At 44.0% G+C, this 576,716-nt stretch overlaps 8 protein-coding genes and 2 long non-coding RNA genes across 27 annotated transcripts; 1 reads left to right on the top strand and 9 right to left on the bottom strand.

Annotated features, from left to right (window-relative positions):
• Window positions 1–1,102: 1,102 nt before the first annotated feature.
• HTD2 (hydroxyacyl-thioester dehydratase type 2) lies at window positions 1,103–1,715 on the bottom strand. Its single transcript, XM_073563922.1, has one exon. It carries the CDS (start codon window positions 1,713–1,715, stop codon window positions 1,224–1,226), a length of 492 nt encoding a protein of 163 aa, XP_073420023.1. The 3' UTR covers window positions 1,103–1,223.
• On the bottom strand, window positions 1,648–7,674 carry RPP14 (ribonuclease P/MRP subunit p14). Of its 5 annotated transcripts, none has more exons than XM_073563916.1 (6): window positions 7,519–7,674; window positions 5,060–5,165; window positions 4,907–4,991; window positions 4,018–4,094; window positions 3,016–3,094; window positions 1,648–1,784 (listed from the first exon to the last, which is right to left on the bottom strand). In XM_073563916.1, exons 1-6 carry the CDS (start codon window positions 7,634–7,636, stop codon window positions 1,728–1,730), a joined length of 522 nt encoding a protein of 173 aa, XP_073420017.1. In that variant the 5' UTR covers window positions 7,637–7,674; the 3' UTR covers window positions 1,648–1,727. The 5 variants fall into 5 exon arrangements, with proteins under 5 accessions (XP_073420017.1, XP_073420020.1, XP_073420019.1 ...); XM_073563919.1 differs by having other exon boundaries at window positions 7,459–7,548; XM_073563918.1 differs by lacking the exon at window positions 7,519–7,674 and adding an exon at window positions 6,703–7,349.
• Window positions 7,675–11,234: 3,560 nt separating this feature from the next.
• On the bottom strand, window positions 11,235–21,596 carry LOC141076454 (uncharacterized). Of its 2 annotated transcripts, XR_012227488.1 has the most exons (7): window positions 21,500–21,596; window positions 20,941–21,047; window positions 20,836–20,857; window positions 20,038–20,055; window positions 17,973–18,044; window positions 15,721–15,734; window positions 11,235–11,352 (listed from the first exon to the last, which is right to left on the bottom strand). It is a non-coding gene; the product is annotated as an uncharacterized lncRNA (long non-coding RNA). The 2 variants fall into 2 exon arrangements; XR_012227489.1 differs by lacking the exon at window positions 15,721–15,734.
• A 4,453-nt stretch (window positions 21,597–26,049) lies between these two features.
• ABHD6 (abhydrolase domain containing 6, acylglycerol lipase) lies at window positions 26,050–56,118 on the bottom strand. 5 transcript variants are annotated; one of them, XM_073563905.1, is made up of 9 exons: window positions 55,976–56,118; window positions 42,367–42,507; window positions 39,767–39,923; window positions 39,265–39,378; window positions 35,152–35,284; window positions 33,902–34,059; window positions 28,948–29,002; window positions 28,398–28,498; window positions 26,050–27,302 (listed from the first exon to the last, which is right to left on the bottom strand). In XM_073563905.1, exons 2-9 carry the CDS (start codon window positions 42,483–42,485, stop codon window positions 27,126–27,128), a joined length of 1,014 nt encoding a protein of 337 aa, XP_073420006.1. In that variant the 5' UTR covers window positions 42,486–42,507; window positions 55,976–56,118; the 3' UTR covers window positions 26,050–27,125. The 5 variants fall into 5 exon arrangements, with proteins under 5 accessions (XP_073420006.1, XP_073420004.1, XP_073420005.1 ...); XM_073563903.1 differs by lacking the exon at window positions 55,976–56,118 and adding an exon at window positions 43,323–43,407; XM_073563904.1 differs by lacking the exon at window positions 55,976–56,118 and adding an exon at window positions 43,208–43,312.
• On the top strand, window positions 55,763–81,482 carry DNASE1L3 (deoxyribonuclease 1L3). 2 transcript variants are annotated; one of them, XM_073563909.1, is made up of 8 exons: window positions 55,763–55,865; window positions 64,382–64,470; window positions 74,930–75,019; window positions 75,152–75,264; window positions 75,958–76,061; window positions 78,146–78,303; window positions 81,107–81,203; window positions 81,306–81,482. In XM_073563909.1, the coding sequence occupies exons 1-8, from the start codon at window positions 55,830–55,832 to the stop codon at window positions 81,387–81,389; spliced, it is 771 nt and encodes a 256-aa protein (XP_073420010.1). In that variant the 5' UTR covers window positions 55,763–55,829; the 3' UTR covers window positions 81,390–81,482. The 2 variants fall into 2 exon arrangements, with proteins under 2 accessions (XP_073420010.1, XP_073420009.1); XM_073563908.1 differs by lacking the exon at window positions 55,763–55,865 and adding an exon at window positions 61,671–62,035.
• Window positions 81,483–83,824: 2,342 nt separating this feature from the next.
• LOC141076453 (protein SPMIP1) lies at window positions 83,825–86,666 on the bottom strand. Its single transcript, XM_073563910.1, has 2 exons — window positions 86,130–86,666; window positions 83,825–84,244 (listed from the first exon to the last, which is right to left on the bottom strand). Exons 1-2 carry the CDS (start codon window positions 86,551–86,553, stop codon window positions 84,126–84,128), a joined length of 543 nt encoding a protein of 180 aa, XP_073420011.1. The 5' UTR covers window positions 86,554–86,666; the 3' UTR covers window positions 83,825–84,125.
• Window positions 86,667–104,927: 18,261 nt separating this feature from the next.
• On the bottom strand, window positions 104,928–108,414 carry LOC141076449 (uncharacterized). Its single transcript, XM_073563902.1, has 2 exons — window positions 106,813–108,414; window positions 104,928–106,140 (listed from the first exon to the last, which is right to left on the bottom strand). The coding sequence occupies exons 1-2, from the start codon at window positions 108,296–108,298 to the stop codon at window positions 105,227–105,229; spliced, it is 2,400 nt and encodes a 799-aa protein (XP_073420003.1). The 5' UTR covers window positions 108,299–108,414; the 3' UTR covers window positions 104,928–105,226.
• Window positions 108,415–125,777: 17,363 nt separating this feature from the next.
• Window positions 125,778–377,212, bottom strand: FLNB (filamin B). 4 transcript variants are annotated; one of them, XM_073563895.1, is made up of 47 exons: window positions 376,811–377,212; window positions 269,705–269,953; window positions 269,464–269,561; window positions 267,683–267,830; window positions 265,297–265,415; window positions 263,195–263,272; window positions 260,320–260,482; window positions 252,395–252,595; window positions 247,198–247,335; window positions 244,363–244,489; window positions 238,346–238,482; window positions 231,005–231,198; window positions 227,651–227,764; window positions 227,044–227,187; window positions 223,516–223,639; window positions 221,867–222,027; window positions 214,725–214,815; window positions 214,320–214,489; window positions 207,620–207,737; window positions 207,248–207,510; window positions 206,551–207,148; window positions 206,274–206,447; window positions 203,973–204,135; window positions 201,485–201,645; window positions 198,319–198,486; window positions 172,357–172,480; window positions 169,988–170,144; window positions 168,313–168,502; window positions 165,555–165,802; window positions 165,262–165,333; window positions 164,030–164,132; window positions 162,391–162,531; window positions 160,634–160,762; window positions 160,322–160,495; window positions 159,112–159,270; window positions 157,121–157,324; window positions 156,875–157,027; window positions 154,342–154,464; window positions 148,071–148,337; window positions 147,787–147,924; window positions 146,422–146,537; window positions 140,390–140,522; window positions 140,080–140,256; window positions 134,938–135,156; window positions 132,006–132,065; window positions 131,527–131,730; window positions 125,778–127,976 (listed from the first exon to the last, which is right to left on the bottom strand). In XM_073563895.1, the coding sequence occupies exons 1-47, from the start codon at window positions 377,100–377,102 to the stop codon at window positions 127,789–127,791; spliced, it is 7,872 nt and encodes a 2,623-aa protein (XP_073419996.1). In that variant the 5' UTR covers window positions 377,103–377,212; the 3' UTR covers window positions 125,778–127,788. The 4 variants fall into 4 exon arrangements, with proteins under 4 accessions (XP_073419996.1, XP_073419997.1, XP_073419999.1 ...); XM_073563896.1 differs by lacking the exon at window positions 165,262–165,333; XM_073563898.1 differs by lacking the exon at window positions 132,006–132,065 and having other exon boundaries at window positions 376,811–377,200.
• Window positions 377,213–410,710: 33,498 nt separating this feature from the next.
• SLMAP (sarcolemma associated protein) lies at window positions 410,711–539,857 on the bottom strand. Of its 5 annotated transcripts, XM_073563924.1 has the most exons (23): window positions 538,956–539,855; window positions 497,301–497,448; window positions 495,345–495,417; window positions 470,081–470,117; window positions 467,535–467,597; window positions 467,231–467,326; window positions 466,488–466,559; window positions 465,803–465,943; window positions 464,868–465,005; window positions 459,079–459,247; window positions 458,947–458,997; window positions 457,344–457,394; window positions 447,587–447,646; window positions 444,385–444,465; window positions 444,053–444,109; window positions 441,426–441,551; window positions 441,220–441,294; window positions 433,909–434,229; window positions 433,108–433,225; window positions 432,685–432,856; window positions 424,498–424,632; window positions 418,229–418,318; window positions 410,711–414,681 (listed from the first exon to the last, which is right to left on the bottom strand). In XM_073563924.1, exons 1-22 carry the CDS (start codon window positions 539,151–539,153, stop codon window positions 418,235–418,237), a joined length of 2,466 nt encoding a protein of 821 aa, XP_073420025.1. In that variant the 5' UTR covers window positions 539,154–539,855; the 3' UTR covers window positions 410,711–414,681; window positions 418,229–418,234. The 5 variants fall into 5 exon arrangements, with proteins under 5 accessions (XP_073420025.1, XP_073420028.1, XP_073420024.1 ...); XM_073563927.1 differs by lacking the exon at window positions 458,947–458,997 and having other exon boundaries at window positions 538,956–539,857; XM_073563923.1 differs by lacking the exon at window positions 418,229–418,318.
• Window positions 426,387–431,527, bottom strand: LOC141076459 (uncharacterized). Its single transcript, XR_012227490.1, has 2 exons — window positions 427,377–431,527; window positions 426,387–427,108 (listed from the first exon to the last, which is right to left on the bottom strand). It is a non-coding gene; the product is annotated as an uncharacterized lncRNA (long non-coding RNA).
• Window positions 539,858–576,716: the final 36,859 nt, after the last annotated feature.

Below are 576,716 nucleotides of genomic sequence, written 5' to 3'. Positions count from 1 at the left end.
ATGTAAACGTGGCTCGGACGCACACGTGTGTCTGTATTGTGTGAGCCTGGCGTTTGTTCCAGCAGTTCACTGCTCTGGTATCATCTCCTCAAACTCATGTTTTCTGTTACAATCTCCAGCTGCTTCCTGGCTCGGACCTGCAGCCAACTCTTCGCCTGCTGTAAGCATAGCGAACTCCTCTCTAGAGACTGTTCACATTACCGTCACTCCTGCAGCAGAATGTATCGCACCCAGCGCGCCTCTTCCTCTCTGCTGCCGGTGGCTTCCATTAGTCGACTGAAGAGTCGTTTCCAGGGAGAGCAGCAGCGATTGTAATGTGAGCTAATCCAGGGGAAAGTTTGGAACGCTATCAGCGGACGAAGGGTTAACAATAGTGATGAGGGACCGTTCTAATAAGGTGTTATCCCCGAGTATCTTCTCCATGCTCGAAAATTACGTTCCGAGTCTCGGTGGTTGCATGCTTACAACTGTTAAGACAGCTGCAGCACATGTGGGGGATGGCCTGTTTGTTAGGGAATCCCCACGTGATGCGGCTGTCTAGCAGCCGCAAAACACACAGCTGCAGGTTCTCGAACACATTATGTGAGCAAGCCCACGACACTCCGGTAACACCCGAGCATGCTCAGTTAACACCTTATCCCAGCACGTTTGCTCATCACTATTGTTAACCCTTCATCTGCTGAAAGCATTCCAAACTTTCTTCTGTATTAGTTCACACTCCAAACGCTGCTGCTCTCCCCTTACTGACTCTTCGGCTCCTGTGCTTGTCTACCCTCCCTGGTTCTGTGTCTCCTGTTGTGTCTTGATCCTCACAGCTCAACCTGCCATTTGTGCGCGTAAGGCTGAGTTTTGATGCCGCCGCATATGGATGGGTGCCCTTGAGCAGGTGGCCATTGGCTGTCAGATGTTGGTGTGAACTCTGCCCCATGCGGCAGCTGCAAGGGAAAGGTTCCCACTACATTACTGCGGCTGTAATTTCTTTCCTCTGTATTACAGCCACAAGCCTCACGATCCAATATAATGGCAGTGTATAGCCATATAGGTCAGGTCTGAAAACCCTCGTTCCCACCAGGAATTGCGACAGTAATTGTTTACTACGCAATTAAAAATAACCAAAACGATTATTATATTAGACGCCGATATTCTGCGCCAACCAAGGACATCGATCAAAATCTTAAAATTAAAGAATATCATACGAAGTCTCATACGCTTGGAAAAGCTGCTCAGTCGCCAGGAATTAGAACTTTCACCGTCCCTTCCATGACGGTCCGGCCACCATTAGCGGCTACACAAGATACACTGATGAACGCCAGTGATCTCTTTAGCGCCTTCACTTGAGCTCTTGCTAAGACTTCCTCCCCAGCGTGGAGAGGTGCCGGGAAGCGAATGTCCTGGGAAAGGAGCACACAGCCGTCCCCTGGCAGCTTCGTGCCCAACACGGCGGACACCAGGCCGTTGAGGAGCACCCCATGTACCACGGGTTTTTCAAACCTTGTGTTCTTAGCAAAAGCCTCATCGAGGTGCAGGGGATTGGTGTCACCCGTCAGCTCCGAGAAGAGGTTAACGTCCTTCTGAGTGAAGGTCCTGGAGATCTCGGCGCTGTCTCCCACCTGCAGGTGCGACAGCCTCCGGATGAGATTACTGAAGCCGCTCAACACGGAAAGGTTGGAGGAGCTGGCCAAAGATCTTCCACCAGTGACCAAGTGATGGAGCATCGTGAGGAACGTCTAGTCCAGGACTAGTTCTCTGCTGTTACCGGCCAACGCCAACAGGAAAGGTGATGTCTGATGGAGAAGGGACAGAAGAGGTTAGTCTATTGCTCTGTGTCGTCACCAAGGACTTATTTCATGTATGGGTTCGCACGTTATGTAGAATCCTCTGTAGATTGGGCTTGTGCTCCAATTTAGTCACTATCTATGTGTTCACACTTGGGCCCCGTTCACACATCAGTGTTTTATCTTTGGCGGACAGTATGAGTCCCCATTTTAGTCAATAAGCCTTTTGGTGTGCAAAAAAAAAATGGAGATATGTCCGTGGTTGGTTTGATTAAGGCTAGTTTCACACTAGTGCTTTTGAGCGCAGCGACGGCCTGCGCACGGCCGCCGCTAAGCCCCGCCCCCTGCCGCGCCTCCGCCGGTAGCCCCGCCTACCGGCGCAAGACGCTGCATGCGTCCCCTATCTTTATCACTGGGGGCGCAGGCCGTGCGCAGTATGCGGTTGGCGGCGCTTGCGCCTTTTTGACGGTGTGCTGAGCGCAACCAAACTGCAGCAGGTTGCGTTTGGCGCAGGTCGGTGCACCGTCAAAAGGACGCATGCGCCGCAAACGCATACTGCGCACCCAGTGATAAAGATAGGGGACGCATGCAGCGTCATGCGCCGGTAGGCGGAGCTACCGGTGGAGGCGGGGCTTAGCGGCAGCCGTGCGCAGGCCGTCGCTGCGCTCAAAAGCGCTAGTGTGAAACTAGCCTTACAGACCAAGCTTGCTCCATCTAGTGAACGGGTCCACAAAGAAAATGGCACACAGAGGAGCGAATGTTCGGTCACTGTGATGTCTATGTGCTCCACAGACACAATATTGACCCCTGAGCTGATGCACAAGAACCATCTTTCATACGCATGGAGTGCAGGTTTTACCCCCCAGACTCATGAGCGTGTCCATAGCAGGCTGCTCCTGCCACCGGCCGCGAGGCAGACGAGCTGCACACAGCGCCGAAGGCGCGAAATGCTCAATTGTCAGGTGAAATGATCTTTTTGTGCTACACAAAAGTCAATGGTTCTCGGAGGTGTAAATAGAACCTGTGCTACCGAGAGCAATGACAGCCTATGGGCACTGAGCGATTTATTGCTGCTCTGTGTGCGCCGGCCTGTGTACACAAGCTATTTAATGCCTGCCGGATGCCGTTGCTCAGCTATGCAGCAAGACTACAAAAACAAGTCGTCCCTGTGTCAGTTTGTCGCGGTCATGCATCGCTGGTGCAGACACGGTCACCAGATCCACGTTCCATGGGAATTTACCTGTAACACACGAACGCTGCACTGCAGGCCCTGGTATTGTCCCAGCAGGGTCAGAGAGGTCCACAGCTTCACGAGGCCACTGGAAGAAAAGATCACATTCAACAAATACGGATTAAAAAAAATACAAAATGCAGATTATAATACAACTTTTATACACACGCCTGTGTGGACAGCTGCATTGTAGGACACTGAAGGCCAGAGAAACCTTTAACACGGAAAATGAATTTCACATGTAAGTCGTTACCTTTTAGATAATAAAATTGTGTTAAGTTTAAGTCTGCAAGATTCATTCCTGTATTCATTTTTATGACTGATCCAAGATTCAGATGTTTCTCTTGTGGGAGCGCCTCTCCCAGTAATACAGGCTGGATGTGAGCTCTGTGTGTACCTGGGGAGATGATGGTTTCACTGCTCTTATATCAGCACAGCTTCTATCCTGCCCTAATTTCCGCTTCTTGTGCTTTCCTCCTTGTTTATAGTCTGCTTTCTCCACTCACCCCGAGATACTTCCTCTCCTCTCCATGCTTAATTTTGCATTTTGGAAGGAAATAACCAGTGAACCAAAATTCTGTTCTATGACGTCTATGTAAATAATTAGCGTCTTCCATATACAGACAGGAAATCAACTAATTACGGTTTGACTTACACCGATTACATTTTACTAGTGATGAGTGTACGTGCTGGGATTAGGTGTTATCTGAGCATGCTCGGGTGCTAATCGAGTGTCTCCGGCGTGCTCGAATAATATGTTCTAGTCCCCGCGGCTGCATGTCTCACAGCTGTTAGACAGCTGCAACACATGCAGGGATTGTCTGACAAACAGGACATTCCCTCATGTGTTACGGCTGTCGAAAAACTGTGAGACATGCAGCTGCGGGGACTAGAACATATTATTCGAGCACGCTGGAGACACTCAGTTAGCACCCGAGCATGCTCAGATAACACCTTATCCCAGCACGTTCACTCATCACTAGATTTTACATATTGACCACAGCTATTTACCTGCTCTTGATCCTCAGTATGGCACACAGGGTCTTTTCATCAAATTTTAACAGGTCCAACGGGAAGGAAGCTCCCACCTGAGAACAAGGACACAATGTGCATTTTTAATCTTTTTATCTGTGTACAACAATCATAATCCGGGTTCTTAAAAGTATCAGTCAAAATGGGTTTCCATTTGCATCTTTGTGCCCCACCTGTAAAAACTGTAGTCACCGCCTTCTATTTTTTGCTTGCAACCCATTTTTATATTTTTGGGGGTAGTGTGGGTGGGAGGAGGACAATCCATCTCACTACCTCCTGGAATAACTGGATGTCCTATATAATGCATGGATACAAGTGACCGTACAGTGTGAAAAGAAGAGCGTGTTCACACAGTTTTGTTTTTTAAAGCGGATCCGTTCTAAAATCCCCCTTAAAAACCACCTAAAAATGGTTGAAAAATTCTTGATATTCATTTCTATCCGAAATCCACTCTGATGCTAATATGAGGAGTTTTTTTTATATTTTTTTGCCTGAAAAAGTTTTGAGAAAACTGGTGAATTTTTTTTTTTTTTTTTTTAAATGTATGGCATGTCTTTAGAGCGGATCTTAACACAATAAATGGGCTTCGTCAAATGCTCACGGAATGGAAAAAAAAAAAAAAAAATCAGGAAAAAAAGGCGTTTATTGAAAAGGTTTCTGTTAGAAAAACTCAAGTTTCGAACGCCTCAAAAACTCAGTGTGAACGTAGCCTGAAGCCCTGTATTGTCTGAATGGAGAGAGAAGAATAAGCCGCTGCCAGACACAGCTGAGAACTTAGGATGAGGCATGTAGAAATTCAGCATGCCCAATCCTTTTTTTCTATAGACTGATGCTAGTTCGTCAGAAATAATAGTTTTTTATATATTACCTCTCCGTGCAAATCCTTCAAGGCCGAGAGAATCAATGACTTGAACTGAGCTGCAGAAATCTTGGGAGTCTTGTCTTGAAAGACGCTGTAGATAATACACAGTCAGTTATACGCGGCGGCACCGTTCATGTAGTAGACTTTATAGATACTTACAGCTGAGTCTTCAAGTAGTGATACTCGGAGAAGTTCTTCTGCACGATCCTCTGGTACGTGGTGGCTTCTGCAGGTTTGGGTCTATCTTCCATGCTTATACATTCAGCTTAAAGAAGAGAAGAAAAGGATGAAAGGATATGGGTGACATCTTCTGTTCAAGCATGATTATTACATGCATCCATAAAAGGTAAAGGATCGAGCACGCAGAATATATAAGCAGCATTAAAGGGGTATTCTTCCAGATTCAAAAAACCTTTGTTTAAAAAAAAAAAAAAATCACACTACTTTTACTCACCCTCCCCAGGTCCAATGCCGAGTCTCCCCCGCTGCTCCTTGTGTCTGTTATTGCCTGCAGTGCTGATGTCTAATAGACAGCGGTGCAGCTAATCGGTGATCTTAGCGGCTCTGCCCGAGATGACATAATGAGCTGATCAGCTAAGTTATTGGGTTGCAGCGCTGTTGACATGACAGAGGCGATGGGACTCAGCACTGGACCTGGGGATGGTGAGGGCGAAGGTGGTTTTAATTTTTTTTTTTTTGGAGGGGTGCATTAATCTGTTTATGGGAACAGGAGGTTTCCAAAACTGGAAGTCCCCTAAGTGCCGCACATCTATAACACACACCCTGCTACTGACCAATGAGCTCCTGAATGACCACCTCCGACGTGCGTTTTTGCTTTGGTGACCTCGGTCTGGGCTCCAATGAACACTTTGATAATGAACTACGCCAATGATTTGTGACATATCGCTATGAGGGCTCTTTCAGGTGTCTGTGATAATCGGTCACGGGCTGGCGCACATCTCCTGACCCAATCGGGACAGTGGCAAAAAAGTATATGAAGCGGTCACGCTCGCTCCGAGCATTGCGATCCAACATCAGACTGGAAGAGCCCTAATTATTAGCCGTTCTCCCTACTAGGGGTTACCAAATACTCTCTACTAGGGGTTACCCTTTAAGGGCTCATACTCATGCGAGAAACTCGGACAAGTCTCGCACGAGTCTCCCACCAGCCCCGCCCCCCTGCGTCACCTCCGGCCCGGGCACGCATGAGGACACGCAGGCCACCAGTGCCATGGCGGCGCCGACGCACAACGCCACCGAGGCGCAGCCGCGCGCCCCCGACCGCGATCCAGGCGAGGGGAGACTGCACCAGCCGGAACAAGGACCGGGATCCGGGGGGGGGGAGGCCATACTTACCCGCCGGCGCCGGCTCAGGAGACGGGCATCCGCCGGGCCCTGCTCCCACCTGCCCCGCACACTGACGTGAAACCCGGTGTAAGTCACCGTGGCGCTTCCAGGGGACTCCGCACTGCCCGAGGTAGGAGACCCCCCGCTACCTGAGTCGGACAGCCGGCCTGGGGATTCCTCATCCATGATGGCATGATCTGTAGGGAAACCAACTGATGCGGAGAGGTGCCGCCCTTATGTATCTGTAGGATTTCCTGTTCCTGGAGGGCGGATCCCCTCTCTCAGGTGGTGCTGTCATGGACGACCGAATAAAAAAGTGATCATTTTTTCCTGTATCCAGTTGAATGTATAAAGCGCGGTGTACCATTAGACATGCAAGTAAATAGTGTTTTTTTGTTTTGTTTTATCTGCCACACTCCCTTTAAACTTTCCTAGAGCCCCCCGCACTCACTCACATGTCATCAATATCAGAAAGTATGAGCTGCAGTACCAAAAACGGCAAGTGCACAGTGGGCGTCCCAGCTCGTACTCTATAGGCTCGATCCATTTTTGCCTTTAGGTTTTGGCATTTTTCTATTAATTTACGCCTTCTTTAAAGTAACTTTGTGCTCGCCCGTCTTATTTCCGTCTTTGCGGCCGAGGCTTTCATCTCCCACGTTTTCTGACGATTCATCAAATGCGACTTTTTTTTCCCCACAATGTACTCCAAGTATTTCCCCCCCCCGGGAATGATTTTATGTCCGTTTGAAACTTTAAACTTAGGTTAAAGACAAAAATAAAAGCCCTTCTGATTCTGCGCGTGACTCGCGAACAGACGGTGGCTTTTTAAAACATTTGGACTAAAAAAAAAGTAATGAAAAACCACAAGATAAAGAAAAAGTGACTTCAAATTAACCGGAAACGATCAGTCCGGCCCTTATAGGATCTTTGTGTCATCACAGCTGATCGGTGCGGGGCCCATAACAGATATTAAAGGGATTGTGCTCTTAAAGGGAATGGAGTCCATTCACATGACGCAGCATGTCTAACAGTGCAGCTCTCTATTGGACACATAGTGGGGGGCACGGAGCAGAAGACCCCACCACCATGACACTGACACGCCGCAGTATGGCATTAGGACCAGGCAGAGGTCTTGGAACAACCCCTTTAACTAGGAGTAGCACCTCAGACAGCAGCAGTAATGGAGCACAAGCACCTGAGTGACCACTTACATTAATAAGTAATTGGAGTCTCCTCTATAGAGCTGAAGCTACGAGTAACACAACACTCACCGGCATATTCCCAGAGCAACGAACCCCCACAAGCCTCTGTAACCTCATGTGTTTCCCTACAAGACGGTACAAGCAATACTTTAGGTTGGCGGCCATATTTGAGAAGACCAAAACGCATTGACGAGTAATTATTCGCCTCAGCCAAAATGGCGCCTAAAGTGGAGACATCATAATAAGGGCTTATCCTCTTCTCTTCTGTGCGCTGTGTAACTTTTCCTCCCGGGAACTGAAACATTATTCTTAACGTTCCTAAACACAACAGCCAAAGACTGTACTAGTATTCCGCCATCTAGTGGACAAAGAGAGTAAGTAGCGGAAGTCATAGAGAGAGAGAACATAGCGCGTAATATTCAGCAGCGCGCCCACTATGTGGATACAGTATCAATAAATATATTTATTACGGCTTGAGAGAGAAATAGATGTATATTACTTTAGAACAGGTTTCTCAGATTTGGTAATTTTTGCACATTTTTGCATTATTATTTACAAATTTGTAAATATTGGCCTCTTGAATTTACTCCAGAACAAAAGGGGCCCCTCATAGTTGAGCTGCTTTGTAGTCAACACACAGGACAGCCCTCCAAAGTTTGCAAGAAGAAAGCGGGACTGATAACGTGGCGGACATACCATGCTGTGGCAATTTTTATTTTACAGTAAGCCACTTCCTTAGGCTTCTCTTACACTTCCCGTGTTTTTTGCTGCCTGTTTTTGCGGTCCGTACTGCCGTGATTTTCACGGTCTCCTGCAAAAATCCTTCATGGACGGATCGCCATTTTTCCCTGTTTTGACAAATTGGTGGGAAAAATATACGGCGTACCGCCAAAACAAGCTACCGTTTTTGCGGCACCATAGAAATCTATTGGGGCCGCAAAAACGGTCAGCAAAAACACAGCAAGTGTAAGGCTATGTGCCCACGTAGCGTTTTAAAACGCACAATGAAAACCGGACTCCTTCCCAGAAATCGAGCGGTTTTTTTCTGCGCGATTTCACCGCGATTCTGTTTGCGATTTTGCCGCGATTTTCTCAAGCACTTTCCAAGCGATTTGAAGCATCGTTTGGAAAGTGATTGACAGGTTGGTCACACTCGTCAAACATAGTGTTTGACAAGTGTGACCAGCTTTTTACTACTGAGGCTGCCTATGCGGCATCAGTAGTAAAAGATAGAATGTTAAAAATGATAAAAAAAATAAAAAAATCGGGGTATATTTACCTTCCGACGTCCCGCGCTGCATTCCCGGGCCTCAGCGTTCCCAGCGATGCCTTGCGAGACCTGTGATGACGTTGGTCTCGCGTTGCTATAGTGATCTCATGAGACCACTAGAGTCACGCGAGACCACGTCATCACAGGACCTTGCCGCAAGGCATTACTGGGAACGCTAGGCCGGGAATGCAGCGCGGGACGTCGGAAGGTAAATATATCACGATTTTTTATTTTTTATTCTTTTTTTTACAGGGGTCTGGTACCCAGGGCCTGGAGGACAGTCTCCTCTCCTCCACACCGTGGGTACCAACCGCACATGAGACGCTTAACTTCCCGCATGGTGGACATAGCCACATGCGGGAAGTAAGCGATTCTCATGCATTCCTATGGGTGCGGAATCGCGGCAATTCTTTGCGATTCCGCACAAAAGAATGAGCATGCTGCGATTTTTTCCGCGATGCGATTCCACCGTGGAAAAAAGCGCAGCATCAGCACAGCATGTGCGGAATGCCATAGGAATGCATGGGGGGCGTTGTGTACACAATTTTTAAACGTTTTCACTGCATTTTCACGCTGAAAATCGCGGCAAAAACGCTTAAAAATCGCATTGTGGGCACACAGCCTAAAAGAAGCCTTAACCTCACTGGGTCCTTTATATATGAACACATCAAAATATTGATCCCAGTAAAGCCTGTTAGTGTTCCCACACAGTATGGTGTCCCTACAGTGTATTCCCCCACACATAATATAAATCCTTCACAGGATATCCCCCACACACAGTATGATGCCCCCACAGTACAATCCCCCCCACACACAGTATGATGCCCCCACAGTACATTCTCACATACAGTGTGATGTCCCCAAAGAACATTTTCCCCATACACATTATAATGTCCTCACAGTACAATCTCCCACACATACAGTACATTTCCCCACACACAGTATGATGACCCACAGTACAATCTCCAACACTCAGAGTGATGTCCCCACAGCACAGTGGGTACGGAAAGTATTCAGACTCCTTTAAATTTTTCACTAGTTGTTTCATTGCAGCCATTAGGTAAACTCAAAAAAGTTCATTTTCTTCTCATTAATGTACACTCTGCACCGGATCTGGACTGAAGAGCCTCTCCTCAGTGCCAGACATATGAAAGCCCACATAGAGTTTGCTTAAAAAAAAAAAACACATGAAGGGCTCCCAAACTATGAGAAATAAGATTCTCTGGTCTGATGAGGCGAAGATAGAACCTTTTGGTGATAATTCTAAGCAGTATGTGTGGAGAAAACCAGGCACTGCCCATCACCTGCCCAATACAATCCCAACAGTGAAACATGGTGGTGGCAGCATCATGCTATGGGGGTGTTTTTCAGCTGCAGGGACAGGACGACTGGTTGTAATTGAAGGAAACACGAATGTGGCCAAGTACAGAGAGATCCTGGATGAAAACCTCTTCCAGAGAGCTCTGGACCTCAGACTTGGCTGAAGGTTCACCTTCCAACAAGACAATGACCCTAAGCACACAGCTAAAATAACAAAGGAGTGGCTTCAGAACAACTCTGTGACCATTCTTGACTGACCCAGCCAGAGCCCTGAACTAAACCCAATTGAGCATCTCTGGAGAGACCTGAAAATGGCTGTCCACCAACGTTCACCATCCAACCTGACGGAACTGGAGAGGATCTGCAAGGAAGAATGGCAGAGGATCCCCAAATCCAGGGGTGAAAAACTTGTTTCATCATTCTCAAGAAGACTCATGGCTGTGCGAGCTCAAAAGGGAGCTTCTACTGAATACTGAGCAAAGGGTCTGAATACTTATGACCATGTGATATTTCAGTTTTTCTTTTTTAATAAATTTACAAAATAAATCTACATTTCTGTTCTTTTTTCAGTCAAGATGGGGTGCAGAGTGTACATTAATGAGAAAAAAATGAACTTTTTTGAATTTACCAAATGGCTGCAATGAAATAGTGACAAATTTTAAAGGGGTCTGAATACTTTCCATACCCACTGCATATTACCCCAACAAACACCCCTTGCCTGTGCGTCCTGCACCACAGTCTCTGCCGCCTAGTGCCGTGACCTGTAAATATCACGTGGTGTAAAGATCCTTGTTGGCCTTCATTCTCTACGCAGACTGCATGATGGTACATGTATCTGATGGCTCCCTGCTCCACTGTAATATTGCCAAGGTAACCAGCCACTTTGGTGGTTGGCTTCTTAGGCAAAGAGCGTGTTCTTGCAAGCTGTTTGCTGTATAGCAAATTACTCTTTAAGCTTTCCAGGGAATAATTGCAAGAAGTGCGTAAAGTTGCAGAACGACTTCGACATTGGGATCCCCGTTACTGATTTTCATTGTTTAGGAACCCTGTTGCACCATTACACTTAGGATAATCGCAGCAGCAAATTGTGTCCCTCTTTAGACGTCCAAAATGAGTAAAACTGATTAACGCAGCAATGATTCTACTAAGAAATTGTGTTTTTTGTTGTTTTTTTTATTATTGATGTTAAGAATAAATAAAATGAATCTTTAGCTTTCGTTAGTCCATTGCTCGTCATAAAAAGCGCGTTAAACTCCGGTCCTTTCGGCTTCTTCAAATATTTTCATGTATTTACATCTAAGTTTCTGTTTTGTCTGCAAAATAATAATAATAAATATAATAATAAAAACAGGACTAATAACGCTAATAATAAAGATGCTAATAATAAAACATGCTAAAGGGTTATTCACACTAAATGAGTAAAATCGCAAAGTGTTTGTAAAAACAAGTAATTTACCACTTATTAAAAATCCTCTCGGTCCCAGAACAGAGGGAATTTAAATTCTATAGTTTACTCCTTGTTGTCTAGGCTATCAGCCACCTCTGTTGTCTTCCAGTGGTGGCCAGTGTTTTATGCGAGAAGTGCGGTATTTGCAAACTTTTTTTTGCTATAGAGCTGTCAATCACCAGTCCCAGGCAAGGAGGAAGCCAGGAGGCTGGGGAGCGGCGTGCTCCCGAAGATCGAATATGAGAATAACCCTTCTAACATTTTTTGGACTATGTCACTATAAGGGCTCGTTCAGATGTATGATTTTTTTTTCACGTACGAGAAAAATGGTTCAATTATTCTGATCACTGTGTGATACGAGTGTCATCCCATTTTCTTGTATGTGATGACATTTACAAACAAATTTTACTCCACCTTCTCCATTCTGACAGTCCGTGAAAATTGGACCGCACTGAGATGTCACTGGATTTTTTTCATGGACCCATAGACTTGAATTCTCAATTTTTTTTTTTTTTTTAATTTTATTTTTTTTTTTCATCCGACCCTTGGATCAAAATCTGACATGTCTCCCAATTTTCTGTGGACTTCTCGGTCAAAGGAACAAGTTGGCCCCATAGACTATCACAGGTACGATTGCTAATTGTGAAAATCACGGATAGCGCTCGTACGCTAAAATCGTATGTGTCTGAATGAGCCCTAACTGTGGCTGCTCCATCAATAACTACTGCTATAATGACAGTTTTCAGTACTAGGTCTGTATTGGGGTCTAGATAAATCCAGCAGCTTCCTCCTCCGGCATCATGGTAATCATGTCATTCAATAAAGGCTACGGGGCTGATCCCGGCTGTGAACTAGAGAAAGGCAGTGATCTCTGCTCTCCAGGGTCTATGGCTCCTCCTCATTCCCCAGGTTTTAATGAACCGATCCACTCTAATTGTGACCCAAGAGTGTCTAACGACCAGCATCTGTAAAAGCCTCCGCCATGACTTCTCTAATAAACATATATACTCAAATTGACCGCAGAGCAGACAGCGAGCACGGGGCTGAGGTGTGGACACACAGGCTCGGACTGGCCCACAGGGTAACAGGGCAATCCCCCGGTGGGCCCTTGTGCAGATCTGGGCCCCCAACCCCACTGTATGGGCAATACTTGGCTTAATTCACTTGATTCAGTCTGTACGGTCACGAAGAAGTGGATACAGCTGTATCCAGCCTGGAGAATGCTCTGTATGTATCCATACTGATATATTGCACCAAACTACCAGATACAATAGTGTAGTTTCTGATGAAGGGTTAAAGAGAATCTGTTAGCAGGTTTTTGGTATTTAATCTGATAGCAGCGTGATGTAGTGGCATAGAGCCTGATTACAGTGATCTATCACTTATTGGATTACTGTAGCTTCACTACAATCAGTGTTTTATCAGCAGGAGGTTTGTGGCGCCCCTGAGGGTTCAGTTGCCACAGAGGTACTGCACCTCCTCCTGAGGCGTGGTACCCCACCATCCAGGTAAGGTAGAGACACCTGACCTCGCTCCAACACCTGCATCCCACACATCATAGTAGTGTAGCAAAGCACCCTTTGGTGGCTCCCTGCTTGGAACACGAAGAGTGCTGGGAGGTGGGTGGAGCTTAGTCTGCACCAGAGAGTGGGAAGATATTAGGACTAGGTCAGTCTGTGAGTGGAGATCCCCGGAGTGGGATGGATGGAAGGAGGTGCTGCAGCAGTCTCCTGTGACCTGGAGCTGCTGGCACAGGAAAGAGATATAGAAAGCCTGATTCTCCAAAAGGGAGATAGTTTGGTGCGGAACGTAAGGAGAAGAAGAGAACTAAGGATTAGGGTTAGAGCAGAGCCCTTCCTCAAGTTCTAAGTGCATGGCCGGGGTCCGGTCCCCGAGGTTGTACGGATACTAATGGTCCTGCAGCAGACACAGGAGGAATAGAAGTTGTCACCACTTTATTCCCACACAAGACTTGGGGGCACAACAGCAACGATAGTGAGCCGGGTGTTATGAATGAGTCACCGTAGGAGGCAAAAGCAGAAATACAAGCTAAGTCCAGAAAACCAGAGAAGTTGGCAACTATCAGATTGCAGACCCCTGAACCTATCAACACAACTAGCAGTAGCCGTGGGGGGTTCCTACGATGCCCTAGACCCCTCGATCACAGCCGGAGAATTAATTAGGCCTAAAGAAAGAAAGGGGAAATCTAAACTGCCCCAGAGCAGACCCCAAAGCAATAGGCAGCCCCCAACATATAATGACGGTGAAGCAAGATGAAAACACTAACACAGACAGAAAGATAGACTGAGCAAAGACGGGGCCCAAAACTACCTAGATAGGAAAGGAAAGGAAGGCTGCTGTCTGCAATCTGCCAAAACCCTATCAAAGACATAAGCCAACAAGCTGATATGAAAAAGGCCCTGAAGCAGCTAGGCTTCAAAAACTAAATCAGCACTCAGGTATTTTCAGAAGACAGAGCTAAAGGAATTCAGCACACCCCAGCAGGGAATGGCAGAAATCCAGAAAAACAAAGCAAAACAAAGTCAAAGCACAAATGCAAAAGGCCGAGCAGCAAACTTAGCTTTAGAGGAGCAGGAATTCAGACTGGTCTCCAAGGATCCCACAGAGAAATCACCCGCAGGGCAGAAGGGCGTCGGCAGCCTTATATCCAGTCAGTAACTCCACTCAGCCAGTCATCATCATCAGCCTCAGGTGTTTGATAATCAGGCTCACTACCTTTCTTTACCAGAAGAGGGAGTTCCTCGGGCCTCAGTAATGAAGGGGAAAATGAACTCACAACAGCCGGGACTTGGTAGCAAGGAGTCCCCGAAGCAGGCTACAGCTGTCTGCCGTACAAGTAGAGTTCATAGGAACATCTGACAGGAGGAACTTGGGTTTAACACACAACCACAAGTACTTCATTTCAAGCGCTAGAAAGGAGACGTTCAGGAAAGGCATATGTTGGCGGAGTGTTGGAACGGAGTACTTCATCTTGCCTGGAGGTTGGCTGAGCCCCTGACCTGGAGGACACGGCACTGATGCGGGCACCTGTATGCACAACAGACTGTGAGTAAAGCTTTGGAACTACATGCCCTGGTGTCCTCCGCTTATTCCTGCGCCAACCCACTCAGCACTGCTACATCTCTGTGCTTAACACCGCACCATTACGCTCTCCTCACTGGCTCTTCATCTACACTGCCCTGGGACTACAGCCCTGCCTGTGGAGGGCTACAACATCATTGCTGCACCACACCATCTGTCCCAGAGGATCTGTCTGCAGCGCCGGCTTAACACCTTCATTGCCGAACACCACAGGTGGCGTCACAAATCATCCACTTATAAACTTTAATCAGCCATGCTTAACACCATTCCTTTTACATGGGCGCCCAGGGCCACGGACCGGATCACCGCCCCTGTGACAACTCCCATTGAAACCCACGGGCCCGGTACCGAGTACCCCACGGCCCTGGCGGGCGACCCAGATTCTCACTGCAGGGCTAGGTGTCTCTGCCAGGCAGTCCTGCTAATGTATGTAACCCCACCCCCATCACTGACTGGCAGCTTGCTGACAATGTACACACAAATCTGCCAATCAATGGTGTGGGAAGGGGTATACACAGCTCAGCATTCTGAGCTCTGCTAGATCTGCAGCAGAGAAAACAAGGATTGTTTAAAAACTGCACCAGGCAGTCCAGTAAGTGACACCTCACTGGGATCCGGAGCTCTGCCCTGTATAGCTTAACCTGCTTACATATTCCCTTTACATGTGATAGAGGGTAATATGATGATCCCTGAGGTCTGACCACTAGGACCCCCAGCAATCCTGACAAAAGGGGCTCTGCAGCCCCTTCCCCAATGGAGCGGTCTCGTGCATGCCAGGGCTCCACTCCATTCATTATAAATGAGAGTGTCGGGGAGAGCCATGTATAGCAGTTAACTTTCTCTTTTGTCCTGCTGGCCAAATGGGCATGGTCCTCAACTCTTCTCTATGGGAGTTTTCTTGAGGACCACACCCCCTTGGCTAACAAGTCTAGAAACTTATAAAGGAATGAGGATCCCTATATCTGGAACGGAAAGATGCAGGAACAAAAGAAAAACAACTCCAGATTCTGGGGTAAAAGTAGAATTTAAATCAGATAAATAATTGCATGTTAATGATAAGTGATGAAAAGGGAATGATATGTAAAGCCCAGGTTATACAGTAGTGCTGACTCTACGTGGACCCCTTTCTTACCGCTGGTCCTATTGCTGGCATGTATAATAAAGACAAGAACAATACATTGTTAATCCGAGTCTAGGTACAATAGTGGAATGTACAGGGGATTGTGCCCTAGTGTGCATGGAATGTTTGGAACGCTTATAAAAATGAATGAACAGACACATTCACCTTTCCTCTGACAGCGGAGCACGCTGGGGACCCAATCCTGATATAGAGGCAGGGCCCACCAGGGAGACCCTCATCCATCATGCATTCATCTTATCCTATAAATGTGCAGGATGGTTATGCCCCTTTAAGGCTTTGTGCACATAGCTGTTTTTCTCTACATGTCCCATATGCAGAGACGTGATGATCGCGGGAGAAGAAGGTGCGACCATAACAGCTACACGCTACAGAAGAGGACACCGTACGTTGTGGGAGCCGAGAAAAGTCAGAAGAATCAGGGTTCTTTTATAGTGTTGGAAAAGAACGTCAGAACGAGCATTTTACAAGAAAGGGTTAAAGGATGGGAAACATTTCACCAGGAAATGTCCCAGGATGGGAAACATTGTCATGGCATGGGGGACATTATACAAAAAAAGGGGCCCATGATGGGGGAAATTATACCAGGATGGTGTATATTGTTACTGAAAGAGACCAGGATGGGGGACATTATACCAGGAAGTGTCCCAGGATGGGGGACAATATTGCAGGAAGTGTCCCAGGATGGGGGACATTATTCCAGGAAAGGTCTCAGGATGGGGGACAGTATTCCAGGAAAGGTCTCAGGGTGGGGGACATTTCACAAGAAAGGGAACCATGATGGGGGAAATTATACCAGGATGGCATATATTGTTACTGAAAGAGACCAGGATGGGGGACATTATTCCAGGAAGGGTCTCAGGATAGGGGACATTTCACCAGCAAGTGGCCCAGGATGGGGGACATTTCATCAGGAAAGGGACCATGATGGGGGATATTGTTATAGCATGGGGGACATTATACAAAGAATGGGCCCATGATGGGGGAAATTATACCAGGATGGTGTATATTGTTACAGGAAGAGACCAGGATGGGGGACGTTATTACAGAAAGGGGCAGAAAAGACGAGGACAGGGGACTTTATTACAGGAAGTGGTCCAGGATAGGGGACATTATAATAGAATGGTAGTCATTATACCAAGAAGGGACCTAGGATGAGAGACGTAGTTACAGGATGGGGGACATTATTACCGAAAGGGGCCCAGGTTCGGGGACATTATTACGGGGAGGGGCTAGGATGGGGGACATTATTTCAGAAAGGGGCAGAAAAGACGAGGACAGGGGACTTTATTACTGGAAGTGGTCCAGGATAGGGGACATTATAATAGAATGGTAGTCATTATACCAAGAAGGGACCTAGGATGAGAGACGTAGTTACAGGATGGGGGACATTATTACCGAAAGGGGCCCAGGTTCAGGGACATTATTTCAGAAAGGGGCAGAAAAGACGAGGACAGGGGACTTTATTACAGGAAGCGGTCCAGGATAGGGGACATTATAATAGAATGGGAGTCATTATACCAAGAAGGGACCTAGGATGAGAGACGTAGTTACAGGATGGGGGACATTATTACCGAAAGGGGCCCAGGTTCGGGGACATTATTACAGGAAGGGGCCAGGATGGGGGACATTATTTCAGAAAGGGGATGAAAGGCCCAGGACGGGGGATATTAATACAGGAAGGTGCCATAATGGGGACATTATTACCTGGGTCTAGAACGCTATCAAGGCCCATGCCCAAATTTTACATCGGGGTCCATGGGATGATTCTAGATACCCCGTTGGGCATATGTGTTACATTTGCAGTGGGCTGGACAACGCCTTTAACTCCACAATGTACCTTTTTTTATTTTTAATCGGGGCATATGGGTGACACATGCCATAGCTTTACAGGGGAATAAATCGGAGCCTTATGTCACAGGAAGAGATGTGAACAGAGCCCAATATGTCTGGTTTGTATTCTTGTGACTTTTTAAGCTTGGGATATACACAGGTCGTGCGGCCAAACATTGCTATATGCCGCTGCTACATCGCAGCATAATTCAGTGATTTTCGGCCATATGACTTGGGTCTCTGCGGACCCCCAGCCTATGACGACATCGCACAATATAAGATACTAGGTAATTATTTTATTATATCCAATATAATCCATTAATCTGGAATCCACATCCAATAGTTCAGAAACAAGTAGCAGTACATTATTATTAGACAAAGACCATAGAAAATCTTCCCAAGACCTGTCTTACCTATTCCCCTCTTCCTGCACCTCGTCATCCACTTCTGCTTCCTGGGATACATGGGTGGTCTGAGTTGGGGGCCTGAATCATTTTCAGAAAGATAAAAAGCTAAACGATCCAATCACAAACAATAAGATATTTTCAGTGTAAATGCAAAAAATTGTTCTCAGGTTATTCACTTTTGGGGACATTGTGTTTCCTTTACTTAAATTCATGTATTTGGGGCTAAAATTAATTTTTGCAACAAGGTTTAATTAAAATTTTTGCACGGTCTGGCCTTTACAGGCTCTTGGTTTCCCTGCACATTAAACTTTAAAGGGGTTGTCTGGGACCTTTACATTGATGGCCGATCTTATAAATGGGGGCGAGACAGTCAGCAAATCGGCCAATCAGCTGCTGACTTGAATAGGTGGCGGATGTTCAGCTCCCGGCCGCGGACACTATACGGTTAATGGAGGTGTGCTGTACTGCTCCGCAACTGAGCACTTCTGGATGCCGCTGGCATCGGCGACAGCTGATCGGCGGCGGCACAAGGTGTCACTGCTCCACCAATCAGAAGGATCCTAAGGATAGGTCATCAATTTAAAACTCCTGGACAATCCGTTTCAGTGGTCTGTTGTCATAAATCAGGTGAGAAGACCCCAGAAAAGAAAAAAAATAGATAAAAGAGTAACCAACGCCTCCATTAGACCATTACTGTAGAAGGAGCTCACTGACAGATTCTCAGATAACACATTCCGCAGCCAGCAAAAGACAGTGCAGCACAGAGGCTGCAGAAGTCAAACGGTGCAAAAATGTTTATGAAACCCAATTGCAAAAGTGATTGCTGAGCCCAGAAAATATGTATTTCAATAAAAAAAGGACAAAATAAAAGAGAAAAAAAATCCCCACCTATATCAGCACAAGTATTAGATCTATCTATGCAGGTACATCACTTAACCACTAGATGGTGATGTGCCAATGTAAATCCTACATACCCTTGTTCCTGGGCTAATAGCAGTAACATGGAGCAGAGGATTATGTGGACAGAAGTAAGATCTTTTTGGAGACCTTATAGAATAATTAATATTTTCCTAAATCTAGCTTTGGACTACAGAGTTGCTACATCTTAATGCTTCAAACGTGGCAAATTTGCTGATTCCTGCGCACAGAGCAAAGCTTGCAAAAATGGAAATGGCGTATTTTTTATACATCAATTCCTATTTTAAAAGTGAAAAAGTAAAAGGGACAAAAAAAAAAAACAAAAGAGAAAATTTCAATCAGCAAATCACGGTGATGTCCGGGATCCTGTAATGGTGCGAAGTCCAGTCTGATAGTCCTGACCGCGGGGTCAGGTGCCTGTTATGTGATCTCACCCGACAGCCACGTGACAGCGATACCGCACATATCTCTGTGACATCAGCCTGGCTGTGTACTTCACCCTTGGAACTGATTGGTGGCGCTCTGACCTCAGGGTCCCCCAAAGATCCTCACAGTGTAGGTAGCGCAGCACTGTGACCCCTTTATTGTTTTACTACAGCACAGCCGTCACTTAAAGAAGCCCATCTCCTCCTCCTCCTTCCATCAAAGTTTTTAGCCTCTTAATATATTGCAATCATCACACTATATAGCACTGTGTACTTACAGTTGCTCATTTTCCCTTTCTACCTCAGATAATTCTTCTCTTTTCTCTGCTTTATGTAGAAACAGGAAGTCTCTTGTCCCTGCATTTATCATCCTCCTCCTTAACTCCTGACCCAGCTGCTCCCTTCTCCTCCCTGTCAGAGACTTTTGCAGTGACTCATGACTCATGCAGGGAAAACTGACCTCCTGTTTCTACACACAGCTTAGAAGGATTCAGCTAGACAGTTACTATGTCATAGATCTAATGGAAAAGAGAAGAAATAGCTGGGTAGAAAGGAAAAATGAGCAATTGTAAGTACACAGTGCAATATCATATGCTGACTGCAATATATTAAGAGATAAAATCTTTGATTGGAGGAGGAGGAGGGCTTCTTTAATGAAATGAGAATAACCCTATATACAGTATTATGGCCCATTACTCCATGAGTACATAAATAATATCGGAGCCTACCTGCCTTCACTGTCATCCCTAAATGTAAAGAGAATAAAAAGAAATATTGTCACTCCATGATCAATTAATACATCAATCTTACATTAGTGATCCCTATTTAGGCTTTGTGCACACAACGTCTTTTATTCTCAGCAGAACCCGATGAGTTTTTCCAGCAGAAGACAAATCAGGAACCTCTGGATTTTTTTTTTTCCCTGAAGCGTCTTTTTCCTGAACGTTTACATTTTTATTCCTTTGAAAGGTTGACAGTTTTTTTTTTCAGGCATTTCCAACCTTATAAAAATGTCGTGTGCACATAACCTTATAGCTTATCGTACTCCAGAGCTGCACTCATAATTCTCTATTGCAAAAAAAAGAAAAAATCACGATGAGAGTAAACTTGTGCAAAAATGTTTTAACTTTTTGAAAAGTCGAATTAGCCAAAAACTTCTGGAGACTGTGAAACCCACTGACAGTGGTGAGAGTGAAAAAACACAAACAAACATAGGAACACAAAGAAAATAAACTTAAAAAAAAAGCCAATTAAAAGGAGAATAATGTTCAAATAAAAAAAGAAGCAAAAAAACAATAAAAACTAGACAAAAGAAAGTGCAAATGCCATAATGAATTAGGTGTGTGTATACTTTTATGATGGATCCACGTAACACATATCACATGCGACATAAAAACTGTAATTATAGTGTCCACACTTATAATGAAAGAATTATACTTTGTATATACTGCAGTGATGCTAGTAACAGAAGAAAAGGAATATGAATAGTATGGTATAATGTAAAGTAATAAAATATCAGATCTTACCAGTCTCCAGCTTCTCTTGCAACTGAAAGAAACAAAAGTCCCAGACGCTCGTCATTGTAAAATAAGTACCGGTATATAAGAAAATATGTCTCCAGCCCGTCTCACCAGTGACAGCTGATGGCCCGCAGCCCATGTCCACAATGTGGCACCCGATCCCACAATGACTTCTCTATTCCTGAGCTGGGACTTAAGAGATTATTTTCAACCCTGATCTTAAAAAAAAAAAGAAGAAAAATGGAATTAATATCGGGGATTGCCATAAAGATCGGCATGATAGGGCCGCTTAGAGGAAACGTTGGCCGTAGACATCGGAAACAAATGGCCATATATTGGCTGGTAACTAATGTCAAAAGATCGGAGTCCCGTGAAAAACAGACGTCTGTGCAAAAAAATGGATTGGATGGGATTCATTTTATAAGGATCATGCGAGTGTAATAAAAAAAAAAAGTCCAATTTTCATCCAGAAGCAAAAAAGATTTTTCACCCATTTTATGATCTGTATGTCTGATTTTACATCCGTATAGAATCCATTTTTATACCAGCAGATAATAGAATTTATAAGACCAAAACCAGTTTCCTATGTCAAAGGGGTCGTCCACTATTCGGACAACCCTTTCTGAATACATACGTGCCCCCTCACCAGTAAAATAACATTTATATTCACCTCCGGTACCAGCGCCATTCCAGTGGTGTCAGCACTGGTTCTCCCAATGTCTAGGGATCTCCGCACTGGCCTCACTCTCCTCTCCTATGCACAGACATCCGGAAGAAATGAAAGCTGCAGCTGCTCCCTCACTTCTTCTGGATGTCAATTACATCTGTAGGAGAAGAGAGTGACGCCAGCTCAGAGATCGCTTGACATTGAGAGAACCAGTGCCGACACCACTGGAATGGCGCTGTTACCGGAGGTGAATATAAATGTTATTATTTTACTGGGAGGAAAACATAGGGATTCAGAAAGGGTTGTCTGAGTAGTGGACAAGCTCTTTAGTAATTGTAATGTAGCCGTGAAAAACTTAAATGCTGTAGGCATGATTTATCTGGCATTAGATTTTTTTTTTCGGCACCCATAAAATGAATAGGTGAATCTTATCCGAAAAACGGATGAGGCTTTTTTCACACTGATCAATCATCTGATCAGCCCAATTAAATAACACTGGTCCTAATGCCGTCTGTGTGAGGTCAGGATTTTACATGCACAGTATTTGGACAGAAAGTATGTTCACAGAAAGGAACCCTCAGAAACAAGGCAGAAGCGCTACCTCTGTGTGAAAAGAAGAGCCCATCAGTCACTTCCTCATCCATCACATCAGCTGTTTTCCTACAGCTCTGAAGCGGCTCATTCTGACATCCATTGCTTTTTGAGTCCCAGACCTATCTTCATCAGGGTGTTGGATCCAATTTTCATCCATTTTTGGTCCGTGTGTCCATTTTTACCATAAGTATGGTATTTTTTATAAAAAAAAAAATCCAAAAAGCTTTTCCTACCCATTAAACGGTAAAAAACAGAGGGGATTAAGATGACACATGGACGGCATTGACAGGTTTTCTGGCTAAGGATTTCACGGACCCACTCACTTGAATGGGCGAATTTGATCTACAAATTGGATTAAAATCAGACGTGTCTTTGTGGACAATTGAACAGAAAAAAAAGGACCATTTGGTGGTCAGTGAATGACTTGTATGTTGATAAAATATCAAGAAAAATGTCAGTTTTTTGGGTTTCATCTTTATAATGGATTAATTGAAAACACATGCCATACGGATGGGCAGTGGCATTGGGTCGCCCTCCCAGGGCCGTGGGGTACTCGGTACCGCGCCGGTGTCAGCGGGATGTGTCACAGCAGCGGTGACCCGGTCCGTGGCCCTGAGCGCCCAATTAACGGGGAAGATTGAATGGTAGAATGTAGTTAATGGAATAGTTCGTGACGCCACCTGTGGTATTCGGCAAGTGAGATGTTAGGCCGACGCTGCATGCAGATCTGCTGGGGCTGGTGGTGTGTTGCAGCCAAGATGGTGAAGCTCCCCACAGGTGGAGCTGTAACCCCAGGGCAGTGTAGATGTAGGGGTAAAGGAGAGGCACAAGCGGTGTAGTAGCGGGTACCCAGATGTAGCAGTGCTGGGTGTGTTGGCGCAAGAATCAATGGAGGACACCAGGGCTTGTAGTTCCAAAGCTTTACTCACAGTCTGTAGTACACACAGGTGCCTGCCTCTGTACTGTGTCCTCCGGGTCAGAGGCTCAATCAACCTCCAGGTCAGATGGAATGCTCCCTTCCAACGCTCCGCCAACATGTGCATTTCTGAACGTCTTCTCTATAGCGCCTTTAAGTGTGAAGTAGTCCCAGTACTGAGTTACACTGGAGTGCCTCCTGACAGATGTTCCCAGGAACTCTACTCGTATGGCAGACAGCTGTAGCCTGCTTCGGGGACTCCTTACTCCTGAGTCCCGGCTCTCTATCCAAGTTGCTGTTGTGCTCCCAAGTCTTAGATGGGAGTAGTGCATTTACAGCCCACTACTCCACCGGTGTCTGCTGTAGAACCATTAGTGTCCATACAACCTCGGGAACCGGGCCCCGGCCTTGCACTTATAACTTCTAGGCAGGGTTTTCCTCTAACCCACGTCCTCTGTTCCCCTTTACTCCTTCGTTCCGTACTAATCTCTCCTCATGGAAGATCAGGTTTCAGTTCAATGTCTTTCTCCTTCTTTCCTTTCCCGTGCCTTCAGACCAAGGTCACTAAGGCAGCTGCAGCACCTCCTTCCTCCATCCCTCTCTCAGGGATCTTCTGTCCTCACTCCTCTCTGAGTGACTCTCCGACTGACTGACTGCCTGTCCTAACCCTTCCCGCTCTTTTATGTATTCTAACTCCACCCGCCTCCCAGCACGTTTCGTGTTCCAAGCAGGGAGCAACCAAGGGTGCTCTGCTACACTCCAAGCAGGGAGCCGCAATGTGGCTTTGCTGAACTACTGTGTTGTGTGGGATGCAAGTGTTGGAGTGTGGTCAGGAGCCTCCAACTTACCTGGATGGTGGGGGACCACACCTCAGGAGGAGGTGCAGTACCTCTGTGGCAACTGAGCCTCAGGGGTGCCACAGCATAACTAGAGTCCAATGGACCCCAGTGAAAAATTTGGACCTGGGCCCCCACCTGCATGTTGGTCAGATGTTTGGACTCTCTTAGCATTCTAGATCTTATAATGACATGCTTGTTTTCACCTCCCATGTAATAATCTTGCCCGTCCTAGCTGTTTGCTGTAATCTCTGCCGTCATGGCTCCCATCCTGTAATAATCTCTCTCATCCTAGGCCCCTTCCCGAGATAATGTCCCACATCCTGTGCTCCTTCCTGGTATGACATCCCACATCCTGTGCTCCTTCCAGGTATAACGTCCCCCATCCTGGGCCCATTCCTTGTATAATGTCCACCATCTAGGGCCCCTTCTTGATATATCCCCCTCATTCTGAACCCCTACCTAGTATAATGTCCCGTTCTGGGGCCCTTACTATCAATCATATGTCCCTTACTGTAACAGTGTTCCCCATCCTGAGCCCCTTTCTAGCATAAAGTCCCCCATCCTGGTATATTGTCACCCATGCTGGGCCACGTCCTGCTATAGTGACCCCAATCCTGGGCTCCTTTTTGGTATAATGAATCCCATCCTGGCCTGGGACCCTTTCCTTTAAAATGCTCCTTATTCTGGAGCCCTTCCTTGTATCCTCAGAGACACGTTCTGCTGACATACGCGCTGGCTTCGGCAGGCCCGCCTCTCGCAGAGACCTTATCGTGGCCGGTCATCTGTAAAAATGGATTTATATGAACTACCACATTGCTTTACATTGATCTGTATGTTGCATATCTACAGTGCACAGACCGAAAATACACTCATGTAAACTTCACTTTAAAGAGTTTATACCAAGATCACAACATATTTGCAAATCGCTGGGGGTTTGAGCCAGGGATTCCACCAATAACTACAAGAATATGGATTCAGAGTCTTTAATTTTAATGGAGCAGCAAATCAGGTATGTGCACTTGGTACAACACAGCTAAAGGTGACCACAGATGGTTGGCGTCCATGCTAAAGCACCACTCCAGTGTTTTGTTTTTTTTTATTTTAGCCCTGGAGTGGTGCTGCTAATCTAAGGCCCCTGCACCCAATATTATTCTTAACACCTGAAGTCTTCAGCTCTTCCCAGCGCCTCTCTGGTCCTGTGACGAAATCTTGCAACTGGCGCGGGCCACAAGCTCTCAGTGTAAGTCAATGAGGACCTCATTCTGACTCTCATAGACTTAGTTGTGACTTCCAGATCACCCGGCAAACACTGGAGAGATCCAGCAGGTCAATAACTCCTGGAGATCAACCGGAACAGTGCCCAGAACAGCTAATAAGTCAACACTCTAGTCTTGAGAAAAACCGAACATGTGCTGCCAAGAACAATGGCAGCCTACGTGCGCTGACCCATCCATTAGTGATCTTTGTATGCACAGCGCAAGACGACATTCGCACATCCATGTGTCACAGTCTGAGCATTGGTTGTCCACGGGTCTCCTGCCCTTCTGATAAGTTTGGGGCAGGACACCCGTGGCTGGTCTGTGCATCACGTTTGTGTGAATGCGGCATAAAAGCCGACCGGTAGTCGTGCTGATTATTATACAGGTCGACCACAAACATTAAGCCAATCGGCGGTCATTGAACTACGCAGATCGTCTAATGTGAACGAGCCTTGAGTCGTGTATAAGATCAGCGCTGGAGTTTTATGGTTCCGATCTGTGAATGTCACCAGGACAAAGTGCAGGAATCTGGGCAACAGGTCAGTAATGCGGCAGAGTCAGCCGAGTTTATCACCGTCGCACTAGGGCAAGGGTCATGAAATCTACACGACTATTACATTTCTCAATCTTCCCTGTTCCGTGTTCTTTCCTATTTCTATTATAGATGTATATTGCTGCACACAGCAGCGCACGGCTCCGCAGCGTCCGCTCTTAGCATGGGAAGACACGGATTGCACACCTTGCCTTCACAAATGACATAATATTCCGCTCACAGAGCAAGACACTTTTAGGTGGAGGATAAAATATGAAAAAAAAATATATATATATATATATATAATAGATATATATATCTCCATCTTATTTCATATCTGAACTAAATATAATTTTCTTGACCTTTTTTATGGTCCCTTTAAAGTAATAAAGAGTAAAAAAAATAAACACAAGTAATAACAATATGTATATTTATTAACACAAATTTGAATTGCATACTGGTCCATGGGTAAAGAAATACAGAAATGAGCCAGAAATCCTTAAAATATTGCCCCTATGGCAAATTAGCAAAGAAAACCTTAGTATTTTATAGCCAGAATTAGAAAAATATTGCTGCAGCACCACCCCTATTTCCATTAAAGTGGATCGCTCAGCGCTGTAATACCAAGTACAGCCTAAAGACAACGGTGGTGCTGTGTTACAGAAAAAAAAAAAAAAAAAAAAGCCTTATTTTTCTACTTTTGGACCTTTAATATAATTATTTGTCACTGCCAATGTGCTATAACCTATAGCAACAGAGATCATGCAAAATAAGCATTAAATGGAAAGGCCGAATTTTTGGGGCAATGCAGTTTGCACCTATTAAGCCCTGAATGATGGTCTCAATTTCTTGCTTCTTTGGCATTTTTACTATTGGGGTAGTAGTGGTAATATTAGTAACACGGGGCAGAGGCTCAGGAAAAGGTTTTGGGTGAAATTTCTGAATATAGCCATGCAGTGCTTATTCTATAGCAGCAGAATCCTCAGTCAGGGGAACGGTGTCAAAGCCGACCCGCATAGAATGTAACCTGCTTGGAAGGCACAATGCCCAGATATTACGGTTTCTCCGGCAGTGCAATATTAATTTGCATGTTCCGACCATAGAAATGGCTCATACCGTCAGAGTGACATTGTCTTACCGCCTATCACGATAAATAAGCTTACCGAACTTACTTGCATTTTGCTATATTATTAATTCATCTATGATTTTGGAGTATGGTTTCGGGTCAGTGCATCAGTCCAAATGCGGGCTTTAACTATTACAGTGCCACTGGGGACCATTTACAACAATAGTGCCGCCGCTGCAGTACCCATTATGTGCAATGCGTTGTTCTAAAGACTCCGCTGCACTGGAAGTCATCTGTATTCAGACACAGTCTTCTGTTCACAAGGAACTAAGCTACTTTCCTAGAAGGTCTACAGATCCCCCGAGAAGCTCAGAGAAATACAGTAATAGAGAGGACCAGAGAGTCCGGAGCCGTCCTGAATCTTTAATCATGCTTCTTATTGTTCTCTGTGGTTTGCAAGGAAGATAAAAAGTCCACTATGAGCTTGGCTGATTTTCGTGGTCGCTCCATCACTACCGAATGGCCGCAGTTCTCCAGGATCTCCACTTGGCTTCCGGGGATTGCATTAGCTAAGACGTCAGCTCCAGAAACATCAAGTACCTAAAATAAGACCAAAAAAATATATATATTAATGCCTAATACTTCTGTGAGGCTTAGATTTACTGTCCATATAAAAATCCTCTAGTAGTGAAAGGTGGGGTCCTCTCCTGCTATGATGGACTCGGAAGGTTTTACTATTCTATGGCTGAGCCATTCACTTAAATGGGCCTCATTTAAAGGGGATCGGTCATCAGGTTTATGCCTCCCAATCTGGGGTCAACATAAAATATGGAGTCACTAACTGAGATCCCTGCATTATATTTTTTTAATAAATATTACCTTTTTATTTCTGCGGCCAACTTGGTTCTTAAAACAGAACCTCCATGTGCCCAATCCACGGACAACATGTATCAGACATTGGCTGTAAGATTTCAGCCATGCAGGTTAGATCGGAGGGCTTCTCTAAATGACATTTTAAAATAAAAATTTCTATCCTGTTAATTTACTCCAATTATATTAACCAGCACTGTGTCCTTACAATTGCTCTTTTTGCCTTTCTACCCAGCTAATTCTTCTCTTGTCTTTGTTGTATGTAGAAACAGGAAGTCTCTTTTCCCCCTGCATGAATCATCGCCTTCCTCACCTCCTGACCCAGCTGTTCCCTCCTCCCAGGATCTTTTGCAGTGATGACTCATGCAGGGAAATTTGACCTCCTCTTTCTACATAGAGCTTAGAAGGATTCAGCTAGTCAGTTATTCATCATGTGAGGTCATAGACCTAATGGAAAAAGAGAAGAATTAGCTGGGTAAAAAGGCAAAATGAGCAATTGTAAGTACAATGAGTGACAGGTCTCTCCCTGCATGTGTGTACTGGGAAAGAGACGCGTCAATCCTGGTCAAATACAAAATATTTTTTGTTTCTCTCAATTATCTTCCCATTTCTTTTTTGGGGGAAGATATCCAGTACTTAGAGGGGATCGCCACATGGTTCTCGGATCATTCCTGGCAAGGGCTAGCGGTAATAAACCTTAGTGAGTTTTTAAGCAGTTTAAGAAATGTCTGTTTTGATTGCCTTTTAATAATTTGATCCTAAAATATCACTACAGTGTTTTCTCTCAATACTTATCATACAAAAGAAAATAAAGAATCCACTTACCTGGTCCTGCCTGCCCCATATTATTTGGGTGGGAGCAGTGATTCTGTGCATGCTCTCATGTAGAGTGTGACGCGATTTCTCTTCTACCATATCTAAAAATACTAAACAAAGAAGTTCATTCATTATCATTTGCTGGATAAAACGGGAATTTTTTTTGGGGGGGAACTAATAACAAAAATAAATCATAAAAATCAAACATAATATATGCGAGAGGGGACTCAAATGAGGTCTCCTTATGGTGTCCATATTTAAAAGGGCTTCTCTATTGGAGACATTGCCTTTAATAGAGAAATGGACATGGTTGGCAAACTTCTCTAAATACGTTATGGTCGGCAATGCTTGATATATTTTATTTGCTGATTTATTTTTTTTTTTACAGTCAGACCATTTCCATTCATTGCCAAGCAGTCATCTATTATTAATGGTAAAGAAGATCGTTATACCAATCGGTAATAAAATGCCCATTCATTTCCAGCCGTGTTCATACATTAGTAGTAGGGAGGTTTCTACGCCGCAGAATGTTATATCATATGCGTTTGCTATAACTTACATTTTCTATAAAAATCATTGTGAGGGATGCGAACATCAACAAGTCCTTGTAAGACCTAAAAATAAAGAAAGACATTATTGGGATTAGATCTAAAATATATTTTGGTAATATACTGATACACGGATGTCATAAATGAGGAAAGGATCCAGCTTGTGTTAGGATTCTAAGCCATAGCACATATCTAAAACAACATTTTCAGGCTTGCAGTTATTTCAATGAAGAGATCGTGGAGGCAGAAAATCGGTGTAATAAGGTACTATTTTTACATATCAGCAGTTACCAGCACTTACTTTTCAGACTGCAATCTTTATCCCTTCATTCATTTTGTAACCCCCTAACATGGAGTTTGCAGACTGATACAAGTTACAAATGTCTCGCTTAGTGGGAGTGTCACTCCCAGGAATAAAGGCTGGATGTGAGCTGTGTGTATATCCAGGATGCGGCTTTGTTCATTAGTTACGATGAGCAAACACGCTCAGATAAGGTATTATCCGAGCATGCTCGTGTGCTGACAAAGTGTCTTCGGCGTGTTCAAAAAATATATTAGAGTCCCCATGGTTGTATATCTCGGCTGTTAGACAGCTGCACTACATGCAGGGACAGCCTACCAAACAAGCAATCCCTGCATGTGTTCAGTCTGTCTAACAGCGCCGAGACATGCAGCCGTGGGGGACTCGAACATATTTTTCAAGCTGTAAAGCTCAAGAACTGCATTTATTTACTCTTCTTGTGCTTTCCATCTTGTCTAGAATGAATTTGTTTTCTCCACCATCCATAAGACTTTAGATACTTTCGTCCTCTCTTAATGCTTTGGAGATCTGTATACAACGCTCCTCCTGATGCCATCTATAATGCCGGGATCACACATGCGAGAAACTCGGACGAGTCTCGCACGTTAATACCCGGCACTTCCGCTGGCACTCAGATTGGAGCGTGCGGCCGTATAGCAATACATAAAGCTGAACGCTCCGCTCCTGAGTGCCAGCGGGGCGGCCCATCATGGTCTTCAATTAAATAGAAAGAAGATATCCTGATATTAAAATGAGCATTTTAGGAGTCCAAATGTATTCAGTCTCCATGATCCCATCCTGATTGATAGCAGCAGCAGCTTATACTGAGCAATGTGAGACCTCAGCGAAGAGGGACAACGAGGAGCTGTCAATCAGGCTAGGTGGACTTTAAACTATCCAAAAGGATTATACAACCATTCTGATGGGAATTTTCAAAGTAATTACACCAGCCTCATCAGGTTTTAAAGATCTATTTAAAATAGATGCAGTTGTCATTGTGAAATCTGGTGAGGGATCTGATTTAAAAGGGAAAAAAAAAAAAAAAGTTGCTAGGTCCAAACTGGAGGTTTTTTTGTCTATAGCAGATTTGAAAAAAAAAAAAAAATTACCGTACATCATTCTTGTCAAGACATAACTACTTTTTACACAACCATCAGTAGAGATATCTTTATAACATACCCATGTCGGTCGCCTTCCCAGGGCTGTGGGGTACTCAGTACCGGGCCGGTATCAGCGGGATGTGTCACAGTAGCGGTGACCCGGACCGTGGCCCTGGGCGCCCAATTAATAGGGGATGTTGTGAATGGTGGAATGTAGTTAGATGAATAGTTCGTGACGCAACCTGTGGTGTTCGGAAAGGGAGGTGTTAAGCCAACGCTGCAGACAGATCCTCCGGGACAGATGGTGTGGTGCAGCAATGATGTTATAGCCCTCCACAGGCAGGGCTGTTGTCCCAGGGCAGTATAGATGTGAAGACACTTAGATGGTGTAGTGTTTGGCACAGGGGATGTAGCAGTGCCAGGCGGATGGATGCAGGAAGGAATGGAGGACACCAGGGCATGTAGTTCCAAAGCTTTACTCACAGTCTGTAGTGCCTGCTTCTGTGCCGTGTCCTCCAGGTCAGGGACTCAGTCAACCTACAGGCAAGATGGAATGCTCCCTTCCACGCTCCGCCAACTTACAGTATGTGCCTTTTCTGAACGTCTCCTCTATAGCGCCTTTAAGTGTGAAGATCTCCTAGTACTGAGTTACACTGGAGTGCCTCCTGACAGATGTTCCCAAGAATTCTACTTGTACGGCAGACAGCTGTAGCCTGCTTCGGGGACTCCTGAGTCCCGGCTCTCTAGCCGTGTTGCTGTTGTGCCCCAAGTCTTAGATGGGAGTAGTGCATTTACAGCCCACTACTCCACCGGTGTCTGCTGCAGAACCATTAGTGTCCATACAACCTTGGGGACCGGGCCCCCCATTGCGCTTAGAACTTCTAGGCAGGGTTCTTCCTCTAACCCACGTACTCTGTGTTCCCTTTTACTCCTACGTTCCGTACTTGTCTTTCTCTCCTATGGAAGCTCAGGCTTCAGCTCAATGTCTTTCTCCTTCTTTCCTTTCCCGTGCCAGCTGGCTCAGGTCACTGAGGCAGCTGCAGCACTCCTTCCTCCATCCTTCTTCCAGGGATCCCCGCTCCTCTCCGAGTGGCTTCCTCTCTCCTACTCCCCTTCTGACTGACCTGTAATCCTAAACCATCCCGCTCTTTTATGTGTTCTAAACTCCACCCACCTCCCAGCACATTTAGTGTTCCAAGCAGGGAGCCACCAAAGGTGCTCTGCTTCTCTCTAAGCAGGGAGCCGCAATGTGGTTTTGCTGAACTACTCTGTTGTGTGGGGTGCGAGTGTTGGAGTGTGGTCAGGAGCCTCCAACTTACCTGGATGGTGGGGCACCACACCTTAGGAGAAGGTGCAGTACCTCTGTGGCGACCGAGCCTCAGGGGCGCCACACATGCTTAACACAATGATTAGTGCCGGCATAGTCACAAGTATTTTCTAGGGAAACCATTTTACAGGACATATTTTACGCTTCCTTTTAACAATTAGTGACACTTCCACCGATTCTGGGAGGCAGTAATTGGGTTTTCATGCTAGCAACGTGCCCATTTGTAAATGACGATGGCGGATCTTTCATCCAAGGCCTGTCAGTGATTATAGGCTTGTGATTAGCTGGACAGCTTAATTATGGGCTCCTTAATCTTAGGTAACAATATTCCAGAATGTTTTAAAGCGAATCTGTCATCAGATTTCACAAACTAAAATGCTTTTATAACATTTCTAAATAGATCACTCAAATCTCATGAGATGGGGGGAGGGCACCTGTTTAGGCGCTACCCAAACCCCAAGTTTGAATCACCCCTCAGCTTAAGAAAATAAATATATTCAGTATCACCATGTCCATAAAAGTTCTATTTATGAAAGGAGGAAATTAATTCAACCCATAAACCCCCCCCAAAAAAACAAAAAAAAAAAAACAACAAAAAAAGAAAGGGGGAATTAAAATTACCACCAAAAGTCAAGAATTTACACAGCACAATACTGATAAGACAACCATAACCTACCAATTCATTTTGAGGGTGGTTGCTTATTGCATTAGTTCCGAGACCTGGCCAGGCAAATACTGTTTCCCTTTATTGTTGTGCAAATTCTTGAATTTTTTTTTGGGGGGGAAATTTAATTCCTATTTTTGTGGTTTTGCTTTTAATTTTAGTGTAAAAACTCGAAAGTATGAGGACCCTTGAGGCGGGTTGCGAGCTTTTGTATTTTGGCCAAAATATCGACTAATATCTCATATATTACATATATTTTTTTTGCACATTATTTTTATTCAGGGTGCAGCCAAGTCCATCAGTGTTGACCTTGTAACCTAGGGTGTCTGTCCTCATGGGGTGCACTGATATAGTGCTGAGCCGCCCACCTGATCTAATAGTATGGTTGCACTAATAGGCTGTAAGTCAGACACTGCACTACTTGTGTGCGACCAGCGCCCTATACAAGCCTTTTTTGTGTGCAATTTTAATACTAAGCAATCACCCCTTCCATGAACTGGCAGGTTGTGAGAGTGGTGGTCTCATCAGTATTTTGCCCCTGTGTTGCCGCCATCTATATTACATGGGTTTACTGCACCCAGTTAGTGCTTTAGTTCTGAGACCTGGCCAGGTACATACGGTTGCCCTTTTTGGCAGTGTAAAATCATTGCTGCACCTCCCTCAAGAAAAAAATGCAATGAAAAGTGAACAATGTATTGTATTGACCCAAAAAGCGGTATAAAATAAAAAAAAAAAAAAACAAAAAAAAAACCACACACTATAAAAAAAAAAAAAAAACACTGGCAGACAAAAAGGATGTTCTGCAATGAACGTGCCCTTTAAATATTATATTTACTAGTTTAATGTCACAGATGTATTTTTGTAATACAGTATGTGGATTTAACCAGTGATGTCAAGATACACAAGGGAGACGGTTAGTAGGGCAGAGAAGTCGCGGCCACAGAGGACTGTGTGCCAAACCTACTAATAAGCGCCATCTGTGCCCTGCTCTGTAGAGAGCCGCTCTTGTACCGCCACATATACAGAAGTAGCTAACACACATTATCAGACTTGGAGGCCGTGCTCAGATTTCTAACGTAGCAATAGAGCTGGAACATATGGTCGAGAGAAACTGACAGAACTTCACCCAAGAACAGAAATCTTAGTTACAACCAATATGGCCGACACTTCGGTTCCAGCTGTTTGGCCAATTAAAAAAAAAAAAAAAAAAAAAAAAAAAAAAAAGTTAACGCAGTATCCCCCTCGCAACTAGGCCGAGCCACCATTCAGAATTGTACAAACGCTGGCTGCTATGGCAGCTGTAATTGGTTGTCATTGTCCTTTATGATACAATAGGCCTAATTTAGGAGAAGCCAAGATAACAGTTTGTTACCCAATCAATGATCAGCTTTCATTTTCATAAGTTGCTCTAGAAAAATGAAAGAGGCACTACGATTGGTTGCAACGTGCACATCAAAGCCAATTTATTATACTATAGCGTCATGCAAGAAATATTGAACATACATATATACACACACACACACACACACACACACACACACACACACACACACACACACACTTTAGTTCTGACCTGCTGCGGGATCTTGAAGCGGACGTATGAACAAAGCTTCAGCATTTGCTCCATTTCTTCCGCAGTTGACGGAATGAGGGGAATTTTCTCATCATTGCCAGATTCCTTTATATCTTGCAGCTGTTTTAAAAATTTACTATCTGTAGGATACTGCAAACCTAGTTATGGGGAAAAAAAACCCAGGATAAACAATCAATTTGACCCTGACAATTTTAAGTCAGGATTATGCATAATAGTTTAATAAACACTTTAAAATGGGTTAAATAGGTCCTTCTAAAAATTAAAAAAGTGTTTTATATATTCCAGTCTTAGAGGACATGCCATAAATGCACTTATAGGTCTCACCATTGGGGATCTGCACCCATATGGAAAAAAGGGGCTCCCCAACCTACTGCGCCCATGTGGAAAGAGGAGGTCCCCAACACACTGCACCCATGTGGAAAGAGAAGGTCCCCAACACACTGCACCCATGTGGAAAGAGGAAGTCCCCAACACACTGCACCCATGTGGAAAAAAGGAGGTCCCCAACACACTGCACCCATGTGGAAAAAAGGAGGTCCCCAACCTACTGTGCCCATGTGGAAAAAGAGGATCCCTCAACCCATCTGGAAAGGCTGCTGTCGCATCCAGGCAAAAAGTAGACAGGTGGTCACACAAATGTGCGTCTCTTGACAGTCACTACTATAGTAGAGAAAAGGAGGAGTCATACTTCTGTTCGCCACATAGGTGAGGATCCCTTAGATTTATGCTAGATCGAGAAAAGTTTGATATCTACAATCATTGATTCCCAATCAACAAAAGCATGAAGTGTGCAGAGAATTCTAGAGTGGGAATTGGAAATTGGGGGGGGGGGGTCAATGGACCTTCAATAACCCAATAGTTGAGGGTTCCAGATGGTGGACCTGGCATTTCCATCCAGAATGTAAAACTGGCCATAAATTCATACAGTGAAAGCTGGATAACCAACTTTTAGGCGCCACAACAGTGTACCATGGTACCTACATGGTCAACCCTCTGTAATAACACATGCCATGATGGGCATGTATCACCCTCTGCAACAGTTTGTGCCACAGCATGTGTGCGGCCCAAACTAATAATATTCATAGCTGACTGTTCCCATCTTAGAGGCACATACGATACAGTGGTTCCACCTGCGCCATTCCCAAGGAGACATTTATGCCAAATGTTAGTGCCTGAACAGTAAACAGACCCATGACTGTGGATTTACAATATATAGCCCATGAATTTACCTGCAGGGCAAATAAGACTCAAGCTGGAGATATCAGAGGGATATTCGGAAGCATACACCCCAGCAACGCATCCCCCCATGGATGTACCGACAAGATGGAAAGGCTTTCTATTCAAATTTATGCTTTCAACAAACTGTCAAATTAAAGAAAGAGATGACATTTCAGATTTTCTTCGTTTAAAGAGTAATTGTCATTTTAATTTGTATTTCATTAATCAATAGTACACAAGAAAATAGGAAATTTTGTAATTTATCTTATGGGAAAAATTGGCTTCTTTCTCTGCCAGGACTGATTAAAGCACCACTCCAGTGTGGTTTTTTTTTTTTCTTTTTTATTTGCAGTGCTGGAGTGGTGCAATTACTTTAAATTCCCTTTTCTATTATTATATTCACCAGTCGCTGTCTTCATCTTTTATCGGCGTCGCTCCGTTTGCTCTTCTGCAGGTTGTGACCTGCCGGATTACTCCAGTGTTTGCTGGGTGATCCAGAAGTCACAACCGAGACCCTGAAGGAGGCCTTACATTGACTGATGTTCAGAGGTAATGATCACAAGCTCGCAGTCAGAAGTTATGGTCCCAAGATAGCAGCGCGGGACTTGAGCGGCTACAATAGCTCAACGCAACATGGCAGCTGGTAAGTATACAGCCAAGTTCCCACGTCACATGCGTTTTTCCCGCAAAATATAAGCATTTTGCAAGCGTTTTTAGCTTGCAGAATGCGTGCGCTTTCCAAGCGATTTCAAGCATCGCTTGCAAAAGTGATTGACAGGTTGATCACACTTGTCAAGCATAGTGCTTGACAAGTGTGACAAATTTTTTACCATTGATGCTGCCTATGCAGCATCAATTGTAAGAGATAGAATGTTAAAAATAGTGATATACTCACCCTTCTGATGGCCCCCGGAATCCTCCCGCCACTCAGCCACGCTGCCGGCAAGCTCCGTTTCCAGGGATGCTTTGCACGAAGGACCTTAGTGACGTCACGCTCGCGAGACCGCAACGTCATCTCAGATGATTCGCGCAATGCATCCATGGGAATGGAGCTTGCCGGCAGCGTGGCTGAGAGGCGGGAGGATTCCGGGGGCCATCAGAAGGTGATTATATCCCTTTTTTTTTTTTAATTTTAATTTTATAGGAATATGGTACCCAGGGTATGGAGGAGAGTCTCATCTCCTCCAGACCCTGGGTACCATCCGCACATGAAGCGCTCACTTTACGCATGGTGGGCATAGCCACATGCGTAAAGTGAGTGTTTCAATGCAATCCTATGGCGGTGGAATTGCAGCGATTCTGCAGAAATAACGACCATGCTGCGGATTTTACCGCTATGCGATTCTGCAGCGGTAAAATCCGCAGCATGGGCACAGCAACTGCGGAATCCCATAGGATTGCATGGGAATGCGTTTTATTAGCTTTTTTTTTTTTTTTTTAAGTTTCTGCTGCGGCAGAAACGCATAGAAAACACAACGTGGGCACACAGCCTAAGACTAAGGTCAGGGAACTTAGATTAGTTGCACCACTGCAGTGCAAGAATAAATGCTGGAGTGGTGCATTAGTTGTCAATTAACTGGTAAAACCTGTATTCAGGGAAGAGATTGCTATATTGCCAAGATAGATGACAGTTCAAGAGATTCTAAGAAGCAGCGGATATAGGCAGATCCTCTCCCCTTTCCCATTAAAAAGAAATTCTAAGGCCCCACCAGTAACATTGACTCTGGTGGCCCACTGTACAGCTGCATGCAAATATCAGATTACCCTCATTCACAAACTTCTCTATGTTTTTATATAATAAATGAGATAGTATGTTAAAGGAATGTTGAGATGATGCCATTGTCTGTACAGAGTGAAACAAATGTATCGTGCCAACTACATCTCATGTAGGTGGAATGGAGAGTGCATTCCTGCATGGGGGCCCACCAGAGGATTCTCCTGTTCTCCTATGGGCCAGTCCGAGCCTGGTGACTGCTAAGGTTTTGGGGATACTCCTTCAGGCGTTGCCACATCGTTGGTTGCCATTTGATGCTTTATCAAATGCACCAGTGTTAACGAAGCTTTACCCACCTGAAGCGAGCCAGGGGCTGCACAATTTTATTTTTCAACGGTTCGGTGTGGCCGCTGTTGCGAGTTCATTTTCCCCTTCGTCTCTAAGGTCTGGTGAACTCCCTATTCTGGTAAAGGAAGGTAATGAGCCTGATTATCAGGCACCAGAGCCTAATGATGATGACTGGCTGAGTGGAGTCACTGACTGGATATAAGGCTGCCGACGCCCTTCTGCCCTGCGGGTGATTTCTCTGTGGACTTCTAGGACACCAGTCTGATTCCTGCTCCTCTAAAGCTAAGTTTTCTGCTTTGCCTTTGTGTTTTGTTTTTGTTTGCCTTGCTTTTCTGGATTCTGCCATTCCCTGCTGGGGTGAGCTGAATCTCCTTTTGCCGGTTGCTCTGTCTTCAGAATATTCCTGAGTACTGACATAGTCTTTTTGAAGCCTAGCGTCTTCAGTCCCTTTTTCACTGTCAGTCTGTTGGCTCTTATTTTCATAGGGTTTTTCACGGATTGCAGACAGCAGCCTTCCTGTCCTTTCCTATCTAGTTAGCTTGGGCCCCGTCTTTGCTCAGTCTTTCTTCACCGTCATTATATGTGGGGGGCTGCCTTTTGCTTTGGGGTCTGCTCTGGGGCAGTTTAGATTTCCCTTTCTGTCTTTAGGCTATCTAGTCCTCCGGCTGTGATCGAGGGGTCTAGGGCATCGTAGGAACCCCCCACGGCTACTGCTAGTTGTGTTGATAGGTTCAGGGGTCTGCAATCCGATAGCTGCCAACCTCTCTGGTTTTCTGGACTTAGCTTGCATTTCTGTTTTTGCCTCCTACGGTGACTTAATCATAACAGGTCGCACCCTTTTACAGATTGACCAGAATGTGTGCCAAGCACCTCTTCTCCAATCTTTACAGTATAGGTGAGTGCACACAGTGCAGATAAGTCCACAAGTAAAATGACTTGTGGTTTACCTGCGGATTTGCCCCTGCGTTTTGACACCTGTACAATGGAACAGGTGTCAAACCGCTGCGGAATCCGAAGAATTGACATGTTGCGGACTGTGCATGTGCACTGCGGTTTTTAAAATCCATTGGTTAACATTGTACTGTATCTTGCTTGCAGTTCTGCAGCGGATCCGCAGAGGCAAATCTGCTGCTGATCCGCAGCAAAATCCGCACACACCCTAAAAGTTTTTTTTTCAACACTGATTTAATCTCCATTTATTAAAAGTACCTTTTTTTTTTTTTTTAAAACTTTCTTTCCATTTGCTTTTCCTATGTATACTGGTTCATCTCACAGTACTTATTGCGGAACACGTGTCACGTAATAACAAGGACGCTATATCGGACGGTCAATAGGGATTATTGTATTTTTAAGTCATTGTGATTTTGTCTTAGCTTTTTGATTCCTTCTATTAAGTGAAAAGATGAAGCAGATGGAATGTAATCATCTTACGCGCAGCATGACAGGGAAGATTTTAATCTCGAAAAGAATTAGAGAGCAGTGGCATATCTCCGAAACGAGAGTGTGACATGTGTTTATCCGCAAGTGCAATTTATCAAAGTGCTGTTAATGTGATTGTATCTAGGCTTTCACTTTTGCATTTACATTTGTAAAATACGTTCGGCAACACTTTTGCATGGATAGCCAGCATCTGTCAAGGTTGGACTAATCTTAGGGGGTCAACTGTCCTCCGAAAATTCAGATTATTGTACATTATAATAAGTATATAAGTTTGAAATAGCTTTATTTTTCATACAGCATATATTCAGACCAAAATTAAAGGGGCTCTGTAAGAATAGTCAACGAAGTATAGTATAACACTAATAAATCTATAATGAGTTTCTACCAACATAACATAAGAGCGGAAATAATTTGCTGATCACTGGAGGTCATACTACTGATTTAAATGTTTTACCCAGGTAAAGGAAGTACAGGGGAGACAAACTGTGTCGCCCCTACATTTTTTAAGGGGCCCAGTTCACTATAGCATTTAAATATGCACTTTGGGGGACTCCGTTTATACCATGGATGGCAATATACACGATGCACACAAAATGGATTCTTCATGACATACAACATATACCTGGTGTATCCTTTTCACCTGACCACTGAATGAGTAGTCATCTAACGCCGAGCGTGTGGTTCCCTCATGACCAGGCATATCCACACAAACTAGGTGCAGGTTTTTCGGAAGGAACTGTGGGATAAGAAGAAAGATTTATGGAGTTAAAGCAAAATTTTGAAACATGTTTAAGCATAACAGCTGCCTCAATTCTGGACTTACCCATGAAAACATAAATACCAATATGAATGAAAGCATCTGACAATCTCATGTGTACGGTGGCCTGTCAAATATCTCTCGATAAAGAGGGATCGGACATGTTGGATTTGAACATGCCCAATCCGTTGCTCCCATAGCATATAAGCTGTTGCTCTAAGAGCCATGTATCTTTCCGAGACAGTGGTTTCCTTGACTCCCATGGAGAAAGCTAGTGTCCAAAGTAGGGATTCAAAATGAGACCTTTCTTAAGAAACCCTATGGTTGACTAGTGAGACAAAGTATACACGAAAAAGAGGTTACTCACCTTGGCAATAGCCAGCCACATATCCTTGTGAGCAGAGAATCCGTGTAGCATGAGGATGGATGGCTTTGGCCCCGGTCGTCCTCGGGATGTGTAACAAAATTTGTAGTTCCCGTAGCTGACATACTTGAGCTGCATCCCCAACGCCCTGCGCCAGTACCTGCAATATATCCAAATGGATTTTTAGCCTCTTTTTATGGCAAGGCCCAGAAAAGGCTTTTTAAAAGCCATTGGTTTTTGGAGAAAGAAGGTATAGCGCACATAAAAATTGCCATATAGTGTCCACATAATACTGCTATATTGTGCCTACTTGAATTTTTCTTAAAAACTTAAATGTGAATGTCCACCACTGAACTAATTACCAGTATGCAAGAAGCGCCCATTATAACTTTTATGGTGGCTGTTGGTAGTCGGAATGTCATCACCTACAATCATCCATTTTTCCGAAAACCCTCGTACCCCCTCACTATTACCCAAACATGGTAAAGTGTTTTTTAGTCTCCGGCTCACACTTACTTGATGGAAGGCTCATTTACACATCAGTATTTCACAGACAGTCTATGGCGGTGTTCACTTGTCCATGATTTTCTGGGGACCAGATGGTCTGTGCAAAATCATGGAGACATGTCTAATATTAATCTATGTCAGGTCAAACTCGACAATGAAAGTCTATGGGTTCAGGAAAAAAAAAAAAAAAAAAAAAAAAAAATATTATATATATATATATATATATATAAAAGACAGACAGCACTCAGATGTCATCCAATATAAAATAGAAGGTGGGGAAACTTTTTTTCTCTCATCAGCGAAATTCTGATCGCTTTTCTCGTAGGAGAAAAATCCCTGATGTGTGAATGAGGCTTTACTGTGTAGACTGGGCAGTCCTGCAGGGCAACACATGACTACCATTTCAAAGTGAGAAACTACAATTTCCACAAGTTGTGATAATAGAAATCGCTGCACTAGAAAGCGCATGCTTGTCCTGTGGAGTCACAGGGAGGCAAAACCATGCAATCAGGCACAATTATGATTGTGCAAAGTACATCATAAGAAGACCAAAAAAAACAAGAAAAGTAGGATGCAAATCACAGGGATCACCAAATAGATAATATCAAAATCTTTATTAAAAGTGACAACACAACACTGCAAGATTAAAAGCATTAAAATTGCATGATGCAAAGAAAACAGAACAACCATACAATGACCCACAATAGGGCCATGCCCTTGCCCAGCCCCTACTAACTCATTCCCTCCTGGCTACACCAAGAACATATCATTTAAGCAGGACAAAGTCAAACAAATACAGCATATAGAAGAGATGAGAATATACCTACTAATACCATACAAATAAAGCTGTATAGTTGAAGAAGTACTGCGAAGAAAACAAAATAGGATAAATAGGATGAAGTGGTCACGTCTCATACAACCTGGGCATTCCTGTGCCCTTGCCTCCTCCATTCCTTTCACACACAGCACCATCGGTATCCCAGGCAGGATTTGCTCCACGTGGGCGACACTCTTCCCAGGTCCTGGTTGTATGAGACTTTTTAGCCACCTTATTTTGGGTCATTTGTATTGTTTGGCAAAAGCTCATCCTGGGAGGGGTTAATGCTACACCGTGTTTTGCGATAGTTGGCCGTCTTGACCACTTCATCCTGTTTTGTTTTCTTCGCAGTACTTCTTCAACTATACAGCTTTATTTGTATGGTATTAGTAGGTATATTCTTGTTTTTTGGTCTTGTATTAGTGATGCCCTCCAGCTCTTGTTTGGTACATCATAAGAAGGGTGGCACTCGGCGTGTGCATCTTCAAAAACCATTATTCCATACAACAACAAAAAAAAAAAAAAAAAAAATGCAGCTCATTCAAGGCATTGATGTTACAAAACAAAAGGCACAAGTAGGATTATGGGACACTGCTTTAAAGCTGTGTTCATACGTTACAGCAGTGGTGCTGTGTTTTTTTCCCGCAATTGAGATAGTAATTTTTCTTTGCTACAGCAAAAAAAACAAAAAAACAAACACACTATGGTTACAATGTGCAAACACAGCCTAAATTTGTCTATAAAAGGGACTTTAGACCACATTTTTTTTTTTTTTTAAATAAAGTGAACCTTCTATAGATGTATAGAAGCAGCTGAACGCTCCGATCCGAGTGCTGGTGGCAGTGCCGGGTATTGAGATGCAAGACTTGTCGGAGTTTTTCGCAAGTCTGACCCCGGCCTACGAGTTCGATCTGTCAAAACCATGGAGAGCACTCGTCCGGTTAAAGACAATTATCTGCGCGAGCCCTTACATTTACAAACATTTGGCTATAAAATCCCGCACCATGTGTCAATTATTTAAGTGTCCCCTGGGCGTATCCAGCAGACATAACGATCCACATCAATGGAACAGGCACGATCTGTCTCGGATAGTCAATCCAAATTGTAAAATCCCTACTTTTAGCAAAGGAAGGACGATACTTCTTCCCGTGTACATATATAATGCTTTATACGGATAAGACGTGGCGACAGCTTCCTTTTATCCAAAGCGGAATGCAGGACCTGAAAATAATTACCTGTCTACAGGTGGGCAATCACTCGGAGAAAAATGGAGTCTTACCAGTAATAAATCTTGATGAGTGCCGCTGGCCAAAGGAAGAAAGAGGTCACAAACGCCAATATTGGGATGATCAAGGTCCCTCCGGCAATCAGGAACATGTTCAGGACATCCAGGTCCATGTTCCTCCTGGTCAGTTCTTTCCTGTAAGAAACAAAAAGGAGGAAATTTTAGTAACAGGTTCTCCGATACTTTGCAAATTTTTGTAGCACCCTTCCCTTTATGTGCAGGGCAAAAATATATGGAACGAAGCGGATCCTATAAACTGTCATAAAACCGCCTGCGCTCGAGGACGGATCCTGCACCTGAAAAGCCGAAACTTTTTAACCCTCTCATAGCCTTGCTATTTAGAAAGGCACCGCTGATAGTATTAAAAAGGTTAAAAACGTCATTAAGTTGAAACATGTTCTTGTATTGAAGGATTTGGACTTTTTTCCTTTTCTGTAATATTATTCTGAAAAAAAATGTATAAAAATAAAAAAAAAAACAAAAAAAAAACTTACGCAATATATGGTAAAGCAAAAATACGTCTATGTGCCAAATTTATATAACGCCATTCATTACATTAAAAAAATCAATCTAAAATAAAATTGCGGAGAGAGAATTAGCAAACAGAGTTAGTAAATGCCCCAAAAATGCATCCTGTGCCGCGCCATTATATAAGGAATACGTTAATACAGCGTACGGCAGATACACGTCTATTATAGCGCTAAGTAGTGATCAGGATGATCGGCCCGGACTACGGCACGTAGCGATAGAGCCAGGCTGGGAGTGCAGCTCTTGCCGCAGTCAGTCTCTAGCCGTCAGCAGTTTTCTCCTTGTGATCAGCATTATCCGGGTTTACCAGAGCTGCAGATCTCACGGCCATTCAATGTAACTCAAGCCCACACCAATCATCTGCTTTTATCCCAAGATTCCCCCCCAGGCCATCAGCATCGCCCCTCTGTGGAAGAACTTACAGCAAGGACGCAGCTGTGGATGTGAACGCAGCAGTGACCCGGCACTCACTCAAGTACATCAACCCTTGCCCCTCTCTCACCTTTGCTCGGTATATTAACTGATACTATGAGATGGGCGAAAGATAAATTTCCTTTATTCCAGATTCACTGTTATGCAAGAACTGATTAAAAAAAAAAAATCCCCAGTGTCAGGTGAATTTAGATCCATTAACCCCTTAAGGATTCAATTTTTCACTTTTGCGCTTTCTTTTTTTTTTTTTTTTTTTTTTTAACCTCCTCTTCTTCGAAAAGCCATAATTTTTTTCATATATTCCTGTAAACATAGTCGTCCAAAGTCAAATTTTTTTTTTCCCCCCAGGTGAGGTGTTGTGTCGTTTTGAATGACGCCATTTGCCCGTATAATAGACTGAAAAATATTCCAAGTGCAGCGTAATGGTGGGAAAATACAGAACGCAGTTCTGATACTGTTTTTTATTATTATAGGGCACTAAAAATAATGTAGTAATGTGATTTTCTGGGTCAGATCTGGAGATCGAAAACTTAATATATATTTGAGTGGGTAATAATAAATCAGAAAAAAAAAATTGGTTTGTGTGGCCATTTTCTGAGACCTGGACCTGGGTGAAAACTTGGCTTGTTTTTGTTTTTTTTATGTGGCAAGTTGGCATTTTTATCGATACCATTTTGGGGGTACATATGACATTTTGATCACTTGTTATTACATTTTGGGGGAGAGAGCAGAGCGGTGACAGAAAAACAATTGTGGTATTCATATTTTTTTTTTTCTTCATTTCTCCATTTTGTCAGTCCATGAAAATTGGGTGTCGTCCGGGTAGAGTCCGATTTTTTTTTTTTTTAATTTAATTTTTTTTTTTCACAGACCAAGTGCAATCTGGTTATAGAAAGCAAATGAAGCATGCTGCAATTTATTTTTTATTTTTTTTCCCCTCGAGTGGTCCAAGAAAAAACAATCGGACATGTGCATGGCCTCTGTGAATAACATTGGTCCGAGTGCGAGCCGATGTTTTGACAATTTGCACTCACGCCAAGTATGCATGCAGCATTATGAAATGTGATTTTTTTTTTTCTATTATTATTATTTTGCTATTTATATTTGGTGAAAAAGGGGGGTGAATTGGTAGATTTGCTTTTGAAAGGCCGTCAGTCTGGAAACCATCTTCCCCACCCCACCTGATGGATCCGATCATTGGGCTGACATGGCTTGCGGGTCTGCCATGGCTTGCGGGTCTGCCATGGCTTGCGGGTCTGCCATCGCTTGCGGGTCTGCCATGGCTTGCGGGTCTGCCATGGCTTGCGGGTCTGCCATGGCTTGCGGGTCTGCCATGTTATTCTTCCTATGAGGCCCAAGCTGTAGTGCAGTAATAGTGATTGGAAGTTTGTTTCCTAAGGAAAATTTAAAAAAAATGTTAAAAAAAATTAAAATAGAAACAAAAAAATAAATAAAACATTTTTAAAGTTTAAATCACCCTCCTTTTTCCCCAAACCTAAATCAGTCTAGAGAGACTCAGTATGCCCCCATGTACGTCCCATGGTTAGCCAGTTCTGTCGATATCGGAGGATTTGGTCAATTTTCATCTAATGTGAATGGTGCCAGGTTCGGCTGACATTAATCTACTGAGTATGGGAAGCAAACAATGCAATTTATTGACAGAAAGTCCATAGAAAGTTTATAGGACCAGTGATGTATATGGGATTTCAATAAATTTCATGCATGTCCTGCTGAGAAGATCCAAAGAGTAAATTGTACTTCCATGCGATGTGAGATGACTTTTTCATGTGCAAGATACCAGCCGACCCTGAAAAACACCAATGGCTGTGCACACTCCATACACCGGAGGAACATTATCAGGGACACGATGGATCCGCTGAAGGGGCTAAAGTCATCCCTATATATCGAGACGAGACGTGTGTCTGCACACCCTTCGCCATGACCATGGACGCTAGGGTCATTAATTATCAGTAAGCAGGTGCCAATGCTGAGCCTTTATTGCCATTTTTCCAATTTTTGGGGGCGGTAAGACAAGCCATAGAGAGGATTAAAGCTCCAATATGGGGATTTAGATTTTCTCCCTTAGGCCACGTTCACACATTCACTATTTGGTGAGTTTTTTTACCTCCGTATTTGTAAGTCAAAACCAGGAGTGGAACAATCGGAGGAAAACTAGAATAGGAACACGTCACCACATCTGGATTTATCACCCACTCCTGGTTTTGGCTTACAAATACGGAGGTAAAAACCTCACCAAATACTGAACGTGTGAACGTGGCCTTAATGTGGATATCCACAACAGAATCCCCCTTTACATTAATTAGAAAAAAAAAATAATGGTGGGCTCCAACTAAATGAATGGGGGTCTGAATAAAAACTGTGGCAGATGGAAGTGTAATAAGAAAACAATAGATGTTTATGGGGCCCGACTGTACCTACATATGATCCCATATCACACAGAGGTTACCTCAGATGTAAAATATTGTGCCATCAGACGCCACATTAATATGTTATTACTAGTGATGAGCGTACGTGCTGGGATAAGGTGTTATCTGAGCATGCTTGTGCACTAGCCGAGTGTCCTCGGCGTGCTCGAATAATGTATTCGAGTCCCCGTGGCTGCATGTCTCGCGACTGTTCGACAGGCGCAACACATGCAGGGATCGCCTGTCGAACAGCCGCGAGATATGCAGCCGCGGGCACTCGAGCATATTTTTCGAGCACGCCGAAGACACTTGGATAGCACCCGGGCATGCTCAGATAACACCTTATCCCAGCCGCTCACTCATCACTAGTTACTATGGGAGAATATCTCTGTCATATAGCACAGTATGGAGGCACAATGCAGCGGGACATGAAGTCCGTATGTCTCCTTAGTGTAAAGCTGCATGGACATTGGGCGCCTCATGACATTGGAGTTGGCGATGTGCAGCTGAGTTGCCTCTTCCAACCACTGATCCCAAGTCCACTCCCCACCCCCCTGAGCCCCAAATAACACCAGGAAACCAGAATGGAATATAATGGCCACAGCAGCCTTTTATTTAAGTAACGTACAACATTTGTAAATATAAATGCAACCTTGGGAGGGTCCTTGAAGCTCCCAAATCTGGTGACCAAAACGTAAAGAATACTTTTTTGTGGACAAACGCATACCATAAATTACTCCCGGCCGTTACCCCACTGGCTCGGGAGCACCAAAACCCCATCGGGGTTGCACTGTCCACTTAATCCCTGGGGATCCGACCAACCACTGCCGGAAGTCCCCCCAAATCACCAGTCACCAGACCCAAACCACAGATAATAACATTGAGGAATCCATATTACCACAGATCCCCCAAAACCAATTTAGCACCAACTTCAAGGACCCCCTTCCCCCAAACGCCACAACGAAGGCAATTGAAAACCTCGATTGCCTGAGACCCCCCCACACCGAAAAACTATGGCCCTCTCAATACCGTCCTGTAGGCCCAATGCCCACAAATCCATGCCCACATCATTCAGATGAACACCATCAGCCAGCCAAAACTCCCCACTCCCTCTCTCCAGGTCAAAGTGCCGAACCACCCCCCCCATTCCTAACCACGAAATTGGACACCGCCCTATTAACCTTTATCCGTGCCCTATTTAACTTGACAAATGATCTCGCATGCCGCCAAGTCTTTCTCGGGACAATCTCCGACCATACCACAGTTGACCCCTTAAACGACAACCACAACCGTAGAAGATCATGCTTAATATCCTTGACCAATTCACGAAAAGGACGGACCCCAAAATCATTTCCCCCTGCATGAAGAACTAAAATATCAGGGTCCTTGTCAAGCCTAGCGCTAATACGTACCTCCTGCAAGACCCTGTTGCAACCCATACCCCTAAAACCCAACCACCTGATTACCGCCACACTTCGCGAAAAACCCAGCTGCCGCCCTTCTCGCTGAACATCCGCACGCCGAGCTCCCTAATACACAAAGGAATGGCCCAGGATCCACACCAGCAAAGGAGTGCAACCTGCAATGACAAAAAACCACCATTAACCAACGCGCAAACAAAATAACCCAACGTTCTCTTTTCAATGTAGCTCCGCACCCAAAGCCCCAGTGCGAACGTACGACCTATAAAGTCCCAATTCCCACCTTCCAATCCACTGTATCACCTTTGAACCCAAACCCCCAACTGCCGCTTCCGTAGCTGCCCCAATCTTGAAAGAGTGAGAAGCGAACCTAGACCCATCAATACCCAATCTGTCCAGACCTTTACGAAAAACCGCCACAAACTGAAACTTTGACAAGAAGGAACCGTCAGCATGACGCAGCAATGGCCCCTCTCCCCTCTGTTGCCATGACCTGTAATCCTGCAAGCAGCGCACCGGGCACATCATAGATCCTGGCACTGCACCCAAAACCACCCTTTTTCCCCTACCTTCCTGGTCCGTTTTTGACCTCCTTATCCAAAACTCCAAACCACTGTCACCCACCAATACGTCCCTATCCAACAAACCCCCACCGGAATACCGTCCCGGAGATACCAACTCCCCCACCCTCAATGCCCCAAAAAAGGCAAGGGAAAAAGCCCCCCCAAAAAAGAGAACACTCAAACCGAGACACACAAACATCGACCAACACCGCCCCCAACCGTTCAAGGATACCAAATGACAGTGGACGCCGGCGTCTGAACCCCTTGATGGCCTGGCTGACCAAAAAACACTTGGTCAAATCAATTTGACCCCGCAATTTAAATCCAAAAGCTAAACCGGCCCTAACCTTCCCCACCCTAGACACCGACCAACCTTCTTCCGCCCCAAAACCCAACCACGCCAGCAACGCGCCCAATTGATCCTCCCCAGAGGTGCCATAGGAACGTGTCCCCAACCAGTTTTCCCAAGAACTTCAAACTGACTTGTAGCTCGACCAAGTACCAGAAGACAGAGATGCCCGTATTAGGGGTTCTGCATCCCTGAGACCACCTTCCAAAGCCCGGCTGGACACTCCAGGCACGCTTCCTTCACATCCGGGGCCAAGGTCCGAAAACGCTCCCACTGCGAACGAGACAAAGAATCAGCAATGGAATTCCTAATACCTGGCACATGAGAAGCCGTCACATGAGCATTGAGCAATAAACAAGTTAAAACAAGCTGCCGCAGAACTCGAATCACCGGAGGAGAGGACGCAGTCAAGCTGTTAATGGAGCACACCACTCTCATGTTGTCACAATTAAAACGGACTCTTTTATTCCGAAACTCCTCCATCCACAGGTTCACCGCCACCAAGATGGGAAAAATCTCCAACAAAGCTATATTCTTAACAAGGCCTAGCTGAAACCACTCAGCAGGCCACGCAGCCGCGCACCATTGGCCCTTAAAATACGCCCCAAAACCCACTCCACCCGATGCATCCGTAAGCAGGTCCAACTCCTCCTTTAAATCTGCCTCTTCCATGAGCGACGATCGTCCGTTATATTGCTCCAAAAACTTGTCCCACACCTCCAAATCCGCCTTATGTTCACTGGTAAGTCAAACAAAATGATGTGGGGCCCGCACTCCCGCCGTGGAGCTCGCCAAACGCCGAGAAAAGACCCTACCCATTGGAATAAAGCAACAAGCGAAATTCAATTTACCAAGTAGTGACTGAACCTCTCTCAATGACAATTTCTTCACCAGTCTAGCTCGAGACACCTCAACCCGCAACGCCTCCACCTTATCCTCCGGTAAACGGAACTCCCAAGCCACCGAATCAATCATGATTCCCAAAAAAGACAGGCACGTAAAAGGCCCCTCTGTTTTTCCTGGAGCAAGCGGTACGCCAAAACGCTCAGCCACCCACTCCACAGCCCTAAGCAGCCTCTCACAGCAGCCTGAGTCACCCGGACCGACACACAAAAAATCATCTAGGTAATGAATCACGGAATCAAAACCCGACACGTTCCGGACAACCCATTCGAGAAAAGAACTGAACGCCTCAAAAAACCGAGCAACCCATTGGCAAACACCTATCAACAAAAAATTCCCCCTCCCAGAAACAGCCCAACAACCTATCACTCTCTGGATGAACCGGGAGCAACTGAAACGCCGACTCGATATCAGTTTTCGCCAAACGTGCCCCCTTTCCACACCTCCGGACCAACTTTGCCACCTCATCAAAAGACGTATACACCTCTGAGCACATTTCCGGATCAATTGCATCATTCACTAACCTACCACGAGGGAAAGACAAGTGATGAATAAGCCTAAACTTATTTGGCTCTTTCTTCGGCACCACCCCCAGGGGCAAAACGACCAAATCCCCAAACGGAGGATCCTTAAACGGCCCCGACATCCTTCCCAACTGAACTTCCTTTGCCAACTTTTCCGACACCACCCCACCAAACAGGTCAGCTGACCTGAGATTCTTCCGCCCCCATGGAATCTCAAAAGGAGGGTCAGGAATTCTAAAACCATCTCTGAAACCAGACAACAACAGTTCCGCATTTACACCATCCGGAAACCTATTTAGATAAGAGGCCATTGCGGCTAGTTTCACTGGCGTCGCCCCTTTGGAATTACCACTCTCTGCTTTTCCTTTCTGCTTCCTAAAGCATCTGGAAGCACCATGCGAGGTTCCATTGCAATGGGAGCAAAGGTGCTTGAATTTGCAGCTTGTTCCGAATTTACACTGCCCATCATTAAATTGCCAGCAGAGACCCTGCTTCTGGGTGCCCGACTGACCGCCTGCGCATTTGAAGAGCCCGCCCCTTCCCCCAGGAAAGGAATGGCCAAACCTAGTCTGTGTCATAACCTTTAACCACAGTCTTATGTCCTTCTGATCCCACCAAATCGCCGGACGAATCGCCTTCCTCTGTCTAAACTGCTCGTCGTAACGGAGCCAAGCCTGACCCCCGTATACGCCTCCCAAATTGAATCTAAATAACAAAAATGAGGAGAACAATACTCAGGCGCCTTTTCACCAATCACGCTAGCCAGAATTGCAAACGCCTGGAGCCAATTAGCGAACGTTTGTGGAATCAAACGCCATCTCCGTTTTTCCTCCTCCTCTTTTTTGCTATCGTCCTTCTTTCCCTTATCCAAATTGAACTTTTCTAGCGGTAACAAGGAAAAAATCTCGACATACTCATCCTTCCAGATCTTTTCCCGCACCTCCTTTTTTAGATGAGCTCCGAGTGGGCCCTCAAAGCATACATACACCTCCCCGTGGGCTCTATTATCTAAATGGATCCGACATTCCTTCTCTTTCTCCGTCTGAACTGAAACAGACACATGGTCCGCTCGGCCCCCCGAGACCCCGATAGCCGCCCTCGACGGGCCAGCCCCTCGCTGTTGCGACCCCACCCAGGCAGCTAAATGCGCCGAATGCTCTCTAACTCCCTCCATCCGCGCCAACAAATCCTGCATGGTTGCTAATATCTCCCCAAGACCCCCGATTGGTGACGGGCCCTGTTCCCCCACAACTTGTTCTACCGCCCCGGGCTGGCCGCCTAATCCGCTCCCGACCGCAGGGGACCTCACTAGGGATGATGACAGACAAGACAAGGAGCCATACTCACCGGGCTGCGTGGACGCTGTGTATCCTCCAGCCGCCATTCCCGAGTCCTGCTGAGCGTCAAAACTGGAGCTTCGTGTGAGACCCTCTGTCCCCAGAGGTCCGATACTCGCCGAAACAGGCTCTCTTGACACCGCTGCACTCCAGGGCCACTCTCTCCTGGAATCTTCCACGCTCCGACCCCCGCTGAGGCCAGCGGGCTGCACAGGCACAGGGGCTGCCGCCTGTGGCCACCCACCGCCCGCACCCATCACCGATTGTCTGCTGCTCCGTCCTTGTTCCTCCCCCGCCGCTGGTCCAGTCAAGGGGCCCGCATCACAGGGGACACTAGCCCGCCCCGACCGCCGGGGGCTGCCGCCCGATAGTCCCCCCACGCTGGCCCTCTCAAAGCCGCCATGCGCCGATGAGGCAGGCCACCCGACTCCACGGCGGCCTGCCGTGACGTCATCGGTCCGCGCCGGCCCGGCACGCGCAGGCCCCGCCTCCCGATCAGGCCTGGGAGACGGCCTACCAACCGCCGCTGCACTCAGGCCGGCCCGTGGATTCCTCCAGGCCCCGGGCCTGCCAGCGCGCCTACCGGCAGGCACCCGAGCCAGAGGGTCCCGAGAGGGGCTCCGACACCGGCGCTGGGTGTGTGGCGCAGCATCCGGGGACAGGCGCTCCGGAGGCCTGACCCGCCTCCTTGCACAGGGAGAAGCAACAACGGACAAACCGCCACCTCCCCCGATGATCTCGGCCTCCTATTGTCCCAGCCAACAGTCAGGCTGCGCCACTGCTGCCGCCCGCAGCCTCTCCAGGACCGAAGTTATGGACTCCATGCTTGGGGAGTGGGACAATCCCTCGTGGCTCCAGAGCGGGAACTAAAGGTAACCGCCCCTTAAGCCTCCTAATATACCCCCCTTTATCCACCTCCTCCACCCCCTGGAATCATTAACCCCTTCCCTCCAACCCACTGTCATGAAGGGCCTCCACTTAGCCGCTGTGGTGGGGAGGTTGTGTGGCTCGCTCCGGCCCCTGTCTTTACACTCTCTGTGATTACAGCTCTGCAGCGTGAATGAAGCCTGTAAACACTTAATTTGTCCTGCAGCCCGTTAACAAATACTCATCTTGTATAATAATACAGATATAGTAATACTATTATATATGTACTCCTGCGCAAGTGTCGGGGCTCACTGGACATGTGCAGAGTAGGGTCAGAAACTGAGCCTGCTTCATAGGCGATGTTCACACCGTTCAGTATTTGTAAGCCAAAACCATGAGTGGGTGATCAATACAGAAGTGGTGACGTGTTTCTGTCGTACCTTTCTGCTGGTTATTCCACTCCTGATTTTGGCTTACAAATACTGATATAAAATACTGAACGTGTGAACGTGGCCTTACAGTTATGTTGATCAGCCGGCACCTGACTCTTAACTGCTGCAATCAGAGCGAGCTCCAGTCGCAGTAGTCTAACCGCTTAGATGCCGCTGTTAATTGTCACAGAGGCATTTTAGCGGTTGGAAAATAGGCCGGGATCACACACAGCGAGATACGGCCGAGTCTCGCAGGTTAAAACCAAGCTCTGGTGTCGGCACTCCGGAGCGGAGCGTGCAGCCGCACAGCAATACATGGAGCTGCACACTCTGCTCCGGAGTGCCGGTGCCAGAGCTTGGTTTTAACCTGCGAGACTCGGCCGTATCTCGCTGTAGTGTGACTCCGGCCTTAGGAAATAGGGTATCTATGGTATTTGCATTGCAGTCTAGGGAGCACTGGAGGCCACTAGTTTTGCCATCTTGGTACACCCCTGAAGCTCCAATTCCGGTTGCTTCATTGATAATTTAAAGGGAACCTGACAGCGGGAGTCTTGCTGCAGCCCTTTAGAGAAACATGCTTTGTGTTTAGATGACTTGTCCGAGGCCGCGTTCCCGGTGTCTTCTCCCCACTGCGAGCCCAGGGGCAGACACATCATTCTTTCAACCTGTGCAGCTGCACAGGGGACAAGAAGGGGGCCACATCCAGCTCCAAAGCAGGTGGAATAGTGCATTATGATGAGTTATTGGACGGCACCTCCTCCTCTTCTGTCTGTGTCCCCCAGTGTGCGAGCCCCTATATTGACAAGTCTCACTATGTGAGGGAATAGGAGACCTGTCTATAAAGGGGAGCGGGACAGGGAGAGCATTTTCAAAGACTGGCCTTGATCTAGTGATCTAAGGCCTGTTTCACACATCCGTTTTTTGTGTCTGCCAAACGGATCCGTTTCCGTTTTTTGCCGCAAACGGATGCTACCGGATCCGTTTTTTTTACGGATCCGCGGTAGCCGCTAATGCAAGTCTATGGGGAAAAAAAAACGGATCCGCCAAAAACATGGCGGATCCGTTTTTTAACGGAAAACGACGGATTTGGACGGATTTAAAAAAACGGAAGTGTGATCCAGGCCTAAGCTGTATGCCCCAAAGCCTGCGTGTTTCTCTGAAATTTTGCAGTCTTTCAGACCAAAAAATACACAGCCGCACTAACAGAGCCAGACTCTGACACGTGCCGCCTGTGTTTCGGGCAGCATGAATCACCAGTGAGGTTCCCTTTAACAATACACTGCAATATAATATTAAAATAGTGTTTAACATAAGTGATTGCAGGTTCAAGACTTTATCTAAAATGTAAAAAGCAATATTTATTAAAAATGTATATTAAAAAATTAAATATAAATTAAATTTATATTAAAATTAGACAAAAGTTTGTTTCCCCCCCCTCTGCTCAAATGTTATTAAAATAATATATATCAGTAAAATAAATATTCAAAAGTTCATATCACCCCTTTTGTAGAGACGTTAAAAAAAATATATATATATACACGGTGTGTGTGTGTAATATATATATAATTTTTATTTTTTTCTTAGGAATGTTTCAACAGAGCGTGAACTTTTGTATATTTATCTTACTAATATTTATATTTATATTTATTTCACACACCACCTCCTCACCTCGCCCCCTATCTGTCGGAGTCCCACAAGGCTCAGTTCTAGGACCCCTGGCTTTTCTCCATTTACACCTTTGGCCTGGGACAGCTCATAGAATCTCATGGCTTTCAGTATCGTCTCTATGCTGATGACACACAGATCTACATCTCTGGACCAGATATCACCTCCCTACTAACCAGAATCCCTCAATGTCTGTCCACTATTTCATCCTTCTTCTCTGCTAGATTTCTGAAACTTAACATGGACAAAACAGAATTCATCATCTTTCCCCCATCTCATGTGACCCCCCCCAACGAACCTATCCATTACAGTAAATGACTGCCCACTCTCCCCAGTCCCACAAGCTCGCTGCCTCGGAGTAATCCTTGACGCTGATCTCTCCTTCAAACCACATATCCAAACCCTTTCCACTTCCTGCTGACTTCAACTCAAAAATATTTCACAAATCCGTTCATTCCTCAACCAAAAATCTGCAAAAACCCTAGTCCATGCCCTCATCATCTCCCGCCTTGACTACTGCAACCTCCTGCTCTGTGGCCTCCCCTCGAACACTCTCGCACCCCTTCAATCTATTCTAAACTCTGCTACCCGACTAATCCACCTGTCCCCCTACTATTCCCCGGCCTCTCCCCTCTGTCAATCCCTGCACTGGCTCCCCATTACCCAAAGACTCCAGTTCAAAACCCTAACCATGACATACAAAGCCATTCACAACCTGAGTCCTCCATACATCTGTGACCTCGTCTCCCGGTACTTTCCTGCACGCAACCTCCGATCCTCACAAGACCTCCTTCTCTACTCCCCTCTTATCTCCTCTTCCCACAATCGCATACAAGATTTCTCTCGCGCATCACCCCTACTCTGGAACTCTCTACCACAACATATCAGACTCTCACCTACCATGGAAACCTTCAAAAAGAGCCTGAAGACCCACCTCTTCCGACAAGCCTACAACCTGCAGTAACCACCGATCCACCAAACCGCTGCATGACCAGCTCTACCCTCGCCTACTGTATTATCACCCATCCCTTGTAGATTGTGAGCCCTCGCGGGCAGGGTCCTCTCTCCTCCTGTACCAGTTGTGACTTGTATTGTTTAAGATTATTGTACTTGTTTTTATTATGTATACCCCTCCTTACATGTAAAGCGCCATGGAATAAATGGCGCTATAACAATAAATAATAATAATAAATATATATTTAGAAAAATAGATATATAAAAGTTCACCCTGTGTGTTGAAAAAAAAAATATATATATATATATATATATATTTTTTTTTTTGTATCGTCCTCTCTTCTTGAAAAATTAAAATCTAAAGAATAAAATAAAAATCAACATATCTGGTCCAAACTAATAAAATATGACAATATTATTCCATACGATAAACAAAAAAAAAATAAAAATGGCAGAATTACGAATATTAACTCTCCCCCCATACAAGAAAAAAAAAGATTAAAGAGGGATCAAAAAGTCGTATGGACCCCAAAAACGATGATAAAAACTACAAAAAAAAACAAATACCTTAGAGACCAAAAATAACAAAGAGTTCTTTCAGGGTAGGAGGAAAAATAGAAAGTGAAAAGGGGCCCTGGAGAATATATATATACTGGGGGCCACATAGTAGTGGGAGATTCTGACCAGATGCCCGATACATGCTGTATAACAATACGGAAGAAATAAAGCTCCGCTATTAGACGGCTCGGCAGATCCATGAGCTGAATTTTCCCCATTTTAGACCACGGAGGCGAAAAGAGAAATCTATTATCAATATAAAGAAAAGAGGGAAAAAATGGAAAAAAAAATAGAAAATAGTGCTAATAAAATGCCCAATATTCAGCCAAATTTTAGCCTAAAATTCAGATATTTCTCCTTATTTTTCGGCTGTGGATAGATGAGCGCATGGGATGCAGAATAAAAAGGTTCCTTTCTGGTGACCATGAAGCCGTACACGATACGTCACGAATTGGGACAAGCGACAGCCGGATAGCAGAGGTTTTACACAACCAGGATAATGGAGCAGGAAAACCCCGGAGACCTGCTAAAACAGGTCAGCAGGCTGGGACAGGAGGCTGGGACAGCAGGAGGAGGATGGATACAATGTAGCACAATGTGACACTGACATGACACACAGCAATCAGGAGAGAGCCGATCACCTACCCGGCCCTGGCTCCGGAGGATCCTCCAGCTGGTGCCGGGATCTCACTGCTGGATCAGACCCGGAACTGCCGCACTCTCATTAAAGGCTCAGATCACAAGAGCAGCGACAGCAGTGAGTGAGCCGACCGAAATTTCCACTGACCGCCACTAGATGGCAGTGACACTGCGGGCACTGCATGGGGAGCCTGGGCTGTGCACGTGGTGTGTGATCAGTGCAGCAGGCTCCCAGCACTGGGCTGGCTGTGCAGACTCATACGATGTAGCAGAGCTCAATTTGCTATGTAGGGGAGCAAGCTTTATGCATGTAAATAACTTTATGAATGGAAGCCACCAGGGTTCATCTCTTTTGATTTTTTTCATATGCACCTTTTTTATTTTATTTTTCAGATTTGTAGAGTGTTTTTTTTTGTTGTTGTTTTTTTTTGCAGAACAAGCTGCAGTTTTTATCGCTACCATATTGGGGCCTGTATGATTTTATGATCAATTTTTTTTTTTTTTTTTTTTTTTTTTTTTAGCAGGCGACGGAAATGAAAAACAGCCATTCTGGATTTGCAATGTACTTTTCAGTTGCAGAGTTTTATTTTTTCTTATGTTTTGCATTTTATTTAAAGGGATTGTCTACTACTCAGATAACCCCTTCTGAATCCCTATGTTTCCCCCCTTGTAAAGTAATAATACCTGTTCTCATCTCCCGTGCCTGCGCCATTCCGGCGCTGCTTCTGCTGGGGATCGCGTTCCCTACAGCTGCTCTCTCACTCCCTCCGGATATAGGTGAACCACCCGAAGGAGAGGAGAGTGAAACCAGCATGGATTGGCCTCAGGCATCACATGACATAATGTCACGGGAGCCCCAGGAGAGCCAGTGCCGACACCACTGGAATGACACCAGCACCGGAGATGAGTATAAGGCCACGTTCAGGATTTGGTCAGTATTTTACATCAGTATTTGGAAGCAAAAACCAGGAGTGGAACAGTCAGAGGGCAGGACAGATCAGTATGCCTGCACAGGAGTGCGAGCACGAACCAAGCAGGATGATGACATCGCATGAAGATGGGAGGCCCAGGCCCGGACCAGCGACACCCATCGGACCAAACCGCATCGGACTGCCCCCGGGTGAGTATAATAATACTTGTTTTTCTTCTCTTTCAGGTTGGACCAGGGGCATATCTACAGCATTATAGAATTTTATATAGAAGGAGGGATGGTGTGAGGAGAGGGGGACGGTATACAGAAAGAGGGCTAGTGCGAGAGCACAGTTTAGGGGGTCAGTATGCAGAGGGAGGGATAGTGCGAGGGGAAGGGTACAGTATGCAGAAGGAGTGACAGGTGGGAAGGCATAGTATGGGTGCGCAGTTTGCAAAGGGAGGGGTAGTGTAAGGGGACAGCATGGAGAGGGTGCAATGTGGGAGGCACTGAAGATGAGGACAGTGTGAAGGCCATCGTAGTTCATAACACAGAAACAGCGTGCAGACCATTTCATAAGGGGGAACGGTTATTGTTCATAAGAAGGAAGGACAGTGTGGTGGCCATAGTTTTTGGGGGATGGGACAGTGTGGTGGCTATAATTCATAAGGTGGGATGGTGTAGGGGCCATAGTTTAGAAATGGATATGGTGTGGTGGGTATAAATCATAAGGAGGGACTGTGTGGCATTATGGTTCATATGTGACGATGGTGTGATGGTCATATTATATGAGGGGTACAGTGTAAGAGCAATAATTTTTAGGCAATAATTTTTGGGAGGGGGTAGTGTGGAGGCCATGTATCACAAGAGGGGCAGGGTGAGGATGGTTTTTTTTTGTGCAGAGGGAGGTCTGCCGAGAGAGCTCTGTCTGAATAGTCACCCTATGGTTGAATACAACACCTAGCATCAGGACCAGATGAAGAAGTAAGGGATAAGAACAATTCCAATCAGAAAAGGCGTCATCTATCAGTTCCTGGATCTCTGGAGGCATATATGGCCAATTGCATATTCCTATATGAGTCCTATCTGCGGTCATTTAATAGCTTGCTAAGACAGACTGGCCGCATTTTCATTTTCAGAGAACGAAAGTAAGCTGAAAAATTATTTAACCCATCAAATGATCCTTTTGCTCGTGCGTCATTTGATTGACAGCCTGCTTCGTTAGGCCAATAATTGGTTCCTGATTATTGGCCACTGTCAATGCACTTTAAAGAGTAACTAAACTTTTGGGAGATTTTTATGTTTTAGACCCTTTTAGTTCTGGACAGGGGCGTAGGGTCTGGCTCTTGAGACCTCAAAAGACGTCTTAGGAGTATGCAGGTCAGGGGAAAGGAGCACAGACAGCAGAGTATGGATGCAGTAGAAAATCATACGCTCCTGTCTCCTAGGCTGCACACTTCTAAGAGGTCTTTTGAGACTCCAACTACAGTATCTGCCTAAAACATATAAAATAATTCCCAAATGTTAAGCTACACTTTTATATGTTAAAAAGAGTGTTACTGACAGCGTCTAATCAGTATTGTGGTTCCTCTGTATGTTCCTCAGTCTGATGATGGCTGGTAAAAACAGCTACTCCCAGTATCTCCTTATCATTGTTAAGGTAATACTGAGAGTTACAAGTTTATGTAATTCAATTGTATATGCCTGGGGCTGATCTGACTTTGCAATTGGTCACTGTACTAAGTATTCTGCTGTATTCATGTACTGGTGATAGTTCTGGTGCTGTATTCATGTACTGGTGATAGTTCTGGTGCTGTATTCATTTACTAGTAGTGTTTCTGGTGCTGTATTCATGTAGTGATGGGGGTTACGGTGATTTATTCCTGTACCGAAGGTGGTGGTTTTCCTGCTGTATTCATGTACTAATGATGGTTTTAGAGATGTCACTATGATAGTAATTCTGGTGCTGTGTTCATCTGCTGATTATGGTTCTGGTGAAGAATTCTTGTAGTTATGATAGTTCTGGTGCTGTACTCAAGTATTGATGTTGGCTGTGGTGCTGTATGTCAGTACTGGTGATGGTTCTGGTGTTGTATTTTTGTACTGATGATGTATTATTCATATACTGATAGTAATTCTGGTGTTCTATTCAAATACTGATGGTGGTTCTGGTGTCATATCTTTGCACTGTTGTTGGTTCTGGTGATGCATTTCTGTACTAATGATGGTTATGGTGCTGTACTCATGTACTGATGTTGTCTCTGGTATAATATTCCTGTGCTGATTATTTTAGTGTTGTACTCCTGAAATGATGATAGTTCTCTGGTGCAGTTTTCATGTACTGATGGTGGTGTTAGTGCTATAGCCCATTTGTACACTATGGATGCAGATAATTACCATTATGATTCTGTGTTATATATGTGATTTATATATGTACATCACTACTATGACGGTTACAATTCCTCTGATAGGATAACATTTAGGGTACCTTTTGACCAATATATTTTAGATATGGTGTTATAATCATATCTGTGTCAGCTATACTGGGAGCTATTACACTTCCATATATTCTTTTTGAAACTACTTGTTAGATATACCATAAGAGTATTGTACATTCTGATATTTAGATATTATACCTAGATATTTTTCTAGCTACTTGCTACTGGCTTCAATTATTACTTAGGGCTAACAGTTTTTGTATTGTGTTTTTGAGTTTCAGTCTGTTTCAGACCTATCATCATCATTTGTCTGCACTTTTTCTACGTATATTATTGGTATATTTGATAAAATGTTACAATTTTTATATTCTTAATTACTTGTTCTCCCTCTATGCTTCTATTGATTTGTGTCATGTAGTGATGTTGTCTCTGGTGCAATATTCCTGTACTGATTGTTCTGGTGCTGTATTCCTGTAATGATGATAGTTCTTTCATGCAGTCTTCATGTTCTGATGGTGGTTTTGGTACTATATTCATGCACTGATAGTGATTCTGGAGATGTATTCCTTTACTGATGGTGATTCTAGAGCTGTATTTGTGTACCATTTATGGTTGTGGTGCTGTATTCCTATACTGATGATGGTTCTGGTGTTGTATTAATGTGCTTATGGTGGTTCTGGTGCTGTATTCATGTACTGATGTTGATTCTGGTGCTGCATTCTTGTACGGCTGATGGTTCTGGTGTTGTATTCACGTGCTGATGTTGGTTCTGTTGTGTTCCACCATGTTGACCACTTCCAAGAATAAGGAAACCTCATTCTGCAGCTTGTTTCTGGACATTTTCAGACAGGGGACTGGGAAATTTGATGCCTCTCAAGTGTGCAAGAGGTCTTTCCTTACTCTGGGATGCTCACAGATGTTCTGGGAGCTTGTCATGATCCAGCATGGATCTGACAGATTAAATGGATAAGTGAAGTTTTTTTCCTTTGGCTAGGTGCCAAAGTGATGTGATTCCCCCCGGTGGCCATTAAAATTATTACACGTGGTGTCGTTCATTCTAAGTTGCCCCGGTGGTGGTGAGTGGTAGTGCACTTTAGTTTCTTTGGTTTAGTGCACGTAATTATAAATCAGGTGTGAGGCTCTATAAAAGAGTTCAGGTGTGTTTGATGACTGTTGGTGATATTGTGTGTTAGTCATTCACAAGGAAGCCTGGGTGAAAGAAGGAGCTGAACATGAGTCCTGCGCAGCCCAGCCAGAGGGGACGAGTGGCAGCTATGTGGTCTGCAAGAAGGGCTGGCATGGCGTGGTGGAGTCACAGTTTATGGTGTCAGCAGGAGGTACTTGCATGGCTTGGTGGAGTGGCGACTATGGAGAGAGTTGCACTCAGCATTCGGGACTTGGTTGCTGAGAGCTGGACTCAAGCATGGCTGACTTTTTGGGCAGGAGCTGAACTCATCTTTGGGACTCTGTTACTGGACTTCTGCAATTGGTGGTGGACTCTGCTCCAAGGCTGCTCTATGGTGAAGGATCCAGTTATGGTGATGGATCCGGGTGGAGGAAAAGATGCACACAGGTGGTGGGCTCTGTTGCTAGGAGCGTACGCAACAGAGCAAAGCTAAGTGGTGTTTCCCCTGTATTGTCATTTTCCCTCATGTGTGTTTTAGTGCAGTGGTGGGATTAGTTTCTGCACCGACCAATTCCCTAGTGAGGGTTTAGGTCCAGGGCGAGCTAGGGTTTTTAGGTTCCTGTGCGTCGCCCGGTGCGGAACCGGCATAGGGAACGTTAGGAGTGCAGGGACACTGGCTCAGGGGAGTACAGGAGGTCGCCACTTCCCTATTCCCTATTGCAGGGCCCACCATTGTTAATGTTACCCAGGTTTCCCTTTATTATTTAAATTCGCCTTACTGGAGGCGGGGTTTCCAGACTACTTTATATATACGTGTAATATCTAAATTCGCCAGTTGGAGGTGGCGTATCCAGCTGCACGTGTTATTATTTAAATTCGCCCACTGGAGGTGGTGTATCCAGGGTCACGTGTGTCATATGGGTTCACCTTGCGGTACTCGCTGCGTCCAGACACACGTGACCGTGACAGAGCTTTAGCAAATATAACTTATCCTTGCTACTTTATTTTTACACTTTTTAGTCTCTAGTGAAATGCTTGTAAAATAAAGTTTTACAGCATGTAATAAACATGCGGCATTTTTTGGGGCAAGTTGAGTCTAAATTGTGGTCATTTTTCTTATTAAATCTCCCCCATTTTCCACACATTGCTATTTTATAAGCTTTTCTTCGTGGAGACACACGGCTCTTGCACAATCCTGCTGTCCATTTCCTGCATTCTATTGAGGCCAATGAATTTTAATAACTTTCTCCGTATTTAGGAGATATGTTCCAGACTCATCACTTAATAAATCTCTCGCTACAAATATGAGATCTTAGCGCACTGATGGGGACAAGAGCGAACTGCCAAACAAAACAAGTTACTTTTGAAATGAGTGAAAGTTGAGGAACTTGTAGTTCCTGTTCACACCACAGTTTAGTAGGGACGAGGAGCTGTACACACATCTTGTCTTATCCTGAACCATGAAGTTTGTTGCTCTGCTGTTCACCCTCTGCTTCACTGATGCTGTCGCCTTTCGAATTTGTTCTTTTAACGTCCAGTCTTTCGGAGAGGCAAAAAGTGCCAAGCCAGAAGTGATGAATGTCATCATGAAGGTGAGTCCTCCAGATCTGGACGCCGTTTCGATACCGTACTATGGGTATTGAAGAGTAGGGTTATTGCATAACGAACCATCATGAAATTTACATAGATGGAAAATATCCTTGCATTATTAAGGCATGTTCACACAGTAAAGTTTCGGTATTAGTGGCAATATCCCCATCAAATTATGCTGATATCAGTATGATGCATAGCATAACATTGTCTGAGGACGATCCGATGTTTTGCCGGTTCGCATTTGGACCAAAAATACAGTCCTGTGCACCTGCCCTAATGATGAGCAATGTTAGGCTGGTTTCACATTAGTGCTTTTGTGCGCAGCGCATCGTGCGCACCCGTGCGCATGCGCACTGTGCACCTATGTTTAACATGATGTGCGCATGGTCTTGCGCACACTTGCGTTTTCGTGCGCATGCGTTTTTTTGTCTTTCGCGCCAGGCGCACCAGACGCAACATGTTGCATTTTTTGGTCCGCCCTGTCTCATCAAAAAAACGCTTGCGCACAGAATGCGCAAAAACAACACATTGAAGTCTATGGGAACGCATGCGTGCGCACGGTCTTGTGCACGCTTGCGGTTTTTTGAGCATGCGTTTTTGAGGTAAACAAGTCTAGAATGTTCTCTAGACAATGGAAAAAATGTCACACCTTAAAACGCATGCGCATAAAAATGCAAACGCATGCAAAAACGCATGTAAAACGCAAGCAACGCTGCATTTTTTTGACGCATCAGCGTACGCATGACGCTAAAAAAACGCGCATTTGTTTTGCGTTTTTCATGCGCCCGATGCGCTGCGCGAAAAAACGCTAATGTGAAACTAGCCCTAGGACGGCTAATATATTTGCCGTTTCTGCTTATGGCGCAGATATTTTGGCACAACTGGTACCAACGCAAGTCTAGGCAAAAAATAATATAATGTAATTGAATAATTTTTAGGCAATTATAAATGCCGTCATTTATTTTTCCCACGTTCCCTATTTTGCACAGTCATGTACTTGTGCAGTGTAGTATCAGTGGTGGAGGATGCATCATGGCAGGGGATGGGCATTGATGGTATCTTGGGTTAATTCTGAACTTTTTAAGAAAGTAAAGACGCTCGCAAATGTAATGTTTATATATGAGAAGTGACTGATATATTGAGGTGATTGCGTTTAGGCAGCATATTGGAGAAAGAGCGTAAGTCTCTTGCCACGTTCTGTTAGTCGGAGTCCTACTCTGTGTATTTGTACTTTCATCTGCTTAGGTTTGGAATACTGTCAGCAATCTGGATAATCTGGATTTTCCACTAAATCTCTTTTCTCTACAGAGATGCAGTGCGGGTGTGACTATAGGGGGTGCAATGGTGCACCGGGGCTCTAATGTCTGACGGGACACGTTGGCTGCTCCATTGCACATGAATATAGCAGACCTATAGATGGCACATATACTGTATATTATACTTGCCAGCTCTCCTGGAATGTATGAGCCTCCCAGAATAAGGGGAGACCTCCAAGACTCCCAAAAAAGTCAGCAAATTTCCCTATGCATGGCAAATTTGCTTCTTCAAAAGCTATTTTGTTTTTATTTATTTTTTTATCTCCGAACTGGGGATTGAGCGTAGTAGACAAAGAAGAGGAGTGGGAATTCAGAAATGGGGCATTAGCTATAACTGCCTCGATTCTTGCCATAAAACGTTGGCATGTATGACAAAAATCGGTGTTACTGCTGGCAGTGGACCAGCAAATTAGGGGCCCCAAATTTCGGGCCACCTATCTGCTAGTTGTTCAACGGGAGCTAAAAAATTGTGTTCTTGTATTCCTGCCTCTGATGATAACGAGTCTGATGAAAACTCTTCTGGAAAGGACAGGAAGTACATATCTAAAATAGCCTTCAGTGGCCAGTGTGAAAATTCCAAGATTACTAACCTTGATATGAAATATAACATTGAAATCATTTTTAAAACAAATACATTTAACACAAACATCTGATTTAAACAGGTCATTTTCTGTTGACTCATTCCCTTTAATGGCTCGACCATTGATGAATATAATGATGATGATGAAGTGACAAATTAGAATTTCTTGGAGCTATAGCAATTTCAGGTGCTCGTAAGTTACGCACCAATGGTCTCGTTATGTGTATGAATGTTTGTGTCCATTTTATTTATCTCAAAAGCAATACAAAATGGATAAAACATAAAATAAGAATAAGTGGCCATTGTTTATCAAATGATCAATGAAGAAGATTTAAAGAGGTGATCAAAATTGTCATGTCTTACGTAAAGGGTTTGCCTGTTATAAAAATGATATTTTGCGAAGACTTGGTGCTGTAATTAATGCTTATCCTGACGATTCTTATCATCAGGTTGTTTCTCGCTGTGACATAATGCTATTGATGGAGATCAAAGATAGCACGGACAAAGTGATTAACTCACTAATGGCAAAACTGAACAGGTAAGCTCCCGCCAATTTTATATGTAGAGGTGGTGAGTCCCCATATTTTGGGTTCTTCACACTTCATCATAACCTAGAAGAAGCTCAATATGGAGTGGCGCAAGTTATGGTGCTGGAAAGCTGCTTAAAAGCGTCTTCAGCACTGACATGGAGGAAACAAAAGAGGGCAACAGTGAATTCCTTTTATTTTAACCACAATACTTTATTGAAAAGTGACTTTTTATACCAAGTAGAATAAAAGTGTGGCGCCCCTGAGGGTTCAGTCGCCACAGAGGTACTGCACCTCCTCCTGAGGTGTGGTGCCCCACCATTCAGGTAAGGTGGAGACATCTGACCACACTCCAACACCTGCATCCCACACAACATAGTAGTGTAGCAAAGCACCCTTTAGTGGCTCCCTGCTTGGAACACGAAGAGTGCTGGGAGGTGGGTGGAGCTTAGTTTGCACAAAAGATTGGGAAGAGTTTAGGATTGGGAGAGTCTGACTCAGGCAGTCAGAGAGAGAAGATCCCCAGAGAGGGATGGACGAGGGAAGTGCTGCAGCGGACCTCAGTGACCTGGGTCTGCTGGCACAGGAAAGAGACATTGATGGAAAGCCTGACTATTCATAAGAAAGATAGATTTCAACGAAAAGTAAGGAGAAAAGGAAGACTGAGGATTAGGGTTAGAGCAGAACCCTTCCCAAGTTCACAGCGCAAGGCCGGGGTCCGGTCCCCGAGGTTGTATGGATACTGATGGTCCTGCAGCAGACGCCGGAGGAATAGAAGTTGTCACCACTTTATTCCCACACAAGACTTGGGGGCACAACAGCAACGTGAGTGAGCCGGGACTAGGTAGAAGGAGTCCCCGAAGCAGGCTACAGCTGTCTGCCGTACAAGTAGAGTTCATAGGAACATCTGACAGGAGGAACTCCAGTGTAACTCAGTACTGAGAGTACTTCACTATAGGCGCAAAAGGGAGACGTTCAGAAAAGGCACATATGTTGGCGGAGTGTTGGAACGGAGTACTTCCTGGAGGTTGGCTGAGCTCCTGACCCGGAGGACACGGCACGGATGCGGGCACCTGTATGCTTAACAGACTGTGAGTAAAGCTTTGGAACTACATGCCCCGGTGTCCTCCGCTTATTCCTGCGCCAACACCCTCAGCACTGCTACATCTCTGTGCCTGACACTGCACCATCTACGTCTCTCCTCTATCTCTTCACCTACACTGCCTGGGGACTACTGCCCTACCTGTGGAAGGCCACAACATCATTGCTGCACCACACCATCTGTCCCAGAAGATCTGTCTGCAGCGTCGGCTTAACACCTTTCTTGCCAAACACAACAGGTGGCGTCACGAACCATTCAATGAACATTTCTGCTATTTACAATGGGCGCCCAGGGCCACGGACCGGGTCATAGCTGCCGTGACAACTACCCCAATCGTGGAGATCCGCGGGCCCGATACCGAGTACCCCGCCGCCCTGGGTGTGAGGGCGACCGACCCTAAAGTGATCTATATAATGCTACTTAATAGTGGTAGTTACCCTATAAGTCATTGTACGATCCTTGAACAGGCATTGAGATCTGACTTGGAATATTTTGCCAAACCAGAGTCTTCGCCATCCATAGACCACTGACTCCGGGTTCTTGCCCCTCAACAATGTAGAGTAAGGGTATTGCTTGTCTCATTTATTATCACCTTGGATGAAGGATTGTCAAATCTTATAGTTGTGGCCAAAAGTATTGACACCCCTGCAATTCTGTCAGATAATACTCAGTTTCTTCCTGAAAATGATTGCAAACACAAATTCTTTGTTATTATTATCTTAATTTAATTTATCTTAAATGAAAAAACACAAAAAGAATTGTCCTAAAGCCAAATTGGATATAATTCCACACCAAACATAAAAAAGAGGGTGGACAAAAGTATTGGCACTGTTGGAAAAATCATGTGATGCTTCTCTAATTTGTGTAATTAACAGCACCTGTAACTTACCTGTGGCACCTAACAGGTGTTGGCAATAACTAAATCACACTTGCAGCCAGTTGACATGGATTAAAGTTGACTCAACCTCTGTCCTGTGTCCTTGTGTGTACCACATTGAGCATGGAGAAAAGAAAGAAGACCAAAGAACTGTCTGAGGACTTGAGAAACCAAATTGTGAGGAAGCATGAGCAATCTCAAGGCTACAAGTCCATCTCCAAAGACCTGAATGTTCCTGTGTCTACCGTGCGCAGTGTCATCAAGAAGTTTAACCCCTTTCTGCCATCAGACGTACTAACCCGTCCATGTGCCCTGGGACTTAATTCCCAGGGACGGGATAGTACTTCACAGCAATCAGCGGTGCCCACGTGGTGAGCGCCGCTGATCGCGGCCGGGTGTCAGCTGATTATCACAGCTAACACCCGGCACAATGTGTCAGGGGTGGTCACGGACTGCCCCCGACACGTTAACCCCTTGTACACCGCGGTGTACCAGGGGTTAAAGGGAAGCATCGGCAGGGAGGGGGCTCCCTCCGGGCTTCCCTGAGCCCCCCACGGCAGCGCAATGTGCAGCGCTGCTGCGGGGGGCTCTTTCCCTACAGGCCCCCGGATCCAAGATGGCGACGGGGACCTTCAGGGGCCTGTAGGGAGCTGACTTCCTCACTGCCTGCAAAGCGCAGGCATGAGGAAGTCTGCAGCAGTGCCTGTGACAGATCGCTGATGTGACAGATCAGCGATCTGTCACAGGACAGTGATGTCCCACCTGGGACTATGTAATAAAGTAAAAAAAAAGTGTAAAAATAATTTTTAAAAAATCGCTAAATAAATTAGTAAAAAAAAAAAAAATATTCCCCAATAAATTCATTTTTTGAAAATAAAAAAAAACAATAAAAGTACACATATTTGGTATCACCGCGTCCGTAGCGACCCGCCCTATAAAACTGTCCCATTAGTTAACCACTTTAACGAACCCCTTAAAAAATAAAAATAAAAAACGAAGCAAAAAATAATGATTTATTATCATACTGCCAAACAAAAAGTGCAATAACGCACGATCAAAAAGACGCATATAAATATCCATGGTTCCGCTGAAAATGTCAGCTTGTCCTGCAAAAAAAAGCTGCCATACAGCATCATCCACAAAAAAATAAAAAAGTTATAGCTCGCAGAATAAAGCGATGCAAAAATAATTATTTTTTATATAAAATAGTTTTCATTGCATAAAATCGGCAAAACATAAAAAAACGACCTAAATGAGGTATCGCTGTAACCGTACTGACCCGAAGAATAAAACCGCTTTATCAATTTTATCGCTCGCGGAACGGTGTAAACGCACCACCCCAAAAGAAATTCATGAACCGCTGGTTTTTGTTCATCCTGCGTCCCAATAATCGGAATAAAAAGCGATCAAAAAATGTCATGTGCCCGAAAATGATACCAATAAAAACGTCAACTCATCCCGCAAAAAATAAGACCTCACATGACTCGGTGGGTCAATATACGGAAAAATTATAGCTCTCAATATGTGGTGATGCAAAAACTATTTTTACAATAAAAAGCGTCTTTTAGCGTGTGACAGCTGCCAAATATAAATACCGCCATAAATAGTAAATCAAACCCCCCGTTATCACCCCCTTAGTTAGGGAAAAATAATAAAATAAAAAAAATGTATTTATTTCCATTTTCCCATTACGGTTAGGGTTAGGGCTGAGATTAGGGTTGGGGTGTGTTGGGGTTAGGGTTGGAGTTATAATTGGGGGGTTTCCACTGTTTGGGCACATCAGGGGCTCTCCAAATGCAACATGGCGTCTGATCTCAATTCCAGCCAATTCTGCATTGAAAAAGTCAAATGGTGCTCCTTCCCTTCCAAGCTCTGCCATGCGCCCAAACAGTGTTTTACCCCCACATATAGGGTATCAGCATACTCAGGACAAATTGCAAAACAACTTTTGGGGTCCAATATCTCCTGTTACCCTTAGAAAAATAAAAAATTGGGGGCGAAAATATCATTTTTGTGGAAAAAAATGATTTTTTATTTTCACGCCCAGGCGTTATAAACTTCTGTGAAGCACTTGGGGGTTCAAAGTGCTCACCACACATCTAGATAAGTTCCGTGGGGGGGTCTAGTTTCCAAAATGGGGTCACTTGTGGGGAGTTTCAATAGTTTAGGTACATCAGGGGCTCTCCAAATGCACATGACACCCGCAGATCAGTCCATCAAAGTCTGCATTCCAAAACGTCACTACTTCCCTCCTGAGCCCCGACGTGTGCCCATACAGTAGTTTTCTCCCACATATGGGGCGTCAGCGTACTCAGGACAAATTGGACAACAACTTTTGGGGTCCAATTTCTCATGTTACGCTTGGGAAAATAAAAAAATGGGACTAAAAGATGATATTTGTTGAAAAAATACGATATTTTTATTTTCACGCCCGGTGGTTATAAACTTCTGTGAAGCACTGGGGGGTTTAAAGTGCTCACCACACATCTAGATAAGTTCCTTAGGGGGTTTAGTTTCCAAAATGGGGTCACTTGTGGGGGGTTTCCACTGTTTAGGTACATCAGGGGCTCTCCAAAAGCAACATGACACCCGCAGACCATTCCATCAAAGTCTGCATTCCAAAACGTCACTACTTCCCTTCCGAGCCCCGACGTGTGCCCATACAGTAGGTTTCTCCCACATATGGGGTATCAGCGTACTCAGGACAAATTGGACAACAACTTTTGGGGTCCAATTTCTCCTTGTACCCTTGGGAAAATAAAAAAATTGGTGACTAAAAGATCATGTTTGTGGAAAAAATACGATTTTTTTATTTTCACGCCCGGGCGTTATAAACTTCTGTGAAGCACTGGGGAGTTCAAAGTGCTCACCACACATCTAGATAAGTTCCTTGGGGGGTCTAGTTTACAAAATGGTGTCATTTGTGAGGGGTTTCTACTGTTTTGGTACATCAGGGGCTTTCCAAACGCAACACGGTGTCCAATCTCAATTCCAGCCAAAAACATCAAATGGCGCTGCTTCCCTTTCCGAGCTCTGCCATGCGCCCAAATAGTGGTTTACCCCCACATGTGGGGTATCAGCGCATTCAGGACAAATTGCACAATATCTTTTAGGGTCCTGTTACCCTTGGAAAAATAAGAATTGAGGGTGAAAAGATCATTTTTGTGGAAAAAATATGATTTTTTAATTGTACCGCTGTACGTTATAAACTTCTGTGAAGCCCTTGTGGGTTCAAAGTTCTCACCACATATCTAGATAAGTTCCTTGGGGGGTCTAGTTTCCAAAATGGGGTCACTTGTGGGGGGTTTCCACTGTTTAGGTACATCAGGGGTTCTCCAAACGCGACATGGCGTCCGATCTGAATTCCAGCCAATTTTGCATTGAAAAAGTCAAACAGCGCTCCTTCCCTTCTGAGGTCTGCCATGCGCCGAAATAGTGGTTCCCCCCCACATATCAGGTATCAGCGTACTCAGGACAAATTGCACAATAAAGTTTGCAGTCCAATTTCTCCTGTTACCCTTGGTAAAATAAAAAAAATTGAACCTGAAGTATTTTTTTTGTGAAAAAAAGTTAAACGTTCATTTTTTTTTTAAATATTCAAAAAATTCCTATGAAGCACTTAAAGGGTTAATAAACTTCTTGAATGTGGTTTTGAGCACCTTAAGGGGTGCAGTTTTTAGAATGCTGTCACTTTTGGGTATTTTCTATCATATAGACCCCTCAAAGTGGCTTCAAATGTGATGTGGTCCATAAAAATAAAATGGCGTTGCAAAAATGAGAAATCGCTGGTCAATTTTTAACCCTTATAACTTCCTAACAAAAAAAAATTTTGGTTCCAAAATTGTGCTGATGTAAAGTAAACATGTGGGAAATGTTATTTATTAAGTTTTTTGTGTGCCGTATCTCTGTGATTTAAGGGCATAAAAATTCAAATTTGGAAAATTGCGAAATTTTCAAAATTTTTGCAAAATTTCCGTTTTTTTCACAAATAAACGCAAGTTATATGATTCAGATTTTACCACTAACATGAAGTACAATATGTCACGAGAAAACAATGTCAGAATCACCGGGATCCATGGAAGCGTTTCAGAGTTATAACCTCATAAAGGGACAGTGGTCAGAGTTGTAAAAATTGGCCCGGTCATGAACGTGCAAACCACCCTTGGGGCTTAAGGGGTTAAAGCCCATGGCACTGTGGCTAACCTCCCTAGATGTGGACAGAAAAGAAAAATTGACAAGAGATTTCAACGCAAGATTGTGCGGATGTTGGATAAAGAACCTCGACTAACATCCAAACAAGTTCAAGCTGCCCTGCAGTCCGAGGGTACAACAGTGTCAACCCATACTATCCGTCGGCATCTGAATGAAAACGGACTGTATGATAGGAGACCCAGGAAGACCCCACTTCTTACCCCGAGACATAAAAAAGCCAGGCTGGAGTTTGCCAAAACTTACCTGAAAAAGCCTAAAACGCTTTGGAAGAATGTTCTCTGGTCAGATGAGACAAAAGTAGAGCTTTTTGGGCAAAGGCATCAACATAGAGTTTACAGGAGAAAAAAAGAGGCATTCAAAGAAAAGAACACGGTCCCTACAGTCAAACATGACGGAGGTTCCCTGATGTTTTGGGGTTGCTTTGCTGCCTCTGGCACTGGACTGCTTGACCGTGTGCATGGCATTATGAAGTCAGAAGACTACCAACAATTTTTGCAGCATAATGTAGGGCCCAGTGTGAGAAAGCTGGGTCTCCCTCAGAGGTCATGGGTCTTCCAACAGGACAATGACCCAAAACACACTTCAAAAAGCACTAGAAAATGGTTTGAGAGAAAGCACTGGAGACTTCTAAGATGGCCAGCAATGAGTCCAGACCTGAATCCCATAGAACACCTGTGGAGAGATCTAAAAATGGCAGTTTGGAGAAGGCACCCTTCAAATATCAGGGACCTGGAGCAGTTTGCCAAAGAAGAATGGTCTAAAATTCCAGCAGAGCATTGTAAGAAACTTATTGATGGTTACCGGAAGCGGTTGGTCGCAGTTATTTTGGCTAAAGGTTGTGCAACCAAGTATTAGGCTGAGGGTGCAAATACTTTTGTCTGGCCCATTTTTGGAGTTTTGTGTGAAATGATCAATGTTTTGCTTTTTGCTTCATTCTCTTTTGTGTTTTTTCATTTAAGACAAATTAAATGAAGATAATAATACCAAAGAATTTGTGTTTGCAATCATTTTCAGGAAGAAACTGAGTATTACCTGACAGAATTGCAGGGGTGTCAATACTTTTGGCCACAACTGTATATTCCTAATTTTGTCTGCAGTGCTCCTTCCATAGATATTCATAGGTTTGTTGGTAACGTATGGAGAAGAACATGTCTGGAAAAACTCACTTTTCCTGTTTGTTATCTACATAATTTGATCTCTGTCTTTGGTATCAGTATTAGGTTTTACTTCGGGGGTTTTTTGGAACCAGTGGCCATTTCGAATTCACTTGGAATGATTTGATGAATTGCAGATCATAAAAGAAGGATATCTTTGTCTGACAGTAAGCTTATCTCTTTAGTGAAGTTCTATGAATTGGATGTAATTAGAACTTAATGCTTATTAATTTTGTTCACCCAATTCTCTGTTCTTGAAAACTGTTCCTGAGTTGAAGAGCTTTTCCCAGACAAGACCTTCAATGGACCCCGCTAAACCTTAAAGAGGACCTTCCACCGGATTTTTCATTTAAATGGATTACCTTCTCCAAATGCCGTTGTTCTACTGATTCTGGAACAGTTTTTTTTTTTTCTCTGGCCCTCTTTTCCAATGTTATGCTGGCTGGCATAGGTGCAAGTTTTCCTTCAACCAACTGGGCATATATCACAGAACTTCTGTCATAGAGGATAAAAAGCTAAGGCCCACAAAGAAGCTCTATGGTATACGCCCAGTTAGCTAAAGCTCCTCTTTAAAATGAGCTGACCCCATTTAGGTTTTAAAGAGTATTTCCATCTAGAGCATTTGTAGGACATCCACAGGATATGCCTTAATTATATGATGATGCATAAGATTTCTGTTAGCTGATTCAAAGTGGGCTTGAATTGCAGATTTTGGAATAAAAGGAGAGGTGGCTGCAGAATTACTAGGCTACTTGTGTAAAGGCCGTTTGAGCCAGTAAACATGGGACTTCCCAACAATTAGATCATATCTTAATATTCCATAAATATCTAGGCTGATTGTATCCCTTCAAGATGATTGATGAGGTTTTGTTGGCCACTTCCCGTCTCGAAAACATTTAGGCTGGGTTCAATCCATGTGCAAAACAGACCGCACATAGCACAGTGACCAATGGTCTGCACATGACCAGTTTTCCACACGGACCTCAGGTCTGTGCGGGCTAAGTACGCAGCGTGTACTATTCTCATCTATTTTACGGACAATAACAGTAGCCAAAATGGAGAAATCCTTGAAGTTTTAAGAGAAGAGATGAGTGAATGGATTTGAAGGACCCTGGTCCATCTGCCACAGCAATATTGGGAACCCTGTGAACCGCCTCCTAACTCATGGTATTCCGGCGCCTCTTTTGATTAGCTGTCCTGAGGTCAACGATGACATGGTGAGGTACATACTAATCAAAAAGGGGGTGCTGGTGTTTAATGGCTGGTAGGAGTTGGTTCACAGAGCTCCCGTCCAGCGACCAGGGAATACCGGCATGGCTGCTGGACCAGGGTCCTTCAAAACAATTGGCTCATGTGAAATGGAGGGTCCAACACGGCTGGATCATGTAACTGATGCAAACGCAATGCCTGGAACTCTGCTAAGTCGTGTACCTGCTACCAAATGCATATAACGTTAATCATTTTTTCCAGTAAACTAAAATGTATTTTTGTACACCATAGTGACTCATTCTGTGGTTTTCCGAATTGTATGTGTGTCTTGTTATCTAACAGCTTGTGGCCACAGAGGAAGATGTGTAAGGAAGCAGTAACACACCGGATCCAGTTTCACTGCTGTTTGGGTTTGCTGCAGCAGACCTCAGCCCCTGCGACCCTTTTAATAGGATGGATGATTTTTTTTTTTGTTTTTGGGGAAGTTCTAGTTTTCTGTTCCGATAATGGAAAAGAAAAATGTAACACTTAATGCCAGTATGAAGGCACCCGAACACTCCACATCAAAAGAGAACAGTCTCTAAACTATCTCTGTTGCAAGCAGAAAATTGCTATGCGGTATAAATGATAAAGTACAGATCTTGGCCTAGCCCTATCCTAGCCCTAACCCTAATCTAATACTAACCCTAACCTAATCACAAATATAGTATACAAGAGGCATCTGATGTGTAAAAAAAAGTCTCCTTGTAGCTACAGAATTGGCAGCGGAAAAGCAATCCATACGGTGCATACATACACGGAATTAAAATATCATAAAAAAGTTTAATTTATTTCAGTTCTTCAATACAAAACGTGAAACTCCTATATTCTATACATGTAGAGTCATTACACACAGAGTGATTTATTTCACGTGTTTATTTCTGTTAATGTTGATGATTATGGCTTACAGCCAATGAGAACCCAAAAGTCATTATCTCAGTAAATTAGAATACTTTATAACACCAGCTTGAAAAATGATTTTAAAATCTGAAATGTTGGCCTACTGAAATGTATGATCAGTAAATGCACTCAGTACTTGGTCGGGTCTCTTTTGCATCAATTACTGCATCAATGTGGTGTGGCATGGAGGCGATCAGCCTGTGGCACTGCTGAGGGGTTATGGAAGCCCAGGTTGCTTTGATAGCAGCCTTCAGCTCGTCTGCATTGTTGGGTCTGGTGTCTCTCATCTTCCTCTTGACAATACTCTATAGAATCTCTATGGGGTTAAGGTCAGGCGAGTTTGCTGCCAATCAAGCACAGTGATACTGCTGTTTGTAAACCAGGTATTGGTACTTTTGGCAGTGTGGACAGGGGCCAAGTCCTTGAAGGGCTAGCAGGGATAGCCACCATCGAGCGGGGGGCATCAATGCGCAGGTTTAGGGTGCCAACCTCCGCAGGCAGGTAGGGAAGCTCAGGTCAGTACAGAGTCAGGCACCTCCCTGTGATGTTGTTTTTGATCTGGTGATGGTGTTTTGTTGTTAATAATTGACTTCACTACAATTTTAATGAGAGTTCAATAAAGATTTTGTAATGTAAGATGATACGGTGAGCCCCTTCATATATGCTCTTACATATTCATTCATTTAAACTGTGAACCTACCATGTAAATCAATGTCCGACCCGTTATTATTCCAGGAAATAGAGGTATTAGCCAATGCAGACACCGTTCTGCACACAGCTGTTTACCCCTCATCAGTGCAGAGCAGGCTGTGGCTGGCGGAGTCGAGTAATACTCTGGGTGGTTAACCATATAGGCGTTATACTGGTGACGTTCTCAGCCAAGAGCTCAAGCCAAGGCCTCAAGGAATCATAGGGATAATGGAGACTTTATCATCGGCTTGATCTCAGCAAAGTACAAATATTTCTATTTCTTGCAGCCAGCCGGAGATGGAAGATGAATTTAGATTAATCATTAGCCAGAGACTCGGACGCAAGACCTACAAAGAGCAGTATGCCTTTATTTATAGGTAAGCGGGTTAGGGACATTATGGCCGCCAACTTGTCCAAACTTTGTGACTAGTGGACATGACACCAGTAAGCTGCATCTGCTGAAACTAATATTACAGCTTTTCATTTTCAAAATATTATGTCCATTGCAGGAAGCATCTGGTCCTAGTGAAAGACTTTTATCAGTATCAAGACCATCAGATTGGAGATATCGACGCCTTTTCTAGAGAACCTTTTGTTGTCTGGTTCAAAACCTATAAAAATGGTAAGATCCATCATCGCTATAACAGGTATGAGGAGTGAACCCTTCGTAGAAGTATCAGTATTATTCTTGCATCTCTTCTGTAGTTTTGATATAGTGGAAAATGCCATGTTTAGAAATGTCATCAATGTCCAAAAGGCACATGCCAACATATTAAGGTGCGGTCCATCCTAATATAAGGCGACCGCATAAACTGGACTGAGATCGGATCACAGTGCACGGACTGGCTGCGGCTATTCCGACCTGAGCATGACAGCTGCATAGAAATGCACAAAGATGTCACTCTTGGGTAGGTATAGCCGCCGGCCAGTCCGAGAATTGCGGTCTGATGTCTGTCTGATTTATATGGCGGTCTAATTTAGTACCCAGTTAGTATTGCTATCCGGTGCATGCGCGCTATGCGTCAAGAGCTGGACTTGAAATGTACACACTGGATGCTAAATGATGGGAGCATGAAATCCAAGGGGGCAGACAAAAAATTGGGGTCCAAGAGGTAAAAGGGGCCCACTTCAAACTCCAAAGCAGCAAGCATCATCTGTCGCAGACACCTTCTTAGACTGTTCTTGCGCAGGGGCCCTCTTCTGTCTCTGTCCGGGTGCAATAAACCATAGACTTGCGAGTCACGTTGTAGGTCAGATGCATATATAACACTTTTATCTTTAATGTGATTCATTTATTCTGTATTTCTCCCAAAAGATTTTGTGATCATCCCTCAGCACACAACACCCGAGGCTGCGGTCCGTGAAATTGATGAACTTTATGATGTATATCTAGATGTCAGGCAGAAATGGAAAGCTGAGGTTTGTCTGGAACAACATCCTGTCATTACACAATGTCATAATAACCAGTGTATTTGTCTCTGCAAGTCACATTACAGTAGTCTTCCACCCCCCCAATCTTATTGACTATGATCAGTGTGTAATGTGCACACTGTTAGGATTTGGCTCTGCTAGCCGGTTCGGGGACGTCGTGACTTGACCACATGTATGCAATTTGCATAGTGCGTAGAGAGAAGGAGATGAGAAGTTAGTTGGAATATGCAAATTGCATAGATGTGGTCAAGTGGTGAGTGTTCAAACCGGCCAACATAGCCCAATCCTAACAGTGTGTACATTACACACCATAAGTATTTGCCAAACTGCCGAAAGTTTGCCCTTGAGTTGAAAACACCTGTAATTGTATGTTTGATTTAATTAGTCTGAAAAATGATAAAACCTGAACGTTAGTTGATTACAAATTTCTGTTTATAAATCTCTACTGACCATATAAAGCCGGAGGTTCCCATTGCAATCTGTGGACTTAACATTCTGGATCATGATATGGCCATGTGAATGAAGCCTAATGCACTGTACATCTCCGATAGATTTTCCCTTCTAAGCTCAGGTATTTCCACTTTAGGACGGTTTTATATGTCAGTTTTTTTCCTTTTACGTGAAAAACATTTTGTATTTCTTTTTTCAATGTGCTGGACTTATTTTTGGTCCATGTGCCAAATTTTACAATCCTTTTTGCATCTCTTTTTTTTTTTTTTGCATAACAGGAAAAAAAAAATGTAGTTTCTCTTTCCCATTAAATAGTAAAATACTGACAACACATGGACGGCATGAGTGTGTTCTCCGATTTTTCCTTCACTGGGGCATTACCTTGAACTGAAGAGTTCTTTGATCCGGACAGATCAAAGTCACAGACGGCGTCACTTCTTTTCTTTGCAGACCAGATTCTGACTCGGTTAGCGGAGGCCCTGGTGGGCCCACTGTTCATCTGACCCTAGTTCACAAATTCATTCTTGCTTCTATGTAATAATAACTTGGCTAGCTTGTTTATTGAATGATTAGACTATACCGTTTTCTGCAAATTGTGAATCAAGTGTAATAGCAAAGCTCGTCATCAGCACTCCTTCACAGGGGTGGCCTACCGGAGGATTGTCCTGTTCCGCTGTGGGCCAGTCCGAGCCTGTTGCAGACAATCGGTTCTCAAAAAAAAGTACTGTGATAATAAGTACTCTGCTTGTAATGTCTATGTCATCGACCCTTAAAAATAATGGATGTCACATGTACCAAAACCGGATGTGTGAAAGAACCCTTAATCATCTACTTCTTATTTCTTTAAGGGAAGAGTCAGACAGCCTTATAAATCGGATGGAGATCGAACCACAATGCATGGACTGTCCGGCAACTCTCCCAACCCAAGTGGGATGGCTACATGTATTTCTATGCAGCTCTCAGACTCAGTCGGGAGAGCTACTGGCCAGGTCGTGCACTGCGTTTCGTTCTCGGTACGATATATATTGCCGTCTTACTAGGCCCTAACAGAAAGACATTTCCATTGCTCGCCATGTTGCAGATACAGTGGAGCCACATCAACAAATACTGAGAACGAGAAGCAATGGCCCCGATTCATGAAGACCGGTGATGTTAATGTGATTGTTAATGGTGGGGCGTGTTGGAGTTAGACGTTCCTGATTCATTAATAGGTGCACTCTTCTTAATGAATCAAGAGCGTCTGATGAGTGGTATGCACCTCTGTGCGCAACGCCAGAAATCTTACTCCAGTCAGTGACTGGAGTAAGATTTCTGGCGTAATGAATGCCATAGCATCATAAATTAGACGAGTGTTTGTGTTTTGCCCCTTTCCACCCCAGTTCTGCCAAAATGGGCATGAAAACAACAAAAGTTTCAACATTTTTGCTCTGTACCACGTTGCACAAAAATCTTTCAACTTTTCAAAGCGTTTTAGGTCAATGGATCGGGACCAATGTGTTTTTTTTCTATTTTTCAGAGATGCTTTCTCCTTTTCGTAGACATTTAAACTGTGCCAATGTCTAAAAATGTGGGGTTTCCGGACTCTTAATATCCTGATATTGTCAATATCTTTCTTTACATAGAACTTTATATTTATGGGTGACTTTAATGCTGACTGTAGTTATGTCGCCAAGAAGTACTGGAAGAACATTCGCCTGAGGACCAACCAAGAGTTTACTTGGCTGATTGAGGACAATGTGGATACAACAGTAAAAAGCAGCACCAACTGTGCCTACGACAGGTAATGCGAAGTGATGGCAACAGATGGATGGACGCTCAGTTGGAATGGTGATTGGAATAGACATAATGACATGCTTATGATATATAATTATTTCACAGAGGCTTGTATAGTATATAGGGCATCTCCTAGCAGAAATATCAATGGGATGTACTGCTTCCTCCTCTCTAGTTTGATAATTTAGCTGAATGTTCAGATCCACCCCTCCACATGCTAACCATAGCTGCCCCATTTATTTTATCTACTTATGACATAAAAAGCAGCAAAACCCACAATTTGGTTGGGATCGACCAACCATCAAGTGTATATGGGGGCCTTCCAACTCTTCACCTGATAATGTCATGAAAGAGAAGGATCCAGTCAGTTGTATTTGAAAGGCTGATCCTTTTGTTGGTGCAGTCTGGCAGTGGCTCTCTCATAGAGAACAAGAGCACTCGGTCAAGTGGAGCATTCCTGTGTATGTGGGACTCAGGATAGGTGGATGTTGGCCAAACAGATTTTTCGGCTGACGCCAATCTGATGTGTATGGCAAGCATAAGGGTAAGGGCTAATGGAGCGTCCATCATGCATAATAGCTTGCTAAACAATGGAGACTTGATGTTGCACCCTTAAAACAATAGAGTGAATCAGTAAAATAAAGTGATTATTTAACAAGCAAAAAAAACCACAATGGCTTCTGCAGTTTTTTTTTGCCACTTTTTGACTACAGCATAGCAGCTACTGTATCTGGCCTTTAAGAGGTATTCATAAGTCATTAAATTGCTTTAATTACCAAGCTGCATGGAAGTAAGCAGGTTTGCTCATGGACTTTTTTAATTGCATTAAATTCTTTTCCTGTGAATGTTTTTATCTTGCATAGTGTACAGCTAGTTTACAAGGAGCTCGGCCACCAGTGCCTGGCTGAGTGTGCACAGGAGTTATATTCCAGGAGATGAATTAACGTCTTAGATTTCAACCACCTCACAGATCTACTAGCTGCTCTAGAGACAACTACTCTTATATTATAATGTACCATGACTGCAGGACTCTCTCCACTTTCTCTGTCAGAAATCAAAGGGTAACTCTCAAATTTCAGTTGTAGATGTGCAGCTTGCTCTGCCATAAATCTGGATCAGGATTAGCTCTATTTTCATTCAATGGCAGTAATCCTTTGGCTTTCCCAAGAAGAATTGGTATAAAATAAGTAACTTGAAACTTTTTTTCGGATGACTTTTTTTTTTCCCGCAGCTGTACTGGAATATTTCCTATGCATGTGATTGGAGTTGCAGAATAGCAATTTGAATGAATGAGATATCTGCATGAAATCCGACACGTGTGACCTAACGTTTAAATTGAGGCATTTTTCAGGAGTTTTTGTTTTTTTAAAAAGTTATCAAAAATTCTCCAAATTCTCCTCAAAAACGTAGATTTTCCACTCTGTCTTTGCTCAAAAAAACAAAACAAAAAACGAAAAACAAAAAAACCGACTGTGGGAACACACCCAAATAAGACCCATAGGTCTAGCTGAAGACAATCTTCTTTGGAGATACTCTGCCACCGATGTACGTAGGTGAGATGTGTCTTAGGGATGTGAGCACGGATCTCTGTACAAACAATGGCAGATAGGTTACTCGCTATCCCTGGCCTCTCTCTTGCCTGACCAGCTGCACGTGGATGTTCCAAGATGGAAGATGCAGTGGCCAAACTTTTAGGTAGTTTATTCACAGTATCTTGACAAATGATGACTAGGGAAGATGAAGGGATGAGGTAGAAGATGCAGGTTGGAGGATAGAGGGAACAGGAGAATCTCCTGCTCTGATGCACAATTCTGCCAAGATGGCACCGACCAGAAAGAAAGGATGTGAGGAAAAAGATAAGAGGACTTACACAGCAAGAGTGACATGATGGGAGAGTACATAAGAACAGGGCAACACACACACAATAATACAATTAAGACATTATACGTATGTCCTAGAAATATCTGCAAGCCGTAAAGAGATGGCTGTACAGGACAGGGAATGGCTTCATGGTCAATCACTCACCTCTTTTCCAGTTCACCTTAATATAATAATAAATTATAATAAATTTTATTTCTGTAGCGCCGACATATTCCGCAGCACTTTACATTTCAGAGGAGACTTGTACAGACAATAGACATTACAGCATAACAATAATCACATAGATCATAACAGATACCAAGAGGAATGAGGGCCCTGCTCGCAAGCTTACAATCTATGAGGAAAGAGGTAGACACGAAAGGTGAGTGGTAACAATTGCCCTGATTGTATGGACCAGCCATAATGTTAAGTGTGTAACAGTACAGACACAGAGGGCTAATGGATGCATAAAGCATGTGGGAACATGATGCGGGAACCTGGTTATAGGGATAGATTAGGTTAATGTGTTGAGGCGATAGGCCAGTCTGAATAAATGCGTTTTCAGGGCATGCTTAAAATTGTGGGGATTGGGGACTAATCGTATTGACCTGGGAAGTCCATTCCAAAGAATTGGCACAGCACGTGAAAAGTCTTGGAGACGGGAGTGGGAGGTTCTGACTATTGAGGATGCTAACCTCAGGTCATTAGCAGAATGGAGGGCGCGGGTAGGGTGGTATACTGAAACAAGGGAGGAGATGTATTGTGGTGCTGAGCCATGGAGGGCTTTGTGGGTGAGGGTAATAAGTTTATACTGAATTCTGGAGTGGATGGGTAGCCAGTGTAATGACTGGCACAAGGTAGAGGCATCGGTGTAACGATTGGTGAGGAATATATACAGTATATACTTATCTATTATGCTTTATAACCAAATTTTTGACTCTCCATTGCAGGATCGTCCTCTATGGCAAGAGGCTAGTCAACACTATAGTGCCAGGCTCTGCCACAGTGTTTGATTTCATGAAGGCCTATGGACTGTCCGAAGCAGAGGTTGGTGGTTCAGTATCATTCAGACATCATTGATCAAAGATTCTTTTTTTTTTTTATTCAATGCACACAAAATGCAAAATGGATCCTATTTTATATTTATAGGCTCTGGAAATAAGCGACCACTACCCTGTGGAATTCCAGTTGACCCACATGCGTAAAAAGAAGTTGTCCATGGCTATAAGATGAAGGGATCATTTTCTATATCTCGTTTTTATTTTTATACTTTTATTGATAAGTGTCATTAATAATTAATAAACTAAATAAAACTTACTAAGTAAAGTGAGTGAAAGAACAACTAATGAATGTGACCACACAGAGAGTCTGAGCTGGGATTCATGAAGTTAAAGAGTAGCTGTCTTTTTATTTTATTCTTTCATAATAACTTTTTAGATAAATCTGCTTCTTTCTCCTCCTGGACTGATCTTTCGTCCTCAAAATTCTTAATCCATGGGTAAAATGAGGAAGACAGATATTCCCATTTCTGAGACAGTAGATGACAGTTGGTGCGCATAAAGTTCTATGGAAAACTGGAACTGTGTCTGCTTCCAGCAGCTCCCCTCCATAAAATTTTTAAAGCACCAGCTGTCATCTCCTATCTCAGTAATGGGAAAATCTGTCTTCTCTGAATACATATCTTATCAATGAACTGAAGTAAGGCATCAAATGAAAAGAATCCATAGGATAGATAAAGGTATGATCGCTGGGCTTCCAATAATAATAATGTGCTTAGACTGATAAGCTAATCAAAACTATAATTTACACATGCCAACTCTCTCAGAAGATCTAGTGGGTTCCCGGAAAAAGGGTAGATGTCCCGGACTACAGGAGGAGAGCCAAATAATTATTTTGGCAGGTTTTCTGACCTTGATCTGATTAGACTGTGAGCACGAGTGGAATCTCACAAAAAGTTGAAACCCCTCAAAAACTTGGAGTTTCTCCTCAGTTTCTGTTCTGAAAGCTTTTGCAAAAAGACGCCGTGTGCACATAGAGGCTGCGACTCTATCCAATTCTAATTGGGTTTTCAAGAGGGACATAGAAGAGATTGGCCACTAGTGAAAATTTCTATGCACTGCACTAAAGATATTCCAGGAGAGCAAAACTTAAAAAGTTGGCAAGTCTGACCTATTTTTGAGTGCCATATTTCCCCTTATAATATACCGTAGACTTTAAATACAATGTGAAGAAGAACTCCCTCCCAAAACAGAAAAATCTTAGAAAACACGTATTTATTCTGAAAATGATCAGTAACATGGGGTGCACAAACCGACAGTGCTGACAAGTAGGTTCTTCATAGCTGTTGTGATTTACTACCCATGAAGGGTTTCATAATGCATTGAAGGGGTGGTTCACGTCTTGTATATTGATGGTCTGTCCTTAGGATAGGACATCGATATCTAATCAAGGGAGTAGAGCATCTGGCACTCCACTGATCAGCTGTTACTGGTGCCAGCGGTGGTCAGATTTGCTGAGTTGTGGAGCTGCACAGCTCTTTCAATGGAATAGTGGCCACGGCCACTTACTGCAAATCCACTCCTGTTCAAATCAATAGGGGGCAGATGTGCATTACTTGGCTGCGGCCGCTATGCAGTTAACTTAGCTGTGCAGCTCCGCAACTTAGCACATCTGGTCGCCACCGGCATTAGAAACTGCTGATTGGTGGATTGGTGTCACACCCCAACTGATCAGACATTGATGACATATCCTAAGGATAGACTATCAATATAAAAGCCCTGGACAACTCTAGTCTTTAATTGTGATCTAATTAAATAATTTTACAATATTTTGGATGCAACTCTACCACAATTCCTCTGATCTTCTAATACAGTGGGCTTCTAGCCAGCATAGTGCTTTCCTCTGTACACCACTTTCTGGAATACTCTTGCTTGTCAAAAACTCAATGAGCTTATCAATCACATCAACATGTAAGTTTTCTTGTATGTTAGAAGGGTGCTCTGCCTTAAAAGGAACCGGTGATGTCCCCCCGCCCTGCTGATATAGGGTTAATCTTTAGGTTTCTAGTGTTACAATGTTGTATAGCCACCTTTCTGAATGTGCACCAGGAGAAAATTAACTTTATTCCTCCTTGGAGCTGTCGGCTTTCAGTCGTGGGGGCGCCGGCTTTCAGTTATGGGGGCATGCACAGGGCAGCTTCAGTCACAGTGAGCGGTGGCTACAAGCACGCCCTGGCACTTTGATTAACAGCCACCTCTGCAGTGCATCTGTGCAGAGCGAGCTGTCAATCAAAGTGCCTGGCCGTGCTGTAAGCAGTGACTAACTGCTGTGGGCACGCCCCTTTGACTGAAAGCTGGCAGCCCCTATGACTGAAAGCTGACGGCTTCCAGGAGGAATAAAGTTTACTGTCTCCTGGTAGACACACTTTCAGTAAGACTTCCGTGCAGCATTGGAACACCATTAACAGATTAAGCCTATATCAGCAGGTTATTAGCGTTTAAGGTTCCTTTTAAAGGACAATGCCAAATCCTCTGCTCAGTAGGAACTACTCTGGTGGAACCGGTTTCCCTGCAAAGTAGTGGTAATCCAGGCTGTGTACCTGCTGCCTAGTAACTTCTCAGAAATATGGCAGCTCCTCCTAGGTTATTATGGTAAAGATACAATGTATGCCGATGTTAATTGCGGTGTAATGAATCACTTGGCCTTTTATTATGTGATTGCTCATTTCAAGCAGTGAAGACATCAGAAGGATGACAAAGAATACACAGCAGAAATAGGCCAGTGTCAGACGGCTTCATTGTCATGCCGGTATTACTGCCACAAGATCTGGACCTTCTAGCAAACAGATATAAGATCATAGCAAAACCTAAGAGGGAGTCCAGTCATTGCAGTAGTAACACAGGTGTTAAGGTGCACCCATTTCACAGCCGTCTGAAAGCAAACGTGCCAAAAAAAAGAGCTACAGAAGCGTCAGAGCATCCGGTCACTGCTGGACGGTACAGAAAGGATTCCGTTCCTGCTGTAGAAGGTGTCCTTCACGATTCGGGATCTTCCGTGGATCGGAGTTTGAAAATCTTTCACGACATCCCCTGAAATGCAAATATTGGATGGTGAACATTATACCGAATGTCACTATACTACTCTATCACTCATCAACATGCTGAGGTCCCCGCGATCAATATATTAAACAGTAACTAAACTTTATTTTTTATTGATTTGGTTTAGCTTGGAAAGGTATGACACTTGACAAATCCCTTTCTTTTGGAGATTTGTCTTTCTGTAAAAAAAAAAATTTATGGAAGTGGCTTCAAAACCCGTGCTTTTCTTCAGTCTAGTCGCCTGACTTTCAGCTGCATAGATATCACAATGTACTCCTTTGGGAGTACAGATGATGGCAGTGAAGGGTCTTCACCTGTCTCCTCTGAGTGAAGCAGCAGCAAAACAAAGACAAAAGGGGCCACCACGCAAAGAACAATAAACTTGGACCTTTGCAGTCCAATAGCTCATGATAACGCACAATTCCACCTGTTTTGGAGATTGTAGTGGCTCCTTTACATTTTGGACCCCTGTGTGGCCACCCAGGCTGCACCAATGGTGTGTTCACCCTTGGTGCTGACCCTTTAACTTAAGCCAGAAATGTCTTTGTCTTGAATTCCTACTGCATTTTTACCACTGGCAATGGAGTGTAAAGACACACACAGACCTGCCATATGAAATAATATACTGCCATATGCAAATGAGATACATATATATATATATATATGTATATTATTTTATATGGTAGGCCTGTTCCTTTATTTATATACTGAATATACACACACATATATATATATATATATATACGTATACTAGTAAATGTCCACTACTTTTTTGTATAGCGAACAAAATCAACAATTCAAGTCAATGGGTTTGTGAAAAAAATTGGTCATGACACAGACTGCTAGATAAAAAGAAAAAAGATAGAGGATTTTGTTTTTCCTCATCCAAGAAAAACATATGAAACTTGTACCAAACCCATGCTAAAGACAGCACACCGGCCCAACTCAAAATAAAAAAAAACACACTGATAAAACTTGGACCAATTTTCTCATATGAGAAAATCGCTGATGTTTGAACGAGCCCCTGACCAGAGCGGAGAGCTGATGCAAACACCTTTCACTTTGGGGAACCTGGCCCTTCCATTTACTACATCGGTGCCAAATTTATCTAAATTTATAGTCCTATACTTATGCTTTTCGGTAAAGACATTGGAAATATTTGACCATGCAAGCATTATGCTATTACTAGAGTTGGGTCATTCTCCTTTAAACTCCATTTATAAGACATCAAGGTTTTATTAAGGACTTGAAGAGTCCATTATATGTGGAGTCCCAAAAAGGTCACCGGAGTAAATTTTTATTATTCCGCTCATTTCTCTCTGTCACATGAAAAAACATTGTGAGAATATGGAAAACGGTCTTAGGAGCGCAGGAACGAGACTCAGACGAGAGATGGGGTTAAACCACAACGCGTTTCAACGGAGGATCCATCTTCATCATCCACCTGATGAAGACGGATCCTCCGACGAAACGCGTTGTGGTTTAACCCCATCTCTCGTCTGAGTCTCGTTCCTGCGCTCCTAAGACCGTTTTCCATATCCTCATTGCTCCTATCCCCCATCGGAGGTTTTCGACTGGAGCTGCGGTAGAGACTTGACATCCTAGTCTGCCCATGGGTTGATTCCTAAGCGTTCCTCTATGACCGCTCATTACTGACTCTTATCTAACATGAAAATACGTGTCAGACCTATTCATTGATGGAATTAGGACACTTCCAAGGGATGTCATTATCAAATCGATGTGGAGAAAAGAGGTCCTATGCCATGGGGTATTGGTGCCATAAGTAGCACCAAAAAGCCAGAGGGCTATCCTTACATAATACAGATGTAGACCAGAAATTAGGAACATATAACTAACTTTATACAAGTCCTCTTACCTAGCCTCCAGCCATAATCCCAGGAGGACAATATGGGGTGCGGATACTTCTCCTCTGGCCCCAACCTTTTTCTCACTTTCAGATACATGGACCTTCCTTTTCCCTCCTTGGAGAAACCATCATAAAGCACATGGGAGCTGTGAGGTGTGACCGGCCTCATTTCAGCTAAGTTCAGTATATCTAACTGGTCATGGTCACTTTCCACTGTCCTGCTCACCAGGGCTGGAAGGTTCTTAATCAGAGGAGGAAGACTGGTCATAGCCTTTGGAATGAAGACCTCTCTCCTCTTCCTGATGGTCTCCAGTTCGGGCTGTGTTGGGTGCTCTTTGTTATACTTCATCTTCCAGGTCATCCGGGTTAATGTTTCCTTCTCAATAAGTTCCTTCCAGCTGTTTTGGTTCCTGGTTGTCAGCAAGTCTCTCATGTTGAGGAGATATTAAGTAATCAGGTTTTTATGAAGGGCCGTGGAGGAGATCCAGCAAGAGGAGGACACTAGCAGCCAGGCCTGGGAAATGTGATCAGTAGCTCAGTCAGAGTTTGCTGACATCTCCAGGGAGACAGTCGTATAAAAGGACTGGGCAGGGAGGGGTTGTGTGGACAAGCAATGAACACGGCAACTCAAGAAACAAGACCTGAATAAATGAAGAAGTACAATAATTCCGATACTAATGAGCGGAACGCTGCAAGTGTCTCGATTTAAGAACATGTAGCAAATTCCAAGTTCCGGTTGACGTTTTGGGAATGTTTCTAATATTTTTATATCGTTCCTTTCATCCAATAAGAAGCAAAATTGAAAAATAGAAGTGAAGCTCGTACTGCATGATACTCCTAGTACAAATTTATAAATACAAAGGAAAGATTCATTATTATGATCAAATTTAGGCATCCTTCTCGTTAGACGCTTCTCTCTTCTTTATGCCACCTTGCGGTTGGCTTACGTTTTAGATCAATATTATTCACCAAAATGTTGTCAAAACTTTTTAAACGAAACACTCAAAAGATTGGGCACCACATGTATAATTATAGAGTGTTAATCAATGTGCATGAAAAGCATATACTATAAAGAGTAGACAAAATTACAATGAAAACTACCTCTAGTGTGATATCAGATGAATAGAAAGAAAAACGAGGTGTAATATACCATTGTGCAAAACTAACCTGAATGGGAACTGGTCACCTTGTATAATGCTATTTACCTGCAGATATATTGTTAATTTTTATATACTGAATTTAGAATAGTTTATAGCACAGTCACTCAGTGGTTAGCGCTGCAGCCTTGCAGTGCTAGGGTCCTGGGTTCAAATCCCACCAAGGACAACATCTGCAAGGAGTTTGTATGTTCTCCCCATGTTACTGTGGATTTCCTCCGGGTACTCCAGTTTCCTTACACACTTCAAAGACATATTCTGATAGGAAACCTAGATAGTGGGAACAGTGATGATAATGTCTGTAAAGCGCTGTGGAATTAAAGGCGCTATACAGTGGGGAAAAAAAGTATTTAGTCAGTCAGCAATAGTGCAAGTTCCACCACTTAAAAAGATGAGAGGCGTCTGTAATTTACATCATAGGTAGACCTCAACTATGGGAGACAAACTGAGAAAAAAAATCCAGAAAATCACATTGTCTGTTTTTTTTTCATTTTATTTGCATATTATGGTGGAAAATAAGTATTTGGTCAGAAACAAGCAATCAAGATTTCTGGCTCTCACAGACCTGTAACTTCTTCTTTAAGAGTCTCCTCTTTCCTCCACTCATTACCTGTAGTAATGGCACCTGTTTAAACTTGTTATCAGTATAAAAAGACACCTGTGCACACCCTCAAACAGTCTGACTCCAAACTCCACTATGGTGAAGACCAAAGAGCTGTCAAAGGACACCAGAAACAAAATTGTAGCCCTGCACCAGGCTGGGAAGACTGAATCTGCAATAGCCAACCAGCTTGGAGTGAAGAAATCAACAGTGGGAGCAATAATTAGAAAATGGAAGACATACAAGACCACTGATAATCTCCCTCGATCTGGTGCTCCACGCAAAATCCCACCCCGTGGGGTCAGAATGATCACAAGAACGGTGAGCAAAAATCCCAGAACCACGCGGGGGGACCTAGTGAATGAACTGCAGAGAGCTGGGACCAATGTAACAAGGCCTACCAAAAGTAACACACTACGCCACCATGGACTCAGATCCTGCAGTGCCAGACGTGTCCCACTGCTTAAGCCTGTACATGTCCGGGCCCGTCTGAAGTTTGCTAGAGAGCATTTGGATGATCCAGAGGAGTTTTGGGAGAATGTCCTATGGTCTGATGAAACCAAACTGGAACTGTTTGGTAGAAACACAACTTGTCGTGTTTGGAGGAAAAAGAATACTGAGTTGCATCCATCAAACACCATACCTACTGTAAAGCATGGTGGTGGAAACATCATGCTTTGGGGCTGTTTCTCTGCAAAGGGGCCAGGACGACTGATCCGGGTACATGAAAGAATGAATGGGGCCATGTATCGTGAGATTTTGAGTGCAAACCTCCTTCCATCAGCAAGGGCATTGAAGATGAAACATGGCTGGGTCTTTCAACATGACAATGATCCAAAGCACACCGCCAGGGCAACGAAGGAGTGGCTTCGTAAGAAGCATTTCAAGGTCCTGGAGTGGCCTAGCCAGTCTCCAGATCTCAACCCTATAGAAAACCTTTGGAGGGAGTTGAAAGTCCGTGTTGCCAAGCGAAAAGCCAAAAACATCACTGCTCTAGAGGAGATCTGCATGGAGGAATGGGCCAACATACCAACAACAGTGTGTGGCAACCTTGTGAAGACTTACAGAAAACGTTTGACCTCTGTCATTGCCAACAAAGGACATATCACAAAGTATTGAGATGAAATTTTGTTTCTGACCAAATACTTATTTTCCACCATAATATGCAAATAAAATGAAAAAAAAAACAGACAATGTGATTTTCTGGATTTTTTTTTCTCAGTTTGTCTCCCATAGTTGAGGTCTACCTATGATGTAAATTACAGACGCCTCTCATCTTTTTAAGTGGTGGAACTTGCACTATTGCTGACTGACTAAATACTTTTTTTCCCCACTGTATAAGTGAGTCAAATAAATACTTGTGCATTGCACTTCTAACAACTTTTTCCATTCGCTATCACACTAATGGTAGTTATTAGTCCTCCATTTTGATTTTGACTATTCTCTACACGTCCTTGGATTTACAGGTCATTATGTTAGTGATGTATTTTTTTTTTCTTTTTCTGAGAACTTTATTTAGTTCCAGGCTTTGGATTTCGGCTGGATGAATGTATTTTAAAAGTTAAAATAAAAATTGATACCAAACTCTGTCCTTAGATTGACATACTTACTATATTTCTAAAGTCATGTCGCTTTTCATGTCTAGTGTCTAAAACATAGAAATCTGCCACAAGGCACGGACACCAGTTTTATGGATTAAATTGAGCCAATACTATGGCGCATATAGTCTAGAAAATAAATCCTCCTCATAAGCTGGGGTCACACGAGCGACAAGCATATAAATAAAATTTAAAAAAAAAATTTGATCCAATTTTCATCCTGAAAAGGGGGACGATTTTTTTTAATGTACAATCCATTTTTTTTTTTTTAATCCAGCAGCTATGAATCTTTTATAGGACCTTTTATGGTACAGAACTGTAATCCCTGTAAAAATCAGATGCCACTCCGATGGTCCGTATGGCATCCGATTTTTTTTTCTCTCACCCATCCGAATTCGGAGTGAAATTGCAGCGTGCTGTAATTTTTTTTTTTCATGCCAAATACAGAGAAAAAAATGGGACGTCCTCACACCCAGGGCTGTGGGGTACTCGGTACCAGGCCCGATCGTCCTCAATGGGAGATGTCACGGTAGCTGGAACCCGGTCCGTGGCCCTGGGCGCCCATTGTAAATGTTCAGTGGCAATGTGTAAGTCGTGACGCCACCTGTGGTGTTCGGCAATGAAGATGTAAGCCGACGCTGCAGACAGATCCTCTGGGGCAGATGGTGCGATGCAGCAGTGATGTTATAGCCCTCCACAGGCAGGGCTGTAGTCCCAGGGCAGAGTAGGTGAAGTGACACGTAGATGGTGTAGCGTCAGGCGCAAGGGATGTAGCAGTGCTGGGCAGGTTGGCACAGGAATAAGTGGAGGACACCAGGGAATGTAGTTCCAAAGCTTTACTCAAAGTCTGTTGTACAAACAGGTGCCTGCCTCCGTGCCGTGTCCTCCGGGTCAGATGGAATACTCCTTTCCAACACTCCGTTAACATGTGCCTTTCTGAACGCCTCCTCTTATAGCGCCTTTAAATGAAGTACTAGTACTGAGTTACACTGGAGTTCCTCCTGTCCGATGTTCTTATGAACTCTACTTGTACGGCAGACAGCTGTAGCCTGCTTCGGGGACTTCTTGCTACTAAGTCCCGGCTCATTATCCAGTTGCTGTTGTGCCCCCAAGTCTTGTGTGGGAATAAAGTGGTCACTACTTCTATTCCTCCGGTGTCTGCTGCAAGACCATTAGTATCCATGCAACCTCGGGGACCGGGCCCCGGCCTTGCGCTTGGAACTTCTAGGAAGTGTTCTCTTCTAACCCACTTCCTCTGTTTCCTTTTACTCCTCACGTTCCATACTAGTCTTTCTTTCTATGGAGAATCAGGCTTTCAGTCTATGTTGCTCTCTCTCTTCCTTTCCCGTGCCAGCAGACCCAGGTCACTGGGATCTGCTGCAGCACTTCCATCCATCTATCCCTCTCTCCAGGGATCTTCTTCTCTCCAACTCTCTAACCAACTGACTGTTGTCCTACACTCTTCCCGATCCTTGCAATGTAAACTAACTCCACCCACCTCCCAGCACGTTTCGTGCTCCAAGCAGGGAGCCACCAATGGGTGCTTTGCTATACTCCAAGCAGGGAGCCGCCGAAGGTGCTTTGCTACACTACTTTGTGGTGTGTGGTGCAGGTGTTGGAGCGTGGTCAGGAGTCTCCACCTTACCTGGATGGTGGGATACCACATCTCAGGAGGAGGTGCAGTACCTCTGTGGTGACTGAGCCTCAGGGGCGCCACATATCCCCCTCGTTAAACACAGCACGTCCGCGGGCTGCAAGGCAAACAAAAGTTGACAAATACAGGAACGTACAAAAATTTTTTGCAATGCTTAATAAACAGTTCTTATCTAATCTTCTCAATATGAGAGGCAATCATTCTTGAACGTTGCAAACAATTCTTAATTAACTATCTAAAGTCCTAATTCAAAAAGTGCTTTTGGCTATAACTCACTACCACTTCAAGTATTCTGCATCATCACACTTCTTCATCATATCTTCTACTTTCCATCATTAACCTTAAGTGATAACCGCTGATGCCTGGTTCATCACCTACATCTTTCAAATCTTTATTCTCATTTCTCATCTCTTTATTAAAACATTCCTATAAAAGTTATTGTGACTAACTATATTCTTCATAAAAGCTGTTTTCTACCTATTAATACTTTCATAAGACACATTATCAAATACTTCACATCAAAAACTTCAATAATTCTTGTAAGTGCTGGACACCGCTCCCAGCCGGAATCTCTTGCAGTGTCCTTTCATTGGAGCTATGCTCCAGGTGAGGTAGTCTTTATCTTCAAAAGGTCTATGTAAAACCAAGAAAGGGCACCTAAAGAGGTGCAAACTATTTACAAACACAGTCCGGATCACTCAGTGTTCATGATCTCCACAGTTCAATTGTGAAAAATATGCTGCCAATGCAACTGGGTAATAAAACTGGAAAACAGAAAAAGAACCATGATAAACAAATAAGGCACAACAGTGCAAATACCCTCCGCTGCGGAGCGGGTTGCAGCTGGATCCCAGCAGGGGCAAGGTTGGTTTCTACTAAGGCCATCGGTAGGGGCCTGCGCGGCCGCACCAGGTCCGGACAGGAACGCAGCCCCTGTCCTCCATTCTGCTCCGGGACCCTTATATATCTCCTCCAGGCAGGCCTCATCCAGTGGCAATATCTGCTTTGAGGTGGTGACGGGCGCTGCAGAGGGTGTCTCAGCGGTCGTTTGCTCCACAGGGGCGGCTTGGGGGCGAGTTGCCTTTCTTCCACACATACTTCTGGCCTCTTCCCTCCTTCCATCATGGCGTTCTGGCGTTCTTCCTCCTTCTTGGGCTCTTTTCCCACCACTGGCTTCCGCTCCTCCTTCTGGGGGCGGCGTCTCTTTCCTACTCCTCCATACCAAGCCAGTATACAGACCCCTCGGGGGGTGGGCCATGTTGCTGTCGGATAGAAGTTCAGACAGGGGAGGCCCAGGACAGTCCGCGCTCTTTTCTTAGGACCACCCATATTGTCACGCCCTTCTTCACCGCACCAGCAGCCATTTTTAACATTCATTTCACAGTCTATTAAATTGGGTCTTCTGCACATTTCCAAAAGTTTTAAGTCTTAGGCACACAGAACCCGATGGCATCGGGTCTTGTCATCCTGTTCATGACGCCAAAAATGGGATGCCCTCACACCCAGGGCTGTGGGGTACTCGGTACCGGGCCCGATAGTCCTCAATGGGAGATGTCACAGTAGCTGGAACCCGGCCCGTGGCCCTGGGCGCCCATTGTAAATGTTCAGTGTCAATGTGTAAGTCGTGACCCAACCTGTTGTGTTCGGCAATGAAGATGTAAGCCGACACTGCAGACAGATCCTCTGGGACAGATGGTGTGGTGCAGCAGTGATGTTATAGCCCTCCACAGGAAGGAGGACACCAGGGCATGTAGTTCCAAAGCTTTACTCACAGTCTGTTGTACAAACAGGTGCCTGCCTCCGTGCCGTGTCCTCCGGGTCAGGGACTCAGTCAACCTCCAGGCCAGATGGAATACTCCTTTCCAACACTCCGCCAACATGTGCCTTTCTAAACGCCTCCTCTTATAGGCCTTTAAATGAAGTACTCCTAGTACTGAGTTACACTGGAGTTCCTCCTGTCCGATATTCTTATGAACTCTACTTGTACGGCAGACAGCTGTAGCCTGCTTCGGGGACTTCTTGCTACTAAGTCCCGGCTCACTATCCAGTTGCTGTTGTGCCCCCAAGACTTGTGTGGGAATAAAGTGGTCACTACTTCTATTCCTCCGGTGTCTACTGCAGGACCATTAGTATCCATACAACCTCGGGGACAGGGCCCCGGCCTTGCGCTTGGAACTTCTAGGAAGGGTTCTCTTCTATCCCACGTCCTCTGTTTCCTTTTACTCCTCACGTTCCGTACTAGTCTTTCTTTCAATGGAGAATCAGGCTTTCAGTCTATGTTGCTCTCTCTCTTCCTTTCCCGTGCCAGCAGACCCAGGTCACTGGGATCTGCTGCAGCACTTCCATCCATTAATCCCTCTCTCCAGGGATCTTCTTCTCTCCAACTCTCTAACCAACTGACTGACTGTTGTCCTAAACTCTTCCCGCTCCTTGTAATGTACTCTAACTCCACCCACCTCCCAGCACGTTTCGTGTTCCAAGCAGGGAGCCACCAATGGGTGCTTTGCTATACTCCAAGCAGGGAGCCGCCGAAGGTGCTTTGCTACACTACTTTGTGGTGTGGGGTGCAGATGTTGGAGCGTGGTCAGGAGTCTCCACCTTACCTGGATGGTGGGATACCACACCTCAGGACGAGGTGCAGTACCTCTGTGGCGACTGAGCCTCAGGGGCACCACAAAAATACATAATGCAATCCCTTTTTTTATCAGATTGCACTCGTCCAAGTAATACGCTCGTGTGAGCGATCCCTTACAGCACTGCGAATGTTAATGATTGGCATCAGTCCTGTAGGTCAGGGGTGCACAAACTTTTATTTTCTGAGGGCCATAATGTCATACTGAGCAAATTCCAAGGGCCACAGTAAAATTTAGAAAGGGTATTCATTTTGTTAAAAGGTTTGTCAGCTTATCAAAAGTATATGTCTAAGAGATGCAGGTCCCATCACTAGGACTCTCACATATCTGGAAGTGTGGTGCTCTCTTTCACCACTCATTACTTAGCAGTGTTCCCCAACTCCAGTCCTCAAGAGCCACCAACAGGTCATGTTTTCAGGATTTCATTCGTATTACCCAGGTGATGGAATTATTGCCTGTGCAGGTACTGCAATTATCACCTGGGCCATACTAAGGAAATCCTGAAAACATGAACCGTTTTGAGGACAGGAGTTGGGGAACACTGATTAGAGTATGTCTGTCTGGAGTGCTAAATAGGTTTAAAGGGGTTGTCCACTACTAGGACAACTCCTTAAACTAAATGTTCAGCCCTGATAAAGCAATAAAGCCTATACTCGCCTCCCGTGCCGTCGCCGTTCCCGCGGTGTTGGCACTTGCTCTCCCCTGGGCTGTGATGCGGTGTTGTGACATGTGATGCTGGCGCCCAATCAGCACTGGCGTCACTGTTACCGCCTTTGGATAAACTGAACATGAAGAGGAAGCCGGAGATCAGCTGCAGCCTGGACTTCCTCTTCATATTCAGTTTGTCCGAAGGCGGAGACAGTGACGCCAGCGCTGATTGGGTGCCAGGCATCACATGTCATTCCACCACATCACAGCCCAGAGGAGAGTGAGTGCAGACACCACTGGAACGGCGCCGCCACAGGAGGAGAGTATAGGCTTTATTATTTTATCGGGACAGAAGTTAGTTTAAGAAGGGGTTGTCCTACTGGTAGACAACTTCTTTAAGGAACCACAGTCTCTTGACCTATGGAGGGACCCAGATATGATTACACAGTGCTCTATTTGCGCTTGCCCATCAATGCTTCTAAGCAGTGTGCTACATCTTCTTCCCTTTGACATGCAAATTGTCTCTTTGGAGAGGAAGAATACATGGACTCTAGCGCCACCTATTGTCCTCTCTGAAGAGACAATTTGCATATTTAAATTTCCCAGAGGAGCATATATGGCTCTTAAGACTCTTCACTTTGCCATGCCAAACTTGCCAGAACATGCCACAAGGAGAAATATTACCCCTTATATCCCTTTGACATAGAAACTATTGCATACAGAAGTTTGGGGGCCGCATGTGGATCTCGGGCTGCAGGTTGTGTGCCCCTGCTGTAGGTAGCTGGATATATCATCGTTGCAGTAGAGTAGATAAAACAGCAGGGAGTTGTAGTGCCGGAATACACAGGATTTATTGGGGGAGTAGCGAGTCTTATTTCTTTATACTACCCATGCCGTGTTCCCTTTCCTTAGGTACAGTTTTTTCTGATCTTGGAAAACTCTTTTAAAATATCTTTGTTGCATTTTTGTTAATTAATGGTACTGTTACCTTTACCAGGAAGCTGCTCATGTGGATATTCAATGCACCTTAAAGAGTAACTAAATTTTCAGTTTGTTTTTTTTCTTATAATTTCGTCTAGCATGGAAAATTATGACGCCTTGAAAATCACTTTATTAGGTGATTTGTCTTGATTCCTGTAAAAAAAAATTGCATGTAAGTAGCTTTAAAACCTCTACTTTTCCCCAGTCTATTGTCATGACGTAGGGATGAGCGAACGTGCTCAGTGATACTCTGTTATCACTCGAGTATCACGGTGTTCGGATGTGCTCGTTACTTGGCAAGTAATGGGCGATGCTCAATGTAAAACTTTAATCCCCGCTCCGCATTTTTGGCGCCTGTTACGCAGCCAATAAGCATGCGGGGATTGCCTGTGAGTCACTTTAATGCCGTAGCCATCTTGGTGGTGGCATTACTGTGATTGGCTGGCCATCTGACATCATCAGGAATTATAAAAGGACAGGCACCGCCAGAATCAGCACACTGACACCATTGCACAGCTCTGTGACATTTCATATTGGCGGGAGACAGTGCTTGTCTAGGTCTGTATAACAGTATAACGAATCAGAGACCTGTAGTGTTGATACTGGTGCTGAAGCTGAGCCATCATACTAACAGTCCTTCTAAGGGCTAATCGTTTGCAACACATACAATCTGCATTTAGCCTAGGGAGGGAGAGAGTTACAGGAGTAGGAAAAGTGACAGAATCCAGTCTGTAGACAGGGATTAGACCTGTGCAGTCTGTTCATATATATAGCTACAGTTTTTTTTCCCGTGGGCTGAAAAAATTGAATATATTTTGATCTATCAAGTATTACTTGCTTTGAGGTCCTTTTTTCTGTTATATAACACACCCAAAAATCGTTGAAACATTTTCCTGGGCTACATTTCTCAGCCATACACTATTCTGTAGTGCGTAGTAAATTACTGTAATCTCTAAAACTGCTAAAAAGCTTTTAAAAAAATTTGTAGGCTTTAATTTCTCAGGCAATCAGTGTTACGTGGTCTGTGATCCTTTCTGTGGTCTCTAAAACTGAGAAAAAGCATTGAACCATTTTTCTGGTTTGAATTTGATTGCCATCCATACACTTTTGCGTTCTGTTGTAAGAGGGTCAGGGCCTAGCCCTGTAAATGTTGTTGCTACTAGTTACCTATATATGATTGCCATATTTGTATGTGTCATGTATATATATATATATGTCGTATTTACATATCTGTGTATTATATATAAGTTAGGGACAGTGCAGTTAGGGAAAAGGACACTAGATGGGGGCACTGAGTACACTGCATAATGAAGCATAGTTGTAGGACACTTTAGAGGTTAATTGTAGGAGTGGTAGCTGGGAATTAGCTGGACAGATTTCCAGGTTTTAGTCAGTCGGGGGTAGACCCCTGGTGCGGCTCAGATGGTCCTGTGCCTGAGCTGCATAGCTGCCACACGGTGTGTGAAGTGGAATCCCTAGCCATCCATAGTAGATGTGAGAGAATTGTGCAGAGCAAAGAAGACTGAAGTGTATGGTATCTGCAGCAACGTAGTCAAGAGGTCAGTGAAGAAGTCTCCAGTCCTTTGAACTCCAGGAAGAATGTGGGACCCATCAGGGAAGAAGCAGCAGACAGCACAGCGAGTACGGAATGTGCTGAAGTGTCTACCCCCAGCAATGGTTTTACAACTGGCGTAGTCGGCAGAATATCGCTGCCCCATATGGCGGTGAGACCGCAGCGGAGATGAAGAATATGGGAAGAGTGAAACTGAATGCAGTGACCCATACTGTAATGTACAGATTGAAGAATGTGACAAAAAATATTTAAAATTGAACGTGACTAAAGCACCGGCTATGACTAAAGAAGAACTGGAAAGTGAATCTGTGGTCCCCAATATGGCGACCGCCAAGATGGAGGGCTGTGGCACCAAAAAGGACTGTCCCTGTCAACAAGGTGTGCTTCATGGGCGTGACAGCGTCTGGATGGCGCCAAACAAGAGCTGTCAACAATGTCGGGTCCGCAGGAGTGGTATGTGCAGATGGACATTCGCCCTTTCCCACCTAATGCCCGAAAATGGGTGGAGAGGCCGGAGAGGGCCCCACCCTGGAATGGGAGGAGCCCAGAAACAGAGTACCTGGCAGAGGAAAATCTCTTACCTGTGTTGAAGGAACCTAGGAGGCCGCCGGGATCTGGACCTCAACATTAGGAACATCTCTCCCCTTCGCAGGCATCAGTGACTGCACTAGCAGTGCCTCAACCAAGAAGACGTGCCGTGCTGGAGTCACAAGAGGAAGAACAGCTCCAGCGACAGCAGGAGTCCGTGCGGGAACTACGGCGGGAGGCGGAACCTTTGTCTCCGGAGCCAGTTCCACAACAGTGGGGACCGGAAGCGGTGGCCAACTCCGAGGAGCCAAGGCTGGAAGAGCAGGCCGTGCCGGAACCAACGTGCCCGGAAGCTGTTCCCGTCGTACCGCCGGAGATGGAACACAAGTGCACCCCGGAAACAAGTACCGGCAGTGACCGCGAGCTGACGGAGACCACCTGACCGGAGGAGGACGTCGCTGCCATGTCTGAGGGTGCTGCTGACATCCGTGAAAAGGAGGAAGCGGAGCCGGAAGAAACCCCCGCCTCCCGCATGAGGCAGTACGTGCAGGAGAAGAGGGCCAGCCTGAGCGGGACAGCGAGATCGCTAGCCGTGAGTGAGCCTTCACCCCATCGCGCAACGGGTCACACAGCCCCTGCACCATCACTTTCCCGGGGCAATGCCGACACTAGGCCCAAGACCCACGCCACCTTGCCCCCGCACTCCTGTCAGGTTTTTTTTGGTGGAAAATGATCCCATTGGAGAAGATGCGGATCCATGTGCAGAGGCAATCGATGGCGCCTCTGCTCCTGACCATGCTTATCACCCCGGAGACTTTTCAGCTCGTGCCAGGGCATCAAGTGGAAAAACCGCACAGGATGCACGCCACTGAACTGAGTGTGCTTTTCCCTTTAAGTGCACGTTGCACATTTCAGGGACTCTTCCACGTCCCCTCAGGGTAAGGGAACCCTGCTGCGCTCTAGAAAAGAGCTGAAGACTGTGCTCCCCTCAAAGGAAGGCACCTTTTTGTAAGAAGTTTTTATATATGGACCTGTGCATTATCATACTAAAAAGTGGACATTATTGCTCTCCCTGTGTGGAGTATCCTTGTAAAATAAAAGAGTTTGATATATTAATATAGATGCTAATTTAAAACAAGGTATATTTATGTTTTGCAGGAAAATGTAGTATTGTTGTTCCATTGTCGGGGACAATGGTTTAAGGAAGGGGGTATGTAAGAGGGACAGGGCCTAGCCCTGTAAATGTTGTTGCTACTAGTTACCTGTATATGATTGCCATATTTGCATGTGTCATGTATATTTAAATGTGACATATTTACGTATCTGTGTATTATATATGTTAGGGACAGTGCAGTTAGGGAAAAGGACACTAGATGGAGGCACTGAGTACACTGCATAATGAAGCATAGTTGTAGGACACTTTAGAGGTTAATTGTAGGAGTGGTAGCTGGGAATTAGCTGGACAGATTTCCTGGTTTTAGTCAGTCGGGGGTAGACCCCTGGTGTGGCTCAGATGGTCCTGTGCCTGAGCTGCATAACTGCCACACAGTGTGAGAAGTGGAATCCCTAGCCATCCAAAGTAGATGTGGGAGAATTGAGCAGAGCAAAGAAAAGTGAAGTGTATGGTATCTGAAGCAACATAGTGAAGAAGTCACTTATGAAGTGTCAGCAGAAGTCTGGGTGCTGAAGAAGTAGTCGAGTGGACCACCAGCGAGTGCTTGGGCTGGATATCCAAATGGGGGTGGACGACCTAGTACATGGTTTTTTCCGTGTCTAGACTGAAGTCAGTTCCAGGGAGATAGGTTGAAGTGCTGTTTTCACCGGGCTCCTCATCCCGTTGTAACTTTGTGTTCCATTCTGGTGTAGCAGAAGAAGCTAGGGAAAGCTGAAGAAAATGTATTGCTATTACTGTATCAAGTGTCCTAAAGGTGTATTGGATGTGCTGTGTCCTGAAGAGAATAAATCTTTATTGTTTGAAGTTATGCTGGGCTCTGCCTCCAGTCCATTGAACTCCAGGAAGAATGTGGGACGCACCAGGGAAGAAGCAGCAAACAGCACAGTGAGTTTGGAATGTGCTGATGTGTCTACCCCCCGGCTGTATTATTACACTGTTACACTCCTCAAAACCACTTTGATTGCTGCAGATGACCAATTTTTTTCTTTTATTAAAAATAAACTTGGCTTCAAGAGACCTAGCAATTAAAAAATGTGTAAGGCATGTGTTAAGGGACGGGGAAGTGGAAATGCTGATGAATGTGCACGCAGAAATTGATGACGTGGGGCAGGTGTGACTATTCCTGTTGCTGGAGCACAAGAAGCACTCCCATCCATGACACATGGGATCCTGTCCCACTTTGCCAAAAGGCACAGTTCACCACTTCTGAAGTCAGAGCAGTGCGAACAGGTGTTTGTTGGATAGCAGATAATGCATCCAGCAGGCTTGGCAGCACCACCCAGTCTTCCATATGGCTCAGTCTCACCAGCCTAAAGTCTGGATCATTTAATCCTCACCCTGATCCTCCTTCCTCCCATCATGTTGAGTCCCATTAGAATAGTGATCCCACACTAGGACCCTCCAAGGAGCTCTTTACCCCAACATTTCTTGATTGTGGCTTCTCAACCTGCATGCTGCAAGAGGGACATGAGGACTTTCTGTTTAGTGATGCACAAACCTTAGAGCAGCCACGGCCACAAGATGATGATGGAGGGGAACAACAAATTTGGGATAAGGAGGAAGATGATGATGAGACACAGTTGTCACTAAGTCTTGCTGTTAAGTCACAGAAACCAGGGTGCGGTGGTGGAAAGCGAGGTGGTGAAGTACAAAGTCACCGATCCAACCTGGGAAGCTGGAATGCAGGGCTAGGCCAGTAGTACTGAGGGGTAGAGATCGGCAGCACCAAAACAGGCAGGAAGAGGCAGTGGGGTGACCAGAGGGAGAACGCAGGCAACTGTTCTGCAGAGCCCTGATACTCCTGAATTTCTCCATCAAAGAGTTAGGTGTTCCCCAGTCTGGGACTTTTTTTAAAGCGAGTTCTGAGACAAACAAAATGGCCATTTGAAACCTGTTCCCTGAAAAGATCAGCAAGGGCTTGACCACTAAGAATCTAACCACCACCAGCATGATCAGGCAAATATAATCTAGGCACCTGACTTGGTGGGCCAAACGCCTGGGTCCACGATTGGGGCCATTAGATGACACCACTGCCTCTTCCCCTGTGCTAGGTGCTTCCCAATCCCCTGTCGAAAACACTGGCGCAGATGGCTCCTGCCCTGCACATTCTGACTTACCATCACCAGGCATTTCCAAATCCTTACGCTAACACAGTCTTGAAATTAGTACATGATAGGGCAAAAAAAAAGTCTATTCAGGAAATATATGTACACAACCCCAGAACATGGCTAGAGGTACAAACGATACATCGCCAAAAAGATTTCAAAGATTAAAATAATCTTTATTGATGAAACATGATAAAAATGTAAGATTAAAAACGTGTATAACAAATCAAGCTAACGGAACATGAAGGAGTGCACACACTGGCTTAATAACAGGTAAGTACTATTGCAATGAAGCACAGCTGCTGTATGAATCAATAAATCCGTGGTAAAATGAAAAACAATAAATACAAATATAATATGCCTAAATAATAATACTTATGTGGGAACAAAGTGCAGACTGCAAGAAAATTTTTTCTCTATGTGAGATTAAGTGTGAGAACTAAAGGACTATAATAGTCCTACAAAATTATAAATTATTGTACTCCAAAAACCACAATAAAAGGGCATACAAATGATGCTCAGTATACATTGCCAGACAAAATCAAGCAAGAATAGAAAATGGAAAAAATGTTTTTCCCTTTTAGAAATAAAGTGCTTATGTTCACACAAAAAAAACAATGCTGGTTATGCGGCATACAGGAAAGAAGCAAACAGCGTGAGAGGTAAGTACCTAAAGTGCTTCAATATTTTTCCCTTTGAAATAGAGTGCTTTAGTGCACACAAAAATTACAATGCTGGCTCTGCGGCATAAAGTAAAAAAGCAGCAAGCATAATATGGTTTGTACCTCAAGGTGTTTCGGTGCAGGGAGACTGCAGGTGTGCGCTCCAACCCCGACAGCGCCGTTTCGCTTAAATGCTTCTTTCCTGTATGCCGAATAACCAGCATTGTATTTTTGTGTGAACATAAACACTTTATTTCTAAAAGGGAAAAACATTTTTTCCATTTTCTATTCTTGCTTGATTTTGTCTGGCAATGTATACTGAGCATCATTTGTATGCCCTTTTATTGTGGTTTTTGGAGTACAATAATTTATAATTTTGTAGGACTATTATAGTCCTTTAGTTCTCACACTTAATCTCACATAGAGAAAAAATGTTCTTGCACTCTGCACTTTGTTCTCACATAAGTATTATTATTTAGGTATATTATATTTGTATTTATTGCTTTTCATTTTACCACGGATTTATTGATTCATACAGCAGCTGTGCTTCATTGCAATAGTACTTACCTGTTATTAAGCCAGTGTGTGCACTCCTTCATGTTCCGTTAGCTTGATTTGATTTGTTATACATGTTTTTAATCTTACATTTTTATCATGTTTCATCAATAAAGATTAATTTAATCTTTGAAATCTTTTTGGCGATGTATCGTTTGTACCTCTAGCCATTTTCTGGAGGTTGTGTACATATATTTCCAAATCCTTGTCCAAGCACAGCGCTCAGCTGTCCCTATCTCAGGCCTTGTAATGAAAATGAAAGTTCCCAACCACCCACCCACAGGCCTAAATGCTAAACGGGCACATTTCCAGGCTGCTTGCCGCGGAAATGTCATTTAGGCTGGTAGACACGGAGGATTTACTTCGACTCATGGCGGCAGCCATCCCACGGTACTGTGTCCCCAACAGTCAATTTTTCTCCCAATGTGGGGTCTCTGTCTTGTACCTGCACATGTCCAGGAACATCACCCGTGCCCTTGCCAACACACCTATTGGAATTGATTACTTAACCACCGACACGAGGACAAGTGCTTGTGGCCAGGCTTGCTACATTTCCCTGACAGCACACTGGGTGAACAGTGTGGAGGCTGCGGCCGAGTCACACTCTGGCATGGCACATGTGCACCCGCCACCAAGGATTGCTGGCCTGACTTCTAGTAGGGTTTCCTACACATCCTTCAGCAGTTCCTGCACCCCCTCCTGCTCCTCCTCATCCTCCATCTCTGATGTGCTAGCTCAGAGCATGTCGTCCACATCAGCCGGAAGCTGGAAGCTCTGCAGCCTCAACGAAGCTGCAACAGGCTCTGCTGAAGCTCATTAGGAGACAAACCGCACACCGCAACAGAGTTACTTAAAGGAATAACAGACCAGATAGATCTGTGGTTTTTGCCGCTGACAACCAGACATGGTCTTGTGTGATAATGGCGTAACCTGGTGGCGGCTGTGAAGCTTGGCAAGCTCACACACGTACCATGCTTAGCACATGTGCTCAACTTGGTAGTTCAGCAGTTTCTGAAAACATACACAGATTTTCTAGAGCGTCTGGTCAAGGAGCACTGCGTTAGCGCCCATTTCCTCAAGTCTGCTACAGCTGCAGCAGCGCATGCAAGTGCCATCTCACCAACTGGTGTGTGATGTCACCAAGTGCAGGAACTCCACGTTGCACATGCTGGCAAGACATTGTGAGTAGAAGAGGCCAGTGGTTGAGTACCAGCTCCAACACGCCCATTGGTATTCTGGTCAGCCTCCCCACATAACAACAGAAGAGTGGCCATGGATGTCTGATATTTTTGGTTATCCAAGACTCCACAAAGATGGTGATCAGCGATGATGCCATAGTCAGCGCAACCATCCTGCGTCTGTGCCTACTTAAACAGTCTCTGCTCACAATTAAACAAAACTTTGCATGCAGATCAAGTGGGGATGGAGGAGACATAACACAGAGACTGTAGCCAGCCCAGCCTCATCTTATCTACTCATCATGGATTGTGCAACGAGACTGAGGAGAAGGAAAAGGGGGAACAGATGCTGGTGGCTAACACTACAGAGGCTAAGACACTAAAAATGTCCTTAAGATCAATTTTTGGCACTTCAAACACAATAATACACTTAGGGGTAAAAAAGAATTCACTAATTATCCCCAAAAGAAGCGAACCAACACACCATATATATAAAAAATATTATTTTATTGAATATCAAAAATATTCCAATTTTAATAAAAATTACAGACTACATAATACCTTACTCATAACATACCCCAACGGGGAAAAATGCACAGACCATGAACACGGATAAATAATCCTTCTGTTAATAATCATAATATTCCTGTACAATTCATGGAATAAGGCAACAAGACCAATATTATAATAATCCTAAATAGGAATCAATCTAACCTTGCCGTTATAAGACGCCACTAAGTTTTATAGTATGCAATCATAAGTCTCACTCTAAATATAAAAATTCAGGGTAATAAGAAATCCTATGAGGTTATAGAGATACGACATAATACCAGCACCATATAAAGCCGTCATATCGACAAAATCGGGGAGGATTAATCTAACCCCGCTGTGAAAAGCACCGATACAACATGGGCTAAAATAAACTTAGGACACATAAAATGACAAGGTAGAAGAGCTATCAAACTGATAATTACCTTAGACCGGATTATGCAGGTGTAAATAATCCTGTGCACAGATCCCCGCGCCCCGACGCGCGTTTCGCCCTCTAGCTTCTTCCGGGAGCGTACCAAATCTAGATTAGGGGCTTCTCTTTATATCCACAGACGGCCAATCAATAAGCTGAATCCCTCATCATGTGACCCCATACTTCCGGGAGTGCGCAGTGTAGTGTCCGACGTGATAAAATAATCTAAGTGCACAGAAGACATTACGGCGCATGCACCAGTCCGACACACTCCGGCACGATAAACCTACTTCCTGAACATGCGCTGAATGACCCACACGTGCATCCATGTGGATCATTGTGGCAGCGCTGCAAGAAGTACACGGAGTGCCGACCATGCATGCGCACTATCTTCTAAAAGTGACTACCCAAAAAAGGGGGGACATAAATTATTATAACAATAGACATTACCACATACCAATAATAAAAATTCCATTTTTATATATTCAAATAATAGTGCTTATAATAAATAATTACTTTAAAGTAATAAGTGCATGTGCCAAAAGTAACAAATAACTCTATTATTATTAGTGAAATACCTATTAATACATACTAATTAATTCCAATCAAAAGTATTATTAAAAAAATTTATAAAAATAAGTGATAAATTTAATAGTGCCTATAAATATATGGCCGATAACAAAACAACATATATTTTAAAAATACAAGTCCATAGATTACAATCCATACATAATATAATACATATAATTCAAATAATTCAAATATGCATCTATCATTCTATAATACATATAACCTCGATAGCTTTATTATCAATATTAAGACACTTATTCTTTATTATTAAATTCTTGATCTTTAATTCATTCTTGATAAGAACTTCTGAAGACACAGCTACTCCAAACAACCACATCAGAGAGCAGCAAAAGAATGGCTCGATATCCATACACTGGAACAATGAGAATGAACAATTTTAATAATAAAATAAAATAAAATAAAAAGAACCCCACCCCTAAAAAGGAAAACCTCTCAGTAGACACGCTAACCAAATGGAAGTACCCCAAGCTTATTGAAAAAGAACACTCAATGAACATGTTAAATTTAAAGAAATGCCCCGAAACCAAAGGATTCATTAAGTCCATCCGGGCTCAAACTGCCCAGACGGTAGATCCATCTACTTTCAATTTGCAATAGAGTTTTAGTAAGATCACCCCCTCTGACCCCCAAAACTACTTGATCTATGGCCTGTATCTTCAGGCCTTTTGCATTGCATTCATGTGACATTTTGAAATGTCTTTGAAGGGGTTTAAGAGAGGTAAAGTCCTCATTGTTTCTAGCTTTTTCAATGTCTCTAACATGTTCCCTAGTTCTTACCTTGAGCTCCCTTGTGGTCATTCCTATGTAGATTTTTCCACAAGGGCATTTGGCATGATAGATGACTCCAGAAGAATTACAACTCAGGTGTTTTCTTATATCGAAAGTGCGTGATCCATCATGATTAGAAAAAGAGACCGATTTCACATGATTCCGACATCCCTTACACAAGCCGCAGGGAAAGAAGCCAGGCGTCCCAGACTTGGATTTTTCTTTTCTCGGTTCGAAGTGGCTGTGGACTAAAGTGTCTCTCAAATTTGCCGATCTCTTGGCTACAAAGGAAGGTTGAGCCGGAAGAATCTTGCGTAACACAGGGTCCACCATTAAAACACCCCAATGATTTCGCACAATACCTCTTAGATCGTCCCATTTGTTGCTAAAAGTGCTGATAAACCGAATTTGATTGCTCTGTTCTCCTTTATTTCTAGAAGAGGTTCCATATAAAAGATTATTTCTTGTAGTTTTAGTTGCTCTCAAATAGCCTCTCTTTATCATCTTTTTACTATATCCCCTATCCAGGAATCTTCTTGTTAGGTCCACAGCTTGTCGTTCAAAACTCTCCTCCTTTGAACAAATTCTTCTCGCACGTAAAAATTGACCTATTGGAATGCCCCGAATAGTGGAACCTGGATGTGCTGAATCTGCAACCAAAAAAGAATTAGTTGAGGTGCTTTTACGAAAAATATCCGTATTCAAAAAGCCCTTAGAATCCACTGTCACTTTAATATCCAAAAAATCGATTTCTCTACCAAAACGAAAAGTCAGCTTAATGTTTTTATTGTTGTTATTTAGATGTTCCATGAGTTGATGCAGTTCTTGTACGGGGCCATCCCATATGAATAGAATATCATCGATGTATCTCATCCAGTTGTGAACATGGTTCAACTCCTGGATGAGATCACCTTGAAACATCTCTCGTTCCCATGCCCCTAAAAATAAGTTCGCATAAGAGGGGGCACAACAGGCCCCCATTGCTGTTCCTTGCAATTGCAAATACATCCTCTTGTTAAAAATAAACACATTGTGCGTGAGGATGTATTCTAACAAGGTCATAATCAACTCAACCAATGATGTTTCCAGCGGACTGGAATCCAGAAAAAACCTGACCGCAGCCAAGCCATCCTGATGCCGTATTGAAGTGTACAGGGTCTCCACGTCAGCAGTTACAATGACCATGTCCTCATCTAATGACAATTGGTCCAACCTTTGTAAAGCCGACGTGGTGTCCTTAATATACGATGGTAGATCACATACCAAGGGTTTCAAAAAATGATCCACAATTAATCCAATAAGCTCACATGGTCCATCATTACCTGCCACTATCGGGCGGCCAGGGGGATCCACAATACTTTTATGTATCTTCGGTATTAGGTAAAATGTTGGTAACTTAGGATGACTATTCCGAATCCGATCCAATAACTTCTTGGCAATTATACCCTGTGCCAAAGCCTTATCCAAGATATCTATTAAAAGGTTCTGGAAAGAGGATAGGGGGTTGAAAGTTAATCTCTGGTAACAACTGGTGTCATTCAAAAGTTTATTGGCCTGTCTCTCATATAGATTTATTGGCCAAATAACCAGATTTCCCCCTTTATCCGCCGGCTTAAAAACTACATCATCCCAAGATTTCAAATCTGTTAAAGCCGCTTGTTCTCGTTTAGATAAATTGGACACACCTCCCTGTTTCTGAGCCAATTTTGCAATATCAGAAGAGACAAGTTTTGTAAACACTTCTACCGCCGGACAAAGCCCCAAGGATGGAAATGTTTTGCATTGTGTAAACAAATGATTGGGAATCATATTCACCTCAATAGCTGCAGTATTCTCTTCTTGTAATGAGACTAATGTCTCAATCGCCTCCTTTTCTGCCTCCGTATATCCCGATTCCTGATTAGATTTATTTGCATGTAATCTTTTTAAAATCAATTTTCTAGAGAAGAGATGGACATCCTTCACCGATTCGAACGGGTCTAAACGATTAGAGGGAGAAAACGATAAACCACGTTCCAATACCGATTGCTGATCAGTAGTTAAGAGATGATCAGAGAGATTAATTACCTGATAACGATCCCTTGAATCACGTCCTCTCTGCGCCTTTTGAAACATGTCCGGAAATCTCTTCTTCTCTCCAATCCTTGTGTGTGAATCACGGTGAATTTCCACATCACTAGTGGCGACATTACTACCAGCTTCGGATACATTAGACACGCTAGAAACATTCGATTGTGTTCTCATTCTTTTTCTTCGATTATTTTTTAATCCATTGAACTGCCATCTATATATTTTATTTGCATCATAATCATCTACATCCCGTTGGTACTTCTTGAGTTTCTCTTGGCAAACCTTCTCCTCCCATTTGGAGATATCCATATCAAGGTCTTTCGACCACTTAGTAAACTGGTCATTAGACATATCCTTCATTAATAATCTAGATAAATTGTCCAATTCATTATCAATCTCCAGTAACGACATCGTGTTATTATCGATCAAAATTTGTATGAATTCCAAAGAGCATTTAGATGCTGCTGTTGTCCATCTTGTAATAAAATCATTATTTCCAAGATCATACGTCGGATATAGTTGGACCCGCAGGCCCCTAGGAATAATCTTTTTTTCAAAATAGTTTTCTAATGACGATCGATTCCACCATAATTTAGTCTTCCGTTGTAAAGCATGTCTATATTTATGCATGAGATCTTTAATCTCATGAGAGGTATCCTGCGAAACCACCGGGGCGTTACGAGAAAATATATCTGTAGCCTTAGAACGCCAGGCATTCTCCCTGGCTTTTAAATCCATAATGTCGGACAATCTGTTTAGAAACAACAGCAATACAAGATCAAGACACTAAAAATGTCCTTAAGATCAATTTTTGGCACTTCAAACACAATAATACACTTAGGGGTAAAAAAGAATTCACTAATTATCCCCAAAAGAAGCGAACCAACACACCATATATATAAAAAATATTATTTTATTGAATATCAAAAATATTCCAATTTTAATAAAAATTACAGACTACATAATACCTTACTCATAACATACCCCAACGGGGAAAAATGCACAGACCATGAACACGGATAAATAATCCTTCTGTTAATAATCATAATATTCCTGTACAATTCATGGAATAAGGCAACAAGACCAATATTATAATAATCCTAAATAGGAATCAATCTAACCTTGCCGTTATAAGACGCCACTAAGTTTTATAGTATGCAATCATAAGTCTCACTCTAAATATAAAAATTCAGGGTAATAAGAAATCCTATGAGGTTATAGAGATACGACATAATACCAGCACCATATAAAGCCTTCATATCGACAAAATCGGGGAGGATTAATCTAACCCCGCTATGAAAAGCACCGATACAACATGGGCTAAAATAAACTTAGGACACATAAAATGACAAGGTAGAAGAGCTATCAAACTGATAATTACCTTAGACCGGATTATGCAGGTGTAAATAATCCTGTGCACAGATCCCCGCGCCCCGACGCGCGTTTCGCCCTCTAGCTTCTTCCGGGAGCGTACCAAATCTAGATTAGGGGCTTCTCTTTATATCCACAGACGGCCAATCAATAAGCTGAATCCCTCATCATGTGACCCCATACTTCCGGGAGTGCGCAGTGTAGTGTCCGACGTGATAAAATAATCTAAGTGCACAGAAGACATTACGGCGCATGCACCAGTCCGACACACTCCGGCACGATAAACCTACTTCCTGAACATGCGCTGAATGACCCACACGTGCATCCATGTGGATCATTGTGGCAGCGCTGCAAGAAGTACACGGAGTGCCGACCATGCATGCGCACTATCTTCTAAAAGTGACTACCCAAAAAAGGGGGGACATAAATTATTATAACAATTTACATTACCACATACCAATAATAAAAATTCCATTTTTATATATTAAAATAGCTTTATTATCAATATTAAGACACTTATTCTTTATTATTAAATTCTTGATCTTTAATTCATTCTTGATAAGAACTTCTGAAGACACAGCTACTCCAAACAACCACATCAGAGAGCCATTCTTTTGCTGCTCTCTCATGTGGTTGTTTGGAGTAGCTGTGTCTTCAGAAGTTCTTATCAAGAATGAATTAAAGATCAAGAATTTAATAATAAAGAATAAGTGTCTTAATATTGATAATAAAGCTATCGAGGTTATATGTATTATAGAATGATAGATGCATATTTGAATTATTTGAATTATATGTATTATATTATGTATGGATTGTAATCTATGGACTTGTATTTTTAAAATATATGTTGTTTTGTTATCGGCCATATATTTATAGGCACTATTAAATTTATCACTTATTTTTATAAATTTTTTTAATAATATTTTTGATTGGAATTAATTAGTATGTATTAATAGGTATTTCACTAATAATAATAGAGTTATTTGTTACTTTTGGCACATGCACTTATTACTTTAAAGTAATTATTTATTATAAGCACTATTATTTGAATATATAAAAATGGAATTTTTATTATTGGTATGTGGTAATGTAAATTGTTATAATAATTTATGTCCCCCCTTTTTTTGGGTAGTCACTTTTAGAAGATAGTGCGCATGCATGGTCGGCACTCCGTGTACTTCTTGCAGCGCTGCCACAATGATCCACATGGATGCACGTGTGGGTCATTCAGCGCATGTTCAGGAAGTAGGTTTATCGTGCCGGAGTGTGTCGGACTGGTGCATGCGCCGTAATGTCTTCTGTGCACTTAGATTATTTTATCACGTCGGACACTACACTGCGCACTCCCGGAAGTATGGGGTCACATGATGAGGGATTCAGCTTATTGATTGGCCGTCTGTGGATATAAAGAGAAGCCCCTAATCTAGATTTGGTACGCTCCCGGAAGAAGCTAGAGGGCGAAACGCGCGTCGGGGCGCGGGGATCTGTGCACAGGATTATTTACACCTGCATAATCCGGTCTAAGGTAATTATCAGTTTGATAGCTCTTCTACCTTGTCATTTTATGTGTCCTAAGTTTATTTTAGCCCATGTTGTATCGGTGCTTTTCACAGCGGGGTTAGATTAATCCTCCCCGATTTTGTCGATATGACGGCTTTATATGGTGCTGGTATTATGTCGTATCTCTATAACCTCATAGGATTTCTTATTACCCTGAATTTTTATATTTAGAGTGAGACTTATGATTGCATACTATAAAACTTAGTGGCGTCTTATAACGGCAAGGTTAGATTGATTCCTATTTAGGATTATTATAATATTGGTCTTGTTGCCTTATTCCATGAATTGTACAGGAATATTATGATTATTAACAGAAGGATTATTTATCCGTGTTCATGGTCTGTGCATTTTTCCCCGTTGGGGTATGTTATGAGTAAGGTATTATGTAGTCTGTAATTTTTATTAAAATTGGAATATTTTTGATATTCAATAAAATAATATTTTTTATATATATGGTGTGTTGGTTCGCTTCTTTTGGGGATAATTAGTGAATTCTTTTTTACCCCTAAGTGTATTACTACAGAGGCTAGTAGCAACACAACCTTCATTCTGTCTCTCCTACGTGGATGGACTGAGGATGGGGATGAGGTGGAAGAGAATGAGGAGTAGGAGGAGGAGATGGAGAGTTGTCATCATGGTGGATACAGGTAAGTGTTGGCTGTATGGAGCTTGGCACATATGGCCGACTTTATGTACCGCTGCCTTTCCCGTGACCTTCGATTAACATTCATCTTGATAAAAAAAAGTACTGGTTGTTCACCCTGATAGACCCACACTACAATGAGAACTTTGCATCTCTTCTTCCAGTGGTGTAGAGGTTTTCTAAAATGGTGCTATAGCAGAAGGCTTTTCTGAAAAATAGGTTGAAAACATTCCCATCAGACGCTAATGGCAGGGGGGCAAGCTTCCTTGCCCAACCAAGGAGGAGATTCCAGGAAGAGACACAGCAGAGGCAGGGGTACACGGTCAAAGGCATGGGACAATGTCACGACACCAGCTCAGCACCTGATGACTGGGGGGGTAACAGCAGATGGGCACTTTCGCCTGTCGACAGAAAATGCAGACAGGCTCACTCATAAAAATGAATGAAGCCTGGCTGAGTCCACACTTTTTCACACCACCAGATAACAGCAGCACATTAAAGGGAATCTGTCACCCCTTTTTTGAGATATCATATAATGATATCATTCAATTGTGTGCCACATAAGGATTCTCTTAGTACTTTTGCTTCCCCCTGCCCCTGCACATTTCATGCATAAATACCTTTTTTATATCGGTTCAGATGTATGTAAACTGCCGCAGTCCGGTCCGATGGGCGGGACTTATTCACCTGCTAATGCTAATGCCACAGGAGAACAAGAGAGCCAATAGTGTCATAGAATAAAAATCATCTTTTATTTTTAAATAGTTAATATTAATAATACATATTTATGTGTCGGTACACAATTACCAGTGACAATGCAAAAAAAGGAGACTATCCCTGAGTGTCCCGTTGCCTCTTAAGCAGATTCAAAGTATAGCACATAGTGTGGTCGAAGTAAGCCAGGACAGTAAGTGTTTAATCAAAGAAAGTAACAGCAAAGGTGACGCTGAACACACCGAGCGTTTAGTACAATCGAGTGAATCAGAAGCTCAGCATGAAAGTAGGACAAGTTGTCGGGCTTACCAGGGAGAGGCAGCGGGCACCAGATGGAGGGTGTGAGGCTCCCCGACGCGCGTTTCGCGGCCACGCAGAACCGCTTTCTCAAGGGGAAGTAAAACAAAATCCAAGCAGGACCTTCAAATAACCCCGTGAACTGGGTCACATGGTTATATGTGACCAATGGCGGTGATCCAAACGGCGCATGCACTGTGCGCCGAGGACGCCCCGTGTACATCAAAGGCGTCACATACACGGCACCCACCACAGGGATTAACCCTGTGTGTGGCGCACGTGACGTATAGACGCCCTGATGCAGACAGGGCCCCGACAGGAGCACTGCCATGCGCACCGTCACCGCCGTTTAGAGGGGGGCCATACAATGGAGAAATGTACAAGGAATAGAGGGAGAAAGGGAAGAGGAAATATAAATGGGCACATGTTAACTACAAAATTGAGCTCATATTTAACAGTAATACATTATAGAAAAACCAATACATATATTGGAGGCTACAGTACAGATACAATTATATCATACAAAGACGTCATTAATAGTGAGGCTGATACAAAAGAATCAATCAAGCAGGAGAATCAATATTTCCACAGGAGATATGAAATAAACTGTCTGTATCCTCCATGTTGTAAAATCCACAATCCCTTCAATTTAGATGGTTAGTTTCAAGGTCCTGCCGGGGCTAGATGAATAGAAATGATGGAACATCAACAGATTCACTAGTAAAATAGAAACAGAAATAACATAAAAATCAAGACATGTTAAAAATAGTAAGTTAAAAACACACACATCCTCCAAAACAGGGATAGAATGGTGTATATGGGAATAACAGGATGGATCAAAGGACGCCGCAAGGATTAATGGAGAGTTTTAGAGAAGTGGGGCAAAGCTTAGGGATTCGTTCAGACCATTAGGTGTGACTGTGTCGAGAAGCACAATCCACCTGGCTTCAATTTGAGCCAGGAGTTTTTTATTATCTACACCTCTAATTCCGAGGTGGAGGGCCTCAATCCCCCTAACACTAAGTAACTTAACATCACAATTGTGATGGATCTTAAAGTGCCGAGGGATCGCCTTTAGTTCTCTGATGTCAGTCACCGTTCTAGCTTCGCCAATATCCCGCACATGCTCCCGAACCCTAACCCGGAGCTCCCTAGTAGTGAGACCAACGTAGATCTTGGGGCATGGACAGGTGGCATAATATATAACATTACTAGTCCCACAAGAAATACGTTGTCTGATGGAAACATTTCTAGAGCCATCCGCGGAGGAGAACGTGGAGCAGCGCAGGACGCTAGCGCAAGCCAGACAGTGACCGCATGGAAAAGAGCTAACCTGTGGGGTATGGGTGCCCAAATAGGTGTTGGGAGCCGGAATGAAGTGGCTTCTTACGACTCACATACACTTTTAACAATTCCACTGTTGATTTCCTGGACGTCCGTCTGGAGGTCGACACTGATCGACGCATCCAGATGGACGTCTTCAGGAAACAAACGCCAGTGAATTCATTGTTACATGCGTCCTCACCACATGATCCGGCCACCATTAGGGCTGTCCCGGTCGGACAGTTCCATAGGATGAGACGAATCTGCTCTACAGACATCAGATTTGAGGCACAGGCCTCGGACCTTAAGGACCGATTTCACGCACGCGGCTGCAGCCGCAGATGCGTGAAATCTGGGTACGATCGGGCAAGAAAAACATCTCGCAATCACCTGTTGAACCCCATAAAAAGAGGGACCAGGAAGGATTTTGAAGGCCCCATAAGGTTTATCTCCACCTTCAATCATGAGTGGGAAAATATGCATACTATTCTTAAAAAACATTGGCCTATTCTGGAATCCGATCCGGCCTTGAGGTCTGCCCTTGGAAGTTTTCCTAGTATGACATCTAAGAGATCTAAAAATCTTGGGGATCTTCTAGTAAGAAGCCACTACATTCCGGCTCCCAACACCTATTTGGGCATCCATACCCCACAGGTTGGCTCTTTTCCATGCGGTCACTGTCTGGCTTGCGCCAGCGTCCTGCGCTGCTCCACGTTCTCCTCTGCGGATGGCTCTAGAAATTTTTCCATCAGACAACGTATTTCTTGTGGGACTACTAATGTTATATAATATGCCACCTGTCGATGCCCCAAGATCTACGTTGGTCTCACTACTAGGGAGCTCCGGGTTAGGGTTCGGGAGCATGTGGGGGATATTGGCGCAGCCAGAACGGTGACTGACATCAGAGAACTAAAGGCGATCCCTCGGCACTTTAAGGCCCATCACAATTGTGATGTTAAGTTACTTAGTGTTAGGGGGATCGAGGCCCTCCACCTCGGAATTAGAGGTGGAGATAATAAAAAACTCCTGGCTCAAATTGAAGCCAGGTGGATTGTGCTTCTCGACACAGTCACACCTAATGGTCTGAACGAATCCCTAAGCTTTGCCTCATTTCTCTAAAACTCTCCATTAATCCTTGCGGCGTCCTTTGATCCATCCTGTTATTCCCATCTTTCTATTTTCCTAGTGATTCTGTTGATGTTCCATCATTTCTATTCATCTAGCCCCGGGGGGACCTTGAAACTAACCATCTAAATTGAAGGGATTGTGGATTTTACAACAAGGAGGATACAGACTGTTTATTTAAGATCTCCTGTGGAAATATTGATTCTCCTGCTTGATTGATTCTTTTGTATCAGCCTCACTATTAATGACGTCTTTGTATGATATAATTGTATCTGTACTGTAGCCTCCAATATATGTATTGGTTTTTCTATAATGTATTACTGTTATATATGAGCTCAATTTTGTATTTAACATATGCCCATTTATATTTCCTCTTCCCTTTCTCCCTCTATTCCTTGTACATTTCTCCTTTGTATGCCCCCCCCCTCTAAACGGCGGTGACGGTGCGCATGGCAGTGCTCCCGTCGGGGCCCTGTCTGCATCAGGGCGTCTATACGTCACGTGCGCCACACACAGGGTTAATCCCTGTGGTGGGTGCCATGTACGTGACGCCTTTGATGTACACGGGGCGTCCTCGGCGCACAGTGCATGCGCCGTTTGGATCACCGCCATTGGCCACATATAACTATGTGACCCAGTTCACGGGGTTATTTGAAGGTCCTGCTTGGACTTTGTTTTACTTCCCCTTGAGAAAGCGGTTCTGTGTGGCCGCGAAACACGCGTCGGGGAGCCACACACCCTCCATCTGGTGCCCGCTGCCTCTCCCTGGTAAGCCCGACAACTTGTCCTACTTTCATACTGAGCTTCTGATTCACTCGATTGTACTAAACGCTCGGTGTGTTCAGCGTCACCTTTGCTGTTACTTTCTTTGATTTAACACTTACTGTCATGGCTTACTTCAACCACACTAACTATGTGCTATACTTTGAATCTGTTTAAGAGGCAACGGGACACTCAGGGATAGTCTTTTTCTGCATTGTCACTGGTAATTGTGTACCGACACTTAAATATGTATTACTAATATTAACTATTTAAAAAAAAGATGATTTTTATTCTATGACACTATTGGCTCTCTTGTTCTCCTGTGGCATTGATGGTTTCTGAGCTGGTGCTTCTCTCTTCTTTTGGACTAGTGATGAGATCTAGCTGTCCAAATTATGCATTGGGAATTTTGTGCTTTAGCAAGAAGAAATGCAAAGAGCAAGACAGGGAGGGGGGAGTAGGTGAATAAGCCCCGCCCATCGGACTGGACCACGGCAGTTTACATACATCTGAACCAATATAAAAAAAAAAAGGTATTTATGCATGAAATGTGCGGGGTCAGGGGGAAGCAAAAGTGCTAAGAGAATCCTTATGTGACACACAATTGAATGCTATCATTATATGATATCTCAAAAAAGGGGTGACAGATTCCCTTTAAGTGTTTGTAATATTCAATATGTTAATGAGTCTCCCCCAGTTGTTGCCTCCCAGGAGTCTATGGATTACCCTCCTCATAATTTCTGTCTGGCTTTGCACTTTCTGCTAAGCCTTTATGACTGTATAGGTACATCAATTTCACTTTTCATTTTTGAGATATATAACTGAAAAAAAACCACGTTTAAATATTTTGCTGAGTTGCATTTTTCAGCCATACAGTATTCCGTGTTCTTGGGTACATTTCCTTGGTATTATAACCTTAAAATGTACATAGTCTTTATCAGTCTAAGAGTACCAATACATGACAATTTGAATAGAATGTGTATCTAAGTCCCTTATTTTTGGCAGTTCTTACTTCCTTCATAGATGAAACAAATTAACTATTTTTTAATTAAAACAAATATCAATTTTGGTATAAATTATATTTTTTTAACATCCTTTTTAAATTTTGCCTTATTGTATAACTTTTTTCCTGTAAAATGCAAATTATTGTTGGTTTGGAATGTCGTATGGTCACTCCTTAAAATGGAGTAAAAGTTTGACACCATTGTACTCTGCAGCGATCTGGGAGTCAGATGCTTCCAGGGGTCTTCCCGGTTCTGTTCGACTTCTATTTAGCACTTTTCCCATCAATTTGAATAGTTTCACTGCCCCCAGACCTCTTTGTGGAGGACTGCTGAAAAAAAGTTTGGCTTTCCACTTGCTTCCTATTATAGTGGTTACTTGAAACAAGTACTTTGGGTTATTTTCTTGAGGATTCTGATGAAGCTGGGTCGCCCTCCCAGGGCTGTGGTGTACTCGGTAGCGGGCCGGTGTCAGCGGGATGTGTCACAGCAGCGGTGACCCGGTCCGTGGCCCTGGGCGCCCAAGTAACGAGGGAATTTGAATGGGGGAGTGTAGTTAATGGAATAGTTCGTGACGCCACCTGTGGTGTTCGGCAAGTGAGATGTTACGCCGACGCTGCTTGCAGATCCTCTGGGGCTGGTTGTATGTTGCAGCCAAGATGGTGAAGCTGTAGCCCAAGGGCAGTGTAGATGTGAAGTTAGAGGAGAGGCACAAGCGGTGTAGAAGCTAGTACCCAAAGGTAGCAGTGCTGGGTGTGTTGGCGCAAGAATCAATGGAGGACACCAGGGCTTGTAGTTCCAAAGCTTTACTCACAGTCTGTAGTACATAGAGGTGCCAGCCTCCGTACCGTGTCCTCCGGGTCAGAGGCTCTATCAACCTCCAGGTCAGATGGAATGCTCCCTTCCAACACTCCGCCAACATGTACCTTTCTGAACGTCTCCTCTTATAGCGCCTTTAAGTTTGAAGTACTACCAGTACTGAGTTACACTGGAGTGCCTCCTGACTGATGTTCCCAAGAACTCTACTTGTACGGCAGACAGCTGTAGCCTGCTTCGGGGACTCCTTACTCCTGAATCCCGGCTCACTATCCAAGTTGCTGTTGTGCCCCCAAGGCTTAGATGGGAGTAGTGCATTTACAGCCCACTACTCCACCGGTGTCTGCTGCAGGACCATTAGCATCCATACAACCTCGGGGACCGGGCCCCGGCCTTGCGCTTAGAACTTCTAGGCAGGGTTCTCTCCTAACCCACGTCCTCTGTTCCCTATTACTCCTTCATTCTGTACTAATCTCTCCTTCTCCTGAAAGATCAGGTTTCAGTTCAATGTCTTTCTCCTTCTTTCCTTTCTCGTGCCAGCAGACCCAGGTCACTGAGGTCTGCTGCAGCACCTCCTTCCTCCATCCCTTTCCAGGGATCTTCTTTCCTCACTCCTCTCTGAGTGGCTTCCTCTCTCAGACTGACCCACTGTCTGACTGACCTGTAATTCTAAACCTCCCCGCTCTTTTATGTATTCTCAACTCCACCCGCCTCCCAGCATGTTTCGTGTTCCAAGCAGGGAGCAACCAACGGTGCACTGCTACACTCTAAGCAGGGAGCCGCAATGTGGCTTTGCTGAACTACTGTGTTGTGTGGGGTGCGAGTGTTGGAGTGTGGTCAGTAGCCTCCAACTTACCTGGATGGTGGGGCACCACACCTCAGGAGGAGGTGCAGAACCTCTGTGGCAACTGAGCCTCAGGGGCGCCACAAAGCCTTACCTTAAGACTTGTTCTTTTGAAAAATGCAATTATCATTAAGGGATCTAACAAATATAGCTAGTTCCAATTAGGTACATGTGGAACGAATAGTTGATAACCATTTTGGTTCCTTGTCGTACCATTTCATAGGCTTGCAGGCAGGATCTGGAAGTGCATATGGGCAGCAGTGTTTACGGGCGGAAGGTTATGGGACCAGGACCGACCTTTCCATGCGACAGCAGGGGGCAGTGACCTGTTAAAAAGGGGCTGTGTGCAAAAAGCCGAGCAGAGTCAGGGCGGGAAAGTACAGCGTGCAGGAGAGAGAGCTGTCAGCTGCGCCACATTACCTGAACGTGAGGGCTCTCCGACTGAGGAAGGAGACAGACAGGCAGTACGCTGTGAGCGCCCTTTGTGTGAACGTGGACCTGCCAGCCTCCTTGACCAGAGGAGACTTCCCTGACAGGTCAGAGACAGTCGCTAATGTGTGCAGGCCCAGCGTGCGCAGTGACAGGCCTGAGCCCGAGAGAAGTAGCTGGACTGACCGAGGAGTGCAGCATCGTTTCTGTGGTGACCCATACTGAGTGTAAACTTGTGAGTAAAGGGCCTGTCACACTAAGCGATATCTGGTTTTGTGACGTAGCAGCAATATTGCTAGCGATATCGCTATGTGTGATACTTACCTCCGACCGGCTCCCCCGCTGGCTATCGCTGATCGCGTGAGAACGGCCAGGGCCGTTTCTCGTCGTCAGCTTCCTGCTGTGGCGACAAGCGACACATGGACGTGTGACACTAGGCATGCAAAAAACAAGTTAGCTCCTCCTCCGCCGCATACACCCTCGCCCCGACAGTGGGCGGAAACCAGTTTAGTGCAAAAGCAGTAGGAGAACATCCATAAATTAGCCTTAACGCAGAAAATCATATGTCTGAAAAAGGACCACCCTACATTAAATAAGGAATTATACTAATTAAATAAACAAGAGCCAACTGGCTATCAGGGTGGGTGCTGTGTCCCCAATGAGCGTCTCGGAGAAAAGGATTTTACGGTGAGTACTCACAAAAATCCATGTTTCTCCTTCGTCTCATTGGGGGACACAGACTGTGGGACGTCCTAAAGCAGGCCCTGGGTGGGAGGACAACTCACCGATCAAGCAGCAGTGGAACACCTTTAGACAGGAGGGCATGCGGCTTGGGAGAATTTTCCTACCCAGGCTCGCATCCAACGAGGCCTGAGTATGCACATTGTAATGCTTACAAAGTGTGCAGGCTGGACCAGGTTGCTGCTTTGCATACCTGCTCTGCCGAAGCCTGGTGCCGAGGCGCCCAAGAGGCACCCACTGCCCGAGTAGAGTGCGTCCCTATCCCTGTTTGAATCGGTGTGACTCTAATACGGTAAGCCTCCTGAATAGTTAGGCGAATCCATCTGGCTATGGTTGACCGTGAGGCTGCGAGACCCTTCCTGTGCCTTTCGGGAATCACAAACAACGAGTCCGTCTGGCGAAAAGGTGCTGTCCTTGACACATACCTCCTGAGAGCTCTTACCAGATCTAAAGAGTGGAGATCCCTTTCCACTCTGTGTACTGGCGCTGGACAAAACAAAGGCAGAACAAAGTCCTCATTAATATGGAAAGAGGACACGACCTTCGGCAGAAAAGGCGGTGGTGGTCTAAGGACTACTTTATCCTTAAAAAAAAGTCAGAAAAGGAGCTCTGCAAGATAATGCTCCTAACTCTGAGACCCGCCTAATGGAAGTTATGGCTACCAAGAATACAACCTTCCTGGAGAGATATGAAAATGAAATTTCCTGTAATGGTTCAAACGGGGCTTCCTGTAGGACACCCAGGACCAGGTTAAGGTCCCAGGTGTCTATGGGTGCTCTATAGGGGGGCACCAAATGAGAGACCCCCTGAATGAACGTCCTGACCTGCATATTGGTAGCGATCTTTCGCTGAAAAAGGACCGACAAGGCCGATATCTGCCTCCTAAGGGAACTCGGCGCCAATCCTGCGTCTAGGCCGGACTGCAGAAAAGCCAGGATGTTGGGGACAGAAAAGGATAATGGCGCAACCCCGTGTTCTCGACACCAATGAAAGAAAACCTTCCAAGTGTTATGATAAATTCTCGCCGAGGCCGGCTTCCGGGAGCTAACCATTGTCGCAAGGACTTCACGCCCAAATCCCGCTTGGGTCAGAATCCAAGATTCAACGGCCATGCCGTCAAAGCCAGGGCCCCTAAGTTCGGGTGGCAGATCGGCCCCTAAGACAGTAAGTCTGGCCGTTCCGGTAGACGCCAAGGCACGTCTGCGAGGAGCTGCACTAGATCCGCGTACCATACTCGACGGGGCCAGCAGAATTGCCGGGACCCCCTCTGCCTTGATCTTTCTGATGACCCTTGGGAGAAGCGGCAGTGGGGGAAACAGGTATGGGAGCCGAAACTGGCTCCACGGTAGGACCAACGCATCCACCGCGATTGCTCGCGGGTCCTGGGACCGAGCGACAAACGTGCCCACCTTGGCATTCTCCCTGGACGCCATCAGATCCACGTCTGGAGTCCCCCACCATTGGCAAATCTGCTGGAAGACCTCGGGGTGAAGGGACCATTCCCCGGCCGCGACGCCCTGCTGGCTTAGGAAATCTGCTGCCCAATTTTCCACACCTGGTATGTGAACTGCTGAGATTACCGAGTGGTGCCTCTCGGCCCAACGGAGCACATGCTCTATCTCACGCATGGTTGCCCTGCTGCGCGTGCCTCCCTGGTGAGTCACGTACGCCACTACCGTGGCGTTGTCTGGCTGAACCCGGACTGGGCGTCCTGCTAGCAAGTGTTGAAAATGCTGCTGCGCCAACCGCACCGCTCGAATCTCCAACAGGTTGATCGGAAGACGAGCCTCCTGAGGCGCCCATTGCCCCTGGGCCGTGTGATGCTGGAAGATTGCCCCCCAGCTGAAAAGACTCTCATCGGTCGTGATCACCAACCAATGATCTAGGGGAAAGGGCTTCCCCTGACGAAGAGAGGAGTCGCGTGTCCACCATTGAAGCGCCCGTCGAAAACGAGAGGGCAACCTGCACTGATGATCGAGGGAGAAAGGACTCCCGTCCCAAGCCGCTAAGAGAGTATGCTGCAGGGGACGGAGATGAAATTGAGCAAACGGAATTGCTTCCATCGCCGCCACCATCCTTCCTAGAACCCTCATCCCGAACTGGATAGTGTGAGGGCCCGGTTGTTGAAGACTTCGGACTCCCTGCCGGAGCGCCCAAGCCTTGTCCTGAGGGAGAATTACCAACCCTCGGGAAGTGTCGAAAATCATCCCCAGGAATAGAATCCTCTGAGCTGGGGTAAGGGATGATTTCTTCCTGTTGATCAACCATCCTAGGCGAGATAGGGTCCCATGCGTCGCGCGCCACTGCGACCCAGATGCGGCAGAACCTGCGCAGACGTCCGCCTACTCTGCTGTCCTCGGGTACTAGATGCCTCGAGTCATTTCGCTGAGGGCTTCTGGGACCTGGCCCCTCTTGTTCTGGGCGGGCGGCCCCGCATCCTACCCAGCGGGTTGGTTCTATATGTGACCTGACGCTCCTTGTCTTGGCTATAGCGAGCTGGGGCGGAGGTACTGGCTGCTGCCATCCACCCGGGGGTGCGAAATGCTCGAAAGCGCGCCTGAGGTTGACGAAATGGCAGTCTAATCTTCTGTTGTGGAAGAAAGCTGCTTTTTCCCGCTGTAGCATCTGAAATGAGCTTGTCTAATTTCTCTCCAAATAGCCGATTACCCTGAAAAGGCAGGGAAGTCAAAGACTTCTTAGAAATAGAATCAGCCCGCCATAACCTTAACCACAAGGCTCTCCTAATGGCGATTGCATTTGCTGCCGCTAGAGCCGCGCCATTAGCCGCATCCAAGGATGCATTAATTAAATAGTCACCCGCCATCGCGATCTGACTTGCTATCTCAGCCACTTCCGTCGGCAAATCTCTATCCTGTAGGACCTTGTTTAAAGAATCTGACCATGACATCATGGCTTTGGCTACCCACGTTGCCGCAAAAGAAGGAAAGAGCGCTGATCCCGATGCCTCATACACCGAGCGAGCTAAACCTTCTATGAGTCGATCCGTGGGGTCCTTAATGGAAGAACCGCTAGGTACGGACAAGGACCTTGAAGCCAGGCATGATACTGGGGGATCCACTACCGGAGATTCCGCCCATTTTTTACAAAGTTCCGATGCGAACGGATATCTCATTTCCAGCATTTTTTGTCCTGAAAAATGTTTGTCTGGACGTTCCCTATGCCTCTGCACTATATCCTCGAACTCAGGATGAGTGCTAAACACTCTATGTGGTCTCCTGGTCTTCTTAAAGGATACCTTATGACCTGCGGTTAGGGAGACATCATCGTCAATCCCAAGAGTCTGATTGACTGCTTCAATAAGACTGTCTACCGTCTCCCGGAACCCCGGGGTATCCAGGTCCAAGGATTCTTCCCAGTCATCACCTGAACTCTGCTCGCTCCCAGAAAATGGTGACGGTCAGCAAGATGCCGCACTCACGGATGCTGAGGCACCGGAGGGGCCTGGAGACGCAGTACGGGCTCTTTTCCTGTGCGTCTGCCTAGAGAGTGTGCGGCCCCTGCAGGCCGGAGGCTCTTGTGAGGTGGATGACCCCTCCCAAACAGGCGAGCCGTCGTGTCTACCCCTATCCGGGGCCTGAAGGGTCTCAATCGCCTTCGTGAGCGAAACCATGGACCGAGAGTGATAACTCCCATTCTGGGGGATCCAGACCCCTGGGCTCTGTCGCAGGGGAGGGCTCCTGGGCGCGTTCGGAGTCGCAGGCTTCACATAACTTAATAGTCTGCGCTCGTGGGAACATAACCCCACAGGAAACGCATGCGGCATAAAGGAACGTGTGCATTTTTCCTTTTCCAGACATACTGCTGGCGTCGGCCCACACACAAAAAATCCCTTAAAGGTTTGGGGGGGGTAGGAGGAGGGGGAGGAGGGTAACCCTGTAGTGCCCTAGTGTGGCTCCGGGACGGGGGTCGCACTTACCCGCTCCTGCGCGTCTCTCCCCGTGCTTCAGTTCGCCTGCCTCACTCCTGGTAGGCTGCGATTCTTCTGTTATCGCGGCCTACCCTGCCTTGCCGCCGGGGCCTCAATTTAATCCCGCGCCCGCCCTGGAGATGCGGGGCGGTGCCGGAAATGCCGAAGCCGCGGGCTAAATTTAGAAACGGTCCACCCGACCGCTACCCCGGCCGGCCGCCTCCCCATGCCCGGCTGGTGACGGGGGCGGCGCCGGAAATGACATGCGCCCAGGGCGGCACTTCCGCCCGCGGCCCAGGCCGAAGCCGCGGGCTAAATTAGAGCCGGTCCACCTGCTTGGCACGCCGGCAGACCGCTACCTCGGCCATCCGGCTGCAGCTCCCCCCGCTTCTCCCGGACCGCGCCAATACCCGGAACCAGGTTAGAGGAGCGGAGGGAAGGGGGGGGTGAGGGAAGGGGGGAAGCATGTGCGGGCTATCTGAATAGCTGTTCCTCCGCCCCAGCCTTCTCCGAAACGCTGCCCAGGGCCCTCCACTCGCTCCAGCTCATACCTGAGGTACTCTGTTTAAGACGGTGCAGGCACCCTAGCTCCGACCGCCTTGCAGGGGCGAGGAGAGGGACCGTCTGCCACCATGCAGCACCGCCGTCATGTGTTGGTGGAGTCATGGGGCCGCACAGACTAGTCTTGTGCCTCTGTGCAAGCCCATGGTTTCAATACCTAGGGGTGGACAGGGCTAAGACTGGCATAATGTCCCACGTCGCGGGAGAGGAAACGTGGAGGGACACTCGCACGTGGTCGCCCGTTGCTGGTTTGGGGAAATCGGATCCTTTCAATAGGATGCGTTGCCCCTCTTATCTTCATAAAACAAAAAACAAAGAAAAAAAGAGATGTCTGGGGAAAAGTCCCAGATATGTCCCACGGTGAGGGAAAGGATACGCGGAGGCGATACTCATCACGTGCTCGCCCGTTGTTGGTTTGGGGAGATCGGACCCTTTCTGTAGGATCCGTCGCCCCTTTCTCATCTTCATGGTAAACTAGAAAAAAATAGTCTGGAGAGATCCAGACTGCGTGTGCCTCCATAAGACACTAAGCAAAAAACTGGTTTCCGCCCGCTATCGGGGCGAGGCTGTATGCGGCGGCGGAGGAGCAAACTTGTTTTTTGTATGCCTAGTGTCAGCCTCCAGATGGCAGTAGTATACACCCACAGTGTCTGTGTCCCCCAATGAGACGAAGGAGAAAAAAACATTTCTCATCCAACATAACCTTGGTCTATCCAGCGCCAGTGCTTTGGTGGTCCGTGCCTTTTTTTTTCTATTACACAGAATATCCTGAAGCAGTGTTGTGTTGTACATCCACATGAATGCTGCAGCCAATCACTGCCCTCAACAATGATGCTAGAATGCATGACGAAGAATGCTCAATCCAGTGATTGGCTGCAGGGGTTACATGTATATATGACATCTTTGCTGCTGCAAAAATGCACCACCATAGCAGGTGGCAGAGAGTTATTAGAGGAGTCATTTTTCAAATGTTTTGTTAGGGTATAGACAAAAATTAAACTGACAACGCAGTTAATCTGTTTTTATACTGGGTTATACTGGTAGGCTACACCTTCAGAGATGTATACATATACACAGAACTTTACAGCCATAATAGTTAGTTATAGAAACACAATCCTATAACTGTTCACTGTGATAGCACTTTGACAGGCATTGGTTCTTACGGACTCGGAGAAAACCTGACTAAGGCCTGTTCACACTTCAGTTTTCTGGTGTCAGTCAAAATCCGTCGTTCGCAAAAAAAACAAAAAAAACCCCAGATCCGACGGATTTGCCTGGTGGATCCGTTTTTTTCCTATAGACTTGTATTAGTGACAGATTGTGACGGATGGCCATCCGTTTCGTCCGTCGTGCGACGGATCAGTCAGAAAATAGGTGTCCGTCAGCTGGGAAAAACGTCCATAGGAACGTTTTTTGTCTTCGTTGAAAAGGCGGACAGTGTCCATCTGTCGTCTGCTAGAATGGACGCCTATGGGTGGCGGATCCGTCAAAAACGAATCCGTCATAAGGTTCCGTTTTTTGCAAATGAGTATGCCCGGAATCATTTCTGTTCCTTTAGTTTAACCCCAAAAGCCTTTCTGGCACCAAAATATCCCGCTCTCTACAATAGTGTTCCTTGAAATTAAAAAATCTGTAGCTTCGACGGATCCGTGGAAAAACGGAAGAAACGTATGAAAAATCTGGATGCGACTGATTAAACAGATCCTTTTTTTGGCGGATCCGCTAGATGGCTCCGTCGAAATAACTATTCAGATACATCTGTTTTTCAGTATTTTCGACGGATCCGTCGTTCCGTCAAAACGGCAGATTTTGACTGACGCCAGAAAACTGAAGTGCGAAACAAGCCCAAAACAGTCTCTTAGGGCTGAAATCACACGACATTTTTGATGCTTTTTTTTTTTTTTTTTTTTAGAGCCACTTATCCATGGCTCTGAAACCACATGAAAAACTTCCTCAAAAATGTCCTTCCTCAAAAAACAATGAAAAATCTGTATTTCACTGGAATTTCCCTTAAATAGCTTTCTTTTGTGCTACCATGGATCATTCTGTAAAACACACAGAGTTTAATGGTCAAACAAAAACATACAACTGAGCGTTTGACATCAGATACTAAACCATTTATTCCAGTTTATTGATGTCTGTTTGAGGTGTACAAAGTATTGAGTTTCACAGTGAGGCACAATGCACAGTAAAAAGCTTCTGATATCTAGTTCTGCTTTAATAGCTTTTCCAAAATTATTTTAAAACTTACACAATTTTCTAGAATGGTTTATTACATGGAAACATATAGCTGTAAAGACATTTTATATAGCAAACAAAATAAAACCTCATGTGAAAGGTTTACTTTGTGATATTGTGCTGTTTTGGCTACATGAATTAAATATTTAGGAACCGCCATGGGCACCCACACTATCCAAGCACCTGGATTAACCCTGTTTTGCTTTCTATTTGTACAAATAAATGATGCAGCCAATGTATACTTAGAATAATCATTTTACTATCTAGTGTTTTTGAGGTTTTAGTTTAGTGATTAGGTTAACATAGTTTTCTCCACTTTTAATCCATCAAAATAGTTTCTAGCATAGTCTAAAACATGATTTAAGCCCCTCAGATAGTGCCAATTTAAAAAATCTCATTATGAGGTGACCATATCTGATATACAATTAGTGAATTCAAGAGATCGCCATATGCAGTAAGACATGTAGAAGATATTGCTTTGCTTGATACAGTCATCTTACATGATTTTTTAATATTACAGGAAAAAACTAAATCGAGCACCACAGGCAATATGGTATTGAGGTAACTAATTTGGAAGTATTTGAGGTGTTTCATCAAATTATTTTATTTCAATTAATGGGTGTTTTCACACGGCCATATTTTTTTATTCTACATTAGGTCAATCTATTTCTTGACGCCCTTCACGCCCACATTTTTTTCAGGGTCTTTAAAAAAATTCCATGAAAAACGCATACCCTTTTTTACAAGTGTTTTCAACGTTGATACTTGTGTTTTTTGTTGCTTTTTTTTTTTTTTAAATATACTACAGAATAGCCTACAGGACAAATACGTAAAAGGAAAATAAAACACCATGCTCAGGGCATGCTGCATTTTGGAAAACAAAAAAAACACAAATCCCCAAAACACCAAAGAAATGCTGCACACGCTGGGTTGTAAATCCAGAGACTTTATGTAATTACATGGACAAATGTTGACCCTATAAAGTACAGTATTACACAGATGTTCTCTCCTAGAAAAAATATTACATTAAAATGGAGCATGCCACATGTGACATAGGAGACAAAGGGAGATGTGCTATGGCTCCGTAGACATTTGTGGGCACAGTATAATGGTTTAGTACATCTTGGAGCCTGTATGGAGCTGTATTACAGACCCATGTATGAGCATTTCTTATTTAAGTGCGGATTTATGCTATTTTAATTAAAGTGATGAAAGTAATTGTTGCTTTTAGTCCAAGAGCAAAAATATACATTCCCGTAAAGTGTAAACAGCAGAGATTAATCTGGAATATAGTTTCATATTAGCAAGAAACTTCAGTGGTAGTGTGAGTGTGTGTATATATATATATATATATATATATATATATATATATATATATATATATATATATATATATATATATATATATATTTTATTTTTTATTTTTTTTTTATCCTGATGACTAGTACCAGAATTCTCACTACTTTCCCAGACCTAACTTTAGGAACACGAGACTGAGGACTACAAATTGGGATTATCAGTAGTTCCGCTACAAATCTAATAGTGAGGAAATCTTTCCAGTTTTATTTCATATCGATCCTTTAGACAATGTCATTGGTCCCCTTCTTACACGATTAATCAGATTGATCAGGAACAAGTTGGCATCCGAGAAGTTAAGCAATATCAAGTATAAATAAGCCCTTCCAGCCGTAGAGATTTTGCTATTAAATTACCAAAATGGACACCTAAAACATACATAAAATTTTTTCAATTCTCTAGTATAAAAAAAGTCACATATAAAATTACGTTGGATGTTTGTTTTTTTTTCTCCTGTTGACACAACCTGCTCCAAATAATAAAGATCTTTTCTCTTTATTGCAGAAGGTTCTATACATTTTATGGGACGTTGACACGGAAGGGACTGCCGGGGATGTGTTCCTCTCCCCATTTTACCACCAGAGTGTAATCTCCTTTCTCCTTGACGTGATAATTGACACTATATTGCTTATTTCCGAGATGTTTTACAGAGACTTCCTCACAAGGTATTGTTGGCCCATGTACACCAACTAGTAAAATGTTAGAACCTGGGTGAGAAAAAAATAGAGATGAAGTTTAGGTTCAAAATGGTGAAAATTGACTATAATGGAACTCATTTCTAAGATGCCATGCGGAGATCAATAACATTTTGGAAATAGAATTGATCTCTCCAATGGCGTGCTCTTGCCAACCTAAAATTGGCCATGGCATTCAATGTAAGCTTATGTACACACTGAGGATTTTTTTAAAAAAATTTTTTAGGAGCTTTGTGGAGCAGCAACTAAGCGTGAATTCTCCAATTCCTCCATGAAAACTTAAAACTCCTAAAAAAAAACACAAAAAAACTGTTTTTGCTCCAAACCCTCAGCAAAAAGACTCAGTGTGCTCATACCCTTAGGTTGGAGGGTTGTGTGTACCTTATAGTATACCAGAGTGCCCCAATTAAAAAACTGTCCAAAAAATGAAACTAGGCCATGAAGATACTTCCTCTACAACCGCTCCATCGGTTCGAGCATCCAGAGTGGGAGCAGTGGGACATTTGAGCACCACTGGTGCTCCCATCAGTACTGATCATGGCTCTGCCCAAAACATAATGAGATCCTCAATGGAGATCAAGCAAGTAGAAGAATGGTTTCATACATTGTGACACATGAAAGCAGATAAAAGGGGCTGTCCATGAATTCTATATTGTTGAAGATGAGCAAGCGTTCAACACTCGGCACCCCCAACCGATCGGCTGATAGCAGCCGGATGTAAGCAGTAGAGATGAGCGACTGCCTTTTTTAGGGTCGAGTCAGGTTTCATGAAACCCAACTTTCTCAAAAGTCGAATCGAACGAAATCGGCCGACTATAGGGAAAAGTCAGGAAAAGTCGTGAAACATGAAACCCAATGCAAGTCAATAAGGAGAAAAGTCGACAGTGAGTGGAGGACTGTAAACACACCTGGCATGAATTTTAACCCTAGAGCCGGCGAAATCTCCCACTCCGCTCCGCTTCTCTCACTGGCTGAAAAAATGCAAGCATTCTGCGGAACCCGACTTTGGCGCTTGGGTCGCCGACCGCATGGCCGACTTCACACTGTGGTCGGATTTCGTTTCATGAAACCCGACTTTGGCGAAAGTCGGCGACTTTTGAATCTGACCGACCTGTTTCGCTCAACTCTAGTAAGCAGTGTATTAAGCGGAACAACGCAGAAAGATACCTACGTTGTTTAGTTGCCAATGCAGAGTACTGCAGTTTATCTTTCATCAGCTGATCAGTGGGGGGTGTCTGGTGTTGGACCCCCACAAATCTCATATTGATAACCTATCCTATGGCTGTGGTAGGTTTACCATGGCAAATGTAGTACCAACTCAAGCAGGAGTGATGCACTAGGTCTGACCTTGTAAGACAAAAAATATAAAAAGTATAGGTACTCTTTAATGATCGTAACCAATGGCGGATCTTAATAGGGGCGGATGGGGCGGTCGCCCCGGGCCCAAGGTTTTCAGGGGGCCCAGGGCAGGGGCCAATCGGTCGGTCGGCATCGCATATGATCTGTCAGTCTGTCACTGTGTGAGCCGCTCAGCCGCCCGCCGCAGCCCAGTGGCGTAGGAACTTGGAAGGGGGGCGGCGGGCAGTCCCAGGCAGCACGTGTGTGGGGGCGGCGCAGCACGGCAGGAGGCAGAGCAGAAGTTCCTCCTTTCTCTGTGTGCTGTGGTCGGCCCGGCCGGGACTGAGAAGCGTGGAGGCGGCGGCGCCGACTGGCAGTGCACAGTGAGGAGGACTCGCTCAGCCCAGGAGATTTTGGCAGCGGCTAGCGCAGGGCAGGTGGGTCACTGACACACTCACCGTCGGCGTCACCATTTGGGAGGACTGGAGGATGCTCTGCCTCTCCCCAGCCTCCCTCCCTGGCTGCTCCCTCCGCTCCAATCCAATGCATTATGCAATTTATGCGGCTGCCTCCAAATTGGAGGGAGCAGCCAGGGAGGCTGGGGAGAGGCAGAGCATGGAGGCAGCCACATAATGCATTGGAGGGAGGCTGGGGAGAGAGGCAGAGCATGGAGGCAGCCACATAATGCATTGGAGGGAGGCTGGGGAGAGAGGCAGAGCATGGAGGCAGCCACATAATACATTGGAGGGAGGCTGGGGAGAGAGGCAGAGCATGGAGGCAGCCACATAATGCATTGGAGGGAGGCTGGGGAGAGAGGCAGAGCATGGAGGCAGCCGCATAATGCATTGGAGGGAGCAGCCAGGGAGGCTGGGGAGAGGCAGACCTGGCAGAGCATGGAGGCAGGTGACTGTGTGATTAATCATTAACATCCCTAACCAGTAGCCGGCCAGGCCAGCGGTACCCCCTCCCAAGCGCGGCCATTTTATTCCTTTCCAGACCCCGCATCCGAGCAGGCCATTCACCGCCCCTAAATATCAGCATATGCAGTGTTTTTGTGAGAAGAGCCACAAAATGTGGACAGAAAATGTTTTCCTGGGAAGGGGGGTACAGGGGCCCAGGTTTTATGAACAGCCCCGGGCCCATAGGCCACTTAATCTGCCACTGATCGTAACTACATGATAAAGTTGTGACTATTAAGGCCGAGTTCACATGTCCAGTAATCATCTGTTTGAAATGGATTGAGTAATTAAAAAATACATGATCAGCTTCAAATTGTTGAAAAACTGATCTGTTCACATGGACTTCATTAATTTAACAAACAGATCCAAGCAGCAGTGTGTACGGATCATTTATAAAGGATCACTTTGCAAATCGTCTCTTCAGAGAGGAAAAGGACTAAAACTCTAGTGCCACCTATAGGAAGCAGCGATCCTAAATGTCAATACTGACACTTTAAGGAGCCTTGTCACATGACTTAGGATGAAAGCCAAATCAGAATCTCAGTTTGCAGACATGGTGTTTTGAGGTGTTGCCCCTTGACAGTGCAAAGTGTGAGATCTGATTTTTCTAGTTGATCGGATCTGGGGACTGGTTTGTAAGGGGTAATGCTTCTGCTTGAGGAGAAGGACAAGCCAAGCCTGGCATGTCAGACTGAGGAGACTTATAGGCCATGCAATGCTCCTCTGGGAAATTAAATATGCAAATTGTCTCTTCAGAGAGGAAAAGGACTAAAGCTCTGAAACTGATCCCTTTTATTTTGCTTACTGGATCTATTTCGAATGGATGATTTTTGAACGCGTGAACTCGGCCCAAGATACCATTGTCCTCATGAATATGACAGGACATGTTTCCCTCCGGTGGATTTGCTGCAGACGAGTCTTGATCAAGTCACAGGCAAATTTCACATCAAGATGATAAATGTTGTTATTTTACTCCGGATTTAACAATTTGCATTGCTGTGACTGCGAGAGAGTACCGACAAATCTGGACAGGGAGTGGAAGTGGGAGATTATTTTAGGGTCAAGTTCAGGGATGTAACAATAGTGGGTGAAGGGGTCACAGTCTAGTATGAGGGGGAAAAAATCCCAAGAATAATATTCATAGACCCGTGAAAGTTGGAGATTTTTAATTGGGCCCCACAAGCTGCAAGTTACATCACTAGTCAGAGGCTGTAAGTGATGAAGATTATGGGATTCCCAAGGTTAAAACCAGTCCAGACTCTTACCTGCTTTGCTGCAGTCTACAGTGAAGCTGCTCTTCTGTCCCAGGTACGCCTTTGACAGACCCGCGCCTTTGGATGTGACTTTGCTGGCGTCTGATGCAAACCTGGGCAGTGCACTATATACGGTCTCTGTGGACGCACGAGTCACAGACTGCACGATTATAGAGGACGTCTCGCTGACACCGCCGACGCTGACCAACCGCTGACCTAAGGGACCAGACTGTACCGTTAGGACACGTAATAAGGGGAAAAATGAAGATACTTGAAACAATTAAAATCAGGAGACTGTAAAGCATAAAATCCAAATGTGTGCAGCAAACATGGACACTCCTGTGTTAAACCACAAGGCACAATGTACAGGGCACAGGCTTATAGACAGAGCTGGTTAGACAGTCATACCAGGGAATGTAAATTCTGACATTACAGCGACACAAAAGACATAGTAACACTTTTTACAACACTGATCCTTGTAAAAGGATTACCTTCCTGAAGTGACACACTTTGCACCTCCTTCCCTTCATGCCATAAAGGGGGTAAAGGACCTAAATAACAAATTTATTCACAGCTCCATTACAGAATTTTTGGGCACATTTTTAAGCAGCCTATGGCTATGTTTACAAGCAGCATTTTTTTTCTGCAGCCAAAACGCTCCGTTTTTGCATTTTAGTCCACAGAAGTATTAACAATTCTACAGACTTCGGAGCTGAAATCTGTCAGATTCTCTTGCAGGTAAAGTTTTGTCTGTACAGTAAATTTGATAGAAGAGGAGGAAAAAAAAAACATTTCCCACTCTACTATAGTACGGTACGTGAACTATGTTCGCATGCAGCATTTTTCACCTGTACAAAGCAATGAGAAAGTGCAAAAAATGCTGCAAACAGGATTTCCAACACCAGAAAAAAATGAAATAAAACATCTGAATAAAGGATATTGCCAAGAGGGCAAATTTTGGATGCAGAAATAAACCTGCTGCTTGCAAACATAGCCTTAGGGTTGTGTCTGACGACCAGTTTTATAATATATACACATATATATACACACACACACATATACATACATATACATATATACAGTTGTGGCCAAAAGTATTGACACCCCTGCAATTCTGTCAGATAATACTCAGTTTCTTCCTGAAAATGATTGCAAACACAAATTCTTTGGTATTATTATCTTCATTTAATTTGTCTTAAATGAAAAAACACAAAAGAGAATGAAGCAAAAAGCAAAACATTGATCATTTCACACAAAACTCCAAAAATGGGCCAGACAAAAGTATTGGCACCCTCAGCCTAATACTTGGTTGCACAACCTTTAGCCAAAATAACTGCGACCAACCGGTTCCGGTAACCATCAATGAGTTTCTTACAATGCTCTGCTGGAATTTTAGACCATTCTTCTTTGGCAAACTGCTCCAGGTCCCTGATATTTGAAGGGTGCCTTCTCCAAACTGCCATTTTTAGATCTCTCCACAGGTGTTCTATGGCAGGGACTGGAGTTGGGGAACCCTGTTCTATGGGATTCAGGTCTGGACTCATTGCTGGCCACCTTAGAAGTCTCCAGTGCTTTCTCTCAAACCATTTTCTAGTGCTTTTTGAAGTGTGCTTTGGGTCATTGTCCTGCTGGAAGACCCATGACCTCTGAGGGAGACCCAGCTTTCTCACACTGGGCCCTACATTATGCTGCAAAATTTGTTGGTAGTCTTCTGACTTCATAATGCCATGCACATGGTCAAGCAGTCCAGTGCCAGAGGCAGCAAGGCAACCCCAAAACATCAGGGAACCTCCGCCATGTTTGACTGTAGGGACCGTGTTCTTTTCTTTGAATGCCTCTTTTTTTCTCCTGTAAACTCTATGTTGATGCCTTTGCCCAAAAAGCTCTACTTTTGTCTCATCTGACCAGGGAACATTCTTCCAAAATGTTTTAGGCTTTTTCAGGTAAGTTTTGGCAAACTCCAGCCTGGCTTTTTTATGTCTCGGGGTAAGAAGTGGGGTCTTCCTGGGTCTCCTACCATACAGTCCCTTTTCATTCAGACACCGACGGATAGTACGGGTTGACACTGTTGTACCCTCGGACTGCAGGGCAGCTTGAACTTGTTTGGATGTTAGTCGAGGTTCTTTATCCAACAACTGCACAATCTTGCGTTGAAATCTCTTGTCAATTTTTCTTTTCCGTCCACATCTAGGGAGGTTAGCCACAGTGCCATGGGCTTTAAACTTCTTGATGACACTGCGCCTGGTAGACACAGGAACATTCAGGTCTTTGGAGATGGACTTGTAGCCTTGAGATTGCTCATGCTTCCTCACAATTTGGTTTCTCAAGTCCTCAGACAGTTCTTTGGTCTTCTTTCTTTTCTCCATGCTCAATGTGGTACACACAAGGACACAGGACAGAGGTTGAGTCAACTTTAATCCATGTCAACTGGCTGCAAGTGTGATTTAGTTATTGCCAATACCTGTTAGGTGCCACAGGTAAGTTACAGGTGCTGTTAATTACACAAATTAGAGAAGCATCACATGATTTTTCGAACAGTGCCAATACTTTTGTCCACCCTCTTTTTTATGTTTGGTGTGGAATTATATCCAATTTGGCTTTAGGACAAATCTTTTTGTGTTTTTTCATTTAAGACAAATTAAATGAAGATAATAATACCAAAGAATTTGTGTTTGAAATCATTTTCAGGAAGAAACTGAGTATTATCTGACAGAATTGCAGGGGTGTCAATACTTTTGGCCATATATATATATATACACACACACATACATAATATATATATTTTCACACATATACATACACACATATAAAAAGTATATATATTTCACTGGTGAATATTACCGATCTAGTGGATATGTCACCTGCTATAGAGTGTCAATGCCACCGTCCTCCTTGAATTATGCATTATTTTTCTTTTGTTCCTCTCTGTTCATCGGTTTTTGGCTTCTTTAAAATAATTCTACTCTTGTTATCCAACTGGGCTTGGTCCTCATGAAGACTCCCATACAGAAGGGTTGATGACCCCTCCCAATTGGCTAGATTTATATATATGGAAGAAGAGGCCATATTTCAGGGATGGTGAGACGTGGGAGAGAAAGAGAAATTATGCCAGATTCAGGAGAACAGCGGCATTTGCTCCAGGTAAAAAAAAAAAATGCAAATTTACAGCAAGTGACAGATTCCCTTTACACGTGTATTGGGTACAATCTAATCCACGTGTGTAGTAGACTTATCATCCACATCCTCAGCTTGAATGCAGAGAGGCCATAATGTCACTTTGGTTTTTCCCAAGGACACTCCATTACTATTCATAGTTTCTTTCTGCTTTCATATTGGAATTACTCTCTTGATATGTCCACAGACATAATGAAAGGAGCTACATTCGGGAGCAGAATATAAGCCAGGACACAACAGTCTAATCACCTGTAACTTTCGCTTTGAAAGGACTGCCGAGGATGTGATTGGGGCCTCCATATTTCACGCCAATGGTGTAATTTCCTGGAGCCATTGGAGTATACAGCACTCTGTATCCTTCTGGACACTCTTTACATTCCATGGTCACCTTTGAGGGACCTTCGATGGTGACAGACAGTGCCCCAGGTCCTGCTTTAGTGGTGTTGATTGTGAATTCAGACTGTTTACCTGCCAAGAAAAGACGTGTTAATATTATTAGGAGACTTCACACTGCACAGATGACATTCTGGCGAAGGATGAAGTCCTGCACAAAAAACATCATCATTCAGGGCATGAACCGAAAATCCAAACAAACATATAAGATCATGTGATGCTAATTTTTATGGTAAAATGCTGGTGCCCATGATGGAAACCTGATGAATCCAAGAAGTAAGTGGGCTCAGTAGGGTGCGGCTGATACCCGGCATGTTCGAGGTCCGGCACTGCTGTTCGTTACCGGTTTAGAGAGGTCATCAGTACAATAGAGATGCTGTTTGGGTCAAGGCTGTCCATGTATTGGTGATAGTCAGTGGTGTAGAGTAGGGGAGGGGCCCATAGGGGAAATTGCCCTGAGTGCAATTTTCTTAGGGGTACAAATTCTATCTTTTGAAATTTTCTATCCCTAAGAAATGGAGTCACTAGTGCAAAAATCCAGGGCAGTGCATGTGTGGCCATCTATCCAGGTGTCCTTGATCTCCTGGTAAGTGCTACTTTAAACTAGTTCAGCATCAGCATAATTATAAAGCTGCATCCTTCGGAAGACAGCAGTGAACCAAGGACCACCACTCTCCCAGGCTGCGTAAGGAGGTCACTGTATTGTGCATTTTGTTCCAGCCCACTCTGTGTACAGGGATAGACTGTCACCCGAATTAAGGGAGCATAAACTATTTTTTTTTTTGTTAAAGGGGACACTCTGTGCATAGTCTTTTAGTGGGGCGCTCAGGGGACAGAGATTTAGTGGGGTGCTCAGGGGGCAGAGTTTTAGAGGGGCGCTCAGGGGGCAGAGTTTTAGAGGGGCGCTCAGGGGGCATTATGAGTGGGTTAGGGAGTGCAATACCTTCCTTACAAAGCACTGGAAATCTATGCTATACCATTGATATCATGGCAGAAATTAACTATTGAAGCCAGGGAACATGCTGCTGAGCCATTATATGGCAGTGGGCACCCATGTGATACATTGGCAGGATGGGTCTGCCAAAAAAAAAAGGCTGCTATTATTTATAGCTCTAGCCTATAGCTTGTACATGAGAGTCCTTTTGATGCCCATATGCCCCATTATCTTTGTAAGATGACCCCTTTAAGCAAACCTTAAGTAATTTCTATATAAAACATATACACAAGGTTAAAAAAAAAAAAAAAAAAAAAAAGATTACAGATCTGTAACACCACATTATCTGGAGTATTGTTCTGCGAGTTGGACTCATCACAGACACAATGGTTCATTTTTAATGGAATGTATGAATAGGGAACATCTGCTTTGTAATAATGAGCTGGCATAGCCGAAGGACAGGAGAACAAAACCCTGCACTGAATACCCTGCGTGGCTTATCAGAGCTGCACAGGCCGACAGCATCATGGGGACTGCATCATTTCCAGACCATCAAACTGTCAACACATCTCTCCTCAGCCAGAAAGCCGAGCCGTCTGCTCAGAACTGATATCTGACTAGGTTTACATGATGAGCATTGTAAAAAGGACAGAGAATAGAAATAGAATCTAATGAGACGTGCAGTAACACATCAACATACCCAACCCTACTCGTCAGAGTAGTGAAGAAAAATCTGGGAGTTTAAAAAAGAAACACAAAATGTGACAGTGACCACATCCCCCCCGTGTATTATATGACCCAAAAAATTTAGAGGACATGGCTGCTTCTCAATGGCTAATCTCCTAAAAGAGGAAATACCTAAGTATAAAGGGTGTTTCTGAGACTCTCACTACTGCTAACACACAGTGTAAATTCCCACATCAGATGCAAGAAGCCTCAGAAACCTGTGAAGATAGTGAGTCAGTGGAGAGTGCTAATCCAGCCTCCATTTCTGAAAGGGCTAAAGCATTTCTTGGTCTCCTTGTACCTAATGTAGTTTGCCAAGAGGTGATACACTGCAAACAAAGCTTATTTGAACAGGGAAGAGGAGATTAAATTGCTGCCAGATACTGGTGACAGATCTGAGGGGTTTAGTTTATTGTCCATGGCTACCATAGTAACCCATGTATACCCTTCAATCACCTTGCAGGGGCACCAACGAATCTCAGTCTTTTGAATGACTTAAGGCCCTGTTACACATAGAGAGATCGGTAGCGAGATTGCTGAAAAGTCACCGATTTTGTGACGCAACAGCGACCTCGCTACTTGTGACACATAGCGGCGACCAGCCCCCCCCCGCTGGATATCGCTGATCGTGCTCGAATGTGCCGGGCCATTTTTTGATCGTTGGCGTCCCGCTGGCCAGCATGCATCGCTGTGTTTGACGCCGACGAGCGACCTCGTTGGCGACGCAGAACTCATGGACGCAGGCGTGAGTCTTCAGAGTAGCTGCTGTGTGACAAGGTCCCACCGACCGCCGAGGTCGTTATACGGATCGCCGCATCATTGCAGCGTCATTGAGTAGATCTGCCTGTTTGACAGCTTACTAGTGATTATGTAGCGACGCACCAGCGATCCTTACGAGGTCGTATCATTGTCGGGATCGCTGGTGCGTCGCTTAGTTTAACGGTACCTAGGCATCATTGTCAATATTTGCTGCAGCATTTAAGAGATGAAACCACCAGGATCGGAGTTCTCTCCGATCCCCACAGTTGCGCCCGTGCATTAACAATAACTGCAAAATTTCACTGACAAAAATTTATGCTATGATAAGCAAAACTCATTAGTTCTTATACTGATCCTGCCTAAATTTAGGTTATGCAAAAGCATGTAAATCAACAGCCGCGGAGACACCATCACATGTTTCTCAACGCAAGCAATGACTAGCCAGGTCTTTCCCCGGGAAGGAACAACCACGGGAAGGGCAGTCTCCAATGAAGGAAACCACCTATGCCAAAACATGGTATCCATCCACAGACAGCTGTTTCGGGGTATTGCCCCTCATCAGTGTGGAGTAGGAAACTGGCTAGTAGGAGCAATGCCTAGTGAAAGGCTATGAACATAAGGATGAGTGACCTCATGGAGATCAACATCCAACACTGCGGAGACACCATCACATGTTTCTCAACGCAGTGATCTAGAGCAATGCCCCCATCCCTTATGGGAAATATGCAAAAGCATGTAAATCAACAGCCGCGGAGACACCATCACATGTTTCTCAACGCAAGCAATGACTAGCCAGGTCTTTCCCCGGGAAGGAACAACCACGGGAAGGGCAGTCTCCAATGAAGGAAACCACCTATGCCAAAACATGGTATCCATCCACAGACAGCTGTTTCGGGGTATTGCCCCTCATCAGTGTGGAGTAGGAAACTGGCTAGTAGGAGCAATGCCTAGTGAAAGGCTATGAACATAAGGATGAGTGACCTCATGGAGATCAACATCCAACACTGCGGAGACACCATCACATGTTTCTCAACGCAGTGATCTAGAGCAATGCCCCCATCCCTTATGGGAAATATGCAAAAGCATGTAAATCAACAGCCGCGGAGACACCATCACATGTTTCTCAACGCAAGCAATGACTAGCCAGGTCTTTCCCCGGGAAGGAACAACCACGGGAAGGGCAGTCTCCAATGAAGGAAACCACCTATGCCAAAACATGGTATCCATCCACAGACAGCTGTTTCGGGGTATTGCCCCTCATCAGTGTGGAGTAGGAAACTGGCTAGTAGGAGCAATGCCTAGTGAAAGGCTATGAACATAAGGATGAGTGACCTCATGGAGATCAACATCCAACACTGCGGAGACACCATCACATGTTTCTCAACGCAGTGATCTAGAGCAATGCCCCCATCCCTTATGGGAAATATGCAAAAGCATGTAAATCAACAGCCGCGGAGACACCATCACATGTTTCTCAACGCAAGCAATGACTAGCCAGGTCTTTCCCCGGGAAGGAACAACCACGGGAAGGGCAGTCTCCAATGAAGGAAACCACCTATGCCAAAACATGGTATCCATCCACAGACAGCTGTTTCGGGGTATTGCCCCTCATCAGTGTGGAGTAGGAAACTGGCTAGTAGGAGCAATGCCTAGTGAAAGGCTATGAACATAAGGATGAGTGACCTCATGGAGATCAACATCCAACACTGCGGAGACACCATCACATGTTTCTCAACGCAGTGATCTAGAGCAATGCCCCCATCCCTTATGGGAAATATGCAAAAGCATGTAAATCAACAGCCGCGGAGACACCATCACATGTTTCTCAACGCAAGCAATGACTAGCCAGGTCTTTCCCCGGGAAGGAACAACCACGGGAAGGGCAGTCTCCAATGAAGGAAACCACCTATGCCAAAACATGGTATCCATCCACAGACAGCTGTTTCGGGGTATTGCCCCTCATCAGTGTGGAGTAGGAAACTGGCTAGTAGGAGCAATGCCTAGTGAAAGGCTATGAACATAAGGATGAGTGACCTCATGGAGATCAACATCCAACACTGCGGAGACACCATCACATGTTTCTCAACGCAGTGATCTAGAGCAATGCCCCCATCCCTTATGGGAAATATGCAAAAGCATGTAAATCAACAGCCGCGGAGACACGCCAGTTTCCTACTCCACACTGATGAGGGGCAATACCCCGAAACAGCTGTCTGTGGATGGATACCATGTTTTGGCATAGGTGGTTTCCTTCATTGGAGACTGCCCTTCCCGTGGTTGTTCCTTCCCGGGGAAAGACCTGGCTAGTCATTGCTTGCGTTGAGAAACATGTGATGGTGTCTCCGCGGCTGTTGATTTACATGCTTTTGCATATTTCCCATAAGGGATGGGGGCATTGCTCTAGATCACTGCGTTGAGAAACATGTGATGGTGTCTCCGCAGTGTTGGATGTTGATCTCCATGAGGTCACTCATCCTTATGTTCATAAATTTAGGTTATGGCCAGCTTAAGAGTGTTAAACTGTACACCTACTTACAACACCAATTTAGAAATTTTAATATAAAATTGCTGACTCATACCTGTAACACCTTTCTCCAGTCCAGCACCATAAGCCGTCACGAGAGCTGGATCACCCTCCTGTCCTGGTTCTCCTACCCTCACCTTGAAGGGGCTGCCAGGTACATGGCTTCCATTAAATTTCACATCAATGGTGTGTATGCCATTTTCCCGGGGAATGAAACGCACTGCATACTTGTCTGCAAAAAACAAAATACACAATGTTGTGTTGGAAACGGGACTTTTAAGGGAAACTCTAACCTCCAATGACAGAGCTTTCAAATATTCATAAATTATGCAAATTCTTTACAAATTTTACCAATATGTCCTCACCTGGTTCCAGCTCCGAAACATGGCATTCCTCCACAGCTCCTGAAGGACTATGCACCTTGGCATCAATCTTGCCCTTTGCGCCATTAAGTCTGATGGCGAATGACACCGGCTGATTGACCTTCAGGCCAGACTCCTGAAAATTGCAGTGTATATTAGAGATCTAAGAAAACTTAAAAAATTAATGTGAAGGTTATACAACATTAGTGGACGAAACCGTAGCTCAATGCCACCTTTAACAGTCCAAATGATAGCCAGCATTCACATGATTGATCCATTAGAATGAAAAGGCACAAAAAATGGTTGAACACAACAGCACAAAAATTAAAAAGGTAGAAAAGAAATATCCACTGCGCTCACAGGCAACGAGTTTCAGACCTACATTGTCCTTGACAAAGTGAGTGCCGGCTATCGTTTGGACTGTTGCTATTATTGCTGTGCACCTGGACAGGTGAGCAGATTGCTCTTTTCTTACAATGCCACCTGTGCTTAAGTGGGTAAGGGAGTCACAGCAGCAGAATCATAAGATGAAGAACATGGGACACGATGCAAAACCAGTAATAGTTTACTCCAACCATAATGTGCTGGTTTCCCGCTATAGTTATGGTGGCAATGCAGTTGGCGAAATGCATGCCCCTTCGCAAAATTTGATTGACAGCTTGTGTTAATTTTTTTAAATTTAATTTCTGGACACCGGTGGTTGCATAAAAAAAATCTATATTTTGTCACATCAGAGCCTTGTCTAAAATGGATAGGAGGTCAATTCATTTTCAATAAATTGGCAGAGATAGCCAAGCGAGCTCTATACTCCGCCATCCCGAGTAATCGCATCAGTGCTCGATCGCAGCTCCGTTCAGAATGCAGAACCCTCTTTTCGGAATCAGTGGGGGTCTTAGTTGTTGGACCTCCAGCCATCAGAAAGTTATTCCCTATCCTAGGAAGGAAGGATAACTTCCATGCTTGGCGCAAACTGAAGAGCCTAGGCATCAATATATGCATTGGTGTAGCAATAGGAGAGCAAATTTACAGCATTTCCCAGAAGAGTTGCATTTTGTAATGACACTGCTTTGGAGTCCTTATATCCTTTTAATTGTTACGATTATTATTTGGCAGGAAATACAAAAAAAAAAAAAGAAAAAAATAGATTTTAAAGATTTTTTTGCTTGCATTTTTCAATATATCTCACAGAGTGTCTTAAAAGTTTCTTATTCTTTTTTATTATTATTATTATTTCTCTGCTGACGTTGCGGAGGGTCTGATGTTCTGCAGTACGAGTTGTAGTATTTATTGGTACCATCCCGAGATATGTTGTGGCCAAAAGTATTGACACCCCTGCAATTCTGTCAGATAATACTCAGTTTCTTCCTGAAAATGATTGCAAACACAAATTCTTTGGTATTATTATCTTCATTTAATTTGTCTTATATGAAAAAACACAAGAAGAATTGTCCTAAAGCCAAATTGGATATAATTCCACACCAAACATAAAAAAGAGGGTGGACAAAAGTATTGGCACTGTTGGAAAAATCATGTGATGCTTCTCTAATTTGTGTAATTAACAGCACCTGTAACTTACCTGTGGCACCTAACAGGTGTTGGCAATAACTAAATCACACTTGCAGCCAGTTGACATGGATTAAAGTTGACTCAACCTCTGTCCTGTGTCCTTGTGTGTACCACATTGAGCATAGAGAAAAGAAAGAAGACCAAAGAACGGTCTGAGGACTTGAGAAACCAATTTGTGAGGAAGCATGAGCAATCTCAAGGCTACAAGTCCATCTCCAAAGACCTGAATGTTCCTGTGTCTACCGTGCGCAGTGTCATCAAGAAGTTTAAAGCCCATGGCACTGTGGCTAACCTCCCTAGATGTGGACTGAAAAGAAAAATTGACAAGAGATTTCAACGCAAGATTGTGCGGATGTTGGATAAAGAACCTCGACTAACATCCAAACAAGTTCAAGCTGCCCTGCAGTCCGAGGGTACAACAGTGTCAACCCGTACTATCCGTCGGCGTCTGAATGAAAAGGGACTGTATGGTAGGAGACCCAGGAAGACCCCACTTCTTACCCCGAGACATAAAAAAGCCAGGCTGGAGTTTGCCAAAACTTACCTGAAAAAGCCTAAAACGTTTTGGAAGAATGTTCTCTGGTCAGATGAGACAAAAGTAGAGCTTTTTGGGCAAAGGCATCAACATAGAGTTTACAGGAGAAAAAAAAAAAAAAAAGAGGCATTCAAAGAAAAAAAACACGGTCCCTACAGTCAAACATGGCGGAGGTTCCCTGATGTTTTGGGGTTGCTTTGCTGCCTCTGGCACTGGACTGCTTGACCATGTGCATGGCATTATGAAGTCAGAAGACTACCAACAAATTTTGCAGCATAATGTAGGGCCCAGTGTGAGAAAGCTGGGTCTCCCTCAGAGGTCATGGGTCTTCCAGCAGGACAATGACCCAAAAAACACTTCAAAAAGCACTAGAAAATGGTTTGAGAGAAAGCACTGGAGACTTCTAAGATGGCCAGCAATGAGTCCAGACCTGAATCCCATAGAACACTGTGGAGAGATCTAAAAATGGCAGTTTGGAGAAGGCACCCTTCAAATATCAGGGGCCTGGAGCAGTTTGCCAAAGAAGAATGGTCTAAAATTCCAGCAGAGCATTGTAAGAAACTCATTGATGGTTACCGGAAGTGGTTGGTCGCAGTTATTTTGGCTAAAGGTTGTGCAACCAAGTATTAGGCTGAGGGTGCCAATACTTTTGTCTGGCCCATTTTTGGAGTTTTGTGTGAAATGATCAGTGTTTTGCTTTTTGCTTCATTCTCTTTTGTGTTTTTTCATTTAAGACAAATTAAATGAAGATAATACCAAAAAATTTGTGTTTGCAATCATTTTCAGGAAGAAACTGAGTATTACCTGACAGAATTGCAGGGGTGTCAATACCTTTGGCCACAACTGTATAATACTAATGTCTCTAATTAATTTACTTATTTCAGTTTTTGCACCATCCTGAAGAAATAATTAATAAACAGTATAATTATTTCTCATTTATTTATTTTTAAAATTATTCATTTTTTTTTTCTCACCATGCTGTAGAAATAAATGAATTGCAAAATATTTTTAAAAAAAGGTGTTTATTTATTTGGGGTGGAGACTTTTTCATGCTTAATCTACCTTTATTTGTACCCTACTAAGAGGATTTTATTGGGGTTGTCCCGGATTAGAAAAACATGGCTGCTTTTGTTAATCGTGGGTTACGCATGGCAGTGCTGCTCAGCTACATTCACTTCAATGGGATGGGGCTGAGTTTGCAATACCAGACATCGCCCACAGACAGGTGTGGTGCTGTTTTTTTAAAACTTAAAAAAAAAAAAAAAAGAAGTTATGTTTTTCTAACCCTGGATAACTCCTTTAAAGTAGCGAACTGCAACACATAGTCTTAAATTTTTTTTTTATTGTTGGTGATTGTTACACTGATGACCAACTTATCACTCCATACTGTTGGGGGTAACTAAAGGCTTGGGGGCCTTTGTTAGGCCCCTGTCTGCCATGGTGACCCATTCATAACCCGCTATCGCATCTCAGGGCACTGAATGTCTGACAAAAGTGCTCTTTCCCTCTATTAAACACCTTAGAAGCCACAGTCACTATTGACTGCAGCATCTAAAGGGGTTAGCTGCCAGGATTGGGGGAAAATTAAACTCTGATCCCTGCAATTGAGGCAACAGCACAGCTCCAGCGAGATCAACATGATGAAGATGCTCCTCACTTCCGTCATGGGTCTTTAAAGGATTAAAGGGGTATTTTAATCCAACATGTGCGCTGTAACAATCCCTCACGGTTTGTATGATCTCTGCGCGCTCCATACAGAACACATCTGAGTGTCTTCTAACCAGTAGACAGTGAAAAGAAACAATGCAGAGATCTTAAAAGCCAAGAGGAATTTATACAAAAAAATATTTAAAATATTTTGAAAAATTATTACGGTATTTTTTTTGTTTTCCAGAAAATCACATGGATTTATAAAATCTGAAATACTCCTTTAATCAAATCATGAAGAAAGATTCTTACATAACCAAGTATCTTTAAGCATTTCAAGCATGATGTTCCCAAGGAAACAGCTTCCAGTTCAGTAATTTTGCATAGAAGACGTGCAGCTATGTCTCAGTAAACTGCTCAGACCGGTGTAAAATAATATATGTTGTACTATACTCATCTCCCCAATCCTTGTTGACCCCAGTCCAGCACTTCTGAGGTTCCCCACTGGTAGTCTCTGGATAGATATGTGACCGCTGCAGTCAATCCCTGGTGGTAGCTGTGATGCGTCAGTCACTGCTGCATCCCGTGATTGGCTGCAGCAGTTGCACGACCGTCCATTCAGACCACAAAATACAGAGTCTGGATAAGGAGCTGGGAAGAATTGGAACGGGAGTGGTAGAGGATCGGTAAGGGGGGTTTTGCTTCCGTTATTATACATTTTTCAATTTTTTGAGCATTTTCTTAGACAATTCCTTTAAAAAATTTGTTTTACTTTTGGGAAGCCCTCGGCAGCGCTGTTGACGAGACAGTAGCGCTGGAGACAATAACGGACATCGGGATCAGGTGGGAATAAAGCGCATATTTTTGTTTTAAAGAAAACTGTTATAAGGGACAATGGATTCCTGAAACTGGAAAAGCCCCCTAAGGATGGTGTTTTATTGTACTTGAAGCTGCACATAGCTAGTCCATGCTTTTTTTTTCCCCCTTAGAAACAGCGCCACTGCTGCCCACTGTCCGTTTTCGGTATTGCAGCTTAGCCTTATTTATTGACTAATAAGGCCAGTGGTGGCACCATCTGTGGAAAATAAAGCAATGCCTTTTTAGGTGCAGCTTTTTGATCAATGCCCGTTAGAGGAAGAAAGGTGAAACAGGTAATAAAGACATCTGAAGTCCCCCTATAGCGGGGACTTCTCAACAAACCGTCAGTTTCCAGCTAAATGCTAAAGGGGGACTGAGCTTTCCAGCGCTGCACAGGGATTCCTCTGTACAGATGTGACAACATAATCACACTTGATCTCCCTCTTTAGCAGGTAACCGCATCGTAGAAAGAAATCCTGTCAAAGGTCTTTAAATGAAACACAAGAAATACACCATAATGCCACCGTGACCAATTAATGACCCTGTGAATAGCCCCCCCCGGGGGGGGGGGGGGGGGGAGATCTGTGTACACTTGCATCTGAGGCCATCTTGCATATTTTTGCCATATTAGTTGAGAAAAACACTGCAGCATGAAATGCAATGCTTCCCCTGAAAAATACAGACATGGCGAAACCCGATGGACCCCATTATAAGCCCGGTTTCATGCGTCTAACACTCACATGCATATATGAGGGTTGGTGATATTATCACAATTGCAAAAAGGTGAAAAATAATATGATGTTTATTTTTGCTCTGTAGCCAAGAAAAAAAAAAGCTAATTTAATTCATTTAAAAAGGCGATACAAAACAAAAACAATACGTATTATTAATTTGTTCATATTTGTGTTGCAAAACTAAAAATGCTAAAAAACCTGTAATAAAAACATGCAATTAAAAAAAAAAAAAAAAAAAATTATATATATATATAATATATATATTATATATATAATATATATATAATATATTATATTTTTCCGCGGTACAAAATCCGCAGCATGTTAAATCTTTTGTGCGGTTTTCCACCTCCCCTGTCTCCAAATCTGCAGGGGGGAATCCGCAGTGGAAAACCGCACAAAAACCGCAGGAAAACCGCATTAAAAAATGGAAGAAATCCGCAGGAAAAATGCAGGTCATTTGACCTGCGGATTTCTTCCATTCTGCGCGGAAACATCTGCAGGGCTAAAAAGTCCGTCTGCACTCAGCCTTAATATCGGATTGATAGCTATGGGCAATAGTCTCTTTGTGCCATCTGTACAATATGAGATATATCATATAAATTAGTCCTGCGCATCCTCTTTGCTAGACTTGAGAACAAGGACTTAATGGGTCACTAGGTGGCAGCCAGAAGAGATGCTTCCTTGTGCCTCACCTGAAGACTAGAGACAGTGAGCCGGCGGGCGTCATCAGAGGGTGCGATGATCGGAACCATGAATGGACTCTGTGGGATATGTTCATCGTTGAACTTGATGATCACTTCGTAGTCACCTGAAATAAGGGAAAACGGGAAGATTATTCTCCATTTTAGCCTATGCATTTTTTCCTTTCTCTCTTAAATCTTCCTCCATCAACTACGAGTGATATTTTTGAGAAGTAAAAGGAACCGTGGCAACTCAGCCACAAAATGGAGACCCCGTAGCGTTTACAGAGTGGGGTCACCCAATGTTGAGATGCAGAGGGCAGAAGAGAACACCACTGCTCTATTGACTCCATAATTGCAAAGTCCAGATTTCCTCTGGTATTAACATCAGCACTAACACTGCACCTCGCCTAGAGCTTCATGGCCGAGCAGCTGCATGCAGCCTTATATCACCAAGCACAGTGCCGAGCATCTGATGGAGTGGTGTAAAGTCTCCACCACTGGACTGTGGAGGAAACGTGTTCTGTGCAGTGACGTATCAGACTTCCCAGACTGACGTCTGATAGAGTAGTCTGGGTTTGGTGATTCCAGGAGAATGTTACCCACCTGACTGCATTGTGTCTGCTGTACAGGTTGATGGAGGAGGGATAACAATATGGGCTTGTTTTTCAGTGGTCAGCCGCTGCCATTTAGTTATGGTGAAGGGAAATCATAATGCTTCAGTACAAGACATTGTGGACAATTGTAGCGTCCAACTTTGTGAGGATGGGTCTTTTCTGTTCACCATAATGTACCCAGTGCACAAGGTCCATACAGACATGGTTGGGGGGAGTTTGGAGTGGAGGAACACAACTGACCACACAGAGCCTGGACATCAAGCTTATGGTAAATGAATGAATTAGAGCAGGGATTGTGAGCCCGGCCTCTCCTCCAACATCAGGGTCTGACCTCACTAATGCTCTTCTGGATGAAAGGGCAAAAATTCCTACAGACACCTCCAAAATCTTGTAGAAAGTCTTCCCAGAAGAGCGGGAGCTGTTATAACTGCCAATGGGAGACCGACTTCAGGAATTTTTATGACCTCCCATTCTAAATTCATTGATATAAATATGAAGATTTCCTGTGGAGGGGGCACAATACTTTTGTTCATAAAGTGAATATTCAAGGAACTCACATGGTCAATTATAACCCTAACCACAATGCAAAAACTGCTCTCTCCACTGAAGGTGCAATAATTCTGATTAGTCAAACCTTGACGACTACTTAAGTGTGAGCTACTCAGATGCCCTCATTCATCTACCTGATAATACAACAATGAAAACTATATAGATGTATTTAGTTCATGCATCGCAGTATTTAGTTCTGAAAAAAACATACCGGGCTCTTGAACAACATAGGAAACCCCACAGGATCCATCCTTTCGGTCCTCAAAGGAAATCTCAGCTTTGCTTGGCCCTTCGACAGCTATGGAAAGTCCACCAGCACCAGCTTCCCGCGTCCATATGCTGAATTCCGCTACCGAGATGCGACAGAGCAGTGGCCACGTAAGTTATTCATTCTCTACTTGGCACTATCATAAGATCCCATATGATGTCTTTACCCTTTAAAATATCCCATTAATGGTGGTTTATCTGGATACCATTGCTGGTTACGTTTCCTACCTGGAATTCCAGCTTCTGCCCTCTCTAGACCAGGACCTCCAGCCTTGACTTTCTCAGCTCCTCCTTCTCCCAGTGGTCCCACTGTAAACTGGAAAGGACTTCCCGGTACGTGCTCCCCTCTGTACTTTACGCTCACTGTATGCACTCCCATCTCTTGGGGTATGAAGCGCACGCAACAGGTGTTGTGGCCAAGGTCAACGATTTCGGCATCATCTGTTCTTCCCGAGGGACTGGTGACTTCAGCAGACAGTTCTCGCATATCGATTTCTGGGAAGAACAAGTGAAGATGACTTACTGTCATGTCACCAGGAAAATCGCCAGCACTGTCCGAGCACAGAAAATGGATGTAATCAGCAAACCAGCAGACCATAGCGTACAATACTGGGCAGATGGAGAATTATCCTGCGCGTAGCCCGCATGCTTCATGCTTCAGTGGCTTGTACTTGAAAGGTTGAATGTGAATGTAGATGGTTAAGATTTTTACACGTCTATATTACTGGAAATTCTATTGTAACCTTAAAGGGGTTGTCCGGGATTAGAAAAGAAGTGCTAGATCCATCTCGAAAATCGAACCCAGTGGCACCCAATGGAACCCATTTGGCTGGAATGGGGTCTGTCTACTTTCAAGTCGCGGGGTCTTTACTTTTTACAGAAAAATATTCTATGGTATTTTTGGCCAGACAGAGGCTTCAATGCAGATCTGAGCAGAGCCTAAATGGTTTCAAAGAACCGGTGTAGAAATTTTTTTTGTAAGAGCAGACAGGGATGAGGACGGGAGGCAAAATCTGAAGATAGGCAATAATTCACGTAGATTCAAGCTAACATTTACATGCTACGATATGGATGTATTATTATACGAGTCCATGTAAAATGCATACGTATCAATGAAAAAAAAACTTAGTATTTTTGTTTTAAACATTATTAAAGTTCTTTAGTTATACACTTTTTTTTTTTTTTTTACATTTTTTCATATTTTTTTTTAAATCTGTGCCTTGAGATTTTCATATCTTCTTTTTAATTTTTTTTATTATTTTGACTTGCTTTTAGTTATTTATTTAAAAACAGCTGTCATATAGATCATTGTCCATGACGACCATTTCTTAATGAACCCATTCAGTTTAATGGGAAAATCTGACCTAAAAAAAAACATAAGAGCAATAGAGATCCAGCAAATATTTTCTTTTTTTCAAACATTTATTGGTTGCATTGGTCACGGGACTGGTATGACATGTCATAGCCACCACTTCTGACCCTTTCTTTCTCAAGAAGTCGAACAACCCCTTTAAGACTCAATGTGTTCTGATGCAATTTAGTTACATCCATATTAGGAAAAAATTTTCTTGAAAAATGTTTAGCATGGGCTTTTCACTTCCTAGTGGTACCCAAAATTTATATATAAAAACGCTTTGGAATTGAAGCATTTAGAACATGAGCAAAACCAATTGCTATGGATAAAGCAATGAAATTAAGGTTTCAAAAAAATATAAATTTTCATGATATTAAAGGGTCATTCTCCAAAAGAAAGTCATCTCCTTTCCATAGAAGTGGGGATAATATGCTGATCATTAGGGTTTTACCACTGGTAACCCCAGCGATCCTGAAATCGGTGCTCTGGAACCTCAAGAACGAGACTCTGCTCCATTCAGGACAGGGCTGCGGACGTGCGCAAGCTCCAATTTATTCACTCTCTATAGGATTGCTGAAAAAGCTAAATCCTGCCTGTACTCTGCTTTATCTAGCAGTCCAATTGGTAATGAATGGAGCGGAGGCAAAAAAATGTGCACCTTTGCTGCACTAAAGGTGCTTTCACATTGCGTTCTGTGTCCCCTACGGGGCATATGTCCGAAACCCCCTGCAAAACGTCGCCCGGACATATGCGATGACGGGGCCACAGACTGTAATGGTGACGGCAGAGCAAAAGTGCGCCCTTTTTTCGGGAGTGTACTCCTACAGGAGTCGAACATTCGCATGCATTCCACTATGTCTGAGTGTCCGCATCGTGTAGGCGTACACTCCCGAAAAAAGTGCACGGCAGAGCACATGTCGCACTGCCGTCATCATTACAGTCTATTGGCCCCGTCACCGCATACGTCCGGACCCCATTTTGCGAGGGATTTCGAACGTATGCCCCGACGGGGACACAGACCACAATGTGAAAGCGCCATAAGGATAGGGCTAGGGAATCGTTGGGGGTTCCATCGGTTCGACACCTAGTTGTCAGCAAGTTATCAAAATGGTAGGGGATAAATCATTTTGGGGGGAATAACCCTTTAACAATATTTCCCCCATGTCATGTGAGTTGTCCAGCCTAGTGAACAAGCTAAATTCCTAGCCATGCTCAATATTATACACCACACACCCTCCTCTGGCCCGAGCGCCTTAGCTGCCCTGGTCAGCGGAGTACAGGGAGTAGATTGACGAGGCTGCTTCGGTCCAGAAGATGAAGTAAAAGGCAGAGTTTGTGAAAGAGCCTCTCGTGACAATGCCAATAGGAACAAAGTAACTATAAAAGTATAGAACACATTAGAACAAGGTGGTATACAAATAGTAAATGTATAGAGAGATATCAGGAGCACAGAAGAAATAAGACTTGTCTACCAGCGGCTTATCTGCCCGGAAACCAGAAGGATCAGAACCACCTGTCGGGGTGAGAGTGGGGAGCCATCTCACACACATCAGGCGGTCTGTTACTTCCACCGTGGTGGACACGTCTGATATTTATCTAATGCATACGGGGGCCTGAAAGTTACCTAAAAGTTTAAAAGTATGCGTTTTAGTCATTACATGGCACAGGCTGCATGAAGCCGAATGAAATCCCCACAGCCCTCTACTATGGAGGGCAATGTTTCTCGGAGCCTGCCACAAATTTTCTTGTTGTTGGACCCCTGTCTAATATTGGCCTAACCAAACCTGTATCATCTACCATATATAGTCTTTTTTTTCTAAATAAACAACATGACGTCAAAAATAATTGCCATGTTGAGAAATCCTGAGGACTCGGGTTACTGTATGTAAACTGTATAGTGAACTATAATAATCATGGAAACATCCCATTATTTCTTCGGTTGAGGACACCAATGTACCGTCTAGACTGCGGATCTGTAATATTGTGTTAGTTGTATTGTGCTGCCGCACCAAATAGGCCAAAAATTTACTAGATTGGTTCCCTAATTCAAAATAGGACTGGCGAGTGAAGAATAATTTACGTTTGGACTTAGAGTCTATATGTTGAGTATATAATCTTTGGGCAGTCAACCACTCCACTCTATTACCACTAGTTTGATCGGATATATAAGCTGCCTCAGAATCTTTCAATCGTTGCTCTATTTCGTCATCCTCCCTCAACGTCACCCGTTTGATGTAGGAGATCATGGAAGATAAGCAACCCCTCAAGTACACCTTAAGGGTGTCCCAAAATAAATTAACATTCCGGGGTTCGGGGTGGGAGGACACGAAATCATGTAATTGGTCAATTGTTCTATCAGGTGACTTAACCAATTTCAACCAGAAAGGGTTTAATTTCCATGTCATCCTACTACCTGGTGGGCCATATTTGAGTTTAAGAATGATTGGGCTATGATCTGAAATCCCTCTACTCCCATGCTCAATACTATCCACCCACATTGCTAGACCACTAGATCCAAAAATGTAATCTATGCGGGATAAGGAACGCTTAGTGGATGAATGACAAGTATATTCTGTTATCTCTGGGTGGCGCGTTCTCCATAGGACCAACCATCCACTATTTTCTATAAACTGTGATAATTGGGACACAGCCGCTGCCGGGGTCCCACCTTGTGTCCATCATCTAGTCTCAATCTGTCAAGGCGATTATTCATAACCAAATTAAAGTCCCCCATACAGATGACATCTGCGTCTGGGTAATTCAGAGCAAAACTCAATGCTTTTTGGAGAATTGACGTACCCGCTGGAGGGGGATTATAAACACACAAAATAACATATTTCCTAGAATTGATCAGTGCATACACAAATATGAAGCGCCCTTCAGAGTCCCTCCGGGCCTCCCGCACCTCCCATCTAATGTCCCTATGTATTAGTAATGAGACCCCCCTGGAGTAACTGGTGTGAAATGCGTGTATAGACCACTGAACCCATGGTTTTTGTACACTTCGAACTGTATCTCTAGTCAAGTGCGTCTCAACCAGAGCCACAATGTGAGGGTGATAGTGTATGATTTGTGAAAATACTTTAACCTTTTTCTGGGGGGTTTTGATACCCCTCACATTCCATGTCATGCATATTAATTCAGAACCCATCCTCACCTATCTGGACATGTTGCGTATCAGCGCCCAAGTAGAACTCAGAGACATCACACAAATAGCAGGACTTCCATTGGCTGCAGGTTCTACGTAAATAACATTTAAAGCTAAAACTAAAGCTTTTGAAAAAAGAAAACAAGATATAAGCCTAGTAACATAGGAGCAAAGTCCCGCGCTCCCATTAGAAAATAAACAAGGGGATACCATCACTGATCGCAGTGTCCAGTATTGTAGATATATGTGTGTCCGCCAGGAGAGCTCCGATTAGGCCTGCAATGAAAGGATCCAGATGAAAGTAGACACTCTAGGATTCCTTTGCAGGAGATCCTCTATGGCAGGGTTTCCCAACTCCAGTCCTCAAGGCACACCAACAGATCATGTTTTCAGGATTTCCTTTGTATTGCACAGGTGAAGCAATTATCACCTGAGCAATACTAAGGAAATCCTGAAAACATGATCTGTTGGTGCGCCTTGAGGACTGGAGTTGGGAAACCCTGCTCTATGGGACCGCAGCCACTCGGTAGCCTCCGCTGGATCCGTGAAAACACGGAGGAACCCCCGTGGACAACCCGAAGCCGAGCCGGATAGATCATGGAGTATACAATGTTCCTTTCCCTGAGCCGCTTCTTGATGTCGATGAATTGCGCACGTTGCTTCTGGAGTTCCATGGAGAAATCCGGGAAGATTGAGATCACAGCGTTGTTGAACTTCAGGGGACTCTTTTGTCGTGCAAGGAGTAGAATGGTGTCTCTATCTTCACAATTGAGGAGACGTGCCAGGAAGGGTCTAGGTTGAGCTCCCGGAGGCAAGGGCTTGGTGGGAATCCTATGGGCTCTCTCAACCACGAACATCGAGGAGAATTCATCTCCCAGAGAGGCCTTAAGCCAGCCCTCTAGGAATTGCTTAGGGTGCTGACCTTCAGAGCGTTCAGGCAGACCGATGACACGGATGTTATTCCGGCGCATTCTGTTTTCTAGGCCGTCTGCCTATTGCCTCCAGGCGTTCATAGACCCCGCTACCTTGGTTAACTTAGCCTCCATAGGCTTAATGGTGTCTTCCACCTGGGACACTCTCGTCTCAACCTCTGTGATGCGCCCCCTCATGGCCTGCATATCCTGACGGAGTCTCCCCACCTCAGTATAGACATCCTCTATTTTCTCCGTCAGGGATGTCCTAGTGAGGGAGATAGCCTGCATCAGCTGCTCAGATGCCTGTTTAAGGGTCATTTCTTCCCGCTCAGCCTCCTCTCCACTCTCTGAGGGGCGATTTTTACGCTGAGATTGTGAAGGGGCAGTCCGCAGAGAACGTGCACTCTCAGAAGGGTCGGGTCTGACAAATTCCTTTAATTTTTCTGCTGCCGTCGATCCTTTAGATCGATTCATGGTGAAAAGCAGTGAAATACGTCAGTAGAGCTGAGATTGTACAGTCCAGAAATCCTCCCATTTTAATTATATATACAGCAGGTGTTTATTTATTATTATAGCTCGGGAGCAGAGTCTGTGCAGACAGAAGATCACTAAGGCTCCTATGGCAGGGAGGGGAATCCACCCTCAGAGACAGCAGCGATGGGAGGGGGAGCAGGTTCCCCTACAATAATGGCGCCAGCAGGTCAGCGAGTCAGTACAGAAGAGGGAATAATGCAGGGCCCGTCTTTCAGGGCACTCACCGCATACCCCTCAGTTCCTCTAGGATACAGGTCTCTGTCCCTGCGACACTGCAGCGTTAGAAGCTGGACGCCACGCTCCCTCTGATAGAGCGCGTGTCCAAGATGGCCGCCGCTCCCCGGGCGGCCCCGCCGTCCACCCCGACCACTCAAGCCTCTTCTGCTCACCGGAGCCGTCCTGTGCCTCTTCTCGGAGCGCCGGGGGGTCCCAACACCAGCGGGCACCCAGCGCTACCGAATCCAAAGCAATATGAAGGAGGTATGCTCAGGATATATGAAAATATTTGACAAGTAAAAGTTGAAGCTGCAGATTAATTGGTAATCTCACCTGGTATTTTTAGATTAAGCTCACAGATGCCTCCCACTGTGGCAACAGACGGTGCCTTTCTCCGCCGTGTAATGCTCTCCTTCACTCTTCCTTCTCCAGTCACTTTGGCTGTGTAAGGGCTTCCTGAAATTAAAAAAAAAAAAAAAAAAAAAAAATTTAAAAAGGCAAGCAATATAATTATGCAGAATTTTATTTAACACACTAAACAGAGAAAAGTATTGGGACACACATCTTAATCGTTGGAATTACATTTTTCATTCAACTCTATTGCCCCCAATGTAGGACATCCGGCCCCTTGCCCCCCCCCCAGTAGAGGACATCTGTGGTGCCCCTGAGGGTTCAGTTGCCACAGAGGTACTGCACCTCCTCCTGAGGTGTGGTACCCCACCATCCAGGTGAGTTGCTGGCTCCTAACCACGCTCCAACACTCGCATCCCACACAACTCGGTAGTTCAGCAAAGCCACATTGCGGCTCCCTGCTTACAGTGTAGCAGAGCACCTTTGGTGGCTCCCTGCTTGGAACACGAAACGTGCTGGGAGGCGGGTGGAGTTAGAATACATAAAAGAGTGGGAAGGTTTAGAATTTCAGTCAGAGAGTTCGAGGTTAGTGAGTGAGGGGAGAAGATCCCTGGGAGAGGGATGGAGGAAGGAGGTGCAGCAGCAGATCTCAGTGACCTGGGTCTGCTTGCATGGGAAAGGAAAGAAAGAGAAAGACATTGAACAGAAACCTGATCTTCCATAAGAAGGAAAGAATAGTACGGAACGTAGGAGTAAAAGGGAACAGAGGACGTGGGTTAGAGGAAGAACCCTGCCTAGAAATTCTAAGAGCAAGGCCGGGGCCCGGTCCCCGAGGTTGTATGGACACTAATGGTTCTACAGCAGACACCGGTGGAGTAGTGGGCTGTAAATGCACTACTCCCATCTAAGACTTGGGGGCACAACAGCAACATTGATAGTGAGCCGGGATTCAGGAGCAAGGAGTCCCCGAAGCAGGCTACAGCTGTCTGCCGGACAAGTAGAGTTCTTGGGAACATCAGTCAGGAGGCACTCCAGTGTAACTCAGTACTGGGAGTACTTCACACTTAAAGGCACTATAGAGGAGACGTTCAGAAAGGCACACGTTGGCGGAGTGTTGGAAGGGATCGTCCTATCTTGCCTGGAGGTCGACTGAGTCCCTGACCCGGAGGACACAGCACGGAGGCAGGCACCTGTGTGTACTACAGACTTAGTAAAGCTTTGGAACTACAAGCCCGGGTGTCCTCCATTCATTCCTGCGCCAACACACCTGGTACCGCTACATCTGGGTACCAGCTTCTACACTGCCTGCGCCTCTCAGCTACCCCTACATCAACACTACCCTGGGGCTAAAGCTCCACTTGTGGGGAGCTTCACCATCTTGGCTGCAACACACCACCAGTCCCAGAGGATCTGCATGCAGCGTCGGCTTAACATCTCACTTGCTGAACACCACAGGTGGCGTCACAAACTATTCATCAATTCTATTTCATTGTCCTTTCACCCCCTTTTGCCATGGAGCCCCAGGTCCATGGACCGGGTCACAGCTTCCGTGACAACTCCCATTGAGATCAACAGGCTCGATGCCGAGTACCCAGATAGCCCTGGTTGGGCGCTCCACATCCGGCCCCTTGCCCCCCCCCAGGGGAGGACATCCGGCCCCTTGCTCCCCCAGCGGAGGACATCCGGGCCCTCGCTCCCCCCAGTGGAGGACATCCGGGCCCTCGCTCCCCCCAGTGGAGGACATCCGGGCCCCTCGCCCCCCCTAGTGTAGGACATCCGACCCCTCGCCCCTCCAGTGTAGGGCATCCGACCCCTCGCCCCTCCAGTGTAGGGCATCCGACCCCTCGCCCCTCCAGTGTAGGGCATCAGACCCCTCACCCCTCCAGTGTAGGACATCAGACCCCTCGCCCCTCCAGTGTAGGACATCCGACCCCTCGCCCCTCCAGTGTAGGACATCCGACCCCTCGCCCCTCCAGTGTAGGACATCCGACCCCTCGCCCCTCCAGTGTAGGACATCCGACCCCTCGCCCCTCCAGTGTAGGACATCCGACCCCTCGCCCCTCCAGTGTAGGACATCCGACCCCTCGCCTCTCCAGTGTAGGACATCCCTCCATTTAAGATGGCCTCTCTTTAAGATAGGATATAAATATTTGATTGGTGGAGATTCAACCTTTGAAACCTCCTATAATCAGCACAATCAGCCTGAAATTCCATCATGTCCCATTTAAGTGAAAGAGATGCAATACCAGAAGGCATTTTGTATGGATGCAGCAACTTGTCATTTTACCCCACTAATCAGACGAATGGTTCGTTGTTATTCCTACAGAATCCCTGCAAGTCTATTTTTCAACAAAAAGCAGCTAAAGAGGACTATGCACATTCAATTTTTCACACACAGATTTTTGGAGATTTATTCTCCATCTATGGAGCATCAACAGTGCAGCTTGATATTATTAAAGTCACGTCATGGTTTTAGGTCCACAAGTTTAGGTTCACAAGGCCTGGCCGGTCTTACCAGGGACGTGTTCATCTGCAAATTTGATTGATATGATGTAAATTCCTGGCTCTGTTGGGCAATAAGACACCTGGCAGGTGCCATCATCCAAATCTTCAGTTTGTATATCAACTTTGCTGGGTCCTTCGACTGCTAATGAGAGTCCACCATAACCTGAGAGCAATTATACAAAAGCAAAAAATTAACACCCTTTAAAAAAAAAAACCAAAACCTTATTTTAGGTAGCATCACAGATCGAGTACTAACCAGCTTCTCTTGTGTCCACCACAAAATCTGACATCTCATAGGTACGTCCATCTGTCAACCCAGGTCCAAAAACTTTCACCTTGTTGGCATCTCCTATCTCAGATTGATAAACCATGATGGATATAGGACTGTTGGGCACATGTCGGCCATTCTTCTTGATGCTGACCAAATGTTCTCCTACCTCCCGAGGGATAAAAGAGATACCTGAAAAAAAAAAATCAGTGTAATATAACATTATTTGTTGCGGAATACAAAGTTGGCCTTTTCTCTGTCCTTCATCAGAATTATCTAGGTTCTACACAGGAAAATGGTCAAGGACCCAATGACTTTCTTCTAAGCCTTGCATATGAGTCCCCCTCCCAGGGCTGTGGGGTACTCGGTACCGGGCCGGTGTCAGCGGGATGTGTCACAGCGGCGGTGACCCGGTCCGTGGCCCTGGGCGCCCAATGTAAAAAGGGGAGATTGAATGGTGGAATGTAGTTAATGGAATAGTTTGTGACGCCACTTGTGGTGTTTGGCAAGTGAGATGTAAGGCCGACGCTGCATGCAGATCCTCTGGGGCTGGTGGTGTGTTGCAGCCAAGATGGTGAAGCTCCCCACAGGTGGAGCTCTAACCCCAGGGCAGTGTAGATATCGGGGTAGAGGAGAGGTGCAGGCGGTGTAGGAGCTGGTACCCAAATGTAGCGGTGCTGGGTGCGTTGGCACAAAAATGAATGGAAGACATCAGGGCTTTTAGTTCCAAAGCTTTACTCACAGTCCGTAGTACACACAGGTGCCTGCCTCCGTGCTGTGTTGGGTCAGGGACTCAATCAACCTCCAGGCCAGATGGAATGCTCCCTTCCAAAACTCTGCCAACAAGTGCCTTTCTGAACGTCTCCTCTATAGCGCCTTTAAGTGTGAAGTACTCCTAGTACTGAGTTACACTGGATTGCCTCCTGACAGTCTTTCCCAAGAACTCTACTTGTACGGCAGACAGCTGTAGCCTGCTTCGGGGACTCCTTACTCCTGAGTCCCGGCTCACTACCAATGTTGCTGTTGTGCCCCCAAGTCTTAGATGGGAGTAGTGCATTTACAGCCCACTACTCCACCGGTGTCTGCTGTAGAACCATTAGTGTCCATTCAACCTCGGGGACCGGGCCCCGGCCTTGCGCTTAGAACTTCTAGGCAGGGTTCTTCCTCTAACCCACGTCCTCTGTTCCCTTTTACTCCTACGTTCCATACTATTCCTTCCTTTTTATGGAAGATCAGGTTTCGGTTTAATATCTTTCTCCTTCTTTCCTTTCCCGTGCCAGCAGACCCAGGTCACTGAGATCTGCTGCAGCACCTCCTTCCTTCATCCCTCTTCCAGGGATCTTCTCTCCTCACTCCTCTCTGAGTGACTGACCTCGAACGAACTAACTAACTGAAATTCTAAACCTTCCCACTCTTATGTAGTCTAACTCCACCCGCCTCCCAGCACGTTTCGTGTTCCAAGCAGGGAGCCACCAAAGGTGCTCTGCTACACTCCAAGCAGGGAGCCGCAATGTGCCTTTGTGCAGGTGTTGGAGCGTGGTCAGGAGCCTCCAACTTACCTGGATGGTGGGACATCACACCTCAGGAGGAGGTGCAGTACCTCTGTGGCGACTGAGCCTCAGGGGCGCCACACATACATTTGGCAGTTTTACTTCTCAAGCAAAGAGATCATTATGAAGAGGCCCATACTAGTCATTTATTGGGTCCATGGGGGATCCCAATGGTAATTTCTCCAATGATTAAACAGTGTGGAGACCAGGACCATGACGAAGAATGCTCCATATTACTGACTATCAAAGAGGAAGGTTTGGAGGAGAAACACATGGAGCTCATCGTCTCCAATAATAATTCTGCACCATATATAGAATAAATTTCATGCTATGTAACCGCATAAACTTAGCTAAAATAAAAAAAAGAAATATAGCACAAAGTATATAATAATCAAATAAACTAATCTTCAGCATTAGTTTTGTACCTACCAATGTGGTTATTGGGAAGTCTCTTCAGAAGACAAGGCTCATCGTGACCAGATGGGGCCTTAATGCTGGCCGTCAGCAGGCTGAGATCGGTCTCATTGATATCCAGTAAGAAATCGGCCGTGGACCCCAGTTTGACTTGGGAACGTCTCCTGCTGTCATCTAAAGGCAGAACAGATGACATCACGTCTAACGAGCCGCAAAAGGCAGAAACGACATTAAGCGAATTACAATGAACAGTCATGGAAATTAGTAGTTGCACAAGTTGAATAAATCAGCAATACATGTTCTCAGCTCTCAAGTCCCTGGAATTAATCGACAGCAGAAAATGATTCCTTCTGTGTTTCTGGAAATTATTTGCATATATGTAATGCAATTTATGGTTGGATAATTTACATATTTATATAATTAATGCAAAGCATTATTGGAAGCTTAATATAAAGTAGATCAAAAGTAGAGATGCTAAGGTTCCATGGAAGAAACAGGATAATAAGAGTTAATATAAGGGGGTCCTCATTATGGACCCTTATCCATCAGTCACAGAGTGACCCCTCACAGACTGGGCATTTTGATATCAAGGACAAGGAGCACTGATACAGACTCCATCACAATCACTGAGAGAACCATGCCGCAGGACAGCTCTTCCTCCTGCAGCCCAACAACGATCAGTCTGATCAGTGCAGGACAGGATGACAAGAAGCTACCAGGACCTGCACATCACTAAAGCTGGACGGATCCTGCAAGTTCTGTTTAAATTAAGGATATTTAAGGTCACATGTTCTCCCATCTGATAAAATGATAATAGATCAACCTCTGGAACAACCACTCCTATCAGGTGAACCTTTCTTCCAGCAGGCGGAAACAATCGCTTGGTTCCTTCTCTAACCCAATAATGGAGAGGGTCACCTCTCGGTCTGTTGCAGTCATCTCGCCTAGTGAAACATGTAAGGGACCCCAGTTCTTTAGGGTATCAGAAATGGAACACCCAAGTATCTGATAATTGTGGTATACTCTGCAGAGGCTCCTGGAAAAATAAAATCGGCAACACTGCGTGCACCGTGGGGATCATATGTACGGAGGGACATGTCTCTATATGGCCAAGATCCAATTTTTGTATACTGGATGAGCTCTTCTCGCTTATAGTAAAATCCTTAAAAAATTTTTTTTATAGGTTATCATTTACTTAGGGACATAATAATTCAATTTATTTTACCAGTGATTTTGGCAATAAATGGGCTTCCGGCTATGTGAGTATCGTTGTATTTGACCAGGATGCTGTAATCTCCAGGTAAGGTCGGCAGGTAGGTCACACTACAGGTACCATCTTTGTTATCAATGCAGCTAATTTCGGCTTTTGAGGGTCCCTCAATTGCCAGGTCAAGACCACCTAATGCAGGTAAGAAAAAAAAAATTGCACAAAAGTCCAAAATGAGCACAGAACACGAAAAAAAACCCAGGACTTTGTATCTTTTATAGGTTTACAGAAAGGCAATTATTACATGGAATAAATGGAGGAAAGTCGTACCTTCTCCTGCATCCTCTGTAACGATGGTGAACGTGGCAGGCTTGTGTGCAACTCCATAGCTAAGGCCTGGTCCGTACGCTGAAACACTTCCAGTGTTGGGATAGTTAACATAAAACTGTAATGGACTTTCTAAAAAAACCAAATGAGAAATAAAAAATAGTAAGTGCTGAAGAAAAGATAAATGGAATAAAAGATGAAATATGAAATGATGTGAAAAATTATACCATTTGTGTAGGTCCATGCACAACTCTTGTACTACAATAATAGGCAAAAGTTTATAAACTTTTTGAAACATTAACATCGTTACATTTAAAAAATAAATAAAATACATAAAGCAATAAAATAGTTTTACAATATAATATACCGTAAAACGTGTGGCTATTCACTCCCTTACCACTGGATGGCAGCACTAGTATGCAAAGTTATAGAAGCACCACCAGAATTTATTTTAGGATTATTTTTGTGCCGCAGAACCTATTTAAAGGTATTGCTGAGGTATGCAAAAAAAAAAAAAAAAAAAATCTAGAAATACTGAGCGTTATTGCATACGGTTGGAACAGTAATGAAAAAGCCACAGTTAGAAAAAAAAAAAAATTGGAGATTTTGTTGCATAAATGATATGCATTTGCTGCACACTTCACTCTTTGTACTGCAAAATCTACAGAATAAATTGACACTGTGCAGATTCCGAATCCGCAGTGCTGATTGATATACCCTTCAAATTTTCACTGCAGTGCATGCATGATGGAAAAAGAGAGCGAAAGAGGAGAGAGAGCGAAAGAGGAGAGAGAGCGAAAGAGGAGAGAGAGCGAAAGAGGAGAGAGAGCGAAAGAGGAGAGAGAGCGAAAGAGGAGAGAGAGCGAAAGAGGAGAGAGAGCAAAAGAGGAGAGAGAGCAAAAGAGGAGAGAGAGCAAAAGAGGAGAGAGAGCGAGCGCAAAAGAGCGAGCAAGAACAAGAGGAGAGAGAGCGAAAGGGCGAAAGAGAAAGATTGCGCTTGAGAGAGCGAAAGAGAAAGACTGCGCCAAAGAGCGCGCAAGAGAGCGCAAAAGAGAGCGTGAGAGAAAGAGAAACAAAGTGAGAGCGCATGAGAAAGTGCGAGAGAGCAAGAAAGAGAAACAAAGTGAGAGCGCGTGAGAAAGTGCGAGAGAGCAAGAAAGAGTGTAAAAGAGAAAGCGCGAAAGAGGGAGGGAAAGAAAGAGGGAGGGAAAGAAAGAGGGAGGGAAAGAAAGAGGGAGGGAAAGAAAGAGGGAGGGAAAGAAAGAGGGAGGGAAAGAGTGTGCAAAAGAGAATGCGAAAGAGCGAGCGCAAGGGAGCGAAAGAGAGAAAAAGAGAAAGACAAAGCCATTTTTCAAGCACCAACATTCGGGCCTCCTTTGACTTTTATGGGTTTTGGGTGTAAGTTAGGGTACAGTTCTGGTACCGAAACTTTGGACTAAAGTTTGCTAAAACCCGATCTTCCACGGGTCCACTCATCCCTTGTCAGTATTTATGTGAAGACACTTCGCGCATTTTGATGCCCTTCTCTGATACGATAAGAAAATCGGGCTCAGTTAAAAAGATATTTGGAAGAGGCTATCTGTGGATCCATTTTGAAGACTTGCAAATCAGCCACATTTTTGTACTTTGCACCCTGGCAAAGGGGCTGGGACTGGAGGATGAAGGGAAAGGCCATGACCAGAATAGGAATTGTAGTGGTGTCCAGAAAATGGAGAAGTACCCAGATTATCTAAGAAAACACCTTCTAAGCCTTACTCTACCTGGAATATGGGCTCCATTACACTTGATATGTAACTCGTGGAGTCCAGTCTCTGTTGGCACATAGCGCACGGACACTGTGCCGTCCTTATTGTCTACAATATCTGCAGGGGCGGCCTTGCCCGAGGGCATGATGACTTCACCTAAAGAGTGGAACCAAAGAAATATGTGAAAAGGAAGTCCTGTTCAGGCATAAAGGTCGCGTATACATTTGCACAAATTTCTTTTTATTGTTCATTTGCTTCCTAAATGCAAAAGTTAGGTAACTTAAAAAAATAATGTCACCATTGTGCAGCATGGTGTCTGTAAGTCGGTTACTTAGCTCAAAGCTTTTGCAAAAACATTACAGATTCTGCTCGGTTCTGACAACCCTTTCTGCTCCATCTTCTCTTATCTCAGGCTAAAGCCCCCGTCACACACAGCGATCTCGCTAGCGAGATCACTGCTGAGTCACAAGTTTTGTGACGCAACAGCGATCTCACCAGCGAGATCGGTGTGTGTGACACTGACCAGCCCCCCTGCCGGGTATCGCTGATCGTCCTGGAATGGCCAGGACATTTTTTTGATCGCTGGTCTCCTGCTGGCCAGCATGCGGCGCTACATGTGACAGGCGGGAGACCAGCGATCAGCGAGCTGGCGCTGGTAACTAAGGTAAACATGCGCAGCGCTTAGAAGCCCGATGTGTACCTTAGTTACCAGAGCGCTGGTGCAGGGAGCTGGTAATCAAGATACACATCGGGTTTCTAAGTGCGGCGCGCCGCTTAGAAACCCGATGTGTACCTTGGTTACCAGCTCCCTGCACCAGCGCGCTGGTAACTAAGGTACACAGTGGGTAACTAAGCGACGTGCGTCGCTTGTTACCCGCGTGTCGCTGGTGAAGCTGCATTTTTGACAGCTCACCAGCGATCATGTAGCGACACACCAGCGATCCTGACAAGTTCATATCGTTGTCGGGATCGCTGGTGCGTCGCTATGTGAGACAGGGCCCTAAGGCCTCATTCAGACATCAATTTTTCTCACGTACGAGAAAAAATTAATTAATTATGTAGATCAGACTGATCAAAATCAGATATGTCTCTGTGATTTTCCAAAGACCTCTTGATCCGCGAAAAATCACAGACATCTGAATGGCCCAATAGACCATCATAGGAACAAGTACTATCTGTGAAAACAGTGGAAAGCATTCATACTCAAATCGGAAGTCTGAATGATGCCTTACAGATAGCTGCAGTTAGAGAAATTGGGTTTTACCCAGATCTGCAATGGAGAGGAGAGAAAGAAGTTACAGCCTCAAGGAGGGCAGAGAAAACAGATTACAAATCAGTCAGTGCAGGACAGAAGCTGCGCTAACATTTGAGGTACTGAAAACCGCAGCACACTCAGAGATCATATCCAGCCTATATTACTGGAAGAGAAACTCCCCCAAGAGAAAAATCAGAAACTTGGACTAGGCTGCAAACTTCGTGCCACAAGACCAGAAAATTAATGAAAGAATGAAAATTGCAATCTAAAACTTAGTGCAATTATATTAACTAAAAGGTATTTGTAACATACGTAAAAAAATCATTTTCCATGTCAAGCGTGTCCATAGCTTTTCAGTTTCATTAAAAAAAAAACAAAAGAATTTCCCTTTTGACTCACCTGTTATTTCTCCTGTTCTTATGGCAAATGGGATAACTAAATCGAACGGCTTGAAACCCATACCATTCATAGAGCCAACTGGGGCATATGTAGACTCGGACACCTGGGAATTAAAACATCATATGAACTCTAGAAGGAAATGGCCGCGATTGGAACTGGGGATTTTGCAAATTGACTTGTGTGATAGAAGAATTGCTTGATTATATTTGCTTTAAAGGGTCAGATAAAGGGATGGTCCTTTATAGACAGTGGGTCTGCTACATATGTCCTCATATAATGAGGGATGGAGTGAGGCAGTGGATCTCCAAGTATATAAAAAAAGCCACTGCACACTAAGGGCTTGTGCACATTTCCAAGGACTGTCAGAATGGAGAAGATGGAAAAAAAAAATCTCCATCTTCTCCCCATCCAAGACACTCTGATCACACTCTGATCACACTCTGATCACACTCTGATCACACTCTGATCACACTCTGATCACACTCTGATCACACTCTGATCACACTCTGATCACACTCTGATCACACTCCCAAAAGGAAAAGCTCCATCACTTCCATTACGTGTGCATTTACCCTTATGGTTTCTAATTCTCTGCATGAACAAGGAGGATCAAGATGAGCATTTAAGCTGCTTCCCCCCCCCAATAGTATATGAATTTGCCAGAGATTACTTTTTTGTTTGCCTGCTCCCCCACAATCTTTGCGCACAGGGTCAATTTGCAAAATTGCCGCCGTGAATGTGAACCAAAACAAAATATGAAAACTCCTGAAACACCAAAACAGGGAAAAAAAATAATCTGGAAAAGAAAATGATTTAGACATATCTGTGCAAGCAGTGTAGAGAATGACATAACAGTAGTCACGCGGTGGCACCATCAACTCGGGAGTTTAGTAGTGATGATTTTCAAGAACATAAACCAACAAAAAAAAAAAAACACACCACAAAAGTGAAATGAAATAGTGAAATGTATCGTGCAAGGAGGAAAACAAGAGTCTTCAAATCAAAAGAGGCTTCTTTCGAAGGTCGATAATTAACATTAAAGGGATTGGATATGATTTTTCTTTAGCTTGAAAAGGCAAAAACACGTCATGATGCAATAATAAAGAAATAAGAAAAATGATCAACGTGGCCGAGAGCGGCTCAAGCAGTCCTAAGAAGCAGCAGTGTCAATTCTGTCATGGAACAAACATGGAAGGAGAATGGATCGGTTATATGGAGATGAATATATATACCAAGGGTTCATAGCCTGGAGGACAGGCACTAACAGTCTGCTGCTGAGCCACTACTGGGACTTCATCTGTAGCCTGGCGTGGTGGAACAAAAAGGTTAATATCATTTCATCAAGAACAAACAACAAGCAGAACACAGTAATCGCTTTTTTCAGGTTTGGGGCTAAAATGGGCATTTACAAAAATCCAATACATTTTGCGGTCACTCCATTTCTTGGCAAATCTGGTAAACCCACACCAGCACTAGAGGTTCCTCCATCCAACAACATTACATAGAGTTTACGACAGCCGCTTACCATAACAGTGAAGGGGCTATTGGGGATATCTACTCCACCAAAGCGGACGTGTATGACATAAGGTCCGGTTTTAGCAGTGGTGTAAAAGATGTCATAGGTGCCGTCTTCATTCTCGATGACATCAGCTTCCGATTCTAGACCGTCTGGATCTAGTATGCTACAAGTGACCTTTCCTTTTCCGGCAGTCGTGGCGTCAACCACAAAACCAACCTCTTCACCGGTCTTCACAGCTGGTTGGATTCCAGGTCCTGAAAATACAATAAAGCCAATGGTATTAACTTTTTTTTTTCTGAGTTGGTGAACCTTAATTAGAGGTACAAAACCCCTTAACGAGCACCACCGTGTATTTATACCGACGCTTCAGGGGACAACTTTTGATGTGCCACCATCTTTAGAGAATGATCACAGTGCTTGGAATGGAACAGTCCCAATGTGACAACTTTATTGGTCTTATTTGGCCCCTTAGCTGCTGAGACCGATATCGATCTGTGGTGTCTGACAGAAGGAGAGGTCTTCATCTGTCCCCTCCCTGCAATACACTCTTATTACAGCCAGGGCCCAAGATCTGCTTTAAACATTAGATATATATCTATATAACAGATGGTCTATCATGCAGCGATGCTTAAAAATCTCATGTATTTCAAAGCATCAAGTCCCCCAGGAGGACAAAAAGGTATGATTAAGTTTAAACATACTTTACTGAAAAGCATATTTTTTTTTTTTTCTTATTTTTATTTATTTTTTTTTAAATAGTCCACCTTGAAGAACAAAAAAAAAGCCCATGTATTTGATGACTCCGCTCTTGGAATAACCCATAGAATGATGATAACTGCCTGTCTACCCACATAATTGATGACCATAATGTTTTTTTTAATCATTGTATGCTCTTATTTTTTCCCTTTGGCCTAATTTTTTGCAGATTCTGCAAAGACTCTAATTTGATAACATATCCTTATTCCAAATACAGACACCTAGATTTAGGAAAAGATTTCTAATTCCTGCAGTCATCATTAGCGGAAGTGTCAGTTTACTACGTTCGATGGGGTGGGGAGGGTATGACACCTAAAAAAAAAAAAAAAAAAAAAAAACATTCGGAAATTATTCCGCACACAATTTTGGACCTAAAAAAGTTGTGGCATGAAGAGGTTGGACACTGATTAACCCTTTCACTGATATCTTCTGTTTTTCAAATCACCCAAAAAGTCTGTGATCACACCTCAAATCATCACGTACACCCCTTCATATTACATTATATCCCAAACTGCTGGATTCGGTGATGATTTCAGTGTAGTTGGCCGATTTTAGAGAAGCATCATCAGGAAAGAACTCTCAATGGAAACTCTACAACTGACAAGTTTGGAAAACGGATTATATATTTCTTTCATGATAATTTCTAGTCCCCCATAAATTATATACCCATATCACAGAATTACTTAAGTAACAGTAGAAGATGGAGAAAACAGGGCTACAGCCTCTTAAGATGCCATAGATTAGGATAACTCAGACTTGTTTTCTGCCTAGCTTGACTTTTGTTATTTTGCAAATTTTTCAGGAAATCTCAGGTAGTGATGGAAAATGAAGACTTGGGTGAGACAATGTGTCAGGTTCGGTTTTCTCAGCCTATTAAGTAGCTGTATGTGACCAAACCTTAGAGGAATGCAGAAGGGGGAGACGGCGAGGAGAGAAGAACAGGTACAGCTCAAATAACCACATATTAAGAGAGCGATACCAAATTAGAAAACAAATGAGCAAGCGGGCAGGAAAAAAACCCCAAGAGCTCCAAGGTAGAATTGCACTCAAGAAAAAAAAAAATCAACAAAAGAAAGTAATGTAGAATGGATGAAAAAACATTTACTGTAACATTAATATCCACTTTTCCAGGGCATCTGATTGCTTGAGTTACAGGAGGGGAAAAAATAAACTTTTTCACACCTCAAAAAAAAAAAGTATGTATGTATGTATGTACAGTATGTATGTATGTATGTATGTATGTATGTATGTATGTATATCTATATATCTTCCTTTTTCTTGCACTGTTTAATTTGTTTATTTTTCTTTTCACCTAGATAACACCTATGCAGGAAGTCACATTTTGTTCATGACACTATTAAACAAGTCGTTAATGGTTCAAAAGAACCGGCCATCAGGACAGGTCTTAAAGGTTTTTCCAGGATCAAGGGTGTTTTTCCTATCTAGCTGGGTAGAAAATAATTTTATTGATTGATGTAATTCACTTTGAAATAGATTTTTTATTAAAAAAAAAATTAAAAAAGCACATTACTACATTTTCTGCCCAGCCTGTACAAGGCATCTCTTTCTGCACAGTTCCATGTGGTTGCTGAATTCTAATGTTTCGACAGTGCGGATCTCTGTTTCTGGACAGAGCAGCTTTTCACTTATTGTAACATATGCCGATAACATTAAACTAGTAAATAACGGCATTTAATGATCGCCAAGTATCCAAAGTTTAGATGGAAAAGTTTCGACATTTGCCTATGCAATGACCTGTAATGGCTGCATTCACTGCAGTGTGTGGTCAGGGAACAATCCAGCGTAATGAAAAGCTATGAAGGGGAAGCAGCACATATATTATATATATAAATATATATATTTATTATTCTTTATTTTCTCCCTCAGGACTATACTTAATGAAGGTAGTGATATTGAAAATGTAAAAAAAAAAAAGCAACAAAAAATCCTAAAAATTAGATTTAACAACAGGCAATTTTCTGATGACACATTGCATGTAGGATTATACCTGCTGCTGTACACTTGCTGGCATCTCCTGAGGGCATTGCCCTAATTCTATATGGTGAATAGGGTATATCATCACCGCCATATTTTACAGCAACCTGATAGCGGCCAGTTTTATCAGGGACGTAGGAGACAGCGTATGTTCCATCCTTGTTGTCCAGGATTTCAGCCTTCTTTGGTTTACCTTCTTGGTCCTAACAGCAACAAGGGATATAAAAACAAAACACTTAAAATGCAAACCTCCCAAAACTTAATGGCATACACATGACAGTATCGTGAACAGCTAAAGAAACACTACCCAAATCACAATATTGTTACAATAGAACAAACATCAATGAAAATGACTGCTCCCTTGGAAGCCATAGAGCCATCATCTTCAGTTACAATGGCATGTTTTGAGAATTTGCACAGAGTGTATTCTTTGTCCATCTACACAGATTTCGGAGAATATCCCCCTAGGCTCCAAGTTTTCCTTTAATCCCTAAACAAACAGCAATGTTTCTCATTACACATGATTTACACTTTGTAACTAGCACAAGGGACTAGCATTAAATCCCCAGCATCCTGCAATAGCCAACACTAGCAACTGGCGGAAACATACAGCCATCTCCAGCACTTCTTTTGTACCCAAAATCTTTATAGGTGTTGGACGTTTGTTTGCTACAGTGCTCCAAATCTGAGGCTTAGAATAGATTTACAGAATTTTCCAGGACCACAATATTGATGGCCTATTCTTACCCCGATGATCAGGAAACAATCATGGGGAGTGCCGAGAGTCAGACTCTCCACCGATTTGATATTGATGATCCAGCCTAAGGACTGATCAAAATTGTGCTCCTGGCTGGTTGCAGCCATTACTAGAGGAGCATAAGAACAGAACAACAAAGTAGTCACCTCTATAAGATATGCCATAAATGTCTGATAGACACAGGTCCAAGAGGTAGGACCTACAGCTGTCTCCAAAATGAAAGGTTCTCCAAAAACAAACCTACCAGAAGAAGAGACATCCAAAAAAAGTCTGTATGGAGAGTTGGCTGTGCATGTGCGCTCCTCTCTCCTTTCACTTCTATGGGTGTTAAGGAAACAGCCAAGCAAGCTCGCCATCTCTCCAAACCCTTGTTGGCTCACCAGGCAAGATGGAAGTTGAAAGACCCCATTCCAGAGGTGGGTATCAATCTTAAAAGTTGGTCCACATCCATCAGTCATTTATGGCATATCCTGTGGATAAGCCATAATTCTCCAAGAAGGGAATATCCCTTTAATCAGCAACTGGTGTGGCTATTTTAGACATTTGAAATACTGGTTCCATATTATAGACCTAAAGATACCATGAGTGCTGTAAATATGGTGTCACCATATCCTTGCCCAGAAGCAAAACTTCTGTATACCATCAATTCCCAGTAGTCACATGCATGGACACTGAAGGATAAGACCTATGACATGGGATCCCACATGCGACTATGGAAAATAAAAAAAATAAAAAAAAAAAACTACAAAGGGTTTAATAAATGGTTTGATCTAAAAATAACAAAACATCGACTACAGTAATGTTTTATTATCCCAATGGGACAATATAATGAATTTTAGAGCATAAATATATCAGATTTTCATTGAATTGTAGAGTGTGGGAACAAAGCAAAAAACATTTCAAGAATTAAAAACCCATAAAAATGACTTACAGTTACATGAACAGAGAGATCTCCTAGTCCGGCATCCTTAGCATTCACGGCAAAGTCAACAGGAAGACTAGCAGGAACCCCCTGTGAGCTGAGACCCGGGCCGCTGGCTGTCACTTTGCTTGGATCATATGTAGGAAGAACTTTAACTTTGAAAGGACTGGAAATAAAATGGAAAAAATATACTAAAATATAATAAGAAATGAAGTCAACTATGATGGAGACTGTACATAAAAAAAGATTATCCTGCAAGGGCTCCTGCTTCAGAAACGTAGAGAAAAAGGAAAGAAGTAAATAATTTGGTGGTCACAAAAAGGTTCCTAACTGCTGCAATTATAAATTTGGAACTTGAAGGCTTGTCGCTATAATAGTGCCGATTCAGCTTAAATAGTCACTTTTGTTTCTACAAACAAAGACCAACGCAACATCTAGCAAAATGGCAAAGTTAAAGTGATGAGATCACTGTAAAAAATCATCCCACTGTGCCAATCACTAGGGTCTCCCTTCTGTCTAAACTTGTTGTCATCTGCCTATTTTCAAGTGTAATTCGTCTCTATAGTGGGTCCTTGTCTCCTTCCGGAAAGGAGGGGCGGCTCTTTGACTCCTTGCAGAAAGGGGGGGGGCTCTTTTGTCTCCTTGCGGAAAGGAGGGGCGGCTCTTTTGTCTCCTTGCGGAAAGGAGGGGCGGCTCTTTTGTCTCCTTGCGGAAAGGAGGGGCGGCTCTTTTGTCTCCTTGCGGAAAGGAGGGGCGGCTCTTTTGTCTCCTTGCGGAAAGGAGGGGCGGCTCTTTTGTCTCCTTGCGGAAAGGAGGGGCGGCTCTTTTGTCTCCTTGCAGAGAGGAGGGGCGGCTCTTTTGTCTCCTTACCGAAAGGAGGGGCGGGTCTTTTGTCTGCTTACGGAAAGGAGGGGCGGGTCTTTTGTCTCCTTACGGAAAGGAGGGGCGGGTCTTTTGTCTCCTTACGGAAAGGAGGGGCGGGTCTTTTGTCTCCTTACGGAAAGGAGGGGCGGGTCTTTTGTCTCCTTACGGAAAGGAGGGGCGGGTCTTTTGTCTCCTTACGGAAAGGAGGGGCGGGTCTTTTGTCTCCTTACGGAAAGGAGGGGCGGGTCTTTTGTCTCCTTACGGAAAGGAGGGGCGGGTCTTTTGTCTCCTTACGGAAAGGAGGGGCGGGTCTTTTGTCTCCTTACGGAAAGGAGGGGCGGGTCTTTTGTCTCCTTACGGAAAGGAGGGGCGGGTCTTTTGTCTCCTTACGGAAAGGAGGGGCGGGTCTTTTGTCTCCTTACGGAAAGGAGGGGCGGGTCTTTTGTCGCCTTACGGAAAGGAGGGGCGGGTCTTTTGTCGCCTTACGGAAAGGAGGGGCGGGTCTTTTGTCGCCTTACGGAAAGGAGGGGCGGGTCTTTTGTCGCCTTACGGAAAGGAGGGGCGGGTCTTTTGTCGCCTTACGGAAAGGAGGGGCGGGTCTTTTGTCGCCTTACGGAAAGGAGGGGCGGGTCTTTTGTCGCCTTACGGAAAGGAGGGGCGGGTCTTTTGTCGCCTTACGGAAAAGAGGGGCGGGTCTTTTGTCGCCTTACGGAAAGGAGGGGCGGGTCTTTTGTCGCCTTACGGAAAGGAGGGGCGGGTCTTTTGTCGCCTTACGGAAAGGAGGGGCGGGTCTTTTGTCGCCTTACGGAAAGGAGGGGCGGGTCTTTTGTCGCCTTACGGAAAGGAGGGGCGGGTCTTTTGTCTCCTTACGGAAAGGAGGGGCGGGTCTTTTGTCTCCTTACGGAAAGGAGGGGCGGGTCTTTTGTCGCTACAGAAATGAAGGGTGGATCTTTTATCTGCTTATGGAATGGAGGGGCTGGTGTACAATCGTAACATATTATTTATTCAACTTTCGATGACCTGCAAGCCCATATAGACAACTTAAAAGGGTTGATCCCACTGACGGATTCTCATTAATGGGTAAAAGTGCTTGTAAAAGCAAGCAACACTTTACCTATTTTTAAAAGTTCTCTTTGTTCTAGAGAACAAAGGGACTTTTAATTCTATATTATTTACTGTTTGTTGCCTAGAATACCAGTCTACCAACCCGTGGCTGTTCTCCTGGGCAAAAATTGCAGTGCTTACAAGCGCTTTCAATCAAGCTTGTAAGTGGTGCTCTGAAACTACAGAAGAATCGATCAGTGTCTGTTCCCCTGAGCTTGCAGCATCAGAGAGCACTTAGTTCGTGAAAGCGGCGCCAAAATTATGCTACTACAAACTGTCTATCAATTAGGAGCACACTGTCCCCAGCAAGCAGAAATCCAGGAGGCAGCAGATATTGGAGTTCCTAAAAAAACAAGATGAGACAACCCCTTTAAACAAATCACACAATATATGTTTTGACCAACACTCACCTCCGAGGAATCTCTTCCTCTGCGTATTGGACTGACACAGTGTAGGGACCCTCTACACTAGGGGTGTAAGCCACAGTATGTGTCCCATCTCCATTCTCTGCTATATCCACCGGCTCCACAACTCCTAGGGATCAAAATAAGATATAAACAGCCAATCGTAACTCTTCAATTGTCTGGAGGTTTGCAGTAGGTGACTCTTGAGGAGTCATACAAAGACAATGAGGCTACTACTAATTACACTGGTGAAACAAGTGAGGAAATAGTCTCATTTTCTTCACATGTTCTATGGCCTTTGACAGATCCGATAAATGAACTGAGATCAAGAACTGATCTTGGGACATCGGAAACAGAAAAAGGGGACGTTGCCGAAATGGCCAAGCACATGTCAACAGAAAAGCCCACCTCTTTCATCTACATCAACCATAGAATCCCTTTGAAGGTTCTTGTTAACCTTGGCTGCAGGGAATTACGGTTTTGCAGAGCTCCAAGAGATTTTACAAAGATCATACAATTTCCAACCTTTTGTAGAAAATATATTTTTATTTAATTTTTAAATTTTTTCCAAATTGTAAGTACAATCGGTTACCCTACGCGATGGTTACATGGATTTCTGCAATGGAGTAGTTCCAAAATGCAACCGATCTCCATATCAAAAATGACTGAAAAATCATTGACCCCTATGAGCAATACTTCATTCATCTAGTAGACAACCATTGTTCTTCTATACCGAGACATCAGATATTTGCATTTATGGTGGATTGTAAGTGGTTGTCTCCCAAGAAAATATACCATAATCATGTATGTGTATGATGACCATCAGATATCTTCATAAACTAAAACATAGGCAAAGAAAATGTTAGTTTTTCTAGAAAAGGTGTAGAAATTGGAATCCATTTAGAAATTACAGAAGTAGTAGAGATGAGCTTGCCATTTAAAGATCAGAGTATCAAAACTTGGATCCAAAATAGGTTAAAGGGGTTTTTATCGATCAGTAGGATCAACACTCCTAAGATGTCTTTATGGTCATTTAAGTCATAGGAAGCTGAATAAAATGATACCATGATATCTGCGATCTGATGTCTTACTCCTGAGAAATCCATGTTTTTCTTAATATGTAAATTAGTTGTTAAGATCTATGGGCGGAACATAGATCTCCCAGAGAATCTGCTTTCAGAGCTTGTTTTAAATGAAAGCGGGCATTACCAGAGTGATGCATATAATGACTGACAGTCTCTTCTCCTAACCTACACGTAACGCCCCACTTTCATTTAAAACAAGCGCTATCCTCTATCACAGAGTGCATCACAAAGATACAGGCCCCTAGTATACAAGGATGTCATTGATGGGCCTGGCTGCATCCTGTAAAAAAATATATAAAATGTGCCTAATCAAATCCTGGGATAAGACATCGGATCGCAGATGTCAAGGTATCATTTTATGCAGCTTCCTATGACCTACTTGCCCTTATAGATGGAGTGTTGATCCCATCGACAGGTTCCCTTTAAGGGCATGTATTTGGGGCTAAAAATCATCTTTTTTTTACAAATGGGCTCCATTAGAACTATTGCACCGTTTGGCTTTTACAGGCTCTGCATTTCCCTAACCATTCAACTTCGTTGTGGTCTGTAGTGATAAATCAGCAAAGAGCTCGGAAACAAGGAGATAAAAAGCGTTACAAACGCAACTCTCCTATCAGAATGAGCTCGCTGGTGGTTCCTCAGTTGACTCATAAGTTATAAGACAAATGGTGCAAATTTCTGAATGAAACACAAAGGCAAAAGTGATTTTTAGCTCTGCATGCTTTTGAACAAAGAATAGAAAATTGTCACCAAAAGGTGGAAAATCTCAATTTTACCACATCTGTAAGTACAAAAAAAAAAAAAATAGAGGTCAAGTTACAGTTCATATAGAACTGCCTAGTTTTTGTCTTTATGATATGACATAAAGAGAGAGCGCAGATTTTGTAATAATACCAGGACATTCACCTTATCATAATAAAGTTTCTTGTTTTTGTATCCTAGGCATGGTAATTCTCATGGAGTGCAGTCCTTGGTATTATTAGAATGATTTTTCATTGCATACATTTCCAATGTATTAAAATCACCGAGTTATTATTGGAAAAAGAGCCCAGAAAACCCAAAGTCAAGTAGTGATTGTGAAGGAAGCAGCAGCAAGCTATCCATAAAAGCACATCCCAGACAAAGGAAGCAGACACCAAGACACGAAAAGGTTGCAGCATGCACATTCGCATGGGACTGCCAATTTCTGATTTATACTCATTATTTCTACACACAGACATATACTCTCAATTGCAAGCCAGTAAGAACGATATTAGTTGGAACAATGGAGAGTCATCTGTCATAATTACACGATGGAACGCTATATAATCTCTTCATTTCTATAAAAAAAAAATTATGAAGCTCTTAAAGGGGACCTTTCACTTGCCATAAATACGCGAGCTTTTTTACCTAGTGTAAATGCCGCCGTTCTACTGAATTCGGTGATGTGTTTCTTTTGTTTCTGCGCTCCTCCGTTCTTGAGATATGGCCCCCTCTTCTCTGTATGTAAATTAACCAAGCGTGGTCCTCAAGAAAATGTCATCGAAGAGCTGAGGATCCTGCCTACTTGGCTAACAAGACTAGATTTCTATACAGGACAAGGGGGGCTATATCTCAGGAACGCAGAGGCGTAGAAATAAAAGAAAAACAACACCGGATTCAGGAGAACGGCGGCATATACATCAGGTAAAAAATTATTCATTTATGACAAAATGACAGGTCATTTTTAATGGTATATCTCCTAAACAGGTCTCATTGTAGTTGCAAATAAATGGAAGTCAATAACATCTTATGTAAGTAACTATAAGATTGTTAGGCAGTTTATATTCTGGGCCACCGGTATGAAGGACAAATTTTTCAGAAAGTCATTATCTCATAAGTATTAGTTTAAATAATCTTATCACAGAAAAAGTGGTGTATAAAATGTTTCATGGTAAGTAACAGAAGAACACACAACACATAGTATAAATCTGCTGCAGGCTGTGAACCCACCCTACGTTCCCCAGCACTTGGTCCATATTCCCCAGTGATATCCAAACTTTCTATTCACTTCCCAATCTTGTTCTCTTGTTAAATCCTGAGCACAAGGACCTGATTGTTCTACGTTCAGTCCAGCAATCATCAGGACAGGACTTGTCAGCTGACACCATTCAACAGGATAGCCTGCTGCATCTCAGGTGCGTTCCCACGGGGTCTGTAACACAAGCTCAATTGCCCTGCACAGAGTAGCGCCTACTACTCGATCAGGTAGCACAGCCAAGAAAAAATGTCCATACAGCCTAGTTCTGAAGAGTAGGAAGAACTATATGTGATTAATTGGAGCTGTGTCACATAATATGCTATTGCCTATAGGATTCCCCAAACAGTTACTTTGGATTACCTATATCCCAACTGTGCTGGTGACAAAGTGAGCATGGAATCATTGACAGTAAATTATAATACATATAATTTTTTTTACACAAATATATCAAATATTAGATACTGTATATATATATATTTTTTAAATATTTACACAAATGTTATATTAGTGTAAAAAAAAAAATAGAATATCTATATTATATATAATATATGATAGAGAAAAAAAACGACCAGCAGGGACTAGTGTTGAGCGATACCATCCGATATCGTGAAATATCGGATCGGACCGATACCCGAAAAGTATCGGGTATCGCCAATTCCGATACTGGAAATCCATGCAAGTCAATGGGGCACAAATATTGGAATGAAAATAAACCCTTTCTTTCCTTGCACATCCAGTTTGGGAGGGGGGGGAAAGAGTGTGGGCGGTGCATGGGCGGACACTGTGCGTGTCTGTGTGTGAGGGCGGGGTCTGTACGGGCCTCTCGGGGGTCTGTGCGGGACTGCCGGGGGTCGTGTGTGTGCAGGCATCGTCCGATGGGACTACAAGTCCCATCGGGCGATGCCTGCTACAATGACAGTGATTGACACATTAGCCAATGATGGGACAGTAGTAGTCCCATCATCCGGCTAATGTGTTGAATGTAAAAAAACAAAAACAAAAACAAAAACATACTACATACATGCTACATACATACTACATATATACAGCTTTCATACAACACACATACATACACACTACATACTAACTTCATATATACAACATTCATATAACATACATACATACTACATGTATACTACATTCATACAACATACAGTTGTGGCCAAAAGTATTGACACCCCTGCAATTCTGTCAGATAATACGCCGTTTCTTCCTGAAAATCTTTGCAAACACAAATTCCTTGGTATTATTATCTTCATTTAATTTGTCTTAAATGAAAAAACACAAAAAGAATTGTCCTAAAGCCAAATTGGATATAATTCCACACCAAACATAAAAAAGAGGGTGGACAAAAGTATTGGCACTGTTCGAAAAATCATGTGATGCTTCTCTAATTTGTGTAATTAACAGCACCTGTAACTTACCTGTGGCACCTAACAGGTGTTGGCAATAACTAAATCACACTTGCAGCCAGTTGACATGGATTAAAATTGACTCAACCTCTGTCCTGTGTCCTTGTGTGTACCACATTGAGCATAGAGAAAAGAAAGAAGACCAAAGAACTGTCTGAGGACTTGAGAAACCAAATTGTGAGGAAGCATGAGCAATCTCAAGGCTACAAGTCCATCTCCAAAGACCAGAATGTTCCTATGTCTACCGTGCGCAGTGTCATCAAGAAGTTTAAAGCCCATGGCACTGTGGCTAATCTCCCTAGATGTGTACGGAAAAGAAAAATTGACAAGAGATTTCAACGCAAGATTGTGCGGATGTTGGATAAAGAACCTCGACTAACATCCAAACAAGTTCAAGCTGCCCTGCAGTCCGAGGGTACAACAGTGTCAACCCGTACTATCCGTTGGCGTCTGAATGAAAAGGGACTGTATGGTAGGAGACCCAGGAAGACCCCACTTCTTACCCCGAGACATAAAAAAGCCAGGCTGGAGTTTGCCAAAACTTACCTGAAAAAGCCTAAAACGTTTTGGAAGAATGTTCTCTGGTCAGATGAGACAAAAGTAGAGCTTTTTGGGCAAAGGCATCAACATAGAGTTTACAGGAGAAAAAAAGAGGCATTCAAAGAAAAGAACACGGTCCCTACAGTCAAACATGGCAGAGGTTCCCTGATGTTTTGGGGTTGCTTTGCTGCCTCTGGCACTGGACTGCTTGACCGTGTGCATGGCATTATGAAGTCTTAAGACTACCAACAAATTTTGCAGCATAATGTAGGGCCCAGTGTGAGAAAGCTGGGTCTCCCTCAGAGGTCATGGGTCTTCCAGCAGGACAATGACCCAAAACACACTTCAAAAAGCACTAGAAAATGGTTTGAGAGAAAGCACTGGAGACTTCTAAGATGGCCAGCAATGAGTCCAGACCTGAATCCCATAGAACACCTGTGGAGAGATCTAAAAATGGCAGTTTGGAGAAGACACCCTTCAAATATCAGGGACCTGGAGCAGTTTGCCAAAGAAGAATGGTCTAAAATTCCAGCAGAGCATTGTAAGAAACTCATTGATGGCTACCGGAAGCGGTTGGTCGCAGTTATTTTGGCTAAAGGTTGTTCAACCAAGTATTAGGCTGAGGGTGCCAATACTTTTGTCTGGCCCATTTTTGGAGTTTTGTGTGAAATGATCAATGTTTTGCTTTTTTCCTCATTCTCTTGTGTTGTTTTTTTCATTTAAGACAAATTAAATGCAGATAATACCAAAGAATTTGTGTTTGCAATCATTTTCAGGAAGAAACTGAGTATTATCTGACAGAATTGCAGGGGTGTCAATACTTTTGGCCACAACTGTACATACTACATACATACTACATTCATAAAACATACATACATACTACATTCATACAACATATATACATACATACTACATACATACTACATATAACCTACATTCATACAACATACATACATAGTACATACTACATACAACATACATAAAACATGCTACAGACATACAACATACATACTACATACAATACATACATATAGACATACAGTACATATAACAGAGTACATACTCACTATCACTTGTCACTTTGATCCCCGAAGCCAGTGTCATCTGTAAAAAAATATTAAAATAACAAGCAACCGATATATTCCCTGATCCGCAGAAATCCACGAGTGTCCCGTGGAGAACAGCAGCATCAGCTCATGCGACCGCTCTCTAGGGGCCCCAGGAATACAATGACGGGAGGTAGGTATCCTTCCGCACTGTATTCCTCCGCCACTGTAAAAAAATAGTCCCTAGTCTCACTTTTGGCATTGCTGTGTGAGAAAGTTCCCACGCAGCTTTTGCCATAAAGTGAGACCAGTGAACTATAGTAACCTCTCAGTGATGCACTGCAGGAGATCGTCGTGGGACACTCATGGATTTCTGCGGATCAGGGAGTATATCGGTTGTTTGTTATTTTAATATTTTTTACAGTGAGATGACACTGGCTTCGGGGATCAAAGTGACAAGTGATGGTGAGTATGTACTATGTTATATGTACTGTATGTCTATATGTATGTATTGTATGAATGTATTGTATGTATGCTGTATGAATATAGTATTTATGTAGTATATATGTAGTATGTATGCAGTATGTGACATGAATGTAGTATGTTATGAATGAGTCACCGAGGAGGAAAAAACAAAAAGCAAGCTAAGGCCAGAAAACCGGAGAGGTTGGTAACTAGCGCATTGCAGACCCCTGATCCTATCCACACAACTAGCAGTAGCCGTGGAGCGTGCCTACGATGGTCCTAGACGCCTCGTCACGGCCGGAGAACTAAATAAGCCTAAAGAAAGAAAGGGAAAATCTAAACTGCCCCAGAGCAGACCCCAAAGCAATAGACAGCCCCCAACATGTATTGTCGGTGAAACAAGATGAAAACACAAACACAGATAGAAAGATAGGCTGAGCAAACGATGGGACCCTCACTAACTAGAAAGGACAGGAAAGAAAAGCTGCTGTCTGCAATCACGCACAAAACCCTGCCAAAAAATGTCCAACACGTCTGATAAAAAAAAAAGGCCCTGAAGTCGCTAGACTTCAATTCCCTATATCAGCACTCAGGTATATCTGAAGACAGAGCACAAGAGATCAACTGATCAGAGACAAAAATGGGGATTCAGCCCAGTCCCAGCCAAGGCTGGCTGAACACAAAAACTAAGTAAACCAGACAAAAACTCATATGAACAATAGCAAAGAAAACTTAGCTTTAAGAAGGCAGGTACCAAACTGGAAACCAGAAGCCACAGTCAGGAGAAATCACCAGCAAGAAACTAGGGAGTCGGCTGCCTTAAATCCAATCAAACTCCTGACATACAATCACAGTCCTCTTCCCCAGGTGGCCGGTCTCTGCCATTTAGACCTCCCTTCACCAACAGAGGTAGTCCAGATAGAGAACTCACTACTCCTCTGTCAGCACAGCGAGCTCCATAACCCTCACCAGAAGCCAGAGGCAAACCCGAAAATGAGCTCACAACAGTAGTATGTATGTAGTATGTATGTATGCTGTATGAATGTAGTATATATGTAGTATGTATGTAGTATATATGAAGTATGTATGTAGTATGTACGTATGTTGTATGAATGTAGTATATATGAAGTATGTATGTAGTATGTATGTATGTATGTATGTATGTATGTATGTATGTATGTTGTATGAATGTTGTATATATGTATGTAGTATGTATTTTTTTTTTTCTTTTTTACATTCAGCACATTAGCCGGATGATGGGACTACTACTGTCCCATCATTGGCTAATGTGTCAATCACTGTCATTGTAGCAGGCATAGCCCGATGGGACTTGTAGTCCCATTGGACGATGCCTGCACACACACACACACACACACACACACACAACCCCCGGCAGCCCGCACAGACCCCCGGCAGGCCCGCTCAGACTGCGCATCATGATGACATCAGTTCAGCAGCCAATCACAGCCATGCCATTAGTTAACATGGCTAACACAACTGGCTCATTGCATTATGGGAACTTCCGATTCCGGTGTTCGATATTGTAAAATTATCGGTACTCGGTATCGGAATTCTGATACAGCGAATATCGGCCGATACCCGATATTTGCAGTATCGGAATGCTCAACACTAGCAGGGACCCATCAGGGGAGGTCACCTTGCCGTGGTTGATGGGCTTACATGAATTGGCCAATTTGTGCACTAAGAACCTTCATTTTTCATCTTACTGTAAGTAAAAAAAAAAATTTTTTTTAAAAATTTGAGGATTATTATCTAAATTGAATGGTTTTAATGTTTTTCTGTGTTTTCACATGGCCTAGATTCATGTACATGTACTGCTGTATTCTTTTTCTATATATATATACATATATATATATATATATATATATATATATATATATATATATATATATATATATATATATATATACACACATATATATATATATATATATTTTATATTGTTTAATGCATTTTCACTCCACGAACGCCAATGGAATCTGGCCATCAGTGAATCATTCTAAAGAGCAATTATTGCAAAACTAAGTGTGAAACAGGGGCATACATATAAAATCATAGGGTCTCATAGTTAAAGTCCTAATTGGGTCACCCTTCCTCCATGCAAATAAAAACAATTAGGCAGAATAGTCAAGGTTATGATAGGCGCATTTATTCACAGAAGGGCATACCTCCACACTTCTAATGTATTGTGCCACGCACATGGAAGCAGTGCTCTTACTGAAGTACCTTCATCTTCCCACCCATTACAAAAGCCTTTTTTCTGGCTCCCACAGAGTATGATGCCAACAAAAATGCCCCTTCCCCCTGCAAACAGTATGAAATCCCCCACACGCACAGTGGCTCCAGCAAAATATAAAATCCCACAATGCCCCCAAAATAGTGTAATATCTTCACAGTTCCCCCCACACACGGGCAAAAATTTAAGGCTTAAGAGCTCTATCAGGCCCCACCAACCCACAATGTGATATTCCCCTAAACCCTCCAAACAGTATGATGCTCCCACAGTGATGTCTTCCACAATATGATGCCCTCAGTGTCCCCTTGTGGTAGTGGCCCGGATTGGGGGGTGGTCCACTGCTTACCGCAACCAGACGAAACGGAGGCAGATTTCAGTTGCAACAGGTCCGAGTTTATTGGCCGTCCTCCTGACGACCGTAGCCATATACCACAGTTCCTTTACAGCTCTCTGTATTCAGGCCCGGGTACCTTCACCTTCTTTCTATCATAGTGACGCTCCTCGCAGATCTTTCGCTGGGGCTGTTCTAGACCTACCGCCAGCGCTTCACCTGTCCGAGGGCGTTGTCTAATCAGTACCCCCGGGGCCTCGTCTGAACTGCGGTCCTTTGTGTCAGGGGCCACCCCCCTGACTGTCTCTTCCAGTCAGTCCCCTGGTTTAGCTCTTCACCGTTGTCAGTCTTCTCCTCCTGAGCTCCTCCCGGGGCTAGCCTAGCCTGGAACCCTGTCCTGTCCTATTTATCCCCCTCCTCGGGAATTTCCCTCCTGGGTTCCTGTCTCCCCGCCCCCCATGACTAAGTGGTTTCCTAAGCCCTAAGCTGATGTCAAGTCCTGAACTACGCTCCCCCCTGCCATCTTGTGGTCAATTCTAGGCATTGCACTCCCTTTTTCATCTACGCCCAGCTGTCTCCCTTCTGTCATTACTACCATCCTTCAAAAGTGCACAAACCATCCCTTCTCCCTCCAGTCAAGTCCGTCCATCAAGTCACCTTCCCCACACTCCCCCCTCCTTTGTCCATTGTCGTCCCTGACAATCGTATTTCCTACCTACGTCGTTCTGAAGCTTGTCCACCGTCTGTTGTCGGATCGGTTGTTGGGCCGAACCCTCCATGCGCGGTGGGGGGAGAGCCGAACCAAACCGGGAGCACCATGTTCTGAGCAGCCTACTGCTACTCGCCGGCGCGCACGCCACGTGACAACTTCTTTAAGGTTGGCGAGGTCCACCCGGACTACTCTACGGCGTGTACCTCCCACTGCTCTCCCCTACTACTTCCTTCAACTATCCAGAACGCCATGACCGAGGCCTTTCGCCTACCAGGTCATCGTTGGCGCCCGCCCTTCCTTTTGGGGTGTCCGTGGTGTCGGGGACCTGACTGACGGACCACTATCTGGTTCGATATCTCTCGGCTCTTTGTCCTTAGAATCATAGAATCATAGAATCGTAGAGTTGTAAGGGACCTCCTGGGCCATCTGGTCCAACCCCCTGCTCAAAGCAGGATTCGCTAAATCATCCCAGTCAGATGTCTGTCCAGCCTCTGTTTGAAGACTTCCATTGAAGGGGAACTCACCACTTCTCGTGGCAGCCAGTTCCACTCATTGATCACTCTGTCAAAAAGTTTTTTCTAATATCTAATCTGTGTCTCCTCCCATTCAATTTCATCCCATTGCTTCTAGTCTTTCCTTGTGCAAATGAGAATAAAGTTGATCCTTCTACAATGTGACAGCCCTTTAGATATTTGTAGACAGCTATTAAGTCTCCTCTCAGTCTTCTCTTTTGCAAACTAAACATTCCCAATTCCTGCAACCTTTCCTCATAAGACAGGGTTTGCAGACCGGTCACCATTCTGGTCGCTCTTTTCTGAACTTGCTCCAGTTTGTTGATGTCTTTTTTAAAATGTGGTGCCCAAAACTGGACACAATATTCCAGATGAGGTCTGACCAAAGAGGAGTAGAGGGAAATAATGACTTCACGTGATCTAGACTGTATGCTTCTGTTAATACATCCTAGAATTGCATTTGCCTTTTTTGCTGCTGCATCACACTGTTGACTCATATTCAGTCTGTGATCTATTAGTATACCCAAGTCTTTTTCACATGTGCTGTCACTTAGCCCTATTCCTCCCATTCTATATATGCTTTTTTCATTTTTATTGCCCAGATGTAGTACTTTGCATTTTTCCCTGTTAAAAACCATTCTGTTAGTTGCTGCCCACTTCTCCAGTTTATTTAAATCTTTTTGAATCCTTTCTCTCTCTTCTCTAGTATTAGCTATCCCTCCTAGCTTTGTGTCATCAGCAAATTTAATCAGTTTACCCTCAATTCCTTCATCTAAATCGTGGATAAAGATGTTGAACAATACAGGGCCCAGGACAGAGCCCTGTGGTACCCCACTTGAGACATTCTTCCAACTGGATGTGCAGCCATTTACGACCACTCTTTGGGTCCGATCACAAAGCCAGTTATGAATCCACCTAACAGTTGCCTTGTCCATTCCATAATTAGTCATTTTTTCTAAAAGGATTGTATGAGAGACTTTGTCAAATGCTTTGCTGAAGTCAAGATAAACTATATCTACAGCATTTCCTTGATCCACCCAATCAGTGATACCGTCATAGAAGGAAATTAAGTTAGTCTGACATGACTTATTAGTTACAAACCCATGCTGACTCTGTTTAATCACTTCATTCTTATCCAGGTATTGACATACATGTTGTTTAATCATTTGTTCAAAGATCTTTCCTGGTATAGAAGTCAGACTCACCGGCCTATAGTTGCCTGGGTCCACCTTCTTCCCCTTTTTGAAGATAGGAACAACATTTGCTCTTCTCCAGTCTTCGGGCACTTCTCCTGTTCTCCAAGAATTTTCAAAGATTATGGAGAGGGGTTCAAAAATTTCTTCTGCTATCTCCTTCAGTACTCTGGGGTGTAATTCATCTGGACCTGGAGACTTGAATTCATTTAGGTTAGCTAAGTGTTTCCTCACTATCTTTCTGTTTATAGATATCCTGGATTCTTCTATTCCCTTAATAGGACAGTGAAGAACAGTTGATGTTACATTTCCTTTCTGAGAGAAAACAGATGCAAAATAGGAATTTAAAAGTTCAGCCTTCTCAACATCCTGTCTTACCATTTCATCATTTTCATCCTGTAAAAATCCTATAGCATATTTGACTTTTCTTTTACTTTTGACATATCCCTAAAATCCTTTATTATTGCTTTTGACATCTCTTGCAAGCCTCAATTCATTTTCAGCTTTAGATAATCTGATTTGTGCCCTGCAGGTTCTGCAGACAGCATTATATTCTTCTTTAGATATGCCTCCCTCTTTCCATTTTATAAACATGTTTTTCTTCCTTTTTAGCATGTGCTTAAGTTCTGTGTTCATCCATCCTGGTTTCCTTAAATGCTTCCTATTCTTCCCTCTTTTCGGAATTGTTAACAACTGTGCTTTAAGAATTTCATTTTTCAAGATTTCCCATCCTTCCTGGACATTTTTGTCTTTTAGGATATCCAGCCATTGGATCCCTCCAATTCTCTTTCTGAATCCCTTAAAATCTGCCTTTCTGAAATCTAACCTTGACGTCTGAGTCTTCACAGGTCTTCCGCCTCTAGTTATCCAAAATTCTAAAATAGCATGGTCGCTACCTCCTAGGGTCCCAGCCACTTACCTCCTCAACCATTTCCTCCCTGTTTATAAGGATTAGATCCAAGGTAGCAGTTCCCCTTGTTTTCTCCCTTACCTTTTGGAAGATAAAGTTGTCAGCAAGAGAGGATAAGAATTTCCTTGACCTGTTAGTTTTGCCTGAAAGAGATTCCCAACAAATGTCTGGATAGTTGAAATCTCCCATGACAACTATGTCATATTTTTTGGAGAACTTGACGATTTGATGCATAAAGAGTTCATCCATATCTTCAGCTTGCACAGGCGGCCTGTAGTAAATGCCTACAATGGTGTCCTTTCCATTGTTCTGTCCTTGTATTCTTACCCAAACAGTTTCCACAGAACTCCCAGTCTCTGAAGCTTCAATCTCTGTGCAGATATACGCGTTTCTAACATACAATGCGACACCCCCTCCTCGTTTATCAAGTCTGTTTCTTGCAAATAAGTTGTATCCTTCTAGTCTTGTATTCCAATCATGTGTATCGTCCCACCAAGTTTCAGTGATTCCAATGACATCATATTTCTTTTCCTGTGTTAGTAGTTCCAATTCTCCTTGTTTGTTGCCCATGCTTTGTGCATTAGTATAGAAACATTTTAGTTTGTGATTGGTTTCTCTTTCTCCAATATTTTTAGTAATTAGATTCTTTCGTCTTTGTTCTTCCTTTCCACTTCTAATAGCAGAGTTCTCAATAGCATTTGTCAGGTGTATGGCTTTTTCTGGTCTTTTGCTTCCCTTCCCATGTTGTTCTAGTTTAAAGCTCTCCTTACAAGTGTAGCAAGGCGACTTCCAAATACATGCTTTCCAGTCTTCGTAAGGTGCACCCCATCTCTAGCAAGTAGTCCATCGTATAAGTAGTTCACTCCGTGATCCAGAAATCCAAATCGTTGCTGACGGCACCATCGACGTAGCCAGTTGTTCACCTGCAGAATCTTATTCCACCTCCTTGTTCCATGGCCATCCACTGGGAGGATGGAAGAGAAGATCACCTGCGCTCCCAGTTCTTTCACTTTCTTGCCTAAGTCTTCAAAGTCTCTGCAGATGGTTTCCAGGTCGTTTCTTGCGGTGTCATTTGTCCCCACATGTAGTAGCAGGAATGGGTAGTCATCTGTAAGTCTGAAGAGTCCTGATATCCTGTCAGACACATCTTTAATTTTTGCACCTGGAAGACAGCACATTTCTCTTGAAGTTATATCCGGTCTGCAGATAGCGGCCTCTGTTCCTCTCAACAGGGAATCCCCCATGACCACCACTCTCCGTTTCTTCTTCACAACATTTTTCTTTCTCCATCCAGGAGGACTCTGAAGGCGTACAAGGTTGCTGTTTGTTGGCAAAGTCTTATCCTGATGTATTTCTTCATCATTTTCCTGCGTGAGAGCCTGGTACTGGTTTCTGAGCTGTATGGGTGCTGACTGCCTCCTGATCCTCCTGCTTCTCTGGGTCACATGTCTCCATTCCTCTGTTTCTTCAGGTGCACTTCGAATTTCTTCTCTTTCTGTAACATGAAGAGATAATTCTGCTCTGTCCAAGAACTCTTCACCTTCCTTAATGATCTTCAACGTAGCTAACCTCTCTTCGAGATTTTGCAACTTTTCCTCCAACAGGGACACAAGCTTGCATTTGTGGCATGTGAAGTTTGGCTTTTCCACTGGTAAATCTGTGAACATGTAGCAAGAAATGCAGCTCACCAAATGGCTCCTGGCCTCTTCCATCTTGAGATTTCTTCACTTACAAAAGAGTCATGGTCGGCGTTTTTGTCACATTACCTCGTACCCGGGACCTGTTACACACATTTTTTTTTTGTTACACACACTACTCATTAAATCAACTTTTAGCATGCCGTTACTTCTACTTTAATAACAATAGGAATTACTCAACCGGAGTAAGCTCTTTTCTTTGTTTGTTTTTTTTCCTTTAACTCCTTCTCCAAACACACTATTTCAAACATAAAATGGAAGTACTCCCCCTTCCTTTAACATTAACACTTCTTCCTTTGCATCCCCGCTATATCAGGAGATAACAATAAACAATAAAAACATTTTCCTTAACTTGGACGCACAACTGTCCTTTTGGGCCTGCACAACGGTGCAGCAAAATCCTGGTAGTCCGGGCCATCTCCTGATAGCCGTTGTCTCATCAGTAGTAAGGGGCTCCACAGCCGTGGAGCTCCCAGGATGCTGGGAGTGTCTCTAGGGGTCTTTTTATGGGGGCTCGTGGCTTTCGGGTTCAGCAATCACGGCTACCGCGTAGTAGCCACGGGGACAGTACTCCTTGTAGTATGACACCAAGTCCCCCTCCCGCAAAGCCCGGCCATGACGGATGGAAGTCACGTTGATATATACCTTCTGGCCGGTTGCGAGGTCCCAAATTAACCCGTATCTTTTTTCCAGATTGGTATACACGAGCCGCCCCGTAGATCGGGAAGCCGTCATGCCAGCCTCCCCTCTCTCGTGGAATAGGCTCCAGACCTCCCGCTCTCTGGCCTTTTTCTTCTGTATGACCTCCGCAACCCAAACGGAGGGTCCGGTGTAGCCTGCAGAGTCCGGCGGGTGGGACGCAACCGAGGTTGAGCGTGGGAGAGACGGCCACAGATTCTGGCGGCCCAGCAGCCGCTGGGGCCTGGCGACTGGCAAGGGCAGCCGTGGGTCCCGGTGGATAGGCCACAGAGCCCGAGAAGCAGGCCGTAGCCAACTCCGGGGGTGACGCAGATGCGGCCGTGGGGCAGGCCTCAACCGGAGTTACAGACGGGGCCGGGGTTGTGGCAGGCCCCTATGGATAGACCGCCACCTCAAAGCAGAGCATGGCAGGGACGGCCACGGGTGGACTACTCACCGGCGACACAGGATGTGGCGCCGCCGGGCGGGGTGGCTCGGGGACGCGGGCAGAGGCGTCGCTCAGCCCAGTGGGGACCGCAAAGCCCTCCGACGCCGGGCCCACAGGAATGCTGGAGGCCGCGTGACGGGGGCCCGTCGCAGAGCCGCCGGCTGGGTCGGGGGACTTCTCACCTTCCCCGTCACCGCGGTCTCCGACAGGCCACCCCACGGCTCCTCCCGCAGCCGCCGATCTTCACCCCGCCATCCGGCAGGGCTAACCTCCAGGCTCGTGGGTCCCACGGGGAGGCTCACAGGCGATGTCTTCGGTGACTGCTCCAGCAGAGCCCGCAATCGCTCCTCCTCTCAGCCCGATGTCTGGGGGGCAGTCAGTGGCTCCCAGAAGCAGGTCTCCTGGCGAGATTCGACCTCTTGACGCCACCGCCATTCCAGGCGTCCGAGGCCACGGCAGCTGCAGCGTCGCATCCCATCCGATGTACAGCAGTTGAATGGCGCCAAACAGCCTCAGCTGGTCTTCCCACCCGGGCCACTCCAACCCTTGGGTGAAGCGATGGTCGGCTTCTCCACCCATCTTCCCGGGTCCAGTATAAGGGGGCGGCGGTCTCCGGATATACACCGCTTCCCCCAGGGGTGAATTTGAGATGGCCCCAGTCCGTCCAGAGCAGCCGCAAATGCCTGGGCCTCCTCCTGGCGTTGGAGTACCACAGCCATGTTGTCCGGCTTCTGGCACCGCCCCGGATCTTCTGATGACAGCCAAGGATCCGGAAGCAAGTCTCAAATTTGTAATCCACAGGCGAGCAAATTTGTAATCCACAGGTGAGCAGCTCAAGTCCTTTTTGGGTTCTCCTGGCGCAGGCCTGCCGCGGAAGGTGTAGTATTAGCAGCGGTGGATCCTGCCGACTACGCCAAATGAGGTAGTGGCCCAGATTGGGGGGGTGGTCCACTGCTTACCGCAACCAGACGACGCAGACGAAACGGAGGCAGATTTCAGTTGCAACAGGTCCGAGATTATTGGCCGTCCTCCTGACGACCGTAGCCATACACCACAGTTACTTTACAGCTCTCCGTATACAGGCCCGGGTACCTTCACCTTCTTTCTATCGTAGTGACGCTCCTTGCAGATCTTTCACTGGGGCTGTCCTAGACCTATCTACCACCAGCGCTTCACCTGTCCGAGGTCGTCGTCCAATCGGTACCCCCGGGGCCTCGTCTGTCCTGCGGTCCTTTGTGTCAGGGGCCACCCCCCTGACTGTCTCTTCCAGTCAGTCCCCTGGTCGAGCTCTTCACCGTTGTCAGTCTTCTGTACTGAGTCTTCTCCTCCTGAGCTCCTCCCAGGGCTAGCCTAGCCTGGAACCCTGTCCTGTCCTATTTATCCCCCTCCTCGGGAATTTCCCTCCTGGGTTCCTGTCTCCCCGCCCCCCATGACTAAGTGGTTTCCTAAGCCCTAAGCTGATGTCATGTTCTGAACTACGCTCCCCCCTGCCATCTTGTGGTCAAGTCTAGGTATTGCACTCCCTTTTCCATCTACCCCCAGCTGTCTCCCTTCTGTCATTACTACCATCTGTCTCCAGTGCACAAACCATCCCTTCTCCCTCCAGTCAAGTCTGTCCGTCAAGTCACCTTCCCCACACCCTTCCACAGTATGATGTCCCACCATCCACCAAACACAGTATGATGCCCCCACAGTGACCCCTTCCACAATAAGATGCCCCCTCAGTCCCCATACACATTATGATGGCCCTTACTGTCCACACAATGACCCTCCTTCCACAGTATAATGCCCCCAACGGTTCCATTACACCATTGTATTCAACAGTATCTGCATCCTCGTAATACATTTGGCACACCTTTTGGACTGTCGGTATGCCAAAAAATGAAGTCTATACCATGTACAAGCCTCTGTGAACACATCATGAAGGACTTAAACTATACAACTCAATGATCTCAAGGTTACATAAGCCTCAGCAATAAAAGTCATGGGCAAGTATTTATTCACTTGGCTTCTATGAGCATTGTATCTGTCCAATTTTTGTATTCATTATTGGAAAGGAACAATAAACCCAGAAATAGTGCAAATATATACTGTATGTAAAAAAAAATCCCAACATTTCCTTTCCCAAGCTCCACTTTTCCTTTGATCCTATTTTTTTCTTGTATTACAATAATTACTGAGAAATATATGAATAAATCTTTGTCTCAGGAGACCAGCCATGTGTCCCCTTTATTTTGTTGTAAAGCTGTAAGGGGAGGTCAGGACTATAGTCGTAACCAGAGATACTGAAGCATCTGTGTCCCGACCTTACATGGTAACATAGTTATTAAGGTTGAAGGGAGACTTTAACTCCATCTAGTTCAACCCATATCCTATCCTAACTTGCCCTAACATGTTGATCCAGAAGAAGGCAAAAAAAAACCACGTGGCAAACAGTAAGCTTCACATTGGGGAAAAAAATTCCTTCCCGACTCCACATACGGCAATCAGACTAGCTCCCTGGATCAACGCAATATTAAGGAAACTAGTGTATATACCCTGTAATATTATACTTTCCAAGAAAGGCATCCAGTCCCCTCTTAAATTTTAGCAGGGAATCACTCATTACAACATCATATGGCAGAGAGTTCCATAGTCTCACTGCGCTTACAGTAAAAATTCCATGTCTGAGTATGCTTAAACCTTCTTTCCACCAGACGTAGAGGATGCCCCCTTGTCCCCGTCACAGGTCTAAGAGTAAAAAGATCATTAGAAAGGTCTTGGTATTGTCCCCGCATACAGTCATATGTTAAAGTTTGGGCACCCCTATTAATGTTAACCTTTTTTCTTTATAACAATTTTGGTTTTTGCAACAGCTATTTCAGTTTCATATATCTAATAACTGATGGACTCAGTTATATTTCTGGATTCAAATTAGGTTTATTGTACTAACAGAAAATGTGCAATCTGCATTTTAACAAAATTTGACCGATACAAAAGTATGGGCACCTCAACATAAAAGTGACATTAATATTTCGTAGATCCTCCTTTTGCAAAAATAACAGCCTCTAGTCGCTCCCTGTAGCTATTAATGAGTTCCTGGATGAAGGTCTTTGTGACCATTCCTGTTTACAAAACAATTCCAGTTCAGTTAAGTTTGATGGTCGCCAAGCATGGACAGCCCGCTTCAAATCATCCCACAGATGTTCAATGATATTCAGGTCTGGGGACTGGGATGGCCATTCCAGAACATTGTAATTGTTCCTCTGCATGAATGCCTGAGTAGATTTGGAGCGGTGTTTTGGATCATTGTCTTGCTGAAATATCCATCCCCTGCGTAACTTCAACTTTGTCACTGATTCTTGCACATTATTGTCAAGAATCTGCTGATACTGAGTTGAATCCATGCGACCCTCAACTTTAACAAGATTCCCGGTGTCAGTATTGGCCACACAGCCCCAAAGCATGATGGAACCTCCACCAAATTTTACTGTGGGTAGCAAGTGTTTTTCTTGGAATGCTGTGTTTTTTAGCCTCCATGCATAATGCCTTTTTGTATGACCAAACAACTCAATCTTTGTTTCATCAGTCCACAGGACCTTCTTCCAAAATGTAACTGGCTTGTCCAAATATGCTTTTGCATACCTCAGGCGACTGTTTGTGGCGTGCTTCCAGAAACAGCTTCTTTCGCATCACTCTCCCATACAGCTTCTCCTTGTGCAAAGTGCGCTGTATTGTTGACCGATGCACAGTGACACCATCTGCAGCAAGATGATGCTGCAGGTCTTTGGAGGTGGTCTGTGGATTGTCCTTGACTGTTCTCACCATTCTTCTTCTCTGCCTTTCTGATATTTTTCTTGGCCTGCCACTTCTGGGCTTAACAAGAACTGTACCTGTGTTCTTCCATTTCCTTACTATGTTCCTCACAGTGGAAACAGACAGGTTAAATCTCTGAGACAACTTTTTGTATCCTTCCCCTGAAAAGCTATGTTGAATAATCTTTGTTTTCAGATCATTTGAGAGTTATTTGAGGAGCCCATGATGCCACTCTTCATAGGAGAATCAAATAGGAGAACTACTTGCAAGTGGCCACCTTAAATACCTTTTCTCATGATTTGATACACCTGGCTATGAAGTTCAAAGCTCAATGAGGTTACAAAACCAATTTAGTGCTTCAGGAAGTCAGTAAAAAGTAGTTAGGAGTGTTCAAATCAAGAAAATGATAAGGGTGCCCATACTTTTGCACCGGTCAAATTTTGTTTAAATGCAGATTGCACATTTTCTGTTAGTATAATAAACCTCATTTGAATCCAGAAATATAACTGAGTCCATCAGTTATTAGATATATGAAACTGAAATAGCTGTTGCAAAAGCCAAAATTGTTATAAAGATAAAAGGTTAACATTAATAGGGGTGCCCAAACTTTAACATATGACTGTATATTTATACATTGTAATAAGATCACCCCTAAACCTTCGATTCTCCAAACTAAATAACCCCAAGTGTAATAACCTGTCTTGGTATTGCAGACTCCCTAGCTCCCTAATAACCTTGGTCACTCTTCTCTGCACCCGCTCCAGTTCAGCTATGTCTTTCTTATACACCGGAGACCAGAACTGTACACAGTATTCTAAGTGTGGTCGCACTAGTGACTTATATAGAGATAAAATTATGTTCTCCTCATGAGCATCTATGCCTCATTATTTTATTTGCCTTTGCAGCAGCTGCCTGACACTGGCCGCTAAATGTGAGTTTCTCGTCCACCCATACACCCAGGTCTTTTTCAGTGACAGTTTTGCCCAGTGTTTTACAATTAAGCACATAATTATACATCTTGTTCATTCTACCCAAGTGCATGACCTTACATTTATCCCCATTAAAGCTCATTTGCCATTTATCAGCCCAAGCTTCTAGTTTATATAAATCCTCCTGTAATATAAAATTGTCCTCCTCTGTATTGATTACCCTGCAGAGTTTAGTGTCATCTGCAAATATTGAAATTCTACTCTCTATGCCCCCTACAAGGTCATTAATAAATGTTAAAAAGAAGCAGGCCCAAAACTGACCCCTGTGGTACCCCACTGCTAACTGTGACCCAGTCCGAGTGTGCTCCATTAATAACCACCCTTTGTTTCCTATCCCTGAGCCAGCTCTTAACCCACCTACACATATTTTCCCCTATCCCCATTGTTCTCATTTTAGGTATCAACCTTTTGTGTGGCACCGTATCAAAAGCTTTTGAAAAGTCCATGTACACCACGTCCACTGCATTCTCTTGGTCCAGTCCGGAACTTACCTCTTCATAAAAGCTTATCAGATAAGTCTGACAGGAACGGTCCCTTGTAAACCCATGTTGATATTGGGTCATAAGGTTATTCTTCTCCAGATACTCCAGTATAGTATCTCTTAGAAAACCCTCCAGGATTTTACCCACAGTTGAGGTTAAACTTACTGGCCTATAATTTCCAAGTTCAGTTTTTGTCCCCTTTTTGAATATTGGCACCACATTTGCTATACGCCAGTCCTGTGGTACAGACCCTGTTATTATGGAATCTTTAAAGATGAATTCCTGCAGTACTCGGGGGTGTATCCCATCCGGGCCCGGGGATTTGTCAATTTTAGTGATTTTTAGATGCCGCCGTACTTCCTGCTGGGTTAAGCAGGTGACATTTAATGGAGAATTTTTATCCCTGATCACGTTATCCGTCATGGGATTTTCTTGTGTAAATACTGTTGAAAAAAAGTCATTTAGCATATTGGCTTTTTCCTCATCCTCATCCACCATTTCACCCAGACTATTTTTAAGGGGACCAACACTATCATTTTTTAGCTTCTTACTATTTATGTAGTTAAAGAATATTTTGGGATTATTTTTACTTTCTCTGGCAATGAGTCTCTCTGTCTCAATCTTTGCTATCTTGATTTGCTTTTTACAGAATTTATTTAATTTTCTGTATTTAGTTAATGCCTCATCACTACCTACTTGCTTTAATTCTCTAAATGCTTTATTTTTATCTCTTATTGCGCCCCTTACAGCTCTATTTAGCTATAGTGGTTTCCTCCTATTTCTAGCATGTTTATTCCCATATGGTATATATTGTGCACAGGTCCTATTCAGGATGCTAATAAACGTCTCCCATTTTCTTTGTGTATTTTTATGTCTCAGGATATCGTCCCCTACAGAAAACTGTATTCTTCTCAGCATACCTGCATCACCAAATTCAGGTCAACCCGGGCACTTCCCAGGCGACAACGGTCCCTCTTTCAGGCAACCCCCCAGTAATGGAGAGACAGTTCAGGATAACATGAACATTCTTCTTTACTTAGTACTTCACACGTTACATCCACAGTTGGCACATCACGATATTCACTTGGTTCCTTATCTTTCCCTTTCTGGCTGCCGCTTCTGTGCAGCACACGCCTGGACCGGACCATCCTAGACTGCTCCCCCAGTTCCTTCCTGGCCTGACCTCGCCATGATGACAATACATTCTGCCTGTTTCGCCCCAGACTCGAAATCATCAGTCACCAAGTTTGGTTGCCTCTGATAAAGCATCCGGCCCATCTGTACCATTCTCGTCGAAGCTACAACTTCCTTCATCTCCTCAGTCCAACCGACTCCTGCCCTAAAGGCATCCGCTCAGGCTGAGTCGCCACATCTTTCCTTCCCTGTTCTGGCCCACTGCTATGATGCACAGTGGCCGTGGATAACGTGGGCTGCAGCGATTTAACGTTACATGGCTGCCAAGCTGTTCGGGCCTATAGCCCATGTGGATACTTCGGGCACCCTGGTCCCGTCTGAACTAACGTCATAGAAATTCCTGTCTTACCACCCGGCAGCCCCTCCTACACTTAACCCTCTATAACCATACTATAAACTATACCTACAGTGCACACTAGTATGCCCCCATCTAGTGGCCCACAAAGGAATTACAACTGCCCTTATCTATAAGAACTATAGTACTAAGGTGCCATCCTCTAATGTCCCAAAAGGATGCACTTTACTTTCCCAAAACTGTACATGAGCATTAGTACACATCATCACATTATATACAGTATTACACTAAAGGAACACAACATAATATAGTTCTACAAAGACTGGTAACACATGTATGAATGTGGCAGTACCATAAATGTGAGCGATAATACATATTACTATGTAGCAGTACCGCAAATATTAATCATAGACATCACCAACATTAGCATATGCAAACATCAACATACGGAAAACAATTAGAGGAAGGGAAGCAAGAAGATAATTCTATCTCACCCGCTTACAAAGCGACTGGCTACACTAGGAGTCTTCCCCCTTTTTACTGTATAAAGAAGGATAAGAAGATTGTTCTAGCCGTTGAAAATAGCTTCTTGAGGTGGCAGCTAATCACGTTTGATCCACCCTCCATGGTTCAGGATTAAAGAGGTTGTTTCAGGTGTGATTTTTATATATTTCATGTTGCCCACACCTGTTACTTGCCACAAGTGAGTTTGAACTTGTGTCACACGCTTGAATTAAAGTTTTTTACCCACAATTTTGGAAAACTGCCAATAATTTTGCCCATTTTGGGGTTTGGGGGTGAAATTACGTCCAATTTGCCTTCTATTCTCTTTTTTTGTGTTGGTCCAATTCAAACAAAGGAAATAAACATGTATAATTAAACAAGTGGAATTGATAATATTTTGGGAAAAATACTGTGTCTGTAAAGTCATAGTGCACTTTTGACCAGTCGCTGGAAAGCAACAAAAAATGATAGAAATGTGAAATCTGCTCCAAATAAAAGAACAACTCTCCCGGTTTCATACCTATTCAGTGCAGTTCGATGTGGTCTCCATTTGTTGCCCTACACACATCCAAACGATAGTGAAGTTCTTGCAACACACGTGTAAGGACGTCTGGTGTAAGAGTGAATAACGTCTGTGATTCTCTGTTTTAAGTGATTAATGTCGTTGATACATTCAATGTACACATGCTGCTTCACATAACCCCAAAAGTAAAAGTCAAAGGGCGTCAGATCCGGGGATCGTGGTACACTTGTGTACTTTCCCGTGACTGGTCAAAAGGGCACCATGACTTTACGGACACACTGTACTTAATTTTCTGGAACAATTTAAAGGGTGTCAACACTTTTGGCCATGACTGTATATATGCCTGGTATTCTAATTTACCCTCATTCAAAGAGCTGAGCAGCAATACCACCTACAGTCCTTGGACTGGAATGACCCCATTTCTGGGAAAAAGATCAACATTTTTCATCATATTTCCCCATTTGAAACTTTTTTGCATTACAGAGAAAGGTTGCCCAAGAAAGCCTAGTCTCGACCATCAAAAAAGGTAAATATGAGACTCATGACATTTTTTGAGATTTGGTTCTTACTAGCCAATTACAGACTCGGGAACGCACCTCTTAATTTATAGTAAATCATATTCTCCACCAGTGAATATTGGAAGATTTAAAGTGACACAAAACCACAATCATTGACTAATGAGGAGCAGCCAGAGACAGACCGAAAACCAGAACTGATTATTATTCCACTTGTTCCTGGAGCAGATGACAAAAGTCCAAACCTGGCTCCTTTGTATCTCGCTTGAAGTCACCTTTAAAGAAATTTGTAATGGCTTTCATGGGGCTCCGTTTCGTTAAGGAGTCCGTTTCATTAACTAGAAATAAATACTGTTATTGTCAATCACCTATTAGAACAATGTTATTATTTATTATGGGCATGGAGACACATTAACCCAAAGCGAAAAACATGAAAAACAACAAGGATAGCAGCAGATTATCTACTTTAGCTAAACAATTCAACTGGACATTTAAAGCTATGTCATTAGATTGGCAAGTATCAAACTTATTGTCAGGGTGCACTAGCTGCCATGTCCTTTAGCTGTAGTGGCTCTAAAGCCCTAATAATAGTTACGTAGGATCCCAACTGCCTGGTATATGGAAGAATTCATCACAAATTGGTTGAGAGGTATGATATTTTCTAAAAATAGATTATACAACTCTGAAAATTTCTGTAGAAGGAGATAAAAAGGCAGTATACAACTAACGTTTTAATGGAGGACGTTTTAATAAAGAGGTGTCTAAATTTCAACTATTCCTTGGATTGGTGATAACTTGTAGATCGGTTGATGCAAACAGCTAGAGCCAAGATCACCAGAACTATACCCAGCTATCTTAACCAGTCCCTTAGACAGCAAATGAAATGATATTACAAGACGGTATTTCAGTGATTAAGTGGGTTCTCAGAAGTCGGACACCTAACAAATCGACCAGATATTAGTTAAAATTGGTAAAGACTCTTTAAAACAGGTATACCAATTTAAAGAGGCATTTCCATCTTTTATAATTTATGGCATAGCCACAGGAACCGCAATGGGAACGTTATCCATCCCTAAACAAGATCTTGACAGGCACCGCTGTCAGTGGGTAGTTGATTATAATTCCCATTAATCTGTATGGGAATTTTGACTGCCTTGCCACTGACAGCAATGCATATCAGGCCTCTTTCCCAACATGTTTACCAACATTAATTGTACATTTATGACAGATCCTGTGGAATACCCATTTAAATTTAGGCACAAAATAGATTGTAAGCAATCAATTGCTGGGAAAGCAAAAAAATTACAGAATTTGGTGTAAGTAAGCAACGGCAGTAGTACAATATAGAGTGTCTTATGTGAATCTGATGCAGAAAATTATATTAAGTGGTCATGCTAAAGAAGATAATGAATTATCAAACATAAAAGGGCTCTGGTATGTTACATGCAATAAGAAATAAAATGAAAGAATGCCTTTCCAAAAGTTAGAGCTAAATTGTGCTCATGAAATGACAGGAAATTACCGTATATACTCGTGTATAAGCCGAGATTTTCAGCCCATTTTTTCGAGCTGAAAGTCCCCCTTTTGGCTTATACACGGGTCATATACCTGGGGGGCAGCGGGGGAGGGGGGGCGGTGGTGTCACAGATCATACTTACCTGTCGTGCCGCGGTCTCTGCAGCCTCGCTCGCTTCTCCACTGTCTCCCTTCCGGTCTTCAGCGGTCACAAGGTGCCGCTCATTACCACTCATGAATATGCGCATATTTATGAGTGGTAATGAGCGGTACCACGTGACCGCTGAAGACAGGAAGGGAAAGGAGACAGTGGAGAAGCGAGCGAGGCTGCAGAGACCGTGGCAGGATGGGCGAGTATAGCGATATTCACCTGTCCCCCGGTCCATCGCTGCTCACCGTTGTCTCTGCTGCATCCTGTGTCAGTGACTTTTAGGAAGCAGGGGGCGCGGTGACGTGATTAGTGCGCGTCGCCCCTCTGCTGGCTGAACAGTCACTGACACAAGAAGCGGCAGACAGCGGCGATGGACCCAGGAGAGGCGAGTATGGCTTTTTTTTGCAGCATATGGGGGCATATTCTATGGAGCAGCATATGGGGGCATAGTCTATGGAGCAGCATATGGGGGCATATTCTATGGGGCAGCATATTGGGGCATATTCTATGGAGCCGCATATGGGGGCATATTCTATGGAGCCGCATATGGGGGCAGTGTGTATGGATTCCACCCTCGGCTTATACACGAGTCAATAAGTTTTCCCAGTTTTTTGTGGCAAAATTGGGGGGGGTCGGCTTATACACGAGTATATATGGTAGATAAAAAATAGTAAACCCAAAAGGTCCATCGCAGAGAGTATAAGTCTTAGAATCTCTTACCTCTGGGTCCGGTCACTGCAACACTAAGAGGAGCAATGCCGGCTTTGCTGGCATCTACAGTAAACTGCTGTGGTATTTTAGCCCGAACGGCATTTCCAAGTCCAATTCCAGATACTTTCACTTTACTGGGGTCTACAACATCTTTTACAGGAACTTTAAATGGGCTACCTGTAACATAGAAGAGATAAAAACCTCAGAAGGGAAAGTCCATGTCACAGTTATTACATTCCCTCTCACAGTGGGGCAGAAATCTGTATGAAATCCAACAAGAGATTAAAGGGAACCTGTCGGCTCATTTTTCTACAATAAGTAGCGGCCACTGCCTTTTAGGTCTTATCTACAGCATTCTATAAAGTTTTATTATACTCACCCGTGGTGGTCCGGTGGGCGTTGCAGGTCCGGGTCTGGTGCCTCCCATCTTCTAGCGATGACATCCTCCTCCTTGCTTCATGTTGCAGCTCCTGCACAGGCTTAATGATCTGCCCTGTTGAGGGCAGAGCAAAGTACTGCAGTGCGCAGGCGCTGGACCTCTCTGACCTTTCCTGTTGCCTGCGCACTGCAGTACTTTGCTCTGCCCCCAACAGGGCAGATCAGTATGCCTGTGCCGGAGCCACGAGAGGAAGCAAGGAGGAGGACGTCATTGCTAGAAGATGGGAGGCACCGGACCTGCAACGCCCATCGGACTGGACCGCCCCCGGGTGAGTATAATAAAACTTGTTTTTCTTCTCTTTCAGGTTAAGCTGAAGTCACACATAGCGACTCACCAGCGATCCCGACAACGATATCAACGTGTCAGGATCGCTGGTGAGTCGCTACATGATCGCTGGTGAGCTGTCAAACAGACAGCTTCACCAGCGATCAGCACAGCGCCGCCGAGCGTGCGGCGTCACTGTGTACATTAGTTACCAGCGCGCTGATGCAGGGAGCTGGTAACTAAGGTAAACATCGGGTATCTAAGGGAAGCACGTCCCTTGGATACCCGATGTGTACGTTAGTTACCAGCTGATCGCTGGTCTCCCGCCTGTCACACGCAGCGATGCGTGCTGGCCAGCGGGAGACCAGCGATGGAAGAAATGTCCTGGGCCTTCCAAGAGCGATCAGCGATACCGGCAGGGGGGCCGATCGCTGATCTCTGTCACACACAGCGATCTCGCTGGTGAGATCACTGTTGTGTCACAAAACTTGTGACTCAGCAGCGATCTCGCTAGCGAGATCGCTATGTGTGACGGGGTCTTTAGATCGGGGGTTTATCTACAGCATTACAGAATGCTGTAGATAAGCCCCGAAACGCAGTGGCCGCAACTTATTGCGGAAAAACGAGCTGACAGGTTCCCTTTAAAAAAAGAGATTAAGGGGGCGATTCTACACCCATAAAGGGATACGGATGCAAAAGCTGTTCATTTTAGCCGTCTTGACTAATCAGATATACCAAGGTGGCTAAAACAATGGGTCTGAAGCTAAAGCAACATGCGGAAGCATTATTGTTCTGTAGACCGATGCAGCAATACTTCTGGCATATTTGAGCCGCCCTTTATTTTATGGAGGCCAATTTTCTGTATAGCCACTATGTACAAAAATACAAAAAAATTCTAATGAAGCAACCATTAAATTGGCCACAGCTTTCCCTTGCAGTATCATAGAATCTTAGAATGTTAGAGTTGGAAGACACCTCCAGGGTCATAGTGTCCAACCCCCTGCTCAATACAGGATTCACTAAACCATCTCAGACAGATGTCTGTCCAGCCTCTGTTTGAAGACTTCCATTGAAGGAGAACTCACCACCTATCGTAGCAGCCTGTTGCACTCATTGATCACCCTCACTATCAAAATGTTTTTTCTAATATTCAATCTGTATCTTCTCCCTTTCAGTTTCATTCCATTGCCTTTCGTATTTCCATGTGCAAATGCGAATACGGATGATCCCTCTACATTGTGACAGCCTTTCAGATATTAATAGACAGCTATTAAGTTTCCTCTTAGTTTTCTTTTTTTTTTGCAAGCTAAACATTCCCAGATCCTTCAACTGTTCCTCGTAGGACATACTTTGCAGTCCGCTCACCATTTGGTAGCTCTTCTCTGAACTTGCTCCAGTTTTTCAATGTATTTTTTAAAATGTGGCGCCCATAACTGGACACAGTATTTCAGATGAGGCCTAACAAAGCAGGAGTAGAGGGGGATAATTACTTCATGTGATCTAGACTCTATTCTTCTTTTAATACATCCTTTAACTGTTTGCCATTTTTGCTGCTGCATCACACTGTTGACTCATGTGCAGTCTGTAATCTATTAGTATACCCAAGTCTTTTTTTCACATGTGCTGTTGCTTAGTTCTATTCCTCCTAATCTGTAGATATAATTTTAATTTTTCTTGCCTATATGTAGAATTTTGCATTTCTCCCTGTTAAATACCATTCTATTACTTGCTGCCCATTGTCCAAGCTTATCCTTCTTAATCCTTTCTCTGTCTTCTCTTGTGTTAGCTATCCCTTCTAGCTTTGCATCGTCTTCTAATTTGATTAGTTTACCTTCAGTTTGAACAATGTTGAACAACACTGGGGCCAGGACAGAGGCTTGTGGTATCCCACTTGAAACACTTCCAATTAGACGAGCAACCATTTATTACCACTCTGAGTATGATCACTGAGCCAGTTATGAATACACCCAACCATAGCCTTTTTAATCCCATACTTGGTCATTTTTTCAATAACGATAGTAAGAGATACTTTATCAAATGCTTTGCTGAAGTTGAGTAGGACCAAAGGTGAGCAGATGATCGTCTCGGTGGTCTAATTCTGAAACTATTTATTCTATGCAAGTTACTTATATTTTCTATTAAGACACTCTACACTACGGAGGCATTTTTCTCCCCCTGAATTACTATAAAACCAGTAAGACATTAAGAGGAAAACCACAGACAGGACATGAAGTGACCTCATTCTGTCACTGGTCCATTAATAATTGAACAGACTGGTTACAAAATCAGAGTAATAAATATATATATCCCATGAAATGTCAGAGCAGCATAGACCACAGACAGCGCTGTTTACTAGGTTGATACAGCAACGGTCGTGATTTATACCTGGAAATATTCCCCCCTTACCTTTTTTTTTTTTTTTTAACAGAAGAGACCAAGCCAAGTAAAGCAAAGGGCAGGACCTCAACGTACCTGGAATGTGTTCCCCATCGTACGTGATATTAACATCGTATTCTCCTGGAGCGTAAGGAATATATTCTACACTGCAGCTTCCATCCTTATTATCTTTACAAGACATTTTGGATTCTGAGGGACCCTCGACTGTTATTCCCAGACCACCAATTCCAGCACCTCTGCAACAAGACATTGAGCAGAACAATAGGTTAACTCAACATTTATTACTTGACCCAGCAAAAAAAGCACCAAGTTCACGAAGAGTTTAACAGCCTATTGCTCCATTAGAATGAGATTATCATGATGTACAGTAGATAGAGATATTGAATGTTGTGTTCCACATTTATGCAACTGTATTCATGTATTTGACTGAGACAACACAAAAATACAGAAATAATAAAAAAGGAGGACAGGAGTTGTATTTAAAGAGCACCTCCCAACAGGCAAAAAATGGCAAGGTTTTGTCCCTATCTTATTCCTCCTACTCCCATAACAATTCGGTTTTGTTTTTTTGGCATTTTTTTTTTTTAAATCCATCATTCGGTTCCAGATCTATTTTGCTATTTAGTGCATCCAATTCTGCTATTTTTTTTAGGGTCTTTACTTCTACATTGCTCCCAAGGATATTTGCACCCAGACAGTCCTGTGAGCGATGCCATTTCTTAAAAGATAAAAGTTGCCACACTGGACTCAACTATTAAGAAAAAGTTTCATATCAGTCCATATAGAAGAGTTATAAAAACAAATAGATAAAAACGGAGTAAGGGGAGCAGCAAGAGCATATCTGACACTTTTGACCTGGTGACAAGTTGACATTACATTATCAACCAAGTTAATAAAACTTAAAAGTAGCAGAAAAAGTTATTTAAAAAAAAAATAATAATGACCCTTTTTGTTTTGTTTCCTATGCAAATAAGTGGCCCCAATTTTTATTTACAAGCAGCCAACACTTGACCCATTAGGCCAGTTGCAGCCTTGGTGGCCGCGTGTCCCACTGCCGCCATCTTGGCTCCCATATCTGAGCAGTGACAACTATACCTTGGCATGTGATGATACTCTAGCCAGCTTCTATGCTAGACTGACTGGAAAGAAAATACAAGAATTTTGTTTTCTACAGTTGGCGAACTTATCAAATACTCGATAAGGAACACTTTGCATGTTTTTGGCCACCAACTATTGTTTGAAGTTTGGATACGCCTTTTGTTTTAAGGACTTGCTGTATTTATTTATGAACGAACCCCAATTTTTCATAGAATAGGAATGAGTAACCACAAGAAGAAGCCCATTTCCTATACCCTATTGGGATACTTGGATACCACAGGGACTGTCCTTGACTCAGAACCATGTCGCTTACATGACATATCGAGTATTACTAATTACTAAGTATTAAGTGTTCTGCAAGTATAAGAGCGTCCATGTAGGTTATGCTACATGTACTGTAGCTATGGGGGGCTGTAGTTTTCCCCAACTTTAATAACTGACTACCAAGTAATTTTCTACAACAAAAAGGGGATGTCTTTATGAGACAATTCGTTTAAAGTTTATAGAACGGGTATATATGGTAACATCTCTCATTATCAAAAAAGCTGCAGATAAACCACATTACTGACAATCCACGATCACCTGGGAGTCAATGAGCCTTGTTTTTGCAAAACTATAGCAAATTAACAATTGTGGTTGTATAATAATCTTACTTCAGCCACATATTGGCTTGAAAAAAGCAATGCATCACAGTTCTGAATTAACATGGAATTACTTGAGCCCAAGCTCAGACTTGCCCATAGGAGAAAAGGAGAATCATCCGGTGGGTCCCCATGCAGCAGCAGGCCGCCACCCTCTTACATGAGCAGTTCTTGGCACAATATAATTGATTCACTATATACAAAGGCTGCATCTTATTAATTTACCAATCTACCCAGTTTATTCCTATAAAAATTTGTGAATGAGGATAAAGTCATATTAATACGTAGCTGAAAACTGGGGCCTGGAGTTGATGTTGCTGGTGGGCCCTTGGCACCCCGGTCCGAAAGTTGGGCCCATCATACGATATGTTAGTGAGGGTACACTTTACATCTGTACAGGTCATATCCACATTGTAAACCCATATGATCATTGCACATGCAGGACATAACCTGAAAGCCCCATAAGTAGACTTTAGTGCCACTGGATTGATTCCAAGCGGGCTCATGTCAGCTTCTAGTGGGTTTACTAGACCTTTAACAGTGGCCCAATATGCAAAAATCGCCAACAGGGCCACAAGGACTTTAATAGTAATGGATTTTTCATATGGGCCATAAGGACTTTCTGGACTCTTCTAGGCTCCAGGACATACGTTGTGATTTCAACCTCTGCACCCACATTAGTTAGGTACATGCTTTGACTTACAAATCTTTGTACTAATTGGTTGATCCTCTCCAACCCTGATTGGGCATTGCCCAATGAAGTCATGGCCAACTGCTCACCACCACGACAATTTTGGGTCAGGCTATGGTTTTATCCTTCTTACCGTGTTATAACAGAAAAGGCATTGGGTTTGTTCGTTAGAGCCTCCTGGAGCCCCGGACCCTTCGCCTTTACACGTGAAGGGAAACATCCCTCTGTCACTCCAACTTTAAAAGGACTTCTAGGAACAGGTTCTTCATCATAGGTCACCTCCACTGTATGGGCACCTAAGGAACAGAACATTATAAAGATTAGCAAAATGGTGGCCAAGGAAAATTTTATACTAGATGGCAAAAAATAGATCTAAGATCTATGACTGCACTTCCCAAATCATTTTCCTGTTTTGGTTTCCTATTTCATAGACTTATTACTTCAGAGACCACAAAAGAGAAATGGGATTAAAACATATTGTGGTTTGGGGTTACTGCACCACCAGAAAAACAAACAGAAACTACTTTTTTTCGGTTTGTAATGCCCTAAAGCAGCTGGTGAATAATCAGATACGGTGTGTGTATACATTACATTTTTTCTTCATGATGTTAGTCGTTGCCGACGCTAGAGGCTGTTTAGCTGCAAATCCATCTATGCACTGGATCTAAAATGCTACTGCGAAGATACAAAGACTGCCCAAAGTAAAACAACAAAGCGAAATCTGACGCTAACGTGTTTTTTTTCTCATGATTGATTTCTGCTCAGCTTTTGTTCGTGTGAAGTTCCAGATCAGATGGATTTTGGATTCTCAGATGTGAGATTAAAGCAAATTTCATTGGATTACCAATGTATTTATATTTTGCAATACAAGCATACCAAAAAAATGTTCTTGCGTATAAAACGACATAGGACAGACACATGGCCCCCAAAAATCTAAAACCAGACAATTTTATATGAAAAGTATAAAATGACCAGAGCTCCTGGGATCAAGTGCAAAAAAATGGAGCCCGTCCACACCAAATTGCAGTGGTATAGAGTGGGTGGTCACAGTCCAAGGCAAGGAAAGCAGGGGCCGCCATATCAAGTGTGCAGCCTGTACAGCCGCACAGGAGCCCAAGAGATAAAGGGACCCACAACCACCTCCAAAACAGGGGGTTTTGTGCATCATGATGAGTTATTGGTCTGTAGAGAGTCCATATATTGTTCTTGCTCAGGAGCCCTTTTCTGTCTGTGAAGGAAAGTCTTCCCCTAACCCAGTAATAATGTCACAAGTCACACCTTAAGGGGCGCACTCCTACGGCTGAATAACTTGAATGACGAATGCATCGCAGTGCAGGGACTGGCCGGCAGCTCTCCTGACCCGTGTGACAGCTGCATAGAAATACATGCGCTCACGCTCGGGTCAGCAGAGCCGCCGGCCAGTCCAAGAATTGCAATGCTATTGTTGTCCATGTTATACAGTCGTCAGACTGTGTCCTAAAATAAATAATGCCCCTTGACTGTGCCCGAAAAAATAAAGTTTATAATTGTTTAATATAAATAATAGAGTCCTCTTCTCTCCTACACGTAGAGCAGGACGGCACAGGTAGCACAACGCAGGGCAGTCATTGCGCTGCCTGCACATGGATGCGGATATCTTATAAGTCATTGGTCTACAGCAGGACGGAGAGTCATAGGGGCCTATGGTTTCTGCTCTACCGCACGTTCCAGCTGCATCAACAGTTAGTGAAGCTCATCTGGAGATTGCGGGACACTTGGCAAGAAATCTGGGCATGTTTACTGCCCCACGTTTGCCGCTAGCAACGGCACTTCTTTGGAGCCGAAAAAATTCAAAAGTCTTTTTTGAAAAATAGTACCCCTAAAATTTTTGCTTCTAGGGCAATCGTTGCTGTCGCTTTCCCTCACGCTACGTCACTACCTCATCTTTACATGCTTCTATATTGATAAGTTATGTCAACTAAATACTATAAAAAAAACAGAAGTAAGGCGTGGCATTTATCTATCAAGACCGTTCTACAAGCACCAAGAGAGTGAAACTTAGCAGAATGTGTGTGGCCAAATAATGCCAACAAGATTAACTACAATTTTGAAAGTGCAGAAATTGGTGTAAATAAAGCCCAAATGTTACTGGTAATTTCCCTGTTATTGTTTCTTTTTTTATATGCATTGCACCCCTATTGTATTATATCATAGTGAACGTGGCATGCACTACATGTTAATGGTAAGCATTTTTCACATTTTTTAATTACTAGTAGTAAAGAAAAATCTGTTCTGTTGGCCGAGAATTTGCTTAGCAAAGTATAGTATGTTCAACTGCAGTGCCCATTACAGTTAATGCACCTACGGTATTATGCTGCTTGTGGATGATCACAGTCATATTTTACTGCCCTGATAGATGCAAGAGTAAAATGTTGGCGCTTATCCCATATTTTACCTTTTTCAAAAGGAGTGTACTCCACCTCATATGTACCATCACCATTATCTTTGACCAGGCAATCTGTGGAAGCTCCGGATGGGTTTGATATCTTAGTTTTGATGTGATTTCCACCGGTTCGAGTCAGAGGTCGGGCATCAACAGTAAAATTGGTTGTAGCTTCCCTAAATACACCTGTGCAATCAGACAAATTAATAAAATATGCTTAATCTTCTACATTTGTGCAAAAAAAGAAAAAATGCTGACCCTCAACATAGATTGTATTGTATTATCTTACCATCCCCTTCCACTCCAGGTCCAAACACTTTGATTTTACTGGTATTCACTGAAGGATCAACCTTAACCCTAGAAGGAAACTTTGGCACTTGTTCCCCTCCATACTTCATTGACAATGTGTACATGCCAGCAAACATTGGAACATAGGTGATAGAATGGGTTTCATCACCGTTATCCTGGATGTAGACCTCCGCTTTAGAGCCAGAATCAGACACAGCTTCCATCGTGAGTACTCCAGGGCCTGCTTGTGAACAGTCAACGTGAATCAAGCCAGCCTCCCCTACTTTACCATGTTCCAAGCCAGGACCAGTGGTGATGACTTTAGTTGGATCAAAGGGCATTTCAACGTCAGCTTGGAACGGAGACCCTGGAATATGAGTCTCTTCGAAGAGAATGTTCACAAAATACTCTCCTGCTGTAGTTGGCAGATAGGAAACGGAGCAGGTGCCGTCACCGTTATCAGAACATTCAATTTTGGCTTCACAAGGTCCTTCAACGGTTAAGCCCAAACCTCCAGTGCCCGCTCCTTTAGTATCAATTGTAAACTCAGCCGGCTTCCCAACAAGGCCTCCTTTCAAGCCTGGTCCATAAGCTTTCACCTAGGGATAAAAAGTAATTTATAAACTTTTTCTTCCAAAGTGGCATATCTACAACATCAATATATGGTAATCAAAAAGTTAGTAAAGACTCCAGATTACCTTTGTGGGATCGGGAGGTAAGGTGGCTTCCACATTGTAAGGACTTCCAGGCACTGGGTTTCCATCATAGTTCACCTCCACGTTGTACACACCTTCCTCCTTGGGGATATACTTTACGGAGCTGCATTCTTTGCCGGTAACAGGCTCCACCAAACAAGGAACAGATTTTTTGCTGGGACTACTAATTTTCACATCTACTTTACCTTGGCCACCAGCACCCTTTGTGTCCACAGTGAACTCCTGGTCCTTACCAACTTCAACTCCTGCAAGAAGAAAGGCATAGCCCCTTTAATGGGATGTTAACTCAACATCTGCAAATAATTTTATACTGGAGCCAAGGGTATATAAATAATTATTCTAAGATTTTCTTACTACTATCAAGTCCATTGATCTTTATTTTGCTTAGGTCCAAAGGAGCAGCAACCCCCACCGAGAAAGGGCTTTTAGGAATGGGATCCCCTCCATAATTTACATCTACCTTCATCTTGCCCTAGCAAACAAAAGTTGTTAATATTATAGCATTTTAGTTATTTGTGATTTAATCTTAAAATCTTAATTTTGTAGCAAAAAATATATTAAAAGTATTCACAAAGTTGTGACATAAAGCAGGCGAAAGTAGGAGACCTGTGATTCTTTCGCCAAAGGCTAGGTTCATAGTTGTCCTATGCTCTTCGTTGGGCACTGCATTGGGGTTTCTGTCTAACTCCCTCCACCTAAAAAAAGGTATTCAGACAGAACAGCACACTAAAATGAGGAAGACAGAGTATTTTTAACGTTGTTCCAGCAGTGTCCTTTTAGACAGACACCAAAACACGGACTAGGATCCTTTTGTGTCTGCCTAAAAAAGAGGGATGCCACCGGAACGGAGGCCAAAACAGAGTCCAAAGCGTCTCAGTCTGGAGTTATTAATCTTCCTACAGTAACATTTTCATACTTCTTACAACGTGTTTCAAAGGGTTTTTCAAGACTTTAATATTGATTATCTATTCAGAACTACAAAATTCCATACATTGTGTAGTGGCTGTGGGGGGGCTTATACTGTATATAGGAGGCTATGTGGGGGCTGATTGTGAGCATATACGGTACATAGAAGGGTGTTAGTATACTGAATTCTAATTAATATTAGGTGATATATAATTATTAATGTATATTAACATCAATTGTAAAATGTTGATAATATTGAGCACAGAATTAACTTCAACCTATTGGCTAGGCCCTCCACAATAGTCACGTCACGATCTCTCATGTGGTCCTTCAGGAAAAGAGAGATAGATAATGTATACAGTCAAGGCCCAAAGTGTTGGCAGCCTTGAAATTGTTCCAGAAACTGAAGTATTTTTACCAGAAAATTATTGCAATTACACATGATTTGTTCTACACCAGTTTATGTATTTATTTTTTTTAACTGAGAAAAAAGGTCAAGTTGGACAGAATTTCACACAAAACCCCCAAAATGGGCTGGACCAAATTGTCGGCACTTTTCTAAAATGTGGGTAAACAACTTTGTTTCAAGCATGTGATGCTTGTTAAAACTCAGTGGCAAGTAACAGGTGTGGGCAATATGATAATCACACCTGAAACCAGATAAAAAGGAGAGAAGTTGACGCAATCTTTGCATTGTGTGGCTGTGTGTGCCACACTAAGCATAGAGAACAGAAAGAGGAGAAGAGAACTGTCTGAGGACTTGAGAACCAATATTGTTGAAGAATATCAACAATCTCAAGGTTACAAGTCTATCTTCCAGAGCTCTTGATGTTCCTTTGTCCACGGTGCGCAACATAATCAAGAAGTTTACAACCCCTGGCACTGTAGCTAATCTTCCTGGACGTGGATGGCAGAGAAAAATTGATGAAAGGTTGCAATGCAGAATAGTCTGGATGGTGGATAAGCAGCCCCAATCAAGTTCCAAAGAAATTCAAGCTGTCGTGCAGGCTCAGGGTGCATCAGTGTCAGCGTGAACTATCTGCCCAGATTTCAATGAAAGGAAACGCTATGGCAGGAAACCCAGGATGACTCCACTGCAGACAGAGACATAAAAATGCTAGACTGCAGTTTACAAAACATGCGAGTAATCAAAATCTTTCTGAGAAAGCTTCTTGTGCACAGATGAGACCAAGATAGAGCTTTTTGGTAATGCACATCATTCTACTGTTTACCGAAAATGGAATGATGCTTACATAGAACACAAAACAGTACCTACAGTCAAATATGGTGGATTGAGGTTGTTTCACGGCATCTGGATCTGGGTGCCTTGACTGTGTGCAAGGCATCATGAAATCTGAAGATTTTCAAAGGATTTTGGGTCCCAAAGTAGTGCCCAGTGTCAGTAGTCAGGGATTGTGTCCTAGGTCATGGGTCGTCCATGACCCCAAACATGCTTCAAGAAGCACCCAGAAATGGATGGAAATAAAGCGCTGGATAGTTGTGAAGATGCCAGCAATGAGTCCGGATATAAATTGCACTGAACACTTGCGGTGAGATCTTAAAATTGCTGTTAGGAGAAGGCGCCTTCACATATTAGAGACCTGGAGCAGTTTGCAATAAGAAGAATGGTTCAAAATCCCAGTTGTGAGGTGTAAGAAGCTTGTTGATGGTTATAGGAAGCGATTGATTGCAGTTATTTATTCCAAAGGGTGTGCAACCAAATATTAAGTTGAGGGTGCCAACTATTTTGTCCGGCATATTCTAGAGTTGTGTTAAATGATGTCCAATTTGCTTTTTTTCCTCTATTTTTTGTGTTGTTCCAATACACACAAGGAAAATACATGTATAATTGCAATAATTTTCTTAAACTCTGTACTTTTCAGCTACTTTTAACAGCATGACTAAAAATGTATAAGATCTCTTCCTGCCACGAGTGTTTCTAGTTGAATCTGAAGAAGGCAATCTCGTTTCTGGTCTGAACAAACATTTTAAGAAAAGCCATAACGTTTATTTTCAGAATCACATCATCCAGACTCGTATACAACAGCAGCCCACAAACTGGATTTCTTAGAGTCCTCTTACAAATTGTTGGCACAGGCACAACACAGCGAGCTTGTTTTGTTCGCTTTGGCGCACGTGCTACATGTTCTATGAATGTCCTCATGGCTGCCAAGGAGCTGGACTATATACACAGCTCAAACAACTCAATTGTAACTTGCCAGATACATTTTCCAGTCATCACTCTCCAGCTAAATGTGTTCTGTATAAAAGAAAAAAAAAATGGAAAAAATGAAAAAAAAAAACAAACAAAAAACAGACACCTCTGGTAATTGAGTTATAATTAAGAGAAACACTGAACTGTGAGAATATATTGCCTCCACGCCACGGGTTATTAAGAAGAACCACAAAATTTGCACAAGTGCTGAGTTATCAGTAATGAGGTTGCTAAAGTTTGTTTTTTTGGGGTTTTTTTTAGGGAGGATAAGAGTTAAACCAGATCTGAATCAAAGTTTCCCAATCCAAATGATATCCTTTATTAAAGATTTCCAAGTACAAACTATGCACTTTATAGATCTCTTAGACCTCATGAAGCGAATGTACTTTAACAATTCATGCTAGAATTCTTTCATATTGCTGATTTTCAACTGAGCTTTTTAGGAGTCCAGACAAAGTGAGTCTCAATGTATTCAGTCTCCACCCATCCAACTCGTCAGCTGCAGCTTGCACTGAGTAGGGAGAGGTCTCAGCTGCAGCAGGGAGGAGGAACACTGAGGAACGTTCAATCAAGGTAGGTGGACAGAGATTGAGTAGAAGCCAAAAAGGAGAGACACTAAGGAGCTGTCAATCAGGCTGGGTGGATGGAGCTTGAGTTTAAACTTCATAAAAGGATTGTACAGCTATTATATGATACAGTAAGCAAACAGTTATAAGATAGCTAGTTACTAAAGTGTGCCACTTTGTATTGAGAAATTTAGCTTGAAATATACAGGAGCTCAATCCATTATATTATGGACTTGGAGAACCTGAACACTTTTGATTTGTAGTCTACTAGGTTGACATCTGAGGACTTCATGCGGTAAATACCATCTATCATTCCATACATTCAAAGTTTAGCCATGTAAACTGTATCCAAAATTCAAAATTGCAAGTCTGAAAATCAAGCCACCCATACCAAGCCTTAAGTTGTCCCATTTCTGACCAACGGAGTTCTACTGAACTTAACACAGAAAAGTAAAAGTTACAAGCCTTCAAAAACCGGAAGAACCTTCACTAGGGTCAGTGATCAAGAAGCTCGAGAGTCGTAATCACATTAGACTAAGATGATGTAAGATTTTAAAGAACTGACTGTGGAATAAATGACAACAATAAGATTTAAAATAGAAAGAATATTGATGTATTTGTCTTTGGATTCCTTTAGTCTAATTATATATTAAGAGGAGAGAGTCCCTTTGATGTGATTTACAGAGATGACTGATGGGGCGCGACACACACAAGTTCATCTTACAGCGCGGTCAGTGACTCTAGTATGATGCACCGTCACATCAGTTTCTTGTTAAGACAAATCACACTACAAGTCTTACTGCGCAAGTATTCCCTAGAATGTACAGGCTTGAAGACACAGCCATAAATAAAAGGTATAGAAACGTTTCTAAAAAATTATTAACCTACGGGAAAAAAAAAACAGACGAAAACTTAAATACAAGACAAATATTTAAAACAAAATTAAAATAATGCAAATAAATACTACAAGCTCACATGAAGATATCCAAATGGTTACACAAATTAAACACATTGTGCCTTTATGATCTATTCTTTTAATATATATATATATATATATATATATATATATATATATATATATATATTTTTTTTTTTTTATCAGTTTCAATGGAGTTGGTTCAGTTTTTGAGAAAAAAAACTAAATAAATTCTCTTTTCCTATCTGGAAATCAGTGAAAACCGCACAGCACTTGGCTGGCATCAGAGAACTGTCAGACTTTTTTCTCCGACTTGCATTGTTAATTTTGATCAGACACTCGGATTAATATCGGATATGTCTGGGGTCACTCGGTCCATGAAAAATCACAGATATATGGCCCCATTCACTATTAGGCCTCATTTAGATGTCCAATTTTTACATATGAGCGCTATCCATGGTTTTTCACAAATAGTACTCCTAACTGGAAATACAAGTCTATGGGTCTGTGGTGAAGAAAAAAAAAAAATAATAAAAAATCGGACATCTGAGTGCAGAACGATTTTCGCAGACTGACAGAATGAAGGTGGAGAAACCGATTTCTTTTGTAAGAGAGAAACTGATGACACTCACACACCACATCCTTATCAAACTATTATCCCCCCAAAAAAGGGCCCAGTTTTGCCATAAGTGGAAAAGCTGAACGTCTGAATGAGGTCTTATAGGTACGAGCGCCATCAATGAAAATCACGGATAGCACCAGTACACAAAAAAACGGAAGTGAGAGTGAGCCGTAACTGAGTAGTTATTTTTCTTGCCTAAACTTCAGTCCTATTGGGGCATATAGACTTTATAGGGATTTGGTCTTGAGTCTATAGAGTATGTGATACTACAATTTACCCTTGAGCAACCATGAAATACATGTCCAGAGTCCGAACATGAAAAGATCTAATTGCTAATTGCCAAGGGTTAGAAAATCAGGATAATCAACAAACCACTGTGTTGACTACCAGTAGTAACAAAAAAGTTGTCTTAACAAGAACTATAAAGCATACAAATAATTGGGTTGGTTTGAGTAAAAAACGCTGCCAGTGCCTCATGGTCCACGTAGATGAGCAGATATACAGTAATCTGCGAACTAAGAGCAGTTGTTCCCAAATATCAACCCATGTAAATGTGCCGGCTATCACAGTTTATGAATGAATCATCGTTATCGGCAGCACATCACCCCCGGTAAACAGAGGATGTGCTGTAAACATTATGCTGCATGTTCGCATCGGCTTGTGTTAACAGGTGCCAATCGAGATGTTCATAGCCCATCGGCACTCATTAAGGGCCCAAGGGGCCAAAATTGACCCATCTAAATGGATCAAAATGTAGTTGGGCTACACTGTGACTTTGGATCTAAAGAAAAATAAAAAAGGCAAGTTTACAATTGTGGGTACAGGTGAAGAATTCACCCAATTTAAGCACAAGCAACATATTGTGGTGAGGTCAGTGATTTATAGTCTACTTTTAATTGATAAAATGCTTCATTATACATCACGAAAAGTAATGATCAATAAATTAATACAAAAGAAAAGATAGAATGTAAATTACTACTTTTTAGGGTAATATTGAAACTAAATGCACCAGAACTCCTAATCGAGTTGCACCAAACTGATGTACATGTCTTATACCAGATTAGTTATGCATTTTTGATGTGGCTAGAAAAAAAGACCTTGCTTAGGCCGGTTTCACATTGGCGTTTTGTTGCGCAGCGCATTGTGCGCGTCCATGCGCATGCGGACCTATGTTTAACATGGGGGGCGCATGGTCTTGCATTTGCACGTGTTCATTTGCATTTTTGTGCACATGCGTTTTTTCGTCATGTGCGCCTTTACGCTCCAGACGCAACCTGTTGCATTTTTGGGTCCGCCGAAAGGGGTAAAAAAAAAACGCATGCGCACGCTTGCACACAGAATGAGACAAAATAACGCATTACAGTCTATGGGAACACAGGCGTGCGAATGGACATGTGTTTGTCTGCATTTTCGTGAGCATGCGTTTCTGGCGTAAAAATGTGTAGACACTGGTTTTAATCCCTAGAGAACGAATGCGCATAAAAAACGCATGATGCGTTTTTTGCATGCGTTTCTATTGCGCACGATGCGTTGCGCAAAAAAACGCCAATGTGAAACCGGCCTTAAAAAGGTGCCAAAGATTCTCCAAGATGATGCAAATTGTGCCACAAAATATTGGTCTGAAGTAAGAAATCCACGAGATGGCCTACAGAAGTGTTCTACATGTCCAGCAAGATGCAACCCGGTGTAGCCTCTTCTGCGCTCGTGCCAGGATTTTATGCCCGATTGTCCCCAAAAAACAGACAAATTAGAAAACAGTAGGAATCATTTTTGGAAAGATAGCTCTGTTAGACACTATACATTCACGGTACATTGCTCATTGTAAATACCTGTTGGACTGGAGTGTATCGGACGGTGTGGGAGTAATCGTAGTTATCGATAATTTCAAAATCTTTCACGGCATCCTCGGCAGTGGGTCCATTGAACTTGACCTCAACGGGGGCTTTTCCTGCACCTTTGGTAAAGACTGTGAAGTGTGTGGGCTTTCCATTTTCAACCCCTTAAAAAAAATAAAAGATATAGATAGTTTAACACGAGAGATCTATATTGTTGGACATAATCCAATGTTAACTCATGAGCTACATAGGTGATTGGAGCTGAGCTGCACTTCCAGACACTGTAAAAAGACAAAGGTGGGACTGGTTCTGGAAGGAATACCCTTTTTTTCTAATCTATTCTTATCAGATCAGATCAGCAGAGATCAAAAACTGACCGACTAAATCCTATATACATACCAGATTTATTAAGCCCAGGCCCTTCAGCCTTCACTTTGCTGGCATCATGTGAAGGGTCAACCTTAATTCTGAATGGACTAGAAGGGATTTCCTATTAAGAAGAAAAAAAAAAGCATTAAAAATCTCATTACTAATGCCACTGACAAAAAGCAATGAAGATCATTATATTTTAAAAAAAAAATAAAATAAATTAATAATATTAAAAAATCATGAATGTACAAGTCCATTAGTTGTCCTAGACACTATATTCCGCTTTTCCTAACTACGTTTGTTTTCAGGGGGAAAAAAGGCAAATAATCTCCTGTATGGAAAATGTAAATAGTAGAAATATATTACCCAGGAGATCAATTGGCTTTTAGACACAAGATAATTTAAGAGGTAAGGAGTTGACTTCAGGCTTAAGAAATAGTAGAGGGTTCAGGCCGAGATCTCATTTTGCGCATGTGCCACCTCCAGTGCAACTCTCCCGAAGACCGCCGAAAGTCAATCTGCGCATGCGCCAGTGCAATTTTCATGACAACTATAAATGGAAATAAGGCGCACTACAAATACCAATGGGTATAATACAATAGGTGGGTGCAATGGCAGTGGCGTGCAATTTTCATGAAGGCTGCCACCAGCGAGAGCACCACCCACAGCAAAGATGGCGCCAGCCCAAAATTTAAATGAATGAAATGGAGGGGCAGTAGCTGAGCCCTCTGAGCCAAAGACCCTACCCACAGTCCTGCCCCGAAGCACGCATGAAACCGAAATTTATCATAATGATTTAACAAAAACCAGGCTGCAGATTTTTACACTAAAATGTATTAAATATCAGTATGACAGCACCATTCTGCTCATACCTTTAGTTTAACATAGATAATCTTGAAAGTTATATTAGATTTAAAAAAAATAAAAAATAAAACCATCTTTCCAAAACAGAAGTTCAACTCTATTTGTTGGACCATGTCGTTTATTACATCCCATACTCATTCCCTCGAATGGGCCTGGGATTCAGGACCAAAAATGACTGATGGACAATTCTATTCAGTTTCTGTATAAAAATAAGTTTTTGTTTTTTTAAACTTTTTTCGACCCATAAAAATTTCCTTTAATTCAGGACAGAACAAATACCAGGAGCCAGGCTGCCAATGGAACTAGAAATGTTACCTCCACTCAGCGTCGGACTGGCCCACCGGAGAATTCTCCGGTGGGCCCTGGCATCTGGTGGGCCCTGGCACCTGCTGGCATACAGGGCCATCAGTTGCCTAGGGCTCCCACTGCTCCAGGGGCCCCCAGCCAGTGGTCTGCCGCTAATAGCGGCACACCACACAGCTGCTGTGGGGGCCCTGTGCCAGTGGAGCAGCAGCGGGTGTCAGGAGGCAGGAGCCCCTGTCCCCGCTACTAAAGAGAAATGAATATTCACTGCTTCCCACGCCCACATGGGCGTGGCAAGCAATGAATATCATTTCACTCTCGGGCTGCACTCCCCGGGGCCCTGCCCCCCAGCCTGGGCAGCCGGCGCCGCCCTCAATTGCAATGGAAGAGAGAGCGTCTCTCTCCCATGAGTCCCCTCTGCTCCTGACTCACAGGCAATGCGCGATGACGTCACTTCATCGTGCACCCGCTGTGTGTCTGGCAGACGGGACAGCTCCTGAGTCTGAAGCAGGCATCAGCGTGGGAGCGAGGAGGAGAGGTGAGTATTGTGATTTGTTTTTTTTATATCTCTATAGATAGATATAGAGATAAATAGATATATAGCTAGATCAAGAGATAGATATAGAGAATAGATATAGAGATAGATAGATATAGATATATTATATCTATCCATCTGTCCATAGATCTATTTATTCCATATCTATCTATCTCCATATCTATCTCTCTATCTATCAATCTTTATCGCTATCTCTATATCTATCGATCTCTATATTTATCTAGCTATCTCTATATCTATCTACTGTATATCTATTTCTATATCTTTCTCTATATCTATCTGTCAATCTATATCTCTCTCTATCTGTATATCTATCTCTATATCTATCTCTATATCTATTTCTATATCTATCTCTCTCTCTATCATCTATTTCTATATCTATCTCTATAGAGGAGGCGTTGGTCTGCTCCTATCACCAAAATGTACCTTTCAGGTTATCCCTCAAGTACCCTCACTTGTCTTCCCTTCTTTTGAGGTCCATGCCGTCAGACTCTACACCCCCTTCTCCATGCAAGTGGCGGTGGTGTATCGTCCTCCCGGCCCCTCCCATCAGTTCCTGGATCATTTTGCCACTTGGCTTCCACATTTTCTCTCCTGTGACATCCCTACCCTCATCATGGGAGATTTCAACATCCCCATTGCTCTTCCCCTCTCCCCATCTGCTACTCACCTTTTATCTCTAACCTCCTCATTTGGCCTTTCGCAGCTTACTAATTCTCCAACACATGAAGACGGAAACTCCCTCGACTTGGTCTTCTCTCGGCTTTGTGCAGTGGATGATTTTGCAAACTCCCATCTCCCGCTCTCTGACCACAATCTTCTTTCATTCTCTATAAAGAACTGCCATGCTGCTCAGGTCACCCCCACTGTCCAGACTTATAGAAACATACAGGCCATTAACACCCAGAAACTTCTGAAGAACTTGCAGTCTTCATTGGCCCCTATCTCCTCCCTCTCATGTCCTGATTCTGCATTGAAGCATTACAATGAAACACTTCAAAGTGCCCTGGATGAATTTGCACCCCCTATAAATAGAACACCACAACACAGACAGCGACAACCCTGGCACACGGTGCAAACACGTTTCCTGCAGCGGTGCTCCAGGTGCGCCGAACGTCTGTGGAGAAAATCCAATCTACACGAAGATTTCATCCATTTTAAGTTTATGCTTAGAACATACAACACTGCCCTTCACCTCTCCAAACAAACCTATTTCAACACCCTCATCACCTCACTGTCCAATAACCCGAAACGTCTCTTTGACACTTTTCATTCTCTACTCAATCCAAGAGTACAGGCCCCAACCACGGAGCTCCGAGCGGACGATCTGGCCAATTACTTCAAAGAAAAAATTGACCAGATCCGACAGGAAATTATCTCCAAATCCCCTCATACCATGCACTGTCCTCCCTCCCCCACTGCATCTAACTCACTCTCTGATTTTGAACCAGTCACAGAAGAAGAAGTAAGCAGGCTCCTTGCATCTTCTCGCCCAACTACTTGCACCAGTGACCCATTTCCGTCACATCTCCTCCAGTCCCTTTCCCCTGCTGTCACCCCTCACCTAACTAAAATATTTAACCTCTCTCTCCTGGTATTTTTCCCTCCTCATTTAAGCATGCCATCATACATCCACTACTTAAAAAACCATCCCTCGACCAAAACTGTGCCGCTAACTATAGACCTGTCTCTAATCTTTCCTTCATCTCTAAACTCCTGGAATGCCTGGTCCACTCCCGTCTTATCCGCTATCTCTCAGAAAACTCTGTTCTCGACCCTCTCCAATCCGGTTTCCGCTCTTTACACTCCACTGAAACTGCCCTCACTAAAGTCTCTAATGATCTGCTAACAGCTAAATCAAATGGTCATTACTCCATGCTAATTCTCTTGGATCTCTCTGCAGCATTCGACACTGTGGATCATCAGCTCCTCCTCACTATGCTCCATTCCATTGGCCTCAAGGACACCGTTCTCTCCTGGTTCTCCTCCTATCTCTCCGACCGCTCCTTTACTGTTTCTTTTGCCGATTCCTCCTCCTCTCACCTTCCCCTTACTGTTGGGGTTCCTCAAGGATCGGTTCTAGGCCCCCTCCTCTTCTCCTTGTACACTGCCCCTATTGGTCAAACAATCAGTAGATTTGGTTTCCAGTACCATCTCTATGCTGATGACACCCAATTATACGCTTCTTCTCCTGACATCACGCCAGCCTTTCTAGAAAACACTGGCGATTGTCTAAACGCTGTGTCTAATATCATGTCCTCACTATATCTGAAACTGAACCTGTCAAAGACTGAACTCCTGGTGTTTCCTCCCGCTACTAATGTACCTATACCCGACATTGCTATTTCTGTGTGTGGTTCCACTATTACTCCCCAGCAACATGCCCGCTGTCTTGGGGTCATACTTGATTCCGAGCTTTCCTTTGCCCCCCACATTCGATCACTGGCTCGCTCTTGTCATCTGCACCTCAAAAACATTTCTAGAATTCGACCTTTTCTTACTTTTGACTCTGCAAAAACTCTTACTGTTTCTCTTATTCATTCTCGTCTCGACTATTGTAACTCTCTTCTAATCGGTCTCCCTCTTACCAAACTCTCCCCTCTCCAATCTGTCTTGAATGCTGCAGCCAGGATCATATTCCTCACCAATCGTTACACCGATGCCTCTACCTTGTGCCAGTCATTACACTGGCTACCCATCCACTCCAGAATTCAGTATAAACTTATTACCCTCACCCACAAAGCCCTCCATGGCTCAGCACCACCCTACATCTCCTCCCTTGTTTCAGTATACCACCCTACCCGCGCCCTCCGTTCTGCTGATGACCTGAGGTTAGTATCCTCAATAGTCAGAACCTCCCACTCCCGTCTCCAAGACTTTACACGTGCCGCGCCAATTCTTTGGAATGCACTTCCCAGGTCAATACAATTAGTCCCCAATCCCCACAATTTTAAGCGTGTCCTGAAAACGCATTTATTCAGACTGGCCTATCGCCTCAACACATTAACCTAACCTATCCCTGTGTGGCAGAGCCAAAAGTTTTACCATAACCAGGTTCCCAGCATCATGTTCCCACATGCTTTATGCATCCATTAGCCCTCTGTGTCTGTACTGTTACACACTTAACATTATGGCTGGTCCATACAATCAGAGCAACTGTTACCACCCACCTTTCGTGTCTACCTCTTTCCTCATAGACTGTAAGCTTGCGAGCAGGGCCCTCACTCCTCTTGGTATTTGTTATAATCTACTGTATGTGATTATTGTTATGCTGTAATGTCTATTGTCTGCACAAATCCCCTCTGAAATGTAAAGTGCTGCGGAATATGTCGGCGCTATAAAAATAAAATTTATTATTATTATATATATCGCTCTCTCTTTCTATCGATCTATCTCTATATCTATCCATCTATCTATATATCTATCATCTATCTATCTATTTCTATCTGTATATCTATCTCTATATCTATCTGTCTCTATCTTACATATAGAGATAGATATAGAGTTAGATAGATAGATATAGAGATAGATAGGTATAGAGAGAGATAGAAAGATAGATAGTCTATCTATAGCTATCTATATCTATCTCTATCTATTATCTTTATATCTATCTATCCATTTGTCCATAGATCTATTTATCCCATATCTATCTATATCTCTAAATCTATCTATCTCTATATCTATCTTTCTATAGCTATTTATATATCTATCTCTATATCTATCTATCTATCTATCTATAGATCTATTTATCCCATATCTATCTATCTATATAGTGTTATACCCTATGAGGAGGCAGCATTATACCCTATGAGGGGGTGCATTATACCCTATGAGGGGGGAAGCATTATACCCTATGAGGGGGCAGCGTTATACCCTATGAGGGGGCAGCGTTATACCCTATGAGGGGGTGCATTATACCCTATGAGGGGGTGCATTATACCCTATGAAAGGGCAGCATTATACCCTATGAGGGGGCAGCGTTATACCCTATGAAGGGGGAAGCATTATACCCTATGAGGGGGCAGCGTTATACCCTATGAGGGGGTGCATTATACCCTATGAGGGGGTGCATTATACCCTATGAGGGGGTGCATTATACCCTATGAAAGGGCAGCATTATACCCTATGAGGGGGCAGCATTATACCCTATGAAGGGGGAAGCATTATACCCTATGAGGGGGCAGCGTTATACCCTATGAGGGAGTGCATTATACCCTATGAGGGGGTGCATTATACCTTATGAGGGGGTGCATTATACACTATGGGGGGGCAGCATTATACCCTATGAGGGGGTGCATTATACCCTATGAGAGGGCAGCATTTTACCCTATGAGAGGGCAGCATTATACCCTATGAAGGGGTGCATTATTATACCCTATGAGGGGGTGCATTATACCCTATGATGGGGGAAGCATTATACCCTATGAGGGGGCAGCGTTATACCCTATGAGGGGGTGCATTATACCTTATGAGGGGGTGCATTATACCCTATGAAAGGGCAGCATTATACCCTATGAAGGGGGAAGCATTATACCCTATGAGGGGGCAGCGTTATACCCTATGAGGGAGTGCATTATACCCTATGAGGGGGTGCATCATACCCTATGGGGGGGCAGCATTATACCCTATGAGGGGGTGCATTATACCCTATGAGAGGGCAGCATTTTACCCTATGAGAGGGCAGCATTTTACCCTATGAAGGGGTGCATTATTATACCCTATGAGGGGGGCAGTATTATACCCTATGAGGGGGGCAGTATTATACCCTATGAGGGGGGCAGCATTATACCCTATGAGGGGGGCAGCATTATACCCTATGAGGGGGGCAGCATTATATTCTATGAGATGGCTGCATTATATTCTATGAGGAGGCTGCATTATACTATATGAGGGGGCTGCTTTATATTCTATGAGGGAGGCTACCCCAACTCCTGCTACATAGTTAAGACATGTACTACCTTATATTATACCCGGATATTATCATGTTATACTGCACAATTGGTGGTCTTGTATTTATTTCTATGCAGCTACATAGTGGGCCCCAAGAATGATTTTCTCTGGTGGGCCCAAGGTGCTCCAGTCCGACGCTGCCTCCACTACATAGATTTGGTTTTTTTTTTCATTAATATTACAGTTTTTATTATCCTAGTGCTGTGTAAAGGAAAAAAAAAAAAAAAGAAACGAGCAGAATCCAAAAATGACATGTCGTAAAGTCTACAAAAATCGCCCACCCCTGCGGCAACTGCTGTAGTAAACGATAAAGCTCCAAACAAGTCTTCAAATTTTGGGAAATGCCAAGATAAATTTTTGCATTTCTTTCTAAGAAATGATCAAACGCCCAACAATATTATTCTTGGCTTTTGAAGAATCTCAAGTATATTTTCAGCTCTAAATGGCATAAACTTATGGAAGAACATTTCTATATTCCATAGCACCATTATCCACTCACCTCTCCAGCAAAGAGAACTTTAATGGTGTACCGACCAGCGCCAGGAGGCATATATTTAACGGTAAAGGTGTCATTTGCATTAGGGATGATATCAAAATCTATGTCTTCTTCTTCGTCGCTTATCACACGGGCATCACATTTAATTCCAACGCTTACGTCACCTGGGGAAAAAAAACAAAAAACAGATTAATATTCATGCAAACGAAAAACTTAATAGACTTTTCATATTTACTACATTTCTGAGTCACAAAAGGGAAATATAATCAATAAATTAGTAAATTAAGAGGTTTGTTCTTTGGAGGTAAAATAAAAAAAAAAAAAATAGAGAGAAAAAACAGTGACACCATCCGGTGAAATGATTGACCAAACCATTTCAAATATGGAGCGTTTTTAGGTTTTTCTTTTTTTTAAATTTTCACAATATAAAGAGATAAACAGGAAATAATAAAGGAAGTAGTAAAATCAAAAAGAAGTTGGGGAAGATATTTTACCACTTACCACCTGGACTTGATTTTATGGACTGGATTTAGGCTACTTTCACACTTGCTTTGTTTTCCAGCGCGTTTTTCCGCAAAAAAACGCATGGAAAAAACGCATACAAACGCTTACAAATGCTGCGTTTTTTTCAAGCAATTTTATGAGCATGCATGAAAAAACACAGCGTTTTTATGCGTTTGTATGCGCTTTTACCGCGTTTGCGTTTTTTTCCAACATTAGTTGGCCCCTGACACTAACCCAAACCATGACTTTAATAACCCTAACCCTTAACCAAACCATACCCTAACCAAGCCATACCCTAACCAAACCATACTAACCCTAACCCAAACCCTAACCCCCCTTAACTAACCCTAACTCTAACCCAAACCCCTAATTTCCATTGTCTAACCAATGGTCTACAAAAAAACACATGCGCAAAAAAACGCATACATGAGCATGCCAATGCGCACTCAGACTTATAATGGGTGTCTTGCTGTAAAAAAAACGCATTGTGCGCGCATGCGTTTTTTTGAGGCAAGTCGGACACCCAAAAAATGCAACAGGATGCATTTTGTGCGCCCGAGCGCACACCACAAAAAAACGCATGCGCGTAAAAGCGCATACAAACGCATGTGTATGTGCACATAAGCGCATCCCATGCAAAATATAGGGAAAAAAAGCGCATGCGTTTTTTAGCGCTAAAATGCAGCGCAAAAAAACGCAAGTGTGAAACCAGCCTTACTTTTTCATACAGCCTACCTCCTGCACTGGTCTTTTCTTTGAGAAAGCAAAGCCTCTAGGAGACCATTTTTCATTGCAATTATTAAAAATTGTCTCAGAGAGGTTTCAAAATAAGTGCATAAATTAAAAAAAAAAGCTAGACTAATGCTCTCCTATCGAAGTGTCAAAGCTGTAGCTCTACAGCTGTTGCAAAAATACAGCACTCAGCATTACAACTATGCTAGGAGTTGCAGTTTTTCACCAGATGAATAGCAGCTGCTTAGACACTGCAGCACTAGAGACCGAAGAAAATATATTGCAAAAATAGGGGGAAATAAATAATAATAATAATAATAATAATAATAATAATAATAATAATATAGACTTTCCATAATAAACTAGGTCAGTTATGAAAACTATAAATCGTGTAGTAGATAAGAAAAATTAGTTACCTTCCCCAGCCTCTGTACAATCAACTGTGAAGTGCGTTGGTTCATTTGCTTTCAGACCAGTCTTCTCCACGCCTGGGCCAAACACCTTCACCTTTTGTGGGTGACTACCTTGCCCAATATTCACCTAAGTGACAAACAGATGACAAGTGGTTTCTAGTGCACTAAAAAAAAAAAAGAGGGTTAGGAAAGCTACCACCTATAAATTTGCATTTGGGCTGTTTTGTTTGTGCCCCTACCACAAACCTCAGCTCATATCATCCTGGTGGCCAGTAAGGCTGTAAAGTGGCCACACACATTAAATAGCCATCAGCTGAATTATCCCCCATGCACAGGAACACTCGTCTGAGTTCTCCTATGTTCTCCATGAAAGAGCTGCTGCCAAAGTCATATGGCCGTAACTTTTCTGCCCATAAACCAAAATGGTAAGGCTAGTTTCACACAAGCGTTCTCGGGCGCAGGGCCGCCTCTAAGCTCCGCCCCCGGCCGCGCCCCCTCTGGTCAGTTCCTCCTCTGATCGCATGACACTGCATGCGCTCAGCATACCCTATATTTAGCGTTGGGTACGCTGACCGCCCAGCGCACAAAAATGCAACAGAGCGTGTTTTTGTGCACTGGGCGCAGCACCAGCAAAATCTTACCAGCGCACGGTCAGCGTACCCCACGCTAAATATAGGGTACGCTGATCACACGCAACATCATGAGATCAGAGGAGGAACTGACCGGAGGGGGCGCGGCTGGGGGCAGAACTTAGCGGCGGCCATGCGCTGCGCCCGAGAATGCTAGTGTGAAACTAGCCTAAATCACTTGAAATCCAACCTCCCGATCCTTCTGTCCCCTGACACAGTTGGTTGGCGGACAGTCGGGTGGCCCCAATGCACATTAGATGGCCAGCTGATTGGCGGATTGCTGACTTATCTAACGTGTATGCAGGCCTTTATGTGCTTTGTAGCAATAATGCAGGGGTTTTGACGTATTACACAACATGCACTGAAGTTATTAGCTTGTCTATGCAAATTACCTCTTTAGAGAGGAATAATAGATCTCTACAGCGCCACCTGTTGGAAGCAGTGATCCTACAAGTCATTATAGACTTTTAACGATGCCTTGCAGTATAACTTAGGATAAAAGCCAAACCAGAATCTCAATTTGCAGACACTGTTTCGGGGTTTTGCCACTCAGCAGCGCCAAGTATGAGATCTGATTTGGCTAGGTGAGAGGCTCAGGATTGAGGTGTCAGGGGTAACGTTTCTCCTTGTGGAGAGTGACTTGCTTATGTAATGTATGTACATTAGTAATGAGTGAATGTGGCGCCCCTGAGGGTTCAGTCGCCACAGAGGTACTGCACCTCCTCCTGAGGTGTGGCCTCCCACCATTCAAGTAAGGTGGAGACACCTGACCACACTCCAACACCTGCATCCCACACAACATAGTAGTGTAGCAAAGCACCTTTGGTGGCTCCCTGCTTGGAACAGAGAGTGCTGGGAGGTGGGTGGAGCTTAGTCTGCACAAGAGAGCGGGAGTTCATGAGGAGTCAGTGAGTCAGTCTGACTAAGAGTCAGAGAGAGGATCCCCTGAGTGGGATGGATGAAGGAAGTGCTGCAGCAGACTTCAGTGACCTAAGTCCGCTGGCACAGGAAAGAGATATTCAGAACGCCTAATTCTCCATAAGAAAGATTGATTTGTACGGAACGTAAGGAGAAGAAGATAACTAAGGATTAGGGTTAGAGCAGAGCCCTTCCTCAAGTTCACAGCACAAGGCCGGGGTCCGGTCCCCGAGGTTGTATGGATACTAATGGTCCTGCGACAGACACGGGAGGAATAGAAGTTGTCACCACTTTATTCCCACACAAGACTAGGGGGCACAACAGCAACGAGAGTGAGCCGGGACTCAGTAGTAAGGCGTCCCCGAAGCAGGCTACAGCTGTCTGCCGTACAGAGTTCTAAGAACATCAGAAAGGAGGAACTCCAGTGTAACTCAGTACTGTGAGTACTTCACTACGAGCGCTAAGGAGGGAGACGTTCAGAAAAGTCACATATGTTGGCGGAGTAGTGGAACGGAGTACTTCATCTTGCCTGGAGGTTGGCTCAGCCCCTGACCTGGAGGACACGGCACGGAGGCAGGCACCTGTAGGCACAACAGACTGTGAGTAAAGCTTTGGAACTGCATGCCCTGGTGTCCTCCACTTATTCCTGCGCCAACACACTCAGCACTGCTACATCGCTGTGCCTGACCCGCACCATCTACGTCTCCTCCCTATCTCTTCACCTATTCTTCCCTGGGACTACTGCCCTACCTGTGGAGGGCCACAACATCATTGCTGCACCACACCATCTGTCCCAGAGGAGCTGTCTGCAGCGTCGGCTTAACATCTTCATTGCCGAACACCACAGGTGGCGTCACGAATGATTCACTCAAACTTTAATCATCATCCACACGTTCAACATTCCCCTTTTACAATGGACGCCCAGGGCCACGGACCGGGTCACAGCTACCGTGACATCTCCCAATGAAATCCACCGGGCCCGGCTCCGAGAACCCCGCTGCCCTGGGTGAGGGTGACTGATCCACGAACGTGCTCGGATAGGGTGTTATCCAAGCATGCTCGGGTGCTAACCAAGTGTCTTCGGCATCCTCGAAATATATGTTTGATTTCCCGAGGCTGCAAGTCTCGCAGCAGCAACACATGCAGGGATTACCAGTTTGTTGGGCAAGCCCTGCATGTGTTGTACTGTTGGACAGCCACGAGACATGCAGACGCAGGGATTTGAATATATTATTCGAGCACGCCAAAAACACTCTTAGCACACGAGCATGCTGAGAAAACACATTATCCCAGCACGTTCGCTCATCACTGCTGTACATGTCAGGGTCCTACAGAGAAAAAGCAGTACAAGGAGGACACGTTCATAGTTCCCTTAACCAAGCAACCCATTGTTCAGTATACAAAACCTATTTTATTTACTCTATTAGAAAGTTAATAGAGGGGGGTCCTCCTATCAGGATCTCTCAGACAGAATGGAGAGAAGTTAGAAAATAGGTCTCTTGTTCCAGATGATCTGTCAACCCATTAAATCTAAAATGGGATCTGTATAATGTTTAATTTTCCCTGTAGTTATTCTACACAGAAATTGAAAACTTACCGCCAGGTTTCTGATCATTGGGGTCCCAGTAGGTTAGAAACATTGCGATCAGCTTATTCTAACAAGTAACTAATGCCAAAATAGATGTTATACATTTCTATAAATTCTTGCAATCAATAAAAATATGTAATTAACGAATCCCATAAAAAAAAAGAAAAAAAAAAAAAAAAAAAGGGCCGAGCGCTTTTTACAGACAGAAATTCTAGTTTATTTTTATTATTACGGTATTTTTTATTTTAGCATTTTGCATTTTTATGTTGCACTAGCACAGCTTCTGAAGGATGAAATGGACAGAGCTACACAAGAAAAATAATACCAATACATAATAAATCTAATACGAATAAAAGTAAAGAAAAACAAAAAAAAAAAGTATATAACAAAACTTACCCTGAACGGGCTGCTGGGTACACTCGCACCACCCCATGTGACAGCAATAGTATGTTTAATGGGCTTCACGGGATTGTACGAGCAGACATACGTGCCATCTGGTTTAGACTTTGTGTTAATATCCACGGGACTGCCTTCAACATCCTGGTAAAAATAAATAATAAAATCCCCGGTATAAGTGGAAACGAGTCAGAACATATGTTTTTATTTGCCCGAGTCAGGGTCATGTATGCCTCAGCATCTATGTACTAATGCTTGTCGCTAAGTCTAAAGTTTTATAGTTTCATCACTTTATTTTTCTTAGAAAAAAAAGACAAGCTCAGCATATATTGAGTCGGTGCGTAATGTGCAGTCATTCCAGGAGAAAGCTGCCAAGTGGAGTCATTTGGTTTGATGGAAAGAAAGTTCAGCCTGTCTGGGATTGTGTGGTCGCCAAGAGAAGCTCAGCCGAGACCCCACAGTCTGAGGAGCACAGTGAGCCATTATATACCCCGGAGGTCTCCACGAGAGGTCAATTCATCAGACTGGAATTCCTTAAACTCCAGTCTTTATCCCCTTTTCCAAAGCTTATATATTTGTATTGTGTTCGTCTTATTTTTAGATCTACCTGGGCAAAAATTTTTAAAGGCGCCATCCCACCGTCTTTTGGATCTACGTAAAATTCTGCAGGATTGTTAACAATGCATCCAGTTTTCTCCAGCCCGGGACCGTATGCTTTAACCTGCAAAATAAAAGCAAAAATACATACTTTAAAATTTACAAATGCAAATTCTGGTAAAACTGCCAGTCCCATGGCAGAAGCCCAATGGACCCCAATAAAGTAAATGGGGTGCGTCAGGCCACATGGATATCCAACATGTCATGGATCTAGCATTTCTATAAATTTCTCATTTACTACTGGGAAAGATGGGTGACAATCACCAAGTATAAAATTGCAACTTTGACAGGGCTTGCCCCAATTTTCTTAGGGAAAAACAGAAATTTCCCAAAACTTAAGGAATTCTGTCCACTTAAAATTACAGTATAATCAAAGCACAGAGCCTTTTAGGGGATATAGCTCCTATAAAAACCACAGCTGGAGGGCCGGATTCATTATTGAATTTGCGCTTTTTTATCATTTTGTTTTTGGCGTTTTTTGCTCACTTTTCACGTTCCATTTTCACGGTGTTTGCCTGATTTTTTTTTTTTTTTTTTTTTTTTATATATATACACCATTCAGGCCTTGGTTTGGGGTTTCCAGATGTTTTCTGTCAATTTATCAATCGTAACTTTTTATAAAGTCAATAGTTTTTTGTACAAATTTACTCCAGTGCTTGAGAGTCCTTTTAGTCACACCTGAATTTTTTTTTTATTTCTTTTGTCAATTTTGCAACACTTATGCAGAACACGTGACTTTTTATGCTAAAAAGAAAAAAAAGGATTTTTGAAAAAAAATATTCATTAACTACCTGCGCCATTTTTAAGAATTTGGTGCAAAAATTACCAATGAATATCACAAGATAAAAAAAAAAGAAAAGAAACTTAAAAAAAACTGCAAATTTACGAATAGTACTTTAATCACTTCCAACGTTCTGCGGAATCTGAAGTTAAATCAAGGATGCCAATTAAGGTGCTCGGTGCACCCTGGGGTATGGCAAAGAGGCTCAGTGCACAGGTTTTACATGCCCTCACCTCCTTCACCCGTGATGGAGGAGAAAAAAAAGAGGAAACGTTTTTGTGGAAAATAGGTCTTTAAGGCGAGTTTTTCAAATTGATCGTTGTCTTTTTTCTGCGGAAACTGAGGGGTGCACCCTGGGTGTGGCCAAGAGGATCAGTGGACCATTCCGCTCACTTGTTTGGCATGTCCCCACCTTCCTTATGATTGACAGCGTTGAGTTGCCTGTGATTTCTCTACCAACAATGCTTCCTTCAGGCATGCCATCAATGTCAATTATAAGGAAGGTGGTGACATGCAAAAGAGTGGGCGGAATGGTGCACTGAGCCTCTTGGCAACACCCAGGGTGCACCCTTCAGTTTATGCAGAATGGAGGTGGCGATCAGTTTGACAGACTCCCCCTTAAAGACCTATTTCTTCCTCAACATAAGGGAATCTCTACTATGAATGTTTGAATGAAATTATTCATAGATTACAAGGTAGCTGACAATTTAATGCTTCACTGGAAACCTGCACTTGGCAGAAGTATTGAGTTACAGACGGAGCAGTCAATGTTCTAGTCGGGACCGTTCCAAAACATTTCCTGTCTCGGAGGCGAGCTTGGCCGCATGTTGCTCAGTTAGCTGTACGTATAAGATTTGCAATGTACAGCATAAAGATTTTTATGAAAAAAACATTTCTATCCCCCACAGGCATAGGTGACATCACACGTGGAAAACTTGAACAAGCCCATACATTCATTACAAATGCATAGACGTCGGCTTACAAGCGAGACCACAACTCAACAGATGTTACTCCTAGAGAGGCTTTGCTCACGGAGACGTCAATAAAAGCCCATACACTGCTTTATTAATCTCACTATAGGAAATTTAGGATCCAGTCCTCTTCAGACAATCCCTTGTTAAATATTAGACATCGCAAGAAAAAAAAAAATATATACGGTATATTGGATCTTGAATAGCAACCCAAGAATGTGCTAGATACTAATTATAGAGCTCATTGACAAGTCAGCAGTACTATACACCAGTGATATTGTTATGTATATACATACACTCTCCAACAATTAAATTGCAACACCAAGATGGAAAACCTGTGGAAGTATCGAAATCGCAGGATGTAGCAATATGAAAATTTAAAAATTGAAGCACAACTTTAAAAACCATTGATTTATTTAGTATCGACCCTGAGCACCACGTGTAGAAATCCCTGAACTTACAACCCTTTAATGTTATTAATGTGAACCTGTCAGATCAAATTTGTAATGTAAGATAAAGACATGGCTGTAATGCTGATCAAATCGATACCATTGGTGAAGAAATCCGCTTTGTTGTTGTTCTTTGATCATTTGAAGTTTCCTGCTAATCGGATTTCGGTGCACAGGGGCCTAACTGTGCACTGGATCTCCTCCCTTTCTGCGATAACCAGCATCTCCGCTACCTTCAGTCTTTGACCGGTCACTGCTGAGATTTCAGACAGAGGAGCCAGATCATTCACAGACCGGAGGCAGGCAGAGAGGTCAGGGAATCACACACAGGGAGGAGAAGACCCAGTGCACAGTCTGGCTCCTGTGCACCGAAATCTGATCATCAGAAAATGTCAAATGGTGATTAAAGAAGAATCACAAAGCGGATTTCTTCACCAAATGTATCAATGCAATCAGTATTACAGCACCATTACAGCCATGTCTATACTTCACATTACAAAATTGTGCAGACAGGATACCTTTAATGGTTATCTGTCGCACTGAATACATTTGGGCAAATCTTCAAAATCCTCTGCTGGCAGTTTCCTTTGCAATTGCTGACCAATGGACGTTCCAAATGGGATCGATAGGAGACAAATCCAGAGACGCTACAGGCCATGGCAGTATGTTTAGGACATGAAGGCTGCTCAGAGTAGCATGAGCAACATGCAGCCCGATGTCGAGCTGCTCTCGGGATACTTTGGAGAAATGGCCATATAAAGTATATAAATATACCTAAGGAGAGATTTTTTTTCTCCTTTAGCATTAGATATAATACTCATTTGCAATATATAAAGAGAGTAACAGGTGCTTTTTTTTACGCAATGACCTAAGTGAGTTACTGCCGCACAGCCTAAAAGTATATTTAAATATACCAACAATACAGAAAGGAAGCAGGAACAGACAAGGAGTACATTCCAAAAGGAAGTGCCTTAAAATAAATAATTATATAACAGACGTCAGAAAAATGGGCTTTGGGCCATAATAAATGAATGTGCAATTGTAACACTGTGTTCTCTGTTAACCAAAAAGTTTGATTTTGAAATTACAATAAAACTACTTACCTTATCTGGGTTAAAATCCCCAGATGCAGGCTGGATGTAGGCCATGTATGGACTATTCTTGATGTCTTCATCATCACACATGATGTGAACAGCATATTCACCAGGTTCCTTCGGCCAATACTTGACATCGCAAGATCCATCACTCTGATCATCACACTCTATCTTTGCTTGAGAGGGACCTTCAATAGCAAAACCTGCAGAATGCCCAAAAAAACCCCCATCAAAATCTGAAATTTGCTAACAGCGAAAGAGTAATTGTTCTCCGTCTGTGATTTTTACAATAAGTTGTCCAGGAGAAAAACAGAAAAAGACAACCCTGGACCTAAATCATCAAGGATTTAGGAAATAAAAACTATGGCAATATAAACAACATTGGGGGTAAAGACATCAGCCCCAGATAGTTGGGGGTTATGGTGCCAAAAGGCAGCACTAAGACACGGCCCTTATTCAAGCTTTGCCATAAGGTTCATTACCTTCAGACGTGTCCCAAATAAGAGTGATCCAACAACAATCCAAAAAGACAAAAAATATGTAGTTTTTTTTTTTTTTTAGATACTGTAGGTCAAAATAATAACAATGAAAAGATAGTTGTTGCCTGTATTAATTTGATTTTCTAGAAACTCATATTTTACACTATTTCTACTATTTCTTTAACCACACATGCTAGCAAGAGTGGTGTCCAAAAATGGGACACTGCTTAAGTACAGTGGCCAGTTTTGCTAGATGACAAAGCACCAAATTTATTAAGAGGCACACACCGCTTAATTATTTTGGCGCAGTTTCTGATTGGCATGCACCTCCTTGTGCCATGCCAGAAATGCTACTCCAGCCGAGGACAAAAGAAAAAAAAAAAAAAAAAAAAGTACACCATGCAGTAGATGTCATTGTGACCAACGGTGGATGCATGCACAGGTATTGTTATACATAGCCATATGCTAGACGTTGTAGGGATCCACACTTTCAGTTTTCACACAGGTAATGTGGTTTGGTCCAAACATGTGCAGACTGCTCAGCTTTCCTAGCTAACCGATGCAGTCTCCATTCAAAGAGAAATCCTGGCTACAACTAACATTTTGGCTGGTTATTCACCAGCTTCAAGCAACCCACTCCAGTCTGCTCAACATCCAGCAGTGGATCTAATTAAGACCTGCATTGTTAGGCTTTAACCCAGTCCTACCTGGCCTAACTACAACGTATAGCCAATTACAAGATGTAAACAGTACTAATAGTATTCAAACACGTGTGGCCTTGAATAACAGCGGTGTAATAATATAATAAACTTTCCAGTGCATTCCAAAACATTTCCCGACCTTCACAGAAAAACTTTCCGTAGTCTCTAAAACACAAAAAAAATGCAGTTTGGCAAGTCTGTATGTTTTTAGAAAAAGACGTGGAGCACAATTAGATTTAAAACAAAAAAAAAAAAAAAAAAAAAAAAAAAAAAAGAGGCCTTTGTGACTTGCTAAGGAATACTTGGTGGATTACATTGTTGTTACGTTAAGTATCCTGAAGTCCTCTGGCTTATAGAATAAATCTCCTGGTTTGGTTTTCATCAATTTAGCAAACATGAAAAGCTGTGGAATTTGTTGGCAGGACGTATAAACAGCCAACAGTCCCAGCTTTGTCTAAACTTAAAATATAATGTATATAGTGTTTGTACATGTTCTACTTTGAATGACCACTCCCGTGTTTCATAAACGGGATCCCGGGAAACCATTTTCGGATTTTATAATCAATGATTGTCTGAAAGACTATTACATTATATGTTGTATTAATTTCAGTTCTGTTAACTGATGGAAAAAAAAAGTTACGGTAATACAGGGCAGGGCTAAAGGGGTTGGCTCAGTAGGCAGCCGCATAGGGTACCATTGAGGAGCCCTATTTGTTAGTAACGTAGGTATAGAATAGCCTCACCTGAGCAATAGGCACCTACTGTTCCCATTGGTGCTTGCCAGGATTATATGAGAGGTACGGGATGGAGCGCTAGTGGACCCCAATACAGATAGGTTATAAGGTTTCCATCTGGGCCCTGCATTCAGCACTGGTCACGAGGAATGGGATGAAAATAGAGGGACAAGGACTGCGTATGACATTATCAGTAGTAGAATTTGACAGTCATCATGACTGGTGGTGAGGCATTTTCAGAAATCTTAGCCTTGGGTACCAAGAGAATTTGTTCTCTGGGTCCGCTGCCTTTGGTTGTGCTCCACGTCGGGTTTTGCAAGTTACCCTGCGTGAATCAATGACATCATCATGTCCCTAGACCTATATAAGGCCCCTTGACACACACACGCACACCTGTGCCTTGGGATTAAGACTCTAGTGTATTGTGTTTGGTAGCTTTACCATTTGGGCGCCAACATTTTGGTTCTGCAATCCTCCATGCTTTACTTCACTGCACCTGTACTACTGGTCTTGAGTTTCAAAATGATGAAAAAAGAGGTTTTTCAGTCCAGCAAAGCGAATTAAAAAGCAAAATTCTTTATTGTGACTTAATAAAAAAATTAGCAGGGGCATAAAAAACCATCTGACGCCTTTTGAGTCTGGCTGACTCTACGATTAAGAGCTAGCCAGACTTGAAACGCATCAGATATTTCTTATGCCCCTGCTACTATTTTAATGAAGTCACAATCAAGATATTTTACTTTTAATTCACTTTTCTGGATTGAAAAACCTCTTTTCAGCAGTTTGAGCAAAGCTGCTTGATACCTCACATGCTTTAGTGAGTGGATTGCTCAGGAACCAGACTGGACACGCGTATATTCGAGCTAAATCTACCACCTTTCTTACATTACTTATCACTCATTACTAGCCCCCATGTGCCTTCCTGTCAGCTGCACCGACGCCTTGTGTCTGTGTGTCCACTTGGACCTGAAGCCTAGTACATTCACCTCTACAGATGAGCCTAAACAGACATATTTTACATCACAACTATGGTTTCATAGATTTGCTAATAATTTCTGGTCCGTTAGACACGCATAGCTCCTTTCCATTTTTCTTTACTACAAATAATTTCATTTTAGAAGGGGTTATTTTTAGGCTAAAATTAGGTAAAAAAATGGTAGACTGTATGAAATTAAGCAACATTGCAATTTACTCGCCATTAGCGATGAGCGACCGTGCTTGGATGAGGCGTTATCTGAGCATGCTCGAGTGCTAATAGAGTGAATGTAGAGTGACTATTTTCGAGGCGCCGTGGCTGCATGTCTCGCGGCTGTTTGACAGCCACAACACATGCAGGGATTGCCTGTTTGAACAGCCGCAAGACATGCAGCTACGGCGACTCAACATAGTATTCGAGCACACTGAAGCACTCTAATAGCACACGAGCATGCTCAACAACACTGTATCCGAGCTCGCTCAATCATCACTACTCGCCATTTCTCCCTGCCTCCATTCTTCCTCCCATCCCTTGCTCTTCTGTGTGTTTATTTACAGCTCAGTGCCAAAAGGGATCAGCAACGAGCATGGATATCCAAACAGGGGCAGTGCTTACAAGCACCATCCTATTGAGCTTGTAAGCGTTGCACTGTGATTTCTGGAGCATGCAGTTAGTATCTTGTCAGCTCCAGTCCTATTGTACTTTTGAGAGTGGAGAGATTGAGCCGGGAGCACAATGATGCTGCTGACCTAAGCTGACACTCAAGCAGGAGTGCCCGTCCTCCAAGGAGCCAGGGCGTAGGGAGACTGGGGAGCTGTGCATTTCAGAAACTAAACAATGGGACCAACCCTTAGACTACAAACACTTACAAGGGTTCTCTGTTGTAGTACTTTTTCACTACAGTAGATTTCAGCTCTTTTAAATGTCTTTTCCATGGCTGGCGGCCCCTAGAGGTCGGCTACATTTATTAAATTATCATGCACCAAGGTATTCTGAAATAATAGACCAGATTACATCGTGACCAGGAGTGGACTGAAATCAAAAGCAGACACTGGCTCTACTGGACATGGATAGATTCAGTGCACCATTATGCTAGGGGCAGGTATCAAATTAAATATATTATACGTTACGCCACAATCCTGGCTTTGGCAAAGGTTGAGGGGTTTGCACTTTGATCATAGGCCTGGGGGGATAGGAATAGTGATAGATTTTGTGTTATTTGGAGCTGGCATGAGACCATGTGTCAGACTTCATAAAAATCAGAATATTAAGTATTTTTTTTAGCTGGCCCGGGGGCATCTCTGGTAACACGGGTCCATGGTTTATTCTCCATTACACTTTCTTCTAATAGGTATATTGATTTCCTAGAACCTTCCTTTTCTTAACAGAGAATATTGTAAGTCTAGATTTAAAAAAAACAAAAAAAAAACAAAAAAACAAAACTTTCACTAAACATCCGAGCGATTCCAAATAATTATATATTTGGAATGTTACATACTGTAGGCACTCTCATGGTGCCTTCCATGAACTGTATTTCTACATATGTATTTGTAACATGCTTACAAATGAGTTTTGTCTTATCAAAGAGCAGCTAAACTTTTTTTTTTTTTTTTTTATTATTAGCCTTCAGGAATTGTTTCCTTCTCCTTTTTAGCCCTCAGTAAAAGCCAAAAAGTCTGTGCATAGGACTTTCCTGGTCCAAGCCGCTATGCTCGTCCTCACCCCCTGTACTCAGACGGTGGACTTCCCATTATTCATACAGAGACTTTTTTAATGTGTGGATCATTGCTGGGCAGCAGTTGAAAGCAGCTTCTAAAAGAACGTGAATTAGTCATTGAAAACGCACTACAGCATGTTTGAGAAAGAATTAAGCAAAATAAAGTAATACAATGTATTGCAAAAACTCATAGCTTTTGCAGCATTTGGAAGATATAATAAACATTATATGCAATTGTAGTTGCCATTTTTAAGTAAAAAATATGTTATATTTACTCTCCTGAGCATAACTATAATCATAGCAGCCATAAAACGGCAATGGGAATAGGGTTGCTGGTGTGCAAGAACTTTGTTCTTTTCGTGAGAAATAACTTAGTTTCTGCAATCTAGCACTTCTGTGTGTTCTCTATTATTTATACTTTCTGCCATGTTTTTATTTTAATCTTGGTAGGTTTTGGTGGTCAATTTTCTTTTCAGATATGCCCTATAAATTCTCATTACGATGCTTCAACACATGTGCTACCTGATCACCAGTGACGTCACTTGCACAGGAAGACGTTTGTCTCTGCACACCAGGTATTCTTACAATGCACACTGACAGTGCATTCTCTATTACAGGCTTGTCATTTCTGATGTGAGCCAGCAAGTGAGCGCACTGTCACTGTGCACCGAGAAGAAGGGTGCACAGTGACAAGTATCTACTGAGCATATATCAGAATTGACAACTGACACATGCCAAGTAGAACAAGGACTAGATTAGCTCCTGAAACAGAGATCACTGATGATACTTCCTTTCAGGGAGGAGGAAAAGGCTGCGTAAAGGCCCCGTCACAGACAGCAATCACGCTAGCGACATCACTGTGTGTGACACACGTCAGCGACTGCCCCCCCCCCCCCACTGGGTATCGCTGATCGTGCAGGATCGTCCTGGGACATTTTTTGATCGTTGGTCTCCAGCTGGCCAGCACGCATCGCTACGTGTGGCAGCGAGAGACCAGCGATCAGCGACGAAGCACGCTGGTATCTAAGGTAAACAGCAGGTATCCAAGAGCCGCGCGGCTCTTAGAAACCCGCTGTTTACCTTAGATACCATTTTGCTCACTAGTCCTGATCGCTGATGAGTCTGTCTATGTGACAGGTCACCAGCGATCAGCCTAACGATGTCCCAGCGATCCCATCCACGTCGGATCGTTGGTGGGATCGCTGGGACATCGTTATGTGTAACGGGGCCTTAGCTGACCGCAGCTTCTCCCCCATGATAAGATTTTGTTTGAGTGTTCGAGCGCATGCTGGAATACTCAAACAAAGCATCATCAAAGAGGAAGAAGTAAAAAAAGAAATATAAAGCAATTAGAAAAAAAAAAAAAAATTAGGTTATGACAAATTTTATTTTTGCGTCGGATCACCACTTTAACAAAAAAAAAAATAAAAAAATCAGATTTAATGATATCCAAGAAATGTAATTTATTTATCCATCAATTCAAGCATTTTTTGATTGCCGTATACATTTTCTGATTTTTCTGGAGTGCAAAAAAAAAAAAAAAAACAACAACAATCTAAAGCTTTCATTGTTCCTGCCAACAGAATTCCTCAGCACAATGGGCCATTCACATTAGAAATATGTGCAGCCTTTTGTACATCTTCACTGTTGTGATTAAGGCAGAATAACGTGCCCGGTTGTAAAGCCTTATGGAATGGAATGGATATTGGTTGTTTGTATATCGATATCTTGGAACATAAAGAGACCAAACGACTTCTGTTCGTCAGTGATAAAGGAACAAGGCAGAGACAGGAGTGAAAAGGGATTCTGTGCGTGCACGGTAATACCAGAGCTCAATAGTAAATAGACTAATGTGGAATTTCTCAAGTGTTCAATTTTACTTTTCCGCTGTTATTTCAGAAAACTTTGTATACATCTATAGTACAAAGAAATATAAGAAACATTGTAATATCTCATAATAGAAATCTGCTTCTTTCTCCACTTATGAGCCACTCCCCCCCCCACACACACGCACTGCCTTTGCAACTTATCACTTATCATTCACTCTTTAAAAAAAAAAAACCCCACCATATTTAAAATCTGTCTTGGTAAAAACAAGATAGTCCATTGAGGGATAATATTACAGCTGCCTATTGAAGTCTTTGGAGAGGAAGGAGATGAGCAGAGTTAAGGTGAGTTGTACATATTGAGATTCTACTGCTGCTTTCTAGTAAGTGTTTATCTCACACGCCGGTATTTACTTGTAAATAAAGTTTGGCAATCCAACTATAACCATGCTCGTCTAGCGCTACGCCCAGCATCGCTGCAGCTGTTTGATGGGTCTCTTCCTTGTGTGCACATAGGGAGAGACCTGGCAATCACCTGTAGCAGCGATGTGAAGAACCTGGGGTGGTAGCAGACTAGTCTAGTCTATTCCTATGTCCCCGGGCCGGATCTTCAAAGTATATTTTTTCTGAAATGCTCCTGCAATTGTACAGCCAGGCTGCGATTCATGCTGCCCACAGTTTGACAAGTTCCCATTAAACAGGAACCTGTGAGCAGTTTCAGGGTGCCAGAACCACAGACAGCATGAAATACAGATGACTGCATTACTTCTATGTCTATATGCTAAATTATATACATATACATCTGTTCAACAAAGTATATAAAAAATACATATTACACACATATACAGTATATAATAATTATTTGTAAGAATAGAAATGGGATAATGCACTCTGTATCACACATCTTTACAACTTACCTAAAGTGCCCACTTCAGTGCCGATAGACTCTACTACAAAATCTGCAGACTTTCCTACTACACCCCCATAGAGCCCAGGGCCCCATGCTCGCACTTTCTGGGGGCCTGCATCGAGTCCCACGTGAACTTCAAATGGGCTGAAATGAGAGAAATAAAATGTCTTGAGTCGCTGTACAGCATATTCTAATGTACTAAGCCATAACAGAGTACACGTAAAAAGAATTTACCAAATCCCATGGTGACAAGGCCAGCGATCTACATAAATTAAGAAATTAATTCAGGAACCCGGGACCAGCCCAGCCAGCAGTATTGTATTGTTCTGCATGTATTGTTCTCACATTTTATTATGGGTTGCATTTAATAAGAATTGACCTCATTTTCCTCACTTATATAGCGCCATTAATTCCACAGCGCTTTACAGACATCATCTCTGTCCCCATTGGGGCTCACAGTCTAGAATCCCTATCAGTGTGGGAGGAAACCGGAGTACCCGGAGGAAACACGCAAAGATGGGGGGAACATACAAACTCCTTGCAGATGTTGTCCTTGTTAGGATTTGACCCCCGGACCCCAGCGCTGCAAAGCTGCAGCGCTAACCACTGAGCCCCCATGCTGCACATCTAAGCAATGTTAACGTCATAATTCTTCTGTACAGTGAAGACAAGTTTATACTGCTGCAAAGCATATACTTCTAAAAGAGAACGCCTTCACCATTGGTTTTTGATGCCATTAACTTCAATTATTAAAAAAAAAAAAATTTCTTTTTTCTGATTGTGCAAAAAAAAACAGCATCCTGGTTTATTCTATGTATGCAGTGTTTGTTTTTGGTACAATGGTAGCCAGTAGCAGCAGGATTCAGTTGTATAGTCACCCTGTTGCATCCTGCTTTAGTAGTATAAGTTTTTTGTTTTTTTTGCAGTTAGCAGCATAAATGCGCGTCTCAGAAAAACACGATGTGAGCATAGCCTCAGGGAACCCCAGGGGCAGCAGCAACAAAAGGTCATCAAAAAGCTGTGTGTTGATAATGAGTGTAGATTAAGCTATTGAGTTACTGAATAGTTGAAAAACTGGCTTTGGTGCAACTTCTATTCTTTGGTTGCCTGCGAGGCCGGCGTCACCACCTGGTGCACCCGGGAAAGTGCTGGGGCCCTAGACAAGCAGGAGGGCCCACTCCCTGTCAGCAGGGTTATAACTACCACGGTCGCCATCACAAATACTTCAGCTGGATGTGCGCCCTCAGACAATCATTGATCTGAAGTGTATTACAGCACACAGACCCATCGGGCTAGTGCGCAGCAATACACGCTTGCAGGCCAATCAGAGGCTAGCAGCTGACGTCGGCGTGCACGTGACCTGGGGCGTACGGCAGTGACGTCATGCGCTCCAGTCGCAAGCTGAAGTTAAGATCTGTAACCAAACACGTGGTTTACTGCAGTCTGCCTGTGTAATCCCCCTGACGAAGGATTTTAATCTGAAACGCGCGTCGGGGCGCGTCCTGGAGGCACGCTATTATTTTCCGCTCCTTCTGACACTCAGGTAAATTGATACAGCCACTATACCATATGAACGCTGTTTGTCATTAGTGCATCCCGGCTATTATACTGAAGTCTATGGCTTTTTCACAGTGATTACCTTGCACTGGTGCACTTTCATGCCACTGATTAACCACTTTGTTTGCATCACAGCATCATTGTCTTTGCAGTTATATAGCAGCATTTATAGCCAGCATAGTTGCACTTTAGTATATCAAAAATTAATAAACCGCTATATACATAATGATATAATGCCACTCATGGCTCTTCTGGAGTGAATAATTATTTGCGCTTGTGCACTTTTTTTAATTTTTTCTATTTTTTTGTGATATTATTCATTGATGCTTTGCACACTAGGTTTTATCATCACAGTGATATTTTATTTATTAAATTAATATTGTTGATTTTATTTACATAACGTATTAATTTTATATGATTTATTTTTTAATTCACATTGTTATATATACTTGGTATTTCATTCACTCTAAGTATCTATTGTTTTGACATGAATTGTGTGAGCCTATTTAGTGTGGCTATTGTGAGCTTTTTTAGTGTCATATGGTGCTACATTGATTATTTTTAATCAATTCATTGATTTACTGACTTTTTAGTGTGCCTTCTTTGTATTTATAATATGCATGTATTATATTATTGTTTGTGTCATGTTCCATTAAAATATAATTTTTAACACTTTTTTATTTTTATTATTTCTTATTTTCTATCTTTATTTTGATGCTGTTTGTTCACAAGTTCCCCCTTTCCTGGTGGTGGTGGTGTTTCTTCTGTGTAAACAGGCAAAGTGCTGCCGAGAACCACGGCAGCCTGGATGCACTGAAGATCTGTAACGGAACACGTGGTTCACTGCAGTATGCCTGTGTAAACTTTACAGGCTATTAAACGACTATCCATCAGTAAACATTTACCAATTAACGGTCTTTTAGTGCCGCCGGTCAGTCCGTCCTCAACACTTACTGATATCTTCTGATATAAATTAGAGAGAATGATACCTGTGATATCCGACTGAGTAATTTAAAAAATGCAAAAAGAAAAGTTTTAAACACCTAGCCCTTATTGTGAACACTGACCATATTCATTAGATACCTCTATGTCAGGCACATTCCTAAACGGTTTCGAAAACTCCCCAAGAATGAGACTTGCGTAAGAGAAAACTTTTGCTGTGACCTTCGCATAGTGATAGCATAATGACCAGCGGTAAAGCTTTGTTAATGATTTTCCCTGTATAATGGAGGTACTATACATTCTGCAAATTTCAGATGCTCAACATATATATTATATATGTATATATACACAAACACATATGTATTGTATGCATACACACAATATATAATGTTTTATGTTTAATATATACACACATTATACTGTATATATACTGTATATGAGTCGCCCTCCCAGGGCTGTGGGGTACTCGGTACCGGGCCGGTGTCAGGGGGAAAGGTGTCACAGTGGCGGTGACCCGGTCCGCGGCCCTGGGCGCCCAAATCAGTGGTGGTTTGTAATATAGTTTATGTGATAGTTCGTGACGCCACCTGTGGTGTTTGGCAAGCAAGATGTTAAGCCAACGCTGCGTGCAGATCCTCTGGGGCTGATGGTGTGTTGCAGCATAGATGGTGTAGCTCCCCACAGGTGAAGCTGTAACCCCAGGGCAGTGTGATGGCAATAGATGAGGATAGGCACAGGCGGTGTGAGGAATGTTGGTACTCAGATGTAGCGGTGCTGACGGTGTTAGCGCACAAATGAATGGAAGACACCAGGGCTTGCAGTTCCAAAGCTTTACTCACAGTCCGTGGTACACACTGGTGCCTGCCTCCGTGCCGTGTCCTCCGGGGTAGAGACTCAATCAACCTCCTGGGCAAGTCAGGATTCTCCTCTCCAACACTCCGCCAACATGTACCTTTCCTGAACGACTCCTCTATTGCACCTTAAGGTGTGAAGAGCTCCAGTACCGTGGAACTCTGAAGTTCCTCCTGTCAGATGTTTCTAACAACTCTACTCGTATGGCAGACAGCTGTAGCCTCTCTCGGGGACTCCCTTCTCCGGAGTCCTGGCTCTCTATTCAGTTGCTGTTGTGCCCCAAGTCTTAGATGGGAGTAGTGCATTTACAGACAAATACTCCATCGGTGTCTGCTGCAGAACCATAAGTGTCCATACAACCTCGGGGACCGGGCACGGCCTTGCGCTGAGAACCTATAGGCAGGGTTCCTCTTCCAACCCACAACTCCTCTCTGTTCTCCTACTCCTTCGTTCCGCACTGTTCCTTCTATCTCTTATGGAAGCTTAGGTTGCAGTTCTACGTCTTTCTCCTTCTTTCCCTTTCCCGTGCCAGCTGGCTCAGATCACTGAGGCAGCTGCAGCACTCCTTCTCCCCGGACCCGTCCTCAGACTCTCCTGACTGTCCAGACGGATCTGTAATTCTACACCTTCCCAACCTTTTATATGGATCTCAACTCCACCCACCTCCCAGCACATCCAGTGTTCCATGCAGGGAACCACCAGAGGTGCTCTGCTACTCTCTAAGCACTGAGCCGCAATGTGGTTGTGCAGAACTACCCTGTTGTGTGGGGTGTGAGTGTTGGAGTGTGGAAAGGAGTTCCCAACTTACCTAGGTGGTGGGGAACTACACCTTAGAAGGTGCAGTACCTCTGTGGCGACTGAGCCTCAGGGGCGCCACATATACATACACACACATATATACATATGTGGCACCCCTGAGGGTTTAGTTGCCACAGAGGTACTGCTCCTCACCCAGAGGTGTGGTATCCCACTTCCCAGGTAAGTTGGAGGCACCTAACAGCACTAGCACCTGCACCCAACACACACCCTATAGCAGCAGGGCACCCTGGATGGACCCCAAGGGAGGAGGATCTCAACCCTGCCGGGTAGTAAAAGGTGTTGGGAGATGGGTGGAGCTAGAGGGTTTAGAGCGGGAGAATAGAGTGGAAGTTAAGTCAGTCTTCCCGTAGGGGAAGAAGTGGAAGGACGTGCGTGAACAGTCTTCCCATAGGGGAAGAAGGGGACAGATGTGTGTGTGGAGCAGCTCCTAGTCAGGAGGAGCTGCTGAAAGGAAAGAAACAGAAGGAAGCTCCCCGTAGTGGGAAGGGATCCTAGAGGCACGGTGCAGCGGCCATACTGCCCGTGGGGCTCGTTCCACGCTGATGGACATCGGGTGGAGGGATCAGGTCGCATAGGGGTATCGGCCTCCTAGCCTAGTGGAGGCATCATCAAACCCAACTAGCAAGCCGAAGGTTGAGGCACCTTTAGGGACCTTAGCTACAAGCCACAGTTACCTTCTCCGGAAAGGAGCCATAAGGGAGCAAGGAAACGCAGAGAGTACGTTATCCAACAAGGTCCGCAGCTACTGGCCTGGGAGACTGACTGTGAGGTGTTGGGAAGGAAGAGAAGTAGAAAAGCCTGCACAGTGAGACGGCCAAGAAAGGCACATACTGATGGGAATGCTGGAAGGGTGTTCTTCCTCTGCCTGGGAGTTGACTGGGCCCCTCACCTGGAGGACGCAGCATCAAGCGGGCATCTGTGTACACCAGAACTGTGAGTAAAGCTTTGGAACTACACCCAGCTGTGTCCTCTGAATTCTTCTTACAACACTGACTCGGCACTGCTACATCCATCCTCATTATCAACACAACCTCTTTATTTCAACCACTGCCCTGGGACAAAGCTCTGCCTGTGGAGAGCTATTCCAACTCTGCTGCATCACCATCAGTCCCAGAGGATCTGCACTGCAGCGCTGGTCGCCTCTGACCAGAAACCACAGGTGGAGTCACGAACACTTTACAAACTCTTGATTTTTACCCTGTAAATATCCCCCTTTTATTGGACGCCCAGGGCCACGGAGCGGGTCACCGCTGCCATGACACTGCCCCTTGAATGAGCGGCCCGGTACAGAGTACCTCACGGCTCTGGCGGGCGCTCCACATACACACTCTGATAGATATTATATTCACCCGTGTATGCAAGCAGAAGATGAATATTCATTAATTTTTGTGAAAAAAAATGAAAGTTTGGAGGAGTGTGAAAGCAGTTGATGACTATGAAGTTTCCCTTGCTGAGGAACATCCAGCACAGACATGCATTATTAAGTCAGTCGAACCTGCCAATTTCACCAGGAGTGGCTGATCACCTAACATGAATGGGGGTGTTCTGACCCCCCAGGTCACAGATGTGACGGGAAAAGAAGGATTGGGCATGTTGACTTTCAACATGTCCGTGCTTATGATAAAATAAGCCTCCATTAGAGGGGGGCGGGTATTAAATGAGACGATCATGGCAATATGATGAATTACATTTCAGGACCAGTCATAACAGACTAAAAAAAAAAAAAAAAAAGAAACCCCTCACAAAAAAAGTTTGCAGACCATATGTTTCATTTTTCTCCGGATCAGAGGAAACTTCTAAACAAAAAGACATAACACTGTATTAAATATTTACCAGATATCGTTTTTTCTTTACCTTTTCGGGATGTGATGTCCTCCCCAAGTGATGGTGACCACATGTTTTCCCGGGTGCAGGGGATAATATTCAAACAAATGCACACCATCGACCGCCTCCGACTGTTTCACAAGCTCGTCCAGACCCTCTGCCAAAACACATCATCACGACGTTAGCATCATCTGAAAACAGCTTTTAGCCGCAGCAGAGAAGACAGATGAGTCTTCTAAATAGATTTGGTGGAGTCTTCAAGCCTCGGACAAGATGCCCGCAGTCTACCACACTATACATGTTCGTTATTTTACATGCTGGGGATATGTCTGGAATGTCTAGCATTTTTAGCATCATCAACATCTGCACATCTCCGGGTCACCACGAGGACATATCAGATCTACGTCTGAGAAAGGAAGGAACATCAAGAGCATCTTCTGCTTTGTGAATTTTTGGTGGTCTCATCTCTTGTCAATATACTTTGCCCTCGTCACATTATTTATATAAAGATGAGGAAGCAGCTCACCACCAAGCGAGCCAGGACCTAACATTGCACAGATATACTGCAAGATCATTAAAGTCCCAAATGCAGCGGAAACAGAAGTTTCAACAATGAAGGAATTTCCAATAAAATATAATTTTTATTCCGTATTGCAGTAAACAGAACAGGAGCTTCTAATCGCTCAAAATGTTTCAGTAATTAAACCTTAAGACGCAGTCAGACGGCCGTATAAATCAGAGCGATCGGACCGCAGCGCATGGACTGGCTGGCGGCTCTCCAAACCAGAGCGTGACAGCTGCATAGAAATATATGAAGCTGCACACTCGGATTGGGAGAGCCACCAGCCAGTCCATGCACTACGGTCCAATCTTGGTTCGATTCGTACAGCCATCTGCCTACTGTTATTGCAACATGGAATAAAAGGGATGTTTTACTGGAGATTTCTTAATTTCTAGATCTTCTATTGTCTCTGCAAGAATAGTAGTATCACTAGCAGGAAACAACTTACCGTGCACCTCTTCAGACAATGGAAGATAAGGAAATTCCAAAAATACAAAAAAGGCGTCGATTGAGTCATGGGGTAAAAAAAAAAAAGTTTCCTACATAAGACCTGATCTACTCCTCATAATCAAATGGGACTTGTAAGAAAAAACAACACTGCGTTACATTAAATCAAACATAATGGAAGGGGCTTGTTTTAAGAACCGCTTTGTCCCAGAAGTTTCCAAGACTGTAGCTACGACTATGATCGGGACGTGCGCTGATACAGATTTGGCAATGGTGCTTAGAAGTTTCACTGCCCGCTACATATTTTCCAAGAAGGCTATCCTCTACCTAACATTCCAGACCAATCTGCACATTACAATAAACTTTTATTCAAACTTGGTAACTCTCCTGGAACGTCCTAAGGCCCCGTCTCACATAGCAAGAAAGCTAGCGAGATCGCTGATGCGTCACCGATTTTGTGACGCAACAGCGATCTCGCCAGCGATCTCACTCCATGTGACACAAAGAGGTGACCGGCTCCCCCGCTGGATATCATTGATCGTGCTCGAATGTCCTGGGCCATTTTTTCATCGTTGACGTCCCACTGGCCAGCATGCATTGCTGTGTTCGACGCCGACGAGCGATCTCGTTGGCGACGCAGAACTCAGGGACGCAGGCTGGAATCATTCAGAATAACTGCTATGTGACAACGCACCAGCGATCTTTACCAGGTCACATCGTTGTCGGGATTGCTGCTGCGTCGTTTAAGAGATCTGCCTGTTTGGCAGCTTACTAGCGACCATGTAGCGACGCACCAGCGATCCCTACCAGGTCGTATCGTCGTCGGGATCGCTGGTGCATCGCAAAGTGAAACGGGACCCCTAGAGCCTGCCGAATCGATGGAAGATCTCCTGGAGCAAGACGAGATAAAAAGAGGGAACTGATCTTTGGGGGAGATGCCAACAGAGGGCAACCGATTGCTTTGTTCTCCTGGAAAAAAGCTGACAGCAGAGATGTCTGTTGGGGGCTCTCAGAAAACACAGAAGCTCCCAAGCGATCAAGATGGCCGTCAACCGAACAATTGATTGAAGCATCGTTTGGGTGACTGCTAGCTAATCCACTTGGAAGTCAACACTGTATGCCATGATTAACCACTCGAAATGCATAGGCCCTGTACTTCATTTTATGAGGTTACTTTGTACAGTATTTACTCAACATTTAATAAAGAAGATTTATGCCACATACATGCCACAGTTTGGGATTTGCTACACAGGAAAAAGGTCCAAGCCTTGCATAAAGCCTATCCACACTTGGTGAGCTCGTATACTTTTTGCTTTTTGGACAGCTATACCATGTGTGGCCGGCTTTGACAAGGGGAACAGTAATGGCCAGCTGTTAATTTAACAGAACCGCAAAGCTACACAAGATACAATTTGATCATAGGGATTATACGGTTACACTGTAAATTTTACTGCAACCAAATTTTTATCCAAGAACATTACCCAGTGTTGGGACGGCGTTGTGCATTTTTCGAAACCTCTTTAAAAAGGGGTTGGTGTATCCCGTTGCTACACATTTTTAAAACAATGTGAAAAGTAACTAAAAATGAAAAGTTAATCCAGTGCATTATGAAAAGGATAAGACACTCCTTAGAGGACAATGAAAATCTGTAACATTATTGTTCCAGTCTTCCAGCGGATAAAAATTTGTCATTTCCTGCCCTTGTTCTAAGTCTGGATATAAAATGGATTTGCTATCAATTACCAAGTATTTTATTTGGCAAGTGCAGAGTGGAGATTTTTTGCATTAAACTATTATAAAAACACCCCAAGATTAAGAATGTGTTTGCATAGGGTTTAACAATACCAGACACTTACTTGGCCCTTTTACGGAGACATGGAGGTCACCACTTCCTGCACTTCTGGTGTCAACCTTAAAATCAGCAGTTTCTCTAATCCTGACGCCTTTGGGCTGCAAGCCACGTCCACTGGCTCGACAAGCGTTTGGGTTGCAGGCTGTTGAAAAGGAAAGCGATAGGAATATGTTCTCAGATACTTGCATGAAGATACCGTCTGCATGTAACGCGCGCATATCTGCGCTTCAAGACGGATGATGGAAAGATGGCTAGACACTTGAAATGCGTGAGCATGCCAGGCTTATCAATGGAGCAACTAAAACATGCATACCAGGAGTATGGCCGGATTTATGCATCACAGGTTTAGGGGTGTAGCAATATAGTGGAGGCATATACAAAAAGCAAAGTCACACAAAGTATTTACTGGATATGTGGTTAAGCATAAAACTAAAAATTACGATACCTTAAGGAAGGGCCAATATAAAACACCTTCCATGTTATGGAAATCATTAGCGGCCAATTTTGTTTTCTACTTAGAACTATGGCGATCAGACTTGAAATTTTGCATTATGTCCTTGGACAGCAAATACATTTACAAACAATGTAACAGATATTATTTTATTCATTTCAGAAAATCAATCGTACAAACAAATAGAAGGAATTTTGCAGTACATCTTCTTATAGAAAAAAATGCTTATTTTTATTCTTATTAGTCATTTCTCTTCTGGACTAATCATTTACTCTCAAAAACTACTCAAATCTGTCTGCAGATCTGCCTTCATCGAGGGATCAAATTATACTAGCTGCTTATGAAAGTCTATGGGGAAGGAAAATAAGCTGGAGGGAGTCATAGACCGCTCAAGGGAAAGCTGATAAGTAATGAAGGACACAAGTCACATATGGGCCAGAAATTGTTTTATCTATCTTGTATGCACAACAGATAATTCTGAAAAGTTTACCCTAAGTGTAGTTGCACGTAAAAAAAAAAAAAGCAACCACCCGATAAACATTTTCAAAAATTTAGAACTGCCAGAAGCAAATGAAATAATAGAAAAACAGGACTCAAGGAAAGTCCAGACTGTTTCCGGATATCCTCTTGAACATTTGTCTAAACAAACTACTACTCAACACAACACCACAATTGTAGAGGGGCTACCGAATAACCAGTTAATTAATACCAGTGTTCATTGCATTGGAATGAATGGAATAAGGGATGGTCTTTACTGGAAGAGTCACATCTGTGGTCTGTAACCCTAGTTAGATAGAGTCATGCTCGTTCCTTTAGAAAACAGTAAGACTGAGTCTTGATTGGCGAGTATAGAAGCTATGCCTTCCATGCATGTAATTTATCATCCATCTTTTTCTAATGATACACGAGCGACGTAGTCACTAATATATAGATTTCTCTATTGCGATTTTTATTGAGTGTCTGTTTCATGTACTGTGGTCCTGTTATATATGTATGGACACCTATGCTGGTAATTGTGATTATTTCTATAGTTTTGATCAGCAGGAGTGTCCATATTACTACTTTAGTATATGCTTTTATCAGGATGTTTAGGTCATAGCTCTCTATATCTGTGTCACTGTTGTAATTGTCCATGGCTGTCGGGGTATATACATCCCTGCTTTTGTCATTTAAAGGATTTATTGTTTTTTTTTGGTAATATAATTGTAAAATTTGCCATAAATAACTTTTACACATTTTCATATTATTCTGATCTTGTTGCTACTTCATTTTTCGCTATTGGTTCTATAGACGCTATGCCTGTTGCTGGGCAGAGGGATAAGAGAACCCAGTAAGTAAATGTTCTATCATTGGGTCTATTCTGCATTATTTTCTTTTTGTGGTTTAGGAACCATATGTCTATGAGTTAACAGTTAGAAACGTTGGTGAAATAAAAGTCGTAACTAATCGAGGTAAATGTATCGGTCTTTAAACAAATAGCGCTAGCGTTGGGCAATCGGGGACCACCATCGTCTCATTTTAATTAGTTTTGTTTAATTTAAATAGGACCTCTCCCCTCTTCACAAATATCCACTTTTTGCTCTCCTTTTGTTTCCACTGCTCCTCAGATCATGCCTTTTTTTGATTAAATTCAGAGATGTCAGCCTTTCATTCAGTGCCATCTTTGGGGTTCGTGCACACGGCCATAAAAATCAAACAAGTGCTATCCGTCATTTTGACAGATCACTAGGACCAATGTTATTCTATGGGGCCGAGCACATTTCTAATTTTTTCCCTCGGCTATGTAGGGGGGAAAAAGAAAAAATATCAGCATGCACTAGTTACATCAGATTATTAGTCATTCATGTCTATGGGTCCACAGTGGGGAAAGGGGGGGGGAAAAAAAAAAAAAAAAATCGGACCTCACTCTGATAACATCCAAGTGTGTAAATCACACTTATTTAGCATCTGATCAGGGCGAGTCTGACCACGGCGAGTCTGACCAGCGTTTTGAGGGATACTGGTTACGGCGGTAGATGCGGGACCGAGAGGTGAGTATGTGCCCACGTTAAGCATTTGGTGCAGTAATTTCTGCATCTCTTGGCAGGAAAAAGGCAGCGTATGATACATGCAGTTTTTGCAGCATTTTTTATGCATTTTTTTGTGCATATTTTCCCCCACTCATTAGTATAAGTGAAATCTGCAGCAAAAACGACTGAAAGAATTGGCATGCTGCAGATTGACCGTAAATCCGCACGTCAAAAACAAGCATCGTGTGCATGAGACGTCAGGGTTCTCATTTACTTTGCTGGAATCAGGAAATCCGTCTGGTTTAGCGGCAAATCTGCAACGTGTGCACAGGGCCACAGTCTCGTCTTCCTATGAATCCTTGGATAAAAATTTCTGTGCGCCTCTATACAAAAATGTAGGCACATGAGCGTATATGAGCTTAATTCAGAAAGACGCCACATTAACATAAATCCGTAATGCAACCATATGCACAATTCCAAATACAACACATGATGCCTATATAATTGTTTAATTACAATATATATATATATATATACACATATATATATATATATATATATATATATACACACACACATATACACACACACACATATACACACACACAAAATAAACCATTATTTCAAAGTCTACGTGTTCAGTACATGCCATGGGCCCAAAGGTTAAATCATGAATGCACAAAACAGACTCCATTAAATATATATACACAATTGTTGTTAGACGACATGATGATACATGCAAATTAGAGGTGACCAAGTGGCAATGTAAGGGACGAATACACTTTGTCATAAGCTAAGGCTTCTTATTTTCTTTTGGGAAGATGTGTGTATCGTCATAGGCCCCATTTATTAAAACTGTCAAAGATAAGCAGCCTATCACCCATGGCAACCAATCACAGCTTTGTTTTCATTTCATGCACTGCTCTGGAAAAATGAAAGCTGAGCTGTGATTGGTTGCTAAGGGCACTAAAAACAAATTTACTTTAGACAGTTTTACCTCGTTTAGAGGGCACCTATGTGAAAACTATGACTAAATATGCCCCCAGACAAACACTGTTGGTCTAGTGAATAGGGCAAATATATCCAAACTGCTATCTAAGCAAAAAACAGTCTTTGCCGCCCATAGCAACCAATGACAATGTAGCTTTCATTTTACCAGAGCTGTTTAAAAAATGAACGAGGAGTTCTGATTGGTTGCTATGGGCAGCAGAGATTCTTTTAGGTCATTCTGATAATGGATGCTCAATGTCTGTGTAAAACATGGTTTCCATGTCGGTGTGAACAGACGCTTATAAATCCAATAATAAGAAAAGACATTTTTAGGGATAAAGATCAACCACATTCACCATAGACCCCTAAAAGGATAGACCACCTAGACATGACACAAAACATAAAAAAACACGATCAGCCCAGATTATTTGGGAATGGGGGTGACAGACGACATTTCCACGTGAGCAAACGTCAAGAACCTGCAAACTCTTACCGGGCCCTGGCCTGAACACAACTATGAGGCCTAAGCAGGGACGTCCATTATCCAAAAAGGGCAGAGAACATCAGAATTTGGGGAGCAGAGATCTGGAAGCGCAGCAGGAAGGAGGAGGCAGATGAGAGCATAGCAGTTGAAAGCAGAGTAGAAAAATGTCTGAACAGAGCAAGAAGCCATTAAATCAAAAGCATTGTATGCACCCGAATATCGAACACCAAAACACTGGCGATAGCCCAGAAAAGCAGAGCAGAAAGTCGTCCCAAATTTATCAGAAATACTCTAAAAAGTACCTCAACTGAAGAAAAAAATGTTCATTTACTTAAATGCATGCAATGAATTACAGGCTAAAACTCATTTTTACAATTTGGTTTCATTAAAAATTTTGCACCATTTACCTTCTATAGCCTCCGAGTTGCACTGGCTGCAGAATGAGTTAACCGAGAATCCATCAGTGAGCCAGCTTACGACGGGTATGATGGAGAGTTTAACCATCAGTCTCGCTCGGTCGACTGATTTAAGACCGATGGCCACATTAGCATTTGAATATGCAGCCAAATATAATTTACAGCAAAAAATAAAATCAAATTTGTAGAAACCAAGTGGTGCAACATTTTTAATTAAACCCAAAAGCAAGAATTATTTTTGGCTCCAAATACACACATTTAAAAGGGGGGATAAAAAGGACGTTTGTTTGCCAAAATGGATGCGAGTCCTAGCGATGGGATCCGCATTTATTAGACATTTATCCTGTAGAGGACTCTGATAGCGATATACAAAAATGAGGATAGACCAGACTTCCGTCTGTATGTGGGGGTAAAACGTTAAGGGTATGCGCACACTGCATCTTTTTCAGACATATTCTACCTGGAACTTTCCTGAAAAAGCGCTGAGAAAAAAAGGGAACATAATGCACTGCAATGTAAAAAAAAAAAAAGTTCAGTCTTTTGTTACTTCTTTTATTCACTTCAGAGTTCGGAATCCATAACAAGTGGTTAAAGAATTATTATTTATTATTTAGTCGGTTTCTTAAAAGTCATCGTGTGCACATATCCTAAGAAATCAGCATGGAACTTTGGACTTAAAAAAAAAAACAAAAAAAAACTACAAACTTGTAAAAGTTAGAAATTCCCTAAAAGAAGCCTCTCTAATCACCAGGTTATTACATAGAAAATAGACTGTTAGAAATTGTCACTGATACTTTGCGAGAAAGTGTGAAACATTAAAAGAAATACATATATAAATGTCTTGTACTTACCTTCTCCGATATTAACCAGATAAGGACATTTGGGTATAACTTCCCCACCAAAGTTGATATTAACACTGTGTGGCCCGGCTTTCATGGGTTTATAGGTGCAGCGATAGACACAATTTCCTTTATCTTCAAGTACAATATCAACTGTATTGTTCCGCCCCTGAGGATCTATCACTTCAACACCAATGTCTCCGATTCCAGCACCTACAGCAAATACAAAGATAAGAATAATCTCAGAATGACATACAAAAAGGACAAAAAGACGACTCCTTTAGAGCTTTATTAAAGTTTGGGATATTTTTTCTCCAGCTTTTTATCCATGTTGCATTCATAAAAGTAGGAATATATACTGTAGAAGTTCTGCTTTGAATAGGTTAGAAGCAGTGATGAGTGAACGCGCTCGGAGTAGGCATTTTCTGAGCATGCTCGGGTGCTAACAGAGTGCTCGAAAAATATGTTTCAGTCCCCGCGGCTGCTCGACAGCCGCAACTCATGCAGGGATTGTTTAACCAACAGGCAATCCCTGCATGTTTTGCGCCTGTTGAACAGCCGCGAGACAAACAACTGTGGAGACTCGAATATATTTTTCGAGAACGCCGAAAACTGTCGGTTAGCACCCGAGCATGCTCAGATAACACCTTATCCAAGCACGGTTGCTCATCACTAGTTGGAGCATTTACAAAGTCTCTTCATGAACAATATCCAGATTAACAAGAATGACAATGAATGGAGGAGACAGATCCCTTTCTAACCTTAGGTCTGTTTGCTTTGCGTTTTATATATTAGCTATTAATTTAAATGTGACATCAGCCTGTGGGAAAATGTTGGTGCAGACACCAAAACGAAACCTCAGCTTTCATCCACGGAGGGCAGGAGCGGTGTTTTCCTTGGCTCGGCAATGCTAGTCACTGTTCAGCGGAATAAGGGCATCCTTTGTGTTTTCTGTTCTAAGTTTAGCAATAGAGAAGGAACTGGCTAATATTTCAGTCCGGGCTGAATTACCAGGAACGCTGCTTTAGCTAAACAGAGGAGCGTGGAAAGAAAGATATAAATGGGGATAATTAATTTAAGACTATAATGACATAGGTCACTTTCACTTTGTAGAAAAAAAAAGGCAACATAATGAAATCCATTTGGAAACAGTAAGAGTCTGTCATTCAGGATTAACTAGACCCGATAGGTGAGGCATAGTATAACATTTTAGATAATCAAATTGTAAAAAAAAAAAAAAAAAAAAATGAAAAATTGAAAATTAGACAAGTAGACAAGTTTAGGAAAAATATTTGGGGCAGCAGTTCTAACGTAGCTCAGATTTTTAGAAAAAAAAATAGAATAAAATTGAAACATTGCCCATAGTAGCTAGTTTCCAGCTCCAATTTTTTAAATCATCTTTGGAAACTAAGACGTTTCACAGTTTCAGAAGTTGCTTATTTCCCGGCTGCAGTTTGTTTTAAAAAATAAACAAACTGTGCCTTACTCACCCTCCCCGGGTCCAGATTGGAAACTCCACTGCTGCTCCCGCTGTCTGCTATTCTCTGCAGTGCTGATGACATGGTAGCCAATCAATGGCTCTGCCCAAGTAGACCGCGTGTGTCAATCGGAGACAATGAGCTCCCTTGATTGGCTGCAGCGCTGTTCATGTGATGTCAGACAATAGCGGACACCAGGAGCAATGGTGGACACTCACTGCTGGACTCTGCTACTTCCACATAGTGGAGGTAGCTTAAAGTGATGAGAGAATGTGCCCAGATAAGGTGTTATCTGAGCATGCTCGGGTGCTAACCGAGTGTCTTCGGCGTGCACGAATAATATGTTCGAATCCCCACGGCTGCATGTCTCACGGCTGTTCAACAGCCGCAACACATGCACATGCCCAACAAACAGACAATCCCTACATGTGTTGCGCCTGTTGAACAGCCGTGACACATGCAGTCGACTTGAACATATTTTTGAAGAATGCCGAAGACGCTCGGTCAGCACACGAGCATGCTCCGATAACACCTTAACCGAGCATGTTCGTTCATCACTAGTAGCTACCTATATGTTAATATCCAACAATGACTTATAGGGTAGCTACCTTCATTAGGTGGCAAGGAACTGGCTAATATTTCAGAAAGCAAGATTGCTTAATTTATAGGAGATGGCTAATCTGCATATTAATACGCCTAGGCTGCTGCATGCCTTTTCTTTAAGAAAGTCCATCAGTTTCAATACTGTAAAAATTATCTGGATGCCGGTTGTCATCACCAAGTCGCCAGTCTGCATCCGGCATCTATTCGGATCAATTAGATGTATACATAAATGTGCCCTCTAGTGGTGGCAGTTGGCAGACAAATTTTTTTTTTTTTTTAAAAAAAGCAGGAATTTTGGCCTTTAAGGTGCTGGATTAAAAGGGATTCGGAATAGAATCCAAAATAATAAAAATAAAAGGTCTTTTTCAAATCTTTCTTATATCTAAAACATTTTCTTTCACAAAGGTTGGCACTGAATACAATGATCGAGTGCTGAACTTGGGAGGTTGTATAAATACTGTATGCCCAGGCGGGAGTTTGTAATACATTGGAATTTCTCATTTGCTTGTCTTCTTATTCAATCTGTCAAACTAAATATTTTAAGAGCAATGGCAGGCTAACACTTCATAATCAGAATTGGCACCGACACTAGGGTTCTAATAATCACTACCAGCCTGGAGAATCATTAGTCATAAGATAAATGGAAAAAAAATAAATAAATGAAAAAGGAAATATTTGATGCAGATGCAAGTTTGCCTTTACAAATCCAGGATGCAAGTGCAATCTCCAGATAGTGACGACATTTCCTGCATCAGGAATGTTCACTTACTTTCTAGTGAATTAAATTATAATCGAGAACTTTACGGCCAAGTTCACACGATGAGTTTTTGATGCTTTGTATTTTTAAAAAAATGCAAGTAACCCATCTTGTTTAATGCTACAGAATATCAGCAACATCAAAAACTCGTCAAAAAACTCATCGTGGGAACTTAAGTTTTTTAGGCTAACACATTTACAAGAGGTGCCACATTTGGACCATCCACAAAAGGAGTCCTGTGTAACAACCATGGAGCACCAAACAGGACAAGGTCCCGACTTGCCCATAGAGGAGACCCTGGTGTGGGTGTCTATGGGCAGAGATAGGTAATGATTGGGGATTTAAAAGTCTATAGGAGACTGCATATTATAAACTTTATGCCAAATGATGGGATAAATGATGAACAGATGATGGACTCTTAGGGCCGTGCTGTTATACTATTATATAAGGCTTTCCGTATTAAAAATGGCACATAATCCCAAGTAAAAATAAAACATATACATTAAAAAGGTCAAACTGGGATATCCCTAGCTTTAAAAAGTTATTGTTTAAAAATAATTTTTTTTTACCTGGCCTAAAATGTCGCAGTTCTCCAGAAACTGGCACAGTTTTTCTTTTGTTCCTACGCCTCTTCGTTCCTGAGATAAGACCCTCCCTGCGTTTAAAACCTAGCCCCTTAGCCAACTGGGCATGGTCAAAGAGACGCCCACAGAGAATAGTTGATGACCACGCCTAGTTGGCTTATAAGACTAAGCATACAGGGACTATGAGGCCATATTTTGGGAATGGAGAGGTTCATGTGCAAAAGTAAAACCACGCCAGATTCAGAAAGACAGCAGAATTTACACTAGGTAAGAAAAATTACAAGATAAATTTGTGGCAAATGACAGTTCCTTCAAAGGGTTAACCCATAGATACATTGTGCAGAAGTTCTCCAGAAAGATTGATTCTCTGTATTACTTTTGTTTCCCCTTTCCCCCTATTCCGCATAACCACATAGTGCCCAACTATAAAACCACCAAACTATATGGTTCATACATAAAATGCTATACTGTGGTCAAATAGCACTTCCCTAATGTCACATAAGGCAGACAGAATCATACACGGCACAAATAAACATCTCCTAGGTAGCAATGCCACAGAATGCTCAAGAGATTACCACTATGTTAGTGTTTAACATCAATGAAAAGTGGTGAACAAATGCTAACTTACCGCATCATGTATACTACCGTTCAAAAGTTTAGGGTCACTTAGAAATTTCCTTATTTTTGAAAGAAAAGCAGTCTTTTCCAATGAAGCTAACATTAAATAATTCAGAAATACACTCTATACATTGTTAATGTGATAAATGACTATTCTAGCTGCAAACGTCTATTGTAATGCAATATCATCATAGGTGTGTAGAAGCCCATTTCCAACAACCATCACTCCAGTGTTCTTATGGTACTTTGTGTTTGCTAACTGTGCAAGAAGGCTAATGGATGGTTAGAATACCCTTGAAAACCCTTGTGCAAGTATGTTAGCACAGCTGAAAACAGTTTGGCTGATTAGAGAAGCTATAAACTTGACCTTCCTTTGAGCTAGTTGAGAATCTGGAGCGTTACATTTATTGGTTCAATTAAACTCTCAAAATGGCCAGAAAAAAAGAACTTTCATGTGAAACGCGACAGTCTATTCTTGTTCTTAGAAATGAAGGCTATTCCATGTGAGAAATTGCCAAGAAACTGAAGATTTCCTACAACGGTGTGTACTACTCCCTTCAGAGGAGAGCACAAACAGGCTCTAACCAGAGTAGAAAGAGAAGTGGGAGGCCCCGCTGCACAACTGAGCAACAAGACAAGTACATTAGAGTCTGTAGTTTGAGAAATCGACGCCTCACAGGTCCTCAACTGGCAGCTTCATTAAATAGTACATGCAAAACTCCAGTGTCAACGCCTACAGTGAAGAGGCGACTCCGGGACTCCAGGATGCTGGCCTTCAGGGCAGAGTGGCAAAAAAAGTCATATCTGAGACTGGCTAATAAAAGGTGTTATGGACAGACGAATCCAAGTTTGAGGTGTTTGGATCACACAGAAGAACATTTGTGAGACGCAGAACAACTGAAAAGATGCTGGAAGAGTGCCTGACGCCATCTGTCAAGCATGGTGGAGGTAATGTGATGGTCTGGGGTTGCTTTGGTGCTGGTAAAGTGGGAGATTTGTAAAAGATAAAAGGGATTTTGAATAAGGAAGGTTATCACTCCATTTTGCAACGCCATGCCATACCCTAGCAAACAAAGAAAAAAGGAGTCTAAATCCATCCATAAAATTCCATCATTATTTATTAGTACTCACAGAATAATATAAAATTCATAGACAAAAATTGCTAGACAAAGATTACACAACCACATGTATGACAAATGCATTACAAAGAGACCAAGGTGCAACTAAGTGCAGGGTTGCCAGCAGCAAACATAATTAGCATATCTTACAGCAAGTGCCATTATCTCCCAGAGGCCCCATAGCTTACTGAATAGCTTAAGTGAGAATCCTCCAGTGAGGTGTGAATTAAATACAAGCGCCCTGCTACCAGTCCTCAGGTCATAACCTCCATGTTATTGCTCACCCATTTGCTGTCAGGAACGCCTCACACTGCACCTCTACGTGCGTTTCGCGTGGGCTTCTTCCAGGGGCTGCGTAGGGGCGTAGTGTGAGGGCCTATGGGGCCTCGGGGAGATAATGGCACTTGCTGTAAGATATGCTAATTATGTTTGCTGTTAGCAACCCTGCACTTAGATGCACCTTAGTCTCTTTGTAATGCATTTGTCATACATGTGGTTGTGTAATCTTTGTCTAGCAATTTTTGTCTATGAATTTTATATTATTCTATGAGTACGAATAAATAATGATGGAATTTTATGGATGGATTTAGACTCCTTTTCTCTTTGTTTGCTTCTATATACAATGGAGTTTTCCATGGGCTAATGCCTGCAGGTGTACTTAGTATTCACCGCTGTTTGTGATGTTTTCTGCTACTGGGATTTTGTATTATTTGCCATGCCATACCCTGTGGACAGCGCTTGATTGGAGCCAATTTCATCCTAAAACAGGACAATGACCCAAAGCATACCTCCAAATTATGCAAGAACTATTTAGGGAAGAAGCAGGCAGCTGGGATTCTATCTGTAATGGAGTGCCCAGCGCAGTCACCAGATCTCAACCCCATCGAGCTGTTGTGGGAGCAGCTTGACCGTATGGTACGCAAGAAGTACCCATCAAGCCAAACCAACTTGTGGGAGGGGCTTCTGGAAGCATGGGGTGAAATTTCTCCAGATTACCTCAGCAAATTAACTCCTAGAATGCCAAAGGTCTGCAGTGCTGGAATTGCTGCAAAGGGATTATTGTTTTATGAAAGCAAAGTTTGAAGGAGAAAATTATTATTTCAAATAAAAAACTTTTTTTTCGAACCTTGTTAATGTCTGGACTAGATTTTAAATTCATTTGGCAACTCATTTGATTAATAAAAGTATGAGTTTTCATGGAAAACGCAAAATTGTCTGGGTGACCCCAAACTTTTGAACGGTAATGTAATCAAACGAGTGCCCTAAATGACCAAGATGGAAATCATCCTTTGAAGTAAAAATTGAATTATCCTTTAGCGGACATGACTAGCAGAGGTGGGACCTGTATCTATGGGATATTTATGGCTTGCAAGATTCTTTCACTTCTAATGGAGTTCTAAAGACAACAGAGCTCACTGGGCCATCTTTGGACCTAGCATAAAAGCAAGTGGAAAAACACAATTTACGATGGCACAAGACAAAGCCAAGTTTCCAAGATAAGTGCAAATCAATGGCAAGGACAGTATTCCATGGCCGCTGGACAGAAACCCTGCAAGACCCATCTACCTGCCAGCATTTCTGAATCTTCTTTTGATTAGCCGACATCGCTCAATGTTGTTTGTGTGTCAAGCCGCAACAACAACATCACACCAGGTCAACTAATCAAAAGAGGAGCCAAAAGTTGTCAAACAGGTAGTTGGCGGTGCACAGGGTTTCTGTCCAGTGGCCATGAAATTCTGACCTGGCTGCTGGACCTGGGTCCCGAGAATCGATTTGCTTATCTCTACCATCTAGCAATCATTTGTGGCATAGCTGTAGAAAAGCCCACAAATATTTCAAAATAGGAATATTCCTTTAAAATGGATGCCACTTACACTGGCGCCCCACGTTTGTGTATCTCGCATTATCGACACTCACTTTGAACCCCCCACTTTCCCTCCCCACCCCATTAAGTCTAACTTAGTTGTGTTATAATTGTTTTTCTACACATATTCTAAGCGAAGATTTTGTAGTCAAGGATACCGTATGACCTTAAGTGCCTTTTTTTTCCTATGTAATTCCCCCTGCGAGGGGATCCTTGTACTTTAATATGAATGTATCTCATGTTAAATGATGCTTTCTTTTCAATAAAACTGTTGAAACTAAAATGGATGCCACTACTCTACCACCCTCAGTGCAAGCAACTTTTGGGCACATTCTGTTTCAATATTGCAATACTAAGAAAATAATTTACGGTGACACAATATGAGGCCAAGTTTTCAAGAAAAGTGCAAATCAATGGCAAGGACAGAATTCCATGACCGCTGGACAGGAACCTTGCGAGATCCCTTCTACCTGCCAGCATTTCTGACTCTTCTTTTGATTAGCCGGCCTCGTGCAACGTGGAGTGTGCATCAAGCCAAAACAACAACGTCCCGCCAGGTCAGGAAATCAAGAGCCAAAGATGTCAAACACGCAGTTGGCGGGTCGCAGTGTTCAGGTCTAGCGGCCATGAAATTCTGACCTGGCTTCTGGACCTAGTTCCTGAGAATCCATTCACTCATCTCTACCATATATCAAACATTTGTGGCAGAGCCTGAGAAGAACCCACAAATATATCAAAGTACTAACATTCCTTTAAAATGGATGCCACTGCTTTACCACCCTCAGTGGAAGAAACTTTTGGGAAATTTCTGTTTGAAATATCGCAATAATAAGAAAAGTATAAGCGTCAAAAAAATGACCCTCTTAGCAATAAACATTGAAACAATATCAAGAAAATGACAAAAACAATACACACCTGCTGTGTAAATGTCGAAATATGTTTGTTTATTGGCAATATTACCAGTTGCCTCCAAGCCTGGCCCTTTGGCTGTCACTTTACTGGCGTCTCCCAGAGCTTTCTCAACATTCACTTCAAATGGGCTCTTTGAAATGTGTTGACCAGCAAAGAGCACAGTCACCTATAAAACACAACATAAAAAAGACACAAGAAGTTTGGGCAACGCTCACGATTCACACAACTGGGTTTAACTAGCTACAGATCCAAGCGTGGAGTGTTAAAAGATTGACACCACCATAAAAACTGAGGTGGGCTGAGGCTTGCCTTGGCTTGTTAAGCATCACATTTCCTAAACTGTAAATCAATCTAAAAAGTAGAGTCTTCAAGCAACAGATCACAGATTTCATTCCTTTAATATTGAGACAACAGTTTATAATGCTGAAGAAATTAACGAGTCTTACATCATTCTTTCATGACCGAGGCTTCTGCTTTGATTTAATAATGACCACAAAGCTTTTTTGGAATCAGTCCACAGACTTACTGAACTGGAACTAAAAATGTAAATCAGAATTGGCTTCGGGAGCGATGAAGTCATGACTGGACTGATTATGTCAACAGCTTGTTAATGACATCATCCTCACAACTTCTGCTAAACTTTAGACAATTTTGGGTCAAAATGCCGATTTGTATGATGGATGGGCAAGGAAATTCCTTTTCTGTAAAGGGATTCCATTACGTGAACAGGATAACTCGGCTAATAAATTGTTTAAAAGAAGAAATATCCTCCTTACATTTACATAGAGAACATAAACTATACCGAAATGGATTACCTTACACATATGTAGCCAACTTGAAGACAGAAGAAAATGGGTAGCACTCGCCAATCTTTAAAAGTTCCATTCTTTATTGGTAATGTTTTAAAACATCATGGCCGGGATTGACCCGTAGAAGTGCCGTAAGCGCGAAACGGCCGTTGTCAGCACCTGCACACTCCTTTCTTCACTCTCCCGGCCATGATGTTTTAAAACATTATCAATAAAGAATGGAACTTTTAAAGATTGGTGAGTGCTACCCATTTTCTTCTGTCTTCAAGTTGGATTCATGTAGTTGTTTTTCTGGGCGAGCACCCGAAGTCTTGAGGTAAAGCCTGCAGTATTTTATTACACCGATATCACAATTTGTTAGCGGTATCGGCGGTGCTGTCCTCTTTTTTTTTAACTTTGGAAGGGTTACACATATGAAGGCGTCATTTCTTTAAACAAAAAATGTTCGATAAAGAAATTCACACATCTATCAGGCAGAGGCTGCCAAAAATTTCTCTTTAGTGGACCCAAAAGATATGAACAATATATAGGCAACCTACTAATTTTATTGAAAAAGTGTGTAATACCTCATGTCACCTGCGGGTGCACTGTGGAAAAGCTGAACACTTGCTGCCATGTTCCCCCATAGATTACAGCTTATAGCTGGGGGTCTACATGACCCCTGATGAGCTTAACTTTATAGCACTCTTCTCGCAAGGAGGGATTTGTTGACAAATGATTTATAAGTGAGCAATAGGCAAAAATACCTTTCCCGTATATCAATACAGACAGGAATGAGCCTCCACTGAGTTCACATCCTTCAAAACTTACTTGAAAAACAATAAAGTACACAGTTTAAAAAGCACATTCAGCTGTTAAAGCATAACAAAGAAAATTCAATTTAGACTAATAGGAACCACGTTAACATTTATGGATCACTACAAAAAAAAATGTGCATATCTCATTACAAAGACATGAATGTTTTGTTGTGTCTGAACATTTCTGATATCTGGACAGTCTCGGTGGCATTGTAAGAATGAGATATTGAAGAAATTTGTAGTTTGAAAGCTCACTGTGTGATAAACTAATCATAAAATTTTCCATGTCAATCTGCTAGGACCTCCAGTGATCAGCTGTAATCTATGGGGAACCAGAGCATACGTGTGCCATATCCCTGCAGTGCCACCAGTGGCATAATGAAGAATTGCACAGTTCCTATAGAAGACAATGGTCTGTTTATGTGCAGAGTCCTCCAGCGTGGAAAACGTCTCTTATAACGTCTCTCTGCTCCTCTCTATAAACTCAGAACTTACTTAATAAATATGGATATCCCAAAACGCAGACTAAGCGGACACTGAAATCTTCCAGCTTGTAACAAGATGGGCTGTTAAACTACTTGTAGCTCACAAAGGATATCTAATAGGGATTTTATTACTGACATTAGTACAGCATCACGTACATGCAGTGCTCCTTACTTTGTGCCAGGATTTGTTGAGTCTCTCGCCAAGAAATGAAGCATGTTTTTCTTTAGGCATTTTTTTTTTTCAATCTATTCATTGATTGTATAAACACAATGAAGTAGCAAAGGATGTAAGCCATACGAGTCTGTATTCCTAGCATAATACCGCGAACGGCACTTAAGAGTTAGCACATACGTGAGCAAATATTGCCATCCAAAAACTCATCCAGTGGCCCAAAATATTTCTCAAATTGTACCATTTTTGAACTAGAGCCAACATAATAAGAAAAAAAAAATGGAAGCGCGAGAAGTAATGGAATGAAACTGAAAGGGAGAAGATACAGATTAGATATTACAAAAAACATTTTGACAGTAAGAGTGATCAATGACTGCAACAGGCTGCCACGAGAGGTGGGGAGTTCTCCTCCAATGGAAGTCTTCAAACAGAGGCTGGACAGACATCTGTCGAGATGGTTTAGTGAATCCTGCATTGAGCAAGGGGTTGGACATGATGACCCTGGAGGTCCCTTCCATTCTAGGATTCTAAAGTATCTATCAAATCCAACATCTCACGACCATCCAAATGTGTTGTGGTCAAGAAATACGATTAGCTTGAACACCAACAATTTACCTTATGGACACCGGTCACTTTAGGCACATACTCTACAGAGAAGGTCTTGTTCTTGTCATTGTTGGCTGTGACCTTGGCCTAAAAAAAAGAAAAAGACAAATTAATCAAAGGATAAGAAAAAGAAGTAGGTGAACCAGCACCATTGACTTCAACGACATGGGTCATGTTGGATGTTTTGAGTCTTTTAAATCATGGAAGTGCTAAGAGCGTTCAGACATCCTTCAAATTACTATGGACCTTTCATTTCTGGAGCTGTCTTTGCCTATAGAATATCTAAGGGGCTAAATCCTGGAGGATTTGACTTTCAATTGCACCAGTGATTTTTTTTTTTTTTTTTTTTAAACAAATAAAAAGGGCTATGATTAAAAAAAATAGCCAGTGCAAAGACAGACAACCATACACCTTAAATAAAAAAAATAGTCCCAATACTCATTCTACCAGCAATAATTTCTCCCAATTGCCCATTGATGTGCATGGTCGATTTTTGGGAGAAAGCAATAGCCAGCTAGTCTGTCAACTTATGTTTACCACGGAACAAAAGGATTGGACATATTGAAATACACGTCTTGATCCAATTCACTCTTCCCCCAACACTACAGATACATGCCCCCCAAAATCAGCATATTTTGATAAAAACCGGTGACAGTAATATTGTTTATTTTTCCATTAGTTTCGAAAAATGATTCTTACAGCTTTAATAAAATATTAACACAACACCCAGCTATGGAGATAGCTCAAGTTGTCTTCATACTTTGAGAAAGGCATCTTGATAAGATGTGATGCCGGTCAGCTGAGAATGCAGTCATGAGAGATATTGTGACACCACCGAACATCACTTTGTGCATGGTTCACAGCCATTCTCAGAGATTAACCATTTTACTGCCAGTTAAAGAGTTACAGTCAGGGGGGGACTGGTGAAAGTGCATATTAGGATGAAAGAGCAGGCGGTAACTCGAGACGTTCATTAATAGACAAGAGTGATGGCTTCAGTAAGGCCAACCATAGGCATTCAATAAATGCTGCCGAAAGTAGAAGAGACTAGACTTTAGTAGCAACCTACTGTTCATATTTGCAAACCCCTCTACTTTTTATACATTGACATCATCTATAGATAGACATAAGCAAAATCGTAAACACATTGAACTTGTTTTTACTGCAATTAGCGGTAATTCACAAGAGCAGTCTGTATTCCAGCCTAGAGCTGTATTCATAATTCTGCTGTTTGCTAGTGGAAACAGTCAGACACATCCTTATCTAAGCTCTTATAAGAAATAGTATCTATCCTAATACTTTTATACCAGATGATTGTACAAAGATTCCCATAATACGAATCAATGTGGAAATTCTCTGAACAGATAAGAGTCATTAGAGATTTCATGGATGAAGCTGAAATAGATGTAAAAGCAGTTTTGGAAAGGTCTGTTGATATGGAGAGACTCAATTCCAAAAATCCCTAAAGAAAAAAAAAAAAAAAAAAAATCAATCTCTCCTATCAAATTTATAGTTTTTGGAGAGTTTCTGCTCCAAAAGCTCATGGAAAAAACTCAGTGTGAACATATCCCAAAGGTGTGTATATTGGGGGTTGGGCAACCAGCATAGTTTTTTTTTTTTGTTTTTTTTTTAAATATAGGAGTGCGATCTAGAGCAAAGCAGGGTGATTTTCCTGAAGCGTCTTCTTTATCATTTTTTCATACAGAAGACTGGTGGAAAGCCAGAACAACTAGTAGACTGGTCGGGTTATTTGCCTATGTCATTTCATGGGTTTCAAAGCCTGATCTGGTTAAAAGATGGAACATATGAAAAAAAAAATATTTTTTTTTCAGATTAATGACACTAGTAATATGGTTGGAAGTGCACAAGGTTAACAGTCACCTATGACCTAGCTCTTTAACCCATGGTGCCCCCCAATAGAAAATGGCACCTTTAGGGCAGCACACTGTATGTTCATACCCATTGAGATAATTCAATGAGGTACTTGGATTGAAAACCACTGAGAAATACTTTTCTATGAGACACTACCTGTTGATTGGTAATTCATATTTTTCACAATTTTTACTTTATAGCAGAACTGTTCAATTTAAAACCTTTTCTCCCCACCATACCTCTTCCCTTATTCCTTCCGGGTCTTCCACATAAACTAAAACTTCTCCTTGTCCAGCACTGATTGTCTCCACGGTAAATGGCGCAGGTCTCTTCACCATATTCCCCGTAGGTTCAACTCCTGCAAAGATATTGCAAACGACGAAAACAAAATTTGACATGAGTATTGAGTTACAGTACACCAAAATGTCATTAAATAAGAAATCTCTTCTAAAAATAAATCACGACAATTGCTGCAATCTTATACGAAACTCCACCAGCGACGGGTTGTCACCAAGCCAAAAACCGCAACATATATCTGTGGCGAAGCAAACACCATCTTCAAAGATGAAGAGAGTAGAGACTCAAGTGCCACCTATTGAAGGCAATATCGACCCCTTGACTCTTCAAAGGCTTCTCAACCACACAAGTTTCCTACTTTGCACCGATGAGGACCTAGAACCCCGGAACAGCTGTCTACAATGGAGTTCATTTTTTTGGAAAAGTTTATGGTTTGGCTTTATGTTCTAAGTCATGATATGATAAGGCTCTTAATAGGGTTTATATTGACTTTTAAGATTTTAATAGGTGGCACTGTTCTTTTTCTTGAAGCAGCTTTTTGCCCAGAAATCATTACTGGGCTAAGACTATTCAATTTTCAGCTTTGTACTAGCCTCAAAAGAGAAATTTTACCCCTTCAGCAATATGGCTGACGTAAGTAATGGTCCGTTTTTAAACAAGTGTAAGTTAGAAACTGATTTAACTGAGAAATAACGGAGAATTAGAAGTTTATTGTTCTAAGGGCAATGAAATACAAACCTAAAATGTTTGACGAATATGGCCAAGCTTGGTAAACAAAGTGTATTTTTCACATAGCGAAGTGTGTGGGTGCAGTTGACCTCCCATAATTCTTCTACAGACTCACAATCCAAGACAATAAGGACACTTAATCCTCCAGCATATTTACAAACAGGCTGATCCACGACACTTGAAAAAAGTATGAAATCATATAAAACCATTTTCTAAACCTTATTTTTCTTAAGGGTTTTCATGGCACTGGGCGTTGTAATGACACACTTCACACCTTGTCTCTTTACCACACCTTTGTCTCTGGAGGATAAGACTTTCACCTCGGGATTAGTAAAGTTTGAAAGATCTCGTATAAGAAGATAATTTTTTTGTTTATCCAGCAGAGGTATCAGATCGTAAATGACATGAGGGCACACACGTCTAGTCCCTATTTACCAAGGTGATCTTAAGTTATTAAGGACATTCCACGGTCTTCAAGACCCAACAGAATTATTTCTATTCATTAGGAGGAGAGAATTTTCAAAACCAAATAATCTGGGCATAATTATTTCTGAAGTATGGCGGTGACAAAAAGTGTCTTTATAATTTAGATAGTGGCGAGTCGAAAGCTGGTTTAAATGACAGTCATCTCTCCCAACTCTCCGATACATATGGATTCTTGGCCAATCGATCTTGTGTTTTCAACGGCTGAGCAGAGTAATCTGGTGTCGGACAGCTCTGGTGGTGGAATATTTCTTGGGAAGAAGATTGGAATCAAACTGTCTGATCCTTCTCTACCACAACATCATCTGACGGAAAGTGTCGGAAGGCTCCCATAGCCGTTAGGTGGTCAAACTGAAATTGGTGGGGTCGTCCATCTTTGATTCAATGTGTATAAAGGCCATTATAGGACACCCCATTGCCTCTCTTCTATCAAAATTGCATTTGTATTAAATGCACAGATCAATATTGTTGCACACACAGAAGAAAGGTGTCCCAGGAGAAGCCATCTACACAAGCATGTAGGTCATAGAAGGCTGAATAAAGTGATACCTTGATATCTGTGATTTGATGCCTTATTCCAGTGAAATCCACACATTTTTCTTAATATGTAAATGAGCTGTTAAGATCTATGGGTCGACCAGATTTCTCCCCAAAAATCTGCCTCCAGAGCTTATTTTAAATGAAACTAGGACATTACCAGTGTGAGACATGAAGATCAGGAAAGCAGACTGTCATTCATTACATGTTTCAGGCCAAAAACGCCACTTTTTTTTTTTTTATTTAAATATAAGCTCAGGAGGCAGATTCTTGGGGAGATCTATGTCCGGCCCATAGATCTTAACAGCTCATTTAGATCTTAAGAAAAATGTGGCTTTCTCTGCTAAGACATCGGATCACAGATATCAAGGTATAATTTTTTTTCGGCTTCCTATGACTTGCATTTCATACCCATGTAGACCGCTTACAAGGGTTGATCCAACTGAAAGATTTCCTTTAATCGTCTCCCACATCACTATATATCAATCTGTTCAGTTCCTCCTCTATAACATGCTGCCAACACACCATCATGTGTTACTTTAAAAACAAACATGCAAAAGGAGAAAGTGAAGACCTCACCTCGACCGTAAGCTCTTGCTTTTTTAGGGTTCAACTTGGGCTTCAGTGGGGCTCCGGGTTTAAGCTTAGCTTTGGGAAACTGAGACAGGTAGGTCATAACCGAATGTTCATCCACATTTGGGTGAATGATCTCTTCTGGGGTGATTACCTGAAAACAAGCACATATGAATAAATAAAAAAGATCAATCGCTTATTTGATATTTGATCTAGATTGGAAATACTAAATGGTTTCCATTTATGGGTTTGATAGCAAGGTAAAAATAACGGAGAACTTTCTACCCTTCCCACTTCTATAACCGGAAAGATTCTACTTAAAGAGAACCTGTCAGTATGAGTTTGTAAAGTAACTAAATGGCTGTAATGGTGCTGTAATACTGATTATATTGATATCATTAATGAAGAAATCTTCTTTGTTTTTCTTCTGTAATCAGCACATGACATTTTATTCTAATTAGATTTCGGTGCACAGGGGATGGACTGTGCACTGGGGCTTCTTGTCCCTGTCTGTGATTCTCCCGCCCCTCCACCTGCTTTCGGTCTTGGAATGATGGATCACTGTTGAGCTTTCACCCAGAGGAGGCAGGTCATTCAAAGACTGGAGGCAGACGGAGGGGTCGGGGAATTAGAGAAAGGGCGGAGAAGACCCAGTGCACAGTCCAGCCCCTGTGCACCGAAATCTAATCAGCAGAAAACTTCAAATGGTGATTAAAGAAAAACAACATAGCAGGTTTCTTCACCAAAGGTTTTATTTTAGTCTGTATTACGGCACAACAAACAGTCATGTCTTTACGTTACAAAATCATGCTGACAAGTTCTCTTTAAATTGACTTTTATTGTTATAGTGTAATAGGCAATCACTACTCGCACAGTCCATCTACCCTACTATCTTCTATCTTTTTTTTGCTGGCTTGCAATTCTTTTTCTATAGAGGTCCTGCTGCAATTACAGTAATGGGTGGTGTTGTGGTTAAAGCGAATTGGTCGATGTAAGCCACACAAACAAAAAAAAAAATATTGAAATAAGCATTCAGCCGGCCTCCCTTCATACAGCCAGCCCCCCTTCGAGGGAGCACGGACCAGTGGATGGTGATACATGAACTAATACGAATTACATAAACAGTGATTAAACCGGCTTTGAATCTTGAAAAAGAAAAAACCCTTAAAACTAACAAACTTGAAGAACGCGCCACACTATTTTGCAGTGTTTTTCCAACCATGCCCAAACTTAAGGAAGTTAAACCTCTTAAAGAGACACAGATGACGGAAAAATAAAAACTCTACTGTATGATGATTCACCAAGTGATGTATACAATAACAAAGCAGACAGATTTAATGCTTTGTGGGCAGAAAGAGCGTTATACCGCTAAGGAATATCTATATGGAAACATCAGGGGCTCTGAATGAGGACTGTCAATTTAAGAAGTCATTAAAAGATTCCAGCGTCTTCTGGATCCTTAAACATAATTTACCAGGATTAATACTAATTGTAGAGAAAAGATTAAGAAACACGCCTACATCTGACTCAGGGTACTACATTATCTTTAGACTTTTTCATTCATTCTTCAACAGAAAATCAGGTAGAAAACTTGTTAGAGTCTTGATTATCAGGTTTTGACATCTCTTGACAAGCAAAATTGAGAAATATTATGAATATGCATTTTAACAAGTGGAAAGTAAGAGAAAATACATAAAAAATTTGCACTGTTTTTGCAGCGTAAAAATCAGATCTATTTTTCATCGAGATCGAAATAATTTACACTGATACGACAATTGTTTGGTTACCTGAGGGACTCCGAGCCAATCATCCGCTTGCTGCATGGCCTCTCGAGCATTATCAACTGGCTTATTGGGGTCCCATGTCTCCCAGTCAGGACACAACCCTGAAAAGAAAGGTTATTCTGAATGATGATCCTCAATTTAAACATGGATAATACCCAAAAATATGCGCAATCCCTAAATAGAAGTTCCAAATTTGTCAATTCAAGTCTGATTATTCCAAAACTCTGATCTAGGCAGAAATTACCTGGAGCGCAGCTGTCAACCAAGGCACCGAGGGCTTTGCCATCTTTCCAGTTTTGATTGAAATTGGTAATGGGCAAATAAGGAATCTTGTTCTGAATCCATCCAAGAAGTCTTTGTTTTGGAGTCTGATTTTTGGTCTCTTCATCACCCTCATCTTCCCACACTGGCATAGAGATTGAATAGTGTAGAATAAGTGTCCAGATAAGACCAAGGATCAGCTTCAGGTTTCCATCCACGATGGCTTTGCTGTCTGGGGAGAAAAATAGAGAGACTTGTGAAATTGAGGTCAATCTATTTTAAAAGGGTTATAGAAAATATACTGTAGGTCACCATCTGTAGAAGCCATATATGACAAGATCTCATTGGCAATCATGCTTCAAGACATTCAACAATTACAACTTCATTGCGACCGTACTTTACCTCTGAAGCCAAATACTCTGGCCAAAGCACTCAGCACCCAGGTCACCTGCCCTGCAAGCCCCTTTCCCCAACCTTGCCCCCGCTATAAAGTCAATGGTCACTTGTGATCTTCTTTCTTGGATTGTCAACAAGTTCTCATCAGTTTTTAAAAGTGAGGACCCTTCCAAAAAGATAACCATATAGGTTTTCTTTCTGCATCAGTCATCTTGAGTGGAAAATAATGGAAGGACTATAGACAATTTAATGCTACTAGACTATACTATCGTATAGTCTATTAAAGTGTTAGACATTTATGAGCTATCCAGAGGATAGATAATAAAAGTCTGCTGGATGTACCCCTTTACCTCGGAGATCTGCCCCTTGTTTGGAGAATTAGGTTCCCTTGACCTCCGTCACACCCCATGTATAGGCTGATGACCACCGCATGAAAATTAAGAGAGAGCAAGCATGATTAGGTGTCTTTGTAATTTCCATAAGAGTAAGTGGAAAAAGCCATGTAAATGGCAGTCTGCAAGGTAGCATGGGTGTAATCAGATGGGAGCCTCATTCTCTGCATCGGTGCAGGTCCCTGGCACTCAGCAAGGTAGGATGGGTGTCATGGGAGCCCCGTACTGTGCATCTGTGCAGGTCCCTGGTATTCTACAAAGTAGGATAGTTTACTGGGAGGCTTGCTCTCTGCATAGGTGCAGATGCCTGGTACTCCGCAAGGTAGGATTGTCGTCATGGGATCCTCGTACTGTGCTTTGGTTCAGGTCCATGGCACTCAGCAAAGTAAGATGGGTGTCATGGGAGCTTTGCTCTCTGCATAGGTGCAGGTCTCTGGCACTCAGCAAGGTAGGATGGGTGTCATGGGAGCTTTGCTCTCTGCATAGGTGCAGGTCTCCGGCACTCAGCAAGGTAGGATGGGTGTCACGGGAGCTTTGCTCTCTGCATAGGTGCAGATCCCTGGTGCTCAGCAAGGTAGGATGGGTGCCACGGGAGCTTTGCTCTCTGCATAGGTCCAGGTCTCCGGCACTCAGCAAGGTAGGATGGGTGCCACGGGAGCTTTGCTCTCTGCATAGGTGCAGATCCCTGGTGCTCAGCAAGGTAGGATGGGTGCCACGGGAAACTTGTTCTGTGCATCGGTGCAGGTCCCAGAGGTGGGATCAGACATTTACAGTATCCTGTAGATATACCACAAAAGTCCAATTTTAAAATTCCCCTTAAACTGTAGGGTTTAATTGAACTTAGGCATTACCATGCCTTGAATCTCTAATAAAAACACATTTTCCAATTTGTTTCAAAACAAACCCTTTAAAGTTGTATGTAATATAAAGGATTGCATAATATGATTAAATAATATACTGAGCAGTCACGGGCATTACCACAAGCTCCCGAATGTTATATATTCTCCATCTACCATAGACACAGGGCATATAACATGTCTTGTCTTAATAACACATGGGACACAAAGTACCAAATACTGCATGAGTAACACGCAAAACGCAGGATGCACGTGGCAAGAACAACTACGCCTATCCATGAAATTGATTTGACAGGGAACATAAAAAAAAAAAAAAAATAGATTACAGTTAATCCTTAGTGAGAGTCGACATTATACATCTGACAAGAAGCTACAGAAGAGACATGGATAAAAATGGTACAATTCCCATATTCAGTAAGGCTCTGTGCACACACAGTTTTTGAGAAGGTTTTTTTTTCCCTAGCTGGTCCACTCCAAAATAACATCTGAAAAATGTTGAGCATTTTTTTTTACACTTCCTATTAATCTCTATTGGAAAACCACTCTGTCAATTACAGGTTTAATCTTTTGATGGTTTTTAAAACCTGAAGCAGAGAAAAACAAAAAACAAAAAACAAAACAGCCTGGTCTGGTGGGAGACAGTGCAAGTCACATCTGGGAATTGGCTCCTGATGAAGAACATGCCAAAAGGCTGCAAAAAAAAAAAAAAAAAAAAAAAAAAAAAGCACTTAAGAAAAACACTTCTTGTAAAGGTTTCCCCTTTACAAGACGGGGTAAAAAAAAAAAACCTGCCTACACAGAATAAAACAGACATTGACCTTAAGTGTGATATCAAGAAATCCAAAAACAGCACTACCACTATTTACAGGTTGTAGGCGGTACTGCACCTTTGCATCATTCACTTGAATACCAGACAATCCATAGATGACAGTGGTACCGTTTTTGGAAAAAGACGTTTTTCATTGATTTCTTTTTAATCCTGGACAACCCCTTTTAAAAACGCTTTTTAGTGCTTGCAAGTAATTGTGGCGCCCCTGAGGGTTCAGTCGCCACAGAGGTACTGCACCTCCTCCAGAGGTGTAGTATCCCACTCCCCAGGTAAGAATGTAAAACATGACTAGACCTTGCAGCACAGACACCTTAGAATAGCAGAGCACCCTTTAACGCAGCTGCTTTGGTTCATGAAGGGTGGTGGGTGGAGCTTAGATGACACTAAGAGGGGAAAGCTGGCAGGAAGTTAGTCAGAGAATCCCCGGAGGGGGATGGAGAGAGGACGTGTTTGCAGCAGCCTCCTGTGAGCTGGAGCTGCTAGCAAGGGAAGAGAGAAAGGAAAGATCAGTTGTTCAGAAGAAAGATAGAAAAGTACGGAACGTGAGGAGGAGAGAGACTGGGGATTGGGCTAGTGCAGAGCCCTTTCCTAAGTTTAATGCGTCAAGGCCGGGCGCCGGTATCCGAGGCTGTATGATACTAATGACCCTGCAGCAGAAACTGGAGGAATAGAAGTTGTGACCACTTTATTCCCACCTAAGACTCGATGACACAGCAGCAATGCGTGTGTGAGCCGGGACATGATTGTAAGGAGTCCCCAAAGTAGGCTACAGCTGCCTGCCATGCGAGTGGAGTTCTAAGGAACAGCAAGAAAGAGGAACTTGAGTGTAACTCATAACTACAAGTACTTCAGATTAGGGCTAGTAAGGAGACGTTCAGAAAAGGCACATTTGGAAGGGAGTGCTGGAAGGGTTAATCCATCTGCCTGGGAGTTGGCTGAGCCCCTGACCTGGAAGACACGGCACTTAAGTGGACATCTGTATGCCAGAAACGTGAGTAAAGCTTTGGAACTGCATTCGGCTGTCACTGCCTTCTTCCTGTGCCAACCTACTCACCACTGCTACATCTCTGTGCCTAATGCTACACCATCTACCTCAACATTTACTTCTACTGCCCTGGGACTACAGCTCTGCCTGTGGAGAGCTATTACATCTTTGCTGCACCACACCATCTGTCTCCGAGGATCTGCACTGCAGCACTGGTCACCTCTGACCAGATACCACAGGTGGCGTCACGAACTACCTACATATAAACTTTACTCAACTTCATTCCACCTATTTTACATGGACACCCAGGGCCACGGACCGGGTCACCGCCGCCGCGATACTTGCCCTTTAAGACACCGGCCCGGTACAGAGTAATGGAACCCCACCTGCCCTGGGGGTGATCCATAATTAATATTATTTCATGTCAAGCTTAAAAACAACTGGTTTCTGACATTAGTAGCAGAATCAAGGGCTAAAATGCAATATTCTGAAAAGCAGTCAACAAAGAGACCTTTGATAGAGCCTCCAAACACAAAGACGAGGGAATCCGGGATATTTTCTTTATGAAGTGTAATAACTATTAAATGTTCTGTAATCTACTGTGGCAGCATGAGCTCTATAAATAAGGGGCCAAGTCATGGCCAAACCCTGCTGCCAAGCCCCATCCTCCTACAGTATGTTAGAGCATCACTGACGGGAGCATTGATATTGCCAAGAGGAAATCAACAAACTCCAAACAGAGCCAGGGATGAAGGTTTCATGAGGATCGTCCAATACAGACAACACATGCAGAAGGCCAATTTATAGGGCTGATTGGAATTCCAACATTTTTAGGGTCTGATCATCGTAGGTGGTAATCATACAAGTAACTGAAGACAGGACATCTTTTCTGCTCCCAAGTCGTAGGGAATATTTACAGAGTGCTGCTGGTTACCATATATTTCAGTGCAAGTAGCGGATTTCTGTGACAATCTAATCGCACTTCTAAAATAGTCATTCAACCGCAGGCTGCAGATAAGTTCTAAAAGTGTTTATGATTACATGTCTGATGATCATTGCTGTGCCACAGCCTTAGAGCTCATGCACATGGCCGCATCTTCGGTCCAAATGCAATCCGATAAAACATTGGATCAAACTCGTACCACTGTTATTCCATGTTGCCATGTATATGTCCAATTATTTCCTAAGACCAAGTCCGTCTGAGGAACAAACCGCAGAATGCCCGAATTATCGGATCACACTCGGCCATACCAGTCAATGAGTCCGTGGAAACATTGGATTGCAGTCTAATTTTCACAGATTGACAGAATGGAGAAGATGGTGAAATTTTAAATTTTCCACCTTCTCATTTGAGACACTCTGGGGGCGCCACAGTCTCTCAGATGAGAGAAACTACGTTGGTGTGACCCCAGCCTTATATACTGTGAATAGGTGATCATTTTCAATATTGGGAATAACATAAAATAGAAAAAAAACTAAAAAAAAAGTCAAGTTTTTCTGTAATGGTGCACTAATACCCACATTTCTAAACATCAAGCAGCGATCTTGAAAATCTTGAGAAAGCAAAATAAAAAGTTGCACAACTGTATCACATAATACCAAGTCTTCAGTTGTCCTCAAACCGGGTGACGGTACCGCTCCTGTGGGGCGTCAGACAATCTGAATCATAAGTCATTTGTTATTTCGCAATAAATAGGTGACAATTTTACAGCAGCCTCATTATTCATCATTCAGAATTCCCTAAAAACAAAATACGACTGCTGAAAAACTTGACAAAAAAAAAGTATAATAGGGGGACATGTCTACTAATTAAAGGGGAAATCCTATTTAATGATTTCCGCACCAAACTTTGTACTTCCTAAAATCCAAAAGTAGAATAAATAAATCACAGAAAGGAAGCGCGGACTCGACTATTTACATGGAGGAATAATTGTTAGAAACAACTTCCTTTACCCGGAGAAACAAAAACAGAAATCAAGCCGTTGCACTTGGATGTACGCGAAGACGGCAGGCTTTTAAGCCGATCATTTAGTGCGAGTCAATACACCGTAGTAAACACCTAGGAAGAGGCAGAATCAAAGTCCAGGAACCAATATCCACAAAAGGGTTGGTTTACACACGGAAGGATTTGCCCCATACATCTGGATGGGGTTAGGAAAAATCCCATGTGGACATGCAGCCTAAACGGCATTCAGATCCAAGTCCGGGTGGATATACCGTTAGTGCAACCGGCCAAGAGGCAAGCGGGTCACTACCACCTCTAGAGTAGGTGGAATTGTGCATCATTATAAGGCTGCAAAGGGCCCATATATTGTCCTTGCACAGGGGCCCTCATCTAGGAAGGATCGATTTCTGTGATCTGCAGAATGTGAACATACCCTAAAAAGCTGCATTCAGCATCAGATTAGAAAAAGACAAAAGCCTAGAATGACTATGAAGGCAAATGAGGACAAGGATGATGAGGATGAGGACTCCATTGTTTGGTGTTTGCAAAACAAAAATCGCTTCATGACCTAATCCAAGAAGAATAGATGGGATATTGTTTCAAACTAAAAAAAACTGTTGACACCTAAAAATTGATGATCCTGGAGACTTAGGCCGGTTTCACATTTGCGTTTCAGGGCGCAGCGATGGCTAAGCCCCGCCCCCTGCTGCGCCTCCGCCGGTAGCTCCGACTATCGACGCATGACGCTGCATGCGTCCTGCGTCCCCTATCTTTATCACTGGGGACGCAGGCCGTGCGCAGTATGCGTTTGGCGGCGCATGCGTCCTTTTAACGGTGCGCCGACCAGCACCAAACGCAACCTGTTGCAATTTGGTTGCGCTCGGCGCACCGACAAAAGGACGCATGCGCCGCCAAACGCATACTGCGCATGGCCTGCGTCCCCAGTGATACAGATAGGGGACGCAGGATGCATGCAGCGTCATGGGTCGATAGGCGGAGCTACCGGTGGAGGCGCGGCAGGGGGCAGGGCTTAGCGGCAGCCGTGTGCAGGCCGTGGCTGTGCCCTGAAACGCAAATGTGAAACCGGCTTAAAGAGAATCTATCTTTTTAGGTGACTTTTTTGCATCAGGTTTTTTATTTTCTAATTAGTTTTCCCCTCTCTCCATAATCAATCTCAAATTTTCAGTTGTCTCTGAACTGGTGGGTGAAAGCTAGCTGCAAAGATGGCTCTCATATGGCGTACACAAATACAAGACACATAGAAGCACATGTTCAGAAGAATCACAATGGAGGACATTATAAGGAAGGACTAAAAGTGAATCCAGCTCTGGGGATGAGATGAAACACTTAGTAGAAAGCTGCAGCACTGCCTGTTTGTGTCGCCCTGCCTCTGTCTTCCACCCCCTTCCCTCGCCACAGAATTGAATGGACAGCTGTAATCTGATCCCTCAGTGAGCTCATTCTACTGCTACATCAAGCTTTTCCCAGGTCCTGAATGGCACCATTTATGGGGCAATCTTTTTATTTTGAGGGATCATCATCATGAACACTACATCTCAGGTTTTAATCATTGGAGTTTCCAGTACTGATTTTTTCATATGCAATAAATAAAAAAAGGCATAATTTTCCCTATCCAATGCAAGGTTAATCACGGACACCACACAGTGTGCAACCCATATATTGCCATTTTTTTGTCATGGACCATATAAATTGTATGGGAAATGTTGATCCATGACTTGAATCAAGAACGGATAGGTTCCTTGATTTTTTCTGGACACCAGGTCTACAAAAACAAACAAACAGCAATGTGAACAGTCTCATAGACTGTAAGGAGCATGTGAAAAGCGGATGTATGAATGACAAAAAGCCTGGATGACTTTCAGGACTAATGCTCTGTTGTGCTGGAAAATGGTTTAGGTCGACCTGATTTATATATAAACAATTCATTCCTCCAGCGATCTTCGCTCACCCCTGAACACAAGGTTACACAGTCCAGGCTTTGTATAGGAGCATTTAGGAGGGGGAAGCTGCCAGCCTCTGCTCCTGGCACACAGAGGTTATAATGTTAGAGCTCCAGCCAGCCTGTGGGTGGTCTGCCAGCAAAATTCACAGGTCCTCTGGCCCCAGTAATTACTGTAGGTCTTTACTGACCCATTTAGTGTGTTTTTTATTAAGGAAATAAAGGAAAAAGCTGCATATACTATACAATACGCCACATGTCAGGAATTACACGGCTAATGTAATTCCTAACATGTAAAATAAATTAATTTTTACATGAAAAAACAAAATTGTAAAAAATCAGTGATGTCATCTGTTCCCCACAAACTGGTGACATCACACGAATAAGCTACAGGGGGAGCAGAGGTTGCAAACGCATCCAAGCCATGGAAGCCAAAAAGGGTAATGTTATCTGTATTATAGCGGATAGTTGTGGGGTCCGGTTACAGATTTCGTACTGGGGCCAAAAACGTCATCTGTGCACATGTACTGGAATTGGGGTTCAACATTTGCCTGTGCCGAATGGGACAATTATATCATAGAGTTAGTCACTAGTGATGAGCAAACGTGCTGGGATAAGGTGTTATCAGAGCATGCTCGGGTGTTAACCGAGTGTCTTCAGCGTGCCCGAATAATATATTAGAGTCCCAGAGGCTACATGCTGTTCCGATAGCTGCAACACCGGCATGGATTGTCTAACAAATAGGCACGAGACATGCAGCCGCGGAGATTCCAACATTTTTTTGAGCACACCGAAGACCCTCCTGTGAAGAAACCAGATTGTATCTTAATTTCCCAGACAACCATGTTTTTTGCAAACCAAGAAGAATTTACTTTTTATCTGTATATTGGATTGTGGATTTAAGTGTTTATGTCTGGTGGGTCAAGAAGACAGACTTGTAAACTAAAGGTACTGTCACACTTAGCGATGCACCAGCGATCCCGACCAGCGATATGACACGGTCAGGATCGCTGGTACATCGCTAAGTGGTCGCTAGTGAGCTGCCACACTGGCAGATCTCACCAGCGACATCGCTGGGGACGGGGGTCGCTACTTACCTGTCAGACGCGGCGATGAAGACGTCCTCCCGCTCGTCGGCGCCACAGGAAGCACCGCAGGAAGCTGACAATGAGAAACGGTCCAAGACGTTCTCGCACGATCAGCGATCGGAGGTAAGCATCATACATAGCGATATCGCTAGCAATATCGCTGCTGCGTCACAAAAGCCAGTGACGTTATAGCGATTGCTAGCGATATCGCTTAGTGTGACAGGCCCTTAATATACCATTTAGCATACCGTGCAAGTCTGTAATAGTGACTTGTACATAGTGTGTGTTTATCTTTGTTTATTGTGTGCTTATATGCTAATTGTGTATTGTATTCTGGATCCAGTTTGTTGACTGAAGGTAGATAGGGAAAGGCTGTGAGGGTGGACTGAAGGACACTGGGTAAGTGTAAAGGGCCTGTCACACTAAGCGATATCGCTAGCAATAATGCAATAACGTCACTGGTTTTTGTGACGTGCTAGCGATATTGCTATGTCTGATACTTACCTCCAACCGCTCCCCCGCTGGTTATCGCTGATCGCGCGAGAACGTCCTGGACCGTTTCTCGTCGTCAGCTTCCTGCTGGGGCTTCCTGTGGAGAGACGAGCGACGAGCGTGGAGCCGGGCGGGAGGACGCAGGATCGCCACGTCTGACAGGTAAGTAACGACCCCCGACCCCTGCTATGTCGCTGGTGAGATCTGCCAGTGTGGCAGCTCACTAGCGACCACTTAGCGATGTACCAGCGATCCTGACTGCGTCATATCGCTGGTCGGGATCGCTGGTACATCGCTAAGTGTGACAGTACCTTAATAAATCGCCTGCCTCAGATATAAAAGACTTCTTTTCTTCTGGTTGGGGGACACTCTTCAGGATCTCAGCTGAGGGTACATCGGACCCGGCTGAAAGAACACAGGACTGCTCTCGGTTATCTTCCCACGCTTATCGCTACCGCCTCTCTGCGTGTGTATTACAGGTGGAGTAGCAACCCTGGGAGCTTGGACATAACATCTACCATTATCCCGCTGAGAAGGGCGAGACCCTGTAATGTGCACCATCTTGGGGTAATTGCTGGGATTGCTCTGTTTGCTATTGGGTGTTGTGGTTCAATAAAGTATTGCCACACTGTTTCACCCTAACCATGTGTTGTCTGTGTAGTGTATTGCCCACCGAGAGATAGAGCGGGCGTTCAGTGGTATAAGCCCTGGTCCATGCAGTCTTGCTAAAGGCAGCTGGGCCAGCGGACGAGAGCACCCACTGACCCCGTTTCTCCACACCTCGGTTAGCACCCGAGCATATCCGGATAACACCTTATCTTATCCGAGCATGTTCGCTCATCACAGAACGGCATCTAGTTTTTCAGTCTATTGTTTTGATAACTGGGCTAGTGCATAATAATAAAGAAACATTAAAAGGGAAAAGTTAACCAAGAGTCTACCTCGGATCACAAAATCCTTAGGCCCCCCAATATGGGCCCTTTTGTAGCACCTACAGGAACTACATGCACAAGGTAGGTAGTCTTAGCTTACTGACCCTATGGCCTTTCCACATGATGTAAGCAAGAGGGTCAGAAGGGAAAGGTGGCAAGGATTGTTACTCGCTCCCAGAGGCTGTGGGGTACTCGGTGCCGGGTCCGTTGATTACAATGGGAGATGTCACAGCGGCAATGACCCGGCCCGTGGCCTCAGGCAGTCAATGTAAAAGGGGTAGAGTGATGGGGATAAAGTCATTGAGATGATTCGTGACGTCACCTGTGGCTTCTGGTCAGTTTGACCAGCGCTGCAGGGTTGCAGCTCTGGGACAGATGTTGTGGTGCAGCAATGATGTTGAAGCCCTCCACAGGTAGGGCTGTAGTCCCAGGGCAGAATAGATGAGGTTGGCAAATGAGGAGATAGTGAGGAGAAGCAGATGGTGCAGGGTTAGGCACAGAGATGTAGCAGTGCTGAGTGGGTTGGCGCAGGAAAAAGGCAATGAGACAGCTGAGTGCAGTTCCAGTTCTTTTACTCATGTTTTTGGCACAGACAGGTGCCCGCTTCAATGCTGCGGTCTCCAGATCAGGAGCTCAGCCAACTCCCAGGCAGATGGAATTATCCTTTCCAGCTCTCCCTTTCGTGTGCCTGTTCTGAACATCTCCTCACTAGCGCTTAAACTGAATTACTTGTAGTTGTGTGTTAAACCCAAGTTCCTCCTCTCAGATGTTCCTTGGAACTCTACTTGCATGACAAGTGACTGTAGCCTGCTTCGGGGACTCCATCCGTCATGACCCGGCTCACACATAGGTTGCCACCGTATCTTCAAGTCTTTTGTGGGAATAGAGTGGTCACAGCTCCTATTCCTCCGGTGTCTGCTGCTGGAACATTAGTTTCACAAACAGCCTCGGGGACCGGACCCCGGCCATGCGCTTCAAACTTCAGGAAGGGTTATGCTCTGACCCTAGTCCTTAGTTCTCCTCTCCTTGCGTTCCGTACTAAACTATCTTCCTTCTGAAGAATCAGGCTTTCTATTCCTCTTTCCTGTGCCAGCAGCTCCAGGTCACAGGAGTCTCCTTCACTCCATCCCTCTCAGGGGGATCTCCTCTCACAGACTGACCTTTTCCTAATATTCTCCTGCTCTCTTGTGCAGTCTAAGCTCCACCCACCTCCCAGAACGCTTCGTGTTCCAAGCAGGGAGCCATGAAGGTTGCTCTGCTACACTACTGTATTTGTGTGGGATGTGAGTGGTGGAGGCTGGTCAGGTGTTCCATCTTACCTGGAGAGTGGGATACTACACCTCAGGAGGAGGTGCAGTAATCTCTGTGGTGACTGAACCCTCAGGGGCGCCACAATTGGACATACGAGTCCCAAGAAATGGCAGAAGAAAGGCCACCTAAAAAGTGACAATTCTTAACATTAAGATTGGTTGGGGACCAGCTTCCTGGCCAATACTAAGACATATTCACTTTTCCTAGAACATCCTGGAGGCTCCCAGAAAAAGGTCAAACCCTCTAGACCGCCGGAGAAGCTGGCAAATCTCTTGAGCGCTGCCGATTCTACAGAAACCCTCTAGACGTGCCGTTCTCTGGGAAGTTTCTTCTGTAGACGGGATGCAAAATAGGGAAATAGTCTGTTTGTGGTGGGGGCATGGGGTTGTAAAAGGCATGGTGGGTGTAGCTATGGGTCAAACTTTTACGTACAGTCTCAAGATGAGCATGCCATGGACTAAGATTACGTTATAAGCGATCAGTTCAGATCTTGAAACATGGAAGGAAACAAAAAAAGGAAAAAACACAAAACAGATTGAAAGACTCAATACTGCAGTAGTACAATGCTGCAGTATGATTAATGCTGCGTCAATGCGCCGGTGATACGCTGACCCAGTGATTCAGAACGAAGTACAGTATGAACGACGGAAAATATCCCAGAGCTGCAAGCGTATATTCTGATAGGAGAAGTAAAACAAATCAATCATTTCCACGGGAGGCAAATCTTGAACGCATGGTATTATTGATAGGGTCTTATCAGCGCTCACACCTGACGCTTTCATTGCAGGAAGGAAATTGTACAACGCCGTCACTGCTTACAGAACAACATAATAGTAGAACAATAGTGAAGATGTAAAACAGTTTTGTTGCTAATTTTTCCATCATTGCCAGCTGTAAGGTCAGAAATTTCCATGTAATACAATGAGGATAGGTTTCCAATATCTGTGCAGTAAACAGCCTCCAATAAAAATGCAATAAAAGAAAATACACACATACACGCATGCAAAAACACAAAGAGCAAGCCAAGAACAAATCTGGAAGGTCTGCCATTGGAAGGCCGCTCCTTTGTCACGCCCAAGATTTTTATCGCATCTGACCTTATAGACAAAACCTCAGGAGAGGTTTCAGTGGCCAAATATGCCGACATCTAGTTAATGATTCTCAGGATTTATGTTGACCTAAACGCTCACGTCTTTCCTGCATCAGTGAACGCCAGGAACTTCAGGAAAACCTCAACAGGTGCTACACCGGATCCACGATCCCTCATAGAAGATGCTACTGAATGGATCAGGCACCTAAGGCTACATTCCCACCATGAGCCTTTGGCCAGTTTTAGATGTTGCAGATTTTTTTTGCACCAATTCTGCACCCATTAAGTAAATTGGGTTACTTGCATTTTTTTTTTTTTTTTTTGAGTAAAAAAAACGCATCGTGGGAACATAGCCTAAGTTTTTCCCAGCTCAACTTTTAGATGACACTGATACTTTGAAGAAAGTATGTTGATATATGGAAAAAGAGGAGCCTTTCCCCACCCTACAAACATGGCACGCACCTTCATGTACTCTGCCAGCAACTTAGCCTAGGTCAACTAATACCAGACACCACCCATAGGCAAGAGCGGGTTTTATTTATTTATTTTTTTTTAAAAAAAACCTGCTTCCATCTATCATCACTTATTGGCCTTATTGCAGATGTTGTCTTTGCTACCCTTACAGTGCAGTGGATTATAGAGGATCTATCATCAGGTTTTTGCCCCAATCTGACAATAGCATGATGTCGGAGGAGAGACCCAAATTCAAGTGATTTGTCATTTACTGGGCTGTTTGCTGTAGTTTAGTGATAATATTCTGCTGATGAAACAGTGATTTTATCAAGAGGACTATTAAACCTGTTATACAGAGCTCATGAATATGGGGGACTACATATCTCCACCCCCAGCACTGATTCCACCCCCCCAGCACTGATTAGCAGCTTTCTGTGTACACTGTGCATAAGCAGAAAGCAGCCAATCAGTATTGTGGGCGGGGTTATACAGGGCTCAGCATTCAGAGAACTGGTAGATCGGCAGCAAACAAAGCAATTTTTAATAAAAATTGCAAAGTACGTGACACATTGTTGGAATCACGATCTCTGCCCTTACATTATGCCGCTTTCAGATGGACAACACAAAAGCAAAAAGGCGCCAAAAAAAACCCCAAACAGATAAGTCAATGTATCAAGTCATAAAAAGGTATAAACTTAATCAAAATGATTGCTGCTCAGCGAGTATACAAATAAACAAGATGGGGGTTGCGCATCAAAAAGGGTAACGATCATATATACAATTATATAAAAATAGCTGGAAAAGGAGGAAGAAACCTGCTTTGTTATACATACAGCCAAAGATAGCCAGTGGCAAAATATGCATTATCAGTTATAGGAGAACCTATAGTATGGTAGATGCAATCCACATGTAAAATATAAATAAAAAGACCAAATAGAACACTAGCAATGTATAAAGAGGTAGAAGAATCACATCATGTATCAGCACAGATAGTCAAAATGCACATGGCTGATATAAGGAATGCAAGCATGGTAAATACTTTTAGGTAGTTACTGCAGGGACATTCTTGAGATGCACCCCACCCCGACGCGCGTTTTGGCGTTCCTTTCGTCAGTGGGCAATCTATAGTTCATATAACACGGGGTGCATATATAAATCATCCTTCATTCCTTTTACCTTTTAAATCGGTTTTCAGATGGGGTAGCAAATACTTGGTGACAGATTCCCTTTAAAGAAATTTTTCTTCTTTTACCAAATTATTTTCTAATTGAGAACCCACTGGCGATCAGTTGATCGATGAAGATTTGGCAACTAAAATCCCTAGCAATCAACTGTTATATATGGGTGAAGTTGCAGGCGGCCACTACACGCTTATTGTGGTATTACATGCTGCCCATGCAAACAAACGGGTAATCGCGTGTCACAAAAGGGACATGAATCCCCTCCCCACAGGTGGTAAATTAGGGTAAATGTCTTTAATAGGTTAGTTTCTTGTTCAACGAAATATTAGAGGTTATTCTATATCTATGCATGTTTGTAATAGGCATGATGATACCCATTTTTAATAAACATGAAAAAAAGTAAAAAAAATAATAATAATAAAACACAACTTTGAAAACTTTCGGTCACAGAAAGTTTTGATTATTCCTAGTCATCCTGTAATATATATTATAGCACTAATTGCTGTGCGACATGCCATCTGAACAGATCATTCTTCACATGGAATCTCATTTTCCATCACTGCCTCTAATGGACTGTACTACAATAAATGTTTGCACTGGTAATGTAATCCTTCATTCTGATCAAGGATTTGCGTTTCGCCTCATCGCACTTCATCCACCATATAAAATACATTACTGTGTAATGTCACACAGAGACCCCGTGTATAACATCTCTTTGAAAAAAAAAAAGTTTAGGATCTGTTTAATTACTTTTTTCAGTCGGTCTGGAAGTTTTAACTGATGGATGAACGTCACAAAAAAAATTCCACAGACTGCAGAATGGCTGAAGTTTATATCACGCACCTATTAGGGAAGCAGACGGGACTTAATTGAAGGAAATTGCCGCAGGGGTCTAGCTAAATTTAAAGGATATGTCTGCCCTAATAAATTTAGGGACTTGAAAGGTTTTTCTTTTGCTCAATGTATGTGAGTTCATTACATACCATTAACTACATAGTTATACTTGCCATCAATATTCTTAAAACTGGTTCAAGCAATAGCAAAATTTAGGATATTAGGTATATTTTATATAGTAACCATTACATTTTGTTCAAACACTTCAATATTTATTAGTATAATGGTCAAGCATAAAAGAGCCCAAATGGTAAATCTATACATATATGCATATTATATATAAATATAATATGCACACAATGAGATATATATATATATATATATATATATATATATATATATATATATATATATATATATATATCATATGTTAAAGTTTGGGCACCCCTATTAATGTTAACCTTTTTTCTTTATAACAATTTTGGTTTTTGCAACAGCTATTTCAGTTTCATATATCTAATAACTGATGGACTCAGTTATATTTCTGGATTCAAATGAGGTTTATTGTACTAACAGAAAATGTGCAATCTGAATTTTAACAAAATTTGACCGGTGCAAAAGTATGGGCACCTCAACATAAAAGTGACATTAATATTTCGTAGATCCTCCTTTTGCAAAAATAACAGCCTCTAGTCGCTTCCTGTAGCTATTAATGAGTTCCTGGATCCTGGATGAAGGTATTTGTGACCATTCCTGTTTACAAAACAATTCCAGTTCAGTTAAGTTTGATGATCTCCGAGCATGGACAGCCCGCTTCAAATCATCCCACAGATGTTCAATGATACTCAGGTCTGGGGACTGGGATGGCCATTCCAGAACATTGTAATTGTTCCTCTGCATGAATGCCTGAGTAGATTTGGAGCGGTGTTTTGGATCATTGTCTTGCTGAAATATCCATCCCCTGCGTAAATTCCACTTCGTCACTGATTCTTGCACATTATTGTCAAGAATCTGCTGATGCTGAGTTGAATCCATGCGACCCTCAACTTTAACAAGATTCCCGATGCCGGCATTGGCCACACAGCCCCAAAGCATGATGGAACCTCCACCAAATTTTACTGTGGGTAGCAAGTGTTTTTCTTGGAATGCTGTGTTTTTTAGCCTCCATGCATAACGCCTTTTTGTATGACCAAACAACTCAGTCTTTGTTTCATCAGTCCACAGGACCTTCTTCCAAAATGTAACTGGCTTGTCCAAATGTGCTTTTGCATACCTCAGGCGACTCGGTTTGTGTCGTGCTTGCAGAAACGGCTTCTTTCGCATCACTCTCCCATACAGCTTCTCCTTGTGCAAAGTGCGCTGTATTGTTGACCGATGCACAGTGACACCATCTGCAGCAAGATGATGCTGCCGGTCTTTGGAGGTGGTCTGTGGATTGTCCTTGACTGTTCTCACCATTCTTCTTCTCTGCCTTTCTGATATTTTTCTTGGCCTGCCACTTCTGGGCTTAACAAGAACTGTACCTGTGTTCTTCCATTTCCTTACTATGTTCCTCACAGTGGAAACTGACAGGTTAAATCTCTGAGACAACTTTTTGTATCCTTCCCCTGAAAAGCTATGTTGAATAATCTTTGTTTTCAGATCATTTGAGAGTTGTTTTGAGGAGCCCATGATGCCACTCTTCATAGGAGAATCAAATAGGAGAACTACTTGCAAGTGGCCACTTGAAATACCTTTTCTCATGATTTGATACACCTGGCTATGAAGTTCAAAGCTCAATGAGGTTACAAAACCAATTTAGTGCTTCAGGAAGTCAGTAAAAAGTAGTTAGGAGTGTTCAAATCAAGAAAATGATAAGGGTGCCCATACTTTTGCACCGGTCAAATTTTGTTTAAATGCAGATTGCACATTTTCTGTTAGTACAATAAACCTCATTTGAATCCAGAAATATAACTGAGTCCATCAGTTATTAGATATATGAAACTGAAATAGCTGTTGCAAAAACCAAAATTGTTATAAAGAAAAAAGGTTAACATTAATAGGGGTGCCCAAACTTTAACATATGACTGTACACACACACACTACACACAGATATCTAGAGATAGAAATATACACAGGTATATATAATGCACATCTATATCTGCGTGTATTCAATGATGCTCTCTTATACTTGTCACTGGAAGTTCAACATGGCGCCTCATGGCAAAGAACTCTCTGAGGATCTGAAAAATAGAACTATTGCTCTGCATAAAGATGGCCTAGGCTATAAGAAGATTCCCATCACCCTGACACTGAGCTGCAGTAAAGTGACCAAGACCATACAGCGGTTTAACAAGACAGGTTCCACTCAGAACAGGCCTCGCCAACCAGGGGATCTGAGCGTGTGTGTTCAGCGTCATATCCAGAGGTGGTCTTTTCACAATAGACGTATGTGTGCTGTCAGCATTGCTGCAGAGGAAAAATGAGTGGGGGTTCAGACTTTCAGTGCTCAGACCATACGCAACACATTGCATCAAATTGGTCTCCGTGGCGGTCATCCCAGAAAGAAGCCTCTTCTAAAGATGATGCACAAGAAAGCCGCAAAAACTGTGCTGAAGACAAGCAGACTAAGAACATGGATTACTGGAACCATGTCCTGTGGTGTGATGAGACCAAGTTAAACTTATTTCATTCAGATGGTGTTGAGCGTGTGTAGAGACAACCAGTTAAGGAGTTAAAAAACAAGCATGTCCTGCCTACAGTCAAGTATGGTGGTGGAAGTGTCGTGGTTTGAGGCTGCACGAGTGCCGACGGCAGTGGGGAGCTACAGTTCATTGAGGGAACCAGGAATGCCAACATGTACTGTGACTTACTGAAGCAGAGAATGATCTCCTCCCCTCAGAAACATGGCCACAGGGCAGTATTCCAACATGATAACGACCCCAAACACACCTTCAAGACGACCATTGCCTTGCTAAAGAAACTGAAGGTAAAAGGTGCTAGACTGGCCAAGTATGTCACCAGACCTAAACTCTATTGGGCATCTGTGTCACGGGTGTGTCAGAGGCTGCAGACAGTCGCACTGCATCTAGCTGCAGAAGGCCTCAGTGGTTGGCTTTACAGACTCCTTTCTAGTTGTTCTGACTTTAGGACCCAGTAACACTCTCCCGGCTCTAGTTGACACATCTGGACCGGGATGTTTTTAATCCTCAGCTTGGTACTAGGAGTTGTGGTTAATATTTCTATTTCAAGTTCCCTGGAGCTAGTGCAGTCGGATATCTTCCTCCTTGGTGGATTCATTGTGATGGATCTAGGCTGCTGTGCAAACACACAGCAGCCCCGCCCTGCCCCAGGCTTTATAATTTGTACATCTGTGTCTGAGCCTGCATCGCCCTTCATCTGTGTTTGCTGGTTGGGCAGTGTGTGGAGGTTTAACCTGAGATGTCTGTGTTCAGACCTGGTTGGCCTTTATATGCACTTGTTTCATCTGGCTGCACGGGAGCGATTCAGACATGTTTCAGGTACATTTGTAATAGATATGGTCTTGCTTTTAAAATATTCAGGAGGCCGTAATGGCACAGTGAGTAATAAAAAATGTAGAGTAGGACCCCCCACATGAGATTTCCTTGGCGCGGTGGGGTGGCTCAATGTATTGATCAATATTTTGCCAAATGTCTCATTTTGATTACAGTTAGATGTCAATATGTGCATTGCACTTCATGTTATGCGTTCTGACCATCGGCAGCACTGGCTTCTCTTTATAGTTGCTGGAGGACGTCTGCGGTCCTCTCTGAGTCTATTCAAGCTAATTGTTCCTCCTTGTTTGTGTATCCCATCTGTCTTTAGTGGTAGTGAGGATTGACTAGCGTATATCCTGTCCTTCCCGATGCAGGGCTTATCGCCAGAGTCAGGCATCCTGATCGGCGATAGGTGCGGAAACTATATAGGGACGATAGATCTAACATCACCCTGTCTGCCCTGTCTAGGGGTCTACACTCCCCCTTCCCTAGTGTTTGGTTCACTTTAACTTATCCCTTCATGTTGCACTTAGTCTCCCTTCACTGTGTGTGACAATCTGTGGGACATCCTCAAAAGGGAGGTGGAGAACAGCAAGGACTAGCATCCACCAGCTCTGTGATGTCGTTATGGAGGAGTGGAAGAGGATTCTACCGGCGACATGTGACGCTCTAGTTAACTTCATGCCCAAGGGAGTGAAGGAAGTGCTTGAAAATAAATGGTGACCACATAAAGTGTAGACACTTTGTGCATAATTTGTTCATCTTCAATTAGGGGTGTACTGACTTTTGTAGTTAGCGGTTTAGACATTAATGGCTGTGTGTTGAGTTATTTAGAAGGCACACACCAAATTTACACTGTTAGGCAGGGATCACACAACCATGTGTGATGCGAGAAACTCGCACGAGTCTCTCGCATCTACACCCAGCGCTGCCGCCGGCACTCAGGACCAGAACTGCGGCTGCATAGAAATGCATACAGCTGCAGCTCCAGTCCTGAGTGCCAGCGGCAGCGTCAGTTATTGATGTGTGGCGCCCCCAGGAGTATGGCCGCCACAGTGGCTTTGCCTTCCTCCAGGGGAGGGTAATGCCAGGCTTGGAGGCAATGATGGGTCTCTCTCGCAGTCAATCCATACATGCAACACAGTTCCACTCCAGGCCAGCAGGGGGAGCTCTGAACCGGAATTAAGGGGAGGAGTGCTCTCTGACAGCCAAGAGGAAAGAGTGGTCAGTTAGTCTGCGGAGGGTGAAGTGTAGAGAGAAGCTGGAGGTTGAGCTGGGAAAGGAGAGCTCCCTCACAGTGAGCGCATGAACTGGAGCCTGGTCTCCACGGTTGTACAGATACTAAACGGTCCTACAACAACAGATACCAGAGGAGTAGGAGGCTGTAAATGCCCTACTCCCATCTAAGATTTGAGGGCACAACAGCAGCTTGGATAGAGAGTCGGGACTCAGGAGAAAGGAGCCCCCGAGACAGGCTACAGCTGCCTGCCGTGCAAGTAAGGTTCTTGAGAACATCTGACAGGAGGAACTTCAGTGTAACTCGGTACTAGGAGTACTTCATTCAAACAAGCGCTAGGAAGGAGACTGCACAGCCCATCTGCTGAGAGGGAATCCCTGAATTACTTCCAGGCTAGCCTGCTCCAATACCATCTGTAATCAGGACCCTGGGCTGCAGTTATCAAGTAAAGGTATAGAAATTGCACCCTGCTGTGTCTTGTCTGCTTCCTACTCTTACGGCACTGCTACATCACCGTTCCAACCACTTCTACATTGCCCTGGGACTACAGCTTCACCTGTGGGGAGCTTTTACACCTTTGCTGCACCATACCATCAGTCCCAGTGGATCTGCATGCAGCGTCATCTCACTTGCCGAACACCACAGGTGGCGTCACAAACTATTCCATTCCATTAACTACATTCCCCCATTACTTGGTTGCCCAGGGCCACGGACCAGGTCACCGCTGCTGTGACACATTGCCCTGACACCGGCCCGGTACAGAGTACCCCACAGCCCTGGGAGGGCGACCCAGATGCGAGAGACTTGTGCGAGTTTCTCGCATCACACACGGTAGTGTGATCCTGGCCTTATACAAGCTGTGTCTTATTGAGGGAAAAGGCAACTAACATTACTGGAGTTACAATTTTACAATTACCACAAGTCATTTCTATATGGCTACTCTGCTATACCAGGCGCAACGCAAGGACAAGAGTTGTGCAGTACCCAGAAAAAGAGCAGACCATTTCTGCAAATTTTATGCAACCCCTTTTTAAAAAGGAGGTCAGGAGATGTAAAAGATAGGCTTAGTGGAAACATTTCCAGAAGCAGCACTCAGTAATTGCCCCCATGCATACATAAGATTGTCCCTCGGCTTAGTAAGGGCACTCCCAGCCGTAGAGATGGAAAACGTACGTCTGAGGTCAGACGCAATTAAAGAGTCTCGTTCTGTAGCTCTGGTAATAAATAGCAGATGACTAGGATAATGCAAAAAAAAAAAAAAAAGAGAAAGAAAAAGTCCGGCACAATAAAGGCAAATTTATCATTACAAAAATATATATTATATATATATATCCCTCAAACCATAATTGGAAAAAATTGCAAGTCTCAATTTAATTGCATGATCTAACATCCAACATAAAGTTAATCTCCACAACTCGCACTACCTCAACAGGTTCACTATGTAGCACCGTGCAACTAACAAGATGCCAAACCAGTTTTTCTGTACATGACAAGGTCAGAAGGTTCCTGAGAAAGTGCGAGCCAACAAATTAATACAGAACAAGACGTTATTATACGGAAAAGGTTGCGAACCGCACGACGGAGTATGATGTGTAAAGAAAACTTGTAGCATGAATAATCCCCGCTTGACTTCTTAAATACATTAAATGGGGATATTCTCTTACTAAATCTCACCTGAAACAACATTTTTTTAAAGCTCTCCTATGGTGCTACAGAGAAAATTATTCATACTGTAGGGCTCTACTTATAGGAAGTTGTGCGGGCGGCTTTGCTTCAAGGTGCACATCGTGGAAATAGACCACTTTTGGGGTATGATAGAGTAAGGGCAATGGACCTTCGTGTGACAACTTAATCTTCTCTAGAACAATTCCTTCTACACCCTGGAAATACATCTATGAGAAAAATCTAAGTGTGAATTTAGGATCCAAACATTAGGAGCCCCATATACCTATTTGCTTACAGAGGAGTATCCTAAAATTCCTAGTCTACCCAGTGAAGTATATTCCAAGCTAGGCAACAATTTGTGTGGCATCACGGATAACAGAGGTAGTGGAATAGGACTTTTAAAAAGTTTCACAAAAAGACCGGTTGTCTGTCTAAATGCGTAAAGTCGTAGTAGACCGAATTCACACATCCGTGTTGTGTCCACGTGACGTCAACCTTTGAGTGCTATCCATTCAGGTTACAGACAGATTCATTAAAATGTGCGAGTTTGGTCTGCAAATCAGACCAAACTCAAAACATCTCCATTTCTTCTTTGCTAAAAATCAATTATTCGATAGGAAGCATAGGACACAACATGCCCGCTAAAAATAAGAACAGATAGAAAATGTTCATGAAAGTATTTGCTCAAGTGAAATAGCCACAGTTTCAAACAATTAAAGTTTCACTTATACTTTTTAGCAAGTAAATCTGTTCCTTTCTCCACCATCAAACCACTTCTTCCCTTCCTCACCATCCACTCTAGAAAAGAAAAACAAAAAATTCTCAACTCTGTCTTGGTCAAAACAAGACAGACTGCCCCGCTCACTGAAGCATCAGTTTACAGCTCCTACAGTAGTGGGGAGGAGGCACGAGGAGCCCTCAGTACAGAGGAAGAACAATCTGCTTCCCTGCCACCTTCAGCAATTTTATTTCACTTCGATGCTGGATTCATAGCTACACAGTTCAGTACTGATGTACAATATCTTCCATGCTGCTTATACCTGTCTACTGCGGGGAAGGTGACTTGACGGACAGACTTGACTGGAAGTAGGAGGGGACGGTTTGTGCACTATAGACGGAGATTGGCAATGGCAGAAGGGTAACAACTGGGGAAGATAGAAAAGGGAGTGCAATACCTGGATTTGACCACAAGATGGTAGGGGGGAGCGTAGTTTAGGACTTGACAGCAGCTTAAGGCTATAGAAACCGCTTAGTCATGGGGGGGGGGGAGATGGGAACCCAGGAGGGAAATTCCCAGTGAGAGAGGGGATAAATAGAACAGGTTAGGGCTCCAGGGTGGCTAGTCCCCGGGAGGAGCTCAGGAGGAGAAGACTCAGGACAGAAGACAGACCGGTGGAAGAGTTCGACCAGAGGACTGACAGGAAAAGACAGTCAGGGGGGTGGCCCTGACACGACGGACCGCAGGACAGATGAGGCCCCGGGGGTACCGATTGGATGACAACCTTGGGCAGGTGAAGCGCTGGCGGTAGATTGGTCTAGGAAGGCCCAAGCGAAAGATCCACGAGGGACGTGACTTCGACAGAAGGAAAGGTGAAGGTACCCGGGCCTGGAAACGGAGAACTGTAAGGGAACTGCGGTGCATGGCTATGGTCGTCAGGACGACGGCCAATAAACCCGGATCTGTTACAACTGAAATCTGCCTCCGTCTCGTCTTTGCATCGCCTGGTGTCTGTGTCGTCTGGACGTGGTAAGCAGTGGACCACCCCCCAATCTTGGCTCCTACCACACTACTACAGATGAAGAGTAATCCATACATCGTACACAGAGCCATGATGGAAGACATCATAGAAGCTAGTCTTAACGCACTAGCACAGCGTCAACTGACAACTATACGTATAGCCAGCAGAGGTGGAAAACGGGTGAAAAATGCAAGATACAAGTTACTGTATATAAAATCCAGAAACAATGCTATTCCTCCCACTGTGAAAAGGTTCGCTTTAAATATATTCTACTGCTATAGCTAGATTTCTTAGCAGGATAACGCTAGTTACAAGTAGATGTGAAAAGTATCACTCACAGGAGTTGTGTGGTTTTAGTATGGCCGATTCATTTATAGTTACGCACGCTCAAGCCGAGAATGTAATTTTAAAAAGTGTTGTTCTCTAGTCATCAGCTTGTTTCGTGGAACATACATTTACCAGACTTTTGACAGAGTTCCAGCTTCATTACAAAACTTGTTGGTGAAGCACAATGCCGTCATTAGGAATCTGATCTAATAAATCGTAATAATTTCCCAGTAGACAAATAGCGACTGAGGTCACAACACTATATTAGTTTTGTCCAAAAATTGGCAAGAATGTGAATATTTTGAGCAAATGACCAAGAAAACTACAGAAAACTCAGTCTCTAATGGCATCAGGGTTAGGCCAAGCTTCAGCTCCATACTAACTGTAAAAGGAAAAGATGTAGCCCACCGCATGTCTAACGAGGGGCAACGATGGACATATGATGGACATAAGAATGGAAAGATGCAAAGCAGTCCTGTTTGGTAAGACTTGGGGGGGGGGGTGGTCAACAAAAATTACTTTTAAATACGGTCATCCTTTTTCCACGTATATGTAATTAATTGGCAAAACAAACCGCAAAAATTTAAAGAAGTTCCTGGACACCTATGCAAAAACCTGCAAATATGCCCTGCACTTTCCATGTGACATCTAAAATAGGTTTCATCCTAATTTTGGGCTCAGGGGTAACTGGCACCTCTGAGCGCTTTACTAGAGTTGAGCGAATCTTTGAAATTTCGAACTTAGACTCTACGTGAAACTGCAAATTTCAAAAAGTTCAACACAAATTAAGTCTTCTGTGGATTGGTGAACTCTCAACTCACAGCTACAACAGTGATGCCACACATGAGACTGGACTTCGCTCTGCCCAAGAGCTTTGTCTACACAAGACTAAAATCAAAGGCAAGATGGAAATTCAATCTGCACTTTTATTTTAAAATTCCTTAAAGAAGTTGTCCACTACTGGTACAACTTCTTGTCATACCCCTCACCTGGCCCCCATAAAAAAAAACAAAAAAAAAAACAACTTACTCACCTTCCGTGTCGGCACCTTTCCCGCGGTGTCAACACTCGCTCTTCCCGAAGCTCCCGTGCTGTTATGACGCATGGCGCCGGTGTCACTGTCCCTGCTTCCTGTCGAATTCAGAATGAAGAGGAAGTCCGAAATCAGCTGCAGCCCGGACTTCCTCTTCATGTTCGATTTGTCCAAAGGCGGGGACAGGGATGCCAACGCTGATTGGGTGTCGGCGTCCAAAAAGCCGCAAAAAAGCACCAGGACCGCGAGTGCAGACACCATGGGAATGACACCGGCACAGAAAGGGAGAATAAGCTTTAACATTTTATAAGTGGGGAAAATGTTTTAATCAAGAAGGGGTTGTCCTAGTAGAGAACAGCCCCATTATTGTGTATTCGCAAGTTTGGAAGTTATCCCAATGATTAGGGGACATGTTACTGAATGCAGGAGGTCTTACCCTGGACCCCCACCACCACCTATTCCAAAAACCAGGGTTTGTGTGAATAATGCAGTTGTCCATCATGCACACTTCCGTTTCAATCATTATACAAGAGACGAAGACCAGCCAAGCACAGAACTTGGCCATTTCCAGTGGTCCCATTAAGAATAATGGAGCGGCAGTGCACATGATCGACCACTGCTCCATTCACACGGAACTATTCAGAGCCCCAGATCTTGGGATCGGTGGGGTTTCAGTAGTCAGACCCCCTAGTGACGGAGAAGTTACACTCCATACTATAGTTAGGAATAACTTCAAACTTGAGACAATCCCTTTCAAAAAGGTTCCAAACCATAGTTAATTTCAGATAACTCCATGACACAACTTTAAAATTCTGCAATCCTCAAGAAGGACAGTGTTATCGGCCATTTCAAGGCTCCTGAGCTGGGGTGCAACTCCCTCCCCTATAATTATACCTACGATGTTATTTGATCTCTATTCTTAATCAGAATGTCGTTGATGGATCACATCTGGTCATAGATAGCACCAGATCCCTAGTAAATCCCTCTAGCTACCTTCCCAGTTTCTCGACTTACATTGCGAGATAAATGAATAACAGTAAAAGTTTCATTTTTCAACCCCATATGAGAAGGTTTAGCCATCAGCGTTCACTAAGAAATGATTTAATATGTCCTATGAGAATAACGTGGCGGTGCTTTAAGTCATTCTGAAATATTGCATCAACCATTGCAGTTTACTTCACTTTTTGGGCTGGAGGCCACAGGCTCAAGAATAAATTCAGTTATTGTTTAGTCAATGCTGGCAATTGTTTAAAATAAAAAAAAGTCAAACCTATCAATTCGCACAAATTGAAAGAAAGCCAAAGAAGACAATTTGGAGCAGGGGGGGTGAAGGTATAAAATATAAAAAGCCAAAAATAGATCCATGTAATTACACATAGTCCTTGTTAAAGAACATTAACACTTTCTGCCATAGAGGTCAGCCAAGGTATTTTGTACAACTATATGGATTTGGACTGATCCCCTTACCTATGAAAAAATAATAAAAAACAAACAAAATAATCAATGCAAACCCAGTAACTGCAATGATAATAGTGTGGCTCACTGGACCACAAGGAAAGGAATTTCTTATTCTTTATGCATTATCTTCAATTTGTTCTAAATATTTCCTTGAATAAACTCTGTAAATTGAAATCAGGTGGACAATGTCCTAAGAGAAAGATGAAAACTGATCTCGGCAAGATAAATGTGCATAAACACATAACAAAAGATATGCGTTCTATAAAATGTATGGTCTCAAACTCAATGGGTGTCCGGCACAAGAAAAAAAAACAATTTGACTCAATTGCCGAGTATCAACATTTTGTGAGAAAGAAGAGGTGTTGTAGGGAAAGGAACCCATTTTAAAGAACAGTTACATATGATAATCACATTAAAAGCATAACTAATCCCTTTACACTTTAATATCCCATCTTTGGGTCGTCAAGCAGTTTGTTGGGGGGGGGGGTGCAGGTCCTGTGACTCCCACTGATTGCACCAAAAATAAAAATTAAAGAAAAATGTTGCAAGAGAGATGATCAGCTCAATTAACAAACACGTAGCTCCTGAGCTCCTGCCTGAGAGTGTACAGATTGTGAAACACGGACACAATAGAAAGCCTATACTTACACACAGGTGTGTGCGACCACAACCAGGCCCATGCAGGAAGGGGGCCCACCAACACCAATTTTTCACAGATGTGTCTCCTCGGATGCACATTTAGGCGAACTGTATTGCAGCGCAGAGACCCACCCATGCCGCCGGCCAATCAGAAACATTGTCAGATATCTTGCCAGTGTCGTCATCCGCTGCCTATACCGGCACAGTGAATCAGCTGACGGCTACAGAAGAGAATGTCTCAGCGTGAGAGTAGAATTGTTTCTTTTTAAAACGTGCTGGAGAAGAACAGAAGGGGCCCTGGATGGGGATATTATACCAGGAGGCGGCCCAGGATGGGGGGGAATGTTAAACCATGGGGCTTAGGATAGAGGAGATTACTACAAGAAGGAGTCAGGACGTGGGACACTATTACATGTATGTCTTTATTGAATCTAAAACGCTACAAGGGCCCATATATGCAGGTGGGAGCCCAGGTCCAAATTTTGCACCAGAGCCCATCAGACTTTTTTTTTTACTCCCTTCTTACATGGATACAATAAACTTTCATTTGCACTTGTACACCACTCTGAATGCGTGATCAGGCATAAGTGGTGCATTCACCTCGAGTGTTGTGGTGGTGGAGAAAGTTAAGTGATCAGTGGAGGTCTCAGGACCCAGACTGGCACTGATCTGTTTGTATTTGAAATTACAAAATAAAATAAAAGCGTATAAAAAGGTTCAGTTACTATTTAGCATAAAAAATTCTATATTATTTATTATTAGGTTGCCAAAGTCTGCTATCGGTATGAGGCCAACAGCACTGTACACCCCAATCACTCTCATCCATAAATATACTGTAAATGTCAGAAATTGTCACCTTAAAAGAGGTTCCGCTTTTATGAATGTAAAGCTTAAAAAGGTTATTCCCAACTTATCAAGTAATAAATCCATTTTACATAGTACCAATCCATAGAATACGCGATAACCTGACAACTACTGGGGTTCTTACCACTGGAACCCTTGCCAATCTCGAGAATGGTGCACTGCTTGCGCGCACAGTGGTCGGGCGTGTTCTCCTCCTTGGCTTCTCCCTACTGACACCATTCTCTACATTAATACACCCGGTAGTGTAGCGAGTGGCATCTGCAGAGAGGAGCCAGGGAGAACGCATAGCCACTGTGCACCCATATGCCACCTGAAAAGTTCTGGAAAGTGAGCACCATCAATCAGAAGCGGGGGATAAGTTCACAATATACAAGAAGATGTGACGTTATGATACACCAAGGTCTTCGCCATGCCAAGTGTGCATCGAAGTCGTCATCATAGCATGCAATGAAGCAGAATATGGAAATGTATGAGCTATGGAGCGCACCAAGGATTGATCCAAACGTGTTGATGGAAAACAATTTAAAAAATTAGGCACCAGCAGCAATTTGTTGGCAACCGACAGTCATACGCCGACTCCCTACATGATTATTGTAAATACAGAACATATTAGCAGAGCAGAAAATCTGCAAGCCGTATGTCAAGGAGGCAAGGAGTGAGGAATCCTCAGAATTCCGACTGTTCAACTGTCCATCAAAGCCAAAAGAATTTTTAAAATTTTTCTTGGAAGCAGAAAATTGCTTGGATCTGTCTCCACACATAAATCAATAGATGTTCATCAAGCAATCTGCAGAAAAGATTAGGATGTATGTATTCTCCTGGAAACAGAAAATCATATGATATAAAAGATTATCTCATCATTGGAGGACGATCATTCGATAAAATGAACGACTTATTTCGGCAGTCCTGGCAATCATTTATAATAAGACAAAAATGATACAGTCAATGAAGACAAGTGGGGATTGGAAATCCTATTATCCTGCCAAACTGACTGAACATCTATATTAAAAGCCCCATTAAAAAAATTGAGTTTAGTTTTAAATTTATGTCTCCATGTCAAGTCAAAAGATGATGAACTTACCGGCTGCCCTAGAAAAGAAACTCTGTCTGCTTTTGTCTGCATGAGAATCCTTCCTGCGTCTGTTCTCTAGTTGCTTAGTGTCATAATGGACAAGCAATAGGATTTTTTTTTTCCTAAAGTTGTGTTCTGTTTCCCTCTTGAATGGACTACTTGACAGAAAATGTGGAAAAGACACAGACATAGAAGAATTTACTCAAATCGGTAATGGGGAACGAAAAACAAAAAAAAGTATGTTCTGGTCAAAATGCACAGACAACAGGTAAAAGGACCAGTGTTGGCTTAGGGTCATCAGCTTTGGCCCATACCTCTTCCCGTTGAACCAATACAGAGTCCTCTTTTCAAAGCAACACATTATTGGGTATCTTGGATATGTATCTGGATGATAGGGAAGAAAAAACAAGACTTGACCATCAGGTTGCACACCCAAAATTTTGTGATGGGGGTCTGAGCTACATACAAATTATTCTTCATTATCGGAAAGATAATTTCGGAAGAATAACTTAATACTTAGGCTATGTGCACACGCTGCGGATTGGTCTGCGGATTTGTATCTGCGGAACCGCAGGTAAAGCCGCAGGTAAAATGACCTGCAGATTGGCCTGTGGTTTTCCCCTGCGGTTTATCATCTCTACAGTGGAGGAGATGGTAAACCGCAGCAGAATCTGCAGAAAAGTAGTGACATGTCATTTCTTTCTGCGGATTCAAAACCGCAGCTTTTCCGCAGTTAAAAATCCACAGCATGTGCACAGCAGATTATAAATCCCATAGGATAACATGCTACACTGTCTGCAGAACTGCTGCAGATCCGCAGCGGCCAAAACCACAGCAAAAACCGCAGTGTGTGCACATAGCCTAATAGTGCCAGTTGGGGAAGGACCATCAGCTTGGTCTCCTAACTCTCCCAGTTGCACCCATACAGAGTCATTGTATCAAAAAGTATCACATAATTGGGTATCATGGAGATGCACCAGGACTCCAGGATAGTCATGCATGATTGGGAACCAATCAAGTTTTGATGAACCAGTTGCAAACCCAAAATTTTGTCACGGCGTCTGATCTCCACACTAGTTATACTTCATTATCAGAACTTAGAAATTACATACATGCCGATAAGAGCTAATAATTTACATCAACTTCAGAAAAGGATGTGATGACAAAGAGTTTGGATCACATTCAATCTTTCCAGAATTTTCTTTAAAAAATAAATTACGGGCAGCTTTAAAGCAGGACATTATAGACTTTCTGATACAAGTCATCATCATTAGTGTAGTAACCAGTGAGGTCTTGTTTAAAGAAGGTAAAACACTACGAGATTTAGGAGTACAGACGTCACATAAGACTCCGGTCCCATCAGAGCTGTGTTGTTTGAGAAGTCGGTGTTTCCTTTAACCCCTTCATGACCCAGCCTAGTTTGACCTTAATGACCTGGCCATTTTTTGCAATTCTGACCAGTGTCCCTTTATGAGGTAATAACTCTGGAACGCTTCAACGCATCCTAGCGATTCTGAGATTATTTTTTCGTGACATATTGGGCTTCATGTTAGTGGTAAATTTAGGTCGATAATTTTTGCGTTTATTTGTGAAAAAATCAGAAATTTGGCGAAAATTTTGAAAATTTTGCATTTTTCAAATTTTGAATTTTTATTCTGTTAAACTAGAGAGTTATGTGACACAAAATAGTTACTAAATAACATTTCCCACATGTCTACTTGACATCAGCACAATTTTGGAAGCAAAATTTTTTTTGTTAGGAAGTTATAAGGGTTAAAAGTTGACCAGCAATTTCTCATTTTTACAACAAAATTTACAAAACCATTTTTTTTAGGGACCACCTCACATTTGAAGTCACTTTGAGGGGTCTATATGGCAGAAAATACCCAAAAGTGACACCATTCTAAAAACTGCACCCCTCAAGCTACTCAAAACCACATTCAAGAAGATTATTAACCCTTCAGGTGTTTCACAACAGCTAAGGCAATGTGGAAGGAAAAAATAGACATTTTAATTTTTCCAACACAAATTTCCTTTCAGCATCAATTTTTTCATTTTCACAAGGGCAACAGGATAAAATGGATCCTAAAATTTGTTGGGCAATTTCCCCTGAGTACACCGATACCTCATATGTGGTCATAAACCACTGTTTGGGCGTACGGCAGGGCTCAGAAGGGAGGGAGCGCCATTTTACTTTTTGAATGGAAAATATGCTGGAATATTTAGCGCTTGCCATGTCGCGTTTGGAGAGTCGCTGTGTGCCTAAACACTGGAGCTCCCCCACAAGTGACCCCATTTTGGAAACTAGACCCCCCAAGGAACTTATCTAGATGTATAGTGATCACTTTGAACCCCCAGGTGCTTCTCAAATTGATCTGTAAAAAAAAAAAAAAAGTACTTTTTTTTTTCACAAAAATTATCTTTTAGCCTCAGTTTTTTCATTTTCACATGGGCAACAGGATAAAATGGATCCTAAAATTTGTTGGGCAATTTCTCCTGAGCACACCAATACCTCATATGTGGTCATAAACCACTGTTTGGGTGCACGGCAGGGCCCGGAAGGGAAGGAGCGCCATTTGACTTTTTGAATGGAAAATTAGCTCCAATCATTATCGGACACCATGTCGCGTTTGGAGAGCCCCTGTGTGCCTAAACATTGGAGCTCCCCCACAAGTGACACCATTTTGGTAACTAGACCCCTTAAGGAACTTATCTAGATGTGTAGTGAGCACTTTGAACCCCCAAGTGCCTCACAAAAGTTTATAACAAAGAGCAGTGAAAATAAAAAATCATTTTTTTTTTCCTCAAAAATGATTTTTTAGCACGCTATTTTTTATTTTCACAAGGGTAACAGAAGAAATTGGACCACAAAAGTTGTTGTCCAGATTGTCCTGATTACGCTGGTACCCCATATGTGGGGGGGGGGCACTGTTTGGGTGCACGGCAGGGCGCAGAAGGGAATGAGCGCCATTTGACTTTTTGAAATGAAAATTAGCTCCAATCGTTAGCGGACACCATGTCGTGTTTGGAGATCCTCTGTGTGCCTAAACTTTGGAGCTCCCCCACAAATGACCCCATTTTGGAAACTAGACCCCCTAAGGAACTTATCTAGATGCATAGTGAGCACTTTGAACCCCCAGGTGATTCACAGAAGTTTATAATGCAGAGCAGTGAAAATAAAAAATCTTTTTTTTTTCCTAAAAAAAATTTTTTTAGTCTGCAATTTTTTTTTTCACAAGGGTACCAGGATAAATTGGACCCCAAAACTTGTTTTCCAGTTTGTCCTGAGTACGCTGGTACCCCATATGTGGGGGGGACCACTGTTTGGGCACACGTCGGGGCTCGGAAGGGAAGTAGTGACATTTTGAAATGCTGACTTTGATGGAATGGTCTGTGGGCGTCATGTTACATTTGCTGAGCCCCTGTGTGCCTAAACAGTAGAAACCCCCCACAAGGGACCCCATTTTGGAAACTAGACCCCCCAAGGAACTTATCTAGATGTGTGGTGAGCACCTTGAACCCCCAAGTGCTTCACAGAAGTTTATAACGCAGAGCCGTGAAAATAAAAAATCATTTTTTTCCCTCAAAAAAATGATTTTTAGCCCGCAATTTTTTTTTTCACAAGGGTAACAGGAGAAATTGGACCCCAAAAGTTGTTGTCTAGTTTGTCCTGAGTACGCTGATACCCCATATGTGGGGGATGACCACTGTATGGGCACATGTCAGGGCTCGGAAGGGAAGTAGTGACGTTTTGGTATGCTGACTTTGATGGAATGGTCTGCGGGCATCATGTTACATTTGCAGAGCCCTTGATGTTCCTAAACTGTGGAAACCCCCCTCAAGTGACCCCATTTTGGAAACTAGACCCCATAAGGAACTTGCCTAGATGTGTGGTGAGCACCTTGAACCCCGAAGTGCTTCACAGAAGATTGTAACGCAGAGCCATGAAAATAAAAAATCTTTTTTTTTCCTCAAAAAAGAATTTTTAGCTCGCAATTTTTTATTTTCACAAGGGTAACAGGAGAAATTGGACCCCAAAAGTTGTTGTCCAGTTTGTCCTGAGTACGCTGGTACCCCACATGTGGGGGGAAACCACTGTTTGGGCACACGTTGGGTCTCAGCAGGGAAGTAGTGACATTTTGAAATGCTGACTTTGATGGAATAGTCTGCAGTCATCATTACGTTTGCAGAGCCCCTGATGTGCCTAAACAGTGGAAACCCCCCACAAGTGACCCCATTTTGGAAACTAGACCTTCCAAGGAACTTATGTAGATGTATGGTGAGCACTTTCAACCCCCAAGTGCCTCACAGAAGTTTGTAATGCAGAGACATGAAAATGATAAAAACATTTTTTTTCCACAAAAATAATTTTGTAGCCCCCAATTTTTTATTTTCCCAAGGGTAACAGGAGAAATTAGACCCCAAAAGTTGTTGTGCAATTTTTCCTGAGTACGCGGATACCCCATATGTAGGGGTAAAACACTGTTTGGGCACACGTCGGGGCTTGGAAGGGAGTGAGTTCCGTTTGACTTTTTGAACGCAAAATTGGCTGGAATCAAAGGTTGCACCATCTCGCGTTTGGAGACCCCCTGATGTGCCTAAACAGTGGAAACCCCACAATTCTAACTTCAACCCTAACCCCAACACACCCCTAACCACAACCCTAACCCCAACACATCCCTAACCCTAATCCCAACCCTAACCCTAACCCCAACACACCCCTAACCCCAACACTAACCATAACACTAACCACAAGCCTAACCCTAATTCTAACCTAACCCTCTTTTAAACCCTAACCCTCTTTCCAACCCTAACCCTCTTTCCAACCCTAACCCTAATTCCAACCCTAACCCTAATTCCAACCCTAACCCTCTTTCCAACCCTAACCCTCTTTCCAACCCTAACCCTAACCCTCTTTCCAACCCTAACCCTCTTTCCAACCCTAACCCTAACCCTCTTTCCAACCCTAACCCTCTTTCCAACCCTAACCCTAACCCTGATGGAAAAATAAAAATAAAAATATTTTCTTTATTTTATTAGTTCTGCCTACCTATGGGGGTGATAATAGGGGGGTTCATTTACTTTTTATTTCATTTTGATCACTCTGAGAGTGATCAAAATGAAATAATGGAATCTGCAGCCGGCAGATTCGGGCGGGCGCACTGCGCATGCGCCCGCCATTTTCCAAGATGGCGGCGCCCATGAACCGGACCCACCGGACACCGGGAGCGACGGGGGGACTTGGAAGGTGCCGGGGGCGATGAGAGTGGGTGAGGGGGGGATCGGAAGCTGGCGGGGAGCGAAGGGAATGGGAGGGGGGCAGATGACAGCGGCGGCAGATCGCCGCTGTCATTCAGTGGCGGGGGGGCGATCGCCGGTGGGGGGGGTCAAATCGGTGTCTCCAGCCATGTCCGATGCTACTGCAGCATCGGCCATGGCTGGATTGTAATATTTCATCAATTTTCATTAATGAAATATTACTATCGCTCTGATTGGCTGTTTCACTTTTAACAGACAATCAGAGCGATCGTAGCCACGTGGGGGGCGAAGCCACGCCCCCTGTGGTGAATTACAAAACCCCTGTATCTGCGGGTCAGGTGACCTTTCATTGACCGCGGTCACCCGACCCGCAGGGGGGGCTTTGAATTCCTGACACAGGGTATGCGTCATAGGTCGGATTGGCACCGACTTTCATGACGCATACGCTGTGTCACAGGTCGGGAAGGGGTTAAAGCAAAACCCCCAAATGACGATCAATGTGTTTGTCCTTCTAGGACCTTTTTCACAATAGAGTCGGCAACACAGAGGCTACACTAACCAAAGACTGGAAAAGGTCCGGGATGGACAAAATGTTGGCCATTATTAACGTTTTGGACAATTGATAAGTAATTTTAACCCCTTAATGACAGCCAATACATCTTTTAACTGACCTGAGATATAAGGGAATAGCATCCCCATACAGGTGACAGTCCAGCAGCTGTCGGCTGTACACTATAGCTGACAACTTGCAGTATCACAAACGAGCAGTGTTGGCACCGTCCATATCTGTTTAATCCCTTAGTTGCTGCTGTCATAAGTGACTACATCAACTAAATGGTTAATAGATTGTGGGGGCTTCTGCTTTAATCTAATTGACACACAGAGATCATGATTGTGTGGTCCTGATGTTTGCCATAGCAGTTCATGGCCAAATAGCGGCCTGAGTGTACCGTTACACTTAGCGATGCACCAGCGATCCCGACAACGATATGGATCGCTGGTGCATCGCTAAGTGGTCGCTAGTGAGCTGTCACACAGGCAGATCTCACCAGCGACATAGCAGCAGTCAGGGGTCGCTACTTACCTGTCAGACGAGGCGATCCTGACGTCCTCCCGCCCGCGTCCACGCATCGCTCGTCGGCGCCACAGGAAGCGGCCGATGAGAAATGATCCAGGACGTTCTCGCGCGATCAGTGATGAGCAGCGGGGGAGCCGGTCGGAGGTGAGTATCAGACAGCGATATCGCTAGCAATATCGCTGCTACGTCACAAAATCGGTGACTTTACAGCGATATTGCTAGCGATATCGCAGTGTGTAACGGGGGCTTTAGGGTCTCCTGGCTCTAGCAGTCAGTTCAGAAGTTAGTGACATTTAGGTGGTAAACAAACATTTTCATTCCTGCTATACCAATTTGCATTAATTCCTGAAAATCACCTCGAGGGTTAATAAACTACCTGACAGCAGCTTTCAATGTGTCAGGGGGTGCTGTTTTTAAAATGGTATCATGTTTGGGGTTTCCCAATATATAGCACCCCCAAGGTCACTTCAAACCTGGATAGGTCCCTCAAAAAAAATAAATTTTGTAAATTTCCTTGAAAAAATGAAAAGTTACTGCTACATTTTTGAACCTCCTAAAAGGCTGACGAGAGAGAGCGCGCGCGAGAGAGAGAGCGCGCGCGAGAGAGAGCGAGAGCGAGAGAGAGCGCGAGAGAGAGAGAGAGAGAGAGAGAGAGAGAGAGAGAGAGAGAGAGAGAGAGAGCGCGCGAGAGAGAGAATTTTTTATCCAGCAGCCAGATTGCATTTAGGGTTAAACATGTAGCAAACGAGGAAAATACAGATCCGGACAACAAAAAAAAAAACTTTGCATTGTCCGTTCGGTGATCTCAGCGGATGCCAAAATTTTGGCGGATCCGCAGAAATACGGATGCAACGGACGATCCTCAGTCAAAATCCGCCGATAATGAAAGTCAGTGGGGGAAAAAAACGGATCCGCCACAATAAATGGCGGATCCTTTTTTTTACAAATCGGCGGATTTTGACTGATGGTGACAAACTGATGTGTGAAACAGGCCTAAGGGGTTAAGAAAATGTGTTTTGTGAGATCCGCATATATAGTATCAGGATCTCCTATTTCTGCTTTTATGGATAAAAACTTCTACCACTGGGCACCAAAGAAGAAGCCTCGAGTGCTGACCAGCATACTATGTTGGACCGCTTTTTAACCCCTTCGCACCCGAGCCTGTTTTTGCCTTCGTGACCGGGCCAATTTTTTCAATTCTGACCAGTGTCACTTTATGAGGTCATAACTCTAGAACGCTTCAACGGATCCTACTGATTCTGACATTGTTTTCTCATGACATATTGTACTTCATGATGGTGGTAAAAAATTTTTAGATATGATCTGCACTTATTTGTTAAAAAAATCAAAATTTGGCAAAAATTTAGAAAATTTTGCAATTTTCAAACTTTTAATTTTTATGCCCTTAAATCAGAGAGTGATATCGCACAAAATAGTTAATAAATAACATTTCCCACATGTCTACTTTACATCTGCACAATTTTGGAAACATAATTTTTTTTTTTTTAGGAAGTTATAAGGGTTAAAAGTTGACCAGCGATTTCTCATTTTTACAACAAAATTTGCAACACCATTTTTTTTAGGGACCACCTCACATTTGAAGTGAGTTTGGGGGGTCAATATGACAGAAAATACCCAAAATTGACACCATTCTAAAAACTGCACCTCTCAATGTACTCAAAACCACATTCAAGAAGTTTATTAACCCTTCAGGTGCTTCACATGAATGAATGGAATATGGAAGGAAAAAATAAACATTTAACTTTTTTTCACAAACATTTTACTTCAAAACCATTTTTTTTTATTTTCACAAGTGTAAAAAGAGAAAATGAACCACTAAATTTTTTGTGCAACTTCTCCCGAATACGCCAATACCCCGTATGTGGGGCTAAACCACTGTTTGAGCACACGGCAGAGCTCAGAACGGAAGGAGTGCCGTTTGACTTTTTCAATGCAGAATTGGCTGGAATTGAGATCGGATGCTATGTTGCCTTTGGAGAGCCCCTGATGTACCCAAACAGTGGAAACTCCCCACAAGTGACCCCATTTTGGAAATTAGACCCCCCCAAGGGACTTATCTAGATGTGTGGTGAGCACTTTGAACCCCCAAGTGTTTCACTAAAGTTTATAATGTAGAGCCGTGAAAATAAAAAAAAATCATTTTTTTTCCACAAAAATGATCTTTTAGCCCCCAATTTTTATTTTCACAAGGGTAACAGGAGAAATTGGACCCTAAGAGTTGTTGTCCAATTTGTCCTGAGTACGCTGGTACGCCATATGTTGGAGAAAACTACTGTTTGGGCACACGGTGGGGCTCGGAAGGGAAGTAGTGACGTTCTGAAATGCAGACTTTGATGGAATGGTCTGCGGGTGTCATGTCGCGTTTGCAGAGCCCCTGATGTACCTAAACAGTGGCAACCCCCCACAAGTGACCCCATTTTGGAAACTAGACCCCCCAAGGAACTTATCTAGATGTGTGGTGAGCACTTTGAACCCCCAAGTGTTTCAGTAAAGTTTATAATGTAGAGGCGTGAAAATAAAAAAATCATTTTTTTTTCCACAAAAATGATCTTTTAGCCCCCAATTTTTATTTTCACAAGGGTAACAGGAGAAATTGGACCCTAAGATTTGTTGTCCAATTTGTCCTGAGTACGCTGGTACGCCATATGTTGGAGAAAACTACTGTTTGGGCACACGGTGGGGCTCAGAAGGGAAGTAGTGACGTTCTGAAATGCAGACTTTGATGGAATGGTCTGTGGGTGTCATGTCGCGTTTGCAGAGCCCCTGATGTACCTAAACAGTGGAAACCCCCCACAAGTGACCCCATTTTGGAATCTAGACCCCCCAAGGAACTTATATACTGTAGATGTGTGGTGAGCACTTTGAACCCCCAAGTGTTTCAGTAAAGTTTATAATGTAGAGGCGTGAAAACAAAAAAATCATTTTTTTTTCCACAAAAATGATCTTTTAGCCCCCAATTTTTATTTTCACAAGGGTAACGGGAGAAATTGGACCCTAAGAGTTGTTGTCCAATTTGTCCTGAGTCCTGAGTACGCTGGTACCCCATATGTGGGAGAAAACTACTGTTTGGGCACACGGTGGGGCTCGGAAGGGAAGTAGTGACGTTCTGAAATGCAGACTTTGATGGAATGGTCTGCGGGCGTCATATTGCATTTACAGAGCCCCTGATGTACCTAAACAGTGGAAACCCCCAATTCTAATTCCAACCCTAACCCCAACACACCCCCAACCCTAATCTCAGCCCTAACCATAACCCTAACCACAAACCTAACACCAACACACCCATAACCTTAATCCCAGCCCTAGCCCTAACCCTAGCCCTAACCCTAGCATTTTTCTTTTTTTACTTTTTTTTTTATATTTGTCACAAGATTGCTGCCCTGCGATCTGACTCATAGTGACGCCACTTCACCTCTGATCATCTGTCAGTGTGAGATCAGAGGAGAAGCAGCGTTACTATGTGACAAGATCGCTGCCTGGCACATAATAACGCGACTTCTCCTCTGATCTCACAATGACAGATGATCAGAGGTGAAGCAGCGTTACTGTGTGACAAGATCGCTGCCTGGCACAGCTGTGCCAGGCGGCGATCAGCTGTGCCAGGCAGCGATCTAGTCACACAATAACGCTGCTTCACCTCTGATCAGCTGTCAGTGTTAGATCAGAGGGAGAAGCCGCGTTACAATGAGGGAGATCGCCGGGAAACAAGCAGCTTTCCCAGCGATCGCTCCCATTGGCTGCTGTGACGCTGACGTCATCGGGACCTGAACCAATCAGGTCTCGATGACGTCGGGGGTCCCAGCATGCATTGCGCACCGGGATCCCCGCGTTGTAAGGTATGTGGGGGTCCCGGGGGGCACAAAACCGCCGACAGTAGATAAACGTCGGCGCTGCACAAAGCCCAGCAAGCGCCAACGTTTATCTACTGTGGGCGGTCGTGAAGAGGTTAAAGCAAATCTGTCTTGAGGTTTTTTTTATTGCCTAATCAGAGAACAGAATATTGTAGGGGCAGAGATCCTAACAGCAATGTGTCACTTGACGTAGTTTTGATAAAAATCATTGTTTTATCAGCAGGAGATTATCACTAGAGGACTAGTAAACCAGCTGCCATGTAGTTGTCCATATTCATGAGCTCTGTCTAACCCTCGCCGCCCCACTGATTGATAGCTTTCTGTGTGCACTGTGCATAGGCAGAAAATTACTAAATCAGTGGTTATACAAAGCTCAGTATTCAGAGAACTGCTAGATCTGCAGCAGAGAAAACTGTGATTTTATCAAAACTGCATCAAGCAGCCCATGACGTAGATGGAATCATGATCTCTGATCCTAAATCATGCTTCTCTCAGATGGGGTAGCAAAAACCGGATGCCAGATTCCTTTTAAATGGCACCTGTCAATTGCTTTTGAAACAAAAAATATACTGAATAATGATGGGAAAAGATAAAAGCCCAAAGAGAGAAACTTTTCCTAAAAGGCAAAAAAAAGAAAGATGACTACACCCTTTTAGCAAAAATGAAAGTCTAAAGCCCCCGTCTCACTAAGCAATCTCGGTAGCGAGATCGCTGCTGAGTCACAACTTTTGTGACGTAACAGCGATCTCACCAGCGAGATCGCTATGTGTGACAGCGATCAGCGAGCGGCCCCCCTGCCGGTATCGCTGATCGCTGCAAGAAACCTCTGGACATTTCTTTGGTCGCTGGTCTCCCGCTGGCCAGCACGCATCGCTGTGTGTGACAGCGGGAGACCAGCGATCAGGTGTAAAAAAATAATAAAAAAAAATTAAAAATATAGTTATTATCACCTTCCGATGTCCCGTTCAGCCATCCTGCCTCTCTCCTCGCTCCGGTCCCAGTAATCCTTTGCATGAATGACCGCGAGACTTTGTTATCCCGCGAGACCGTGACATCTCGCAGTCATTCGTGCAAAGGATCACTGGGACCGGAGCGTGGAGAGAGGCAGGATGGCTGAACGGGACGTCGGAAGGTGAGAATTACTATATTTTTTATTTTGATACTATTTTCTACAGCTCACCAGCGATCACATAGCGACTTACAAGCGATCCTGACACCTTCATATCGGTGTCGGGATCGCTGGTGAGTCGCTTAGTGTGACGGGGCCTTAATAGATTGAAGACAAGTGGTAATAAACTAAAAGGCTCAGAGCCCTGTACATATTAACACAGTAATATGAAGGAGAAGAAGGAGAATGAAAAGAAGGAGAAGCATAAGAAGGAGGAATGCCACTTCAGCGCTGAGACTCTTGGCTCTCTTCCTGCAGTTTTTATTTTTGTCTAATAAGTGAACCGTGCACTTTATTATGGGGAAATGAAACACAGATGCCCATCTTTCCCCATCATATAACAGTCAAGCTTTACAGGAAACCTTAATAAGATAATATCATAGGCCGGATTTATTTTCAATTTATAGTTTTATTAAAGATTTTGTGAAATATGAAAAGTTTATTGTCCACAAAAAGTCCTGTTCCTCTAAGGATCAGAATGGTTATTCAGACTTCTGTGCTACTTTGTGAGATTTCACTTTTATTGTTTAGTGGAAATTATTATTAATGAACAAAAGTGGATAGTTAGGACCCAGAAAAGTTGACTTGTATGTATCAGGGCAAATTTTCTAGTTGCAGTTAACACATTACCACATGCCCAGTAAGCAGTGTCGAATTGGGCTTTCTTGGGTAAACTTGAGGGGAAGTTATCCTTTGACCACGACACAAAAATGTGTGAATGTAGCTTGAATACAGACAATGATTTACGAACCGGCCACAGGTCTCTTTACCTGAACTAGACAGCCTGAGAGGCAATTATGGCTGTTGTTTTCAGATCAGAAGACCTGCGACTGGTCACATGGATATGTGGATGTAGCCCAAGGCCGGTTGCGATGTGAAACCGTTCATTGAGGTTGGGAGACCCCGCTGGTCAAGCTGAGGCTTCCAGCCCAAGCACCGTCCATCTTTCACAGGCCCATCGTCAATAGACATTTAGTTACAGTTAGTTTTTAATCAACCTACAAGAAATAAACCTTATTGTCAAATGATTTTCTCCAAAGTCAACACTAAATGGGGTTGACTTATACCAGAGACTAGGCGGAATTTTTGATGAACCGGTCAAACACCGATGCAAGAACAAAGTGGCTACCATATTGACTTTCAATCTTTTCTTAAATTTAAGGATGAAAGTGTTACTTTTTATAAAACTTGTGTGAAATTTGAAGAGGTTATTTCCCGCAATTCAGGTGCTTTCACACTGCCTTCTTCTTCAAGTTCAGTGAACCCGTCGGCGCTTACATCCAAACTCCCCGCATAACTGGCTCTGGGTGTCCGCCTCCAGTAGTCATATACTCCTGAAAATGATGCAAGACAGAGCGCATGGTGACTCCGTCTGCACCATTATAGTCTAGGGCCCCGTTGGTGCATATACCCAAATCCCATTTTGCAGGGAGTTTGGACGTTAGCCCAGACAGGACCACTCAATGTGGTGAAGATTAGAGTGTTAAAAAAATTAAACTTTTTTGTTGTATGCACTTTGTGGTGCCCCTGAGGCTCGGTCACCACAGAGGTGCTGCACCTTCTCCTAAGGTGTGGTGCCCCACCATCCAGGTAAGGTGGGAACTCCTTTCCACGCTGCAACACTTACATCCCACACAACACAGTAGTTCAGCAAAGCCACATTGCGGCTCTTGCATAGAGTGTAGCAGAGCACCTTTGGTGGCTCACTGCTTGGAACACTAAATGTGCTGGGAGGTGGGTGGAGTTAGAATACATAAAAGAGCGGGAAGGTTTAGAATTAGAGGTCAGTCCGTCAGGAGAGTCTGACAGGAGGTTGGAGCGAAGGAAGCCACTCAGAGAGGAGTGAGGATCCCTGGAAGAAGGGATGGAGGAAGGAGTGCTGCAGCTGCCTCAGTGATCTGAGCCAGCTGGCACAGGAAAGGAAAGGAGGAAGAAGGACATTGAACTGTAACCTAAGCATCCATAGGAAAGAGAGATTAGTACGGAACGAAGGAGTGAAAGAGAACAGAGAGGACGTGGGTTGGAAGGAAGCACCCTGCCTATAGGTTCTAAGCGCAAGGCCTGGGCCTGGTCCACGAGGTTGTATGGACACTTATGGTTCTGCAGCAGACACCGGTGGAGTAGTGGGCTGTAAATGCACTACTTCCATCTAAGACTTGGGGCACAACAGCACTTGGATAGAGAGCCGGGACTCAGGAGAAGGGAGTCCCCAAAGCAGGCTACAGCTGTCTGCCATACAAGTAGAGTTCTTGGGAACATCTGTCAGGAGGCACTCCAGTGTAACTCAGTACTAGGAGATCTTCACACTTAAAGGCGCTATAGAGGAGACGTTCAGAAAGGTACATGTTGGTGGAGTGTTGGAGGGGAGCATCCTATCTTGCCTGGAGGTTGACCGAGTCTCTGACCCGGAGGACACGGCCCGGAGGCAGGCACCTGTGTGTACTACAGACTGTGAGTAAAGCTTTGGAACTACAAGCCCCGGTGTCCTCCATTCATTATCGCGCCAACACACTCAGCACCGCTACATCTGGGTACCAGCTTCCACACCACCTGCGCCTCTCCTCATCCATTACACCTACACTGCCCTGGGGCTACAGCTCCACCTGTGGGGAGCTACACCATCTTGGCTGCACCACACCACCAGTCCCAGAGGATCTGTATGCAGCGTCGGCCTAACATCCTACTTGCCGAACACCACAGGTGGAGTCACGAACTATTCATCTAAACTACATTCCCAACCCCACCATTGATTTGGGCGCCCAGGGCCACGGTCCGGGTTACCGCCGCTGTGACACATCCCCCCCCTGACACCGGCCCGGTATCGAGTACTCCGCGGCCCTAGGAGGGCGACCCACACTTGATCTTTCAAAATCTAAATTACGAGTTGCAAAAAAGGTTCTGCTTCAATTACAAGATTTGAGGACGCTGAGAAGGGCCAAAAGCATCAATCAGCGTTACACCGAAATACCAATTTCGTAAGGATAATTTGCACGATGCCATAAAACAAATCATGTAGTTTGAACGCCAGTTCCACGTGGAGTAGTCCTTTAATTTACAGCTTTTCAGGTCCTTAGATTTAAACCTCAAGAAATACACACTTTATTTATAGTGTTTGTAGCTTTAGAAAAATCTGGCAGAAACCCATCAAGTCCTCGAGATTGCCAAAATTCTCAAAAAGGTTCATACCATGGGGAACCCATTTAATGGAGGAAGCGTGGAGAAAGACATGTCATGATGTCATTGGTATTTGTGTATGGTTTGCTAAATGGGAAATTTGGATCATTTTTTAAAACATGGTATAAAAATTTATTGGAGTCTCCTAGGAAGAATAAATCTACAAAGCTGTGTCAATAATTTAAAGCACGTCCATAAATTTATGAGAGGTTAGACATTACATTCTTTGTAGTCATCCAATGTGTTTCGGATGAGTGGCGAATTAGCACTGCAGAGAATTGTCCAAATCTCTCCGTAACATCCATGGTATAAACAAAATGAAAACAAGTTCTATAGAAATCTAGCACCTATAACTTGTATTATATTTTGTCAAGAAAGGAATTCTTCTAGAATTTGTTCAATGAATCGACCATTACAAGATGTTGTGGCAGAGAGTTCTATAAGCTCAATGCTCTTACAGTAAAGAATCCCTATTTATAATAGAGAAGCCTTTTTTCCCCCTCTAGACATTTAATTGAGTCCAATTATTAAAAAGCAACTCATTCAAACGATCTCTGATGCTGTTCATTCATCTACTTAAAGGGGTGTTCTCATGCTGTATTTTCAGCAGTGCGCCATTCCCCAATATCCTAGCATCCCATTTTTTTAGGGCAATGCGCTCCTCAATGATTCACAGTTTAGATCCGCAGTGTGATCTTGCTGCCGACCCCAAACTGAAGCAGTGTGGGCTTCAGAAAACTCAAAGCCATTCTACCGCACATTGGAGACCACAGATTATCCATTCTATGTGGGATCAATTGGATTCAACCCGAGGTCCCTGGCGATCATCAGATTGAAGGGATCAAAGTGTATTATGAACCATCACATAGTCTTCATTTATACATATACAGTAGCTCATCTGTATGTGCGGATGTGTGCCCTATTCAAGTGGCCAAAGCAGAGGGTACCATGCACAGTGGCATGTATCAGTGAATGATACGGTCACATAGTCCTCTTGGTTGAAAGAGTTTGCGAAGGTTGGACACCACCAATGAAATGTAAGAATCGGACACTAATCGGGTTTTCGTGGACTAAAACATGAGACATCTGCAAAAATTCTCTTACTAGCACTTTAGGGATCAATTCTTATAGACTTCTTGCAGAGATTATCTTCCTAAAGGAGCAGAAGGCGGTGATCAAGTGGGATATTCAGTAAATGATGTGTTTTAGCCACAGTAGTGCGCTGATAAAAGTAGACTTATTCTAGTGGACTCCCCACACTATATAAACTGCCAATAGGTTAAATTGGGAATAATGTTAGATGCAAGAGCCAAGAGGGGGCTCAAAGTGTGCATGTATTTTATTAAAAAAATAAAAATTGGCCTGGACTCTACGAAAGGAAACAAGAGAACATTTTCCCAAACATTTCCAACCCAAATTCTTTAGAAATGTTCTCCAATGTGCCCCTCTTTGGGAACAGTTCCAAAGTTAAAAGTTGTCCAGTCCAAAGAAAGGTTTCCCTTAAAGAGAAGAGGTTCTTCATTCAGGATGGACAAACTGTTGTCAAGTTTATGAGCCAATTAGACGACTGAAGGAGCCAGTCTGATTTTTCTCAGGCAATAACTTCCATAGACAGTAATTGAAATAAAAAAAAAAAAAAAAGAAAAGCTTTAGGCACCATCAGCAAATATCCAGACTTAATGGCTACCAAGGTCCTGGGATTTGTCCAGCTCTACATTGCACCCTTATTATAGGCAAGTGCCCTCTTATAAGACTGCTGTAACTGGCACTGCATAAATGGCAGCTAGAAGAACGCCCGATAGGTCTCCAGTGAAGTGTTTAATTGTTCTATCCCAATGAGTGGGAACACGCTGACCTGTGTAACAGCACAAAACAGCCACAATAAAATGTAAAATCAATAAAACTCATGTCTGCGGGACTTAAGAGGACAACACTCTATTAACCAGAGTTAGAATATCAAATGACAAATACAAGTGGAATGATGTCCGCCCTTCCCAAGAGTATTGTTATAGCTTTCTAATCTATACAGTCATCCATCTGAGCCCAACACCGGCATTGCCTATGACCGCTGATTGACAAGTCGCCAGTTACATGTTCCATGAAGTTGTTCATGATTCATCACGGCCATTTAAAAAAAAAAAAAAAACTCCTTTATTACATATTTTACCCAGATTTTCTATTTGTACTCTACGGAAAATTAGGTTTTGCACTGAGATTTTAAAAATAGAAGTTTTTTTTGTCGTTGTTGGCGCCATATAGGCAATAACATTTTCTGGAGGGTTGAAAAGTCATTTACGTTAATGGGAACCTTTCACCAGTTTTTTAGTGTCTGAACAAATACTAACACCTTTATTAGGGTCTGTGCTGCATTTCACACACTTGTAGATCATGTCCTGACTCCCCCCTCTATAACTCACAAAATATGTTTTGAATATGTAAATCCAGACTGTCCAAATGGAGTCATTGCTATGGCATCTATTCCTCATCTCTGCTGCCAATTGCTGTCATTGGGCTTTGATTGATATGAATGATGCATCCTGTGTCATCCGCATAGCCCAACAAAATCTCGCACCTGTGCCGGTGCATCACCATGTTACGCAGGCGCACTTTGCTCTGCCCTACTGTGGGCGGAGCATAAAAGATAACTGAACATGTCCACAGTAGGGCAGAAGAACGTGCGCCTGCGCGAGCTGGTGATGCACCGGCACAGGTGCGAGATCTTGAAGAACAAGTTATCCACGTAAATCAAAGCTGGAGGACGGGGATTAGCCGCAGAGAGGAAGGATAGATGCCACAGCAAGGACACCTATCGGACCATGTGAATTTACATACTGTGTGGGAGCAATTCAGAAGGTATTTTTAGGGGGTGTACAGGGGGAACCAGGAGATAGTTTACAAGTTAGTGGAGTATAGCAAAGGTGCTGATAAAGTGGTAGTATTTGTTCCGATGCTAAAAAACTGGAGACAGGTTGCCATTAATCTTTGACCCACTGGCGATCGCAAATAGTGCCTGCAATAAGAAAGGCAAATAATGCCAGAAAAACTAAAATTTACATTCTGGTGCGGAGAATTTACCCTTTACCTAGTAGTAGGTGCTTGAAATGTGGGAAGGAACTCAATCAAACTTGGAGAGAACACACAACTTTCATTCAGATGTGGTCCTTAATCAAAACCCAGTGCTGCCATAGTAGTTGCAAAACTCTTTCTATAAAGCATAAAAGTTTCAGTATTCCATTCAGAAAGTGCTTAGATTTTCTGCGATAGAAATAACTGATCTTTTATAGGTGGCTTTTTCTTTTTTACCTATATATAACACATATACCGTATTTTATATAATGTATTTATTAATAGTTGTGATGATCCTCAGCTGTTCCAGACATTTACTATGACTTAACACCGCATCGCTTATTACTAAAAACTGTGTCCTTTTATTTTTCAAATTCTACCTTTTTTTCCCTTTTATATTCTTTAAAGGTGGTTTAACACAATGGAGGCCCATTCATCAAGGCTTAATAATTAATATTAATAATAAAAAAATTTTTTTAAAGGGAATCGGTCAGAAGGAAATCGATTAGCACCCGTCCAATTACAATAATACAGTGGTATGAGCGAGTCCTTAAAATGAGTAAGGTTGGGCAAAGAGGGGTGAGGAAAGTATTAAGTTACGTACCGGTAACGGTATTTTTCGGAAGCCCATGACAGCACCACGAGAGAGGGGATCCGCCCTTTAGGAACAGGAAACCTACAGATACAAAAAGGGCGGCACCTCTCCCACGCATCAGTTGGTTTACAGAGCTTGAGAGGCTACCATGGTTAGTACACAACATATAATATATACAACCTATCTACCCTATATAGCAGAAATATATATATATATATATATATTTTTTTTTTATTTTTTTTTTACACCATCTCCCACATACCGTAAATTGTGGACAATCTTCTAAAGGAGTGCACCCCTATATGTGAACAAGGGAGGGAACTAAGGGTGCTGTCATGGGCTTCCGAAAAATACCGTTACCGGTACGTAACTTAATACTTTATTCGGACTCCCATGACAGCACCACGAGAGAATTACAGAGATGTAAACTAACCTAGGGAGGGACTACAGCCTGCAGCACCCTTAGCCCGAAGGTGAGATCTGAAGAGGCACCCATATCTAATCGATAGTGGTTAAAAAAGGTGGAAGGAGATGACCAGGTGGCTGCCTTACATATCTGATCAATTGACACTCCAGATCTTTCTGCCCAAGATGATGCCATGGCACGAGTGGAATGCGCCCTCAGGTTCTGCGGAGCCGGACCTCCACCTGCTGTGTAGGCAAGAGAGAGAGCCTCCCTAATCCACCTCGCTAATGTGCGTTTCCTGGGACCTTGGAAGGATAGGAATAATGCATTCTCCTTCTTCCAAGGATCCGTGGCTGCTAAATATTTAAGTAAGCATCTCCAATGCCTGAAGTTTTTGCTCCTTAGGGTTGGTCGGATTTGGGAGGAAGGAAGGCAGAACTATCTCTTGTGTCCTGTGAAATTGTGATGCTACCTTGGGAAGGTATGCTGGATCTGGCCTTAGGATTACTCTATCCTGTAAGAACTCTGTGTAAGTGGGCAATCTGGAAAGTGCCTGTATGTCGCTCACTCTACGTGCGGATGTTATCGCCACTAGAAAAGCTGCCTTAAGAGATATAATCTTTAATGAGGCCGAATCCAGAGGTTCAAACGGTTTTTCTGTCAAGGCCGTAAGGACTAAATTTAAGTCCCAAGGTACACATCTGTCTTTGTGTATGGGTCTCGATCTAGCCGCTGCTTTGATGAACCTTGCTACCCAATAGTTATTGGCAATATCACATGCAAACAAGGCTCCTAAGGCTGAAACTTGTACTTTTAATGTACTTGTGGAGAGACCCAATTCGAGACCCTTCTGGAGAAATTCCAGAATATATTTCGTGGGAATTCCGTCTCTGGCGTCAAACTGAAAGGTGGACAGGAATCGCTTCCAGGTCCTAGCATAAATGTTAGTGGTAGTCAATTTCCTGCTTTTTAGGAGGGTATCAATTAACTTCTTGGAGAACCCTCTATCCTCTAACAGTGACCTTTTAAAGACCACGCCGTCAAATGGAGTCTCGCTACTTGTGGGTGGCTGACTGGCCCCTGGTAGAGGAGATCCGGAAGGTTCGGCAGCACCCAGGGATCGCATACAGACATGGTCCTCAACCATGCAAACCAGGTCCTCCTGGGCCAAAAGGGGGCAATTAATATGACTCTTGCCCGATCTTCCCTGATCTTCCTTACTACCAGAGGTAGAAGATTTAATGACGGGAAGGCGTATGCCAGAGAAAAGTTCCATGTTATCAGGAGGGCGTCCACTGCTAGTGGATTTTCCCTGGGATTCAGAGAGCAGAACGATTTTTCTTTTCTGTTTTCTCTGGTGGCAAAGAGGTCTACCTCTGGCCGACCCCATCTGCGGACAATCTGGTGGTAAATATCCCTGTTCAAAGCCCATTCTCCTTGCTTTAGAGCCTTGCGGCTTAGAAAGTCTGCCTTTACGTTGTCCTTTCCTCTGATGTGGAGCGCCGTCAAAGATAGAAAACTTCCCTCTGCTATTTGAAGGAGACGTTCTGTTGTCCGCATCAGGGCGTCGGAGCGGGTTCCACCTTGGTGGTTGATATATGCTACCGCTACCTGGTTTTCCGAGAGTATCCTCACGTGATGGCCCTGTAGGTACATAATGAGTTTTTTGACTGCCTGCTCTATCGCCAATAGCTCTCTTTGGTTGGATGAGATCTCCGTATCCGAATCCCACTGTCCCTGTACCACTATGTCCCCCATATGGGCCCCCCAACCGAAGGGACAAGCGTCTGTGGTTATAACACGGGTTATCTGCGTTATCCAGGGCACCCCTGAGGCTAGGTTCTCATCATCGAGCCACCATCTAAGCGATGTGACAGTCGAGGGGCTTAGCAACAGTTGACCTTGTAAGGAGTGTCTTAAGGCCCTGCTATTAAATAGGACATCCTTCTGAAGGGCTCTAGTATGGAATTGTGCCCACCTAACTGCTGGGATGCATGAGGTTAGAGATCCCAACAGGGACATGGCCTGTCTGAGGGTCATAGAAGGATTATCAACCGCCCGAAGAACCTGCTGCTGTATCTTTTGCATTTTATCCAATGGCAACAGACACTGCTGAGTTTCTGAATTTAATAGTAAGCCTAGAAACTTTTGTATTTTTGAAGGCTGGAGTTGGGATTTCTCGTAGTTTAATATCCATCCGAGGTTTTCTAACCTGGACTTAGCTCTTTCTATCTGGGATGTACAATGGCCCCCTGATTTTCCCACAATTAAAAAATCATCCAAATATGGAACAATCAGGATGTCCACCTCCCGTAAATGCGCCATCACTTCGGCCACTATCTTTGTAAATACCCGGGGCGCTGCAGAGAGACCAAAGGGAAGGGCTCTATATTGATAATGACGGACTGTGCCGTCTATTGAAACTGCCACCCTCAGGAACTGCTGGAAGTCTGCATGGATAGGTACATGATAGTATGCATCTTTCAAATCTATGACTGCCATAAAACACCCTTTAAACAATATTTTTATTGTCGTATTGATGGACTCCATCTTAAAAGTACGGTTCACCAAAAACTTATTAAGGAAACGTAAGTTAATGATCGTTCTAAATGTCTTATCAGTAGTGTTGAGCATTCCGATACCGCAAGTATCGGGTATCGGCCGATACTTGCTGTATCGGAATTCCGATACCGACTTCCGATATTTTTTCAATATCGGAATTCGGCATCGGAATCGGAAGTTCAGTTGATTGACGGCCTGACGTCATCATGATGCGCGGTGTGTGCGCATCATGATGCGCCGTCATTTCGGGCCTTCCGGGGGTCTCTGCCGGCCTGCCGGGGGGCTGTGCCGGCCTGCCGGGGGGCTGTGTGGACTGCCCGGGGTCTGTACCGGCCTGCCGGGGGGCTGTGCCGGCCTGCCGGTGGTCTGTGCACCCTGTGGGGGTCTGTACCGGCCTGCCGGGGGGCTGTGCCGGCCTGCCGGGGGGCTGTGCCGGCCTGCCGGGGGGCTGTGCTGATGTCCGGGGGTCTGTGCAAGCATCGTCCGATGGGACTACAAGTCCCATCGGGCGATGCCTGCTACCATGACAGTGATTGACACATTAGCCAATGATGGGACAGTAGTAGTCCCATCATCCGGCTAATGTGTTAAATGTTAAAAAAAAAAAAAAAAAAAAATACTACATACATACTACATGCATACTACATACATACTACATGCATGCTACATACATACTACATGCATGCTACATACATACTACATACATACTACATACATACTGCATGCATGCTACATACATACTACATATATACTACATACATACTACATACATACTACATGCATGCTACATACATACTACATATATACTACATATATACTACATACATACTACATACATGCTACATACATACTGCATGCTACATACATACTACATACATACTACATGCATGCTACATACATACTACATACATACTACATACATGCTACATACATACTGCATGCTACATACATACTACATACATACTACATGCATGCTACATACATACTACATATATACTACATGCATGCTACATACATACTACATATATACTACATACATACTACATATATACTACATACATACTACATACATGCTACATACATACTACATACATACTACATGCATGCTACATACATACTACATGCATGCTACATACATACTACATGCATGCTACATGCTACATACATACCACATATATACTACATACATACAATACATTCATACAATACATACATAGACATACAGTACATATAACATAGAGTAACATACTTACCAATACTTGTCACATTGTTCCCCGAAGCCATTGTCTTTTCCGGGATAAATATTAACATAACAAACCACAAAAATACTCACCCACGATCCGAAGCAGTCCACGAGTGTGTCCCACGACGATCTTGGGTAGAGAACTGCAGCATCAGATGATGCTGCCGTTCTCTACGGGCTGCAGGAATCCAATGACGGAAGGTAGGTATCCTTCCGCACTGTATTCCTCCGCCACTTAAAAAAAAAAAGTCCCTAGTCTCACTTTATGCCATTGCTGTGTGGGAATTTCCCACACAGCAATGGCATAAAGTGAGACTAGGGACTTTTTTTTTTTTAAGTGGCGGAGGAATACAGTGCGGAAGGATACCTACCTTCCGTCATTGGATTCCTGCAGCCCGTAGAGAACGGCAGCATCATCTGATGCTGCAGTTCTCTACCCAAGATCGTCGTGGGACACACTCGTGGACTGCTTCGGATCGTGGGTGAGTATTTTTGTGGTTTGTTATGTTAATATTTATCCCGGAAAAGACAATGGCTTCGGGGAACAATGTGACAAGTATTGGTAAGTATGTTACTCTATGTTATATGTACTGTATGTCTATGTATGTATTGTATGAATGTATTGTATGTATGTAGTATATATGTGGTATGTATGTAGCATGTAGTATGTATGTAGCATGCATGTAGTATGTATGTAGCATGCATGTAGTATATATGTAGTATGTATGTAGCATGTAGTATGTAGCATGCATGTAGTATATATGTAGTATGTATGTAGCATGTAGTATGTATGTAGCATGCATGTAGTATATATGTAGTATGTATGTAGCATGTAGTATGTATGTAGCATGTAGTATGTATGTAGCATGCATGTAGTATGTATGTAGCATGCATGTAGCATGCAGTATGTATGTAGCATGCATGTAGTATATATGTAGTATGTAGTATGTATGTAGCATGCATGTAGTATATATGTGTTATGTATGTAGCATGTAGCATGCATGTAGCATGCATGTAGTATGTATGTAGTATATATGTGGTATGTATGTAGCATGCAGTATGTATGTAGCATGCATGTAGTATATATGTAGTATGTATGTTGCATGTAGTATTTATGTAGTATGAATGTAGCATGTATGTAGTATGTAGTATGAATGTAGCATGTATGTAGTATGCATGTTGTATGTATGTAGCATGTAATTTTTTTTTTTTTTTTTTACATTTAACACATTAGCCGGATGATGGGACTACTACTGTCCCATCATTGGCTAATGTGTCAATCACTGTCATGGTAGCAGGCATCGCCCGATGGGACTTGTAGTCCCATCGGACGATGCCTGCACAGACCACCGGCAGGCCGGCACAGCCCCCCGGCAGGCCGGCACAGCCCCCCGGCAGGCCGGCACAGCCCCCCGGCAGGCCGGCACAGCCCCCCGGCAGGCCGGCACAGCCCCCCGGAGCCTGCACAGACCACCGGCAGGCCGGCACAGACCACCGGAGCCTGCACAGACCCCCTGGCAGGCCGGCACAGCCCCCCGAAAGGCCCGTACAGACCCCAGAGAGGCTGTACAAGGGCAGGAAAGGGTTTTTCTTATTCCGATACCGGAAGTCCCATAGACTTGAATGGGACTTCCGGTATCGGAATCGGCGATACCGATACTTTTTTTAAAGATCGGCCGATACCATCCGATACGATACTTTGAAGTATCGGACGGTATCGCTCAACTCTACTTATCAGGTTTTTGGATCAGGAATAAGGGAGAGTAGAACCCTCTTCCTCTCTCAGCTTCCGGAACCTCTATCAGGACGTTTTTCTGGCATAGGCTCAAGACCTCCGCTTCTAAAGCTGCTTGTTCAAGGGGTGAAGACCTTAAAGGAGTGGATTTAAAGGTATCCCGCGGGACCTGGGTAAACTCCAATCTAAGCCCGGTGGATATTACATTGCGCACCCAGTCACTATTTGTAATCTGTGACCATGCCGGAAGGAAGGATGATAGTCTACCTCCCACGGGAATTGCTAGTCACTGATTCTGTCTCTTTTGATCTCTAGACGAGCGTCTAAACATGTAGCCCGTACCTCTTCTCCTTCTATCTTCCCATCTGGGACGGTCTCTAGTAGGCGAAGAATTGGGCCTTCTCCCCAGACGGAATCTCCTTCTACCAAATGGGTGTCGGTAGGATGTAGGCCAGAGATTTGGGAATTTTTTCTTGTCGTCCCCAGCCTTCTCAAGCAGTTCGTCCAGGACTGCGCCGAACAAATATTCCCCCTCACACGGAATAGTACAAAGCTTCGCCCTGGTCTGAATGTCTCCCTGCCAGCACTTTAGCCACAGGGCTCTACGAGCCGCATTAGCGAGACCTGCTGCTCTGGCTGCCATTCTTACTGCATCCGCCGAGGCATCTGCTAGGAAGGCTGCTCCCTCTTGGATTGTTGGTAGGGCCCCAAGAATTGTTTGTCTTGACGTACCCTGTTTTAATTGTGACTCCAACTGGTCCAACCAGACCATCATGGACCTGGCTGTGCATGTTGACGCCACTGCTGGTCTTAAGGAACCGGCTGCCATCTCCCAAGTATTCTTAAGGAAGGTGTCTGCCTTCCTGTCTAGGGGATCTTTAAGGGATCCCATGTCCTCAAAGGGCAGCGAGGATCTTTTCGATGCCTTTGCAATGGCCGCATCTAATTTGGGGGCCTTGTCCCAAGTATTTACTGCCGGATCGTCGAAGGGATATCTGCGTTTGAGGGCTGGTGGTAGCGACCCTCTTTTATCCGTTTTTTTCCACTCTCTGTGGATTAGATCCTGGATCTTCTGATTTAACGGGAAGACTCTATGCTTCCTCTGCTCCAGCCCCCTGAACATGACATCCTGCATGGATAATTGGGGCTTAGGCTCCTCTACTTCCATTGTCCCTCTGACTGCTTTGACCAGCTTGTCTACCCGGTCAAGAGGCAGACAAAACCGCCCAGAGTCCTCTTCTTCTGAGGAGGACGAGGGAGATGAAGCCTGGGAGTCTCTACTTCTCCTCCATTCTGCCGAGGAATCGGACTCCACCGGGACCCCGCCCTTTATAGTTTCTGGCTGGGACAGTGACTTTAGGGTTTCCTTCATTTCTGCCCTAACAATGTCTCTCAAACTCGCTGCTACAGCGAGCGACTCTTCCGCCACTGTCTGCTGAATACAGGGGGGGCACAATCTTTTGGGGCATGAGTCCGGTAATGGGCATGCACAGAGTGCGCATTCCCTGTGTTTAGTTTTACCTGAAGCCTTCTTCCCCTAGAATAAAGCACAGAAGGGGGGCCCCGTCACTGAGTGAACTTTCACGAAGATCACTTACCAGTGCCACTATCAAGTACCGGAGGATGAGGGGGATTCTTCTCAGACGATGCTCCTGTCTGCTTAGAGGAGCTTTTATGGCTGGACTGGTCATTTCGTCCCGCACGTTCACTGTCACGTGACTCTTTCTTTTTCTGCTTGACCTGCCGAAGGTCATCCAGGGGCGGCAGAGATGTTTGTCGCTGCTGCCGTCGTTGCTGCTGCTGCTGCTGCCGCCGCTGCCGCTGCTGCTCCTGCTCGCTCTCCATTACTGCTCGCAATAATGTGGCCAAGGCAAGGCACCCTGCCCGGGTCCTGCCTATATACCCCTCCTCCGGACAGCAGTATGCGTGCCGCGCCCCTCCCCCCCCTAATAGGGCTCCCTTCCCCAGCTGGCGCCGCACCGGGCCGGAGAGCCGACGCTCATCGGCGTTTGCGATGGGCGCCGCCATCTTGTTTTTCTCGCGCATGCGCAGTGGCGCCGCCGACCCGGAAGCACCTCCTCCGGCCGCCCCCTGACGTCACCGCGACCCCGCCCGACCGGAAGTCACGCGGGACGCCCGGGAGCTTCGGGATACCGCGCTCCCCGGTCGCAGCGTCCCCCGCAGCGCGCCGGCCACCGCACTAGCGCCGCCGGATCCGGGGACCCCCGGGGGGAGAAATACTCACCGGCGGCAGCCTTTATTCTGGAGTCGGACATCCTCTGGACGCCGCTCCCTGCTGACTACGCCACCGCCGTGCTACCCATCCTAGGCCACCGTGGCGTCTTCCAGGGATCCGCACCAGGCTGAGGTAGGAGACCCCCCCCGCTACCTGTATCGGCCGGCCGGCCTGGGATCCTGGTCTTCTGTAGGATCCCGTCCCTTCAGGAACAGGAAACCAACTGATGCGTGGGAGAGGTGCCGCCCTTTTTGTATCTGTAGGTTTCCTGTTCCTAAAGGGCGGATCCCCTCTCTCGTGGTGCTGTCATGGGAGTCCGAATAAAGTTAGATTTCTAAATCCGGTGCACGGGCTGTAAAAAACAAATGTGCCATTACATTTACAAAGTAATTTGGTGCATCTTACATCAGCAGACTTATCATAAGACCGACATAAGAAACACAAGCCTTGATGAATGGGCCTCCATTGTGTTAAACCACCTTAAAGAATATAAAAAGGGAAAAAAGGTAGAATTTGAAAAATAAAAGGACACAGTTTTTATTAATAAGCGATGCAGTGTTAAGTCATAGTAAATTGCAAGTAGCAATTGCATCAAATGCAGCAACAATAAGTGTCCATAATGCCGGCTGTCAGTCGGGGGCTTTATACATGGCCATTTATATCAGGGAAAGAGAAATTTTGCAAATCAAAATAACTAAACAAGTAACTTAATTTCCTACGCTGGTGCAGGATCATGCAGGTAGTCATCGGCTGAGTAACTGACACGTGTAAATACACTCGGTCACATGAGGGTACATGCGGGAGTAGTTTCCACTGAGCTCAGTATCCTGGTTGGTAAAAAACAAAACAAAAAAACAGCTACACCATAGTTACAAAGTGACCTCTGCTGAGTGATGGCCCCACTGGGCTGAAGCAGATTGTGAGTACAGATGAGCGAATATTTCAATATTTGGTTCGGATTACAATCGCCGTATTTGCAATATTCGCCGAACGCTATTGGGAGTAGAGGTGGGCAAATGTGTTCGGAAACGATCATCAAACATAAATTCAGCACAAATATGGTACGAATATGGCAAATTTGGATTCGGCAATCATTTTCCGAACACATTCGCTCATCTCTAATGGTTAAGACTTTCCATGATGGGTGTCCCTAATCTGCAGTTTATGGTAGGAGCACTCGAATAGTCAAGGCTCTTAATGAAAATGAGAGGATATTGATTTTGATGAAAAAAAAAAAAAATCTTATGGCCATAGGAAATATGGACATCACAAAGGGGGGGGGTGGGGGGAAGAGGATAACTTGACATTAATGGAAAGTCCCTTTGAATAAACATATCCAGATATAGTAGTTTCCTTCAAAACACAGTGACACACCATTCCCCAGGTTGTGTGTGGTATTGCAGTTTAGCTTCAGTTGCGTCAACGATGATGAGCTGCAATACTAGACAGTTTATAGAATGGACTTGTGCTGTTTTTGAAAGAAAATCATTTTTTTTTAGGATACTTGACAAGCCTTTAAAAAAGGTTTAAAGTTCTTAGCAATGTTCACCAAGCTACAACTTGCCTACTTTGGACATATCATACGAGGAGAGCAATCGCTGGAGAAGGACATCATGGTCAGAAGGATAGAAGGAACAAGGAGAAGACGACCAGAAACCCAATGGCTTGATACTATCAAGATAACGGCGGAGAACACCCTGGTGGACCTATCTAACCTTGCACAAAATCGAGCTTCCTACAGACCGATCATCCATCAAGTCGCCATGACTGGAATTTGAGCCGAAAGCCGTTAAATAATAATAATCTGGATAGGTGTTATCTGATAGATTGGTGAGTGGCCTAACAATTGGTAATACCATTACCACTTGTTGGGTAATACCTTGTTTCACCTAAAATACTTATTTCAAGCAGCTTGTAGATGGTACAAACCCCCAATTTACAGCAGCAGCCATGTGATGTATCTACTTGTAGTCTACTAATAGAGTCGAGCAAAAAGAGTCAGTCCCAAGACCCTGATTTGTACCAGGGCAGAGAGGACTTCCTCAGCACTGAAAGCCCCTGTGAAGTCCAGACATCCAGGCTTGGGACTGGTATACAGGAGAATCCTCCGGTGGGCCCCTGTACAAGAGTAGGTCACCACCCTATTATATGAGCAGTACTTGGCACAATATACTGGAATCACTATGTATAGACACAAGCAGCATCTTATTTATTTAACAATCTACCCAGTTCATTGTTATAGAAATTTGTGATTGAGGGTAATAATGTCACATTTGCATGTAGCTTACAAGTGGGGCCCTGGAGTTGGTTATTGGTGGGCCCTTGGCTCCCCAGTCTGACACTGCAGACATCTCATGGTGTCTAGTGGCTAGGCCTCTCACACCATCTTTGTAGGCCCCTACAATGTCATGACAACCTGAGGTGAAGCCACTAAATTTCACGAGACATCAGGACAACATGGGGGTTCTTAAACAAAAGAGGTGCCCAAGCTACTGGCATCAGAGTGCCAGCTGAGGAAGTCCACCGGATCTTGGTCCAGCTGAAAGAGCATCGGCGTAAATGTTGCGAAGGTCCAAGGTTTAAACACTATCTTCTCTAAGTGCAACTCTACAAGTAGAAGTCAAAGAGGGAATGGTTATCTGTGCCCTTTCCAAAATTGATTGCAACGTACACATTAGCAATGACGTGAACTGCAGAATAAAAGTCCAATTTTCATAAACACAGTCTCAAAAAGCATTTGCAATATAAAAGAATGAATGAAGGATTTAAAAAAAACTATGACTATGGAGCACGTGCAGTTCTACACATCCTGGTCTCATAAATGCATCCTCTCCAGCATAATCCACCTGTAAGCTTCACATCCCTCCTGAACTACAACACCACTTGTCTGCTCTTCAACAACCATTTCCTGAGCCCTTGCACATTGCAGGATCACGATTTTCAGCCCGGAACATAAACAAAATGATTAGCCAGAACAATAGTCCCAGCAAGCCTCCCGGCACTCAGCATACCTTGCAGAATACTGAATTCCTGGCCAGTGAGATCACCTCCTGAAAGGGGGTCCCAGAGACACTTGTGTATTACTGGACCAAGCACTTTTATGTCCAGCATATCCCTCCTGGATTTTATCACAACCATTAGAAATCCTGACATTTCTACTAGTCAGCGAGTTTGTCAAGACTTAACATGGAAAGTAGTGACTAGTGAGCAAAAACAGGACATACAGCAACGGCACATAAAAACTTTTACCAATGTATGCGATGAGCGAATCTGCTCGGATAAGGTGTTATCTGAGCATGCTTGGGTGCGGACTGTCTTGGGCATGCTCGAATAATATGTTTGTGTCCCCACGGCTGCATATCTCGTAGCTGTTTGACAGCCACAATACATGGAGGGATTATCTAACAAACAGGCAATCCCTGTATATATGTTGCAGCCACAAGACATGCAGGCGCGGTGACTCGAACATATTATTCCAGCCCGCCAAAGATGCTCAGGGGAGCACCCGAGCATGCTCAGATATCAGATAACACCTTAGCCAGGCATGTTTGCTCATTGCTATGCACCATGTGGTACAGGGGCCTAAAAAAAAATAACAATAGTGTGCATAAAATGGTTTTGTATAGAATAAAAATATGCATCTACCTTTATTTAACCTATGCTGTAACATTGGACAGCTCTTTGAGATTTTAGGAAAGGAAAATGGTCCGATACTGAATCTCACACAAGCTTTGCTGAATGCAACATGGGGCCAAAATGCCACACTATGTGCAATGGAGTTGCGAGCTCTGCCAAGATCAACACTTTCAAGTTTTGCTGCAAATCATGAAGTACGGTGGAGCAAGGAGCCATTAGCCACAGGACAACAGCTTAAGGCCTCTTTCACACATCAGGTTTTCGCCGTCAGGCGCGATCCGGCGCTTTTGACAGAAACCGGATCCGGCGAAATGTAATGCCGGATCCGGTTTCCCACCCATTGACTTGCATTTGCGCCGGATCGCCATGCGTTTCATCCGGTTTTCGCCGGATCCGGCAATGTGTCGCAATGTGTCGCGATCCGGCGTCTGGAAAAAACGTCTACTGTAACGTTTTTTGTCTCCGGCGAAAAAGCCGGACACGCCGGATCCGGCGCGTCCGGCTTTTTCACACAATGAAAGCCTATGAGCGCCGCAATGCGCCGGATCCGGCGAAAGCCTGATCCGGCGGCCGGATCCGGTTTTTTGGTCTGAGCATGCTCAGTAGCTCTGCCCACAAGACATATATAAAAGCAAGACAGTGGGACCCACTGCCACACCCAACATGCCACCCAAGACAGCAACCAGGCGCAGGAGAAGGCAGGAGACATCTGCAGCAGCACCATCAGCACCACCCCAATTGGAGCAGCATGCTGAACAACGGGAGGGGAGGCCAGCAGCAGATGAGAGACGGTAATTATCAAATCCCCCATTCCTCCAAACTAGGGCTATTGAATATCAAGATATTCATTGGCCCTTTGTTTCTCTTTATTCAACAGCCGCCCAATAGATGCAGCAGCAGCAGCAGCAGCAGCAATGGCAGCAGCTGGAACACCACCCACAGGCATGGAGTGTGGCCACCAGGAAGACAGCACATCATCTTCTGGGAGCCCTCCCTCGCATCGTCAGCGTTTGACGGTAAGTTTTTATTTCCAAAATCCATCTTCTCTGTAATATATGTCTATTCATGGCCTTTTATTTCAAAACAGGAATCACAAGATGAAGAGGAGCTCCCAGAAGAAGAAGGAAGGGGTGGACAGACACCTGGAGTGGGCTCACAATTGGTAAGTTTTTTACATCAAACGCAGAAACACAACATCACACTACACACAACACATAGAAAACAATGTTCTGCAGACCACACACAGCAAACAAATGCCTACATCCAAAGACATAACTTTTTTTGTTTTCTTCTCTAGTCTTCCCAATCTGGTGCTTGGCCAAGAGGTCCTCGCAGTGCCTCCCAGGGTCGTCGGCGACAGCAACGCGGCGGTCACCAGCGTGTAAGTATAAATATTTTTGCTTTGTTTTTTTGCACTTTTTATTTCATTTCTTTTGTGGAGGCTAATTAAGTTATTTTTGTCTTTTTCTTTAACAGCCTTCACAGCGTGCTCCCGACTCTGACGGTGAGGATGGAGGGATTGATGTGGACCGCCTCATCGATCTCGTCAGAGAAAGGGAGCCGCTCTGGAATATGGCTGACCGCCGCCACGCTGACCTGATCGTTACCCGACGACTCTGGGAGGAAATCTGTTCGCTCCTTGTGGGCCGCTGGGAGGACCTCGATGTTCGGGCCCAGATTACAGAGCGTAAGTATATACAGTACCGGTTGCTTGATTTAAACCAGTGTTTCCCGAACTCCAGTCCTCGTGGTCCCCACGGATCATGTGTTCAGGATTTCTATTTACTATGGAAATCCTGAAAACATGACCCCTGGGGACCATGAGGACTGGAGTTTGGGAAACACTGATGTTGTATACTAACCACTCCTTTCTCGTTTCAGGGAACAGAATTGTGAATCGGTGGCGGTCTGTGCGAGATCGTTTCAAGAAGGAGTTCAATAAAGAGATGCGGGCCCCGAGTGGATCTGGAGGACGCAGGAGCAAGTACAAGTACGCAGAAGCCCTGTCGTTCCTCCGGGAAACAATGGTCACCAGAAGGTAAATATTACACACCACATGTGAAAAAAAATGTTAGATGTAAATTTTTTTTTCAGCCAGGGCCATACCATGTCAGTATTTTAATTGTTTTTTTTTCTCTTTATTCCACAGCACGGTGAGCAGCACTCGGGAGCCGGCACGATTGGACCCTTCTGAGGCGATCCCTGAGGAGACCGGCACCGAGGGACACTTCGACCGCCCCGGTACATCTGCACCTTCCCAGCCTTCCCACACATTCGACCCATCTGTCCCATCCACCAGCACAGGAGCATCGTGGCCGCCTACATTACATGAAGCTGCTGGTGAGGAGATCGCTTTCCCTTTACCCCACCCTTCTGCCCCTGCCGCCTCTAGTACACCTGCGGGTACTGGGCGGCAGCGGCAGAGGGGTCAGGAAAAGACTTATGCGCCAGAGTTCTTGCATCTGAATGCATCTTTCCAGAACTGTCTAAAAGTCTTGTCAGAGCAAATCTCCGCAGGCTATCAGCAGATCAACTCCAGCATTCTGGAGGTGAAGACACTTCTGCAAACCATGCATTCAGAAGCAAGATCTTCGCCAAACCACACCTTTTTCAGGTCTGTTGTGGAGCGCATGGAAACGCTCTCTCCTGCCCAGCAGATGCATGTAATGCATTCATGCCACGCTGCTCTCCAGCAAGTTACCTCCCAACCTCCTCCTCCTCCTCCCACCACAGTAGTTCCTCCACCTGCATCCCCTCCAGCCACTTTCCATCCTCCCCCTCCTATTACATCTACACCCCCTCCAGCCACTTTCCATCCTCCCCCTCCTATTACATCTACACCCCCTCCAGCCACTTTCCATCCTCCCCCTCCTATTACATCTACACCCCCTCCAGCCACTTTCCATCCTCCCCCTCCTATTACATACCATCCACCTCCAGCCACTTTCCATCCTCCCCCTCCTATTACATACCAGCCACCTCCCCAGCACCAGCCACCTCCCCAGCACCAGCCACCTCCCCAGCACCAGCCACCTCCCCAGCACCAGCCACCTCACCAGCAACCTCACCAGCACCAGCAACCTCACCAGTACCAGCAACCTCCACAGTACCTGCAAACTCCCCAGTACCAGCAACCTCCCCAGTACCAGACATCTCCCCACTTCCAGCAACCTCCCCAGTACCAGACATCTCCCCACTTCCAGCAACCTGCCCCGTACCAGACATCTCCCCACTTCCAGCAACCTGCCCCGTACCAGACATCTCCCCACTTCCAGCAACCTGCCCCGTACCAGACATCTCCCCACTTCCAGCAACCTGCCCCGTACCAGACATCTCCCCACTTCCAGCAACCTGCCCCGTACCAGACATCTCCCCACTTCCAGCAACCTGCCCCGTACCAGACATCTCCCCACTTCCAGCAACCTGCCCCGTACCAGACATCTCCCCACTTCCAGCAACCTGCCCCGTATCAGACATCTCCCCACTTCCAGCAACCTGCCCCGTACCAGACATCTCCCCACTTCCAGCAACCTGCCCCGTACCAGACATCTCCCCACTTCCAGCAACCTGCCCCGTACCAGACATCTCCCCACTTCCAGCAACCTGCCCCGTACCAAACTCCTTCCCCATACAACTTGCCATCAACATCATCTGCTCCTACAGTCCCTGCCCAACCCTCCACTCCACCACCCACCACCTCTTCTGCTTCCCACATGTCCACCCATTCAGTAGTTTTTTCCACACCTTCACCTCTAACTGTTCCTTCCCCACAACGATCCCAGTCCTCTCTCCACACTCCCAGTGTCGAAGTGTCCCGCAGCCCCTACAGCAGTATTTCCACCACACACTACACAGAATTATAATGTGTGTATTTAAATAAAAATGACCAGTTTTATGGTTTCAGTTTTATAGTTTCAAATTTTTATTAAACATGTTTATTAAAATTTTAAAAAAGTTTACTAAAAAAAACATTTTTCAATAAAAGTTAAATTATTTTACACTGGTTGTCTGTCATTTCTTTCTGCGGCGAAAAAGGTTAAATACAGGGTATTTAAAAGGTGAAATGGTATTCAAAACTAGGTATATAACTGTGGGTAAATTTTAGCTTTTTGCCACAGTTGTGTTCCTGGTTGTGTTTGAAGCAAAGTATTTCACCTAAAAAGTTGTGTTTATTGTTGGTGATTTCCGAACAATGTACACAACTTTTGTTAAAAGGTGAAATACTTTGCATAAAACACAACCAGGTACACACCTGTGGCCTAAAGCTAAAAATAGAGACCATGACAAGATTGCCAACTTTGGTTGGCAAAGGTATATACTGTTGGTCCAGAAGGTACACAAGTTTGGTTGGGCACAAATCTTTCACACTCTGTCATCCTGCCAGTGTACTCTGCCTTGAGGTGACATAAAGTATAGTGCAAAATTGTCCCTCATTACTGAAACCGTCACAGAACTTCTAGTGGTAATGTCATGGTAATCTTGCAAGGTGGTTTCTTCAGAGGTGTCCTCAATGGAAATGGGTTCCTTGCATATAACAAAATTGTGGAGTACCACGCACGCTTTGATCACCTCGTCCACAGTTTCTGTCTTGAGGTTGATCGCAGTCAATAGGACCCGCCATTTGGCTGTCAGAATACCAAAGGTACATTCAACCATTCTTCTTGCTCTTGTGAGGCGGTAATTAAAAATGCGTTTTGGTCTTGTCAATCCTCTGCCAGAGTACGGTTTCAAAAGGTGTTCTGACAGCTGGAAGGCTTCATCCCCTACACAGACAAATGGCATAGGTGGACCAGATGTTTGCGGCAGCGGTCTAGGTGGTGGGAACTGGAAGGTGTTTCCATACAGTTTACGCCCCATGGCAGACAGTTTGAAAACTTGAGAGTCATTGGAGCGGCCATAGGCCCCAATATCAACCGCAATAAATTTGTATTCCGCGTCAGCGATGGCCATGAGGACAATTGAAAAATATTTCTTGTAATTGAAATATTCTGATCCAGATCCAGCTGGCTTTACAATGCGGATATGTTTCCCGTCCACAGCGCCCAAGCAGTTTGGAAACTGACATATCTGTTGAAACTTGTCAGCAATTTCAATCCACCTCTCTGTTGTGGGCTCTGGTAAAAACTCTTCAGCTAAGGAGTCCCACAGTGCACGGCATGTGTACTTCACAATTCCAGATATGGTGGAAATCCCGAGTCTGTACTGGAAATGCAGTGACGAAAGGGATTCTCCAGTTGCAAGAAATCTGTGGGGAATTAACAAACAATAAATTAGTTTTAAATCACAGCATTACATACCAAAACTGACCTAACACTTGGAGATACAAATTACCACCAACAAGATTGCAGTGAAAGTGTGCTCTGATGCGATCATATCCAATAAATGTGGCTTACCTTAAAGTCACCATCAGACGCTCTGCGGGTGAAACGGAGAAGCGGCAATAGGTGTCCGCTTTTCTTATGAGGTGTGCAATGCGCTCCACCAAGTAATCAAAATTCTCCATTTTCATCCTAACATATCCAAAAAATTTATCCGGGTTTCGTCGAAGGTCCATGCATAGTGTAGAATAGACCCCACGCGTCATTCTCTTGGCTGTGATGGGGTGGATCCACAAACGTCGTCTACGATGCCTGATGCGCTGCTGTCTCGCTCTCTCCTTCTCCAGAACAATCACCCTCAAACGATTTGCCTCCGCTGTAAAATCCGCCAAATTCTTCAAAATATTTCCAATGACAACATCCATCTTCGCCAGTAAACTTGCTCTTCTCTCCAACCTGCACTTTCTCCTCTACAACCTGTCAAAGAAGGGCTGTAGGAATATGCTATATCTAGTTTTCCAGTAGCCAATCCCGTTCGGAAGGCCACAAGGGTCAATTTTAAAAACCGGATCCGGCGTAATCCGTCGAAAAACGGATAGAAAAACGGATGAACCGGATGAGACGGATCCGGTTTTGTCTGTCAAGAAAAAGACGGATCCGGCAGAAAACCGGATCCGTCACATCCGGTTTTACTAAACATTTGCCGGATCCGGCGTTCCGGCACGACGCCGGATCGCGCCTGACGCCGAAAACCTGATGTGTGAAAGTAGCCTAAGCCTGCAGCTGAAGAGACACAAGGACCACTTTTAAAGACAGACATGGATGTCCTGATTAGGTCACTGCACACTGCAGAAGAAGCATCAGCCACTCTTCATATCACAGAAATAGCACCCTTAGTTTTTCCGGGGCAAAAAATGGGTCATATTACTTTATCAGCGGCATAAGGCAAGGCCACAGAAAAAAAAAAAATCAGCGGCACCGTAATGGGGGTCACAATAGCCCCCTTCCAATCCCCAAGGCCCTCAGGATGCCATTAAACAAGCCATCAGGTTCTCATGACCATGCCATGGATTCCAATAAAGTTGACAACTGACACTCTTATTTAACAGCTTAGAAGCCATGCCACCACTGCATCTAAAAGGAGTTATGTAAAATATCTCTGGCTGAAACTTTTCTCCCCCAATGCAGCTTGGATGGAAAAATTCTTGCACAATGCCTCTTCTTGAATTGGATCTTTGAAAGTTGCACTTTTCCACATAGAAAAGCCCGCAGGCCTCATTAGCCAATTGCTATACGAGATAAAACCCAGTAGTGGCTTTTGACCATAACTATTACGAATTGAATGGGAAAACCCTCTGTCCTACTAAGTTTATCTGTAGCAGGTAAGTTTCTGCTATTTATGGTTGCATTTTTCTGGCTGGAGAAGCCCTAAATATAACAGGAGTTATATTTAAGATCCCAGCTTAAGTGTGGAGTCTGCACATCTCACCCACCTACTCCCAGGAATGTTCAGAGTAATTGCTGTTACTGCTGTAATCTTGACAGTCACAAAGAAAAATGTAATGTGAGCCATGTAGGTATGTGCAACTATTAATGGCTTTTCAGGTTTATTCAGAACATATGATAAAATAATCATTCCATGGAGTCAGAAGCATTAATCCAGGGCAGGATGAAGCAGAGAAGAATGATAGACTGTGAATATGTGTTACAAAACATGGGAGAGAATTGCATCGATGGGGAGGATTAGGCCTCATGCACAAGATCATAGGCTGGGTGTAAAAAAATAAGGACGAGTCATGATTGTTTTAAAATATTGAAAGATGTGAAATGTCAAAAAAATAAATGAACATATGCCATCGAACTAAGTGGCGGTTGGGCTGCAGTACCCCAGTAGAGCCACTGCACAGCGTTTGGCGCTGTGGCATTGAGTTCTGGCGGGAGCTGACAATGGCTGATTGGTGGGAGTGCCGGATGTCGGACTCAGACCTATCTTTAGGATATCAAAGTCCTGGACAACCACAGCATCCTGGTATCTGTAATCATATATGCATTGCCGACAAATAATTTACCCCTTCATAACCGCCAATCTATAGTGTAAAATAGTTTACCCCTAAATCTCATTATTCTTACCTAGCACCCTACTCAAATACAGTAAATGCCATCATACTACTTCCAAACACTATACACATGTACAGCATGAGGGCTAAGCAAGTAACCATAAAAAAAAAATGGCATTAATATACTTGGGTATGTCAGGTTGGGAACGTAGGCTCTAACTCTGCACTCTGTATGAGACAAGATGTCTGCAAGCATTGAATAAACAAAATTAAACTGTGTTACTACTATTTAAACTATACTTGAAAAATTCAGTTACTAAATACGCAAATTGGCCAATTGACGTGTGCCCACCGGCCACAACAAGGCTGAGAGTAGATTCCCATCAACAAAGGTAAGTCTTGTTGCGGCCAGTGGGCACACGTCAATTGGCCAATTTGCTTATTTAGTACCTACATTTTTAAAGTATAGTCTATATAGTACGGTAGTAATGCAATATAGTCATACAGTTACCAAACATTATGACTATAGGTGCAAATAATACATTCATTCTAATAATGATTACCGCTATATTATGACTGAATAGCACAAAGAATGACATACAGTGGCATGCAAAAGTTTAAGCACCCCTGGTCAAAATTACTGTTATTGTTAACAGTTAAGCAAGTTGAAGATAAAATGATCTCTAAAAGGCCTAAAGTTAAAGATGACACATTTGTTTTGTATTTTAGGCTAAAAAGTAATACACATTGTCATTTTTTCACATTTTAAAAATTACAAAAAGAAAAATGGTCCGATGCTAAAGTTTGGGCACCTTTGGAGATTTGTGTGCTCAGATAACTTTGACCAAGGTTTCAAACCTTAATTAGCCTGTAAGGGATATGGCTTGTTCACCCTCAATGTTAGGAAAGGCCAGCTGATGCAGATTCCACAGGTTTAGAAACACATAGCCTCCTCTAACCTTGTGCAAAAAAACAGCCACCATGGGTTCTTTTAAGCAGCTGCCTAGCATTCTGAAAATGAAAATGGTGGAGGCCCACAAAGCAGGAGAAGGCTATAAGAAGATAGCAAAGCATTTTCAAGTTGTCCTTTCCTCAGTTCAATATGTAATTCAGAAATAACAGTTTACAGGAACAGTGGAGGTCAAGATAAGGTCTGGAAGGCCAAGCAAAATTTCAGAGAGAGCTGCTTGTAGGATTGCTAGAAAGGCATATCAGAATCCCCACTTGACTGCAAAAGACCTTCAGAAAGATTTAGCAGATTCTGGAGTTGTGGTAATTGTTCTACTGTTCAGAGACACCTTATCAAATATGGCCTTCATGGAAGAGTCATCAGAAGAAAACCTCTCCTGCACCCTCACCATAAAATTCAGCATCAGAGGAATGCAAAAGAACATCTAAACAAGCCCAATGCATTTTAGAAACAAGTCCTGTGAATCGTTGAAGTTAAAATAAAACTCTTTGGTCGCAATGATCAAAGGTATGTGCAGAGAAAAAATTGCATAGAATTTCAGGAAAAGAACATCTCTCCAACCATTAAGCATTGGGATGGATCAATCATGCTGTGGAGTTGTGTTGCAGACAATGGCACAGGGAAAATTTCACAGGTAGAGGGAAGAATGGAGTCAATGAAATTTCAACAAATTCTTGATGCGAACATAACACCATGTGTAAAAAAGCTGAATTTGAAAACAGGATGGCTTCTACAAATGGATAATGATCACACACATCAAAATCCACAATAGACTACCTCAAAAGGCGATAGCTAGAGGTTTTTCAATGGTCCTCACAGTCCCCCAATTCGATCATCATTGAAAATCTGTGGCTAGTCCTCAAAATAGCAGTGCATGCAAAACGACCCAGGAATCTCACAGAAATGGAAGAATATTCCAAGGAAGAATGGATGAAAATCCATCAAACAAGAATTGAAAGACTCTTGGCTGGCTACTAAAAGCGTTTACAAGCTGTGACATTTTAAAAGGGAGTGCTACTAGGTACTAACTATGCAGGGTGCCCAAACTTTTGCATTGGCCCATTTTCCTTATTGTAATTTTTAAAATGTAAAAAATGACAATATATAATTTTTTTGGCCTAAAATACAGAGAAAAGGTGTCATCTTTAACTTTAGCCCTTTTAGAGATCATTCCATCTTCAACTTGCTTAACTGGTCACAATAACAGTAATTTTGACCAGGGGTGCCCAAACTTTTACATGCCACTGTATACCAATAGTACCACTATACATAATGTATTTGAGAACGGGTTTTCAAGTCTCTACCTCTTGCACAATAGTAAGTTACTCATTTTGCTTTCCACGCTGTAGCCGAGGATCACTTTTCCCTTTCTTAGTGCTTCCAACATTGTCCTTCTCTGGAGATGCCTTATATTTTGGCTCTGCAAGTCAGATATATAAATTATACCCCATGTCTAAACCACACTAATAAAAATGTCAGAATTTTTTTTTCCTTTAAAAATAAACCGATTTTGGTCATTAGGATTGGGCCTAGTTACAGCAAATGGTTTATTTGGACAGCAACAGCGGACAATGACAAAGTAGGAAAGGGTGCGTTCAGTCGGCCAATATTCACAGCAACCGATATCTTTGGTTTTATTTTTACCATTTCCCATCCTACAGAATATGAGGAAGACGAGACTTCTTGTGCACGAGCGGGAGCCAGCTTCACATTACTTCATTTCCCTCGTCTGTTGTGACAAAGTATTAAACTACCATTTCCTCTCCTATGTTGACCCAAGTAATAAAAGCAATGTATTTGTCACAAAACAAAAAAGCATCTGAGCATACAGTGAGCACAAAAGCAAAGGGACACACGTGAGTGCTAGTGACAGTAACCATCATTCCGTGGATGGTGACGCTGATTACAGGCCTACATGGGAACAAAAGTGCTAATGAATCCGCAGTTATTACATGAAAACATGCATTAACAGAAAGCTCGGACCTATGGCGGCAAAATTGCAGGGGGGGGGGAGGAATGGCTTTTATTTCTTCACTGTTCTTGTTTGTACAGATGTCAACCTACTACAAAAAAGTATGCCGAGGTTGGATAAATATGGTCCTATCCCCAACTAGATGGTGCAAACTTAGACTAAATGGCCTTAAACTGTGCCCCATTTATCCAAAGTAATTTTAGTCTTGAATGAATTTGCCTCATTTTTAGACGGTGTAGTCTATGTTTCGGTCGCGTAACATTCGGCCTACTGTATGCCAGAACTATAGGTTGCAAGTTTGGGGGGGCATTAAAGCCAAGCCCTTTTTTTCAAGAAGCACACCCTTTTAGGTGAAGTCATACCCCTTAGTCAGATAAGTCTTAAAAACAAAATATTGGGCAAGTCGTTAAAGATCATTTTTAGAGGCCCAAATTACTCCATAATATCTGCACAGGGCTGCAAAATACAATAGTGCTACGGAAAAGTTACATACATTATGGGCCCATGGGCATCCCAAAAAAAACAAAACAGAAAGAAAAAATGTGCAAGGGGACAAATATACACAGAGTTATACAATTTCTCATTATACCAATTCAATACAACCTTGGGCCACAATTAAAAAGGATTTCTCAAAAGTATGTCACTGCCTGCCAGGAAAAAAAAAAAAAAAAAAAATATAAATAAATAAATAAATAATAAATAATAATAATAATATTATATATACAGCACACACACACGTATATATTATATGTATATCCTTTCTTTTTCTGGATGACAATGACATACTTTTGAGGGTGCCATCTATCACCCATAGGGAGGCATGTTATATATATATATATTATATATATATATATATATATATATATTATACATATACACACACGCACGCACGCACACGCACACACACACACACACACACACACACACACACACACACTATATATACATTTATGTAACATGCCAACCGATGGGTCATGGATGGCATGCTTCAAAAGTTATCAGAGCCACAAAACCTCAGACATTAATTGTACACATTTTTAACATACGGGTAATGGATGGCCAACGAAGGACATCCATCAAGGCATCCCTCAGATGTTCACCATTTTGGCATGTTTGTTTAACATCTCACACCGTACATCTTGGGAGATGTCACGTTTCGAGAGCAGTTTAAGAAGAAGACATCTGTACTTCTCTTCCATTTTTCCAAGTTCCTGGCAGAAGCCAATTTTTTTTTTATTTCAGAAAAAAAAAAAAAATGCAATTAAAAATTAAGACGACAAAGTTCTTTAATTGGGGGAGTGACGTTAAGTTAATTTATGGTCTGGTGTTTCCAACACATTTTATTGTAGCACATTGTTATTTTGTATCATCGATTGTTTCAGGAGCAAATCTTGTTCCCAGTTGTTTTATGTTCAGTGCAGATTTGTTTGTTTCCTTACTGGTTGGGTTATTACTAGGTTTCACATTTAAGAAAAAAAACTACAGGATGCTTTTAATCAGAGCACACCAACGGTTTAGATACATTTCTGTGAACAGAAAACACAACCTTGATGTTTCAACGAAAGCCAAACAAGCTGCAAAACAGATGTAAAACTATCAAGTGCAGTTTCCCCTCTTTCCCGTCAAAAAATACTGCACTTTGGCAATGGCGCTCCAAAGAAAATCAGCACCTTAGGGGCAGATACACTTTTTTCAGTCTCCATTGCTTTGTTTTTGAGAAATGGGACCCATTTACAATAAGCCTTAAACCACAAATATCAATCACATCGCGGCCCAGAACCTGCCTAGGAAAACACTGCAGAGCTTCATGTAACGTGCAGCTTCTTATAGGCACACCAGGTGATTTGGGGAAGAGGATGGGGATTTCAGGTCATTTTTTTAGGGAAATGCCAATGCTTAAGTTCCCATCATGAAAAAATATTGCTATATTAGTTTTATATGACCATTATGTGGAATCTAGATAAATACTACTAGAACCGATACATAAAGCTTTATTTTGCCCCAGTACAATATACACAAACCGTATTGACAAAACATTGCTAATGATGACTAATCGTATTTATATCTATGGCGGCAGCAGATGAGGACATATCTGAAAGTCAGGGCCTGGCTGCCTCGTCTCCTGTGACCTTCATCCTTTCCCATCGGGAATCACGTGGACTATGATCTAGTCCCATTCAGGTAACAACAGCAATCAAATATTTACATAGACGACAAAGCGGCTGTAACCAAAGTGCCAAAAATATCAAATAAACTATTGCCTATATTGACCAATCAGATCACAACTTTGAGTTTTAAACCTTCTTTGCTTGACATAAGTACGGTATATACAAGTGGCTCAGTCATTGAATTGTGTCCCCTTTCAGAAAACTTTTCCAATGTGTACATTTGGTGGTAAAAGTACATTCCCCCATCCAGGGTCCAGAGTGGCATCCATGATCTCTGTCATTTGGCTGCAGCGGTGATGTCATTGATAACACTGCAGCCAATCACTGAGCTCAGCGGCTCTGAACTGCTTGCACTGTCTACACGGGCAGAGCTTCCGAGCTCAGCGATTGGCTGCAGTGATGACAATGCGACATCACCGCTGCAGCCAAATGACAGATGGAGGCAGTGGCTGAGACTCCGCACCGGACTCCGGGATGATAAGTAATGCAGATTTATTATTTTTGTTGTTTTTCTACAATGAACTGTGCTAATCAGGAAAAAAAGTTTTCTAACGCCTATAATACTTAGAGACCCTGAGTTCATGGGTTCAAAGATGGGGACACAACCCAAGTTCTATGACTGTAGACTCACTGGACGGTGGGTGTCAGCTGTTAGGATAGTTAGAAGGAATCCAGAGCAAAATTGCATTGTTTTTTAGTGCATTTTCTAGCACATTTCATACTACGAGAAGCCCCATTATTGTTGGTGCATTTCATGTAAACTGAGGGTTCCTATTCAATTTTTGGCTTCCAGCTCAATACACACTGCAGACCCCATTGTGTGTACCCCGCCAACTAATCTCTCTCAGAAACTAAGACTACACAGATTATAGTCCGAGCACTGGGCTGATGACAACGTGCAGAGTGAGCGAACCCTCCATATCAACAGGAACCTGTTGTACACATCTCCTACCAACGCCAGACGTGAACAGATGTCTCTTCATAAGGGTCTACATTCCATGGAGAGCTGCTATACGGTCAGTGATGTCATCAGCACCATCCACAGGGGTCCTTTTCCTTTCATCTGGTCTGTCTCACCCCATGTGCAAACTCTCCAGGTATTTGTCAAGGTATCAAGTTCTATTAATAATGCCCTTCATACCGAGTCGCTGCTCTTAAAGGGGTTGCCTCATCTACTTTAAAAGTGAGCGAAAAAAAGTGCAAAGTACTTTTAATAAGTAAATTGCTAAATTCATTTTACAAGTCTGCTCCAGTTAGAAGGATTTTTAATGCTGTAGGGTATTGCTGGTTGACAAGCATACCGGCCACCTCAGAGGCGGTCAGTTTCCAAATCGAGGCACATGCACTTGCAAGCTGCTTACTATAGAACTTGCAAGCACTGCTCTCCGCACCCCTGAGTTTTTCTGATGCAGGTGCTCCGGTATAAAAGTATTGAGACTCCATCCAAAGTAAATTTTCCCTTATTGATATGCACCTCAGTATCCTTATTTTACCTCCATTATACCCTTTGTTACCTGAACAAAAAAATACTACTCATGGGCTTACAGGCTTTAGGGTAATGGGGAAGACAATAGTAAGTTGGGGGTAGCAGTAGCTCTAATGGTGGTGAGGTGGCGCAGGGTCATTGCAGGCTGTAAGCTTTCAAGTTCTGTCTGAAGGCTCTGACTATGGGAGACAATCTGACATAATGGGGCTCGGAATTGCAGAGGATGGCGAGATGCTCTGGAGAAGTCTTGGAGACTACTGGGTGAGGACCATTCAAGAGTGGAGGAGAGAAGGAGATTTTGTGAAGAGCGGGGATTAGCGTGCGGAGGTACCGAGAGATTAGTTCAGAGATCTACAGAGGACACAGATTATGAGCAGTCTTGTAGATCAGTCTTAATAGCCTAAACTGTATCCGTTGGGAAATTGGAAGCCAATGAAGTAATTTTCAGAACTGAGACAAAGGACTAACGAGGGGAGGGGGCTGTAGAGTTAAGGCCAAACGGAAGAGGTGCAATAGTGTTCGGAGGCCACATAGGAAAATGTTGCACTAGTTGAGGTAGGAGATGATGAGGGTGGGCACTAACATTTTAGTAGATTCAAGGTTGAGGAAGGGAGGAATTTTGGAAATACTTATGCGTCTCCAAGGTAAGAGAAACTGTGTAGAATTATCCAGCATGCACACTAAAAACATTCCTAATAGCGAATGTATGTTAGCGAAAAGTAGGGGACAATGGGGTTAGAGGAGCGAAAGGAAGTATGAGAGTTGGAGGCATAAAAGTTATAGTATGAACCCATAATTACAACAGGTGCCATACGACAGATCAATACCACATGAGATGACCTCTAAAAACTGAAATTTTCAGGTAATAACTTTATGCTTGACGAAAGAATTGATCATTACATACACATGTTCTCCAGGATTAGGCAAGTTTCAGAAGTCCGGCATTCAAGGACTGGCCACAGATCTCCATCGGAATCACAGACATATGTGAGGCTGATGAGTTCGGGTCAGGAGACCTGTGATCAGTTTGGACATCGAGGCTTGTACTCAGATTGTGAATGTTGGACATGTCAGGCCAACCTTAACCTCAAAGTCTGCTATGTCTGGGTGTCCACCTCCAGTAGGCGTACACTCCTGAAAATGATGCACGTCAGAGCACACATTTGCTCTGCTGGTGCCATTACAGTCTATGGCCCCGTAGACACATACGTCCGAAACCAGTTTTGCAGGAAGTTTAGACCTATGCCCCGACGGGGGCCACCAAGCGTGTCCCTAAACGCAATGTGAAAAGAACTCTTAAAAAAACATCACAAGCTTTCCTCCAGAAACAGCACCACACTTAAACGCAGGCCATTTTCGCCATTACAGCTTACTTCAATTAAATTGATCTCAAATACAGACAATTCCAGCTCCTAGATCAAAAGCAACCATGTTTGTCTAACCTATTTCATTCTCTATACACATTCAACCTTTTCTGGCTTTGGATTACCTTTATTCTAGTAATGTACCGTATTTATAAAACCATAAATTGCCCTTAAAGAGGCTAAAACAAATAAAGATATTTTTAAAAAGGGGGAATTGGCCTGCCTTGGCACAGACTACCAGTAGTTAAGTAGAAAACCACATCTCCTTTTTGTACTCATTACATAAAATCCCTGGTGTCCACATGTTCACAAAACACATTCCAACCATTCACTCCAAGTAGATGCCAAACTTGTTTGTCTAATTAGCCTGCAACCAGCATCAATGCTGATTACACTGGCTCTAAATCACAGAACCACAAGTAATTTTTTTTGTTTTTAGCAGTGAGAAATTCCGTTTGGGATTGTAACGTTTAACATGTGACTTTGAGCTCAAGTGGAACACAGCTCCTATGTGCTGCTGCCTGGCCGCTCGTGTGCAGAAATCACTACCATCACTCAGCAGTGACCCTACACCGTCACAACGCTCAGAAGTTTCCCATCCAGTCCTTTCTTACGCCTTGTGTAACATTCTACGCTCAGCAGAGAACTTTCCAAATTGTAAAAACTTGACGTTTGCTTATTGGGTGGAAATGAGAAAGGAAAAACAAACTCAGCTACTTTTTAAAAATTAAAGAATAACACGCAGTGTACTGGCTTGTGACGGCGTTCTTGTTGACTTTCAGGGGGAAGAAAAAAAAAAAAAAAAAAAAAAAAAAAGAGCAGTAACAATAGCCAGGATCCCAAGGACGGTCCAAAATCTGCTCCAGATTAAACACTCTTTCAATGATATATATCTGAAAAGTGAGGTCAGCCGAGGAAAACGTATCGTCAGCTGAGGTTCGTAAGGATCATAGCAAAATGTGAAACATCCTCCGCCTCCGCCGAGTGAAGAACTGGCTTTAGGAAGAACACTGTAAGAAAGGCCTAAACTCCATTTACACGGGACAGAATTGCTGCGGTATGTTCTTTATGGTTGAAGAATTTCCGAATGGACTTGTGATCAGAAAACTTGCAAAGGATTACGGAATGGTCACATGGACAAGAGTTTACCAAATTGTATTTGTTCTGCAAATTCCGCTTTCAATGATTTCGCCTATCAAATGTTTCCGTCCCATGTGGATGCATCTTAAAAATCAAGGATAATATATGACACTTTCATTTTACTCTATATACTTTTCATGGTTTAAAAAGGGGTTCTCCAATTGACACAAATTGCATTAATTTTTGGAAGCAAAGTGTAACAACTTTTTTTGGAAGAAAAGTACATTTAAAAAAAAAAAAAAAAAAAAAGCAGCCATGTTTTTCAAATCTTGGACAAACCCTTTGAAACTAGAAGAGATGAGAGGAGTCTTCATAAACTTGAGTTTTCTATAGACATACTATGTGCATGAAGAGGCATACGGTCCTTTATCTGACAGCCATTTGGCCATTTCCTCAAAAGGGGGGTCTCAGTCAGCACAAAATGACTGTTCAATTCAGGCACAGGAGATCTCTGCATGTTTGGTGTGGTCAAAAAGTCCAGTGAACGTTCCCTCAGACTTATTTTCCCATCCATCTTTGGCCTTCTATTACCAGATTGACAGCCCTGGGTTTGTGGGAGCAAATGGAGGGTGGAGATAGAAGGAATATAAGTAGGTTGGAAGGTGCACTGCATAGGCTTGGCCACACCAAGGGTGCAAGTTCCTGTGCTTGGTTTGAACAATCATTTTGTGTCAACAGACTCCCTTTAAACTCAGCCATAAATAGGGTAAAGTAGATACGCACTTTCTATGGCAAGATAAGGGTATGTGGCAAACATACGCACCTGACATCTTTACCTTGGGGAAAATGGCAAGATAGGATAAGGTGAAATCAAGTCTGTCTGATCCTGGTTTCCAATAACATTTTCGGTCAGTCTGTTGGTCAACACCAACATAAGAATACCTCCATGATCAATCTATTGTAAGCTATAAGATCATCAAGGTTGGGTAGGGAGGTCATGATTGGTTCTTGGTTTTTGCCTACAGAAGCATAACCTGGAGCACTGATGCAAAATCTGTAACTGGGACTACCTACCATGTGCCACATATTATACAGTTAACGCCACATATGGCAGAAGGGTCTTTATGACCCATCAGGTAAAAGGATCCAAGTGTGAAGCCTCTAGACTACAGTATAGCAAAAAGATTTGCTGGACTCTAACCCAGCATTCAAGTCGGTATTCCATGGCACAGAGAAGGGCAGTTCGAAATGCTTCCACTTTATAGGACTGAAATCCTAAACACCTCTTGTACTTATTAGGTCCCCGGGACGTGCGTCAGTGCAACGGAGTACCAACGTGGTTGCAAATCTTTTTGCTCAACTCTACTCTTCATCTATTGGGAATTTTAGTAGCATTTCTGTAGTTCAAGGTTACAGGTGATGAAATGTGAATCGACTGCAGATACACCCCGAAAAACAACTCACCAATGTGTGCATGTATCCAACTATATTAAAGAAAAAAAATTCACAGTACATATAGCAGGCACCAGATTCAACATTTTTCTAATTTGCGACGTCCGGTATTATAAGGTTATTTTTGGATAAATATCTGTCCACTCACCGCAGAACACATTTTTGTCCTGATAGGTATTAGATATTAATGAGTGGCCCTAACACGCATCGGCCCATCTGGTTGTGATCACACTGGCCTGAGACCATGGCTGGGAGCCTTTGTACATATTTCTGTACATACTTCAGACCTTCTTGCCTCGGAGCGGCTTGTGATGTGGGCCAGCTAATCAAGGACCGTGCACAGCTATAAACACATCTCACCTTTCCTAGGCCTGCTACGTGCCAGGAAGGCTTACTCATGCTAGGGGCCGTTTTGGCTCGTTTTCCAGATTTGAATGACCTAGTTGGGAGCAAGTAAAGCTGTGATTAGTCTCCAGTAAAGCAGGTATTAACCACTCCAGTATCCTTAGAAAGGTGTTTCTCTAATCTCCTAGTAACCCGCAGATGCCACTCCACCAAGGTGTCACTTAATAACTGGGTAATCAGGTCTGGTGTGTGCCGCCTGTCGCTTTCTTGCTTTCTCCATCTGCTCAGGAAAGGATTTGATTTCAGCACAAACTCGTCACTTCTATCCAGGCAGAACTAACTGCAGAACGTTCAGAGGTCACCGGTGTTGGTTTACCCATAACCCTACGCAACATGCAAGATATAAGACTGGGTGACAAACTCTACTTCACTGCATTGTTCATATAGAACAAATTTACCCTTTTATTAAATTACATTTTTTTTTCGGAAAAACTTGTTTTGATTTTTGTTTTATTAACAGCTGTGCTGTGTAATATGGGGACAAGATTAAGTGTCATAGCTTTGTTGTATAGACGTGGACAGGAGGAGCAGTGCCATAGCTTTGCTGTATAGATGGGGACAGAAGAGCAGTGCCATAGCTTTGCTATATAGACTTGGACAGGAGGAGCAGTGCCATAGCTTTGCTATATAGACTTGGACAGGAGGAGCAGTGCCATAGCTTTGCTATATAGACTTGGACAGGAGGAGCAGTGCCATAGCTTTGCTATATAGACTTGGACAGGAGGAGCAGTGCCATAGCTTTGCTGTATACTGTAGATGGGGACAGGAGGAGCACTGCCATAGCTTGCTGTATACATGAGGACAGGATGAGCAGTGCTATAGCTTTGCTGCATAGATGGGGACATACTGAGCAGTGCCATAGCTTTGCTGTATAGATGGGGACAGGAGGAGCAGTGCCATAGCTTTGCTGTATACTGTAGATGGGGACAGGAGGAGCACTGCCATAGCTTGCTGTATACATGAGGACAGGATGAGCAGTGCTATAGCTTTGCTGCATAGATGGGGACATACTGAGCAGTGCCATAGCTTTGCTGTATAGATGGGGACAGGAGGAGCAGTGCCATAGCTTTGCTGTATAGATGGGGACAGGAGGAGCACTGCCATAGCTTGCTGTATACATGAGGACAGAAGGAGCAGGTGCTATAGCTTTGCTGCATAGATGGGGACATACGGAGCAGTGCCATAGCTTTGCTGTATAGATGGGGACAGGAGGAGCAGTGCCATAGCTTTCCTGTATAGATGGGGACAGGAGGAGCAGTGCCATAGCTTTCCTGTATAGATGGGGACAGGAGGAGCACTGCCATAGCTTGCTGTATACATGAGGACAGGAGGAGAAATGCCATAGCTTTGCTGTATAGATGGTGACAGAAGGAGCAATGCCATAGCTTTGCTACATAGATGGGAGGAGGAGCAGGGCCATAGCTTTGCTGTATAGATGGGGACAGGAGGAGCACTGCCATAGCTTTGCTGTATAGATGGGGACAGGTAAACGGTGCCACTTTAGTATCACTAGGGTTAATTAATGACTGCTCTTTTTTTCTGCTTCTTAATAACTCTGTTACTCTGACTCAAATCACTGGATAGGGAACATGCACTCCAATCAAAGAATGCATGATGCCCCTCTCAGACAGACATTTTTTTTTTTTAGTGCCTCTTTTAGGAATGTATCCTCTGGTCCAGGATGCTACAACTCCAGGGATGAATCGGGGGAGGCTTAAACATTGTCTATAAGATGGGCACAAGAAAGCACCCATGTCAAGTCAGTCTTAAACTGCCTTAGTCTGACATTTCCCTTATTAACTGACTCCTATTCATTTCCATTTTCATAAAGGACAACACTGTTCATACAAACAATACAGTTCAGAAATGTATCCCCAATACGCCTGACACCAGGGAAATTAAAAAAAAATAAAAAAATACATTATAAAAAAAGGAACTCTGCAGAAAATTAATGTTGCCTGAAACACACAGACAGCAGGAACCAGATATTGGTTGCGTTATTGCAGCCATGCACATTTTAGGTTTTACTCTGAAACATTGAAGCATTCCAGAGAAAACAATTTGAGAAGCTGGCCGAGGACTAGGAGTATCCGATGACTAGTCCGAGGCTGATGCTTGGTGGCTTATCCCCACCCTAATAGTCTAACACATTTCTATGTGTGTTTATAGAAAGTCTGGTAAGTCCAGGAGAGCAGGACAGGAGAAACCTGCCTTAGACTAGACATCCAGGATCAAAAGTTCCTGACCAGTTTCTCAAAGAATGCAGCGTTTCAGGGTAATGGAAGAGTCATACGGCCATATATCTTGGACGAGGATCACAAGGCAATGCCCGGACTGGCCGGCGGTTCTCCCGAGCTTAGCGAGACTGCTGCATAGATATACATGCTGTCACAATCAGGTCGGGATAGCCGACCGCCAGTCCGAGGACTGCGTTGAGATCCTCGTCCAAGTTATATGGCAGTCTAGACTCTTACTCTTCCATAAAACATAAACGAGCGCATTAACGTAGCCGGAGTCTGAATTGTATTATCCATGGCTCGGGCAGTATGAATCGCCTGTTAGATCTTCTAAAAACATATATCAATGTTCCCTCAAAAGGGTATTTAGGTATTACTTGGTGTCGAAGTTGCCACAGAGTAGGAAATCTAAGAAAGTGTTCTTTTGGGTATATCATGTGACCGCTGCCACCATGATTCCCTTGTTGTTGTGACCATTGCCACTTGTGGAGAATCAGTGATCCAATGGTCTCGGATTATGGGCCCATGTATACATGTGGGTGATCACCCGATGAACGAGAACAACTTTGTTCATTGGGTGATTGAACCGTTTATGCTGGCATCAAAATTATAGTTATTGGGGATACATCATCCCCAGTAATCAGATGGGCTGAAATTGACCCGCCTTAATACATTTTAAAGGGATAATTTATCTGACAAAAGTTTATGGCATTTTAGAAATGTTACTATAGAATGGCCAACACCTTTAAGAAACTGAAATGGCGAGCGTAGAGGAGGTTGTTATGAGTCACTTTGAAAGTGTAAGTAGACTGTAACCAATGTATTCTCAAAGGGCAAAACCTCAGGTTATACAAAAGGTGTCCGCCATATCCCTATAGATTTCTGCCCAACACCCTTAGGTTTATTCAAGGACTAAATATATAATTCACCTACAGCTACAGAAAGTATGCTCACACCCGAGGTACACAGTTCTTTGATAAGAAACCAGCTTCCAAGTTTCTGGCCACCTCAAGGAGTTAATAATTAATGTTTCGCCTGGGTACCCACACATCCTATTTAGGGCTAAGACCTAATGAGGTGGATTCTAACTTACCTCTGGGTACATATGAGCCATGATGAGTTCAGCTTGATGGTATTTGTACCATTGTACTCTGAGGAACCTCTTATCGCAGTACATTAATTAGGATCCTGACACAATCTGGCAGTCAGCTAATCTCATAAGGATTTTTGTTTATCTTTTTAAACCAGGGGTGTTGGCATTTCTTGTGTCAAAAGATAAGAAAGGAATCTTATTTATTAATACGCAGATGTCCATGCACTTCTTCACCTCCAAACTGTCTGGTATCATAGAAACATTCACACATGAAGATGTCCAAGTCAGATCATCAATTTTTTTTTCATATAATGCAGGTGATCCTTGGTCAATTTCTGTTAGGGTACTCTCCGAGAACCATGTAAATCGTACCGGAATGCACAGACTGGCTGTCGGCCAAGCGTGACAGCTTCATATGTTTCTATGCTGCCGTCATGCGCAGCTTGATAGAGCCACTGGCCAGTCTGTGCATTGCGGTCTGATCTCAGTCTGATTTATACATCCGTCTGCGTCCTAACCATTTAGAAAGGAAGGTCTACCTTTGTGACCGATTTTTCCTTTCTTTCAATGCTTATTTGTTTCCTTGGTAACAGACTACAAATAGTACGTAGTCTGATTCTACAATCATACTCTTTCATCTGTACCCTATTCCTTATGGTGTCCATGCTGTTGGCTGAAGACTCATTCTACCAACGGCCATGTCAACTCCCTCTGTTCAATCCACCAACTTCATCTTTCGGGAAAGAGAATCAGAAGCCCCCATACAGATCAGGTGGTTGGACAGTCCTAATGAAATGGATTGGTTCAGGCATCTAATGTGCATTGGGGCCTATACTAACTATATATAAGACTAAAGGCTCCAATATACCAGAAACTACCATCGGTTGAACCCTCCAATATTAACAGTCTCATATGTATGGAGACCCCCGTCAGATGATGTCGCAGGAGATATGAATCCGACATATGCAATTTTGAACTGCTGATCCTATTAATCTGTAAGGCCTCTTTCACACTTCAGTTATTTGCATCAGTTAAAATCCGCCAAAAAGGCAGACAAGCGGATCCGTTCTCAACTGATGTGAAGAGAGAGAGAGAGAGAGAGAGAGAGAGAGAGAGAGAGAGAGAGAGAGAGAGAGAGAGAGAGAGAGAGAGAGAGAGAGAGAGAGAGAGAGAGAGAGAGAGAGAATTTTTTTTTTGTGTCCGGCACCCAGACAGAATTCGGGGTTAATTCAGTGTCTGGAGGATCCGCCGGCCAAAAAAACGTTGCAAGCTCCGTTTGGAAATCTTTGAGGATGTTGACGGACACTAACATTCTGGCGGCTTCTCAAAAAAACGGATGCAACGGACGTCAGTCAGTCAGTCAGGATCCGCCAATAATGAAAGTCAATGGGGAAAAAAACGGATCCGCAAAGAAAAATGGCGGATCCGTTTTTTATTCAAAATTGGCGGATCATGACTGATTGTCAAAAACGGAAGTGTGAAAGAGGCCTAAGAGGTAAGACATCTCTGACCAAGGCTCAGATTACATTGACGGCAAGACTCTGATTACAAAGTTTATGTTAAGACCCAATGGGAAAAAAAAAGTTAAAAATTATAACATAGGTTGTAAAATGCTCATTTTATGGAGGTCACAAAGTCAGACTTAAAAGATTCCAGTCTACAGGGTTCCCAAACACAAATTTGAGTGATTTACAGTCTCGTTTTACAAGTCTCGAGATTAACAATTTTTTAAGTCTTATCAAGTAACATAAAAAAAAAAAAAAAAAAAAAAAAAAAAATGGACGACATGCTGTACAGAAGGCAGAAAAGGAAGATTACCCATAAATTCATCCTTCGGGGCTTGTATTGGATGCAGAGCTTAAACTTGACCTTCCAGAGCACAAATTAGAGGCTGTAAAATCCAGAGCAGTTACATGGAGTACAATGGAATGTTTAAACAAAAGGAAATCCTTTATTTCCAATTTAAAAAATGGACAAACAGCTGTGACCTCGGCGCTGCACAGTGGCTGATTCTGCCCAGAAGGCATGACATAAAATAGAGTTCATACGCAGTTCTTTTTAAAGTTAGGGACTTGCAACTGTGGATAGTCCAACAAAAACATTCTAAGCGGAGAGAAAAAGAAAAAAAAACACAATTTTGTGCGCATAAGTATTCAAAAAATAAATTAAAAAAAAAAAAGAAAAATACAACATACTACATATTGCATCAGATATTTATTACTCTAACACACAATGACCTGCTGAAGCTACAAAAAAAAATGAAAATAAAAAAACATCAAAATGTCATAAAGCCATCACTGGCAATTGATATGGGCTTGCGTCGAGCATAGGGTAGTGAAAACCTTCAGAGCTTAAAGAGGCTGTCCAGGCTTGGGACATAGTGATGGCAGACTTATAAATCCTCACAGAGGGTGCAGCATGCACACGGTCAGGATTTTCGAGTGCTGAGAGATGGTGGCCTTATGATCGCAAGTATGCATCCATGCAGTCACATGCAGACTAGACATGTGCAGCCTCACTCAATACAAGTGAACTAAGAGAAGCTGGATATGTCTAGTCGGATTGTGTCCAGTAGTATGAAAAACGCATACTTGCAGTCACATGGCTGCTCGCTCTCGGCATTGGAAAACTCTTGACAGAGCACACTGTGAGGATTCACAAGTCTGTAATTACAGATTGATTGCAAACATGGACCCCAAGCCTGGACTGGACAACCCGATTAACATAGGTTAACTAGAAATAGTAAGGGGAGGAGAGGGGGGGGGGGGCTTGGGGGGAGACATAACGGTTTTGTGTTGGGTCTCCCACTGTACACACATATACAATGCAATAATAAATTATTTTGGACAAGTTATTTGTTGGCCTCAAGGGGTTGCGCTCAAAAACAGTTACAGTACTTACTGCCAAAAACAGCGCTACCTGTACCCACAGGTTGTGTGTTGTATTGCAGGTCGGCTCCATAAAAAAAAAAAAAAAAAAAAAAAAAAATCGAAACAAAAATAGAAGAAAAAAAATATAGAAAAGAAAAGGTATGACAGCAATAATGGTTTTCTGCAGCACATCACACCCAATGTTTTTTGTTTGCTCTAGAGAGGCGTAACTGGAATGTAGTTTATCGGAGTCATTGAGAAAACGACTGCGCTTTCTGTGCCAGTGATGTAGGGTGTGTCAAAAGCCTTTATCGAAGTTCACTCCCACCGTACAAACAAAAGAGGTCTTACTCAGAGTCCATGACAAACAGCGAAAAGTCCACGAAAAGCTCATGTGATGGCCTCATGCTAGGTTAGAACTGAGCTCATCCAAGAACGAATATCAGGATTTATGGTGCAACCCTGCCCTGCTACGTCACAACATGGAAATCTCAGCATTGTGTCGATTACCTATTAGCCGTCATGGTGGATTGAACGTTTTACTGTAAATTAAAGTCCAGGAAGGGTCATAGATTTAAAAGGTTTTCCAAATGTTTTTGTCTTTGCTCATTTTTTTCATTTTGGCAAAAATATTTTAAAATGACAATAAAAACCTAAAAGTAAAATGCTTTAGAGGTAAGCGGTAAAAATTGTAGTAATAAAGTTGTACTTTATACAGATGGTGGTGTGGTCTTCTTGCAAAAAAAGAAAAAGAGAATAAAAATATTCTACTTTTTAATGTCGTTGGAGAAACGGACTACATGCTGAACCAATTCACAAATTAGTTGAGCGCTTCTATTCATGCTTGTTAAATCCTCCATGATTATATTGGGTTTTTAAGTTATTACATTTTTACATACTTCTTTTAAATTAATTTTTAGGTCCTTAATTATAATTTAAAATTAAAATGTTAAGGGGTTGTCTTTTAGAATACGGATAATCTATCCTAAGGTTCGTGCAGACGACTATCGTTTTGGGCTGCGTGCGATTCGTCGAAAACGTCAGATCACACTCGGACCAATGTGACTCAATGAGGCAGGTGTCCGATTTTTTCCTCGGACCAAGTGGTAAGTGTGTGTGTGTGTGTGTGGGGGGGGGGGGGGGGGAGGAAAAAAATTGCAGCATGTACGATTTGCCTCCAATAATTAGATTGCTGTCATCCATATAGGTCTATGGAAAACATGGGACCACACTCAATTGTCACGGATAGACTGAATTGAGAAGATGGAGAAACTATCCCCTCCCCACACCTTTTAAACTTTACAAAATGGATCTCACTCTGAACAGTCAAATCAGCATAATCAGACCATTTTTCTCAGAAGGAGAACATACGGTCGTCTGTACCTGCCATAAGGATGTCATCAATATCAGATTGGCGGGAGTCCTGTACCGAGTACTCCTCTCGATCAGCTGTTTTCACCAGTGGTGGCTACATGTAAACACTGAAGAGCCGAACGCGAAATCTCCCTCGTGTAACAGCAGCCGCCAAGTGCCGCATAGCAGCTCCTATTCTTTTAAAAATAAGCGATCTGTTGCATCAGGCAGCGGCTACTACACATTAAGTGATATGGTTGTGTTCAGCTCCAGTAAAGCATTTATATCTATCCATCAAGGGAGCCAATAGCTGATTGGTGGGGGTGGAAGGTGTCATGACTATAGGATAGGTCACAAATATATGCATGGACAAACCTTTACGAAACTTAAATGGGCTGTCCCACTACTAGGACAACCCCTTCTTAAACTAAATGTTTGGCCCTGATAAAATAATAAAGCTTATACTCCTCTCCCGTGCCGGCGTTGTTCCCGCAGTGTCAGCACTAGCGGTCCCGGGGCTGTGATCCGGTGGAATGAAACGTGATGCCGGCGCCTAATCAGCGCTGCGGACTCAGTATCTGACTTCGGACAAACTGAATATGAAGAGGAAGTCCAGGCTGCAGTTGATCCCTGACTTCCTCTTCATGTTCAGTTTGTTCGAAGGCAGAGACAGTGACGCCAGCGCTGATTGGACGCTGGTGTCACAACCCCACATTACAGCCCTGGGGAGAGGTAGTGCCAACACCGCAGGAACGGTGAAAATAACTTGGCACTCAACTTACAGCGTCCTTAAATAGATGAGATTATATTTATGCAATCTGTAAACGTTTCGGCCTAACATGGCCTTCATCAGTCCGACTGCTGGAAATTATGGTGGAAGAGTAGAGAAGAGAGCGTTATGTAGGCTCCTGTTATACTGGGATAAGGAGGTAAGCTGTCCAGCTCCCTGTTATGGTGGAATTCTGTTACTTTTGGTCAGTGCGCCTGTATTACGTGCCCATGTGAGGCATTGGTGATCAGTGTTGTGAACATCAGGCAGGATGCGGCATCCACCACTGGTCACGTCGCGGTAAAGGCACGGGAGGATACATAGCAATTCTATAACATAGAAAACTATATTCTGTCTTGTAAATTATACAAAATGCTGGTGTATAAAAACAGATGCCATACGGATGACTTTTGAGATAAAAATCGTCCCTTTTTTATGGATGAAAGTAGGACAAATATTTTTATTCGCTCGTGTGAACTTGACCTCTATGGAAGTACCGTATTTTTTTCTTGGCTTCTATATGCAGTAAATCAAAACTGAAGTCTACAGTAATTGTTCTACCTTTCTCAAAGTCATCAGGGAAGCCATGCAAAAAGAACAATCTGTAAAAAGTAAATCTGATTTGAGGTGAACGGACCTAAAACAAATTATACAAGTTGATAAATACGTCGCCCGGCGTGTTCCAGCCAAGCGATGTGCCGAGTATTCCTGCGGCCTTCTTCAAGTGAATCACAGTGCAAGGGCTTTCAGTAAGTTTGTTTTGACGTTCGCATTAATTAGTTACGATTTACAAGAAGTTGAGACATGAGAATCTCAGCTCACATGATTTTATAAGGGTAGCTTGGTAACAAGGAACACTAAAGCATTTCTCATCTCTGCCCAGAAAGTGGAAAATCGCAAGGTCTTTGTGGGGCACCTCTCAGCAAGGACTCTCGCTTTTTACCCGGCCGGTATAAGATTAATGTACAAAGTTGAGTCAAGGAACGTGGGAATTAAAGGATGATAATAAATTCTGTGTTAAATGTAGAAGGAACATGCCACACATAAGATGGGATGTTAGATATGTTTATCAAACCTTAAAAAAAGAAATATTAGAACAGATTATGGATAAAGATTATTTGGTCTGGAAAGAACTCAAAAAAGGTTTTAAAATTCCAAAGGATAGATAGGAGGAAAATTACAAAAAGGAAAAGACCAGAATCACCAAAAAACGTAAATTTTTATCCCCCTCACTCGAGGAGTGTGGTTTATAGAAAGAAAAAGGGCATGGTTAGATGAAAAGGTGCGTAGCTGAAAGTATAACGTTATGGGCCAAAATTTTGGCATAAAGCAAGACAGCCAAAAGGTGGTACCCAAATATGTGGCAAATGTTCCCTCTAGCACGTGCCACACATTTTAAAACCGTCTACTGTATAAAATGTAGACAAGATTAGTAACTTTCCCCCGTTGTCTTATTTTATGGATAAAATTGGGTTTGGTGGCAAAGATCAATTTGTCCGACACCAATGTAAGTCTAGCTGAAGTGATAGGAGTCAATGGGGCTTGTGGGTATGATAATGCAATGAGACATGACTGACCAATGACAGGCAGTATATGCATTTCTGTGAATCTTCACATTTTAGTCTACGCACTGGTGGAAACAGACAGATGAAAGTCCCAGCTCAAGACCAATATATGGGTCCTTTCCAGTCCAATAACTCATCACAATGCGCAGTTCCCCCTTACCTCTTGGACCCCTGTGCGGTTGCAGCATTGATATGTCCACCCTTGACTCTACTACACATGTTCTATGATGCAACATCTCGGTGTGTCACCCTTCTTGCCGTGTATGCTCCACATATATTCCGGGAGTCTTAGGAGACAGAAGGGGATTTGGGTCACCTGGATGTAGCGTAAATGCCTTCACCACCCAATCCTTCCAACGAAAACCACATTTGGCATCAATTTAGCTAATGAAAGTGTACAGGTAACTTGAAATTAAAAAATTGTATTTATTTATTTTACTCATTTATATAGCACTATTAATTCCACAACGCTTTACAGACATTACTGGCACTGTCCCTGATGGGGCTCAAAATCTAGAATCCCTATCAGTATGTCTTTGGAATGTGGGAGGAAAACAGAGTACCCGAAGGAAACCCACGCAAACCTAGTATATACTCCAAAGACAGAACATAGAGTTAATAAAGCCTTAGGCTAATGTATGCCATTATACACACTGGGCAGCCTTATACTGGGAGTCAAACAGTTGACCATGCAGCTTGTTCAACCACTTTGGTAGAATAAAAAAAGCCATCTAGTTGTCAGCTGAATAGAGTTCAGAAAATGTACCCCAATGGAAATAATGGGGGAGGCATTTTTTGTTACGGTGTCTCTATTTCTTAGACATGACACCGTGCTCCAAAACACATCAATCTAGTCTTAAAATGCAACCTGGCGTAATCTTCAAGAAGGCATCCACACAGGACCATGTCTATGACATGGGTGTCAAAATAAATTAGAACAGCGTCCAGTCCAGTTGAAGAAATTTAAAAGATGCTTCATTCCGTCATGGATACTTTTTTCTTCATATGACATGGGAGTGTCAGATGCTACAGACAGTCACTTTGCATCTAGCTGCAGAAGGTCTCTGCGTTTGGCATTGCAGATGCCTTCTTAACCCTTCTGACTCTCGGACCCAGTGGCAACCTCCCTCTGGCTCTAATTGACACACCTAGACCTGGGTGTTTATAGACTCCCAATATGCTTTAAAAGTGCCGACGGTGATATTCACATTTTCCCCTTGTGAAGGCTTGGAGCTATAGCAGTCGGCTTACTTCCTTTCTGTTGCTTTGGAGGACATTTGGCGCTACCTCTCTGAATCTGCACAAGATAAGTTGCTTCCACCTGTTTGTCTCCCTTCATTTATTCAGTGAACAGTGGGGACAGACCAGTGCTAATTCCTCCCCTTCCCTATTCATGGCCTAGCTTTAGGCGATTGGTGTGGAACCAATTTAGGGATGGTAGGGAGGCAGAGTGTTATTTAGTCTGCCTAGAGGTCTCCACTCCCCCTTTTCCTAGCGTTTGGGCTTCCTTCCCCTCTTGTTGCACTTAGTATTCCCACACTGTGCGTGACAGCCTACTTGGCTAAACAGACTAGATTCACACACAGGGAAGCGGAGTCCAAATGTCAGGGATGGAGAGGTGCAGGAACTAATGAAAAATAACGCCAGATTTAGGAGAACAGCGGCATTTACATCAAGTAAAAAAATATTTATAGCAAGTGATTGTTCCTTTTTAATATGGTGAAAGGTTTGTATACCATATGTATGGAAGGAAGATGATGGCTATAACGTTCTAACCCTGTCAGAGAAAGGTGACATAAGAAAACTCGTAACTGTTAAGTCCCCTATTCTCTCCTGTGCCAAAATTCCCAGCTGCCGAACTCTATAGTCACAGGCCACTTGCACGTCTTAAATCCATTTGTTTGCTCCAAACACGACAAATACTGTATATACCTCAGCAGCAGCCATTATCCAGCTGGTGGACTCAATGGTATTCGACATCTTCTAGATAAATCATAAAGAACAAAACAAATCTATAAATTTAATTATACAGGCAATCCCTGCATGTGTTCCAGCTGTCGAAAAGCCGGGAGACATGCAGCCACGGAGACTAGAACATACTTATCGAGCACGCTGAAGACACTCGTTTGGCACCCGAGCATGCTTAGAAAATACCTTATCAGCGCACGGTCGCTCATCACTAATGTCCAGTTTTAATTTTTGTGTTGGATCTAAATAGACAATGCAAGTATATGGGTCTTTGAAAAAAAAAAAGAAACAGACTGCACTTGGATCACATCCGATTGTTGTCCCGTTTTCATGAATTGACAAAATGGAGAAGGTGGAGAAACTTTTTTTTCCTCTTCACGTCCAAGAAAACCTGATGCCACTCTGATCAAACTCTGATCAAGAGTAATCAGACCGTTTTTCTCAGATGTGTAGAAAACGGTCGTGTGACCCTACTGTAGAAAGGGATTCTCTGCTTTCAAAAGATCCCAGTTATCCGGCTGCAGTTTTTTTCTCCTGTACTCACCCTCCCCAGGTCCTGCACTGAGTCCCCGATGCAGCTCCAGGTGTCTATGATTGTCTGCAGCACCGAAATCACATCGACAACCCTGTAGCCAGTGACCTGTGCTGTCAACTCAAACAGTCACCAAGATCATCTACAGTTGTGGCCAAAAGTATTGACACCCCTGCAATTCTGTCAGATAATACTCAGTTTCTTCCTGAAAATGATTGCAAACACAAGTTCTTTGGTATTATTATCTTCATTTAATTTGTCTTAAATGAAAAAACACAAAAGAGAATGAAGCAAAAAGTAAAACATTTATAATTTCACACAAAACTCCAAAAATGGGCCAGACAAAAGTATTGGCACCCTCAGCCTAATACTTGGTTGCACAACCTTTAGCCAAAATAACTGCAACCAACCACTTCCAGTAACCATCAATGAATTTCTTACAATGCTCTGCTGGAATTTTAGACCATTCTTCTTTGGCAAACTGCTCCAGGTCCCTGATATTTGAAGGGTGCCTTCTCCAAACTGCCATTTTTAGATCTCTCCACAGATAGTCTATGGGATTCAGGTCTGGACTCATTGCAGGCCACCTTAGAAGTCTCCAGTACTTTCTGTCAAACCATTTTCTAGTGCCATTTGAAGTGTGTTTTGGGTCATTGTCCTGCTGGAAGACCCATGACCTCTGAGGGAGACCCAGCTTTCTCACACTGGGCCCTACATTATGCTGCAAAATTTGTTGGTAGTCTTCAGACTTCATAATGCCATGCACACTGTCAAGCAGTCCAGTGCCGGAGGCAGCAAAGCAACCCCAAAACATCAGGGAACCTCCGCCATGTTTGACTGTAGGGACCGTGTTCTTTTCTTTGAATGCCTCTTTATTTCTCCTGTAAACTCTATGTTGATGCCTTTGCCCAAAAAGCTCTACTTTTGTCCCATCTGACCAGAGAACATTCTTCCAAAATGTTTTAGGCTTTTTCAGGTAAGTTTTGGCAAACTCCAGCCTGGCTTTTTTATATCTCGGGGTAAGAAGTGGGGTCTCCTGTGTCTCCTACCATACGGTCCCTTTTCATTCAGACGCCGACGGATAGTATGGGTTGACACTGTTGTACCCTCGGACTGCAGGGCAGCTTGAACTTGTTTGGATGTTAGTCGAAGTTCTTTATCCAACATCCGCACAATCTTGCGTTGAAATCTCTTGTCAATTTTTCTTTTCTGTCCACATCTAGGGAGGTTAGCCACAGTGCCATGGGCTTTAAACTTCTTGATGACACTGCGCACGGTAGACACAGGAACATTCAGGTCTTTGGAGATGGACTTGTAGCCTTGAGATTGCTCATGCTTCCTCACAATTTGGTTTCTCAAGTCCTCAGACAGTTCTTTGGTCTTCTTTCTTTTCACCATGATCAATGTGGTACACACAAGGACACAGGACAGAGGTTGAGTCAACTTTAATCCATGTCAACTGGCTGCAAGTGTGATTTAGTTATTGCCAACACCTGTTAGGTGCCACAGGTAAGTTACAGGTGCTGCTAATTACACAAATTAGAGAAACATCACATGATTTTTCCAACAGTGCCAATACTTTTGTCCACCCTCTTTTTTTATGTTTGGTGTGGAATTATATCCAATTTGGCTTTAGGACAATTCTTTTGGTGTTTTTTCATTTAAGACAAATTAAGATAATAATACCAAAGAATTTGTGTTTGCAATCATTTTCAGGAAGAAACTAAGTATTATCTGACAGAATTGCAGGGGTGTCAATACTTTTGGCCACAACTGTATTTCCTTCAGCGCTGTTGACGCAACTTCAGCCCAACAGATACTGGGAGCAAAGGTGAAGGCTCAGCACTGGACCTGGCCATGGTGAGTAAAGCCCAGTTTGTTTGTTTTTTGTAACACAAACTGCCGCCAGGGAACAGGGGTTTCCCGAAAATGGAAAATCCCTTTAAGTTACACCCAGGAAAGGCTTGCAATGCTATAGGAGATGCTATAATTAAAACCTAATGAATGCTGCAAATAGTTGTGTATAAACCCTGGCAACCAATTGACTATTACCATGGTAAACGCCGTTTGCACAGAGTTAAGCTAATTAGCCCACATCACGCGACCTTGCCGAAAAAGCCATTAAACTATCACAACTTGCAAAGATTAGAACACTGGCAGGAAAGCCCCTCGGATTCTGATATGCTCGAAATTAGGAACATCGCTAATAAAACCCAGAGTTTTACTCAGGACAGGAACGGACTTGTAAGGAAATCTAACATGGTAAAATAGTGAAGGGTATATATTATATACTGGAAATGTAAAATGATTACAATGCAAAGGGGATTTCTACGATCAGATGAAGCACATTATGGGGACACATCTGCTTTTAGTAGGTGGTTTGGCTTTAATAAATATACTAAATTAAAAGGAACATTCTGATCTTAGACATTTAAAGCAGTTATCCGGTCATTACGCAATGGATGTCTATTAGATGGATTGTCCAGGATTACAAAACATGGTGCCATACCGGTCAATGAGTGGTGTTACTAGTGTAGAAGATTTGGGGCAGCGCACAGTCCCAGGATAAGCGTCTTGATCTGCCAAAGTTCATCTAGTTCATGATGAAATGTGGTGTTCAATATGCCAGAAATAACACTCCAGTCACTGACTGGAGTGAGATTTCTGGCGTGTTACATGGAGGCAACTCGTAAGACGGTCCAGGTCCATGAAGAGGAGGACAACTCTTCATGAATCAGGAGCATCTGACTCCACTGTGTCTCCTCATCAAGAGGGATGGGGAGGAAAAAAAAAAAAAAAAAATAATCAGGGGTCTTAATGAATCAGGCCCTTGGTCATCCCGTGGTTTTAAAGGGAACCTGACACTTGATATACGCCGCCCAACCTCGGCCTCATCATATTTCACATCCGTTAGCCACAAAACACGCAAGGATTGCCCAGGTTTGTCAGGCAATCTTCACATGTTGTGGCTGTCTAACAGGTGCGAAACATGAGGCCACGGGGACTTGAGCACGTTACTCGACCACCCGCGATACTCGGTGCACACCCAAGCACCCTAGGGAAACTCGAGTAACAAGCACTTGCGCTCATAATTAATGGCGACATCATTACTTTTAGAATTGGCAATTAGGGCATCATTTGTTTTAAAGGGGAATAATTTAGCAGATACACCGGGCATTACTTGATTTCCTGTTGCAAAATTTGTTTTAAGGGGGCAAGATTCCTTGGTTATAGGGTGCGAAGGTGGGGGGGGTATAACACTTGCTTTGTCAACCTACGTTTGTCACTGCTTAGTACACCAGGCACTGTTACTGCCAAAAGGTAGCAAATATTCCAAACGCGACACACCTAATAGAAAAAAGTGGCGCACTGCCAACTGTTGGGTCACTACCGACTTGAGCCAATATTGTTGGCCAATCCTAGGGAAGTCCCAAATAACCCCATGAAACAAATCAATGCCCAAAATGAACAAAAAGTTTTAGTTTCTTATCAAGGGGACAATTAGGGTAATGCGCTAAATAGGGAAAAGTCCAACACATCCTCACCCAAGATGCACCAAAAGATGAAAGCGTATTTTAAAAGGAAAATTAAAACCATTGTGTATTAATAACTACAGAATCTACAAATTATTCACTAAAGTGACCCAGGTTGTTACCGTACTTGAAATACTGGCGATTCTAAAATAGTACAAGAAAAAAAACACGAAAGTTTTACGCTTTCATGTTCTGAACGGAACAAATTTGTTTTACTTTTGCCTTTTCCCCTCAGACTAGCACTTTGTGCATATTTCTGTTTTTAACATTTGGGAAGGAGATCAACATGAAGGAAATGTGATTTTTATGACAGATTGTTAGCACGGTATTATACGGCCCGAGTTTCTCGTACATGGAAAAAAAAAAAAAAGTCAAGCGAGCTCGGTAAATAGATGGGAGCAGCATGGATTTAAGGTTTGGCCGGAGACTACAGAAGACGTCCTCAGCGACTTCTTTTCAGAGTACTAGTCATTTAATCAAACCGTGGGGACACAGGAGAAAAATGAGTGTCTTGTTTTAGGATGTCAGATAGAGACTCATTAAAAAAAACCCCGCAATTCTTTAAAAGGCAAAGTTAGCAGTTCAGCCAAGGATTATGTACCATGCAATCTTTCTCGGACCATAAATCGTGCCTGACAAAATAATATACTCTCCCCTTGAAGTAAAATTAGGGCAGATGGATAGGTAAACTATTCACGGCACCCGAAGTAACACCTTTAAGATACATTTACAAAACGGATTAGCAGCAAAAAGTTCTGCAAACATATCTAAAAGTGCTTAGAGGAAGAAAAAAAAAAACAAAAAACAAACCGCAAATTCATAAAAAAGGCAAAGTTAGCAGTTCAGCCAAGGATTATGTACCATGCAATCCTTCTCGGACCATAAACCATGCTTCAGAAATTTGTGAAACAAATGTGCCTCCCTCGTAGGTTATATTCAGAGCAGAAGAATAGCAGTGGCGGGCCAAATTAAAAAAATGAACATACAATATTAATAAAAATCTCGTCTCAATGTATTTTGACAATTGTGATCATATCCATAGTTACAATAAACATTCCACAAGGGGACTTGAACCACCACAATTCAAGACAACCTAAATGGGGGGGGGGGGGGGGGGGAAGGGGATGAAGGAGAGAAAAACTTATTCCTATCAATAGAGTAACAATAGGTATCCGCATGTATATTATGCCCAAGGCATTAGTAATATGCTACCATATGTGCCTCATATAATGATGCTTAATATCCAATTCAAGTATCTCTTCTCCACTTCTAATGCCCAAGAAGGGGATTCTAAGAGAATTGCTATAGCCCCAATAGAAATATAAAAGAGAAAAAGAGATTAGTGCAATAATTACTTACAATAATGAAAATGAAGTTGCTGGTGGTGGACTCCTGTGCCCCGATGCGCGTTTTGCCTGTTCGCTTCTTCCGGGGGCGTCACAATCAGTAGTGTCAACAGTCCCAAAGTTAGGTACATTAATGCAGATTCTTGTGAGGGGGGGTGGGGGTAAATAAAAAAAAACAAAACAAAAAGCAAACAAACCACACACTAGAGCTAAAGGAGTTCAAAAGGCAACATGTTAACCTGTTTTATACAGCTTTTACTAGAAAGAAAGTCTAGAAAGTTGGTAGTCGAGAATTAGGCTTCAGACACGTCTTTCACAAAAAAAAAAAAAAAATGTTCCAGTCATGAACATGTATCCATTATGGTTAATAGAGCTGTTCACATATCTGTTTTTATTTGCATATGCAGTGTCCACAAAAAAACAAACACAAAAAAATCACGGCACATGTATGCCTTGTGTGTGTCAGCTGCTGTCCAGTTTTCACTGATGAGTGGGAAAGTTGTGGAACTTGTGTTTTTGTATACAAGAGAAATAGTTTGCATCATCAGCGTAGAAATCAATGTAAGGACCAAAAGCAGAAGAAAAAAGTTGCTCTTTGTATGTCAATGAGAAACAGTCTATTTTTTTTTCTTACGGATGTCCTAACAAGGAGTATATGAGTTTTGCGTATAGTAGTATTTTTTGTTACATTTTTTTTAACCCTTTTCTATGGGGGACACAGAAAAAAAAAAGTACTTTCCCATTAGTTCACTATACATTTTTTTTTAAGTAATTAAAATTAAAAAAAAAAAAAAAAAAAAAGTTGGTAAACCAACTTTGTGAAGGAAGTCTAAAAGGGATTAATCTTCATAAGTGTCCAGGAGAACTTAATTCCAACAACAGGAGATGGGATGCAGGCGCTCATACAAGTCAGCCTTATCGGTGTTGAAATCATCAACAGATCGCACACGGAAAATGTTTCATCACAACCTCAAAAATGTTTATACTAAACAACCCGAACCTAATCAGCTGATGAAAAAGAGCCACGTTAGGCTGCGGTTTACAATGACATCACTGGGGTCTCTGGTTTCACTTTTGGGGGAATTGAACGAGTCGTCATATCACCTTGAAAAAACATGAAACCTATAAATTTCTGGCAATGATCAGCAATATAAAAAAGAAAAAGAAAATAAAAATAAAAAGAACATTTTGCTCCATGAACACACATACTGACCACATTACTAGATGTCTGTAGCAAAAGAGACTTTGATCCCTCGATGACTAAGAGGATTTCAATGTAGTCGTATCTGAGTTGGACTGGAGACCTTCCAAGTTACAAGGTTCTCAGAAGAATTACTTTGAGACCAGGCTCTTAAGGTCGTATTGGGTTGTCAATTCTTTTGAATATGGATCATCACTTTTTTTTTCCCTAATATCGAATACTGATACATATTTCTAAAAAATTTTCAGCGCAGAGAAATTACATTTATGTAGTAATACTGTACATGAGTACATGGTGTATAGGGAATTATATCATCAGGGATGATGCCTTTCAGAAACCATGTGCTTCAACAATCAGTTGATCGCCATGGATCCTGCTCCCAAACGTTAATTTTGATGGCAAAAAAAGACAAAGGCCGATATAAGTGAAGTGTAACTGGAGAAGGACATCATGGTTAGAAGAACAGAAGGACCAAGGCGAGGAGGAAGACCAGAAAATCAATGGCTTGATCAACTTAAGTGAAGAAGACCCTGGTGGACCTATCTAGGCTTACACAAGATCGATCTTCTTACAGAGCAGAGCGTTCATCCATCAATTCTCCATGGTGACTAACAATAATGAGTAACAGGGCAGCCATTCAGATGAGAAGTCCATCAGAACAGGAGCTACAATCATAGTCCTGGCTCGTGTAAGGGGGCTTCCATGGAAAGGACCACCATCAATGATGTCCATAGTCCCCATTATATCCTCCGCATGAGACTCTTGAAGTGGTTATTATTGCCATTTCAGGAATTTCTTACGCAACTCAAGGGGATACAAGGGATACAAGAAAAGTTAGGCATTTTTGAGTTAATATATGGGGTAACTATGAGTATGGTCAAGGTTAGGCAGGAGAGCCTAGCTAGGAAGGAGTCTCTTTTCTGGAAGAACTTAATTTGTTCATTACACGGACAGATGATTAATGTAAATCAGAGCAGTGTAATACCGTGTTTGCCCTTTGGTAGCGCTGAAGGGAAGCTAAACTGGTTTTCTACACAGATTACAACTGATTAGTGATGAGCGAGAGTGCTCAGATAAGGTGTTATCCAAGCATGCTCGAGTGCTAATAGAGCATCTTCAGCGTGCTTGAATAAAATTTTGGAGTCCTCGTGGCTGCATGTGTTGCGACTGTTCGACAGCCACAACACATGTGGAATTGCCTGTTTGTTAGCCAATGCACGTGTTTCTGCTATTGAATAGACATGAGACATGCAGCTGCGACGACTCGAACATAGTATTAGAGCATGCCAGAGATGCTCTATTAGCACTCGAGCATGCTCAGATAGCACCTTATCTGAGAATGCTCCCTCATCACTAGAGCTGTTCACTAAATATTGTAGCATAAGGACATCACATGATGATCACACTAAGGTTGGTGTGAATCTATTCGCATCATCCAGTCCATCGGCCGTCTCCGTGATAAATACAGTCCAAAACGGGAAACATTAATAAAACACTGCCATACATACTCTACACCAAGTGGGGAAGCAGTAAGCAGAAAACCAACAAAAGGACACTCCAAAACTGAACACTTCATACTTCAAACACAAGAGAAAAAGTGGCGCTCAGGTCCAGAAATTAGTAAAAAGGTATACATTTATTACATAGATATTTGAAATTTGTTTACATACAGTAGAACAACAGTGACAATACATGTTCAGCAAGAGTGTCAGGTAGAAAACGGTTTGTCAGCCAGATACTACCACATCCATCATATAATAAAGTGCTTAGTGCATCGGGATCATGTTAGTGGGAAAGAGAACCAGGCAGAAGGGTGGTAGGTAAAGCTAATACTGAAATAACAAATGCCTAGAGCAAAGTGTCCTGTGTGTATGAAATCATTCCATACCCTAAGGTTCCTTACCCATCAGGTGGTTTATCTGGACCCACGCCGTGCAGCCCCAACGCGCGTTTCGCGTTGGCTTAATCAGGGGGCGATTATTTGTATGTAAGCAAAATTTCATATATCTACTGTATGTAATAAACTTACACCTTTTTACTAATTTCTGGACTTGAGCTCCACATTTTCTCTTGTGTTTGAGGCCGTGTCTGTGATCAGAAGTACAGCTTTTATCCCCGAATCCATGGCTCTTCTTTCGATTAGCTGGCCTAGTGTGATGTCATCATTGTGGAGTGATGTACATGTGATGTCATGCGTGGACGGCCAATCAAAAGTAGAGCTGTGGATGGTATGAAGTAAGAGGCGAGTCTTATGGATCTGTCCATTGGCGACAGATTACCGACGTGGCCAACAAAACTGGTCATGCGGAACAATACGCAACAACTCTATCACATCGGACTCTTGCAAGATAAAAGGAATCGGACAAAAATCGACAACCCCTTTTCCCTTAATCAGGGACCTTTTCCATGAATTGCATTTACTGGGGCTCATGCATAAAAACATAGGGCTACCAAGAAGTGTAGAAGTGGAGGTTTTTCCTACAGCATCCAGATTTTTTTTTGAGGGTTAAAGTGAAAGACTATATTATTAATTGCTATTGGTAAAAGCAAGCTTTTTCTGTGCACAAGATTTTGAGGGTAAAAGTAAAAAAAAAAAAAAAAAAAAAATTTCATCTAGCAATGATGAGGCGGAACATTTCAGTAATGTCAGAAAACATGGCTGGAAATGTACATGGCAACCAATCATAGTGCAGCTTTCATTTTACCAGAGCAGTATTTCAAATGAATGCTGAGCTCTGATTGGTTGCTATGGGCAACAGGTTTTCTTTTAGAGGCCCAGTGACTACTGATGAAGATTTAGCATTTCACTTCTCGTTATATAGGGGCAGGAAGCAGTTTACGTAATTTTGTCGATGTAAATTAATATATTTTATGCCAAGGTTTTGCCGACAACTTCATTTCTTCTTAGGAGTGATAATACTCCCGGCAATAATTTCACAAGAAAACCATCTGGAAGCTGCGCCTCAGCTTACAACATATTTGCTTTGAAATCTTTCAGGTTTCACATAAATTGGGGTGAGGTCATAGTGTTACTTCAGTTGTAATTAGGCTTTCTGCCGGTCGACACCTTATTATGGATGATTCTGAGGAAAAACAATGGAGCACTGGTTTGTGCACAAAAAGGACGTATAGGAGGATGAGTCGGTGACATTACAAATGAATTAGGCCAAACATATTGGTTTAAAAAGGTGTTGGTTAGGATTTAGTTCAATGCCAAATCAGTGGGAGTAGAATAAATGACACCCACACCAATCAGTGGCTTCACCTGAGAAGTAGCCAAGCTGCAGTACCAACAATGACCACTACACAGTGTACGGCGCTGTGATATTTCAGCTCATTTCACACTTTACTTCCTGTTGCAATGGGAGCTGCAATCAGCCGATCAATAGGAATGTTGAGGGTCTGGAATCCATCGCTCTCATAATGATGACCTATCCTATGGATAGCTTGTCAAAATCTAAGTACTGAACAACCCCTTTAAATTAGTCGATACTCCACCATCTACTGCGAACTATAAGGAGTTACCTTACCATAGAGTACTGAACAATCAAAAGTGGTAATTTCAGCACTCCTGTGAAAGGTTTCCAAATAGGATCCGATGCCATGTAAATCTTGTAGAAAACTTGGCACTCAGGTAAATGTAAGAAGATTATTATTTTTGGATTGCCTGCATACAATAAAATTAAGAAGATGTTTCAGTCATACAATGATCTTCACAGATGAGATAGATTGCAGTGTGCACAGGGTTACAGGCAATAACAAACGCACATGCTGCTGATCATGAGCGTTTGTTATTGGCTGATGAAGGTCTTTGTATGACCGAAACGTCGTCTTTATTTTTCGATTGCCTGCACACAATGAAATTATCTTTTTACATCTTATACAGGTACTGGGCCTCGGGTTAAGTGCTTTTGGAACTTCGAAGAGACTTCTTTGTAGTAGGGAACACATATCTTATAATATATGCCTAAATTGTTGAAGAACCTAAGTCGAGAGAATCTTGAGTTTGGGTTTTTTTTTTTGTTTGTTTTTTTTTAAGTGGATCTACTCAAAAAAAAACACCCCCCCAAAAAATCATTTATGCCTCATTTAGATTGTGGGAAATCTATACTTTTTGTGTGGGGATGGGTCACGATATTTGGCCCAGTGAATATACCTGACTCATTATAGTTGGATTATAGTCAATGAAAGAACAACTCATGACAACTGCAAACCAAACGAGACAAGACTGGCACTAGGAAGGGACGGACGTTTCTGTGAATGGCCCAATCAATCACCATGCTCTAAGAAATAACAGCAGATTCCCTTTTTGTTAATGCGTTAATACGGGTGCGAAAACAATCGGGTCTTCTTCCAACACCCAAAAAAAGGAAGTTGTTTTTCAGAAGCAAAAAAAAAAAATGTTAAAAGGTTTCTGTCAGTAAAACACTTCACCTACCACACCCCGAAGCTCATGTTTATGAGGAGAGCAGAGTTTGGGTGAGATCATTCCTGGCAAGGAACCTAGTCAATGATACGTGTCAGGGGAAGAGAGACTTGGAGCCATTCTTTAGGCCATACGGGTGTCCAGAAATGTTCCAAAACATGACCTTTTACATGAATTACATAGACAATTTCGTGTGGGCCGTTGAGATAGATCATTTTCTTGCATCGTTGTGATATTTTGTTCTTTTATTACGCTACTAAGATTCTTCTTTTTGGGAGTCACCTTTTTATCGAGCTGTTGACTTTCTAGTATTCAACCGTTACCGTTGGAGAGGCTGAGAATAATCTGTAGTAATCAATCCTTCTTATGTCTCTCATAAATCATGGACAAATGCAAATAACGTTCTATTCCTAGTACTGGTGACATAAATAAAACGATTCCTTGTTGGGGATCTTCATTAGTTTGTTGTTTTTGGGGTTTTTTCATTAGGATTTTTCAACAAATTCAGGATGTTTTGGATAGTATCACTATACATTAATGTACGGTATATAGGAAAAATTAGACTAACGTCAGCCAAACCTGCTAATCAGTGGGATTCACCAATAGTCTAACTTGCATGGAGGCATTCCTTGTCCTCCCCAACAGATAATGTCGAGAAAGAGAGGGATAAATCAGCAAACATGCTCAGATAAAGCGTTAACCAAGCATGATCGGAAGCTATCTGGATGTCTTTTGCGTGATCGAAAAATATGTGCAAGTCCCCGAGACTGCACATTTGACAGCCGCAACACATGCAAGGATTGTCTATATGTTGCACAATCCCCGCATGTGTTGCGCCTGTCGAGCAACCGCGAGACATGCAGGCGCGGCAACTCGAACATGTTTTTCGAGCACGCAGGAGTCACTCAATTAGCACCCGAGCATGAGCGGATAACACCTTATCTGTGCACGTTGGCTCATCAATATTAGGGACCAAGCCTTTTCTTCTCACTGGAGATAAGCCACTGCCAGAAGCTATCTCAAAGAATACATGATAGCTCAGAGTTAGATGGGAGGGATGGCTATTGGCTAAACAGATGATATCTAATGTATATGCATGCCTTAAGACTGTTCGCGCAACAGGTTTTTTTCCACTTGTAAAGTAGCCAAGATTAGTATGACAAATCCATTCCAAATAGATTTCAATGAATCCCATTGATTGATAATGGCCAATGAATGACATTCTGAAAATCTGACTGATGAGGCACAACATGAACAAGGCTCCCTATTATGTATAGCACGAAATGCTCGTGCACCATTCCAATGATTATACAAGGTTCCCACAGAAGATATTTTCCACCAGGGTGTTATTTCTCCATGTGACAATTCCTTATCTCCTTGCTTGCTAATCACTTAGTTCCTCTGGAGAGAGAAGACTTGCACAATTTTTTCGATACCCAATAGCAAAGAGTTTGGGACTAAACAGGGCTTGAACCCTAATTTTTATGGGCCCCAAGCTAGTTTGCATTTAAGCTATATACAGTACACCCTTGGTGGGTCATCATCTTGAAGGTTTTCCACCCTTAGTTTGAGTCCGTGTGGACACTGCAATGTTAGGAACGGCTGCTGGTCTAATCGGAACTCAAAAAACCCTACAAGGCTGTTGAGTTTGGGTCAGGAGAACATCAGCCAATTTGAACATTGCAGTCCGAACGTAGACTGCGAATCTGGCCTCAGTCTGAAAGGGTCACACATTTCCAAGATAAGATATTTTCGCCACCTATAAGGTTCTCGAATTCCTGGAATAAAGGAATTATACAAGGATGTTCTAAGAAATTCTATTGTAATGTCCCAGGTGTTGAACTGCACAAGAACCTTAGAATGACATGTTATAACAGCAAATTTCTTTTGCATCTTTGTTCACAAACAACTTTGTAGAAATTTCAGTCTTTTGTGTCAAGAAAATATTTGAATTTACTGCGGATGGGCAATTTTTGACAGAAACCAAGTTGGTTTCAGGCCGTTCACCTCCCACCTCCTCAGGCGGGTCACCATAGTAATTCTTGTTGGTGTTTATCAAAAACAAAACTATATACACAGATTTGGAGAGAAAAATCACATACCACACGTCCATTAGTCACGACTTTCTATTTTCAGAAGGGAAAAAAAAAAGAAAACGTTAAGAGAAGACCACAAATTATATCCCATCTGCTGTCCTACAACGTTCCACGAACTGCACAACACACAATCATTAATAAGTTTTATGCTTTTCAGATTTATGGTATTTCATAAAAAAGTAAAATACCCCAAAAGAAACGAAAATGGGATTTCCTTTTTACCAGAAACAGCACATCTCTTCTCAATAGTATTGCAGTTCCTAGTAATTTCAAAGGGGTCCAACAAATAGGAAGGGAGTTGCAATGGGTTTCAGAGTAGGGGACCCCTAGTTCTTTGTTCCTCCCCGTCAAAATATGACAATTACGGTGTATTAGAATAGAGTTATGCTCAGGCATACATCCTGCTTTTACGTTCAAAGGCTTAGAGTCAGACCATCAAGAGCGTCCTGGTGGCCAGTCTCCAATCCACCTAGCTTTAAAACTGAAGGTGCCCATGTTCTGGATCCACCCTCAGGATCATTAACTCTGGTGGGCTTTATGAACTCCAGTAAGGGAAGAGTCAAACGACCATAGGATTGCAACGCAATGCTCGGACTGGCTGTTGGCTCTCCCGACCAGAGCGTGACAGCTACAGAGAAATACAGTACATGCCAGCCAGTCTGAGCATCTCATTGTGATCCCTGTCCAAGTCATACATCCATCTAAGTCTTCCCTTAGACAGTACACAACAATCTCAGACCCCTGCAATATAGAACTTAAGCCCCCTATACACTTTAGATAGCTGTTGGCCGAATGATGGTTTGGCCAATAATTCAACTCAAGAGCGTTCGCTCTGCTGAGCGTTTTCTATGAAAGGGCTGCTGCCAGACACCTCTGTCATTGGCTTTTCTCATTGAAAACAATAAGAACCTACTGTCTGAAATTGAACATTCCAGATTCTTATCTCCCCCGACATTATGTGTTGGGGGCCCCTATACTCATTAGGCTTTCGACTTAACCTGTCGATATCGTCTAATGTGCATTCTCCAAAGCTTGACATTGCCTATACAATTGCTATTGACTATGAACCGTACTTGTACGCTGGATAACCATATCGATCATCACCAAGCTGCTGAAAGGCACCGCGTTTTTCGAGTGTTTTTCTGTTATCTCGGTAGTTTAGGTCATAGGTGACCGTGCGATACATAGACTGACTTACAGTATCTGCAAGTAGCAGAAGGGCACAGAGTTTCATATACATAACATTTTCCCAAGAAAAAGTAACTTATTTATCAGTTAAGTAAAAGTGACTACACAATTTACAAGGATTGTGACTTTGTCATTAGCTGTGTCACCGGTGGAGAAACGGTATTTCAGGAATTTGTAAACTGGAATATTTTGCCAACATTAGTTAAACTATACCAGTACAAAAGTGACAAGGAGAATAACTTCAGGGAACGTAGCTTTCATCCAGTGTAGCTCAATCCATGAGATAGGGGGTGTGTGTATTTATTAATGAGTATTCCTAAATTAAAGGAGGCCTAGATGTCTTTCATGATGAATATTATATTACAGGTTATGTGTAGGGATGGAAATTCGGGTTCGAACGGACTTTATTCCAAGGTTCGGTTCAGCTACCAGAATTATATCCGAACTTGAACCCCCATAGAAATCAATGGGGACACAAACTTTGGAGCTGGGAAAAAAAGTCTCTCTTTCTGTGTCCAGGACGAACCCCGAACTTTACAGTTTGGGTTCACTTATTTCCAGTAATGGGAACTAGACTCTAATGGGATGTTGATCCAGGTTCATCATGTTAGGCGAGAGGCTGAACTCGAGACACTTGAGTCTTCTTTATGATTTACAGTAGTTCTATCAGAAACTAAGAGGACTGAGACAGCCCTGGGTGGGGACCGGGAACATTATAACGTGAGTTAATTTGATAAAAGTAAAGCTTAAATAGGTATATAATGTATTCCACAGGCCGATCGAGCCAGGGGTCACTGCTAGACAAGAGATCTAGATTCAAAAATTCTGCATTTACAATTTTTTCCCCCCCATCAAGTCCCACGTGCATAGCGGCATCGTCAGTGCATTTATCAATCAAATGACCCTGAATGTAACAGTCAGAGGGACGCGATAAACGGAAACATTTTTATAAAGGGTTTTTTTTTTTTAGTTTTCGACTGTAGAACTGACATTAAAAAGGTGATTATTTTGGGCAGGACATTTGCCAGTGTGTCATAAGGATAGTGTCTCCGGCTGGTTCCTTATCAGCAGAGAACAGGCCTAAAGTAGCTGGTTTCAACGCCCACGTATGTGCAGAGCAAAGTCCGGACAGAAAGTCCTCACATGTACACAATATACGTTACGCCTCATTCGCAGTAGAAATGACAATACTGAACAGATCCTAAAATAGTGATGGGACTAATTGCATTATCCACCATGACATCTCTTATGGGAACTAGTGATGAGCCAATGTGTTATCTGAGCATGCTCGAGTGCTAACCGAGTGTATGCGGCATGCTCGAAAAATATGTTCCAGTCCCCGCGGTTGCATGGAACACGGCTGTATGACAACTGCAACAGGGATTGCATAACAAACAGGAAATCACTGCATGTGTTGTGTTTGAGACGTGCAGCCGCGGGGACTCGAACATATATTTCGAGCACGTCAACAATACTTAGCACCCGAGCATGGTCTGATAACACCTTAACCGAGGACGTCGCTCATCACTAGTTAGAACCTGTTCACAATAAGAGATTACTTTTTTAATTTTTTGCTTAGTTTTAAGGTGGAATCATTTTTGTCAGAAGTTCACACACCCATTTTGATTGGTCAGATGATCTTTGATAACATTTGCATATTCAGTCCATTCACAATGTGGTCATGTTGGTGGTTTTGCAGCGTATAATCCATGCAGAGGAATGTAGATTTTTTTTTATTTTCGTCCATGGGGTTGAAGAATTGGGCAATTGAACTTGGATGCTTGAACACATAGGTGTGAATGACCATCATTAGGGGAATGTACTAGAAATGTAAAGTGACTAAAACATCCTTCCTCTATCTAGTGCATGTTAAAGCCATTAACAAGTTTATGCAAACGAGACCTAAAACTTCAAAAAGTTTGGATGCAGCTACTACAACTGATGACTGAGGGTCCGGCTTCTCGACCCATCATCAATGAGCTGTTACCACCAGGAAAAAAAATCTTGTCTGTCCATATGTTTCAGATGTTGTAGAGTGAAATGTAGCATTTTATGGCCAACACTCAAATGAATGGTCAACCATGAAATACTGCATCTGTCCTAACTCAAAGAAGGATCTGACTGGGAAAGGGGGAAACCACCCTCCTATGATGTCCATACGCTCAATCTATACTCAAGGCATCACTCACACCGCCGTATAAATCGGACGAGTGCAATGCAAGAAAACATTTCACTCTGACCATATGTTAGTAAATGAGTCAATGCTCATCTGTGATTTTTTTTCTCAGCCAGGATCAGACTGAGAAAAAATAAATAAAAATCGCACAGATCATGCCATGTTCTGTCTGATTTTTAAACACACATCTCAAAGGAAGCCCAATATTTATGTGCCAAGTACAGTAAGTTCACAGCCCAAAGCGTTATATATATTAGTGCCGTCTGTGTGTAGTTTCCTGTAGTTGTGTTTAGGTAATAAAGAAAAATACATAAAGAAAAAAGACATTTGGTCCTCCTTATTTTTAATAACCAGCTAAGGGAAAGCAGACAGCTGCGAGCTGGTCTTATCAGCCTGTAAAAGGGGCAATAACCATGGAGCTTTCCAGTTCCCAGCCTACTAACATCAGCCCGCAAATGTATGCTTTGATGGTTATTAAAAATAGAGGACGACCCCACGTCTTTTTTTTTTTTTTTTAGCAGTCCCCCTTTTTAATAACCAGTAAAGGCTAAGCAGACAGCTACGAGCTGATATTAATAGCCTGGGAAGACCCACGTTTATTGCCCCCTTTCCAGACTAATATGACTAGCTCACAGCTGTCTGCTTTCGATTAGCTGGTTATTATAATTAAGGGAGACCCCATGTCATTATTTTTTTTTAGATTTATTTGTAAAAAGCTGCCATATAAGCTCCACATAGATAGTCGTCAGATATTTAATAAGCTCTCTCTCTATCCATCTCTGTATAAGATTGCTTTATTAGTTAGAAAAGGAGTTTAAAATTACATAGAGAATTATAGTATGTGAAGATTATGTTAAAAACAAATTACATAGGGATGGTTTTTTTTTGTTTTTTTTCAACAATGAGAAATCGGGTCGGTGTGTCAAAACGTTCATGTATTTTTCTGACACTCAATTTTCTATAGTTTTTGGGAAAAGAGGTCAAGAATTGCAAGTTGACCATTATACAACTTATTTACCAACGCGTCCTGGTGGACTGTGCGTGTGCTAATAGGAGTGTTTTTGCATGCTCGAATACTATGTCCGAGTCCTCGCAGCTGCATGTCTTGCGGCTCTTCGACTGTCACAACACATGCATGGATTACCTAACAAACAGACAATCCCTGCATGTGTTGCAGCTGTCGAACAGCCACGGGGACTCGGACATAGTATTTGAATACATGAAGATACTCCATTAGCAGTCGAGCATGCTCAGATAACACCTTATCCAAGCACGCTCGCTCATCACTAGCCTTTTAAGTGCTAGTCAATATGAACAATTTTTTCCTATCGTTTGAGTGCAGATCAATCATACTAGTATTCTGCAGCGTTAATGATCGCTTGTTATGATCATAGTCTTCCTTTCCTAATCTCAAGGGGGTTTATTAAATTCATAACAAGGATAAGGAAAAAAAAAAAATAAAATAATGATCCTGATAATGAGAATTTAACCCCGTCTCTCAGACAGAACAATACTGGCGCCATCAGATATTACATTCTTGCAAGATTTCACGTCGGCGCACCTGCCCTGGACCTCTCCTGTGTACCTGTACGTAGCCCAGGCCACACCCTGCCTCACCTGGAGCCTGAGCGGCCGTGCAAAACACAATAATGAGAAAAAAAAAAAAGCAAAAAAAAAAGACCCAAACAAAAGGGTTTATAACAATTCCTGCCATCAGACGTAGATCACACAGAAGCAGCAGAACACAACGCGACAGGTGTGCACGGTGACACCTGCAGAACGCCCCTGTGCTTCCAACCTTTATGCAAAGCCATATAGGAAGCGCACGTAACAAAACATAACAACCGAGACAATGTATCAGCACTAAACACTTTTACAAGACAGGGAATGAACCCTAAAGTCACGCTCGCTCTTAACCCTTTCCGATCACGACCTGTAGTGAACGCGCTGCAGAAATGAATCAACTCTTGTCTTGTCACGTAACCAACCGGCTACAACGGGCGCTTCTACGTATAAGTGTGCATACGTTGCCAGGTATAAGAAATGCAATAAAGTTATCAATTTTTGTATTACGCTTTTATCACAATGGACTCAAAGTTACAGCTGCGCCGCCGAAACCCCAAAATAAAGGGGGTTATAGAAACAATGTCATTCATACCTATGGACACCAGTTTAATGTTCTCTTTTTCCAAGAATTCCAAGGCTACGGACACGTTCTCCAGCTGCATCTGGCTGAAGGTGGGTCTTTGGTGGTACTTTCGATACATCCTCTTCTGGCTCAGCACCTCCAGTAGGGCGATAAGTCGTAGCCCATCGCTCAGGTCGGTCTGTAGGTTGCCAATCCTCTTGTTGACACATTTCAGGTGCTCATTGCACCAACGCGTAAAGGTGTTCTGCTGGATTTTCTTCCATGGGGCATCCTCCGCCAGATCCTTCTCGGTCACTGGCATTGTACACCACTCTGCTTTGTGTGGGAGATATGGGGGAAAGCTGCTATGTGTGAGCTGGAGCTGTAAGTGAATGTGATCTCCTCCTGGTTCAGCTACTTCTGCACATGTGCGGAGCAACTCCTCCTCCTCCCCAGGTTCTCCCTCTTCTCCTCCACATCATGGCTGGTCATTGTTGCCATCTACTGGGTGCTACGGAATTTGTTTCCGTCGTCGCGTTGTTACTTATTTTTGTGTCCAAAAAAGACAAAAGTGATAAAGAAACTTTGTAATATATCTTATCAGAGAAATTTGCTCATTCATTCTCCTGGACTGATCATTCATTCTCAAAATTCTCAATTCACAGGTAAACATGTGTCTTCAGCGAGCACAGGCTGTCCCATTAATGAGATAGCAGTTGGTGCTCGCAAAGTTTTATGGAGAACTGTAGCTCCTCCCTCCTCCATGGACATTTAAAAGCACCAATTGTCATGATCTATCTCAGTAATGTGAATAGAGGTTTTCACTTAATGCACATTTTACAACTTTTATTCATGAATTTTGAGTCCAGGAGGAGAAAGAAGCAGATTTCTCTGATCAGATATATCACAAAGTTCCTTTTTTTTCTTGTTTACTATTGATTTATGAAATAAGAATTAAAATGACGATTACTCTTTAAGGCTGGTTTCATAGAATCATAGAATCGTAGAGTTGGAAGGGACCTCCTGGGCCATCTGGTCCAACCCCCTGCTCAAAGCAGGATTCGCTAAATCATCCCAGTCAGATGTCTGTCCAGCCTCTGTTTGAAGACATCCATTGAAGGAGAACTCACCACTTCTCGTGGCAGCTTGTTCCACTCATTGATCACTCTAACTGTCAAAAAGTTTTTTTCTAATATCTAATCTGTGTCTCCTCCCATTCAGTTTCATCCCATTGCTTCTAGTCTTTCCTTGTGCCAATGAGAATAAAGTTGATCCTTCTACAATGTGACAGCTCTTTAGATATTTGTAGACAGCTATTAAGTCTCCTCTCAGTCTTCTCTTTTGCAAACTAAACAATCCCAAATCCTGCAACCTTTCCTCATAAGACAGGGTTTGCAGACCGGTCACCATTCTGGTCGCTCTTTTCTGAACTTGCTCCAGTTTGTTGATGTCTTTTTTAAAATGTGGTGCCCAAAACTGGACACAATATTCCAGATGAGGTCTGACCAAAGAGGAGTAGAGGGCAATAATGACTTCACGTGATCTAGACTGTATGCTTCTGTTAATACATCCTAGAATTGCATTTGCTTTTTTGCTGCTGCATCACACTGTTGACTCATATTCAGTTTGTGATCTATTAGTATACCCAAGTCTTTTTCACATGTGCTGTTGCTTAGGCCTATTCCTCCCATTCTGTATATGCTTTTTTCATTTTTATTGCCCAGATGTAGTACTTTGCATTTTTCCCTGTTAAAAACCATTCTGTTAGTTGCTGCCCACTGCTCCAGTTTATTTATATCTTTTTGAATCCTCTCTCTCTCTTCTCTAGTATTAGCTATCCCTCCTAGCTTTGTGTCATCAGCAAATTTAATCAGTTTACCCTCAATTCCTTCATCTAAATCGTTGATAAAGATGTTGAACAATAAAGGGCCCAGGACAGAGCCCTGTGGTACCCCACTTGAGACATTCTTCCAACTGGATGTGCAGCCATCCAATTATTTGAAGAATAATAATTGAAAATGGCATGAAATCAAAATAAAAAGCATCCCATCAATGTACTTTTTATTTAATTGCTTTTAATGGAGTCCAGGGACTTGCAAGAGAATGAAGACCCCTGATGCAGGTTGTGAGTTTCTATGTTTTGGCCAAAATATTAACTAAGTGTTTTTTATGTTTTGTTTTTTTTTCATTTTTGGAGGATGTAACCAGACTCTGTGAAGTCAGTGGGGGGGGGGATAGGGGTGTCTGTCCCTGTGGGGTGCACTTACATAGTGCTTAGTAGCGTGCCCGATCTAAAAGTATGGGTGACTCCATCCGAGTGCAGTCCGATGTTTTTCACGGATTCATAGACTTGCATTGTTGATTCTGATCTGACACTCAGATCAAAATTGGACATGTCTCCGCAATTTTGCATGGACGACTCAGTTCATGGAAAATCCCGGACATGTGAATGTCCCCATTCCCTATTGTAGGTACGAGTGTTCCATAATCCTTAAAAAACTCAGATAGCCCTCATACGATAAAAACGGATGTGTGAATGAGGCCTTAGACTACGTTCTCACAATTGGCTTTTGGTGAGTTTTTGATGTTGCAGATTTTCTGCACTATTTCAGAAAGTAAAACTTTTATTGAAGCAATAAAACTCAGCCTGGTAAGTGACACATCACTAGATTCAGGACCCAATGGTATGTTTAAACAGGCTAACTGGAAGCATAATGCAACTGCCGATTGGTAAACTTTTATCTATCGGCAGTCATTTGAATACCTGTTTACATGGGCAGACCCAAAAAAAGGTCTGTAATAGATTGTTCAGTGCATATAGGCTGCCATGGTTCTCGGCAGCACAAGACCTATTTACATAAGACATTGCACAGCTTAGAATGATGATCATTTATGTTGCATAAAAGATCATTAAACCCGATGAACGAGCGATGAACTTGCATTTTTTGAAAATATGCAGCGTAAAAAAAAAATCACCAAAAACTCATCGTGGGAACGTAGCCTTAGGGTATTTTCACACTACATGTTTTTCAGGGTTTGGAGGCGGTCCACTAAAAAAAATGCCTGATAAACAGCTCAAAAAAGGCCCAAGGATCTAACTTTTCATGTCTGTGTAAAAGCAAGTTACTTTTCATATATTCAGGCTTTTGAGCGTCTTTTAACCCCTTCAGGTTTTAAAAAAACACCAAAAGAAGTGAGCGGACGATTCTTCAGGTATTTTCCTCTATGAAGCCGCTCCTTACTTTGCAATAGGGGTCATTGGGAAGCCACCAGTAAGAGCGTTTTTCCTATGAAAAAAAAAATGCCAGCTTTTTCTTTATTGCATAATTGATGTCAAAAAAAGCAGAAAGCTGTCCAAAAAATGCTAAAAAAACAAAACAAAAAAACGCAAAAAAAAAAATCCCCCTCCAAAAAAAAAGGTTTGCATTAATTGAGAAGAAAATCGCTACTAAACCTCTTCAAGATACGTTAACAAACCGGTAACAAAAACGCTCCAGGATAAAAACAAATTATCATCTGAATTTCCTGAAAGTGTTCCTGAAAAAACCTTTCCTTTAGGGAATGTTCACACTTTGCCTTTTTTAATGCATTTTTTTCTGCCTAAACAGATCAGGCTATGACCATAGACCCACGGTGTAAATTGAACTCGCTATTGTTGCGTTTGTTTTTATGTGTGTTTTTTAATGCATTTTTTGGGAGTTAAGCCATTTTGATCTCAATAGGGGAAAAATGCATAAAAAACACTGAAATAATTGACATTTTTTTAAAAAAAATTTTTTAATACACCCAATGATCAAGATTTGAAAAAAAAAAAGCACTGTGGAAGGAGGTTTTAAAAATTGTATTCATTTTGCGGTAAAATGCTGCATAGCTACGTCACACAAAAAAAAAAAACATAAGGAAAAAAGCATCAAAAACTCTGTGTGTGAATCAATGACAGTTCTTACATTTGTACTTATTAATCAGGGGGCTGAGGATGAACATAAGGCCGAGGTCAGACTTGTGAGTGTGATGCGAGAAACTCGCAATAGTCTCTCGCACCAATACCCGGCACTCGGGACCAGAGCGTGCGGCTGCATGTATTTCTATGCAGCTGCACACTCCGGTCCAGAGTGCTGGCGGCAGTGCCGGGTATTGATGCGAGAGACTCACGTGAGTTTCTTGCATCACACTCACAAGTCTGACCTCGGCCTAAGTGTGGTTGGGTCTCAAAGGACACAGAAACAATTAAGAAAAAGACAAAATAAGTAATAAATCATGTTCTGTATAATACATGTATATTTGGTCTAAGGGAAGAGTCAGATGGCTGTATAACAAGGACAGGGAGCACGATGCAATGCTCGGACTGGCCGGCAGCTCTCCCCACCAAGCATGACGGCTTCATGTATTTCTATGCAGCTCTCACTCTCTGGTCAGAAGAGCCGCTGTCGGAGCAATGTGTTGTGATCCCCGTCCAAGTTATACGGCCGTCTGACTCTTCCCTAATTACTTTAGGGATCTACAGGAATAGCTATGGTGAGCCTCACAGGAAAACCAATCCTGCAGTGATAACATCCCATCCATCAGTCAAGTGAGCACTGTAAGAACTCACGTACAAATCGAACCAAGACCGGAACACAGTGCACGGACTGGCCGGTGGCTCTCCCCACCGAGCGTGAAAGCTTCATGTATTTCTTTCTGTGCAGCTGTCATGCTCAGGTCGGGAGAGCCGCCGGCCAGTCCGATCTTGGTCTGATTTATATGGCCATATGACTACACCCTAACTGTGGTCTTAGCGACCATGTGCTGCACATGCAAATATAGCTGCTGAGGACAGTGATTCACTGCAAAAGACCATGACTGGCCATCTGGCAATTCTGGCAAATGCCAGAAAGGCCTGTCTGGTCATGGGCTGCCTTGTCTGCTACGTTATTAACAGAATCATTGTTCTCAAGATACCCATGCTGTTAAGAGTTGTGATGGAGCACAAAGTCGCTGACTCCGTCACTTACCCTGGCAGGCCACGGGTAGCATTGGAAATATTGGTCTTGTAGAAAATCTTCCTTTCCTCCATCCAGGGTAATAATATTAGTGATATATCCCATCTGGCGCATGGTGACGGGGAGAATATGGGCCTGTGTGATTTCAAATGCCAGGGCTGAATTCCAGCCCCAGTCCGTACCTGACCATGAGAATGGGGGTCCCCAAGTCAAGATGCAGTGGCAGTGCTCAGGCATGACCGCCGCTCCATCTGAAGCCGCTGGGACTTGCGTATATAGCTTAGCGATGTCTTCAGCTATATTTGACAGTCCCATAGAGGTGGCTAGAGCCCTAGATGAGCGAGCTTGCCCATTGTATATACCTGGAAGCTCCATTTAGCCATAGAAATTTCTGCAACCAATGCCCCATGTGAACTGTCACTAGTGTGGACTCCTTGCTCTGTCGCCATTGACAATACATAGTCTGGTTCTCTATTGCACAATGGTTTTATAACTCTTTAAAAATGAATCTTCACGTCCTGATTTAGCAAGTTTACAGCCGGCGGCAGTGATACATGCCAGTGACACATCTGAGGAACTAGTCTGTCTGGTCCTTTATCAGTAAAGTTGACTGGTGACGTCCTCGGCAATCAGCCATTGACTAAAGGACGGGTCCATGGGGAAAGGCAGTCAACGTGCGCTCAACGTGGATTTCTAATGTAGGATTTCGGTAAGGAAAGGTCTTCACCAGGTCCAGACGTCTCCTAGTATGAGCTGTATACAGGAATGTGCAGATCTACACGCCTGAATTACGCAACCTGCTTGTATCATACAGAAGGTGTGGTTGGTTCTTCTCATTTATTTGGTGACACCATAAATCTGGATTAGGCAAAACATGGAGACGTGAGACCAGAAATTAGTATTTAAATGTTTTTTTTTGTTTAAAAAAAAGTCATAAATAAATTCATAATTACTTAAAATTATCCTCATTATGTCTAGGGGACGAGGGGTAATCACTGTTGTAAATTCCTGTCTGCCATCCTATTACACTCTCATAAACCCGTCCTAAAAAGTGAATAGGACAATTTGGGTACCGGTCATGACATGCATTGGACATACGTGTACCACCGTGCCGGCGTTCCTGTTCAGATTCACTAGCAGCAAACCTGGGCGTAATGTGTGATGTATTCGGTGAGACCAACAAGATTTTTGGCGGGTCATGGTCTGTGGCTGCAGTATCTGTAACCGATCAAGGACCAAATGTTTTGGAACCAAGATACTACTTGATCTTAACCCCTTTACCCCCCAAGGGTGGTTTGCACGTTCATGACCGGGCCAATTTTTACAATTCTGACCCCTGTCCCTTTATGAGGTCATAACTCTGGAACGCTTCCATGGATCCCGGTGATTCTGGCATTGTTTTCTCGTGACATATTGTACTTCATGTTAGTGGTAAAATTTATTTGATATAACTTGCGTTTATTTGTGAAAAAAAAAAAACGGAAATTTGGCCGAAAATTTCGCAATTTTCCAACTTTGAATTTTAATGCCCTTAAAACAGAGAAATATGTCACACAAAATAATTCAAGGTGCTCAAAACCACATTCAAGAAGTTTATTAACCCTTCAGGTGCTTGACAGGAATTTTTGGAATGTTTAAAAAAAAAAAAAAAAATTAACATTTAACTTTTTTTCACAAAAAATTTACTTCAGATCCAATTTGTTATATTTTACCGAATGTAACAGGAGAAATTGGACTTCAAAAGTTGTTGTACAATTTGCCCTGAATACACTGATACCCCATATATGCGGGGGTAAACCACTGTTTGGGCGTATGGCAGAGCTCGGAAGAGAAGGAGCGCCATTTGACTTTTCAATGCAAAATTGGCTGGAATTGAGATCGGACACCATGTTGTGTTAGGAGAGCCTCTGATGTGCCTAAACAGTGAAAACTCCCCACAAGTGACCCCATTTTGGAAAGTAGACCCCCTAAGGAACTTATCTAGATGTGTGGTGAGCACTATTAACCCCCAAGTGCTTCACAGAAGTTTATAATGTAGAGCCGTAAAAATAAAAAATCATATTTTTTTTGCAAAAATGATCTTTTCGCTATCAATTTTTTATTTACCCAAGGGTAACAGGAGAAATTGGACCCTAACAGTTGTTGTGCAATTTGTCCTGAGTAGGCTGATACCCTATATCCACTGTTTGGGCGCATGGCAGAGCTCTGAAGGGAAGGAGCACCGTTTGACTTTTTACTGACTTTTGACTTTTCAGTGCAGAATTGGCTGGAATTGAGATCAGATGCCATGTCGTGTTTGGAGAGCCCCTGATGTGCCTAAACAGTGGAAACTCCCCCAATTCTAACTCCAACCATAACCCCAACACACCCCTAACCCTAATCCCAACCCTAATCATAACCCTAACCACAAACCTAACCCTAACACACCCCTAACCCTAATCCCAACCATAACCCTAATCCCAACCATAATCCTAATCCCAACCGTAACCCTAACTTTAGCCCCAACCTTAACCCTAACTTTAGCCTCAACCCTAACCCTAACTGTAGCCCTAACCCTAGCCCTAACCCTAGCGAGAAAATGGAAATAAATACATTTTTATTTAATTATTTTTCCCTAAATAAGGGGAATATAAAGGGGGGTTTGATATACTATTTATGACGGGTTTTTATGTTTGGCAGCTGTCACACACTAAAAGACACTTTTTATTGCAAAACAATAGTTTTCGCATCACCACATTTTGAGAGCTATAATTTTTCCATATTTTAGCCTACAGAGTCATGTGAGGTCTTGTTTTTTGCAGAACGACTTGACATTTTCATTAGTACCATTTTCGGGCACATGACATTTTTTGATCCCTTTTTATTCCAATTTTTGTGAGGCTGAATGAACAAAAATCAGCAATTCATGAATTTCTTTTGGGGGTCTATACCATTCCACATGTGGTAAAATTGATAAAGGGGTTTTATTCTTCGGGTCAGTACGATTACAGCGATACCTCATTTATATCTTTTTTTATGTTTTGGCGCTTTTATACATTTAAACTATTTTATATAAAAAATAATTATTTTTGCATCGCTTATTCTGCGAGCTATAACTTTTTTTATTTTTTCGCTGATGATGCTGTGTGGTGGCTCGTTTTTTGCGGGACAAGATGATGTTTTCAGCGGTACCACGTTTATCTATATCCATCTTTTTGATCGCGTGTTATTCCACTTTTTGTTCGTCAGTATGATGATAAAGCATTGCTTTTTTGCCTTTTTTTCTTTTTTTATGGTGTTCACTAAAAGGCTTAACTAGTGGGATAGTTTTATAGTGCAGGTCGTTACGGATGCGGCGATACTAAATATGTGTACTTTTATTGTGTAGATTTTTTTTAATTTAAATATTTATTTTTTATTATTAGTTATTATTTTTTAAAATATTTTTACAATAATTTTAATTTTTTTAATTTAATTCTTACTTTTACACTGTGTTCCACTATGGGACACTCATTTTGTGTGGGCTGATCGCTTCTATAGTATGCAGAGCTGCATGCTATAGAAGCTGTCAGCGCTGCACAAAGTTGCACACTGACCTGAGAGACTTCCTGGTCATCACTCATCACTGCGCATGACAGGAAGTCTCTCAGCAGTGGAGACCCGGATGTCGTCGTGATGACATCAGGTCTCCATGGCAGCGACCGGGACACCGCGTCATGCCGCGGGGTCTCCAATCCAAAGGCAGAGGGGTTGTCACAGCTGACAGTCTTTCTACCCTCTCCCGGAAAGCTGCGATAATGTTTGATCGCAGTGTGCCAGGGGTTAAAGTGCCGGTTCCTGGCACTTAGTGCCGGGTGTCAGCTGTGATAATCAGCTGACACCCAGCTGCGATCAACCGCGTTCCCCCCGTGTGCACGGCTGATCTCATAAGACGTACTATTCTGTCCATGGAGATTAAGTCCCAGGGCACATGGACGGAATAGTACTGTAATAAACTTTGTAATTTATCTTATCAGAGAAATCTGCTTCTTTCTCCACTTATGAGCCATTTTCCCCTTCCCCACTTTCTAAACTCATCATTTACTCTAAAATGAGTAGACTGCCAGCTCACTGAAGTATCAGGTTACCGAGTGCTCAGCACAAGGAGTGATCAGGTAGATTCTATTACAGCAAATGTATTTCACTTCAGTGTTGCATTCACAGATACGCTGCTCAGTAATGCTGTATAATGTCCTCCATACATCTGCTGCTTGTCTGCTACATAAGGAAAGAGTGAGTTAAGAATATATTAAGTCTCTGTCAAATGTATATGGGAGACATCATAGCAGTTAGTCTTAACCCACCAGGTCAGAGATAACAGAGAATTAGAGTTTGTGCCTGCAGAGAAGAAAACTGGCAAGGCCACACTGCCCTTTGTAGCAGAAAAACTCTTCTACCCCCATGGCCACCATCAGGGCATTACTACCCTTACTGATGTATGTGGCCTGGTGAGCAGAAGCAAAGAGGGGGGTGCCCAGACCCAGTCTGAGGTCCCCCTTTTGAGTCTGCTTACCGGGCCCTAGCGACAGTGATGGATTGTGGTGCCCATCTCATTGGCAAAGGGAGCTTTCCTGGAGCTCCACAGTCTTCAACAGAACAGCAGAGTGCACAGCTCGGAACTCCCTTTGCCTCTTCTGTGACGTGCTGGTGACGGCGCCTTACAAGATGCCATCATCATGCCGTTGCCGGCACGTGTGCACGCTAGACCCCGGAAGTGGAGCTGCAGAGTATCGTAAGAGAGGTAAGAATAAAAGACCTTTCTTTCTTTAAGAAAATGAATTAAATGGGTGTGAGAGGAGTAAATAATGATGAATTTGATGGCAGGGGACAGTAAATGATGCTTTATTGAGGGTTCAGTGGTGGAGCGCAAATAATGATCAATTGAGAGTGGGTGACAGCAAATGATGAATTGAAGGTGGGATAGAGGAGAGTAAATGATGATGAATTGAGACTGGAGGATGGGGTGCAACAAATCATGATGAATTTAGGAAGGGGTGGGGGAAAGCAAATGATGAATTCAGGGGGTGTCCTGTCATTGTGCATGGCGACACTAGGTCCCTTTTTTCTTCATCTGACAAAGTGAAGAAGTTGGGGGAAAAGTTGTGAATGTGGTATAGAAACGGTGCTCAAGATAACTGTGTGCTATTTTCTGCAGAGATGAATTCTGGCTGGAAGAAGTGATGGCGGTTTGTGCTGGATGAAGAAGAAAAGCAAAGATGAAGGACTTCAACTAGAGGCGTCACTGGTGAGTCAGTGTGTTACCTGTACTCTGACACTATACACTGTGGCACTGGTGATCTCTGTATTACCTGTAAACTATACACCGAGCTCCTGTGTATAATGTCACTGGTGAGTCACTGTATTACCTGAACACTGACTTTATACACTGTATATTATGTATAGAACTTCTGTGTATAATGGCACTTATGGCAATATTAGTATTGTGTTTTTTTTATTAATGATCAGTACTGTAATATTCGGTCACTATGGGGTGGTAATATGGGATCTGGTCATGGTGTGGTGGTATTTGTTCTTTGTATGTGGTATTATTCTATCACTATGTGATGGTAGTATGTGATCTGGTCACAGTTTGACAGTATTTGTCCCTTGCATGTGGTGTTATTCAGTCACTATGTGATGGTAATATGTGATCTGTTTATGGTGTGTTGGTATTTGTCCCTTGTATATGGTATTATTCTGTCACCATGTGGTGGTAATGTGGTTTGATCATGGTGTGGAGGTATTTCTTCCTTGCATGTGGCATTATTCAGTCACTATGTGGTGGTAATATGTGGTCCGGCCATGATTTGATAGTATTTGTTCCTTGTATGTGGTATTATTCGGTCACTATGTGGTGGTAATATGTGGTCTGGTCATGGTGTGGTGGTATTTCTTGCATGTGGCATTATTCAGTCACTATGTGGTGGTAATCTGTGACTGGTCACAGTTGGACAGTATTTGTCCATTGCATGTGGTATTATTTGGTCACTATATGGTGGTAGTATGTGATCTGGTCACGGTATGGTGGTATTTGTCCCTTGCTTGTGTTATTATTGGTCATTTTAAAAAAATGTATGTGACACATTCCCTTAAAGAAAAATAAATAAAAATATACCAAAAAAAGAGTGTTAGATATTTAAAAAAAAATGTTTAATAGGTTACAGTAGAGCGGGCCCTGACCAAAGGAATCTATCTTATCGTGGTGGCTTAAAAAATCATTTGTCTAAAACAAAGGCTGATGGCTATGTATGTGATCTGGTGTTAGATGTTAGATGGGAACTGTTACTCTGTACCATAATTAGTGAGGATGGGGAGCAGAAGTGGAGTTTTTCCAAGAGTCGGAGGTGGGACTGTGGAAAGTTCGAGGGGTGGAGTTGGAGTGGAGCCTGGGCAAAGTCTACAGGGGCCCTAAAATGTTGCCAGTATGGGGCCCTGAGATTCCTGGTGGTAGCCCTGCCCCCCTCCTTGATGAAAGAGGATCAACAAGGGTTGTACATGCCTATTTAATGTAGCGCAAGAGATGTATAATAATTATGTCTTGATTAGAAGAATAATTCTGAGACACAACATGTAGCGCATTTTACATTTAATTTCTAATAATAATAATAATAAGTAATATCTGGACACAGTATTTTTGGGGAAAAAAAACATGGAAAATACCACAAAAATACATGATTATTTTTAACAATTTAAGGGCATTGTTACTACTCTAGCACTTCATGTCCATGGACTGCATTGGGTTTTTCACCTATGCTCTCTTGAAGGGGTTGTCCACTGCTATGATATTAATGTCCTATGATTCATAAATGCAGAGCAGATAGAAGCTGATCGATGGGGGGTGTCATGTGTTGGACCCCCACTGATCTGATCTTGATGAACTATCCCAACGATAGGTTATTACAATCACAACAGTGGACCCCCCCTTTAATTATATTAGGTCTGAGCTGCAATATAAGGCAAAGAAATGGGCATTATAAGCTAGAGTCCCTGTAACTGCTTACAAATGAGCTAAGCGAGGAAGTCACACATGGGTACCCCAGCGCTGCAAAGCAACAGTGCTAACCACTGAGCCACCGGGCTGTTTTCTTGAGCAATCAAGAGATTTTAAGACTAAGGTGCTTCATTTTTTTTTTTTTTTTAAATAAACGTTGCAACGATGTGCGTATCCTTTAAATGGTTTACAATTGCATTAGGGAATGGTTTCCATGTGAGGCATCCTTTCAGTGACATCAGAAAGTAACACACTGTTTAATTCAGGGTTCTGTCAGCAGGTTTTCGCATTGTAATCCGAGAGCAGCATAATGTAGGGACGGAGACCCTGATTCCATCAATGTGTCACTTACTGGACTGTGTGTTGCTGTTTCAATAAAATCAGTGTTTTATCAGCAGCAGATTATCACTACAAGACTAGGTGTCTCATGCCTACTAGTCAACTGCTCTGTAAAACCCCGCCCCCAGCTAAGTTTGGGTTAATCCCCAGCTGTTTCTTTTTTTTTTCTGGCAATAGGTATCATCCATTGCCTTCTATGGGAACCAATATGGATATAATTCTGATGTTCCTTTATTGAACCACGCTATTTTTTACCTCTTGTCTGTGCTTGTCTGATTTTACTGCAGAGTTTTTTTTTTTTGCTTTATTTGATAATGGATATGGAAACTACGTTTTCTGTAGTCTATTAATACCCAAAAAGACAAGATTGCCACTATCTACTGCACTTTTGATATTTCTTCCCTGGTCCTGTGGACATTTTTTTGAATAACCCCGCCCCCACCAATGATTTGCAACTTCCTGCCTATGCACAGTGCACACAGCTGCCAATCAGATGTGGCGGGTGGAGTTTATACACAGATCAGCACTCTGAGCTCTTTTAGATCTGCAGCAGATAAAACAGGTATTTTATCAAAATGACAGCGAGCAGCCCAGTTAGTGACACATTGCTGGAATCAGGTTCTCTGCCCCTATGTCATGCTGCTCTCAGATTTCATAGCTTTGTTTAGTTACAGTCCATGTGCTCGCTCCGAGTAAATAGGTTTCTGGATTCTATGGTGGAGGATGAATGTGGAATATGTTTATCGATGAACAAAGAAATATTTGTGATTCTACGGGAGTAAGAATGATCGAATATTCTGCTTAGATTATTACTTAGGTTGCACTTGCAGGTGGAGAAGGACACAGCGTGGGTTTACCTCTTATATTACCCTGCTGTGGAACCATTTATTGTAATTCTTGTGCAGACTGGATGAAATGTCAATGGATTTGGCATCTTAAGCGACATGCAAGATGACAATGCGAAAACAGGAAGCCGAGCGGGAGGGGGCAGTAATATAATGAACGCCGAGCGCTCACTGCCGGGTCATACCGCGATGGCTGCCAAGACTAGGTTTTATCGATCGCAAATTCTGTATGGGAAAAAAAAAAACAATGCAAAAAATGAAGGTGATCCCAGATTCCAGATCGTAGCCATCAATGTATAAATCATCCACGGAGGCAACAGAAATGAGTTCCAAAGTCAATATCAGATTGGTGGGGGGGGGGGGGGATCCACGATCCAACACTAAACACCCCCCATGATCTTTATTGTTATTATTAGCCCCAGGTAAACGTGGAGTGAAGCGGCACAGTCACGTTCAGTGTGTAGCATGCGCAGCCCAGAACAGCACCGCATCTGGGTGACCGCTATCACAGACCAGCAGCCGAGAACAGCACCGCATCTAGGTGACCGCTATCACAGACCAGCAGCCCGAGCCACTCTGATGTAACGACCACCAGCATAACCCCCTTATATGCCAGCCAGACAATAGTGCCAGCAAAGAGCCCTACACAAAGTGTCCCCCTTTAGAAATAGGCGTCTCTCTTCATCAGGTTAAAATGGTAATCCAATCACCGGTGATGTCATGTCTCTTTGCCTTTTAAGGCCCACTCAGGCCGCTGCATGCTGCCTGAGTATTCAGAAAGCTCAGAATTTAGTGGCAACCAGGATTTGAAATAGCGAACCTCCTGACAACCTGCCCACTTGGCTGAAACAGGATACCTATCTGTAATACAACTCTGGTGTTCCTAGATGCTGTCTGCACACTCATCTTTGACAATCTAACTCAATTCAACCTTGTTGTACTCGAGTTCAGTTTGCACTCTCGGTTCTGCTATAATAATGTGCCTGTCTGACAATCCTGGGTGCTCTTCACACTCTTCGCTTTGCTGATCTTACTCTGCTATTCCTGGGTGCAGATCACATACTCCGCTCTTCCAAAAGGTGTGTGCCTGCCAATCCCATTCTACAGTTCCTAAGGGCTGCCTGCACACTCGGATCTGCTATATGGTGCCTGTCTCTCTACTGTTCCAATGAGCTGTCTGCACACTCAGCTCTTCTACACCAAGGTACCTGACTTCTTACATGGCTTGGCCTGTCCATACAGTGTGCTCCACTTGTCATCCGTTTATCGGTCCATGCAGATCTCTGAAATGTAAAGTGCTGCGGAATATGTCGGCGCTATAAAAATAAAATGTATTATTATTATTATTATTATTATCTATGGCTTAGTAAATCCGCCTCACCAGGTGAGCCATCAAACTTACTCTACCCATAAGCTATAGATATGAAAGGACTTTATGACCCCTTCAAATGCTTAAATTCTCATTGTCAGGAGGGGGACCTGATTGAATACTGCTTCCATTGAAATCCCTTGGAGCAGTAGACCACGTGAATTTGGGAAATCTCCCTCTTGCTGGCAACTTTCAAACAATCCACGAAGCTTTGTGTTAATACTGTATATCAAATGACTTAATTTATTGGACGCCTAGGTGCTATACTAGGACTCTGAAACCTCATCCTGTCCAGGTGCTTCTAAGAAGAGCCGCCATGTCGCTAGTGACCTCCCGGAGCCACATTGTCAGGATGACAGGTGATGAATGTAACGTAACGCGTATGACAGATATGGGTGAAATCATTGGATTAAACATATTTGAGTGAGTTTACTCATATCAAGCTGCGACTAGAAATAATTACCTGGGAACCATTTATAGAGATTACTATTACGTGTCTGCAAATGTCCAGGCCCGTCAGACTGAAATATAGGAGTTTAATATTACAGACGTGCAGGAAGGGAACGTCTCAGGCTCAGTATTTCCTACCTTTGTGCATTCACAATACCCTGTGCTAATAGGATAGCCGTTCTTATGCCCACTGCAGGCGGCATTACATTAGTAATGTAATGTTCCTAAAAGAAGATCTGTTCATACTGTATAAAGGTTCCTGGATGGAACATCCTAATATTTCTATAGAAAAGTTTGATACAAACATACAGCGGGTGAAATAAGTATTGAACACATCACCAATTTTCAAAGTGAATCTATTTCTAAAGATGCTATTGACATGAAATTCTCGCCAGATGTCGGTAACACGCCAATCCACAAAGGCAAAGAATCAGACCATAGATGTCCATAAAATAAGTGGTGTTTAATAATAAGAAATGATACAGGGAAAAAGCATTGAACATATGATAAAGAGAAGTGCAAAATACCATGGAAAGTCATGACATGAGCTGAAATACTGTATATCAGTAAACAGAAAGCAATCCCGCCACCTAGTGACAAATAATATCAGCTGATGGCTTATAAAAAGGTGTCTCATTATGAAGGTGTCACACAAGAAACATCTCATGATGGGTAAAACCAGTGAGCTGTCTCAAGACCTTTGCAACCTTATTCATAGAATCATAGAATGGTAGAGTTGGAAGGGACCTCCTGGGCCATCTGGTCCAACCCCCTGCTCAAAGCAGGATTCGCTAAATCATCCCAGTCAGATGTCTGTCCAGCCTCTGTTTGAAGACTTGCATTGAAGGAGAACTCACCACTTCTCATGGCAGCTTGTTCCACTCATTGATCACTCTAACTGTCAAAAAGTTTTTTCTAATATCTAATCTGTGTCTCCTCCCATTCAGTTTCATCCCATTGCTTCTAGTCTTTCCTTGTGCAAATGAGAATAAAGTTGATCCTTCTACAATGTGACAGCCCTTTAGATATTTGTAGACAGCTATTAAGTCTCCTCTCAGTCTTCTCTTTTGCAAACTAAACATTCCCAAATCCTGCAACCTTTCCTCATAAGACAGGGTTTACAGACCGGTCACCATTCTGGTCGCTCTTTTCTGAACTTGCTCCAGTTTGTTGATGTCTTTTTTAAAATGTGGTGCCCAAAACTGGACACAATATTCCAGATGAGGTCTGACCAAAGAGGAGTAGAGGGAAATAATGACTTCACGTGATCTAGACTGTATGCTTCTGTTAATACATCCTAGAATTGAATTTGCCTTTTTTGCTGCTGCATCACACTGTTGACTCATATTCAGTCTGTGATCTATTAGTATACCCAAATCTTTTTCACATGTGCTGTCGCTTAGCCCTATTCCTCCCATTCTATATATGCTTTTTTCATTTTTATTGCCCAGATGTAGTACTTTGCATTTCTCCCTGTTAAAAACCATTCTGTTAGTTGCTGCCCACTTCTCCAGTTTATTTATATCTTTTTGAATCCTCTCTCTCTCTTCTCTAGTATTAGCAATTCCTCCTAGCTTTGTGTCATCAGCAAATTTAATCAGTTTACCCTCAATTCCTTCATCTAAATCGTTGATAAAGATGTTGAACAATACAGGGCCCAGGACAGAGCCCTGTGGTACCCCACTTGAGACATTCTTCCAACTGGATGTGCAGCCATTTACGACCACTCTTTGGGTCCGATCACTAAGCCAGTTATGAATCCACCTAACAGTTGCCTTGTCCATTCCATACTTAGTCATTTTTTCAATAAGGATTGTATGAGAGACTTTGTCAACTGCTTTGCTGAAGTCAAGATATACTATATCTACAGCATTTCCTTGATCCACCCAATCAGTGATACCGTCATAGAAGGAAATTAAGTTAGTCTGACATGACTTATTAGCTACAAACCCATGCTGACTGTTTAATCACTTCATTCTTATCCAGGTATTGACATACATGTTGTTTAATAATTTGTTTAAAGATCTTTCCTGGTATAGAAGTCAGACTCACCGGCCTATAGTTGCCTGGGTCCACCTTCTTCCCCTTTTTGAAGATAGGAACAACATTTGCTCTTCTCCAGTTGCAAAACATACTGATGGCATCGGTTACAAAATAATTTCTAAACGACTGAATGTTCCAGTGGGTACTGTTGTGGCCATAATCTGGAAGTTGAAAGAACATAATGTTATCATAAACCGGCTGATGAAGGATGCAGAGGTGAACTGAACAGAATTATCTCAAGAGTTGTTCTATTTCTTAGAAAATAGGTGGAGTTCAATACTTATTTCCCCCGTTGTGTATTACTTAGTATGATGTGGCTTTATTCTTTATTCTCTCCCATTGTCTTTGCTCGCTCCTTTTGGGTGTTGCGTTCTGTGGGCCACTGTGAGTTGTTTCACCATCAATCGGCATACAGTGCCTTCTATAACCAACAGGCTCCGATGTTAAATAACGCATTGGGTTTTTTTATTACTGGAAACCTTAGCAGATTACACTACTGCAAACAGCAGAGTTAAAAAAAACACAAATGTGTAGATTAGATGTAGAACACTTTTGGCTTCTGTGAGGTGAATTAGGGTCTTCGCGAAAACTTAACCTCTGAAGGAGGACCGATCACCAGATCAAGTGACTCTACCACTGTATGGCAGATTGGAAAAATACATGAAATACTCAATGGAGCAGTGAGAATAAAATAAAAGGAAACTTCTGACATGATGACAGCTTCTCTGTAAGGACTTAGCCATTTTCTGTTGTTTTTGCTTCTTTCAAGTACTCGTTCGTGACCGTATTTTCAATCCAAGTGCTGTCCGGGAAAAAATAACCAAACTCGGAACAAAGGTTTTTTTCCATTTCTATCTACATTGCCATACGAGGGTTTGGATTCTGGCAGTGGCATTCCTACATGTCATTTTCACAGCTTTCAATCTGCAGTAAAAATAAAGTGACAAAACCAAAGATAGTAACAAAATGAACATATACCCTGCTGTTAGTAAAAAGCAATAGTGCATATAAATAACATAGGGTGCTTAGTAAACACTATTGTTCTGTCTCCGACATTTAATTCATAATCCCTCATTATCTGCTTGTTAATGTTTACAGTGTCTTCTGGCTCCATCTAGTGACCAGAGTCATAACCGCAGTGTTATTGTGTTTTACTTTCACTTTGCTACTTCCCTCCGTTTGCAGTGCACCCTGGTAGCCTTTTGCAAAGGATTATGGTTAGTTCAGCCCCCATTTTCTCTCCAGTCCACCATTTTCCTTCTGCCTGCATTCAGGAAGCATCTCATTTCTCTTCTCCCCTTGTGACAGCATCGCTGTTTCATCGCGCCAATATACCAACACGGTCAATAAAGCACAGATTCAACTACAGTCCCCTTATTGGACCCGGTATAGCGGTTTAGCTGCATGTATAAGCTGCAATGACGTCTGTCTCATTCAGTGAGGACAGAACAACTATATTTAATAAAAAAAAAAACATAAAAAAGCCATCCCACCGCGACATGGTGTACCCAATTAGGATGGTGCTAACCAAAAATGAGACCTTCCCGATGGGTACACCTTGGTGCTGGTGTTATAGCTTTTATGCAATTTTTGATCAAAACCAGTGTTATTAAGTCCACAGTAGCCTTCATTTATTTACAGCAGGATATATGTTCATTTTTTTACTATCTTAGGTTTTGTCTGATTAATAGCGAGTGCAGTGTGAACAAGCTCCTACACGCTGCATCTACCCACTTATACTCCGGTTCATTTCAACCAGTAAAAATAAACTGGTAATATAAAGGTTAGTACAATAATATATACACACACCGTGGCTTATGTATTCACACCCCCCCCGGCATTTTTTGCGTTTTGCTACTTCGCAACCTGAAATTACACTTTTTTTTATGATTTGCATAAGTTCATGTAAAGAACATACCATCCTTTTGGGATGATTACAGCTGCAAGTCACTTTGGATAAGTCTCTGAGCTGTCCACATTTTGCCACTGGGATTTTTGCCCATTCCTCAAGGAAAAACTGCTCCAGCTCCTTGAAGTTAGATGGTTTCCTCTGGTGATCAGCAATCTTCAAGTCTGACCACAGATTCTCAATTGGATTAAGGTCTCAGCTTTGACTAGGTCACTCCAAAACATTTACTTTTCCCCTTAAACCACTTGAGTGTTGCTTTAGCGGTATGCTTTGGGTCACTGTCCGCACCAGTCTGAAATCACTGACTGACCGAAACAAGTTTGGCTCAAAAATATCTCTGTATTTCACACCATCCATCTTTCCCTCTCCCTGCTGCATAAAAACATCCCCATAGCATGATGCTGCCACCACCATGTTTCACTGTAGGAATGATGGTCTTGGGGTGATGAGCTGTGTTGGTTTGGTGTTAAACATAGCATTTAGATACCAATTTTGAGTTATTTGATCCTATAAATTTAATTTATGCCTATACTTTTCTCATTTCACCAATATAGACTATTTAGCGCTGATGCATCACAAATAAATCAGATTAGAAAAATATAGAAACACAGGTTGCAATGTAACAAAATAGGTGAAAAGTCAAGGAGATGAATACAGTTGCAAGCCACTGTAAATATATCTATCTATATACACTGCTCAAAAAATAAAGGGATTACTAAATCCCACATCCTAGATATCACTGAATGAAATATTCCAGTTGTAAATCTTTATTCATTACAAAGTAGAATACATTGAGAAGAATAAAAGCTGGAGGTCAGGATTTGGAATGATACTCAAATTCAAAGTGAAAAATCACATTACAGGCTGATAAAACTTCAGTGGAAATGCCTCAAGACAAGGAAATGATGCTCAGCAGTGTGTGTGGCCTCCAGGTTCCTGTATGACCTCCCTACAACACCTGAGCATGATCCTGATGAGGCAGCAGATGGTCTCCTGAGGGATCTCCTCCCAAACCTGGGTTAAAGCATCAGTCAACTCCTGGACAGTCTGTGGTGCAACGTGACGTTCGTGGATGGAACGAGACATAAAGTCCCTGATGTGCTTGATTGGATTCAGGTCTGGGGAACGGGTGGGCCAGTCCATAGCATCAATGCCTTCATCATGCAGGAACTGCTGACACACTTCAGCCACATGAGGTCTAGCCTAGTCATGCATCAGATGGAACCCAGTGCACCTGCCTATTGTCTCACAATAGGTTTGAGGATCTCATCCCAGTACCTAATGGCAGTCAGGGTACCTCTGGCTAGCACATGGAGGGCTGTGCGGCCCTCCAAAGAAATGCCTCTCCACACCATTATTGACCCACTGCCAAACCGATCATACTGGAGGATGTTGTAGGCAGTTCTCCACGGCAGCTCCAGACTCTATCAAGTCTGGCACATGGGGTATGAACCTGCTGTCATCCGTGAAGCGCACAGGGAGCCAGTGTCAATTCTGCCAATCTTGGTATGCTCTGGCACATGCCAATCACTCTACATGGTGTCGAGCTGTAAGCACAACACCCACTTGTGGATGGGACGTTAGGGCCTCATGGAGTCTGTTTCTGATAGCTTGAACAGACATCAAGGTTAGTCGCCCTCTGGAGGTCATTTTGCAGGGCTCTAGCACTGCTCCTCCTTGCACAAAGAAGGATGTAGCGGTCCAGCTGCTGGGTTGTTGCCCTGCTAGTGCCCCCTCTACGTCTTCCGGTATCTGTTCCATGCTCTGGCCATTGTGCTGACAGACACATCTACCCTTCTTGCCACAGCTCGCATTGATGTGCAATTCTGGATCAGCTGCCACACCTGAGCAACTTCTGAGAGTTGTAGATACCACCTCATGCTGCTGCTTAAGGGGAGAGAGACCAAAACAACAGCTAAAATGGATGAGAACTGAGAAATGGTCTATGGTCACTCCATGCAGAACCACTCCTTTATAGGGGTGGTCTTACTAATTGCTGATCATTTCTATCTGTTGTCTGTTCCATGTGCACAACAGCAGGAGAAATTGATTCACAATTGGTGTTGCTTCATAACTGGACAGGTTGGTTTCTCAGAAGGGTGATGGACTTCCAGTTACATTGCGATTAAGTGTTCCCTTTGATTTCTTTTAGCAATATACCTTGCTTGCTCTCTCTCTCTCTCTCTAACACACACACACACACACACACACGTTGAGTAGTTAAAAAAAAATTGGTGAAGCTGTAGAAGGGTTTGTCTTTTAATATGGGAAGAGCAATTTTTTTTTTTGGTGGGTTCAATGGACTTTTGCTCCCTTGTTGTTACATATTTTGATGGAACTGAATTGACTGAAAAATGGCTAGTTTAGGGTTTTATTTCGGTTTTCTTTACTCCATTTTACAGCCATCACCTGGACTACAAATGAGAACATTTTGATTTAACTAGTTAAATGCCATCGTCAATTTCTGACAGCGGCATTTAACTAGCGCTTACTGGAAGCGTGTCGTAAATCCAGCCCATCGGTGAACTCGTCACATGAACACGGGTCACAGATGGGTCAGTATGACAACCAGAGGTTTGAAGCAGACCTCTATGGTTGTCATTGCTGTATAGCTACGAGCGCCGCTCGGTTGTCAGCGCTCATAGCAAGTAAGCATTTCTGATCCACACAGGAAATCTGATCATCACCTGCTTGCAGCAGAGCCGATCAAAGTACTAAAGCTTCTAGTCTCCCAAAGAGAGTATTGAAGCATGCAAATAGTTAAAAAAAAAAAAAGTTTAAAAATATTACAAAAAATATAAAAAGTTAAAATCTCCCCCCTTTCAAAATAAAATAAAAACCAAATATATTTGGTATCGCTGAGTTCCGAATCGAACAATCAATTTAAGAAAAGAATTAACCTGATCACTAAATGGTATAACGAGGAAAAAAAATTAAAAACATCAGAAATACATTTTTTGGTCGCTGCTACATTGCAATAAAATGTAATAACGGGCGATCAAAAGATCGTATCTGCACCCAAATGGGATCAATAAAAGCATCAGCTCAGCGTACAAAAAATAAGCCCTTACCCAACCAGAGATCACGAAAAAATGGACACATTGCGGGTCTCGGAAAATGCAGCTTTTTTGGATTTTTTTTTTCACCACTTAAATAAAAAAAAAGAACCTAGACATGTTTGGTGTCTATGAACTCGTCATGACCTGGAGAATCATAATGGCAGGTCAGTTTTAGCATTTAGCGAACATGATTAAAAAAAAAAAAAAAAAAAATAATCCCCCCCCCCAAAAAGAACACCTGTAGAATTGAACTTTTTTTTGCAATTTCACCGCACTTGGAATTTGTTTCCCCGTTTTCCAGTACACGATATGTTAAAACCAATGGTGTCGTTCAAAAGTACAACTCGTCCTGCAAAAAAAAAAAAAAAAAAAAAAAAATCAAGCCCTCACACGGCCATACTGACGGAAAAATAAAACTTATGGCTGTGGGAAGAAGGGGAGCAAAAGAAACGAAAACGCGAACACCGGAAATACCTCTGGTCGTGAAGGGGTTAAGCAAGTAGTGTTGGTGTGCGCCTATGATGATAATAATGACAGCTGAAGCAGCATTTGCTCACTACCCATTACCAGCGTCCTAAATGTATAAATTTGGGAGCTGTTCTATAAACAAGCTCTGACGAGATAAAAGAACTATTTAGCGTTACTGGAATAGAAGCCGCGTGATACACGAGACGGCATTAACGGCAGCACTATAGGCAGAACGTGAGGTCATTTTCTTCCTGTGCTTTGTAAAGCACAGTTACCTCATGGTCTATAGCACCTTCTCAGATATAAATACTAGCAGTCAGGAGTCTGGTATGTGCGCCGGCCACAGGATGCCTCTTATTACTCACACTGAACTCTTACAGGATTCCTTAAAGTGCATGTTCACCTTTAGCCATCCTAAGTAACCTTACGTAATGGGCGCAACCTCAAAAACTCACGGTGGAAACGCAGCCCGGTGATCATTGTACTTCGACCCGATGAAGAAGCATCAAACGTCGAAACGCGTTGAAAAATAACCCCTTCTCATTCTGCTACTACATTCTGGACCATTGGATTTCCAGCCATTTACTTCCAGTACACAGACACAGCCAGCGCATAGGTGGTGCCATGCCGCGAGGTCCTGTAGACCCCCATGGGAGTGGTGGGGCAGGGAGCTTTAAGGCATTAGGCTCCCTGCTCCACCACAAGATCCAACTATCAGTGCCATGTTAAATGTGGCACTAGTCAGAAGACCGGGGCACGTGCGCTGCCCTGAACCTTCATCTCTAGTTACCCCACTCCTTTCTTCTTTTCAGATTTTGACCCTAGGGCGGTCACCACCTCCTACACCCATGCTGGTAGGGGCGATAACTTGCTGATCGCTATGGGTAAGACCACAGAGACCTACAACAATCCAGAGAATGGAGATGTGCAGACTTCTCATCTTGAAGAGAGTAGGTGCACATTGCTCAGCCTCCGCTCCATTCATTGTCTACGAGACTGCCAGAAAAAGGGGGCGCTGTGCCAAGCTTTCTCCAGAAGTCCCATAGACAATGAATGGATCAGAAGTGAAAAAAATAAATAAAAAATGCACACCTCCACTCCATTCATTACTTGGCTCTGTTATCTGGATCCCTGTGGGTATTAAAGTATTATTCCTAAAATTCCCAGTATAAGTCCACGTGTAGCTCTTTTTTTTTTGCCACATATGCTTGACAAAATTTGCACGTATTACATCAGTGTAGCTGGGAATAGAAGGTAGAAAATCTGTGATATTTCTGCAGGCAGGCGCTGATTGCTGTGCGGAGTTTTTGCAGGTACAAGTGGATCGGGCTTTTCTTTAAAGTCCAGTCATGTGTATTTTATTGTAAGCGCTAACATGTCTAACTGCAGCCTTGCGGTTCTCCGTACAGATGGAGGTCATACATGATGTGCTTGTCCCTGAAAAACATTTGTTTTATTTTTTTTTTTTTCATTCATAGAGATCCGATATGCTTGGCAGAAATTTTTAGAGAATCTCCATGTATGCAGCTGTAATGTGAGTTTTTTGCTTCTGTATAATGGCAACAAGTCCTGGCTTCAAAAGTCATGTGCTATATTTTTTTTTCCATAAAGCAATCGCATACATAAAAATAAGAAACTTTAATATATCTTATTACAAATCTGCTTCTTTCTCCTCCTGCACTGATAATTCTCAATTCAATGTGACAGTAAATGCAGATTTTCCCATTACTGAGATAAGAGATGACAGTTGGTGCTCATAAAGTTCTACGGAGAACTTGCACCAGAACATCTGTCTGCCTCTAGCTCCTTCACCCTCCATAGAATTTTAAAAGCACCAACTGTCACAGTCAGTAATGAGAAAAAGGAGATTTTTGTGTACTCACCGTAAAATCTCTCTTAGCCTCTAATTGGGGGACACATAACCATGGGTGTTATGCTGCTGTCCACTAGGAGGCGACACTATGCATAATCTGAAAAAGATTAACTATGGCTCCTCTTCTGCAGTATACACCCCTGGACGGCGTCAACCTTCTCCAGTTTTGTGCAAAAGCATTAGGAGGAAGATAATAGAAACAACATAACCATGCCTGTAAGAAGGCCACTATGTACGAGCTCAAAGAACAATATGAGAACTCAACCATAACAACGGCCCGTAAGGGCAACAGGATGGGAGCTGTGTCCCCCAATTAGAGGCTAAGAGAAAGATTTTACGGTGAGTACACAAAAATCTCCTTTACTCTGTCACCTCATTGGGGGACACGGAACCATGGGATGTCCCAAAGCAGTCCCTGGGTGGGAAGCAATGGACAAATATTGTGCAGACAGGTACCTAAACTTGTGGCACTGCAGCCAGCAGAACCCGTCTACCCAGGCTCGCGTCTGCTGAGGACTGGGTATGAACTCTGTAGTGTTTCGTAAACGTGTGTAGGCTAGTCCAAGTGGCCGCCCTACACACTTGTTGTGCCGAAGCCTGGTGCCGAATGGCCCAGGAGGCCCCTACCGACCTCGTAGAGTGTGCCGTGATACTGGCCGGAAGAGAATTGTTAAGGCGGTAAGCCTCTTGTATGGTGGACTTGATCCACCTGGCAAGGGTAGCTTTGGAAGCCAGCAGACCCTTGCGAACGCCTTCCGGAAGAAGGAAAAGCGAATCAGACCTCCGGAAGGGTGCAGTCCTGGACACGTATATACGCAATGCCCTAACGAGGTCAAGCATATGCAGAGCCTTCTCCACTCTATGAACTGGAACCGGGCAAAGGGATGGCAGTGAAATTTCCTCATTGAGGTGGAAGTTGGACACAACCTTCGGAAGGAAGGATGGGACTGTACGGAGAACCACCTTGTCCTGGTGAAAAGCCAGGAAGGGCCGTCTGCAGGAGAGTGCTGACAGTTCCGACACCCTGCGTAGCAAAGTGATTGCCACCAGAAATACCACCTTCTGTGATAGAATGCGAAGTGGGACTTCCTTAAGAGGTTCGAAAGGTGGTCCTTGCAATGCTTTCAGAACCAAGTTGAGGTCCCACGTTTCCAGTGGACGTCTGTAGGGAGGAACCAATCGGGAAACTCCCTGGAGAAAAGTCCTTACTTGCGGCTTGTTAGCAATGCGCTTCTGAAAAAGCACTGAGTGCCGACACCTGGCTCTTGAGCAAGCCCAGGGATAGCCTGGCGTCCAGACCCGATTGGAGAAAACCAAGTACTTTTGGGAGGGAATAAGGGAATGGAATCTGTCCACGAGATTCGCACCAAGTGAAGAAAGTTCTCCAGGTATGGTAATAAATCTTGGCAGAGTCTGTCTTCCGTGCCCTGATCATGGTCTTAATGACATCCTGTGAGAGCCCTGCTTGGGTTAGAACCCAGGTCTCAAGGGCCACACCGTCAAATTGAGAGCCCCTGCGTTCTGGTGGTAGAACAGGCCTTGTGACAGAAGATCGGGACGGTCGAAGAGACGCCAGGGAGCGTCTGCTGTAAGTTGTACGATGTCGGCGCACCATGTACGTCTGGGCCAGTCTGGCGCGATCAGGATGGTTGGAACTCCCTCTTGTTTGATCTTCCTCACGACTCTGGAGATCAGAGGGAGGGGTGGAAAAATGTACAGAAGCTGGAACTGGGTCCAGTCCTGAACCAGGGCATCTGCTCCGAGCGACCGCGGATCGCGTGTCCTGGCCATGAAGTTGGAGACCTTGGCATTGAGATGGGATGCCATTAGGTCCACGTCCAGGGTCCCCCAGCGATGGCAGATCTGGTGAAAAATTTCGGGATGGAGAGACCACTCCCCCGAGTCCATTTCTTGTCTGCTGAGGAAGTCGGCTTCCCAGCTGTCCACACCCGGAATGTGGACCGCAGAGTACCGACCTCGTGTCTTCCGCCCAGTGGAGGATATGTGCCACTTCCCTCATCGCCTGGGTACTGCGGGTTCCGCCTTGGTGAGTCACATATGCCACCGCCGTGGCATTGTCCGACTGCATTCTGATATGAGAAGCTGCCAGCAAGTGATGAAAGGCTCTCAGTGCCAGGAAGATGGCCCGAATCTCCAGAATGTTGATGGGCATGGTTGCTTCCAGTGTTGACCACTTGCCTTGTGCCCTGTGATGTAGGTACACCGCACCCCAACCTGTCAGGCTTGCGTCGGTGGTCAGAACCTTCCATTGACCTGAGAGAAAGGATTTTCCCTTTGCAAGCGAGGTTGGCTTGAGCCACCAATGCAGTGACCTCCTGGTTTTCGATGTTGCCGGAACTCCCTGTCGAGGGAGAAAGGATTCTTGTCCCAGCCCAGGACTTGAGGATGGCTAGTTGAAGGGGTCTGAGGTGAAACAAAGCAAATGGTACCGCCTCCATTGCTGCTGCCATCCTGCCGAGGACTCTCATGGCAAACCGGAGAGATCGGGGGGAATTGCGGAGGAGTATGCGAACTCCGAGATGGAGAGACAGTGCCTTGTCCCTGGGAAGGAGCACCAGACCCCTGGAGGTGTCGAATAACATCCCCAGGAATGTCATAGACTGACTCGGGGTAGTCGATGACTTTTGCAAGTTGACTAACCAGCCCAGGCGACTCAGAGTGTTGATTGTGATTGAGATGCTGACCTCGCAGTCCTTGAAGGTGGGAGCCTTGATAAGAAGGTCGTCCAGGTATGGAACGACTACTATGCCTCTGGAGTGTAGAACGTCCATGGTGGCTGCCATGATTTTTGTAAACGTCCTGGGAGCCGTGGCAAGTCCGAACGGGAGAGCCACGAACTGGTAGTGATCGTGGTCGATAGCGAACCTGAAAAATCTCTGAGGGCGGGAGCAATCGGTATGTGCAGGTATGCGTCCTGTATGTCTATGGAGGCGAGAAATTCTCCCTGCTCCATGGACGCAATGATGGACCGAAGGGACTCCATGAGGAAATGACGAACCCGTACATATATTTTTTTCAGTTGTTTCAGGTCCAGAATGGACCGTACGCTGCCTCCTTTTTAGGGGACTACAAAAGATTGGATTAGAACCCTCGGAAGCGCTCAGTTGCGGGAACCGGTGCTATGACTCCTGCTTGAAGGAGGGAGGGAAACCGCGTGGCGGAAGGCACGAGCCTTGTCTGGCGGCTTTGGGGGAACAGAGAGGAAGAACCGGTTCGGTGGGCTGGAAGTGAACTCTATCTTGTATCCGGAAGACACTATTTCCCTGACCCACCTGTCTTCTGTAATAGGCAGCCAGACTTGCTGAAAGAGTAAAAGTCGTCCGCCTACGGGTGGGGTGTCTTCCGGAGTTCGTGAGTCATGATGAGGAGAAAGTCTGAGGTTTTCCTCCTTTGGGCTTTGCCTGGCCTGCTTTCGGCTGCCAGGTCCTGTCCGGCCTCTGCGCCGCCTGTGGGTTGTCACTGCGTGGAGAGCGGTTATGATTTTGTGCTGGACGTGAAACGGACCAGCCTGAAGAATTCCGAAAGGATCGGAATAGTGTTTGGTTACGCCTTTTGAACGTGCGTTTAGGTTTTAGTTGAGGGAGAGAGGTACTCTTCCCCCCCAGTGGTATTGGATAACATTGTGTCCAACTTTTCACCGAAAAGTTGCCCACTGAGGCACAGGAGGTGTGTGAGGGACTTTTTCGAGGCCGCGTTCGCTTTCCATTCCCGTAGCCAAAGGATACGCCGGATTGTGATGGCGTTTGATGCTATTCCCGCTACACCTCTTGCAGAATCCAGAGCTGCATGAAGCATGTAATCTGCTACCACTGCTATTTGAACCGCTTGGTCAGACAGCTCAGGATTGGAAGCCATCCTGCAAATTTTTGGCCCAAGCCAGAATAGCTTTGGCCGCCCAGACTGAAGCGAACGCGGGAGCCAGGAAGGCCCCTGCCGCTTCGAAAATTGAACGAGCCATGCGTTCTACCTGCCGGTCTGCTGCGTCTCTAAGGGTTGAGCTATCTGGCAGTGACAGGAGGGTCTGTGCTGCTAGCCTAGAAACTGGAGGGTCCACTTCGGGCGGATCTGTCCACTCCTTGGTGTCCTTCTGTGGGAAAGGGTACCTTGCCTCCAAATATTTGCGATTGGTGAATTTCTTTTCAGGCTGCGAAAACTGCTTAGTAAAGTATTGCCTGAAATTCCAGGTGATTCGAGAAGACCTTAGGCGGTTTCAGAACACCTTCAAAGCAAATCTTGTGTTCTGGGGCTTCCGGGGGTGGATCAGAAATGTCCAGCACCCGATGGATGGACGAGATAATGTCCTCAACTAGCACTGCATTGCTAGAGGTACTGGGGACCAGAGACCTCTCCGCTTCGTTGTCGGAGTCACAGATGCCTTCCGAATCCTGCATATCGCTGAGGCGTTCCCTGGTGGGCGAACTGGGGCGGAGGTCTCCTGTAGTCGGGGGCCGCTGTGATCTGCGTTGTCTGTCCCTAGTAGGGGACGGTCTAGGTGACCTGGAACTACGGTGTCTCTCCCTAGAGGGGGAAGACCGTGTGCTCTGGGATGACGCAGATGAACGCGACCTGTGGGTCCGCTTACGTCTGAGAGCCAGAAACTGCCTGTCCCTTTGCTGGGTAACGCTCATAGCCGAGACATGACCCTGCAGAGCCTGGAGTACTGTGGAGGACTGCGACATTTGAGTAGCCCATTCCGGCATGGTAGCAGATGCTGAAGCATTGGTAGGAGCCTCTTGGTGTTCTGACCCAGTATTTTGGATACAATCCCGGCAGTGTGGGTACGTGCTGCCACTGGGGAGTGGTTTTGCAGGCTGTGCAGAATGCATAAAAGCAGTCCTGCCGGGTTCTCTTGTACCTTGAGCCCGGCATAATGCACCGAGTGCAGAAGGGCTGGCTATGCAGAGGGCCCTACAGGGGTGGCTAAGCAGAGGAAACCTATCGGGGAGCCTTATAGGGAATATGGATTCACAGCCGAGTAAGAAAACCCAGCTGTGATCTTACCCCACCAGTGTGCCCCTAGGTCAAGCGCCGTAGATTCACAGTCCTGTGCCCCCCGGAGACTGGCTGACGTGTTGCTGATGTCACAATGCCTTCTGCAGCAATTCTGACCCAGAAATGGCCGCTGAGAGGACGAGGAGGAAGGGGGCGGAGAGCTGAAAAGGGCACGCAGAGCTATGTAAAAACGCGCCCTGTCTCGATCCGCCCCTTCTATGTAAAGTGTCATATGTCATCCGGGGGGCGGGGAGGAGGCGGCTTCTGCTAGGCCAAAGCCGCGGTCTAAATTTGAAGTCTGATGCCCAGAAGGGCTCCAGGTCAGCGCGGATGTCCGGGAGGGGGTCGGATCTGAACCAGACCCCCCGGATCTAAAGGCAGGATAGCGGTGGGGCTAGTAACAGGAGCGGGGCCCTGTGAGGGGTCCCCCTGAGGCGCTATGGAGCTGGTGCTGCCGCAGAGACAGGGGCGCAGGAGCCCTGTGTCTGTGTGTGCTATGCCTGCGTGCACTCTCCTCCAGCCGGGCTGGAGGTCCCTGGCTTTGGAGCCGCAAAAACTGGAGAAGGCTGACGTCGTCCAGGGGTGTATACTGCAGAGGAGGAGCCATAGTTAATCTTTTTCAGATTATGCATAGTGTCGCTTCCTAGTGGACAGCAGCATAACACCCATGGTTCTGTGTCCCCCAATGAGGCGACAGAGTAATGTACATTCGCCGAGAACAGATTTTATCCCTAAACTGAGAGCGAATGATCTAGGCAGAAGATTTCTGTGCTACAGTAAATTACAAAGTTCTTATTTTCATGGGTACTACTGAAATTATTGAAAATGATAGTCACTCTTTGAGGCCCAGACATCAGTGATTTTTCTCATATGGCAAAAAAAACCCCACTTTCTAGAGATGGAGATTTATACACCTAGCTCTGTACTGTATATATTAATATAAATATTCAGAATTGAGAGTCCTCAGTGGTTGATACCTTTTAATGGCTAACTGAAAAGATGGTAACACATTGCAAGCTTTAGAGACTACTCAGGTCTCTTCATCAGGCATTGACAAATACAACATCTGAAGAATCACATATTTATACACAACACAGCACAGAAAAAAGAAATAGATAAGACAAGTGATGCAAAGCAGAACTATCATTGTGGGAGAGGGAGAAACACAAATATTGGACCAGTTCATAGATAAGGAGTCTGGATGTTTTATTGTCCCCTGATTGGGGTCTCCGAATGTGTTGTGATTCCCCCACAAGGTCTAAGGAGCAAATTCCTTCATTGATGTAAAAAGACATAAATCAATGCGCCATATTCATTCCAGCATTGAGTGTGTCAAAGGTCGTCATGAGCTTGTACTCCCAGACTCTTCTCTCTCTCTCTGGGATGTGAAGCTACTTTTCGATACCAGTAATTTAATATCCATGGTGTTATGATCAGGCATACAAAAATGTTTTGCCACAGGTAGATCCATTCTTTTTTTCTCTTATTGTGCGACGATGAGAATTCATCCTAGTTCTAAGCTTTTGTCCTGTCTCCCCCAGACTTCGCGGCACTTGTCTTATCTATTGCATTTTTTCTGTGCTGTGTTGTGTATAAATATGTGATTCTTCAGATGTTGTATTAGTCAATGCCTGATGAAGAGACCTGAGTAGTCTCGAAAGCTTGCAGTGTGTTACCATCTTTTCAGTTAGCCATTAAAAGGTATCAACCACTGAGGACTCTCAATTCTGAATATTCTTCTGTCTACTGGCTAACATGGTACAAAGAAAAATACAAAATATATAAAATATAACTCCTTATATTAATATAATAAAATAATATCAATACTAATATAATATGAATATACAGTACAGACCAAAAGTTTGGACACACCTTCTCATTCGAAGAGTTTTTTTTCATGACTATGAAAATTGTAGATTCACTCTGAAGGCATCAAGACTATGAATTACCACATGTGGAATTATCTAATTAACAAAAAAGTGTGAAACAACTGAAAATATGTCTTATATTCTAGGTTCTTCAAAGTAGCCACCTTTTTCTTTGATTACTGCTTTGCACACTCTTGGCATTCTCTTGATGAGCTTCTAGAGGTAGTCACCAGAAATGGTTTTCACTTCACAGGTGTGCCCTGTCAGGTTTAATAAGTGGGATTTCTTGCCTTATAAATGGGGTTGGGACCATCAGTTGTGTTGTGCAGAAGTCTGGTGGATACACAGCTGCTAGTCCTACTGAATAAGACACTAAACTGTCCTTACAACTAATTTTGGCACTTCAGACACAATAGTACACATAGGGATAAGAAGAATTTACTAATTATCCCAAAAAGAAGCGAACCAGCTAACCATATTAATAGAAATATTATTTTATTAAATATCAAATACACCAATTTTCATAAAAAATTGCAGACTACATAATACTTAGCCAATAACATACCCCAACGGGGAAAATGCACAGGCCATAAATACAGACAAATATTCTTCTATGAATAATCATAATATCCCTGCATAATAAATGACAAAAATCCAATATTATAGCTCTCCCAAACAAAAAAACAATCTAGCCTTGTCGTTATAGGGCATCTCCGACGTTTATAATATATAACCATATGTCTTACTCTGTGTATTAGAATTTAAGGTACAAACACCTTGTATAATTGCAGACGTGAGACACAGTATCAGTACCATATAAAACCATCGGGAAGGGAGAAATCCCCACAATGATAAAGCACCAATATGGCATAGGCAGGGGAGCGGGGATTCCTGCACAGGACCATTTATCTCTGCATGATCGGTCTAAGGTAATTATTAGCCTGGTGATTTCTTTACTATGTTATCCTATTGGTGACAAGCTCTTTCCTGCCTATGCCATATTGGTGCTTTATCATTGTGGGGATTTCTCTCTTCCCGATGGTTTTATATGGTACTGATACTGTGTAGTAAATTCTTCTTATCCCTATGTGTACTAGTCCTACTGAATAGACTGTTAGAATTTGTATTATGGCAAGAAAAAAGCAGCTAAGTAAAGAAAAACGAGTGGCCATCATTACTTTAAGAAATTAGGGTCAGTCAGTCCGAAAAATTGGGAAAACTTTGAAAGTGTCCCCAAGTTCAGTGGCAAAAACCATCAAGCACTACAAAGAAACTGGCTCACATGAGGACCACCCCAGGAAAGGAAGACCAAGAGTCACCTCTGCTGCGGAGGATAAGTGCATCCGAGTCACCAGCCTCAGAAATCGCAGGTTAACAGTAGCTCAGATTAGAGACCAGGTCAATGCCACAGAGTTGTAGCAGCAGACACATCTCTACAACAACTGTTAAGAGGAGACTTTGTGCAGTAGGCCTTCATGGTAAAATAGCTGCTAGGAAACCACTACTAAGGACAGGCAACAAGCAGAAGAGACTTGTTTGGGCTAGAGAACACAAGGAATGGACATTAGACCAGTGGACATCTGTGCTTTGGTCTGATGAGTCCAAATCTGAGATCTTTGGTTCCAACCACCATGTCTTTGTGCGACGCAGAAAAGGTGAACGGATTGACTCTACATGCCTGGTTCCCACCGTGAAGCATGGAGGAGGAGGTGTGATGGTGTGGGGGTGCTTTGCTGGTGACACTGTTGGGGATTTATTCAAAATTGAAGGCATACTGAACCAGCATGGCTACCACAGCATCTTGCAGCGGCATGCTATTCCATCCGGTTTGCGTTTAGTTGGACCATCATTTATTTTCAACAGGACAACGATCCCAAACACACCTCCAGGCTGTGTAAGGGCAATTTGACCAAGAAGGAGAGTGATGGGGTGCCAACAAGTGCTAAGCATCTCTGGGAACTCCTTCAAGACTGTTGGAAGACCATTTCCAGTGACTACCTCTTGAAGCTCATCAAGAGAATGCCAAGAGAGTGCAAAGCAGTAATCAAAGCAAAAGGTGGCTACTTTGAAGAACCTAGAATATAAGATACAGTATTTTCAGTTGTTTCACACTTTTTTGTTAATTATATAATTCCACATGTAATTTATAGTTTTGATGCCTTCAGAGTGAATCTACAATTTTCATAGTCATGAAAATAAAAACTCTTTGAATGAGAAGGTGTGTCCAAACTTTTGGTCTGTACTGTATCTTTATATTTTATCACATTAAAATATCTATTAATTTATTCATATTAGATTTATTATTGATATATTATATTAATATATGCATTCATTTAATGAATTATACTTTATTATATTTAATGTATTTATATTTTTATTTATATTATATTAACATATATATTAATAAATATAATAAAATATATTGTTAATATAATTAAAATATTAACATGTTAATATAATAAAATATATGTATTAATATATTCATAATATATTGATATTTTACTATAACAAATATTAATATAATATTGATAAATATATTAACATATAATATAATAAAATATAAATATATTAATAAAACACAGAACATTCGCTATAACCACGCCAGCTTTAAAATAGCATATTGATGCGTTTCCATTAGGGGCACCTCTCACACTTCCACACAAACTCTCACATCCACATTAACAAAATAAACTCCCCACGTGGAAATTCCAGAGTAAAATTATTTATTAAATCATGCACATCACAATTGTTAGTGCAAATAGTTTAATCTGTGCTCCAGAGATTCTATGGAACCTTTTATATCTTTACAAAATAGATTTAAAACAAATTATTTACTTTAAAAAACTTTCATTCTGAACCTTTTTCTTTTTAGCGTTTCAGAACAATATTTGCAATAACCTATATACAAGAGGTACCGGGTACCACTGGCATACGAGGGTTGTGGTTGGGGCGACTCTCGGTGGCGGACAGTTCATGAGAAAGGCATGTTGTGTGAGCGCGCGCGCCAGTCCGAAAACAAAAAAATCTCACGAGAAGGAAACTACGGCGGACGTCGTTAGACGTATTATCCTATATATTCCTATGGTTTTGTCTATGAACGTCCGGCAATACAGCTCACGATAGATCTGAAGGCAGCGTACTATCTAGCAAACACACATGAACATATAAAGCCTTGTCCGATACCACAGTGCATGGAGTCAGAAGCTGTAGCCATCAGCAACAAATAAGCTTCATATAGAAAAGGGAGACTGTCAGCAGAAAAGGACTGTTCAAACCAAGCACAGGCAACCTGAGACCTTCTTCACCTAGCTCGGATTCCTGTAGAGAAGTCGATCAGGGTAGAGGAGGTGGAGCGAGAAAGAAAACAAGTAGGTGCTCTGAATTGTTTGGGTGATGATGTGCTTGGTTTGAACAGTCGTTTTCTATTGACAGACCCTTTTTTAAAACTGGCACCGGACAGCTGATGATTACAGCACCATATAAGTGGTAACGACCGGCGATGATTGCATTAATGCGAACCCATGCAGCGAACAACCACCAATGATTGAAAAGAGTTTTCATATACTAGAATTTATTAGAATGGAAAAAAAATAGGTTCATGTTTTTGATTTTATTTCTTCAAAAAAATATCCACCAAGGAAGCTCTCAGACCATCGGAAACCCACTTACCAGGGAACGGTAGACCCCCAAACCCATTAAAATAAAGGCCAGAAAACCTTTCATCCTCATATTACGCTGATACTATGTACACAGTGCACACTGGATGTGCCATCATCCCAGGCATTTACAAGGTAAAGGTGTAGTGATGTGGCATGAAAATATGCAAGAACGCGTCGGGGTGGGGGGGTTGAGTCACTACAAAAGCGTGTGTGTGTGTGTGTGTGTGTGGGGGGGGGGGGGGGGGGATAATGGGAGACGGCAGAATATTTTTAATTCAATAATCACTATCAGATCTGTACAGAAATCCTAGGGGTAAAATGGGAATTTCTTGAGTTGTGAATCCCGCGTTGAGATGGGGGGGCCCCCCCCAAGTCTGACGTTGTCCGCAAGAAGAGAAGTACACATAAAAAAAAAAACAAAAACATTAAAAAAGTATCTTACATGATTGGGATACGTAGATTCACGATAATGGAGAACACAGCCTTTACATATGGATACTATGTGCACAGGTTTCAATCAGTTTTGGCCCCCGATGAATCCAGTGCTACAGCTTTGATCAGGTGAGGAAATTTAGCCCTGGTTTCCAAAAAAAAAATAAAAAACAAAATCACAGACAATCCAGATGAATGAAGCATTTACAGGTCATCCGCGAGTCCCGCATATCTGATTATCGTCACGGCTCGTCAAAACTGGATCACATGGCTCTTCCCTTCCACTCTACCAGCAGCGCATTACATACCGGGGGGGGGGGGGGGGTCACAGGCAGCACAAGAGTTGAGGCTTCAGGCGGGCGTTTCATACACTGCATGGCAAGATCACGAGATCAACAGATTTTTCTGCACAAAAATAATCCCAAAGTTCAGTAGGACCACCAAAGCAACACGTTTTCATAGTAAAATGTAAAGGTGGACATGGCCCATTAGGTAACATTAATGACACCTTTCATCCCGTACAAGCTACAACACTAGGCCATTTTCTCCCGTTCCTAACCAGGCACATTTCAGATCTTTTTCGCACGAGGTTCACAACTCTCCACTGTATTTCTTTCTGGTTTGAATATTCAAATGATTTTTGCAGCACCTTTTTCGTGATAGATGGGGCCTAATTTTTGCGATTTCCACATGCAAATTTTTCTTTTTATGGCTGAAAAATTAAAGAAATCTGTTAACATTTTATTTTTGTTAGGACTACTAACATACATTTTAAATCTAGTTCCCTTTCCCATTTCCATTATTTTTATATATCGGACCCTTTCTTCTCTTTGATGCGGCATGGCTAATAATAATGATTAGGATTAGCAGCAATTTTTTTTTTTTCAATTTTGCTCTGCTTTTACTTTATTTTACACATTGTGCCCTCCTTTAGGTCATGAAAGACTTTTGGGGGAAGCATTTTAACATTCAAATCCTTTTTTTCAAAAAATCTGATTTCCCCTGTTAACTGGGGCTGGTATATTAGCCCCAGTTACAGGGTAAATTCAGCCTCTTTGCAGCACAGCAGAGCTGACTGGGTTTCCTGGAACTCAGCAGCTCCTACTCCCCCTCCCTATACCCAGTGGTCCACTGGTTCTGGGGGTGTAAACAATGTCAGGTTTCCCTGTACTGTGCACACAACACTTTTTCAGTGCTGAGTATACAGCAGTATATCGGTAGCCAATAGTGAACAGCTGTCCGTTTTCATTGCTCCTTGCCTTAGGACTATACTTTTGTGCATCAGAAGCAAAAGACATTATTTTACCCACTTAACCATCAATGCAGACAGTAATAAAAATATTTGTATTTTTAGCTTTATCTGAAATGGTTTTGCTTTTTAGTTTCCTTCAAGTATAAACAGCTAATAGTCACTATGTCCCATTAGGGTCTAGCGAACATTTTCTTAAAGGGACGGCTCGCCTGTCTCCTTACACCACCACACAGGTTTGGTTAGGAGAAACAATATTTCCAGGACCAGACGAATCCCAGGAGTCAGGTGGGGCTTGAGGATTGTATAGTATCTAGGTTTCATTATTCTACTGGTTTTGTTCTTATTTTGGATAGGGGGAACCAAGAAAGAATTCTATCGGCTGCAATAGTGGTCCAAAGTATTTTGTGCATCCCCGTAGTTTGTACCGCCTTCATATTCTCATACATGATGACTGCCATTGTGTGATTACTAGTGAGGAGTGACCGTGCTTGGATAAGGCGTTATCGGAGCATGCTCCGGTGCTAACCGAGTGGCTTCAGCGTGCCCAAAAACTATGTTTGAGTCCCCGCAGCTGCTCGACAGGCGCAACACATGCGAGACATGCAGCCGCTGGGACGCTAACATATTTTTCGAGCACGCCGAAGACACTCTGTTATCACCCAAGCATGCTCAGATAACACCTTATCCCAGCACGGTCGCTCATCACTAGTGATCAAGGGTGCAGTGGGTAGACCGGGACCAGCTCTGCGATGTGGGGAAGAAAGTGGGCAAATTCGATCAGCTTATCAATGCTATACTGGAAGTGTATGTCTTTTATGGCAAAAAAAAAAAAAATAATAAAAATACAGTCTTTCATTCTTTACAATAAGATTCTACAGTAAAACATCCACAAACCCAAAACATCATAAATAATTTGGTACCAAGAAGCCTGCAGGAGGCCATAACAGTATTTCCAATACCACCAAACTAGACTTTAAAAATCACATGAATGTCGCAAGCAAAGTTTCGCCTCCTGTAGGATAACGTCATGTGTTTATTCCCCTGTTGGACAAATACATATATATATATTACAGTTTTAAAGCAATTGCCCTACTACGGAGGATCTCTTTCAGAGATTTGTGAGTCTGTGTTTTTTAGTTTGTTGTTTTTAAGAGGTAAAAAGGAAGAGTAAGGATCAGTTTTGTGTTCTCCAAATATGAGCGTTTGCCGGCTTCGATGGAGGACGGTACATGGCTTGATAAGCGGTCTCATGGTGCGCCTCTGAGGCCGGGGTACAGCATCACGGCAGTCACAGCAACCAACACCGCTATCCCGGTCATCCAAGGCCACTGTCTCTGCGGGAAGAAGACTGTGTTAATATCCTTTAACGGGAAATACGTCTTCATTACCTTTTGCTTTGTTATGTCTGGAAACTAAATATCCGTTTTTATCTAGAGTTGAGCGACTTTGGTCGGATCGGGTTTCGTGTAACAAAATTTGTTTCAGATGAAACTGGTCCGACTAGGGCAAAAAAAAGTCAGTTTCGTTCGAAACCCGACCCCAATGCAAGTCAATGGGGAATAAAAGTCGGCATTGAGTGGGTGAATGTCATCCGCTCAATGCAGACTTTTCATCCCCATTGACTTGCATTGGAGTCGGGTTTCGAACGAAACTGACTTTTTTTTGCCCTAGTCGGACCAGTTTCATCTGAAACAAATTTTGTTTCACGAAACCCGATCTGACCAAAGTCGCTCAACTCTATTTTTATCCACATACTTATATTAAAAGGATTCAGGCAGCAGTTTCTTTTCTATTTAATCAGAGAGCAGTATGATATAGAGCAAGAGACACTGATTTCAGTGTTTTATCAGCAGGAGATTATCTCTCGCGGACTAGGTGTCACCTACAGAGCAGTCAGGTTAATCTGTGAAACCCCGCCCCCAACACGGATTGGCAGCTTGCTGATAATGTAAACAGGAAGCTGCCAATTATGGCTGTGGGCGGAGTTATACAGAGCTCAGCCTTCTGAGGACTGCTATATCTACAGCAGAGAAAACAGTGATTGTATCAAAACCGCACCGAGCTGCCCAGTGAGTGATACATCGATGGAATCAGCGTCTCTGCCTCTACAATACGCTGCTCTCCAATTACACAGCTTACAGATTCCCTTTAACCCCTTTTCTAAAGAGATGCAGGGCTTATTGCTGCCTTCCCATGCCCTACATAAAGTCCAATACTCCTACATCTCAGATAGTAATGACTCACAGCCCAAACTATAGTATAGCAAGTGACTGGGAGGGATGATGTAGATGAGAAATGAATGACACAATGATGATTTTTGCAGGAAGACGTTGATGACAAAGGGCTGGTCCTAAAGAACAAGGAGAGAAGTCCTTCACTGGGGGTGGTCTGGGATGTAACGCTTTCTGAAACTTTGCAAGCCACAGAAACGCCGCCATTACTGGTGGAACCGGTATGGTCATCTGATGAAGATACAGTACCGTACATGACAAAAGTGGGGAAAGTGGCGGAATCAGTAAGATGAGAACATTCAGCTTTTAAGATTGCTTACACCACTAGTGTCATGTCTTCGAAACGGTTTGGGGGACATTTGATGGAAAGAACAAAGCATTATGCAGCATGCTATGAAACCAAATGCATGCAGCACTGCTATTATTGCTTAGTTTTAATGGGTTTCCGCACATTATTGCATGCGCCATAAAGGTGTCTGACAGGTGTGGACAAGTATCTATCTCCAGAACTGGGAATTTCGTCCACAGGATGAATGGAGAGGTGAAAAACCCCCCAACATGTTTATAAAGGAAGACTTCTCTTATGGACAGAATAACCCTCTATCCCCCCAATGTAAACTGCGATCTGTAAAAAAAAAAAAGCAGGATATTAACACGTCACATGGCTGGGTATATCACATTGTGTTATTCTATTACTGAGAGTTATTAGAACATACGAAGGAACTCAGGAAAAAAAATGCCATGATGATTTCAAGTTAAAGAAATGTATAAAAGATAAAGCATTCAGAAAGGAATCAAAGCCGGAGAAAAATAACAAATTCGGATCTTTGAGAATAAGTCCATAATAATCTCGACTTAAATTATTCTGTGAATTTCACCCCTGCTACATTAAAAGTAATGAATGCAGGGATTAAAACAAAAAAAAATACATAAGAGAATGAAGGTTAGAAATCTGCAGAATTCTTCATGTGGAACGTTTCCCCTTGGATTACGCTGCAAAAATCGGCATTTAAAAGCCGCAGCAAATCCGCCTTATAGTAGAAATGATAGCGATGGGCGAAGCGATTCGCAGGACCCAGGTCCAATATTTCGTGGCCGCCCTGGGAACCACCTAATACTTACCAGCATCCACAGCTCCTCTTTTGATTAGCCAGCCTGTTGTGGATGATACTCCAGGCCGACTAATCAAAATAGGAGCATGTATCAAAAAAGTAGAGTATTGACTCACCACCGCAAAGAAAAAAAAATGCAAATCGTCCTCCTTTCAATGATGCTCGGTAATCTCCAGGCCGGAATAGTCGAGTAAACATATCATATACCGAAAAAAAAAAAAAAAAGTTGCAATCCTGTATCACAGAAGAAAAGTAAAAAGTTCCTCTGTGCTGAATAAAAATCTGAAGTGGAATTAAAAAAAAATAAATCAAAAAAAATAAATCAAAAAAATCAAAAGCACACTGGCAGCTGACGCGTTTCTGACTCCCAAGACACCATAATTATATGACTTCAGAGTGTCTTCGGCGTGCTCGAAAAATATGTTCGTGTCCCCACGGCTGCATGTCTCGCGGCTGTTTGACAGGTACAACAAATGCAGGGATTGACTACTAAACAGACAATCCCTGCATGTGTTGTGGCTGTTAAACAGCGGCGAGACATGCAGCCGCGGGGGACTTGAACGCATTCTTCAAGCACACCGAAGACACTCGAGCATGCTCAGATAACACCTTACCCGAGCACGCTCGCTCATCACTAGAGATGAGCGTATTTGTTTGGGTTCCCTCTTTTTCGGCAAGCTATAGCGGCTTCCTGGATCACACCAGCTGATCGGCGCCGCAGCTGCATGTGTCGCGGCTGTGTCACTGTCACAGCACATGCATGGAGAGCCCAACACACAGGCTCTCCATGCAGGTATTTGTGCCTGTCGCACAGCCGCGACACAAGCAGCTGCGGCGCCGACCAGCTGGTGTAATCCAGGAAGCAGTTATAGCTTGCCGAATAAGAGGGAACCCGAACAAATTTGCTCATCTCTACTCATCAGTATTAAGGACATTTACAGGAGACCAAAACGTGTTAGCCTGAAATGTGTGTATCTTCTTTTTAATTGAGATGGATCAATAAAGATGAACTTTTACCTTTTGCCATATTGCAACATATTTTTTTTCTATTTCATCATAAAACGAGCCAAGGATTCCGGCAGGTAGGAAGTGGATCGCAGGGATCCCGTCCAGCGTGCTGCACGAACTACTGACCTGGGTCCAGTGAACTGATTGGCTCATCTCTATTAAGTGACATATTGACAATATATTCTAACAATATCCCATTCACTGAAGATTTAGATATATAAACAGGATATGGAAATCTGGATTTAATGGCTCGTTTACTGCTGTAGGATCCCATTTCTGCGACTTGCTATAGTCGCTCAGCTTCTGCCGCCTTTCTGAACGCTTCATTTCCAGCACGGAGACCACGATGAAGTTACTGAAGGAGAAGTCAGTGTTTAGCACACACAGGAAGAGACAGACAGATGTTAATGGTTAGTAAATCCCGGGTTAGTCTGGCGGGGACAGCGTGTCCTGCTACCTGACCATGCACTAATGTTACACAGATGGGTCATGTAGGTGGACAGTGGAGGACAGACAAGAGCAGCGTGTACCTTTCTCTACCACAACAGGCCGTAACACCAAAACAGGATAGCCACGAATACGCCGAAGAATACGGCTGGGACGGGAAGTAACGCGGAAGGCTGAAGAAGGTAAGGGATATTAAAAATCACTCAGGTGCTCCAATCAATATATAGAGCTAGAGAACGTGATCGGACACAGATCAATCAACGGCTACCTGCGAGCATTGGATTCAAAACATCTCATAGATTAGTAATGCAAATCATGGGTAGGAAATTTCAGCATGTGTTCTTGAAGCTCCTCATGGGCTTTTTCATTTCCAGAAAGGACCAGTAATCCAGAATCTCACCAGACTAGAAGATAAAGTCTGGAGGGCACCAAAAAGAACACCCTGGGATAGGCCAAGGTAATGGTCTTTGGCTGGGGTGTGTGGGCATCTTTTCTATCCTTTCCACTTGGCACGAGATGATCAAATTTGGGGGAAAAAAATAAAATAGGGGTAGTAATGCTAATGTTTTTTTTCCCAAAACTGCTCATCTTATGCCCCTCAACTGGAGATTTCTTGAGCCAAGTTGAAAGTTAGAGAAGGAAACATCTGTACTTCCATGATCACCGACATCATCTCTGACCTGATCTGTCAACTCTGTAAATGGAAAAAACTTATTAAAAGTAGCATGGAGTAATAGTAAAATAACCCGTCCCGCAGTCTGAAGTTTTGCAAATGGCCCAGAAAAAGAGCTGCCAGTACATTGGGATCATCAGTATACCGTATTTTTCGGACTATAAGACACTTTTTTAACAAGAAAAACTCTTGATAGAAAGTATGCGCGTCTTACAGCCTGAAGGCAGCTTCCTATGATGGAGAACGCAGACACCATGTCCTTCCCGATCACAGAGAGAACGGCTCTCCTCCTGCCCAATACTGATCAATGCAGACCAGGAGAGGAAGCTACCGGGCGCTGAACAGACTGCACATCCCGTGCAGATGAAGGACCTTCCACTTGACTAACTCCAGCACCTTTCCAGTCATGTAATTCATGTCATGAAAGGAACTAAAAGGTGTGTATGTAGCAGAGCTGTGTGCATATTTGTCCCTATGTAACAGAGCTGTGTATGCCTATATAGCAGAGCTGTGAGAGCCTGTAACTGCATATGTAGAAGAGCTGTGTATGTCTATATGTGCCTATATAGCACAGCTGTGTGTGCACCTATATAGCAGAGCTGTGTGTATGCATATATGTGCCTATATAGCAGAGCTGTGGGTATGCCTATATGTCCCTATGTAACAGAGCTATGTATGCCTATATAGCAGAGCTGTGAGCCTGTAACTGCATATGTAGAAGAGCTGTGTATGTCTATATGTACCTATATAGCAGAGCTGTGGGTATGCCTATATGTGCTTATGTAGCAGAGCTGTGTATGCCCATATGTGCCTATATAGCAGAGCTGTGTATGCCTACATGTACTTATGTAGCAGGACTGTGTGTGCACCTATATAGCAGAGCTGTGTGTATGCCTATATGTGCCTATATAGCAGAGCTGTGTGTATGCCTATATGTGCCTATATAGTAGAGCTATGTGTATGCCTATATGTGCCTATATAGCAGAGCTGTGTATGCTTACATGTGCTTATGTAGCTGGACTGTGTGTGCACCTATATAGAAGAGCTGTGTGTATGCATATATGTGCCTATATAGCAGAGCTGTGTGTATGCATATATGTGCCTATATAGTAGAGCTGCGTGTATGCCTATATGTGCCTATATAGCAGAGCTGTGTGTATGCCTATATGTGCCTATATAGCAGAGCTGTGTGTATGCCTATATGTGCTTATATAGTAGAGCTGTGTGTATGCCTATATCTGCTTATATAGCAGAGCTGTGTGTAAGCCTATATGTGCTTATATAGTAGAGCTGAATGTATGCCTATATCTGCTTATATAGCAGAGCTGTGTGTATGCATATATGTGCCTATATAGCAGAGCTGTGGGTATGCCTATATGTCCCTATGTAACAGAGCTATGTATGCCTATATAGCAGAGCTGTGAGCCTGTAACTGCATATGTAGAAGAGCTGTGTATGTCTATATGTACCTATATAGCAGAGCTGTGGGTATGCCTATATGTGCTTATGTAGCAGAGCTGTGTATGCCCATATGTGCCTATATAGCAGAGCTGTGTATGCCTACATGTGCTTATGTAGCAGGACTGTGTGTGCACCTATATAGCAGAGCTGTGTGTATGCCTATATGTGCCTATATAGCAGAGCTGTGTGTATGCCTATATGTGCCTATATAGTAGAGCTATGTGTATGCCTATATGTGCCTATATAGCAGAGCTGTGTATGCTTACATGTGCTTATGTAGCTGGACTGTGTGTGCACCTATATAGAAGAGCTGTGTGTATGCATATATGTGCTTATATAGCAGAGCTGTGTGTATGCATATATGTGCATATATAGTAGAGCTGTGTGTATGCCTATATGTGCCTATATAGCAGAGCTGTGTGTATGCCTATAGGTGCCTATATAGCAGAGCTGTGTGTATGCCTATATGTGCTTATATAGTAGAGCTGAATGTATGCCTATATCTGCTGATATAGCAGAGCTGTGTGTATGCCTATATGTGCTTATATAGCAGAGCTGTGTGTATGCCTATATCTGCTTATATAGCAGAGCTGTGTGTAAGCCTATATGTGCTTATATAGTAGAGCTGAATGTATGCCTATATCTGCTTATATAGCAGAGCTGTATGTATGCCTATATAGCAGAGCTGTGTGTATGCCTATATGTGCGTATACAGCAGCGGTGTGTATGTGTTTCTGTGTATATGTAGCAGACTTGTATGTGCCTATATGTGCATATGTTGCAGAGATATGTACTTGTCTACATGTGCATATATGTAGCAGAGCTTTGAGTTTGCACAAAAACACCGAAGAGAAAAACGAACAATAGATCTGTTACATCCTTTGTCACCAATTTTAATGCACTAGTGTAGATTATGACCCCTCCACTTTACAGCACCAGGGAAGTTTTATGTAATAGGATTTTTTTTTTTTTTTCCCAATTTTCTGCTGTCTAAACCTGGGGTGTGGTCTTATGGTCCGAAAAATACGGTATTTCCTTTTTGTGTTTGCTGTGACATCGGCCTCCCACTTTCCATAACCTCTTGTAGGTTTTTTCTATGCGACTCTCCACCTCCGTTTTTACCCTAGGAACGGTCTTCACGTTTATTTGGTGCAGCTAGAACAGACATGGTGGACAGATTTAGTCACAAACATCAGTTATTCAGTGAAAAAGCAACGTGACAATCACTGCTCACATCACAAACCGGTGGCAAACGTGACAATGTGACTACAGGACTTCTCAGTCTGGAAGTTGCCGAGGATCGAACTAGAAGGCAGTGACTAGTTGTCGACATGTTATTTGATTTTGAACGATAAAGCTAAAGGGATTCTCCGTGAATAGAAAAATATATTGAAATGTCATAAATAACTTTCTAAATACCTTTAGACTAGCAAATCCCAATAGCTTTGTCTAGGGAGGTGATTACAGTAGAAATAAAATGAACACAGTCTCGTCACACTGCTGTCCACACACTGTCTAACTGATCTAATACTGGAGATACCGGGTGCTGAGGTAAGACGCTGCTCACACTGCTGTCCACCCTGTGTATCTGATCTATTACTGGAGATACTGGGTGCTGAGGTAAGAAGAGGCTGCTCACACTGCTGTCCACCCTGTGTATCTGATCTAATACTGGAGATACCTGCAGTGCCGAGGTAAGAAGAGGCTGCTCACACTGCTGTCCATCCTGTCTATCTGATCTAATACTGGAGATACCAGGTGATGATGTAAGAAGAGGCTGCTCACACTGCTTTCCACCATGTACTCTGATCTAATACTAGAGATAACAAGGGTGCTGAGGTAAGAAAAGTTTTCTCATACTAGAAGAGTTTTCTCATACTGCTGTCCACCCTGTCTTTCTGATCTAATCCTAGAGATACCAATAGTATTGAGTTAAGTGGAAGCTGCTCACTCTGCTGTCCACCGTTTCTGATCTAATACTGAAGATACCAGGGTGCTGAGGTAAGAAAATGCTGCTCACACTGCTGTCCACCCTGTGTTTCTGATCTAATACTGGAGATACCATGAGTGCTGAGGTAAGATGAGGCTGCTCACACTGCTGTCTACCCTATCTGATCTAATACTGAGAAACTATTGATGCTGGGGTAAGGAGAGGCTGCTCACACTGCTGTCCACCATGTCTTTCTGATCTGATACTGGAGATACCAGGTGATGAGGTAAGAAGAGGCTGCTCACACTGCTGTACATAGATAAACAATCCATTGACAAATTTAAGCAAATGTAAACAGGTGGTGACCACTTTACTTCTACAATGATTACCTCCATAAACAAAACAATTATGACTTCCGAATGAAAAGTATTTTGAATTTATTTATGACCACACTTTGTTTAGGAATTTTTTTTCTCTATTCCCTTCCTGGATAACCTTATTAAGGTACCAGTAAGTTTTATTTGCAATGTAAAAGCTAAGTGTGTAACTTTGTGTGAAATGTCCACGTGTGCCATTACTTCAAGAGAACTGCATGACAGCTACCACTCCATGACTTCAATCTTTCCTAATGAGGACGAAAAGTCATGAATGACCTATGCAAACAAAAAAAAAAAAAAAAAAAAAAAGTAAGAGTCTACTAGGGTTGTGCTCAAGCAGAAATGACTGCAGTGTGGTGTCCTGCCCTCTAGAACTAGTAACATCACATGCATTGCTCACCAATCCAGTGCATTTTACATCACATGCACGTCCCACAGGACACACACACTACAAACTACCATCTGCACAAACGGGACTCATTTTTGCTATTAAAGAAAAATGAGTTATGTTCAGGCTTGTTTAGTTTCCCCTATATGTATACAGAACATATTCCATATGTATCATAATGTATCACTCACCATCAAACTGGAGCACATGGCCATAATATGCTCATATAAACCGGTTCTTTAAGGGAATCTGTTAGCAGGTTATTGCCATGTAATCTTAAGACAGCAGGAGATAAGATGCCAAAACAAAGAATTCAGGGATGTGTCACTTGTCAAAGTGTGTGCTGTTTAGCAACTGTGAAAGATTTATCACTAAGATTAACATTGCTGGATTAGTCCGGCAACGCCCCCTCCTGTGATAAGCACATCACTGTCTATGGACATTGTATAAACACAGCCTGGTGTGGGCGAGGCTATCTTTCTCAGCTCTACTTCATGCTAAATTTAAAAGCTCTGATTGTGTCAGAACGGCTGCACCCAGTAATCTAAGTGGTACATCACTGGATTCAGATTCTCTTTGCGTACATCATGCTGCTCTTTGATGAAAAAGCAAAAATCTGCTGACAGATTCCTTTTAAAGTGACTCTCCAACCTGGTGGTGAAAAGTGAGCACACATATCTTATGTATAATAAACCTACGCGGTGACTTCCTTTTGCCTTCAGAGATCAGTGATCTGGTCCCTCTGCATCCAAGATGGCCAAAGCAGCAGCAAAGGGAGCGATTTGGTAAGTCTGAATCACGTCCCACCTCTTATATGTGCTGTGGTTCATGTGTCACTGTGGTGGTCATCACAGAAGTATGCGGACCGGAATGGGGTGTCAACGCAGGAGGTAACAGAGGGCACCAAGTAGGGTAACTATACATGACAGATGTATAGTCACTCAGTCGCTATAATACTACCATGTACATTGCCGAAAAGTACACAGACCTCACTGTTTTCAAATGGGACCGGGTGTATGGAGGCACGCCAACTCTCCCCGATAAATGATGTTGCGAGAGAGAAAAAAAGAAAAAATTTGAACATGTTTAGTTACAACACTCAATCCTTTTGTTCTCCTAGGAAAAAACCCGCCCCCGAGGAGCATTTATGTGCAGTGAGTAATGATAGCCAGCGCCTAGACTGACTCATGTATCAGCACGATGGTAAAGTGTCATGACATTCACAGTTTACATAGAATAGCTGGCCACGCAACTTAAAAAACCCCCCCCCCCGAATGTATAAAAAATAGAAAAGCCGTTCTACAATAAGCAGCAATGTAATAAAATAAATAATGGCAGCCCTGAAACAGACGTTGCGGCACATTAAGTAAAGCATGATGGACAGGAAGTGAAGTCATTTTCATCCCGTGCTTTGTAAACCACAGCACAGACAATAAAATAATAATGGCGGTCAGGAGTCTGGTACGGTCCTACAAGCCGCGGTGCAGGGCGACCGCAGGCGGCATGGTGGAGGCGGCACTTACATTATTCCCCTTCTCCTGCAGCAGCTTTAGGTTCTCTTTACATTGCTTCAGCTCTTCAGCGACCATTTGCTTTTCTTGTTCTGTTTTCTCGAACGTCATTTTCAGCTCCGATAGTTTCGCTTGTGTGTTTTCATACTAAAATAGATGAAAATCAGAATAGGGTCACCAGTACAAGGTCATTACTGGACAATGGCCGTATACCAGTCGGCTCTGTGTGGTGGGACAGTGCCTTGGAGGCTGTTCAGGTATCCCAGCACGATCCTCAGCCATATCTATAAGGGCTTCTTTGTTTTTATGTATCAGGAAAAGAGATGACACTTGGTCATATTCTAGGTGCCATAGACTGAGTGGAGGGTTAACGTGCACGCTAGGCGGCCGCTCCATTCATCCTCCTAGCCGCGGCCTCCTGCAATCAGTGGGTGCCCCAGCGATTACACCCCCACTGAGCTAGCATTTATCACCTATTTCATAGGTTTTATTTTAATATATACTTTATTTTTCCATTGTAAATTTTTTTTATTCTATTTTCTGTCCATGATTATGGGGACAGCCATCACATTCAGAGATATGTCCAACGGCATCTACAGGGAGCGAACTGCAATTGCCTGGGCACGCAAACTGACTTCTATAGGAAAGTTTTCTAGGCATGCTCCGTGACCTGTGCAGAGAACATTGTATAGGGAGGGGGAGGAGGTGATCTGTGATATCGCCGATATCAAAGGTAGATTCTGTGTTATCTAAGTGTTGCCTTTTCTATAATAAAGATGACAACAGAGTAGTCATCTTTACAAAATAAGTATTACATTAATACGAGTCTTACAGACCAGCATGAAAATTGTAAGATTTCACGATTTCTTTCTAAATATATGTGAAAAAAAAATATATAGTTGTCATTAGAAAATGCTACAGTTCCTTTGCAGAAAACGTTGATCCACAAAAACAGGATTTTTAGTTGCTTACCGTAAAATCTGTTTCTCTGAGCCTTCATTGGGGGACACAGAAACCATGGGTGTATGCTGCTGCCACTAGGAGGCTGCCACTATGCAGAAAAAAAGTTAGCTCCTTCTCCGCAGTGTACACCCCTCCGACAGGAAGTAGGATGTTCAGTTAGTAAGAAAGCAGTAGGAGAAGCAATCTATGAATGAGACAGAAACCACAGAAAACACAAACTCAAACTGTAACACTATAATACAGTAAAAGGCTGTTCAACTTGGGAGGGAGCTGTGTCCCCCAATGAAGGCTCAGAGAAACAGATTTTACGGTAAGCAACTAAAAATCCTGTTTTCTCTATCGCCTTATTGGGGGACACAGAAACCATGGGACGTCCCAAAGCAGTCCCCAAGGGGAGGGAACAGCGGACAACTCCCATCAGGACGAGGGACTCGCCATCGTCCCTTGCCAGGTCCACCTGCAAGATCTTTTTAAGCTCGGCATGGGCTCTGAAAAGCCTCGTGGGCCTATGGAGGACATATCCTCTGTAGAGGTGTCGGGCGAAGACCGAAAGAGCACCGCCAGGAGGACAAACACTGCCCGGGCAGGGTGTGTCGTATTCGGAGGAACGCAGTCTTTCCTGACCAGGTGATCTCACCATGCCAACCGGATTCAGCGATCAGCCGCTGACCAGGAGGTCGGAAGACCTCTACGCTTCAAGTCCAAACCTGATAAGAACCGTTGCTCTGGCTAGATAGCCTGATGAGAGAGCATCATGAAGGGTAAGTCCGAGGACACTGAATCATTGATCCACCGGAAGCACACCACAGCTGCTACAAACTCTCTGAGACCTCAGGAGTAGTTGAAAGTCTGAAAGGGAAGGCTACCAAATGAACAAGAAGATAATGAACCTGTCTGTTTTGAAAAACAAACAAAACCGAAATTTCCGAAGTTCTGAATAAATCAGGGCCTGGATAAAGGTTTCATGGAGCAAAGTAAAAATCTTGCGTTTCTCAGAAGGCGAATGCTGAACGCAGAAGTATTTTCCTGACCAAAAAACAAGGATGGACTCAATCCTAGATCCTCAGCGAGCCATGTTGAGGAAATGCACTGCAGAACAACGAGGTTAGCACGAGGAAAGGGGTCAGCTCACCCTTCTGGAGGCCTACTTAAACATTTGGTCTGGAGGAGCCAAACCGAAGGAACGGTAAGTTGGCGAGGGACATCTTTGGGGATAATTTCGTTTGTGAAACCGTAAGCCAAAAAAGGATCCTTACATGGGAACGAGTCTGATGGACTCGGGAAGGTGTAAAACCATGTCCTCAATGCAAGAAAAAAGGTTTTTGGACAGAGAGAACGGTCAATTCTTCCAACCGGTCTCCAGAGAGAATGCTCTGATGAGCAAACTCGGCCACTCGAATATAGAACTTTGCAACCCGGTGGAGACGGGGCTAAGATATAGCGGCGGGTGCTTCCAAGGTTGAGCTTGGCAACTGCTGTGTGAGCTTGCCGTTGGTATCCCTGAGGGATGCCCGTCTAGGGGAGGAAGACCCGTAGTGGAGGTAACTGGAACCGGAGGGCTTGTAGTCGCAGACGTAGTGAACTCTGCGAAACTCTCCGGAATGAAAAGATGTATTGAGGAGTCCCTTTGTTTAGAAACGGCTGAAGTCAGTTCTGCAGACTGAGATCAAAAGAAAAAAATGAACAGTGTAGCAAGGAAAGTCCCTGAAAAAAATATGGAGTATGTCAACTGCAAAGAAAGCTTGCTCTAGGTAGATCACTTATACACTAGAAGACAACTAGGCTGATGAAAGGAAGATGAATCCGTCTGACGATGTAAATGACCAAATCCATGCTTGGTCCTCTGGAACCGGGAAGGAATTGCAGTGCGTAGACCCGTTTGCGGAGTCTAGGATAACACGCACCAGAGAATAACAGTGAAAGGATACGGTTCCAGCGGAAGGGAGAAACTCGTTATCACTAGATTCTCTATTAGATCCCGGACTGGATCAGGTTTCTACCCTGTCCGATGCTTGCGCAGAGTCAGATCCCCTTCCTGTCTGAGGTGGGATACTTGTTCCCGTCACGGTTGGAAGTCCCATCTCTGAGCTGCGGTAGGTTTTATCCGGGTGTCTGTAAAAAAGGATAGGTAAGTATCGACAATAAGGGGCTCAAGTATTGTGGTAGCTCAAGGCCCTCAGTATATACCAGACCCTAAAAGGTACTATTGGCCAATCATTAATAAGTATAACACACCAGGCAGTAAAGATGGCCTGCGGATAGTACTGTAAACTGACCAATTGAGTAGTTAGGAAAAGAATAATCAGAACGTGTGGACAAAACTCCTGCGGAGCAATTCACACTTAGAGTCCAAAGCATGCCGCAGTAAACTGCGACGATCCGTACCGGACACAAGAGTGTCTAACCTATCTGAAGGTGGAGTATCTACTTATGCTGCTGCCGAGATCCGCTCCGCCTGTACGCGGTAGGGCCTAAATTTTAACTGATAACAACCCACAGATGTTATAGGCTATGGAATATGTAGATGACAGGTGTCCTTGACTCACCTGAAAGCGGTCTGTACCGCAGCTTAAGTCCACCAGAAGTAATACATACCGTCACCTTCCCGAGTGGTGATTAGACGGGAGCTTAGGCAGAAGTTGTAAAAGACCCTGAGGGGCGCGAGAGAAGGCGCCTTTGACTCACCTGACAATAGGACAGAAGAGCCGGACCGGTGTAGCCGATCAACCTCGGGTATGGTTGAGTTACCGGAAAGACGGCAAGTATCGAACAAACACGTCTGGAAGAGGTGTATGCATGTGCTCGATAGGAACCGAACACTGCTGCAATGGGACGCGAAGAACCTGAAGGCTGGAGCGTCTGACTTACCTGAATATGGTACAGAACACCAGTACCACTGCAGCGGTCAGCGAAGCCACGTCTCCCCTGAAGCACAGCACTTTCAACCACTGTACCTGGTAGATGGTGCGTCTGAAGCCTTGGTAGCGGATAGCACCCAGCTGCAATCTGCCCCTATTATCTTGAGAGAGAACCCGAACAAAGGTATAGGAAAGAGCCAATTTTTGTTGCGTGATGGTCTGAATACCTGACGACATTAGGCAGAATCACAGCCTCTGGGATGCGGTCTAGGCCTGAATACCTGACGACATTAGGCAGAATAACAGTAATACGTGTAGTGTGCCGCACCACGAAGACTGTCCTGAGGTATAACTTGACCAGTCCGTTCTTTTGACTGTAGAACAGTAGGCCTAGAATCAGAGGGAGACTAAACTCTACTCTCTGTTGTGCGCCTTGGTCGCAACCTCTGGATCTGCTGGTTGTGGTCAGCATCTTACTACACTGACGCACAGCAGACAATTGCAGGGTAACACGGACTTGTATGAAGCTGAAAGTCCGGCCCAAACAGCAGACGTGAAGGGGTAGAGGCAGGCCTTTATACTGCTTAGAGCAGAGCAAAGTCAACGTCCGGAGGGCAGGAAAATGAAGGACTAATGCCTGGGTGCAGGGGATATGGACGCAGTTGTTATGCCGGGGCACCAGCATCCCTATGTGTGTCTGCCTATCATTCCAGTGAATGTACGGCTCTGGATTATTATTGAACCAGGATTGCACTGCTGTAGATTATTACCGGTTATAGGTAACTAATAAGACAGTGACTGAACGGCTTCAGAGCACTGTACGGTTTCATATTACCCTTACGTCTGTGACTGTACGGCACCAGGGTACTATTACGTCAGTGACTGTGCGGCTCCAGGGTACTCTTAAGCCTGTGACTATACGGCTCAGAGTACCATTTCCGTCAAACTGTGCGACTGCAGAGTACCATTGCGAGACTGTATGGCTGCAGAGTACTATTACGTCAGTGACTGTAACGCTCCCGAGTATCATTACATCAGTAACTGTTCGGCTGCAGAGAACCATTACGTGACTGAATGGCTGCAGAGTACTATTACGTCTGTGCATGTAACGCTCCTGAGTACCAATACGTCAGTAACTCTGCGGCTGCAAAGTACCAATACGAGACTGTATGGCTGCAGAGCACTATTACGTCAGAGACTGTAACGCTCCCAAGTATCATTACATCAGTAACTGTTCGGCTGCAGAGAACCATTACGTGACTGAATGGCTGCAGAGTACTATTACGTCTGTGCATGTAACGCTCCTGAGTACCAATACGTCAGTAACTCTGCGGCTGCAAAGTACCAATACGAGACTGTAAGGTTGCAGAGCACTATTACGTCAGAGACTGTAACGCTCCCAAGTATTATTACATCAGTAACTGTTCGGCTGCAGAGAACCATTACGTGACTGAATGGCTGCAGAGTACTATTACGTCTGTGCATGTAACGCTCCTGAGTACCAATATGTCAGTAACTCTGCGGCTGCAAAGTACCAATACGAGACTGTATGGCTGCAGAGCACTATTACGTCAGAGACTGTAACGCTCCCAAGTATCATTACATCAGTAACTGTTCGGCTGCAGAGAACCATTACGTGACTGAATGGCTGCAGAATACTATTACGTCTGTGCCTGTAACGCTTCTGAGTATCAATACGTCAGTAACTGTGCGGCTGCAAAGTACCATTATGTGACTGTATGGCTGCAGAGTAGTATTACGACTGCAGAGTACTATTACATCAGGGACTGTAAGGCTCCGGAATATCATTACGTGAGTAACTGGGCTAGAGCCACTATTGATTGTACGGCCCAGGAGAACTTATTACGCCAATTACTGTTGTGCTCTACAGGATCTAATACCCGAGAGACTATCACTATAACGCATAGCAGAGGAGCCAATACCAACGTAGGATAATCTGCCACATCTCTGGACCTGCCGATAGCGTGGGGCTGCTTAAATTTTACTGTAAGGGACTTGCGGTGACAAGGCCCGCGCTGCCCGCAGGCAGAAATCATTATCGGTGCGCTCACCCCCATATGGCCGCACAGGGCCCCCAGCTACCCACATTAGAAGAGGGGCGCTGTCCAGACCTCCACTCTGCACAGCCCGAGCGGGGGCGGATCTAACCGTGGACTCAGGGCGCAGGCAGGAATCATTACAGCAGGAAGATGGCGGCGATGTGTCTTCTCTGTGCGCCGCAAGGTAGCCGGACATAGGGCGGAGTTTGCGCCGGGAGCTGAAGAGTAGTGATGGGTAGCTCCCGAAGGAGCCGGCTCTAAGAGCCGGCTCTTTATAGTGAATCATATGAGCCGGCTCCTGGCAGGGAGCCAATTGAAATTTAAACGGCTCTTTGCCAGTTCACGTTCCACAGTCAGTCCCCTCTTGCCCCGCCCCTTCCGGCAGTAGTCACTCTGATCTTATCCAGGAGACTGAGAAAGAATGCATGCTCCTCCTGCTGCCGCACATAGCACTGACTCACAGCCCCGCCCCCCTCCAATCTGTGACAAGCATTCCTTGCCCTCTTGTGATTGTTTTTAAGTTAACACACGCTGTTATTTTGGAAATTATCAGGTTTAAAGGGGTAGGCTCAATTCTTACCTTTCCCGGCTCCAGCGCTGCATTTTCTCTTATGCCCCTGCCTCAGGGGGCGGGGCCGGAGATGCGACAGGCAGTTCTGTGCGCACGCATGACATGCGCACAGAACTCCGTGATTGGCCTCCCGGGACCGATCGCACAGCTCCGTGCTGTCACCGCCCGACCCACAACGGCACAAATTCCTTATCTAAATCCGCCTGGATGCAGATGCGACATGTGACACTGCAGTTTTGCTGCAGACTGTTTGCAGCAGACAGCCCACAGCGAACTTGCGAAGTGTGAAGGTAGCTTTAAAATGTGGCACTGATAATTAGGATCTTGTTGCTATTTTGCATGTTCATTTTGTGTTTGTTAAAGTTTTTACAGCAAATATAAAATCTGGTTATTCTGGAAACTATTCTGTTTTATGTTATAAATTGGCACATGTGTAGATTTTTACTAAAAGGTATACAATCATGGGTTAACACATACCAGAATTTGGCTTCAAATTTAAAGCCAAAGGTAATAGGAAATGAAGAGCCGTTTTCAGAGCCAAAAGAGCCGGCTCTTTTTGGTGTGCCGATCCAAAAGAGCCGGCTCACCAAAAAAACGCATTTTACCCATCACTACTGAAGAGAGACGGGCGGGAAAAAAGCCCGCCAGATACGAGAACGGGGGGCGGAGCTACCAAAGACTAGGCCGCAACTGAAGCCGGGGCCTAGATTAGACACAGGAGACCGCCGACGAAGGGGGGGGGGGGGGGGGGGGCGCGGAGGCCCGAAAAACCTGGAGCTATCCCCTGAATCCTACTGGAAAGGTCAGGTGCGGGGGGAAGCGGCGGGGCATGAGCCCCGCGCTGAGGGGAGCTGGCTGCTGCCCACCATCACCTATTCTGCTGAATAGGGTACGAGCTGGGGGAAGCCTGAAGTGATCTGCCGGCAGGAGATGAGCTCTTCACATGTGCGGCAGGAGAGCGGCCAGATGAGGGGAGGACTAGGCCCGATTAAGCGGGCCAAGACTAAAAGGGGTTTCCTCTTCTTTATCCCATCTTCTTATGCGAAGTTCTTTCCTAGGAAAAAATGGTACCTTTTCTCCCTGTGGTGTCCGACGTCCGGAAAAAGGTTTCAGGACGTCACGTCTCATCCAACAAACAGGCTGTGGTGGGCGAGTAGGTGGGAGACGAAGGGCCAGGACCGGGTCTGCCTCACCTAAGCACACTTCTGTGCTAGGGGTCTGGGTCCTGCCGGCTAGACGTAAGAGGATACGGGGTGCCAGTACACGCCGTACTCCTAGTCTCTTGTGGGAGTACAGATGTGACTATTCACTCTGTATCCCTTCTGTACCTGAAAAGGAACGACGCACATTGAGGTAGATAGGGGTCTAATGAAAGACCCGTGTCCACCTCCTACTGACACTAAGCTAAACTGAACATCCTACTTCCTGTCGGAGGGGTGTACACTGCGGAGAAGGAGCTAACTTTTTTTCTGCATAGTGTCAGCCTCCTAGTGGCAGCAGCATACACCCATGGTTTCTGTGTCCCCCAATAAGGCGATAGAGAAATAGCTGACAATAGTATGACTTCTGGGTTCAAACATCATCTCTGTTAGGCTCAGGAAAGTGAATAGAGCCTGAAGCCACCCATCAGGTGCTCTGTTGTTACAGTCTATGCTGGTCTTGATTATCGGACCCCCAGCGATCATGTATCTATAACGTATCCTGTGAACAAGGGATGAATTTATAAAGAGAACCCCTTTAAACTTACCTCCTGCTGAATGTTGAGGACGCGCTTCTCGGCCTCTTTGAGCTGAACTTTCAAGTTGGTCACCTCTCGCTGACTCTGTTCTTTCATAGATCCCACCTGACTTTCAAGTTCCTTTCGGGAACTTTCCAAGACGGTGAGATTATTTGAGAGGCTTTGAGACTGCTTCTGAGAACTGGGAGAAAAAAGAAAATGGTAAAAAAAAAAGCTTGGACTGAAAATCACTTTGCTCCACTAGTGACAGTCCACAGAGGGAGGACTACGACAAGCAAATTTACAGTGCCCATATCCTACCACGAAATTACAAATTTAGTACTGGAGGGCAATGGAGGGTGAATTGGGCTTATGGAGACGTTCAACACGTGCCAGGAGCTAGATTGAGCTTTAATTGGTTCTCAGCAACAATCTTCTAAAAACTTTCCTTACCTGTGCAGCTCACTCTCAATCCTCTGGCACTGTCCAGTCAAAGCAGCGTTCTCTTTCTGCAGAGAGGAGCACTCTGCCTCCAGAGAAGTGACACTTTTTCGAAGATCCTCCATTTCAGCTGTGAAGATGGAGCATGGTTAGGTGGTATAACGAGCCATTATAATATAGATGTTATAACAAACAATGACGACGATACCCGCAAATTATTTCAGAAACTACCAATTCATTACAGTTCTCAAGATCTTGGCATGCAGTCATTAGGAACAGAAATAGTTTTCTTCCACTGGATCAGAATTTGTCTCGGTCTTGTGACGGGACACACAGGTGCATTATGAGACACTGCTCTAAAAGCCATAAAAGGCCTGGGCACCTGTGCATCATTGACGTAGACATACTCTAACGTCCTCATTTAATGACCGCAAGCAGAGATCTTGAATACTGAGGAAGTGTAAAATTATGTCATGTCAGATAATGCTATGATCCTGCAGATATAGGGTTAATCTGCATGTTTATAGGATTAGAAAGGTGCCCAGACGCCGTACTAAAAGCACAGCTCACAGGAGAAAATCAACTTTATTATTATTCGCAGAAGCCGCCAGCTTTCAGTCATGTATGTATGCACGACTGAAAGTCGGCGGCTCATATAAGGAATAAAGTCGATTTTCTCCAGATAACCACATTTTCAGTACAGCAGCCGGGCAACTTTCTAACCCTATTAACCTGCAGATTAACCCTATATCTTGAAGGTTAATAGCGTTATCTGCTGTGACAATGAATTTTGGTGGCTAGCACACTACTGACCTTTCAATCTTACTGACTCGGACACTTGCTGGTCCTCACGATCTTTGCACTGGGCCTGGAAATTGGCCTGTAGGTTGACTATTTCTGCCTCGTACTGTTTGGCTGTTTTACGCCAATGCTCAAGCTCAAACCGCACTTCCTGTAACTCTCCCTGAAGTTCTGCTATTTCTCCTTCTCTTTCAGTAGCGACTTGATCAGAGACGTGTTTCAGGATGGCGATCTCTTCCTGCGCATTCATCAGCTCTTCCCGGGTACTAGAGATATCATTTTCTTTTTCTTCACGTAAGATTTCAATCTCTTCCTGCAACCTGTGCAATTGAGCTGGGGAAAAAAAAAAATATATATATAAAAAATAATTTGTCTTTCCATACATACAATATGGCAGCTACTGATGTGAAGTCAGAATGGGAAAAGATTTATTTACCATTTAAAGGGGTTGTCCGGGCTTTTCACATAATATCAGTACATACAGTGGGGCAAAAAAGTATTTAGTCAGTCAGCAATAGTGCAAGTTCCACCACTTAAAGAGATGAGAGGCATCTGTAATTTACATCATAGGTAGACCTCAACTATGGGAGACAAACTGAGAAAAAAAAAATCCAGAAAATCACATTGTCTGTTTTTTTTTCATTTTATTTGCATATTATGGTGGAAAATAAGTATTTGGTCAGAAACAAAATTTCATCTCAATACTTTGTGATATATCCTTTGTTGGCAATGACAGAGGTCAAACGTTTTCTGTAAGTCTTCACAAGGTTGCCACACACTGTTGTTGGTATGTTGGCCCATTCCTCCATGCAGATCTCCTCTAGAGCAGTGATGTTTTTGGCTTTTCGCTTGGCAACACGGACTTTCAACTCCCTCCAAAGGTTTTCTATAGGGTTGAGATCTGGAGACTGGCTAGGCCACTCCAGGACCTTGAAATGCTTCTTACGAAGCCACTCCTTCGTTGCCCTGGCGGTGTGCTTTGGATCATTGTCATGTTGAAAGACCCAGCCACGTTTCATCTTCAATGCCCTTGCTGATGGAAGGAGGTTTGCACTCAAAATCTCACGATACATGGCCCCATTCATTCTTTCATGTACCCGGATCAGTCGTCCTGGCCCCTTTGCAGAGAAACAGCCCCAAAGCATGATGTTTCCACCACCATGCTTTACAGTAGGTATGGTGTTTGATGGATGCAACTCGGTATTCTTTTTCCTCCAAACACGACAAGTTGTGTTTCTACCAAACAGTTCCAGTTTGGTTTCATCAGACCATAGGACATTCTCCCAAAACTCCTCTGGATCATCCAAATGCTCTCTAGCAAACTTCAGACGGGCCCGGACATGTACAGGCTTAAGCAGTGGGACACGTCTGGCACTGCAGGATCTGAGTCCATGGTGGCGTAGTGTGTTACTTATGGTAGGCCATGTTACATTGGTCCCAGCTCTCTGCAGTTCATTCACTAGGTCCCCCAGCGTGGTTCTGGGATTTCTGCTCACCGTTCTTGTGATCATTCTGACCCCACGGGGTGGGATTTTGCGTGGAGCACCAGATCGAGGGAGATTATCAGTGGTCTTGTATGTCTTCCATTTTCTAATTATTGCTCCCACAGTTGATTTCTTCACTCCAAGCTGGTTGGCTATTGCAGATTCAGTCTTCCCAGCCTGGTGCAGGGCTACAATTTTGTTTCTGGTGTCCTTTGACAGCTCTTTGGTCTTCACCATAGTGGAGTTTGGAGTCAGACTGTTTGAGGGTGTGCACAGATGTCTTTTTATACTGATAAGTTTAAACAGGTGCCATTACTACAGGTAATGAGTGGAGGAAAGAGGAGACTCTTAAAGAAGAAGTTACAGGTCTGCGAGAGCCAGAAATCTTGATTGCTTGTTTCTGACCAAATACTTATTTTCCACCATAATATGCAAATAAAATGAAAAAAAAACAGACAATGTGATTTTCTGGATTTTTTTTTCTCAGTTTGTCTCCCATAGTTGAGGTCTACCTATGATGTAAATTACAGACGCCTCTCATCTTTTTAAGTGGTGGAACTTGCACTATTGCTGACTGACTAAATACTTTTTTTCCCCCACTGTATCTGGGCTGCAGAATTATGACAATAAGTAATTTACTTTCTGTCACTAGCTTGCACGGTTTTCTAGATATTCTGAACAGAACGTCCAAGGGGGGGGTGGGTTATGGCATTGAAATGAGAACTAGTCGTAACCTCCTACTCTATTCCAAACATGCCCTCTATAGCTACAGGCCCTCCCCATCCACATGAAGCCCTCATGACAAAGTAACAAATCCTCCCCCTCTAGCAGCCTCACTGCGGAGAGCAGACCACCCCAGCAGCTCCTCCCCCAGACACACGCTGAACAGTGATCTATGGAAAGTGAAACTAGTGAGGAGGGAAAATCGTCCTGTATTTGGGACACTCCATGATTACAATACATAACGCAGCGTATGTGCGAAGCTCCACCAAACTCCCAGCAAGCTCCAGTGACCAGCACCACCCACTGCCCACTCATGGGCTGTCAGTAAACTGCACCAGCACTCATGTTTATCATCATTCCAGCATTGGAAAGAACAGCAGTGATCCTGTATTTGTGAAAGCAGCACAATACATACATACACCCCCCAACACTTCACACTGTTACAGCTGCTGATTGGACAGGCTGCTCCCATCAGTATTTGTGTCATTAGAGACACAGTGCTCAGACATACACTGTACCAAATCTGCTGCTGTGTGAAGACATCAGTGACACAGAGCTGTCTCATTCACATAGCAGAGGCTTTGTCACAGAACAGATAACATCAGTGACTGCCATCCCCTGTGCAGATTAGAAGCTGCAGACCCCCATCACTGGCCATCACAGTCTGTTCTCACTGCTGCCAGCAGCCTTGGACAGTGAGGGAAGGAATTACTGATAATGAGCTATGTACTGTAATCATGGAGTGTCCCAGAATACAGGACGATTTTCCCTCCTCCTCACTAGTTTCAGTTTCCATAGAACACTGTTCAGCGTGTGTCTGGGGGAGGAGCAGCTCTCTGCACTGAGGCTGCTAGAGGGGGAGGATTTGTTACTGTGTGATGAGGGCTTCTTCATGTGGACGGGGAGGGCCTGTAGCTATGGAGGGTGGGGTTGTTGCTATAGAGGGCATGTTTGGAGTAGAGTAGGAGGTTACAACTAATTCTCATTTCAATGTCATAACACACCCCCCTTGGACGTTCTGTTCAGAATATCTAGAAAACCGTGCAAACTAGTGACAGAAAGTAAATTACTTATTGTCCTAATTCTGCAGCCCAGATATGTACTGAGATTATGTGAAAAGCCCGTACAACCCCTTTAACCCCCTTCAAAAGTGAAACATTGCCAGCAAGAACCAAAAATACACTGATTAGTTCTCTCAATAAAAAGGTGGTTATACCAGTCAAATAAAGGTTGGGGGTGTGCCCTGGGTGGGAGAGGGTTAAGACCGGAGCTCTTTGTTTATACTGCAATGGTTACATAATTACACGTTTATGTTACTTTGACCTGTGTTGTACATTTGTGCTAATGTTGTATTATAGTATAATAGTATTATATTATAGTAAGGTGGTTATAAAATATAAAGTATCTCTGAGTATAGAGCCCCACCCACTCCGCATAGTTACATTCACTATAGTATCCCACATCATCCCGTCAGCAAGAGCCACTAGACAACTACCCCTAATATCCCACATCATCCTGTCAGAGCCACCAGACTACTAGCCCTAATATCCCACATCTCCCCATCAGCCAGAGCCACCAGACTACTACCCCTAATATCCCACATCATCCCGCCAGCCAGAGCCACCAGACTACTAATATCCCACATCATCCCATCAACCAGAGCCACCGGACTACTACCCCTAATATCCCACATCGTCCCATCAGCCAGAGCCACCAGACTACTACCCCTAATATCCCACATCATCCCGCCAGCCAGAGCCACCAGACTACTAATATCCCACATCATCCCATCAGCCAGAGCCGCCAGACTACTACCCCTAATATCCCACATCATCCCGTCAGCCAGAGCCGCCAGACTACTACCCCTAATATTCCACATCATCCCATCAGCCAGAGCCGCCAGACTACTACCCCTAATATTCCACATCATCCCATCAGCCAGAGCCGCCAGACTACTACCCCTAATATCCCACATCATCCCGTCAGAGCCACTGGACTACTACCCCTAATATCCCACATCATCCCATCAGAGCCACTGGACTACTACCCGTAATATCCCACATCATCCCGTCAGCCAAAGCCATCTGACAACTACCCCTAATATCCCACATAATCATGTCAGAGCCACCGGACTACTAGCCCTAATATCCCACATCATCCCGTCAGCCAGAGCCACCAGACTACTACCCCTAATATCCCACATCATCCTGTCAGCCAGAGCCACCAGACTACTACCCCTAATATCCCACATCATCCCGTCAGCCAGAGCCGCCAGACTACTACCCCTAATATCCCACATCATCCCGTCAGCCAGAGCCACAAGACTACTACCCCCAATATCCCACATCATCCCGTCAGCCAGAGACACCAGACTACTCCTCCTAATATCCCTCATCATCCCGTCAGCCAGAGCCACCAGACTACTAATATCCCACATCATCCCGTCAGCCAGAGCCACCAGACTACCCCTAATATCCCACATCATCCCGTCAGCCAGAGCCACCAGACTACTACCCCTAATATCCCACATCATCCCGTCAGCCAGAGCCACCAGACTACTATCACTAATATCCCACATCATCCCGTCAGCCAGAGCCACTAGACAACTACCCCTAATATCCCACATCATCCCGTCAGAGCCACTGGACTTCTACCCCTAATATCCCACACCATCCCATCAGCCAGAGCCACTGGACTACTAGCCCTAATATCCCACATCATCCCGTCAGCCAGAGCCACCAGACTACTACCCCTAATATCCCACATCATCCCGTCAGCCAGAGCCACGGGTCTACTATCACTAATATCCCACATCATCCCGTCAGCCAGAGCCACTAGACAACTACCCCTAATATCCCACATCATCCCATCAGAGCCACTGGACTACTACCCCTAATATCCCACACCATCCCATCAGCCAGAGCCACTGGACTACTAGCCCTAATATCCCACATCATCCCGTCAGCCAGAGCCACCAGACTACTACTCCTAATATCCCACATCATCCCGTCAGCCAGAGCCACCACATCATCCCGTCAGCCAGAGCCATCAGACCACTACCCCTAATATCCCACATCATCCCGTCAGCTAGAGCCACCACATCATCCCGTCAGCCAGAGCTACCTGACTACTAACCCTAATATGCCACATCATCCCATCAGCCTGGGATCAGAACCAGAGCGCTAAGTGGAAGGGTCCTAACTTCCATACCAGGGATCCCTTTAAGAGAGGCCTGGGGTCAGAACCAGAGTGCTGGATGGATTTGCCCTGACTTCCATGCCAATGATCCCTTTAATAGAAGCCTGGGGTCAGAATCAGAGCGATGAGGGATTTGCCTTAACTTCCATACCGGGGATCCCTTTAAGAGAGGCCTGGGGTCAGTACCAAAGCACAGAGTGGATTTGCCCTAACTTCCATACCGGGGATCCCTTTAAGAGGGGCCTGGGGTCAGAATCAGAGCGCAGAGTGGATTTGCCCTCACTTCCATACTGTGGATCCCTTTAAGAGGGCCTGGGGTCCGTACCAAAGCACAGAGTTGATTTTCCCTCACTTCCATACCAGGAATCCCTTTAAGAGGGGCCTGGGGACAGAATCAGAGCACAGAGTGGATTTGCCCTCACTTCCATACCGGGGATCCCTTTAAGAGGGGCCTGGGGTCAGAACCAGAGCGCTGAGGGATTTGCCCTAACTTCCATACCATTGATCCCTTTGAGAGGCCTGGGGTCAGTATCAGAGCGCTGAGGGATTTACCCTAACTTCCATACCAATGATCCCTTTAAGAGGGAAGATGTGCCTATGGGATGGAGGATGTGTGATGGATATATGGGCACGAGGGGGGATCCATTTCTGTCATGAGCTCTCTGCTCCTTTCTTGGGGGGTAGACAATGGCTAGGAGCTTATGTTCCCAGGGATGCTAGATTTCTCCCACCTGGTCAGTGTATGCTGAGGTGTTATGGAGTGGGAAAACTTGCTTATAGCAACCAATCACAGCTCAGCTTCTTTTAAACAGCTCTGATGAAATGAAAGATGCTTAGTGATTGGGTGGGGCTATGTGGAGTGGGCGTGGCCGATACACAGATACATTCATTTTTATATAGATATATAGATGTGTGTGTATATATATATATATATATATATATATATATATATATACACACACATATATACACACACATATTTATTTATATATACATACACACACAATTTATAATAATTTTTTCATTATATATAATTTATGTTTTACTCGCCATTCCCAGAATCGAGTCTCAGAACAGACTCTGCAGCTCTGCAACAGTCACCACCTCATTTGCCCTGCCCGAGTAGACGGCATGAGCTCAGTCATTGACGGTAGTGCTATCTATGTGACGTGAGTGCTGCAGACCACGAGACCCCCAAGGCAGCTACAGAGCCTCAGCACTGGACCTGAGAAAAATGAGTAATGCATTTCCCCATTCTTCAAAACCCTTTAATTCTTCAGTAAAGAGGTTACAGGATGAAATGTTTAAAAAGTTGCAGAAGATTTTGTTAGGCAAAAATTCGGCCTTAAAAGATACCCAAACACCATTAACCTACAGATATTGAGTTAATCTGCATGTAAAATGCATTCCATTGATGCCCAATCTTACAGAAAGCTATCTTTGCTCCTCCAGTGAGCCACCAGCTCACAGTCCTAGATGCATGCAAGGAGCGTCCTCCATACACTCTGGGACTTTCAGTGACAGCTGACTTTGCCGTGAAACGGCAGAGAGTGAACTGTCAATCAAAGCACCGTTACAGAGCGAACTGTCAATCAAAGCACAGTTACAGAGCGAACTGTCAATCAAAGTGCTGGAACATGTTTACAGCTGCCACTCACAATGCTATGAGTGATGACTGAAGCAGGTTTGTGCATGCCTCTATGACTGAGAGAAGGTGGCTCCCGGGAGGAATAAAGTTAATTTTATCCGGATGGTCAAAATTTCAGTACTGAGGCCAGACAGCATTGTATCGCTATCGGTTTCCAGATTAAGCCTATATCTGCAGGTTAATTGCATTTTGGGATCATGACCTACAAATAAGTGTTGTACGATAAAGCCCGCTGCAGGTCTGGTATTAGGGTTATGGTGCGGCGGGTACCTTGGAGGTGCTGAATCTGCTTGGTAGACTCTTCCGCTTGTTTTCTACTGGATTTCCGCTCTTCTTCTAGAAGTGCTGCAGACAAAGCGTCAAAAGTAAAAGATCTATAACTACACACAAAGGAATACGTGAAAATTGCCCATGTCTATGCAGAGGAGTTTTTTTTCCCAGAACATGCACCCAAGACTCCAGAACACAAACGTTACCTTGAAGTTCTGAGCATTTCTGCCTGCTGGACTTTGCAATATCCTGCGCCTCCGACAGCTCTTTTCGCAGCTGCTGCAGGTCCTGCTTTGCATCATTAGAGCCAGACTGGACAGTATGCAGCTCATCTGGAGGAAGTCGCAGAGGATTACATGACTTATTCACAGAAGACAGGTAATGTACACTTCCAGATGGTCAGTATTATTGTAGTTTACAGGATTTCAAAGTAAATACGCTTGCAAATATGTAATCCTAGCAATCTAAATGGCGCAAAACAAAAGGCGTTATCCTCCTCTCTTAAATGCATGTAATTGGGGCTAAAAATCATTTTTGTAATTCGGTTTCATTAAAAATTTGGCAGTGTTTGCCTTCTAGGGGCTCTGTGCTGCACATTCTATTGCTGGCTGCAGAATGAGTCAACTGAGAATCTGGCAGAGAGTCCACGATGATGGCCTAACAGCGAATTACAGGTCTTTTCCTGAGCTTGTCTCGGCTGATTCATGACCACATCAAAGTTGAACGTGCAGGAAAAGTCAGTAAAAACCAAACCGTGCAATATATTCATATACAAACGGGATACTGTCGTGCTAAACAGCTAGTGGATGTACGGGGGGGGGGGTGGAGGAGGAAGGGAGAAGACGTGCAATTATAAATATAATCAATAAGAATTGCATGTATAACGTTATGCCAAGATAACCCCTTCCAAAATCACGGTATTTATGATACAATAATTAGAAAAAACAACAATTTGTGGTGTTTCTGCTAACCACAAATCTAATGTTTGGGATATAGATCTTACATACAGAGTAATTAATTCACTAATTTCTTTCTATTAAAGTGTCAGTTTATAATGCTACAAATAGTTACCACCGCAGACCGAGCATTTCAGCTACTAAATATGCATGTGAAACAGAAAGGAGTAAAACAGAAGCCCTGCAGCTTGTGATCTAGCCTCCTTGGAGCAGTTCACTGGAGAATGAGGGTTACATTTGCACCTCTGAGGGCTCCTGTGTGCACTGGTGTCAGCTGTAGGGATCCTGCATGTAATTTAAAATGGACGTAGTGCAGCAAGAAGCTGCGAGTCCTCCGGAAAATGTAATAAGTCTGTGCAACTAAATGCTTTGCTAAATAAAGTGGACACCAGTGCACATAAAAGCACTCAGAGGTACAAGGATCACCCCCAAATATCAGTGAACTACAACAATGACACTAGAATCTGCAAACTCCAGGTCTTCTTTTTGTTACTACTTTTATTTTTCACATGACTGATTGTTGGCGGAAATGCTCGGTCTGTGGTGGTAACTATTTGTAGCATTATAAAGTGACTTTTTTTAATAGCCATTACGGAATTATTTATTTTGTATATCCAAGCTATTTAGTTGTGGAATTTCCCTGCGCAGGTTTAAATCCTGCTGACTACGTATATGTTCCCATAGCTTTTCGACTGATTAACTGAGTAGATCAATTCGCATGTTTCCTAGTCTACCCCGCATGATGTTGATATGCGATCTCTGGATTGGGTTTCTAGAACCAGACAGACTTGATTTTTGGGGACCCTAGTTTATGATAAACTTACCTGGAGCAGCCAGTGCCAGGCAGCGACTGCCAAGGCAAACAGGATCATGGGGTGCATTAAAAGAGGTCTGCACACACATGATGAGAGCATTATACTGCCTCTGTACAAATCCCTGGTTAGACCGCACATGGAGTACTGTGTACAGTTTTGGGCACCGGTGCTCAGGAAGGATATAATGGAACCAGAGCGGGTACAAAGGAGGGCAACAAAATTAATAAAGGGGATGGGGGAACTACAATACCCAGAGAGATTAGCAAAATTAGGATTATTTAGTCTAAAAAAAAAGGCAACTGAGGCGCGATCTAATAACTATGTATAAGTATATAAGGGGAAAATACAAATATCTCTCCGAGGATCCGGTTATACCAAGGAAGGTGACAGTCACAAGGGGGCATTCTCTGCGTCTGGAGGAGAAAGTTTTTCCACCAACACAGAAGAGGATTCTTTACTGTTAGGGCAGCGAGAATCTGGAATTCCCTGCCTGAGGAGGTGGTGATGGCGAACTCAGTTCAAGAGAGGCCTGGATGTCTTCCTGGAGCGTAACAATATTGAATCTTACAGTTATTAGGTTCTTTAGAAGGACGTAGATCTGGGGATTTATTCTGACGAGAATATAGGCTGAACTGGATGGACAAATGTCTTTTTTTGGCCATGCTAACTATGTTATTAAGTTACTAAGCTCTATAGCCCAAACACTAGGTTTGCAGTGTTAGCATAAACCCCACAAATTGTTGTTTCTTTTATTTATAGAGTGGCACTGATCATAAGTACCTGTGTATAAATTTGAATTACCATGATTTTTGAAGGGATTATCTGAGCATTACTTTATACGTGCAATTCTTATTGATATATTTATCACTGCGCGTCGCCCCCCAACCCCGACGTCCGTCCACTAGCTGTTTAACGCCACAGTATCCAGTTTGTATTTGATCATCTTACACTCTGGGTTTGCCACACAGGACCCATTTTTCTGTCAGCAGCACCTATCCCCCTTGGACGCTAGTGTCCTTACTTATACTTCTAGTGCAAAATATTTACCGAAACCCAGCTCACCTTTTAATATAACTTTATTAAGTGGTTCATTCAGCTCTTGTTCATCCATTTGGCCGTCTATAAGGTAAAAACAAAAAAGAAAATTTGTGAATTTTTTTTGTTTTCCCCCCAAAGAGCACAAATTTTAATTTTTACTTCAAGTATGGCAGAACTCGGAGCAGCTAATCCACCTGAGCAGACACCCTGTGCCACGTGAAGGACTAAAAAATCATGCAAATGGCACTTGTATTGGTCCAAAAATGAAAAATCTGAAGCGCACAAACCACAGTATGGTGCCATGCGGAAACGTAGCAATGTATCAGCTGTGAGACAGACATAGTGTGGGCCATTACCTGTAGTGTCGTCGCTGCTTTTCTCCTTGCTAGGACTGAGCGTGTCCGATAAATCTGAATCCTTCACTTCTGCAGGACTCCCTAACAGCAGGAAAGAAATTGCGGAAAAAATTAGACAGATATGATAGTCCCCAGTGTGAAATCATCAGGAGACCTTGTGGCGCTGACGGACATGAATAATGGCTTCAAAATCAAGGGATCAAACCGATAGAAATAAGGTCATTGTCGTTCAGGAGTCTAACACTTAGGGCTACACAGGGGCCACGGTGCAAAAATATCACAATGTCACATCTAATGATGGGAATCTGCAACTTTATACTCGCAAAACTACAAACCTAAAGGGTGTTTTGTCAGATGTTGCGTGTGACTGCGAACGTCCAGTCTACAACTTGGCTTTTACTTTGCATTCATAGACCGCGATTATTAAGTGTAGTTTCAATACAATCAGTGTTTTATCAGCAGGAGAGTATCACTGCAGGACTAGGTTTCACGTGCTGGACAATCCAGCCAATTTGTGTAATACCGCCCCCACCACTCATTGGCAGCTTGTTGACAGTGTCCACAGGAAAAAGCCAATCAGTGCTGTGGGCGTGGTTACACACCTCAGAATTCATGCTGCAGGATCTACAGGATCTGCTGCAGGATCTACTGCAGGATCTACAGAGGCAAAAACCAGGATTGTATCAAAACTGCACCCAGCAATCCAAGAAGTGATACATCAGTGGAATCAGGCTGTCAGTCTCATCATGCTGCTCTCTGATTACAGAGCAAAAACTGCTGACAGACTCAATTGAAAGGGAAACTGCAGCCCCTCAGATTAATTATTCTTTGCTACGTAGCAGCCTTAATCTCTCATGGACAAATAATTGGGTCACTTCATTATTCACAAGTGCTAGTGCCAGGGCTGTGGAGTCGGAGTCGGAGTCGTGGAGTCGGAGTCGGAGCTCATTTTGGTGGAGTCGGAGTCGGAGTTGGAGTCGGTATAAAATGGACCGACTCAGACTCCTAAAATATATAATAAATTGGGTACAGTAGTTCAATGCAGAATGTGCTGAATATTTTTTCATAGGAATTTGGGAAAGTTATGAAATGTCCTATAAATGACTGTTCTATTCCTGATCTAAGGCTACATTCACACACAGCGTTTTTCCTGTGTTTTTTGAGGATACGTTTTTCAGCTGCAAAAGCTGATCATCTTTTTAAAAAACTGCATCACCTGAAAGGTTTTTGAGCTAATAGATAATGTTTTCAATAGCAAAAGCAGATTAGAAGTCTGCTCTATCTATCCATTTATCCATATCTGTCTATCCATATCGTATCTGTACCAAAAAGAATGAAAACCGGGTAGTACACCAATATATATTCTGTTCTATCTAAATATCTTGATTATTGGATCATAAAAATGATTAAATGTCTGAGGTTCACATTGTACTACAATAAATTTTTCACTTAAATATAAGCAATATGTGTGGGAGTCGGAGTCGGAGTCGTGGAGTTGGAGTCGGTGTAAGGGAAATTGAGGAGTCGGAGTCGCAGGTTTGGCTTACCGACTCCACAGCCCTGGCTAGTGCCATGTAATAATTCTGTACTCAAAATGTGGCGGGGGGGTGGGGGTTAACAATTGGGTACTCTGTTCAATACTCAGAAACCCACCAAAAAGTTAACACTGCTGTGCTTACCACCTTTTAGTTACATTGTTACTTCCTATATTTTTGTAAAAGCTACTTTACGTGAATATTCTTTCATATCCAGTGTATTGAAAAACGGCTTCTTTGTAACACGTTTTGGGATGGATTTTTATTTTCTTCAACTTCTAAGCCAACAGATAGTACTAAGAAATTTTATACTCAGATGGACCCAGGTTAAAAAAAAAAAAAAAAAATTATATATATATATATATTTTTTTTTTTTTTTTCATTCTCCAATATGTTTTTTATTTCTTTTTACAATGCTGTATGAATATAAAGTGGAGTGTTGGAGGCTTTCACCTCCTGCTATATACCCCCAACTAAAGCAAAAGAAAAAGGAAAAACTAGAGGTGAATGTGCTTTGGTTCCACAACAGAATCAGTGAGCGGTCCACTAGAAACGCAAGAAATCGTGTCCAGTATCACAGCGAGCACTAATGGCCGACGAGCTACAAACACTGGCACTTATCAGCCGGGTGCACGGGCAGATCCCGCAGACCCATTTATGGAAAAAATCACTGGCGCCGTAAACGCTGAGGAATGAGATGTGGAAGGAGGAGCGAGATAAAGAGAGGAGGCGATGCCAACGCTCCCAACAGTGCCAATACTCGCACTGCTGCCCCCGAGCTTCACCCATTGAGTGCTGGAAATAAGTATGAAAGTAGAGGCTATGGCGTCATTTCACACCGACAATCCACCTAACATATGGGGCCGGCCCAAAATAGACCACATGTAATTGTATCTGAATGTGCAGCAGCTGCAGTGCTGAGGACGACTATACGATAATTGCAAATATATATACATATATCTATATAAAATTTAATGAAATAAAACATTAAATATAAAATAGTAAAACATAAAACAAACCAAAAATCTAAAAATACAATATAAAATATAATATACAATATAAGATATAATATACGACATAAAATATAATATTAAATCTAAAATATATTAAATATAATATATATAGCCTGGGGAGCAGAGACATAGTTTTGCTTCCTATTGCCCAAAGCCAAGGTTCACGTTGCTTATCCAGCCATCTATCTAAATATCTTGGCCAACACAGTGGCTTGTTGGCACTCCCTGCTCCCATTGGCGCTTTTATCTTGGCCGCTGCCCCGAGGGTACCAGGGGCCCACTGTCACAGTGATATAGGAAATAAAATTACAACAACCCAGGAATCCCAGACACAAACTACTGAAACGAAAAAAGTAGTGCTCCGGCGATGGTGAAAACTACAATTCCCAGCATGCCCCTACAGCTGGTAGGAGATGTGGTGCCGTGGTGGCAGCCGGAGAGCCACTTGCCGAGCATACAATTATGGATATTGCAGCTTATACAGATAGACTAGGCTGGGGGATCAGCATGGTGCAACATTTCAGCTTTTGTGAAACTACAAATCTCAGCATGCCTTCACAGTCTGAGGCACGTAGTTTCACAAGAGCTGTAATTTCTAGCATGCAGGGTAACACGAGATGCAGCAGAGTCGCTCCACTACTCCCCTCACCGTACCTTTCAGATGCTGGGACTCCTGCTCGCCTTTAGTCCGATGCTCGACCTCGATGAGTTTGTCTGTGAAAGAGAAGAGAAGTTGCTGAGCTGAGAGCTGCGATCTACAGGACGGAGGGGCACATTCCATGCCCTTATATAACGCAGGGACAGAGCCCACCCCATTCACAGGGGCTGGGGAAAAATCCTGGCCACTACTGTACAAGCCACCCAGAGAGGAAATAGTCACAAAGCTCACATTATGGGGCAACGATCCAAATGTTGTGATCGGCCAGTAAAGACCCTAAAGCAGCCGTCAGGGGCGCGGATCATGCTTTGTACAGATCACACTGATCTCTGGAGTGATGTCAGATGAGCTTTCAGACTTCTTCCAACTTCACAATGAAGAATAAAACAAAACATCAGCCTCGAGTTACTTTGGATGAAACACAGATCCATGAATGGTCAAAAAATGAGCGTGTGCTCAAAAGAGGATAAAACCTGGGAGTACAAAAGGGGTCAGCATGATAAACCAGCGCTGCAATGTGCCCGGCCCAAAGGACCCCACTGCATTATACTGAGGAGCATCGGGATCGGTCAGGATATCGGTGGTCCTGTCCGGGTAAAGAGCGCTGCAGGTTACGCATGCCGGTACGGTGGTGAACACACTTGAGCACTGCTCCCATAGACCGCGAACAACGTGGTGGTCCCGTAAGTGTACTGCAGATCCGGTCACACAGAGGACTTTTAGACCCCCTAGGGGCCAGACGCTGTCCCCCCATCTTGTCACTGGCGGATGGGCTCACACAATGTGATCACAATTATGGCTGCCATACCAAGACCTCCACTAAGCCCAAATCACACGGAACCCCAGATGGGTTCAGAAGAACCACGGGAGGTTCGGGTTTGCCCTGCCATGATGATTGCATTGAAAAATATGAAACTGTATGCGATGCCAGAGTATTGTGCAGCACCTTACAGGGCATGAATACGGAACGTCAGACATCAGAGTGACCAACTAATTCAGATAAGAAGGACCCATGGATTTCAGAAAGTGGAAAATCCCTTTAAAGAAACACTTCTCCTCCCATCAAAATGTTATCCTCTTAATATATTACAGTCATCATATTATAAAGCACTGTGTACTTACAATTGCTCATTTTGCCTTTCTACACAGATAATTTTCTTTTCCAGCTGAATCTTTTTAAGCTTTATGTAGAAACAGGAGGTGAATTTTTCCTACATGAGTCATGAGTCACTGCAAATATCTATGGCAGGAGGGAGGAGAGAGCAGCTGGGTCAGGAGGTGAAGAAGGGGGTGATAAATGCAGGGACAAGAGACTTCCTGCTTCTACATAGACCAGAGAAGAGCAGTATTATCTGGGTAGAAAGGCGTAATGAGCAATTGTAAGTAACCAGTGCTGTATAATATGATGACTGCAATATATTAAGAGGATAAAAACTTTCATGGGAGGAGGAGCAGGGCTTCTTTAAGCTGTGTGGCAAAAGTGAAAATTGCTAAATATCAAAATTTTTCTTTAATATAAAAACAAGTAGAAAAAACCCAACAGGTATTTTTTGATGACACGTTCACTTAAACAAGGATATGTCCATAACTTATATATTTATGACCTATTATGATAGGAACCATTAGAAGATCATATTGGTGGGGGGGGGGGTGAGAGACCCTCGGCACCCCCACTCATCAGCTTGTGTACTGTACCTCAGTTCCTATTGAGGTGGAGAGCTGAGCTGCAGTACTGGAGAACGGCCACTACATGGTGTATGGAGCTGTACCGAGTCGGCTTTGTACAGTGTTTACACCCAGTTGTCAGAGCTGTAACTAGATGATCAGTGTCGGACATCCACTAATCTGATGACCCATCAGTAAGATAGGTCATCAATATAACAGTAGAGGATGACTCTTTTATGAAGGCCTGTTGGAAAGGAGTCTGCTTGTCAGGGGTAGCACATTCCAGAGCACTGGTGCAACATGAAGAGAGTCTTATGGATTATTGTGGGGGTTAATCTTAGATCATGGGCAGAACATGCAATACTGGTTGGGTGGAAAGATAGCAATCAATAACCATTTCACTTAGTATGAGCCACAAGGAAAGAACAGTGCAATATGGTTTCCAAACGCTAAAATAAAACAAGTATCTAATCTAACAGTGAGAGGTCAGAGTAACCAATACTCCTAAATTCCTTAAAAGAAAAGGGGCATAGGGAAGGGCCGGCCCGGAGATAACCTGCTCTCTAGGGATTCCCTGAAATACAACACCTTGAACCTTGGTGGGCTCCTTCTTTCCTACACATTCTGGTATCCAAGAGTGCGATCTTTCATACCTTCCAAAACTCACTCTCAACCTCACACCTGCTCTAAACATAGCGGTGTGAAGTGACAGCTCACGATGCCGGTCACAGGAAAACTTCTGATGAATCACGGCTCATGTACATGGAGGCCGGAGGACTTAGCGGGGACGGAAATAGACCTGAGCCGTCACTGCTGAAGGCATGGGAGGAATGACCAGGCTCGTACAGGGTGGCATCACTGTGATTGATCTGCCCTGGGTGGTGCAGATCCTCAAACTGGTGACATACAAATACACATCGACTTCAGTTTTTAACATACTTTTTATCTTAAAGTGATGATTTTCGGTCAGTGAATGGGCTTCTTCCCTGCTAATGTCTGCAGTAAGGAGATCATTGGCTTCATTACCAAGTGCTCAGAACCTTAACATGCTGAGACTTGTAGTGTTCATACCTGGTCTAAAACATAATATATATACTGCATAAACGAAGGATGTGACCCGATGAGAAAGCCTCCCTAGGAATGAACGATCAGCCTGACTCAGCTACCAGGTCAAGAAGCAATATGCCCATTGCTTGCTGCGGTCAGCGCCAAAGCCAGGTAGATCTGAAGAAACCACCCTTGAAGTAAACAAATACACCTTCGGTACACCACGTATCGAAAGTGATTAGTATTTTATCGTAAAGAAAAAAAAATCTAAGAAAAATGAACAAATCATCATCCATCTTTGAAAGACAGTCATCGTCCTCCTCCCACCAGGGGTCCAGCACTGGCTGTCCACTGCTGCTCTAGTCTCAGCGCGACATGCCAACAGCTCCCATCACCACTGTATCCAAACACTGAACTCAGCGACTCTGTGGATGTGAGCCGGCCGCCGCGCCCCACTGGCGAGGGAGCCGGCCGCCGCGCCCCACTGGCGAGGGAGCCGGCCGCCGCGCCCCACTGGCGAGGGAGCCGGCCGCCGCGCCCCACTGGCGAGGGAGCCGGCCGCCGCGCCCCACTGGCGAGGGAGCCGGCCGCCGCGCCCCACTGGCGAGGGAGCCGGCCGCCGCGCCCCACTGGCGAGGGAGCCGGCCGCCGCGCCCCACTGGCGAGGGAGCCGGCCGCCGCGCCCCACTGGCGAGGGAGCCGGCCGCCGCGCCCCACTGGCGAGGGAGCCGGCCGCCGCGCCCCACTGGCGAGGGAGCCGGCCGCCGCGCCCCACTGGCGAGGGAGCCGGCCGCCGCGCCCCACTGGCGAGCTGTACAGGGGCTATGGTCAGGTACTGCACATCTACCCCCTATAGGAATAAGTAGGGGAGAATCTGCAGGACCCCACTGCGGCCACTATGCAGATGGGAGTTGTCTATTCCACTCCTAACTAAGCACATCTGGACCCTGCCTATGGGAACAGATGATCAGTGGGGGTGTCACACACTCACCGATCAGTATTGATTACCTATTCTAAGGCTACCCATCGATATTAAAGTACAGGATACAAGCCCTTTAATGAATCTCAAGTGCAAAAAATATTTGTTTTAGCCCAAAATACCTAATCCTCAGAGGTGACTACATAAATAGTAAGAAGTTAAAAAATGATAGTGTTGGCCCCCTTAAAAATAGTCTGGGTGAAATGGTGGATGAGGAAAAAGCCAATATGCTAAATGACTTTTTTTCAACAGTATTTGCACAAGAAAATCCCATGACAGATAACATGATCAGGGATAAAAATTCTCCATTAAATGTCACCTGCTTAACCCAGCAGGAAGTACGGTGGCGTATAAAAATCACTAAAAATGACAAATCCCCGGGCCCGGATGGGATACACCCCCGAGTACTGCAGGAATTAAGCACAGTCATAGAAAGACCATTATTTTTAATCTTTAAAGATTCCATAATAACAGGGTCTGTACCACAGGACTGGCATATAGTGTAGTGCCAATATTCAAAAAGGGGACAAAAACTGAACTTGGAAATTATAAGCCAGTAAGTTTAACCTCAACTGTGGGTAAAATCCTGGAGGGTTTTCTAAGAGATACTATACTGGAGTGTCTGGAGAAGAATAACCTCATGACCCAATATCAACATGGGTTTACAAGGGACCGTTCCTGTCAGACTAATCTGATAAGCTTTTATGAAGAGGTAAGTTCCGGACTGGACCAAGGGAATGCAGTGGACGTGGTGTACATGGACTTTTCAAAAGCTTTTGATACGGTGCCACACAAAAGGTTGATACATAAAATGAGAACAATGGGGATAGGGGAAAATATGTGTAAGTGGGTTAAGAGCTGGCTCAGGGATAGGCAACAAAGGGTGGTTATTAATGGAGCACACTCGGACTGGGTCACGGTTAGCAGTGGGGTACCACAGGGGTCAGTTTTGGGCCCGCTTCTTTTTAACATATTTATTAATGACCTTGTAAGGGGCATAGAGAGTAGAATTTCAATATTTGCAGATGACACTAAACTCTGCAGGGTAATCAATACAGAGGAGGACAATTTTATATCACAGGAGGATTTATGTAAAATAGAAGCTTCGGCTGATAAATGGCAAATGAGCTTTAATGGGGATAAATGTAAGGTCATTCACTTGGGTAGAACAAACAAGATGTATAATTATGTGCTTAATTGTAAAACACTGGGCAAAACTGTCACTGAAAAAGACCTGGGTGTATGGGTGGACGACAAACTCACATTTAGTGGCCAGTGTCAGGCAGCTGCTGAAAAGGCAAATAAAATAATGGGATGCATTAAAAGAGGCATAGATGCTCATGAGGAGAACATAATTTTACCTCTATATAAGTCACTAGTGCGACCACAATTAGAATACTGTGTACAGTTCTGGTCTCCGGTGTATAAGAAAGACATAGCTGAACTGGAGCGGGTGCAGAGAAGAGCGACCAAGGTTATTAGGGAACTAGGGGGTCTGCAATACCAAGACAGGTTATTACACTTGGGGTTATTTAGTTTGGAAAATCTAAGGCTAAGGGGTGATCTTATTACAATGTATAAATACATGCGGGGACAGTACAAAGACCTTTCTAACGATCTTTTTACTCTTGGCATCCTCTACGTCTGGAGGAAAGAAGGTTTAAGCATACTCACAGACGCGGATTCTTTACTGTAAGAGCAGTGAGACTATGGAACTCTCTGCCATATGATGTTGTAATGAGTGATTCCCTTCTAAAATTTAAGAAGGGACTGGATGCCTTTCTTGGAAAGTATAATATTACAGGGTATATACATTAGTTTCCTTAATATTGCGTTGATTCAGGAAGCTAGTCTGATTGCCGTATGTGGAGTCGGGAAGGAATTTTTTTTTCCCCAATGTGAAGCTTACTGTTTGCCACACGGGTTTTTTTTGCCTTCCTCTGGATCAACATGTTAGGGCAAGATAGGATAGGATATGGGTTGAACTAGATGGACTTAAAGTCTCCCTTCAACCTTAATAACTATGTTACTATGTTACATCCTTAAAGGTTTTTTAGAGATGACATTTAATTGATTGGTCTTTTTTTAATCACCTGTCTAATGTACACAAGATAAAAATATGATCGCCGAAAGCATGACCTAAAAGAACAGGAGACCAAAAGGGCAGTGTATGTTGAGCATGGGAGACACAGCATGCGCGACACACCTGCTTTATAGAGGATCATGCTCCAGTTACACAGCAGATTTTGGGACACACATTGTAGACATCTACGGTAATCCCAGTGGTCAGATCGCTGGTGACGATTCACTTCTAGTGATGAGCGAGTATACTCGTTGCTCGGGTGACCTCAGAGTATTTTGGCGTGCTCGGAGATTTAGATTTCGCCGTCGCAGCTGTATGATTTGTGGCTGCTGGACAGGCTGAATACATGTGTGGGATGCCTGTTTGTTAGGGAATCCCCACATGTATTCAGCCTGTCTGCAAATCGTGCAGCTGAGACGACGAAAACAATCTCCGAGCACGCCAAAATACTCGGAGGACACCCGAGCAACAAGTATACTCGCTCATCACTATTCACTTCTCATCTATCCCATGTATTGGTAATATGTTTTATCTATGACACCACTGTTCTAAGAGCTTACCTGTGAATATTTTCTGCAGGTCTCACAATCTTTAAAATGTGCCAAGACCCGTTAATTTGGGAATGACATTTTTGGACGTGCCACTAAATGTCAGGAGCTTTTAAGAAGTGAATGCCCACGGTAATAATTATAGGAATACACAAAAAGGAGGTAAAAGAGAAACGCTGAAGGCTATATGACATAAGGAAGTCCTAGAGGAGGCTCCCCAGCGTCGACCACTTCTATGAGCCAAGAGTCGCTAACATGGAGTATCTCTCCTACCTAACGTCATCCTAATGCGGAAGTGAACAGATCTGGAACATCCCTTTAAGCACCAATTAGTACTACGTGCATTAAAGTTGACGACAAAGCAAAAAAGGTTCTTCGTGGGCATCAGATGACAAAATCATCAATACACGTCCTTCATTTCTAGCACATTAGGAAATGCGAGATTACTGACAGTCTCACTGCAACGTGTGACCCAGGGATCTGCAGTAACTGCGTCAGTGCGGGCCTCGAGCAGGAAATGCAGGCGCTGGAGCCAAGTAATGGCAGCAGCTGCCCCATCATTGTTTCTATATTAAGCGGTGTGGTTATCCGACCTGGTGCTGGAGAGGCCTGACCTTTCTAGAACACACACTCCACAGGATATCGCAAGTGACACATTATTACAGTCCAGATCTCGCAGCATGGAGCACAAGGACAGGGAAGAAGAAAAGTATTTACAAACAAAAAAACGGAATTACTTGGCTCCTTTCCAGAACTTGACGGATGTGTCTGACATAAGTACTGTAATTACAAAGAATAATACAAATTTGAAAAGGAGAAAAAAAAGTTTTAAATTATTTTCAATTTTGTTAAAGGGGTTTAGTTTGACCCTTAATGATGATTCCTTTTCATCCCCAATTTAAAGCGTTCAGTGCCGAACAGCACAGCTCCGTTCACTGGGTAGTGGTGGCCACAGGTACTGCAGCTCAATTCCTACTAACTAGTAGCTTAGTTGCAGTACCTGTGACCTCCACTACACAGTGAACGGCGCTGTGCTTTGCTTACATATGGCGGCGACTTGAGGAAATAACAGCTGATCGGTGGGGGCGCTGGATTTTGGGCTTCCCCGCCAATCTGATAATGATCTATACTGGGTAAGACACCAAAATAATAACAGCTTTCTAACTTTCTTCTGCAAATCTTTCTAATGCAGGCAGTGTGGACCATTCACTTACACAGATGCATATAAGTAGAGGCCAAGTTATAAGACTGCAGAACGGAGGGGGGGGGGGGGGGTAATGGGGGCTACACCAGGATTACATTTTTCGCAGGCTAACACCATGCGCTTGGATTCGGATCAGAACAGCTCTGCCAAAAATCAATACGAGCGTTAACCACTTACTTCAACTGGGCACCTAAAACATAAGCACAAGCAGGACACCAGGGTCCCAGTGTGCCCACTGCTCAATACAATGTTCAGACAGGATTTATTAACGGATCTTCCCCCAACTTATCTTACACTGATATTCAGATGCATTACCCACAGCATTTCCTTTCTACTGTACTGGTATATGCAGTGTCGGGTGTGGATGTATAGAGCACGCTCAGGAGCTGAGCCTGCACCATACACACAGCAGGTGATGGCTGAGTTATACAGCCAAAACCAGTATCTAACAGATTGCTCTGGTCACTGCCGATTAGTTAAAGGGGTTCTCTCAAACAAAAAAAAAAATTGGCAAGTTTGAAACGGACTTGCTTTTGCCATCATTCACCTGCAATTACAGATATTATCTTACATAGTGTACAGCTAGTTTCCATAGAACAAAGTGTGTGCAGTAGTTACATTCCAAGAGGTTAACTCCTAACATACCAGTCGCCTCTCTCCACCCCACTGATTTTTATACAAATAGCTGCTCACCTCCCAACCCCACTCTATACCCTCTTCTGAAGAGATGCAGTTATAAGTCACAAGCCCGGCAGATTTCACAGCAGGTCTCCTAGTCACATCTGTCTGCTCTCCACTCAGGAACTGCGTGTTACTTAAAATGCCTTGATATGTCTATGTGTAAAGACAGTGATAGCATTGTAGACTCAGAACAAGCCACTGATAGTTGAGCGTGTTACAGCAGAACTTGTGCTGAGCTCTTTAGTTCTACTTCAGTCCCATTCAACAGAACTGTCACTCAAGGAAAGCCCACAATGTCAGAAACCATGAAGTAAGGAGCCTGCTGAGTTCTGAACTGTTTAAGAGACAACTTGATAATGCCTCTTTAAATGCTGCTGTGAATATCTGATAGGCCGGGATCACACATGCGAGAAACACGGCCGAGTCTCGCATGTCAATACCCGGCACTCGGGAGAGGAGCGTGCGGCTGCATGTAATGCTATGCGGCAGCACGCTCCGCTCCCGAGTGCCCGCGGTAGTGCCGGGTATTAACATGCAAGACTCGGCTGTGTTTCTGGCATGTGTGATCCCGGCCATAGTGGCATTTAAGCGCCGTTATCAGGCGCCCAACAGCTGTGCCCATTTTTTTGCCATGAGAGCTGGTGATCAAAAGGCCTTGTTACACATGAGACAGTACTTAAGTACTGCAGTATATTGTACAGTCAATCTAATGATCACAGGGTCAAGGAAAAGTTTGAAAAACTTTAGTATATATAAAATCAAAATAATAAACTACAATCCCATTATAAATAATTGAAATGCCACCTCTCCCCCAAACATTAAAAAAAAGAATTAAACAGAATGTTTGCCTGTTTTGATTGACACCGTTAATTATAATATATGATATACTGAAAAGCTACAACTCGTCAAAAAAGGAAAAAAAAAAAAAAGACTTCAAATGGCTACACTGAAACATGAAACAAAATAAAAATAAAATCAGTATTTTTGGAAAAGACAAAAGGGCATAAGCAAAAAATAGCTGCAACGGGAAAAGCAAAACTTAGTTAAGAAATATAAATAGTGATGAGTGGACATGCTGGGGATAAGGTGTTATCTGAGCGTGCTCGGGTGCTAACAGTGTCTTCGGCGTGCTCGAATAATATGTTCGAGTCCCCGCGGCTGCATGGCTCGTGGCTATTTGACAGCCACAACACATGTAGAGATTATCTGTTTGTTAGGCATGGGCATGTGTTGCGTCTGTTGAACAACCGTGAGACGTAAAGCTGCAGGGACTCAATTTTTTCGAGGACAAAGACACTCTGCTGTCACCCGAGCATGCTCAGATAACACCTTATCATAGCACGTTTGCTCATCACTTAAAATTACTGCTTTATAACCATTACACTATAAAATGCCAATGAAAAGACGCATGTAAATAGCATTTACACAATGCAGCAGCGCGCCATGCGGATGGGTGAACGATGAAATGATGCCGCTATGAATACAACATTCATCAAAGGCAGGAATGAAGTGTTCAGACATCCGGCTACAACACGGAAACACGTACCTTTATCTGCATTGCCGTTGATTTTAGGTTTGAAGTCATCAACTTGTATGCCTGTGATCACAAAAGACTGTTAATGCAATAATAATAATAGTAATAAAAAAAAAATAAAAAAATAAATAAAAAACCACTGTTGTGCGTCCGCCAATGCTCACATTAAATCACATAGAACAAGTGTTTACCATGTAATATACAACATCTCCCTCTACTGGAATAAAGCAGCACTACATAACCACAAAATTAGCATTCATTCTTGCAAAGTCAGGGTATAAGTCAGGGTATAATCAGTATATATTACTATATTATATAATACAACAGCAATGTAAAGCAGACTTGTCAGTAGACTTTAAAATACACACGCATAAATTATCAGATCCCTTCCACCTGATGAGGCTGGTGTAGTTACTATGAAATCCAAGTCAGAATGGCTGTATAATCCCTTTTAAAAGTTCCACATCCAGCCTGAATGACAGCTCAGTATCCCTCTCCCCCTGCTGTTGGAGCTCTGCCCATCTAAACCTGACTGACAGGTCCTCAGCGTCCCTCCACTCTGCTGACATTTCACACTGCTCAGTACAAGCTGCGGCTGTCACTCATCATCTCACTTTTTAGCTGAACATGTAAATAACCTATAATTATATCAGCGTAATAAAGCTTCCCAACAAGGATTTTCGAAGTACCCACCCATATATTAAATAATGAATGCAGTTTAGAAATCTAGTGACAGTTTTAGACGCCTACTTCCTGTTTCAGGAAACAACACATGCACAATTCTCAGATGTTGAGCCCATCTTTTGTATTGAATTGCCTAATGAGCGTGTGCAAAGGTCATTATGGGTTTGCAGTAGAGCAGGACAGGCCGTGACATCCCCTACTGTGATTGATGGACCCTGCGTTATCAGCCATGTATAGAGGTGTTACAGGTCATTGTAATCCTGCCTCTGATGATAATGAGCCTGTTGAAAACTCTCTCTCAAAAGGATAAAAAGCTACATTTGACAGCGTGAAAATTGCAAGTTTAAATTTTAACTCTAGCCTGGATGGATCCCCCCCTCTCCCCAGTGGTTCCAAATCTGAAGCACAAATAAACATGAATACAATACATGCACATAAACATATAAAGTGACCGACTCCTGAAAAAAAAATAAGGAAAAATTAGAATACTTTCCAGCACAGATTAAAGGAGTATTCCCAATGTTTATTCCCACAGGTAGCCTCTATCAGATATTCATGGGCCATCCAGAGGTCATACTATAAATCTTATGCTGGGAATACCCCTTTAAAAGGTGATAACATGTGACTAGGAGGAGGAGATCGCTGCCTACTTTGCTCTATGCTGCCTCTAGTGGTGGAGGTGGGTAGTGGTGCTTTTCTGCTTAGGCCAGTGGTTTACAGCTACGTTTTTCATAAACTTCCCAAGACTTGACCGGTGCAGGGTCGTATATTTACAGCCCAGGATGACATTTTATTTATTTATCTAACCCAGCCAGGGGAGGGGGGGGGGTGAAAAAACTAAATTTTAACAAATACTCAAACCCACCACCCGAGTGTACAAACTTCTTAAAACAAAGCCCTCTCCTCCGTGGTGGTCCTGTGTGGCACTTACCCTGGGTGCTGTGCTCTTTAAGTGTTTTCTCCTGTAGATTCTCTAATCGTACTGTAAGCAGAATTCCAAAAATAAAAAAAAATGACAAAGAAAAAGAAAAAGAAGAAAGCAGGAAGCAGAGGGAGGACTCACCTTGTAAGGCGGAGAGCCGCTCATTGGTGAAATCGTTGTCTGCTTGCAAGGCTTCAATTTTTGCTTGCAATTCCTGTTCCTTTTCCTCCATCTCGTCAATCTTTTGCTGTAATTCCTTCTTCTCGGCGATCCCCTTCTGCTGGATTTCTTCTTGCCGACCTTCAGCTGCCTGTGGAAAGTAGCGTCAATAATAACGAGAGGGATCGGTGGTGGATGAGTGCCGGGAAACCTCTGGAAGCATGCACGAATGTATCCGTAGGCTCCGGGAAACAATAGAGCACATGCACAGGTGTATTCATAGGCCGCGGAAAACCTCTCCGAGCATGTGTAGATGTAAGCGTAGGTTCCGGGAAACCTTGGAGCATGAGCAAATGTAAGCGTAAGCCCAAAGAAACCTCTCCGAGCATGCGCAGATGTATCCGTAGGTTACGGGAAACAATAGAGCATGCACAGATGTATCCATAGGCTGCGGGAAAAACCTCTCCGAGCATGTGCAGATGTAAGCATAGGCCCTGGGAAACCTCTCAAACCGTGTGTATGTATCTGTAGGTTCCAGGAAACATTGAAGCATGCGCAAATGTAAGCGTAGGCCCAAAGAAACCTCTCAGACCACGCGCGGATGAATCCTTAGGCACCGGAAAACCTTGGCGCATGCGCGAATATAAGCAAGCGTAGGCCCAAATGAACCTCTCGGAGCATGCACACGTGTCTGTAGGCCCCGGGAATCCTTGGAGCATGCGCAAATGTAAGCATAGGCCCAAAGAAACCTCTCCGAGCATGTGCAGATGTATTCGTAGGCTCCGAAAAACCTCTCGGAGCATGTGCGGATATAAACCTAGGCCTCTGGAAACCACTCAGACCAGGCACGGATGTATCCGTAAGCTCTGGTTAACCTTAAAGCATGCGTGAATGTAAGCGTAGGCCCAAAGAAACCTCTCTGAGAATGTGCAGATGTATTCGTAGGCTCCGGAAAACCTCGGCGCATGTGCGGAAGTGTAGGCCCAAAGAAACATCTCTGAGCATGAGTGGATGTATCTGTAGGCCCCGGGGAACCTCTCGGGGCCCTGAGCTAACTTATGCGCAGAACCTGGGAAAACTCTCCAAGCATGCAATTTATTTTTATGCTTAATGAAACCCCTCGGAGCATGCACAAATAAACTTGCAGGCACAATGAAATCTCAGAGCCTGCACAAATTTATACATAGGCCCCCAAACACCTAGAAGCATGAGCTAATGTATTCATAGGCCCAGGGAAACCTCTCAGAGCTTGCGGGAATGTGTCTATAGGACCATGGATTATGTTTTTGCTTTATGCTTTTGTTTTTTTATAAATATATAGGAAACGGTCGTTTGCTGCATTTTCTTGTAGATCGGGGGATAGATTTTGTAACAAGGGTTTTGTTTTTGCCACTGTCTGGTTAGGAAGTGGCATATGCAGCAGCCTTCTGCTGGAAGCAATACTGAAACAGATGACCTTACTAAAGTGCTTATTAAAAAACTAAATTGCTTGAGGGGTGAACAATGAAACACCAATGGGCATTTCACATTAATAACGGAACATTTTAGTTGAAAGCTGCAAAAGTAGAAGAAAAAATTCTCGTTACAGCGAGTGAAAAGTATTGATCATGTCAGTAACTTTCTAAGTAAATATATTTTTAAAAGGTGCTATTGACATGAAATTCTCACCAGATGTCGGTAAAAGGCAAAGAAATCAGTCCATAAATGTCCATAAATTATGTATAGTAAGAGATATGACACAGGGAATAAGTATTGAACACGCTTACTGAAATTTATTTAATACTTCATCATACAAAAGCCTTTGTTTGTGTTGACAGGTTCAAGATACCCCCTATATGGAGAAAGTAGTTGCAGACATTGCTCAGGTGTGATTTTGGCCCATTCTGCCTCACAAACACGCTTCACATCCTGAGGGTCCCGTGGGCTCATTCTATGAACTCTGAGCTTTAGTTACTTCCATACATTTTCCATAGGTTTCAAGTCTGGGGATTGGCTCGTCCATTCTAATAGCTCTACTTGCCTTCCCTGAAACCAATAGTCCTTGACTGTGTGTTTGGGATCCCTGGCTTGCAGATATGTCCACCTTTTTTTCCATCTTCGTAATCCTGGTAGATGGCAGTAGATTTTTATCAAGAATTTCTCAGTACATTTGTACATTCATCCTTGCTCCATTCACATGAAGTTTGCCAGTGCTGTATGCTGAACAACAGACCCACACCATGATGTTCCCACCTCCAAACTTCACTGTAGGTATGGTGTTATATGCAGTGTCTTTGCTCCAAACATGGTGTGTATTATGGCATCCAAAGAGTTCAATATTGTTCTCATTTGATCAGACTATATTCTCCCAATATTTCACAGGCTTGTCTAAATGTTGTTTAGCCAACTTTAAAAGAGAGTGAACATGCTTTTTGTTCAGCAATAGAGTCTTGCGTGGTGAGCATGGATGAAGGCCAGAGAGGTTGAATGCATTACTTACTGGTTTCTTTGAAACAATTGTACCTGCTGAGTCAAGATCTTTCTGTAGCTCGCAACAAGTGATCCTTGGCTCTTGACAACTTTTCTTCTAATTCACTCCTCTGTATGAAATCTCACAACTGATCGTGGCTGGTTATGGGGAAATTATCTTTCCACTTCCGGATTATGGCCCCATCAGTGCTCACTGTAATCTTCAGTTTAGAAATTCTTCTATAACCAATGCCATAGGTTTGTTTTTTTAACAATAAGGTTGTGAATGTCTTAAGACAGTTCAACGGTTTTACCCATCATGAGAGGTTTCTTGTGTAGTACCTTGGTAATGAGACACCTTTTTATAAGCCATCAGTTGAACCTGCTGATATTTTTCACTAAGTGGCAGGATTGCTTTCTAATCACTGATAGATTTCAGATGGTGTCATGACTTTCCATGGTTTTTTGCACCTCTGTTTCTTCATGTGTTCAATATTTTCTCCCTGTGTCATTTCTCATTATTACAAGACCTAATTTCTGGACATCTATGGTCTGATTCTTTGCCTGTGTGGATTGGATGGGGTGTTATTGACATCTGGTGAGAATTTCTTGTCAATAGCACCTTTAAGAAATAGATTTACTTAGAAAATTGGTGATGTGTTTACTACTCAATTCACCTGTTGTATGTAGAATATTGATAATGTATATAAATAGAAAAAAATACACACTTTATATATCAGGGGATCAGTGTGGGTCCCCAGAGGATGAAACACTATCAAAGTTATGGCATGTTCTATCACTGTCACCACTAACCGAGAAGGGTATATCACTTTAAAATACTTGCCTGAAGGAATCCAGAGGAGAAGACCTCCACATAACAGACTGTAAATCACTGTGTGTGCAATGTACGCTCTCATCTTCCAGCATAGAGAGGAAGTAACGTACTCTGACCCTGAGTTGGTGGCCGGGGCCCATAGATCTGTTTGGTGACAGCTGAAATCCCAAGATGTGGCACGCAGCACTGACCGTGTAACATCCCTCTCTAGAAACCTTTATTCCAGGTGTCGATTACTAGGAGCCCTTGTCACAATGTCCCGCACATCTAATGATACATAGTAACCTCTACAGAAGACTATAAAAGATATTTACAACAAACCAGGAGAAATATCAATGCCGTAAAATGGATTACAATAGAAGAAAAAAAATCCAGAGCAAGATGTTATTCAGAGAGTGAAATGTGACCTTTCTACATCCCATATGGCGCACGAGTTATCCTAAACTCGTCCAGCACCCCCGTTCTGTGCACACCTGCTACCCACCACTTATAGACGTGATTGCACTCACCGATCTGCGCGGCTCTTATAAATAAGTGGGATTATTCATGGAACGGAGATTTTTTTGTGTCGGGTTTTAGTACCATGTTATGTGTCACAAAATAAGTTATTGCTTTGGATAATTCAATAAATCACACACAAGAAAGAAAAAAAAAAAAGCTCTCCATGGTCGCCCAGCTGCTGCCTGGCGGCCGCGTGGATATGGTTCCATGTGATGCTACCCACAATAACAGCACCATTATACTGGTGGATCTAGCTACTGTATGCACATGAGCATTATTAAAGGGGTTGTCCAGGACTTACAGATCTTTATAACAGGTCATCAATATCAGTATGGTCGGGCTCAACAACAGGCACCCCCCACCGATCAAGCGGTTTGCAGCTACACAGCAGCCTTATGTACAGCTCAGTGCATTGTGCAGTGGCCGTTATTGGGTACTGCAGCTGCTGCTATTGACCTAATGATGTAATTTTGATTACCTATTTTAAGTTTATAAAAGTCCTGGACAACCCCTTAAAGTAACCCTCATCCCATCTCTAAAAAGTGACTATACATTTTGCATATATAACCTCCTTCCCGCGCTGACCTTATGATGTTCTACTGGAATTCCAGTCCCCTTTCGTACAATATGGCCGGTGTAGTGTCAAGTCTAAACCAAACTTCTCTCGGCTCCGTGTGCTATGTTGGCACTGTGTCCATCCTTGATTCTTCGGTTTCGGCATAGTAGAGAAGAGCCGTGAAAGACCCTACTGTGAAAAGACAGCTGCGGCAGGGTGCAATACACATCAGGGATGGGTACAGCGCGAGTCCATCACTCAGCACACAAAAGGCAGGGGAAGCATGGTTTAGTCTAATCACTGAGCTCCCCATACCGCTACATCAGCCATGTCGGATCAAAAGAGACCTGGAATGTTGTGAGAAGAGGAGAACAGAGTTCAGCACGAAAAGTGCTGCAAAAGTCAATTTTTAGTGATACGGTGAAGGGCCACTTTAAAGTCATTGGATGAAGAGGTCATGCGGCTTGCGGTAAGGCCGGTGGGTGGCTTATTTCTATTTAAGGACTCTCAAAATACCTAAAAGATCATTAAAACTGAAGGTGAAGCTTTGTAATTACTTTGATCTAAATAGACAAAAAAAAAAATCTAAATTTCATAATCAATGTGCAAGGGTTAGTGTCACGAATCGCCTATATATAATATATGTTTCCCAATGAAAGTCAAAGAATTGTGCCTAGTGACAGGCAGTAGCCGCCTGTAGCAGGGGAAGCAGAAATGATCTAGATGCCTTGGAGGAGTTCAGGCTACCCATAGGGCTGAAGTGTAGGCATCACCTCTGTGATATGTACGAATCTTCACAGCTTCCCTCGCAGGCTCGCTGCCCGACATCTCAATTCCCTTTGTGCACGGTTGTTCACTACTGGTGGTTTACATGGATGAGAGCAAGACACTTAAATATTTGCACATATAGGCCTTTTGAGTTTCTTCCCATTTTATTTTGCCTGACTGAGAATAGGTCTGGAGATTGCTGCACCATCTCTAACAGTACTAAATATTTAAAAGTATCATAAGATCATAAATAGGAAAAAAAACCCTAGAGGTGATAACGGGGCGAAATACTGCATATGCACTTTATGCTCTGTGTATGGATAGGGCGTGAATAACCTGAAGCCGATGATCATGTATGCAGTGAATGTTTTTTTTTTTTATTTCAGTAACGCTACATTTTAACACTTCTCAGTACTCTTTCACTTGTCTCAATGTGTAAGAGTTGAAGGACACAGTGTGTGAAAAACAAGATTACACATGTGACCTCACCGGCAAAACTGTAAAGGATAAGGGGTGGGTGATATGAAGAATTTGATTGAAAGTTCTGTGACCTATAAACCTAAAAACATTTAATGACGCGATTACGTTAACCGCTTAGTGAGAAGCTTTGTAAATTAAAAGTCCGAAATCGTAAAACCATTCGTGACCGCTGCGGTTAGTTACCTTCAGTTTGTCAGTTAGATCTTTGATTTCATTCACAGCCCCGTTGTACTTGTTGGCGAGCTCTCGTAACTCTTCCTGGGTCCTCTCATTCATCTCCTTCAGATGGGTACATTCGTCTTCTGTGTTACTTAGACTTCTCTGGAAGAAGAATAAAAAAGGTCATGTGCAGAACAGCTAAAATCCCATTAAAAACCAGCACTACAGACAGAATAAATTCACACGTGGAAGATTAGACACAGACATTTATGAGATTGGAAGTCTCTCGTATAACATCTGCAACTCGTTTTCCTTTTTTGTTTATTTTCTCAAAGGAGCAGAAATTCTGAAGATATCACTTGTTAAAACACATTTATATTTCTCTCAATTGTCTTCCGTTTGGCTCTGTACTGTCAGGTTTCCGTCTTTTTGACATCAGTCAATCACTCACTGAGAGATCCGCTAAAAGCGGTTGTCTGATGCCGTTTACTCCCGCACTGGATGGCGAGACACACAGATGATGACGCGTTATTGGAACGTGTCCTAATCTAATCATGCACATGTCCAGCAGGGATATGCACAAGAAAGTTATTGGCGCCGCTCAACCCCGTTTAACTGAACATGCTGAGCTTTTTTTTTTTAAAAAAATGGATCTGATCTAAATGGAGCATAACAGAAGCAGAAGTTCCAGTTTGTTTTTTAGGAACCCTTTAGAAATATTCCCCCAAAAAATGCTAAATACGTGCTTCCATTCCTGGCTGGTTTTTTTTTGTTCAATAAACAAAATAAATGAATATAAAGGATCTGGTATAAATTCAATATACAAAAATTCTTTAATTTCACTGACCGAGTGCCTCTTTTCACAAAGATGGGGAGTTTATGAGCATGCGCAGCCCCACCTGTGGAGCATGCATAGCCCGGGTGTTAAAATTGTAGAACTTGTCACCATCGGATCTCACCTCAACTTCAGACAGCTTCCTCACCACCTCAATTTTCTCCTGAAGAACTCGCCTCAGAGACTCTTTGGCCGTTGTCTCATAGTTGTGTTTGTCCTCCTGTAACGCTATCAACTCTTTCCGAATCCCATCATCTGTTTGACTCTGAAGAAAGATAAAATCCGATTACGAGAAATCATGTTTCCATAACATTTACAGTCAACAGACGACTAACAATATTAGTATGTGCCCAGGAAAGGATGTCCTTTAGACCAAACCGGATATGATTGCATGTGCACTTAATCGGTCCAGTATTTCACTCGTGAATAAGAACCATTTAGTGGAATTGTTCCATAACGGGAAAAGAAAGTAACAAGAGTCAAAGACATTGTGATATGTTCACATGTCTTGTTTACAGCAGCACTAATCTCTCCAGACCTGAGGGTTGGCGAGACTGGTTCTTAAACTAACTTTTCAGAGGTAAGGCTGCGTTCACCCCACAACTTTAATCACGTTCTGGACTCCATTTGGAGCTTCTATGTGAATCCCCAAAAAACTGCAAGTCAGACATGACCACGGTTGAGCCACGGACTCCAATAAAAGCAAATGAAGACATATTAAACACTGGACTCCTTTTGATCCAATTTCCACCTGTGTCGGACTTTGTAGTTAGGCACCGCCGCAAAAGTCTACAGACATCCAGACTCACTTTTGAATAAGCTTGCAACTGGTTCCCCATCACTTCTAATCGTGAAAGAAGCCGGTCTTCATCTATAAGGGCCTGAAAATTAAAGAAAAAGTAAAAAAAAAAAGATGAAAATATATAGTTTCACAAACTAAGGGTCATGACTTAGTCAATGTGAGACGCTTAAGCTTTTTAATCCTTCTGCTTTGGGGAGAGGTTCCTGCTGCAGTCAGAAACAAAACAGGGAAGAGGGAAAGGGGGGAATAGGAAGAGCTCCTGAGACATACAAGGTTTGTTTTTAGATATCTCAGTAACAATTATGATATGAGATATAGTAGGACACAGCATAGGGCTTGTTTAGAGATATTCACATGTAATGAAAATGTGTAAACAGATATTTATGGGATTAAAATATGAAACATGACCAATTGGAACCACTTAAGCTAAAAACTTGTACAAGGCATGCATCACGAATTCATGCTGTCAGTGATAAGCCCAAAGGTTGGACCTCCTAAAAAATACAAGAGGCCTGCAAATCCGTACATTAGTAGTTTTGAGGTTCTTATTTCAGACGTAGGAAGAGAAACTACAAAGAAGATATGACTCCGCAATTTCCATCTGTAAACCCAAGATGGTCTGGTCTCTTATAATAGAAACTAGGATGCGTCCTGTCCAAAATTCAGAACTAGGTGGAGAAGACATCCACACGATGGTCAAGTGTCCAAGGCAGTAGAAATGGAAGAGCTCATGTGATGCATTTTTGATACCTGCCAACTAGTATCTGAAGCTTCCTGTGTATTGGCTAGTAGCCTCTGAAGAGTGGCCAACTTTTGTTCCAACATCTGTTCCCGATGTAAGGCCTCCTGCAATAAAAAGTGGTAAAGGGTCAAAATGTCAATCCGAGAGATCAACCTTCTCCATCACTACCACCAACTATGAACGGATGATGTTCTCCTGCATTCACGTGGGCCTTTCCTGTAGCAAATCTCAGGACTGGCAGCTTATCAGTCTAATGACATTTTAGATCACCTTCATTAGTGGAACAGTTTCAAGGAAATGAGCGACCTTTACCTGTAGATACTGAGAGAGTTGGAACAGTTCCTGAGAGTACATACTGGGAGTGTGAGCAGCAACCTGAGACAAGAAAATATGCAAATCATTTTGGGGCTTTTTTTTTTTTTGCTTTTTTTAGCCAAAAAAATACATGCATGCAAAAAAAATTTAGGTCCATACACAATTTCTTGCCATCAAAAAAATATAAGAATCCCCCACCATATTCCGCATGTAATTTTGGCTCTTACATGAAAACTATTAACTTGTGCTGATAACTGTGGATTCATTTTCAGACCCCCCGTAGTTTTCAGCCTGCTCCTTATTTAGGACTTTCCCCATATGGACATGGTTACTTGCCGGACAGCAGAGCCTCATTCCCTGAGTGATTTACCCCCTTCTACAGCTTATGAAGGATCGTGTGCTTACCTCCTTATCTAATGAGTGAGGCATCATTCATCACTAGTAAGTTGCCTGCTTTCCTAACTAGGTACAATCCAATCAAGCTCCCTCGTGCTGCTATCCTAAAGCTTCATTCAGATGTGCGGACCACGAGGCACGTCCTGGCCCGCAGATCTCCTGACCTGAGCTTGACAGTCTCGTAAGAATATAAGAGGTTGTGGAGTTCAGGTCAGAAGACCCGCAGTCGGTCGGTGCATCATAGTCCGTTTCTCAATGACATGGAAGAGGGAGTAGAGAAGGGAGCAGGAACTCTCATCATTTACAGACCCTGTAGCAAAATGAAAGACTTAGGCTATGTGCCCACGTTGCGTGTTAAAACGCACAGTGAAAACCGGACTCCTTCCCAGAAATCGCGCGTTTTTTTCTGCGCGATTTCAACGCGATTTTCTCAAGCACTTTCCAAGCGATTTGAAGCATCACTTGGAAAGTGATTGACAGGTTGGTCATCAATAGTAAAAGATAAAATGTTAAAAATGATAAAAAATAAAAAATTGGGGTATATTTACCTTCCGACGTCCCGCGCTTTATTCCCGGGCCTCAGCGTTCCCAGCGATGCCTTGCGAGACCTGTGATGACGTGGGTCTCGCGTCACTATAGCGATCACAGGACGTCATCACAGGACCTTGCCGCAAGGCATTACTGGGAACGCTGAGGCCCGGGAATGCAGCGCGGGACGTCGGAAGGTAAATATATCACGATTTTTTATTTTTTCTTCTTTTTTTTTTTTTTTTTTACAGGGGTCTGGTACCCAGGGCCTGGAGGACAGTCTCCTCTCCTCCACACCGTGGGTACCAACCGCACATGAGAGGCTTAACTTCCCGCATGGTGGGCATAGCCACATGCGGGAAGTAAGCGATTCTCATGCATTCCTATGGGTGCGGAATCGCGGCAATTCTTTGCGATTCCGCACAAAAGAATGAGCATGCTGCGATTTTTTCCGCGATGCGATTCCGCCGCGGAAAAAAGCGCAGCATTAGCACAGCATGTGCGGAATGCCATAGGAATGCATGGGGGGCGTTCTGTACACGATTTTGAAACGTTTTCGCGCCGAAAATCGCGGCAAAAACGCTTAAAAATCGCATCGTGGGCACACAGCCTTGAAAACGCTGCAGCAATAAAATGATAGAAAATGAGTGCCAAAAACAAAAAAGTTTCACAATTTTGACTTTTCAGGAGCAAATTAACAAACAAAAAAAAAAAGTTGCGCAACGTTTTTAAAGGGGGTTGGACACTACTGGACACCACCTTCATAGCTTTAGTGCCCAACAGAAAAAAAAAAAACAAAAACCCTCACACTTACTTTCCGGGTCAGTTACATTCCTGCGATATCAGCATGGTTTTCCCCGGCCGCAGTCATGGTTGACCTCTGCAGCCAGGGGATACAGTGCCAACATCGCTGGAACGGCGCCAGTATGGGAGGCAAGTATGGAGCTTTTCTATGTTACATTGGGCAGAGGAGCTGATAAGGGGTTGTGCAGTAGTGGACAGTCCCTTTAAGCATAACAAAAATAATAAACCGTGCTGCATGTATCTACATAACACTGTGACAATAGGACTTCATGTAGCTCTGACTATCCTGGAATATGAACCATTTTATGTAGGAAACTTAGAGATGGAAACATTGAGGAATGTAAATCACCACACGAGAACCAGTGCTGCGGAGTGACCTGGGCAGGACGTAATAGTCAGCTGTTGCCAGGGTGAGTCAACCCTTCACATGCATTTCAGGAGCGAAAACATTGGGGGTAAGCACTGGGCACCATATATTTCATATAGTCTGGGGGGGGGGGGGTTCATCGGTGGCTTCTGAAAGCGCAAATTGTAAAAATGTAAAAACCTCTTTCCAACATGAAACACAAGACCATGTAAGTTAAGTGGAGGCAATAAAATCTATGTCAGCACGCACAGGGTAGACTTGTGTCTGCACAGCGTCAATCAGCTGACAGCTAAAATAAAAAGCTGCTGGCTCATAATCAGACAATAGGCTCTTCCATGGTACACAAGACGTCAACATTGAGATACAACTGACAAAAGATGACGACGAGGGGAGTGAACAGGCTCCCCGGAGGGTAACGGATCTATTAGGTAAAACGTGAGTGCCTTACCTTGTCGACAGGACTGGGTAATGGAGCTTGGATGACACTAGGAAGAAAGGAAAGTCAGAATGTAAACACAAAAAGGAAAAGCAAGGAGCAATAGTTCAAAAATCCTTCTTGCGAGCTCTGTAAATATTTAACTGGATTTGGTGGAAACTCACGTTGATTCTGGAAGGGAGCGGCAGCCGGAGAAAGAAATTAACTCTGCCCTGGACTTCTTACCCTGCTTCATATCAGAGCACACGGGGCCCTGCCTGCACCCCGGGATCCCAGCGCTACTCTGCAGCCTGTGTATGGGACTGTTAACCCCCTCATTGCCCAGCTCCGAGGGATCACCTGTGCAGCAGACGTCCCGAGCCGGCGTGAAGCAGTTAAAGGTGTGGATCTTAGTTTTGAGGCAATCTTTCAACAAGTCCTTTCATGCCGAGTTCAGAGATCACGACTGTTATATAACAGCATTTTAGGATATTCGGTGATTAAAGGAAAGCTTCGCCACACACCAAATTGACTGACGCTTGTACACACAGCAATTTCTGCGCCGGAGTAACAAGTCTGCTCTATGGATGAGAAAGCGAGAAAGAAGAGCACTCCGACATGTCACCACCTACTGCCCTATACGACACGGAGGATATGTATTATATAGATTTAGTTGTATAGCTCCAGCCAATCTCTGCAGGATGAAAACAATGTATTTACCCCACACACACTAGGATACAATTACAGAAAGGAGCCGCCACAGATGGGGAGGGGGAGGAAAAGGAGCCGCCACAGATGGGGAGGGGGAGGAAGAGCAGCCGCCACAGATGGGGAGGGGGAGGAAGAGCAGCCGCCACAGATGGGGAGGGGGAGGAAGAGCAGCCGCCACAGATGGGGAGGGGGAGGAAAAGGAGCCGCCACAGATGGGGAGGGGGAGGAAGAGCAGCCGCCACAGATGGGGAGGGGGAGGAAGAGCAGCCGCCACAGATGGGGAGGGGGAGGAAGAGCAGCCGCCACAGATGGGGAGGGGGAGGAAGAGCAGCCGCCACAGATGGGGAGGGGGAGGAAGAGCAGCCGCCACAGATGGGGAGGGGGAGGAAAAGGAGCCGCCACAGATGGGGAGGGGGAGGAAGAGCAGCCGCCACAGATGGGGAGGGGGAGGAAGAGCAGCCGCCACAGATGGGGAGGGGGAGGAAGAGGAGCCGCCACAGATGGGGAGGGGGAGGAAGAGGAGCCGCCACAGATGGGGAGGGGGAGGAAGAGGAGCCGCCACAGATGGGGAGGGGGAGGAAGAGGAGCCGCCACAGATGGGGAGGGGGAGGAAGAGGAGCCGCCACAGATGGGGAGGGGGAGGAAGAGGAGCCGCCACAGATGGGGAGGGGGAGGAAGAGGAGCCGCCACAGATGGGGAGGGGGAGGAAGAGGAGCCGCCACAGATGGGGAGGGGGAGGAAGAGGAGCCGCCACAGATGGGGAGGGGGAGGAAGAGGAGCCGCCACAGATGGGGAGGGGGAGGAAGAGGAGCCGCCACAGATGGGGAGGGGGAGGAAGAGGAGCCGCCACAGATGGGGAGGGGGAGGAAGAGGAGCCGCCACAGATGGGGAGGGGGAGGAAGAGGAGCCGCCACAGATGGGGAGGGGGAGGAAGAGGAGCCGCCACAGATGGGGAGGGGGAGGAAGAGGAGCCGCCACAGATGGGGAGGGGGAGGAAGAGGAGCCGCCACAGATGGGGAGGGGGAGGAAGAGGAGCCGCCACAGATGGGGAGGGGGAGGAAGAGGAGCCGCCACAGATGGGGAGGGGGAGGAAGAGGAGCCGCCACAGATGGGGAGGGGGAGGAAGAGGAGGCGCCACAGATGGGGAGGGAGAGGAAGAGGAGCCGCCACAGATGGGGAGGGGGAGGAAGAGGAACCGCCACAGATGGGGAGGGGGAGGAAGAGGAACCGCCACAGATGGGGAGGGGGAGGAAGAGGACCTGCCACAGAGGGGGAGGGGGAGGAAGAGGAGCCGCCACAGAGAGGGAGGGGGAGGAAGAGGAGCCGCCACAGAGAGGGAGGGGGAGGAAGAGCAGCCGCCACAGAGAGGGAGGGGGAGGAAGAGCAGCCGCCACAGAGAGGGAGGGGGAGGAAGAGCAGCCGCCACAGAGAGGGAGGGGGAGGAAGAGCAGCCGCCACAGAGAGGGAGGGGGAGGAGGAAGTGTCGCAGAGAGGAAGGGGGAGGAGGAAGTGTCGCAGAGAGGAAGGGGGAGGAGGAAGTGTCGCAGAGAGGAAGGGGGAGGAGGAAGTGTCGCAGAGAGGAAGGGGGAGGAGGAAACGTCGAGTGTCGCAGAGAGGAAGGGGGAGGAGGAAGTGTCGCAGAGAGGAAGGGGGAGGAGGAAGTGTCGCAGAGAGGAAGGGGAGGAGGAAGTGTCACAGAAAGAGAAGTTGGAGGTTCTGTTAAAGAAAGAGAAGGAGGAGGAGATGTCACAGAGAAGGTGCTGTTGCAGAAACAGGGACGAAAAAAATCATAGAAAAAGGCAAGAGTTGTTGCAGATAGGAAGGAGATAAAAGGAAAGTCATTGCCACCATGAAAAAGGGGCTGCGGCATGAGAAGGAAGGTTTTTTGTGGAGAATAAGGCGTTGTGGTCATGGAACTACTTCATACAATCAGAACTAAGTGCCGGAGCTTATTTTCCCATCTCGTTACAATACAGTGGTATATCTGAGCAGGGGCATAGCTATAGGAGGCGCCCAGGCAGAAAAAGCACCTGTGTTATTGTGCCTGAGGAAACCCAAAGAACTCTGCCAAACAGTCATAACAGAAAAGCACATCTAGATAGGGACCTTGCAACAACATTTTACACTGGGAACCAGGAGCTTTGCCTTGCTCCTCTACCTGGAACGTTTATCAATCTTTTCCATCACAAGTTATAATGTTGTGCAGATGCAAACCATCCTGAATTAGGCCCCTGTCTGATCCCTACATGACCCTCATCTACAGATTTGCAGACCCTTATTTTATTACTAGATAAAAAGGTCTAAGTATTTAACAGGACAGATGTTTGGGTGCATGTTCTTTATTAAGACCTCACATTTATGAGCGGCAGATGGTGAAGAACTTTAGTACTTGTATAATTGTGGATCCGCATTGGTTCTCTTACAGTAACAATAAGGAAATAAAGTGTGTGCAAAAAATATTAGATTTACCTTCCCGTACCAGTGGCTAATCTTATGTTTCTTCCTTAAGGTACTGTCACACTAACTGTACTGTCACACTTAGCGATGCACCAGCGATCCCAACCAGCGATATGACCCGGTCAGGATCGCTGGTACACCGCTAAGGGGTCGCTAGTGAGCTGCCACACAGGCAGATCTCACAGCGATGCAGCAGCGGTCGGGGGGTCATTACTTACCTGTCAGACAAGGCAATCCTGACATCCTCCGCCCACGTCCACGCGTCGCTCGTCGGCGCCACAGGACGCAGCCGACGAGAAATGGTCCAGGACGTTCTCGCATGATCAGCGATAACCAGCGGGGGAGCCGGTCGGAGGTATCACACATAGCGATATCGCTAGTGATATCGCTGCTGCGTCACAAAAACCAGTGACGTTATAGCGATATTGCTAGAGATATCGCTATGTGTGACAGGCCCTTTACACATACAATCCATAAGTATCAGACCTGGATGCTCCAAAAATCACCACCCTCCGACCATCTACAGTATTATACAGGGCAGTATCTTCCTATCATCAATCACTACTTACAAGTATCACTACTCCAATCAAAAAAAAAGAAGCAAAACCACACTTACAACATATCTACAGTCATGGCCAAAAGTGTTGGCACCATTGAAACTGTTCCAGAAAATCGAGCATTTCTCCCAGAAAATTACTGCAATTACACACGTTTATTTCCTTTATGTGTATCGGAACTACACAAAAAAAACATGGGGGGAAAAAAAAGGGCAATTGGACATAATTTCACACTAAACCCCAAAATTGAGCTGGACAAAATAGTTAGCACCTTTCCAAAATTGCGGGTAAATATTACTGTTTCAAGCATGTGATGATCATTCAAACTCACCTGTGGCAAGTAACAGGTGTGGGCAATACAAAAATCACCCCTGAACCAGATAAAGAGGGGAGAAGTTGACTCATTCTTTGGTTCGTGTGTCTGTGTGTGCCATAATAAGCATGGAGAACAGGAAGAGGAGGAGAGAACTGTCAGAGGACTTGAGAACTAAAACTGATGTAAATATCAACAATCTAAAAGGTTACAAGTCCATCTCCAGAGATCTTGATGTTCCAATCAAGAAGTTTACAACCCATGGCACTATAGCTAATCTTCCTGGACGGCAGAGAAAAATTGATGAAAGGTTGCTACGCAGTATAGTCCGGAGGGTGGTTAAGAAGCCACAATCAAATTCCAAAGAAATTCCGGTTGTCCTGCAGGCTCTGGGTGCAACAGTGTTAGCGCAAACTATCCGTCCACATTTGAATGAAATGCTATGTCAGAAAACCCAGGAGGACCCAACTGCTGACACAGACAAAGCCTTGCAGCTTGTCAAAATGTACACGAATAAGCCAAAATCTGTCTGGGAAAGCATATTGTGGACAGATGAGACTAAGTAAGAACTTTTTGGTACACCACATCATTCTCCTGTTTAACACAAACTGAATGAGGCCTACAAAGAAAAGAACACAATACCTACAGTCAAATATGATGGAGGTTTAAAGAGGTTTTGGGGTGGTTTTGCTACCTCTGGCACTGAATGCTTTGACTGTAAGCAAGCCATCATGAAATCTGAAGATTACCAAAAGATTTTGGGTCGCAATGCAGTGCCCAGTGTCAGGAAGCTGGGCCAACAATTTTGCCCTGTCTATTTTCGAGGTTGTGTGTGAAATTAAGCCCAAATGGTATTTTTCCTTGTTTTTTTGTGTTGTTCCAATACCCACAAAAGGAAACAAACATGTGTATAACTAAACATGTGCAATTGCGTTCATTTTCTGGAACAATTTCAAGGGTGACAACAGTTTCAGCCATGACTGTACGTGCATTGCTGTTAGTCAACAGATTGCAAAACGCATTTTATTTTGGAGATTTGTGACTGTGGTAGAAATAAATGGTAGAGGATTCTGCCGATTTATCACATCGATGGATAAAGAAAATAAAATCCCCACGTAGCTCTTTTAAGGCAGAGCAGTGTAGATATATAGCACTGGGGTCTGAGGAGTCACATTTTTAGTAAACAGGCCTTCTAGTGTACGCTAATACACTATATCTCCTACTGGAGCGTGCAATCTACTAGCAAGTACAGGTTATCAAATCGCTAAAATCCATTTTTCTTAAAGGTCTATAATACTGATGACCTATGCTTCGGCTTCAGACCCCCTCCGGTGTCATATTGCTCATCTAACGCTTCCTTTTGCTGCTGTATATGACATATTGGGGTCCTTCGTACACACGGCATATTGTATAAAACCCAATCATAACGCAACCACTCAACAAAAAGTGTATGAAAGGACCAGTCCTGACCGAGATCATACACACTGCACCGCCGACCAATTACTTGCATGGGCGGCTCGTAATGCTGCATTTCTGAAACGTGTGCCTGCCTGTAGAAAGTATTCTAGACAAGCACAGAAATAAAACTCACCTACAACATTAATTTCCATAGTTTTATATAATTTACAGATGGAAAATATTATAGAGAATATACACTCACTGGCCACTTTATTAGGTACACCTGTCCAACTGTGTGTTAAGACTTAATTTCTAATCAGCCAATCACATGGCGGCAACTCAGTGCATTTAGGCATGTAGACATGGTCAAGACAATCTCCTGCAGTTCAAACCGAGCATCAGTATGGGGAAGAAAGGTGATTTGAGTGCCTTTGAACGTGGCATGATTGTTGGTGCCAGAAGGGCTGGTCTGAGAATTTCAGAAACTGCTGATCTACTGGGATTTTCACGCACAACCATCTCTAGGGTTTACAGAGAATGGTCCGAAAAAGAAAAAAAATCCAGGGAGCGGCAGTTCTGTGGCCGGAAATGCCATGTTGATGCCAGAGGTCAGAGGAGAATGGGCAGACTGGTTCGAGCTGATAGAAAGGCAACAGTGACTCAAATTGCCACCCGTTACAACCAAGGTGGCCAGAAGAGCATCTCTGAACGCACAGTGCGTCGAACTTTGAGGCAGATGGGCTACAGCAGCAGAAGACCACACTGGGTACCACTCCTCTCAGCTAAGAACAGGAAACTGAGGCTACAATTTGCACAAGCTCATCGAAATTGGACAGTAGAAGATTGGAAAAACGTTGCCTGGTCTGATGAGTCTCGATTTCTGCTGCGACATTCGGATGGTAGGGTCAGAATTTGGCGTAAACAACATGAAAGCATGGATCCATCCTGCCTTGTATCAACGGTTCAGGCTGGTGGTGGTGGTGTCATGGTGTGGGGAATTTTTTCTGGGCACTCTTTGGGCCCCTTGGTACCAATTGAGCATCGTTGCAACGCCACAGCCTACCTGAGTATTGTTGCTGACCATGTCCATCCCTTTATGACCACAATGTACCCAACATCTGATGGCTACTTTCAGCAGGATAATGCGCCATGTCCTAAAGCTCGAATCATCTCAGATTGGTTTCTTGAACATGACAATGAGTTTACTGTACTCAAATGGCCTCCTCAGTCACCAGATCTCAATCCAATAGAGCATCTTTGGGATGTGGTGGAACGGGAGATTCGCATCAGGGATGTGCAGCCGACAAATCTGCGCCAACTGTGTGATGCCATCATGTCAATATGGTCCAAAATCTCTGAGGAATGCTTCCAGCACCTTGTTGAATCTCTGCCACGAAGAATTGAGGCAGTTCTGAAGGCAAAAGGGGGTCCAACCCCTTACTAGCATGGTGTACCTAATAAAGTGGCCAGTGAGTGTATATATATAGAGAGAGAGAGAGAGATTACACACATATATATGTGTGTAATCTCTCTCTCTCTCATATATATATATATATATATATATATATATATATATATATATATCTCTCTCTATCTAAATATATATATATATATATATATATATATATATATATATATATATATATATATATATATATATATATACACACACAGTGCCTACAAGTAGTATTCAACCCCCTGCAGATTTAGCAGGTTTACACATTCGGAATTAACTTGGCATTGTGACATTTGGACTGTAGATCAGCCTGGAAGTGTGAAATGCACTGCAGCAAAAAAGAATGTTATTTCTTTGTTTAATTTTTTTTTAAATTGTGAAAAGTTTATTCAGAGGGTCATTTATTATTCAACCCCTCAAACCACCAGAATTCTTTTTGGTTCCCCTAAAGTATTAAGAAGTATTTCAGGCACAAAGAACAATGAGCTTCACATGTTTGGATTAATTATCTCTTTTTCCAGTCTTTTCTGACTATTTAAGACCCTCCCCAAACTTGTGAACAGCACTCATACATGGTCAACATGGGAAAGACAAAGGAGCATTCCAAGGCCATCAGAGACAAGATCGTGGAGGGTCACAAGGCTGGCAAGGGGTACAAAACCCTTTCCAAGGAGTTGGGCCTACCTGTCTCCACTGTTGGGAGCATCATCCGGAAGTGGAAGGCTTATGGAACTACTGTTAGCCTTCCACGGCCTGGACAGCCTTTGAAAGTTTCCTCCCGTGCCGAGGCCAGGCTTGTCCGAAGAGTCAAGGCTAACCCAAGGACAACAAGGAAGGAGCTCCGGGAAGATCTCATGGCAGTGGGGACATTGGTTTCAGTCAATACCATAAGTAACGTACTCCACCGCAATGGTCTCCGTTCCAGACGAGCCCGTAAGGTACCTTTACTTTCAAAGCGTCATGTCAAGGCTCATCTACAGTTTGCTCATGATCACTTGGAGGACTCTGAGACAGACTGGTTCAAGGTTCTCTGGTCTGATGAGACCAAGATCGAGATCCTTGGTGTCAACCACACACGTGACGTTTGGAGACTGGATGGCACTGCATACGACCCCAAGAATACCATCCCTACAGTCAAGCATGGTGGTGGCAGCATCATGCTGTGGGGCTGTTTCTCAGCCAAGGGGCCTGGCCATCTGGTCCGCATCCATGAGAAGATGGATAGCACGGCCTACCTGGAGATTTTGGCCAAGAACTTCCGCTCCTCCATCAAGGATCTTAAGATGGGTCGTCATTTCATCTTCCAACAAGACAACGACCCAAAGCACACAGCCAAGAAAACCAAGGCCTGGTTCAAGAGGCAAAAAATCAAGGTGTTGGAGTGGCCTAGTCAGTCTCCTGACCTTAACCCAATTGAAAACTTGTGGAAGGAGCTCAAGATTAAAGTCCACATGAGACACCCAAAGAACCTAGGTAACTTGGAGAAGATCTGCATGGAGGAGTGGGCCAAGATAACTCCAGAGACCTGTGCCGGCCTGATCAGGTCTTATAAAAGACGATTATTAGCTGTAATTGCAAACAAGGGTTATTCCACAAAATATTAAACCTAGGGGTTGAATAATAATTGACCCACACTTGTATGTTTAAAATTTATTAAAATTTAACTGAGCAACATAATTTTTTGGTTTGTAAGATTTATGCATCTGTTAATAAATCCTGCTCTTGTGTGAAGTTTGAAGGCTCTAACTTATTTGCATCTTATCAAACCTGCTAAATCTGCAGGGGGTTGAATACTACTTGTAGGCACTGTATATATATATATATATATATATATATACACATATATACACACACACACACACACACACACATATATTATATATTTCGTCTTATGGTGTCTGTCTAAAACCGAAATCCCGCGTTGCTGATTGGTCGAGGCCTGGTGGCCGCGACCAATCAGCGACAGGTGCAGTCGTCAATTAGAAGGCCGCAAGCCACCGCTCCCGACGGTTGCTGCGGGTCAGCGGCATCGCAGCCGGGAGATGACCGGCTAGCGGTACCCAGGGTCCAGAGGAGACTCTTCCAGACCCTGGGTACCATAAAACGTGTAAAAAAAATAGAATTAAAATAAAGAGTGATATACTCACCTTCCGACAGCCTCCGGACTTTTTCTGTCCTCTCCACGCTCCCGGCATCTTCCGTTCCCAGTAAGGCTTTTTGCGCCAAAGACCGTTGATGACGTCGCGCTTTCGCGAGAGTGACGTCAGCATTATCTACAGCATTCTGTAATGCTGTAGATAAGCCGCCCCCCCCCCCCCCCCCCCGATGTAACCTGAAAGAGAAGAAAAACACATTAGATTATACTCACCGGAGGGGGCGGTCTGGCTCCTCCCATCTTCATACGATGCCGTCCTTTTTTACACTTCCTGTAGTGGCTCCGGCGCACTGCTCTGCCCTGTTGAGGGCAGAGCAGAGTCCTGCAGTGCGCAGGTGTCGGGAGAGGTCTGGCGCCTGCGCACTGCAGGACTCTGTTCTGCCCTCAGCAGGGCAGAGGAGTGCACCTGCGCCAGAGCTACTACAGGAAGGGAAGAAGAGGACGGCATCGTATGAAGATGGGAGGAGCCAGACCGGACCGCGACACCCATCGGACCGGACCGCCCCCTCCGGTGAGTATAATCTAACGTCTTCTCTTTCAGGTTACATCGGGGGCTTATCTACAGCATTACAAAATGCTGTAGATAAGCCCCTGATGTCGATGTCGGCAGCTGATAGGCCAAAAAACAGGTGACAGATTCCCTTTAAACTTTTTTTTTTCAACCTGTGCAACAAAGCTGTTTAAAGGACCCGTAAGATTTCTAAAGTCGCATTCACATGGTGCGGAATTTCTCATGATTTTATCCAGTGGAGAGAAAGGAAAACATGGCACTCACCGTTCCAATAAAATGTCCTTTATTCGGATTTTACATTAAAAAACAGAGGCAGGAGAGTACCAAGTGGAGACTGTACGGACAACGGCTGTTTCGCACTAAATAAGCGCTTCTACGGACTAGAGGACCCGTAGAAGCGCTCATGGATATATGTAAATCTAAAAAAAAATCCTTAATATTTTCACACTGGTCACAAGGCAAAATATTAAGATTGTTACTTCCTGTTGGGCACATGAATACTAGTTTTAATATACTGACTTACACCCTCCTGACTTTTCTGCCCATGCTCTCATCAGGGCAAAGATCAATGTGAAGAGAGGGGGAGGAGGTAAGCTGTGACAAATATTGTGAATAGTGGATCCTTATCTACTGTATATAGAGGCATTATCAGTCATTGTACGAGTATAGGAGGAAGAGGTGGTGAGTTCTGACATCGCCTACAGTGAATAGTGGATCCTTTGTTACCAGTCATAGTACAGGAGGAACAGGTGAGCTGTGACATTACCTATTGTGAATGTTGGATCCTGTGTTATCTACTGTATATAGAGATGTTATCGGTCATTGTACAGGAGGAGGTGAGCTGTGACATCACCTATTGTGAATTTGGGATCTAGTGTTATGTACTGTATACAGAGGTGTTATCAGTCATTGTACAGGAGGAGGCGAGCTGTGACTGCTTAATGTGAATCCTGTGTTATCTACTGTATATATAGGTGTTATCAGTCATTATACAGGAGTAGGTGAGCTGTGACATCGCCTATTGTGAACGATGGATCCTGTGTTATCTACTGTGTATAGAGGTGACATCAGTCATTGTACAGGAGGGGAGGAGGTGAGCTGTGAAATCATATTAAGAAAGATGGATCCTGTGTCATCGGTCATTGTAAACGTGTCAGTAATGACAATGAAACTTCTAAAAAAAAATGTTTTGCACAGAATGGGAAGTAGGAGTCTAGAATAAGGCCTAGTAGCCAGTGGAAAAAATATCAAGTTGTCAATTTTTTAGGCTGTGTGCCCACGTTGCGTTTTTTTTAAGCGTTTCCGCAGCGTTTGTGCCGGCTCAGACGCTGCAGAAACGCTTAAAAGATGCTTCAAATTAATTTGCATGCTTTTTTGGCTTTTTGTGCCAATGCATGTGTTTTTAAACTCTCTGGAATCGCTTAGCGGCTAAAAACGCAGCATGCTCATTAATTTCTGCATTGCTGAGCGTTTTTAGCCTTCCCCAATGTTCCCAGAAAACACGGGTCAAAAAACGCGTCAAAAACGCGCGGCTTTTTTGCACAAAACACGCAAGAATCGGGCGGAAAAAAGACGCGCGTTTTCTGGGAAGGGGATCAGTTTCCTGAGTGTTTAAAAACGCTGGCGTGGGCACATAGCCTAAATGGGAAACAAAATGTGGAGGAAGGAAGAAAAAAAAAATTAAACCATAAAAACCTGAACAACAACATCTAAGAAGGGAGGTGGAGGACTGTGGTGAAGGAATGTGAATCTTTTGGACGTTCTGGACGTTTTGAGCTGTTCCTGTGTCTAGATGGTTGCTTTGTGCTGTGGGGTATTATCCTGAAATATGTGGGGGGCGAGATAGGAACTAAAGCGCCCGGTATTTGGCTTTATACATTTTAAGGGGGATAACATTGTCCTTCTTTGTGATGGGCCTAATACAGTTGAGAGTTACGTTGGGATGTGTTATTAGGGGGGAGGGAGGGAATTGGGGGGGGCGCGCGTTAGGTCCTTTGACAGGTGCACATATGTCCAAATGTGTTTAGTTAAGATTAGTTGGATATTGTTGTTTAAGTTTAAAAATACCAATTATGGGGGACGTTGAAATTCTTAGCTGGGATGTTAGAGGGATGAAATCCCCAGTAAAAAGACAGGCGATTTTTTCTTTCATTATGGATCGCAAATCTACTGTAATTTGCTTGCAAGAGACGCACCTTACATGTGAAACACGTAATATTCTGGATAAAAGGTGGGTATTGGCGGGATATCATTCTACATATTCCCAGTACTCTAGAGGTGTCAGTATACTAATTAGACGGGGTGCTCAATTTTCATGTTATCGGGTGGTGGCAGATGAAGAGGGGGGATTTGTTCTTTTGTATTGTACGCTGTCACGATGGTACTCATATCTATATATATTCCTCCGCCATATAGTAGCAAAATCATATATAAAATCCTAACTATTTTGAGAGATTTTCCAGGAGTCCCATATTTAGTGGTGGGTGATTTTAACAACATTTTGGATGCCCATTGGGATAGAGGTAATCATGCACCTATAAAACCGGAAGGCAACTGCACACCATTCGGGGCGCTCCTGCGCGAACTAGCCTTAACTGATCTGTGGAGACGCAGGAACCCTGGGGTATATCAGTACTCATGTTTCTGCTCTTTTTCCTCCTTGTCTCGTATCGACTTGGCTCTGGGCGACGGTCTCATACTGGGGAAAATTATGAATGCTGAATATCTATCGAGGACAGTGTCGGACCATTCGCCCCAGTCTATTATAAAGGAGATAATATGTCACGAGATAGGCCGCTTTGGCGCTACAACTAGTGGACAAGACTGATTCATTCACGTCTGAATTACAGGAATTTCTTGGGTTTAATGAGAACTCGGCCTCTAGTCCGGTGGTTTGGGAGTCTCTGAAGGCATATTTGCGTGGTATCCTCATACGTGAGATTTCAAAGATTAAGTCTAGTTCTAGAATGAAATCCAAACTTTTGCTCGAGGAATTGGAAGATGCAGAACGGGCTTTTTCAATACAGGTCACTCCAAGTGCACAACAGACTTAAGGATGCTCAGTTGCGAGTGACCAAAATGTCTCTGGAAGTGGCAGCGCAGAAACGTATGTTCCAATCGACCCAATTCTTTGAAAATGCAGAAAGTGTGGGGCACCTACTCTCAGTTATAACGTCAGCACAAAAGGGGTCCTCGTTCATACCTGGGCTCAGTGGTGAAAATGGGACACTTGTTACTGATGCGCCGGGAAACCTGGGAGTTTTGAGGGCCTTCTTTACTAACCTGTATTCCTCTCATTCCAGGGCAAATCTTGAGGATTTTTGGGGATTAGCTAAGCTCTCACGACTCTCTGACGCAGACAGAAATTTGCTGGACGAACCCCTGGGTTTGGATGAGCTTGAGGAGGCCTTGAGCACTATGTCTAATGGCAGGGCACCGGGGGTGGATGGCCTGCCAGTGGAAGTCTATAAAAAATATAAGTCGGTATTACTCCCACTGCTGCTGACTACACTTAATGATAGTCTTGGACTTGGGATCCTCCCGCCATCCATGCGGGAAGCTATTATTACTGTCTTACCGAAAAAAGATAAGGATCATACCCTCCCGGCCTCGTACAGGACAATTTCCCTTCTGAAAGTAGACATCAAATTATTAGCAAAGGTACTGGCCACTCGTCTGTCGAAGGTAGTGGAATCTTTAGTACACCCGGATCAGACGGGATTTATGCCTCGTAAGTCAACGGCCCTAAATATTAGAAGACTGTATCTTAACATGCAGGTGGGGGCGCATAATGTGGGGAGGAGGGCGGTCCTGTCTCTTGATGCTGCTAAGGCATTTGACAGCGTGGAGTGGAAATACCTTTTTGCCACGCTTCAATGCATGGGTTTCGGTCCAGGCTTCATTGGTTGGATTAAGCTTCTGTACTCTGCACCATTGGCAAGAGTGAGGATGAACGGATTGCTGTCTGGGCCCTTCCCTCTTCACAGGGGTACGAGGCAGGGCTGCCCTCTATCTCCGCTGCTCTTTGCCCTGGCGGTGGAGCCCTTGGCTTCGAGGATAAGACTAAACCTGGAAATTGAAGGATTTAGGTATGGGGCATTGGAGGAGAAAGTGGCTCTTTATGCAGATGATATTCTTTTGTTCATAGTGAACCCTGACAGATCACTGAATAGTGTAATGTCACTTCTTACCTCATTCTGAGCTGTCTCGGGACTAGTTATAAACTGGGAAAAGTCTGCTATTCTCCCACTAGACCCAACTGTGGTCAGAGTTCCACAAGTGCCGGTAGTGTCGTGCCTTAAATACCTGGGTATCAATGTATCTAATAACATACCAGACTATGAGCGTTTAAATCTCTCACCGCTTGTAGCTAAGATTAAACAAAAGATTAAGGCATGGGCTAAGTTACATCTGTTAATGGTGGGGAGAGTGAATCTGTTGAAAATGGTGATTATGCCACAACTTTTGTATGTTCTTCAGAACTCCCCGATTTGGCTTCCTCAAAATAGGTTCTTTAAAATTAATCCACAATTAGAACACTTACAAAGGGGTAAGGAGGAGGGAGGGCTGGCATTGCCTAACCCTTGGTTATATTTTTTATCTTCCCAGTGTCAGCATCTACCAGGGGGATTGGAAGACGCATCTGTGGAGATGGGTTGAGGTCGAGGGATTCTCCAGTTTCTTGGGGGGTCGGGGACCTCTATTGTCTAAGTTGGAGGCGAATAAATTCAGACCTTGGATGGCTAAACTTCCGACAGTAATGATATGGTTAAGGTGTGGGGTAAAATCAAAAGTTTAAGAGGAATTGCTGGGTTCACGAGGTATGCTCCCATATGGGATAATCCGCATTTGAGGACATTGAAAGGGTTCGCGCAGTGGCGACGTGTGGGTATCTGGTGGCTTTCACACCTGATAGATGGGGGGAGGGGTCTTCAAATCATTCGATGACCTGCGAGGAGATTTCCCACTTCAACACTCTACATTCTACCAGTATTTACAGGTGAGGCATGCTTATACAGAGCAGACTCGCATGCACCCTATTATTATACATCATGATGCTGTCATTAATAGGCTCGGTCTGCTGACATCCACGAGAGGATTGATTTCTTTTGTGTATGTGGAACTCCTTTCAAAGGTGCTATTAGGTCACCCGATAACGGCGCTAATGAAATGGGAACAACAAGTGGGTGGGATTTCGGCAGACCAATGGGAATCAATAATGCGAATGATCCCTAAGTTGTCCCTTAGTGAGCCCAGTCGTCTGTCCCAACTATACATCCTCTACAGGGTTTATAGAACTCCAAAGTGGTTGTTTGATTTGGGTTTGAGACCGGATTCAAAGTGTCCCAAATGTGCGCTTGACAATGCGGATATTCTACATATGCTCTGGACGTGTCCGTGCATACAGATATTTTGGATTATGGTTCTTAATATATGTAGCCACTGAGCAGGACATTCCCAGAGATCCCACCGTCTGTGTACTGGGAAGTGTGGAGGAGGTGAGGGGTGACGATCATCTACAAACATCAGTTGCTAGAATGCTCTTTATTGCTAGGAAAGTAATAGCGTATCACTGGATCTCGGATAAAGTCCCCACGCGGAAAGAATATGTAAATAAGCTCAACCTTACATTGTGCAGAGAGAAGGCCATTTATCTTAAACGAGGAAGGCCGGCGATGTTTGAAAAAAATCTGGGCAGGATGGCTGAGCATTCCAGGTTTACCGTCTGTGAATTTGTTATCGTAACAACATGTTCATGATACTCTGAGGCTATGTGCCCACGTTGCACACTAAAAACCGGACTCCTTCCCAGAAATCGCGCGTTTTTGCCGCGATTTTCTCAAGCACTTTCCAAGCGATTTGAAGCATCACTTGGAAAGTGATTGACAGGTTGGTCACACTTGTCAAACATAGTGTTTGACAAGTGTGAGCAGCTTTTTACTATTGAGGCTGCCTATGCGGCATCAATAGTAAAAGATAAAATGTTAAAAATGATAAAAAAAAATAAAAAATCGGGGTATATTTACCTTCCGACGTCCCGCGCTGCCATCCCGGGCCACAGCGTTCCAAGGGATGCCTTGCGAGACCTGTGATGACGTTGGTCTCGCGTTACTATAGCGATCTCGCGAGACCACGTCATCACAGGACCTTGCCGCAAGGCATTACTGGGAACGCTTAGGCCGGGAATGCAGCGCGGGACGTCGGAAGGTAAATATACCCCGATTTTTTTATTTATTCTTTTTTTTACAGGGGTATGGTGCCCAGGGCCTGGAGGACAGTCTCCTCTCCTCCTCACCGTGGGTACCAACCGCACATGAGACGCTTAACTTCCCGCATGGTGGGCATAGCCACATGCGGGAAGTAAGCGATTCTCATGCATTCCTATGGGTGCGGAATTGCGGCAATTCTTTGCGATTCCGCACAAAAGAATGATCATGCTGCGATTTTTTTCCGCGATGCGATTCCGCCGCGGAAAAAAGCGTAGCATCAGCACAGCATGTGCGGAATGCCATAGGAATGCATGGGGGGCGTTCTGTACACGATTTTTAAACGTTTTCGCGCCGAAAATGGCGGCAAAAACACTTAAAAATCGCATTGTGGGCACATAGCCTGAATAGGATTTATGTGTACATAATACTATGCGCCTTAGGACGTGTGCCTTATCTATGTATGCTTTGCATCTATTTTGGTATAACTTAGCATTGGACCAGGGAACGGGGTAAGGAATAGGGGGTACTTTGAAATAAGTGATGTTATTTTTTTATTGAAATTTTTAAAACCTATCTGATTTAAAAAAACAAAAAAAAAAACAAAAGCCTGATGACTTGAGCAGCAGATCATTGTCTGATGACATATTCCTTTTAAGAAAGGGGAGTGTAATTTTTGGACTGTGGAGCTAGAAGTTTGTGCAGTTTGGTGAATGATCGACAGGCAGCCGCTGATTCAGGAGCTGGTGAGCGACGATACTTCTATAGGTGAATGCACCGGTGGTTATACAAATGTGAATGACCTCCAGGAAGATACAAGCGCTCGACTGAGATAAGTACAAGCTATTATGTTACTAATATTTGGGGGGGGGAAATTCTATATGACACAGATGGAAGAACCCCAGAAAAGCAGCAGCACTATACAGAGCAGAGGTGGATTCTGCTGGAGTCTCGTGTATAGATTTAGTATACAGAAAAGAGAAAACTACAGAATGAGGAAATCAGGAGAGAAACAAACGACAGTCCACAGGGGGGCGCTAGAGAGGAAAGACAAAGGTTTATGAATGGAATTTGTTACACAAGTCACGGACCGCACCTACTGAACGCGGGGCGTCGTGACAGCGCAGGAAGTCATTACATACGGCTCTGTATGGGATATTAAGCATTATACAATCTTTCCAAAATATGAACCCCTTCCTCACTGCTCCCCATAAAGGGTGGAGACATCAGATGAAAGCTGAGGCTGGGGGCATAGTGACTATGGAAAAAGCATCAGCAAGCACATAGGTTCAGGTGCGGAGCCACCACTATTACAGATTTGTTTTCGGGACGCCCAAATTTTGTTTTTAATTTCTGGAAAATTACCCAAGCATCGTCTCTGATGTCTCCTCCCTTCACCCACTGTAGTGCAAGTAAATTACAATTCTGGCATCCAAATAAAAGCAGACTGCACTGAAATGACAGGTCCGGCCACGTTTTATAGCTGCTCGTACAGAAGTGATGCCATGAGCGGAGCGTCTGTACGACCAGCAGACAGGTGCTGCCATCACCCCTTGTGCCAGTGTACACTAATCCTAGAACGCAGAGTCAGGCCCACTTGGTGACTAATTGACCAAAATCTCCAGAAGGCTCCAAAGCTGGTGGCGCAGACTGCTACTTTGTCCCCACTTTATCCCCACAAAATTCACACAGCTGCTCTAAACAAGTGAAAGCCAGAGGAAACCCCCCAACTGCAGGAATATTCAGGGGGCACAATAGTACTTTGTGGAAACCAGTTATTTTAAGAGAGCAGTAACACTACCCTGTCTGCATGCAGAGGTGGCACAGGATAAAGGAGGGGAAAATAGCCTGAAAGGTGCCAATTACAGCGCCATGTGGCTTTACAATCGCAAGTGCACTGGGTGGTGTAATCAGACCCCTGGGGGGGCGGGTAGAGTAAACAGACCCTTGGGAGGAGTTGGGTAAACAGACCCCCTGGGGGGGCATAGGAACAGACCACTGGGAGGGGGCGGGTACACAGACCCGTTGGGGAGGCGTATAAATAGACCCCTGGGAGGGAGGGTAGGATAACAGACCCCTGGGGGGCGTATAGCATATAAACAGACCCTTGGGAGGGGTCGGGTAAACAGACCACTGGGAGGGGGCGGGTACACAGACCCATGGAGGGGGGGTGCGTATAAACAAACCCCTGGGAGGGGTCAGATAAACAGATTCCCGGGGGGGCCAAGGGGACGGGTAGGGTTAACAGACCCCTGGGGGGTAGGGTAAACTGACCTCGGGAGGGAAGCGTAGGTTAAACAGACCCCTGGGGGGGCACGTAGGGTAAAAAGACCCCGGGGGGGGGGGGGGGGGGTAGAGTAAACAGACCCCTGGGGGGGGGCGGGTAGGGTAAACAGACCCCTGGGCCAAGTACTTGCAGTCCATGGCGACCGATAAAGTGACCATACAACAAAACAGAAAAGTTTAAAAAAAAAAAAAAACTAATTAGCAGCCCCATTGGGCAAAATTGAAACTCCCAATTAAATGTGTGTAATATGAGGTATATGGGATTCATTCTTGCCTTCCTCCAACTGTCAGGTCCAGGTACGGTGGTCAGAACACTTTACACTGCCGCTGGCTGATCGCTGGTTTGGCCTGTAGCCAATTCCTTCTGCTACTCTGTGTTAAAAGGGCATATGAGAACACTCCTTTTGTCAGCAGGAACAAAATATCCAACATGCCTGATCCAAAGGTCCCCCAAAATCTGCCAACGGGTAAGGGACGTCATAGACAAGTCTGTTACATTCAAAATGTCATGTTATTTTTTATTTATTTTTAGAGCTATTACGGCATTTACCATACAAGTTAATTTTAAAATTTAAGAGATAAGATTTTCACCACTTTAGTCACACCAAAAGCGTTTCTTCTTTTTTTTTTTTTTTTTTTTTAAATGCTGCTCAATTCATGCTGGGACGAGAGAAAAGGTCCCAGCACCTACTGTACTGATAGAAAGCTACTTTTCATACATGGAACCACCCATTCAAATGGATTGGAAGACGAGTAATAGAGCATTTTAGACCCGTATTTGCACAGAACGAAGTTTTATCTTTTTGTAGGGAACTGTAAATGAGGACAGAAAGACCTCACTTCTCTACAGGTTTTGTGTGAAGGGGAGATGTTTGCTATAAAACAAAACCTTCACTCTCCCAAATAATCACTACTGTCTTGTATGCTGCAATAAGCGCGTTGCCTAAAATGTCAAAATGACAACTGAAAAATAAGTTATTAAAGTTGTTCAGGGGGAGGAAAAAAAAAAAAAAAAAAAGTAAGGAAGCTCAAAATATCAATAGCAGAACTACAATTTTACATTACCCAGAGACTGGGAAAATGACCAGTAAAGTCGCTGATTTCAGGAGAACTGACTGACATATGTTCCCATTACGGGAATTAAAAGTCGTCGTCTATTTGCCCCCATGATATACGCTGGACGGGCCTGAAAGTCACTTTCCCATGAGCGCACAATGATTGAGGGCTGAGATAAGAATCCGCTGACATCATCAGTCTTCGGCTATGTGATTTGTACAAAATGCCTGCACTGGCAGGTTAATGATCAAACACCTCCAGGTACAAGAGCGAGGAACCTGGCGGAAAATGCAGAAAGATGGAAACACACGTAAATGGCTCCGCACAAAAACTCATGACTGCTGGTAACTGATGGCTGGGTCTATCCTATCCGTTATCTATCCAGCACTGAATACTATAGTACAGTTTATATATGGAATATACACCACATTAGTTGAGTAACTGTATACAGTTCTAAACCTGTAATGTGCTTCAGAGCTGCATTCATGATTCTGCCAACAACCACACTTTATCTGTTACACAGGGGTCAGTTAGTTAGTCTTACATTAGGCTATGCCATGTGGCTGGTGCAAACCTTGAGCAGGATTTTGAGCCATGCTGGGAGATTACAGCTCTGAAGATTAAAGAATGCAGCTCTATACTATAATAGAGGAATTTTTTTTTTTTTTTTTAGGTCAATGGAGTGTAATAATGTAGGCCAAACCCATTAGAGTTTCTGGAGTTGACCGCTTCCCATGATTTACCTGTGGACATAGGAGTAAATCACAGGTAAATAGCATTTAAATCGTGTCTAGCCGAATTAATGTAGCAGCGGCTGCAGGGAGAAAATAAAGTTACATCCTCCCTGAAGCCGCTCACCTCCACTCATCTGGATAGTGCAGGGACCAGTCACTGTGCTGTAATCTCACCCTGGCACATTGATTGACAGCCTCCTCCGCAGTGTGTGTGTGTGTGTGTGTGTGTGTGTGTACGAGCAATCAATTTGCCAGGGAGTGATGACAGTGCACTCACTGTGTACAGAGCAGCAACTATCAGTCCTCAAAGCTTCACCACCCCAATGGCTAGAAGCAAGCGGTACAGGAAGGATACGTCCTTTTCTCACTGATCCAGTTAGCCTGCGAAATAGGATTTAAATATTTATCTCCTATATTTGCATGTAAATAGGGCTTCTTAGCTGTGACAGGTTCCCCTAAATTACCAAAATAATGCTATGTACTAAGATTCATTGTATCCTCCAAGTAGAGGACAGAGAATATAAAGCCGCTGTCAACTCACAGCAGTTCTTTTCTCTGGATAAGAAAAGTAGGTGACTTAACAGTATAACTACTAGGACAGACTATCAATAGGTAGGAATCAAATGTTCGACCTCGTCTGACTCAGCCCTATCCATCAACTATTGAAAAGGAGCTGATGCGGTGGCGTTTGTCCATCTATTGCAGCTTCTTTGCCATTGTTTACAAGAGACCGATCCATACCATCAGTGGCAACTATGTCTGGCATTACTGCTCTCTAAATCTGTACTGGCTGTGAATATAAGGCCGGTGTACACGGATGGCCGCCGGGGAAGAAGCGTTACTGTAAGCCGCTGTTCCCCAGTGGCTGATGCTGAACGCGGCTGTCATTCTTCTCACCTGCTCTGCCGGCAACAGCGAGCAGGCGAAAATGAATGAATGAAAACCCGACGTGCGGTCCCCCTCTGTTTGTGAACCAACCCGGCAAAACTCACAGCTGGGGGCTGCTGTTCTCAGGCTGGTAAGAGACCATTGATCTTGGCCCCCCACAGCAGCCCAGATAAGGCACATCTAATAGATGTGCCTATTATGGAGCTTTGTCGTGTTCTTCCCACTTGCCCCGTGTAGCAGTGGCAAGTGGGGTTATAAGGGGTTAATGTCACCTTTCTATTGTAAGTTGACACTAAGCCCAGCTTAGTAATGGAGAGATGTCAATAAGACACCTATCCATTACTAATCCTAGAGTTATTCAAGGGTTAAATAAACACACAATAAGAAAACAGTATTTTAATAAAAGAATACACTACACACAGTGTTTAACGCTTTATTATACTCCTAATTCCATATCGACGCCATAGTTCTCCTGTAAAAAATTATAAAATAAACCAACAAAATCCACACCTGTCCGGCGATAATTCACGTCCCACGGCGTAATCCATCTCGGGGGGGTTAATCAGTTTACAGGAGGAGCGGTGCTAATGTGACCGCTTTGACTGTAAACTACTGGGGAATGAATGGAAGCAGCGCGCACAGACTCAGTGATGAGCGGTGACATCACCGCTAGTTACTGAGCATGCGCTGGCTGCTTCCATTCATTCTACAGTAGTTTACAGTCAGAGATTGCATTAGCAGCGCTCCGCCTGTAAGCTGATTAACCCCCCCCCCACCCCAGAGATGGATTACGCCGTTGGACATGACTGATCGCCAGACAGGTACGGATATTGTTGGTTTATTATTTTATAATTTTTACAGGAGAACGATGTGGTCGATATGGAATTATGAGTATAATAAAGCTTTAAACTCTGTGTATAGTGTATTCTTCCATTAAAATACTGTGTTCTTATTGTGTGTTTATTTAACCCTTGAATAACTCTAGGATTAGTAATGGATAGGTGTCATATTGACACCTCCATTACTAAGCTGGGCTTAATGTCACCTTACAATAGAGAGGTGGCATTAACCCCTTATTAACCCCACTTGCCACCGCTACAGAGCAAGTGGGAATTACCGGACAAAGCTCCAGAATAGGCGCATATAATAGATGTGCCTTTTCTGGGCAGCTGGGGGCTTCTGTTTTTAGGCTGGGGGGTGCCAAAATCAATTGCCCCTTACCAGCCTGAGAACAGCAGCCCCCAGCTGTGAGTTTTTCAGGGTTGGTTCACAAACAGAGGCGGGACCCCACGTCGGGTTTTCACTCATTCTTTTCTCCTGCTCGCTGTTGCCGGCAGAGCAGGAGACAAGAATGACAGACGCGTTCAGCACAAGCCACAGGGGAACAGCGGCTTACAGTTGCGCTTCTTCCCCGGCGGCTGTCCGTGTGGTCCTAATGCAGCACAAGGATGTACCACGTATCCACACGGACAGCTCCGGTAGCGCTTTTTCCAGTACCGGAATTATCAAGGACGTGTGAGGCTGCCCTAACTGAAAGCCGTCGCTTGACTATAACTGAAAGCCGGTGGCCTCTGGGAGGAATGACGTTTATTTTCTCCCAGTAGCCGCTCATTGAGTACGGCAGCCAGGCAGTATAGAACCACTAATAACCTGCAGATTGATCCTATGTCTGCAGATTAAGAGCATTTGGCTATTTAATCGGCACATAGCGCCCGAGCCATGTACTCTGGGGATCTGGCTCATCGCAAGTACAACTTGGAGAAGTATTCCCCGAGAAGATGAGTAGAAGGTATTTGCATACAGTTTGTGGATGATTAAGCAGAAAACTTTGGGAACCTCAGGTTCAAGGCTTTGTCCCGGTGAATGCTGAGAACGTGAACTCGCCCAAGTGTCGCTTCCTATAAACGGAGAGGAAGACCCAAAATAGAGAAGCTTCATTAGTGAATGACATCTACAGAGCGGCGATTTCCTGAGCGCTAATTCCACTACCAAAGCCATGAAATTCTCAGACTTCTGACCCACGATTTACACCACAGACAGAATTGTCTAGATCCCTACCAATGATGCAAATCACAAAGAGGAAACGAGAGGAAGGAAAAGAGGGAAATCAGATGATTCGGAGTGTAGGTGTCGGGCGCCATGTGCTGCTGTCGCTCCTCCAATCTGTCAGCGCTGTTGGATTTACACTGGAATGTTTGCTATTAAACACGGAGATCTGACTACTGAAATGCTACATGACAAACACTCCAGTATTCAATTTCTGGAGAGAGTTCATTTACATATACCATTCAACAGTGACATAATAAAGCAAATTCATAGAAAAAAAAACAACAAAAATTAGCATGTAAACCATCTATATGGGCATGTAGGTCATAGGAAGATGAATAAAATCATTCCTTGATATCTGTGATCTGTTGTCTTATTCCAGAAAAATCAACGTTTTCTTAATACGTACACAAGCTGTTAAAACCTATGGGCCGGACATAGATTTCTACAAGAATCTGCCTCCAGAGATTATTTTAAATGAAAAGGTAATGTCTCCATTCCTTAACAATAATCTCTGGAGACAGATTCTCAGAGAGCCATATCTGGCCCATAGATCTTTACAGCTCAAAGGAATGGAGGAGTTGTCAAGTGTGAGACATGCAGATTAGGAGAGCAGCCTGTCAGTCATTACATGTCTCACACTGATAATGCCCCCTTTCATTTAAAATAATCTCTGGAGGCAGATTCTGGGGGAGATCTATGCCCAGCCCATAGATCTTAACAGCTCATTTACATATTAAGAAAAGAGTTGATTTCTCTGGAATAAGACATCGGATCGCAAATATCAAGGTATCATTTTATCCAACTTTCTACGACCTACATGCTCATATAGACGGCTTAGAAGGGTTGATTCTACTGACCAATTCCCTTTAAGTGACACATGCAGTATGCACACAAGTTAAAAAAGCGTCCATCACCATTTTCTTGCATACACAACCACGGGGGTGGTGATTTAGGTTCTTACTGCAGGACATGCTACCATGGTGTAGAGAAGAATGTATGCAATTAGGATCATTTTCTATCCAAGTCCTGGACTCCCTCCTGTGTTGAGAGATTAACCATGAGCGGCACAATTTATTGTAGGAATTTTTTAAATGAAGGTCTGCGACTGCCAATTTTATTTAGGCCATTGAAGGCGAGACTTCTCCAGCTGCCACTGCATCAGGTCATGTTCCAGTGTCATCACAGCAACGTACTGCAAAACCCAGCAGAACCGGATAATAAAAAGTGTAAGCAGTGCAGATGCAAAATCCTAAAGAACCACCACAGACACTTGTCATCCATGGGATCTGGATGCTTAAAGGGGTTGTCCAGGCTTAGGGCTCAAGTCTGCAGTCACTTTGTGATTGCAGACTTGTGAATCCTCACAGCGCGAAGTGTGCGCGCGGTCAGGACTGAAGTGCAAGCGCGTGAAAACTAGATGTGATTTGCATAAATGCGGTCACATGCAGACTACACGTGCGGCCTTGCTCAGTACAAGTGAATGGAGCAAGACCAGACCCGTCTAGTTGGAATGTGGCTGGAAGTATGCCAATACAATAATTATGTCAAATGAGCGCCCGCTCTTGACGACTGAGAATCCTGACAGCGTGCGGTGTGAGGACTCACAAGTGTGACTTAATCCCCAAGTGTGGACAACCCCTTTAATATAGATGCCCCTGCGTAAGACCACTCACACAGATTACAGCCCATTTGTGAAGCGCATCTTTAAAGGGGATCTGTCACCCTTTTTATCCCCTATTAGTTGCCGGCATAAACATATGCCGGCAGCTAATCTTACAATCTTGCTTATCTACAGCATTCTGTAACGCTGTAGATAAGCCCCCGATGTAACCTAAAAGAAAAGAAAAACACGTTATATTATACTCACCGAGGTGGGCGGTCCGGTCCGATGGGTGTTGCGGTTCGGTTCGGTGCCTCCCTTCTTCATGCGATGACGTCCTCTTCTCCCGTCTTGAAATGGCTCCGGTGCAGGCGCATTGCTCTGCCCTGTCGAGGGCAGAGCAGAATTCTGCAGTGCGCAGGCGCCAAACCTCTCCCGACACCTGCGCACTGCAGGACTCTGCTCTGCCCTCAACAGGGCAGAGCAGTGCGCCTGCGCCATTACAGGATGGTAGAAGAGGATGTCATCGCATGAAGGGAGGCGCCGGACGGGACGGCGACACCCATCGGACCGGACCGCCCACCTCGGTGAGTATAATTTAACTCGTTTTTCTTATCTTTCAGGTTACATCGGAGGCTTATCTACAGCATTACAGAATGCTGTAGATGAGCCCCCGATGTCTATGCCAGCAGCTGCAAAGCCAAAAAAAGGGTGAGAGATTCCTTTTAATACCAAGTAAGTAGCCACTGGCTCTGATCCTTCCCTGACAAGCAGGACGCCATTACTATCTGTTGCACACCAGCAAACAGAGGATCATTGTAGACAGAAATGGCTGCACCCGGAAGACGATCACTTTTCCTGCTCAGCTATGGGTTAGCCCTTGAGCAAACATTTTATTGCATATCTTAACAGACACTTACTCTGACCGTCGTCTCGCCTCTAATCCATCTGGCAAAAACAGCTTTACTGTGGACACTATGCAACCATGGGTCACTGCAGGGAATAAAACGCAAAACATTCATATGCATCACTGACAGCATAATAGCATACAGTGGCATGTAAAAGTTTGGGCACCCCTGGTCAAAATTCCTGTTATTGTGAACAGTTAAGCAAGGTTTCTCCTCCTCTAACCTTATGCTAAAAAAATAGTCATGGGTTCTTCTAAGCTGCTGCCTAGCAGTATAAAAATGGAAATGGTCGAGGCCCAGCAAAGCAAGAGAAGGCTATAAGAAGATAGCAAAGCGTTGTCAAGTTACCCTTTCCTCAGTTCAAAAAGTAATTAAGAAATGACAGCTAAGAAGAACAGTGGAGGTCAAGATAAGGTCTGGAAGACCAAGCAAAGCAAAATTTCAGTGAGAGGATTGTTAGAGGCAAATCAGAACCCCCACTTGGCTGCAGAAGACCTTCAGAAAGATTTAGCAGACTCTAGAGTGGTGGTACATTTTTCTGCTGATCAGAGACACCTGCACAAAAATGGCCTTCATGGAAGTGTCATCAGAAGAAAACCTATCCTGCATCCTCACCACAAAATTCAGCGTCACAAGTCAAGTATGCAGAATAACATCTCAACAATCCTGATGCATTTTGGAAAAATAGAACGCTTTGGCCACAAAGATCAAAAGGTATGTGTGGAGAAAAAAAGGGCACAAAATTTCAGAAAAGAACATTTTGTCAACCATTAAGCATGTGGGTGGATCAATCATGCTTTAGGTTGTGTTGAAGCCAATGGCGTGGGGAACATTTCACAGAGGGAAGAATGGATTCAGTGAAATTTCAACAAATTCTTGATGCAAACCTAACACCATCTGTAAAAAAGCTGAAGGTGAAAACAGGATGGCTTCTATACATGGATAATGATACTAAACACACGTCAAAATCCACAATAGACCTCAAAAGGCGCTAGCTGAAGGTTTTACAATGGCCCTCACAGTGCCCTTATCTGAACATCATTGAAAATCTGTAGCTAGACCTCAAAATAGAGGATGCAAGACAACCCAGAAATCTCACAGAACTGGAAGAATCTTCCAAGGAAGAATGGATGAAAATCCCGCAAACAAGAACTGAAACAATCTTGGCTGGCTACAAAAAGCATTTACAAGCTGTGATTCTTGAAGAACAGTTGTTCCTAGGTACTAACCATGCAGGGTGCTCAAACTTTTGCATTGGCCCATTTAACTTTTTGTAGTTTTTAAAATGTAAAAAGATGAAAATATTTTTTCCCCCTAAAATATAAAAGGAAATGTGTCATCCTTAACTTAAGACCTTTTAGAAATCAATTCATCTTCAACTTGCTTAACTGTTCACAATAACAATGATGACCGGGAGTGACCAAACTTTTACATGCCACTGTACTAAAAAAAAAAAAAAAGAGGAGAAAGAAGAAGGAAGGAGGAAAGAAGAAGAAGAGAGAAACAAATATGCTTATAATCACAAAATGGTAAAACTTCTCATCTAGGCTCACGCGTGATCACAAAAGTCACATTATGAAAGTTGACAATTCGGTGCCTACACGACACATTATGGCAATTCCGGGGCGATGTAACACACAGCAGGTGCCGGTTAGGTCTCAGATATGACGCCAGATGCCGGCTGGTGTCCATTACATATGCTGTAGTAGGATCTCATGTTACCCTGGAGTGGACATATGACACGGTCACTTCTAAGTGCAGAACTCGGACCTCCAGGGACAGGAACGTAAAGTGGTTTCCTAAATGATTAACGCCCTACGGTCTGAGAAAGTCTATGTGACTTGCTAGAAGGATGTGGCTCCTCCTCCATGACTTCATAATTCTCCAATTTACTAGGAGGATGTGGTTTAATAATTCAGATTTCAGAACATAAATGCAAAACGACCCACGGCTCCAATCGTCACGTACCTTTCCTGGTGTTCTCCGTTACATCGACCCCAAACTGAATGATGTCCCCTGATAGGATCTCACATGGCGGGCTCTCCTCAGACCCTCGACTCAACCTCTGGCTGTTTATGAAGGTGCCATTACTACTCTTAGTGTCTTGAAGGTAGAACTGGAAGAAAATAAAGAGACCGATAAACAAAAAGGAGAAGAAAGCTAAAACATGGCTTCATTTCCCAACTCATCTCTTGGGCAAAGAGGACAAGTCATTAAAAGCGTTTCCACATTAGAGGACCGGCCCTTTCACATACGACATCAATAACCCATCGATTTGAATGGTCACTGTGTAATGCTGCGTCTCTCCTGTGGTGGAGCTGAAGAGAAATTAAAGGCTATGTACACCTTCGCGCCTGTCGGAAGTTCTTTGTTCTGAAGGCAAAGTCTGCTCTCTCCCATGAGCACGGCCATGAATGAATAGGATCTAACCGTCCTTCATGAACAACTTCTCCCAAGGACCCGGGAGCAACGTGGTGACGCATAATGGTGCAAGAGTGGCAACTAAGTGACACGGTGAAGAAAACACTGATATTTTGGGTCCATGTCCAGGAAACGTCCCAGATTTCAATCCCACCGAGAAACTGACTAATCTCAAAAAGCAGGGGAACAACACGATCCGCATTGTTCTCCCAGAGATGAGCTGCAGGCCGACGTGTCAGTCGACAGCTTCTCGTGGAGGCGGCGAGCACTCAGCCGAAAGGTCGTTCCTGCGCATGGCAGTCAGCCGAGATGGCCGAAGCATCATTCAGCAGACATCCATCTAATGTGTATGGCCAGCCTTAGCGTAATTTCATTAATTACAGGTGACTAGTAGAAAAGACTGAATCGATATAGAGGACCATTCTAAAGCAGCCACAACAGTATTTCATGGTCGCTAGACGGGATCCCCAGCTCCTCTTCTGATTAGTGCGGCTGTCCCAACATCATGTACGAGTCACGCAGCAACAATGACGTTGCGGTGGGCCTACGAACCAGAAGAGGTGCGGAGGAGTCCAAATGACGTGCCCATTGCCTTTAAATACACACGACCCCACAGATTACAGCTGATCACTGTGGGATCTGCCTATAGTCACTGAGTCCTTCAAAAAAGTAGGATTTTTCAGAAGCTGAGAACCCCTCATTTTACTACGCACCCATCATAAGTTATTAAATAAAAGCACCCATGATGTTTGATACAGATAGAGGACTTCAGGAGTTGCATGTCGCCGCTATGTCTTGATTTAGAAACTGAACTGTAAGGATAATGAAAACCCCCAGGGAGTGGGGCCCATAATATAGGGCAAAACGAGCACGTAAAAGAAATGGCAGATATTGTTCGCCACTTATGATCATTTGCCGTGTCGCTTTCTGAGTTCTTTTAATTGATGAAGCATAAGAGCATACTGATCAGCTACTCAAAGCAAAAAAAAAAAAAAACCAGAAAACAAAACTGGATTTCATCAGCCGTAACATCAAAAGGACTGTGAGGAACAAACGAGCTTTGATAAGGTGTTATCTGAGCATGCTCGGCTGCTATCCAGGTGTCTTCAACGTGCTCAAAAAATATGTTCGAGTCTCCGCAGTTGCATGTCTCGCAGATGTTCAACAAACTAAAACAGGCAATCCCTGCATGTTGTGACGGCCGCGAAACATGCAGCCACGGGGACCCGAACATGCTCAGATAACACCTTATCCCGGTACGTTCGCTCATCACTACTAATTATGTATCATGAATTTTGCTTTCAACCATTCCCACAGATTTGCAAGGGGTCAGTTACTTCCAGCCCTCTGTAGCCCATGCGTTAGGGGTGTCACTCCGGTTTAGCTCAATGATGGCAGTAAACTTATGCATGCATGATAAAACTCACTTTCTGAACTTTAAAAAAATTTTTAAAAAAAATTTAAAAAACACCATCATCCACATGTGTCCTAACTGCAGGCGGAAGAAAAAAAAAGCTTGGCTAAGAGCTAACCCTTCATTAGCTGGGTTGCGTCAGGAGGGATGGCTAATTGCATGTAATTTCGGGTCTCCGCGCTCCTCCGACGTCCCTCCTCTTGTGCTCGATGAGCAATTCTATAGATTCTAAAAGAAGTGGCTTAAATTTAGACTAAAGAGCTCAGAGCGCGGCATCAGGAGGCATACCGCTAATATTAGCCCGAGGATGAGACAGAGCATCTTGCAGGGTTTTCTGGCCAACAAAAAGGTAGTGACCAAAGCAGATCTGTTACAACACAAACTGCGCACATTATTAAAATCGATCGCCGAGATCTGAATAGGTTGGTGTACTAACTTCATAAATCCATGTCAAATGTCAGCATAATCCTATCTAAAAGTTTAAACTCAATTTCCATCCACTTATCCTGATTAGCAGCTCCCCAGCGTCCCTCCTTCCTGCTGAGACCTCACACTGCTCAGTACAAGCTGCAGTAGTAAGTCCGGCAGGGTGGGCAGACATTGAATACACTGCGACTCATGAGATCTCTCATTCTTTATCATCAGGATTATACCGTCATTCTGACAATAATTACACCAGCCTCTTCAGGTCTAAGTCATGCAAGAAGTTTGCACTGCGAAATCTTGTAAAATATCAGATTTAAAGTTTTTCTCTATTTAAAAAAAAAAAAAAAAATCAGAAAATTATGGGAAGATACTGGTTCTGTAAGTGAAAGCTAACACGAACCTCACACTGGGGGGGGGGGGGGGAAGAGACAAAAAAAATCAACCAGGTCTCTAAGGATCAAAGTGTACTTTTTAGTGCCCCCATTGGTGGCCAACAATAGGCGCCTCTAGAAAAACAGTTGTTTTCTCCTTCTGGAAGAAGCCTAATTTGCATAACAGAGTGCTAGATGTGCTTCGAGGTTAAAGGGAGTCTATCAGCAGATTTTTTAAATGTAATCTAAGTAGCATGATGTAGGGTGATTCTGGTGATGTGTCGCTTACTAAGCTGTGTTTTTCAGTTTCAATTCAATAAGTGCTTTATCAGCAGATTACCAGTACAGGACTGGGTGTCTCGTGCCCCCTGGTCCAACCACACCTCCACCACTGTCAATATAAAGTATACACACAAATCTGCCAGTGGGGTGGGCGGGGTTATACAGAGCTCATCATTCTGAGGTCTGCAGCAGAGAAAACTGAATCACAACTGCAGGACTCAGTAAACTAAATGATACATCAGGGTCTCTGACCCTACATCATGCTGTTGTCAGATTACATAGTAAAAAAAAAAACAAAAAAAAAAAAACTTGCTGACAGATTCCCATTAGTGCACCCTTTTTCCCGTATTATGTTAGAGGTGGCTTCTCCTTACACTTGCCTCAAGGACATTAAAAATGGAGTCAAAACCAGTCCAGTGATGTGATTTCCCAGCACGAGGGGTAGACTGCCCAATGATGTGACCATTTAGCTCATGACTGCAAGTTGCTTCCCAACCACTACAGATTCAATGTCCATTTACACAGACAGATGGGGATCTGCCAGTAACAAGTGTTGCTGGCCGATGTAGCGAGGCGATTGTAGATAGAAGCAAAAAAAAAAAAAAAAAAAAAAAAAAGTATCGTGATCAGGACCGTACCGTAAAACTAACGCTTGTTAGCCCAACCATCATCCAGTGTAAAATGTGACGAAGCAAGGAATCAAGCTGGAAATAAAACCCGGACGTAAACTAATTTGTGATCATAAAATCAGATACCCCTAGTTCATGTGGACGCTGCAGCAGTGCCAAGGTTAGAAAGGAGAGTGGGCAGCGCGAGCTTCCTGGCACCGGTCACAGCGTTACAGCAGAGCGGTGATGTAGGTCAGGTGTCACTTGAGGACTTTTTACCAGGACACTCCGACAACACAAGAGAAGCAGAGATCAAATCACGAGATTTACAAAGTCATTCCTCCGCGGAGTGGATGAGACACCAGCAGGGGACATGATCAAAGCATCTGGAGTAGTATAAAGCTCAGCCCTGCACCCAGCCAGGGGTATAAAGCGGAGATCACACAAAAAAGGGTCAGGACCAAAACCTTAAGTAAAACCCGGCAGCAAAAAAAAACAAAAACGAGAACGTTCAGCCTGAATGGAACAGCTTCCAATAGGACTCATCATGTCACCAATGAAGAAAGATTTCTCTATAGGTTCCACTTTTTTCTGCAGTGAGGTTATTCCCAGGCAATGGGCACGTTGTGGGTTCCTTTACAGAGAAATGGTGCCACTTCCTACATGGCAGGGTGGGCAGGCACTGCAGCGCCCTCCTATTCTAGTGAATGGGAAAGAAGCTGCACCCTTCCCTTCTACTCTGTACCATACTTAATATTAAATGGTATAGGGGGATGGGAATACATAAATTAAAGCCTTCTTTGTCCAGAGGAGGTGCCTATGGTCTTCCCTTTCTTTTTCCCTCTCCATGGATGGATGGATACAAGCTGACTGCCCCCTTAACTAAATACAAGCCCGTCCTTAGCCCAATGAATATAAGACCATCTAATTGTTTGAGGAGTTTGCAATCAGTCAACTTATCAAAAAAATAAGTTCTCTCATACTCATACATAAGACAGGGGATAACATGCTAATTGCAGGGGGCTGACTAGTTTGACCCGTTCGCTGAGACCCCCCTTGCAACCAGGGTTCTGCAGCCCCATCTTGAATGGAGCCGAGGTGTGCTCATGCTAGGTCCATTCAAAACAGGACTACAGAGCGCCATGCTCGGGATCAGTAGGCTTCCCACCTGTCGGGACCTCCAACGATCAGCAAGTCATCCCATAGTTCATGAATAAAGGATAACTTGATTAATTTATCATCCAACTTGTTTCTTTGATTCCACCAGGAAAAAGCCAAGCGAAGCGCTCGGCAGTCCAATAGGGAATAGAGAGGAGGTCGGGCATGCATACTGCCACCGAGTTCCCCGTCCCTTCAACAGATGCAGGGCCTGGAGGTCAGACCGCCACCGATCAGTAGGTAATCACCCATCGGCTTGCTTTCACCGTACAACCCCCTTTAAATACTAGCAGCTAACGTCAGTAAGACTAAAAAACAACAAGTGTCTGTGCCGGAATCTGATGTACAAAAAGGAGAAGTGTAACACCTGCTATTAATAAGGGAGTGCGAAGGTCTGGCAGATAGCGGTTACAGTCACGGCAGACTTTGCCTCAGGGCTTTCATAATTAAAAGGCTTGAAAAGGGGCTGTCCAGCTCAGAATTTGGAAAGCTGAAGTGCTTGCCCAAAATTTGCACAAACAATGCAATATGCAAACTGTTAGGATTTAGCTTTGTTTGCCAGTCCAAGCCGTTGTCATTTGATAGAAATTACGGTATGTAATTTGCAAACCTTCAATCATGTGCCAACCAGCTTCTCATCACCTTCTCTCAATGGTCTATGCGACAACTTGCAGTCATGTGAAGACAGATCAAAAAGGAAAACAAGAGTAGAATCCTAACAGTGTGTACAGTACGCTCTGTTAGGATTCAGCAAGCTGCGGTGCTTGCAAAAAAAAAGTTGCACTGGGCTGGACAACCCATTTAACAGGAACAAAGTACTTTATGTCAGAGATCATATTTGTAGACCGTGTTTCTTCTCTCGTGCTGCATCCAAAACATCCCATACAGCCAACCAATACCCTGCTCTGTGCCGCTGAGATGCAAAAAGCCAGAAGGTTTTTGTACTGATGGGTCTCAGGTTTGGCTGGTATCAGCCACTTTGCATACTTGGAAAATATAAAAAAGATAAATTGTGAATAAGTTGAAGTTCACACCCAATCCACTTAAATAGGCCGCTGGAACAGTCAAACCTAGAAAACATGATTTAATGAGGCTTTTAAGACAAGTAGGTAATAGGATAAAACATTCTGTACTGCATCAAGCACAAGCATAAAAAGCGAGGCGCTCCTGCGAGCCATAATGGGCACGGACATGAGCTGGAAGCTGATCGGGTGTTCTCGCTGGCAGGCTGACAATGACGGAGCACATTCCTGTCAGTGATTCTGCAGAGATTGGGAGACGGAAACGCGCAGGTTCTGCCTGACACATTAGAACCAGTTATCCTGCAGGGTGTTGTCACAAGTCTCGCAGCGGCTGTTATATTTTAAAAAAAAAAAACTCATTGAAAATCTTCTCAGACTGTAAACCTCTCGTCTTTTTTCACACGGTCATAAAAGGGTAGAAATGGGTTTGCTATACTTTCTGTTAAAGGGAACCTTTCAGACAGTTCCTGCTGCTCAATCCACGGGTGGTATGAATTAGAGCCAGGGTGCACAACTGCAACCAGGTGTATTTACCTCTACAAAGGCAGAAGACAGTCTGACGATCTGGCCGGGGGTCGAGACTAGTCTGACGATCTGGCCGGGGGTCGAGACTAGTCTGACGATCTGGCCGGGGGTCGAGACTAGTCTGACGATCTGGCCGGGGGTCGAGACTAGTCTGACGATCTGGCCGGGGGTCGAGACTAGTCTGACGATCTGGCCGGGGGTCGAGACTAGTCTGACGATCTGGCCGGGGGTCGAGACTAGTCTGACGATCTGGCCGGGGGTCGAGACTAGTCTGACGATCTGGCCGGGGGTCGAGACTAGTCTGACGATCTGGCCGGGGGTCGAGACTAGTCTGACGATCTGGCCGGGGGTCGAGACTAGTCTGACGATCTGGCCGGGGGTCGAGACTAGTCTGACGATCTGGCCGGGGGTCGAGACTAGTCTGACGATCTGGCCGGGGGTCGAGACTAGTCTGACGATCTGGCCGGGGGTCGAGACTAGTCTGACGATCTGGCCGGGGGTCGAGACTAGTCTGACGATCTGGCCGGGGGTCGAGACTAGTCTGACGATCTGGCCGGGGGTCGAGACTAGTCTGACGATCTGGCCGGGGGTCGAGACTAGTCTGACGATCTGGCCGGGGGTCGAGACTAGTCTGACGATCTGGCCGGGGGTCGAGACTAGTCTGACGATCTGGCCGGGGGTCGAGACTAGTCTGACGATCTGGCCGGGGGTCGAGACTAGTCTGACGATCTGGCCGGGGGTCGAGACTAGTCTGACGATCTGGCCGGGGGTCGAGACTAGTCTGACGATCTGGCCGGGGGTCGAGACTAGTCTGACGATCTGGCCGGGGGTCGAGACTAGTCTGACGATCTGGCCGGGGGTCGAGACTAGTCTGACGATCTGGCCGGGGGTCGAGACTAGTCTGACGATCTGGCCGGGGGTCGAGACTAGTCTGACGATCTGGCCGGGGGTCGAGACTAGTCTGACGATCTGGCCGGGGGTCGAGACTAGTCTGACGATCTGGCCGGGGGTCGAGACTAGTCTGACGATCTGGCCGGGGGTCGAGACTAGTCTGACGATCTGGCCGGGGGTCGAGACTAGTCTGACGATCTGGCCGGGGGTCGAGACTAGTCTGACGATCTGGCCGGGGGTCGAGACTAGTCTGACGATCTGGCCGGGGGTCGAGACTAGTCTGACGATCTGGCCGGGGGTCGAGACTAGTCTGACGATCTGGCCGGGGGTCGAGACTAGTCTGACGATCTGGCCGGGGGTCGAGACTAGTCTGACGATCTGGCCGGGGGTCGAGACTAGTCTGACGATCTGGCCGGGGGTCGAGACTAGTCTGACGATCTGGCCGGGGGTCGAGACTAGTCTGACGATCTGGCCGGGGGTCGAGACTAGTCTGACGATCTGGCCGGGGGTCGAGACTAGTCTGACGATCTGGCCGGGGGTCGAGACTAGTCTGACGATCTGGCCGGGGGTCGAGACTAGTCTGACGATCTGGCCGGGGGTCGAGACTAGTCTGACGATCTGGCCGGGGGTCGAGACTAGTCTGACGATCTGGCCGGGGGTCGAGACTAGTCTGACGATCTGGCCGGGGGTCGAGACTAGTCTGACGATCTGGCCGGGGGTCGAGACTAGTCTGACGATCTGGCCGGGGGTCGAGACTAGTCTGACGATCTGGCCGGGGGTCGAGACTAGTCTGACGATCTGGCCGGGGGTCGAGACTAGTCTGACGATCTGGCCGGGGGTCGAGACTAGTCTGACGATCTGGCCGGGGGTCGAGACTAGTCTGACGATCTGGCCGGGGGTCGAGACTAGTCTGACGATCTGGCCGGGGGTCGAGACTAGTCTGACGATCTGGCCGGGGGTCGAGACTAGTCTGACGATCTGGCCGGGGGTCGAGACTAGTCTGACGATCTGGCCGGGGGTCGAGACTAGTCTGACGATCTGGCCGGGGGTCGAGACTAGTCTGACGATCTGGCCGGGGGTCGAGACTAGCCTGAAGATCTGGCCGGGGGTCGAGACTAGCCTGAAGATCTGGCCGGGGGTCGAGACTAGCCTGAAGATCTGGCCGGGGGTCGAGACTAGCCTGAAGATCTGGCCGGGGGTCGAGACTAGCCTGAAGATCTGGCCGGGGGTCGAGACTAGCCTGAAGATCTGGCCGGGGGTCGAGACTAGCCTGAAGATCTGGCCGGGGGGGGGGGGGGGGGGGGGGGGTTGAGGCTAGTATGAAGATCTGGCCGGTTCGAGACTAGTCTGAAGATCAGGTGGGGGAGGGGGTTGAGACTAGTCTGAAAATCTGGTGGGGGGGGTTAGGAGGTTGAGGCTAGTCTGAAGATCTGGCCGGGGGTCGAGACGAGTCTGAAGATCTGGCTGGGGAAGGGGGGGGGGGACGAGACTAGCCTGAAGATCTGGCTGCGGGGGGGGGGGGGGGGATGAGACTAGTCTGAAGATCTGGCTGGGGAAGGGGGAGGGGGGTCAAGACTAGTCTGAAGATCTGGCTGGTGTCGATCACTTGGGGTCTGATAACGGACTTTCAACCAAAACCAGAGAAAAGCGACCCCTTGGTGGTAGCAGTCGCGTACAAGCTGGGAATGGCAGGCACATATGCGCACAACTACACCATTTAAGAGGTTTTCTGGTTTAGAAAAAAAAAACCAAAAAGTTAAAACACTGAACTTTACTCACCCTCCTAGGATCCGGTGCAGTCTCCACCGCTGCTCCTAGTGTCTGTTGTGCACAGCGCTGACACAGAGGCCTGATTGGGTGCAGCGTTGTCGACGTGACATCAACATTGCAGACAGTAACAGACACAAAAAGCTGTGACGGAGACTCAGCCGTGGAACAGAGGAGAGTAAGTAAAAGAAGTTTGTTTTTTAAAACTTAAGTTATGGGACGCCTGTTTTATGAAATCGGAGAACGCCTTTAACACAGGTGAATTTGGTTCCTCGTTATCGGAATCTATTCAGATCTGGGTGCTCAGACCTCCAGTGACCCCGCAGGAAGGTGACAAACGCGTTCAGTAGGAAAGCCCCCTGTGAAGGAATCATAAGCCAGGCGCCTATATATATAGTGCCCTGAAGAGCAGACCCGGGCTTGCTACATGAGATCATCACCTGGTTCCTCAGATCATGCTCTCAGCGCCCTGACAAGTCACGCTCACTTTTAACGAATGACCTTCAGCGCTATCTGACAACAGAGACTCCATTAGGAACTAAGAGCCGGTGGATTACTCTCCAGAGAATAATTGACGTTCCCACAATGAAGATGGAAATATTCGCAAAAACTTACCCACCCCCAGAGGCCGAGGGATCACGTGGACATGTAGTAAAGTTTTATGATCGTTCCTAATTTAGATCCCATCTTATCTGGACTGAAGGAATTCAATAAAGTATTGTGAGATCATCTGACAGATGGGGGACCTGCAGCTGCCAGATAACGGGCATCTTATACCAGATTATGGCAAGAACACCGGAAAAGGAACACAAAAAGTAATTGCTCTAAGATTAACCCCTGAAAACAGCAGTTTTGAGTTAACGGGAACCTGTATTGGAGTTTGTGTCCCATAAAAATGATGGGATTTCTGCAGAAATTCAATGCGCCATAGCTTAATGAGTCCAGAAGTGCACTGGGGCGTGTCCGTACACTTGGGTCCTGCAAATGACACGCCCCCAGTGCACTTCCATTGTGATTTGCAAATGAAGAAAAGTTTCTCATGACTGGTACATTGGACTTGTACGAAAAGAGTATATTCATAGGCAGAAAAAAAGCACCTAAAGACAAATTACACTACTTCCAAACAGGAACTTTTTACAAAACCATCAAAGTCAGGTCTCTGCCACAAAACACTGAGTTGCAGGGGAAAAAAAAGTGCACTTTTGGCATTTTCGTGCTAACCCCGGAAAGATCCGCCAAAGCAGGCAAAGCATGGACAGGACAAGGTGTGGCGATGGCCACCCAACAAATTCTTCAAAAATGAGGCTACTACAACAAAGTAACAAACTATAAATATATTCTAGACCCTGACAGGAGTAATATTCTTGGTGACATTTCCCAGAAGAGTATTGGAGGCCTAAAAGTCTCCTCAAGTTGGCATGTCACACTCCACAAGGAGAAAATATACCCCTCAGATCCTGATCAGACTCCTTGCACCAAGCCCAACCAGATCTCACACTTTGCACTGATGAGGGGCAGTACCCCGAAACACACTATCGGCAATTTGAGATTTTTAGTTTTGGATTTTATTGCAAGTCCCTGACTGGAGTAATATTCTTGGTGACATTTCCCAGACGAGTATTGGAGGCCTAAAAGTCTCCACAAGTTGGCATGTCAGGCTTGGCATGTCACATTCCGCAAGGAGAAAATATACCCCTCAGATCCTGGTCCGACACCTCGCACCAAGCCCAACCAGATCTCACACTTTGCACTGATGAGGGGCAGTACCCCGAAACACAGTGTCAGCAAATTGAGATTTTAGTTTTAGATTTTATCCAAAGTCACGTGACAAAGCTTGTTAGAGGGTCGATACTGACTTTTAGGATTGCTACTTCCTAGAAGTGGTGAAAAAGTTCCAGTCGTCTTCCTCTCTGAAGAGACAATTTGCATCCTTGGTGACACGAACGCCAGGAATAGCAAGCCCCAAATCATTAAAGGGGTTGTCCCATCTTCTTTTACAAAAACTGGCATGCAATGCGCCAGTCTTAATGAATCGGGCGCCATGTTTGCATTAAGTGGGTGGTACAAATGTATTTTCAGCAGAAACACAGTACTACACTATCGATGTCAGGCTTCCCATACGTCAAGCATAGTTTTATAGTCGCATGTGTCCTGTGGAGTCTGTGAAGACAAAGGACAAGAACAGATCAAGTTACTGCAAGTTTTCATTGAGGGCCACACAGCGAGCGGCACTGTGAGGATGAAACCTACAAAGAGCAGCGAGACGAAAAGACCGCAGAACAATAAGGACTTAGAGGGTGAATCTCAAGAAATGTGACCGTGCTGCATTTTTTGGAAACTTCTGTAATTTACATTCAGTCCCAATACAGTTTCACATAAGATTAGTGACAGGCCTGATACATGAAGCCTTTTGTCCTTGAAACTCTTCACAGAATTGAAGTTCTCAGCTCGGTGTCAATGAATAATCCTTAAGCTCTGTCCACAATTCGGGGGGTTTAAAATAATGCAAAATTGTCCAAAAAAACAACCAGATATGCTATGAATGATAGGCTGAGGTTCTGGAGGTGAAAGATTGGAGGTCATGTTCATTGCAGTCCATACTCCAGAAAAAAATAAGGCCATGGTTGTCACTCTCTTCATTGCAGCTCATCTAAGTTCTGAAGTGGCCGAGTATTAACCTATTAACCCATTTTCAAGATCTGTTTTACACTGCTCTCATTGACTACTGCTTGCAACAGCTCACAGAGAAACCCATCACAAGCAGAAGGCAGGTAGTCAGACTGAAATCGCAGTGTGATACTAATTCCATCCTCTGCAAAGGCATAATAGGAAGTATAATGATGATAGGAAGTATAATGAGAAAGAATAAGTCAAAATGGCAGATAATACAGACATTAGTATACTCAAGGCATACCTAAGACACGCTACACATATCGCTTAAAGGGGTTGTTTCTTTCGAAAAACTTTTGGCTGCTGGCTCAGTTAGTTGTAGAACACTAAACAATAAGATTTTACTTAGCCTCCCAAGGTCCAGTGCTGGGTCTGTTTGGCTGCAGCGGTGACGACACTGCTGCCGCCAAAATCCCAAAAGTCAGCTGTTCGTACCATCTTCACAGGCAGTTAAGACTGAGCTCAGCAGCAACAACAAAAAAAAAAAATGTTTAAAGGGGACAAACCATTTAATAAAAAAACCTATGCTGCCCTATATATGTAAAAACTGCTACTTTAAGAGCAGACAATCTAGTTTGTTTTACCACGCGACACCATACTATCTCGCACACAACCTGACTGAAAACTAGTCATGGACACTACACCCAAATAAGCTTAAAAACATCAAATCCCCTTGTATTTCACAGAAGATTAGGACCCCTCTGTGCACGTTTATTCTACCCAGTGTCCGCACACCAGCCATCTATGGCTGCTAAAACAAGGACTGCACCAGCGACGTACCCAAGGTCATCAGCGCCACTCTCCTAGAAGTGTAGTAATATGTTTTTTATTAGCCATGTTATAAGTTACTCAATCCTACAGGAAACTCATTTTTAACCAAATATTACATTTAAAAAAAAAAAAAGTGATAGGGAGTAGTTTTGGCTCAGGATCCCGTGTTACATCATGCTGCAATGTGACTGAGGATTTTATCTACTTCCATATACAATGCACAGGTTACATCATGTGTCTGTTGCAAAACTACAGCTCCCAACATGCCCTGAGAGATAAAGCCATCAAAGCATGTTGGGAGTTGTAGTTTTGCAACAGTTGGAAAGTCACAGCTAGTAAAACCCTTCTCTAGACTATTTGTGCAATACGGATACAGAGCGATGGACGTCAAAAAATGTACCGCACTTACGGGAGACGGAACAAAGGGGTCCTAATGTCGAATGCGACAATGGGGGAACAAGATTGTACTTAGAGGATAAATTCTCTGTGTCATCCGGAGGAAGTGCTGAAATTTACTGTGTGTGGATGTAGCAACGACCTGCCGCTCGCATGAAGAAACCCACACAGCGCTGCAAGACATCACATTACAGTCACTACCTCCAAACTGGGGTGACTAAGCACTGAGGGTACAGGATCAGACTATCAAATGTATAAATATATACATCCCCCCACATTAGAGCCGTAACCCCGATAATACCCGGTGATCTCCGGTTTACCTTGGCTGCAGATATCAATGTCTGCTAGTTACTGACCTTAGAAGTGTTCGGCACAGGACTGCTGAGGCCAGTGATTGACTGCAGCGGTCACATGAGATGTGACAAGACCAGAAGGCAGCATCGGGTGCAATGTCATGAAAAGGTGGGCAGTAATAGGCGAGCCACCCTAAGCGTCTCCCTCTCTGGAATACCTGATATTTCAAGACGTGATTGTGCTACGTGTAATACGAAATTTCCTCTTTGGAGGCGCTGCACCTAAGCGGCCATAAGCACAAGATAGCGGTGGGCAGACTACTCTCTCTCCCCAACAAATGAGCATTTGGTGCTGCTGATCGTTCAGGTTTTCAATGAAGAAAAGACTACTGGGGTGATGGAAGACCCCCATAGGCACCAAATAATCTGCTGGCTTTCATCTAACGTTTATGGAGGACTTTACTCCACCAGATCACAGATGATCGCTGTGGGTCACAGCTGGCCAGACAGGCACTTTGGATCAGATGGCCAAGGGACTCTAAGTGTGGTACGAAAAGAAAACCCTTTTAACGTCCGATTACATTCCTGACGCGCTGGGTCGGCTTCCTTTGTATGTGATCAGATCCGTCGATGATCTAATGAATTTCAGGCCCTTTTGACTCTCCCATCATTTGGGGAATTCGAGTCTAGTGATCAGATCCCTTTTGTTCTGCAGATGTTGGAGAGCACATAGAAACAGGAGATCGCTGAGCGAGCGCTGATGTAGACGGATGCGCTGGGAGAGAGTTAGTTTTTTTGGCCAGCGGCTACCTGCACATATGTACACAGCGATCTCGGGACGCTTCACGGCAGTCGGGCAAATCATCTCGGATTATCTGACCTAAATAATCAATTAGAAAAAAAAAAAGTGGATTTGTAAGATGCATCAATGAGCAGGGTCGCCGTTTAGGAAAAGCGTTCGCTTTCCCATAAAGGGAAATTTTTTCTCATTAATTTTCTTTTTTTTTTTTTCTTTTTTTTTTGTATTTATTTTATTTTTTTCAAGAGCTCAGATATCAAACGAAAAAAAGTTTCATCAATGAGAAGAGCAGCAAGGCACTAAACTATGGTCGGATCTTGTAGCCCCGCGCACGTGAGGAATGACTACAGGCTGGGTAATCTCCGGGGAAGTTAGGAAACAGAATTGGTGAATCGTCTGCACTTGGAAACGAAGGAGAATGAAATCATGTAAATAAACAGGAGGATTTTTCTGCCTGTGAAGCAGAACAGGAAACAGTCCCAGCGCTGCCTCTGATCTCATCACTTGGCAGACGCTGCGGACTGCAGGACTCCATCGCATGAATCATCACTGGAGGGACCGGGAACCGGGGATCTGCGGCTTCATCCGCCTAGAAGGTCCGAAAATCCGTCATCTCACCGAGACATCACGAATCGGAGCCAACCAGGTGATCCGTCACGTTCTACCTGCTGTCCGATCAGTGGGCAGTACGACAGAGGAACAGAACAGAAACATACGTGGGTTAGATGAAAAAAATCAGTATAACTTACATTTTATTCATTGAAATCCCCATTTGTGCATGTATGAGTCCAGTGGGCGGTCCTACTTTAACTGTGCATGCCGAGATCTGTCAATCACCGAGTAGGACCGCCCACTGGATTCATATTTACAAATATCAGGGATTTCAATAAATACACAAGTTTTACTAAAACTTTTCCTAAAAAAAAGTCTATCAATCAGCTCTTCGCTCTATAACATCCTTCCTGCAAATCCGATGCCATTTTCGATGTGACCAATTCCCTTTAATTAAAAAAAATATATACATTTATGAGGGGGAGGGGGTGTTCTATAGTTTAATGGTCTATTGTATAAAGGGTTCATACATAAATCACAAAGAACGTTAACACCCCCTATACACAACCGGGCCTCCGAGAGGCTGCGCTCATAAATAACGCTTATTGGTCGGTCACTAAAGGGGTCTCGGCAAGAAGTAGCTTGCCAGGTAAGCCCCCTAATCAACAGTAAACCAATACAATATTTTTTTCTTCTCTAGATATAGCAGTGCTCAGAATGCTGAGCCGTGTATAACCCACACACCTTATTGGCAACTTCCTCTGTACATTCAGCAAGTTGTCGATCAGTGGGGGCACGGTTACAAAGAGCACGAGGACTAGATGGCAGGAGACAGCTAGTCCTCTAGTGATAATCTCCTGGTGATAAAACACTGATTGTATTGAAACTCACAGCCTAATAAGTGATACATTGCTGGAATCATGCTCTTTCCCCACGTTATGCTGCTCTCAGATTAATTGGCAAAATGTTGCAGACAAATTCTCTTTAAAACGGGTTATCCAAAAACATGTCGTAACCTATCCACAGGATAGGTGATTACATACTGATTGTGGATGTCCCACAAACGGGATCCACACTGATCAGCAGAGGTGAATTTTTTTTTTTTTTTTTTATTCCCGACTGGGACCTTCTTAGTCATAAAACGGAGTGGCAGGTCAAATGCCCGAGCTCTGCTGCATTCTTTCTCTATGGGGCTGCCGGAAAAGCAGAGTAGCCCCATACTGACTCCACGGAACAGCAGAGGCGGGCAGGCGTACTGCTACTCCGTCCACCAGAGATGAAAGTACCCCCTTCTGCAGATCAGTCCATGTTGCAGCGGTAAAACCCCTATTAATCAACGCATTATTAGCCGTCATGTGGATAGATAACTCATCGTCAATGAACCCCCTTTAAAAAGGTGCTCACGAGTGAAAGGACTCTGCACCCAACTTATGGATGACAGGAGGGGGGCTGCGGCCGATGCAGACTACAACTCTGTACAGTATAGCTATTCCAGCACTGTAATGGTTAAGGATTAATAGTCGGCACAAAGCCTCACTTCACAAACTGACAGATCACATTTGTCACATGAAAGACATTTTGACAAGTCTAAAAGCATAAGGAGTCGGCTTGGAAAATCCCAACTAAGCGCCTCACTCTTCTGAGCGATCACAAGTCCTACACTAGATTGTCCCCAAATACTCGCGCCGTGCAAGTGACACGTCCCATATAGACACGGACAGGCATTACTGGCGGCCTTTGAGACGTCATGCTATAGAGAGGTGGATCAAATCAGGAACAATAGCCAATGCTTTCAGTCATTAGTCCATTGACTAATTAAAGAGTCACGCCAGCTCTCCATACACCTTAACGGTCAGCCGCACATTCATCTCTCCCGATCCCATTGACACAATACTACACGGCTGAGCACTCAGGTGTTTCCAGTGGGAAGCGAGACATCCCCAAACACAAATACTAAGCGCAAGGATAGGGCATATTGATTCAGCACATGCCCAATCCTTCTCTGCACTGTCATCATCTGCCAAGGGAAGGTTGAGAGGCTCCAACACAAATCAGATATTTGTCTGGAAGCTCCGACATCAATGCAGTCAGTCTCAATTAATCTACCGAGTACGGGGTGGCCTTTTGGTTTTGAAACTGCGTGCGGAGAAACGCTTCCCTGGTAAAGTGGTCATGACAATCTTTTTCGGGTTAGTAGTAGTCATGCACGTCATCCAGAAGCAAAAGCATGGGGCTGCGAGACCCCGGCTACCTTCTGAGCTGCAGCCCTTACAGGGGTATTCCCATCTCTAAGATCCTATTCCAATCTGTAGTAGGTGTAGTAATAAAAATATTAGCAAATACCTCCAATTAGAAATGTAGTATAGTTCATATGATTAGCCAAGTTGTTTACTTCAAATGGCAGTAGCTTAGATAGCCATGGTTATGACCACTAACATCTGTTACAATATGGGTGGTGGCAACCATGGATACCTAAACTACCGCAATGCTCTGTACATGGGGTAAGTGAGAGCGAATCAGAAGAACTATACTACATTTCTAAGTGGAGGCATTTGCTAATGTTATTGTCATTATGCCCACTACATATTGGGATAAGATCTTGGAGATGGGAATACCCCTTTTAGTCTCAGAAAGAGTAGGATCTCAAAGGCCAGGACAACAATGATTATGAAGTGATGGCAAATCCTTAATCTATATATCATCCATTTATGAGATAGGAATAACCACAAGCAGAGATCTACTGACCCATTAACCATGGGGTCAGGTCTAACACACGCTGGGGCATCTGACCGTGTGCCATCTTTGGCAGATGAGCTTACGGAGAATCATCTTATGGCCGCTAATCTCCATATAACTGCGGAAGATGCCCTTAATTCTTGATTTCAGGATGATCAGCACAAAACCATGGAAGGAGGAAGCATTTTGAGGACGCACACGGGTTTATTGGCTGCAAATAGCTCGGCAGCAGGGATCAGAATCCTCAGGTCACGGACGGTATCTGCACTAGGGCCTTGTTCACATGCTAAAGAATCTGCTCACGTCTGTGGGTAATGCAAGTAAACGGGGGGGGGGGGGGGGAGCTAAAAATACACAGAATAATAAGTCAGGGCTCGTTCATTGTGTGTAGATTTCACTTGAAAAATCCGCCAATTAATCCCTTTGAATGACAAAAGGGCTGATCTACGTGCGGATCATCTGTCACGTCCGCAGCAAAAAAAAATATTCAAGCTTTGCCATGGACCTCTGCTGCAGACTGAGAAATCCATGTCTGATTTGCCATATTCAAAACCAGAACACGAGAACTTAGCCTTAAAGTATGCAGAAACGGCGGTCCATCATATACCTCTAATTTTAGGGGACTAGCTGTGAAGAGCATCTCACACTCTGGAGGACCCGACCTGTATGACACAGGTGACACCCTGATTATTAATGGGCCCAGTGTAATGCTTAATTTCTCCTGTGGAGGCGCTGCAGGGAAACGGAACACTTAACGCCAGGTTTCCCCTTACATCCCGCTGATTGCGAGGGTTCCCCAGCATGAGGTCACTGTGATCAGCCTAAAATTAAAAAAAAAAAAACTAACAAGAAGGGATTGTCCGAAGTTGAGAACCCATTTAAAGGGATTCTCCAGTGCAGCACAAGTCTAAATCAGGAGGTGAGCGCTGCCGATGTGGTGATATCCCCCTACACAGTCAGCACAATACCCGATGCTGGTCTCAAAGTGCGTTGGGTCATAAAGTCATCGGCACTGCTCACTCCCGATGGAGAAGTAAGCAGTGCTGGATAACCCCTTTAAGAATGACTATTGGACTCCATGTATATACAGCCTCTTGATTCAGCCATAGTGACAGCAACATACGCTGGGATTACACTCTGGCTGCAATCTTTTACATGACATCATTTAGCCCTCTAACTCCATTACTATGAAGACGTCACCAGCTAAACATGTACAAGAGCTTTAAAAAAAAAACACCCCAGACACCAGCGAGGCCATTAGCACCCAGCCCTTTAGAGCCACGATCACACTTAATTGAAAAAAGGCCTCTCTGATGTAAGCAGGCAAGAAAGCGTAAAGGCTGGGCTAGAAAATGTAAGTGGGGAAAAGAGCCAGCCAGCAGCCGGCACTGACCCCCGGACAGGGAGGAAAGCCAGCGAGTCAGGTCTCTGTGGCTTTACGCTATAATCCAGGTCAGCTCGTCACCGATACGTAAAAAACATGGATGACAGGACAAGATCCTGCAATTTCCTGTGTAGAAAAAAAAATAATAATGCTTTACAGCTGGAAGAATCCTGCCTGTACCTTACAGACGCAGAAGAAGCAGCGCCCACCACCTTCCCACATCCCCCCCTCCCACCAGGATATCATCATGTCGACGGCACTGCAGTTATCTCACCGACGAGCATCGCGTGACACATGATGGATAACGTACTCTGAACGGAGGCATCAAAACAGATCGGCGGGGGTTACAAAATGCAAAAATACAAGGCACGTGGCATAGTTTCATACCTGGCTGTTATGATTGGGTCACCGAGGAGGAGAGCAGGCCCAAGCTAAGCCACAGAAAACCAGAGAGGTTGGTAACTAAGCGGATTGCAGACCCCTGATCCTGTCCACACAACTAGCAGTAGCCGTGGAGCGTACCTACGATGATCCTAGACGCCTCGGCACAGCCGGAGAGCTAACTAAGCCTAAAGCAAGAAAGGGGAAATCTAAACTGCCCCGGAGCAGACCCCAAAGGAATAGATAGCCCCCAAACATATTGTCAGTGAGACAAGATGAAAACACAAACGCAAGCAGAAAAATAGACTGAGCAAACGATGGGGCCCACAATGACTAGACAGGACAGGAAAGGAAAGACACTGTCTGCAATCACGCAAAAAAACCTGCAAAAAGTCCAACACGTCTGATGCACAAAACACTGAAGTCACATGACTTCGCCCACTATATCAGCACTCTGGTATATTCTGAAAGTAGAGCAAAAGATGGATTTTTGGTTCTTACCGTAAAATCTCTTTCTTGGAGCCTTCATTGGGGGACACAGATTACCATGGGTGTATGCTGCTGCTGCTAGGAGGCTGACACTATGCAAAAAACAAGAGAATTGACTCCTCCCCGGCAGTATACACCCACCGACAGATACCAAGTACCTCAGTTGGTGAGAAAGCTGAAGGCTCCAAGAAAGAGATTTTACGGTAAGAACCAAAAATCCATCTTTCTTTATCGCCTTATTGGGGGACACAGATTACCATGGGACGTTCCAAAGCAGTCCCAAGGGCGGGAACAGCAATAAGGAACGAAAGAACAGGAAGGGCTTAGGTCGGCCGATGCGCCACCGCCGCCTGCAGGACCTTCCTACCAAACGACTGCATCAGACGAGGCCTGGGTATGAACCCTGTAGGACCTCGCAAACGTATGCAAAGACGACCAGGTCGCGGCCATGCAAATTTGCAGAGCCGAAGCCTGGTGTCGAACGGCGCACGAAGCTGCCACCGCCCGGGTGGAGTGAGCCCTCACTCCCGAAGGCGGCCGTTTTTCCTGAAGACGGTATGCTTCCAGAATAGTAGAACGAATCCAGCGAGCGATCGTGGATTTGGATGCCGGAAGCCCTTACCGGTGACCTTCAGAGATGACCAGCAATGAATCGGATTGACGAAAAGAAGCAGTCCTAGTGAGATAAACACGCAAGGCTCTAACAACGTCCAGTTTGTGGAGAGACTTCTCAAAAGGGTGAGAAGGAGCAGGACAAAATGATGGAAGACTATATCCTCGTTGATGTGGAAGGAGGATACCACTTTTGGGAGAAAAGAAGGAACGGGCCTGAGGACGACTTTATCCTGATGGAGGACCAGATAAGGAGAACGACATGACAGGGCCGCTAATTCAGAAACTCTTCTGATGGATGTTATGGCAATTAGAAAGGTTACCTGCCATGACAGAAAAGACAAAGGAATGTCCTGGATGGGCTCAAACGGTGCCTTTTTGGAGAGCACTAAGAACGAGATTGGGATCCCACGGTTCTATCGTGAATGATGAGGAGGAGCCACATGAGCGACTCCTTGGAGGAATGTCTTAACCTGCGGTAAGGAAGCGAGCTCCCTTTGAAAAAGGATAGACAAAGCGGAAACCTGGCCCTCGAGAGTACTGTGAGATAGACTCGAATCTAAGCCAGACTGGAGAAAAACCCAGTATGGACGGAATGGAAAAGGACATTGGAAAGACTTATCGTCGCACCAACGGAAAAAGGGCCTTCCAATGCCTATGGTAGATACAGGAAGAGGCTGGTTTCCTGGGTTTGATCATCGTCTGAATCACCTGGTTTGAAAAACCTGAATCTCTTAAGATTGCAGCCTCGATGGCCATGCCGTTAAATTCAGAGAACGAGAATTCTCGTGGTAAAGGGGGGCCTTGCGAGAGAAGATCCGGACGGTCTGGAAGCCTCCAGGGGACGTCCGCGAGCATGTTCACCAGTTCCGCATACCAAGGCCTCCTTGGCCAGTCTGGAGCCACAAGAATCACTGGCACCCCTTCCGATTTAATCTTCTTGACCACTCTTGGGATCAAGGCAAGAGGTGGAAACAGATAAGGAAGTTGGAACTGGGACCACGGAATTCGCCGCAAGTGACGGCTAGAGGGTCCCTGGACCTGGCGACGAAACGCGGAAACTTGTGGTTCATCCGAGATGCCATGAGGTCGACATCCGGATAACCCCAGCGCTGGCATATCTGATCGAAGACCGTGGACTGGAGAGACCATTCGCCTGACGCTAGGCCTTGACGACTCAAAGTCGGCTGCCCAGTTTTTCACCCCTGGAATGTGCACAGCGGAGGTTGTTGGAACGTACCGTTCTGCCCAGCGCAGTATCTTGGCCACTGCTGACATCACTTGGTTGCTGCGCGTGCCTCCCTGATGGTTTATGTACGCCACAGCCGTGGCGTTGTCCGACTGAATGCGGACCAGCTTGCCGACGAGAAGAGGTAGCCAGCGAAGAAGGGCCAGGAAGATTGCTCTGATTTCGAGACGATTAATAGGGAGCAGGGCTTCCTGTGGATTCCAGCGTCCTTAGGCCGTTCTCTGATGGAAAACCGCTCCCCAACTTAGAAGGCTGGCATCGATGGTAATGACTTGCCACTGGAGCGGGAGGAAGGACCTCCCCTGGAGGACTGACGTAGGCATTGCCCACCAAGTCAGGGAATGCCTCACTCTGAGAGGGAGGAGAATGGGGCGGTCTAAGGACAACGTCGTCTTGTCCCAAGCTGAGAGGAGGGACAGCTGAAGGGGGCGAAGATGAAACTGTGCAAAAGGCACTGCCTCCCTGGAAGCCACCATCTTCCCCAGAACTTTCATGCCGAGCCGAAGGGGAATGGGCTTCAGCCGTTTGAGGGCTTGAGTTTCTTTGGACAGAGGCGCAAATTTTTTCCCTTGGAAGAAACACCCGGGGCAGATTCGTGTCAAGTTCCATGCCTAGGAAGGTCAGACGCTGAGTGGGTCTGAGAATGGACTTTTCCTTGTTGACTAACCATCCGAGACGGCCGAGGGTATCCAGGGTTATGTGAAGACTCAGGAGACAGTCTTGAAGGGACGAGCCTTTGATCAAGAGATCGCCCAGATAAGGGATGATAAGAATCCCCCTGGATCGAAGGATGGCCATGACCGTCGCCATCACCTTCGTGAAAACACAGGGAGCAGAGGCTAGGCCGAAGGGAAGAGCCGTGAATTGATAGAGATTTTCCTGAGACTCCATTTTGAAGTGGAGAATCTTCACATGGCGAGAGAGCAACTTGAGGTCCAGGATTGGTCGAAGGGTCCCGTCTTTTTCGGGACTACGAAAAGATTTGAGTAGAACCCTGAAAACCGTTCGTCTGAGGGAACGGGAACAATCACTCCGGCGGAAAGAAGGGAGGAGATGGGGCTGGGAAGCAAATTCGATCTTGTATCCGGATGCGATGATTTCCCTGACCCAAGCATCGTCGACAACAGACAGCCAAGCGTCCGTGAAAAAGGAAAGTCTGCCTCCCACCCTGGAAAAACTTCCAGGTGGGGGTGACCCGTCACTTGGAGGAGAACCTATCGGAACGGACACCTGAAGACCTGGAGTATTGTCCTCTAGATCTCCAGCGGGGAGCAGGTTTGTAAGATTTTTTTTTTTTTTCTTTCTTCTTCTGCTCTCGCTCCGTAGAGCCGGAAGGCCGATCTTGCTGGGTAGATTTTTCTGTGGACGAGAAGGCACAAAAGGGCCTAAACGGCCGGAAACCCTTTTTGGCCTAGACTGAGGGAGAGAAGTGCTCTTACCACCAGTGGCATCCAAAATTATTTGATCTAGCTTGGCTCCAAAGAGCCGAGAACCATGGAAAGGCAGATAGGTAAGCAACTTTTTAGAGGTGGTATCTGCATTCCATGACTTTAGCCAAAGGACTCGGCGTACGGCTACTATGTTGCTGTTAGCCCTTGCTACGCACCCAGCCGCATCCAAGGAGGCGGTTAAGAGGTATTTACCGGCATCATTAATTTGATCTGCTAGATCTGCCAGCTCGTCCCGGGGAGCTGCCGCTAAGATGCCTCTGCGAAGAATTTTTGCCCAAGCTGAAATGACTTTTGCCACCCAGGCGGAAGTGAAAATAGGACAGAGAGAAGCTCAGGGATAGAGCCGTCTTAGAGGCTATACGAGAGACGGAAGGATCCACTTCGAGGGCTTTGGTCCATTTTGTGAGCAGATCCACATCAAAGGGATACAGGACATCTAAGTACCTGCGGCCTGAAAAGCGTTGTTCAGGGTGCTCCCAATGTTTGGTTAGAGTAGTATCGAACTCCTTGTGGTTTGGAAAGGTTCGGGATGGAGGCTTCGCTCATTTAAATGGAATAGAACATTCCTGAGAAGGCTTGTCCTGCGTAATTTCCAAAGTTTGGAAGATGGCAGAAAGAGGACTATCGACCATATTCTGCATTTTAGATATGTTATCTGCTTCTGAACTAGATCCCGATTGGGGATCGTCGTCAGACCTAGGGTCGTCCTCTGAAGACGGAGAAGGACACCTGGGAGAAGCCGACGGGCCTAGCGAACTGGAAGACGAGCCAGACAGAACACGCTTCCTAGAAATCCTACTCGGCCTGTCCCTCTGAAGGTCGCGGTCAGGTGCGGACGACCCACCCTGAGAGGTGGTCGGTGCACAGGTGGCTGTAGATAACTGAGGCAAACGTTCTAAGACCTGGACCAGGGACTGAGAGACTTTAGTCAGATCGGGGACCGACTGCGACATTGCAACGGCCCACTCTGGGAGGTGGGAAGTACCCTCATCCCGGGAATCGTGTGCTCCTGAGAGGCCAACATAACTGAAGGGCTGCAGGACGGACAGATGACTGACCTGAAGCCCACTTCTTGTTACAGCGTGCACAGGCGTAATGGGAAACGGTGGGCTTGAAAGACAGAGCTGTTGCAGGAAAAGATACGCCTTATGGCTGCACTACACAGAAAAGAACTGCAGAGGGGAGCCAATTTGCCATTAAGCGCCGAGCCTACCGAGAATCTGACGAGCAGCCGGACCCTGACGTGTCCCCCAAGCAGCGCAGGAAGCAGAGAAAATTGCAGGAGAGAACTGGCTGTGAGTCCGGAGGGCGGGATTTGGCGCACGGAGGAGATTGGCAATAGAAGAGGGGGGGCGCGGTAAAAGAGAGAGTGACATCACCTAAAAAGAAAGACAAGCTGTGATAGGGTGGAGAGGGCACGAGAAAAACGCGCGCTCAGAGAAGAAAGCGCGCCCAGTGTAACAGGGAGCGCGCTCAGAGTGGGGAAAGAGAAAGCGCGGCTGAAAGAGAAAGTGAAAGTGAGAGCGGTCTCTCTCCCCGCCCGAGCTTCTACAGAGACACCCGCGGCGCCGCTAATTAAGGTGAGCCTGCGCTACCCTGCTAAATAATAAAGAGCCCCCTGAGCCCAGGAAGACCCCCGGTGTTATGTGCCTCTGTATTAACAGGGAGCGCGGCTGATATGAGAGACGCGCGGCTAGTAGGGGCGGGAGATTCAAATGCAGACTGATCTCCACTCTTGCTTCCTGAGACATGCGGTGCTAAGGGATCGTTCAGGATCTTACCTGACGTCCCTGAAGAGGAGGGCCACAGGGGCATGAGTAGGGAACAGGCCGCTGGGAGAGGTCCTCTTACCCGTGTCACGTAGAAGACGGCGTCCTTTTGTTGGGAGCGATGGCGACCACCGTCTTCCTCTCAGCCCTGTCCTGGGATAGGGATGAGGAGTTGTTTTGGCAAGGACCGGCCACCTGTCGTCCGCCCATAGCACCGAATGGTGATATGGAAAAAGTCCTGCCTGCGGTACTGAGAGTTGCAATGTGGTCGACACCACACTGCTCGCTCAGCCGCATGATATGGGAAAGCAGGGTGAACATTGACCCCCTGTTTCCCGGTGTAGAATCTGGAAAATAAATGGGAAAAGATTAATACACACACACAAAACCTAAAAGAAAATGGTTAGATGCGGATCTGGGGAGATCCCGGTCCGCCTCCTACAGACACTAAGCACAAACTGAGGTACTTGGTATCTGTCGGTGGGTGTATACTGCCGGGGAGGAGTCAATTCTCTTGTTTTTTGCATAGTGTCAGCCTCCTAGCAGCAGCAGCATACACCCATGGTAATCTGTGTCCCCCAATAAGGCGATAAAGAAAAGAGGCCAATCTAATAAGGGACAAAAACAAACTGGCACAAGCAGTAACATATGGGCAGTGATTCAGCACAGCCCCAGACACAGCTGGCTGACCCACACAAAACCAGATCAAATGCAAACAGAATAGCAAATGAACTCTTAGCTGAACATGCAGGGACTGAGCTAGAAACATTAGACCTCAGGAGGCAGAAGAAAATCACCAGCAGGGATAGAGGGAGTCGGCTGTCTTAAATTCCAATCTGAAACCCCAGATCTCCAATCGTCGTCCTCATTATCAGGTGGCAAGCCTCTGTTAATCAGATCAGCTCCATTACCTCCAGTAACCACCAGAGGGAGCCCGGAAAGAGAACTCTCGACCCCTCTGTCAATCTGACCAGCTCCACTACCTCCTGTAATTACCAGAGGGAGGCCAGAAAGCGAATTCACAACACCTGGCCCTTGCTAGAAAAAAAAAAAAAAAAAAAATATATTATAATATATATATATATATATATATATATATATATATATATATATATATATATATATATATATATACACACACTAGCTGAAGAGGCCGGCGCTGCCCAGGCATAGTAACTAACTGTGGTTAGTTATAACAAATTATAATTATCCTCCATCCCATAGTCCCGTGCCCATATACCCATCAGACAAATTCTCCATCCCATAGTCCCATGCCCATATACCCATCACACATCCTTCATCTCATAGTCCCGTGCCCATACACCCATCATAAATATCCTCCATCCCACAGTCCCGTGCCCATAAACCCATCATACATATCCACCATCCCATAGTCCAGTGCCCATATACCCATCACACATCCTCCATCCCATAGTCAACCATTATGACATCATAATGAGGGGCGGGGCTTGATACACACTTTTTCCCCCCCATTATGTAGATAGGGGCAAAATTGTTTGGTGAATTGGAACGCGCGGGGTTAAAATTTCGCCTCACAACATAGCCTAGGACACTCTCGGGGTCCAGACGTGTGACTGTGCTAAAACTGCCGACCGCTGCTGCATCGCTGTGAGATCTGCCCGTTTGGCAGCTCACTAGCGACCATTTAGCGATGCACCAGCGATCCTGACCGGGTCATATCGTGGTCGGGATCGCAGGTGCATCGCTAAATGTAAAGGCCCTGTCACACTTAACGATGTACCAGCGATCCCGACCAGCGATATGACGCGGTCAGGATCGCTGGTACATCGCTAAGTGGTCGCTAGTGAGCTGCCACATAGGCAGATCTCACTAGCGACATCGCTGGGGACGGGGGTCGCTACTTACCTGTCACACCAGGCGATCCTGCGTCCTCCCGCCCGGCTCCACAAGTCGCTCGTCGTCACAGCAGGAAGCACCGCAGGAAGCTGACGACGAGAAACAGTCCTGGACGTTCTCGCGCGATCAGCGATAACCAGCGGGGGAGCCGGTCGTAGGTAAGTATCAGACACAGCGATATCGCTAGCAATATCGCTATAACGTCACTAGTTATAGCGATATTGCTAGCGATATCGCTTAGTGTGACATGCCCTTAACGGGGCCTTTAGATGCAATACCAACCGTGAGTCTAAGGTAGTCTGAGACACGCCCCCTGACTCCTCATTGGTTCAGGCCCATGCTCTATTGCTTCCCATACCACCGATTGGGCCTCTGAAAATACACTGCAGCCAATCAGGAAGTTAGGGCACATTTCTTTGGCAGCTACATAATCTACTGGTGAGAAAAAGATGATGCACGTTTCATTAAAGCCACCGACGGGGTGAAGTGAAGGATATTGATTAATGACAATGGCGCCTATCAAGAGTGGGATATATTTAGCTGCATGTGAGCAGTCAGTGCTTGAAGATAATGTGTGGATCAATGGGAAAGAGTAAAAGGCTTTGAGCAACGCTGACAAGGGCGAAATTGTGATTGATGGGTAGAAGACCTGGGGCAAACCATCTCCTATACGGCAGGTTTTGTAAGCTGCACCCCGTATGCAGTGGTTAGACCTCTGCCAAAACTATGTACAAGAAATAGCGACAGGGTCACGGGCATCTAAGACTCAATGATGCCCCTAGGGAGAAAACAGTCCTTGGACAACAACCGTCCTCCTTGGACACCCACCGATCTGATCTTGATGACCTACCCCAACGTAGGAGTTCAATAACCAAATCCTGAAAAGTATCTTTAACAAAAAACAAGAGATGCAAATGACAATTTACTTCACCCCACAAAAAATGAAGCTGGACTCTACGATGAGCTTTTTCAGGTGTTCGGTATTCTTGTCGTCTCAGGATATATAGACAGATCAGGTCACAAAGAGGGAGCATGAGCTCCACACTTCATAGCCAAGTCATACCGCCTTTCAGCAAGAAAACAAAAATACGGTACACAATGAATCAGGGCAAATTTCTGGGCATGATGCCGATTTTACAATCTGAACCTTGTTATTAAATGTTCCAGATTTACCCTCCCTAGTAAGACAAAAAGGTAGCAAGTGTGAATGTACAGAGGAAAACCACAAATCAAGAATCAACATGAGATACAGAAACTGCCAATAACCCACTAACTTATAAGCTCCTGGAGCCCACCTCAAAAGGATCTCCATTTTCAGAAACCTCAAATGACAAAGCAGCAGTTGGCGAAACATGTGGTGCGACTGGAAAAACAATTTACATGCCGAAGAAAGTGGAACGGAAATGTCCAGATCAAGAACACTAGGCCCAAAAGTGACCATGAAGATCTTGGTAGAAAGAGAAAATGAAGAGCTTTCGATAAGTTATAGAAGGAAATGACAAGTCAGATTTCCTTCAAGATGATTGCTCAGCTTTGTCAGGGGAGCAAAACAATGGGATAGTTAGCAATGATGGACCCTCCCCTCCAGACATGATGGACACCCACGTACCCAACAAACTTCATTGACCTGGATAGGGTACATCAGGTACCACTCTGCCCACCATTTTTGACACCATCTCCAAAGCCGGCTCTACAGGATGTAAAAGAAACCTTAGTTTGATAGACAATTTAATCAGTGAAAGAGGAATATCAAAGTAAGTAGTAAATATAATCTGTCATATACAGGGCAGCAACCGTAAAACATGAGAACTTGCCTTGGAGCACAAGCTTTCATTTTTCTGGGAACTAGGTCAAAAAATTCAGAAGCACAACAACATCATCATCATCATCATCAATAACGCAAAAATTACAGAAAGGATCCTTAAGTCTGGACAAAAAGAATATTCAGATCAGAGGAAAATACAACAGGAAAATAAAAAATAATTTTACAAAAATTTGCATGTGTATTCAAAAAAATCGGTCTGACCGCTGGGACCCTAAAGTACAGAGCAAGGGGCTCCCGAACCGTAAGGGCAGTCCCGTCCGTCTTCAGCGCAGCGGCGGCGCGCATGCACGGCCTCTGCTCTATTCATTGTCTATGGGACTGTAGGAAAACACTGAGGGCAGAGCTTGGCTTTCTCCAGGAGTCCCATAGATAATGAATGGAAAGGAGGCCGAACATGAGCATTTTCGCTCCGGTCAGGGTGGGGGGTGGGGGGGGGGGGGGACTGCAGAGCCCCGTTCTTCGGAACTTTGGCGCTGACACAAAAATGTCAGCCAATGCTGGTGCAGCTGTAACATAATAAATTTGTTTTTTTGAGTTGTGCTATCCTTAGACTTAATATGGCATCTTCTTTATAGCGATATCAGATATATAAAGTGCAGAAAAATATAACTGTGGCGTTGAGGATCTATCTCTGGGAAGGGAAATTAGAGCTAAGACTGTACTCCCAAACTAACGTTTGGGTGGATGAAAAGAGGCGACAGGTTCCCTGGTAAAGAATTATAATCGCATGTTAAAAAAATTAGGTGTCAAGTGCAGCAGCGAAGATCAGCCAAGGCAGCAGAGGAGCGTGTGTCAGGGCGGCACAGCCAGGAGATCCAGGAATAAGACCTGCTGTAAGTTCAGCTCAGTACAGACTAGAGAAGATCACATGTGCGACCACCGAGACGGAGCCAGCCGGCGGCCGGCACTGGGCATCTCTGCATCAGTATGAAGTTCTTCAGGAAGATGACAGCACCAGAGGTCGGGAGCGACCCGGATAATCCGTCACTAACCAATCAAGATCACACAGCATTAGCATCAGGCGAAATGACGGTGGGCGTGCTTCTGATTCTTCATAAATAACTACAACTCCCATCACACCGAATACAATGACTACATCAATCAGAAAAGATGTAGACACCAGGAACACATTTATCCAATTCTATATGAAAGTTTAAAGGGTTACAATCCGATCCTTAGCATAGACCATCAATGTGCGCATCATCAGAACATTACCTATTTAAATTAATTTTTATCGTTTTTAACTTAATTTAAAAAAATTAAAAAAAACTTTTGGACTTTTTTTTCTATATCACAAGAAAACAAATAATTTTGCAATCTCTGTCCTAGGCAATTGGGGCTATTTTAGACTCAGTCCTTTAAGACTTCTCAGCAGGCTCATTATTATCAAAGGCAGGTTCACAATAACTGGTAGCACCTCTAAATAGAGCTAATAACACAGGATCCACCATTCACAATAGGTAATATCACAGCTCACCTCCTCCTCCTGTACAACGACTGGCCGCACCTCTATACACAGCTAACACAGGATCCACAATGCACAATAGGTGAAGTCACCGCTCACCTCCTCCTCCTGTATTATGACTGGTAGCACCTCTATACACAGCTAACACAGGATCCACCACTCAACAAGAGGTGAAGGTCACAGCTCACCTCCTCCTCCTGTACAATAACTGGTAGCACCTCTATACACAGCCAAAATAGGATCCACCACTCACAAAAGGTGAAGTCACAGCTCACCTCCTCCTCTTGTACAACTGGTAGCACCTCTATACACAGCTAATAACATAGGATCCATCACTCACAATAGGTGAAGGCACAACTCACCTCCTTCTGTACAATAACTGGTAACACCTCTATACACAGCCAACAAGAGGTGAAGTCACAGCTCACCTCCTCCTCTTGTACAACTGGTAGCACCTCTATACACAGCTAATAACATAGGATCCATCACTCACAATAGGTGAAGGCACAACTCACCTCCTTCTGTACAATAACTGGTAACACCTCTATACACAGCCAACAAGAGGTGAAGTCACAGCTCACCTCCTCTTGTACAACTGGTAGCACCTCTATACACAGCTAATAACATAGGATCCATCACTCACAATAGGTGAAGGCACAACTCACCTAATCCACCTCCCTTCACGGTCACCCTTGCACACACTCCGATACATGTGCATTTCCTGAACAAAGTTTAAGTCTAGAATAGCCCCTGTGGCCAGTGTGAAAACTTTTTTTTTTTTTTTTTTTTTTAATACAGTGATATAAAAGGATTTTTTTAAAGAAATACTATAAAAAAATACATTAAAGCACTAGGTCATTTTCTAATGACACATTTCCTTTAAACCCTATTTTTTTAAAAAGCTTGTCTTGTGAACATAAATCACCAATCCTCGCGATAGATAAGCGTAAGAGCGTGAGAACACGAGCCCCACAGTCCGCCGTGTGAATGGAGGAGTACTGAGCATGTGCAACCAATGTCCCATTCACCGCCTGTACGAAAGGTGGTCACGCATCACTGCCGAACACTTTCCACAATAAGGGGGTCCCGCAAAGTATAAAATTGGTGCGAGTACCATCAATGACAGTAGTAGCTGCAGCAGGGTTTATCCCTATGTCAACTCTCAACGCATAAAAGCAACATCCTGTAGAAACCAGAACGAAGAGCCTAGGATAGGGAGATCTCAGAACCTGAGACAGTCAAGGCGGCCGTACCTCCAAGTCTGGTTCACATATCCGTAAACCGCAAACCAGAAGACCAGGACAGACCACCGGGTCTCCGGATCTAAGCACGAACCAGTGTGTGTACAGGGACCTGTCAATCAGGGGACGCAGGGCGGAGAGACGCTGATAGGGACCAGCCTCTATGACTAGTCCCGGAGCAGCAGCAATCCCAGCCGGGATTTAAATGTACTAGCTTGGCCCGTACCAAATTTTCGCACGTTGGTTGTCTGGGGTGCAGGCAATTTCCAAAAAAACCAAGCTGGTCAAATGTAAATGTATTTCATGAGCTGATGAACACAGACAGGTATTTATACATGTAGATTGGTAATACATTAAATTGGTTTGATAAGTAGAGGCCAAAAAACGTTTTCTGGTTGAGGTGCCACCTGCAGGTTTAGGAAAATTAATGTTTAAACTGTATTTAGTGATAAAATCGTGGATGTGTGGCAGGGCTGTGGAGTCGGTAAGCCACAGTTGCGACTCCGACTCCTGGATTTTATCAGGCTCCGGCTCCGACTCCTTCATAAATGGCCAATTCATAACAAATTTACTGTTGTAAAATATTAAACATCGTGCTTATTCAGTTTCTCACCATCATAAGTAATCAGACCACTTAGAGCAAAAACTACATTTATTAGAATACAATTAGAATATAGCAAATAACTTTTATAAACTTTTCTAAACTGTAAGTAAATATGCAATAAACACTTTTATGCAGTTAATAAGAAGAAATCTATAAATTTGTCCTCAGAAAAAGTATTGCCTCTGTCAGATCCTCCTTCATGGATGCCCTCAAATCTGATCTAATTATGTTGAGAGCAGAGAACAACCTCTCTACACTAACTTGTGTTGGTGGCAAAGCAGTAACCACTCGGGCAACATCTCTGACAATGTCAGGATACAGAGGAATCGCTTGTTGCACTGTTATTTTTGATGAACGGTCAAATTTCTCAATTTCTTTTAGTGCACATGAAAAATTCTGCTGAAATGTACTGGCTGTGTTCCTTGATGGGGATGACTCTTCATCTATGCGGGAACGCTTTGCACGGTCCTTGTGATCCAAATATTTTTCGAAATTAAATTCTTCATCAGTTGATGATGAGGGTGAAGATGTGGCAGGACGACCAAATTCTTCTTGTTCCTCCTGGCTGTTCTGCAACCCTTTCATCCTTACTGCTATTTCAAACAGAGCTTCTTTTCCTTTACTTAGCTGTTGATCATCTAGAAGAATCCGATGCATTGGGTCTACATAAACAGCTGCCAAAAGAATGTTATTTTGTAATAGTAGCTCCTCTCTCCGTTTCATTGATGTAGCAATGCCACTTGCAATTAACCCTCCTCTTTGGGACAGGCGAAACATCAGGTTCTTCCACTCCTTTAAGAAAATACCTGGAGTTAAGTCCTCTGCTTGTAATTTTTTAGTCACTGTAAATGGGTGCTCTAGCAATTTTTCCAGCTCAGTCACCTGATTCCACTGACTTTCATTTAGCGTCAGTTGAGGGTTAGCCATGTCTACAAGAAAGGTTTTCAGTTCAACCAAGCGCTGAATCATTAAGTAAGTACTGACCCATCGTGTGGCTTGATCAATAATTGCCCCTTTTCCAGCACGTCTCTTCAAAATTGAGTCAACTTTAGGGGTTCTGGCAACAGTAGCCAATTTTCTCACCTTGCCAATCAGTGCAGCAGCATGTCCTTCTTGCAGACTGTCTCTTATAGCCAGCTGTAGCGTATGCACAACACAGCGCATGTGATGAATGAAAGAACATATTGACAGTTTCAACAAGATCATCTAAACTATCATGTTGCTGTTCATCTGAAGCAACTTCAGTTTGCTCCTCAGTTACAATACTGTGTTCCTCTATTTCAAACATTTCTGTGTCTGTGGACCCAGAATGTTCTTCTAGCTGCTGGTCACCATCATTACTCTCATTCATTAGCTTAATAGTACTTATCATATTTGAAGCATTGTCAGTTACGACAGAAAGAACTTGCTCTTTTTTAAGTTCATAGTCTTGCAGAACCTTTTCCACCAAGACCTGGAGAAACTCACTGGTGTGATGAGCTTTGGTGTCTTTTACTGCCAATGTCTTGGTAACTATTTCATTTTTGTCACAAACAAATCGGACATTGATGGCAAAATAGTTCACTCTGTGACGTGTGCAGGCATCCATTTTAAGAAACAGAAAGCATCCCTTGAGAGTTTTTTTAAGTTCTTCCTTTTGTTTAAAAGCTTCTTCGATTACTAATTTTCTAATACTCTCTCTCTCCAGAGAAACACCAAGCTTGCGGGCCATTTCCCCATTCAGACACAAAAGCTGGTCATGAAAATAATGAAATAGGCACACTATCCTTTACAACAAGCTCTATGATCTGTTTTTTAAATGTATCTACTGTCATTGTCACAGTAACTGTCACTGACAAAATATCTTGCAACTGATGGCTGCAAAGTTCTCTGCTCCTTTGTTTGGCTGGAAGAGCTGGGCACTGGTTTGGATGCAGTCTTTCTCATCCACTGCTTTCAGTACTTCTGGATGAAAGCGCTGTAAATGTCTTTAGATTAGAAGCTCTGGTAGGAGCATTTTTATCTTTGCCTGAATATGCACTCATCTTGGCTTCACAGCATTTGTTTTCGTCTGGATCATTTGTCATACACTGACAGACATAATGTTTTCTATCTTGAGTGATGGTGAAATGCTCAAATACAGCTGATTTAATGTGATGCTTCTTTGACATTCTCAGGTTTTTAATTCTGCATTCACAATCCAAATGACAATTGTTTTTCCTAAAAACAATTGTACAAAATTATTGCCAGGTCGTACAACTGATATAGTGGTCAGTAATACTGTTATTATTCCTCATGTACTCACAGTTAACTGATGCAAAGTTTGTTGAAAGGATAATACTTCTTACAGTCTTCCTCTTCTGAGTAGCAGGCAGCTGTGAGATGCTTGGAAGACGCACACCTAGTATGATCTAGTCTAGAGGAGGAGCTTTACTACTAAGAATTTGCAACACATTTTCACTTTCAGTTTCATACATTGTAAGTAGGGGGGTTGGGGCAGCATGAGGTTAACCAAGTATAAGATTAGATAAGGGCAGTGGAGAACAGTGACACACAAGAAGTAAGAAATGTCTCTATCTCCAGCAGAACTGCTTATCACTGTTGTTCATAGTTTGATAGAACATATATATTTGAGTAACATTTATAAAATTCATATGAAAGTTCAATTATGAAATATTAATACATTTTTTTAAAGCTGGAGTCGGTACATTTCTACCGACTCCGACCAAAACTAACTCCGACTCCACGACTCCGACTCCACAGCCCTGATGTGTGGTTTATTTGGCTGTTTTCTTGCTGAAGGGGGCAAGTTTACCTTTGAAATGGTTTATCGTGTGTGTGTGGGGTGAAGTAATCAGCGAAAAAGCAGTGCATGTTTACAAATGTGTTGGTAGTGTGCTTTGGGGTACTGTGGTGACACCTGCAGGTCATTTTTCCTTACTGCAGGTTTATGAAAATTAATGTTTAAACTGTATTTTGTGATCAAATCGTGGATGTGTGGTTTGCTTGGCTATTTTCTTGATGAAGGGGGCAAGTGTACCTTTCAAATGGTGTATCATTTGTGTGTGTGGGTGAAGTATGAACGGGGGATACAAAGAAATCACCGAAAAACAGTGTTTAGAAATAATAGTATAGATTGCTCTCTAAAATGCTGCATGTGGTCCGGGAGGCATGGATCAGTTGTTCTATGTCCTCAAGGGTTTTAGGGAACCTACTCCTGAGATTTCAGACACGTATGCTCGAAAAGGAAACTTTACAGGTGACAGAGACTTAAAGCGGGCGCAGAAATATACTGGAGATCTCCATTTAGGCAATTGATATTTTCAGCTAAGCAGCTCCAAAAAGTAAATTAATTAAATAAATACGGTAAATGAATGAAAAGAAAAGATAGGAGGAACGCCCTTTAAGTATTCCAAGGAGGACCCCACCAAAGTGAAATATCAGCTCTGGTGATCATCATGAGCTTTGCGCTCTAGGAGATACAGAACAATGAACTCTGAGAAAATCAGCTAAGTATGATGAAGAAGGGAAGATCATGTCATCTGTATCCAAGGGTGCGGCTGCAGGATATTAACTATGTAAGTACAGAAACTATTTTTTTTCGCCATAAGGTTGGATGCTTTGCATTATGAAGGGTGACCTAAACCAACCGCACGGGAGAAATCTGCCCAGCGGAGGATGTGATGGGGTGTAAACAGGACGAGGCTCGTCCCATCGGTCACACTGTGGAGCGGTCCGGCTGTTTATACTGTGGAGAGAACATGTTCCAGCGGTCGTCTCGTTTCTATCCTCCATTCATCACCGAAGTATGAAAGTGTAACTGGAGTCAGCTTCTTGGTATTCACACTGTAATCAATGGGGACATAATGGTTTACGGGACGTACACACGACGAGGGACGAGAACTCACGAGATGTCACATACATGCCGCCAAGAAGAAACGGCAGCAGGATCACAGCGACACTGCGGAATTACAGACAATTAATGCTGCAGAATCGGATGGAAATGCTGGCGTTTTTTGGGTGTAAACGTGCCTTAACGGGTAATGTTCTTAACATAGGTGAAACAGTTAATTCACTACTTGGGCAACCCCTTCTTAAAGGGAATCTGCCAGGAGGTTATTATGCAATGTAAGAGCATCAAAATGTAGAGGCAGAGACCCCGATTCCAGTGATGCGTCACTTACTGGGCTGTGTGTTGCTGTTACAATAAAATCAGTGTTTTATCAGCAGATTATCACTACAGGACTCCTGGTCCAACCAACACCTCCACCACTGATTGGCAGTTCTCTGCCTATGCAGAGTGCACACAAAAGCTGCCAACCAAGAATGTGGGCGGGGTTATACAGGGCTCCGCACTCTGAGCACAGCAAGATCTGCCGCAGAGAAAAACGTGATTATATCAAAATGACGGCAAGCAACCCAGTAAGACACATCACTGGAATCAGGGTCTCAGCCTCTACATGGTGCTGTTTACACAGCAAAAATCTGATGATAGATTCACTTTAATTAACAGTTAAAAAATAATTTTTAATCACCCTCCCACATCAGCGCCGATCCAGCAATGTCGGCACCAGGTCTGCAGACGCTTACATGACACCACTAGGTCAGCGGCAGCTGCTGATTATTATGTCATGCAGATGAAGAAAAATGACACTATTCCACTCTTCTGGGCTCCTTTGGTTTAATAAAACGGTACAGGTACCAAACCCAAGGCTGGGCTCAGAGGAGTGAGAAACGGATGACGATTCATCTGCATGATGTTCCCCGTTTGTCCATCTTTTACATTCGGGCGCTATCAATATTTCCATTTTTTTTTTTTACATCAGTTTCATTTTTTTGCCTTTTTTTATATTTAAAAAATTAAATATATAATGGCCAATTCTGTCTGCTATGTGATCTATGCAATGGACATATTAACAAAAAACATCGATGCAAGAGGATAGGGTCCATAAGTAACCCATTTTTTTTTTTTTTTTTTTTTTTTTAAACACAGATATTGAGCTCTATGGGAGAGTCTCATTTGACGTTGTACAAAAAGTCATCTGAATGAGTGCATTTATTTAAAGGGGTATTACCATGTCCAAAATTCTATCCCATTATGTAGTACGTGTAATAATAATAATATTAGCAAATACCTCCAATTAGAAATATAAGTATAGTTCCCCTGATAACCTGTCGCTTAACCCATGTGCAGGGCATTGCAGTAGCTTAGGTATCCATGCTTACAACCGTTACAACCTATCATATCGTGACAGAGAGCTGCTAGTGGTTGTAACCATGGATACCCAAGCTATTGCAATGCCCTGCACATGGGGTAAGTGATACTGTATATAGTTCTCCTGATTTGCTATGTCATTTAGCCCATGTGCAGGCTTTGCAATAGCTTAGGTATCCCTGGTTACGGACACTAACAGCCAGCTGTCACTATATGATAGGTTGTAACTATGGATACCTAAGCTACTGCAACGCCCTTCCACATTGGGTAAGAGACATAGCTAATCAGGAGAACTATACTACGTTTCTAAAGAGGCATATGCGAATATTTTAACACCTATTACATTTTGGGATAAGATCTTGGAGATAGGGATACCCCTAGTATCCAAGTGCGGCATCTGTTCTGCACATGGAACAAATATTCAGCAATCTGAACCAGGCCTAAGGCTTGTTGAGCTTTACTGGAGCCAACAAATCACTAATAATCACATAATATTACATTCATGGGATCTTCCCTGCAATCCCTAATCCACCCCTCGCTCCTCCATACTACAAACAGGGCAGACACAGAAAGGAAACTTTCGCCTAGATTTATGCCGCGACATGTCATCAGCTTATAAATCTACGTCCATATAAAGGAGACGTGGCACAACACCTGTAAGCGGGCGAGTTTCAGTTCCCTACGCCGTGCCACGGAGAGGAAGGGGTACACAGTAGGCTAAAAAAAAGTCAGAAGTTATAGTTAAAAAGCCTCCCTCCCCTCCGCATCGTCCCCCTAATATCACCTGCTGCAGTTATGCACTTCCAGCACATGTACAGGAATGAGTTACAGGTTCACATGAGTCAGATTTTAGGATTTTTTTTAGGTTATGAAGAGGTATAAAAGATGGAGAGTGTTGAGATCTCTAGTTTTAAATGGGATAGACGAGACATGGTGGGCTAAAATTTGCAAGTGATTTGTTACTAATAAAGGGGACGTTTTAGAATATGCCGCCATTGTCTGATCCATGAGGGTCTGGCCGCTGTCGACCCTTCCCAATCAATAGAACAAAGAGCCAATCTGTCTCCATAGACGAGATAAAAGTCCGCTGAAATGGCCAATGTGGACCAAAAGGAACAAGCGTCGGATGTCTCAGATGAATTACGGTTTAAGGGGGATCATAAGGGGGGGGGATCATAAGACGTCTGGAACAACCAGTGCATGGGGCAAATCTTATCTCAGGCCGGAAGATGGAGGAGAGGGTCTACAAAAAGTTGCTAAAAAAAAATAAATAGAATAGTAAAACCTGTTCCTATGCCGGCTGATGGCAGGTTAAAGTGTCACTGTCACCACTCCCAGCAGTGTATGCGAGGCATCCGCCACTGTACTCCTGGAGAACGTGGACACATGCCGAGCATTGCTCACAGATTCTTACTAGTGCAAGGACTTGTAAAGTGCGTCATCTACAAATATAAAATGAGAAATAGTTAGGCCGGAGGTCATATTCCCTGGTGGCTAGAGGTGAATCGGGAAGAAACCTAAACCCTATTGGTACAATTGTAGTTGCCGTAAATAAGTCAATGGAGGCTAAAAAAAAAATGAATTAGTTTTGTCTGATCAGTATCAGGCCTGTCAACAGGAAATCTTCCCTTGGTACGCCTCCGAAAAAAACAAAAAATATTTAAATGGCTGCAGGTGAACGCTGCCAAAAAAAACGGAATGGAAACTAGACAGTAATAACAGGCGATTTGGAATCATCAGTATATACAAGATGATCCTTGGGATTCAGTGAATTTCTGATTTACTAAAAGGACCAGGTAAAGGGATTACTGACCCCCATGTCACACCCATGTGTGACCTCGGTGACCTCTCTTCGTGACTCAGGTGGTTGGTCCAACCTAAGACTACCCCACATACTTGTAGATCGGGCAGGTCTGAGCACAGGCGAGTCACCTTCTAGTTCAGCTTGTTTGTCACAAGTGTCCATTACTGAGCGGTCAATAAGAAGGAAGCGTATGACCTGAAGAATCGAGCTCCTACCAGATCCGGAAAAGACACGACCTACCCGTGCCGAGCCCCTGGAGAAGAAGAGAATAGGTTCTGGTGATTTGTGACCCTTCTTATTCATACTGTAGGTCAAGTGACAATATAATCATATACTCTACATCTGGAGACATTTAGTATGTGCCCCACCAATTGTACCCTTGGTCAGGTGACTGTCACACATACCCATGACTATTTATACTCTAGAGCCGTTAAAATTCATGTGTCCCCCATTTGTGCTGTAGGCCTAGAGACATACAGTGGGGAAAAAAAGTATTTAGTCAGTCAGCAATAGTGCAAGTTCCACCACTTAAAAAGATGAGAGGCGTCTGTAATTTACATCATAGGTAGACCTCAACTATGGGAGACAAACTGAGAAAAAAAAATCCAGAAAATCACATTGTCTGTTTTTTTTTCATTTTATTTGCATATTATGGTGGAAAATAAGTATTTGGTCAGAAACAAGCAATCAAGATTTCTGGCTCTCACAGACCTGTAACTTCTTCTTTAAGAGTCTCCTCTTTCCTCCACTCATTACCTTTAGTAATGGCACCTGTTTAAACTTGTTATCAGTATAAAAAGACACCTGTGCACACCCTCAAACAGTCTGACTCCAAACTCCACTATGGTGAAGACCAAAGAGCTGTCAAAGGACACCAGAAACAAAATTGTAGCCCTGCACCAGGCTGGAAAGACTGAATCTGCAATAGCCAACCAGCTTGGAGTGAAGAAATCATCTGTGGGAGCAATAATTAGAAAATGGAAGACATACAAGACCACTGATAATCTCCCTCGATCTGGTGCTCCACGCAAAATCCCACCCCGTGGGGTCAGAATGATCACAAGAACAGTGAGCAAAAACCCCAGAACCACGCGGGGGGACCTAGTGAATGAACTGCAGAGAGCTGGGACCAATGTAACAAGGCCTACCATAAGTAACACACTACTCCACCATGGACTCAGATCCTGCAGTGCCAGACGTGTCCCACTGCTTAAGCCTGTACATGTCCGGGCCCGTCTGAAGTTTGCTAGAGAGCATTTGGATGATCCAGAGGAGTTTTGGGAGAATGTCCTATGGTCTGATGAAACCAAACTGGAACTGTTTGGTAGAAACACAACTTGTTGTGTTTGGAGGAAAAAGAATACTGAGTTGCATCCATCAAACACCATACCTACTGTAAAGCATGGTGGTGGAAACATCATGCTTTGGGGCTGTTTCTCTGCAAAGGGGCCAGGACGACTGATCCGGGTACATGAAAGAATGAATGGGGCCATGTATCGTGAGATTTTGAGTGCAAACCTCCTTCCATCAGCAAGGGCATTGAAGATGAAACGTGGCTGGGTCTTTCAACATGACAATGATCCAAAGCACACCGCCAGGGCAATGAAGGAGTGGCTTCGTAAGAAGCATTTCAAGGTCCTGGAGTGGCCTAGCCAGTCTCCAGATCTAAACCCTATAGAAAACCTTTGGAGGGAGTTGAAAGTCCGTGTTGCCAAGCGAAAAGCCAAAAACATCACTGCTCTAGAGGAGATCTGCATGGAGGAATGGGCCAACATACCAACAACAGTGTGTGGCAACCTTGTGAAGACTTACAGAAAACGTTTGACCTCTGTCACTGCCAACAAAGGATATATCACAAATTATCGAGATGAAATTTTGTTTCTGACCAAATACTTATTTTCCACCATAATATGCAAATAAAATGAAAAAAAAACAGACAATGTGATTTTCTGGATTTTTTTTTCTCAGTTTGTCTCCCATAGTTGAGGTCTACCTATGATGTAAATTACAGACGCCTCTCATCTTTTTAAGTGGTGGAACTTGCACTATTGCTGACTGACTAAATACTTTTTTTCCCCACTGTACATACAAGACCCCTCCTATGTACACGTGTCCCCCATTTGTGCTGTAGGCCTAGTGACATACATACAAGCCCCCTCCTATGTACACGTGTCCCCCGTTTGTGCTGTAGGCCTAATGACATACATACAAGCCCCCTCCTATGTACACGTGTCCCCCATTTGTGCTGTAGGCCTAGTGACATACATACAAGCCCCCTGCTATGTACACGTGTCCCCCATTTGTGCTCTACGCTGAGTAAATCATTCTGTACATACAAGCCCCCCCGCTATGTATACTCCACCAAGTGACATTCGTGTATGCCCCCCATACTGAAGGCTGGGTGACATTCGTTCGTGCTCCCCACTTTTTATACCAGCTGTGTGACAATCATGCATGTGAGCCCCCCACTACTTAGCCATCAGAATACAGACTTGATTACTTTGCCTCGATATGAATATTCTTGGCCTATGCCATTATCAATACGTACAGGGGGCGATGTTCTCGACACGCGCCCCCAATATTCAAGCCCCTGTCAAGTGTCCACATCTACACAAGCAGTAAGACGACAGACACCATAACGTGGGACCCAACGGATCACTATGCGGCCCAATGGGCGCCATGGACGTCTGTCACACGGTAGATCTGGCATTCTGACATCTTCAGTTCTCCGTTCCTACGGGTGAAATATTAATGTAGATGTGAACGCAGCCTTAAAAAGTGACCTAGAAATAAGACTCGTACCGATATAGCAGCCGCTATTATCACCCGGGAGAGTATCACTCCGCACCTGATTGTCGTTACATAACATCGATCCATGGTACCCTATAGTGGACATAAGTATACGCTGGCCCCCATGTCATCTCTTGGCTCAGTATGTAAATTCCAGGTTGGGCGAGAGGACCCCCACTAGGTCAGACACCATCAGTGCGAGCCCCCCACTATTCATACACAAGGCCTTTGGTGATGGGAGCAGCTGGAAGTGTAAGTCTATAACAACACAGACGTGCATACATTTCCATTTTAAGGAAGGCGAGCACGGCGCCCGAGCTCCGCCTCCAGAAGAGCGTGAGCGGCGCCCCTGACCTCCGCCTCCGGAGCGGATTCGCTCATTTACCTTGCCAGTCTTGTGATCGAACCAGACCAGCGCGTGATTCCTGGACAGCACCTTGCAGTCGAAGGTGGCATTGTTCTGGGCCGGCCGGCAGCGGGCCACCGAGCGCCCGATCTTGACCGGTTCGTCCAGGTAGACATGGCGCTCCTGGAAAGGGTGGGAATTCGGACGGCAGGTGAAGATTGCGAAGGCTGAAGGCATCTGGACGATAATAAAAAAGGAAAAGAGGAGGGGGGAAAAAAAATAGAAAAAAAATATTCCTAATCCAGAGAAGCAGCGGCTGGAAACTTCCGGACGTCTGCGGAGATAATTCTCACCAAGTGGTAAGACATCGAGGATTACGGGGAGCGCGGCTCAGTCTGTACACTATCCGTCCAGGTCCACAGCCAATGCCCCATACTGGTCCCATACAAAGAGCCCCTAATCCATGGCGAGGAATGTGCCAGCCTGATGCCCAGCTGAGGCTGCAGTGTGGGGCCCCAGGGCGGTCACAGCAGCTCACAGCCAGCGGCGGCCATACTCTGACAGGTGGGGGGAGAGAGGCCCGGAGCGGGCGGCATCCTCCGCACCGACACCAGCTGGGAGACGGCCCGGCCCCCGGGGATAGGCCCGAAATTCCCCCCTCCCCCGCTGCAGAACACCAGGGGCCCGGTAGGGAGTTACGTGAGCACCGAGGAGGTGTCGTAAAGCACAGCTGACGTAAAGTTAAGTTCCTCAGCCGCTGCTATCTTCCGGCGCTCCTCAGTAGGAATAGTCTCCGTTCCGGTGACAGAATCCGGCCGTTAATGGAGCGCAGCCCCGCCGCGTTCCCCTTCCTCCCGCGCCGCCATGTTGAATACTAGCGACCTCCCCGCAGAGCCGCACAGCAGCCGGCCTACTGCGTCACCACAGCAACGGGCGGGGAGAGCGGGGGGCGGGACGAGGGGATCGGCACCAGCCAATCAGCGCTGGCGCCCATCCCTTGTTTGTCCACGCCCACCAGAAACTGTCAAAGAGAGAAGTAGTGGGCGGGGCTGCGGTTTCCGCCGGTAGTGACCGGGGGGGGCAGTGACCCGGGGTGGCCCCGGTACAGCCCCGGTGACGGCCCCGCCATTGCTGCTGACATTGCCGCTTATTTGCATCCTGTTATTGACCGCTTCATATCCGATTAAACTGAATCATGCAATTGGACGGCAACTTTGGTCGTATTGCAAAATCGCATCTAGTGATCGGTCGCAAATCGCACACGACTTTATCGTCATAGACTCCTATGTAAGTCATCTGCACCTTGAAGACTTTTTAAAAATTCTTTTTACACCCAATTTGTGACACTAAAATGATGGCACGGGGGGGGGCAGATACATTGCGATGGTCGGTGTGGTCGTATTGCAGCGTGCTACAACCGCGAGGCGACTCGCCAAGCACTCTACAGGCTTGATTTTTAGCGCTGGCAAATTTGGCATCATAGGGCGGAAGCGACGACTTTGTCCGGGAAAGATGGCGGAATAGCGTAAGTGATGGGGTCCCCGTGTGACCCCCTCGTACGACGACAAAAATAGGAACCAGATGGGTTTTTGATGACTTGCTTGTTGCGGTACTTGCTTGGGGTCACAGTACAGCTCCATTCACTTGCACTATGCTGCGACGTCCCGCTCTCCTGTGCTGCAGTCAGCGTCACCGTGTAGCCTCAGCCTTAGCGCTCACTCACACCACAGTCCCAGTGTGACCCTAAAAATCATGGTATCGCACTCGGAATAATGTTAGTCTATGGGGCCGTGCTCTTGTCCAATATTTCCCCCAGGTCTGAGGAACAAAAAATCGCAGCATCTCCAAGTTTGATCCGATATTCAGTTCGCACTCGGCCACGCAAGTCAATGATTGCGTAGAAAACATCGTGCTGCACTTGGATGACATCGGAGTGCAGTCCAATTTCCGTGCACTGACACAGTGGAGAAGACGGAGATATGTTGCTGTCCATCTTCTCACAGTGTGCGCCAATTCTCTCATCCTAGAGAGTCAGATCACACTATGGTGAAACTGATCAGTGTCACTTACATGTTAGGCCCAATCCTTTTGGATGGGAGACATTCCGGCCGCATGACCCTAGTCTTAGCGCACGTTCAGTTTTCCACTAATAGGACTAGTGCCCATGATCATCTATGGAGCTGGTCACTGTAGCAATATGTTATATTATGTTGGTGTATTTTTGCCGACAATATATATCCACGGACTATGCAGCATCGTGAATGCGAAAAGGTAAATGCCCACGAGAAGGATCTGTGCTAGCGCCCCCCGATTGTCGAAGGGGAAATTAGCAGGTAAACTTTACAAACGAATATCATCGCAGCGGAGATGAGAAATAAAATTGCAAATAAATAAAAGTTGTGTGTTTTATCTTCAGAATTTGGCCAGTTTAATGGTCCACAGCAAGACGCGAAGACATGTCCGATTTTTATCCATCGGTCTGGTCCGATGGGTGTCGCTGGTCTTGGCCCGGCGCCCTTCATCTTCTTGCCGTGCCATCCTCCTTCTTGGTCTGTGTGGATGACGCGACCCTGCATCATCCACGCAGGCTCCCCGGCATCACGCTCCTGCGCAGGCGAACTCCTCTGACCTGTTGAGGGCAGAGTAAAGTACTGCAGTGCGCAGGCGCTGAGCCTCTCTGACCTTTCCCGGCGCCTGCGCAGTGGGAAAGATTTGGGAGACATTTTATTGAACATGTTGTTGTCCATGGTAACCAATCACAGCAAAGCTTTCATTTTACCAGAGCAGTTTCAAAAATGAAATCTGAGCTCTGATTGGTTGCTATGGGAAGCACAACCAGTTTTGATAAACGTGGGCCTCCGATTCTCCATGATAGGTGACTTTTAGTGACTAAGGCCTGTTTCACACTTCAGTTTTTCACAATCAGTCAAGATCCGCCGATTTGCCAAAAAAACGGATCCGCCATTTTTATTTGCGGATCCGTTTTTTTCCCCATTGACTTTCATTATCGGCGGATTTTGACTGATGATCGTCCGGACGTTGCATCCGTATTTGTGTGGATCCGCCAAAATTGTGGCGTCCGCTGAGGTCACCGAACGGACCATGGAACGTTTTTTTGCTGTCCGGATCCACATTTTCCCCTTTTAACCCTGAATCAAGTGTCGCTGCTGGATGAAAATTCTCTCTCTCTTTACCTGCCTCCTCCATTTCTCGCATCGCGCGATCTCCTCCCTCGTGGCATCTCGCGATCTCCTCCCTCGTGGCATCTCGCAATCTCCTCCCTTGTGGCATCTCGCAATCTCCTCCCTCGTGGCATCTCGCAATCTCCTCCCTCGTGGCATCTCGCAATCTCCTCCCTCGTCGCATCTCGCAATCTCCTCCCTCATGGCATCTCGCAATCTCCTCCCTCGTCTTATCTTGCGATCTCCTCCCTCGTGGCATCTTGCGATCTCCTCCCTCGTGGCATCTTGCGATCTCCTCCCTCGTGGCATCTCGCAATCTCCTCCCTCGTGGCATCTCACAATCTCCTCCCTCATCTTATCTCGCGATCTCCTCCCTCGTCTTATCTCGCGATCTCCTCCCTCGTCTTATCGTGCGATCTCCTCCCTCGTCTTATCTTGCGATCTCCTCCCTCGTCTTATAGAATCATAGAATCGTAGAATCGTAGAGTTGGAAGGGACCTCCTGGGCCATCTGGTCCAACCCCCTGCTCAAAGCAGGATTCGCTAAATCATCCCAGTCAGATGTCTGTCCAGCCTCTGTTTGAAGACTTCCATTGAAGGAGAACTCACCACTTCTCGTGGCAGCCTGTTCCACTCATTGATCACTCTAACTGTCAAAAAGTTTTTTCTAATATCTAATCTGTGTCTCCTCCCATTCAGTTTCATCCCATTGCTTCTAGTCTTTCCTTGTGCAAATGAGAATAAAGTTGATCCTTCTACAATGTGACAGCCCTTTAGATATTTGTAGACAGCTATTAAGTCTCCTCTCAGTCTTCTCTTTTGCAAACTAAACATTCCCAAATCCTGCAACCTTTCCTCATAAGACAGGGTTTGCAGACCGGTCACCACCCAATCAGTGATACCGTCATAGAAGGAAATTAAGTTAGTCTGACATGACTTATTAGTTACAAACCCATGCTGACTCTGTTTAATCACTTCATTCTTATCCAGGTATTGACATACATGTTGTTTAATAATTTGTTCAAAGATCTTTCCTGGTATAGAAGTCAGACTCACCGGCCTATAGTTACCTGGGTCCACCTTCTTCCCCTTTTTGAAGATAGGAACAACATTTGCTCTTCTCCAGTCTTCTGGCACTTCTCCTGTTCTCCAAGAATTTTCAAAGATTATAGAGAGGGGTTCAAAAATTTCTTCTGCTATCTCCTTCAGTACTCTGGGGTGTAATTCATCTGGACCTGGAGACTTGAATTCATTTAGGCTAGCTAAGTGTTTCCTCACTATCTTTCTGTTTATAGATATCCTGGATTCTTCTATTCCCTTAATAGGACAGTGAATAACAGTTGATGTTACATTTCCTTTCTGAGAGAAAACAGATGCAAAATAGGAATTTAAAAGTTCAGCCTTCTCAACATCCTGTCTTACCATTTCATCATTTTCATCCTGTAAAAATCCTATAGCATCTTTGACTTTTCTTTTACTTTTGACATATCCCCAAAATCCTTTATTATTGCTTTTGACATCTCTTGCAAGCCTCAATTCATTTTCAGCTTTAGCTAATCTGATTTGTGCCCTGCAGGTTCTGCAGACAGCATTATATTCTTCTTTAGATATGCCTCCCTCTTTCCATTTTATAAACATTTTTTTCTTCCTTTTTAGCATGTGCTTAAGTTCTGTGTTCATCCATCCTGGTTTCCTTAACTGCTTCCTATTCTTCCCTCTTTTCGGAATTGTTAACAACTGTGCTTTGAGAATTTCATTTTTCAAGATTTCCCATCCTTCCTGGACATTTTTGTCTTTAAGGATATCCAGCCATTGGATCCCTCCAATTCTCTTTCTGAATCCCTTAAAATCTGCCTTTCTGAAATCTAACCTTGACGTCTGAGTCTTCACAGGTCTTCCGCCTCTAGTTATCCAAAATTCTAAAATAGCATGGTCGCTACCTCCTAGGGTCCCAGCCACTTTTACCTCCTCAACCATTTCCTCCCTGTTTATAAGGATTAGATCCAAGGTAGCAGTTCCCCTTGTTTTCTCCCTTACCTTTTGGAAGATAAAGTTGTCAGCAAGAGAGGATAAGAATTTCCTTGACCTGTTAGTTTTGCCTGAGAGAGATTCCCAACAAATGTCTGGATAGTTGAAATCTCCCATGACAACTATGTCATATTTTTTGGAGAACTTGGCCATTTGATGCATAAAGAGTTCATCCATAGCTTCAGCTTGCACAGGCGGCCTGTAGTAAATGCCTACAATGGTGTCCTTTCCATTGTTCTGTCCTTGTATTCTTACCCAAACAGTTTCCACAGAACTCCCAGTCTCTGAAGCTTCAATCTCTGTGCAGATATACGCGTTTCTAACATACAATGCGACACCTCCTCCTCGTTTATCAAGTCTGTTTCTTGCAAATAAGTTGTATCCTTCTAGTCTTGTATTCCAATCATGTGTATTGTCCCACCAAGTTTCAGTGATTCCAATGACATCATATTTCTTTTCCTGTGTTAGTAGTTCCAATTCTCCTTGTTTGTTGCCCATGCTTTGTGCATTAGTATAGAAACATTTTAGTTTGTGATTGGTTTCTCTTTCTCCAATATTTTTATAAATTAGATTCTTTCGTCTTTGTTCTTCCTTTCCACTTCTAATAGCAGAGTTCTCAATAGCATTTGTCAGGTGTATGGCTTTTTCTGGTCTTTTGCTTCCCTTCCCATGTTGTTCTAGTTTAAAGCTCTCCTTACAAGTGTAGCAAGGCGACTTCCAAATACATGCTTTCCAGTCTTCGTAAGGTGCACCCCATCTCTAGCAAGTAGTCCATCGTATAAGTAGTTCACTCCGTGATCCAGAAATCCAAATCGTTGCTGACGGCACCATCGACGTAGCCAGTTGTTCACCTGCAGAATCTTATTCCACCTCCTTGTTCCATGGCCATCCACTGGGAGGATGGAAGAGAAGACCACCTGCGCTCCCAGTTCTTTCACTTTCTTACCTAAGTCTTCAAAGTCTCTACAGATGGTTTCCAGGTCGTTTCTTGCAGTGTCATTTGTCCCCACATGTAGTAGCAGGAATGGGTAGTCATCTGTAGGTCTGAAGAGTCCTGATATCCTGTCAGACACATCTTTAATTTTTGCACCTGGAAGACAGCACATTTCTCTTGTAGTTATATCCGGTCTGCAGATAGCAGCCTCTGTTCCTCTCAGCAGGGAATCCCCCATGACCACCACTCTCCGTTTCTTCTTCACAACATTTTTCTTTCTCCATCCAGGAGGACTCTGAAGGCGTACAAGGTTGCTGCTTGTTGGCAAAGTCTTATCCTGATGTATTTCTTCATTGTTTTCCTGCGTGAGAGCCTGGTACTGGTTTCTGAGCAGTATGGGTGCTGACTGCCTCCTGATCCTCCTGCTTCTCTGGGTCACATGTCTCCATTCCTCTGTTTCTTCAGGTGCACTTCGAATTTCTTCTCTTTCTGTAACATGAAGAGATAATTCTGCTCTGTCCAAGAACTCTTCACCTTCCTTAATGATCTTCAACGTAGCTAACCTCTCTTCGAGATTTTGCAACTTTTCCTCCAACAGGGACACAAGCTTGCATTTGTGGCATGTGAAGTTTGGCTTTTCCACTGGTAAGTCTGTGAACATGTAGCAAGAAATGCAGCTCACCAAATGGCTCCTGGCCTCTTCCATCTTGAGATTTCTTAAAAACGATGAAAGATGAGCCAAAATTCGCGCGCCTATCGGCGCGCAGTTTTTCCAATTTCCTCTTTTCAGCTGCAACGGCCAAAACCCAGTGATCGTTGAGCTCGCGGAGACTCTTCACTTATCCCAGAAGGCACTGGGAATATGCAAATGATCTCCTCAAGACTCTTCCCCTGGTTTTCCGATTTCCTCTTTTCAGCTGCAACGGCCAAAACCCAGTGATCGTTGAGCTCGCGGAGACTCTTCACTTATCCCAGAAGGCACTGGGAATATGCAAATGATCTCCTCAAGACTCTTCCCCTGGTTTTCCGATTTCCTCTTTTCAGCTGCAACGGCCAAAACCCAGTGATCGTTGAGCTCGCGGAGACTCTTCACTTATCCCAGAAGGCACTGGGAATATGCAAATGATCTCCTCAAGACTCTTCCCCTGGTTTTCCGATTTCCTCTTTTCAGCTGCAACGGCCAAAACCCAGTGATCGTTGAGCTCGCGGAGACTCTTCACTTATCCCAGAAGGCACTGGGAATATGCAAATGATCTCCTCAAGACTCTTCCCCTGGTTTTCCGATTTCCTCTTTTCAGCTGCAACGGCCAAAACCCAGTGATCGTTGAGCTCGCGGAGACTCTTCACTTATCCCAGAAGGCACTGGGAATATGCAAATGATCTCCTCAAGACTCTTCCCCTGGTTTTTATCTCGCGATCTCCTCCCTCGTCTTATCTCGCGATCTCCTCCCTCGTCTTATCTCGCGATCTCCTCCCTCGTCTTATCTTGCGATCTCCTCCCTCGTGGCATCTTGCGATCTCCTCCCTCGTGGCATCTTGCGATCTCCTCCCTCGTGGCATCTTGCGATCTCCCTCGTGGCATCTTGCGATCTCCTCCCTCGTCTTATCTTGCGATCTCCTCCCTCGTCTTATCGTGCGATCTCCTCCCTCGTCTTATCTTGCGATCTTCTCCCTCGTCTTATCTTGCGATCTCCTCCCTTGTGGCATCTTGCGATCTCCTCCCTCGTGGCATCTTGCGATCTCCTCCCTCGTGGCATCTTGCGATCTCCTCCCTCGTGGCATCTTGCGATCTCCTCCCTCGTCTTATCTTGCGATCTCCTCCCTCGTCTTATCGTGCGATCTCCTCCCTCGTCTTATCTTGCGATCTTCTCCCTCGTCTTATCTTGCGATCTCCTCCCTTGTGGCATCTTGCGATCTCCTCCCTCGTGGCATCTTGCGATCTCCTCCCTCGTGGCATCTTGCGATCTCCTCCCTCGTGGCATCTTGCGATCTCCTCCCTCGTGGCATCTTGCGATCTCCTCCCTCGTGGCATCGCGCGATCTCCTCCCTCGTGGCATCTTGCGATCTCCTCCCTCGTGGCATCGCGCGATCTCCTCCCTCGTCTTATCTTGCGATCTCCTCCCTCGTGGCATCTTGCGATCTCCTCCCTCGTGGCATCTTGCGATCTCCTCCCTCGTCTTATCTTGCGATCTCCTCCCTCGTCTTATCGTGCGATCTCCTCCCTCGTCTTATCTTGCGATCTCCTCCCTCGTCTTATCTTGCGATCTCCTCCCTTGTGGCATCTTGCGATCTCCTCCCTCGTGGCATCTTGCGATCTCCTCCCTCGTGGCATCTTGCGATCTCCTCCCTCGTGGCATCGCGCGATCTCCTCCCTCGTGGCATCTTGCGATCTCCTCCCTCGTCGCATCGCGCGATCTCCTCCCTCGTCGCATCGCGTGATCACTACTCACCCGCATCCCGCGAGATGATCGCTCACCGCCGATGCCCGCTCTCTTCCGGATACCACTACATCTGCCGTTATTAAAATTTTTGATTTTTTTTTTTCTTTTTCCCCAGGCGCGGTTCCTTTAAATTTTTACCATCGGCGGATCCGTACATGCGCCGATCCGCTGTCCCCCGTTTCTCTCAGTCCGCCTGCGGATCTGTTTTCCGCTATTTTGTCGGATTTAGACTGACAGGAAAAACTGATGTGTGAAACAGGCCTAACCCTTATAAGATATGCGGCCGGGATCACACTACCGTGTGTGACGTGAGGAACTCGCACGAGTCTCTCGCATCAACACCCGACACTCAGGACCGGAGCTGCCTCTGTATGCTCTATGCAGCCGCACGCTCCGGTCCAAAGTGTGATCCCGGCCTAGCGCCAATACTCCATATGCCTCTATCTCTCACTCCAGTGTCTCAACTTTATTAACCCCTTAATATCCAGGCCTAAAATGCAGCGTCTTATAGCTCCAGCAAAGAGGATGAGATTTATTGAAATCTCATGGGGGCTCTCATAAAGTGTGGGGGGCCTTTATATAGTGTGGCAGTCAATGCGGGGGCCTTTATACAGTTTGGGGGCTAATGCTGGGGCTATTATATAGTTTGGGGGCTAATGCTGGGGCTATTATATAGTTTGGTGGCCATTATACAGTGTGGTAGCTAATGTATGGGTCATTATACAGCTTGGGGCCTACCATGGGGGCAATCATAGTGTGGGGATTACTGTGGACAGGGCCCTTGTACAGTGTGAGGGGCTCTCATATTTTGGGTCGGTCCATCATACATTGTAGGGACATCTGTTGGGGTTCTCATAAATAATGGGGGCCATTATACAGCGTGGGAGCTAACTTAAGTGCCATCATACAGTTGGGGTCTACTGTAGGGGCAATCATATAGTGTGAGGACTACTGTGGGGGCCATTATGTAGTCTGGAAGCTAAGGCAGGGACCATCACACAGTTTGAGGGCTACTGTGGGGACCATCATGAAGTGTAGAGTCTACTGTGGTGGCCATTATGCAGTGTGAGGGCTACTGTGGGGGTCATTATACTGCGTTTGAATATACTGTGTTTTGGGGGAGCAGTGAGGAGTCAGACATCATACTATATTTAGGGAGCATTGGGACCACTATGATGTGGATAACAGAGCTGTAAGTCATAATACTGTGTATAAAGAACCTGTGTACCCATCATACTGTTTATAGGTCAGTGTGAGGCCATTATATTATGTATAGGGGAGCTGTTGGCCCATAATACTGTGTACAGGGCAGCTGTGGGGGCATTATGTTGTATATATGGGAGCATAGGACCATCATACTGTATATGGAGGAGCTGTGGGGATGTCATACTGTATATAGGGGAACTGTGGGGATGTCATACTGTATATAGGGGAACTGTGGGGACGTCATACTGTGTATAGTGGAGCTGTAGGTCCATCATATTGTATCTAGGGGAGCTGTGGACCCATCATACTGTATATAGGGAAGCTGTAGGTCTATCATCATATTGTAGATAGGGGAGCTGTGGCCCATCATATTGTATCTATGGGAGCTGTGGCCCATCATATTGTATCTAGGGGAGCTGTGGACCCATCATATTGTATCTAGGGGAGCTGTGGCCCATCATATTGTATCTAGGGGAGCTGTGGACCCATCATATTGTATCTATGGGAGCTGTGGACCCATCATATTGTATCTAGGGGAGCTGTGGACCCATCATATTGTATCTAGGGGAGCTGTGGACCCATCATATTGTATCTATGGGAGCTGTGGCCCATCATATTGTATCTAGGGGAGCTGTGGACCCATCATACTGTATATAGGGAAGCTGTAGGTCTATCATCATATTGTAGATAGTGGAGCTGTGGCCCATCATATTGTATCTATGGGAGCTGTAGGCCCATCGTACTGTATATAGGGGAGTTGTGAGGACATCATCCTATTTATTTGGGAGTTGTGGGGGCATTATACTGTGTATAGGGGAGTTGTTGGTCAAATATACTATGTATAGCGCAGCTATGGGCCCGTTATACTGTGTATGGAGGAGCTGTGGATCCATTATACTGTATATGGGGGAGCTGTGGGCATATCATGCTTGTGTATAGAGGAACTGTGTGTTCATCGTACTGTGTATAGGGGAGCTTTTGCACAATATACTGGGTATGGGGAGCTGTGGGCCCATCATATTATGTATAGAGGAGCTGTACATTGGGGGTCTCAGGCGCTTACAAACCTTTATTGTTATAGAGGCACTCATGGTGCACAGGGACATTTTATTACCTGTATGCCTATAGTAATAGCTTAAATTCATCCTGACACATTCCCTTTAAATATCAACAACCTATAATAACCTGCAGAACTGGGTGTAAATCCCTCCGTACTGCCCTCTGCTGGTAGATTAAATTGACATCAAATGAAATAAGATCATGAACATACTGTACTTAGGTCTTACAGCAGATAATTTCATTTCAGGAAAGCATTGTCTCGTTCAAGGGCAGTCAAGCACACAACTGATAGGAATAGAAATACCTAATTAATGCCCAAAGTGTCTGATGATTTCTTGAAATCAGTACACACATACATAGTTCCCCACCAAAATGGTTAGGAAGTGGACATTGTATTTATTTATTTATTTATTTTATCAACTCATATATAATGACATTTTTAAAATTATAGACTTGGAAGTCCAAAATAGATAAAAAGTGAAAGATATATTTTATTTCACACAGGCAACCCATTGTATAAATGTAGCGGAATGTATGTCTTGGAAGCAGTGACTGACAGCTCAGTCATCCAGTCTAGTGCAGGGGTGTGCTGAGGTGTCGGTATTTTGATTGACAGCTCGGCGGTCCAATCAGAGACTGAGGTGCTAGGCTGCCTTCACGTGTTCCCTTTTCTAACTGATTACCCAGCTACTTAGCTAAGCTGTCAGACCCAGATAAATGACAGTCATAGCTTTCAGCTCAGTGTGGTGTGTGCTCTGTGCTTCTGAATTCAGACATTCTGATCTTCTGTTGCTGGACCTTAAATTTGCCTAAGGAATACCCGTTTGTATTACCCCTTTTACCTTGGAATTCTGACGCTGGACTGTGACCTGCCTACTCCTTTGTCTCTTCCCTCTGTTTATGACTTACCCTATTGGCTTTTGACCTCAGACTCCTTGACCTCGCCGAGTCACGGCTTGTCCGTGAGAAGTGACTCAGCATCACAATAAAACTGTTAGGAACGGCGGAAGGCACTAAATAAAAATAAATAATAAAGTGCTTCGCCGCTCGGGGTCCACCGTGCAGTAGGTGTTACACCGCTGCTAGGTAATGACAGAGGAGCAAGATGGCGGTATAATGCGCACGGGTTAGACTTCACCCGAAGTGCGCAGAGCGGGCTCTGTTCACACACAGAGGCGCCGCAACATAAACATACAAAAACACTGAGCCTGTTAGTGTCACAGGCCCCAGGTAAATGCACACACGGTATCAGGTCACAGGAGCAGGACCTAAGACAGAGGAGCTGCGTCCGTCTAGACCTACCGTGTGTGCGGCGTCGCTTCTGCGAGCACCAAGAAGGGCTGCGACTGCAGTGCGGCGTAGGACACTGCCGCAGCACGACACAGCTACAAAGCAGGCGCAATGTCGGACGCTAGCGCAGAGGTGCGGTGTGCACAGTGGCCTAAGGCTTGCCACTGACTGGCGCTGACTGCTGCACTAATTCCCTATCCACATTCGTAATATCAGAGGGAAGGGGTTTCTTAATAAGTCAGTCACCAGAATCATACATCCGTCACCATTCACACATAGCAAGTATAGTCTATACTAGCGCATGGCGGAACGGCCATGCGCACATTTTATAGCCATGCGGGACCTTCCAGATGTCCGAAATGGACCAATGAGATCTGGAGCAGGACCTGGGCACATGACTCCCGATCTCTAATGGGAGATCGTCTCGTGAGCATGCCCAGTAGGAGCACAGAGGGACTTAGTCTCTGGAGCCGTCTGCTGCAAAGTAATCTTCTCTGCAGTAGATAGCAGGAGACCGCAGAATGTGAGGCTCTGGATTCCTGCAGAGCAGATGCAGAAACCAGACGCCTAACAAAAACATTGATGTTTCGGCCAATTGTTAGGCCTTCATCAAAAGAGATTGCAGTAAAGTATAACATATGGTAGATTTAGAAGTTGGCAGCACCTCTGGAGTAAGCACATGTGATATATAGTGACATTAATTTCCATGGCCTTTTACATACATTATCATCGCTGTCCCCATTGGGGCTCACAATCTAGATTCCCTATCAGCATGTCTTGGGAGTGTGGGTGTAAACCAGAGAACCTGGAGGAAACCCACGCAAACACGGGGAGATCATACAAACTCCTTACACATGTTGTTCATTAACACAACACACTGCACAAAGTAACAAAAGTAAATGTGATGGAGTGTTGTGGATTTCAGCTTTCAGCAGAATAATTAGCACTCAAAGCGTTTTACTTTGGACATACACAAATCATTCTCTTCATCATGACAATGTGGAGGATTACAGGAAGAACAAGAGAAAGGTCATACAATACAGATGAGAGAGGACCTACAGTTGTGGCCAAAAGTATTGACACCCCTGCAACTCTGTCAGATAATACTCAGTTTCTTCCTGAAAATGATTGCAAACACAAATTCTTTGGTATTATTATCTTCATTTAATTTGTCTTAAATGAAAAAACACAAAAGAGAATGAAGCAAAAAGCAAAACATTGATCATTTCACACAAAACTCCCAAAATGGGCCAGACAAAAGTATTGGCACCCTCAGCCTAATACTTGGTTGCACAACCTTTAGCCAAAATAACTGCGACCAACCGCTTCCGGTAACCATCAATAAGTTTCTTACAATGCTCTTCTGGAATTTTAGACCATTCTTCTTTGGCAAACTGCTCCAGATCCCTGATATTTGAAGGGTGCCTTCTCCAAACTGCCATTTTTAGATCTCTCCACAGGTGTTCTATGGGATTCAGGTCTGGACTCATTGCTGGCCACCTTAGAAGTCTCCAGTGCTTTCTCTCAAACCATTTTCTAGTGCTTTTTGAAGTGTGCTTTGGGTCATTGTCCTGCTGGAAGACCCATGACCTCTGAGGGAGACCCAGCTTTCTCACACTGGGCCCTACATTATGCTGCAAAATTTGTTGGTAGTCTTCAGACTTCATAATGCCATGCACACGGTCAAGCAGTCCAGTGCCAGAGGCAGCAAAGCAACCCCAAAACATCAGGGAACCTCCGCCATGTTTGACTATAGGGACCGTGTTTTTTTCTTTGAATGCCTCTTTTTTTCTCCTGTAAACTCTATGTTGATGCCTTTGCCCAAAAAGCTCTACTTTTGTCTCATCTGACCAGAGAACATTCTTCCAAAACGTTTTAGGCTTTTTCAGGTAAGTTTTGGCAAACTCCAGCCTGGCTTTTTTATGTTTCGGGGTAAGAAGTGGGGTCTTCCTGGGTCTCCTACCATACAGTCCCTTTTCATTCAGACGCCGACGGATAGTACGGGTTGACACTGTTGTACCCTCGGACTGCAGGGCAGCTTGAACATGTTTGGATGTTAGTCGAGGTTCTTTATCCAACATCCGCACAATCTTGCGTTGAAATCTCTTGTCAATTTTTCTTTTCCGTCCACATCTAGGGAGACTAGCCACAGTGCCATGGGCTTTAAACTTCTTGATGACACTGCGCACGGTAGACACAGGAACATTCAGGTCTTTGGAGATGGACTTGTAGCCTTGAGATTGCTCATGCTTCCTCACAATTTGGTTTCTCAAGTCCTCAGACAGTTCTTTGGTCTTCTTTCTTTTCTCCATGCTCAATGTGGTACACACAAGGACACAGGACAGAGGTTGAGAAACTGGCTGCAAGTGTGATTTAGTTATTGCCAACACCTGTTAGGTGCCACAGGTAAGTTACAGGTGCTGTTAATTACACAAATTAGAGAAGCATCACATGATTTTTCGAACAGTGCCAATACTTTTGTCCACCCTCTTTTTTATGTTTGGTGTGGAATTATACCCAATTTGGCTTTAGAACAATTCTTTTTGTGTTTTTTCATTTAAGACAAATTAAATGATGATAATAATACCAAAGAATTTGTGTTTCCAATCATTTTCAGGAAGAAACTGAGTATTAGCTGACAGAATTGCAGGGGTGTCAATACTTTTGGCCACAACTGTAGATGTACTTAAATGAATTGTAACTGAGAGCACGCCACCATTATTATTTATTTATACTGTATAACACCATTGATTCCATGGTGCTGTACATGAGAAGGAGTTACATAGTATGTTTACTGTAGGTGATATCTGTATTTTCTAACAGTGATAGACTGGTACAGAGGGAAGAGGACCCTGCCCTTGCGCGCTTACATTCTACCTCCTGTTTTCTAGAGATAGTCCCATCGCGGCATAAGCCTGCAGCTTTTTTAGACTCCAACAAAAGATGCATAACAAACATTCTTTTGTTTGCAGATGACGCAGTCAATGGTAAAGGGAGATGAATTGATGCTTTAATATTAACCTGCTTTAATTCACTCATCAAGGATATGCTAGACGGGTTGAGAAATGTCATTTGTGCTATGGGAGGCCCGATGATGCAGAGCTTCCTAAAACAAAACTAGAGCACGTTGCCAAGAGCTGGCTCACTTTCAAAACATTTGCACTGAAACTTGGCAGCCCCAGCCGAGTCATCTCGATCTCTCCGGGGGGGTACTGGGAGGATTTTGATCATTCTGAGCTCTAAATTAACGGAAAAACAAAGTCATACTGTAGCGCTAACAGTATATATGTGCGGACCACCCGCCTCTTCTATGCGGGGGGCCCAATGTTAATCGTTTTAAGAGAATGAGAAAAGGCATGACTGAGGTTATTGAGGGCAGGGCCGGGGCTTTAAAATAAAGTGTTGAACACAATAGTGTGCACTGTACCCTATGGATTCATTAGTAAACTATTCTTATTTGGAATGGCTATAGCTACAGTAGCCATGTGATGTGACTACACCTTCCAAGACTATGAATTATTTTTAATAGAATCTAGTTTAATTTTATAAGGGTCACACTTTATTGTCTGTGTTCTTATAAAAAGGTGTTAACAGGTTTACAACTACAGTGCATATCATAAGTATAACACCAGGTACAAGACCAGCGCAATACACATGGCTGCAAAGATGTCAACCTGGCACAGTTCTTGACGAGGCGACAAAAGGCTGAAAAATGTCAAAAGAGAAAACCAGATGGATTCTATCGGGAGAGAGTTGCCTACACCGGTGCCGCCACTGGCCAGTACCTAGCAAAAGACGTGTCAAACTGGAAGGAGACAAGAAGAAGCTGGTCAGAGACAGCATCGGACGGCTTGTTAAACTATGTTTTCTCTGAAACACCGCAGCGCAACAGAGCAAGAGATACCTGGCTGCAATTGCACCCCTAGGCTATGTTTCCTACTACCCATGGTCTGGGAAACATAAATCTAATGTTTTTTTCTAACATATCACAATATATATTAGAAATGTAAATGAAAAGTCTTGCAGTTTTCACAATGGCCATGTGGACTACTCTACACTCCTACTAACTATTCTTAAAAGCAAGGGTGGGGACATCCAGACCGCGAAGACCTTTTCTCCAGGTCACATACGGATAATAATCTTTATATAGCGCCAACATATTCTGCAGTGCTTTACAGTTTAACAGTTTCAAAACACAAGTCAGATTGCCAGGAACCGCGGTGATGGAGCCGTCCCTTTAATTCCTTCTTGCACTGCGAACACGCACATACAGCATTCACTACTGAACGCCGTGGCGCATGCAATGAAGTATAAACGTATGATGCTGGCCAGTGCCAGGGTCTCCTATTGAATATCCTCTAACTACGGTGTCTCCTATATGATGTATATGGTGCAGCCCTAGTGTCTCTGTGATGTGCTTCAGCCCCAGTTTCTCTATATGATATGTATATAGCAATCTGTGTCTCCTATGTGATGTATATGCTCCAACCCGTGTCTCTATGTGATGTACATACAGAAGCCTCTGTGTCTCCAATTTGATGTATATGGTGCAGCCCCAGTGTGTCCTATGTGATGTATATATATCAGTCTTGGTGTCACCTATGTGATGTATATGCTCCAGTTCCAGTGTCTCCTATGTGATGTATATGCTCCAGTTCCAGTGTCCCTATATGATGTATTCACGGCAGCCTTGGTTTCTTCTATGTGATGTATATACAGCAGTCTTGGTGTCTTCTATGTGACGTATATGCTACAGCCCCAGTGTCCCTATGTGATGTATATACGGCAACCATGCGGTCTCCTTTGTGATGTACAGTACAGACCAAAAGTTTGGACACACCTTCTCATTGAAAGAGTTTTCTTTATTTTCATGACTGTGAAAATTGTAGATTCACTCTGAAGGCATCAAAACTATGAATTAACACATGTGGAATTATATAATTAACAAAAAAGTGTGAAACAACTGAAAATATGTCTTATATTCTAGGTTCTTCAAAGTAGCCACCTTTTGCTTTGATTACTGCTTTGCATACTCTTGGCATTCTCTTGATGAGCTTCAAGAGGTAGTCACCGGAAATGGTTTTCACTTCACAGGTGTGCCCTGTCAGGTTTAATAAGTGGGATTTCTTGCCTTATAAGTGGGGTTGGGACCATCAGTTGTGTTGTGCAGAAGTCTGGTGGATACACAGCTGATAGTCTTCCTGAATAGACTGTTAGAATTTGTATTATGGCAAGAAAAAAGCAGCTACAAAAAGAAGAACGAGTGGCCATCATTACTTTAAGAAATGAAGGTCAGTCAGTCCGAAAAATTGGGAAAACTTTGACAGTGTCCCCAAGTTCAGTGGCAAAAACCATCAAGCACTACAAAGAAATGGGCTCACATGAGGACCGCCCCAGGAAAGGAAGACCAAGAGTCACCTCTGCCCCAGAGGATAAGTTCATCCGAGTCACCAGCCTCAGAAATCGCAGGTTAACAGCAGCTCAGATTAGAGACCAGGTCAATGCCACACAGAGTTCTAGCAGCAGACACATCTCTACAACAACTGTTAAGAGGAGACTTTGTGCAGCAGGCCTTCATGGTAAAATAGCTGCTAGGAAACCACTGCTAAGGACAGGCAACAAGCAGAAGAGACTTGTTTGGGCTAAAGAACACAAGAATGGACATTAGACCAGTGGAAATCTGTGCTTTGGTCTGATGAGTCCAAATTTGAGATCTTTGGTTCCAACCACCGTGTCTTTGTGTGATGCAGAAAAGGTGAACGGATGGACTCTACATGCCTGGTTCCCACCGTGAAGCATGGAGGAGGAGGTGTGATGGTGTGGGGGTGCTTTGTTGGTGACACTGTTCGGGATTTATTCAAAATTGAAGGCATACTGAACCAGCATGGCTACCACAGCATCTTGCAGCGGCATGCTATTCCATCCGGTTAACGTTTAGTTGGACCATCATTTAATTTTTCAACAGGACAAAGACCCCAAACACAACTCCAGGCTGTGTAAGGGCTATTTGACCAAGAAGGAGAGTGATGGGGTGCTACGCCAGATGACCTGGCCTCCACAGTCACCAGACCTGAACCCAGTCGAGATGGTTCGGGGTGAGCTGGACCGCAGAGTGAAGGCAAAAGGGCCAACAAGTGCTAAGCATCTCTGGGAACTCCTTTAAGACTGTTGGAAGACCATTTCTGGTGACTACCTCTTGAAGCTCATCAAGAGAATGCCAAGAGTGTGCAAAGCAGTAATCAAAGCAAAAGGTGGCTACTTTGAAGAACCGAGAATATAAGACATATTTTCAGTTGTTTCACACTTTTTTGTTAATTATATAATTCCACATGTGTTAATTCATAGTTTTGATGCCTTCAGAGTGAATCTACAATTTTCATAGTCATGAAAATAAAGAAAACTCTTTGAATGAGAAAGTGTGTCCAAACTTTTGGTCTGTACTGTATATACAGCAGTTGGTATCTCCTATGTGATAGGAAAACCACATGTATATTAGCAGCAATATATTGGCTAAGATCCTAACATTTGTATTGAAGCATCTAATGAGAGTGTTAAGAAACATTCACTTAAAGTAGGGAGAGAGACCAAGGTATGAAAGGGATTGTCTCCAGATTATTACCACCTAGTCTGAGAGCAGCATAATATAGAGACAGAGACCCTGATTCCAGCAATGTGTCACTTACTGGACTGATTGCTGTAGATTTAAAAAAAAAAATCACAATTTTATCAATGGTAGATTATCATTAGAGGACTAGTAAACCTGCTGCCAAGTAGTCCTTCATATTCATGAGTTCTGTGTATCCCGCCCCCACCTCTGATTTACACTTTTCTGCCTATACACAGTGTACACAGAAAGCTGTCAATCAGTGGTGTGGGCAGGGTTTTGCAGAGTTCAGCATTCAAAGACCTGCTAGATCTGCAGAAGATAAAACAGTGAATTTATAAAAAAAAAATTCAGCAGTCAAATAAGTGATATATTGCTGGAATCAGGGTCTCTACCCCTAAATCATTCTGCCATCAGATGAAATAGAGAAAAAAAAATGGTGACAGATTCCCTTAAATGCACAGCAGAAGGTAATTTGGAAGTGACTTGAGAGTCAGTCACCTGTTGCAAACTCTTCTTTCTTATAGGTTGATCTATCTGGTCATTTATCTATATCTAATAGAACAGAAAGTCTTCACATTCCTTATAAGAAGGCTGCAGCTGTCATATTATACATTGTATTCCAGTTATTTCCTAGTATGCTTTTTTCGATTAAATAATTAAAATTACCTCTTAAAATGTTAATACAGTAGGACAACTGTAAAGTCGGAAAACAAGACTTGACCTCATGCATTAACCATTATCTGTGGATCTGTATTACAATGTCATCAGAAAAGCCCTCTCATTGTGGGTTCCCCCCCCCGGAGTCCTACAACTGGGAGCCCCTGTAATTAGCAGGGATAATTCTAGCAATTAATGGACATCCATTGAGGACAATGTATCACTGCTATATTGGATCGTTACTTTGTATCCTATTCTAATCTTTGTTATGTGTGGTATCTATGGTTTGTACTTTATGGTGGGATTTTACTAAACAGATTATTAATCAACTCCTAGAAACAACAGGGACGAAATTACGCTGTATGGGTTCAATTAGCTTTACTGGCTTACAAATGTAGAGAAAGTAGGTGGTAAATGTGTTTTTGCTTAAAAAAGCAGTATCACTCCAAAGAAAGCTCCAGTTTATTTCATAGAAAGGGTCACAGAACAGATGTCCTCCAATCTCCTAATTATAGCTGCAATTAGACATTTAGAGGACTGCTTGACCCCGGAATTTAACAAGGTGGCGCGGACGTGTGCCATCCCATCTAGTAATGTATAGGATATGTACTAAGGTGACAATTCTCTACTTTGGAAAGATGCTATTGGGCTAATGTCTTGTCAGAATTCACAACTCTTATGTTTCTGGTTATCACAGTAATGAATACTTAATAGTAACACTTCTAGGATGCAAATATATAAGAACAAATTGGGGAAGACCCTTTGGCCTGAGGTTTCACAGCCAGCACTGAAAGCCTATGCACTGCAATGGAGCCTCTGAGAGACTTTGGGATTTCAACAACCATGGGAGTTCCTACAGGCGTCTGACTTATTTGGCAAACTTTGTGCCTCTGAGGGGTCCCACAGGTGCCACCTTCTACCAATGAAGCAACCATGGCCATAGAGACATCGTGTGCCCAGTGCTCACTCCTTAGGTTCTCCCAATGCCTAGCCAATGCCTGAACGAATAGTTTGGTACACTGATCTGTAACCATTTTTTTTTTTGCCAAAAGCGTAGTTTGGTGTTTTACAAAAACCTGAGTACTTTCACTCAGGGGTGTAACTATAGCAGGTACAGAGGTTGCTGTCACACTCAGAGCCTAGAAGGACCTAAAAGATCCCTTTGGCCCGTATAAAAGACCAGTGATAGTTGGTGGCCCTGTTAGAAATTTTGCATTGCGACCCAGGAGCTCCAGGTTACGTCATTGTTTTCCGTTTCAGACATCCTAAGGTAATCCACCACTTTCAGAGTTTATAAGTGATTAGATGTAGAAACCCCCGCAGTGCTTGGAAACTTAACTCGTAACTCATCCAAAGATGTAACTGTGGCTCACATACATGACCACCACATTACTCATACGGGGGGCACTAGTCCCCTTTTGGGTCTCAGTGGTCAGACCAACGCCCGACTAGTAGTTGTCACCAACCCTGAGGCTAGGTGTCAACTTGTCATGGCCCTTGTTACAGCCCACTTTACGCACCTTGCCAGCTTACACTTTGATTGATCGGTCTTTCTTTTAAAAAAAGAAATGTACCAATGTGGCGACCTTTTTCAGGTGCAGTTAAGTGCAATTTGCTTGGGAGTAGGTTCACAACAATTTTTTTTTTAAACATGGATTTTAAAGCAGATCTTCATCAAACCCCACATCAAAACTTTATTTTGAATACTCTTTGCGCGAAGCGGATCAGCGTTGAAATCCACATTAAAAAAACCTCTGTGTGAACCATTGGACTGTCTTTAGTTACAACACTCTCAGATTATTGCTACTTCCATATGATCACTGGAGGGAATCAGGAGCTAGAAACATCCGTAACCAAAAAGTGGAATTCAAAGGTCATTTATTTTCTCGTACAGAAAATTAAAAAAAAAAAAGGTCCCCTTTTTAATCCATGTGATCTTTTTTTCAACCACTTTTGGTCAATATGTCAGGTTTTACCATCGTAGTAGTGTCATCTTTGCTTTCTTGCATGCAAAGAAAACTAGAAGCCAGTCAGTGAAAAATGGAAAGCACACAGATGAAACGTGGATAATGTGTGTGTGCTGTCGATTTTTATTTTTTTTTTCACTGACCCATTCACATGAATATGTGAGTTTGGTCTGCAAATATCTTCTTTTTTTCTCTAAGAAGTCGAAAACTTGACATGCTAACTATCCCTGCTGGCAGCTTCAGGCCACTAACACAAGCCTAAATAAATATATATATATATATACTAGCTGAAGAGCCTGGCACTGCCCGAGCATAGTAACTAACTGTGGTTAGTTATAACAAATTATAATTATCCTCCATCCTATAGGCCCGTGCCCATATACCCGTCGTACATATCCTCCATCCCATAGTCGAGTGCCTATATACCCATCACACATCCTCCATCCCATAGTCGAGTGCCCATATACCCATCACACATCCTCCATCCCATAGTCGAGTGCCCATATACCCATCACACATCCTCCATCCCATAGTCGAGTGCCCATATACCCATCATACATATTCGCCATCCCATAGTCCCGTGCCCATATACCCATCACACATCCTCCATCCCATAGTCGAGTGCCCATATACCCATCATACATATTCTCCATCCCATAGTCCCATGCCCATATACCCAGGGCCATCACACATATTCGCCATCCCATAGTCGAGTTCCCATATACCCATCATACATATCCTCCATCCCATAGTCCCGTGCCATTATACCCGTCATACATATCCTCCATCCCATAGTCCAATGCCCATATACCCATCACACATCCTCCATCCCATAGTCCAGTGCCCATATACCCATCACACATCCTCCATCCCATAGTCCCGTGCCCATATACTCGTCACACATATTCTCCATCCCATAGGCCCGTGCCCATATACCCATCACACATCCTCCATCCCATAGTCAACCATTATGACATCATAATGAGCGGCGGCAGGGCTTGCAACCTATGATGACATCAGCGCTCTCGAGGTCCAGACGTGTGACTGTGCCAAATTTTGTGGCTGTAGCTGCGACGGTGCGGATGCCAATCCCGGACACACACATATACACACACACATATACACACACACATAGATACAGACATACACACTTTGAGCTTTATATATATATATATATATATATATATATATATGCTTCTTACTAAATTAGAATATCATCAACAGTATCACTGTGCTTGATTGGCAGCAAACTCGCCTGACCTTAACCCCATAGAGAATCTATGGAGTATTGTCAAGAGGAAGATGAGAGACACCAGACCCAACAATGCAGACGAGCTGAAGGCTGCTATCAAAGCAACCTGGGCTTCCATAACCCCTCAGCAGTGCCACAGGCTGATCGCCTCCTGCCACGCCGCATTGATGCAGTAATTGATGCAAAAGGAGCCCCAACCAAGTATTGAGTGCATTTACTGATCACACATTTCAGTAGGTCAACATTTCGGATTTTAATATAATTTTTCAAGCTGGTGTTATAAAGTATTCTAATTTCCTGAGATAATGACTTTTGGGTTTTCATTGACTGTAAGCCATAATCATCAACATTAACAGAAATAAACACGTGAAATAAATCACTCTGTGTGTAATGACTCTATATAATATACGAGTTTTACTTTTTGTATTGAAGAACTGAAATAAATTACATTTTCGATGATATTCTAATTTTTTGAGAAGCACCTGTATGTATGTATATATATATATATACTGTATTTAGATAATTTTTCCATTCTCAATCTCTATGTTATCTAATCTGTAAGATAATGTAATGGGAGAAGAAGAATCTGAAGTGTCAGAAGAAAAAGCATATGTGATACTTACGTGTTCATTACCTTTATTCCTGCAGGTGACCTTTACATACACAAGCAATATCATCTACCATGTGGCTGACAACATACCAGCAGCATTAAGGATTCCTACAGTCCAGATCTGCCTTGTACAGAAAAGCTTTATTCTAGTAATTGAAATATGTGGCTGCTGTTTGACATCACTTGTCAGATTTAGGCCTCATTCAGATGTCCAAAGCAAAGAAATTAGCTGGATCATAAGTTGGTATATGTGCAACGCATAAGAGCAATTTCACAGACAAAATCCAAGAAAAAAACAAAATGAGCATATACTCTGTAGTAAGTAAATAGTAATAGTGCGTGTATATAACAAAAGGTATTTAGTTAACACTATTTTTCTCAAAATAGCGTAAAAGCCATCCCACCGCAACATGGTTTACCCCAATCGGGATGGTCCTATCCTGACTCCAATACTAAAACTTTACGTTGTAGCTTCCCATTGGCAGGTGGCTGAACAGTCGGACCTGGGTACTACTCTCTCCTTATCTACATTAAGGTCGGCTGACATAAGGTAAGGTTTTAATACTAGAGACAGGATCGGACCGTCCCGATTGTGGTACACCTTGTGGTGGTGGGATGGATTTTACTTCCCCACTCAATGCCATGACGTTGGGAATTTAGGGAGTCCGAGGTCAAAAGCTAAAAGCTCGGAAGGTACATAAAAAAAAAAAGGCAAAAGCTTAGTCAGGTCACAGTCTGGGGTCATAATTCCAAGAATCAAGACAAAGGGGCTAGGAAAATAGATGGTCAAATGCCAAACCAAGATCAGTTAACAAAAATCAAATTACTAGAACTTAAAGCAGAGAGCAAAAACACACCAAACTGAACAGAGCTACAACTGACAGAGATAAGAAGCAGACAGCCAGCTAAGTAGCCTGGGAATCATTCAGAACAAGAAACACCTGTAGGAAACACAACCCACTCCAGCCCTGATAGGGCAACTGAACTGTCACTCACCACACTGACAGCTCAGCACACCCAAGCTCCAGATTAGACAGCTAAGCTGTCTATAGTGATAAGGACAGCTCAGCACACCCCTGCCCCAGATTGGATGACTGAGTTGTCACTCACTGCAGTGAGAGGAGGAATCGTGACACCCAAGTTGTAGAAGAGCAATATATCTGTTGGGTCAGCTCACTATCTTAATTTTCCTAACACTTTAAAATGTCTACAACCACGAGAAAGCATTATTTACCTAACCTGAGCTGTGGCCCCTTGGTTTGGGTCCCAGAGTTTGCATCCAGAGCATATACAGCCTAATGTCCAGCATGTACTGTAATATACAGATATCAATGCAGGCAATTTTCTGTGCTGGTACCAATCAGTATTCTGTGATTGAAGATGCACTTCAATACTCTGGCAAATTAACATTTCCAGGATCCAATTCATCATAGGTGACTTTTCACTGCACAGCAGGCTGGCTTCTTTTTCACTAGCAGAGAAAAATGAATGTATGCTAGGTATAATTAGCTTTGAATGACCGGTATTGGAAAGTGCAACTGTAGTGTAAGATGGATGAGCCTATGCTTGAACGCTCAGAGGTTCGGATTCTATAGGTTCCAATGTATATCGTCATTGCCGAATATTACACCAGAAACACGCAAAGAGTACATTCGCAAGTCCTTGTATTGGTCTGTTAATCTTTCCTCTTTACGAAAAGAATGGTAAAGGTTTAGCTATTTTTGTTATTTATTCATATACGAGCTGTAAGTAAAATATACAGTATATTTGTTATCTCTTACTTTTACTACAGATTACTCTGTTGCTAAGTCAGTGTGGCACTTGGCAGATAAAGAGTAGGTTATCTATCTGTTGGCCTGTCATTAGCCAGTGGCTTGTTACTTAAGTCCTAAAAATCTGGTGGACTGTTGGGATCTAGCAATGGTAAAGCCAAGTATTTCATAGAATCGTAGAGTTGGAAGGGACCTCCTGGGCCATCTGGTCCAACCCCCTGCTTAAAGCAGGATTCGCTAAATCATCCCAGTCAGATGTCTGTCCAGCCTCTGTTTGAAGACTTCCATTGAAGGAGAACTCACCACTTCTCGTGGCAGCCTGTTCCACTCATTGATCACTCTCACTGTCAAAAAGTTTTTTCTAATATCTAATCTGTGTCTCCTCCCATTCAGTTTCATCCCATTGCTTCTAGTCTTTCCTTGTGCAAATGAAAATAAAGTTGATCCTTCTACAATGTGACAGCCCTTTAGATATTTGTAGACAGCTATTAAGTCTCCTCTCAGTCTCCTCTTTTGCAAACTAAACATTCCCAAATCCTGCAACCTTTCCTCATAAGACAGGGTTTGCAGACCGGTCACCATTCTGGTCGCTCTTTTCTGAACTTGCTCCAGTTTGTTGATGTCTTTTTTAAAATGTGGTGCCCAAAACTGGACACAGTATTCCAGATGAGGTCTGACCAAAGAGGAGTAGAGGGAAATAATGACTTCACGTGATCTAGACTGTATGCTTCTGTTAATACATCCTAGAATTGCATTTGCCTTTTTTGCTGCTGCATCACACTGTTGACTCATATTCAGTCTGTGATCTATTAGTATACCCAAGTCTTTTTCACATGTGCTGTTGCTTAGCCCTTTTCCTCCCATTCTGTATATGCTTTTTTCATTTTTATTGCCCAGATGTAGTACATTGCATTTTTCCCTGTTAAAAAACATTCTGTTAGTTGCTGCCCACTTCTCCAGTTTATTTATATCTTTTTGAATCCTCTCTCTCTCTCTCTTCTCTAGTATTAGCTATCTCTCCTTTTCACTTTTTTCAAAAGTGAAAAGGGGAGTTCAGGAGTGAAATGTTACATTACAAGAAGTTTACATGCTACAAACTAAAATCAGTCTTTGTGAAGGCAACATTGACCTGAAAGGTCCCTGTAGTTGACTACGGGGGGCTTCACAGGTCAATGTTGCCTTCACAAAAACTAATTTTAGTTTGTAACAAGTTAAGCTCTTAAAATTGTTCTGTTTTCTCGCTTATTGAAACTGAAGGCTTCTTTAAGATTGATTTTTGCCACTTTCACATCTGCTAAACAGCCAAGAGTGACCAGGAATCGGAATCAACGAGCCTATTTGGAATTGTGATCTGAATGTGAACTGTAACCACCAAGTGTAGAGTGCCACTATTGTGTGAAAGAGTGAAGGGAAGCCAATTGTTTACCCAACAAGTTCTGAGATTGTTTCTTCAAAGGGGTTTGCCCAAGATCAGTCCTCATGGCCCGCAACAGGTCATCTTTTCAGGATTTCCTTAGTATTGCACAGGTACAACACCTTTGGCAATTTCTGATGCCTTAGTAATAATTCTATCACCTGTGCAATACTATGGAAATCCTGAAAACAGGATGTGCTGGGGCTGTGAGGACTAGAGATTGGGAAGATCAATACTTTTAACGTATCCTCATGATCGGTGATGAGTGTCGAACTGAGTAGGGGTCCGACCACTGGGGTCCTCACCTATCGCAAGAATGTCGATTCCAAATCCCGGTTTGAAAAATGTAGTTCTCAAGCATTCAAACACTATGGGACTGACAAAGAGTCCAATGCTACACTTAGGTATGTACTACAGTCCAATCAGACACTTTTACCCATGCTATGGATCAATAAGTTTCTTCTTTGGCTGTTTAAGGTAGAATTTTCAACCATATTTTACACTAATGGGTCGTAAATGAATCCCACTCACTGCAATCAATTAAATACATAAAAGAGAGTGGGACCCACAGAAATGATCAAAATGGGCCTCCTTTATGGTGCTGGATTGTGACACATGTTGGTTTACGAACAATATACTTTTTCTTAAGAAGGAGTCCTGCACAGGTTTTTAGCATCCAATGACAAAGGGGTATAAGAAAAAAATGAGAACTAAGACCCCTCTTAAAGGTCTCATGGCAGCTGATTGGTCAATGACTATCATTTTCAGAGGACCAATAAGAAGCTGTCATTCAAGTTCTCCGCTAGAATGAAGTGGAGGACACTTGTGACATAGTTTATGTGACTTTCTGCAGATTGCATTTTATATTTAGCCGATTATGAATGAAAAAGGAATCCGGTTAGACAGGTAGAGCTAAATATGAGGCAAGAACAGCAGCAGGTGTGTCAGTGGACAGGAGGTGCCATCCTCACTAGTCAAATTTTTTCTTGCGTTCTTTGTTCTTTTGTGCAGCACCCTCTGGAGTTGCTTAAAAGGTAACATATGTTTTATTTTTTTTAACTATTTCTCTCTCAATTAACGAGTAAAATCAATATTTTTTAATATTTCACTCTCAGTTCATGAGAACACTAGGTATTCAGTGAAAACTGACTTTTACATTACTGAGATAGTAGATGACAGTTAGTGCTTATAAGATTCTATGGAGGAGGGAGGAGATACAGGAAGACACAGACATCCTGCTGCACCTGATGAAGACGGAGGTTATCCGTTGAAACGCGTAGTGGAACTTAATAAAGAAGAAAACCTTTCAAGCTTCTCCCTTTCCTTTGCACTCCCCTGCGATCGGGTTACCCTGCTTCCCATGAACCAGTATTGGCACGGCCCCCTGTGACTGAACCAGCGTCGGCACAACCCCCATGACTGAGCCAGTGTTGGCACGGCCCCCGTGGCTGAACCAGCGTCGGCAAGGCCCCGTGACTGAACCAGCGTTGGCAAGGCCCCCTGTGACTGAACCAGCATGGGAACTGCTCCCTGTGTCTGAACCAGTATTGGCACGGCCCTGGTGACTGAACCAGCATGGGCACTGCTCCCTGTGTCTGAACCAGTATTGGCACGGCCCTGGTGACTGAACCAGCGTCAGCACGGCCCCCGTGATTGAACCAGCATCGGCATGGCCCCTTGTGACTGAACCAGCGTCGGCACCACCCCCGTGACTGAACCAGGATCGGCACAGCCCCCATGACTGAGCCAGCGTTGGCACGGCGCCGTGACTGAACCAGCGTCGGCACAAACCCCTGTGACTGAACCATCATCGGCATGGCCTCCATGACTGAACCATCATTGGCATGGCCCCTTGTGACTGAACCAGCATCGACACGGCCCCTTGTGACTGAACCAGCATTGGCACGGCCTCCTGTGACTGAACCAGCGTCGGCACCGCCTCTGTGACTTAACAAGCTTTGGCACGGCCCCCCTGTGACTGAACTAGCATCAGCATATCCCCTGTGACTGAACCAGCGTCGCACAGCCCTGTGATTGAACCAGCATCGGCACAGCCCCTTGTGACTGAACCAGCATTGGCACGGCCCCCTGTGACTGAACCAGCGTCGGCACCGCCTCTGTGACTTAACAAGCTTCGGTACGGCCCCCCTGTGACTGAACTAGCATCAGCATAGCCCCTGTGACTGAACCAGCGTCGGCACAGCCCCGTGATTAAACCAGCATTGGCACGGCCCCTTGTGACTGAACCAGCATTGGCACAGCCCGTGACTGAACCAGCATTGGCACAGCCCCCTGTGATTGAACCAGCATCGGCACAGCCCCTTGTGACTGAACCAGCATCGGCACGGCCCCCTGTGATTGAACCAGCATCGGCACAGCCCCTTGTGACTGAACCAGCGTCGGCACCGCCTCTGTGACTTAACAAGCTTCGGCACGGCCCCCCTGTGACTGAACCAGCATCGGCACAGCCCTTGTGACTGAACCAGCGTCGGCACGGCCCCTTGTGACTGAACCAGCATTGGCACGGCCCCCGTGACTGAACCAGCGTCGGCACAGCCCCTTGTGACTGAACCAGCATCAGCACGGCCCCTTGTGACTGAACCAGCATCGGCACGGCCCCCGTGACTGAACCAGCATCGGCACGGCCCCCGTGACTGAACCAGCATCGGCACGGCCCCCGTGACTGAACCAGCATCGGCACAGCCCCTTGTGACTGAACCAGTGTCGGCACGGCCCCATGACTGAACCAGCGTCGGCACAGCCCCTTGTGACTGAACCAGCATCGGCACGGCCCCTTGTGACTGAACCAGCATTGGCACGCCCCCCGTGACTGAACCAGTGTCAGCACAGCCCCTTGTGACTGAACCAGCTTCGGCACGGCCCCTTGTGACTGAACCAGCATCGGCACGGCCCCCGTGACTGAACCAGCATTCGCACGGCCCCTTGTGACTGAACCAGCATCGGCACTGCCCCTGTGACTGAACCAGCGTCGGCACGGCCCCATGACTGAACCAGCGTCGGCACAGCCCCTTGTGACTAAACCAGCGTCGGCCCTGTCACCAGTGACTGAACCAGAGTCGGCACAGCCCCTGACTGAACCAGCATTGGCACTGCCCCTGTGGCTGAACCAGCATCGGCACGGCCCCCGTGACTGAACCAGCATTGGCACGGCCCCGTGACTGAACCAGCATCGGCACGGCCCCCGTGACTGAACCAGCATTGGCACGGCCCCCGTGACTGAACCAGCATTGACACGGCCCCGTGACTGAACCAGCATTGGCACGGCCCCCGTGACTGAACCAGCATCGGCACTGCCCCTGTGACTGAACCAGCGTCGGCACAGCCCCGTGATTGAACCAACATCGGCACGGCCCCTTGTGACTGAACCAGCATTGGCACAGCCCCCTGTGATTGAACCAGCATCGGCACAGCCCCTTGTGACTGAACCAGCGTCAGCACAGCCCTTGTGACTGAACCAGCGTCGGCACAGCCCCCTGTGATTGAACCAGCATCGGCACGGCCCCTTGTGACTGAACCAGCATTGGCACGGCCCCGTGACTGAACCAGCGTTGGCACAACCCATGTGACTGAACCAGCATTGGCAAGGCCCCCTGTGACTGAACCAGCGTCGGCACTGCCCCTGTGACTGAACATGCGTCGGCACGGCCCCCCCGTGACTGCTACCAACATCAGCACAGCCCCTGTGACTGAACCAGCGTCGGCACAGCCCCCTGTGACTGAACCAGCATCGGCACGGCCCCTTGTAACTGAACCAGCATTGGCACGGCTCCCGTGACTGAACCAGCATCGGCACGGCCCCTTGTGACTGAACCAGCTTCGGCACGGCCCCCCTGTGACTGAACCAGCATTGGCACGGCCCCCGTGACTGAACCAGCGTCGGCACAGCCCCTTGTGACTGAACCAGCGTCGGCACGGCCCCTTGTGACTGAACCAGCATTGGCACGGCCCCTTGTGACTGAACAAGCATCGGCACGGCCCCCGTGACTGAACCAGCATCGGCACGGCCCCATGACTGAACCAGCATTGGCACGGCCCCTTGTGACTGAACCAGCGTCGGCACGGCCCCATGACTGAACCAGCGTCGGCACAGCCCCTTGTGACTGAACCAGTTTCGGCACGGCCCCTTGTGACTGAACCAGCATTGGCACGGCCCCTTGTGACTGAACCAGCATTGGCACAGCCCTGTTATGAATGAGTCACCGTAGGAGGCAGACACAAAAATAGCAGCTAAGTCCAGAAAACCGGAGAAGTTGGCAACTATCAGATTGCAGACCCCTGAACCTAACAACACAACTAGCAGTAGCCGTGGGGGGTTCCTACGGTGCCCTAGACCCCTCGATCACAGCCGGAGAAACTAAATAGCCTAAAGACAGAAAAGGAAAACTAAACTGCCCCAGAGCAGACCCCAAAGTAAAAGGCAGCCCCCAACATATAATGACGGTGAAGCAAGATGAAAAAACACTCACACAGATAGAAAGATAGGCTGAGCAAACGATGGGGCCCAAACTCACTAAAATAGGACAGGATAGGACAGCTGCTGTCTGCAATCTGCAAAAAACCCTAAAAAGACAATAGCCAACAGGCTGATATGGAAAAAGGCCCTGAAGCAGCTAAGCTTCAAAAACTATATCAGCACTCAGGTATTTTCTGAAGACAGAGCTAAAGGAATTCAGCTCACCCCAGCAGGGAATGACAGAAATCCAGCAAAACAAAGACAACGAACAAATGCAAACGGAAGAGCAGAAAACTTAGCTTTTGGAGAGCAGGAATTCAGACTGGTATCCAAGGATCCCACAGAGAAATCACCCGCAGAGCAGGAGGGCGTGGACAGCCTTATATCCAGTCAGAAACTCCACTCAGCCAATCATCATCATTAGACCCAGATGCCTGACAATCAGGCTCACTATCTTTCTTTACTAGAAGAGGGAGTTCATCGGGCCTCAGTGGTAAAGGGGAAAATGAACTCACAACAGTACCTCCCCCTTGAGGAGGGGTCACTGAACCCTCAACCACGCCACCAGGGCGATCAGGGTGAGCCCGATGAAAGGCACGCACCAATCTTTTGGCATGAATATCAGAGGCAGAGACCCAGGAATTATCCTCCTGACCATAACCCTTCCACTTAACCAAATACTGGAGTCTCCGTCTAGCCAGACGGGAATCCAGTACTTTCTCTACCTCATATTCCATGTTACCTTCAACCAATACAGGGTCTGGAGGTGCCACCCCAGGAACAACAGGTTCAACAAACCTCTTCAACAAAGACTTATGAAACACATTATGGATTTTAAATGTGACAGGAAGAGCCAAACGAAAAGAGACCGGATTAATAACCTCCAAAATCTTGTAAGGTCCAATAAATCTAGGCTTAAACTTAGAAGAAGCCACCTTCATAGCAATATTTTTTGATGATAACCACACCATATCACCAACCTTAAACTGGGGACCAATGGTCCTATGTCGGTTGGAAAACCGCTGGGCCTTTTCCTGGGAGAGAGATAACTTATCCACCACTTGGTCCCAGATCTGGTGCATTCTCTCCACCACAGTGTCAACACCTGGGCAGGCAGAAGGCTCCACCTGCCATGAAGAAAATCGAGGATGAAACCCAAAGTTACAAAAAAAAGGTGACATCAAAGTGGCAGAACTAGCTCTATTATTTAAAGCAAATTCGGCCAAGGGCAAAAATGAAACCCAATCATCCTGATCAGCGGAAATAAAACATCTCAAATATGACTCCAAGGTCTGGTTTGTTCTCTCTGTCTGCCCATTGGTCTGAGGGTGAAAAGCAGAGGAGAAGGACAACTGAATTCCCAGCTTGGAACAGAAAGTTCTCCAAAATCTAGACACAAACTGGACTCCTCTGTCAGATACAATGTTCTCAGGTATCCTGTGCAAGCGAACCACCTGTTGCAAAAACAGGGGTACCAACTCAGAGGAAGACGGCAACTTAGGGAGTGGTACAAGATGGACCATCTTAGAGAATCTATCACAAATCACCCAAATAACAGTCATTCTCTGAGAGACAGGCATATCAGAGATAAAATCCATTGAAATATGGGTCCATGGCCTCTTGGGGACAGGCAAAGGCATCAACAACCCACTAGAGCGAGAACACAATTTAGACCGGGAGCAAGTCCCACAGGACTGCACAAAATTCCTGACATCACGAGACAAGGAGGGCCACCAAAAAGACCGACTCACCAAATCTCTAGTACCAAAAATACCTGGATGACCAGCCAAAGCAGAGCAATGAACTTCAGACATCACTCTCCACTTCCACTGGTCAGGAACAAACAACTTCCCACTGGGACAACGCTCAGGTTTGTCCTCCTGGAACTCTTCCAGAGCACGCCTCAAATCGGGCGAGATGGCAGAAAGAACTACCCCTTCGCCTAAGATGGTAGCAGGTTTGGTCACCACAGGAGAATCAGCAAAGAAGCTCCTAGAGAGGGCGTCTGCCTTGACATTCTTAGTTCCAGGAAGAAAAGAAACCACAAAATCAAAACGTGTAAAAAACAAGGCCCACCTAGCCTGTCTAGGGTTCAAGCGCTTAGCCGACTCTAGGTAAATCAAATTCTTGTGGTCAGTGAGGACCACGACTTGATGCTTAGCTCCCTCCAACCAATGTCTCCACTCCTCAAATGCCCATTTCATGGCCAACAGTTCCCGATTCCCCACATCATAGTTACGTTCAGATGGAGAGAACTTTCGGGAAAAGAAAGCACAGGGATTCATTTTAGATGTTACAGGATCCTTTTGGGACAAAACAGCTCCTGCACCAATCTCAGAAGCATCCACCTCTACCTGGAACGGAAGTGAGACATCAGGTTGCCGCAAAACCGGGGCGGAGGTGAATCTTCGAATCAGCTCCTGAAAGGAAGAAACAGCCTCTGGAGACCAATTTAACACATCAGCACCCTTCTTAGTCAAATCAGTCAATGGCTTGGCAATACTAGAAAATTTTGCTATAAATTTCCGATAAAAGTTAGCAAAACCCAAAAACTTCTGAAGGGCCTTCAAAGAAGTGGGCTGAACCCAATCGTGAATGGCCTGTACCTTGGCCGGGTCCATTTCAATAGTTAACGGAGACAAAATAAATCCCAAAAAAGAAATCCTCTGTACTCCAAAAAGGCATTTAGATCCTTTGACATACAGGGCATTCTCCCTCAAGATCCGGAACACAGTCCGAATATGTTCCACATGAGAATCCCAATCCTTGGAGAAGATCAAAATATCATCCAGATAGATAATCAAAAATTTATCGACAAAATCTCGGAAAATATCATTCATGAAGCACTGGAAGACAGAAGGGGCATTAGTGAGCCCAAAAGGCATCACCAGGTACTCAAAATGTCCCTCCGGAGTATTAAACGCCGTCTTCCATTCATCCCCATGCTTAATGCGAATAAGATTATACGCCCCCCTGAGGTCAAGCTTGGTAAACCAACAAGCACCTTTAACTCTAGAGAATAGATCCGAAATCAGGGGTAACGGATACTGATATTTAACAGTAATTTTGTTGAGGGCACGATAATCAATACAAGGTCTTAATGATCCATCTTTTTTGGCTACAAAAAAAAAAACGGCACCTAAGGGTGACGAGGATGGTCTAATATGACCCTTCTCCAACGCCTCCTTAATATAGGATCGCATAGCCTTGTGCTCGGGTACAGATAAATTGAAGAGCCGACCCTTGGGGAATTTACACCCCAGGCTCAGTTCAATTGCACAGTCATAACTTCTATGAGGAAGCAGAGACGCAGACTCACTCTCACTAAATACATCATAAAAGTCCGCCAAATAATCAGGAACATCATGCGACTGAGGAGAGGTGGAAAACACCGGAGCCTCACTAAAGGCACACCGACAACCCCAACTCACCACAGACACAGATTTCCAATCCAAAACTGGATTATGAATTTGCAACCAGGGAAACCCCAGAACAATGGTATCATGCAGATTATGCAACACCAAAAATCTGCAATTTTCTTGATGATCTGGGGCGACCCGCATTACCACCTGGGTCCAAAACTGAGGTTTATTTTTTGCCAAAGGAGTAGCATCAATCCCCCTCAAAGGAATAGGTGTCTGCAGAGGTGTCATCGGAAATCCACAACGTTTAGCAAAATCCAAGTCCATTAGGTTTAGAGCTGCTCCCGAATCCACAAAAGTCTTGGCGGAAAACGTGGACAGGGAGCAGATCAGAGTAATAGCCAGAAGAAACTTAGGTTGAACACCACCAACAGAAAACGTGTGTGCAAAGCGTTTCTCTCGTTTAGGACAGACAGAAATAACATGCGAGGCATCTCCACAGAAAAAACACAACTTATTACGCCTTCTGAACTCCTGACGCTGCTCTCTGGACAAAACTCTATCACATTGCATAAGTTCAGACATTTGTTCAACAAGTGGCAACACTACTCGTGCAGTCTTGCGTTCGCGCAAACGCCGATCAACCTGAATGGCTAAAGATATAGAATCGTCAAGACCAGAGGGAACAGGAAATCCCACCATAGTATCTTTTACGGCTTCTGACAAACCCTTCCGAAAGAGAGCAGCCAAGGCATTATCATTCCAGGTAGTAAGTACCGCCCACTTTCGGAATTTTTGACAGTACGATTCTGCAGAATCTTGACCTTGGTTCAATGCCAGCAGGGTCTTTTCAGCCTGATCAATGGCATTAGGTTCGTCATACAACAACCCCAAGGCTTGAAAAAATGCGTTCACATTAGTCAGAATAGGATCATCAGGTTTCAAAGAAAACGCCCAATCCTGGGGATCGCCACGCAGCAGAGAGATGACAATTTTAACCTGCTGCGCGGAGCTCCCTGACGAGTTAGGCTTCAAGGCAAAAAATAATTTACAATTATTTTTGAAATTCAAAAATTTAGACCGATCCCCAAAAAATACATCAGGTGTAGGAATCTTTGGTTCAGCAGCATGTGAATGAGCAAGGTAGGCGGAAATTCCCCGCACTTCCGCAGCGAGCTGCTCCACACGATCAGACAATTGCTTTATCTCCATTGAGAGAAAAAAAAATTCCCCCTACGGCCTCAGAGATATAGAGGAAAAAATATACACACTTTTTTTTTTTTTACAATTCTTTCCTGCTATTGAGTACCCTAGGATCTGCGGTTCGGCGGGTGATTCTGTTATGAATGAGTCACCGTAGGAGGCAGACACAAAAATAGCAGCTAAGTCCAGAAAACCGGAGAAGTTGGCAACTATCAGATTGCAGACCCCTGAACCTAACAACACAACTAGCAGTAGCCATTAGCCATGGGGGGTTCCTACGGTGCCCTAGACCCCTCGATCCCAGCCGGATAAACTAAATAGCCTAAAGACAGAAAAAGGAAATCTAAACTGCCCCAGAGCAGACCCCAAAGTAAAAGGCAGCCCCCAACATATAATGACGGTGAAGCAAGATGAAAAAACACTCACACAGATAGAAAGATAGGCTGAGCAAACGATGGGGCCCAAACTCACTAAAAAAGGACAGGATAGGACAGCTGCTGTGTGCAATCTGCAAAAAACCCTAAAAAGACAATAGCCAACAGGCTGATATGGAAAAAGGCCCTGAAGCAGCTAAGCTTCAAAAACTATATCAGCACTCAGGTATTTTCTGAAGACAGAGCTAAAGGAATTCAGCTCACCCCAGCAGGGAATGACAGAAATCCAGCAAAACAAAGACAACGAACAAATGCAAACGGAAGAGCAGAAAACTTAGCTTTTGGAGAGCAGGAATTCAGACTGGTATCCAAGGATCCCACAGAGAAATCACCCACAGAGCAGGAGGGCGTGGACAGCCTTATATCCAGTCAGAAACTCCACTCAGCCAATCATCATCATTAGACCCAGATGCCTGATAATCAGGCTCACTATCTTTCTTTACTAGAAGAGGGAGTTCATCGGGCCTCAGTGGTAAAGGGGAAAATTAACTCACAACACAGCCCCTTGTGACTGAACCAGCGTCGGCACGGCCCCCGTGACTGAACCAGCGTCGGCACGGCCCCTTGTGACTGAACCAGCATTGGCACGGCCCCTTGTGACTGAACTAGCATCGGCATGGTCCCCGTGACTGAACCAGCATCGGCACGGCCCCTTGTGACTGAACCAGCATTGGCACTGCCCCTGTGACTGAACCAGCGTCGGCACGGCCTCATGACTGAACCAGCGTCGGCACGGCCCCTTGTGACTGAACCAGCATCGGCCCTGTCACCGGTGACTGAACCAGCGTCGGCACGGCCCCATGACTGAACCAGCGTCGGCACGGCCCCTTGTGACTGAACCAGCGTCGGCCCTGTCACCGGTGACTGAACCAGAGTCGGCACAGCCCCCGTGACTGAACCAGCATTGGCACGGCCCCATGACTGAACCAGCGTCGGCACGGCCTCTTGTGACTGAACCAGCGTCGGCCCTGTCACCGGTGACTGAACCAGCGTCGGCACGGCCCCATGACTGAACCAGCGTCGGCACGGCCCCTTGTGACTGAACCAGCGTCGGCCCTGTCACCGGTGACTGAACCAGAGTCGGCACAGCCCCTGACTGAACCAGCATCGGCACGGCCCCCGTGACTGAACCAGCATTGGCACGGCCCCTTGTGACTGAACCAGCATTGGCACGGCCCCTTGTGACTGAACCAGCATCGGCACGGTCCCATGACTGAACCAGCATCGGCACGGCCCCTTGTGACTGAACCAGCATTGGCACGGCCCCTTGTGACTGAACCAGCATCGGCACGGTCCCATGACTGAACCAGCATAGGCACGGCCCCATGACTGAACCAGCGTCGGCCCTGTCACCGGTGACTGAACCAGCGTCGGCACAGTCCCTGACTGACCCAGCATTAGCACAGCCCGTGACTGAACCAGCATTGGCACGGCCCCTTGTGACTGAACCAGCATCGGCACGGTCCCATGACTGAACCAGCATAGGCACGGCCCCATGACTGAACCAGCGTCGGCCCTGTCACCGGTGACTGAACCAGCGTCGGCACAGTCCCTGACTGACCCAGCATTAGCACAGCCCGTGACTGAACCAGCATTGGCACGACCCCTTGTGACTGAACCAGCATCGGCACGGTCCCATGACTGAACCAGCATAGGCACGGCCCCATGACTGAACCAGCGTCGGCCCTGTCACCGGTGACTGAACCAGCGTCGGCACAGTCCCTGACTGACCCAGCATTAGCACAGCCCGTGACTGAACCAGCATTGGCACGACCCCTTGTGACTGAACCAGCATCGGCACGGTCCCATGACTGAACCAGCATAGGCACGGCCCCATGACTGAACCAGCGTCGGCCCTGTCACCGGTGACTGAACCAGCGTCGGCACAGACCCTGACTGACCCAGCATT

This window comes from Dendrobates tinctorius, unplaced genomic scaffold (genome assembly GCF_039654945.1).
Source record: "Dendrobates tinctorius isolate UK_male_01 unplaced genomic scaffold, ASM3965494v1 ptg000406l, whole genome shotgun sequence".
Taxonomy (NCBI): Eukaryota; Metazoa; Chordata; class Amphibia; order Anura; family Dendrobatidae; genus Dendrobates; species Dendrobates tinctorius.
The sequence above is the reverse complement of the archived record's forward strand: the minus strand, read 5'-3'. Positions and strand labels throughout refer to the sequence as shown.

What these genes read in the sequence shown, in the direction of transcription:
- HTD2 (XM_073563922.1), bottom strand. Translation starts at nt 1,715, where the DNA reads ATGCTCCATCACTTGGTCACTGGTGGAAGATCTTTGGCCAGCTCCTCC.
- RPP14 (XM_073563916.1), bottom strand. Translation starts at nt 7,636, where the DNA reads ATGCGTTTTGGTCTTCTCAAATATGGCCGCCAACCTAAAGTATTGCTT. An exon ending in CACTACTTGAAGACTCAGCT is followed by an intron (nt 4,992 to 5,059) that starts GTAAGTATCTAT and finishes TATTATCTACAG; the next exon opens with CGTCTTTCAAGACAAGACTC. An exon ending in ATACTGAGGATCAAGAGCAG is followed by an intron (nt 3,095 to 4,017) that starts GTAAATAGCTGT and finishes CTTTTCTTCCAG; the next exon opens with TGGCCTCGTGAAGCTGTGGA.
- ABHD6 (XM_073563903.1), bottom strand. Translation starts at nt 43,381, where the DNA reads ATGTACTTGAGTGAGTGCCGGGTCACTGCTGCGTTCACATCCACAGCT. An exon ending in AGGTGAAAAGGATACACCAG is followed by an intron (nt 35,285 to 39,264) that starts GTATATGTTGTA and finishes TTAATTTGACAG; the next exon opens with TTTGTTGAAAGCATAAATTT. An exon ending in GAGTCTTATTTGCCCTGCAG is followed by an intron (nt 34,060 to 35,151) that starts GTAAATTCATGG and finishes CCCCATAACTAG; the next exon opens with GTTTGCAGTATCCTACAGAT.
- DNASE1L3 (XM_073563908.1), top strand. Translation starts at nt 61,904, where the DNA reads ATGAAGTTTGTTGCTCTGCTGTTCACCCTCTGCTTCACTGATGCTGTC. An exon ending in TGATGAATGTCATCATGAAG is followed by an intron (nt 62,036 to 64,381) that starts GTGAGTCCTCCA and finishes TCTTATCATCAG; the next exon opens with GTTGTTTCTCGCTGTGACAT. An exon ending in GGCAGAAATGGAAAGCTGAG is followed by an intron (nt 76,062 to 78,145) that starts GTTTGTCTGGAA and finishes TTCTTTACATAG; the next exon opens with AACTTTATATTTATGGGTGA.
- LOC141076453 (XM_073563910.1), bottom strand. Translation starts at nt 86,553, where the DNA reads ATGAGAGACTTGCTGACAACCAGGAACCAAAACAGCTGGAAGGAACTT. An exon ending in GGATTATGGCTGGAGGCTAG is followed by an intron (nt 84,245 to 86,129) that starts GTAAGAGGACTT and finishes TTTGCATTTCAG; the next exon opens with GGGATGTCGTGAAAGATTTT.
- LOC141076449 (XM_073563902.1), bottom strand. Translation starts at nt 108,298, where the DNA reads ATGGATTTAAAAGCCAGGGAGAATGCCTGGCGTTCTAAGGCTACAGAT. An exon ending in TGGCCGCCCGATAGTGGCAG is followed by an intron (nt 106,141 to 106,812) that starts GTAATGATGGAC and finishes TTTTGGTTGCAG; the next exon opens with ATTCAGCACATCCAGGTTCC.
- FLNB (XM_073563895.1), bottom strand. Translation starts at nt 377,102, where the DNA reads ATGCCAGTGACCGAGAAGGATCTGGCGGAGGATGCCCCATGGAAGAAA. An exon ending in ATAGCCCCTTCACTGTTATG is followed by an intron (nt 165,334 to 165,554) that starts GTAAGCGGCTGT and finishes CCACCACGCCAG; the next exon opens with GCTACAGATGAAGTCCCAGT. An exon ending in GGCAGAAGCTGGAATTCCAG is followed by an intron (nt 147,925 to 148,070) that starts GTAGGAAACGTA and finishes GCATCTCGGTAG; the next exon opens with CGGAATTCAGCATATGGACG.
- SLMAP (XM_073563923.1), bottom strand. Translation starts at nt 539,153, where the DNA reads ATGCCTTCAGCCTTCGCAATCTTCACCTGCCGTCCGAATTCCCACCCT. An exon ending in AAGCAGCGACGACACTACAG is followed by an intron (nt 444,110 to 444,384) that starts GTAATGGCCCAC and finishes TTTACCTTATAG; the next exon opens with ACGGCCAAATGGATGAACAA. An exon ending in GCAGATTCAGCACCTCCAAG is followed by an intron (nt 434,230 to 441,219) that starts GTACCCGCCGCA and finishes TTTTTTCCCCAG; the next exon opens with CTCAATTGCACAGGTTGCAG.